General features: G+C 38.9%; 14 protein-coding genes across 34 annotated transcripts; 5 read left to right on the top strand and 9 right to left on the bottom strand.

Annotated features, from left to right (window-relative positions):
• Positions 1-4,352: 4,352 nt before the first annotated feature.
• Positions 4,353-24,774, bottom strand: telo2 (TEL2, telomere maintenance 2, homolog (S. cerevisiae)). 2 transcript variants are annotated; one of them, XM_057826970.1, is made up of 22 exons: positions 24,654-24,774; positions 22,158-22,517; positions 21,812-22,089; positions 21,624-21,692; positions 20,209-20,356; positions 17,489-17,591; positions 17,340-17,408; positions 17,108-17,249; positions 16,853-16,989; positions 14,916-15,001; positions 14,730-14,840; positions 14,525-14,613; positions 14,348-14,439; positions 10,538-10,654; positions 10,370-10,441; positions 10,132-10,290; positions 9,969-10,060; positions 7,999-8,098; positions 7,834-7,898; positions 7,591-7,706; positions 7,192-7,340; positions 4,364-4,882 (listed from the first exon to the last, which is right to left on the bottom strand). In XM_057826970.1, exons 2-21 carry the CDS (start codon positions 22,496-22,498, stop codon positions 7,219-7,221), a joined length of 2,508 nt encoding a protein of 835 aa, XP_057682953.1. In that variant the 5' UTR covers positions 22,499-22,517; positions 24,654-24,774; the 3' UTR covers positions 4,364-4,882; positions 7,192-7,218. The 2 variants fall into 2 exon arrangements, with proteins under 2 accessions (XP_057682952.1, XP_057682953.1); XM_057826969.1 differs by having other exon boundaries at positions 4,353-7,340.
• A 1,907-nt stretch (positions 24,775-26,681) lies between these two features.
• rab11fip3 (RAB11 family interacting protein 3 (class II)) lies at positions 26,682-79,542 on the bottom strand. Of its 3 annotated transcripts, XM_057826071.1 has the most exons (15): positions 78,769-79,542; positions 77,050-78,434; positions 65,419-65,512; positions 63,858-63,934; positions 58,220-58,392; positions 53,100-53,300; positions 44,730-44,867; positions 43,832-43,867; positions 42,213-42,306; positions 41,842-42,086; positions 39,875-39,956; positions 39,660-39,797; positions 39,423-39,578; positions 38,441-38,581; positions 26,682-33,787 (listed from the first exon to the last, which is right to left on the bottom strand). In XM_057826071.1, exons 2-15 carry the CDS (start codon positions 78,361-78,363, stop codon positions 33,674-33,676), a joined length of 3,003 nt encoding a protein of 1,000 aa, XP_057682054.1. In that variant the 5' UTR covers positions 78,364-78,434; positions 78,769-79,542; the 3' UTR covers positions 26,682-33,673. The 3 variants fall into 3 exon arrangements, with proteins under 3 accessions (XP_057682054.1, XP_057682052.1, XP_057682053.1); XM_057826069.1 differs by having other exon boundaries at positions 77,050-79,542; XM_057826070.1 differs by lacking the exon at positions 44,730-44,867 and having other exon boundaries at positions 77,050-79,542.
• Positions 79,543-81,968: 2,426 nt separating this feature from the next.
• decr2 (2,4-dienoyl CoA reductase 2, peroxisomal) lies at positions 81,969-89,243 on the bottom strand. Of its 3 annotated transcripts, none has more exons than XM_057825224.1 (10): positions 89,186-89,243; positions 88,429-88,530; positions 88,256-88,324; positions 88,037-88,088; positions 87,828-87,963; positions 86,534-86,658; positions 86,310-86,403; positions 83,958-84,062; positions 83,589-83,841; positions 81,969-83,337 (listed from the first exon to the last, which is right to left on the bottom strand). In XM_057825224.1, the coding sequence occupies exons 2-9, from the start codon at positions 88,527-88,529 to the stop codon at positions 83,621-83,623; spliced, it is 903 nt and encodes a 300-aa protein (XP_057681207.1). In that variant the 5' UTR covers position 88,530; positions 89,186-89,243; the 3' UTR covers positions 81,969-83,337; positions 83,589-83,620. The 3 variants fall into 3 exon arrangements, with proteins under 3 accessions (XP_057681207.1, XP_057681206.1, XP_057681205.1); XM_057825223.1 differs by having other exon boundaries at positions 83,653-83,841; positions 89,055-89,215; XM_057825222.1 differs by having other exon boundaries at positions 81,970-83,337; positions 89,055-89,215.
• Positions 89,244-90,663: 1,420 nt separating this feature from the next.
• On the bottom strand, positions 90,664-100,014 carry LOC130909480 (retinol dehydrogenase 13-like). The gene is made up of 7 exons (XM_057826025.1): positions 99,840-100,014; positions 99,224-99,342; positions 96,855-97,010; positions 96,658-96,762; positions 96,238-96,450; positions 95,915-96,016; positions 90,664-91,134 (listed from the first exon to the last, which is right to left on the bottom strand). The coding sequence occupies exons 1-7, from the start codon at positions 99,902-99,904 to the stop codon at positions 90,827-90,829; spliced, it is 1,068 nt and encodes a 355-aa protein (XP_057682008.1). The 5' UTR covers positions 99,905-100,014; the 3' UTR covers positions 90,664-90,826.
• Positions 100,015-114,438: 14,424 nt separating this feature from the next.
• Positions 114,439-153,901, top strand: sbk1 (SH3 domain binding kinase 1). Of its 4 annotated transcripts, none has more exons than XR_009061780.1 (5): positions 114,439-115,001; positions 138,653-138,897; positions 139,119-139,321; positions 145,474-146,934; positions 147,004-153,901. XR_009061780.1 is itself a non-coding variant. In XM_057826324.1 (5 exons), the coding sequence occupies exons 3-5, from the start codon at positions 138,777-138,779 to the stop codon at positions 146,293-146,295; spliced, it is 1,146 nt and encodes a 381-aa protein (XP_057682307.1). In that variant the 5' UTR covers positions 114,439-115,001; positions 123,222-123,801; positions 138,653-138,776; the 3' UTR covers positions 146,296-153,901. The 4 variants fall into 4 exon arrangements, 3 of the variants coding, with proteins under 3 accessions (XP_057682307.1, XP_057682305.1, XP_057682306.1); XM_057826324.1 differs by adding an exon at positions 123,222-123,801 and having other exon boundaries at positions 145,474-153,901; XM_057826322.1 differs by having other exon boundaries at positions 145,474-153,901.
• A 94,471-nt stretch (positions 153,902-248,372) lies between these two features.
• Positions 248,373-280,557, top strand: si:ch211-183d21.1 (uncharacterized). The gene is made up of 13 exons (XM_057826491.1): positions 248,373-248,540; positions 256,534-257,067; positions 260,178-260,470; positions 261,946-262,126; positions 266,979-267,118; positions 267,214-267,779; positions 267,841-268,114; positions 271,481-271,673; positions 271,788-271,972; positions 273,919-274,017; positions 274,081-274,239; positions 274,329-274,422; positions 278,660-280,557. The coding sequence occupies exons 2-13, from the start codon at positions 256,550-256,552 to the stop codon at positions 278,721-278,723; spliced, it is 2,766 nt and encodes a 921-aa protein (XP_057682474.1). The 5' UTR covers positions 248,373-248,540; positions 256,534-256,549; the 3' UTR covers positions 278,724-280,557.
• A 1,439-nt stretch (positions 280,558-281,996) lies between these two features.
• LOC130909722 (proline-rich protein 15-like protein A) lies at positions 281,997-291,372 on the bottom strand. The gene is made up of 2 exons (XM_057826492.1): positions 290,923-291,372; positions 281,997-282,735 (listed from the first exon to the last, which is right to left on the bottom strand). Exon 2 carries the CDS (start codon positions 282,706-282,708, stop codon positions 282,382-282,384), a length of 327 nt encoding a protein of 108 aa, XP_057682475.1. The 5' UTR covers positions 282,709-282,735; positions 290,923-291,372; the 3' UTR covers positions 281,997-282,381.
• Positions 291,373-294,952: 3,580 nt separating this feature from the next.
• Positions 294,953-303,865, top strand: cdk5rap3 (CDK5 regulatory subunit associated protein 3). Of its 2 annotated transcripts, none has more exons than XM_057825186.1 (14): positions 294,953-295,118; positions 295,251-295,299; positions 295,628-295,759; positions 296,630-296,730; positions 296,815-296,863; positions 296,954-297,132; positions 297,193-297,329; positions 297,400-297,544; positions 302,657-302,752; positions 302,875-302,956; positions 303,033-303,121; positions 303,225-303,430; positions 303,529-303,700; positions 303,765-303,865. In XM_057825186.1, exons 1-14 carry the CDS (start codon positions 295,113-295,115, stop codon positions 303,828-303,830), a joined length of 1,509 nt encoding a protein of 502 aa, XP_057681169.1. In that variant the 5' UTR covers positions 294,953-295,112; the 3' UTR covers positions 303,831-303,865. The 2 variants fall into 2 exon arrangements, with proteins under 2 accessions (XP_057681169.1, XP_057681170.1); XM_057825187.1 differs by having other exon boundaries at positions 295,001-295,118; positions 295,254-295,299.
• Positions 303,866-306,633: 2,768 nt separating this feature from the next.
• nfe2l1b (nfe2 like bZIP transcription factor 1b) lies at positions 306,634-326,675 on the top strand. Of its 6 annotated transcripts, none has more exons than XM_057825192.1 (7): positions 306,634-307,022; positions 307,885-308,660; positions 311,041-311,271; positions 311,415-311,501; positions 311,841-311,972; positions 317,302-317,925; positions 318,291-326,675. In XM_057825192.1, exons 2-7 carry the CDS (start codon positions 308,109-308,111, stop codon positions 318,933-318,935), a joined length of 2,271 nt encoding a protein of 756 aa, XP_057681175.1. In that variant the 5' UTR covers positions 306,634-307,022; positions 307,885-308,108; the 3' UTR covers positions 318,936-326,675. The 6 variants fall into 6 exon arrangements, with proteins under 6 accessions (XP_057681175.1, XP_057681179.1, XP_057681176.1 ...); XM_057825196.1 differs by having other exon boundaries at positions 311,451-311,501; XM_057825193.1 differs by having other exon boundaries at positions 307,889-308,660.
• A 3,553-nt stretch (positions 326,676-330,228) lies between these two features.
• On the bottom strand, positions 330,229-341,363 carry cbx1b (chromobox homolog 1b (HP1 beta homolog Drosophila)). Its single transcript, XM_057825208.1, has 5 exons — positions 341,171-341,363; positions 338,804-339,043; positions 338,568-338,718; positions 333,471-333,565; positions 330,229-330,727 (listed from the first exon to the last, which is right to left on the bottom strand). The coding sequence occupies exons 2-5, from the start codon at positions 339,007-339,009 to the stop codon at positions 330,586-330,588; spliced, it is 594 nt and encodes a 197-aa protein (XP_057681191.1). The 5' UTR covers positions 339,010-339,043; positions 341,171-341,363; the 3' UTR covers positions 330,229-330,585.
• Positions 337,816-367,423, top strand: snx11 (sorting nexin 11). Of its 6 annotated transcripts, none has more exons than XM_057825201.1 (7): positions 337,818-338,752; positions 348,302-348,409; positions 354,696-354,782; positions 358,394-358,494; positions 359,259-359,354; positions 361,557-361,784; positions 365,906-367,423. In XM_057825201.1, the coding sequence occupies exons 2-7, from the start codon at positions 348,389-348,391 to the stop codon at positions 366,579-366,581; spliced, it is 1,209 nt and encodes a 402-aa protein (XP_057681184.1). In that variant the 5' UTR covers positions 337,818-338,752; positions 348,302-348,388; the 3' UTR covers positions 366,582-367,423. The 6 variants fall into 6 exon arrangements, with proteins under 6 accessions (XP_057681186.1, XP_057681184.1, XP_057681188.1 ...); XM_057825200.1 differs by lacking the exon at positions 337,818-338,752 and adding an exon at positions 344,504-344,680; XM_057825203.1 differs by lacking the exon at positions 354,696-354,782 and having other exon boundaries at positions 337,816-338,752.
• skap1 (src kinase associated phosphoprotein 1) lies at positions 354,097-476,883 on the bottom strand. Its single transcript, XM_057825206.1, has 13 exons — positions 476,724-476,883; positions 471,152-471,257; positions 470,707-470,732; positions 464,241-464,357; positions 428,610-428,690; positions 423,478-423,561; positions 423,272-423,396; positions 422,559-422,622; positions 419,979-420,188; positions 411,928-411,981; positions 411,750-411,853; positions 368,908-369,010; positions 354,097-355,039 (listed from the first exon to the last, which is right to left on the bottom strand). Exons 1-12 carry the CDS (start codon positions 476,761-476,763, stop codon positions 368,918-368,920), a joined length of 1,104 nt encoding a protein of 367 aa, XP_057681189.1. The 5' UTR covers positions 476,764-476,883; the 3' UTR covers positions 354,097-355,039; positions 368,908-368,917.
• Positions 476,884-483,118: 6,235 nt separating this feature from the next.
• LOC130909812 (E3 ubiquitin-protein ligase TRIM35-like) lies at positions 483,119-484,926 on the bottom strand. Of its 2 annotated transcripts, none has more exons than XM_057826681.1 (2): positions 484,711-484,926; positions 483,119-484,311 (listed from the first exon to the last, which is right to left on the bottom strand). In XM_057826681.1, exons 1-2 carry the CDS (start codon positions 484,837-484,839, stop codon positions 483,622-483,624), a joined length of 819 nt encoding a protein of 272 aa, XP_057682664.1. In that variant the 5' UTR covers positions 484,840-484,926; the 3' UTR covers positions 483,119-483,621. The 2 variants fall into 2 exon arrangements, with proteins under 2 accessions (XP_057682664.1, XP_057682663.1); XM_057826680.1 differs by having other exon boundaries at positions 484,378-484,926.
• Positions 484,927-547,167: 62,241 nt separating this feature from the next.
• Positions 547,168-548,134, bottom strand: hoxb1b (homeobox B1b). Its single transcript, XM_057826011.1, has 2 exons — positions 547,627-548,134; positions 547,168-547,484 (listed from the first exon to the last, which is right to left on the bottom strand). The coding sequence occupies exons 1-2, from the start codon at positions 548,132-548,134 to the stop codon at positions 547,168-547,170; spliced, it is 825 nt and encodes a 274-aa protein (XP_057681994.1).
• Positions 548,135-552,825: the final 4,691 nt, after the last annotated feature.

The raw sequence follows: 552,825 nt of genomic DNA on the forward strand, positions 1-552,825 counted from the left end.
ATAATGACATTGTGGTGACCCTTTGTTTGGCATAATTCAACTTCCGTACTTGTGTGTCCATTTGGCCGAGCGCGTTAGCGGCTACGACACAGTCACGTGACAGTTTTCATTCATTTTAAATTAATATTCTGTCCGAACAAGCTTAACAGAGAATCCACACCGTGCCATCACACATCAAGCAGATGAATATGTAACTTTTTCTCCGCAGTGACAAAAACAGCTGACTGTGGCCCCAGTAGGTAGGTAGCCTACCATATGTAGCATATGGAACAATGAAATTAACAGTTCACCGGCTGTGGCCTGAAAGTAGTTTTCACACCTTCCTCCTGGCGCGCATGGACTTGAATTGCGTGCCCGCTTGTGCAGTCCCTGTTTTTTCACCTCTTTTATCAACACCATCGTCGTTTTGGGGCTTTTTGAAGGAACTTCGGACACTCAGTTGCCTTGACATTTTTCAGAGTAAGGCCAACGACGTCATGCATCAAGAGAGACAATAGCTAATTAATAAGCTCACTCGCCACCCTGTGGTCTGGGGTGTGAATTGCAACCTGTCAAAATGACGGATGGACTTCAGTTTTTTCCGTCACCGTTTTAAAAAATCGGTCAACGACGGAAAATATTCGGTTAACGCGACCCCTGCTCGAACCTGATAAAACATTTGAAGACGAAACATGTGAACGAACACAAAGAGTTTGAGGCTGCAACAGCAGGACTGCGATATAACAGTCTCTGGTCAGCTCAGTTCGTCCTCTTTGCTTTTATTGTCTTTTACTGAAAGAAATGCCGCAGTAATTTGAGACCTGTTTCAAAACAAAAGTGCTATAGAAGTAAGCAAAGTAAGCCAAGTTCAGTGGCTAAGTGTGTGTTGCTGCTGGTGCACAGAGATGGAGGCTAATAGCGAGACAGATGCTGTGGTCAATTATTATTACTTATAATTTCATGAAAGTTGCAGCGTTTGGCCATTGAGAGCCAAGACTCAGGGTTTAAAAAAGTTTATTAATTATTCATTCATTGTGTTTTTACTTTCTTACTGTTGGGCTAGTATTATACATGTTTTAATTTCACAAATTTGCCACTACTTTGCTCTTTGAGAGCCAAAGTTTTATTTAACTATTGTCACCCATACCAGGTATGCAATAAAAAGTTCTACTGGGTTCACTTTGTGTGTGTGGGTATATGTGTGTGTATATATATATACACACATACTGCACAGCCAGCAATCGGTATCGGGGCCCAAAAAATGGTATCGGTGCAAAACTATTAAAAACACCCTTTCAACATAATTTATTAGAGCTGTCAGCCGACAATATTGGCCGATGAAAGCATTTTAAAATGATATCGGATAATATCGACATAGATTTTCGGCCAATATGCATGTTGCTTTCAAAGTGAATGTAGAAGCCTTCTGCCTTTGAACAAGGGCAGGTCACAGCTTAGCACAGCAGTTATGCTTATTGAACATTAGATGTCTCCAAACTAAGATGCTTGGGATTTGTTATGTGGGCAGAACATTTGCATTTATGATGCAAAAATTAAATGAACATTAAATGATTGAAAAATGATGAACTAATTATATACCTTATTCACTGCACTGTGTGCCTTTGTTGTTATTTTACGCAAGAAGCACTGTGTGAGCCATATGTGAGCAATGAGAGAGTAGGGCCTTATTTGCGCTTTGCACTTGATCCAAAAAACTAATGTTTGCATTATTTTGACTTGAACACTAAATATAGAGGTGCAATATCGGCACTTTTTCCAAAACTTCAGTTGAGGTTGTTCTCCTATTTTTCCACAGAATATTTATTGGAAAACCTTGAAGTTGTTACATTGATCCTTATTAAAGTATCCAGTGGGGCATCACAATACAATTAGCCATAATATGTTAAGTCCACAACCGCATATATCAGTATCGGTTTGATATCAGTATCAGATTTTTGGAGTTGGACAATATCGGGATATCGGCTATCTGTTGAAAAATAATTATCAGACAACTCTACTTACAATTTGTGTGTGTGAAACTATCTGCAGACGGGCATGGGCATTAAATTAGTTTAAAGTGACATTAAAAGTGGCATTATAAAGCATTAAATGAGATTTGCTGATACCTGTAGAAACCCTGTTATAGCATTTACAAGTGGCTATTTGGTGTTTATCCTTCATTGGCTACCACTGAAGGTGAAAGACGTCCAATCCATTTGAAGTGGGGGGGTCACTGCCAATGGATGGATGTCGACATGTGATAAATTCATTAAAATTTATTCCACATTTAACTCTGGCTGCCATTCACGCCTGGAGACAACCAATCCATTTGAGGGGGGAGGGTTGTGCTATATAATTGTTCATATACGAACGTCTCTGGACTATTTTGCCGCAGGTGTTTACATAGATAGAACTTTGTGTGTGTGTGTCTGTGTGCGTGTGTTTGCTCTCAATGGACATTGAAACGGCTGGGTGGATTTCGACAAAATTTAACACAGTTGTACTTTATGTTTCTGGGAGTGTTCTTAGGCGGGTTTGATCTCTGTAGGCCTCGATTTAGTGTGGGAAATTAATTCGGGAAAAAAAAAAAAACACGGAAAATCCCTGATTGTGGAGGCGACAGTCTTTTGGGCAAAAGATGCGTCTCTTGCGATTGCAATGTCGCAGTTGGCTTAGCTCAAATTAAAATGTGCTGTGATAATACATTGCGGCTTTGAGTACTCCACAAGACGCTTGATTTAAAAAAAAAAAAAAAGTACAATTTTTCGTAATATTACTAAGGGATTCATTTCTGCTGGATATTCATACTGTAGCGACTGTTATTTATATGTGTTATGCCCGCAATAGTTTGCGGGTAATAGTGCAAACCATGACTGAGAGGGGTGGTTGCTTTTGTTATGTTCTTGTGTTTTTTTTTTTCAGTTAAGGGACTGTCTTTTGGGGTCAAGCAGTAAGTGTGAAACACAAAACCTCTCTCATTCTTCTCCACGTCGCTCGCCACGATACTGTAAGTGATGGGAAAGCGATTGAACATTAACCCTTTAAATGGTGTTCTTTTACTATTATTACATTAGAGCTGTATCTATAATGAAAATATGTTTATCTGCCATTAGGATATAGTGCTTTCATGTTATACAAATCTGAGCAACGGCAGGATATACTGCTTGTGGGATATGTACACAAAAAAGACGTGCAGCTCTTTAACCTGTAAAAATACACAAATAAGCCCAACTGGACTAAACCTAAGCTGCAGGGTTCAAATTGTAGGAAAAATGTAGCAGCTTGTAGCCTGAAAATTACGATCTATCCAATCAATGTTTTTCTGTATAACAATTCCCCCTGTCGTTTCTTTCTGTCTACTAAGCCCTCTTCTGTCCAGTTTTATATATATATATATATATTAGTGATGCACGATAATGCATTTTTCAGCCGATACCGATAACCGATAATTTCCTCCTCGTTCCAACCGATAACCGATAATGTCAAGCCGATAATTTTATTAAAGATTTATGTAAAATTTTAAAGTATACACAAGAGAAAATATTGCTGTGCAAAAATAATATTGCTCTTTTTTTTTCAACATCAAATGTGAACAAGTAGTAGTAGTAGTAAATTCCAACATCTAAATAAAGACAGATTGTCTGACATTGTGTAATGGTAAACTTTTGGCAACAATTACTTACAGAGTAAATACATAAGTTGCACAAAAATGGCTTTAAAAGTATGCCATTCCTAAAGTATAACATTACTACACAGCAAAAACACAGCTCCTTAAAGTGCCTGTGACACGAAAAAGCATGTTTATTTCATAATACACGCGGTATTTTATGCTCCTGAATGATATGGACCGCTTGGATGTGTGTGGAAGCGATCGCTATATTTATTTAGTTTTTTGAATCCCGCGCCAGGAAAATGAGTGACTTCCGGCTTCGGTCTTGCATTGAGGAGGAGGGCACTGTGACGTGTACGGTAGAAGACGTCCTCTTCACTATACAGCGTACTGTTGTGTATGGGGACGAATGATTCAGCTGATTTTGCGGATTAATACGTTTATTTTTCGCATCACGCCAGCCAAACGGCTGCAGAAAAATCATTCTGTATGAGGGAGAGGCGTATGCGCCTTTTTGGAGTTTCAAAAGGTTCCCATTCACCGTGGATATTTACTGTGGGACCATTGGACTTACGAGGAAGTGAGTAAACATCTTGTTTTGTATTTTGTCAAATACGAATACAGCGATTACAAAGTAAACACTACAAACTTCCTTTAAATGAAGGACTACTTACGTTTGATCATTGATGGGCATGTAAAAAGCTGTCCTAATGGTCATTAGCAGCAGCCCGTTAGCTGCACAACAACTCCAGCCACCCTCCTCCGGGGAACGAACTGTAAATTGCTCTCCGCCGGGCGGTTTGCCGATCCGCGACGGGTCGTCATGTCAAATAATCCAGGATAGTTATGTGTGATTTTCCGCTTTGAAGACTTTGAAACATCACTCGGTTCGGGTTAGCATGTCGGCTAGCTGTCACGCCTTCTGGTTTGTTTACATTCTCCAAAGCCGGGGAAGGGAAATGACATATGTCCGATTTAGGTGTCATAAAATATAGTTCGGGAGGTGCGACAGTAAAGGTGAAGTCGACAGTTTTGACCATTATGGAGTAATTTTGCCATGTCGTCCTGAATAAATGCATTTTTATTATTTCATATTCCATTCAGCACAAGACTGTTATTTGTCATGACCATGCCATTTATTTAGCAATTGGGGAAAATACTTGGATAAAAAGAATATCCTGTAAAAATATTGAAGTAAAGAGACAGAAACAATGACATTTTGCTGCTCTCTTCGTCGCGTTTTCCTCGTTGTGAATAGTTCTCCCTCGACGGCCTGACTGGTCCTTCTCAAGCCTATTGGGGAAAAATACTTGGATAAAAAGAATATCCTGTAAAAATATTGGAGTACAGAGACTGAAACAATGACATTTGGCGGCTTTCTTCATCGCGTTTTCCTCGTTCTGAATAATTCCCCCTCAATGGGCTGAATAGTAAAATCGATGAGCCCAGTCTATCGCTGATGTCATCCACCTGTTGGGGACGCTAAAGCCCTATAATGGTAGGCGTGGCTAACTGGCAGATTAAAAGGCTAATTTCTCGTCATCTGTGCTTTGCTAAATTGTTGTATATAGTCGAATCGTCTCCAAATATGATTCTAATTCACATAATAATGCCATTTAAGACTTTTTTTCTCGTGTCGTATGCTCTTTAAGACTAGTTAAAGTCCCTTGTTTTCAGTGTAAATCTATTGGAAATAAGTTAAATTAACTGCCAGCACTTCAAGTGTATTTCACTCAGATTTCTTGAAGAAAAATGGCCAGCTGAAAATAAGATTAACAGCCTTATTTTAAGCAATAAATTATTATACATAATCCTAAAAAAAAAAAAAAAAAAAAACTGAAATGTTCTTTATTCAAGAATATGTATGGTTCAAAACATTATTTGAAAGCAATTTTTTCTTGATTTAGGTGAAAATGACCTTATTTTTTTAGATGTTTGGGCTTAATAAGAACAAATTGCAATATTTAGTTCAAGTAAGTGGAATAATCTGGCGCATTCAACTAGTCTTCAACACTCAAACAAGATGGGGAAAATTATTTGACTAGATTTAAGATGAATGAAGAATGATCTGATTAAGACGTCATAAATTTAAAGCGTGCTGAATGCATTACTGACTGGATGACTTCTTTGTGTCGTTTGGTGCATGTTACAATTATCAACTAACCACTGTGCCGTCCTGATAAACATGGTTTGTTGACATCAGCTGTGTAAATGTCCGTGGTAAAACTGATGTAATCGGCATGTCTTTCACGAAGAATCGTGGTCGTATAAACTGCATTATTTTTTCATCCAGGGATTTGGCTATCGGGTCATTTCGGGAATTTCCTCCCGCCTGTGCCCTTCAGTCCGCCCGGCTGCCAAATTAGCACCCGCGCCAGGCCTCTGTCTTGAACCGGAGTGGCGGCGGCAGCTAAGTTCGTACCGGATATCCACCCGCCCCGGCCGGCTCGCTGCAGCGCATTCGGTGCATGGCTCTGATCTCATCCTCTACCCGCCTAGGGCGAGGCGGCGGCGGCGGCCTGCCGGACCGGCGGGCTCCGTCGGAAGACAGCTACTTGTCAACTATCGATCTCGTGAGGTGTTTAGCCATAGATGGGAGTTTACCACTCGCTTTGGGCTGCATTCCCAAACACCCCGACTCCGGGAGGACCGCAGCGTCTCTGTATCGTCACAAGCCCCGTAGCTTCCTTTATAGTTTATTTGTTAACAATAGCTTTAGCATTCGTGCTAGCAGCAGCCTCATATTCGTTCCAAAAATCATTGTGATGCAGTTTTAAATGGCTGCTGGGTTAGTGCTAGTGGTGTTCAATGAGGACGCTTTCTTTAGGCCTTGAGGAACTGTTTTGTAGATGGCGAGAGCATCGTTTATTTCATTTCACACACGGGAAAAGCAAAGCACGCTAGTGAGAGCGCCTCAACAGTGTCAACACTGATGTGTAACACCGCCTCCTCTATGACGCCGTACTCCTAAACCCCTCCTCCCACAGGGGTTTCAGAGAGGGGAGAGGGGTTGAGCAGGCGGCAGTGAAGAAGTGGAGAAAACTGCTTGGCTGCGCACATTTGGAGGCTAAATCAAGTATATAATTATCGGATTGCATTATCGGTTGATTTTTTAATTATCTGTATTATCTGTGTGACGTCATAATTGCCATTATCGGCCGATAATTATTGGTAGCCGATATTATCGTGTATCTTTAATATATATATATATATATATTTTTTTTTTTACAAATAACACAATAAGCACAAAGGGAGTATTCGCAACTCCCCTGTTGCATATTAACACAGTTCCATCACTTTAAGGCATTCAGGTTACATGTCCTAGCAGGATGGGTATTTATTTAAAAAAACAAAAAATATCTGATTAAACGATTATGCACTGTACAAACTGTAAATATTCAAAGACTTTCCTACTTGAATAAACCCCGATAGTGAGATCTGCTTTTACAGGAAAGAGAGAAAGCAACAAAAGGGAAACTGTTTTCACCTTCCAGGAAGGGAAAACAAAAGTAAGCCCACTCTTGGGGACACTGGTGCCATCTGCTTCCTTGATCATCAATAAACACCTGCAGTCCTTGAGAGGACATTGAGTTCACTCTGACCTGGTGCAGTTATTTTGTTGTTGTTGCTCATGATTCAATACTCAAGGCTTGTGGATTTTGGAGCTGTTTCTTCAGGCTCTTATCCAGCAGCACCAGACTCTGCATGGCCAAATTCCTGCAATCTGCATCCAGGTCACCTTCAGCCACATCTTGGGAGCATAACACATTGCGCAGCAAAAAAAAACAATAAAAACGTTTAATGACATAACAGGGAGTGGTGATTTGGCTCCTGGTTAATTTATAAATGGACTTCCAGAATGGATTTCCAGAATGAATGAAATCATTAACTAAACCAATCACGTCATGGACAATGTATGCATTTGCTGGACATTTTGAATCCTGGTACATTTAAAGAAAAAAAATCAGTGCAGCTGTGTGTGCGTTCTGTATTTTTTTTACCTGCTAGCCAAGATCTGGTTTCAAAAAGCTGGTCTGCAAGGTCCACCAGGAGATTTTGACTTGGCATGCTCATGAACACGGAACAGACGGCAAAGAGGACGCTTCGTCTTACCATCCTTAAAGGAAAACAACATTGCTTTTAATACACATACCACAAACTGTGCGTTTTCTGTAGAGCTCACAATTTATTTTTAGTTGTAATAACAATTGGATCATGAAATCACATTTTCCAAGCTAACTTACTGGTCAGTATGGTAATGCACTGCCCATACAAAGTCAAGCAGAGCACGACCCATTTGTGCAGCTACCTGCGGGACAAAAATGGAAAAACATTAACCCCTCATCAATACCCTCAATTAAGTGATTTAAGGGGACAAGTGGTTTGTTGTAATAATTCAAGTACGGTACCGGTGCATTCACTGCCAGATGCATGAGGACTCCTAGAGTGTGGATCAACCTTCCCAACACCAGGTGGTCACCACCCAACAAGTCAAAGGTAACCTGAGGCCTAGTAAAGTGGAGTGAGTGAACATCTGAAACAGCAGCGGTTTTAGGGGTGGGGCCAAAGGAGCACTGGCCCCACCTCTAATTTGAATGGCCCCTGAAGTGCCCCTGTACCCATTTTAGCACAAGGCATGGCAATAGCGTACCACACGAATGCTATTTTTATACCGCAAGGCTGCGTGAGGTCACCATCATAAACTGGAATGGGGTCAACATAGAAGCGCGCTCGCATACAACCCATGCTAGTCCTGCTTGTTTTCTGCCGGTAAGCTTTCAAAAAAGAACATGCCGAGTAAACTCTGCTGCTATGGAACTTGTAGAAACGACTCTAGACATTACGAAGGAGGTTTTCTTCACGCGTTTCCCGAAGCCAAAAACTCAGAGGAAAAAATGTGAACAATGGATCAACTTGTGCGGACGTCCAAAAGACCAGTTTAATGCCAGCAAGGTGAAGCCATTCACCTTCATATGCAGTAAACATCTTGTTGTGGGCCATAGTCCTACTGATTAAAATGCTGATCCACTGCCTACCACAGTCTTCCCTGAAGAGGTAAGCCATTTTGATATTTTTACTTATTTTTTAGCCTTGCGTTTTGCCGTGCTGCTTCTGTCTGACAATTAATTACCTGAAAAAAATAAAATGGTATCTGACTGCCACTGTTGGTACCTTTTCTGTTGTAAAGAAGCAACTTTAGTGAGGGGGAAGTGTAAATAAATTAATGAAATTAAGATTTGTTATTAATGAAAAGATTAAAAGTGTTCGTTGCCTGTCATTGAGTAGCATTTGCGATCGCTATACAAAAATAGCAATATAAATTACCCCCAAGAACGGTCAGGGACGTAAGACAACCAGAGGATATAATATATAAGAAGGACAGGGCATATGGTGGTAAAGGACAGATTGTTGAAACTGGAGAATGTCATTGTAAGTGGCGTACGGCAATGCACACAAGAAAAAGGTGTCAATAAAAAAGCTACCTCTGGATCAGGTCGGCTCTTTTTTGCGTCTTTTTCAGCCCTTGACATTCAAGCTATCTCTTTAACTGAACATTTCTTTGTTCTTCCACAACTTTACCAGTGAATTTGGCACCAAGGACCTCATTTTCGGACAGAATTGGTAGGTTTAGCTCAGTTAACATCTCGTTCGTACACTAATTACATGCATCTAGCATGAGGGGTAAACGCATGTTTGACCCCCCCTAGCAACAGTTGCTAACGTCATGAATATTAATGAGCAAAGGTGACGTGTTACGTGCGGTACGCTATTGGCAAATCCTTCTTTTCTGAAGTGAGGGAGAATGAAATAATGTCAAATATTAATGTTGCTTTTTGTGTTTAAAATGGCTTTTCAAGAAGTGATTAAAGTTATTGTTGCATGTATTGTATTCTTACTTGCACACAGCATGATTAAACACAAATTATTACAAACTTTACACTTCCGTGAAGTTGGCCCCCCATTGGATGCAAATTTATATAAAAATGATGTCAATCTCAATATCTATGAAACGAAAGCAGCACAAATGAAACTTTTTAGAAAACTTTTTACCGCACAAACAAGCATGAACGATTAATATAATTTTTTTAACATAAATTTGCATCTGATGGAGGGCCAACTTCACGGCAGTAAACTACACTGGTTCGCTTGACAGTGTCGAGCAAAGATGTTTTTACCGCCACATGCAGGATAATCTGCGTATTGCCTTGTTGACCAAAACCACCACTAAACAAAGATGTCAGCGACACTTTGCCCCTGTGGGTTACATGTGGCCCCTTCTTTGCCCCGTTTCAGAAAAATCCTAGAACCGCCACTGATCTGAAAATACTTTAACTTCAAAACAACCTTGCATTTCTATGGTGAAAAACATCCAACTTACTTGTCATAATTCCTAAGTAGAGGAAAGAAGAAATATCCAGCAAATGGTGCGTAACGGTTGGCTGCAGCCTTTGCTGGAGCTTTCGTACCACCCTGTATACAAAGTTGTCGTTTTATGGAAATGTTCAAATTGGCAGTAGTAGTATTATTTATGTTTTAAATACCTTACTGATGCGTCTGGTCTTACTCTGAATGCGCTTCTCAACGACCTGCTGCCAGTGTGCAGTGTTATTAGCTGAATAGGGTGTTAAATCCATGGCAACACTTGGATCTGTGTTTTCTAATGCTGGCTTGGAGAGTTCTTGAGCTGCCACAGCAAGCACCTGAAATATAACACAGCATTCTTATTTTGAACTGATTTTTCAGACCAGTTCTAAATCCCAAACTTTTATTTTTTAAGACCTCTAAGATATCTAGGCGCTGTCGAAGACTGTAGTTTAAGGAGTAGAACTCTGTAGTCAGGTACTGAGTCACCTGAAATCAATCATCAGACAACACGTGAGCTAGTATAAAACTTTAAATGAGTAGTAGCGTGCGATAATCATTTATGGAAGAAGCAGCGGAAAGTACCGGGATGCAGTCTGTGACCACAAGCGCCACCATAGTAGCCTGCCTGAGAGCCAGGAAGCCATTTATGTTGTATTTATCCTCCATGTGAAGGAGAACTTTGCTTAGCTGGACGCTGATCTGGAAAAACAAAAGGTCAAGATCATTAATTACGACGTCACTACAAGGTGTCCCAATAAACTGGACACTTATATCATTTCATATGCACTGCTGGCCAAAAGTATTGGCACCCTTGCAATTCTGTCAGATTTTGTCAGGAAAAAAAAAAAAATCATTATCATTTTACACAAAACTCCAAAAATGTGCCGCACAAAAGCATTGGCACCCTTTGAAAAATCATGTGATGCTTCTCTATTTTGTGTACCACAACCTGTTACTTACCTGTGGCACATAACAGGTGGTGGCAATCAGTAAATCACACTTGCAGCCAGTTAAAATGGATTAAAGTTGATTCAACCTCTGTCCTGTGTCCTTGTGTGTAGCACATTGAGCATGGAGAAAAGAAAGAAGACCAAAGAACTGTCTGAGGACTTGAGAAGCAAAATTGTGAGGAAGCATGGGCAATGTCAAAGCTACAAGTCCATCGCCAAAGACCTGAATGTTCCTGTGTCTACTGTGTGCAGTATCATCAATAAGTGTAAAGCCCATGGCACTGTGGCTAAACTCCCTAGATGTGGACGGAAAAGAAAAACTAACGAGAGATTTCAACAAAAGATTGTGCGGATGGTGGATAAAGGACCTCGACTAACATCCAAACAAGTTCAAGGTGTCCTACAGTCCGAGGGTACAACAGTGTCAACCTGTACTATCCATCGGCGTCTGAAAGAAAAAGGACTCTATGGTACGATACCCAGGAAGACCCCACTTCTGACCCAGAGACATAAAAAAGCCAGACTGGAGGATGTCAAAACTTACTTGAGAAAGCCAAAAACGTTTTGGAAGAATATTCCCTGGTCAGATGAGACAAAAGTACATCTTTTTGGGAAAAGGCATCAATATAGAGTTTACAGGGGGGATAAAAAGGCCTTCAAAGAAAAGAACACGGTCCCCAAAGTCAAACATTGCGGAGGTTCCCTGATGTTTTGGGGTTGCTTTGCTTCCTCTGGCACTGGACTGCTCGACCGTGTGCATGGTATTATGAAGTCTGAAGACTACCAACAAATTTTGCAGCATAATGGAGGGCCCAGTGTGAGAAAGCTCAGTCTCCCTCAGGGGTCATGGGTCTTCCAGCAGGACAATAACCCAAAACACACTCCAAAACGCACTAGAAAGTGGTTTGAGATAAAGCACTGGAACTTGTAGAGTGGCCAGCAATGAGTCAGGACCTGAATCCCATAGAACACCTGTGGAGAGATCTGAAAATGGCAGTTTGGAGAAGGCACCCTTCAAATCTTAGACCTGGAGCAGTTGGCCAAAGAATAATGGTCTAAAATTCCAGCAGAGCATTGTAAGAAACTCATTGATTTATACCGGAAGCGGTTGTTCGCAATTATTTTGTCTAAAGGTTGTGCTACCAAGTATTAGGCTGAGGGTGCCAATACTTTTGTACGGCCCATTTTTGGAGTTTTGTATAAAATATATATATATTTTTTCATTCTCTCTAGTGTTTTTTCATTTTAAGCAAAATAAATGAAGATATTACTACCTAAGCATTTGTAATTGCAATCATTTCCTGGGAGAAATTGAGCATTATCTGACAGAATTGCAGGGGAGCTAGCAGTGTAGATACATATGTATGTATGCATGTATGAGTGTGGAATAAAAAACATCAGGTCAACTTATTTATGTTTTTGCCAAGAAGATTGTTTAATAAAAATAAACACAGTAGAAGACAGAAGACATTGGAAAATGTATGTTGCAAAAAGACATCTACGAGCCATGTCCACATTTTCAGTCAGAATCCTGAACAGGGATTTAACAGAAGAGTTTGTGGTTTTATTTTGGTAAGAAATGCATCACATGAACAGGAAAATTATTGTTTTGAACATAATATGGTTAACATATGATAATGTGATGTGGTTACTACTGAGTGTGCTTGCACCAAGCTGCACAAGCACAACCACATGCCCCACAGCAAAATATCCCACCTCTTCAACATCAACAATGCCTCATGCTGCACTGAGTTCCACTCTCCTTGCATCCACAGGTCGTAAGCGCCAAAGATCTTGCCTGTAATGGTTCTTTGGTTAAAACCTTGGGTACCAGCACACCATCCTTCATATGCCAACCACAGCTAGTTGGTGAAGGTAGCGGTGGATGAGACACTAGTGACTGTTTCGAAATCTTTGTTTGATAATGTGTCCTCATGAAGTGCAGATACAATGCATCCCTTGTTGGAGGTAACGCATCCTCATTGGCTTTCACCTTCCAAAACAGAGCACATTGAACCTCATGGATTGATTCGCTGCTTGATTTTGGGTCGTATAATTTGCATACAAATTGTTCTGCCAAGCGTAGAGTGTCTGGACTTGGCATTTCTTCATCATCAAAGATTTGAAGAAGATGAAGATACTGCTGGCACAGGTTCCATGCAGTCCTTCCTTTTTTTGGTGTTGGTTTCCGTCCACCAGAAGCTAGGAAAACAATGTCTTGAGCACTAGTAGTTTTGTGTTAACGGTTTCTTCACTATCATTTTGTAGGTCAGCATCACCAATACAAAGAAGTCGTAACAACATGTATAGACTTTCAGGCACAACTTCTTCAGCATAACGCAGATCTATTCCTCCAATAACATCATGTCCTGGACACTAAGCTTTCTGCCCCCTCTGTCTCCATGTCCTATCTGAAAAGCAAGGGAATCATTAGCCTTTTTTTAGCCTGCTTGTATCTCTTTAGGGGACAGAAAATATGGATCATTTGAGCTGAGTAATTTGCTATGCTAGTTAAAAAGGTGGTCAACGCTTATCTAGCAGAATGTAGAACTTGGTATTGTGCAGAAATAAATATTCCCAGTGCACATCAACATGTAGTTATTACCAAGGCACGTTAGCTTAAATATCTAGCTATGACGTTCAGCTAGTTGGGAAATAGGTTTTCCTACCTTTTCTGCCACTTTGTGGTGAGATCTGGTTTGTTGATGTAGACAGTTAGAAATGAGAGAGATGTTTTTGTTGTAGACAATTAGAAATTAGTGAATTTAATCAATGAATTCCTATGAAAACACCTTCTGTGATCTCCACTGAACCTCTTTCTTCAGGCCTCAACACAGTTGTGGTAACAAAACAGTACCCCTGTGGTGAAATACTCTTTTGCTACGCTTATTATTCATTTTATTAAAGGTTATATTTGCACATAAGATTGATTATATTGGAAGTGTGTCCAAGAGTACAGTAGGGGTTAATTCGAATAAGGAAATACTGATGGATAAATTCCGATTTGGCCACTTTTAAAAATATAGTTATAAGACGGACAAAATCAAAATTTCCAAGCTGACAACTAGTCTAGATTACATCCCGAGGGGTCAAATATTAATATTTCATAGGTTGTCAGCTTGCACTCTGAGATGGCCGCATCAGTGACTATTTCAGTTTTGACCCCCCCGATATAGGCAACACATACAGTGATTACAAGCCAGGAACATTTCTTTCTGTAACATGGTGTTACTGAAAGGGGAAAATTACACAATAAATACACATTTTCAAAAGAATTCCACCGAAATCAAATTTCAGTTTAGTAATAATGACAATATATATTCAATCATTAGCATACCATAAGTATTGGCACCCCTGTGTGCCAATACTTTTGGCCAGCAGTGTATGTGTGATGTAAAGGTTGATACACTTTGCCAGATTAATCGGTGTGTAGCCACTGTACCTCTTTGGTTGCAAATGCGTTCTTTCTCACTAGACTCTCTGCAACCATCAAGCTGAGCTCCACACGCTCTGGTTCCTCAGAGGAAATTAAATCTAAATTCATAAGAAGTGTGAGGAAATGATGAAATGATACTAGGACCTAAAAAAAAAAGGTGAAAAAATCAAGTGTATAACATACTTTCTAGACAGTCTCGTAGGTAGCGTGGTGGTGATGATTTATTTAGTTCCTTATCTCCGGACATGTCGTACGGCGTGAACTCGTCATCACTGCAATATTAAAAGACACGCTTCACACGACGACCTGAAGACTTTATCTGAATTAAACTTCTCCAAACATTGAAATTCACCATTCAGTGTTTTTTTTTTGCACAGTTAATACTTACCTATCCAGGTCAGAGTCTAGCTCTTTTTTTGTGGATGTTTTCTCTTGTTCTTCATTTGCTAATGTATGATTACAATCTGGTTGATTTTCTTTGATTTCTTGAAGGCTGACGCTGCATAGATTATTGAATAAAACTAGTTAAAATAGAATCATTCAAGGTTAAAATTTTACAATTCTTGCTATTTACCCTTCTTCCGATTCAGGTTCTGATTCGTCCATGTTAAGGGGAATCAAAAGAGAAACCAGCTCTCGAGTTTCCTCATCTTCTTCGTACTATAACATATGATGAATAAGTGATGACTTGTACAATAATTATCTTTTAATGTGTCATGCTTAATGAACAGCAATGCTGAAATCTATTTTACTGTATGGACGAATGTTTTCTAAATTTTATGATATCAAGACATACCGTATTTTTCGGACTATAAGTCGCACCTGAGCATAAGTCGCACCAGCCATAAAATCCCCAACGAAGACGAAAAAAACATATAAGTCGCACTGGAGTATAAGTCGCATTTTTTGGGGAAATTTACTTGATAAAATCCAACACATAGACCAGATATGTCATCTTTAAAGGCAATTTAAAATAAAAATACAATAGAGAACAACATGCTGAATAAGTGTTCAGTATGATAATGTTACATGATGCATGAACAACGAAATGCGAACATGGCCGGTATGTTAATGTAACATAGCTATTAAGAGTTAGTCAGATAACTATAGCATAAAGAACATGCTAACAGGTTTACCAAACCATCAGTGTCACTCCAAAACACCAAAATAACATGTGAAATGATATAATTATATGCTAATAATTTCACACATAAGTCGCTTCAGAGTATAAGTCGCGCCCCAAGCCAAACTATGAAAAAAAAAACTGCGACTTATAGTCAGAAAAATACGGTATTAGCAGTGAAAGACATCCCATCTATCTGAACCCTTTTCAAATGGATGGGATTAGAGCTGAAACGAATACTCGAGCAACTCGAGTTTAAAAACTGATCCGAGTGATTTTATTCAACTCGAGGAATCGTTTAATTTTGCCAGCTCTATGCATCACGTTTTGTCCGAACTTTAATGCGAGACAACGCGCTGACGTCACGTGCGTAGAGGGTAGAAGAAGCAGCCGACAGCCGCTACCAACTATACCAGCGTTGCTAAAAACTATGGCCGCATGGTGCTACAGTGGTAGCAGGTAGCATCTGATGCGTGTCAAAGATATCACATGTATATCGAACTAGATGCGAAATGACAGATTCGGCGGCGTTAGTAACAGCCGCCATCTTAAAGCAGATGACTTCTCAGCGCTAATAAAGATTAACGTTACTTGCTCACGTAACGTTAGCCCTGTGGAGGGCTAGGTTTTGTATTAATTACGACTATTGTCAATGCGTTCCTAACATGTCTTAAATACAGGCTTTCTTTAATCTGTAAAAACATAGCGCTGTAGAGTGATAAGGGTGTAAAATAAAAACATAATAAAGCTAACTGTCAATTTTAGCTCAGTCGTCATTGCTGGATAAAACACCAACTAGCACTGGTCCCCAATTTGCTCCAATACAGCAAGTATTATACATTTACGTTGAACACTGCAAAAACTCAAAATCCTATCAGGACTTACAGTTTAGACTAAATTAAAACTTAACTAAAACTTAAAAATAGCTTGACACAAATGGAAAATCAATTGAAAAATTTGGGGAAAACAACTAAATTTTAAGAGATGTGTGTTATCAAGTATAATGAAATTTTTAGGGAAGAAATAAGATTTTTTAAAAATAAGATCTAGACGTTTTTTTGAGTGGAAGCAGTGAATTTTTCCTAGTCACATCTGAGATGAAATTGTCGGATGTTTTCAACAAAGTACATCGAAAATTAAGACAACTGACTCAAAATGGTTCAAAATTTTAATTGATTTTTTTTTTGTCATGTATACTTGTAATTGCCTTTCACCTAAAAAAATATGTTTTGTCCGATTACTCAATTAATCGATAGAATTTTCAGTCGAATACTCGATTACTAATATATTCGATAGCTGCAGCCCTACATGGGATGTCTATCACCGTCATTGGCAGGCAAGGAGTTAATGATTTTTTTGCACATCTATGAATTACCGTAATAACAAACCTCAAATTTGAGCTTGGTCCCGTTGATATTCATGCGGGAGCTCAGACCCTCCCCCACAACCATACCCATATGCCTGATGCGTACGACGTTGCTGTCCAAGTGGCTTTGCATGCCTCCCAGCATGCACTGCAGCAGCTCTGTGAACAAAATATAGAATGACCTCTTTTCAGTGAATGCGATTCAAAGAAAAACCTTGATGTTGTTCATCTTATTCGCCTTACTAAATGTGGCGTATCTGAATGAAAAAAGAGGCACCTGAACGCAATTCCTGCAACTCGGCGTCCTCCAGCAGACAGACGCACAGCAGCAATGCCTTGCTGACGTACATTTGCTGCTCCAGGGGAGTGTGTTTTACCGCGCTTGGGTTGGCCCACGCTTGGGACACGGACCGTAATACCTTAAAACACGCACAAAAAACACACACAACCGCAATCACAGAATTCCTTGTCTTAATACACAGTATTAGAAAAAATTCAATTTCACTTACCTGTATAAGCAGCGGTCTTCTATCCTTCTCTGCAGCTAGATAGCCCAGAATGACTCTCAATGTGCGAGTCTAAGTGGGGAAAAAAGAAAAGCACGCTTACCTTTGTTTTACAAATTGTGCCTGAAATAAGCAAGTAAGTAATAACATACCTCATATTTGTGTTGGAGTAACAGCAGTTTATGTGTTATGACGAACTGGGCTGTCTTGTTTGTTACCACAAGATTCCCCATGATTCTACCCAGAGCATCAGGCCTAAAAAATAAAGGATCCATGACATTTACTCGTGAAATATAACATAACTGAAATTTTTGTTATCGTGTATTTATGTATGAGATTACAGTATAGCAGTGGCGTTCCCAGCCTTCAACAACGGTTGACCCACAAAATACAGCGCCTAAAGTATACTTAGGACAACAAAACAAACAAATGACAGTATTTGCAAAGAAGGTTACTGTATATTTATTAACGCTATCAAACCAGTCGAAAGTGCACAATAATAAATATGTGCAAGAGAATATTAAATTAACATCACAAACTTTGTTAAAATATTGTAGAAATACCGTATTGGCCCGAATAAAAGACAGTGTTTTTTGCATTGAAATAAGTTTGAAAAAGAGGTTGTCGTCTTATATTGGCGGTCTAGACATTATACCCATTCACGACGCTAGGTGGCGCCAGATATCATTGACGCGATGTTCTGTCATGACAGATCTCAGCTACTCTGAAGTTTAACCAGTTGCATTATTTCATTGCAATGTTTTTATATTTATTTTTATGCTTATTCAGATTTGTTTCAAGACTACAGTTACAGTTAGACTTCACTTTGATGGTTAATGCAGTTATTGCAATTTTGTTGTTTTATCACAATAGATTGGTTTATTTACATTTCAAAAACCAGAAGCCATTTATTTACGAATGTGATTACACTTTAGTTTACATATTTAAATGTTCAGATATGAAGATTTGAATGAGGCAAAATAACATGCTTTTTCTCTCAAATATGTTGTTGTATCATTTGTTTAGGATGTTCTGTAATTATTTTCTGTATAAAAAAATAATTTGGTGTTCAAAAAGTCTTTTTTCAAACTTGAGTCTTGAAAAAGAGGGTCATCTTATAATCAGGGCCATCTTATATTCGGGCCAATACGGTAATAATATGTGGAAGATTCTACTTGTGACTAGTTTTCTCAGACGTAAGGACCACTACAGATGCTCCGGTTAGAGAGCACAGGAGATGAAATCAAATACTTTTTGTGGCTCATGTGCAGGTGTGCATACATGTACACATAATTAGTATATGGTGAATAACATACAGACATACAGTCACAGTGTTTAGCTTATTGAACATTAAACCACATCATTTTAACTATAAACCCACTATAGTGAACATTTGCACGCCACCTCCCTTCAAACCATTACATTCACCGCTAACGTTAACTATTTTGATATGATCCTAAGAGTTGCAGCCGGTAATAAACATGCTAATGACCACGAAATTACAAGTGTGAACCAATTAAAAAAAAAAAAAAAAAAAAAACGGACACAAAATCACATTCCACACAACTATTCCTCTAACTGGCATTGTGAGGAATGTTCACTACCTATTCGCAGCGCTTTTAATTCACTTTACAAGGCATACTGACATCCTCATTAAAGGCGCAGACACATGAACCGGAAAACACAGAACTGGAAATAAAAGCACGAGCAGTTTCTAAAGTAAAAGTACCGCTATAAATAGAAAATAAATTAATTAAATGGCTAAACTATTAAACGTCTTGAAGAATTTTTAACAGGAAGAATTCATATGCATTATACAACTAAGTCAAATATTCTATTAAAAAAAAAAAAAAAAAAAAGATTCTTTGCACATTAAGAATCAAAGTCAACCCTAGGTGAGTGACACTTGCCACGTTTACATGGAGCCAAATATTCCAATTACAATCGGAATATTTGTTCAAACCGAATAAATGTGTTCCATATAAACACCTCATTCGGAATGAACAGGCCCAAACCGAATGGAATTTCATTCCGATTCACAGGGGTGGAATATTCCTTTTCCCAAACCGATTAGAAGTAAAATTATATCATGTAAACAGGGAAGCGGAATGGTGTCTGGTTGCGTTCTTTCTGCGCATGCTCCGTACTGACGTGGTGACGTCACTTGGTGACGTAAGTAACGTCACTTGCAACATGGCTTCCAAGCACACGCACAGCGCACCCACACAACTTTTTAAATGAACGGCGTATCATTCTGAAGTTTTGTTTCCACTCGAAAAGTTGAAACAGCAACTGATCTGACGATCGATCTCCATGTTTTGCAACGTGACGCTTTGTTTTGATTAATCTGCGCATGTCAGACGGCAGTTGTCAAACGTCCTTTCGGAATAAAGGCAGTCACATGTAAACGCTGGATCGGAATAGATGAAGTGACATGCAAACAGCTGATGTGAAATTTCCATTCGGAATGATTTGAATCGGTATGAATAAAAGTCAGCATGTAAACGTGGCTGCTGTTAACTGATCCAATCCTTCTCCCACTTCCTTCTACTTTTGGGGTTGCATGCAGACAGTAACATGCGGTCTGCAGGGGGCATTACTGCACCGCTTGGTGCGGCAATTATAATAGTAGACGATCACTCGGATACAGCTTGCATGCATGAGGCCCGAGCCGTCCCGGGTGACCGCCCAACCTGACCTCGCCAGGAACATCCATTGGATTATAGAAACATGGAATTAAATAAACTGCTAACTTAATTCCCACATATTAATTGTCGTCTTTGTAGTTTTATTTTCTGTTATCTTGTTTATTGTTTGGAATAAATGCTTGTGTATATTCTGAGAACTGACGCAGCAATCCAAATGGTCTTACCCATGAACAGCCTGCACCAGACCAGTGAGCACGCTCTCCATCCAGCGCTGTGGAACATTTTCCAGCAGCTTCTGGCAAACCCTCTGCCACACCATGTCAGTGCGAGTGGAGCTGGACATTTTGGGAATCATCACTGCCATCAACGAAGCTGCGGGAAGGGTTAAAAAAGTGACAAATGATAGATATCAATGATAAATACTGTACAAGGCGAAACTTTTTCCTGAAAATCCTCATGTATCAACTAGGCATGTGCAGGTATGAGATTTTGACGGTATGATAACCCTAAGTAAAAATACTGCAGTTTCACGGTATCATTGTATAGCAATTATAGCTCCAAAATGTGTTATTTTGAGATGTATGAAACTTTTTAAAACTTAAAACTTTTTTCCATTGAATAGGATTTTTAAAAAATTTCATACATTTGCAATTTGGAACATCAACATGAAAATGTTGTTAAAATAAATAAATAAAATAACAACAAATAAATAACTTAAATATTTTAAATAAAATTGAAATAAATAGAACTTATAAACCCACAGCCACAGCTCAAGTTTCTCAACAAGAACCCTTAGTAATATAGAACTGGACTTAAACCATATATGATCGAATTGCTTTTATGTAAAACACATAACACTACTACTATTAATACTAAATAGTTGAATATTAATAGAGAGCAAGAACGTGTGTGTATGACACGTATCATTATTTACACATTATATACACACAAACACACACCCTCTCTCAACACGGAAAGTCGCCAGAGAGAAAAAATACAACAGGCTGTACTATGAAAATGTTGTTTTGAACAGTTTACAATGGCGGAAGACTTTACAACGGTAAGCTAATGGTAGAGAGGAAACTAGTTAACGGTTTAATCATGATAACTAGCCACGTTAACCCACTCACGTTATCGTATTTGTTTTACCTTCGCTAGACACACTAAACACGCTGGAGTGAACTCTCGTAGCTGGTGGGAAACATTCATGACATTGTTTACTTACCTTATATTTTGTGTAAAGTGACAAATGATGGTCATGTAATCATATTGGAGGTCCTCTAAGCCGTGGCCCTCTGTTTCTTTTTCGTAGCCGAAGTACTCCCATACTAGTGACTTTGTCTTTTTTTGGGGGGGGGCTCAGGTGTAGTTTCACGAAAGACCATAACTGGAGGGGGAGGGGGAGTTTCGCTGCATTTTTGGGACATAAAAAATAGCTAATACCGTACTACCGTATTACGGAAAATTTTAGTGGTTTTGACGTTTTCATACCACGGTAAACCTTGAAACCGGTAACCGGCACATACCTAGTATCAACTTTTTGGTACTTGCTGTGAGTGCATTTTAGATACATGCAGTGGGTTTTAGTCTTGAAAATGAAATCCTAAAGCTTCATAACATGTACTTTATTTAAATTTACCACTATGTCCTTGGGCACAGAGTTTTCCAAACACTTGAGCAACAAAAACCAAGGAACAATTTGTGCCATCTGTAAAATACATGACAAGAAAGAATGAAAAATGATCAGAATGCATTGGACGTCTTTCTCTGTTAATGGCAGCTAAAGAATTAAATAGTACCTAGGATAGTTTCATGACCATGTTTTACCTTTGAGTGCCATGCACGTTCGCTCCAAGGCAGTGAGCATCTCTTTAGCCAGCAGAGGATAGTAATGCTGTGGAAGGAAGGTGGGGTTGTTGTTGTGTTGAAGTTTATTAGCAGCGAGGTCAGGCAGTGCCACGATACGTGCTAAGAGGGTCTCTCGGATCTGGGGGGAATCAGCGGGCCCCGTGGCTAAACAGTAGGACCACAGCATTTCAGCCAGGCGACCGCTCTTGATGAACCTTTCAGTGATGCTGACCAAGTGGTCCAGATTTGAACTTGGCCTGGAGAGTAAGGTAAAAATCCAACTTTATTCATGCGTGCACAGATGTTAGATTAATTTGACACATACTTTAGCTCTCCGATTGCCTCCATCAGCACTAGGAGAGTCTGTTCCGGAGGTCCATGCAAGAAAAGACCATCCCATAATTCCGAGCGTTGTGCCACGGTCAAGCCGTGTAGCCAGTCGGCTCCAATGTTCCTCACAAGGAACTGAAGGGTGCGAGTGAAGTGAGATTTTAGGAACTCTGTCCTCTGACCTGAAACGCTGGCATTTTCAGGGGTTTCGTCCAAGTAAGAGCGGAGGGTTTGAAGAGCAAGGATGGCATCTTGCTTATGCGCTGATGAAGTCAAACTCTGGAAACAGTGAGACACTTCTAGACGAACTTCAGTAATCCGGGTAGAAGACTCCATCTTGGTAGACAAACACCCTCTGGGGATAAAATGTATTTCGAAATAAATCTTGAATTAATATGGTTTCTAAAAAATCATCTTCTATAAGATTGCAGAGTAGCTGCTAGGAATTACACTAAACTAGGGTGACCAAACGTCCACTTTTGCCCGGACGTTTCCACTTTTTACATCCTGTCTGGGGCGTCTGACGGGGTTTTATAAATTCATAAAAATATCTAGTTTTCATTATTTTTCACAGGACCAATTAGCATGCGTTGAAATTGACTGACACTTTGCACAGAATACTATGGTAGTGTGCTGTCTGTGTCATGTTCCCAAAGAGCCTGGCCAGTGGTTGGTTCTGATGTGCTTAGTAACAGAAAAAACAGACATCGGAGCAGTGTTCCATCGTACCCCAAAGTGCGAAAACAAAACAAAAACAAATAAAAAAAAAAACTAGACTAAAGTGATGTTTTTTGTTGTTGTTAAATTAGGTTTGTTGTAAGGCTATGGTTTGATTGCATATGCATTCATCAAATCAATGAACGGATGTGCTCGAATTTTCTCCCGCTAAATGTCGGGAAGACAGAAGTGATCATTTTTGGGCCAAAATAGGAAAGGTCAAAGACAAGCACGCACCTTAGCACAATGTCAGTTACAGCTACAAATCAAGTCAGAAATCTTGGCGTAATTATTGATTCAGACCTAAAATTTGATAGCCAGCTAAAGTCCATCACGAAATGTGCTTATTCCCACCTAAAAAATATAGCCAGAATTAAGGGTGTTCTGACTCAACAAGACATGGAAAAACTTATCCATGCATTCGTTTTCAGTACATCGGACTATTGCAACGGTATGCTTACAGGTCTTGATAAAAAATCAGTCAGGAAGCTGCAGCTAGTACAGAATGCTGCTGCCAGAGTCCTTACAAATACAAGGAAACTGGACCACATCACACGGGTTTTCAAATCGTTACACTGGCTTCCAGTAAGTCAAAGGATGGACTATAAAATACTATTGCTCGTCTACAAAACACTTAATGACCTTGGACAAAAATACTTGCTTGATTTGTTGGATCCCTATGAAACATCTAGACCACTAAGGTCGTCTGGAACAGGTCTCCTGTATGTTCCAAGAAGAAGAAGAACCAAGTGCCAAGGCAGCATTTAGTTATTTTGCTCATCACCCCTGGAACAAATTACCTGAAAGTCTGAAGTGTGCTAAAACTGTTAGCTCCTTTAAAGTAGGGCTAAAAACGCTTTTATCACAGCATATGTTTATCACAGTAACTGTTTGTATATTTCAAATTTCAAGCTATTGGCTTTTTATTCATTTTCTGCTTTATTTCCATTTCCGATTTCAATTATTATTGTTTTTAGTTTAGTTTTTTTTTTTCCAATTCTATCCGTTTTTAATGTGATTTTTATGTATAATTTTATTCCGTTTCGATTTTGTTTTAACTTTTTGATTTATAGTGATTTTTATGATCTTCATGTGATTTAAAGCACTTTTGAATTGCCTTGTGTTGAATTGTGCGATTCAAATAAATTTGCCTTGCCTTGATTTGCATTATTTCTCTGGAAAAAGAAAATGGCTTTTTGTCAAAGCTGGATTTTCTACAGAAGAGGTATCATTTCAGATTAGTTATTTGTATAGTAAGAATTGAAAAGTCAACTATTTTTGGTTCAAGGGTGATTCACTAATACAGAAGAGGCATTTTTATGTCATTGCTTCATTTGAGTTTAATTTTTCTATTTTTACGTTATTATTGTTCTATTATTTTAGGAATAAATAAAACCTGTTGAGTCCCCTCTGTGAATTTGAATTGGTGTCTTAAGTTATATAGCTATTTTTTTGTTGATAAGCTGAATTTTCTATCCAGACGGAGGAGGCACACATTAAATATCTTTAAGTGGTAAGGCATCTTTGAGTGAACTTCGAGTAAAATGTAAGTATCTTGCGCTTTTTTTGGAAATCAAAATATGGTCAAACTACATTAAACAGTGCAGTGTTCGACCACAGTATTCTAAAAACAAACATTATGTAGCCTACCATAATAGTACACCATTTTCTCTTACAATGCGTGGCTTTGCTTAAACTTAACACCCGCGTGCACCTATTTAAAAATATACATAATAATCCTATCTAATGAATACATTATATTTAAAAATCTTACTTAGCTGTGTTCAGTCAAGGGATAATAATTTAGAAACATTATTGGAGGACATGGCTGGTTGACTGCGTGCTCCATCAAAATAAGTCCGGCTGGTTAGCAAAGGGTCAAAAGACAAGTTCCGTCAACCATCTTCTTCTACTTATTTGCCCCGGTTGTCTGACGTGCATCCTGAAATCTGCTGCCATCTATCGTAATTCTGTGTTAACTACGCTCTGATTCGTGCCTCATTTGAGAAGTACAGTACTGAACTCTACTGTACTGTACAGTACATCACTTTTATACAAGGGCTTAAATTTGGTCTCAACATTTTCATGAATATCAACCTAATTAATTCAATAGGCTAAATAATCAATGCAAAATAAATCTGGATTGACTAACTTTCATGTGCATTGGTTCAGGTGGTACACCGTTCGATTCAAACCTACTAAAGAAAGATTTTGAAAACTTCCAGAATAAATGTCTGGATGTTGTCAGCAAATTTAAATCGCAATATTTGAACATAAATAATATTAAAATACACAATAAATACAAAAAAAAAACTTCTAGGGTAAAATAATAAATAAATATATAAAAAAGGACACTCCTTTCAGGTGAAACACTACTCCTTTTTGTTACCAAGCACAGCTTAACGCAACAAAAAAATGAAAGCTTTGTACCTCTACTATGATTATTGTATCACTATCTGAAAAAAATGTCTGCATAGGCTGCAAATATATTGCTTGGCACAGCCAGACTCTTCTCCCTGTATTTTTCAAACACTGTGAGAAATAGTCTGGGACCCAAGGTACAAAATCAATCGTCCAATCAGATTCGTTTTTTTATTTTTTATTTTATACATTTTATTTTAAAATGCATCAATTTCGTACACTTTGAGAGAAAAATGAAGCGGCTATGAAGTGAAGAACTACACATTGCATTATGATACATTTTAACTTGAATAGCCACTGAGAAATTAACAGGAAATATTATTTTTTAGAGGGATAGTAGGACTAGCATTGACACAATTGCAAACGGGGACATGGACTAGCTGGCACTAACCCTTTAATTGCCATTTATTTAATTTAAAATGTAGCCACCCGGTGGATAACAATTGCCAATATACCTAGGAAGTAACTTTCTTCATCTCTATTTACTTGCCCTGCGCTTTTCTGAGGAACTTCCACCAGCTCATCATTACCCTCTTCCTCGTCTATTGTCTCTCCCTGCACCAGCTGCACGTGAGAGCGGACGCCGCTCCCACTCTCACCATCGCCGGAGGATGGGCTGTTGCTAGCCGGCGTGGCCATTGCAACCAGACTGCTGCCGTTACCGTAACTGAGGATGTGAAGGGGCGTGTTACTACAATTTGGTTGAATGAAGCGCGAGTTGTCGACAGTTGATCTTGTCACACATCAGCTGCTTGCTTGGAGAGAGCAGAGCGGGAGAGGGGAGGAGGGACGGGTGTGGTGACGCCATTGCAAACGCGATGATTGGCTTGGTGGGCAGATCATGCCATGCTTCATTCTGACTGCACGCTCTGGCAAAAACAACAAGACAGAGATAACGGCAGGGAATTTCAAAGGTAGCGTTCTCAAACTTGAATCAGATTTAATTTTGGTACTTTACTGAATATTTGAGAATAGTGTTCGGCTTATTGTGCAGTAGGATGGAGATTCACTTTCAGAGATTTGCACTGGTTAATGGTCAGTTTACATTTGTGTTTCATAACAGACTAATATATTTGATCCAAAAAAATACCAAATGTTCTAAAATACTGTATATAGTATTTTTAATCTTCAATCAGTTAATATAAACTTTGAAATCTTTATTGTGAAAGATGTTATAGAATGTATAATGTAATAACGTGTAGAACATGAAAAGTAACGTCAGTTACTTTGCTGAAAAACTAATAACTCACAGTGAGGTAATTGAGTAGAGGTAATTTGTAACTAATTACGGTACTTTGTTAAAGTAAGATTAACACTACTGCTCAATAGTGCATGGACGGGTTTGGATGTGTGTGTAAAATAAACAGTCATACACAGCCGGTTATGTTACTCCTTTTATTTTCCTATTCGTACACTCACTGTTTACTTTTATAATTTCTCTTTTTACAATAACTAAAATTGTACAGTATTTACCCCAACGGCAATTGGATCTATAAGGGATATTTCAAAAATAAAAATAAAATATTGCTTTAAACAATACCGTTATAATTTATACATTTATTTTTCCAAAATATGAATACATTTTACTCATTTTTTTTTCTTTCTCCAACATGTCTTCTTCCCATGTCATACAATATATGGCAAATCATGCACTACACATGTAGTGATGGCGGCGCCTGAAATTTTCTTTGGACACTGGAAGTGAGTGAGAGCAAAATCCACAAAAGTGACAATTTAAATTTACAGCAAAAGTTTGACCATTAATCATGAAACAACGTGGTGTGGTCAGTGCTTTTTCTGTCAGAATTGTTTAGAGGCAAAGTTTGAAACAGGCACAGTGTTTTAGACTAGAAGAGTGATTCTTTTATGTTTGTGTTACCTGATGAACTAGAGTTGTATTAGCACATATTTGGTCATAAAAAAAAATCTAATGTGGTTAAAGTGCAATCACCTCTGCCCAAAAAAAAAAAAAAAAAAAATGTTGAATGTCACTCATGTGCAAAAGTTAGTTTTCTTGTCATCCTGTTTCTTCTTAACAAAGCAATTCTTCCATGTATGTAAAGCTGTGGCTCTTAATTTTTTACTAGTACCATTATTAGTACATTAGCTCTCTGTAATGGGGAAATAGGAGTTTTGTTGTATTCAATTTACTATTAGGGATGTCCCGATCGCGTATTTTTGCACCCAAGTCCGAGTCACCTGATATTGAGGATATGCCGATAGAGTCCCGATCTTATTCCTGGAAAAAAAAAAAAAAATTTTTTTTTTTTTGGTTTTGTTTTCATTTGAACAAAAGTTCCAAACACTTCTTCCGCTTTTTCTGGGAGTGTTGCGGAGTATAAAACGTATATATTTTTGTATCTTTTGGTGATGCCATTGTATTTCTGAATAGCTTTGTTACTTTTTAAAGTAAAGAAAATATATAAATTTGACTTATTGGAACGATAATGGAAAAAAATAACATTACGATAAATATTGCCAAGGCTGCACACTTAGGTACTTTTTGCACTGGTTGCACTTTTTTCTTAAGGTGCACCAGCACAAAATGTAGGCGCGCCCACATTTTTCATTGCATTACCTTTAACGCCATACTTTAATAACTCTCCATAACATTCATATGAATCAGTCCACTCAAATTCACTCACACTTTGATGCTCACACTGCCGAGAACAGCATCTCGACAATGAATGTTGACTAAACAATGATTAACACATTTGTGCCTTTGATCACAGAGCTACCGAGCCTTCACCCGCCAGATCAAAGCTACAAACCTGTCAATCATCTTTAAGTATCAAATGCCAGCTGCACTGGTGACCAAAAATAGCAGCAGAATGGAGAGTGAGAGGCTGTACGACCATGAAACAGAAAAACAAATATTTTTTTTAATTAAAAAAAAAAAAAAAAAAAAATATATATATATATATATATATATGATAAAGATAAAAAAAACATCCTTTTCACCAGATTCCGATCCTCTGAAAAATGGCGCAATCGGCCCGATTTCCGATCACCTGATGGGATCGGGACATCCCTAATTGCTTTAATCTTTAAGAACAATTTGTTTTTAACGTATAACTCTTGTGCGTGTGAAATACAATTTCATGATCATTAAAGACCCTGTGAAGTGAATTCTTATTTTTTTTTTTTCATGAGTATAGTGCACGTTTGAAGATAATTTTTTAAAATGTGTATGAATACAAAATATTTAGTAGTGTTTTTCTGATGTTTTGTGTTAGGCATGGCTAAAAAAAACAGTACAGTGATCCCTCGTTTTTCACGGTTAATGGGGACCAGAACCCGATGCGATAAGTAAAAAAACTGTCAAAGTAGCCCCCCCCTCTCCCCCAAAAGTATATTTTTTGTATGTGTTCAATGTATTTATTCAGATTTAGTATTGGAAAGAGATAATATATGTAAGACATGTTTTTTCACTTTTTTCCCCAAATTAAACATACTTATGTACACATATATATATTAGGGCTGTCAAACGATTAACATTTTTAATCGAGTTAATTACAACTTAAAAATTAATTATTGTAATTCATCGCAATTCAAACCATCGATAAAATATGCCATATTTTTCTGTAAATTATATATATATATTCTGTAAAATAAATTGTTGGAATGGAAAGATAAGACACAAGATGGATATATACATTCAACATACGGTACATAAGGACTGTATTTGTTTATTATAACAATAAATCAACAAGATGGCATTAACATTATTAACATTCTGTTAAAGTGATCCATGGATAGAAAGACTTGTAGTTCTTAAAAGATAAATGTTAGTACAAGTTATAGAAATTTTATATTAAAACCCCTCTTAATGTTTTCGTTTTAATAAAATTTGTAAAATTTTCATTCAAAAAATAAACTAGTAGTCCGCCATTTTTGTCAATAATTACTTACACAATGCTCATGGGTGCTGAAGCCTATAAAATCAGTCGCACCCAAGCGCCAGCAGAGGGCGGCAAAACTCCATAAAACAATTAACAAGTGGGCATTTCACTCTACTGTCATTTAAATCTGTCTGAGCGGGACATGTGCGTTAATTGCGTCAAATATTTTAACGTGATTAATTTAAAAAAATTAGTTACTGCCCGTTAACGCAATTATTTTGACAGCCCTAATATATATATATATATATATATATATATATATATATATTTTTTTTTTTTTTTAATAAATGTTTTTTAAGCACTTAAAATGTAATGATTATGATAAATTATAAACATGTTATTGTCCCACCGCATTATTTTTTGAACAAGAATAAAGCAGAAAAATGCTTGGCTTTATTAAATGCTTCATTGAGTGGGCCCACCTAAAATCGCTCCAGCTGCTCACTTACACTGGAAAAAATGTCACTTCCAACATGAGTCAAAAATGATTTGAAATGAGAAGATTTGCTTATAACAAGTAAGAAAATTCAGCCAATAGAACAAGCAATTTTTGTCTTGGTAAGAAGTAAAATACAGTAAAATATAACTAGTTTTAAAATCTCATTCATCCTGAATGGATGTCTCATTTTAAGAATACTTACCAAGACAAAAATTTCTCGTTCCATTGGCAAAATTTTCTTGTTATAAGCAAATCTTCTCATTTCAAGTAATTTTCTACTCGTTTTAGAAGTGTTTTTTCCAGTGTACACAAGAGTTGCCACAGCAACTGTTTAACAAGTTAAACGATGATTGATGCATGCAAAGCTTTGAATTTCGCTTCTCTGGCAAGAGCAAACATTAAACGTCTGTCAATCATCGTTGAATTTAATAAGTAACTCCAGTGCACTCTTTGCCTGACCAACAAAGAGCAGGGAGAGGGAGGTAAGGAGAGGGAGACTACGCGATCTGCTCGGGTTAGCAGCTCATCTGCATATAATTTATAGAAAAAAAAAAAAAAATCCGCTATGGACTGAGGGCGCGAAGTTTGAAGGGCGAAGTAGCGAGGGATCACTGTAGTCTGACAGAAGTCCTCACGATATATGAACACCAGCAGCTTTGTTCAAAACATATTAACCAGAAAAGCATCGTATTTTCAAATAGCCACCTGGCAGTTTTGGAACTGTTCGTTGTCAGCCTTTCGTATTGCAAGAATGGGTGGAATTTTTTTTTTTTTTGTCGCGTCAACCGTTTTGGAGTGCCTTGTGTTCACGGCTTCTTTATTGTGTGTCACATTTAGAAAACTCATTTTTACTTTACAGGGACTTTTTTTTTTTTTTACAAGATTTAAACACTGTTTTAAAATTCAAACTGTGCATGTCACAATAAATATGGTGGTGAGAACCATTGCAGGGGTAGTAAATCAAATGAAGAAAATGCTCCAACCGCACTCAAAGTGACAAAATATTGTCAGTAGCCTGGATAGGTAAGAAGTATATAATGAAAATCAGTGTTTCCATGCAGTACCTGACTTCAAAACGGGAAGACGACTCAAAGCTGGACCCTCGCGCGGTCACGATAATATACACTACCTCAATTAATGACTTCTTGCAGCAAATTATTACGCACACGCTGAGATGATATGCACATTTCTCTTAAATCACTGTGTATTAAATATCGCCTCAAAACAAAAAGATTTTGCAGAATAGATAACAAGTGTGTTGTTGTGTCACTTACTGAATAAATATCTGTGATTTCCGATAAAGAAAAACTGTACACGCTACATGCTAGAAATGGAATACAGGCAGCCTCACCGTTTTTCTCACCGTAAAAGATGAGAAAAATAAATGTTTTTGTTGTTGTTCCCCTCTGTCTAAAAAAATACCTACAATCTAGAATGAGCGTAGAAAAAACTTTACAAGTCATTTACATCCAAGGCCATATTCCAAGGAGTGGCAGGTGAAGAATTGTGGGTGACATTGAAGTGAGCAAGTTTTGTGCAGAAAGCAAAGCTGGACAGTTTTTCTCACCCAACATTAAAAGCTATAACTTCGATCCATTGTTCATGAGTCCTTCAAAATCCAGATGAATGCAGCATTGGTGTCCAACACGTGGGTGAAAAATTACATTGAAGGTTTGCTCCACGCATCATCCAGAGAAGTCCAGAGTCCACCTAATGATGTAATCTTTGTGACGTGAAAGCAAAACCAAGTAATTCTGATGAAATGTGGCAGTTCTGATTGCCTTGTAAATTGGTCATTGCATGAGCCCGCACCTGAGCGCGCTTAAAATCCCACAAATTTGTAGATTTGCTTTTTCATCCCTTCAATTCATAAGAAAAAAACAACATAATCCAAACAAAATTTAGTGCAAAGTGCATTTGACTCTAGTATAAAAGCTGTTCAAACCTTTCTCCCATTTTCTTGAAAGAAATCCAGGTCAACATCAATGTACTACAGGGTGGGGCAGAGCAACTTGCTTATTTAAATTTGACGCCCTGAAGCGATGGGTGCTCTGAGGATGGTAGGGACGGATTTATTTGAGAGGGTGGGGCTTAAAGTTTGGTTCTTAATGCAGCGTAACGTGCATTCCATTCCAAAATTTCAATTCTTCATGGAGGATTCGTCCCACACAACGAGCAGACACCCCAAGAACAGATGCGTGTTTGCGGGCAGACCATTGGGGAGATCTCAAAACAGAATGTCTCACAGCGTCAATGTTTTGGGGTGTCCTTGCTGTTCGTGGTAGGCCAGGTTTCTTTTTCTTTGCATCACCAGTTTCCCTGAAGTTGTTTACCCATGAAATAATCGACTTCCGGCCAGGAACACGACCACGGGGAAGCAATATTAAAATGTCTATGAAACGCATGTTGCGTTGCGACAATTGAACGACCGCTTGGAAAAAATGCCTCAACAGCGAAGCGCGTTCCAACTTTGTCCACTTCATGATGCTCACTGGGGTTCCTTAAAAATAAACTAAATAACGCACATTAAAAACCAAACTTTAAGCCCCACCCTTTCAAATAAGTCCATCCCTACCATCCTCAGAGCAACCACGGCTTCAGGGCGCCAAATCTAAATAAGAAAGTTGCTCTGCCCCACCCTATATATTAATTTGTGTCCATTGAGGACGATAGATGTCCAATCCATTTTGACTGGGAGGGTTGGCAGCAAACTTCGTAGCCAGCCGTCAACAACAGCAAATGAGTTGATATTAAGAATAAACAGTGCAGTTGTAAAATGACTCGCAGGTTTTTTGTTCATTACTAGTTCTACATTTAGCATATTATTATGCAATTTAGCCTTACTAGTAAACCAGTGTACTATATTAGTAACACTACTAGACCCAACTAGCAGGAATTAGGATTTCTAAGAATAAAGAGTGCACTATTGACAGCCGCCCAATCCATTTAAACTGCAAAATAGATTGACTGTATGTGAAAGACAGATGGATACCAGACATGGAAACTTATTTGTTGGGCCTAGAAGTGGTACTACTGAAAGACAGTAGTTTACTAAGATGTAGTAGGTGTGTAGTAGGTCAAAAGTGGCACTAGTAGTAGAGAAAAACATTTGGGGTGAGAGAGTCATTCTATAAATACGCTGAATTGTGTTACTGATGAGAACAATAACAGTACATAGACTGGGTATCAAATAAATGTTCATAAAGTTTTCCATATTCTTCACATATAACCAGTTAAACATATTTTTTGTATTGACAGTTTCATTGACAATAATTCACAAAAAAACAAAACAAAACACAAACTCAGCAAGTGGACACTGGAACCAGATTGGGCCTTTTTTGGCGTCAATACTCTTAGTTTTGATTTCCAACCAAAGTGAGATATTATCCAGTTTATGAAAATTGTATTTACTGCAAATTATGTATCTTTGTCGAATAGCTACTAGATGACAGAAGGTAAATTATGTATGTATCTGTGTAGTCACTTTTGTGACATTGTCTAATGACAAGTAAATGAAGGTTGGGAAAAACATTGCTATATAGTTCTGACTTTCCAGCCCACCGGAGTTCCAGGACCCTTGTTTCATTGTAAATTAACAACAACAACAAAAACGCCATTTATAATTTAGCCAGTGCCCCCAAAAAGTCAAAAGCAGCTGACCAGTGATTCATACCATACGCCAGCAGCTTAGCTCAGGAGACGATGGTGCAAATCCCAACAATTCCAGTTTCAACTGAGGCGAGTAGTAGGATGTATTTGATCACCTCCAAATTTAAGGCCTTCAAGGTATATACTAGTAATTACCTAATCCTTCTTTTAAAGTCAAAATTTAAGGATGAAGGGGCTGTGGGATGATTTAGTTTCACACGTTAGCGTCAGGTTCCTCTGGCCAAAACACATGGAAGTCACCAGAACCTGACACGCACATACACACTTACAAATATAATAATCTTCTATTATTGTGGAGGATTACTTGTTTTTATTCACGATGAGGTCACTGTGTCGCTTTGTTCCCCTCCATCTAGGTGACGCCTATTTGACCTCAAGGATGGAAGGGTTGGACTCCATGATGGCCACAATTATTTTGTCAATGTAGTCCTGGAGTCTGTAATTGATCTCCTCCTGCTTGTGGACGGCCTCCATCAACTGTGAACAAAAGATATATTGAGTTCAGAAATGGAACTGGATTTGAACTCATTCATTGCCATTGGCAGCGAAAGACGTCCAATTCAGTCATTCAACTGGTAGTGAACGATAACAATAGTAAGCAGTTTAGTGCTGCAACGATTAATTGATTAACTCGAGTATTCGATTAGAAAAAAATTATTTGGATTAAATTTTGTTGCTTCGAGTATTCGTTTAATTAAAGTAGCGTTGTAATGTTTTTTTTTTTTTTTTTAAGTGTTTGCATTTAGTTTTATTAATTAGGGTGGATACACTGCCCTCTGGTCTGCCTCTTTTCACATAGCTTAATCCAACTGCTCCCTGTAAAGCCCAACGTAAGCTAAGTTTTTTTTGAGATAATGTTTTTTAATGCATTCATAATTTAGTTTATATATATATTTAGCCGTATTTTTGTGGAAATGCGTCCGAACCATTTGTTAAGAGCATTGTAAAAAAAAACTTTAGCATTTAAGCTAGTAGACTTTTTAAGTTAGCCAATTGTTCTTTTGTTGTACATAGATCCCCATTTAAAAAAAAAAAAATTATAGCCTTTGAGGCTCAGCTCAGGTATTTTAATTGTTCATGTTCCATATCCGATTACCCGATTATTCGAACTAACTGGTCCAACGATTAATCGACTACTAGAATATTTGATAGCTGCAGCCCTAAAGCAGTTTTTCTTGAGTTAGGTTTGACAGGTGTTTTAAGCTAATTTCTGGGTGCGGAAACTAAACCTGATCTCAGTTTTTCCCCATGACATGATTTTTTTGAGCCACGGGGTTACAGTTTTCTAAAAAAAATATGGAAAATGTTGTACTTACTGCTGGTTCATTAAAAGTTTTCAAATACTGACTGACAATGAAATATGAAAGAAAAATGCATGACTGTAAAGTTAACACTATTATGTTTAGGGTTGGGCATCGAGCATTGATGGGATGCGGGACTAACACTCCGGTTCTCCCGGAACCGTTCAAAATTTTTAATTTAGATTCCAAGTTTCGAAGTCCTGACCGCCGACCGGAAAAAATAGCTGCCGAACACTACATAGACGGAGCCACATGAAGCGTGTGGTTGTGCATTGCAACTTGATTTCAAACATAGTCACTGTGTGGTGGCGGTCAAAAGTTTGGCTCAACTTCACAAAGAACAATGACCAGTCAGCTCAGTGCAAAATTTGCAACACAGCCATATCAGGCAAAGGTGACCGCATGACCAATATGATTAAACACCTCCGGCTTCATGGAATACAAGTGCTGAGTAGTGCATAGCTGAGTGCCGCGTATTTGACGCACTGCGCCGGACCTCTAACCAGTCAGAACCAGGTAAGTAAAACAATAAATTACTTCCGTCTTCTGCTGCCCCCGCGACCCCTTATTAAGCGGTAAATGATTGATGGATGCATGGAATAGTACGAGAATAAGTCGTATTATTACGTCGGGCTAATGTAGCTATATAGCAGCTTCGTACTTTATGTAGCGCGTTGCAGCCTCCGGTAAAATCAAAAGTATTAAAAGATCATCAAATTATAATCAATAGAAGAACTTATACCAATAAATGCTTCTTCGTAGCTCCCCAGCTAAGGTACATGTTTGTAAAGTGCATAGTGGCTCACAGCTACCTTACCCTTACGTAATATTTGTGACTTTCTCAATAGTACGACTAATCTCGTAGTCCTTTTTTAAAATGTATTAAATTTGGCCATAATACCCCGTCGTATCAATGTGCATCATGAGTTGTTGTTTTTTTCACGTGCTTCACAAGTGATAGGTGACATTTATTTATCTACTCTGCTGTGAGTACCAATCACCAGCTGTTATGCGTTCAAGCTTCATCTACACCCAGTGAACGCGTATTCTCCACTGCAGGAGACACTATCCGTCCAGAACGCTCACTTTTATGGCCTGAGAAGGCAGACATGATCATTTTCCTGACAGTCTGGGTTTTACAAGTTGTTTGTTTGTTTGATATTCTGAACCAGGTCAGCCCATTAGTGGGAGCTCAATAACATGTAAAAATGCCTCCAGCATAAGACACTTTAAAACAGTGGTTCTTAACCTTGCTAAAGGTACCGAACCCCATAAGTTTCACATGTGGATTCACCGAACCCTTCGGAATGAGATAATAAAGCATATTTTTTCAAATTCAAACTAATATATCTATGCTAGCACGCTAATTAGCAACTAGCAAATTAAAAATTCCTCTTATTTTGACAGCATGTTTTATAAACAGGTCAAAATCTGAGACCATGCTGCCCATTGGTCTGCTGTATTCCCTCATACCAAGTACGAGTCAACCTTCCACTGAGCAAACCAGTTCCTCCTCCCATCAGATCGAGGACTAGCAGTTAATAGGATTAAGCCTATAAAAAGGGAGCAAACCGGTCCAGAACCTGGTCTAAAAAGCCACTTTGTCTAGATTTAATGAGGGTACCAAAATAGGGCTCTGCGTTTCTTTCCTACGCCAAACCTCTTAGACCTACTCACAACACTGCTCTAAAACATAGGCAAAAGAATATGTGTTAATATTTTCTCCTTGAGCTTTTGAAAAATCTTTGTGAAAGTGCAGTCCTGTGGAAAGAAACTTCATCATATTCAAGTTCAAAGACTGATATTTATATACAAGTTAAAAATAGCCCTGTGAGAAATTCATAACAAAGTTATTTGAAAGTTCATATAATTAAAAAAAAAAAAAAAAAAATCGAGAAGTATTTAATATAAACTATGCAATTTTTTTTACCCTGAGTATTAAAAGAATCTGAATCGGAACCGTTCAAATTCAAACGATACCCAACCCTAATTATGTTATTAAAAAGGATATGACTAGTTCCAGCGGTGGGTAGTAACGTGTTACATTTACGCCGTTACATTTATTTGAGTAACTTTTTGAGAAAAATGTATTTCTAAAAGTAAGTTTACGGAGCCATACTTTTAACTTGAGTAGATTTGTGAAGAAGAAACAATACTCCAACTCCGATACTTTGGGCTACACTGGTCGTTACATTTATCCTCTTTATTCTACATTATTTTCCTTTTTGCCAGCAATGCCAACAATAACTACCATTTTCACCAGTGAGACGCTGCAACAATAATCACATGACTATATTATATAAATCAGACTCGTGCTTGCCGTTCTTTGATCACGCCAGCCTGTTCAATCACGTAGTGTCTTTAAAGCACCGTAAAAAGTTAAGTATTTGACATAGAGCTCTGCCCTCAACATGATTCGAAAGCGCAGATTTTAACCTCTCTCCCAAGTTTTATTCGGCACTGGTTGACTCTGGAAAACCGGAGATATGATCCTTTTAATTTCATAATAGGAAATTAGGGCTGTCAAACGATTAAAATTTTTAATCGAGTTAATTACAGCTTAAAAATCTATTAATCGTAATTAATCGCAATTAATCGCAATTCAAACCATCTATAAAATATGCCATATTTTTCTGTAAATTATTGTTGGAATGGAAAGATAAGACACAAGATGGACATATACATTCAACATACGGTACATAAGGACTGTATTTGTTTATAATAACAATAAATCAACAAGATGGCGTTAACATTATTAACATTCTGTTAAAGCGATCCATGGATAGAAAGACTTGTAGTTCTTAAAAGAAAAACGTTAATACAAGTTATAGAAATTTTATATTAAAACCCCTCTTAATGTTTTCGTTTTAATAAAATTTGTAAAATTTTCCATCAAAAGATAAACTAGTAGCCCGCCATTGTTGATGTCAATAAATACTTACACAATGCTCATGGGTGCTGAAGCCTATAAAATCAGTCGCACCCAAGCGCCAGCAGAGGGCAGCAAAACTCCATAAAACACAATTAACAAGTGAGCGTTTCACTATACCGTCATTTAAATCCGTCTGAGCGGGGCATCTGCGTTAATTGCGTCAAATATTTTAACGTGATTAATTAAAAAAATTAATTAACGCCCGTTAACGCGATAATTTTGATAGCCCTATAGGAAATATAAAGGAAGTTAGGAACTACTATTCACTATTCAGCTATTCAAACTAGGAACTACTTTCCTCACTAGAGGGCACTCATGTTTTTTGGACGAATGATGATTCAGTTCTGTAAAAAAAAAATTCTCTTGGCTTAATATGGTTATGTAATAGGTTATTGTCCAGTTCAATAAGAACAGTTCATATCGATAACTGAGTATTGTTTTCACCAAATACTTTTTTACTTGTATGTAAGTACATTTTTTGGATGGCTACTTTTACTAATATTATTTTTACGTAACGCTACTCTTGAGTAAACTTTTTGGCTACTCTGCCCACCTCTGACTAGTTCTGTGCAAGTAGTAACAACACAGTAAAGTTGTGTAGAAAAATATGGAATTAGCATGTCCATTTTCATTTTAATCAGCATAATTATCCAACACAATGGAATTGTTTTTCAAGTTTTTCAACATTGTGATGTTCCAGTGCCATTGATAGAGGTCCAATCCATTTGAACCCAATTGGAGTGAAGGAGTTTAAGAAATAAAATGATTAACTAGTCTGTCTATGGCATAATACTGGATGCTCACAAGAAAATATTGAAATTCAAGCTAAATTTTTGATTTAAAAAATGTTTTTGGTTTTTTCAAAACAATTTTTTAAAATTCGACTGATTCAGTCACCTCAGAGCGAGACACAGAGTTGATCTCAGCTGCCAAGGAGTCAGAAAAGGAAGCAGACATGAGGCTTTTGGCTCCCTGAATGCTCAGATTGATGATTTGGCCATTCAGCTCATCGTTCTGCTCCTTCAAGCTGCGGTTGTCCTGCACAGTAAGTCAACATAAATGACGTCAATGCTGATACAATAAGGCTACGTTCATACCGCTGGTCTTAATGCACAAATCCGATTTTTTATCATATCTGTTTTTTCGGCCTGCCAGTTCAGACTGCCATTGGCCATTGAAACCGTTAAAGTATTACGCATAAGCACTAATTCGCAGTCCGACACGCGCTGAGCAAGACTACCCGCATGCACAGAAACATCAAAACAAATGACAACACATACTGGCTGTCATCCGTCATTCTAGGGCAATCATATTTTGATTTCCAAAAAGAGGACACAAATAAAAGACATAAAGAATCCCCGTTTATCTTCAGGCTTATCCTCAAGCCATTTAAAAAAATTTTTTTCTATAACTGCCGCGACCCTCGTGAGGAATAAGCGGTATGGAAAATGAATGAATGAATGAATGTTGCCAAGCCCGACCCTTCCCCAAAAGCCGTGTTCAAGGCGAGCTAGGCGCTAACGGACAGCTGCACCGCTACTGATAGGCGCAGTCTCTCTCGCTCTTTGATGACGTAATTGCTGCGTGAATTCCGATATGGGAGACTTGCCAGTTCAGACCGCCGCGACGTTCTGGAAAAATGAGGCCCAGATCGGATTTAAACCACATACGAAAGTGACCCAGATCGGATTTGAAATGGTCCACTTCTATGCGACTTATCCCGTTCAGACCGTCAAGTTAATGCCTCACCCAAGTCAGAAAAACACGAAAAAATCGGATTCGTGCATTAAGACCTGTAGTATGAACGTAGCCTAACTGACTCCCCCACCCATACGACCAAGGATACAGATCAAATATTTCAAGATTTCGAATTTTCTACCTGCTTGAGTCTTTTGATCTCTTGCTCCAGTTCTGCCTCTCTAGTACGGGTTTGATACTCTTGCAGTCCGGCGCTGGGTGAGCGGCCTCGCTTTGCTTCGGCCTCCAGCTTGTACAACTGCAAGTGTTCCAGTTGCTTACGTAGGTCCTCAATCAACTGCAGGACAGAAAGGACAGGAATTATTGAGAATACTTTTTGCTTGGAAATGCGCATTACGATTTAGCAAAACGGCCCTACCTCCTGCGTGCTCTCTTTTTCCTTTTGGGTCTGATGCCGTTCATGGCTCAGCTTGTCAGTCATCTTTTGCCTGGTTTCCATTTCATTTTGCCACTTGTCGTTCATTATGTCCACCTCATCTTCGAGCTTCTGTTTCTCCTGGAGGAAAAAATGGAGATCAAATGGGGTGTTTTTTATTGATTACTGTTGGAAGCAGACTGAGGCATAACACTGACTTCCTCGAGCCTCTCGATGTTAGCCCGTAGACAAGGAACACAGGACCTCAGTTCGCAATTTTCTTCATCCAGTTGCATCCATCTGTGGAACAAACACAACCATTACTATGGAATGACACACTATTACTACTATTATTCTTATTATTTTTAATAGTAATGGCATTTATTTTGGATACAGCAATAAAGCGATATTTTTCTAATTGTTAAATGATCGCTGTCAGCACTCACAGTAAAATTAAACTGGACGTCTATCACCGTCAATGGCACTGAAACATGATCATGTTAAGGCCTTCCATCCCACTTAAAACTGATTTGATGTTTATCCATGGCAATGACAGTGAATGAGTTTAAAGTGCCTGTGACACAAAAAAGCATGTTTATTTCATAATACACGCGGTATTTTATGCTCCTGAATGAAATGGACCGCTTGGATGTGTGTGGAAGCGATCGCTATATTTATTTAGTTTTTTGAATCCCGCGCCATGAAAATGAGTGACTTCCGGCAACAGTCTCGAGTTGAGAAAGAGGGCGCTGTGACGTGTACAGAGGACGGAGTCCTCTTCACTATACAGCCGTACTGTTGTATGAGAAGGACTAAGGATATAGCTGATTTTGCGGATTAATACGTTTATTTTTCGCATCACGCCAGCCAAACGGCCGCAGAAAAATCTTGCTGTATGAGGGAGAGGCATGTGCGCCTTTTTGGAGTTTCAAAAGTTTTCCATTCATCGGTGGATATTGGCCAAAACAAGCCCTACAACTGTGGGACCATGGATCTTACGAGGAAGTGAGTAAACATCGTGTTTTGTATTATGTCAAATACTGGGATCATTTTAATACGGAGGTGGTTTGCATTTTATGGCTGACATGCTCCTTGTCCCCTCGGCCGACAACCGGCGGCTTGTCGCACATCCCCCTGCCCGCTGACCACTATACTCAGTCTGTCAAATTTTCCACCCGATCAGAAATTGCAACTTTGTGTTAAAAATAGCTGCGAATACAGCGATTACAAACTAAACACTACAAACTTTCTTTAAATAAAGAACTACTTACGTTTGATCATGGATAGGCATGTAAAAAGCTCTCCTCATACACATTAGCTGCACGTTAGCTGCACAACAACTGCAGCCGCCCTCCTCCGGGGAATGAGCTGTAAATTGCTCTCCGCTGGGCGGTTTGCCGATCGGCGAAGACAATCGACAACCCAGTCGTCATGTGAAATGTTCCGGGCTAGTTATGTGTGATTTTCCGCTTCGAAGACTTTAAAACATCACTCTGTTCGGGTTAGCATGTCGGCTAGCTGTCACGCCTCTTGGTTTGTTTACATTCTCCGAAGCCGGGGAAGGAAAATGACATATGTCCGATTTAGGTGTCATAAAATATCGTTCGGGAGGTGCGACAGTAAAGATGAAGTCGACAGTTTTGACCATTATGGAGTAATATTGCCATGTCGTCCTGAATAAATGCATTTTTATTATTTCATATTCCATTTATCACAAAACTTATTTGTCATGACCATGCCATTTAATTAGCAATTGGGGAAAATACTTGGATAAAAAGAGTATCCTGTAAAAAATATTGGAGTAAGGAGACCGAAACAATGACATTTTGCGGCTCTCTTTGTCTCGTTTTCCTCGATATGAATAATTCCCCCTCAATGGGCTGCATACTAAATCAGATGAAATCCTGACTTCGCTGACGTCATCCACCTTTTGGGGACGCTAGAGCCCTATAATGGTAGGCGTGGCTAACCGGCAGATTAAAAGACTAATTTCTCGTCATCTGCTAAATTGTTGTATATAGTCGAATCGTCTCAAAATATTCAAATTCACATAATAATCCTATTTTTCTCCTGTCGTATGCACTTTAATGTCAGCAGTGAAACTGGGTTTCAGCTTACTGCCACATGGTGGCGGCATTGAGTCACCAAACGGTAGCTTTGTTTTGGTAGTGCTCTAGGAAAGTACCTGGCCTGCAGGTTTTCCAACTCCAACCCTTTCTCCCTCTCCAGCTTGCTCAGAGCTTCCTTGTGGCGCCGGATCTCGTTTTGCAACTGCTCATCAGCGAGAAGCTCCTGCTCCTTCAGCTGCTCCTCAAAGGCGTTGGCACGATGCACCAGCTGAAGATTCTCCTGCCTCAGACGAGCGTGCTGCTCCCCCGAAGTTTCAGAGTCCTTCTCCAGCTCTGCCACACGGCGCTCGAGGAGTAGCATCTGCCAAGAGTTTAAAGCAAATAGTAATGAATCGAAGAGAGATGGGAATACTTGTTTGTTCTGCCTTTACCACTTTCATTTGGGGCTGCCACAAACTTCAAACAATGACTCCGGGTAATAGCTCACCTTGTCTGTGATGTCATTATCAGCCAACTCAAGGATGTCGCGGGTTAAGTCGCTGACAGTGTCCAGCGTTATTGAGCTGTTCTGCAGAAGATGTCTACATGTGGAAGAGCAAAATTTAGTTAAACATCACACTTATATCAAAATTATAAATCTTGCTTCATGTATTTACAGCATTTACAGTACAATGGTACCTCTACTTACGAATGTCTCCACAAACAGAATTTTCAGGTTGCGACACGCCTCAACGGGAAAATATTGCCTCTTGTTACGAAAGAAATTTCAGAATGCGAGAGGTAAAAATACGGTACAGCACTATAAAAGATACATATGCATTTCCTGCTTTCTGCTTTTAAATGTCGCGCCATAAGATCCTGTTGCCCTATTGGTCATACAGTAATCTTTCCCATCATGCTTTACTAATGCGATTCTTCTCTCCTAGTGGCCTATTGTTGATGACGCTTCAATTTGGGTGTTGCAGTATGATGATGTGCACAGGCGCAAAGGTTTTGTTGTTATAGCGAGCTCAACGTCTTCGTCAAAAAAGCACAAGTCTCCTCGCGTTTTTGCCTCACAGAGTTTTTTTTAAGCTTGCACACGGTTCACTACATTAGTCGCACATTACCGCACAGGTCTCTTCTTGTTTTTGCATCACAAAGAGTAAGGTAGGCGATAATACTATCTTGAAAGAGAAGGTAGGTTAGATATTAGGGCTGTAGCTATCGATTATCTTAGTAGTCGATTAATCGATAAATAGTTAGTTCGGATAATCAAGTCATCGGATCAGGAACATGATTAAAATATCTGAGTTGAGCCTCAAACGGCATAAAAAAAAAAAAAAAAAAATCAAAAAATGAGGATCTAAGTACGACAAAAGAACAATTGCCTAACTTACAGAAAAAGTCCACTATCTTAAATGCTATAAAATGCAAATTTTTTATTTATTTATCTATTTTTAAAAAAAAATCTCTTAACAAACAGTTAAAGCATATAGTCCCACAAAAAATGGGTAAATATATGAATAAACTAAATTACGAATGCATTAAAAAACCCAGCTCAAACAAAAACCCTTATGTTGGTCTTAACAGGGAGCAGCTGGATTCACCCATGTGAAATGAGTTCTGTCATATTCACTGTTGCCACTAGAGGGCAGAGTATCCACCCAAATCAATAAAACTAAATGCAAAACACTTTCAAAACAATCCATGACAGCGCCACTTTAATTAAACGAATACTCGAAGCAACAAAATTTAATTCGAATCTTTTTTCTAATCGAATTACTCGAGTTAATAGATTAATCATTGCAGCAATATTAGATATTTTTCCATTTTCCTTTGCCCTATGTTCTGTTAAAAAGAAGATCTACTTTATTAAAGATATTAACGGTCATGTAAGTTAAATGGAATGACTCAAATGCGTTTGGCTGTTGTTTTATTCCGATTTTACTCAGATTATAAAATTTAATGTGGCGTTTCAGTGGTGCTTGGAACGGATTAGGGCATTTACATAGGAAACGCGTCCCTACTTACAGAATTTTATTGGTTATGAGAGTACTTCCAGTACCAATTAATTTCGTGAGTAGAAGTACCACTGTATATAAAAAACCAAATTATTTTATTTACCTTGCCACCTTCTTGCTGGACAGCCTCTTGCCAGCACTGGAAAGAACAAGAGGAAAGTGTTCAGGAAGAGAAGACTGATAGGGGCAGGAGACACCATCTCTTGCTCAAAGCCTGTTATCAGAACCATCCCTTTCTGCTAGTGGAACAAAGGGGGCTTGACAAATTCTAATACTATTAGTGCCAAAATCACAGCAAAAAAACTACTGACAACACAGCAAACTAAAACAGAACTCCTACGTAACTGTAGATTGAATCTAGAAAGTGCTGATAAAGGCTTAGGTTTTCCTGCCGAAGTTCATGATTGTGAAAAACACTATTTTAAACAGGTCTTATTCAGATTATCGTTCTATAAATGTAGTCTCTTTCACAATTTTACAACTGAAAGCAGATCAAATAGGATTGCAGGGTTACTGTAACTCTGCTACTGGCCAGTAATCCTGGATAAGCAAGTCTTTTCTAATCAACAGCTCTTTTGAAAAGCTTCATTCAGCAAGTGACCGTGTAACTCAAAACGTGACAAAGGCGGAGACAAAAGGCAGTAAAAAAGGCATGACTCACCTGTGATATCTGGTTTAAGATTTACAGTAACTATGGCAAAGCAACAAAAAGGTGGAATACATAAACTATTGTTGCTAAAGAAGCTTTTGTGCATTGTGTAAAAAACACTACTCACAAAAAGTTGGCTATAAAGTTACATTTTAACATTATTCTATTATGCTCTATAATCTTTGGGAGTGAATTTAAAATGTGTCTAAACTTTTTACAAGTAGTGCAGTTCTCAAAACGTATCAAAACGTGCACAAATCCAACAAATCTGAACACACGACGACAGAAACATGCGTGACACTGTCATCTACCACAACACTGCAAACGGGCCCACAGAGCAGATGAGTGTTACCTAGTCATCTCTAGGAAATTGAGACGAGTGGAGAGGTCCTCCAGGCGACTTATTTGTTTGTGACACTGGCTACAGAAAAAGTCCAGCGCCTCCTCCTTGAGGAAGCTCTGAAAGCAGTCGGGGAGAGGAACGGGTGCACTGGAAGAAGGAAGGGAGGAAAAGGAGGAGAGCCATGTGGTGAGTGACAGACGAGCAAGAGGTGCATTAAGGTGGGAGAAGACCCATGAGATATGACAGGAATGATGTGAAAGGGCTCCTTCAGAAGGTTGCGGGAGAAGTGGAAGGAAACATTTGCAAGAGGATGTGGCGTTCCCGTAAGTGTAAACTTCCCATCCTTTCTAATAGAGGTGGGGGTAAGTCACCTACTGTATGTGTAAGTAAGGCTTAAGTCAAGTCTTAAAGACACTGCAAAGGTATTTTTTGTGATGTTTCTAAATACATTATATACATATTTGATAATTATTCCTGAAAATATGAACAAAATTGAGTACTAAGTAGGACTCAATTGTGGTCTCTCGGCAATTATGCAGCACAATTGTGACATGCTTTTAGCTTGCTAGTTAAGCCTACAAGCCGAAAATGTAATCTTCCTTTAGACCATGGTGTCAAACTCAATGCCTAGGGACCAGATTCCGTCCATTAATTCATTTTGTGCGACCTACAAAAGTAAATCGTTTGCTTTTGATTGCCTGTTCCTTGCTAAAGCAAAATATACATTTCTGTAGTCCTCAATGAATGATCAAGGACTACGGAAACCAGAAACCGTCCATTATTTTAACAACAAATAAATAACAGAATATTTTTAAGGAAAACTATTTTAATATACATTAAAAAACATCAAAGAATATTTCCTGATTTTCCCCTTTTCAAAAAAAAAAAAATCATGCTTGCAAATAAGAGGCCCAAAATAGAGGTCAACAATATCTCAAAGATTTATCGACTATCAAAATATTTCTCAATTCATTTTGAAAATCAATTAGTCGATAGCAGCCCTAGTTTGCAAATATACGATCTGTGGTGCGACCAAGGGGATACGTTTGGTCTCAACATTGGTAGAGACGATATAACAGCATAACCTGAATGTACACTTTTTGCTCGGGATGGGACATTAATAAGCCCAAACAGATTGGGTGAACAGGGGTCAGGGCAACATTTCTTACACATATGAACCTAATGAGTCCCTCAAGGGTCAATTCTTGGACCACTCTTATTTGACATCTATATGCTTCCCCTGGCTCAGATTATGGAACAGTATGACATCTCCTATCACACCTATGCAGATGACACACAACTGTGTCACCACATGACTATAGTCCCTTCATCCCCCTGAGGAAATGCATTCATCAAATCAATGAATGGATGTGCCAGAATTTTCTCCAGCTAAATGTGGAAAAGACAGAAGTGATCATTTTTGGGCCAAAAAAGGAAAGGTCAAAGATAGGCAGGCACCTTAGCATAATGTCAGCTTACAGCTACAAATCAAGTCAGAAATCTTGGCGTAATTATTGACTCAGACCTAGATTTTGATAGCCATCTAAAGTCCGTCACTAAATCTGCTTATAACCACCTAAAAAATATAGCCAGAATTAAGGGGCTTCTGACTCAACAAGACATGGAAAAACTTACGCATGCATTCATTTTCAGTAGATTGGACAATTGCAACAGTATATTTACAGGTCTTGATAAAAAAAAAAAAATCAGTCAGGAAGCTGCAGCTAGGACAGAATGCTGCAGCCAGAGTCCTCAAAAATACAAGGAAGCTGGACCACATTACACTGGTTTTGAAATCGTTACACTGGGTTCCAGTAGGCCTGAACGATATATCGTTTAAACATCGCCATCGCGATGTGCACATGTGCAATAGTTCCATCGCAAGGACGTGCGATAGTTTTATTTTTTTTAATCCACAAATGCATGTTGCTCCATGCTTTCTCTGTCCTGAGCTGATCGCTTTAGTGACACTCACACAACCTCCCTCTCCCCCTCCCTCCCTCTCCTAGGTCTTTGTTCCTCTGCGCACTTGCTTATTAAAGTTAACGATGGTTGTGTTTGATCTTGCCACAGAGGCGGACTTCAGTCACACCGCATCTTTCAGTCGTCGTTTAACTTGTTAAGAAGGCGTTGCATGAAGGAAGCGTGCGCTGGAATGAATGTGTGTGCGTGGAAATGGACAGCCGGTGTTCTGACGAATGGGTATGCTTTGTACACTTGTTGTGTTGTGTCAAGGAAATAAACACTAGAAGTGATTCTGCAGCCAAGGTAGATAAACAGAAGCATTAAAATAAAGCAAAGCATTTTTCTACTACAGGACATTATTCTTGTTTAAAAATGATTCGATGATCTGCTCGTGTGGTACATGATTGGAAAGCTTAAAATCTCAACTTTCTGGGGGAAGAAACATTTTTAACAGGAGGGCATTTTTAAAAAAAAAGAAATGTTTTTTAAACAGCAAAACCCTAGGTGGAGGTGAGAGCATGCGAGAGCAGAATTACAGACACATGACTTTAACGAGATATTATACTTATCTTGTTTCGATCCAAAAACTCCATGTCGCATGTATCACTGAGTGTCAAGACACAGCTGTGACTGGCCGCAGCAGGATTATTTCATTTTATTTTATGAGTGAAACATGGTACTTTAACAGGGGTCGCAATGCAGAAATAGCAGACATCAAGGAGTGGTCGAGATTTTCTTTTTCATATATTTACCCTTTTAAAAGTTTTTTCCCCCCAATTTTTCTTTTTTCGGATAAGTGATTTTATCATCTAACATAGCAGGGAAAATGCAACAGTAACAAAAAAATATTATTTAGCGAAAGTTATGTGGTAGATATCCATGACTTTTTTTACAGATGCTATATTTTTCATTGTGACGTGATTTGTTTAAAAATTTAAAATATGCGAGTGAATCATTTTTTAAAGTTAGCCATATACATTTTTTAAAGCATATTTTAGGGGGAAAATTTTGAAAAAAATGTCTAATATATGTATAATACGTATCTTTTTCCAATGCAAAAAAAAAATATATATATATATATATATATATATATATATTTTTTTTTTTTTAAATATCGCAATATAATATCGCAATATATTGCAACCCCAAAAAAAATCGCAGCAATAGTTTTTTCTAATATTGTTCAGGCCTAGCTTCCAGTGAGTCAAAGGACAGACTATAAAATACTACTGCTCGTCTACAAAACACTTAATGGCTTTGGACCAAAATACATGCTTGATTTGTTAGATTCCTATGAAACATCTAGACCCCTAAGGTCGTCTGGAACCGGTCTCCTGTATGTTCCAAGAACAAGAACCAAGCATGGTGAGGGAGCATTTAGTTATTATGCTCCTCACCTCTGGTACAAGTTACCTGAAGGTCTGAAGTATGCTCAAACTGTTAGCTCCTTTAAATCAGGGCTGAAAACGCTTTTATTTAGCACAGCATATCCATAACTGTCTATATATTTCAAGCTATTTGCTTTCTATTCCTCTTGTGCTTTATCTCCATTGCTGATTTCAATTAATATTATTATTATAAGTAGTAGTAGTAGTTTTTTTTTATTCTATTCGTGATTAAATGCAATTTTTATGTATAATTTTATTTCCTGTTTCAATTGTCTTTGTTTTTACGTTCTAATGATTTAATGTGATTTTTATAATGTTCATGTGATGTAAAGCACTTTGAATTGCCTTGTGTTGTGCTATATATGTGCTATATAAATAAATTTGCCTTGCCTTGCCTAATTAATTGATATGCTAAATCAGGGGCGCTCATTACGTCAATCACGATCGACCAGTCGATCGCAACGCTAGTGTGGGTAGCTCGCAGCACAAAAAAACAAAAAACATTTTTTAAAAAATGTACATATCTGTAGTTAATTATGATTATGTTTTGTCTATGTTGTGTGAGCAACATTTGAGGTTATGCAGCACTCCTCTCTCTTTAAGCAGCTTCTTGCTCACATTTTTCTAGTTCTATAGTTTCTAGCAGAGTTCACTACATTTCTCACAGTTTAATTAACGTTAACTGTAGAAAACAAACAGAAGGACACTTCTCTCTATGCAGCTTCCTACTCAAGTTTTGCAGATTAGCAAGTTCACACAGTTTAATGTTATGCTAACTCTGACGCACGTCAGACTTTCAGTAGCAAAATTTGTGGTGTGTTCCCCACCTCCACAACATTGGTGTCTTTTCAAATTACTTACAGTGGCTGCTGCTGGCCGAAAAAAAAAAAACGAATATCCCTCCTCTTCGAAAGGGGGTGGAGGAGGCGGCATGTTTATTGACATCTATTTCTGTTGGTGTTGTTTGAGTGTTAGCGTGCGTGTGTGTGTCGGGGGTGGGTCAAGTCATCAGCCAAAGAAACTGCATTTGAGGGGGGATATATGGACCGGCACATTCAGCAAGTGAAATGGGGTAAATGTAAGTTTGATAATGAAAATAGTTCACTTAATAATGGTAGGATCAATTTTTATCCTTACAACATATGGGAAGACCTATATAACTGAAGTCATTATATCATGCATATAAGGTTGCTTGAAATTTGGTATGCACAATTTGAGCTTACTGAAAAGCTGCTAGTGTTATGTCCCTCCCGTCCCTATGCAAGCCTACGCCCTTGTCTGCGACAAATCACAAAGATGAGTTTGACACCCTGGCTTGAGATAGTCATCTGATGTGGCCACTTTAGAGCCCCTTGAGTGTGTCCACATCACACATTGACTGGCAGAGGAGCAGGAAGGGGTACGTTTAAAAAAAAAAAATAAAAAAAAAAAAAACAGCCAGCGTGTGGACTGTGGCAACATTGTTATATTATGGTTGAAATATATTTTCGCGGCTCCAACACTTACAGTGAATTGCAGATTATAGGGCACATCTGACTATAAGCGGTACCACCCAAATTTTAATCGCACTTATCTACAAGCCGTAAAGATCGTTTTAAATATGTAATTACTAGACACGTTAGTAAAACATCTGTAATACAGCAGTAAAATGGATAAATGAATCTGAACATTCAGCAGACACACCAAAATAAGCCAAATCAAGTTGAGTCTTTCACAAGTTTTAGCTAAGGAGCTCATTTGCTACAACAAAGTTGACAACAGCATAAGCCATTTTAGAAAACAGATTAAATACATAATGTAGTCATTAAATGGGGGAACCTGTGTGCAAACGGCTCATGGCCATGCTACAAGCTGATTGTTTATACAAGGCAAGTGAGTCAGTCCTTCCATTATGCAACCGTCTGGCGCAGGTTTGCTTGCCTTGCCACTAACGCTGCTTCGACATGAGCATCAGTCACTGTCACTTGATGGTCATACACACTGTTGTTATGAGCCATAGACATCTCACTAACTAATTGATGGCTGTATCATTAAGTGTGGAACTCAAGCAAGTTTACAAGTTGTCAATAAGCTTATAACATGAAGATAATTATGAGAGTGTGTGTAGGCTGCCACTGCTGAGAATGACGCATTCACACCGTGGGGGTGATGTTTGTGGGTTGCAATAACTGAGCATCATACTGTATATTCTATGTGAAGTTATCTTTTAATTTTGGTTCAGATTGAAAGGGGGATCTCAAGAGCCTCACATCATATAAGAGTAAATGAAAGTAGCAGTTAATGAAAAAAATATGTGAGTGAGTGTTTTTTTTTTTCATGGCGAGATTATGAGTAGAGAAATCATGGATAAAATTGAAGAGTTAGTTCCGTTTGAGACTTCAAGGCCCTTCTCAGGTTGTCGGATGCAAGCTTAGTCAATGTTTCCGGAACCAAAACAAACCAGCAGTCTTCTTTTTCCAAGCGCCTCAGCTGTGGAAAGTACAAAGCCTCGAAAGGGACATCGACAGAAAGAAAATACATACCAGATAGTATGTGGTACGCACTAGAAACTATTTGGTGTGCACCACATACTAGCTGCATGTAAACATAAGCACTGTATAGCATTTAAGCTAACACAATTTTGCTATGCAAGTTAGCCAATTGTTCTATTGTAAGATCCTAATTCATTATTTTTTTAATATTGTTTGAGGCCAAGCCATAGACTCCACCATCAGTTGACAAGACAGCTCCCATAGACATTGCGCAACACTTTCCTGTAGGGGGCCGACCCAGGCAGAATGTTGAGTTTGCTTTCACTGTGATGAACTCAAACACGCGTTTCGTTCCAACGCCGGATTTAGGTGGAAAAAGAATGAAGGTTTTATGCAAGAGTGTCTCAAGAGTGATTTGGTCAAGGATTCAAGGTAATTATTAATTAAATAGCACAATGCAAGCACTTTGAAATGTCGTGGGAAAAAAAAAAAAAAAAATCAATGGATAAAAAATGTGTGTAACTTTGGCTTGAAATATTTATGTGACATGAACGATAACTGCCCGTATATTGCTTTCAACTAAGAATCTGGACCGTTTTACGTTCAAATCTATAGAAAGTCCAAGATTTAAGCATTTATTTACAAGAATTTTTAACTTAAAAAGCTCTTTGTTTTGTGACGGACGCCATGTTGGATTACGCAATACCGTAACTTTGGCTTGAAATATTTACGTAAAATGAACAATAACTGCCCCTTTATGCTTTTAAACTAACAATCTAGACTATTTTACATTCATATCTATAGAAATTCCGCGATTTAAGCATTTATTTACAAGAATTTTCAACTTAAAAAGCTCTTTGTTTCGTGACAGCCGCCATATTGGATTACACAATACCGTAACTTTGGCTTGAAATATTTACGTCAAATTAACGATAACTGCCCGTTTTTTATTTAAACCAAGAATCAAGACTGTTTTACGTTCATAACTATAGAAATTCCACAATTTAAGCATTTATTTACAAGAATTTTCAATTTAAAAAGCTCTTTGTTTTGTGACGGCCGCCATGTTGGATTTTGTATCTCTACGCATGACATTTAAGTTACTATTCCTGGCAAAAACTTATATGATATGTTAAATATTACTATAGATCCTGAAAATATAGGTGATTATCTCGGCATTTGGTGATTTTTGTGCATCTAGCGTAAAATCTGGGAATTTTATATCCATTTTTTGATGCCGCTGCTCATGGAGACTCATATATGCCTAAGGGAGGAGCCTGTTTTGGTTTTAGGTCACTAGTGGCTTTGGTTTTGAAAATATTTGAATTCTAAGTTTTTGAAAATAGCCCCCCTACGGATCATCCGCGAGCACAGTGTCCCGTAAGCTGATCGTGTAGTCTATGGCTAAAATAAGGTGCGCATCGGACACCAGCAGTTTTGGCGCGCTAAAAATGAGAATACAGAATTTGGTTGAGCTTTACTTCAATCTTGGACTCAACCAGCGCCTGAGCTTAGCCTCAAACAATTTTAGAAAATAAATAAATGAGGATATAAGTACAACAAAAGAATAATTGGCTAACTTGCGTAGCAAAAGTCAGCTAGCTTAAATACTATATAATGCTATTATTTACCAGATTGTTTCTGGTGCACAACACATACTATCTGGTGCGCACCAGATGTTTTAAATTTATTTTTTATCTGTCAATGTCTCTTTAGAGGCTCCGTAGGAAAGAACTTTGTGGATGCCTGACTTCTCAAACTCTCGCAGCATTTACATCTGGCCTACAAACATTATTGATCACTGCTATTTTTTAAATTCAGTCCCTTTTCCCTTTTCATCCTTTTATGTACGCTAATTTCATATTCGGATTTTATATTGGTTTTCATCTTTTTGTTTAATCTTGGTTTTCATCATTTTTTTTCTCTACTCGCTGTAAAGCATAGGTATTCTCCTCGTGAATGGTCCTGTCCAAATAAACAGGCCGTGCCTATGGGAAAATGCTTGACATGTTTTTTTTTTGTTTTTTTTTTAATTAAACATCAAAGATGTTGTATTTAATGTTGCCAACATCTGAGTACATACAGTATTAGTTTCTGAAAATTATCTAAGAAATGTGTGTGTGATCACTGACGGCTGCCATGAATTGTTCAGAACTTCCTGGAAATACCAGAAAACTGTTATTGCGGTAAAGAGGAGAGTGAGAAAAGAGGAGTAAACTTTGTAGTATTTTTCTTGCCCTTCACTAGAAAATCAGACAGCGTTGTAAAGGACAAACACTGATATCTTATCACATTTTCATTTTCGGTGTCTCGAAACCAGGGAAGGGAAAACTTAAGCGCTCACATTGATTGATGAAAATGTGTACGCTAGTTTATTTTAATACTAAAATATAACATGCTCATTTTTTCATGTAAATCATGTATTCAGTATTTATCTCTTACCAAGATTGATTTAACAGTCTGAAACACATTTTAGTCACTTACGCAATCTCATTCAAGTAAAATACCACAGTGATGCTCATATTTCAAAATTATTTCGTCAATAATGTGTGTACCTTGGAGACAGCAGGGAGGCGACATCGATCTGCTGAGGGGTCTGTGCCAGAGGGCAATCGACCGCGCCATCAGTGCCGTCTTCACCACTTTCCAACAGTAGCTCAGAGTTATTGCTCTCCCCAAAATCCTCAAAATGCTCCTCCTCACCACCGATGACAGCCACGAGGGAGGCGTTGTGCAGTTCTGAGTTGAGGGAGAACCTTAAGGAGAGGAGGAACAGAACCATAATTAACGTAGCCTAAAACGTATACCGTAATTTTCAGACGATTACCCGCTACTTTTTTCCTTCATTTTGAATCCTGCGGCTTATAGTCCAGTGTGGCTTATTTGTTGATTTCTGTTGATCGGTAAAACTTTATTTGACAGTGGCGTCATAAGAGTGTCATAAGAACAAAATTATTATCAAAATTATGACATGACACTATTATGGGCATTACTGAATGCTTATGACAGATGTCATTAAGTGTCATCCGGCAAATTATGTCACTACCTTCATTTAGGGGTGGCGTGGCTCAGTGGTAGAGTATTTGTCCCCCAACCCAGAGGTTGTGGATTCGATTCTCCGCCCTGATGAACTCGTCTAAGTGTCCTTGAGCAAGATACTGAACCCCACGTTGCTCCTGGTGCTGCGTCACCAGGAGGTGGATGGCGAGATAGTGTAAAGCGCTTTGAGCGCCTTGAAAGGTGGAAAAGCGCTATATAAGTATAACACCATTTACCATTTACTGTATGTCCAGCTCGGATCTATTACATCCATTCAAAAGCGTGATAATTTGGCAGATAACACTAAATGACATCTGTTATAGGCACTCATTAATGTTCATGGCAGTGTCATGTCATAATTAGGAGGTTCTTATGACAGTCTTATGGCGCCACTGTCAAATAAAATGTTACCAAATACCAGAACTAGCAATAAATGAAACAACTGGAACAGTAACTGAAGACATAATTAGCACTGAACATGAATTTTGATTGTTATTTACATCTGAAGCGCTGCAATGCTTGCGAGGAGGCATGTTGGGCAACAACAGTGTTGACAGGAGGTGGCAGCAGAGGTTGACTGTCTCCCCCAAGGGAGCAGTGATGGCCAAATGAAGCTTCTTGAAGATATGAAGCTATGCAGCCAATTGGTTCAAAGCTTCATGGTGTTTCATTTGGTCTTAAACTGTTACTGGTTAGTATCTTTTGGTGTAAATATCCCATAATACAGTGACGAGAGCTGTGGCTTATAGTCACTGCTTATCTATGAACAAATGCTGTTTTCGTGCCAAATTTGGTGGGTGGTGGCCTATAATCAGGGGCGCCTTATAGTGCGAAAATTATGGTATGTATAAATTACCTAAACAAAGAAACACACAGGCAGTAACATTATGTAGCATACAAGCGGCAAGAACACAAATTAGAACTTGGTTTCTTAGATTTGTACAATCAAAACAAAAGGGAGCAATTTGAATCAAGAGCAGTTAATCTGAGCCCAAGAACACCAGCAATCTGGACAAGTTGAGCGATGGCTAATCTGCTAATTCAAATTAATCCTCTCGTCAGTTCTGGCCGAAACAAAATGCCTTGCTGTCAGTCATAAGAAAGCTAAATGGACGTGTAGAAAGGATATTTGCGTCTGACATGGGTAAAGAAAAACTCTTATGTGACTACACGTCTTAATTTTTTCGGATGTACAAAGAACAACAAAAACACTGGCAACTTGATATTTATGGCCTCAATCACTCCATTGAAAAATAACCCCACTCATCTTCATTTGAAAGAATGGAAAATTGGCTTTTCCTGTTTTTCGATGGGATACATCGAGAACCTCTGCACACTCAGGATGAGGGTGTCCATATCAGCACAAAGCTTGCTTTGTCAGCAAGAAACTACAAAGCCAAAATTTGCTTGTTTACAAGATGAAACCATGTTAACCCTAGTGAATAGGTTAAGGTTTATGAAAAGATACTTTTTAAAAAACAGCCCCTACACTGAACAAATATTAGGTGGAACTGGTTAAACACTGACAGTAACACTACCAAGTCAAAATTTACTTACCCTTTACCCAGACTCTTAGTGCATGGCCCTATGTTGAGGTCCCTCACAGAGATGGCCGGTGAGGAAAGAGAACGCATCGTTAAATGCCCTCCAATGCTCTGGCGTGAAAGCCTAGGAGCAACTGGGGTCAAAACCCCAGCTAACCAGAGTGGAATTCTGAAATCCTACTGATTAGCCTAAAACAAAACCAAGACTCGCCACTGAGGTAAAAACAAAAACAAAGACTAGTCTTTAGCTAGAGCTAAGACTACGGTCCTGATAGCCCAACAGTTGAGCATGCACTATGGCTGGTGGTACATCTTCTGAACCAAGACCGGACAGAATCAGTGTTGACTACGAGTGGGTTAATCAGATTTGGGGCTAAGCAACAGTCATCAGACAGTCCAGATGACCGGCCAAGGGCCAAATGTGTGAGGACACAGCACTTGGACACAGAAGGGGTGGAGGCAGGCTAATCCTGTTACAGTTTTAATCCCTCACCCAATGCATAGTGCATACAATGTTTATGTTTTTTGGCTAGCATGCTAACACAAAACTCACATCAAGAATTAGCACCATTTAAATTCGAGAATACCTTTTCACTGAAAACCGTGTAACATTAGACTTGGAATAAGCTAATGAAGTCGGCGCCAGAAATGAATCAACCAATGTTTCAATGTTCGGCCAGAAAGATTGAGGAAAGACAAGAAGGTTATTGTTTTGCCCTTAATCCTGATGAGGAAAATGCCATAAAGAAATCAAGCAAGAACTGATTTTCTTTGTAGCAATGGAGTACATTGTTTGCCAAGAAGGAAAGAAGGTGACAACCGGACATTGGAATAGTGTTCCTGTCAGCTAGACGGTGAGAACGGGAAATGGAGAAAATCGGCTTATTCCGAGAGAAAGACAGAAAAAGTACAGGAAAACAACTAAAGAGCTGAGCTCGACACTTCCTGGAATTGAAGGCTGGAAAGGGAAGGCCAAACACAGCCATCAGTCATCAGGGCAGATCCCAATGTCAGCACTTGTCATTTGCCCTAAACACTAACAAAATTGGAGCGGACACAAAAAACTTCTAATCAATACAAACACGTTATCCAAATCCCGTGGGATACAATGAGACAAGTTGAATTACAACAAGCCTGGCGGTACAACCCTATGTGATACAAATAAAACCTTTATCTCAGTAGTAAGTACTTTTCTGATTTATCTCTGTCTTTTCCCAACCCAAAAGAATGACAACATGGTGAATTTGCATAACAAAAGGGGAAAGGGATTCCAAAGTCAAGGTCTCAAGTTATCTCAAGAATCGGGATAAGTTTGAGCTATCCTGACGACACCATCAGTCAGCATCCCTGTGGCGTATGTGCAATGTTAAATGGCTGGCTATTCAGGAAACTACAGCTAGACCTAAATGTACAAGGATAGTAAGCAATGCTTCCCATTAATCTTGCCGTCTACTGACCCACATAGAAGTCGAATAGTCACTTATCCAGCCCTGGCACGAACATCACATGACCAGTGTAAAGGGTCAGTTCGTGGGCTACTCTAGCTTTAGCACACTGATTTCCAACCATTGAGTAATCATCAGGTGTTCTGCGGGAAATTATCAATGAATGCCAACCTTATTTACGCCGCAGAACTCAAAGGGAAAGAAAAGTAGCATCTTTTCATCCAAAAGATAAAACACTGTAACATGTATGCTAATTTCTGACAGGCTCATTTGTATGGCATTATACAGTGTATCACAAAAGTGAGTACACCCCTCTCATTTTTGCAGATATTTAACTTTATTTTTTCATGGGACAACACTGACAATATTACACTTTGACACAATGAAAAGTAGTCTGTGTGCAGCTTATATAATAGAGTTAATTTATTTTCCCCTCAATATAACTCAAAATATAGCCATTAATATCTAAACCCCTGGCAACAAAGGTGAGTACACCCCATAGAAACCATGTACATCCCTAAATGTCCAAATTGAGTACTGCTTGTCATTTTCCCTCAAAAATGTTATGTGACTCGTTACAGGAGTGCTGTCAGCATTGCTGCAGAGATTGAAGAGGTGGTGGTGGGGGGGTCAGCCTGTTAGTGCTCAGACTATACACCGCACTCTACATCAAATTGGTGTGCATGGCTGTCACCCCAGGAGGAAGCCTCTTCTGAAGACGGTACACAAGAAAGCCCACATGTCTCATCAGACCATAGGACATGGTTCCAGTAATCCATGTGCTTTGTTGACATGTCTTCAGCAAACTGTTTGCAGGCTTTCTTGTGTACAGTCTGTGATTTAATTGCAGGTAAACAATAAAAATAAACATAGTCTTACTCATTAAGCCAAATATATGAACAAAAATTAATATTCTAACTGATGAAAAAGTTAGGACAGTCACTTTTGAAAGTATTCTGCGTTGAGGATTGGGGCAAACTTTCTTCAGACCGATGTCCAAGACTGGTAGATGGCTACAAAAAGCGTCTCACTGAAGCTATTTCTGCCAAAGGGGGTAACACTAACTAGGTGGGAGGGTGTCCTAACTTTTTCCTCAGTTAGAATATACTTTTGTTGATATATTTGGTTTAATGAGTAAAATATGTTAATTTTGTTGTTTACCTGCAATAAATCACCTTCTTTTCCAGAGACAAAAAGAAGAGACTGATATGTGAACATTTCTTAATAAAGAACTGAATATTTAATGGGGTGTCCTAATTTTTTTTTTTTTTTTACATGACTGTAACTAGCACACTTAAGATAAATTTAAATGGGTTGATTTAATACTTTTGTTTGGGCTGATTCTCTGTTTTGCGTTCTAGTTTTACAGTCAACTTCAACTGGGAGAGACAAACAGCTTGCCTCTTATTTAAAGAACTGTGGGAAAGTGTGAGGACAACCACCAAGCAATAATTGTGCTATAACGATTTAAAATGTGTTCAAAGCATGTAAAAATATAAAAATTTACTCAATAAAATTGTGAAACATTGTTTTACACTTAACATTTGTTGCAACTTAAACAGCCGAGAACAGACATGTTAAATCACAGCAGAGGGCAAACATATTAGCAGACAGACAATAGTACTTTGTACGAGACTTGAAACCAACCTATTTATGGCCTCTTCAGGGTCGTGAAGAGCTGCCTCGATACCACTGTCCGTGTCCACATCCTCGTGCATCTCAGGGGGCACGAGGGCACCGGTGTCCTCGTCGGTGAAGGTCTCGCATTCGCTGTACGTGCTCTCTGAACCCAGGTATGCGCTGTCTGTCACCTCATTTTGCTGCAGCACATAAAAAAAAAACAGTCTTATCAAAAACTGCACCGCATGCACACGAATTACATCAGAACAGCCAGCGTAATTTTCTAACAACATGTTCTTGTCGGACTGATACAACATTCATTAAAAATGTTAGTTTATGCAGATTGCCCTAAAATTGTCTAGATACTTCAGCTGTACACAAGACTACAGACCAAAAAAATACAGATTTAAGAATCTAGGAGAATGAAAGTCTTTTTTAAATACACAATCTCGCCATGGGACCGATGCCAAGAAACAGCAATGAAAACAACTGACGCACCATTAACAAACTTCAGAGGCAGCTCATTGCTTTTCAAACGGTTGGATGAAGGAAAATAGCTTTAAGCTTTCAATAAAAACAAGCTTAATATAAAAAGCTAGAGACTAGATTTTAAATGTCTAGACATCAACTTGTTCCCTGGCTGCAAAGTAACAATGAATTCAAGACAGGTGATTCACAATTGTTGACGTACCAAGTTAAATGATGCATCAGTAAGAACTGGGTCAAAAGATCTACCCACCATGCCCAAAACCATTCTCCCAGGACGAAGTCACGGACAGGAAAGGCCTGCCATTAGAGCATCCGAAATGTTTCCTTATCCTCCACATTCACACTGAGGTTTGAAAAATGGAAAGTACTATGCACACATTCAGTTCCGCTGGGTGGTCAAGGGGGAGGAGACCAAAGTCCAAAAGAGTAGTGTTAGTCAGCTGTAACGTTCCTACAACCGAGTGGTAAGATAAAACACCATGACGATGACACAATCTTTCTCAGGTTTCGGCTTAGTCACAATAATTATGATTGGGTAAATCTGTAAAGTGCACAACATGAAAGCCTTGCATAAGTGCTCTTGCTGTGTCAATGTCATAGATGAACAACAGGCTACCGTTTTATGGTTTAGGTGACTTTTTTATTTCTAGGCATGATTTTAAAATGTGAGGTTTAAAAATAAAACGAAGGGAAATATAAAGTAAAGGGAAATGTGGGTGGACAGGGTCTTTTGACTAGAGTTTACAGCGTCAACGTGCTTGTTTTGAAAGCAAACAGTGGCAGAACAGTGCAAGCATTGAGGAGGCACACTTACTTTTCTGAGTGGAAAAACAAACCCGTAGACACAGGTGTGGCAACTACTTCAAAAAGATGTGGACAAACATTGCTCACAGCCAGCAGCCCCAGCTATAGCCCTAATCATATTCAAATCAACACATGCAAAATGACAAAGGAAGTTTTCATAAAACCTGAGTCTCAAATTGCGTACCAAGATTCCGCTCATACCTAAACCGGAATTTAATTTGTTTTTCCATGGCCAATGCTTCACCCCTCCATGAAATGTCCTAAGAATTGGTTTAGCACTTTTTGCATAATCCTCGTGACAACCACGCACCAATGAAAATAAATCCTTAAGACAGTAATACACTCAAATTATGCGACATGTACAAGTGCTGGGTATACAGTGGTACCTCAACATATGATCTCATGGACGTACAATCCTTTTGACATTTGACGTCAAATTTAACCCGTCATTTATCTCGACATATGATGACATGCTCGAAATACGACGATTTATGACAGCATCGTAATTTCTTTGTTTTCCGGCAAGATGGACACATGGTGGATTTTCATGTGAGGGAAACCAACATGGGTCCCAAACAGTGTTGTTAATCTTACTTTAAAAAAGTAATTATTTACAGTTACAGATAATTTCTCCCAAAAAGTAATTGAGTTCGTAACTCAGTTACCTCAATTTAAGAGCAATTAGTTACTTGGCAAAGTAACTGGCGTCACTTTTCATGTTTCACACGTTATTACATAATCCATTCTATAACGTCTTTCACATCAAATATGTTTACGTTAACAGATGGACTTGAATGGTTTGTTTTTTTTTTCCATTAAAAAAAAAAAAAAAAAAAAAAAAAAAAAAGGTCACACTGTTTGAAATTTAAAGGGTTTTTGGGACAATAGGCCCTAGCCAAATTCTTTACCATCAACTTAACTAGACATAGGGGTATTGCGGATTTACGATAACTAGATTGTAACCTTTGCCATGTTTGGAAGTCATTTAATGTTGTGAATCAACCGTTAAAGCTGTTAAAATTGCTCCCGTCATTGCATTAGTTCCCTTCTGTCTACTTTGGACGTGTGAACGTTTTAAAACTGTTTTAACATTTATAGATATATTCAAGTCAAGATTTTGCTGTTTTAGGAGTACTGTAGATAAAAAGTTACTTAGGTATGCTAGGAAGGTTAGCTACAACAGAGCCTTCCTGAGAAGTCCACTGCTTTAAGATGTTTACTAACGCCACTGAGTGTCATTTCGCATCTAGTTCTATATACATGTGATATCTACCGTAGCATCATGTGAGCGTAGTTTGTAGGCTGTTGGCTACAGTCAGGTATTATTGGAGCCACCTAGCATCGTGTTTGCAACGGTGACACAACTCCCTTGCCTACCGCTCTGCTCTCTCCGTTTCTCTCAGGCAACACGCGCGCCATTCAACCCCTTTGCAGTAACGCACCAACTCACACCTCAGTAACTGTAATGGCGCTGCAAAGTACTACTGAAAAAAAAATAACGCCGTAAGTAACGCTGTTATACTCCAACGCCGTTATTAACAACACTGGTCCCAAGAAGGTTAGTGCCAGCGGTGAGAAAAGGTGACACTTACCATTAAAAAAAAATGGAAATAATAGAAAAATATGAGCGTTGTGTGAGCGCCAGTGAACTGGCTCGACAATACGGCCGGAATATGTCTACGATCTCGACGTTCCTTCTCCGATCTACGTTCCCCAGTCTTTATAAGGTCACAATTATTGTTATTGTAACATTGGCTAGGAAGTTGCCAGCTTCGTCAGGTTTTTATTTATTTCAGAACTCGTGCAATACAACATGGCCACTGTCCGCTGTAGCTGACGACAACAACATGAAAAGGGAAAGTAAAAACTTTCCTGAACCTCTTTCATTCTGTCGTCTGTCATACGGTGCGTTCAGGAACAGCGTGCAAAACACAATCACCATATTAGAACTCGATTCTTTAGATTATTATTATAATTCCGATTTGAATTTATAATTTACAGTGGTACCTCGACATATGATCGCTTCGACACACAAGTCTTTCAACATCCGACGTAAAATTTGACTCGCCATTTGTTTCTACATCTGACGACATGCTCGAAATACAATGACATGACAGCGCCGCAGACGGACGCACGGCGGATTTTCTTGTGAGAAAAATCAACACAAGTTCCAAGTAGGTTTGTGCAGGTGGTGAAACACGGAAAAAGGTGACGCTTATAACTGAAATGAAGATGGAAATGATAGAAACATATGAACGTGTGGCACGCATGCCTGAACTGGCTCAACAATACGGCTGTAGAATGTCTATAATCTCCACGGTCCTCTTCCGACCTCCGTTCGCCAGTCTTTATAAGTTAAGGTGACAATTATTATTGTGGTAACATCGCGAAAGAAATCTCCAGCTTCGTCAGGTTTTTATCATTTATTTCAGAACTTGTACATCACAACACGCCTACCGTTCGCCGCAGTTGACAGTGTTCTCAACAGAATATTAAACGCGAAAGTAAATCTCAACCGCAACGCTCCCTCTCTGTCACGTCAGCGACACGTTGCGTTTAGGTGCAGCACGCAAAACACGTCCGCCACATTCGAACCCGATTCGTTATTACATTATTACAGGAATTATTATTATTATTATATTATTCCCGTTTTTATTAATGATTTATTTGTTTTGCTATGTGTAATTGCCATTTGTAATAGTATCAGCAGTATTTACTATGGATTTAGTGGAAGTTTTCGGGCTGTGGAACGAATTCAAGGAATTATAATGTATTCTTATGGGAAAATCCTGCTCGACATACGACCATTTCGACTTACAAACAAGGTCCTGGAACGAATCACCGTATTGGCCTGAATTTAAGACTGTTTTTTTTGCACTGAAATAAGACTGAAAAACATGGGGTCGTCTTATATTTGCGGTCTAGACATTATACCCATTCACGACACTAGAAGGCGCCAGATATTATTGAAGCGATGTTCTGTCATGACAGATCTCAGCTACTCTGAAGTTTAACCAGTTTGCATTAATTTATTGCAATATTTTTCCTTATTCAGATGTGTTTCAAGACTACAGTTACAGTTTGACTTCACTTTGATGGTTAATGCAGTTATTGCAATTTTGTTGTTTTATCACAATAGATTGGTTTATTTACATTTCAAAAACCAGAAGCCATTCATTGACGAATGTGATTGCACTTTAGTTTACATATTTAAATGTTCAGATATTAAGATTTGAATGAGGCAAAATAACATGGTTTTCTCTCTCAAATATATTGTTATAATCATTTGTTTCTGATGTACTGTAATTATTTTCTGTATAAAAAATAATTTGGTGTTAAAAAAAGTCTTTTTTCAAACTTGAGTCTTGAAAAAGAGGGGGTCGTCCTATAATCAGGGCTTATATTCGGACCAATACGGTAACTTCGTATGTAGAGGTACCACTGTATTTACTTTGCTATATGTAACTGCTATTTGTGATTGTACCTGCAGTATTTATAAAAGTATTTTGCGTAGGTTTTGGGCTGTGGAATGAATTAATAAAATTATAATGTTTTTTTGTTTTTTTTCTATTATAATGTATCCCACTCTACATACAACCATTTTGACTTACTGGAACGAATTAAATTTGTATGTAGGGGTACCATTGTATTTCCAAAACAATAGTAAATTTGTACATCATGAGTTCCTTCTACTTAACTCTACAGTGCTGTTACATCTTAAATGAATAATGCAGAAAGACCACTAGATGTCTCTATACCAGCAAACCAGGGGTGTGATAAATGGAGAGGATAAATGACCACACACAACACAGTGCAGAAATAAAACCGTTAACTCATTGGCTGCTATTGACCGTGATAGACATCCTATCCATTTGAACTAAGAAGAGCTGGCACTGACTGAATGAAAGCAGACATGCTTTAAGAAACCAAACAGGGCAGTGGGTCGCCAAGTGAAGGTTAAAACAACACAAATCATGACTCTCCATTGTTAAAAACGCACACAACGGCAGAAACGTTTGCATTTTTGCAAAGGCTAGCAACAATACGGTGGTTAAATATACAAGTTTGGTGCAGGGGGTTGGACAGGAATGTCAGATATGCTAACCACAACTGTAAAAACAGTTCCTTCTTGTGTAAAAGACTTTTGTGATCCGCCCAATTCAATATTTGTCGAAGAATCCTGTAAAGCTAAGCCTGCCAGATGCTACTCAATGTCCGCCAAACCAGGTTGTTCAGTCTGTCGAATATTCTCAGAGTGATAATGATAGCTGTACGAGCCGCTCATTCAGTTACAGTGGCAAGAGTGAGAGTGCACAAAGAGTTCAACCAGTCACGGAGGGGAAAAACATGGTCACTGTGCATGACGCCTCACCTCGTCATATTCTTCTGGACACCCGACAGCTCCGTCGCCTGGACTGTAGTGCGCACTGTACAGCTGTGGCTCTGGACCTGCAGGTAAAATTGGGAACACGTGGTTCATGTGTGTAAACATTATGTCATCGTGCAAAGGAAGCTCTGCAAACACAGGGAGTAGTAATGTTTGCGTATAAACAGCCATCATGAAGAAAAAGGGAAATAGTCGCAGCAACCTTTGGGACCAAGACTCACTATGAATAGCAATAAGGTGCAAGGAATTCCTGTTTGACAAACTGATGCATCTTTCTCTCTAGCTTGTATTTGGTGAAGTGAACAATCAAATCAGCACATTTTCAAGGTTGCGCCCCAGTAGCAAAGCTTGTTATGTAACATTTGACGTTCATATTTCAGGGACTACAGAACATTTTATGATGACGACAAGGGCTGGGCAAAGTCCTAAATCTATACAAGTGGAAGACGCCAAGCTGCATTTAACACAAACAAAGTGTGTAACATGAGCTGGACATGATGGAGTCTGGTGTGTCAATCTAACAAAGCTTTGAATGCACTCTGGTGAAAGAGAAGGAGAGGAGAAGACCCAGAGGTTTTATATAATAGGTTGCTACTCGATAATTGGACACACTGCAAGCCTTTTAAAGCAAGATGAGACTGCAGACATACCATGGCTGCTACAAGGAATGAGACACTTCCATAACCTGCAGGCTAAAGCCTTACTGTTTATTAAAAATAAATACCTGTCCGTTAATAAAAGGTTCAGACAAAGACTGTCAGCTAGGAAAGCAATCTTTCCTTCCAGACATAGACGCTGTGTGCACAAAAACAATTAATAGTAAAGCCAAGACAGCTTTCAAGCAGCGTAACAGAACGAGAGATTGACCGTAGGATAGAGACTAACAAGCATTTATTTTTGTAGTCAATTATTGTTTAGTATTTATGCTTGGAATTGTTTTTGCATGTTCAATAAGTTTGCAGATTAATAAAAAACTTTTTCATTTTCGTTTTATTCATAGCTTGAAGTACTTTTCGAAAAAAAAAAAAAAAAAATTGTTCTGAAAAAATTGTTCATGGTTTGTAGTTTATCGTATTGATTTTGCTACCATTTCACATTGGTAAAAATAACCTCAAAGGCATGACTGAGATTTTTTAGGTTCATTTTCAATGCAGCTGTGTCCCTGGCAACCAAAAGAAGGAACAATCATTGGACAGGCCCCAAAGAGAAAGAGAGCACTAAATTATTTAGGCAAACAGGACGCTCTGCCCTCAGTCGAGCTCTGAGAACTTACCAAGGTGCCAGCGTGTTCGTGCAGCTCAAGCTTTCAAGTGCATCTCTTATTCATGTCAATGGGTAACCAGACCAATTCAACCCAGAAAACTCTAGCAGGGTGGGGGGAATCTGATGGCATCAATACATCTGAGCAGATATAAGCAAGCAGGGCTTTTAAGTGTTTTAACAACAAGCCGGTGCTGACATTTCTCTTCGATTTGCTTCAGATGATCTTTAAAAACTCTACAAATTGCCTTAACTTTTCAATTGCATTCCAATGTGTTTCACTCACCTCCATTGCTGATAGCGGAAATTCCCCGGTGAAAGTCTTCAAAGCTGATTACTCCCAGACCACTGGGATCCAAAAACTTGGTCAGATCTTTGACCTGAAAAGCAAAAACACAGCAGTCTTAACCTGTTATAGCCAAATATATCACATTTGATACACTTATAATGTCATAATTTTGAGACTCCAATTCAGAATTTTGAAATTTCTCAAAAGAAATGATGGATGAAAGTCAACAAATGCATCTGCAGGTTCCATCAGAAAAAAAAAAAAAATCAGGATTTAGCAAGGGTTATAGTATTAGATTTTTTTTAAACAAATTTGAAAAAAAAGTTCCCTTAAGAGCTTATTTTTTTCAAATTTTGGGATTCTCCGACAATTGCTTCATGTTGCAGGCCTTTACAGGTTAAAAATGAAAATGAATCCTTCGACTGTTAGCATTATAACATACAATTTCTGACATAATGCTAACATAATAATGCACGTTTTGACTTCAGGTTGAATTTCTGGCAACATTATCCACCAAAGTTAAAGCAATACCTGAACAATGTTACGTAAATTGGATTGTTTACGGCTGCAATTCCGAGTGTGTCGATATGTCCAAAGTGCACGAGTTTTCATAAAGTCAAGGTATTAAAAAAATAAATAAATAAATTTAAAAAAAAAGTGCAAAGCAGTTTTTAGCGCGCAGAAATGTCTGCACTCCAGTGTTAAACGGGTTATGTAAGGCTACCTACATAGTGTATATTCCATCAGGCTGTAACCTAGCAACAAGGACATGCTTCCGGCACTGCAGCACCTCAGAGAATAAAAATAACATGAAATCGGAGCAGATCTGCACTGGGAAAAAATGTGCAAAAACTCCAGGGTCCATCATCAATGCCATCTGTTTGGTGGCCAGCCTTCAAGAAGACTTTAAACGCGGCAAAGCAATTGTAACTGCGGGGTTGACAGTAGCAGCAAACAATTAAAATCCACACACAAATAACAGACTTCCAAGACTGAAAATGACACAAACCTATTATTGTGGTACAATCACAAACAAATTCAGTGAGTCTTTTGTGGTGTACATCCTCTTAAAGACTCTGTTCTGTGTAGTAGACGATCTTGTGTGTATAACTTTGTATCAGTGAGTCTTGCAAACAAGCTGATCTGCTCAGCAATGCTGATCTCTCACTTAGGGCAAGGCTCATACGGCTATTAAACTTGTGTGAAATGTATCTCGTGATGATAAAAACATTCCATTAGTATGACCATGCTTGTACTTGCACCTCACATTTTTGTTTTGCACTCATTAGCATTTTATATTTATGCATTTCAGTTTTCCTCACTCAAGAAACTGCTGAAAGCGCATCAGCAACTGTGTCTTTCCTTGTCCACATGCAAGGGCATGACACTACCTTAACTGCTCCATCTATTTTGAAATCCACTCCAGCTGCCAAGTATTTGAAGTTCGTTCATACCGCTAATGTTGCCTCGTGAGTAGGGTAGGCAACAGTCCCTTGAAAAACAGAATTGTCCCGTATTCCGAAACAAAAGTACGCGTATTACAGTTTTTCTCAATTGCTTTGGTACGTTTATTAGATCAGACTTGCTATTCTCAAAACTACTTCTTCAATCCTCACAACATCGCATCACTACTGCACATCAAAACAGCAGTTTCTCATTCCTTTGAGCAAGTTGCAGATGTTTTTTTTGCATCCATGCAAATGATTTTTTTACAATCAGTTGCATATGCCATGACGGTCAAAATGGATTATCATGGGTCTCTCATGAATAGTCTCACCACCCACAACATCTAGTCATTACTTTATTGCATAAGCCAGCCTTTACATGCAAAATGGATGAACATGTTGTCAGAATATGTCAACATGTGTGTGCTTATTTCTGAGTATTTTCATTACTTATTTTACGTAACTTATTTTAACCTGCCAACATTTGTAATAGTTTGGGACAATGAGAGTTTCCACCACGCCAATATCATCAGGGAATGGTTTGCAAGCCACAACAGAATGGTAATGAAGTTCCTACCACTATACTCCCCATTCCTCATTCCCATAGAAAACATTTTCTCCACTTGGAGATAGCAAGTGTTTGATCGCCAGCCTCACAATCAGATGACTCTCCTGGATGCCATGAATGCAGCATGTAGTGATATCACAGCAGATGCCTGCAAAGGCTGGGTAAGGCATTGTCTCCACGCTGGATTGCAAGAGAGCACATCCGTTGTGACGTGGATGAAAATTTGCGGCCAAACAGAGAGGAACGTCAAGATGTGTAGAAAGAATGGGCGAATAATCCTGACAATTTAAAGTTTAGTTGTGCCAATTTTCTTATGTTCACATTTCTAATTTTGCTTTTACGTTATATTTCTTTGTGATACCCAGTGCTGTCTTTTGCTTTCTGTATTGCAATGACATGATCTGTCAAGACATTGTAAAAACAGTAAAAGTGTAAACAATCTTGTCCAGTCTCTTGCAATCAATCTCCCACACACAAAGGTGTAACTTGCAATTTTCATCAAAACTCACGTACACCATCTTCAACATCAGAGCCTTCCACCAGAGTAACTGTTCAATTGGTAGCATGACTAAGCAATTTGATGCCCCATTGTGTCTGTACACAATGAAACAAGGACTTATCATTCTGACCACACTGACATGTTCATTGACACAAAAATTTAATTTTGAGCGATAGACGAAGTATTTTGCACAGAAAACAGGCTTTTGCAGGTAATCCATGTTGTTTTGCTACAAGTGCTACATGTTGTGATGATTGAACAAGTAGTTTTGAGAATTTCAATTCTGATCTGAGAAAAGTACCCAAGCAATTGGGAAAAACTAAGTTTACAAGGGACGCGCTTTGTCCCGCATTATCATGAAAATCGAAAATAGTGTTTTATTTGTAGAACGGATGATGTAGTGATCATACGAAACTTATTGCTGTGGGGACTTTCAAAGCACCTAAATTATTTAATTAATTAAAAAAAACTTTGCCTCGGTGTTTATTTTTGCACGTTTTAAAAAAGTTTTAAGAAAGACAAAAACAGCCAAAAACACAGACACAAAAAAGGGTCAGGACCTTAAGGATTAAATTGTAGTTTTAAATTTGCGGGACAGATGTTTATTTTATTCTCGTGTTTTATCAAAAATACATTCCTGATAATTATTGTTTTTCATGTACTTATATCACTAAAATATCTACCTAATTAATTCAAGTTTGAGTAAAATTATTATAATATTATAATTGTAATTAAGAAAAACACTTTTCACATGCAAAAAAAAAAAAATAATTAAAGGGTGACGGTTATCAGGTCTGCCAGCTCCACCAATGAGGTGCCCTTTTTTTCTTCTTCAGGGAGTTGGCAACCCTAAACGAAACGACAAAACGAAAACAACTACAAAAAAAAAACAAAAACAAAAAAAAACATACAGTGACGCTATTAGCGCATAACAAATCGTAAAACTGAATATTCATAAGCCTAAGCTGATCTTTTACATTTCACAGTAATGTAGAATGTTATCTGCAGCTACATAACGAAAGATAAGGCGAGAAAACAGAGGTGTGAAGACTCAATATGTACAGTACCAGGAACACCATTCTGCAACCAGTACAAAATAACCACAAACAGCACGGTAAAAATCACCTACCAATATGGTGTGCCAAACTCTGTCAAAGCCAAACAATACTGTATCCAATGTAGCTCAGCCCTAAATTGCAAACCTTGTTGAATCCGTTTCTTTAGCCTCATGGCTAACGGACCATAGATTCTGTTAATATTTCAGTAGAGAATATTGATTTGCTCTTTTATATCAAATTGATAAACATGATTTATAATTTTACTTAAATTTGCCTTATGACTGTAAAATTCTACAATACCATTCTAAAAAAGTTCTGAGACACCATTTAAAAGTAACCATAAAATGCCTGGACTCAAAGGCATTTTGCTACTCTGGTCGTCCGAGCATTAAAGGCATTGTGGGTTTTCTCATTCCTCTATTTGTGTCTAATCAGAGATGGAGCATGCCTGACTGCACCCCCACATACCACTATTACTCTTAACCCTTTTCCGAGAATACGCTTTTGCTGGAAGTTTCCTGGGGGGATTTCACAACAGTTCCCATCCAAAGTGCTGATAAAATGATCAATAGATTGAAAGAAATGCTGAAAGACTGCTTTGAGAGGTGAACATTATAAATACAGTAGACACGAGAGGAGCTAAAAAGGGGACATTTCAGGCCACTGAACATTCCATTGTGGATTAGAGGGGCAGCGCATAAAAGCAGAGGGGAGGCAGGCTGGCTAAAAGTGGGGTTGGGAGTGTCGACGGACAAGAGCATTGCCGCCACAATACCGCTTGGTGTGGCTTTTGTGCACAATTGGGGTCAAAACCAGTGAGCGTGGCGGTTACCAAGAGGGCTTTGAAAGACTTCAGAAACTCCATATGCGTGCACGTTGGAAGAAAATGTTGTAGTTGTTTTTCACAACAGTAGCACACTAAAAACAGATGGGAATCGTGCCTCAAAACTGAATTAGTTGGTTCGAGAGTGGCAAAATTATCATTCAAAATCAATGTTTTCCTTTTTTAATGAGTTAACTTGATTGAGTGACTTACAAAAATAAACCTTTTTTTAAATGGCGGAAAACAGACAAGGCTGAATAAGCAGTTTCTGCTCTTGCACCCCTCTTTAAAATAAACTGCTGTATTTTAAGCCAAAACAACTGTTGTGTTTGATAGAACAATATGTCTATATGCTGCCATAGCAGTTAAGCTACCGAACTATTTTTAATTTGTCCCTTTTACCCTGGAGACCCCCCGTTTACAGACACCGCGCAACCGCTTTTGTTTCAAACCAGCCATGAAAAGAAGGTAAGTAATTATATTTATTATTCGAAATGTCTATCATTTTTAGCTTAGAATAATTAATTGATGTCTAATATTTAGGTAGTTTGAAAATTTTTTTTAATGAAATTATTCACTCGCATATTTTAAACTTTTAAACAAATTACGTCACAATGAAAAAAATAATGTCTGTAAATAGGTCACGGATATCTACCTCATAACTATTGCTTAATTGTATTTTTTTTGTTACTGTCACATTTTCCCCGATATTTTAGATTATAACCTATCCAAACAAAGAAAATTTGAAAAAAAAAAAAAAAAAAAAAGGTTTAAAAGGGTAAATATTTGAAAAAACACTCTTTGATGTCTGCAATTTTTGCATTGCAAACCATGTTATATTACAGTGTTTCACCCATAAAATCCCACAAAGGTCCGGTTGTGGCCATTCACAGTTGTGTCACGACACTTGGTGAGACATGCTAAACTGTGTTTTTGGATCGAAACAAAGTAAGTACGCAATGAAATCTCGTTAAAATCATGGTGTCTTTAATTATGCTGTCTCGTGCTCTCAACTCAAGTTAGGGTTTAGGGGTTTAAATTTTTTTTTTTTTTTTAAATGCCCTCCTGTTAAAACATTTTCTTCTCCAATATAATTGAGATTTTAAGCTTTCCAATGATGCATATAGGACAATTTAGAAATTTGGCCAAATTGAGAGTCTCAGAGCCTCAAGTCACCTGAGTGTTTTCCGCCATATGTATCATTACAGAAACAAACATTGTACTCTTGAACACTTACTTTTCATTGTTTTTCCTATGTGAACAGTGCCCCAATGCGAATATGTGAATGTGTTTGTGAGCTTTGTCAAAGCTACCATGTGGAACAAACAAAGTATTCTATTACATATTCCTATCAAAATGAAAAAGAAACTTATTCTCCCCACATATAAACATGCTATCATTTAAAACATTTATTTGTGAGTATTAAGTATTTTACAGTAAATAACCCTCAAGCGCTTATAGTGCCAGTGCACTCTGTATATACGGTATATATCTGCATTTGCATGTCAGCTATCACATCCTGGAATAATTCTGGAACAAACACTAATTTGCATGCTTACGCACACACCCAAAGTGGACATGTACGTATGCAAAAACTGAACTGTTGTCTCACGACTAGATACTCAAAAGGTAATGGGGTCAGACAAAAAAAAAAAAAAAAACATTTTCTGGTCCAAACCATCACTTCATGATAGATTCAAATGAAGTTTGGTTGTTCATATCTCCACATAAATATACTTTACATCTTATTCACAATTGACTTGACCAATCATGGTTTTTATGACACAGATGTTTAATCCAATTCTTGAATAAGTTTAGAGCTGAAACGATTACTCGAATAATTTGAGTAACTCGATTTTAAAAATTGATCGAGGAATTTTCTCCACTTTGAGGAATCGTTTAAGTTTGCCAGTTTTTAGCATGACGTTTTGCCCCGACTACTTTTAATGCGGCACAACCCACTGACGTCACGTGCGTACAGGAAGATGAGAGAGGCAGCAGATACCTTTGATTGCAACCACGCATGAATATAGAGGCAACGGCAAAGAAGCTGATGTAAGCAAAGAGAAAGGCAGCAAGAAAAAGCAGAAAATGTTAAAACTGTGGGAGCATCTCAAGCTGGAGACCAAGGTGAACACTGTTTCATGTATTCACTGTAAGATAGCGCTTGCATAAAACTACCCTCGCCAGGCACCGGCTACCCGCGGCCCTGCTGATGCTTCCACACCCCAGGCTGGACCCCGCGACCGATGACCACCCCCGAAACCCAAGCCGGGCGCCATCGCGCAAGCCACCCGCCCAGCCCCGCTCCACCGAAGGCACCCAGTTTACTCCGAGAGCGGAGGAGTGATACTAACTAACTGTCAATTTTACCTCGGTAGTCATTGATGGATAAAACACCAAGTAGCACTGTTCCCTAATGTGCTCCAATGCAGTAGGTATCATACATTTATTTTTAACACTGCAAAAACTCAAAATAAGATCAGGATTTATAATTTAGATTTAAGCTAAACTTCACTAGAACTTAAAAATAGCTTGACAGTTGACATAAATGGATATCCAATTGAAACACGTGAGAAAATCGCCTAACTTTTAAGTCGTGTGTTATCAAGCGTAATGATATTTTTAGGTAAGAAATAAGATCTTTAAAAAAAAAAAAAAAAAATCTTAAGTTTTTTGAGTGAAAGCAGTGAATTTGTTGTTTCTTTCTAGTCACTTTTGAGATGCAATTGTTGGCTGTTTTCAACAATGTATATCTAAAATAAAGACATTGTCTAAAAATGGTTCAATATTAGGTGAAATGTATTGTTTTCTCATGTATATTTATAATTGCTCTTTACCCAAAAAAAAATTTTTTTTTTATCTGATTAATCAATGGAATCTTCAGCAGAATACTCAATTAACGAAATATTCGATAGCTGCAACCCTAACTAAGTTACTTGACTTAATCCTGTCCAATGATTCTGTGATTTTCTTTTCGAAATAATGTAAATTTCTTTATCGTTAAAGCCAATATATGAATGAGGAGTTTAACTATTGTGAAAAGGTTTCTGCTCGTGTTCTTACAAGAACAACAAAAGGTGGAGTCAATACTCAGTTGACCAACTACATACGTATAACAATAGCCCGGCTTTGTGCCTAAAATACACATAAGCGTTGACAGTCTGTGATCTGCCAACAAAACACGAAGCCCTTCTAATTCAAACATTTCCCTCGTAATCCTTCAGAATTCCCCGAATTCTGATCCATAAATGCATACTTGCGAGAAACAATCCTGTCAGAGGGAGAGAAAATGAATAGAACAGATGGATGACAGAAAGTTGGACTCAATTTAGCATTATAAGCGGGCTGTTCAGGCTTATTCACTGAAATTCTTGTAACTGTAACAGAAATTCAGTTGAGTAATATGAAAAGGAAGGAACAATAAAGTAGATTAACACATTAATTAAAAATATAACATGGCTTTTACAAGTTAAACAGAGCAGTGTTTTGTTTGCTTTGGTTACCAGTTAGGCTACATCAGTGACATCTCAGCGCTCTTTGCATGTAAAGGCGGCTGGGTGTTTGATACAGTGAAGAAAAATAGGTTTTGAACACCCTGATATTTTGCAAGTTCTCCCACTCAGAAATCATGGAGGGGTCTGAAATTTTCATTGTAGGTGCATGTCCATTGTGAGAGATAATCTAAAGGAAAAATCCAGAAATGACAATGTATGATTTTTTTAACGATTTATTTGTACGATACAGCTGCAAATAAGTATACGAACACCTGAGAAAACGAATGGTAATATTTGGTACAGTAGCCTTTGTTTGCAATTACAGAGGTCAGGTCAAACGTTTTCTGTAGTTTTTCACTAGGTTTGCACACACTGCGGGAGGAATCTTGACCCACTCATCTGTCAGGTTTCTGGGCCGTCGCTGTGAAACAGAGTTTGAGCTCCTTCCAAAGGTTATCAACTGGGTTTAAGTCTGGAGATCGGCTAGTGCCATGCTAGAACCTTGTTATGCTTCTTATGGAGCCACTCCTTGGTTTTCTTGGCTGTGCGCTTTGGGTCATTGTCATGTTGGAAGACCCAGGCACAGCCCATCTTCAATGCTTTGACTGAAGGAAGGAGGTTGTTCCCCAAAATCTCCTACTACAGGGCCCCAGTCATCCTCTCTTTAATACAGTGCGCTCGTCCTGTCCCATGCGCAGAAAAACGTCCCCAAGCTTCACAGTAGGGATGGTGTTCTTGAGATAGTAGCCACTCATCATTCTTTTTCCTCCAAACACGGTGAGTGGAATTATGTCCAAAAATTTCTATTTTACTCTCATCTTACCACAAAACTTGCTCCTATGACTCCTCTACATCATCCAAATGGTCATAGGCGAACTTAAGACTGGCCTTGACATGAGCTGGTTTAAACGGGGGGAACCTTCCGTGCCATACATGATTTCAAACCATGACGTCTTAGTGTATTACCTACAGTAACCTTGGAAATGGTGGTCCAAGCTCTATTCAGGTCATTGACCAACACTTGTCTTATAGTTCTGGGCTGATTCCTCACCTTTCTTAGGATCAGTGAGACCCCACGAGGTGATATCTTGAATGGGGCTCCACTCGATTGAGATTGACTGTCATGTTTAGCTTCTTTCATTTTCTAATGATTGCTCCAACAGTGGACCTTTTTTCACCAAACTGCTTATCAATTGCTTCGTAGCCCTTTCCAGGCGTCTTTGGGCAGCTCTTTGGTCTTGACCATGTTAAAAGTTTAAATCTTACTGATTGTATGGGGTGGACAAGTGTCTTTATGCTGCCATTGACCTCAAACAAGTGCATTGGATTCAGGATAATACATGGAGTGGAGGTGGACCTTTAATAGGCAGACTAACAAGTCTTTATTGGTCAGAATTCTAGCTGATAGACCGGAGTCCAAATACTTATTTTCAGCTGAATCACACAAATAAATTGTTAAAAATTTATGCATTGTAATTTCTGGATTTTTCTTTTTAGATCACCTCTCTCACAGTGGACATGCACCTACGATGAAAATGTCAGACTACTCCATGATTTCTAACTGGGAAAACTTGCAAAATAGCAGGGTGTTCAAATACTTATTTTCTTCACTGTATGTAGGGCGGAAATAAAATCATTAAGTTTAAAATTGTGGTTTTAGTTTGTTCATATGCTACATAACCTTTGGCTTTAAAACTAGCGTTAAAAAATAACCACACTAGAATCCTTCAGGCTGAAATGTAGAATGGAATTCACTTCAAATCATACACCCCCAGCTTTTCAAGTTGAATGAATTGTATAATATGCAAGAAATGGGTGAGGGTCATGCATGGAGGGAGACATCAGGCATTTCACAGTAGATAATCCTGAAAGCAAATACTATGCAAATGAGAAGATGAGAGTTTATTTGACATATGGAGGACACACCAGACCAATGCAGCCAATATGCTTGACAGGCATATTTAGATAATAACCCAAATCCTTGCATTGGGCTGGCAAGCGAATGCATAAAAACTAATCCCCGCTGCGGTTTAAGTCATGTGACGCTGATCTCCTTTAGCACAGGAAACTAGGAGAGGTTGGCGGCAAATATACAAAAGTCACACCTACTGTAGAACCAATAAGCAATTTGCTTGCTCATGCCTGTTTAACAAATGGCAGGTCCACCACTCACATGGATAATGCATAGCTCTTTTTAAACAATGGTTTTAGGTAGGTTTACCCAAACCTCCAGACAAACAGGTCAGTTAATATTGGAAATTAATCTTTTAAGTCTAAAAATGCTGAAAGCCACAGACAGGCTATGCATTTGGTACTAATGTCACTTACACGAAGAACCAGATGCAGTTACTGCACATCTACTCGAGCAGTTCATGATCAAACTACAAACATTTGTAAAACTAGAAACTGCAATTTCTGGAGAAATTACTTCTGGTCTTTGCCGTGTGGAGATACACATCTTACCCCCGCCCAAGGCTATCAATAGAATGGACAAACATGCCCGTCAATGGCATTAAACAAAGTAAATGCAGCACCCTTCAAAAGCGTCAATGGAATCTGGGAAGTTTGGGGGACACGTCCTATTGATATCTGGTCATTTCCTGTTGATTTGGGGAATTTTTTGTTTTTCCCACTGAAAATGAATGGGAAAAATTTTGGACATCCATGGCCGTCAATGGCATTGGGTTACATAGGCATTGATAGAATTCAAGTCCATTAGCATCAATAGATTTGACATACATGGCCGTCAATGGCAACAATGCAATGTAGATTCTATTGGAAATCCCATTGAAAGTGAATGGGACATTTCCCATTAAAAATGAATGGGAAAGTTTTTGGCAAATTCCCGGGGAACCGTAATTTTTTTCCAAATTCTGTATACAATATTTATGCCCCTCACGGTCCCGGAATTTTTGATTTCCAAATTATGTGAATTGGTCAAAAATTGTAGGACAAGTAGCGTTTTGAAAAATTTTTTAAAAATCGGAAAATCTGAGTTTACGTACAAACGTAAAAACGGCCGTGACAAAAAGCCACAGTCACACGAGAAACTTTTAAATGAATTACATCAGACTCACCAGAAAGGTTGAATATTAAAATATTATGTGTACTGAGCAGCTTGTTAAAGAGTCTTTCGCTTGTTCTGACACAACTAATCAGCAAATTATTTTGGACAAGCTTGGCAATGGCTCTGACGGGAATTTCAAATCTAAATGGTTAGAGAACACTTTTTGCCAATACAGATCAAGTTCACATGACCCAGTACTACTGATCACTAAGGCCCTTGATACATTGGATTGATATGGCAGCATATACAGGCTGAAATCTGATTGGCTAAAATTTGATTATTTAAATTCGCTGACATTTTTTTATTAATGTCATCAAATTAAATACATTAAATTCTTTGAAAACGATAAAACTACTTTCTAAAGACCTGAAACCAAGGTTGAGTCTGTTAATGCGTGTTAAAACAATACTAAAAGTGATCTGCAATCACTTAATGTGTAACTGATCTTCAAGGTAGACCAATATGTTGAGTAAACCCTTATTTACTTTATTTGATTTAAATAACTTTCCAACACTTTGTATCTTGTGCAACAAACCATTTACAGCACACTATGGCATCACCTTTGATGTTTTTCGTTTTTGAATTTATTTTACTTTTGTGGTCTGCTTTAGTTTTTAGTGAGTATTGGTGTACATGCAAGTTTTAGAAGCGAGTTCACAAAAACATCTTACCTGATCAGCACCATAGGCAGCAGCAAACTCCATAAACTCCTCAATGCGAACAAAGCCGTCACCGTCCTGGTCTAAAGCATCGAATACAGTTTTTAAAGGGGAGGCATCTTTCTCGCTCGTGTTCACAACTGAAACAATTGGCAGTGAGTCATCTCCCACCATCTTAGAGAGGGAAACGGTTTCCACATTTTGCTCACTTGTCCATCTACTGTTTTCATTAATACCGTTCAACTCCAAAACATTAAAATCTTGGCGATGGTTAACAGGAGGCGCCTGTTCCTCTTCCCTTTGGTCTGGCGCCACATCAGAAGGAACTTCACCGTGTACTCCCTCCGTCTTTAAGATCCATGTTTCATCACTGTGGACGCTGTCAGTGGTCAAACAAAAATCCAAAGCCATTGCTTCGCTGGCTTGATGCTCAACCACAGAGCATAATGGGCTTTCCATCAAATCATTTGAAGTACTTTCCACAGAGACGCTCCCACAGCTGAGATCACCTTGGACCAAGGCATTATCAGACAGTGGACCTGTCCTCGACAAAATCACAGGAGATGAGTCCCTCTCATCTGGTTGCTCTAAAGTCCTGAATTCTGTAAGGGCAACATGTTCCACATTGGAATCCTGGGTTAGATCCAACAGTGCACCTTTTGGATTATCAGGACAAAGAACCGGGCCGTTATCCAGTTCTGGACCCACTAAATCCAACAAAGATCCTTCAGGTGTTCTGCTGTGGTTTAGTGGTAGACTGTTCTCAGGTAGCCCTAGTGGAATCGAGCTACTGTTTACTGACAAAGCTGTCACTTGATCAGGGAATAAACCTTTGTCTCCAGTTTCATGTGACGCTGTCACACTGCCATGCTCCTCCTGTGACAGGTGTACCAGTCCTTCGCTGACACCATGTGACTCACTAAACGACTCTGAGGCAACAGTATCCTGATCAATTGCGGGCAGGTCTATTGAAATAAGTGAATCTGTCGGGTTTGATTCAGGATTCCACTTAGATTGTGTACACAGTACCGTCGCGCTACTGTTGATTATTAGCTCAGTCTGTCCATTGAGGTTGGCCTCGTCAAATGCAAAGTTTTTCCCGACCACATCAGTAAGGTTGGGTGAAAAAAGCCAGGAAAGCATGAAGTCAGTGTTTTCATCTGGTTCCTTGTTTCTTTCCGACTGAGGTGACATTTCAGAAGGAGTGTGTTGTCGCTCTTCGAAAAACAAATCTCCACACGGATAATCGGATATGTACAAAAGTTTGTCCAACTCCACCGGTGCTTCCTGGTAGACTTCATCCATTTCACTTTGTTGCGACGTCATAGTGGGGTCGCCAAAACGCAAACCTGTCTGGCCACTATTGTTCTGACACAGCACACCTCCATTGTTTGAATCTAGGGTGAGAAATCCAAGAGGAAACGTTTGCGTATGCCCCAAAGGGCTAGAAACCACCGTGGGTTCCATTTACTGTGACTACTGGTGCTTTAGGTTGAAACCAAATTGAAATGCAGTACTTTAAATAACGAAAAACACGGGTTAAACACAACATTTGCGTCAGTGTTGCGTGGGTAACTGTTAAGTGAATACACGTTTTACAATGTTTTTTAACTTGACAGGTTGACAAGCACAGCCAACACAGATATTAGCTAATATCGCACTCATTTTGTATTGGAATTTGACGTCTAAGCCATATCTAAATCTTCACAACTTAAAATCGAGTTGACTCACTTGGTGCATTTCGGGCATGGCAGGTCCACTCATGACTTTCCCCAAATCTCGCTGTCTCGTCCTAAGCATCGTTTAAAGTTCAAATCGGGAAGCTGACATGAATAATAAATTCATGCTACCGAACCCCAAAAAAATCGAGTTATAACAAGTGTCTTGTCAACACTAACTCAATCGATTATTTCGTATCCCCTTGAGAGAGTAAGGGGAAACAACACAACCGGTTAAGTCAGAAACATTTGGCCGCGTTGGCGTTTTCCTACCATTGTTACAAGATTGTCAAGCACTTATCCTGCGCGAAGTAGGAAAAAAACTACGATTAACTCCTCCTTTTAAGCATCCCACCACCTCCTCGTCATTGGCTAGTTGTCGAGCTAGCCCAAATTAGCCTATTAGCTCACTACCAGGCCAAACCCTCCGTCCGCTATCCAATTCCTTGGAAAAATCACTTAGAAAAAAATAGGTCACCGTCAATGTCAGTAGATTCGCGTACGTAGCCGTCGTGGATATGTACATTCGGCGTTTGGTTGTTTTTTTCCTCCGGCGGAAATCCACCTGTATCAATGCTCCAGAAGGCCAACAGGCAACCGTGACAAATCGGCTGATTCACACCCCCAAACAAATCTTTCCACGAAGATGTCTTCTTGTTCCGATGAAACAAAAATACAGGATTAAATGGCGAGATTTCCCATCGTTTGACCGCCGACGCTGTCACGTACGAGTTCCCTCTCGCATCAGCATCCCAGCCCTACTCCTCCTCTTCCTCTTCGTCATCCTCCTCCTGTGGCTGCAGACATGCGCTGACGTTTCACGCAAGCGTACAAAACCCCGCAATGTCAATTCTCTAGGTGGATATTCTAAAAAATAATAACAATAATGAAAGAAATGTACAACTACATTCAAGTTACTTTAATCCATGCCATGTTTACAAATCCATTAGCACTCTTTGTTTGAATGTGCCTGAAAAATGTGACTTTGTGACGAGCACATTAACACTTCAACCCTTTATAGGTAAGTAAAATGATGTATATATATGTGTATTGAGCAATCGTCTTTTGTATTAATGTCATTTATACTAGGTTGTCTTACGCTTTAAATACACTGTAACACCGTTAAGTTATTGTCAAGCGGTGAAAATGTGGCAACGTATTGCTTTTTCTGAGTACAGGACGCCCCCAACCAACACTTCACTATTTAACATTTTTTAGAACGCTAACTTCTCCGAGAACAATCAATCAAATTTTTTTTGCATAAAAAAAGTAGATTTCAAAGCAATTTCACGTGAAGATTTTACAACTGTGCTACAGCGCCCCGATATGGCATACACGGGTACTGATTCTTCGTTTTGAGCTATCTTTTACTTGAGTCTTTTCAGTGCAGTGAATCCCAACTTTTAGAACTTTGGCACTTGTTTACGAAATATCTCAACGCATACCACTAAAATGCATGTTAAAAAAAAAAAAAAGGATATAATGACATATTTATCTCGTATTAATTTACTCAGAAATAAAGAGGGAAATCTTGAGCCTGTTTGGTTGAGATACTGCAATGACCCCCCCACCTGTCACTATAAGCCACTGGCATTTATAGATGATCAAATAATATAGTCCTTCTCAAAAAATAGCATATTGTGATAAGGTTAATTATTTTCTGTAATGTACTGATAAACATTAGACTTTCATATATTTTAGATTCATTACACGCAATTGAAGTAGTTCAAGCCTTTTATTGTTTTAATATTGAGGATTTTGGCAAAAAAAAAAAATCAAGAAAAACCGAAAAATGCCATCTCAAAAAATTAGCATATTTCATCCGACCAATACAAAAAAAGTGTTTTTTAAGACAAAAAAAGTCAACCTTCACTTATTTATATCAGCTATGCACTCAATACTTGGTCAGGAATCCTTTTGCAGAAATGACAATGCAGCGTGGCATGGAGGCAATCTGCTGTGGCACTGCTGAGGTGTTATGGAGGCCAAGGATGCTTCGATAGCGGCCTTAAGCTCATCCACAATGGTGGGTCTGGTGTCTCCCAACTTCCTCTTCACAATATCCCACAGATTCTCTATGGGGTTCAGGTCAGGAGGGTTGGCAGGCCAACAGAGCACAGTAATGCCACGGTCATTAAACCATTTACCAGTGGTTTTGGCACTGTGAGCAGGTGCCAGGTCGTGCTGAAAAATGAAATCTTCATCTCCATAAAGCTTTTCAGCAGATGGAAGCATGAAGTGCTCATAAATCTCCTGATAGCTAGTTGCATTGACCCTGCCCTTGATAAAACACAGTAGACCAACAACACCAGCAGCTGACATGGCACCCCAGACCATCACTGACTGTGGGTACTGGACTTCACGCATTTTGGCATTTCCTTCTCCCCAGTCTTCCTCCAAACTCTGGCACCTTGATTTCCGAATGACATGCAAAATTTGCTTTCATCTGAAAAAAGTACGTTGGACCACTGAGCAACAGTCCAGTGCTGCTTCTCTGTACCCTAGGTCAGGCGCTTCTGCCGCTGTTTCAGATTCAAAAGTGGCTTGACCTGGGGAATGCGGCACCTGTAGCCTATTTCCAGCACACGCCTGTGCACAGTGGCTCTGGATGTTTCTACTCCAGAATCAGTCCACTGTTTCTGCAGGTCCCCCAAGATCAGGAATCAGCCCTTCTCCACAATCGTTCTCAGGCTGCAGTCACCTCTTCTGGTTGTGCCGTGTTTCCTGCCACACTTTTTCCTTCCCACAGACTTCCCACTGAGGTGCCTTGATACAGCACTCTGGGAACAGCCTATTCGCTCAGAAATGTATTTCTGTGTCTTTGCCCCTTGCTTGAGGGTGTCAATGATGGCCTTCTGGATAGCAGTCAGGTCGGCAGTCTTGCCCATGATTGCGGTTATGAGTAATGAACCAAGCTGGGAGTTTTTAAAAGCCTCAGGAATCTTTCGCAGGGGTTTTGAGTTAATTCGTTGATTCAGATGATTAGGTTAGTAGCTTCTTTAGAGTACCTTTTCATGATATGCTAATTTTTTGAGATAGGGATTTTTGGTTTTTCTTGACTTTTTTGCCAAAATCATCAATATTAAAACAATAAAAGGCTTGAACTACTTCAGTTGTGTGTAATGAATCTAAAATATATGAAAGTCTAATGTTTATCAGTACATTACAGAAAAAAATGAACTTTATCACAATGTGCTAATTTTTTGAGAAGGACTAGTAAGGCGGAAAACACAGACACGTCTGAAAAAGCAGTTTCTGCTCTTGCATCCCTCTTTAAAATTGACTGCTGTATTTTAAGCCAAAAGAACTGTTGTGTTTGATAGAACAATATGTTTATATGCTGCCATAGCAGTTTCATGGCGCATTAAGCTACCAAACTATTTTTAATTTGTCCATTTTACCCTGGAGACCCGTGTTTACAGACACCGCACAACCGCTATTGTTTCAACCCAGCCACAAAAACAAGGTAATTTACAATTCGAAACGTCTATGATTTTTAGCTTAGATTTAGTCTAAAAATAAAAACTTTATAAAATTATTCACTCGCATATTTCTAACTTTTAAACAAATTACGTGAAAATGAAAAACAATTGTGTAAATAGGTCACAGATATCTACCTCATAACTATCGCTTAATTGTTTTGTTGTTACTGTCCCATTTTCCCCGATATTTTAGATGATAATCGAACCAAACAAGGAAAAAGAAAAAAAAAAAAAAAACATTTTAAAGGGTAAATATTTGAAAAAGAAAATCTCGACCACTCCTTGATGTCTGAGATTTCTCCATTGCGACCCTTGTTGTATTACTGTGTTCCCCCCAAAAATCCCCCAAAAGTCTTGACACTCGGTGAGACATGCTACATTGAGTTTTTGGATCGAAAAAAGGTAAGTATGCGATAATATCTCGTTAAAATCATGGTGTCTTTAATTATGTCTCTCATGCTCTCACCTCGAGTTAGGTTTAGGGGTTAAAAAAAAAAAAAAAAAAAAAAAAAAATGAATGCCCTCATGTTTAAAAATGTCCTTCCCCCAGAAAATTGAGATTTTAAGCTTTTCAATGATGTATCACACATGCATCTAGGACAAACTTGAAATTTGGCCAAATTGGGGGTCTCAGAGGCGAACTTAGAGTCACCTCGGTGTTTTCCGCCCTATATATTTTTTAGATCAATTAAGAAATTCCATAGGGAACATTTGATGGATCTCTGAGATAAAGCTGATAAAACTGAATATTACTCCAATATGGCATTAAATTGCATTAATAAAGTTTTATTAATGGGTTGGACTAAAAATGAAATGTGATACCACAAGTGCTCATAATATGCACATTGACAAAACTGAAATTTGAAAATACAAAGTGCTCCTAGTTTATGAAAATCTTAGCAATATTTGCATCAGGAATGAGTGTCTGGAAAACTTTCATTTCCTGCCACATTGTATAACTGATAACAGTTACTATGTATCAACCTACAAATCTGTAGCCTGAAACAAATACTGTACTTGTTGCTGTAGTGTTACAGCAATGCAGCTATGTTATTGTTCTGGTGATTTTTACTTGTCTCTCTTTTCGGACGCCCAATAACCTGAAAAGATGAGAAAAAAAAAATACATGTAAAATGTAGATCTATTCATGCACACAATGTATTGTGACAGGGAGAACAATTGAATGTTCTTCTACTAAATGACAAAACGTATAAATAGCCTGTGCCTTGGTTCATTACAGGTTGGGAAGCACTATTGAATGTAAGGCTTTTGAAATATAAAGTGAGATAAAAAGAAAATATTTCTGCCTTCTATTCATGCTGTTAGAAAAGCTCCACCTCCTCCTACACACCTGGGTCAGGAGGAGGACAGGAGAGCCCCTGCTCAGAGTTTAGCGGATTTAGAGGAGGCTATACCCATCAGCCTGGAGACATCATTAGCGGAGGTCAGCCAAGATCCACCATCAGCCACCAGGATGGCTCCGGTTACATACGATGAGGCCCGGCTGGCTAAGAAAAGAGTGCAGTGGGCCATTTCGGTCTTGTTGCCTGCTCTCTGCAATGGGATAGACTGGAACAGACCCGCAGCCTCCCCTTTAGGTCCACCTTAGAGGATTCCCCCACCGAAAAAAAGAAAACCAAAAAAAAAAAAAACTTTTTTAAGGGTATACCACCAAGCTTTAGAAACTTCTTTAATATGCAGGATGATGCAGAATCTTTACCCAGTCTGCGGAATCCCTCGGTACCAGAAATAGGCCCAGGAGCCACGGCGTTTACTCTGACCCCACTGGGTCCCCACTCCACAGCCAGGTGCTTGGTCATGGCATCTAGATATTCGGACAAAGTCGAGTAGAAAAAAGGCTTTGAATCAAATTTTGCTGCTCCGTGTATTCGTTTAATTAGAGTGGCGTTGTAATAGTACGTTTTGAAAGTGTTTGCATTACTTTTATTGATGGCAACAGTGAATATGACATAACTCCTTTAACATGGCTGAATCCAGCTGCTCCCTGTTAAGACTGAAGGAATAGTATCTTTTCTCGTATTTACCGTTTGACTGTTTGTATTACTGTAACGTACCCAATATAAAAAATAGCATGTATATCATAGTTTAAGGAAAACAAGCAGACTATATTTGACATAGGGCATAAGCGATACATGACGCCTTCTGACCACGGAAGCCCAACGCGTGCATCATGCAGCTGACTGAGCAAGATTGACGCTGACTACCAGGTGATAGGCAAGACATCTACAAGCCCACGTCTGAAACACCAAATCCCACAATTAGCTCTTTATACCAGTCCAGGACAAATGGCGGTACGTCCTGTACTAATACCACAACACCTAATAACAAAAAGAACTCAGTTTGATAGCTCGGCGCCTCTCAGAGGGTGAGGCGTGCCGAGCTCCCACCTCAGTTGCCTCATTAACCATGACCCAGCAACGGTGACACACAAACTTGACCGCCCAAATCCTCACAGAAAAAGACCCAAACACACCCTTCTTCCTGCCCAAAGCCCGCCCCGCGAGAGCCTTCAAAAAGATTGAATGTTTAACTAATAGTTGTCATTTCTTCACGGAAATCTTTTGTTGACTTGTGATATGGCGACCCTGGAACCAGTCTGCCTCCTCGCCTGGGTCTCTGTAGCTGTTTTGCCTTGCCGTTTGATCGCGGTCTACCTGTATAAATTGTCAACTTGTGTTTCGAAGCCTTTTCCAGCTTTCAAAATGGAGTCAGTACAAGGGGTTAAGACTAAGGTGAGCGCGCGGTATTTGGCCTTTTGGCCGAGTTGTCCGAATTTCGCAGGCCCGTGTCGTTGGAGCTGCGCCAGCGTGGGTCCGGCGGTTCGGCTGGCGTGATTCCGGCAGTCTGGCTAAAAGGTCGGATTCCTTCAAGACTAACATAAGGTAAGTTTTTGTTTGCGCTAATATGTTTTTTTATGCATTCGCAATTTAGTTTATAGGTACAGTATATTTAGCCTTTTTTTTTTTTTTTTTTTTTTTTTTTATGTGGGAATATGTGTTTGAACAATTTGTCAAAAGCATTGTATAAAAACTAGGGCTATCAAACGATTAAAATTTTTAATCGAGTTAATCACAGCTTAAAAATTAATTAATCGTAATTAATCGCAATTCAAACCATCTATAAAATATGCCATATTTTTTTGTAAATTATTGTTGGAATGGAAAGATAAGACACAAGACGGATATATACATTCAACATACTGTACATAAGTATTGTATTTGTTTATTATAACAATAAATCAACAAGATGGCATTAACATTATAAACATTCTGTTAAAGCGATCTATGGATAGAAAGACTTGTAGTTCTTAAAAGATAAATGTTAGTACAAGCTATAGAAATTTTATGTTAAAACCCCTCTTAATGTTTTCATTTTAATAAAATCTGTAAAATTTTCAAACAAAAAATAAACTAGTAGCTCGCCATTGTTGATGTCAATAATTACACAATGCTCATGGTGCTGAAACCCATAAGATCAGTCACACCCAAGCGCCAGCAGAGGGCAACAAAAACACCAAAAACACAAGTAACAAATGGACATGACACTGTGCTGTCAATTTAATCTGTTTGAGCGGGGCATGTGGGTTAAATGCGTCAAATATTTTAATGTGATTAATCTAAAAAATTAATTACCGCCCGTTAAAGTGATAATTTTGACAGCCCTAATAAAAACGTTAGCATTTTATAGCATTTGAGCTAGCGGACTTTTGCCATACCAGTTGTTCTCTCGTTGTACTTAGAGCCTCATTTATTGATTTTTTTTATGCCCTTTGAGGCTAACCTCAGGCATTTTAATTCATTTTTCAAATGAAAGTGCAAGAAACACTCGGGAATTTTATTTTCTATTCGCATTTAATGCTCTTTGAAAGTCCAATCTTAGCAAGTTTTTCTTTTAAATCTCCTAAAATTTATTCTGCAATGCATTAAATGTTCCTAATCCGATTATTTGATTATTTGAACTAAGCAGCTGATAGCTTATACGACTACTAAAATAATCGATAGCTGCAGTCCTAATCTTCTGTGATAAATTGAAATATATAGAAAAATCTTACCATTTGCAGCCTTAGCAGATCCAGCATGCACCTGGAGGGCCTGTCCCTTGTAACCAAGTGTTGCTGAGATGTTGACGATGTTGCCTCCACGATCCTGAAAATCAAAATCCATTTAATTATGGTGTCCCGTAACTGCAGTTTGCATATATTAGGTAGTACACACTCGTATTTCTGTGTACCTGGTTATCACAGGGGATATGTGGATGCATAGATATTAACTGTACCTTGAACCACTTGTCATATACAACTTTGCTAGTGTTGAATGTTCCCATGGTGTCGATCTCCATTACTGTCTTGAAGGCGTTGAAAGAAAGAGCCGTGGCAGGACAGAGGAAATTTCCAGCAGCATCTGACAATAAATGCCACAATGGTTATTTTGTTTTACATCACTGACATTGCAGTGATGATGCGTATAAAGTGACACAATCTTGTGTTGAAGAGCTGAGAAACCTAAAAGTTGATGATTAAGCCAGTCTTTTACTTTTGATCTTTGTTCCAGGTCCATCTGCATGCTTTCACCAACATTTATCAGATCAAGAATCCTATAATATTTGTCGTATTAATCAGCTTATTTTTTCTTCTAGAAATGGTTAATATTATTATTTAGTTTATACTGTATGCATTTTGTATTCATTCGTAAAATTAAATAATTCATTAATAATTGAAAAATATTATTATACCCAGATCTTATATAAACTATTTTAATAATTTAAGAATTGTAAAAATGAAATATTTAATCAACTACATTTTCCAATTTAAAAGTTGCGTAAAAAATGTCATGCATTTTTTAAAAAATTCTTAAATGTATTTAATAAAATATGTGCTTAATACATAATAATGGCATTTATAAGGTTTTTTAACAAAAACGTTTTCTTATTAAAATAAACAATTTGGCAAATTTTACATACTTTTTAAATGACCCAATACTATTTTTTTTTTTTAAATTCAACATGACATTTTGTATGAGATAATTGCTTCATGTATTCATTCATTTACCAAGCCGCTTATCCTCACTAGGGTCACGGGGTGGCTGGAACCAATCCCAGCTGCTTCATGTATTGTAATGACCAATTATTTTAGCATTATTCAAATGAATTATGTAAAAATGGTTAATTCAAAATACCAAAAATAATTTAAAAAATAAATAAAAATAAAATAGATATATACAGTGGGGAGAACAAGTATTTGATACACTGCCATTGGCAGTGTATCAAATACTTGTTCTCCCCACTGTATATATGTACATTTAACATTTTCAACAACATATTAAATTTGGTTTGTTACTGTAAATACAAAGATTTGATTAAAAAAAAAAAAAAATTACAGTACATTATTTATGGTTTAAGTAATCATGAATAATACCATTAAATCTAAAAAAATTTTAAATTATTATTATTTACTATGTTTTTTTTTTTTAATTTTATTTTTTTTAAATAACATCATCTATAAGTGATCTGCCTTTCCATTATGGAAACCTGTTATTGCTTCAAATATCCCCACTTTGGTTATCATACTTACTGTTAACAAGAATGTCTATGCGGCCGAGTTCTTTAAGGGTCTCATCTACAGCCGCAGAAATACTCTCAGGTTTCCTCACGTCCAAGCACAACGGGAGGCAGCGACGTCCTGAAACAGCAGACAGCTTTTTCGCCGCCTGAAGGAGACATGAAACAACCATCAACCCATGCCGACATTTTGCCAAAAGATTAGCAGAAGACAATTAAAACCTCTGTGAGCTTGTCTTTGTTCCTGCTGGCAATCACCGTGTCACAGCCATGCCTGAACACAAAAAAGTAACTTATAATCATGCTGTTTTAAATTGCAAAGTTCCTATATTTCAGTGTTTCAACTCAAAGTCAAACTTCCTTATTATACTCATGTTTGCCAAATGATTATTCAGATAATGCTGCTTCCAGAGAGGTCAGGTTCATTATTATTTTACTCACCTCATGAATATTTCTGCTATTCGTAGTCCAATTCCTGATCCACCACCTGTGATAAATGCAACCTGATCTCTGAAAAATACATTAAAGTCACTTCCTGTTATCAACAACCAAAATGTCTTAAAAATATAGTTGCTTTAATTCAATATTCAATCCTGTGTTAGTCGAATACTTACTTGAGTAAGTCTGGGCTGTAGATGTGAGTGTAGGAAGTCAGGCAGTCATCTGAAGCAACATCTTCGGGTAACAGATCACATACTCGCTGTGGTTCTTCCATTCTTGTAAAGAAAGTTGAAAATGACTCAATACCACATGCCACAGCTGCACGTAAAGTGCACACAATATCATTACACGATGAACTCCAGCATGAACTATAGGGTGATCATAAAATCCCCGTTTTCTTACAAACTGCTTGCAATCAATATAAAATTGAGCCTACTTAATAAAATGCTGTTTTAAACTTCAAGAGCCATTGATAACATACTGCAAAATCTCAGATCCTATCGTCGTATTGTTTCATTGCAATTATAGACTCGATAAATACATCATAATTAAAGGACTAGAAAAAGAAATGACATTTTTTTCCAACAAAAACAGAAAACAACATTTCACTAAATTAAGCTCAGCTAATATCTTTTGCAAAAAAAATTTTAAAGGCCAACTAAACAGTCATTTTGTTCTGAACAAAGCGCATTAGTAACGCTTAACTTTAACACTTATCGCATGTAGATGCATACTTTGTGCTAGCATTGGTGCTGTGCTATGCAATGAAAGTCAATCAGAGCTACGGCTGTTTTCTTACCTGTCGAAGAAAAAAAGCGTAAAGCGCCCAAAAACAACCCTTTACCAACAATTTCACAACAAAAAGTCGAGAAAAGACTAAAAGAGAGCTTTTGCCCGTAGTCCTGATAAGTTGCAATAGTTGTTTTGTACCTTGGACGCTAGTTTTCTGACGGCTGTTTGCGGTGCATTATGGGAAACAGAGTTTTGTAGTAACGTGTCAAAATACTGCGGCCGTTTTTCGTATTTTATCAGAAAATTACTTATTTACTCTAATGTATAATTTTGTGAATGGGAAGTGGTGCGCTCTAATCAATATACTATTACAAATATTTTAACTTTAATCTGAACACTACCGTCTCTTGCATTTACTCTGGAAAAGTTAACTCTTAATTTGCTCATGCAGGAGTCTGTTTTTTCAGGGAGTGTAGTGGACAAAAATCATTAGGACAGGTTAGTAGTTTAAAACTTTTCTACTGTAAATTGGTGGGAATGTTTCAGAGAGGAGAGTATGAACTCTAGATGGCGCTACAGCTCAACACAACGCATACTTATAATGCAAACGCCCTTTGTCGACGGTGAGACAAGGATTTATTTTATTTCTAAATCAGTAGTGCTTACCCTTGCTAAAGGTACCGAACCCCACGAGTTTCACATGTGCATTCAGAGAACACATAAGAGATTAGATAACAAAGCAATTAAAAAAAAAAAAAAAAAAAATCTAAACCTGATATATCTAAACTAGAAAGCTAATGACTAAGTGAATTTTTCAGATTTTGTCACATTTTTAAAGTATGTTTTAAAAGTAGACCAAGATTTGAGTCCATGCTGACCGGTTTTGTTTCTGTTTGAATCTGTTGTGCTTCCTCATATCCAGTGCGAGTCAAGCTTCCACTGAGCAAACCAGTTTCTCATCTCATTAGGTAGAGGGCTAGCAGTTGAAATTCTTAAACTGAACTTAAAACTCTGTTCTAAATGGCTCTTGGAGGGGAAAAGTCTTTTCCAAGGGCCCCTTCACATTCATAACTTGTGCACCTCTAAATGCTGCAGGAATTAAAGTTGTCATTTTCAGTTTTTTTTTTTTTTCTTGAGAAAAAGAAGCTATCATGTCATGACAAATTAATTCTAGAGTAAAGAAATTTTGAAGTTTTAATTTTATTATTGTTAGTACAATTGCAAATTAAGATATGGATTGCTCTCGGACCCTGAGGGTTCTGGAAACCCTAGTTTGAGAATCGCTCAGTAGGCAAAGCAAACGACATTACTGTGTACTTCTGTGCAATTAAATGTTCCTTTCTGCCCCAGCATATCTTTAAACGAGCATACATAACACATTCAAATCTCTTCAAGGGATTTTGGATACAAAGACTCTGGCTACCCTGCGGATATTTTGCAAGCTCAGTAAACAATTGGATTCCCCCAACTTTGGCGTGTTTGTACATGATTCAACTCATTTGTTAGATTTTGTTTTAAAAGAAAAACATTACAGAACAAAAACTTCCTTCAGGACCAAGACCTTCTATTGCCTCCCATTAAAATGTTTATAACTGCTTGTATTTATTGCTTAAAAGATAAAACATCACAATCTATGATCTAAAACACTTCATATAATTAAAAAAAAATCAATAATAAAAAGCTTGTGGATGATTTTATTCCAGCATTTTAAAAACATCAACTTTTGGGTACAGTATGTGTCTTAAGTTAGGAACATGTTCACAGAACAAATACATTTGCAAGCCAATGCACGACTGTAGTTTTTTCTCATTGCCAGTTCAAGACAGTAGAACAGACATGCTACAACCCCACAGCTTGACCAACTGGTCCTGGGCTCTGTCCATGTGTCTGCTGTCTTTGTGTTGGCAAGTCGGCTTGGCCGGACTCACGAGGTTGTGCGTTGTCTTCCTTCAGACCCACCAGCCTGCTGCTCATCTCCCACAGCCTTCCAGCTGCCTCCTCATCCATGGCTTGGGGAGCTGGCTCCTTTTCTGTCAGTACATCATAGTAGCGTCCCGTCACCCCCTCCAGCTCTTCAGCCACTGCCAGGTAGATGCTGGGCTGGGCCCCCAGCTCTGGGTTCTTTACCAACAGGGAAAAAAATGGACCTGGGAAACACAGGAGAGGCCTGAATTTTGTAGTGTGTTCCAACGGTTTGATTAGGGTCACGTTGATTGGAACTGTAAATGGAGAGCATCTGGTAGCCGTGTACAGCATGGAAGCGGCAAAGTAACGTCTGATCTGTTCTGTATTTCTAATTGAGCGCTTTAAGTGTCAAAAATGGACACTTAAGACCTTTAACCCTTATAGGTTATGTGACTATTTTTGGCTGTAAAAATATATATATTAGCAGTTATCATTATTTTCTTCATCTTTCTATTAATTATTGTATTTTATTATGATTTTTTATAATTATGTGTAAATTTATAAAGTAATATAATGCTAATAAAAACTAAATCAATTTAATTAAAATGAACAAAAAGTGGTTGCGGAGCCAAGCAACACCCTGAAGTTGATGTTTTTTATGTAGTATATCACTGCATGCCATTGACAGCAATAAACTGGGAGGACTGGCTGTGAATGCTTATCCCAATGAGCTAAATGAGGAATGAGAATAATTTAAAATAATAACAACAATAATAGCCTTATTCCAAAGTAGAATAAATTGCAGTGTTAGCTCTACTTACGAACGTCTCTACAATTGTTTATTTTTCAGGTTACGACACATTTAAACGGGATAATATTGCCTCTTGTTGAGAAAAAAAATTCAGGTTACCAGAGGCAAAAATACAATACTGCAAAAGATCCATATGTACTTCGTGCTTTTAAATGTCGCGCCATGAGATCCTGCTGCCCTATTAGTCATAATATTTCCCATCATGCCTCTGTAATGGGATTTGACTCTCCTATTGGCCTTTTGTTGACGATGTTTCAATTTGGGTCCCGCAATATGATGACGTGCACAAGCGTGACGGTGTTATTGTTGCTATTGCGGGTCGACGTCTGGGCCAAATGAGCACAATGTTCCTCGTTTTTTTGTCTCCTGAAGACTTTTTTAAAGCCCAAAGACGGTTCATTACATTAGTGGCACATTAGAGCATAGGTTTCCTTGCGTTTTTGTGTCACGAAGAATGAAATAGGTGATAGGCACCATCGATCTCGTGAAAGAGGACATTGCCTCACTCGAAAGGTAAGATATATTTTTTTAGGGCTGTCAAATACTGAAAATTTTTAATCGAGTTAATCACAGCTTAAAAATTAATTAATTGTAATTAGGGCTGCAGCTATCGAATATTTTAGTAATCGAGTAATCGACTGAAAATTCTATCGATTAATCGGATAAAACATATATTTTTAGGTGAAGAGCAATTATAAATATACATGAGAAAACAAGACATTTCATCTAATATTGAACCATTTTCAGTCAATCAATGTCTTTATTTTCGATGTAGATTGTTGAAAACAGCCAACAATTGCATCTCAGATGCAAATAGAATAAAAAAAAATAAAAAAAAACGATCTCACTGCTTTCACTCAAATAAACCTTTAGATCTTATACATATATATATATTTCTACCTAAAAACGCCATTACGCTTGATAGCATACATCACTTAAAAGTTAGAATTTTTTTCCCCACGTGTTTCAATTGAGTTTCTATTTGTGTCAAGCTATTTTTAAGTTCTAGTTAAGTTTTAAGTTACTTTAAACTGTAAGTCCTGATAGGATTTTAAGTTTTTGCAGTGTTAAAAATAAATGTATGATACAGGCTGTATTGGAGGACATTAGGGACCAGTGCTACTTGGTGTTTTATCCAGCAATGACTACTGAGGAAAAATTGATTGTTAGCATTATTAAGTTTTTATTTTACACCCTCATCACTCCTCAGCGCTATGTTATTTTAAAGCCTCTGTATGTAAGACACGTTAGCCAGGCATCAACAGTGGTCATAATTAATAGAAACCTAGCCCTCCGCAGGGCTAACATTACGTGAGCGAGTAACAGTAACGTTAATCTTATTTATTAGCGCTTAGCGCTCTTTATTAGCGCTTAGCGCTCTACTGCTTTAAGATGGCGGCTGTTTACCAACGCCACTGACTCTGTCGTCTCGCATCTAGTTCAACATACATGTGATCTCTATGAGATGCATCAGACGCTACCTGCTACCACCGTAGCATCATGCGGGCTAGTTTTTAGCAACGTCGGCTTCGTTTGTAGCGGCTGTCGGCTGCAGTAAGTTTTTTAAAAAAAATGTATTGCTTCTTTCTCTACGCACGTGACATCAGCACGTTGTCCCGCATTAAAAGTAGTCCGAGCAGAACGTGATGCTTAGAGCTGTCAAAATTAAACGATTACTCGAGGTGAATAAAATTACTCGGATCAGTTTTTAAACTCGAGCTGCTCGAGTTTTCGTTTCAGCTCTAATCGTAATTAATCGCAATTCAAACCATCTCTAAAATATGCCATATATTTCTGTAAATTATTGTTGGAATCGAAAGATAAGCCACAAGATGGACATATACATTCAACATACTGTACATAAGTACTGTATTTGTTTATTATAACAATAAATCCACAAGATGGCATTAACATTATTAACATTCTCTCTGTTAAAGGGATCCACGGATAGAAAGACTTGGGAGTTCTTAAAAGATAACTGTGAGTACAAGTTATAGAAATTTTATATTAAATACCCCTCTTAATGTTTTCGTTTTAAAAACATTTGTAAAATTTTCGATCAAAAAATAAACTAATAGCTCGCCATTGTTGACGTCGCCGAGCGGGATGTCACATGGGCTTCCTGCCATTCTTCCACAGTGTCTTTAATTAAATAAGGTAGTGATTGAAATACACCACAAGGTGTCAATGGCGAGTTTTAAATTAATTAGAAATTTAGCCAAGGCAAAGTCTGAGTAAGTTGTATGTGTATTTTGCATAGCTATTTTGATGGGGAATGCCAGTTCTCTTTGCATTGAGGGCTTTTCTTTTTGTGAACATTATTTTTTTGAGAGATAGGAATATTATTTTTGTTGTGCTTTCACTAAATGATACTGTAGCAACTTAACTGTTCCGCCCAAAAGCATGATGGGAAGTTAAGCAACCGTGACTGTCAGTGGTGGCTGCAAATGGTATATGTTCAGCGTTGTGTGCATTAAAGCGTGTTAAGAAAAAGATGATCTCCTGTCATTCTTCCCCACATCACTCGCCATAATTGTCATGTTTGCCAAAGCTTATGCCAATAAAAGGCGTGGTCCAATGAACACCTGTGTCCACTTGCATTTCACTGCCTTTTAGCTCTCGATGTGCAAAAACGGCGTCATTGTAATCTGTTTGAGGCAATGCATGAGCGGGTCATTCCGTGCATGCGTTAAATCTAGGGCTCTCAAATTTATCGAGTTAACGGGCGGTAATTAATTTTGTTAATTAATCACGTTAATTTTTTTTACGCAATTAACGCATGCACGGAATGACCTGTTCATGCGTTGCCTCAAACAGTTTACAATGACGTTGTTTTAGGACATTGACAGCGAAAAGGCATTCGTTCATTGACGTTGGTTCATGCCTTTTAATGGCTTAAGCTTTGCCAGCTCATGGGAAAGAATGACAGGAGACGATCTTTTTCTTAACACGCTTAATTGAACACAATGCAGAACATACTGTAGACCATTTGCAGCCACTACTGACAGTCATGGTTGCCCAACTTTCCATCATGATTTCAGGTGGAACAGTTAAGTCACTACAATATCATTTAGTGAAAGCACAACAAAAATAATATTCCTATCTCTCACAGGAGACGATCTTTTTCTTAACACGCTTAGTTAATCACAACGCAGAACATACTGTATACCATTTGCAGCCACTGCTGACAGTCATGGTTGCCCAACTTCCCATCATGCATTTGGGCAGAACAGTTAAGTTGCTACAGGTACAGTATCATTTAGTGAAAGCACAACAAAAATAATATTCCTATCTCAAAAAAATGTTAACAAAAAGAAAAGCGCTCAATGCAAAGAGAACTGGCATTCATTCATTCATACTTCTTAAGTATCACTATCTTAGGTACTTAAAGACACTGTGGAAGAACGGCTGTGACGACCCCGCTCGGCGAGGTCAACAATTTATTATTAACATTTATCTTTTAAGAACTACAAGCCTTTCTATCCGTGGATCCCTTTTACAGAAAGAATGTTAACAAAGTTAATGCCATCTTGTGGATTTATTGTTATAATAAACATATACAGTACTAATGTACAGTATGTTGAATGTTTATGTCCGTCTTGTGTCTTATCTTTCCATTCCAACAATAATTTACAGAAAAATATGGCATATTTTAGAGATGGTTTGAATTGTGATTAATTACGATTAATTAATTTTTAAGCTGTGATTAACCCGATTAAAAATTTCAGTCGTTTGACAGCCCTTGTTTTAACGTGATTAATTTAAAAAATTAATTACCGCCCGTTAATGCGATAAATTTGACAGCACAATTTTTTTTCTTTGCATTTTGTTTTATTATCTATTTTATTACATAGATCAAAGGTTAGGTTAGTTATATGGAATGATTCAAATGTGTTTGACTGTTTTATTCAGGTTTAACCCCGATTACAAAATTTAATGTGGCGTGTCAGTAGTGCTCAGAACAGATTAGGGCATTTACATGTAAAACGGGTCTCTACTTAAGAAATTCTCGGGTTACTTCCAGAACCAATTAATGTCGTAAGTCGAGATACCACTGTACCTTTTATTTAACAAAGGCAACAAATATATGTTGTTTATTTGTATTATTTTCCAGTTACCACTCTCTGGTAAGATTTCTTTATGATGTCTAGATTGATAAAACTTTAAAAATGAAATATGTTTTTCATTTTCAATAATTCTACAGTACTCACTAAGCACAGTGGAGGAGATTTTAGATTGGTGGAGACCAGTGTGCCTTCCAAGTTCTGTGGAAACAACGCCGGGGTGCACAGCATTCACCGTGACTCCTGTGCCTTTTTCAAACAAGAACAAACAATGTTGATAAAATTAACTTTTCAGCTTCAAACCTCCGTATTCTTTCTTTGCGTAAAAATACTTTGACTCAAATTATTCTTCATTATTTCCACAAAATAACTTAAGAAGAGACAGCCTAATTTTAGCTCATCGCTCATATATCTAGATTCAAGATAACAATAAAAGCTGTAGTTCCTCCTACACATGCCACTCAACTCGCCTTGTAAACGCTTGGCCAGCTCCCTGGTGAACAGAACATTGGCAAGCTTGCTCTGACAGTACGCTTGCTTGGTATTAAACTTTTTCCTTTCCCAGTTCAGGTCCTCAAAGTCCATCTCCCCAACAATGTGGGCGAGCGAGGCTAAGTTAATCACTCTGCTGGGGGCGCATTCTTTTAACTTCTCCAGCAGAAGATTAGTCAATAAGAAGTGGCCTGGAGGCAGAAAGTAGGAAGTATTAGTCATTTCTCATAGAGAAATATTCAAATAGGTGTTGAATAAAATAATATACACCCTCACCGTGCCTAACTTGGACTACTACCAAGTCATTTCCATTCATTTTTCTATTATGCAATGCTTGTCCTTTAAAATTAAGCTCCATCCCATTTGATTTTGGTAAGAAAAACAAATTCTACATGTACCTAAGTGGTTAACTCCAAATTGCATGTCAAACCCATCCTCTGTTTTCCAAGCAGGACATCTCATGACCCCCGCATTGTTAATAAGCACATCCACACGCTGCTCCTCTGTAAAGCAATAATACAATTTTCAAAGAAGTGTTACTTCTTCCATATATTCAATAAACAAGAATGTGATAATCTTTTTTTAATGAACTCACTTTCTTTGATCCTTTCGGCGAATTCTCGTATGGATTTCATGGAGGCCAAGTCAAGGCGGCAGGCATAAACATGAGGATTCAGAGTGTTACCCCGGATTTCTTTGGCAGCCGCCTCGCACTTCTCCATGTCTCGACATCCCATAATGATCCTTCCCCCTTTGTGATGAAAAAAGGAATGCAATTTTAGATGCGGTTAACAAATGACAAATTGCCGTTTCCCAACTCATCTACTTGAGGATTATTTTGGGGATCAAACAAAAACAAAACTATCTCCTGAACAACACAGCCTCTTTATGTCTGACTTCAAATGTTTGTGTTCTTTCTGCAAGCGTGAAACCCAGATAGATACATTATTTATCCCCTTAATGAAATTCAGTCCTATTTCCAAAAGCTCAAATAGTAATCTCAAATGTTTAGAAAAGTATTAATACTGAAATGTCGTATCTGGATATATTTCATTGCAAAAGTATTGATACTTAGTTATTTGTTTTAGCACTAACACAGGCCACCAGAAATTTGTTGTCATGTTGCCCTAGGGGGCCACCGCACAGCATTTCCATTTTTCCACCTAATCACATCTTCTTTACACTCTCCTCCCCCATAGACTTCACTATCAGTTGACGAAACAGCTCCCACAGTGCGCCACGGCTTCCCGTAGGGGGCTGGGCCAGGCAGAGCATCCTGGAGTTTTCACTGCGATAAACTCAAACACACACTGCGTTCTAACGCCGGATTGAGGTGGAAACAGGACATAGGTTTTAGTGCATACAAGCAGGAGTGTCTCGTGTGTGATTTAGTCCAGGATCCAAGGTAATTATTATATAAAATAGCACCATTCACGCACTTTCAAACGTTGTGAAAAAATGAAATGAGCGGAACAAAATTTGCTTAACTTAAGCTTGAAATATTTATGTAAAACGAATGAAAACTGCCCGTTTTTATTTTATTTTTTGGGGGGGCTTTTACCAAAGAATATAGAATAAAGTATATATAGAAATTCCGGGATTTATGCATTTATTTACAAAATTTTTCAACCTTTCAATTTTCAGTTCTTTGTTTAGCGATTGCTGCCATGTTGGATTTTGTATCCATACACAATAGCGTACCTTTACATCCAAATTATCAGGTAATTTTCGGCCAACTGCCTGTTTTTTTTTGGGGGGGGGGGGGGGGGGGGGGGCAAAGAACTAGTAATTTAGACGTTTCCATGTCCATATAAATTTTTTCGGGCTTTCACGTTTTTTTATTTTATGTAACATTTAAATCTAAAAACAACGAGGGCCAGACAGCCGGCAAGACGTGCTGAGGCGATAGTGACATCAGAATTTAACCTAAATAAGTTGCAATTGTAGATAGAAAAATGCAAAATTTGCTTTTGTTGAGTAAAATTAAGATGCTTTCCTCAAGTATTAAGTTTCTGGTGTGAAAATTGAGTGATATATTAGCTGTTGTAAACTAATGTCAAAATTGCACTAAATAAAGATTTAAGTTGCTATTTTGGGCAAAAACTTATATGATATGTTAAATATTGCTTTTGATCCTGAAAATATAGGTGATTATCTCTGCATTTGTAGTAAAATCTGAGAATTTTAAAGTCATTTTAAAGTTTTGTTACACTTGTGTAAAAAAAGAAAATTGTGGATTTTATTAGGGAAAGACTTTGAATTTTTTGATACCGCTGCTCATGGAGACTCATATATGCCTAAGTGAGGTGCCTGTTTTACTTTAAGGACGCTAGCGGCTTTGGTTTTGAAAATATTTGAATTTTAAAGTTTTTGAAAATAGCAGCTCTACGGAGCGGTCCCGCGCCCCATTTCCTGCAAATGGTGTACTTGGGTATATATAATTAGCCAATGATGGCACGACTATGTTCATAGGCAACATAGGTGTGTAACAATGTATTTCTTCTTGTTGTTTGTTCATCTTCTCTTCTGTCTGCTTCTTTCCTTTCTGTCACCCCGAAACACCTTCGTGCTCGCTGCTTTCTCCTAATAAATAAAACATAATGAACATCCACAATGGAAGTGCGCCTTATACGCCTTTGCGCCTTATAGTGCGGAAAATACGGTATATCAAACTCCCATGTGATATATTAAAACTGTTCAGACCATAAGGACACTCAGATTCACATTCTCCGTGTCCAAGCAGCTAAACAAGACAGATGAAAAGACACATGACAACACAAAAATGGTTGTCATAGTGTAAATTTGACTACTCTTGATAGTAATGGTAATGAATGATATATTTGTATTTTCTTTGTTAATTCATTGGCTGCTATTGACGGCGCTAAAAGTCCAATCCATTTGAAGTGGGCGGGTTGGCAGCAAATGAATGAACAAACGTTCATGGACATTATAACATTTCCACACCTCTCAGAGCCAGTTCTCGTGCAGTCTCTTTGCCGATGCCTGTGTTGGCTCCCGTTATAATCACAGTCTTCCCATTTAGCTTGGCCTTGCTAGGACAGCGACCGCCGGTCACGTGGTTCCTGCAAAAAGGAATGAAATTAAAATTTCATGTTGACACATTTGTTACAACAAACATAACAGTATGTAGCAGGATTCTGTTAGTGTGGACGAGGAGTTAGTAGATTTCTGAGGTTATATCTCAGCTCCTGCCTTCCTGTGTGAGGTTGTTCTACTTTAAGGCTGCCTTTCATTTTTCAAAAAGATGAATATTAATTTCTTAACGACTGTAAATTGTCTATCCTTCCATCTGAGCTATCTGCAATTGATGCAACTTGAATAGAGTGTATCCCATCTCACTGTATAGTCAACAGAGAAAGTATGCAACCCAGGAGAAGAACTTTTTTTTAATTAGATATAATTAACATATTTAAAAGAAACAGACAGAATAAATGACGGTTATATAAATAAACATACAGCCCGTATTTGATGAAAATATTCACATGACAGACGACTAGACTGATATAATTCAGGCTACAATGCAGTAAAAAGTATGTAGCGCTCATTTAGAACTACTCACTTGAGTAAGACTGCACATCCAATAACAGTTCCAAAGACAGAAACTGGCAAGACATATTTGCTCATTTTAAATTAATTTACGCTAAACAAAACGTTTATACTTTTTTCCTAAACTGAAACTCTCTCCAGGAGAACCTGCAGCATATTAGCAGACACAGCACAAGGTTATGGGCACTTTCTTATGACGTCATTTTACAGAATGGTATTGTGGGAAACGTAGTTGAATTCCGTGAAGGCCGTTTTATTGCCATTAAAATACAAGATTATTATCATTTGATAATTGTAATCACTATCTTCAGTATCACTATTAATTTTATTACATATACCGCAGTCCATATCACCACTTTTATTATTCTCACTATTATTATCATCATTAATTTAGTATTTATTCAACACCACCACAACCACAGACTTTAATTTTTTTTTTTTGTATGTGAAAAGTGATTTTTTTTAAAAAAAAAACTATAATTATAATATTATTATAATTTTACGCAAAACTGAATTAATTATGTACATATTTGAGTGGTATAAGCACATGAAAAACAATAATAATCAGCAATGTAGTTTTAATACAAAAAAAAAAAAAAACCTAGAATAAAATGTCCATCTGTCATGCTAAATTTAAGACTGTATAATTCAACTTAAGGTCCTGAGCATATTGTGTGTGTGTGTGTGTCTGTGTGTGTGCGGTGGTGGTGGTGGGGTGTTTTCTTTTTTAAATACTTTTTTAAAAACGTGCAAACATTAACTCTGAGGTAAACTTTTTTTTGTTTGTTTTTTAATAATTTAAGGGCGTTCAAAGTCCCTTCAACAATAACCAGTTTCGCAAAAGATCACTCCAAATATAATGGAACTGCAAAGGAAATTGACAGAAAACAAAAATATAATACAAATAGTGAAAATAAAGTACACAGAGAAGAACAATAAAACAAACGATCATCATTTTGAACATGCTTTTTACTCGCGCTTCACTCAAACTTCTTATCTCCCACACACTTACCATATGTTGTTTTTCCGTTTTCCTCATCGCAAACGACAGTATCTCCTCGTCCAAGGAGATGAGCGGGATTGTCATTGTTCTGTCAGCTCACTGGTCAGAAAGCAGTAGAGTTTTTGAGAGTTGAGAGATGTTTCCCTACATATATTCTTGAAAAGCACCATACCAGTAGTCGTTCAACAAATAAAACACAATTTTCGATTTCATGGTAATTCGGAACAAAGTGCGTCCGTTGTAAGCTTAATACGGGGCGTTTACTTTTGTTTCTGGACGATTACGTTTTTTTAAGGGACGGTTGGCAACCGTAGCCACGCGCCCTCATTATAACAAAGTGGTTGAGCGTGAGCCTTTTCTTAGCTGACTTTCACAGAGAGGCCATAAATAGATAAACAGGAGATTAGCGGCATGTACAAAAACCATGTTCAAATGTAAATAGTTTTGAAATAACTTGAAATGCACGTTTTTAGAATTTTGCAGAAACCAGATTTGCACCCAAAATTTCAAATCTAAAGGCATTATTGTACACGCCACTGCGCTTTTATTGTTGTCTGGGTGGTATTAGTTAAAGTTGTAGAAGAAACTTAAAGGGGCTAGTTGAACTTTAGTTTCTGCTGGTCCACTGATGTTTATAGAGCAGCAATTTCAGGAGAAAAGATTGGGAGGAAGAAAGAAACAAGGCCAGGTGGAATTTGAGGTGACATAAAAAGTGGAAAACTAGGACGCGAGTCTGGTGTGTGGCAATGAGGAGATGAAAGACAAAGTGGCTGCAACAAAGCAGCCTGTTACTCTTACATCTCTTAATACCGTCCGAAGGTGTCTTATCCCCCTTGGTGTGCTTGACCCTCACTTCTCCCAGCTGTCAGCATGAATACTTGACCTTCACTTTGATTAATAGCAGCACTGCTGTGTTAGCACTGATGAAAAGGAGGGTGAAAAAAAGTCCTGCACTATCTACTCCATTGCGGTAGACGCATCTTTTCTTTTCCTCTTCTCGACTGGACCTAAAGTGCCTTAAAGCATATGGTATTTGAGTATTCTGACTCACAGTACAAAAAGCATATCTAGATGCATTTTAAGGTATACAAAAGAACAGGAGCAGAAACGTATAATAGATTTGAATTTTCTAACTTACTATTTTTATCATTTTTTTTAACCTGTCCTGTTCAGCTGCTTGAACACGGAGTCTGAGCGTCCTTATGGTCTGAACAGTTTTAATGTATCACATGGGAGTTTGATATACCATATTTTCTGCACTATAAGGCACACCTTCAATGAATGACTTATTCTAAAACTGTTTTCATATATAGGGCACACCGCATTATAAGGCGCAGTATTAGTAGTTGTTGGGGTTGCATTATGCATCCACTAGATGAAGCTGTACTAAAGGGAATGTCATGCCATGATTGACCAATACTGGTCCATATATAAGGCATCTAAGTAAATGTTATGCTCCGCGAATGCGGGATACAAGATTGGACCCAAGAGCAAACAACAACTGAGGAGATGTGTACAAGGGTTTATTAATACAAACAAAACACATGATCGCGGAAAAGGGGGAATAACAAAATGGGTCCGTGACAAGAGGTCAGTGAGGATCAATAACAATAAACTAAGCAGTGGGCAGAGCGCCAATTAGATAACAGAAATAAACCCACTCAATACCCATACAAGGTAGAGGAATCACAAAATACAAAACAGCCTACGAACAAGGTAGCAAATCGAATGGCGATCAGCAAGTTAATATCTCGGCACCATTGTCTTAGATCGCCAGCATTATATATATGGCGGAGAACACTCAGGTGACTTGAAGTTCCGCTCTGAGACGCTCAATTTGGCCAAATTTCAAAACTGTCCGATATGCATGTGTGATACATAATTGGAAAGCTTAAAATCTCAAAGACGCCACGATTTTAGATATTATTAAGATATTATCGCATACTTACCTTGTTTCGATCCAAAAACTGCGTGTAGCATGTATCATCGAGTGTCAAGACACAGATGTGAATGGCCACAGCCGGATTTTTGGGGGATTTTATGGGTGAAAAATAGTAATATAACAAGGGTCACGATGCAGAAATCGCAGACATCAAGGAGTGGTCGAGATTTTCTTTTTCATACATTTACCCTTTTAAACGTTTTTCAATTTTTCTTTGTTTGGATCGATTATTTATCATCTAACATATTGGAGAAAATGCGACAGTAACAAAAAAATAAATAAAAAATAATTAAGCGATAGTTATGAGGTAGATATCTGCGACTTTTTTGCAGACACCATTTTATTCATTGTGACGTAATTTTTTTCAAAAAGTTTAAAATATGCGAATGAATAATTTTTTTAAGTCTTTTTTTTTTTTTTTAAACGAAATATTAGACATCAATTAATGATTCTAAGCTAAAAATGACAGACATTTTGAATAATAAATATAATTATTTCCCTTATTTTTATGGCTGGGTTGAAACAAAAGCGGTAGTGCGACATCTGTAAACGGGGGTTTCCAGGGTAAGACGGACAAATATAAAATAGTTCGGGGGCTTAATGCACCATGAATCTGCTATGGCAGCACTTGGCCCAATTTGTTCTATCAGACGCAACAGTCATAGGTGGAGTTTCGGAGGGGGGTGGGGGTGGGGTGGGGGAGGAGGCATAGCCCCCTCTGAGGCTAAAATGTGTCATTGCATGTAATTGACTTTCCTATATCCGATTTTAAAATCTGAGTTTTCCGGTAAAATATTGTCTATAAAAGTTGCAAAGCAATACAACAAAAATGAATGAAAAGAAACATTTTTTTTTTTTTATAATGGGTCAGAATTATTTTTTGAACAGATCATGTGACTAACACCTTAGATTTTGCTTTGCCTAGCCAAAACCACCTGAGGACCGAAGAGGCAAGATGCATATACGTAATTTTTTTGTCAAACCTAAGCTTTCAAAAGAGATAACAACTACTGAGCAAGAACCAAGAATTGAAAATGTGGACCATAAAATGCACCACTAAAATGGTGAGTTTCAAAATGCTAATTGTACAACAGAGCCACCACCGGTGTTCTGCCGAATTTCGCAACTTTATAATATTTTGCTCCCAAAGCTGTTGTGGCGGTGAATAAGCCCTCTTTTACATTCAGTTGCACTCTCAGTATTATCCACAGGTGCTAAATAAACAAGTAACATCGTAAACATATACATGTTCAGCACATATATGGTGTAAATTAATGCTTAACGACACAGCGAAGACGTAAACAGTGAGAGAATGGAAAGTAGTTGTTGTGTGCCCTACCATGGCAGGATGTGTCTGAGGAGAACTTTTGTACACGTCCGTCCATGATCAGAACCAAGCAAATATTCTTTTATTTAAAGAAAGTTTGTAATGTTTACTTTGTAACTGCTCTATTCGCGGCTATTTTTAAAACACAGAGTTGCAATTTCTGATGGGGTGCAAAATTTGACAGAACACCGACAGGCATACCATATTCAATGGATGACGATCTTGGCGAAAGGTACAGCTGCCCTAAGCAGCCAGATATAGAATTTCCCAAAAATGATGGGAAGCAAAAAAAAACCTTCATTTTCAACTTATTATTAGGGCTGTCAAACGATTAAAATGTTTAATCGAGTTAATCACAGCTTAAAAATTAATTAATCGTAATTAATCGCAATTCAAACCATCTATAAAATATGCCTTACTTTTCTGTAAATTATTGTTGGAATGGAAAGATAGGACACAAGACGGATATATACATTCAACATACTGTACATAAGTACTGTATTTGTTTATTATAACAATAAATCAACAAGATGGCATTAACATTAACATTCTGTTCAAGGGATCCATGGATAGGAAGGCTTGTAGTTCTTAAAATGTAAATGTTAGTACAAGTTATAGAATTTTATATTAAAATCCCTCTTAATGTTTTCGTTTTAATAAAATTTGTAAAATTTTCAATCAAAAAATAAACTAATAGCTCGCCATTGCTGATGTCAATAATTACACAAAGCTCAAGGTGCTGAAATCCATAAAATCAGTCGCACCCAAGCGCCAGCAGAGGGCGACAAAACACCAAAAAACACAAGTAACAAGTTGACATGACACTTTGCTGTCATTTTAATCTGATTGAGCGGGGCATGTGCGTTATTTGCGTCAAATATTTTAACGTGATTAGTTTAAAAAATTAATTACCGTCTGTTAACGCGATAATTTTGACAGCCATAATTATTATTATAAATATTCTTGTAAATTAATTTTATTGCTGACACTGCATTTCAGGGTCATTAACATGTTGTGCCCCCCCCCTGCCCCAAAAGTCAAACTCCGCCTATGACAACAGTTCTTTTGGCTTAGAATACAGCAGTTTATTTCAAAAGAGGGGTGCAAGAGCAGAAACTGCTTTTTCTGTCTTGTCTGTGTTTTCCGCCATATACTAATGTTGGTTAGCTGGAATTAGCTGCAGGTGTGATGTCGGGAACGCCCCCACAGCCGGCTATGTAACAAAACAAAATCTAACCAGCAGCAACATGCGTTTTTCCACCAAAACAGACAACTAAAATGGGTTTTGTGATTTTCGACTAGCAGATCGGAACCCAAAAGTGAGCTGGAGTGCTATTTTGAATAGGTTAGCAACAGGTACTTTCACAAAACAGCCATAGGTTTAGCGCTAACACATGACATTTTGATGTTCCAAATGCAACACTTTAAGTGGCAGAATAAGTCTTGTTTTATATCTATTCCCTTGAAGTCTTTTTTTTTTTTATATCAATGACCTTAATACTATGTGAGTGCAGGGTTATGATAGACTACCGACACGACCCGTTGGCTGAATAAAGGTTCACATCAATCCATCTACTGATGATGGTAATAGTTCTCTCAGGTCATTCCTGTCATGTCCTAGCTGCCTCATCACCTTAACTTAGCAAACAGTGCTGGCAGGAGTGCTGTTATTCATCATGTACAGTTAACAGGACATGCCAGTGCTGTGAATTAATTGCCTAATAAGGACAGTTGGCAAAGTCACTGCGTGAAGTGCTCAAGCTGTTGAATTATGCAAGAGTGGAGCAGCTTGTTCCTTTCGAGTGCTCAGATCACTCAAACTACAATAGCAGGAGTAGTAGTGCTGTAATTGTTGACTTGTCGGTTGCAGACATGCAGTAAAAAAAAAAAAAAGACGTAAATCATGAAAGGTCAGTAACTAGACATTTCCCACCTCTTAACACCACTACTTTTATGTCACAACCACAGAACCCATTGATTACGTGGAAAAACAGAAGGTACAGTACTCTTCAGCATCTAAAAATAATTATCCGTTTAAGATGTACAAAAAAACGATCGAAACACACAATTGTGGATCCTCTGCAGCAGGTCAATATATAGCTAATAACATGGCATAATAATGATAACATATGGATTAACGTCTTTGAAATACCTAAAATGAAGACAGTATTTATTGGGAACAGCACTATATACGACTTAAATTACATTTGGAGTTGAAATATCCATTTATTACATTCGAAATGCATTGATAACATAAAATAAATACTGTAACTAAAAAATAAAGGCGCTATATGCAGTTTATAACTTTTTTACTTGAAAAACAAACAAAACAACAAACGTTATTGTTTAGTAGAAAGTCTTAAGTAGGTTAGAAAAGTTGAGACTAGGCTCGTTGAAACAACGCTGCTGCCTCGGGGACACGCGCTGAGGTTTTTAGAAAATAATCTTTTAACGTCCACGGGACGCCAGTTAAGGTCAAGTGTAACTAAATTATTGACCTGTTCTGCATGTTCACTAATCATGGTGAACGGAAAGTACTTAAATGATGCAATAATGGATTCAAGAAAAAACTCACATGCTTAATGTGATAATTTTCTCCGGGTGTATTAATTCCAGAGAATATTACAAATACAGATACAGAATTCTGGCTGATAGTTCCCTTATCTTGGCGAAATACAGATAGTGGAAGGATCAGTACTTTTTTCAGTCAGTGCGCAACCTTTGTACTTCAAAGGTGTGGTTATTTAATATTCTATTACTACTTACAGATGAGGTTTGTCTTCATCCCTCATTCTGCCTTGCTTCTGCGTCTGAAGCCGTTGTGAACTGTTGACCTTAGTGTTGTTTTCATCAATGATGATGATAGAGAAAATATTTTGTCGACGGCCAATTTTGTTCCATGACAATGACGAGCTAAAAACTTGTCTTGGGAGACTGAAACACAACGAGACGAATGCCAGTTTTCAAGAACGAGAATGAGATGAACATGCGCCATAGTTTCTGTCATAAGTTCACTATGTGTAACATTTTCTTATCGTATGTGTAGTCAGCACGAATCGTAGCAGTGTTTGGTCGTGCCACTCATGTGATTTGCTGCGCCCACCCTCTCCAGGCTCCAAACTTTTGTGAAAGACATGTCAGATGCTGCTTGGTAAGTTTTGTTTTCTTATTTTGGCTAGATATGCCATGTTTCTTGAGCCTTTAAAGGTCTGTGCTAGTGATCACCACACTAAATGCAACTTGTAGTGTTAACATAGTGTTCGCGTTAGCATTAGAATTTAGCATGGGGTCGTCTTAAACTCCTGGAAATCTTTTTACATACAGTGGCGTCCCGGTGAGTTTAATTAATTGAAAATAGTGCACTGTTTTCCTGTCGAATGTGTATTATCATCACCAAGACGGTATTGTCCTTGTAGGCTGTACAATTACCGTAATTTCCGGACTACAAGCCGCTACTTTTTTCCCCTCAGTTTGGGTCCTACGGCGTGTGCAATGATGCGGCCAAGTTGTGTATTTTTCTGACGGCCGCCAGGGGCGCTCGAGCATGGAATGTGGGAGTGAGACACGTGGAATATATGTGTCGAAGAAGACGCTAGTTTGCACTATTACCGGTAGTTTAACTTTGTGCGTTGTGCATGAATAGAAGTGGCGGACCCTCGTCTTTATGCATGAGTAGAATTGGCAGACCTGCATCATGGAAAATGCTAAAAGAAATTAAATTGGCCATCCGAGTTGTATGGGAAGGTTTGATGACGAACGGCGAGAGATCGTTTGCCAACACTCGCCGCATGCGAAGAGCAGCTTTTGCGCAGGTTTGCCGGGGGAGCCTGGCAGCGTGAAGCGCGAGGAGGACGGAGTGGGAGTGGATTTGCCTCATTATGGGAGACATTGAAGGCTACAGCGAAGGACAGACTGAGTAGGTGCGTGGCAAAGTGCATCTGAGCATCTTCATATCCGACACTGAGGGTGAAGACTTCCATGGTTTGAATGCACAGGGGGAAGATGAAGATTGCTAACAAAGACTTTTATGTTTTTATTAACCAGCACATTGGCGTATCGCACGCAGGCTATTTTTAGACCGTGACGTCGCATCGTAAAGCGGAAGTAAAGCCGAAGTGGGACATTGTAGACCCACCCTCGCATAGACCCAACGTAAAAAGTGCTACTTTTCTCCGGTAATCTTTCAAAAACGAACATGTCGATCACGCATTGCTTTTTGGAACTTGTAGAAACGACTCTAGACATTACGACACATGAAGATGTTTTCTTCATACGTTTCCGGAAAACTCGAGAGGAAAAAATGTGAAGACCGAATCAACTTGCGTGGACTTTACCACCAGCTCGGTGAATCCATTCACGTTTCATATGCAGTAAACATTATGTTGGGTTGGCATGGTCTTTCAGAGGACAAAGAGGTAAGCCATTTTTATATTTTTAACTTATTTTTTTAGTGTAACGTTGTGCCGTACTGCTTGTCTGACAATGAATGACCTGAAAAGAATTACAATGGTATCTGACTGCCACTGTTACCGTTTCTGTTATATATATAAAAAAACAACTTTAGTAAGGGGGAAGTGTAAATAAATTATAGGATTAAGATTTTATCAATGAAAAAATTAAATGTGTTCGTTGGCTGTCACAGAGTAGCATTTGCGATCGCTACACAAAGCTAACTAAATTACCCCCAAGAACGGTAAGAGACGTAGGACAACCAGAGGATATATAAGAAAGACAGGGCTGATGGTAAAGGGTACCTTGTTGAAACAGGAGAATGTCATTGTCAGTCACGTCGATAAAAAAGCTAAAGCTATGCTTAGGTCGGCTCGTTTTTTTCGTCTTTTTCAGCCTTCGACACTAAAGCCATCTCTTTAACCCTTTAAGGTCTGGGCCTATTTTGTCTGATTTTGCATGCCTTTGAAGTTGCCTTTATATTTCAAAGAAAGAATTGTTTACGATGACCTGGTTTGGTCCCTTTTTTTGTGACACCTTGAACTTCATGTCCAAACTGTTGTTTCCTTCACTAACCAATTATAAATCATCATTTTGGGCCCAAAAAGACCAAAAATTCCAAAATCATTTTGTCAAAATTTTTAATATTGATGTCCAATTGACAACCAAACATGCGTAACGAACCGTTTTGAAACTTTGTAATATTTATTCAACATGTTAGGATGAACATTCAACCAAAAAAATTTAGAATAAATAGTCTTATATTTGACAATTCAACATAAACAACAGGTATAGCCATAGGCGTTTTTTGCCTTTATACATGCTCTAGTCAAAACAGGTTATATACAGCAGACCAAACAGTGAAGAACAGTGAAAAAATATATACCATCTAACACAAAAAGTGTTTAGAGGCCATCTCTTTATGAGTTTAGGTATTGCGGCCCATCACCTGATGAAAACTATGTACACACAATCAAGCTTCTTGAACACACATTTATATACACAAATTGAGAATGCTGATTGTGGGGAAAAAAATATATATATAACATTGGAAAAAAAAGTATTTTCAAAAATATTTACAATAAACAAGTTAAATTTTTGTCAGGCTTGCCACTCTGAAAAGCAGTTTCGTCCTGGAATTAGACACAGGGCTACATCACACAGCTCACACTTACATGGGGTGTTGGTCCTCTTTCCACCCTTCCATTTTCATTTCACTTTACTTTCATTGTCACTATAAATGTACATGAAAAAAGTCAGTATTTATGAAAATAATAAAGTATAAAATAAAAATATATACAGCAATAAATAATAATGGAAATCTATATGTATGACAATAGAAAGAATACCATAGCTGTTTTTTTCATGGAGCTTCCGTTTTGAAAAAGGACAAGAAATGATGGAAATATAGACATAAACAAATGATCCATGCAGCGTTTTAATGTTTTTTTGAGAGGACAATAAAACTATAAAACTTAAATGACAATATCTCACGTTCTAGTTGGTCGATTGACTTCAAATAATAACGAGAGTAAACCGCAACTTCCGCACTTTAAAACGAGACCAACCAAAGGCATAAGGGTGACGTAATTAAAACGTGAGGGCGCTTCAAAGACGACGTGCGCTGAGGACGCGCCGGCGCGTCCTTCGACTCTCAAGGGTTAACTGAACATTTTTATGTTCTTCCACATCTTTGCCAGTGAATTTGGCACCAGGCACATCATTTTCAGAGAGAATTGGTAGGTTTAACTCTGTTAACATCTCCTTCGTACACGATTTCCATTCATTTCCTATTAGGGACAAACGGTGGACAAACGGACAAACTGTCCCGGTGTCCTTACTTAGCAACAGTAGCTAATGTCATGAATATTAATGAGCGGAAGTGACGTGTTGCTTGCGGTACGCCATTAGTGCTGCACCGCCATGCTGATGCTATGTAACTTCCGTGCCGCTGCTATATAACTGCCGTGTTTGCCCGCGCTGTTTGGAACGAAAAGTTAAGGTGTGTTATTAAAATTTAGAAAACTGTGTATTTCGTTGTCACTGTCTCTTGTTACTAAGTGGGCATACGCGGCTTATAGGCAGGAGAGGCTTATGTATGTACAAAATGGTTTTTCCTTTAAAAATGTACTGGGTGAGGCATGTAATCAGGGGCGCCCAATAGTCCAGAAATTACGGTATGTGCTCGTCTGTCAATGTTCAGTTGAAATTGTTGGAAACCTTTTATCTATTTATTTGTTCATGGACTAAAAAAGTTTTGAAGTTTACAAACAAAAACATTTTGAAAAATTGTCAACTAAGACTGAACGACGACGAACACATTTTGAAATGACAAAAATATGCCCAAGTATTTTCATCCAAAAGACTAAGACGAAAATTAAAAGGGCTGCCAAAATCAACACTGGTTAACCTGTTAGTTTACTGAGCTTAGTTTAGGTGTGCGTGTGTAGCCCAACTCTGTGTGAAGAATATGAGAACTTTTGTCAATTCATAGGCAAGTGTAATCAAACTAATAATGCTGATTATTAGATGATTAAGTAATGTAAAATCAAAGTGTTAACAAGTAAGAAGGTTCATACAGTAGTTATTTACGTGCATTTAAACTAAGGTTACAGAACTAATTTGATTTAATCCCAACAACGTGCGCAGACGCGTTTTCGCCCAGAGCGTTCGACCCGAACACTCTCTAAGGAAGGGAACAGAAACAGGGCTTTTAGGGGCTTTCTCAGTTACAATGTCAGGGCTCTGTGTACTCATCAGGGCATTGTTGGGGCAATCGTGGAGTAGAAAAGTATTTTTAAATTAACACAAAAATTCTCTATAGTACCTTTAAAGCAACACTATGCATCTTTTCAGTTTTGGTCGAGTTTAGCCACGTCGGTGGACAAAAGAGGTATTTTTGCCTTAAGGAAGACTACGTTTTCCATGAGGACCTGTGCACACCCGCACTGTGTCGTCAAAATATCAATCAATCAAAGATGAATCTCTCGGTCGCCTGCAGATGGATTAAACGACATTTCTGTTTCCAGCGGCTTTGTGAAGGGTGAATGGTAATAAGGTAATGAATCCAATTGTGGCTAAACAATAGCATATGACTGTTAGCAACTGTACGGCTATGCCCCCCCCCCACCCCACCCGAATTCATCAGCGTTGACTAGTTCGGTTGAGGGGTGGAGGGTGTCAGGCCAGCGAATGAAAGCCAGGCCAATGTTTATTCTTGAGTCACTTGGTAGCCTCCCTTTTTTACCTCCTCGGAAAAAACGTTTTGACTCTATTGTTGCGCTGATATCTTTGTACAATTCGCACGAATGCATTCGCATCAACTTCCATCTTTATAATGAATGGGGAAAGGGGGAGATGACGTATGACGTAAAGCAGCATTTGTAGTTTTTTTTTTTTTTTTTTTTTTTTTTTTTTAATGGTTCCTGCCACCCTCCTTACCACAATTTTTGGAGTATAAGCCAAAACGTTTTTCCTTCATTTTGTATCCTGCGGCTTATTTGTTGATTTATTTGTGTTAATAGGTAAAACTTTATTTGATAGCGTCATAAAACTATTATTATAAGAGCATCATAAATATGACATGACTGATGCTTATGACGGATGTTATTAAGTGTCATTCGGCAAATTATGTCACTAACTCCATTTATGTCCAGCTTGGATCTTTTACATCTATTCAAAAGTGAGATAATTTGACACTAAATGACATCTGTTATAGGCATTCATTAATATTCATGGCAGTGTCATGTCATAATTAGGAGGTTCTTTTGACAGTCTAATGGTGCCACTGTCAAATAAAGTGTTACCAAGTACCATAACTGGCAATTAATGAAACAACTGGAACAGTAACTGAGGAAATAATTAGCACAGAACATGAATTTTGATTCTTATTTACATCCTTAGTGCTGCAATGCATGCTAGGAGGCATGTTGGACAACAACTGTGTTGACAGCAGGTGGAAGCAGAGGTTGACTGTCTCCCCCAAGGGAGCACTGATGGCCAAATGAAGCTTCTGAAGCCATGATTGGTGGTTCATTTGGTCTTATGACAGTATTATGATGCTGCTGTCAAATAAAATGTTATTTTATTTGGTTATTATCTTTTGGTGTAAATATCCCTTAATACAGTAAGAACAGCTGCGGCTTATAGTCCAGTGAATCTAATCTCTGGCTGTTTTCGTGCCAAATTTGATGGGTGGGAGCTTATGGTTAGTTGCGCCTTACAGTGCAAAAATGACGGTATTTAGTGCTAGTGAAAGCGATGCAGACCCCCTCAAGATATAAAAGAGGTGTCAATTAGTTGTCAGTCGACATATTATCAAATGTAATGAAAATATTTTCTCAAGGTTGAAAAGCTACTTAGTGTTGCTTTAAGTACAAAAAATGGGATTAAAAACAAATCTGTGTAAGATATGTTTGTTTATCTACCGGCATTTCTACCAAAAACATACAGCGACAGGCAGAACGATGCTCATCCACTAGTACCGTATTTTTCGGACTATAAGTCGCAGTTTTATTCATAGTTTGGCTGGGGGTGCGACTTATGTGTGAAATTATTTATATTCTATACACATTATTATATAATTTCACATGTTATTTTGGTGTTTTGGAGTGACACTGATGGTTTGGTAAACTTGTTAGCATGTTCTTTATGCTCTAGTTATCTGAATAACTCTTAATAGCTATGTTACGTTAACATACACGTTCGCATTTCGTTGTTCATGCATCATGTAACTAGGGCTGTCAAAATTATCGCGTTAACGGGCGGTAATTAATTTTTTAAATTAATCACGTTAAAATATTTGACGCAATTAACGCACATGCCCCGCTCAAACATTAAAACGACAGCACAGTGAAATGTGTACTTGTTGTATGTTTCGGAGTTTTGTCGCCCTCTGCTGGCGCTTGGGTGCGACTGATTTTATAGGCTTCAGCACCCATGAGCATTATGTAAGTAATTATTGCCATCAACAATGGCGGGCTACTAGTTTATTTTTTGATTGAAAATTTTACAAATTTTATTAAAACGAAAACATTAAGAGGGGTTTTAATATAAAATTTCTATAACTTGTACTAACATTTATCTCTTAAGAACTACAAGTCTTTCTATCCATGGATCGCTTTAATAGAATGTTAATAATGGTGATGCCATCTTGTTGATTTATTGTTATAATAAACAAATACAGTACTTATGTACCGTATGTTGAATGTATATATTCATCTTGTCTCATCTTTCCATTCCAACAATAATTTACAGAAAAATATGGCATATTTTATAGATGGTTTGAATTGCGATTAATTACGATTAATTAATTTTTAAGCTGTAATTAACTCTATTAAAAAAATTTATCGTTTGACACCCCTACATGTAACATTATCATACTGTACACTAATTCAGCATGTTTTCCTCTATTATATTTTCTTTTTTTTTTTAATTGCCTTTCAAGATGACATATCTGTTCAATGTGTTGTATTTTATCAAGTAAATTTCCCCCCAAAAATGCGACTATACTCCGGTGCGACTTATGTTTTTTTCCTTTTCGTTGGGCATTTTATGGCTGGTGCGACTTATAGTCTGAAAAATATGGTAGTTAGCATAAAGGAAGGTGCAATCATTCCGTGTATCCATTTGTTTCCAATGCACACAAAATAATAAAAGCTTTGCGTTTAACCAAAGAGACCAACTTGGGTATATTTGTGAGTTAGTTGAAACAAAGTCTTTATAATTTAAGTATGGTTTACAATGCTTGCTCTATAGGATTTTAGTCTGGAGATATATTTACTAAACAGAGGTGTTATCATTTCAGTATGCTTAGTAGTGTTTTTAATTGAGTAGGAGGCACTAGGACCCTGAGCATGTGCGTAGCGCAGACGGCAAACAATGAAGAGAGCCAAATAGTGGGGACCAGCACAGGAGCAACATCTGAGCCACAAACCATCAGCATCCCCTGCACCACATTTCAAGCCTGCACCCCTCTTTCTCATCCTACTGGATGCGGGAGCCGTGTGAGAGTGGGACGTACGCATCTACGCCGAGGATATCTTCTGGCTTCTCTGCATTTGTGAATGAATGGGACTGAAGTGGGTCATGCGGGACCACTGGAGGAGAGAAAGATAAACACCCTCATCCCCCTTAGCATTCTTCCAGAAGACAGAGACTGCTTACGCGCTGCTCGCACACCTCAGCACCCAGCATGATGCGATCACTGCATCCACCTCCGGTCAAGTAGACTCAAAGCCTCTCAAGGAACAGGATGAGAGTCTGAAGGAGCACATCAGCGCTTTTCAACCAGGCTGTTTGTCATCCAATGTGTTAAGCGTTTGAGGGACCTGCACCAGATACTTGGGATTTTTTTTTTCTTTTACCTGTGTGCTCCAGGTTCTTGCTGCTGCCAGAGGATCAGTGCTGTACAGAGAATGCAGGACCATGGAGGAGAGAGACCAGCCCCCAGCAGGTGAGGGCATTGCCCACTAGTAAATTGTCATTAATTCTCATTGGCTAGATCATGTCATTTTGTGTATGGGAAGCTATTATGATGTGCGATTATGAACAGTGAAAACAATGATTCTTTAAAATCACCAGGTTTTCAAATTGTTTTAATGTTTTTGTCTTGTCACAATCTGGCTTTTGTTTCAATTTTAGTATCTAAATTTATGTATAAAATGCAATAAATTGCATTTATGTACTTTTTTAAAAGAATAAAGTGAAATGAATAGAAACAAATATCATCCAAAGTAGAAATGCTTCTGCTGCCGTGTCGCCAATCAGTAATTGATAATGTGAAAGAATAAAATGTTATTTTAATCAAATGAAATAGTCATCACATCAAGCTACAAATCCTTCTTTCTTTGTACAAGCAGAATACTTTTGTGTGTGTGTGTGGGGGGGGGGGGGGGGGGCATGGTTTCACATAAATTCGTAAACACATTACATCTGCTCATTACTTCAGAGGAAATCCCATGAAAAGATTTTAGGCAGAGTTTACATAGCATAAAATATCAAATCAGGTCTGTGTATAGTGTTCTATTTTTTTACTACTTCGACAAAGGAAGTGAATTTTTACTCCTCACCCCCGGCATATTTTTTGTTTTCATTTTGTTTCTGGTGTGCATCCTTCTTTCCTTTGTTATGAATGTCTGCCTACTTTTAAAAAATGTTTATTTGAAATCATTGTAAGCTGGATGTACTGTTGAAAAGAGATTAAGAGGAATACAAATGTAACATTATGGTAATAAGGCCTAAACCACCATGAAATAAACATATCCAACAACTGTCATATTTTTAGCAAATGTTGCAAGTGGGAGAATAATTCTTTCCAAAGTGTGCAAACATCTGTAGTCATGGAAGAAAAGAAACAGGCTTTCCACCAACCTGCCATCACCATCTGGGAGGAAACAGCTGTCTCATACAATGTCATTATGAGCCTTGTCAATCAATACCCCATGCAGGCTTTCATTGTACTCTTATGAAAATTTTTGTTAAGCTCTATTTATGCTTGATCTCGCCGCACAGTGTTCCAATTAGAGCTGATTTTTCTGCGCTGTTTAATGCTTGTAGACTGCTCTTTTGTGTCTGCTCTTTGTTGTATACACGTGCACATATCCTGCAAGTGAGTATATACTTTATAATGAGACAGTAAGGGATTTAAAATTTTAAATCTCATGATTACTCATATACAGTAGTGTTAATTTTCCTTGATGCGGAGGGTGAAATTGCTTCTTCATTAGACAACCCCCTAGACCCAATTCCTGCAGCGTTCCTATGAACCCCATCACCCACCAACCCAACCCCCCGCCACATATTCAACATCAAAGCATGTGACACAAAGGGAGGGATGCTCGCCTCTCGCATTGGATTCCCCCAATCACACAGGAGCTCACATCAAACCTCCCTTACGGAATTTAAAGCTACTGGATTAGAACGGTGGGCTGGTATTGGTACATGATGTTCCCTGGGCATCTTTTTGAACTAATATGTCACAATTTAAGGATTTCTTCAAAACACAATGGCAATGTTAATTGGAGGGGGGGTTTTTTTGGCTTTATTTTTGAGTGTGAATATGAGTTGAATTTGGGGATGTTTTGCAGATGTCCTGAGTAAGCTGAACAGGGAAGAAGTACTGTAATTTTCATACTATAAGCCGCTATTTTCCCCCCCTCATTTTCAGTCCTGCAGCTTCTAGTCCAGTGTGGCTTGTTTATTGATTTGTTTGCGTTAATAGGTAACACTTTATTTGACAGCGGCGTCATAAGACTGCCATAAAATTTTGTCACAAACACCTTTTATGTCCAATCCGGATCTTTTACATACATTTAAAAGTGAGATAATTTGCCGGATGACACTTAATGACATCCGTCGTAAGCGTTCATTAATGCACATGACAGTGTCATGTCATATTTATGATGGTCTTACGACAGTGTTATGACGGCACTGTCAAATAATAGTGCAATCCCCAACCCACAAAAAAGAAATAAATAAATTTGTGTTTTATATATACATATATATATATATATATATATATACATATGTTAGGGCTGTCAAAATTAACGCGTTAACGAACGGTAATTAATTTTTGAAAATTAATCCCGTTAAAATATTTGACGCAATTAACGCACAAATGCCCCGCTCAAACATATTAAAAGAACAGCAAAGTGAAAGGTGTACTTGTTGTGTTTTTCGGAGTTTTGCCGCCGTCTGCTGGCGCATGGGTGCGACTGATTATATAGGCTTTAGCACCCATTTGCATTGTGTAAGTAATTATTGACATCAACAATGGCGGGCTACTAGTTTATTTTTTGATTGAAAATTTTACAAATTTTATTAAAACGAAAACATGAAGAGGGGTTAATATAAAGTTTCTATAACTTGTACTAGTCATTTCATTTATTTTCTATAAATTTTTATAAATATTTATATATTTTATTTATTGATATATTTATATATTTTATTTATTATTTTTATTTATCTTTTAAGAACTACAAGTCTTTCTATCCATGGATCACTTTAACAGAAAGTTAATAATGGTAATGCCATCTTGTTGATTTATTGTTATAATAAAGAAATACAGTACTTACGTACCGTATGTTGAATGTATATATCCATCTCAGTCTTATCTTTCCATTCCAACAATAATTTTCAGAAAAATATGGCATATTTTATAGATGGTTTGAATTGCGATTAATTGCGGTTAATTAATTTTTGAGCTGTAATTAACTCCATTAAAAATTTTAATCGTTTGACACCCCTAATATAATATTTTGATTTAGCTGTGGAAAGAGATACATTAAAGACATGTTTTTTTTCACTTTTTGCCCAAATTATGATTTTAAAAAAAAAATGTATATGGCGGAAAACACTCAGGTGACTTGAAGTTCCGTTATGAGATCCCCAATTTGGCCAAATTTCAGAATTGTTCGATATGCATGTGTGATACATCACTGGAAAGCTTAAAATCCCAATTTTCTGGGGGAAGAAAAATTTTGAACAGGAGGGCATTTAAAATTTAAAAAAAAAAATTAAACAGCGAAACCCTAAGTGGAGGTGAGAGCACAAGAGGGCATAATTAAAGACGCCATGATTTTAACAAGATATTATCGCGTACTTACCTTGTTTCGATCCAAAAACTCCATGTACAGTGGGGAGAACAAGTATTTGATACACTGCCAATGGGTTTTCCCATTATTCCCTTTACTGAGAGTAAAGACACAGCTGTGAACGGATTTTTGGGGGATTTTATGGGAGAAACATGGTAATATAACAGGGGTCGCGATGCAGAAATCGCAGACAACAAGGGGGGATTGAGATTTTCTTTTTCGTACATTTACCCTTTTATACGTTATTTTCACATTTCCCTTTGTTTGGATCGATTATTTATTATCTAACATATCGGAGAAAATGCGACAGTAACAAAAAACAAACAAACATACAATTAATGAGGTAGTTATCCGTGACTTATTTACAAATGCCAATTTTTTCATTGTGATGTAATTTGTTTAAAATATGCGAGTGAATAATTTTTTAAAGTCGTTTTTTTTTTTTTTAAACGAAATATTAGACATCAATCAATGATTCGAAGCTAAAAATGACAGACATTTGGAATAATAGATATAATTACTTACCTTCTTTTTAGGGCTGGGTTGAAACAAAAGCGGATGCACGACGTCTGTAAACGAGGGTTTACAGGGTAAAACAAACAAATTAAATATAGTTCGGGGGCTTAAAGCGCCATGAATCTGTTACGGCAGCATATAGACATATTGTTCTATCAAACACAACAGTTCTTTTGGCTTAAAATACAGCAGTTTATTTTAAAGAGGGGTGCAAGAGCAGAAACTGCTTTTTCAGTCTTGTGTGTGTTTTCCGCCATATACTGTATATATACAGTAGATACATAAAGACATCTGAGTTTAAAATATGCGAGTGAAATTTTTTTTTAAAGTAGTTTTTTTTAAACTAAATATTAGACATAAATTAATGATTCTAAGCTAAAAATGACAGCAAAGTATGTGCGCGATAATAGCTTGTTAAAATCATGGTGTCTTTAATTATGCGCTTTCATGCTCTCACCCCCATTTAGGGTTCCGCTGTTTAATTTTTTATTGTTTTTTAAATGCCCTCCTGTTCAAAATTTTTCTTCCCCCAGAAAATTGAGATTTTAAGCTTTCCAGTTATGTACCACACATGCATATAGGACAGTTTTGAAATTTGGTCAAATTTGGGGTCTCAGAGGGGAAGTTCAACCTCACCTGAGTGTTTTCCACCATATATGGTGTGTAACTGTATACATATTAATAAATTGTTTTTAAGCACTTCAAATGTAATTATTACATTAGGTTTTAAACATGTTACTGTCCCACAGAATTATATTTAAACATGAATAAAGTAGTACAAAAATGCTTAGCTTTATTAAATGCTTCATTGAGTGAGTCCACTCAAATCCGCCGAAGCTGCTCACTAACACACAATGAGTTGCCACAGCAGCTGTTTAACATGTTAAATGATGATTGATGCATGCGGCGCTTTGAAGCTTTGGCTTACAATCATCTGTGGCAAGATCAAACCCAAACATCTGTCAACATAAATAACCTTAATAAGCAACTCCAGTGCACGGGCTGACGAACAAAGAGCAGAGAGAGGGTGGGAGGGTGCAAGAGTGAGACTATGCGATCGGCTTGGGACAGCTCATTTATATATATATATATTTTTTTTTTAGATAAAAAAAAATCTGCGATGGACTGAGGGTGGGAAGTTTGAAGTAGCGAGGTGTCACTGTAGTCTGGTGCAGCTTATCTATGACCAAATGCCGTTTTCTTGTCAAATTTGGTTGGTTCGGCTTATAGTCAGGTGTGCCTTATAGTCTGAAAATTACCTTTAATATTTCGCCACTTAAGGATTTCTGCATGACATGATGGTAATGATGATTTGAGCTGATTATGATTAGTGTTTACAGATATATGTGCTGAAGTCTAATTGCAAGCACTAATGAATCTAGATTAGTTCTGTTTACAGTGCTTGGTTCAATTACTTTCTTCCTTCTTTTGTGTCTGGGTTACATTTGTGGTCAACCCCTATACGACAAAAGACTCACTACACACACTCTGGCTCATTTATTTGATCAATGTTACCTTGGTTTCCCCAATTTCTGGGTCTTTGGCTCTCCCAGCAGGACGCCAATATAGCCGCCTTTCAAGGCGATAGCGTCATGGTGCTTTTCCGAGAGAAGGGATGATTGGAAGCACAGAGGTGAGACAGGATACACGCACATGGGCCCTGCAGACATCAGCGGGAGGCTCTGCTGATATTTTATGTGCTCCCTACAAAAGCAATTTGTGTGTATTTTTCTTGTATATGTTTGCTTGAAGACAGACCCATGCTGTCACTAACAAATAAAAGCCATTTGTTTTAGTACAAGACACTGACAGAAAGATAAAGTAACCATGTACAAGTACTTCCTTGACGTACTTGGAGTTTTCTGGTATTTGTACCTAAGTATTGATTTTTAGTGACTTTTTAATCGATACTGTAACTGATATCCTGATATTGTTAAACTCCTCCAAAAATTCATTACTGATATATGCTGTCGTGGACTTTACAAATTATGGCTAATTCTATTGTTATGCCTAACTGGATGCTTTATTAATGGTAATGCTCACATAACAAATCCCAACATTCCTAGTTTGGAGACATTTAATGGTCAATCATCGTAACTGATGCGTTTAGCTGTGACCAGCCCTTGTACAAAGGCCTAAGGCTTCTACATTAGTTTTGAAGGCAACAAAACCAGTGGTGGGTGAAGTACTCACTTTTTTTTTTTTTTTTCAATTTAAGTAAAAGTATAGATAAAAGTGATAAAAATTACTGGAGTAAAAGTACAAGTATCTAAGAAAAAATTAAAATTAAAATTAAAGTAAAAGTAAAGTAAAATTAGAAAGAACTTGCTTTAAAATTTACTTTACAAGTAAAAAGTAAAAGTATTTTACATTTGCAAGAATGTAATATACGTATGCGTGTTTGGACACACCTCATTCAATGCAACACAAATGAAGGTCCCAACGTAAACTGGCTCATCAATGCAGCCATAGACGTCTAGTCTATGACCTCAGCTATCCTCCGTTCGCCAGTCTTTGTAAGTTAAGGTGACAAATATTATTATTGTAAAATCGGCAAAAAAATCGCCAGCATCGTCAGGTTTTTAATCATTTGTTTCAGAACTTGTGCAACACAACATGCCTATATACGTGTGTGTGTGTATATATATATATATATATATATATATAGTAATACAGTATATGGCGGAAAACACTCAGGTGACATCAAGACATCGAGGAGTGGTCGAGATGTTCTTTTTCATACAGTATATTTACCCTTCTAAACATTTTTCCCCCCAATTTTTCTTTGTTTGGATCGATTATTTATCATCTAACATATCAAAGAAAATGTGACAGTAACACACACACAAAAAAAAAATACAATTAAGCGATAGTTATGAGGTAGATGTCCGTGACTTATTTACAGACATCATTTTTTTCATTGTGACGTCATTTGTTCAAAACTTTAAAATATGCGAATGAATAATTTTTTAAAAGTCGTTGTAGGTTGGGGGGTCGGGTCTCAGATCTTGCATCGCCCTGTGGCAGTTCCTGGGCGTTCTCCTGCCTCCGCCTTCCCCTCTCTTCTCTGGCTGGGCATCCGCCCTGCGCTCCGTCACGGGTCGCTGGCTGGGCGCCGGTGTATCGGCGGGGTGTCGCCTGCACCGGTGGGAGACCCTGCCTTGCCTGGGGCTTGGTGGGCCGCTGGGGGTCCCGTGGCGTGTCGTGCCGGTTGGGGGGCTGCGGCTGTGGCTCGTGGCCCGGGTTGTAGGCGTGGGGTTGGTGATGCGTCCCCTCCTGCCATCCCTGAAGGCCGGTTGATGGGTGCGCGGGTGGCCCGGGGGACCACCCTGGGTCCCGGGGGGGGACGATGGCTCCTTTGCTGGGCTGCGGGAGGAGGGATGGGCTGCGCAGGGCACTTAGACTTCCATTCTCTGTATCAAACAGCTGAACAGGACAGGTTTAAAAAAAAAAAAAAAAAAAAAAAAAATAGTTCGGAGGCTTAATGCGCCATGAATACGCTATGGCAGCAAATTGACTTAATGTTCAAACACAACAGTTTTGTGGCTTAAAATAAAGCAGTTTATTTTAAAGAGCGGTGCAAGAAACCGTAAGAAACTGCTTTTCCAGCCTCATCTGTTTTCCACCATATATATATATATATATATATATATATATATATATATATATAGTACACACACAGTATATATAAAAGACATACATTCAGAGATCCGAATCAATATTGAAAGAGGGAACCAGAAAATTCTTTGACTGTTCAGTTTTATTTAAAACTGTGCAGAATGGAAAAAAACAAGTAATAAAATTGACAGCACTGTAAACGGAGGCTTAACAAGTTCAAAAACTCCAAAACTTATCTTAATAGCGGATCCGGGGCAAGTATCAGGTGCATACCGCCACCTACTGTACAAGAGTGTGCAGCACCCATCTGAAGGCGTGCTGCTACATCGTTGGTTTTTATTGGTCAATATCTTGTTCACTTGCCTAATCTTGCTTGTACTTGTGTTGCTGCCTCTAATGCTCAATTACAGTACAGTCGCACCGGTTTATCGATTGCGCCGGAGGCATGAAAACAAAACTATCAATTCACAATGATAAATCAAGAAAACAAACAAAAATAACGTGTAACACAGGCGACAATTTGAAATGTAGTGAAGTAAAAAGTATAGATATGTGCTAAAGAATGTAGTAAAGTAAAAGTAAAAAGTACTACTTCATATTTGTTCTCAAGTAAAGTACAGATACACAAAAATGTACTTAAATACAGCAACGAAGTACTTTTACCTCATTACATTCTACCACTGCCCAAAACCTATAATTAAAAACCAATGTCGATATTATCCATTATCATTTTAAAATGCTTTTATTGGCTGATATTACAACTCTAATTTTAGGATGAGTTTCACATCTGAAAACAGATACACGCATTATCTACTCCAAGCTTGTTGCTTTCGTCAACCTCTGTTGATGACAATATAGCGTAAAACATGCAAATACAAAGAAGTGACGTTAACCACGTTTGAGATGGATTGATTTATTGAGATTCTGATTTTTGATTTTGTGTCCAGTGCCAGCTTGAGAACACAATTTGTCGTGGCGCGTTTCCAGGCTGCATCATGACCACACAAGGACAAAACAATTTTCACTTCCTTCTTTGTCATTGTGACTTGGCACACTTTTTGAAGACAACGAGGCGCTCCAAAACAGACACGCCAGCAGACTGTCTGAGGAGAAAATGCATTTTCCAGGTGCAGGTAACCTGATAACCACTGATCCGAACAATCAATTTAACGCACAATTGAGTACTACATAGTTTCCAATCTTTTCGACAATTATCTTTGAACATGAACAATGTATTTAGGGGGAAAAGCCTCTTATTTGAGGATCTAATGTCCATTTTTTGAGGTTGTAACTTGTAAAGATGTGTTTGCTCCTGTTTAACTGGAATTCATTCAAATGGGCAACAGGAGACAAGGCAATACAGGAGCTTGGTTATCCCCAGCGATGACTCATCGCACCAAAAAACAAGTTGTCCATTAGAGTAAAAAGGCAGAATGAGGCAAAATCTATTTACTTTTTTTTTCTCCTCGAGTCCCTTGTTTGTTTTCAGGAACCGTCAAGAGGGACAGGGACTGTGCTATAAAAACGGTAAACAGAGTAAAGCTGCTGACTCTGATCCCCTGACCCATTTTAGATACACTCATGCTCTTGCTGATTATTAAAATACATTTGTTGCACATGAAAGGGTGCCGCATCATCGTTAATACCTTCATTTTCATATGTTTAACATCTAAAACATAATTTATGCACTATTTTTTATTTAAAGGTTTTTCTCTGCAGTCATTGCTGTAGAAAGTTTGGTGGAAGCAATTACGCTGATATCATTGACATAATTTTGCCAAACTGTCAGGACTGTCAGTATCACACTTTGCAGTCTCACACCATTGCAAAGTACAACAGATTTTGTTTCTGTTGAGCATTGAGGCTAAACTGAAATGATTTGGATTTTTTGACTTGTTGAAATGTCAAAAAAAAAAAAAAGTAACACTTTATTTGAGTTTGGTGTCATAACACCTGTCATTAATATGAATTAGTGCTTATGACAGATGTCCTTGAGTGTCATTTAGTAAATTATGTCACTTTGATGCAATATTGAGATTTTTTTCAACTGTCTTTGGGTTGGAATTAGAGTTTAGGAACTGTGTTAGGGTTAGGATACCTAATGCAATCTGTCATAAGCATTCATTAATGTTCACGACTGTGTCATGTCATATTATGACAGTCTTATGACAGTGTTATGACACCAAGTTCAATAAATTAAAAAAAAAAAAAAAAAGAATTAAAGTTGGAAAATGCAAAGATGATAATAATATTCATTTTTTCATATACTTTACAAGTGTGGCTTACATGACGCAAAATGTGACGTTCACATACTGTATATGGAAACCAGGTCTAAATTATAATCAAAATATAATTACAGTGATCCCTCTCTACTTCACGGCTTAACTTTCGTGCCGTCAGTGCATTGCGGATTTTTAAATCTTGTTATAAATATCCTTTTACAGGCATAAAAGTGTTCTAAAAACTTTGATAAGTACACTTTATCTACACCTATGTATGCATGTTCACCACCCCAACACACACGTATCATGAGAGTGAATGTACAGTATGTATTATTTATATTATTTATACCTTATTTTATGTATATTATTTATATCATCATTTTATTTACATCTTTCAAACTATTCTTCATTGTTCTAATGATAACAAAGGCAACTATAGGGTTTTATATACACCTATTAATATTATATATACCGTAATTTTTGGACCATAAGGTGCATCTGACTATAAGCCGCCACCCACCAAGTTTGACACAAAAATGGCATTTGTTCATAGGATAAGCCACACTGGACGGTAAGCTGCAGCTGTCCTCACTGTGTTAGGGGATATTTACACCAAAAGATATTAACCGGTAACACTGTATTTGTCATATGGCCAAACGAACCAACATGAAGCTTCGAACCAATTGGCTGAAAAGCTTCATTGCTTCAAGAAGCTTCATTTGGCCATCACTACTCCCTCGGAGGAGACAATCAATCAACTTTGCAGCTGCCACCAGCTGTAAACACTTTTGTCATCCAACATGCCACCTATCATACATTGCAGTGCTATGGATGAAAATAACAATCAAAATTCATGTTCAATGCTAATTATTTCTCCAGTTACTGTTCCATTTATTTCATTAATTGCTAGTTATTTGACAGTGGAAACATAAGACTGTCGTAAAACCATCTTAATTATGACATGACGCTGCCATTAGCATTAATGAATGCTCATGACAGATGTCATTATGTGTCATCCAGCAAATTATCTCACCTTTAAATGGATGTAAAACTTCCGAGCTGGACAAAAATGGAGTTTGTAACATAAAACCCAAATAAATGAACAAATATGCCGCACTGGATTATAAACCGCAGCTTTACACCAAAAGATATTAACCGGTAACACTTGTCAGCGGCATCATAAGATGTCATAAGACCAAATAAACCACCATGAAGCTTCGAACCAATTGGCTGCAAAGCTTCATTGCTTCAAGAATCTTCATTTGGCCATCACTGCTCCCTCAGAGGAGACAGTCAACCTCTGCTGCCACCTGCTGTAAACCCTGTTGTCATCCAACATGCCTCCTAGCATGCACTGAAGCGCTACAGACTAAAATAACAATCAAAATTCATGTTCTAAGCTAATTATTTCTTCAGTTACTGTTCCAATTTTTTCATTAATTGCTAGTTATTTGACAGTGGCACCATAAGACTGTCGTAAAACAATCCTAATTATGGTATGTCACTGCCATTAGCGTTAATGAATGCTAATGAAAGATGTCATTTTGTACCATCCGGCAAATTATCTCACTTTGCCGGATGGCACTTAATGACATCTGTCATAAGTATTTATTAACACTAATGGCAGTGTCATGCCATAATAAAGATTTTATGACAGTTTTATGGTGCCACTGTCAGATAACTAGCAATTAATGAAACAATTGGAACAGTAACTGAAGAAATAGTTAGCATAGAACACAAATTTTGATTGTTCATTTTCTTTTTCATGCGATGCATCAATGGCAGCCAACGCGTAGTTTTCAATACACCCTGAATACATTTTCCCATTTGACTGTGTCCTTATTTTCCACGCTGTACTTTTCAGGAATTAAAGATTAGAGATTATTTTTAGTCCGTACATGCTTTCAAATAGCTATTAGGCGATTTGTTTTTCACGTGATTTCAGGGATGTTGTGGGATGGAGAATTTGTCGAGAGGATCAAAACACGCCTCATGTAAAACAAGTGCGTGAGCTGCTTTAAATTGCTTACAGATTATTTTTGAATGAGTGGGACTTGATTTAATAACCCACAGACGGAAAACTGTTCCTAGAGTTTATCTGTGTGTGGCGAGACAGCAGCGTCTTTAGCCACCTGAGAGGAAGTCTGGAGTAATGAAAATAAATTTAACTACAAGAGCAGATTGGGGTTGTTTTACACAGCATTATAAGTGATAAAGCATGAAGCGGAACATCAGATGTCATTTGGGTCTACTAAACTAACAAATATAAACAAGTAGATTACATTGACTGGAAAAGTGATTTGCAAAACTACCATCGATAATATTAATTTTTTTTCAATGGCGTTTCTTTGCCTTGCCAAAACGGACACTGTTCCAACACCAAAACGACCGGAATTTTCAAGAGACGCAGTCTCTTTTTTGTTTGATACCTCAAATATGACAATTCACCCAAAAACACAGTGTTATTTTTTAGGAAAAAAGTGACATTTCAAAACACTACTACAGATAGTTTTTGTCCAAATCACATCGTCGACACATAAAAAAAAAAAAAAAGGATGCCAAGGGGTACAAAAGTAGTAAATAATTTTTGCCATAAAACATATGGTTCTGCCAAAATTTATCAAAAACATATCTATTCAATTCTAAAGGCCAAAATTTCCCATTCGTATCCTATGGCCAAAACGTCCCATTCATTTCAATGGCACAAAAACGTCCATTCACCCTTATTGGATTTTCAACTAACACCTTCAAAACTACACTGAAACAGGAAGTGAACCGATATCATCACTAAGTGACCCAATATCAATAGGGAGTGAAATGCCCCAAAACCAACAGAATATCCTGATATTAACAGGACGTGACCCCAGAATGCCCTCAAATAAACAGGAAGTGACCCAATATCAGCAGGAAGTGACCCTGAAAGTCCCCCAAATCTACAGAAAGTGACTTCAAAATGCCCCAAAAGTGAAGTGGTGTTTACTTACCACAGCAAAGCTACCATCACAATTTCTCTCAAAATTATCTTTTCTATTTTCTTTTTTAATTATTTTAATACAAACAAAATTTTTAAGCAGATACAGTATAATGGAATTAAACCGATGTACAGTGGTATGAAAAAGTATCTGAACCTTTTGGAAATTTGTCACATTTCTGCATAAAATCACCATCCAATGTGATCTGATCTTTGTCAAAATCACACAGATGAAAATACAGTGTCTGCTTTAATTAAAACCACCCATTTATAGGTTTTCATACTTTAATGAGGATAGCATGCAAACAATGACAGAAAGGGGAGAAAGTGAACCCTCTGCCTAAGGAGACGTAAAGAGCAATTGAAACCAATTTTTACCAAACAATTTAAGTCAGGTTTGTGCCCAGTCTCTGATGAGTGGTTTAAAGCTGCCATGCCCACTATAAAACAAACACCTGGCAAGAGATGTCTTGATGAGAAGCACTGTCTGATGTGCATCATGGCTCGATCAAAAGAGCTGTCTGAAGACCTGCGATAAAGGATTGTTGATTTATATGAAGCTGGGTAAGGATACAGAACCATCTCTAAAAGTTAGTCTGGATGTTCATCAATCGACAGTCAGAGAAGTTGTCTACAAATAGAAAGAGTTTGGCAGTGGCACTGTTGCTTCTCTTCCGAGGAGTGGTCGTCCACCAAAGATGACGCCAAGAGTTCAGTGCAGAATACTCAGAGAGTTAAAAAAAAAAAAAGAACCCTAGAGTGTCTGCTAAAGACTTACAGAAATCACTGGTACAGTCCAATATCTCTGTGCACACATCAACTACATGTAAAACTATGGCCAAGAATGGTTTTCATTAGAGGATTCCATCGAAGAAGCCACTGCTGCTAAAAAAAACCCATTGTTGCTCATTTAATGTTCGCAAAAAGGAACCTAGACACCCCACAGAGGTTTTGGCAAAATATTTTGTGGACTGGTGAAACCAAAGTTGAATTATTTGGGAGTAACACACAACATCATGTGAGGAGGAAAAATGGAACAGCTCACCAACGTCCACACCTCATCCACACTGTGAAACATGGTGGAGGGATCATCATGATTTGGGGCTGTTTTGCTGCCTCGGGGCATGGAAACCTTGCTATCATTAATGGAAGAATGAATTCTAAAGTTTATCAGCATATTTTGCAGGAAAACCTGAGGCCATTTGTCTGACAGATGAAGCTAAAAAGAGGATAGATGCTGCAACAATACAAGTATCCAAAACACAGAAGTAAATCAACTTCAGAATGGCTTCAGAAGAAACAAAATACACGTTCTGGAGTGGCCAAGTCAAAGTCCAGACTTGAACCCCGTTGAGATGCTGTGGCATGACTTAAGACAGCGATTCATGCCAGACATCCCAGGAATCTGACTGAATCACAGCAGTTTTGGAGAGAAGAATGGGTTGAAATCAGTCCTGATCGATTTGCCAGACTTATCTACAGCTACAGGAAGCGTCTGGTTGAAATTAAAGTCATTTTTATATTAAATGTGATGGTTCACTTTACTTATTTTCCCCCCTTCTGTCATTGTTTGCATACTAGCCTCATAAAAATAGGAAAACCTATAAATGTTTGGGTGGTTTTAGTTAAAGCAGACACTGTTTTTTCATCTGTGTGGTTTTGACAAAGACTTAAAGACAGCGATTCATACCAGATATCCCAGGAATCTGACTGAACTACAGCACTTTTGTAGAGAGGAATGGGCCAAGATTAGTCCTCATCGATGTGCCAGACTGATCAGCAGCTGCAGGAAGCATCAGGTTGAAGTTATTGCTGCCAAGGGGGTGGCAGAAAATATTAATTGTGATGGTTCACTTACTTATTTTCCCCTCTTCTTTCATTGTTTGCATGCTAGAAATGTGAGAAATTCCAAAAGGTTCAGGTACTTTTCATACCACTGTAGCTGCAGTAAGAAATGAATCTCAAAGTGAATAATTAGGTCCAAAAATCAGTACAAATGTGAACGAATATCCTAATTCAAACAGGCCCTAAAGAGGTGCTTAGTTGTCTCATGCCCCTCTAATCACAGCTGCTGGTGCAACACAAGGGCCCCCTTCTATGTAGCATCACTTTCACACCCTGGACACTTTTGAGTCTACTAAATAATCGCATCATCTTGCCAGAAAAGCACATAACTTCCTCCACATACCTTCCGGGCACAATACTGCGGTTTGTGGATCACACCTACGACGTCATCGCAGCTGCACCCGTCGCATATCGGCACACTTAATCCAGTTTTAGACGGGAAATGGGCGCATAGCATCCCTCCCGGTGGCGGGGGGATGGACACATTTTTTGTTTATGTGGGCAACTAAGTAATGTGATTATGAGCTATACTAGGCTGAATGATCTTGAGGGAAAACAGTGAACCCTATAAGGACGAAGATCTTATCTGAATATACAATATTTCTGTATCAATATTTCGATATTTTGTCAACCAGAGTACATATTAAATTTAGCTATGAGAACCTGTCATAGGAAATGTTCTGAAAACTTTACCATCTTGTGGGCTGAGCTTGATAAACATAGCTGCGGGTCAAGCTCGGCGCATTGTGACAATTTACATAGCTTGTTCTTGGCTTCTTATTCTTCCTGTCCGGGAGGAAAATAAACATCGCCGCAGAAAATAGAAAGAGCGCCCCGTGTATTCCATATGTGCTCGTATCTCTGCTGATCACACGTCTTGATTTGAGCCTGGAGACGATTATGTAAGAATTCTGTTGCCTATTCACGCTAGTGCGCCCACTCAACTGTGTGTTGCCTCCAGGGGGTTCGAAAAGACCTTATACTGCTCTATATATACCTTTCTTGGCCAGCTCAGACTGGAAGTTTAGTCATGTAGAGCAGAAAAAAACAAGTGTTACTCTTCCTGTGTGCAAACAATACATTTAACTCAATTTAAGTTGAAAGTGGTTTTAAACTTTTTAAACCAGGGGTGCCCAAACTTTTTCCTGTGAGGGCCACATAACTTTTCCCTTCTCTGATGAGGGGCCGGTGTCAGTTTGTAAGAGAAAAAGTGTGACGATTGCAGGAGTGCCTAAATGTAAAAATGTATTGTTTTTCAGAAAGCCACAATCAAATAACCCTTTCTGGATTCTTCACAGAACAAAAGTAAATATAATAAAAAAAAAAAAAAAAATATATATATATATATATATATAGTATAGTATAATATAATATAATATAATATAATATAATATAATAATAACACTATTAATTAAATAAATATTAACCAAATAACCCTCTCTGGGTTCTTCACAGAAAAAAGCCAGGAAATAAATAACACTATTGAAGGGGGAAAAAAAAAGAAAGAAAAAAAAAGCTCTCTGGTATTGTTCACTTTGTCCCTACGTCACACATGAGCTCAATGTTTACATTTGGGGTAAAATAGAGAGTTGCATTTTTGCTTCCATTTATTTACAAACTCCTGCAGTGCTTCATATTGAAGAACACATGCAAAGGATAGGGGTATTATGGACAATTATTTTTTGCGCATTGTTATGAATTTACTTAAAAAATAATGAATGTGGTTGGCTGTGGAAGCTTTTTTTTTTCTACAAATGTGCTGGTGTGGACGTAATTATTTTTTTCCCGATGTATTAGAGCAGGATCTTCGGTTAAAAAAAAAAAAAAAAAACTGCTCGGTGTGGATATGGCCTTAGTTTGGAGACATCTAATGGTCATTAAGCAAAACTGCTGTGTAAAGCTGTGACCAACCCTTGTACGAAGGCAGAAGGCTTCTACATTCACTTTGAATGCAACATGCACCCTGGCCCAAAACTGATAATGAAAAATCGTTGTTGATATTATCCGATATCCTTTTGGACAACTCTTCAAAATACAAAACATGTTTGAAATATTTGAAGATTTTGTTGCTGAAAGAATTCAGACATTAGAATGAAAACTATTCATTTTAACAAAACAACATATCAAAATATGAAGATGTTGATGAAAGTTTTGTCTTTTGATCGACTCGAATCAGTATCTGCCCAAGCAATCAATATACAGTATTGATTCAGATGGATATACACTGCAAATTTATAACATCTTAATCAGATTATCTTTCTTCAATCTAGTCAGATAATTTTCTCCACTGTTTTGAATGTTAAAGACTAGTTATCAGATTTAATGCATTAGATTATCCCACTTACTTTAAATAAATATTCCTATTTTTTCTTATTAAACCCATATATCTAAAAGTTGGTCATTTTTCACCTAAATCAAGAATAAAATGGTATCGAATAATGTTTTCAACAATATCTTTTGTTGAATTAAGAATATTTCTGTCAAACAAGCTTCCTTCCTTTAAAAAAAAAAAAAAAAGATTAAATAGACTAATTTATTACTTGAAATAAATCTGTTAAACTTGTTTTCAGCTAGCTATTTTTGTTATTTCAAGAAATCTCATTGAGTAAAATTTACTTCAAGCACTGGTAGATAATTTCACTTACACTGAAAACAAGGGAATTCAACTAGTTTTAGGGAGGTGTGTTTTTGCAGTGTACTGTATTGTTAAACTCTTAGTAAGTGCAGTGTTTATGTGGTATTTGGTCCTTACATATTTTTGTAGTTGTACTGTATTTATTAGAATAATATCACTCATTTTTTCCTTTGTGTTGGATTTCACTGGATGGTGCAGGTGTACCTAATGAAGCGCCCAGAGGTCTACTGAGAAAGTAGGTTAGATTAAAAAGGAAAAACAAGCTTATCTGTCGGCTTTGACTGTCGAGTGAAACAAGCCATCAGCAAAATTGCTCCAAGTGATTTTACATCTATTAGTGTGTGTGTGTGTGTGTGTATGCGGCACATGATTGGATGGAGGAGTGAGTTGGATTTTTCCCACCCAATTTTAACTGATGCATTCTTTATCCAGTTTACTGTTACACCGTAACCAAACCTCCCTTGTTGATTTAAATGTGCATCCAGTGTGTATTCCGCCCGTAGAACTTAACCCAAATGTGCCGTAAAGCCACAGATGATGATGTTTTGTTTCCCAGAACGCACATGGCATATTTTACTGGAATACCCCTCGAAACTGTCAGCCATTTGTTTCCATTTGTTGGCTCTCCTACCTGCTCCTATTGATTTTCCCATCACCGTGTGCCAGTAAGTGCTGTGAGGCCAGTCATTCCCGAAGCCTCAACAAAGTGATGTCCAATACATGTACTCAGGACTCATCCCATTGCGCATACAATCCTTTGAAATGGATTTTATGGTAATGAGAGAGTCTGTTCAACCCCCCATGATTTAGTTCTCCTTCGAGATATACTATGGAAACAAGATCACGCCAACATGTCCGAGCATTACTTGAGAGCAATTAGCTGAAGCCTATTATCTAGCCAGGTATTTTATTTTGTGACTTAAGTGCATGGTCAACATGGAAAATTGAAAGCAAGGAAAAACAATTAGGAAAAAATTATGACTGCCAACAGTTATTATAATAACCATTTGCCTGCCAATTTACAGCAATAGAAGTCCTATCTATTTTGACAAGCTTTTATTTGTCTTTTACTAACTACCACAGCACATGCTCTGTGAATACTATTCATATACCAGCAAAGCAATTGCAAAAACCAATACAGTGGTATGAAAAAGTATCTGAACCTTTTGGAATTTCTCACATATCTGCATAAATTCACCATCAAAAGTGAGCTGATCTTTGTCAAAATCACACAGATGGAAAAACAGTGTCTGCTTTAACTAAAACAACGCAAACATTTATAGGTTTTCATATATTAATGAGGATAGCATGCAAACAATGACAGAAGGTGGAAAAATAAGTAAGTGAACCCTCTGCCTAGGGAGACTTAAAGAGCAATTTAAACCAATTTTTACCAAACAATTTAAATCAGGTGTGTAACCAAGTATTGATGAGTGGTTTAAAGCTTCCCTGCCCACTATAAAACACACACCTGGTAAGAATTGTATTGATAAGAAGCATTGTCTGATGTGTATCATGGCTCGGTCAAAAGATCTGTCTGATGACCTGCGATCAAGGATTGTTGATTTGTATAAAGCTGGGAAAGGATACAAAACCATCTCTAAAAGTCTGGATGTTCATCAATCGACAGTCAGAGAAGTTGTCTACAAATGGAGAGAGTTTGGCACTGTTGCTTCTCTCTCAAGGAATGGCCGTCCACCAAAGATAATGCCAAGAGTTCAGCGCAGAATACTCAGAGAAGTAAAAAAGAATCCTATAGAGTGTCTGCTCAAGACTTTCATAAATCACTGACACAGGCCAATATTTGTCAATATCTGTCTAAAAAAACATTGTTGCTCGTTTAATAATCACAAAAAGGCACTTGGACACTCCACAGACGTTTTTGCAAAATATTTTATGGACTGATGAAACCAAAGTTTAAATGTTGGGGAGTAACACACAACGTAATGTGTGGAGGAGAAATGGAACAGCTCACCAACATCAACACCTCATGTCCACCGTGAAGCATGGTGGAGGGAGCATCATGATTTGGGCTGTTTCGCTACCTTGGGACCTGGACAACTTGCAATCATTAATGGAAGAATGAATTCAAAAGTTTATCAGGATGTTTTTCAGGAAAACCTGAGGCCGTCTGTCAGACAGTTGAAGCTAAAAAGAGAATGGATGCTGCAACAAGACAATGATCCAAAACACAGAAGTAAATCAACTTCAGAATGGTTTCAGAAGAACAAGATACACGTTCTGGAGTGGCCAAGTCAAAGTCCACACTTGAACCCCATTGAGATGCTGTGGCATGACCTAAAGACAGCGATTCATGCCAGACATCCCAGGAATCTGACTAAACCACAGCAGTTTTTTTCCCGAGAACAATGGGTTGAAATTAGTCCTAATCGATGTGCCAGACTGATCTACAGCTACAGGAAGCGTCTGGTTGAAGTTAAAGTCATTTTTATGATTAAATGTGATGGTTCACTTACTTATTTTTCCCCCTTCTGTCATTGTTTGCATACTATCCTCATCAAAATGGGAAAACCTATAAATGTTTGGGTGGTTTCAGTTAAAGCAGACACTGTTTTTTCATCTGTGTGGTTTTGACAAAGATCAGATCACATTTGATGTTGATTTTATGGAGAAATGTGAGAAATTCCAAAAGGTTTGGATACTTTTTTTTATACCACTGTGTAATAAACATAACAACATAGTCTTATGATCAATTTAACACAGTATAAATAATAGAGACACTAGCACTATAATAATAATGATGACTGTAATATAAATACATAAGTACTAGAACCAGTACTATGTAGGACTATTATTTCTAGATAAGATTTTTGAGGTGCAAGCAGAAGCATTTCCACATTTAAAAAATGTAATTTTAAATTCGGAACTGAAAGAAATGTTGCAAAAACGGTCAATGACTCCAAGTATGGCATTAAATCTGTTCATGTATGTATACGTGTTGGTCGATTGTTTTTGTCTTGCTCAGTTTTGTTTTGTATAAAGTTGGTGACTTGTTAACATTGACAGAAGTCTGACAGTTTTTTGCTTTAGACACCACGGAATGGATTAAGAAATGGACACAATGTCATTTAACTGCAGACTTGAATTCTTTGGCGGTTTTAGGGGTAGGGCCACAGGGACCCTGGCCCCACCTCTAATTTGGAATGGCCACTCAAGTGTCCCTCTTCCCATTTGAGCACAAAGCATGGCAATCGACAAATTCTTCCTTTCTGACATGAGAAAGAATGAGATAATAATGTTTCTAGAATATGTTAAATATTAATGCTACTCTTTGTGTTTAATATGGCTTTTCAAAAAGTGATTAAAATTATTTTTCCATGTATTGCACTTGCACACAGCATGATTAAATACAAATTATTACAAACTTTATACTTCCGTGAAGTTGGCCCCACCATCAGATGCAGGGCTAAAAATGGGTGTCAATCGTGCTTCGTTTTTGCATCTCAGTGGGATAAATCTGAGTTCCCACCTTCCTTGAATGCAGCAATAGGATACGGAATGGCTGGAAGTGACGTCATCACCCGAAATTATTATCTATAATAATTCTAATAATAATTATCTATGATATCTAAAATCTATGAAGCAGCACAAACGAAATTTTTTACAGCACAAACAAGCACAAAGCTAACACAAACGAATGGCACCATTACTGTTCTGTCCCGCAGCAGATGGGGGGCTGTGTGACATCATCACTACAAATTAAAAGCATAATATCTACAAAAGCATTGCGGCATAAACAAAAATTTTCACAGCACAAACGATTGACACTATTTTTAGCCATTTTTAATCAAAATTGGGGGCTGATTGACCTCAGATTGATCTATAAAAGAATTGTAAATATCTCAAAAACTATAGAAGCACAAACGAAATTTTTTACTGCACCAACAAGCACAAACATAGCACAATCGATTGACAGCATTTTTATATACATTTGTATCTGATGCTGGGCCAACTACACGGAGGTAAACTACACTGGTCCATCCATCCATGTTTTTACCGCCACATGCAGGATAATCTGTGTAGTGCCTTGTTGACCAAATCAAACACTGAACAAAGATGGCAGCAACACATACCCCTTGAGGGTTAGTGTGGCCTCTTCTTGGCCCGTTTCAGAAAAATCCTGCAACCGCAATTGCTTTAATTTGAGAGTGTTTAGATCGAAATCAGCTGAATGTAGAGGAATAACAGCATATTTAATTGCAAGGGGTTTGCATAGGGACGGTAGGGACATAACACTAGTAACTTTTCAGGACACTCAATTTGTCCCCACCAACTTTAAAGCAACTTAATTTGCATTATATAATGACTTTAGTTATATAGGTAATTTAAATCATCTTCCCATATGTTGTAAGAATAGCATTGACCCTACAATTATTAAGTGAACTACAGTACTTTCATTATGTTCAGACTTACATTGACCCGTTTTCGCTTGCTGAATGTGCCAGTCCATTTTCCCCCTCAAACGCAAGTTTGATTGGCTGATGACTTGAAACACACACACGCAATCACAGCCCCGACGACACAAAGACATCATGCTGCCTCCTCCGTCCCCTTCAAAGACGAGGAATATTAGAAGTTTTTTTTCCCTCTAGCAGCAGCCACAGTAAGTAAGTGGGGAACACACTACTAATTTTGCTCCTGAAAGTCCGACCTGCTTCAGAGTTAGCATAACATTAATTTCCCGAACTCGAGTAAGAAGCTGCTTTGAGAGAAATATCCTCCTGTATGTGTTTTCTACTGTTAGCATTAATGAAACTGTGAGAAATTTAGTGAACTGAGGTTTACTCCGTTTTCATTTTTATTTTATTTTTGTGGTCTTAAAGCAGCTCAAATAAGCTTTAGTATTTTTTTTAGGTTTGGCTGTGCTTGTAGACGAAAGCAGTAGTGTTTTACCTGAAGGAACCTTTTTCAGTTACATTTAATTTATTTATTTAGACAGATGTGAATGTTGGGTGGTCTGTATACAAATGTTTATTTTCTGCATTCCTGTTATTAACGGATTTGTATTTCTCTTGTATGTTAATATAATTTATGTTCAAATTAGGGGTGTCAAACGATTAAAATGTTTAATCGAGTTAATTACAGCTTAAAAATCAATTAATCGTAATTAATCGCAATTAATCGCAATTCAAACCATCTATAAAATATGCCATATTTTTCTGTAAATTAATGTTGGAATGGAAAGATAAGACACAAGATGGATATATACATTCAAAATACGGTACATAAGTACTGTATTTGTTTATTGTAACAATAAATCATCAGGATGGCATTACTATTATTAACATTCTGTTAAAGCGATCCATGGATAGAAAGACTTGTAGTTCTTAAAAGGTAAATGTTAGTACAAGTTATAGAAATTTTATATTAAAACCCCTCTTAATGTTTTCGTTTTAATAAAATTTGTAAAATTTTCAATCAAAAAATAAACTAGTAGCCCGCCATTGTTGATGTCAATAATTACTTACACAATGCTCATGGGTGCTGAAGCCTATAAAATCAGTCGCACCCAAGCGTCAACAGAGGGGGGCAAAACTCCATAAAACACAACAAGTGAGCGTTTCACTGTACTGTCATTTAAATCTGTCTGAGCGGGCCATCTGCGTTAATTGCGTCAAACATTTTAACGTTATTAATTTAAAAAATTATAATTTTGACAGCCCTAAGTTATTTATTTAGACAGACAGACGTGAATGTTGGGTGGTCTTGATACAAATGTTTATTTTCTGCATTCCTGTTATTAACGGGTTTGTATTTATTGTGCATGTTAATATAATTTATGTTCAAATATTGCAATTTAAATTTACCAATAAAATCTTGACATTTATTCTGCAAGTTTTCAAAATGTTTCCTTATTAGTTTTTCCAAAACAAAGGGTTGAATCGAACTGTGTATCACCTGAACCAACACATATGCTCTGCAAAAACACACCTCCTTATAACTAGTTAAATTCCCTTGTTTTCAGATTAAATCTACTAGAATTAAGTGAAATGATATGCCAGTGCTTCAAGTAAATTTTACTCACATATATTTTTCGAAACAAGAAAAATAGCTTGCTGAAAATAAACCTAACAGATTAATTTTAAGCAAAAAGGTATATTTAAGTTTTAAAAAAAGCTTGTTTGTCAGAAATGGTCTTAATCCAAGACTAGATATTGTTCAAAATATTATTTGAAAGCAAATTTTGGGGGATTTAGGTGAAAAATGACCAACCTGTAGATCTATGGGTTTAATAAGAACAAACAGTAATATTTACTTAATTTATGTGGAATAATCTGACGTATTCATCTGTTAACTAGTCTTTAACACTCAAAAAGAGATTAAAAGATTAAAAGAGAAAATTATTCAACTAGATTTAAGAAAAATGATCACATTAAGACTTTATAAATTTGTAGTTTGAAAGTTAGTATAAATCAATACAGATTTATTTTGCATTGATCATTTAGCCTATCAATTAATTAGATTCATATTCGTGAGAAATGTAGCACTGACCCCGGTTCACCCAATCTGTTTGGTCTTATTAATGTCTCGTCACCAGCAAAAAGTGTACATGCAAATTATGCTGTTTTATCATCTCTACCAATATTGAGACCAAAGCTTCGCCCTTGTTTAATTGTACCTTTCACTTTTTTTAAGGGGCAAAAGTTGTGGAATAAGCTTTTTTTTTCTCTTTCCCTCCATTAGTCTGCCGCACAGCGTCAAGGCCAGCCTGTCCCTTTCCCCAACTGGAACGGGAAGGGTGGGCAGCGGTGGGGGCTCTCCCACATCCAAAGTGGCCCCATGTGGCGGTGGCGTGCCTGTGGAGGACATGCAAGCCCTGGCCATCACCTCGCTTTCCGCTGCAGATGTAGCCAAGCAATTTGAGCAGATTCGCGAGCTGGGGAAGGGCACATATGGAAAAGTGGACCTTGTGGCACACAGAAGCCAAGGTCAGTGAATGCAGCACCGATTTCTGCTATGTCCATTTCGTGAACATGGGGTGCAAAAAAGCTTTATTGCAGTACTTTGTGTGGCATTTTAGTTTGGTTATAAAAGTGCAAAAATATCCAAGGAGAGCATAAGGGTTAAAAATATAATTTCAGCTCCTTAAATTGAATTTTTTGTGAGGTCTTTGAAGACATTTCATCATGTTTCCGTCTGATCTTTTCAGGCACTAAAATGGCTCTGAAATTTGTTACCAAAAACAAGACCAAGCTGAAGAGTTTCCTCCGGGAATACAGCCTAACAGACTCGCTTAGCTCCAGCCCGTTCATCATCAAAGTCTTGGACGTGCTCTTTGAGACGGAGGACAGCTACGTGTTTGGACAAGAATACGCTCCCGCCGGGGACCTTTTCGACATCATTCCCCCACAGGTAGTGCCATCATGCTTGTCTCCACCAATCATCGTCTTCACGCAGACAGAGCGGCTCCAATCATGTTCAGATGGTGCACTTTTAACAAGCTCTCCTGGGGCCGGAGCCTTTTCTCGCTTCTATCGCTATGAGAGTAGCTCTGACTTTGCTTTGGAACTATTTCGCTTGGCTTTCTCATTAAAATTGCTATAGCAGCGGAACACAAGACTTGAGACGTTCACTACACTTTTTCATATGGGAGGAAATCAGTGCTCCCCTGAACATTATGCAGTTTGTGCTTTGCTTTTACACAAAAGCAATTGTTTTACACTTAAGTATTGGGACACCTGCTTAGTCAATACTAAGCATTTTACAGTTTATTGCATTTTCTACTCTAGCAATGGTTAAATTATTGTACCTAGAAATTTGTCCATATTTTTTTATTTATTATATTAATTTCTTAGTTAGTTTTGAACGATTACACATTTTTGGAATTTGACCTCTTAGCCAAATTGACGGAATCACGCCAGCCATACCACCAGAATCGCGCTAGCGCAATTCCAACAACCTGGGCCGGCACAATCTCAACAACCCAGCCAAAAGGCCAAACTCCGTTCTTCTTAGTTTCAACCCCTTGTACTGACTCTATTTTAAAAGCTGGAAGAAGGCTTTGAAACACAAGTTGACAGTAAGGCAAAAACAGCAAAAAGACTCAAACGAAGAGGAAGGCTGGATCCAGGCTCACCATCTCACAGGTCAACAAGAGATTCCCGAGAAAAATGAGAATGATTAGTTATGACAGAAAACACTAAGCTGACTTGAAGTTCCGCTCTGAGACCCCCAATTTGGCCAAATTTCAAAATTGTCCGATGTGCATGTGTGATACATCATTGGAAAGCTTAAAATCTCCATTTTCTGGGGGAAGAAAAAATTTGGACAGGAGGCCATTTTTTTTTTTTTTTTCCTTTTTTTAAACAGCAAAATCCTATCTGGAGGTGAGCGCACACGAGAGCAGAATTACAGACGCTATGACTTTAATGAGATATTATCGCGTACTTATCTTGTTTTGATCCAAAAACTCCACGTCGCATGTATCACCGAGTGTGAAGACACAGCGGTGAATGGCCACAGCTGGATTTTTGGGGGATTTTGTGGGTGAAACATGGTAATATAACAAGGGCTGCGATGCAGAAATCGCAGACATCAAGGAGTGGTCGAGATGTTCTTTTTCATGTATTTAACCTTTTAAACATTTTTTTTTCAATTTTTCTTTGTTTGGATCAATTTTTCATCATCTAACATAAATGCGACAGTAAAAGAAAAAACAAAACAAAACTACAATTTAACGATAGTTATGAGGTAGGTATCCGTGAATTTTTTACAGACGCCATTTTTTTCATTGTGACGTAATTTGTTTATAAGTTTAAAATATGCGAGTGAATCATTTTTTAAAGTCGTTTTTTTTTTTTTTTCAAACAACATATTAGAAGTCAATTAATGATTCTAAGCTAAAAATCTCAGACATTTTGAATAATCAATATAATTACTTACCTTGTTTTCATGGCTGGGTTAAAACAAAAATGGTTGCGCGACGTCTGTAAACGGGGGTTTTAAGGGTGAAACGGGCAAATTAAAAATAGTCCGGGGGCTTAATGTGCCATGAATCTGCTATGGCAGTATATAGACATATAGTTCTATCAAACACAACAGTTGTTTTGGCTTAAAATACAGCAGTTTCTTTTAAAGAGGAGTGCAAGAGCAGAAACTGCTTTTTCAGTCTTGTCTGTGTTTTCCGCCTTAAACATTCTGTTTAAAGGCTTTGCTGAGGTGGGCTGTGATCCGGAAGAAGTGTGTGTTTGGGCATTGTTTAGGGTTATTGTCTGTTGTGGATTGGGCAGGAGAGTTCGGCCGATACTGTTGTCAGAGCAACGAGAGTTAAAGATTTTGCCAGCCGCAGCGCCACGTGAGTGCTGAGTGTCAACTTCTCAGTCGCGGGTTCCTCCGTTATCAGATGCTCTTTGTGGGAGGAGAGGATGTCCTTTCATTGTTCTGGATTGTCCATTGTTGGTTTCCAGAAGAGCTGATGGTGGGATTTGGTGGTCCAGACGTGGGCTTGAAGATGTCTTGGACATCCCCTGCTTGTCTCGCTCCTTCAACGTCAATCTCGCTCGTCAGCTGCACTACGCGCGTTGGCTTCCGCAGTCAGCAGGCATCCTGTAGTTGTTATCACCCTTATCTGTCCGTTGTCTTGGCGCTGCAAATTCCGATCACTCCAATTCCACTCGTACTTCAGATATGTGCTATTTGTTTTCTTAAACTATGATTTGAATGTTATTTATTTTATATTGGGTGTGTTAGAGTAATACAAACAGTCAAACAGTAAATATGGGAAAGGATACTAAGGATATTCAAGCTTCAACAATCCATATATTCCCCGGGTTACAACATACCTGACTTACGTGATTTCGACTTTAAGATGTTGGAGTCTCCTTTTTTTTTTTCTTTTTTATAATGTTGACTTTTGTTTTGTGATGCATGCTTTTATCTTGGCGCAGGAAGCATAGAGCAGGTAGTACTAATGGCATGTGAGTAACATCGCGTGTACACACCAAGAAGACCGTATTTGCGCACACAAAGAAGAGCGCACCAGCACACGCGCACATGAGGAAGAGCGCATTTGTTGCTACGACGAAGTGACGCAGCCGAGTGAGAGAGAGGGGGGAAAGTCTGCGAGCCTGCGCGCATATTTGTTGCTTGTGAAGCATCCACAGAGGCAATACCTGTATATAACACTTTTTGTACTGTTTATTTTGAGTTTTCAATTGTGGTCGAATACTTGGGGCGAGTTTACACTAACTGGTAGATGTTAATCATTTGTGTGGTACGTTGTTGCTGTATCAACAGCTAGCTATAAATGCAAATTTGAATTGATGTTATTGAAAATGAAACTGATTTACCGTATTGGCCCAAATATAAGACGGTGTTTTTTGCATTGAAATAGGACTGAAAAAGAGGGGGTCGTCTTATATTCGCGGTCTAGACATTATACACATTCACGACACTAGATGGCTGCAGATATCATTGAAGCGATGTTCTGTCATGACAGATCTCAGCTGCACTCCCCATTCACGACGTTAGATGGCGCCATATATCATTAAAGCGATGTTCTGTCGTGACAGATCTCAGCTACTATCAAGTTTAACTAGTTTGCATTACTTTATTGCAATGTTTTTCCTTATTCAGATTTGTTTCAAGACTACAGTTACAGTTAGACTTCACTTTGATGGTTAATGCATTTATTGCAATTTTGCTGTTTTATCACAATAGATCGGTTTATTTACATTTAAAAAACCAGAAGCCATTCATTTACGAATGTGATAGCGCTTTATTTTACTATTTAAATGTTCAGATATTAAGATTACATGCTAAAAATACCATTAAAATAACATGCTTTTTCTCTCAAATATATTGTTATAATCATTTGATTCAGATGTACTGTAATTATTTTCTGTATAAAAATTAATTTGGTGTTCAAAAAGTCTTTTTTCAAACTTGAGTCTTGAAAAAGAGGGGGTCGTCTTATAATCAAGGCTGTCTTATATTCGGGGCTATACGGTAATTGGATTTTTGTTTCAGTTACATTCTGCAAGTGCTGATGTCATGAGCAGCTGAATAAAGTCAGCAAACCAGCTAGCTAGGCTAGCTAGCTCCAACGTCTTGGCGAGGACAGCACAATGATGTATAACACATGTTTGTGGATAGGTATTTTGAGATTTAGAGGGCATTTAGGGGTACTTAAAGGGTTAATTCCGATTTACGCGGAAATTCAGGTTACGTCACCAGCATAGGAATGGAACTATTTGTAACCCGGGCACTAACTGTATATAGGACATCCATTTTTATTGAATAATTGCAACGTAAATTTCAATCATAGACATTTAAAAATATATAATTTTAAAGATGGGTGTTTCTTTTAATAAACTTATTTTGTAAAAATATACATACAGTGGGGAGAACAAGTATTTGATACACTGACAATGGGTTTTCCCATTGGCAGTGTATCAAATTCTTGTTCTCCCCACTGAATACCTATACCAGCTTTTGTGAGCAGTTGCCGAGTTGTGATTGAAATAAATCAATAAAAAAACAACGAAAACCTTTCATCGTTACCTTGGATGTTACAATCGTTGCTCAGTTGTGCTCTCACCACTTGGAAAATAACAAATAGAAACATGGTAGTGAAAGTGAAAATGATCGCACGCCTCTGTGTCTTGGGGTACTACGCAGTTCAATTTCATGGTTTAATTTTTCCCCTACGCATTTTTTATACTGTAGACTCCAGTACACTCGGCATTGAGTTGAGAAGGGCCAACTCCACTGCTTACTGAGCGGAGACTTAACGTGCGAGACGAGCTCTTTACTAATGCCCATCTCTGTGTAATCTGCGGCGTGAGGACCACCAAATGGCCCTGAATTACAGCATATTATTGCGACGTACGTTTGAATGCCTAAGAAAAATGTGTGAATGCACTATCAGCTCATCACAGCTCATTCATGTCAAGCAAGCAGGCCGGTTCCACATTTAAAATTACGGGTTGGCAGATAGCCAGATGGACTCATCAAAAGAGCCAGACATGGTACAGTAGGCTCCCGACCCCTGCTATATACTGTATAATTCTTGAGAAAATTTGAAAATATTAGTGAAAATATTCTACATGGCTACTAATAATTCCAATATACTTAAGAAAAGAACTAATTAATTACACAATTTTCTTTGATTTATAGAGATTAATCTAGATTAATTTATCAATAATTTAATTGTGAAAAAAAATCACTTTTTTTTGCTTACAACCAAAGCTTGAATACAACAAAACCAACATTGATTTCTCTCATCAGCAAATTAATGAATTTAAGTAAATAAATTGAAATTATTTCACATACACTTTTTGATAACTTTTCTGGCTCATCCGTCTAACAATCAAATAAAGTATGCCCAGACCCGTTATTTTGTGTGTTGTTTTGTGATTTTTACATTGCCTTTGTTCCGTTTTCATAAAAAACTACAGTGATCCCTTGCTACTTCGCGCTTCAAACTTCGCACCCTCAGTCCATCGTAGATTTTTTTCCAATTGAAAATAAACAAATAAATACAGATGAGCTCTCCCGATCAGATCATGTAGGGGGCCATTTACATGGTGACTCTCCGAGAATACGAAAAATGTCAACTTTGCATTTGCGTCTCCATTTGAACAATGTCACAATTCCGCACGAAAACGATGTAGTATTCATGCCAGGCCCTAGGGGGCAGTGCAGATTTACACGGCGACAGAGAATGATGCACTTTGACCCCACCAAGCTCCCTTAGCCTGGAAAAAAATATGCCCGCCCACTCGAAGCAATGGCATTTTTCTTTTGTTCATAAAGGCACAAAAATTGAAACATTCAACATATTTAATTTAAAAATATTATTAAAACAGTAAATTAAAGCCGACATTCCACCATATTTGCTTTTTTTAATGTTTAGTAGCACCGCTGCGCACGCCCAATGTGACGTGTATGAGTGCTGACGTTAACGTTGCGTTCTCGCGCCGCAGGAGCCTTTGATATGCATGCCGAGGAAGCCCCCCTCAATCCCCGCATTCGGATTCTTCCACTTTGGAGGCAGGATTCAGAATTTTTCGTCTTCGCCGACAGCATACCCACGCGAGGCGAGTCCGCTACTCAGTCATTGCGTCTTTGTGTTGCAGAGTCGCCATGTAAACTGCCCCATAGCGTAGTCTCCCTCTCCCTCCTGCTGCTTTTCTTGGTCTGGCAGTGCACTGGAGTTGCTTATTAAAGTTAACGATGACTGACAGACGTTAAGGTTTGATCTTGCCAGAGACGCTTGGAAGCCGAAACTTCAAAGTGTCTCATGCCTCAATAATCGTTTAGGTTGTTAAACAGTTGCTGTGGCAGCTCATCGTGTGTAAGTTAGCAGCATGAGCGGATTTGAGTGGATTAACTCAATGAAGCATTTAATAAAGACATGCATTTTTCTACTTTATTCTTGTTTAAAAATAATTCAGTTGGAAGATTAAAACTTCTATTGCTATTTCCTGGTTTTTCACGAGGGATCACTGTATTAATAGCCGTCGAGTTAAGTCGAGTTAATCTGTTGCTTTGCTTCTGTTCAGGTGGGCCTCCCAGAAGAAATGGTCAAACGGTGCATGCAACAACTTGGTCTGGCCCTGGATTTCATGCACAGTAAAAACTTGGTGCACCGGGACGTCAAGCCAGAAAACGTGCTGTTGTTCGACCGCGAGTGCCGCCGTATAAAGCTGGCCGACTTCGGAATGACCCGTCGGGTCGGCTGTCGTGTAAAAAGGGTGAGCGGCACCATCCCCTACACGGCTCCGGAGGTGTGCCGGGCCAGCCGCACCGAAGGTTTCCTTGTAACCACCAGTCTGGACGTGTGGGCTTTTGGAGTTCTAGTCTTCTGCATGCTCACGGGTAATTTCCCCTGGGAGGCTGCGTTGCTAACCGACGCCTTCTACGAGGAGTTTCGACGCTGGCAGAAAGCCGGCTGTCCCGTGGGAACGTATCCGTCCCAGTGGCGCCGATTCACCGACGACGCTCTGCGAATGTTCCAAAGGCTCCTCGCAGCTGAGCCGGAGAAACGTTGCGGGGTCAAAGACGTCTTTTGCTTTGTCAAATACGAGCTTGTGAGCGAGCTTAGGCGCAGAGCGTCCTACCGTGCCAAGCGAGGGGAACGGTCCAGCTCGGGGGTATGCAGTGGAAACTGTGCTGCATCTTCATCCACATCTTCTTCTTCTCGCACAGCCCACAGACACCCGGAGCCCTCCACGCCACCTGGGACCTCCTGCCTTCGCCCAGCTCCCCTAAAAAGGAGCGTCCTGTCTGACCCCAGAGAGGAGGTTGCTCAGCATCAGCCTTCAGGACGGGACAAGAGCAAAAGCCAGATGGTGATGGCCACTGCCATTGAGATCTGTGTCTAACTAGGTAGATAAGTCCATCTTAGGCCGTTTAAGAGCAAAGTTCTGCTCATACTGGAAATAAACTTCATCTAAAAGAAGCCAAGTTAAAGGCCTTTTAGTAGGAATTGACAGCCTAAACTGGCTCAAGGTCTTACCATCCCAAGAGAGGCCTGCTGTCCGGCTTGGAGGAGTCAACTGCCAACTAAATTTCATCTTCAGCTACTTCCTTTTCTTCCTCATACACCTCCTGGGACCTACTGTCTTTACACGACTTCCCTCAAACGCACTGTTGGACAGGAAAAGTGTCCAGGACAAGACAAGAATACAAGACAGATTGCCACTACGATTAAAATCGGTGTGTCTGTTTTCTATTTCACTTTATCAGCCATAGTTAGCGAGTTGGAGCTTTATTCAAGCTGGACTGGACAAAACTTCCTGTTTGTAATCGGGCAACTGTACCGCTACCGCATCAGGGACTTGGTAGCACACTTGTGTTTACCAGTTGCCATTTCAGTAAATGTTCCTTCTCCAAACTGTGTATCTAAAGGCAGTTTAAGGGAGAAGTTCAATGCTTCAGTAAAATCTTGCAGCAGCATTAAGTCAGGACTTGGCATTCACGGTCAGCAACGACTGAAAGAGCTTCCTTCCGTGACAAGAGAGGTAACCGGTCCAGCTTGGCAGTGTGCACTGGCAATTGTATTTCATCTTCTTCTTCCTGCCACTTCCTAGGAACACAGAGCCTTCCACTTCTCTTGGAATCTGCTGGCTTTGCTTCTCAAACAGAGCATCCGTTCCATCCCCGGAGAGGAGGCTGGACATACCCAGTCTCTAGGACGGGAACAAGAACAAACGCCAGATGGTGACGGCCAGCATTATTTATGGCCAAAGATGTACGAAAGATCTTCTGCAGACTTTGTTCTTTGGCAGGACACGCCAGACAAGTGATTTCTTTTCCCACTGTGGTGGAAGTGCTGAGACAATACGTTGAAATGACTTTTGCAACATAGTTTTAATGCAAATTCATCGTAACTACTATATTTGAATGATAAATCCATGGACACCAGATTTGTGAAGAACTTCTTTTATTGGATTTCTCACATCACTTCAGAGGCCACAGCAACATTGTCCAGTGCATTACTACACTTAAGATCATAAAATCAACTACCATGTAGCAGTTTTTACTGGACACGTTTTCTTGATGCTCAGTGTTGCCATCACCTCAGGACACTTAAGTGGATCCCTTCCTGTTTTATCAATAATCCATTCCCGTAAATCAATTTTCCGCAGCTGCTGGACTGATGAACTCCATTTACTAGAACATTTTATGAGAGCACAGGTGCGAACAATAACAAGCAGAACACGCGTTCTAATTTTTTTCTCCCCTTTTTCTACTTGTGAGTGACTGTTTGGATGTGTATGTGTGAATTTCCAGCACTAAAGCACAATGTTTCTAAAGGACGAGTAATCTTGCTCTATATTGTGGATACATTTGGTATTAGAAAATAAAATGCTGTGTAATATCAGGTAGTTTAACTATGTAGCTGTACTAATTTTATAAATCAGGGGATTTAGCCACTGTCAGGTCAATGCATTGTATGTAGCAACTGAATAGGACGGAATGTACAGTACGGTGTATCATAAGCGATACTGTTAGATAGTCCAATTTGAGCCTATGATAAAGTTTAACATGGTAGCTGCTTCTTTTTCTTCAACTGTAATGAACAGGCTCACGTAGGGAGTGGCCGTTAGCATTGGTTTGTGGAAAAAATAAGAATTGACCAAATTTGTACATCTACTGTAAGCCCAACGCTAGCATTATGTACATTGAGGAAAATAAGTATTTGAACATCTTGCGATTTTGCAAGTTCTCCCACTTGGAAATAATGGGCGAGTTTGAAATTTTTATGGTAGGTGCTTGTCTACTGTGACAAACAATCTAAAGAAAAACAAATCCCAAAATCACAGTGTACGATTTTTTAACAATTTATTTGTATTATAGTGCTGCAAATAAGTATATAAACACCTCAGAAAATCATATATTTCCTGAAAATCACATATTTCCTGGAAGCTGCAACCAGGAGTGCTTGTGCATAAGAGTGGTGATCCTGGAAGTGGCGACAGTTTTGTCTAGAGATGTCCCGATCCGATATTTGAATCGGATCGAACGCCGATATGGGCAAAAAAATGTGCATCGGTATTGGATCGGCCGACATGGAAAAATTCCGATTCAGACTTCCGATCCAGTTTTTTTTTTTAAAAGTCCGGTCCGGATTTTCCAGCGCATCGACTTACATAATCCATTCCAGTTTTTGCTTCAGTTTCCACAAAATCCGGTCTGCATTTTACGTCACACCTTTAACAAACTACATTACCGTCTCCCAATTTATCGAGAGATTTTATCGGTAAAAATGTCAGCTGTGTGGGATCATTTCACCTTAAAGGACAACAAAGACAAAGAGGCAGAGTGCAACATATGCCACAATAAAGTTAAGCGTGGTGGTAAAGCTGTAAGAAGTTTTAATACAACCAACCTAATCAAGCATTTAACGAAATACCACCACAAACAATATAAGGAGTATGTTAAAAAAAACGAAGACAAAAAGAAAGGTCCTACGCAACTAACACTGGCAGAAACTTTTGCTATGCGTGACAAACTGGCACTCGACAGTCCCAAAGCCTAGGGAATAACAAGTGTCATTGCCGAAGAATTCATTCTGGATGACGAGCCATTATCTCTCGTGAGTAAAGACGCACCATCCAACACTTAGAACCACGGTACAACATGCCCAGCCGTCATTACATCCTTGAGCGATCCGGCCGTGGAAGATTCGAGAACGATTCACAAACATCCAAATTCCAATTTTTGAAATATGTCAAGTAAAGCGGAACTAATACACAGCGCGGTCTTCGGGACGCAATGAGAAACGGACCGCATTGCGTCCCGAGAGTAAACATCATGCTTGTCATAGACCCGGGTAATGCCAATGCTCAACTCACGGCTTTAGCTCAACTCATGCCGCTGGATAAAAAACACAAGAATACCTGACTACTGCTGACAGCCGCTACAAACAACGTCAACGTTGTTTTACTGGAGATAATAGATATCATACGTATATAGAACTAGATGCAAAACGACAGACTCGACTGCGTTAGCAACATTGAAGTATTGAAAACTAGATGTGTTAGTAAACAGCCACCATCTTAAAGCAGAAGACTTCCCTGGTAGGCTGTTGTGAACCTTCCAAGCGAACCTAATTAACTTTTTATCTAAAATACTCCTAAATCAGCAAAATCTTGACTTGATTCTATCTTCAAAACAGTTTTAAAACTTTCACATGTCGGAAGTAGACAGAAGGGAAATTATGGAATAACGGGAGCAATTTTAACTACTTCAACAGTTGGTTCGCAAAATTAAATGAATTGAATGTAGTTTAAAGCTGCTGATTCAGAATGGGGACTTGAGTATTTTATTTACTGTTTTAAAATGTTAACTTGATACTGAAATAGTCGTTTATTTAAACCTGATAGGCTTTTTATACAATTATTGTAACTAATGCACGAAACATTAAAAGCATCTAATAGCTTGGGGGGTTTGTGGGATTTTCCATTGAGGTTGTTTGTGTGTTTTGGTTTTTTAAGACAGTTTACAATATTATTTGCATGTTTTACTGACTGACTATGCCATTTCTGTTTGTTTGTTTTTTTTTTTTTATAATGTTTTGTGTTTGTCACTGAATAAACAGGTCAGTTCCTTGTTACCAACCGTTGTGTTATTCAAACTCACCTAATTCAGCTGGCTAGTTGTTATCAAGCGTACTAAAACCTTTTTCAAAATGAGTCTGACAACTAAGTAAGGAGGCTAAATAACTTTAAACTTTAATACATGCTCAGATAGGCCGGTATCGGCCAGTATCGGTATCGGATCGGAAGTGCAAAAACCTGGATCGGGACATCCCTAGTTTTGACAGGCAGAAATGTCATGGAAAAAAACTGATCGCGCGCCTCTTTAAATGGTGTGGTGTGGTGTTATACTTATATAGGGTACCACGCAGGTCACTTTTCGGTCAATTTTCCTCCAAGCATTTTTCTATACTCATTTTCGGTCGGCATTGAGTTGGGAGGAGCCAGCCACGCAACTGGCTGATCGGAGACAACGCAGAAGACGAGCGCTGTGAAAAATGCTCATCTCCGCGTCATCCGCGATGGGACGACCACAAATGAGCACTGAATTGAGGCATATTATTGCGACATAGTTTGAAGGTTTAAGAAAAATGTGTGGAAAAGAAAAGAGGAGCAGGAATGCCACGTCGTGATCGTCCGCCTCCATTGCTTAAGATGCCGTCATGCTGCACTAAAAATGGCGACGGCATGACATCACTTCCTTAGTACCCGATTGTCGTACGGAGACAACAGTCCATATTAAGCGGCGGGTCATATTACCCGCCCACATTATCTAACAACTAATCAGTATAATAGGCCTACTAGTATAGCCAACATGCCGTATAGTCCAACTAATTACACGTTTAAGGCCATTATCTGTCCTAGCGTAGATGTAGCCTGAAAGAATGACGTTATTCCCAAAAATCTCACAATATATGGCCCTGGTCATCCTCTCCTTAATACAGTGCAGTCGTTTAGTCCCATGTGAAGAAAAACACCCCCAAAGCATGATGCTACCACCCCAATGATTCACAGTCGGGATGGTGTTCTTTGGATGGTACTCATCATTCTTCTTCCTCCAAGCACTATAGACCCTACCCACGTGACGTCACAACTCCGCTCTCCTGAATGGTACCGCCCAATTGTCCGTCAAAACATAGTGTTAACCTGTTACGGCTACGTCCATTCCTCCTATTTACGGCGTGTTTTTCTGCTCCTTAACATTAATAATCAAAATGGTGAAGGCGTGTGTGGCTGTTGGTTGCACTAACAGAGAAGATGGAAGGAGAGACTTGAAGTTTTACCGTATTCCGAGGGATCCAAACAGGAGAGCGAAATGGACGGCTGCAATTCGACGTGAAAACTGGGCACCAAAAAATCACCACAAACTATGTAGTAGTCATTTTATATCCGGTAAGATGCATTTAAGATATACTTAGAGGGTTTTGGGCTGACAAATAACCACAATTAAGATCATTGCTAGGCTAATCGCCGACAACATACACGTATGTATGTAGTGAGAGTGCTATCGCTAAACCATATAAACATTAAAAGCCTTAACTCCATTGACAAACGACATGAAATACATTAGACTTGACAGTGGATGTTAGCAATAACAAAAGATTTTGAATTGAAAATTTCGTAACTCACCTTTCCAAGCACAAGATAGATTCCTGCCGAATTTTCGTGGACGAGGACCTGTTTCACCCAACCAGCAACGAAGTATTTATAAGCCTCCAAGCTCTTGAAGTTTTTCAAATTTTCGTGAGAATAGGCTGATTTTGTGTGGACAAGATAATATCAGCGTAGCAGATGTCAGGCAGACAGGGCGAAGACAGTGGGTCGAAAAACATCGATTTGGGCATCAAATATGGATCTGGCGACTGTATAGAACGAAGCTTTTCCACATAACGCCTTTTATGCAACACATCCAGTGAGTTTACGGCATCAGAAAGCACCGGGTCTTCCATGAAATGCATTTTAAATTCCTCGATCAATTGAAACCAATGCTAATACAGAGACAAAATGTCGGACAAGTGGGCGGAACCATACAGCGAGCACGTGGTTTTGTGACGTCGGTGGGTAGGGTCTATAAGTGGATTTAAGACAAAAAAGTTCCATTTTAATCTCATATGTCCACATAACTGTCTCCCATGACTCCACTGGATCATCAAAATGGTCACTGGCAAACTTAAAACAGGCCAGGACATATGCTGGTTTAAGCAGGGGAATCTTCCTTTCCATGCATGATTTGAAACCATGACGTCTTAGTGTATTACCAACATTAACCTGCGAAATAGTGGTCCCGGATCCTTTCTGGTCTATTAACCTGCCCCTCCTATGTAGTTCTTGGATGATTCCTCACCATTCTTAGGATCATTAAGACCCTACGAGGTAGAGCTTGCATGGAGCCCCAGTCCGAGGGAGATTGACAGTCATGTTTAGCTTCTTCCATTTTCTAATAATTGCTCCAACGGTGGATCTTATATCGTCAAGTTGCTTGGCAATTTCCCCGTAACCCTTTCCAGCCTTGTAGAAGTCTAAAATTCTGTCTTTGGAACAGCTCTTTTGTCTTGACCATGTTAGTAAGAGTCTTTCTGATTGTATGGGGTGGGCATTTGTTTATATGCAGCTAACCGCCTCAAACTGGTCAAAAAGTTTCCCTCCACTCCACTTATTCGTTGGACTTTTTAAAGGTGACTAACAGGTCTTTGAGGCTCACAATTCTAGCTCTAAGACAGGTGTTCATATACTTATTTTCAGCAGTATAATTCAAATAAATTGTTAAAAAAAATCATACACTGTGATTTCTGGATTTTTATTTTTAGATAGTCTCTCGCAGTAGACAAGCATCTACCATGAAAATTTCAAACCCGCCCATCATTTCTAAGTGAGAGAACTTGCAAAATCGCAGGTGTTCAAATACTTATTTTCCTTACTGTACGTTGAGACTTTGATCTCAATCCTACAATTTCCTTAGGTGCTCTGTTCCTGCCTTCCACTCTGATCAGATTCCAGGTTTGTTTTTTTATCTGGAGAAGCGCCCTCTGTGTTAGTTACTGTTGTTCCACGAGCTGACTGATTGATTAGATCCTTGGCTTCAGCCTCCAAACAGTTGCGGCTAATTACAAGAAAGCAGCGTGTGAATGATTCAGCGTGCGCTTGTGACCACCCTCGTCCTTGTTTTTATCCGAGCGTAGACTCGCTCATGTTTGTGTCGGCGTTGTTTTCATCACTCCCCCTGCTCCGCCCCCCCCCCCCAAGTTTTCGCGCTGACAGTCCATCACTTCTGTTGCTATAGCGACCGTGCCGCACGGCTACTGTCGTTAAGCTTCTGTCCTCCTCGAGTCTAATTGAGCCCAAATCAAACAACTTTACAGTCGACCTCGGAGCAATTGCCCGGTTTATTTTAATGGACGGGACTGGCACAGCTAAAAGGTTTCAAGTCTCATTACAATTTAAAACATTTATTACAAAAGCAATTGATGAGATACAGCGTTTCTCGCTTTCATGAGCACGGCGCCGATACGTGAGGCATTTAATACACAACAAATCTGAACATGTCTCATCATTTGCTTGTTGTAATGTTGTAAAAGACCTTCTGTGCCTCAAGTAGAACCTGCACTCATTTGGGGATTATTGTAGGATTCTACGCAAACTAGAAAAAGTGATAAGCTTCCACTTCCCAGAAGGCTGTTTCCCCAGATTCTTTGAAAATAAGGTACGTGAAAATCACCACCAAAACAAAAATGTAACAACAACAATGCTGGTATAATGGTGGTTATTGAAGATAATAGTACATTATGTTTTTGTTTTTTTTTTGTCTAAAACTGTTTCGCGGCACACCTGATGATCTCTCAAGGCACAATATGGTCGGGAATCATTGCAATAAGCAATTTTGCCACCAAGACTTGTTGTAGAATCTTGTAAATACTCTGTGTCTTTAATCAGAATATGAAAGATGTTAATATATGTTGAAATAAAAGATTATTATACAATATTATGGCTATTTTTGTAGTGTTGATTTATTACATATTGCTCTACCTTTTTGTGATTGATTATTTAAATGCATTTAATCATTACATTCATTTGGTATGAATAATAAGATGAAAAATAATCATAAATCAGTGCAAAAATACAATGGACAATTCATTAGATCAAATATTTTAATGATAGGGAATGTTAATATAGTGCATGAGAATAAATAATTCTTAACAAATTAAATTATTAACATTAATCAAGCCTTTACATCCTAAGGCAAGGCAAGGCAAGGCAAATTTATTTATATAGCACAATTCAACACAAGGCAATTCAAAGTGCTTTACATCACATGAAGATCATAAAAATCACATTTAAATCAACACAACGTAGAAACGAAAACTTGACTTACTGGAAGCCAGTGTAGCGATTTCAAAACTGGTGAAATGTGGTCCAGCTTCCTTGTATTTGTGAGGACTCTGGCTGCAGCATTCTGTACCAGCTGCAACTTCCTGACTGATTTTTTATCAAGACCTGTAAATAAGTGTGTTCATTTTGTTTTCATTTAAAATATTGGTAAAATTTGTTTTAATTTATACATCAACTCATACATATATGTATGTCTTGTTAAATGCATTAGATATTTACAGTAATAATAATAATCAAATTATTTCTGAAAACATTATTTAAAAATTGTTTATATCTCTTATTATTCATTTCATTCCCGGATAATGAAATAATTTAAAAACTATTACCTGAGGTTGAAATAAAAAATTGTACATGTTTTCTACATACCTAATCTACATAATCTTTACTTAAAGCAGTAATCTGAACTAATTTCTTCACATGCCAAATAGTGTCACAAGTAAAGTAATTAAACATTAAACATTAAACATAAAGCTTGAAAAAATAATCTATATGTTGTATATTTGACAAAATAATCGCTTTATTGTGGCAACAATAAGAAAACAAAATAATAGCGGACTGCCGCCACATTCGACCGTTTTCGAAGTTTTGCTTCTCACCGATCTCCTCCTTGTCTCCTACTCCAGCGTCTCTTAAACGGATCGTGCATAGTGTCTTGTTATGAGCTTTTTGTTTACAAATGTATCGAACACACGACGTGCTGACAACCTTGTCTCTTTATTAACACATGGAGCAGTTCTTATGGAAAAGTTAGAACACAGCTCGGCACAGCTCTCGGCAGGAAGTGGCGTCTAATGGCGTGAGGAAATGTAGTTTTTTCACACAAGCGAACACATTACAAAGCACCACTTCAGTGTTGTCCCGAGACTACATTTCCCATGTTTCACTGCGTGACCTGCGCGCTCGCTGATTCGCCGCGAGATTGACTCAGTGCCTACACGCTAAATTGTCACCTGTCAGCGGCGCTCGAACTAGAAACAACAAACTAGAAGCATGAAAGTGGAAATACATAATACAAATACAAATAAATGTGCACAAACTCCCCGGCGGTGTAAACCTGCTGCTGTCAACGCTCTGGGAGGTCGCATTTCACAGCATTCTGCTGCGGTCCTCCTCGCCAGCTGTTTGCTCACCATTCACGCTCGTTTGCATTTGATCGCTAGTCTGATACACTCCCGCTTTTTCGGGGAGGTCTTTTGTGTTTATTCGTTATTGGATCGTTTTTGTTCACCACTGTAAATAAGAGCACTGAAGCAATAGGTGTAAGTCGCCATTTCTGTTCAACCCGTTTTCTCCTGTTTTGTTTAGCGTAAGAAGCTAGGTTTGTGGTTGTCTTTTCTTTGTTCTTTTTCGTGATCAGGGTTTAGTTTGCGGGTGGGGTTCAAGTGTAGATTCCTTTTGTTTGTTGTTTTGGCCTGGGCTTACCCTGAAGCCGCGCTTCATCCACATTTTGTACATATTCATGGCTCGTTTTATGTTACGCCCTTCGCGAGCCATCCTTGGGACGTAACACTAGCAAACACAACTATGCCACGACTATTGCCACGAGTTGGCTTTCGGCTAACGTCGCTAGCTTCTACTGTACATTCCACAACAGTTGGCAGCTCTGCTTTGACAAAGTCATCAGTCATCTATCCAAAAATCACACTTTTTGGCAAATACTTGATCATAAGCAGACCGGTTAAGGAAGCAGGCATCTTCGAAGTGTTTGCAGCAGAGAACACTACTCGATGATGGCGTGAAATTCATTCGCTTCGTGCGAACGAAAGATGTCCATTTACGTGCCCTGCTATCCTTTGGCCACTCATACAACTTTTCATTTGAGTGAGAACAAAACATCGCCACACACCGCCGTGGCATCTTACCGAGAAGCAATGCAACAAACAATACTGTTCTATGGCGGACTTCCCTCGCACTTTCCGGTGTGACGTCATTCCCGAAGATTTCCGAAGATTGCCAAAGAAAAGCATTTTCGTTGTCAAGGGCGTTGCTATGGGTTAAACAAAGAATCTGGAAGGGTTGCGTTAAAAAAAATAATGAAAATATGCTTATAATTGTTTAGCCATTGATATTATTCAAAAACATGGTTGTCCAACCTTAGTTCACATTTCCCTTTTAAATAGCTGATTTTTGCTGATTCAAAGACTTCAGTTACTAAATAAAAAGTAAACATTTTATCACTCAAATACACTTCCATAATTTTTAAAATTTTCATTATTTTAAAGCAATACTGATTTTTTCAACCTTTATAAAATATTTCCATAACATTTGTGATAATCTGTCGACTGACAACTATCTTGACCAGTGTTGTCACAGATTACTTGAAAAATTACTTTAATAAATAATAAATGCTTATGGCAGATGTCATTTTGTGTCATCCGGCAAATTATCTTTTGAATGGATGTAAAAGATCCAAGCTGGAATAAATGGAGTTAGTGACATAATTTGCTGGATGATACTTAATGAAATCTGTCATTAGCATTCATTAATGCCAATGATAGTGTCATGTCATAATTATGATGGACTTATGGCAGTCTTATGATGCCGCTGTCAAATAAAGTGTTGCCTATTAACCTAAATAAATTAACAAATACACCACACTGTGCTATAAACCGCAGGATTCAGAATGAGGGAAAAAAGTAGCGTCTTTAAGTCCGGAAATTACTGTAATAATTACTGTTCTAATAGTGCAAATTTTGCAAACATTTTCATTTTTACTTAATCTAGAAAAGTTACAGATGAACGTCACTCTTAGAACTATGGTGTCCAAACTTTCTCCTTTCCGTCGTTCAATTAACTTGTTGTCAATTGTAGGTTATCTGCTGACCCTCCAACATGAGTTCAAGGATCCTTTGAATACTGAATGCGGCAGAAAATGAAAGCTAATCACCACACGATTTCTTGTTGTGACGCGCGGGAGACCTCGGCTTTACTTGTTTACGAATCTGAACAGAGATTCGCAAGTGCGGGAGACATCTGACGAAAGCTAATCAGTTCAGACAGCGGCAGAAAGGAAAGGTCAGCCATGACACGCAATATTTTCAGAACAGAAAAGCTCCCGTCTCTGCTGTGCGCAATTGCAATCATCTTTTTTCAAATCCTATATAAGACTTTTATCAGATGGATATCCCTTTTCTGTATGACGGTATCATGATAAGTCCGTCCGGTTTTTCCTGCATGACTAATTTCCTCTGGGACCAAGAAGGAAAGGATGTCCTTGTTTTGACTTTAGTGAAGGATTTAGAGCAAAGAAACAGCTCATCAAAGGATAATTCAGGAATAGCTTTAGTCCAGCCAGCAGAGTATTTTCAATACTGGAAAATGTCATTTCTGGAGACAATGTGGGATGCTTTGCTCTTGCACTGGGTCACTGTGGTGGATCAAACATACACAAGGACACTGGTGTTTCAACAAGGAAAATTCCAATTTAATAAACTCACACACACACACACACACACACACACACACACACACACACACACACACACACACACACACAGACACACACACACACACACACACAAAAAAAACCAGACCCACGGGAGAACAAATTTCTCTGGAAATGGCATTTTCCATTTCATTAAAATTTAATTCTGAGTTCTGTCTTTATTAGGTTTGCATGATAATTTGTACTGGAAATACCCATAAAACGTTTTTCAAGACATTATATGAAGTCTAAAATCCCATGAATAGGACAATTTTTCACTTATATTTAAAGTGTCTGATATCATTGGGTAGTCGAGAATATTGGCCAATAATACCATTTTAAAATGATATTGGGTAATATCGACATCGGTATTTCATTATCGGTTTAGGACCGACATGCATGAAAAATATTCATCAAAGTGAATGTAGAAGCCCTACGCCACCTTACTTTGTACAAGGGCTGGTCACAATTTAGCACAGCAGTTATGCCAATTGACCAATAGATGTCTCCAAACTAAGATGTTTGGGATTTGTTATGTGAGCATTATCATTATTAAAGTGTCTGTGACACAAAAAAGCATGTTTATTTACCTGAATCAAATGGACCGCTTGGATGTGTGTGAAAGCAATCGATCTATTTATTCAAATTTTTTAATCCGGCGCCATGAAAATGACTGACTTTCGGCTCAAGCCTGGGGTTGAGGAGAAGGCGAATGTGACGTCAGCGGTAGAGATTATATTCACAATACAGCCATTAGTATATAGCATGCAGAAAAACTGTGGATTCAACTGATTTTCCTGATTCGTTTGTTTATTTTTTGCGTCACGCCAGCCCAATATTCTGCAGGCTTTTGTTGCTACACCAGGGAGTGTTGTGTGAGGATTTGGATTTCCAAAAGATCCTTGCTCACCGCAATGGCCAAAACAAGTCCGACAACCATTGGACGGACAAGGAAGTAAGTAAGCATCGTGGATTATATTTTGTCACATACTGGGATCATGGCAAACGTTTTAATAAGGAAGTGGTTTTCATTCTGTGGGTGATCATATTCCTCCTGTTTTGTTGACATTTTAGGCGTTTTCCCTTCTCTCCCCGGTGACGAGCACTGCCTGCTAGCCGAGGCGCAGCTGAAACGACAAACCGTAACTTGCTCGCCGCGAAGACAATCATGTGTGATATGAATCGGGGTAGTTTTGTGTGATTTTTCGTTTTCGAAAGGCGAGAAAAAGACTTGGAAACTCCGCTCGGTTCGGGTTACCAAGTTGGCTAGCTGTCACGCCTCCTGTTTTGTTGACGCTCTTTCCTCCGTCTCCAAAGTCGAGGCAGATACAGTGGGGCAAATAAGCATTTAGTCAACCAATTGTGAAAGCTCTCCTACTTGAAAAGCTTGGAGAGGCCTGTAATTGTCAACATGGGTAAACCTCAACCATGAGAGACAGAATGTGGAGGGGAAAAAAAACAGAAAATCACAATGTTTGATTTTTAAAGAATTTATTTCCAAATTAGAGTGGAAAATAAATATTTGGTCACCTACAAGCAAGCAAGATTTCTGGCTGTCAAAGAGGTCTAACTTCTTCTAACGAGGTCTAACAAGGCTTCACTCGTTACCTGTATTAATGGCACCTGTTTTAACTCATTATCGGTATAAAAGACACCTGTCCAGTCAGTCACACTCCAAACTCCACTATGGCCAAGACCAAAGAGCTGTCGAAGGACACCAGAGACAAAATTGTAGACCTGCACCAGGCTAAGACTGAATCTGCAATAGGTAAAACGCTTGGTGTAAAGAAATCAACTGTGGGAGCAATTATTAGAAAATGGAACACATACAAGACCACTGATAATCTCCCTCGATCTGGGGCTCCATGCAAGATCTCACCCGGTGGCGTCAAAATGATAACAAGAACGGTGAGCAAAAATCCCAGAACCACACGGGGGGACCTAGTGAATGACCTACAGAGAGCTGGGACCACAGTAACAAAGGCTTCTAACAGTAACACAATTATGCGCCGCCAGGGACTCATATCCTGCACTGCCAGACATGTCCCCCTGCTGAAGCCAGTACACGTCCAGGCCCGTCTACGGTTCGCTAGAGAGCATTTGAATGATCCAGAAGAGGACTGGGAGAATGTGTTATGGTCAGATGAAACCAAAACAGAACTTTTTGGTAGAATTGCATCCGAAGAACACCATACCCACTGTGAAACATGGAGGTGGAAACATCTTGCTTTGGGGCTGTTTTTCTGCAAAGGGACCAGGACGACTGATCTGTGTAAAGGAAAGAATGAATGGGGCCATGTATCGAGAGATTTTGAGTGAAAATCTCCTTCCATCAGCAAGGGCATTGAAGATGAGACGTGGCTGGGTCTTTCAGCATGACAATTATCCCAAACAAACAGCCAGGGCAACAAAGGAGGGGCTTCATAAGAAGCATTTCAAGGTCCTGGAGTGGCCTAGCCAGTCTCCAGGTCTCAACCCCATAGAAAATCTGTGGAGGGAGTTGAAAGTCCGTGTTGCCCAACAACAGCCACAAAACATCACTGCTCTAGAGGTGATCTGCATGGAGGAATGGGCCCAAATACCAGCAACAGTGTGTGAAAAGCTTGTGAAGAGTTACCCTGGACGTTTGGCCTCCGTTATTGCCAACAAAGGGTACATAACAAAGTATTGAGATTAACTTTTGGTATTGACCAAATACTTATTTTCCACCATGATTTGCAAATAAATTCTTTAAAAATCAAACAATGTGATTTTCTGTTTTTTTTCCACATTCTGTCTGTCATGGTTGAGGTTTACCCATGTTGAAAATTACAGGCCTCTATAATATTTTCAAGTGGGAGAACTTGCACAATTAGTGGTTGACTAAATACTTTTTTGCCCCACTGCAAATGACAAAAGCCGGACTAACTCCGGTGGCACAAAATACAGTTCGGGAGGTGCAAGAAGTGGGCAGTTTTGAACATAACGGAGTAATTTTGCCCTGTCATACTGAATAAATGCATTTTAAATATTTCATATTCCATTGAGCACAAGACTGATATTTGTCGTGACCATACCATTTATTTATCAATTGGGGAAAATACTTAGATATAGAGAATATCCTGTAAAAATATTGGAGTAGAGAGATTGAAACAATGATGGCATTTTGCTGCTCTCTGTCACATTTTCCTCATTCTGAATCTTCACCCTCAATGGGGTGAATTCTAAATCAGCTGAAATGGTGACCCTGCCGACGTCATAATTCAGCTGGGGATGCTATAATGACAGGCGGAGCTAAACGGCAGAGTAAAAGACTAATTTCCAGTCATCTGCGCTTTGCAAATTGTTGTATACAGTGTTGGGCACATTATTTTAAAAAAGTAATTAGTTATAGTTACTCAGTACTCACTACTTCTTCCAAAAGGAACTGAGTTAGTAACTGAATTACTCTATAGTAAAGGTAACTAGTTACCGGGGAAAGTAATTATTTCCGTTACTTTAAAAAGAAGTTGTTGTATGTCAAAGAATTTGAAATTTTCTGAGCAGTATTCGAGTCAGTTGAATAGAAAAGAACAGACAGGTAGTTGTGTTATAGAACCTTGTAATATTTATTGCGCCCCACCTGCAACAGATTTATCCTACACTTGAAGTGCAACAAAAATACACAGTAAACAATATAATAAAATAACAATCAGCAGCAAACAATATAAAGTGAGTTTAATCAATTAAATCTAACTCTCACAACCTGAGACAACTGGTCAAGTAGACATAGCCTACTGTACTTCAAGTATTTTGACTTGAAATAGTGTTTATATCTCCACCTCGTAAAGGACAAATTTTCCTCTGAATGCTCTGCCATCATATCCCTCTGCATCTGTTTGCAGCACGCGCTGTTCCGGTTTTTGTGTGAAAACACCGGCTCTGATTGGCTTACCATGACACATGACTCTAACCCTCAGCCAATCACAATCACTTCCATCGCATCTATCCAGGTTGTGCATTCAGGTCGCCTCATCCCCCTACTCCTCCCGTCACCCTCAAAGCGTCTGCCGTGACATTCCAAGATGGAAGCAGCATTCTTGCTGTCTGACAGTGGGGGATGGGAACGAGGCTAGCATTCAGGTGTAGCAAAAACAGAAATGTTAGCAAGCTTTGGAAAGCATTATCTAATTGAATGAGCAGGGACAAACAGCCTGGAGTCATAAGAAGTACGTGCTGTAATATTCTGATACAGAATTATCCGAGGCCCCCTAAAGTGCACACGGCGTCAATATTGTTTTGCTCATATGATGCGGCAGTGAGTTAGACACACGGCCTGCCGAGAGCCATATGTTTGTGTTAATGTTGAAGTTATATGTGCTATTAAAGAAACAGAGTGCCAGCACGTCCTGTGTGGTATATCTTTGCTAAGAAAAAGCACAAAACAAAACACGTGCGCTGTTCTCGAATCTGAACGCACCCCAAGTCTTGGATGACAAATAATCAAAGCAGAGTAGACTCGCTACGGCTGGTAGTTTCTTCAATTTATTCAGAGTAAGTAACGCATCGCTTTTGACCATCAGTAACGGTAACGGTGTTGTAACGGCGAAAAAAATAATTAGTTAGATTACCCTATTACTGAAAAAATAACGCCGTTACATAACGCCGTTATTCCCAACACTGGTTGTATATAGTCGGATTGTCTCAAAATATGATTTTAATTAACATAATAATGCTATCTAAGACTGTTTTTATCCTGTCACAGGTACAGTGCCTTGCAAAAGTATTCGGCCCCCTTGAATCTTGCAACCTTTCGCCACATTTCAGGCTTCAAACATAAAGATATGAAATTTAATTTTTTTGTCAAGAATCAACAACAAGTGGGACACAATCGTGAAGTGGAACAACATTTATTGGATAATTTAAACTTTTTTAACAAATAAAAAACTGAAAAGTGGGGTGTGCAATATTATTCGGCCCCTTTACTTTCAGTGCAGCAAACTCACTCCAGAAGTTCAGTGAGGATATCTGAATGATCCAATGTTGTCCTAAATGACCGATGATGATAAATAGAATCCACCTGTGTGTAATCAAGTCTCCGTATAAATGCACCTGCTCTGTGATAGTCTCAGGGTTCTGTTTAAAGTGCAGAGAGCATTATGAAAACCAAGGAACACACCAGGCAGGTCCGAGATACTGTTGTGGAGAATTTTAAAGCCGGATTTGGATACAAAAAGATTTCCCAAGCTTTAAACATCTCAAGGAGCACTGTGCAAGCCATCATATTGAAATGGAAGGAGCATCAGACCACTGCAAATCTACCAAGACCCGGCCGTCCTTCCAAACTTTCTTCTCAAACAAGGAGAAAACTGATCAGAGATGCAGCTGAGGTGAGAGAGTCTGTCCATAGGACAACAATCAGTCGTACACTGCACAAATCTGGCCTTTATGGAAGAGTGGCAAGAAGAAAGCCATTCCTCAAAGATATCCATAAAAAGTCTCGTTTAAAGTTTGCCACAAGCCACCTGGGAGACACACCAAACATGTGGAAGAAGGTGCTCTGGTCAGATGAAACCAAAATTGAACTTTTTGGCCACAATGCAAAACGATATGTTTGGCGTAAAAGCAACACAGCTCATCACCCTGAACACACCATCCCCACTGTCAAACATGGTGGTGGCAGCATCATGGTTTGGGCCTGCTTTTCTTCAGCAGGGACAGGGAAGATGGTTAAAATTGATGGGAAGATGGATGCAGCCAAATACAGGAACATTCTGGAAGAAAACCTGTTGGTATCTGCACAAGACCTGAGACTGGGACGGAGATTTATCTTCCAACAGGACAATGATCCAAAACATAAAGCCAAATCTACAATGGAATGGTTCAAAAATAAACGTATCCAGGTGTTAGAAGGGCCAAGTCAAAGTCCAGACCTGAATCCAATCGAGAATCTGTGGAAAGAGCTGAAGACTGCTGTTCACAAACACTCTCCATCCAACCTCACTGAGCTCGAGCTGTTTTGCAAGGAAGAATGGGCAAGAATGTCAGTCTCTCGATGTGCAAAACTGATAGAAACATACCCCAAGCGACTTGCAGCTGTAATTGGAGCAAAAGGTGGCGCTACAAAGTATTAACGCAAGGGGGCCGAATAATATTGCACGCCCCACTTTTCAGTTTTTTATTTGTTAAAAAAGTTTAAATTATCCAATAAATTTTGTTCCACTTCACGATTGTGTCCCACTTGTTGTTGATTCTTGACAAAAAATTAAAATTTTATATCTTTATGTTTGAAGCCTGAAATGTGGCAAAAGGTTGCAAGGTTCAAGGGGGCCGAATACTTTTGCAAGGCACTGTATTTTAAAGTATCCACTGGGGCATCACATGATACTCTGTGGTGCAACTTCTTTTTGTCAATTCCAGACATAAACTCTCAGACAGTGTGTGGTGCTCGGACGGCGTTGCTATAGCGACCAAATGTGGAAGAGGACACCGATGTTGTTTTAGGAAACAACACGGCATCATCAGAATGAGAATCGAAATCAACATCAACTTTATTGGCCGGGTATGTGAAAACACCCAAAGAATTTGGCATCAGGTCATGGATTCATTTTGTTTTGAGTAATAAAATCAAATTAAAGCAGATATTGTCAAATCAAATTCATTTATATTTACTTATTCAACAGAGATGCAAAATTAGGTGTGAAAAAGAAAGCTCTTCTTAACCCTTTCATGCTCAAATTATTATTATTATCATTTTCTACCATAACATTAAACTATCTGGCTGCCATTTACTGCACTAGATGTCCAACCCTTTCGACAAAATGGATTAGACATCAAATGCACTGAAAGACGGGACTTCATGGCCATTCCTCCCAGATCAAATCAATTAGACGTCTTTGCCCCTCAGTTGAATAATAAGAGTTAAATACAGGTAGGCCCCGGGTTACGATGTACCCGACTTACATGATTTCGACTTAAACGATGCTGGAGTCTCGTCCTCCATTTGTCTCCAGTTGGATTTGTTTTGGGGTGTTTTTAGTTACTGTACGTAAACAGTACCTTAATGAACCTCACAGTATCTTATTTTTTACTTTGTCTTATTAATATGACTGTTTGCCCTTTGGCGAAATGTGTATTTGATTATAATGTTGACTTTTGTTGTGTAATGCGTGCTTTTATTTTGGCGCAGGAAGTGTAGAGCAGGTAGTACTTCCGCACGCGAGCAAGATGTACACACAAAGAAGAACGTATTTGCGCACACAAAGAAGAGCGCATTTGCTCCCAGGTAGATATCGCGCAGCTGTGCGAGAGCAAGAAGGGAAAAGATTACAGTTTAGCTCACTGTCTAGCCAGGACTTACTTCTTGGCAAGGACAGTACAATGACGTTCTATGCATGTTTTTGGATCGTTATTTTGAGATTTAGAGGGTATTTAGGAGAACATAAAGGGTTAATTCCGATTGAGGTGGAAATTCGAGTTGCGTCGCCAGAGTAAGAAAGAAATGCGTGGACAACCTGTGCTATGAAAAAAAACTTAAAGCGTGTTGGTACTGTAATCAGAGTGTATTTTTGTAGCTTTTATTCAAATGTAAATATCATATTTTAAGATAGACTTCACAATCAGTTGACAGGACACGGGATTCGGGTCCGATCCGTAGGGGGCCTAATTTCAAAAACGTAAAATTCAAATATTTGCAAAACCAAAGCCGCTTGCCACCTAAAACCGAAACAGGCACCTCTTTTAGGCATACATGTGTCTCCATGAGCGGCGACAAAAAAAAATTCAAAGTCGTTCCCTGATAAAATCCCGATTATTTTTTTAATACAAGTATAACAAAACTTAAAATGGCTATAAAATTCTAAAATATTACACTAGATGCACAAAAATCGCCTAATGCAGGGATAATCGCCCAAAATAGCAACTTTAAATTTTTTTTATTTAGTGCACATTTTTAACAGGTAATAAATCACTCAATTTTCACATCAGAAACTTAATACTTCAAGAAAGCACGCACATGTAATGACATCTATATATGTATATCAGGGGTCGCGTTAACCGAATATTTTCCGTCGTTGACCGATTTTTTAAAACGGTGACGGAAAAAAACTGAAGTCCATCCGTCATTTTGACCGGTTGCAATTCACACCCCAGACCACAGGGTGGCGAGTGAGCATATTAATTAGCTATTGTCTCTCTTGATGCATGACGTTGTTGGCCTTATTCTGAAAAATGTCAAGGCAACTGAGTGTCCGAAGTTTCTTCAAAAAGCCCCAAAACGATGATGGTGTTGATAAAAGAGGTGAAAAAACAGGGACTGTACAAGCGGGCACGCAATTCAAGTCCATGCGCACCAGGAGGAAAGTGTGAGACTACGTTCAGGCCACAGCAGGTGAACTATTAATTTCATTGTTCCATATGCTACATATGTTAGGCTACCTAACTACTGGGGCCACAGTCAGCTGTTTTTGTCACTGCGGAGAAAAAGTTACATATTCATCTGCTTGATGTGTGATGGCACGGTGTGGATTCTCTGTTAAGCTTGTTTGGACAGAATATTAATTTTAAATGAATGAAAACTAAATACTATTGAATATGTTGAAGCGGTATGTTATGAGCTGTAGGCGCACTATCCTAGACCCCTCACTATCCACTCCTGGGGGCCTGCGCTTGTCAGTGACGTTCCTTATTCTCGCTAGATGATTATACAACTTTAACATTTGTTAATAATACGCTCTGTGTGTAGTATCATCCATCGCTTTTCCTTGTTAAATGGGCACTTATAAGCGAACGCAAGAAGTAACAACGGGAACATTTTTAAACAGGCAGTTCACGGGAGAGCATTTCGACTCTTCGGCCAATCATATAGCGAGAGCGAGTGGATAGTGAGGGGACCGCGCGCGGCTCTTAAAGGCTCAAACACACCAGCAACGTGAACGTCGCGTCAACGATCTCGCCGCGATTACGCTTCGAAACGCGGCCGTTAAAGTCAATCAGCCAATGCACACCAGTCGCAGTGCGTCCGCGTGTTAGACGCGTCCCAGAAGCGCTAAACCCGACGCACGCAAAAAGAACAGCAGAGTTTGTTTTTTGACGCGAGACGCAGCCCCCCTGCGTCAATACTACGAGGTAGGATCGGGCAGGCCGGAAGTCACTCGTGTAAAAATACGGTGGATCCGGTCGATTTTCAAAATAATATGCAACCGTAACTTCCTATATAAATATAATAAACTGAAATGAGCTAAAACACCTGCAATTAATACGAATAATACACAAATCCTGCTACACAATAAAATTAATTCCTGAGTGGTGCTTTAACTTGAGAAAAAAACATCAATAAAGCTTAGAAAAATGTTCATAAGAAAAAAAATGTTAAAATCTTTGTCATTGGGATTGCTTTTTGCTTTAGCACATGACTTCTTTTTTCTTCTTTCAAAAAGAAAGCTCGCCAATACGCGGGGTCTGAAAGGCAAAGTGTTGTTGTTTTATTACCTTTAAATACCCGCTATTCTCGCGCGATCTTGCAATCCTCGTGTGAACAGATCGAGCCGCTCCACAGACGCGCTGCTCGCGAAACGCGTCCTATGGAAATTGACGCCGAGCGTCACTGGTGCGTAATCGCGGCGAGATCGTTGACGCGACGTTCACGTTGCTGGTGTGTTTGAACCTTAAGTGTCTCTGGCACGTGACTGTCGTAGCCGGGAACGCGCTCGGCCAAATGGACACACAAGTACGGAAGGTGAATTATGCCAAACAAAGGGTCACCACAATGTCATTATCATTAAAAATTTAAGTGACAGGTAAAAATAGATTATGACCGGATTTTTATGACCCTGTCTGTCAAAATGACAGACAACGAAAAAGTCTAGCGCAACCTCTGATGTATATATAAGAATTTTTCATTTTTTCTTTGCAAGCTGTGAGAATGTGTGTGTGAATGTGTATAAGATTATTTTTGTTTTTTATTCAGTTGGGTTGTGAAATGTTTGAATTTTCAGTTTTTGTCTTTTTATTTTTTGAAAAATAATAAAAATATAGATGAAAAAAAGAAAGCACGCACAATTATCTTAATTTTACTAAACAAAAGCAAAATTTGCGTTTTTATATATACAGTCATAACTTATTTAGTTTGAAATCTGATGTTACTATTGCCTCAGCACGTTTTGCCGCTTTCTGGCCTTCGTCATTTTTAGATTGAAATGCTACATAAAATATAACAAGAAAAAAGCAAAAAATTTTGTATGGATGCAGAAATGTCTAAATTACTACTTTTTTGCCAGAAAAGGTGCAGTTGGCCGAAAATTACCTGATCATTTGAATGTAAAGTAATCCCGGAATTTCTTTAGATATGAACATAGAACAGTCTAGATCAGGGGTGTCCAAACTTTTTGCAAAGGGGGCCAGATTTGGTGTGGTAAAAATGTGGGGGCCGACCTTGGCTGATGTTCTTTACATAGAACAATATATTTAAGCAAATTTTAGCAAGCCATTCTTTGTGTCACATTTGCTTTATTATTTTTTTTTAATTAATAATTTCAACAATCTCGCAACCAGTGTTGTTAATTTTACTTTAAAAAAGTAATTAATTACAGTTACAAATTATTTGTCCCAAAAAGTAATTGCGTTAGTAACTCAGTTACCTGAATGTAAGAGTAATTAGTTACTTGGCAAAGTAACTAGTGATAATTTTCATGTTTTTTTTTTCTCAAAAGAAAAAAAAAAAAAAAAGGTCACACAATGTGAAGTTTAAAGGGTTTTGGGAACAACTGGCCCTAGCCCAATTCTTTACCCTCCACTTAACTAGACACAAGGGTCTTGCGATAACTAGATAGTAACCTTTGCTATGTGTGGAAGTCATTTAAAGTTGTGAATCAACCGTTAAAGTTGTTAAAATTACTCCCGTTATTGCATTAGTTCCCTTCTGTCAACTTTCAACAATCAACATGTGTAAGTTTTAAGTTTTCATCATTTAAAGATAGATTTAAGTCAAGATTTTGCCGATTTAGGAGCATTTTAAAATAAAATTAAGAAAAAAGTTACTTAGGTTTGCGAGGAAGGATCTCTACATCAGAGCCTTCCTGCGAGGTTTACTGCTTTAAGATGGCGGTTGTTTACTAACGCATGTAGTCCTTAAAACATGTTACCAATGCAGCCGTGTCTGTCATTTGCATCTAGTTCTATAATACAGTATGTGATATCTACCGTAACATGTGGGCGTAGTTTGTAGGCTATGGCTACACTCAGCTAAACGAGGGAGTTTATTTTATATCCAGCGATGAAGTTGGAAGCAGTTATGTGGCGTCGGAGCTACTCCTGTTCTGGTTTGTTTACATCCGTGGTACACTCAAAATGGCGCATGGAGGCGTGTCCGCTAGTTTGGGCACGTGACTGACAAAGACCGATTGGCGCCACCTAGCATCGCGTTTGCAACGGCGTCCTCCCCACTCCTGTTCTGCTCTCTCGTCTCCGTGAGTCCGTCTCTCTGACTTTTTTTTATTCAACCAACTTAGTAACGCATAGTAACGCACGCCTTTCCCGCCTCAGTAACGGTAACGGCGTTGCCAAGATGAGAAAAGTAATTAATTAGACTACTCATTACTGAAAAAAATAACGCCGTTAGTAACGCCGTTATATTGTTATATTATATTGTTATATTATAACAATATATAACGTTATATTGTAACGCCGTTATTACTAGCGTTGCTAGCCTTTGTGGCGTTGTCTTTCGACTCTCGAGCTCTTATGAAAAACTGCTGCTGTAAAATTAAATTAGCTTCAAGTTGCTTCAATTTCTCGCTACGTATCTTGCCTGTAATCTTGTCGTACATGTCAGTGTGTCTTGTTTGGTAATATCGCCTCAAATTGAACTCTTTAAAAACAGTGACTGTCTCTTTGCAAATGAGGCAGACACAGTTGTTGCGTATTTTAGTGAAGAAATAGTCCAATTTCCACCTATCCTTGAAGCGTCGGCCGTCGCAGTCAACCTTTTTGTTGTTGATTGTCGCCATTTTAGAAAATTGGGAGCAAAGAGTCACATGGGTAATGTTGCTTAGAGTGCTGCTGCCTTTTCGTGGGTAAATGAGGAGCAGCATTTAGTGTGTAAGCTACTTCAAATGCTGGTAGCAGTACTTCTGTACAATTTATTAAGTCTATTTGCGGGCCAGACGTTATTGATTTTATGACTGAGGCTGGGGGCCGGATGAAATTTGACCAAGGGCCGCATTCGGCCCCCAGGCCGGACTTTGGACATGTCTGGTCTGGATTCTTGCCTCATTGCAAAACAAAAACAAAAAACAAAAAAAAACAAACACAGGCAGTTATCATTCACTCTACGTAAATATTTTGAGCTAAAATTACGTTATTGTTTAAATCCAACGTGGCGGCCATCACAAAACCAAGAGCTTTTAAAGTTGAAAATCCTTGTAAATAAATGCGTACGTTCCAGAATTTCTATAGATATGAACATAGAACAGTCTAGGTTCTTGTTTATAAGTGAGCTAAGGTTACGCTAATTTTTTCCATGCTTTTTTTTTTAACGTTTCAAAGTGCATGCATGGGGGTATTTTATATCATAATTACCTTGAATCCTCGACCAAATCACTCTTGAGACACTCCTGCCTCCTTGCAGTAAAACATTCGTCCTTTTTCCACCTAAATCCGGCGTTTGAACGCAGGGTGCGTTTGAGTTTATCACAGTGAAAGCCAGATGCTCTGCATGGGTCGGCTCCAACGAGAAGGCGTGGCGTAATGTTTGTGGGAACTGTCTTGCCAACTGATGGTGAAGTCTATGATTTAAAAAATCAACAATGAGTAATAATTTAAAAGTATAAATCGATGATAATAGTTACTAATATTTTAATAACCAAAAATAGTCACTTTCCCTATAAACGGTTAAAGGTTTTGAATATCTGTCCACTCTAGTGACCACTGCCTCTGAAAGGATAAAAGTAGATAAACAAGTCAGAAGCAAACACTCAATTATTTTCAGAAATGTTTACGGTGTTATGCAGTTGCTATTCTTAAACACTCACACAGCCCTGATAGAATCTTTTGATTAGATGTATTTCCTTAAGGCAATCCTGCCTCTGCTTGGAAGGCAAGATGGATTCATAATGCTGAAATGCAGAATTATGGATCACAACCTCAAACTATTTTCTCTCCTAGCCGATGCAGTAAACACCTCAAACCCCCTCCAGAGCTGTGGTAAACAATAGCTTTGTCCGCTTGTCATTACCGGCTTGTAAATCGCAAAGACCCCCGGGATGCTGCTCATGCGAGGCTCGCAATCAGTTACTTTCAATTATGTGCTAATGAGTGCGCTAATGAGATTGGGCAAAGAGAGGGCGAACATTAAAGCGGTGCGGATGTGACCACCGACAAATCGTTCTTGTCCACCTTTTTGAACTGGAAGGCAAGTTTGTCAAGTTTGTCCAATTGCAAGTTATCATTTCCTGCTTTGTCTTGACTGCACAATATATATCAATTGATTCTATTGTTGTGCCGACATCCATTTTTCCACAGTACACACACTCTGCAATGTTTCTCGAGTCAATGCACCCCACATATAAAGTTTGTTTTGGTGGACAGACAGAAAGAAAGAACAGAAGTGATGCATAAAACACGATTAAATGCACATGCTACCTAACATAAGTAGCATTGCTATCGTGATATGACTATTCTTACATGATTATTCTTTGTGGGGGCGGGTAGGACACCCAGCATCCGGAGGACAAAAGGAGGAGCAGACAGATTGAATGGTGACAGGGTAAGCAGCGCACTACCAATGTTTTTTTTAATTTTTAAAAAAATTTTTTAGCAACAACATGTATGTCCCATTGTTTTCCACTAGCAAAAAAAACATAACATTTTCATATTTTCATAATGTATCTTGTCTTACATTTTTTTTAATCTGATTCACAAATTAAAAAAAAAAAAAAAAAAAAAAATATATATATATATATATATATATAACTGAGAAACTGGGCTGATCAGTAGGGGGCCTATTTTCAAAAACTTCAAATTCAAATATTTTCAAAACCATAGTTGCTACCGACCTAAAACCAAAACAGGCACCTACCTTAGCCATATATGAGTCTCCATGAGCAGCGGCATAAAAAAATGGAAACAAAATTCCCAGACCTTACCCTAGATGCACAAAAATCACCAAATGCAGAGATAATCACCTATATTTTCAGGATCTATAGCAATATTTAACATATCGTGTAAGTTATTGCCAGAAATAGTAACTTAAATGAAATCATGTGTACAAATAGATACAAAATCCAACATGGCGGTCGTCACAAAACAAAGAGCTTTTTAAATGGAAAATTCTTGTAAATAAATGCTTGAATCGTGGAATTTCTATAGATTTGAAGGTAAAATAGTCTAGATTATTGGGTAAAGGCAAAAAAAGGGCAGTTGTCATTCATTTTACGTAAATATTTAAAGCAAAAGTTACGGTATTGTGTAACCCATCATGGCGGGAGTCAGGAAATAAAGAGCTTTTTAAGTTGAAAATTCTTGTAAATAAAGGCTTAAATCGCGGAATTTCTATATAGGGGTGTGACAATATATCGAAATGGTGATATATCGTGATACTTTGCATCCCAAAAGGTTATCGATACGCTTATGCCAAGAATCGAGATATCGTTTTAAAAAGGTATCACTGTTTAAAAAAAAAAAAAAAAAAAAAAAAAGGAACCAACAAGTTGCTACCAAAATCTTACTACATAATAGTGTTTTTGTCAACTCAATATCAGCCATTGTCAGTCACTCTTTCTGATTTTCAGGGCATTTACAGGTCATTTTCTGTTCATTTTAGGACATTTACAGGTAACTTCCTTTTGAGTTTGAGTCACTGCCTATTCATTTGTGGGATTCCTGGCTCACTTCCTGTTCTGTCACCCAAAATCAACAGGAAGTGCCAATAAAATGCCCCAAAATCAACAGGAAATGACTGAAAATCAACAGGTAATGACCTGAACTGGGCCAAAATGACTCCTTGCCTGGCATTAATTGGCTGCCACTCATGGCTATAGGAGTGGGAGGGGCCTGCTTGAAGTGGGAGGGGTTCATTTGCTGCCACCGTCCCAGTTCAAAAGGATTGGACGTAAACTTACAGCAGAAGGATGAAGATAGATTGTTTTTCTGTTTGTTAGTCGTTTTGTAGAATGATTTCCTGACCGTGATCGTATCGTGAGGTACTAAGAGGTTCCCACCCCTATTTTTATACATGTGAACGTAAAACAGTCTAGATTGTTAGTTTAAAAGCATAAAAGGGGCAGTTATCGTTCATTTTACATAAATATTTCAAGACAAAGTAACTGTACTGTGTAATCCATCATGGCGGTCGTCACAAAACGAAGAGCTTTTTAAGTTGAAAATTCTTGTAAATAAATGCTTAAATTGGGGGATTTCTTTAGATATGAATGTAAATCGTCTAAATCAGGGGTGTCCAAACGTTTTGCAAAGAGGGCCAGATTTGGTTGTGGGACCGTGGCGTTTCACTGAAAGTTATTAGATTAAAATAGTACATAAAATAAAACACCTAAAACTTGATTGTTTTTTAATATGGACGCAGAAATGTCTAAAATAAAATCTAGAGATAGAAAATCCACTATGGCTGCCGTAGCAAGCTTAGCTTTTTCCGTTGAAAATTCTTGTGAATAAATGCTTACATCCCTGAATTCTTTATAGAGATGGACGTAAAACATTCTTGATTCCTACATTAAAAGCAATAAAAAAAAAAGAAAACGTGCAGGTAGCATGTATTTTACGTAAATATGGTGAATGTGCGGTTCGTCTTTAAGTTCACTGTGGCGCCGCCTTACAACAAGTCCACAGCAAAGAGCTTTTTATGTTGAAATTCTTGTGAATAAATGCTTAAATCCCTAAATTTTTTATAGATATGGACGTAAAACTGTCTCGATTGTTGGTTAAAAGCAAAAGAAACCGTGCAGGTAGCATTTATTTTACGTAAATATGGTGAACAATGAGCCTAGTGAGTTACGAATATTAGCCGCCTCCATGTGTAAACAAAGAAGAAAATTCTTGCGAATAAATGTTTCAATCACTGAATTCTTTATAGATATGGACGTAAAACTGTCTCGATTCTTTGTTAAAAGGGCTAAAAACTGGACAGTTACGCATCTATTTTACGTATATATGTCGAAGAATGCCGTAGCGGTTCCCATATTGAATTTTTTCACAACGTTTCAAAATGCATGTATGGTCCGAAAAATATAATATTTACCTTGAATCCTTGAAAAAAATCACTCATGAGACAATCCTTCCAGTTTGTATGCGGTACAGCTTTCGTACATCTTTAAAAATCCAAGCTTAAACCCGGCTTTGACATGACCGTGTGCCGTCTTCGGCTGACTATTACTAAATGAACCTTCAAGCTCGGCCTCCTATGGTGAGGTGTGACGCAAAGAATGACGAAGTGTCAGGTCAATAGGTTATGAAGTCTATAGTGAAGCGTAGTCAATGGCAGCCAATATGTTAACAAGGAAGTGACCAAAAAATTGATAGGAAGTGACCCATGGAAGAGCAAATTTCTGTATAAATTAAATTTTCTAGTTAATTAAAACCTATTCCATGCAGTTAAAGTGGTTATTTCGCGTGGTGTAAACACTCTCTCTATGTCGGCGTAGTCAATTGAATTCCATTCATCGACGTGCTCAAAAAGGAGATGCGGCTTCTAATGAAGCCGACGGGAATCCTACTGAGCGAAAGGAAGAGAGAGTATTCGGCGGGCTCATAAAAAAATATCATATAGTGAAGCGGGGGTGGGAAGATTAGATGCCTCCCCAGTGGATTCAACTGCAACATTGCCTGGTTGATTATTTTCGATTAATACAACTTGTCAGTGGGTCTATCTCTCAGAGAGAAAGAAAAAACTGAGGAATTAATAACAAGAAGTCCAAGGTGACACAGACAAATCACCACTTGCAAATGACTTGGCAACAAGAGTGGATAAACTCATTTCCAAGAGTAGAAGTGATCAGAAAGCAAAAATGCTTTGGGGTATTTGTATCCCGAGCAGATAAAAAAATTAACTGTAATTTGCTGTTGTGTTTTTTCATTTGTTTTGGTGTTTTTTTCATTTGCTGTGGTTGATTTGTTTTTTTTTTTTTTTGTTTTTTTATGCTGTTGTGTTTTTTGTTGTTGTTATTTTTGGTGTGTTTTGATTAGAGCTGTCAAAATTATCGCGTTAACGCGCGGTAATTAATTTTTTAAATTAATCACGTTAAAATATTTGACGCAATTAACGCACATGTCCAACTCAGACAGTATTCTGCCTTTTGGTAAGTTTTAAAGCAAGGTTTTTTGTGCTGTCTAACAGCGAACTCTTGTGGTCGCTTTGCGACATGGTTTATTGCTTTCTTGCCAGTTCAATATGGCTGCACGACGTCTCGGGCTGACGCCTACGTGGTAATGTTGTGCTTATATGATCCTTGGACAAGACAAATGTACATATTATGTTAGTAAGCGAAATGTTATATTTTTTGTATGAGACGCTTTTTGTTTATGTTTAGTGAACCTGTATAGCGTGCTAAGCTAACGTTGTTGCTAATGCAATGCTTGTGTACTTTTTTTGGGAGTTTTACTACGGTCTAAAGAGAACAATGGTTTGAGGCCATTTTATTAATAAATCAGATGAAAAAGGAAGAAATCTGATTATTAAGGCGTCGTTCACTAGCTTTGGAAATAGTAGACGCTTCGGAGTGAGGACAGCATATACAGATTTAAATGACAGTAGAGTGAAATGCCCACTACAGTCCTTATGTACTGTATGTTGAACATATATATATCCATCTTGTGTCTTATCTTTCCATTCCAACAATTTATTTTACAGAATATATATATAATTTACGGAAAAATATGGCATATTTTATAGATGGTTTGGATTGCGATTAATTGCGATTAATTACGATTAATTAATTTTTAAGCTGTAATTAACTCGATTAAAAATTTTAATCGTTTGACAGCCCTAGTTTTGATATTTGTTGTTGTGTTTTGAGTTGCCATTCTGTTTTTTTGAATTCTTTTTGTTATTTGCTGTGTTGTGTGATTTTTTTTTTTTTTTAAAGCTATTGTTGATTTTTCAATTGCATTTTTGGGGGTTTTGTTTTGCCGTTGTGCTTTTCGCATGTGTTTTTCAACCAAAAAGTGTCATTCATTTTCGACGGCAAAAACAATTACAATTTCAAAGAGTAACTCATTCTTTGTTTTTATCCATATAATTTACAGATAAAAAAAAAATCAGGAACTCAAGGCACACAAAAGTTGTACACAGTTATTGCCCCCCCCACCCCCCCCCCCAAAAAAGGTTCAGTTGCACCAAAATTTTGACAAAAGCATCCCCATTTTCAATGGCCCCATTCATTTCCAGTGGGGGAAAATGGCTTGATATCAATAGATATCAACGGGAAGTGATCTTGAAAAAGCCCCAAAATCTACAGAAAGTGAACCAGAAATGCCCTATAATCAACAGGAAATGTAAAATGTAGAGGAAGTGAAACAGAATGCCCCCAAAATGTGCATTATAAGTCACCCAAAATCAACAGGAAGTGACCTGTAAGTAACCCAAAATTAACAAGGTAGTGACCCAAAAGTAAATCATTACCCATCATTGACAACGATAGAAGTCAAAATGGATTGGACGTCCACCAGTCATTGACTTAACAATGAAGTCACATTTTCTAGTTTTGTATGTTGTGCTTTTTTATTGTTAACCAACCAATAAAGTACAGTGGTATGAAAAAGTATCTGAACCTTTTGGAATTTCTCACTTTCTGCATAAAATCACTACCAAATGTGATCTTATCTTTGTCAAAATCACACAGAGGAAAAAAATAGTGTCTGCTTTAACTAAAACCACCCAAACATTTAAAGGTTTTTATATTTTAATGAGGATGGTATGCAAACAATTACAGAATGGGGAAAAATAAGTGAACCAGCACATTTAATATATTGTGACAGCCCCCCCCCCCCCCCCCACTCCTCTTTGGCAGCAATAACTTCAAGCAGACGCTTCAGAGCAGTCTGGCACATCGATCAGGACTAATCTTGGCCCATGGTTCTCGAAAAAACTGATGTAGTTCAGTCAGATTCCTGGGATGTCTGGCATAATCGCTGTCTTTAGGTCATGCCATAGCATGTCAAAGGGGTTCAAGTCTGGACTTTGACTTGGCCATTCCATAATGTGCATTTTTGTCTTCTGAAACCATTCTGAAGTTGATTTACTTCTATGTTTTGGATCATTGTCTTGTTGCAGCATCCATCCTCTTTATAGCTTCAGCCATATGACAGACGGCTTCAGGTTTTCCTGCAAAACATCCTGATGAACTTTTTGAATTCATTTTTCCATTAATGATTACCAGTTTTCCAGGCCCTGAGGTAGCAAAACAGCCCCAAATCATGATGCTCCCTCCACTATGCTTCACGGTGGGGATGAGGTGTTGAAGTTGGTGAGCTGTTCCATTTTCCCTCCACACATGATGTTGTGTGTTACTCCCCAACAATTCAACTTTGGTCTCATCAGTCCACTAAATATTTTGCCAAAACTTCTGTGGAGTGTCCAAGTGCCTTTTTGCGAACATTAAAAGAGCAGCAATGTGCACCTTTCTTGGCCATAGTTTTACATATAGTTGATGTGTGCACCGAGATATTGGACTGTGCCAGTGATTTCTGCAAGGCTTTAGCAGACACTCTAGGGTTCTTTTTTACCTCTCTGAGTATTCTGTGCTGAACTCTTGGCGTCATCTTTGGTGCACGGCCACTCCTTGGGAGAGAAGCAGCAGTGCCAAATTCTCTCCATTTGTAGACAACTTCTCTGACTGTCGATTGATGAACATCCAGGCTTTTAAAGAAGGTTTTGTATCCTTTCCCAGCTTTATACAAATCAAATATCCTTGATCACAGGTCTTCAGACAGCTCTTTTGACCGAGCTTTGATGTACATCAGACAATGCTACTCATCAAGACAATTCATACCAGGTCTGTGTTTTATAGTGGGCAGGGCAGCTTTAAACCACTCATCAGTGATTGGGCACACACCTGACACCTAAAAATTGGTTTCAATTGCTCTTTAAGTACCCTTAGGCAGAGGGTTCACTTACTTATGTTTCCCCCTTCTGTCATTGTTTGCATGCTATCCTCATTAAAATCTATAAATGTTTAGGTGGTTTTAGTTAAAGCAGACTCTGTTTTTACATCTGTTTGATCTTGACAAATATCAGATCACATTTGATGGTGATTTTATGCAGAAATGTGAGAAATTACAAAAGGTTCAGATACTTTTTCATACCACTGTAGGTAAATATTACCATAAATATACTCATTTATTTGATGTATCACCTTCCTAAAATTAATTTTTACCGTAAAAAATGTTCATTTAAATCCTTCAGCAAATGTTATACGATAACAATTCAGCTCTCAGGTTCTCGCGTGTTAGCTCGCTACACAACACTCGGAGCTTGATTAAATTTTGTCACGTTACATAAGCGCTTCCTGAAACCAGATTTGCTTACAGCATTAAATAAAAAAGCAAGGGGAGGGATGGGGGAAAAAGGAGTTTAAAATTTTAATTGTTTTCTAAGTGCTTTGGCTTGTCGGGCTGACCTTGCTGAGCCGTGAGGAATTTGGTCCAAATTAAGACTGCACGCTTTGCTTGAAATACTTGAAAGTTTGTAAGACTTGGCTGTTATCAAACTTTGGGAGGAGAAAACAATCTTGAACAGCATTGCAAGTTCATCAAATACACAAATGACCATCAGCACAATGTCTATTAAATTAAAGCAATAGCAAAAAAAGTAGCAAAAGAGCTTTGAAATGTAAATCCATGCCATTGACGCTCATGTACATCGATGCCATTGTCGACTATGTACGTCATTGCTAAGAGTGTAACAGTATTTGAAGAGGTGAAAGTGACTAGAATACCAGAACTCTCTGATATAAAGCCTCCTAAAACCACTGAAATTCAAAGAAAACTGCTCTTGGCATTGGTATACCTCGAACACACACACCCCTGCACACGAAATTGGTTTTACACATGCATTAGGCTACTTCATTACACATGATGTCACAAGGCAGGTAACACTTTACAATAAGGGTCCCTAAATTAACATTAGTTAATGCATTTTTAGACAATAATTCATGTTTAAGTAACACAACAATAATTCATTTAATCCCTTATCTAACATTTATTATTATATTAATTAACATGAGTTAATGCATTGGTTAATGCATTTGATTTTAAGACAATAACTAAAGTTTAAGTAACATTACAATAATTAATATAATTGCTTATCTAACATTTATTAATATATTAATTAATATGAGTTAATGCATTTATTAATGCATTAGTTAATGCATAACCAGACAGTAACTAATAGTTTGGTAAGATTAAAAATATATGTAGTCCTATATAGGGTTAGGGTTTTTTAACTTAAGCATTTATAATTTCTTAGTTAATGGACACATGTGCTACACTTTACATTAGGTTATAATATATAGGTTAGAGGTTTATATTAGGTTAGAATATATAATCTATATAATGCATTACTTAACATTAATTCACATATACATTAGTGCATTAATAAATAGTTATTAATGTATACTGATACTAGTAAGTGATTATGTTATTTTAAACTTAGAAATATTGCTCTGTGAGTCCTTGGGTGATGCTAACCTAACCTTAAGTATGGTATTATTTCACGTGAACGTACCTCATAAGTATTACTTAACCTTAATCAACCATTACTGAATGTTTTTTGGACCCTTATTGTAAAGTGTATCACATGTGTCCCTTAACTAAGAAATTATAAATGCTAAGTTAACAAAGCCTAACCCTAAACCCAAAACCCTAACCCTATATAGGCATTTATATATTTTTAATTCTACCAAACCATTAGTTACTGTCTGGTTATGCATTAGCTAATGCATTAACTCATGTTAATTAATATATTAATAAATGTTAGATAAGCAATTATAATAATTATTGTAATGTTACTTAAACATTAGTTATTGTCTAAAAATGCATTAACTAATGTTAATTAAGGGACCCGCATTTGTAAAGTGTTACCCACAAAAACACCAGTTATGCAAACCTCCACCTCCTGCACATCACATGAGTGACACAACCAAACACTGCTACGATGGAGGCTGACAACATGTACAATAGGAAAATGTCACACATTGTGATATGCCGCAAGCTATGGCGCATTTTTGTCTCGTTCTCGATCTCGTCTCATCACATCGTCATGAAAAAATTGTTAATCGACGATATATTTATATCGTCATTGTTGACAAAAACAACAATGACTCCAGCAGGCGGTAGAGGTAATTCGCATAAACCAACAACTGACATGAAAAAGAAAACAAACGAAAAAGAAGATATCATTGATCACTACTACAAAGGTTATGGCGAATGTACTGAGTGGGAACTCCTAAATGCAGTATTTCTAAATTTTGTTTGTTTGTTTATTTGTTTTCAAATCAGAATATGTTTATTTTGCTCTAGCCCTAGTAGTCTGAAGTCATTGAAACACTGGTTGAATATTTATTTTTGTGCTATTTCAAGAGATACCTTTTCAGTTTTGGAACTATTTGTGCTTTTGCAATGATGCAAAACAATCTTTTTAACTCATTTCAGTCTGGATTTCGGCCACAACACAGCACCGAGACCGTGCTTATCAAAGTCCTAAATGATATTCGTCGGAATACCGATGCAGGCAAATCATCTGTTCTGTTACTATTGGATCTCAGTGCCGCATTCGACACGGTTGATCACAACATACTACTCAGCAGATTGGAACAGTGGGTAGGGCTTACTGACACTATTCTTCAGTGGTTCACATCCTATTTACATGATAGGGATTTCTTTGTGTCAATCGGAAACTATCAGTCAGAACGAACCAAATTCACGTGTGGAGTCCCTCAAGGGTCAATTCTTGGACCACTCTTATTTAACATCTATATGCTTCCGTTAGCTCAGATAATGGAACAGTATGACATCTCCTATCACGCCTATGCAGATGACACACAACTGTACATTTCTGTGTCCCCACATGATTATAGTCCCTTAGTCTCCCTGAGTAAATGCATTCATCAAATCAATGAATGGATGTGCCAGAATTTCCTCCAGTTAAATGTGGAGAAGACGGAGGTGATCATTTTTGGGCCAAAAAAGGAAAGGTCAAAGATAAGCAGGCAACTTAGCACAATGTCACTTACAGCTACAAATCAAGTCAGAAACCTTGGCGTAATTATTGACTCAGACCTAAAATTTGATAGCCATCTAAAGTCCGTCACTAAATCCGCTTATTACCACCTAAAAAATATAACCAGAATTAAGGGGCTTCTGACTCAACAAGATATGGAAAAACTTATGCATGCATTCATTTTCAGCAGATTGGACTATTGCAACGGTATATTTACAGGTCTTGATAAAAAAAAAAAAAATCAGTCAGGAAGCTGCAGCTAGTACAGAATGCTGCAGCCAGAGTCCTCACAAATACAAGGAAGCTGGACCACATTACTCCGGTTTTGAAATCGCTACACTGGCCTCCAGTGAGTCAAAGGATAGACTATAAAATACTACTGTTCGTCTACAAAACACTTAATGGCCTTGGACCAAAATACATGCTTGACTTGTTAGATTCCTATGAGACATCTAGACCCCTAAGGTCGTCTGGAACCGGTCTTCTGCATGTTCCAAGAACAAGAACCAAGCAGGGTGAGGCAGCATTTAGTTATTATGCTCCTCACCTCTGGAACAAGTTACCTGAACGTCTAAAGTATGCTCAAACTGTTAGCTCTTTTAAATCAGGGCTAAAAACGCTTTTGTTTAGCACTGCATATCCATAACTGGCTATATATTTCAATCTACCTGCTTTCTATTCCTCTTGTGCTTATCTCCATTGCTGATTTCTATTATTATTAGTAGTAGTAGTTTTTGTTTTTTTATTTCTGTTTCATTTTTATTTATTTATTTTTATTCTATTTGTGATTAAATGCGATCTTTTGTCTTGGTTTTTACGTTGTATTGATTTAAATGTGATTTTTATGATCTTCAGGTGATGTAAAGCACTTTGAATTGCCTTGTGTTGAATTGTGCTATATAAATAAATTTGCCTTGCCTTGCCTTGCCTTTTTATTTTATTTTATCCAATGTAAAAAAGATGTCTTACGTGGGAGTGAATTGTGATGGAAATTTTGAGTCTCGACTATTTAACCTCATCTGTTGTTACCATGAAAACTTGTGACTTTCCTGTCTCTTAGAAAGATGAACAGGAAGCGACTGACAGGTGTGAATGACGCACGTAAAGATCACATTTGACTTCAGCAATGGCATATTTGTTCAACCAATAGCTACAAACAAATGATGATAATAGCCATATAAGGACATGTCTTATTGTTAGCCCCTCTCAGGAACTAGAAGCCTATAAAAGCAGGTACTGCTCCTCATTCAAGCGAGATGCTGTATTAGACACTATCCTCTGTTGCACTGTTTTCTCCAAACTGCAGTTTGTGAAAATCTTAACATTGTACAAAACCTTTCATTGTCTTGGTTGCACTGGACAAGACAGTATGTTCACTGGTAGTAGTTTACAGTTAACTTCGTGTAATCCAGCATTGAAAATTGGATTATTTTATTTTTTTCTTATTGGCAAGTGCTGCCTAACTATAACTGTTACCTCAGTTGATGCAACAAAAAGGGTGTTTTGTCTATTTTTGCAAATAAACTGTGAATTATATATAATGTTAGAGCAATAAAACCACAAATTTACAAGTTTAGTGTTTTCTTCTATTTATTTTGCACTTGATGAAGATCTATTTTTTGTTGTTGTTTGTTTGTTTTAATCAATAGAACAAACTTTAACTTTCAAATGCTGTGATTTAAGAAAAGAAAAAAAGCAGAGCTTTTACAGTGAAAATTCTTGTGAATAAATGCTTAAATCCCTGAGTTCTTAATATATATGAATGTAAAACAGTCTTGATTCTTGGTTAAAAGCAAAAAAAAAAAAAAAAACCAACAAAAAAACACATGCAGTTAGCATTTGTTTTATGTAAAAATGTCAAAATACAATGCTAGTCTGTTAGTGAAAGTAGCTAGCGACCGCCTTGTGTAAACAGAGCTTTTCCGGTGAAAATTCTTGTGAATAAATGCTTAAATCCCTGAATTCTTTATAGATATGGATGTAAAACAGTCTTGATTCTTGGTTAAAAGCAAAAAACATGCAGTTATCATTTATTTTACGTAAATATGTCGAAGCACAATGCTATTCTGTTGGTGAATGTAGCTAGCGGCCGCCTTATGTAAACAGCTTTTACAGTGAAAATTCTTGTGAATATATGCTTAAATCCTCGAAGTCATTATAGATATGGACGTAAAACAGGCTTGATTCTTGGTTAAAAGCAGCAACAACAAAAATTGTGCAGTTAGCATTTATTTTATGTAAATATTTCAAAGTACAATGCTAGTCTGTTAGTGAATGTACAGTAGCTAGCGGCCGCCTTATGTAAACAGAGCTTTTACAGTGAAAATTCTTGTGAATAAATGCTTAAATCCCGGAATTCTTAATAGATATGGATGTAAAACAGTCTTGATTCTTGTTTAAAAGCAACAACAACAAAAATTGTGCAGTTAGCATTTATTTTATGTAAATATGTCAAAGTACAATGCTAGTCTGTAAGTGAATGTACTGTAGCTAGCGGCCGCCTTGTGTAAACAGAACTTTTACAGTGAAAATTCTTGTGAATAAATGCTTAAATCCCGGAATTCTTAATAGATATGGATGTAAAACAGTCTTGATTCTTGGTTAAAAAATTAAAAAAAAACGTGCAGGTAGCATTTATTTTAAGTAAATATGTCAAAGTACAATGCTAGTCTGTTAGTAAATGTAGCTAGCGGCCCCGTATGTAAACAGAGCTTTTCCGGTGAAAATTCTTGTGAATAAATGCTTATATCCCCGAATTCTTTATAGATATGGACGTAAAACAATCTTGATTCTTAGTTAAAAGCAAAAAAAAAAACGTGCAGTTAGCATTTATTTTACGTAAATATTGCGAACTATGATGCCAATGCAGTAGTGGCTAATTTCTCCCATTGATTTTTTCCACAACGTTTCAAAATCATGGTACGAAAAATACAATAATTATAATAAATATAATAATTATCTTGAATCCTCGAAGAAATCACTCCTGAGACAATCCTTCCTGTTTGTATTGGTACAGCTTTTGTAATTTTTCAACAGAAATCCGGCGTTAGATCGCTGCGTGCGTGTATTTGTGAATAGCTCCTCTTGATGTGGGCGGCCCCCTACTTGAAGGCGAGGCGCAGTGCATGACCGATCTGACCCCTCAATACCGAGTCTATGCCCTCAAACAAAATCGAGTGGGTTTCATTGACCCGTATACAGTACATCTGTACCCATATACCATACATCAATGCCACTGACAACCATATGCAGCGAGGAGCAGAAGTATTTGCACCCCTTGTGATTTTGTAATTTCATCCACTTGGAAAAAAGGTAAAGGTCTGAAAATTCAATCATACAGTAGATGCATTCCCACTTAGAGAGACATAATCCAAAAAGAAAAATTCAGGAAGTATGATTGTATATTTTCAATGATTTATTTGTGATTTACTGGGGTTCATAAGTTTTTGTACCCCTGAGAAAATCAGTGCTAATATTTAGTGCAGAAGCCTTTGTTTGCAATTACAGAGGTCAGATGCTTTTTGTAGTTCTTCACCAGGTTTTCACATTTAGAAACAGGGATACTGGCCTATTCTGCCAAATTTCAGCTCTATCCAAGATTTTCTATTGGACTGAGGTCTGGAGACTGGCTAGGCCACTCCAGAACCTTGAAATGCTTTTTGTGCAGCCACTTGGTCAGCTTGGCAGTGTGCTTCGGATCATTGTCATGTTGGAAGATCCAGCCACGACTCATCTTCCAGTCTCTGACTGAGGGAAGGAGGTTGTGGCTCGAAATCTGATGATAATTTTCACCATTCATCCTCTGCTTTATACAGTACAGTTGTACGGTCCCCTTTGCCGAAAAGCAGCCCCAAAGCATGAGGTTTCCACCCCCATACTTCACAGCGGGGATGGTGTTCTTGGGATTCTACTCATCCTTATTTTTCCTCCACGCGCAGCGAGTAAAGTTTGTACCAAAAAGTTCTACTTCGGTCTCATCTGACCACATGACTGACCCTGACCCCTCTGCATCATTCAGATGGTCCCTGGCAAACTTCAGAGGGGCCTTCACATGTCGTGGCTTCAACAGGAGAACCTTCTGAGCAATGCATGATTTTAAACCGTTGCACCGTAGTGTTCTGCTGTCAGTCGCCTTTGAAACTGTGCATCCAGCTCTGTTCAGGTCATTGACAATCACTTTTCTCATCATGAGTGATGCTGCACGAGGAGAGATTTTACATGGAGCCCCAGTCCGAGGTAGATTATCAGTCATGTTTAGCCTTTTCCATTTTCTAACAATTGATGCAACTGTTGATTTATTCTCACCAAGCTGCTTTCCAATTGTCCCATAGCCTTCTCCAGCTTTGTGGAGCTCAACATTTTTTTCTCTGTTGTCTTTTGAAAGCTCTCTGGTCTTGCACATGGTAGCAGTTGGATTATGACTGACTGTGGGGTGGACAGTTGACAATAATGAGCTCAAACAGGTGGTGGGTCGGTGGTTGGCTACTCATGGGGTAATGGTAGACTTTCGGAGGGGTAGACTGACAACTCTTTGAGTGTCATCATTATTGCTGATTCTCAGGGGTACAAATTAGGGCTGTCAAAATTATCACGTTAACGGGCGGTAATTTTTTTTTTTTTTAATTAATTACATTAAAATATTTGACACAATTAACACACATGCCGCACTCAAACAGATTAAAATGACAGCACAGTGACATGTCCATTTGTTACTTGTGTTTTTTGTCTCCCTCTGCTGGCGCTTTGGTGCGACGGAATTTATGGGTTTAAGCCAGTGCTTCTCAATTATTTTCTGCGACGCCCCCCCAAGCAAGACGTAAATGTTTCGCGCCCCCCCAAACTCTCTGCCGTCACTGTAAATAGTATTATTTGTCTATAAAATTACTATCATAAATACGCATCTGCCTAATATTGACGGCCCTTTTTTCTAATAAAGAAAAAAAGTAACATAGATCAACTTATAATAAAGTATAACTTTATTAACATTGTTTTGTTTGTAACAGAGAAGACTTGACGTGCATCAATTTGCCTGAATTAAAAAAAAGTCACATTCAAACTGTAAAAATACACTCAAGGTACATTTTTGACCATTTGATACTGAAAAATAAAATGTAATAAAATCAGTAAATAATAACAAATTCAAATTGATTAGAAACATTCCCTCATGAGGACAAAATGCCAAAAAATTTGACCGAAAAAACAAAAATGAATAAAGGGAAAAGAAAAGAATGTCCTTGGACAGAAGGACAGTTTTTATTTTTGCTGCTCACACTCAGTATTACCTCCTTTGCAATGGTGTGGAGTCATTTTGCAATGAGTATGCTAACAATGCTCACTGGTTTACTGATATAACACTGACAAAGCAGGACGATTGTTGGCAATATTCGGCACGTTTTCGCTGAAAAACAATCAAGCGGCTTATCAATGAGATTGGGGTCGAATGTCTTTAAGTGGCGTCTTAATTGATTTGGCTTCTGGCGGTCCACTATAATTATTTTTAGACACAGTAAACAGTCTTTCCTCATCACCCACAGTATTAAAAGTCAAAGCTAAAAGGCAAACGGCACGAACAAAGCGCATTCTCGGCGGCCGAAGTAGAACCGTAGGTGAGGGCGGTCGTCGTGACGATCCCAAGCCGAAAATGGCACTTATCGGGCGGCGGCGTGAGAACCGGACAAGACAGTGGGTCGCTGCGTGAGTGAGTCCGGTCGGAAAACGGCTTTCGAAAACGGCGGCGGCGCACTGCTCTTCATATTTGTTTTCTGTGTGATGAGTGCTCTTCCTTAGTTCAAAAATACTGCACGCACTCTGAAAATGAGAGCGCCACTGCCACCCACTGAGTGGATGCGCAAGTACACTTTATTCCAGTACGGCAGAAAAAAAAAAAAAAAAGCATGTTCCCCGAGGTCACATGCAGGGGCGGACTGGGACTAAAAAGCAGCCCTGGACTTTGACTCAGCCCAGCCCACAAGATACGCTATACGAAGGGAAACAGACCCCGTAGGGGTGTCCGGGGGCATACCGCCAAACCCTCGGGGAGATTTTTTTTTTTTTTTTTTACATTTTATTGTAAAATGCATCAATTTCTTGCACTTTAAGAGAAAATGAAGAAAATATGTCTAGACTGTCACTGTCTGACTTGGGGCGCTCAAAGTACTGCAAGGCTGAATTGGAGTTGGGTTCATTTTCTGTACTAGCTCTATGATAGACCTGAATAAACAAATGAAAATGTATTCTTCAAAGCAAGTTTTATGTATTTGGGCAAATTCCACATTCTGAAACTGTCAATGATTATGATGATGATGACAATAAATTCATTCATTCATTCATTCATGTATCCAATTGATTATAATATATCTCTATATATCTCTGTCTATAAAACGATTTCATTGTTTATGCCATAATTCAGTGGTCTCCAAACTATTCCACATAGAGCCGCAGCGGGCACAGGATTTCATTCCAACAAAACAAGACAACACCTCTGCACCAATCTGGTGTCTTACAATTGTAATCAGTTGATTGCAGTCAGGTGCTGCTTGTTTTAGCTGAAACTTCATTGGTTAAACTGTCGGTACTCGATCGGTTGAAAGAAAAACCAGGCCCCGCAGTGGCCCTTGAGGACCGGTTTGGAGACCCCTGCCATAATTAATCTTGCCATACAAATAATAAATTTCAATGAAAATATAAAAAACATTTCAAGACAAATCCTGTATACATAACCTTCATTGGAAAGTATTAACCAGAAAACAAAACGATATATAAATGATTAAAAATATATATCAATTTAACTACCTAAACTTTAAAGTAAAACCATTCATTTTATTAATATTTTGTTATATTTCTTCTGAATTAATATTGCTGCTGCGTGTGCATACGTTGTTTTACAGCTATAATATTTTTTCTTAGGAGAGTGATAGTAGGACGAGCATATTATAACTTGACACGATTGCAAACGGGTACATCGACTAGCTGGCACTAACCCTTCAATTGTCATTTATTTCATTTAAAATGTACCTACCTTGTGGATAACAATTGCCAGTATACCGAGCAAGTGACCCTCTTCATCCCTTTTTACTTGCTCTGCGCTTGTCTGGGGAACTTCCCTCTCGAACTTCCACCAGCTTATCATTACCTCCTCCCTCTATTTTTCTCCCTCCCTGCACCGGCTGCACGTCACAGCGGCTGCCCCCTCTCACCATCGCCGGGGCTGGGCTGCTGTTACCCAACGTGGCCGTTGCAGCCAGACTGCTGCTTGCGAAAATATTTGTCAATTTATGACATTTTAATGCTTTGCTCTCCAGTTTCTTTAATTTTTTTCTTCCTAACCTTCTCCGCGCCACCCTTCTCTTTTCTTTTTTTGCCACCACCATCCATATTGGGCATTAACGCTCGTCGCCATTTTGCTTCCACAAGGAACCAATGAAGGCAACTTTGTGCTTCTTTCGTTCTTCTATCGGACTGGCGATGAACAGCCAGGCGCATTGCTGCCACCTGTCGGATTGGATGCAAACTGTAGATAATCAGAGGCTAGGGGGGACAAAAACAATGATCTATAATGAATGGCGGCCGCCGGCCGTCCAGGGCACCGGCCGTTCTGTGATCCTCCAGAACCCACAGATTACCAGTCCGCCCCTGGTCACATGCGCCCCCCCGGCATCGCGCCCCACTATTTGAGAAGTACTGGTTTAAGCACAATGAGCATTGTGTAATTATTGACATCAACAATGGCGAGCTACTACTTTATTTTTTGATTGAAAATTTTACACATTTTATTAAAACGAAAACATTAAGAGGGGTTTTAATATAAAATTTCTATAGCTTGTACTAACATTTATCCTTTAAGAACTACAAGTCTTTTTATCCACGGATCGCTTTAACAGAGTGTTAATGTTAATGCCATCTTGTTGATTTATTGTTATAATAAACAAATACAGTACTTATGTACAGTATGTTGAATGTATATATCTGTCTTGTGTCTTATCTTTCCATTCCAACAATAATTTACAGAAAAATATGGCATATTTTATAGATGGTTTGAATTGCGATTAATTACGATTAATTAATTTTTAAGCTGTGATTAACTCGATTAAAAATTTTAATCGTTTGACAGCCCTAGTACAAATACATATGAACCCCAGGAAATTACAAATAAATTATTGAAAAATCTTTTTTTTTTTTTTTTAGATTACGTCTCTGTAATTGGACATATATTTATGATTGAAATTTCAGACCTCTACCTATAGTAAGTGGGTTAACTTGCACAATCACAAGAGGTGCAAATACTTATGCCCCCCTCTTTATGTTATCCTGTTATCAACAGGAAGTGAGATATTGTCAACAGGAAGAGACCGTGAAATGCATCGGTTTGGTGCATCTGATCCTGGTTTTTAAATCCACACCCCACCCATCTTATAATGTATTCATTTCTTATACAATTGCCAGATGGTTCTTGATTTTGTCAAAATGCATTTTCAGGTGAGAACAAGAGAGGTGTGGGTGGGGATTTAACTTTCCCATCCATTTCTCTCCATGTCAGTCTTTTACTCTCTTTCTATGCATCACTTCAATTTGAAACACTCACTTGATGTTGTAAATTGCCATTTGCCTTTGCACAAACATTCATTCATCAATCTGTCGCCGCTCTTGCTCCCTCCCCCTCTTCATCTGTCTCACTCCGTCACCTCCCCTCCACATTCACACACACATTTCCCATTTTGTCTCCTTTCATTTCTCGCTCCTCTTCCTGCTCGCCCGCTCCCCCTTCCTATAACACCCTCACTGCACCTCCTCTCCACCCCGAGGATGACAGCCTCCCCACTACCCCCACCCCTCTCATGAGCACATCTGCGTCATTCTTGCCTTGGAAATACGTCAGAGACGCTTAATAAGCATTCGGGGGGGGGGTCACAAGAGACAAGTATGTGAAGTATGTGGGGGAGAAATTGGGACAACTGGGTTTGGCACCAAAAGCAACTTCTCTCAATTACATCCTCATTAGCATTCATAAATATTGCTGCTATTGAAAGCATTATACATGTATGTATGTTCATATATAGAAGAGGTTGGGCAAAGTATGGCCTGTACCAGTGATGTCTTTGTGAAAGATGACTATTACGAAAATATTTCGTCAACGAACAGTTTTTCCATGACGACGACGAGATGATAACGAGATAAAGATTTTCAAGTTTATCAGGATGTTTTGCAGGAAAACCTGAGGTTGTCTGTCAGACAGTTGAAGCTAAAAAGAGGACGGATGCTGCAACAAGACAAAGATCCCAAAACACACAAGTGAATCAACTTCAGAATGGTTTCAGAAGATCAAAATACACGTTCTGGAGTTGCCAAGTCAAAGTCCAGACTTGAACCCCATTGAGATGCTGTTGCATGACCTAAAGACAGCAATTCATGCCAAACATCCCAGGAATATGACTGAACTACAGCAGCTTTGTAGAGAAGAATAGGCCATATTAGTCCTGTTCGATGTGCCAGACTGCAGCGACAGGAAGCGTCTGGTTGAAGTTATCGCTGTCACATTAACTATTAAATGTGATGGTACATTTCTGTCAATGTTTGCATACTATCATCATTAAAATATGAAATCCTAGAAATTTTTGGGTGGTTTTAGTTAAAGCAGACACTGTTTTTTTCATCTGTGTGATTTTGACAAAGATCAGATCACATTTAAAAGTGATTTCATTTAGAAATGTGAGAAACTCCAAAGGTTCAGATACTTTTTCATACCAATGTATGTATTTTCACTCCACCAAGTAATTTAGCTGATTTATTGAAAATAACTATACTGGAAACATTCAAGCATAACTTGAAGTTGCATTGTCCAGTGAAATGGGGAAATTAAAATAAATTTATAAGACTCATAAAAGAAACAATTTTCATTTAACATAATGTTTTCATTTATTTTATTTAAAACCTGTTACAATATACTTTGTAGATAATGTCAGTGTTGGCCTACCATTATTTAATAAAATAAAAAGCTTCAATGTTGTATATTTTTGGCTTTAAATAGTGTAATTATTTGTTACCATTTCATCAAATATTGTTTTTTTTTTCAATATAGGAGTAACAATTGGTGTTGATCTTATTCTTGCTGTAGTTTTGCTGTTTATTGTTTAATTTAATTGACTTTTTTTTTCATTCATCTCAAATAAATAACTCAGATTTCCTAAAAATAATACATTAAAAAATATTAACTGTACATGCAATTGTATACATGGAGTATCAAGCAAAATACTACAAAAATATTTTAAAATGTTTCCCCCTATACTGTGTGTTACTCAACGCGTGAACTCATATTTGAGCCTCATTGTCACATCATAATCATCATTACCACCATCATCATGATCAGCGTCAGCGAGAAAACTGAAGATGGATCACACATAACCTGGCAGTTATTAAAAGACACTTATATGAGTCATGCCAGGAAAAGCCAACAAGGGAATTGCTGTGGTATTAAAAAACAGCTTCTGGGCTAACTTTTGTCGGTAAATACAATCCCTTGCCATTTTCATCTAGACTCCGATGCATTTTGAAATACAGTGAACGGGTTTTAGAACCATCTACAAGGTGTGCAAAACTGCAATGTGTAATACCGCAATTTCCCGAATATAAGGCGCACCCGTGTATAATCCGCACCCCAAATTTACTTGTAAAATCTAGGGAAAATTATTGTACCCGTTTATAACGTGCACCCTAATTCTAGCACCAATAAATAGACAAATACAATAAAACAGAGCTCATGTACAGATACAGAAATGTCATTTTACTTACTGGTGAAACACAGCACAAGCATAGCATATTGGTAGTTCAAAACATTACCATAAACTGACAATATTTACAGTAATAATATTATTTGACAACTTCTCCAATTTACCAGAATCTAGGAGAAAACAAAACAGATGTGACTTTTCTTTTAAAGGCTGCTGTATAACTTGTTCGTGAAATGAAAGTGAGAACGTAAGTCGGAAATCCGAGAGAGCTCATCGCTGTCGACACTGTGACATATTGGTATTCTATGTTATGTTGTTCTATGTTGTGGCACTGGTGGATCCATGCTGCTGTATTGTCAAATCTATGTTCTGATTGTCTATGAGCCAGAGGGCCGCTGAGGCTAGACAAAAGAGCGCCGCATTATAGACCCCACTCACATGACGTCACAACCACGCCTCCGCGCCATATTGTCCGTCAGCTCGTCGTGTTTACGCATTACCGTTACGTAAATTCCTCCTATTATGGTGTGGTTTTCTATTCGTTAACATTAATAATCAAAATGATGAAGGCGTGTGTGGCGTTTTTTTGCAGTAACAGAGAAGATAGACGGAGAGACTTGAAGTTCTACCGTATTCAGAGAGACCCGGAGATGAGAGCGAGATGGACTGCTGCAATTCGACGAGAAAACTGGGCACCAAACGATCACCACAGATTATGTAGTAGTCATTTTATATCTGGTAAGATGCATTTAATATATATTTAGAGGGTTTTGGGCTGACAACCACAATTAAGATCATTGCGAGGCTAATTGCCGACAACATCAAGATTTTTTGAATAATATTTAGCTGGTAACAAGTGAAAGAAGCTGGCCTCGTCTACGGATCATCAGTTAAACGGGTGTCCAAACCTTTTGCAAAGGGGGCCAGATTTGGTGTGGTAAAAATGTGGGGGGCTACCTTGGCTGATTTACGTAGAACAATATATTTAAACAAATTTTAGCAAGCCCTTCTGTGTTTCACATTTGCTTTATTATTATTTTTTTTTAATTCATAATTTCAACAATCTCGCCTTTGTGGCATTCTCTTTCGACACTCGGGCTCTTGCGAAATACTGCTGCTGTGAAATTAAACTAGCTTCAAGTTGCTTTCATTTCTCGCTGCATATCTTCCCTGTGATGTTGTCGTACATGTCAGCGTGTCTTGTTTGGTAATATCGCGTCACATCGAACTCTTTGAAAACAGCGACTGTCTCTTTGCAAATGAGGCAGACACAGTTGTTGCGTATTTTATTGAAGAAATAGTCCAATATCCACCTATCCTTGAAGGGTTAGCCATCGCAGTCAACTTTTCTTTTTATTTTTTTGATTGTCGCCATTTTAGAAAATTGGAAGTAAAGGGTCACATGGGGTAATGTTGCTTAAAGTGCTGCTCTTAAAGTTTTTAAAACTTTCGTGAGAATAGGCTGAGTTTCTGTGGACAATATAGTTGTAGATATCAGGGTAGCAGATGTCAAGCAGAGACGACGAAGACAGCGGGTCGAAAAATATCGATTTAGGCATCAAATATGGATCTGGCGAATGGATCGACCGAAGCTTTTCCACATAACGCCTTTTATGCAACACATCCAATGAGTTTACAGCGGCTGAAAGCACTGGAGCTTCCATGAATTGCACTATAAATTGCACGATAAATTGAGACCATTGAGAATACGGACACACAATGAAGGACAATATGGCGGCACAATACAGCGACACGTCATTGTGTGACGTTGGTGAGTGGGGTCTATAGCCGGACTGTCGGCATTTAAGTTCATTGAAAGCAAGAAATAAAATGTTGAACATGGCACTCGAAGTATTGTAGTTTTTTTTCAAGACAAGATAAAACAGACACGACAGTAACAATAGGAACTATTGTTATTTGGGTTAGGTGACGGACACACACAGGAAGTCTGTGTTGTTACGTTTGTTATGGTCCAAGTTGCGGAGCTGCAATAAACGTTGACTCAAATGAGTTCAAGAAATTAAATTCTGTGCTTTATGAAGAGTGAAAAAAGCAGAATTTAACACAGACGAAATCATTCGGCCGATCAGGGTGAAGTATTACCGAAACAAAATGGTGACGTAAGGTACCGTAATGGTAGGCAACGGATCGCCGCATACGTTTCTTCAACACAACGTGGCCTTGTCAATAAAAAAAATCGGTTTATATATATATATATATATATGTATGTGTATCAATATATATATATATATATATATATATATATATATATATATATATATATATATATATATATATATATATTATATATATATGTGTGTATATATATAATATATATATATATGTGTGTATATATATAATATATATTTCTGTCTCCATCCATGTACCCGTATAAAATGCGCACCATGATTTTACAAGTTGATTTTGGGGGGAAAAAAGTGTGCGTTATATTCAGGAAATTACGGTAAATAAATTTCTTCTTCTCGTTTGCCTGTTCATTTAGTTCTGCAAATAAGAGGTTGAGTGTGCTTGCTTCAAGTTGTTTATCCTTCCTGCTTGAAGTTTATACATGAAACAAAATACATTTAAAAAATCGTGCATTTTAAAAATTAAACATTAAACCTTAACTGTATCATTATATCTAATAAATTTTCATTGCATTAAATTTGAAGCTTTTATTCTAGCACAATGTTAATGTTACACTGGCTTAAAAAAGCAATTAATATGAATGAATATGGAAAGTAGTGTTTCAACAATACCATTTTTTGGCTCCCGATACCGATTCCTACACTCTACTGTGTGGTATCTGTACCACTTTTTGGAGAAAAATATGGATTTTTTTTTTTTTTCTAAATACAGTGATCCCTCGTTTTTTGCAGTTATTGGGGACCAAAACCTGCTGCAATAAGTGAAAAACCACAAAGTAGCGCTCCCTGCCCCGAAAAAAAAAAAAAAAAATTTTAATTGTTTTTGCATGTATTCAATATATTTATTCAGATTTAGCATTGGAAAGAGATACTTATAAGACATGCTTTTTCACTTTTTTTCCCCGAAAGTATTATTTAAGAAAAAAAAAACTTACACTCATATATATTTATTAGGGCTGTCAAACGATTAAAATTTTTAATCAGTTAATCAGAGCTTAAAAATTAATTAATTGTAATTAATCGCAATTCCAACCATCTCTAAAATATGCCATATTTTTCAGTAAATTATTGTTGGAATGGAAAGAAAAGACACAACACGGACATAAACATTCAACATACTGTACATAGGTACTGTATTTGTTTATTGGACCAATAAATCCAAAAGATGGCATTAATATTATTAACATTCTTTCTGTTAAAAGGATCCATGGAAAGAAAGACTTGTAGTTCGTTCTTAAAAGATAAATTTGAGTACAAGTTAGAGTAATTTTATATTAAAACCCCTCTTAATGTTTTCGTTTTTTGTGAACATTATTTTTTTGAGAGATAAGAATATTATTTTTGTTGTGCTTTCACTAAATGATACTGTAGCGACTTAACTGTTCCAAATGCATGATGGGAAGTCAACCATGATTGTCAGTGGTAGGTGCAAATGGTGTACAGTATGTTCTGCATTGTGTTCAATTAAGCGTGATAAGAAAAAGATCGTCTCCTGCTCTGCCCAAATGCATGATGGGAAGTTACGCAACCATGGCTGTCAGTAGTGGCTGCAGACGGTATACAATATGTTCTGCGTTGTGTTCAATTAAGCGTGTTAAGAAAACTATCGTCTCCTGCTCTGCCAAAATGCATAATGGGAAGTTGGGCAACCATGACTGTTATAAGTGGCTGCCAAAGCTTAAGCCAATAAAAACCGCAGTCCATAAAACGCCTGTGTCCACTCGCATTTAACACAGCGTCATTGTAAACTGTTTGAGGCAAGGCATGAACGGGTCATTCCATTCATGAGTTAATTGCGTCAAAGATTTTAACGTGATTAATTTAAAAAATTCATTACAGCCCGTTAACGCGAAAAATTTGACAGCCTTAATATTTATTCTAATAAATGTTTTTTCAGCACTTCAAATGTAATGCATGCGAAAATACAGACTCGGCGGCATTGATGAATAGCCGCCATTTTAAAGCAGCAGACTTCTCAGAAATGCTCTGTTGTAGTGAACCTTCCTAGCTAACCTAAGTAACTTTTTATCTAAAATACTCCTAAATCGGTGAAATCTTGACTTGAATCTATTTTTAAATGATGAAACAGTTTTAAAACTTTCACATGTCGAAAGTAGACAGAAGGGAATTAATGCAAAAACGAGAGCAATTTTAACAACTTTAACGGTTGATTCACAACATTAAATGACTTCCAAACAACAAAGGTTACTATGTTTGTTTTTGTTTTTTGAAAAAATGAAAAAAAATAAAACAACATGAAAGGTAACACCAGTTACTTTGCCAAGTAACTAATTACCGTATTGGCCCGAATATAAGACGGCCCTGATTATAAGACGACTCCCTCTTTTTCAAGAGCGAAAAAGCATGTTATTTTGCCTCATTCAAATCTTAATATCTGAACATTTAAATATGTAAACTAAAGTGCAATCACATTCGTAAATGAATGGCTTCTGGTTTTTGAAATGTAAATAAACCAATCTATTGTAATAAAACAACAAAATTGCAATAACTGCATTAACCATCAAAGTGAAGTCCAACTGTAACTGTAGTGAAACAAATCTTAATAAGGAAAAACACTGCAATAAAATAATGCAAACTGGTTAAACTTGAGAGTAGCTGAGATCTGTCATGACAGAACATCGCTTCAATGATATCTGGCGCCATCTAGCGTCGTGAACGGGTATAACGTCTAGACCTCGAATATAAGACAACCCCCACTTTTTCAGTCTTATTTCAATGCAAAAAACACAGTCTTATTTTCAGGCCAATACGGTACTCTTACATTCAGGTAACTGAGTAACTAAACTTTTTGAGAGAAGTAATTTGTAACTGTAAATAATTACTTTTTAAAAGTAAGATTAACAACACTGGTCCTGAAGATGAAGTCTGCAGAAAGAAAAGTGATGAAAGCGGAGATTTTATTCCGCCAATTTGTTGCCGAACCCAATTTGCCTGCAACTATAGCTGATCACTTCTCAGAATTAGCAAAAGAAATGTTCCCTGACTCAAATATTTCATCGGTAAGTCAATTTTATCAATTGACCTTTTTAAATTATAATTGGACACACTAACGAACTACCTTCAAGTCAAACTGATTGCGAGCTGAAGTGCAGCCATCAAAAGACATGATAGAAATTGCCAAAAGTGCTACATACAATTATAACAAAAGTCACTGTTAAATTTCAGTAATCATGATGTAGCTGAAGATATTGTTCTTTGATTGCACCAGTTTATATGTGCCAATATTACCAATAAATTGATATTATGTCAAAAATTTAGTTTTTTCTTTCATATTGCATGCTATATACGACATTGTAAGATTAGTCACCAATTTGCAAGGGCATACGTCACTATTTGTAAGACTGCCAACTAGAGATGTCCCGATCGATCGGGATGGATCGGGTCCGATCACGTCATTTTCAAAGTATCGGAATCAGCAAAAAAATATCGGCCATGCCTTTTTTTAAATATATACAGCGCCTTGCAAAAGTATTCGGCCCCCTTGAACCTTGCAACCTTTCGCCACATTTCAGGCTTCAAACATAAAGATATAAAATTTAAATTTTTTGTCAAGAATCAACAACAAGTGGGACACAATCGTGAAGTGGAACAAAATTTATTGGATAATTTAAACTTTTTTAACAAATAAAAAACTCAAAAGTGGGGCGTGCAATATTATTCGGCCCCCTTGCGTTAATACTTTGTAGCGCCACCTTTTGCTCAAATTACAGCTGCAAGTCGCTTGGGGTATGTTTCTATCAGTTTTGCACATCGGGAGACTGACATTCTTGCCCATTCTTCCTTGCAAAACAGCTCGAGCTCAGTGAGGTTGGATGGAGAGTGTTTGTGAACAGCAGTCTTCAGCTCTTTCCACAGATTCTCGATTTGATTCAGGTCTGGACTTTGACTTGGCCATTCTAACACCTGGATACGTTTATTTTGAGCCATTCCATTGTAGATTTGGCTTTATGTTTTGGATCATTGTCTTGTTGGAAGATAAATCTCCGTCCCAGTCTCAGGTCTTGTGCAGATACCAACAGGTTTTCTTCCAGAATGTTCCTGTATTTGGCTGCATCCATCTTCCCGTCAATTTTAACCATCTTCCCTGTCCCTGCTGAAGAAAAGCAGGCCCAAACCATGATGCTGCCACCACCATGTTTGACAGTGGGGATGGTGTGTTCAGGGTGATGAGCTGTGTTGCTTTTACGCCAAACATATCGTTTTGCATTGTGGCCAAAAAGTTCAATTTTGGTTTCATCTGACCAGAGCACCTTCTTCCACATGTTTGGTGTGTCTCCCAGGTGGCTTGTGGCAAACTTTAAACGAGACTTTTTATGGATATCTTTGAGAAATGGCTTTCTTCTTGCCACCAGATTTGTGCAGTGTACGACTGATTGTTGTCCTATGGACAGACTCTCCCACCTCAGCTGTAGATCTCTGCAGTTCATCCAGAGTGATCATGGGCCTCTTGGCTGCATCTCTGATCAGTTTTCTCCTTGTTTGAGAAGAAAGTTTGGAAGGACGGCCGGGTCTTGGTAAATTTGCAGTGGTCTGATGCTCCTTCCATTTCAATATGATGGCTTGCACAGTGCTCCTTGAGATGTTTAAAGCTTGGGAAATCTTTTTGTATCCAAATCCGGCTTTAAACTTCTCCACAACAGTATCTCGGACCTGCCTGGTGTGTTCCTTGGTTTTCATAATGCTCTCTGCACTTTAAACAGAACCCTGAGACTATCACAGAGCAGGTGCATTTATACGGAGACTTGATTACACACAGGTGGATTCTATTTATCATCATCGGTCATTTAGGACAACATTGGATCATTCAGAGATCCTCACTGAACTTCTGGAGTGAGTTTGCTGCACTGACAGTAAAGGGGCCGAATAATATTGCACGCCCCACTTTTCAGTTTTTTATTTTTTAAAAAAGTTTAAATTATCCAATAAATGTTCCACTTCACGATTGTGTCCCACTTGTTGTTGATTCTTGACAAAAAAAATTAAATTTCATATCTTTATGTTTCAAGCCTGAAATATGGCGAAAGGTTGCAAGATTCAAGGGGGCCGAATACTTTTGCAAGGCACTGTATATATATATATATATATATATAAATATATAAATATATATATTTATTTATTTTTAATTAAGTCGCTTTCTAATTGCATTTAACGTTACAGACATAATATGTTTCACTCTTCCAGAGCCTTTAGTTTAGGCTTAAGGTAGGGTTATGAAATTTATCCTAATAACGGCGGTAATTAATTTTTTAAAAAATGTATCACGTTAAAATGTTTAACGCAATTAATGCATGCGCTGCACGACCCACTCACGCATTATCGCGCTCAATCTGTAATGGTGATGTTTTACCTATATAGAGAGATAAAAGGCAGTGTAATATGAGTAGAGTGAATTTTGGCAGCCTTTGGAGCCTTTTTTTAACCGGCTAAAACCTTACAATCCCTCTCCCGGCAGTTAGAAATATCATGGGAAGCAATGTGAGAAAGCAAGGTAGCAATTGATCTTTATCTTAACACCTTACGTTATTTGCCAACACAGAGAAGATATATCAATTGGTAGCACTACGCACAGTCATGGTTACACTTCGCATCATGCATTTGGGCATGACTACAGTATCATTTACTGAAAGCTCAACAAATACACTAGATGGCAATATTTAGTCACAATATACAAAGTCACAAGTCTTTCTATCCGTGGATCCCTCTGACAGAAAGAATGTTAATAATGTAAATGCCATCTTGAGGATTTATTGTCATAATAAATAAATACAGTACTTATGTACTGAATGTTGAATGTATATATTCGTCCGAGTTTTATTCATTTTTTTCTTAATGCATTGCCAAAATGTATATGATCGGGAAAAATTATCGGGAATGATTGGAATTGAATCGGGAGCAAAAAAAAGCAATTGGATCAGGAAATATCGGGATCGGCAGATACTCAAACTAAAACGATCGGGATCGGATCGGGAGCAAAAAAACATGATCGGAACAACCCTACTGCCAACGGCCTTGTGTTGGCAGGTATGCCTATGGATTAATTAGATTCATATTCTTCAGAAATGTAGCCCTGACCCTCCGTTCACCCAATCTGTTCAGTCTTAGTAACGGTCTTAATTATGTCTCATCCCCAGCAAAAAGTGTACATGCAGATTATGCTATTATATCGTCCCTACCTATATTAAGACCAAAGCTACGCCTTTGTCTCAAAAAGTACATACTGGTACATTTTAGTGCTGTATCAATGTCGGTGCAACACTAATACAAAGCACCTTTAAGGATTTGCAGGATTTTTTTGTGTTTTGTTTTTAATTCGGTTTAGTTGCTCGCCACCATGCATCGTTATTTCTATCTTTCTCATTCTATTTTTCGACGTTACGCCACGTCCTTTATTAAGAAAGCGGTGACTTAGAAAGGAAGTGCCATCTGTACTTGGCGCCATTCTACAGCTTTGGCGCCCATTCTGGTATTAGTTACTATATATATCATCGGCACATATGTGATGGAAACACGATTGCTGCACGTCCGAGCAGATTGGAGCGTGTGACATAACGCTGACATGGTGTTGTCATGCACTTTGGGATCGTCTGGGTCTGATTGGATGACAGAAATGTGAAAAAGACTTACTGGAAAGAGTCATAACATCTTTTACCGATGGATCTATGGTGAGATTGTGATTTATTTTCTGTGCTTTACACCTCGGACGTGTCGGAAGATTTGGGATTAGCTGAGAGAACCAGACAATGGTGGTCACCACGGCAACCAGGGAGGGATTCCATGCCTGGCTGGATGGATTAATCTCATCGTAGTGTGTCCGATATAACGCCACTATGGGACGTGTGACCCGTTGAGCTCACAGTTGCATGAAATCGGATCATTGGTTTTCCTATTTAGCAAACTCTACAAAGATAAGTCACAAATGATGATAGCTGTCCACTTTAAAGTTTTTTGTTTTAATTTACTACAGTTTACTAATTGAGAGAATGCTCGTGTTGAAATTTAAAAAAAAAGAAGATTTTTCAACCAAAAAAAAAAACAAGCATTGAACCCTTTGGAGTTATTTGACCTCATGGTCAACTTTACTGGACCCACAAAAAAACTCCCCATTGGTTACCATTGAACTTGAGCTCCAACTCCAGAATTCCCATTCGGTCCGATTGACATTAAACTTGGACCCACAAAAACAGTGATTGGCCCAAAAAAAAAAAAAACGCCAAAAAATGAAGCAGGAAGTGACCACAAAAACAATACTCAAAGACTCACACTGACTCTCAAACTCACAAAAAAAAGCCACAATGGCGGTCATTATTTTTTGGCAAAAAAAAATTGAAAGTGGACTAAAACAAACAGAAAGTGACCCAAAATCACCCAAATTCACACCTCACGGGAAGGACCGAGTTTGTAGCGCTGGGGGATGCTAAATCCCGCCCAAACACTGTTATCTGTGGAGTCCCCCAGGGCTCTGTGCTCGGTCCAACCCTCTTCACCATTTACATGCTACCCCTCGGTCTTGTCGTCAGCAGGCATGGAATACAATTCCATTGTTAAGCTAACGACACACAACTATATTTGAAGGTCGCTCCGTCCTCCACCCCCTCCTCCTCTGTTTCTGAACTTGACTCCTGCCCGGAGGAGATAAAGGCTTGGATGAGTGAAAACAGAAGCTATTCACATTGGTACTCCTCACCAGCTCCGTTCCGCCCCCATTTCCTCAGTTTCCTTTTTCGGCCAAAAATTTTCCTTCTCCCCTTCTGTGACCAATTTGGGAGTCAGGTTTGACCCCCATTTTAGCTTTAACAATCATATCAATTATATTTGAAAAACCTCCTTCTTTCACCCCCGCAATATTGCCAAACTCCGGCCATCTCTCTCCCGTCCTGCTGCAGAGAGACTTGTCCATGCCTTTATCTCCTCCAGGTTGGACTATTGTAACGCACTCCTCATCGGGATCCCTGGCAAGAGCCTACAAAGGCTCCAGTATGTCACAAACAGCGCTGCCAGGGTCCTGATGAGGGTCCGTAAACACGAGCACATCACCCCCATCCTTCACACCCTACACTGGTTCCCTGTTCACCTCTGTATTGAATTCAAAATCCTCCTTCACACCCATCACTGTCTACACTGTGTAGCCCCCACCTACCTCACCGAACTCCTCACACCAAATACTTCAGCCAGAACCCGGTCAGGCAACTGCACTGTCTACTCCCGCCCAGGACTCGGCTCAAGACTATGGGCGACAGGGCCTTTGCAGCTGCTGTTCCCCGTCTGTGGAACGCCCTCCCGGACCACCTCAGAGCCCCGCAGACAGTGGATGCCTTTAAAAAAGAACTAAAAAGTTACCTTGTTAAAAAAGTTTACCCTGGCTAATTTTAATCCATCTTATGTTATCTGATTTCTATCTGATTTTATCTGTGTTTCTATTTTTGCTTTTACTTTCTTAGTCTTTTTATTTTTTTACATGGTAATGTGCACTTTGAGATTTGTTTTTCAAATGTAAAGTACGTTACAAATAAAATGTATTATTATTATTATTTTTAAGATCAGAGGCAAGTGACAACCAGCATGAACGTTCCCAAGTGGAATATTTCGAGTATTGGTATTTTTGTAGTTTTTGAAATAAATGACAAATTTATGAAATAAATCATTGTCAGATAAATACCTAACCCTAAACCTAAGAAATTGAAAAGAAGAAAAATACATTTTAGTAAACAATTAAGTCATTCACCAATGATCACTGCCAGCCATCCAAGTTTAAATGGATGGTGTTAGGGCTCCTTGATTGCAGACTGGAGGCCAGACGGGGGGGAACAACGACACCTGCGAGCGATCACATTCAGCCACCTTCATAAGCCTGCTGGACGTTGCCGCTCGTCGCCAGACCAACACTTTCGGCATCCCCGTCACTCACGTCCAGCATTCAGGTAGTTCTCGTATTGCATCACACCTGTCTAATTTGACTTCTTGTTCCGTGATTCCATGTGCCTGATCCCTGAGCTGTACTGTCGCCCGATCGACCGTCCGTCAACTTTTGCCAGCTACGCTCCAGCGTGCACCTAAGCTGCTGCAACCCTCGTGCCCGTTCCTGTCAATAAACCTTGCATATAATAACTGACATTCTCAACCCGATGCCGTTAGCAATTTTACAAATAGTGACATATGCCATAACAAATTGGTGACTTATCTTACAACCATAGGCGAAGTTTGACTTTTGAGGCAGGGGGGGCACAACATGTTGATGACCCCAAAGTGGCAGTGTTAGCAATACAATTAACTTACAAGAATATTTATAATCAGGGGTGCACATAATTTTTTTGCCCAGGTTCTCAGAGGAGGACCTGGAGATGTGATTTGGTCCTCATTGAGCTTGAGAGCCGACCCGCCTGATGTGATAAATTTATGACAAGCTTTACTTAGAGCCAATTAACTTTAATTAATTATATTAACAATTAATGCTTGATTAACATCAACTGGCACAACAAAATTGCCATTACTTTGAAGTGAAATGTAAAGAAATAAAAAGCACCAATTCAAAATAAAGGGCATTATGCGGCTCCCACTTTAACTCCAAGCCTTTTTAAAAGTGGGATGTCCTCCTCATAAGACCTCATTGAACGTGCATGTTTAGCTTTGTAAAATGCGAGCAAAAACACGTTTGTCAGTGCATTTCGCTTTTCATTACCTTTATTCCGCTTTATTCCGCCACTTGTCTATAGGGCGAGTGGGGTCCTGTTTGACATCGATAGTTTGCTTAATTGCCACATGCTCTGTTTTTTTTGTGCTTTTCAAAGTTTGGATGGCTGAAATTCTTTGACCCTACATAAAATGCGCTGCTCTAATTAACGACATTGGGATTCTCACGGCACATTTTGTATAGCATTTCAGTGCGAGCATCATTTGCTTCTAGCCATGGTACCTCCTGTAGCCACTTTTCAGCAAAAGTCCTTTTTTTTCGGTAGCTCTGGTGACGTCTCTGTCGTCTGTCTGTCTTTTGACGGGGGTGGGGGAACACGGAAGTAATTACTCAGTGTGGCCTGCCTCTTCGACATTTTGAGAAGTTATTTTCTCGTGTCCGCCGCAAATACAGTGGTCAGCCATCGGTACGCAAAAGCGTATGGAAGCCGTTGAGGGCCAGCGCGTTTGTCTACGTCCAATACGCATGCGCGTTTGCGGACCACTTATGTGCACCCCTGTTTATAATAATAAGTTGACAATGAGTGTTTTTTGTTTCCCATCATTCTTGAGGGGAATTCTAAATCAGGCTGCTTAGGCAAAACTTTTCGCCAAGATCGGTGTCATGCCAATGTAGTTACCCCAGTCAAAAATTGTATCCCCTGGGCGGAGCCATATGGAGGTACATTTGTGTCTTTATTATTCAATCAAAAAAAGTTGCTTCAATAAAAATAAAAAAATAAATAAATAAAAAAAATTGCTTCTATCAAAATATAAATTTTCAACCAAAAAAAATCACTTCAATTAAAAAAAAAGTGTTTGAATGCAAAAATAAAATTGAAACTCAAAAAAATGCATGCGAAAGAATTTTTCTGTGATTTTTTTCTTTTGAATGAAGCAACTTTTTTGATTGAAGTAATGTTGATTTGGCAATGATGAAACAGTTTTAAAACTTTCACATGTCCAAAGTAGACAGAAGGGAACTAATGCAGAGCCAGGCACAATTTTAACAACATTAACAGTTGATTCACAACATTAAATGACTTCCAAACATAGTAAAGGTTTCTATGGTTTTTTTTTTTTTTTTGGAGGGGGGGGGGGGGGGGGGGGTGAAAAAAAACATGAAAGGTAACACCAGTTACTTTGCCAAGTAACTAATTACTCTAACATTCAGGTAACTGAGTTAATAACTCAATTACTTCTTGGGAGAAGTAATTTGTAACTAATTACTTTTTAAAAGATTAACAACACTAGTTATAAAGATGAAGTCTGCAGAATGAAAAGTGACGAAAGTGGAGATTTTATTCTGCAAATTTGTTGCCGAACACAATTTGCCCGCAACTATTGCTGATCACTTCTCAGAATTAGCAAAAGAAATGTTCCCTTACTCAAAGATTGCATCGGTAAGTTCATTTTATGAATTGACCTTTTTCATTTATAATTGGACACACTAACGAACTACCTTCAAGTCATGACGTGCAGCCATCAAGACATGATAGAAATTGCCAAAAGTGCTATATACAATTATAACAAAAGTCACTGTTAAATTTTAGTAATCATGATGTAGCTGAAGATATTGATTGTTCTTTGGTTGCACTAGGTTATATGTGACAATATTACCAATGAATTAATATTATTTTAAAAACTGAGTTTTATTTTTGTTTGATATTGCACGCTATATACAACGTTGTAAGATTAGTCACCAATTTGTAAGGGCATACGTCACTGTTTGTAAGATTGCCAACAGCCTCGGGTTGACAGGTATGTTTTCATTTGTCTTATAGATTTTACGATGAACTGCCACTTGTGACTTCAGTGATAGAAAATATTTCAGAGCACTGATGTAGTAATGTACGGGCAACAGTGTTGGGAGTAACGCCGTTATAAATAACGCCGTTACGTAACGGCGTTATTTTTTCAGTAACGGGGTAATCTAACTAATTACTTTTTCCGCCGTTTCAACGCCGTTACCGTTACTGACGGTCAAAAGCGGTGCGTTACTTACTCTGAATAAATTGAAGAAACTATCAGCCGTGTCGAGTTGACTCTCTGCTCTGTTGATTTGTCATCCAAGACTTGGGGTGCGATCAGGTTCGAGAATAGCGCACGTACTTCTGACTCCAAGCTGTTTTTCCCTGCTCATTCAATTAGACAATGCTTTCCAAAGTTTGGTAACGTTTCTGTGTTTGCTATACCTGATGCTAGCCTCGTTCCCAGCTCCCACTGTCAGCCAGCAATAGTTCTGCTTCCATCTTGAAGATGGCAGACGCTTTGAAGGTGACGTGAATTGTCGGGAAACGAACCTACCTGAATGCAGCCCCTCGAGAGATGCGATGGAAGTGATTGTGATTGGCTGAGGGTTAGAGTCATGTGTCGTAGTAAGCCAATCATAGCCGGTGATTTCACAAGCAAACCGGAAAAGCGCGTGCGGCAAACACACACACGCAAAACAGATGCACAGGGTCGGGATGGCAGAGCATTCAGAAGAAAAATTGTCCTTTAAGAGGTAGAGATGTAGACACTATTTCAAGTTTGTCGAAATTAAAGGAAAGAACCTGCATGTAATGTGTAATTTATCATGTCTTGTCATGTCTGTTCTCATCTTCTTTGGATAAACAAACATACGCGATGATTTCCCTCTTTCTTTCCTTTCTTTCTTGTGATTTTGATTTTAATGTTGATGATGATGATGACAATGACAATAAATTCAATTCAATTCAATATGTCCCGGGGCAAAGCTTTTGTCGACATCTGTGGTAAGCAATTCAAATCTGCTGAAGCACCTAACAAGTTAACTACCTGTCTGTTCATCTCTATTCCACTGACTCGAATACTGCTCAGAAAATTTCAAATTCTTTGACAAACAACAAGTACTTTTTAAAGTAACAGAAATAGTTACTTTCCCTGGTAACTAGTTACTTTTACTATAGAGTTCAGTTACTAACTCAGTTACTCAGAAGTAGTGAGTAATGTAACTAAACAATTTTTTAAAGTAACGTGCCCAACACTGACGGGCAATAACGCCACTGTTCAGGCTAAATTTACGTTGAAGAAGTGTGCCCCCCCCCAAACATGTAATGCCCCCCCCTGTAATTTCTTTCTGCAGCCGGGTCTGCATCCAGGTGAGTTTAATTAAATAAATATAACATACTCTTTTCCTGTAGAGTGTGTATTATCATCACGAAGATGGTGATGTCCTTGTAGACTAATTTTGTTGACTAAAACTAAACAAAGACCAACACATTTTCAAATGACTAAAATATGACTGAGACTAAAAAGTATTTTCGTCCAAAAGACTAAGACTAATACAGAAATTAAAAGGGTTGCAGTTGAAGAGTTTAAGAACAAAGTGGGCCATAACTGGGCCCCTCTTGATGTAGCGCATAACAAGCAATGCATGTAGCAATGAATATTATTCATGTGTTTCTAATGCAATTGTAAAACAGCTGTTACAATTGAGTCCCGGGAGTCAAGTTTATTCATGGAGAAGACGTCTGCACCTGACAGCAAACAAATGAGTCTCTGCCCTTCACGCTCACCTTCATCGGGACCTGCTGCCCAACCAAGAAACCTTCTACAAGTGTACATTGGCGCAACTCATTAGGCAGCAGTAATTGCATGTGCACGCATTGGAAACCTTGTGACCTTCCAGAAAATGGAATGTTCACTCTTAAATGGATAGCTAAATACAATTCTGTGAAAGTGTATCCATCACACCAGAGTCTGAATTTGTTCATATGTATTTATAACATAGATGTTTTTACAGTTTCAAGAGTCAGTTTTCAATAATTAAGCATTTGAATCATTATCTGATATAAAACTTCAAGGAAAAAATATCTCTGGGGAAAAAAATCAGGAACAAAAGACATACTAAAAAAAGAGATTCGGTGTAAAAACAATTAGAGACTTTTTAGTGTCATCGTACAGAGTACAAGATTTAAAGCTTCGCCATAATGTGCACCATATAAAACAAAAGTCAAATTACAATAAGGCTAGTATAAAAACACAGGTTACAGTGTACACAGATTGGGAATAAAGTGAATAAGTGACTAGCAGCAAGCAGTTATGTAGTGGTAATATAACTGTATATGAGAATTTACAGTACTCTGACTAGAAGGCAGATGGCTGACTTTATATAATGCAAATGACAGTTTGTGCATAGATATTGATGTAACTGTGCAAATATTGCATATACTGTATGGCACCCAGATTGAGACAGATGTATGAGAATCAGTGTTGTTTTTGGCAGCCCTTTTAATTTTTGTCTTAGTCTTTTGGACGATAATACTTATTAGTTTTAGTCATCTCAAAATGTGTTTGTCTTCATCTAAGTTTTGTTGACGAAAACGCAAGACTAATTGTGTCTACAGTCCCTGACAAAAGACTTGTCGCTTATCCATTTTGTAGAAACAATTGCTAATAACCTGACTTTTAATTATTCAATTGGTTTCAGAAATGGCTCATATGAAAGCTAAGACCCTCCTAAATGATGTTGAATGTATAAAAATATATTTGTTTCACTGAAAAAAGATTTATCATTTAATGAAGACATAAAGGTCTAATTTTGGCAAGACAAAAGTTTTGTCACTTACAGAAAGTGTGTGAAAATTGAACAAAAATTTACTTCAAATACAAATATATGTTACATAACATCAGCGAATTAAGTAGTGGTGCTGTGAGATCCAAATTTAATATTTTGTATGACATCCATTGGCTTGAAGGACTGCATCCATGCGGTTCGGCAAGGATTCATACAATTTATTTATGAAGTCATCAGGAACATCAAAGAAAGCAGTCTTGCATGCCTCGCAGAGTTCATCAACATTCTTGGGTTTTGTCTTCCATGCTTCCTCTTTCATCCTACCCCAGACATTCCCAATGATGTTCATGTCTGGTGACTGGGCTGGCCAGTCCTGGAGGATCTTCTTTTCCTTGAGGAACTTTGAGGTAGAGATTGAAGTATGCAATGGAGCACCATCCTGCTACAGAATTTGTCCCTTTTTATGGTTAGGAATGTAAAAGGCCGCTAAGGTTTTTTAAATATTTCAGACTATTTATGTTGCCTTCCACCCTGCAGATCTCTCAGGGTGCAGACAATTAAAACACCGTGTGGTATTTGCCAAGGCCCACTGCCTGTCAAAAGGATGGACACTGGAAAAGTGGCAAAAGGTGGATTTTTCAGATGAATCTTCCATTGAATTACACCACAGTCACCGCAAATATTGCAGGAGACCTACTGGAGCCCACATGGATCCGAGATTCACTCAGAAAACAGTTAAGTTTGGTGGTAGCAAAATCATGGTCTGGGGTTACATCCAGAATGGGGGTGTGCGAGAGATCTGCAGGGTGGAAGGCAGCATAAATGGTTTGAAATATCAACAAATCTTAGCTGCCTCTTACATTCCTAACCATAAAAAGGGACTAATTCTGCTGCAGGATGGTGCTCCATTACATACTTCAATCTCTACCTCAAAGTTTCTCAAGGCAAAGAAGATCAAGATCCTCCAGGACTGGCCAGCCCAGTCACCAGACATGAACATCATTGAGCATGTCTGGGGTAGGATGAAAGAGGAAGCATGGATGACGAAACCAAGGAATATTAATGAACTCTGGGAGGCATGCAAGACTGCTTACTTTGATGTTCCTAATGACTTCATCAACAAATTGTATGAATCCTTGCCGAACCGTATGGATGCAGTCCTTCAAGCCCCGATACTTAATTCGCTTATGTTATGTAACATATTTTTGTAATTCAAGTAGATTTTTGTTGAATTTTCACACTACTTTCTGTAGGCGACAAAATGTTTGTCTTGCCAAAATTTGACCATTATGTCTTCATTAAATGATAAATCTTTTTTCAGTGAAACAAATATATTTTTGTACATTCAACATCATTTGGGAGGGTCGTGGCTTTCATATGAGCAATTTCTGAAAAACAATTGAATAATTAAATGACAGGTTATTAGCAATTGTTTCTACAAAATGGATAAACAACAAGACTTTTGTCAGGGACTGGTAGTTTTAGTTGATATTTGCTAAAAATGTTTTTTGTCTGTAAAATTACTAAAAACACTCCCTCAAAAAATAAAGGTTTTTACAACTATTTCGAATGAACATTTATAGACGAGCACAAATTGTAACCTTTACCCACAGGGACAGTACCAAATTGGTGATAATACACACTCAGCAGAAAAACAGTAGATCATTTTTAATTAATTATGCCCACTTAGACGCCACGAAGTGTGAGTAAAATAAAAAGTTGTCCAAGAGTTTAAGAGGACGCTCGCCATTAGCATTAGCCTAATGCTAATGCAAATACTATGCTAATGCTATGAGTTACATTTAGTGTGTGATGATCCCTCAGCATAGAGGTTTTAAAGGCTAGAGCAATAATGCATATTCTCTCTAGTCAAGAAAACAAATCTTACCGTGTGTGCAAGCCTGCATGGAGACTGGAGACGACACACTGATCAGTCGGGAAGGGGGGGGGGGGGGGGGAGCACCACGTCACGAGTGACATAACCAGACACTGTTACGATGCAGGCTAACTACACATTAAATGTCACACATTGTGAACATGTAACGGAAACTATTGCGCATTTTCATCTCGTCAAACAAAACTGCCATTCGTCTCATTTTGTATTAGTCTCCCAAAACATGTTTTTAGCTCATTATCGTCCCGTGATTGTCACGAAAAAAGTGCTCATTGACGAAATATTTTCGTGGACATCATCGTTGACGAAAACAACATTGATGAGAATTTATTACCTAGTGAGATACTTGCGACAATGATGAAGCATTAGCAGTGCAATGAAAGTGACATTTCAGTGCAAATGTGTACCTTATAATACCTTAAATTATTCTGTGGAAAAAATAATCTTGAGTATTTCAGTGCAGAAAAAGAGTTAAAATAAATCAATGTAATTAAGAGTTAAAATAAATCAATGTAATTAGAAAAAAATCGGTAACACTTTATAATAACTATCCGTTTTACTAGTTAATAGATCATTAGTACACTGTTGGTAAATGATTTATTGTTGATTTGTGAAGTATTTGTTAACAGTTTGTTAAGCATTTACAGGGTGTTCCAATATGGTTGACCCCATTCTAAATGCCCATGCTAAATGATGGATCTTTATAAAACTATTTACACTTTATGTTGAAGGTCATAAGTTTTATTTGTTAAATATACAAAGAAAAGTACAAATATTTGTTGGTTCTGTGGCAGATTTTCATAAATGTGCAACATGAGCGCTGCCTGCAAAATGCCTTATCAAAATGCCTTTTCTTTTGAAGTGAACGGCATTTCTTAACCTCAAAAGATAGAAATGCCAAACGTTACACATATAAACTTGAAACGTTTCTACACAAACTGTGTTTCAGGTTAAGAACACCCTGTAAATGCATAACAAACTTAACAAATACTTCACAAATCAACAATAAACCATTTATCAACAGTTTACTAATGATCTATTAACTAGTAAACGGATAGTTATTATAAAGTGTTACCAAAAAATCTCCCAACAATCTGTAAAATCATTATCGAGAAATGTTCAAGATTGCAAATAATTTCGTGTACCGTATTTTTAGGACTTTAAGTTGCAGTTTTTTTCGTAGTTTGGCTGGGGGTGCGACTTATACTCTGGTGCGATTTATGTGTGAAATTATTAACACATTATTATATCATTTCACATGTTATTTTGGTGTTTTGCAGTGACACCGATGGTTTGGTAAACTTGTTAGCATGTTCTTTATGCTATAGTTATCTGAATAACTCTTAATAGCTATGTTACGTTTACATACCGGCCACGTTCGCATTTTGTTGTTCCTGCATCATGTAACATTACCATACTGTACACTTATTCAGCATGTTGCTCTCTATTGTATTTTTATTTCTAATTGCCTTTCAAGATGACATATCTGTCCTATGTGTTGGATTTTATCAAGTAAATTTCCCCCCAAAATGCGACTTATATGTTTTTTTTTTCCCTCTTCCTTGCGCATTTTTGTGCTGGTCCGAAAAATACGGTTAATAAACAATCTCAAAGTTTCTGGGTTAAAAATTTTCACCAAATAAAAAATCAGTGGGAAAAAAAAAATTAAAAAAACAATTTTATATATATATATATATATATATATATATATTTTTTTTTTTTATACAGTACTGTGCAAAAGTCTTAGGCAGGACACCTGCCTAAAACCTTTGCACAGTACTGTATATTTTTATTATATTATGTATATACAGGAAATACTGTATGTATATATTTTCCCCAAGTTGAAGCTGCCATGATCCTAATAAATTTAATAATTAAAATATATATACAGTACTGTGCAAAGGTTTTTAAGCAGGTGTCCTGCCTAAGACTTTTGCACAGTACTGTATATTCCTGCATATTGGTCATGTTTTTGTTCTTAGTTATTCTTTGTGACATGTTGTTGTTCAGTTGTTCTTTGTGGTGCATTAAGGAGCACACTGTTTTTGTGACGCATTAGGAGTGCAGTGTATTTAAGGACGCCTGTGTATATCAGCTGTGTCGGACGATTGCCTTGCTTACTGCTGTGTGTGCCTCATATCTTCATACTCTCTAACGTTTCCTCCGGTTGTATCCTACTTTCATCATTTTGTTTTTTTTGTGCTCTATTTTCTATTGGACTTTGTTAAATTCGTGTTCTGTCTGGCATGCTTCATTTGTTGTATTTTTTATCAAATACAAAACTATTCACTATTTCTGGTCTCTGAGTCTGTGATTGAGATTCACATAAACGGCTTGCCGTCCATCACACATGTACAATCTAATTTTCTGATACTCACTTGAATGTAAAATAATTATATAATGGCTTCGTCAGCCACTGCTTAACTCATTGCCTGCCATTGCCATTGCTAGATGTCCAGTCCATTTGAAGTGGGAGGGTGGCAGCGAATGATCGTCTACTAGTGATAAACTAATTGGTTGGAGGATGTATCTTGGCCAAATGAAGAACACATTTTATTTTTTACCTCATTGTCTGCTATTAACGGCACTAAATGTCCAATCCATTTGAAGAGGAAGGGTTGGAAGTAGAGCTGTCAAACGATTAAATTTTTTAATCGAGTTAATTACAGCTTAGAAATTAATTAATCGTAATTAATCGCATTTCAAACCATCTATAAAATATGCCATATTTCTCTGTAAATTATTGTTGGAATGAAAAGATAAGACACAAGACGGATACATACATTCCACATACAGTACATACATAAATACTGTATTTGTTTATGATAACAATAAATCAACAAGATGCCATTAACATTATTAACATTCTCTTAAAGCGATCCATGGATAGAAAAACTTGTAGTTCTTAAAAGATAAATGTTAGTACAAGTTATAGAAATTTTATATTAAAACCCCTCTTAATGTTTTCGTTTTATTAAAATTTGTAAAATTTTCGATCAAAAAATAAACTAGTAGCTCGCCGTTGTTGATGTCATTAAACCATGCTCATTCCCCAAACCCATAAAATCATTTGGACCCAAGCGCCAGCAGAGGGTGCCAAACAACAAAAAACAGTTAACAAGTAACAAGCGGACATTACACTGCTGTCATTTTAATCTGAGCGGGGCATGTGCGTTAATTGCGTCAAATATTTTAACGTGATTAATTTAAAAAATTACCGCCTGTTAACGCGATAATTTTGGAAGCAAATGAACGCTCTACATTTTTTTTTTTTTTTTTTTTTTTTACTGATGACGGGCATCTTGGGTAGGGCAACCAGCGTTTTGGAAACTAGATCTCAAAAAAAACATTTTGGTGCCAAATCGATGTTGGTGTGACACAAATACAGTATTTTTCAAATAGTGGGGGTCGTAGAGCCATGCCGGGGGTGGGGCATGTGACCTCGGGGAAACGTACTTTTATGCCGTACTAGAATAAAGTGTACTTGCATACCCACTCAGTGGATGGCAGTGGCGCTGTCATTTTCAGAGTGTGCTCAGTATTTTTGAACCAAACGAGCACACAGCAAAGAGCATTGGCGATATGAAGAGCTAGACGAGGATATATGACAAAGCCTATGTAGTGTTTGGCTTTTGGCTTTGGCGTTTAACACAGTAGGAGACGAGGAAAGACCAGTCTGTTTACTGTGTCTAAGAATGTTCGCAACGGACAGCTGGAAGCAGGGGTTGCGTTAACCGAATATTTTCCGTCGTTGACCGTTTTTTTAAAACGGTGACGGAAAAAACTGAAGTCCATCCGTCATTTTGACAGGTTGCAATTCACACCCCAGACCACAGGGTGGCGAGTGAGCATATTAATTAGCTATTGTCTCTCTTGATGCATGACGTTGTTGGCCTTACTCTGAAAAATGTCAAGGCAACTGAGTGTCCGAAGTTTCTTCAAAAAGCCCCAAAACGACGATGATGTTGATAAAAGAGGTGAAAAAACAGGGACTGCACAAGCGGGCACGCAATTCAAGTCCATGCGCACCAGGAGGAAGGTGTGAAACTACGTTCAGGCCACAGCAGGTGAACTGTTAATTTCATTGTCCCATATGCTACATATGGTAGGCTACCTACCTACTGTGGCCACAGTCAGCTGTTTTTGTCACTGCGGAGAAAAAGTTACATATTCATTTGCTTGATGTGTGATGGCACGGTGTGGATTCTCTGTTAAGCTTGTTCGGACAGAATATTAATTTAAAATGAATGAAAACTAAATACTATTGAATATGTTGAAGCGGTATGCAATGTTAAGGGTCTTGTTAGCTCGAATTGCTGTGTCTAGCCGCTGTAGCTCTGCTGCTCTCTGTGAACTCTCTATTCAAGCCGGAACGCGCGCGGCTCTTAAGTGTCTCTGTCACGTGACTGTGTCGTAGCCGCTAACGCGCTCGGCCAAATGGACACACAAGTACGGAAGGTGAATTATGCCAAACAAAGGGTCACCACAATGTCATTATCATCATTTTAAAAATTTAAGTGACGGGTAAAAATAGATTATGACCGGATTTTTATGACCCTGTCAGTCAAAATGACAGACAACGAAAAAGTGTAGCGCAACCTCTGGCTGGAAGCCAAATCAATTAAGACGTCATTGAAAGACATTAAATCCCGATCACATTGATTAACCGGTTGACTGTTTTTCAGCGAAAACGTGTTGAATACTGCCAATAATCGTCCCTCTTTGTCAGTGTTACATCAGTAAACCAGCGAGCACTATTAGCATGCTAGGTGCAAAACAACCCCACTCCATAGCAAAGGAGCTGATACTGCCTGCAGCAAAAATTAAAACTGTCCCTCTGTCCAATGACACTGTCGTTTTTGTTCTATTTTTTGTTTTTTCCGTCAAATTGTTTGGCATATTGTCTTCGTAAGTTAATATTGCTAATCAATTTGAATTTATTATTATTAACTAATTTTATTACATTTTATTTTTCAGTATCAAATGGTCAAATGTTTTTTTTTGTTTGTTTTTTTAAAAAATTATTTATCAATGTCAAATCATCTGCTATTTATCAGTGGCTGCCAACGAGGAAGTATCGTCACTTTTACAACAATTGAGTACAAAATGTTCCCAATGTATGTGAAGTGTGATGCATTATCTTACATAATTCCCTCACTTCCATTGTAGGAAGACCTTTTAAATATTAATGAACCCTTGGGGAAAGGTTTCCCTAGTGTCTTAATTGCATAATGACGCACCCAAGGAGAAAGGAACTCAGGTCACATAAGATAGAATGTGAAAACATTTCCTCTAAGGGGAGAAAGCAAAGGTGAAGAAGATCACTTATGGCAGAGTGAACAAAAGTTTTGTTTTTTTTATTCTGTCATATGCTAAGGGAGGGAAACGCGTACTACTCACGCAAGCGTCTTTGCTTTTACTTAGCATACTGGCCTTTGGCAGAGATAAATGTGAGCAAGTTGCTGTGAAATAAAAGGCTGCTTGTCATGCCACGTAGCTTCCTATTTTATTTTGAAGGCCTCACCCTCTTCATAGTCGCGTACTTGCTCTTCCTCTTGTCATCTAATCACCTATTGTTTCCACCTGTTCCCCATTACCTTGTGTGTATATAATGCCCTAGTTCCCCTTGTCTTGTGCAGAAGTGTCTTTTGTCCAAGGTCAGTCACATCAGCCTCTCGCCATAGCCTATCATAGTTTTACTGAATATTATCCTCCATTGGAGCGCTTTGTGTTTGAACTTCTTTGATCTTAGCTGTTTTGACTTTTTCCTCCATTAGGAGCTAGTCCGAGCAGGTCCTTGAGACCTCATGAAGTGTGTCGACACAGTGACACACTGTGTTGACACAGTGTGGATACTGTGTCATTGAATACTGACACCTGTGGCCTATACTACGAAGCCAGTTTTCTGGCTTAGCAGGGTAACTTCGAGAGTAACTTCATCACGTGCGACCCAAGTTCGCAGCTAAGCGAGACTACGAAAGGTGGATATGTTGGAACCGAGAAGTGTTGCCATGGCAACACACGCCACACGCCAAACCTGGTGGTCTCAGAGTTAGATCTTGCTTAACCCCAGAATTCTAATTAACCACGCTATAATTAAACAGCACTCCTCCGCGGACGTGTCCTCCTGACAATGATAGCATACCTGGACGACCCATACGACATTGGCGCGCGAATTGTGAGGGGCTCTCTTCGGAGTGCACGGGTTTTTGGAGACCGCCAGAATCCGCTGGCGTACCCGGAAGATGTTCTCCATGAAAGATGTAGATTTTCAGCTGAGGGAATTCTTTACCTGTGCCAACTGATCGAGGCGGACGTCACTATAATGTAACCCGCCGAAGTCAGGCCCTCACAAACGGGCAGATTGTGTGCCTCTCCGTGCGCTCTTTCGCCAGGGACAATATATGCATTCCAATGGTGATGCTGAATATCTGCGTAAGAACACTGTATGCCGTGCGATTCGAAGTGGGGTATGGAAACGCTTCAAATTGATCGTTGAAATTGCTGAATGTAAACGAATGCGGAGCTTTGCTCTCATATACAAGAAATATATTTAACAGACTTTTCCAGCGTTATTTCGTTGTGTAAATGAGTTAATAATAATCATAGAAATATGTAGACTATTTAAACATTGAGAAAACGTTTTTTTTCTGCCAACTCGAAGAGATTAAATTAAATGTCAAATTCACTGATAGGACAGACGCACAAATATAAAAGATATAAATGTTTATTGAATACTCATCTTACAGTCTTGTTTAACTGTGAAAATTTGTTACAAAAGACGGGCTTTAATTCACGCAACAACGCATGGCATCCCTGCATTTCCTTCTTCTCCTGAGTCCTCACAAAGATAACATAAAATTTTGGAGGGGGGGGGGTTGGGTCGGGCTCGGGCCTGCAAATCAAGTTAATTGATCGGGCTCGGGTCGGGTCGGGCTTTATTTTTTAGGCCCAAACTAAGGAGAAAAAAAAAAAAGGACATACGTATTCATACAGTCAATGGGACTAAACATACAATTATCCTGCTTCATGTGGTGATGCGCGATAAATGATTTCTTACTGTTAACGTGCCAAATCTTATTTTATTGTCCTGACAGCAGGCTTTATTTCTTTGCATGGACATAAGTAAACTGGCATATTGACGCATTCACAAATCACACGATCTGTAAATTCGCTGTCAACAGACCCGTCGCGCTCTACTCGCTGAAACGGTGTTCGATTTCACGGTGAGGGTGGATTTTAATTCCTCATAACTCCGCATGATCATCGCGCATTCCTCCTCTGTGAAGTAAGGTGCCCGTGCCATCGTCACAAGTAGTGTTTGACTCTGGTCTCCGCCCCCTTTTATGTGAATGCGCAGTAACTCTGACTGGGTTGACACAGGTTCGACTAATCAACCTCATAATCAGCGTCGTAGCACCGACTGACCACAAACTAGACAATCAGGTTTTTCAACTCTGGTTACCCGCTGGTAAACTGGATTACTTCTGGGGAGGTTGAACTCAGTTCGTAGTATAGGCCACTGCTGGACATTAAAAAATCCCTATGGGCAACCCACTTGACAGACTGACACCGAATTGACGACATAGTAAAAATCAAATCATTTAAGTCTTTGCATTCATATTGCATTATTCCATATTTTTATATTATGTGAACATATATTATAATGTGAAAATGTAAGTAATCATGAATGGGTGAATGAGTATGCTTGTGGACTTTTTGTTCTGATAAAATTTTATTCAAAAACAGTTTTTTTATGTTTAAAATTTAGTTGGTTCCTTTTTATTTATCAATATTTTTTTAAACAAGCAATTTCACCTGCTGTGGACAACGCACACTCGCATGGAACCAACGATGCCAGCATGCACAAGAATTTCTCAGCCAGTTGAAAGAGGTTTGGATAATACTGTATGTCCATTGGCTCCTCCAGTATTGAAGAAAATCTGCATTGTGTGCCATGTTCGGCTCAGCCATTCATCGTTGCACTTTTGCAATTTCATCTACAGTTGCATTGCCTTCTTGACTCCCCACTTCGTCATCTAAGTGCTACCATAGCCCATCAGGAAAAAAAATTGAAGTGGACGATAAATAAATGATAGCTTAATTACCCATTTCTAATAAATTCCCCAAAAAGCTACTGTGGGAAAGTAAAGGAATTGCTCTATACCTGTGTTTATCTTGGGATGATCAGAAACTTCATTTTTTATGCTTGGCCCAATAATGCTTCAGGATTGAGGAGGTGGCTACTGTTTGTATATGACAGGTTGAAAGTACAAATGTGACATTTTACCTGCAAAAAAAATAACATTAATAAAATATCCAGTGTTGTTATAGCCGCGTGAAGCGATCGGTTCAACATGTTCAGACCAGGACTCGTACCTGCGCGTACGACGTGATGAGGACGAAAGGCGAATGCTCTGACCATTATGCTAGCAGGTTAAATGCCTTCAAGGTTTCTTGATATTTCCACGCACCTCCATTGCGTTGACAGACGCTCTTCCTTTTGAACCAGTTTGCCGCGTCATGACTGTGTCGACACAGTTCAATGAGTTCATGCATCGGTCACGTGATATCCTTGTAGCGATAGCGCACCGACACAGGGGTTGCTCCATGAGCTCGGCGCGCGCGCCGGCGCATTATTATAACTGGACCCATCACTATTAGGAGCGTTTTATGTTTTTGCCTTTCCTCCCTTTTGGAGTGCATTTTTGTTTGAACCTTGATTGTGGTTGCCCTGACTTATTCCTCTGTTGGAGAGCTTTTTGTTTGTACTTTTTTCTCATTCCCGCATGTCAGCGGAAGAACCTGTTTTCAAAATAAGGTTTTTGCCTTAACCTCCGCAACTGAGTCCGCCTCGTCATCTCGGCCTAACACTGCTTTTTGCTGCTGGTGCTTCGCGTGTTCCTCTGCTTTTGCATAAGTGCAAGTGACAAGTCCATTTTTGACGGCATTCGTTTTCTCTTGAAATACCTCATTTTGCATAGCATTCTATTTTTAATTTACTGTAAAGAGTATATTTTGTCAAAACTTTCTCTGTCCACCTTTTGACAAGCAAAATCCCATTTGAATTTTAGCTTACGTGTTGCTAGACAGTGAAAATGTGAGGATTTTTATGTCAACGTGAGGCACTTTGCATCCCGAATTTTGATCCAGCAGACATGATTTGAATAGGGCTCAATATTGTCCCACTTTCTGGCATTATTGTGATTTATTTTTTAAAAATCTGGGCCAGAACTTTCCCTTGAGCCTCCACACATCAACAGGAATGAGATTTATTACTCAGAATGCTCTGCAAGAAAATGTCTATACACAGGGGTTAAAGTGCCCAGCTCCGCCACCTCGGAGTCGAGCTCCGCCAGCCCGAAACTGAGCTCGACCTCATTTGTGAAATAAAACTAATAGTAAGCCCTATTCACAGTGACTTTTGGGGCGGGGGGGGGTACAACATTTTGATGACCCCAAAACACGGTGTCAGCAGCTAGACTTCATTACCGATTGACGTGACACTTCATTATTCTTTGCGTCACGCCTTATCAGAGTGGGCCGAGCTTCATTTAATACAGTCAGTCGAAGACAAGACGCTCACATCTAAGCAGGATTCAAGTTTGGATTTTTTAAGAACTACGAAAGCTGTACCGCCTACAGACAGGAAGGATTTTCTCAGGAGTGATTTGTTCGAGAATTCAAGGTAAATATTATATTTTTCATACCATGCATGCATTTTAAAACGTTGTGAAAAAAATGAATGGGAACCACTACGGCATTGGCGTCATTCTTCGGCATATATACGTAAAATAGATGCGTAACTGCCCGTTTTTTTGCTCTTTTAACAAAGAATGGAGACAGTTTTATGTCCATATCTACAAAGAATTTAGTGATTGAAGCATTTACTCGCAGGAATTTTCTTTGTTAAGCAAATTTTCATAACTGACTAGCCTCATAGTTGGCAATATTTACGCAAAATAAATGCTACTTGCACGTTTTCTTTGATTTTAACCAAGAATCGAGACTGTTTTACGTCCATATCTATGAAGAATTTGGGGATTTAAGCATTTATTCGCAACAATTTTAGGTTATGAAGTCTATGAAGGCAATAAAATTAACTTATAAGAATATGTATTGTAATAAGAATAAAATGAGCATATTTGTTTCCCATCATTCTTGAGGGGAATTCTAAATCAGGCTGCTAAGGACAGCTACAGTGGGGAGAACAAGTATTTGATACACTGCCAATGGGTTTTGGGTATTTGACAATTGTATACTTTTCGCCAAAATTGTCATCCAATGAATATGGTACGCCCACCGGTATCGTGCTAATGTAGTTAGCCCCGTCAAAAATTGTATCCCCTGGGTGGAGCCACTGCGCTGCACTGATTTGCTTGATTTCAGTGTTTCATGATGTAGTTATCTATGAGGTTTTAAAACATTACCCATCCATAAAAAACAATAAATAAAAAAATTATGTCGTATAGCGTAGCATACAGTGGGACAAATAAGTATTTAGTCAACCACTAATTGTGCAAGTTCTCCCACTTGAAAATATTAGAGAGGCCTGTAAGTGTCAACATCGGTAAACCTCAACCATGAGAGACAGAATGTGGAAAAAAAAACAGAAAAGCGCATAGTTTGATTTTTAAAGAATTTATTTGCAAATCATGATGGAAAATAAGTATTTGGTCAATACCAAAAGTTCATCTCAATACTTTGTTATGTACCCTTTGTTGGCAATAACAGAGGCCAAACGTTTTCTGTAACTCTTCACAAGCTTTTCACACACTGTTTCTGGTATTTTGGCCCATTCCTTCATGCACATCTCTTCTAGAGCAGTGATGTTTTGGGGCTGTCGTTGGGCAACACGGACTTTCAACTCCCTCCTCACCCCGTGGCGTCAAAATGATAACAAGAACGATGAGCAAAAATTCCAGAACCACACAGGGGGACCTAGTGAATGACCTACAGAGAGCTGGGACCACAGTAACAAAGGCTACTATCAGTAACACAATGCGCTGCCAGGGACTCAAATCCTGCACTGCCAGACGTGTCCCCCTGCTGAAGAAAGTACACGTCCAGGCCCATCTGCGGTTCGCTAGAGAGCATTCAGATGATCCAGAAGAGGACTGGGAGAATGTGTTATGGTCAGATGAAACCAAAATAAAAGTTTTTGGTAGAAACACAGGTTCTCGTGTTTGGAGGAAAAAGAATACTGAATTGCACCATACCCACTGTGAAGCATGGGGGTGGAAACATCATGCTTTGGGGCTGCTTTTCTGCAAAGGGACCAGGACGACTGATCTGTGTCAAGGAAAGAATGAATGGGGCCACGTATCGAGAGATTTTGAGTGAAAATCTCATTCCATCAGCAAGGGCATTGAAAATGAGACATGGCTGAGTCTTTCAGCATGACAATGATCCCAAACACACAGCCAGAGCAACAAAGGAGTGGCTGCAGAAGAAGCATTTCATGGTCCTGGAGTGGCCTAGCCAGTCTCCAGATCTCAACCCCATAGAAAATCTGTGGAGGGAGTTGAAAGTCCGTGTTGCCCAACGACAGCCCCAAAACATCACTGCTCTAGAGGAGATCTGCATGGATGAATAGGCCAAAATACCAGCAACAGTGTGTGAAAAGCTTGTGAAGAGTTACAGAAAACGTTTGGCGTCCGTTATTGCCAACAAAGGGTACATAACAAAGTATTGAGATGAACTTTTGGCATTCACCAAATACTCATTTTCCACCACGATTAGCAAATAAATTCTTTAAAAATCAAACAATGTGATTTTGTTTGTTTTTTTCCACATTCTCTCTCATGGTTGAGGTTTAACCACGTTGACAATTACAGGGCTCTAATATTTTCAAGTGGGAGAACTTGCACAATTAGTGGTTGACTAAATACTTATTTTCCCCACTGTACGTACTGAACGTAAAAAAAAAGGCTATGTTTTACTGTTTTTTACACCTGTTGTGACTCCTTGGCAAGAATCTATAATTGCTGTTCCCTTATTCTTGCCATTAAAATTGTGAACTGTGTTTCCGTCTCGGAGTCTGCATTTTTGGATATTTTTGTCCCCTGGCCCGTGACACTAGTAAAATTCCACTTACTTCATGGGTTAACATGGGGGCCTGCCTATTCACCTTGGAAATAACAAATAGTGTATGCGTTGAGAGTTCGGGACACTTGTGTTTGTCCTGGCCGGCCATCTTTTAATTTTTCCTGTCTTGATAAATGTATTTATCTTAGGCGATGATTGCTTCCCTTTGTTCCTGAATTGTGTGTCATTTCCTGTTCATTAAGAGAATAAAAGAATCTGTAAAAATCAAGTCAACTTTTTTCTTCTTCACTATAGATAACGACCTTTTTGCACTTTATTTCTCTTCTAATTGGATTCATCACATACAAAGATATTTAAAAATGACAGTTGAAATCAACAATTTAAGATTTATGGGAATTCTCTTTTTTTAAAATTTATTTATATATTTTTTTTATTTCATCTGCATTCCTGCTCATCTTTTAGCGACAATGGCGGCGCTAGACATTCACTATATTTTGACTGGAAGGGGCGATTGAACAAATGAATGGTCATCAAGCATTGTCAATGGCAGTGAAAGATTAGAATTCATAGAAAGTCCACCCAGTTCATAAGAAATGGATGTCTTTGTTGTCAATGCAAGGGAACTGGTGAGTTGAGGGTGACTTCCTTCCATTCTGTCATAGCCCACACTGAAAATAACAAACAGTATACCTATATACATTTTCACAATAAGCTCCATTGGACAAAATGTTGTTGACAACATTCTGCTTGCCATCATCTGGAGACCCAAGATGGATGTGTTTTGCTCGCCCCGAGTCTAACTGCGGATTGCGTATGAGACACTGGCCATCGGTCACGCTGAGTCCACTTGATTCAAGTGGAATGTCCGGATGGAAAATCAATAGCTGATGAATGACAGGCTGGTCATTCAAGTCGGACGAGCCTGCATATAAAATGTCGACATTTTGACTAGATAAAGTGCATATACAGTACTGACGATGTAGCATACAGACCATGTTTGATTTTTCAGGTTTATTGAGAAAAAGTGTTCATGACGCATTGCTTCAGTCCATGCATTGAATGAGAGTGTTGGTGAGAAGGGTTTTTCATCTACTACTACATTACTAGGGATGGGAATTGATAGGATTTTTACCATTCCGATTCCATTATCGATATTGCTTAATGATTCGATTCTTTATCGATTCTCTTATCGATTCTAATTTGGGGAAATAGAAGAACAAACGTTTTGATTGGCATCGAGTTTGTTTAATCAGAACTCACAACCTTACAAACTCACAACGAAATCAAAAGAGGCCCAAAGCCTCAATGTTAACTGTGGCAATAAGTGGCAAACACACAAGAATGTGTAACATTTTACTGAAACATTTATCTAATAGAAATAAAAAAAATATTGGTATATATTGGCAGATAGGTTGTTGTTCTGCCTTTGGCAATATGTGTTAAAGCAGGGGTCCCCAAACTTTTTCCTGTGAGGGCCACATAACTTTTCCCTTCTCTGATGAGGGGCCGGGGTCAGTTTGTAACAGAAAAAGTGTGATGATTGCAGAAGTGCATAAATGTAAAAAATTATTGTTTTTCAGAAAGCCACAATCAAATAACCCTTTCTGGATTCTTCACGAAATGAAAATAAATAAAATAAAAATAATAATATAATAATAATAATTAATAATAAAAACACTATTAATTAAATAGATAATAACCAAATAACCCTCTCTGAATTATTCAAGGAAAAAAGGCCAGGAAATAAATAACACGATTGAGAAAAAAAAAAAAAAAATCAAAATGACCGGACCAAATGTGGAGGCGGGCCGTATTTGGGCCGCGGGCCGCAGTTTGGGCATCCGAAGAAATGCCGCATCCAAGCGAGTGAGCGAGCGAAGTGAGAGAGGGAAACACTTCAACGAGCCTACGTTCTTTGTTAATGTTAATATCTACAGAGGCAACGCCTGTATGTATCATCTTTTGTGTTGTTGTTGTTGTGTTTCCACTCGCGATCGGACACTTAAATCCAGTTGTGTAGTGGTTTGAACGATGTGCTAATGCTAGCGAATGAATGCTAACCATACTGTTATTAGCAGCTAATCATCGCTGTTTACGTTGATGCAAACCTGTTTGTTATTGGGGACGAAATTGATTTGTTTGATTTCTATTCTTAGTTTCACTCTTCAAGTGATGGTTGAATAAAGTCAGCAAATTATACCAACGTCTTCTACATCGTCATTTGGGAGTTTAGCTAGCTGTATAGCCAGAACTGAGCTTTAGCCTCTCTGTGAGGACAGCGCAGTTGTATTCCTTCCTGATGCAGTTACCTCCACCTTGCAATGACTGCAAGTCGCTTTGTTGTAATTTTTCCTCGTGAAGTGAAGACACACTTTAGAGCGTTTGAACCTACGTGCTGTCATTGTTATGTTTATGGCTGCAATGCTCGTGCTTACCCGTCGTAACCTTTCATTTTCACACTTTCCTGGTGAAGTGTAGTCAAACTTTGGAGCGAGCGGTTCTTGGCGCCATGCTAGTTTGATGCGTCTGGACAACAAGACACGTCACGACGCAATACGCGTCTTTAGGAATCGTTAAAGGGATTGTTAAGGCTTTTTCATTGTGATGTCGAGGCCTCGAAACACTCGGAACCGGTTCCGAATTGGAATCGGATTTCGATTCCCATCCCTATACATTACTGAAACAATTCCTAGTGTTACAATGATAACGATAGTAGTAATGATTAGGCGAACACTAATAAATTAACGCGCCGATTCTGAGTGATACAGGATGTACTAGTACATTCCGGGATCTATTTTCCAACCGCTGGTCGTCCTACCCATGATGCCTGTCAACTAGACATGCCACTCTTCCTCAGATGATGATAAACATCCAGACATGTGGTGTCCAATAATCTTTCTGCTGTGTGTTTAAATGAGTCCAATCTATTTGAACTGGGAAAGTGGCAGCGAATGAATGCTTGTTTGAGGAAAAAAATAGCATTTTATAGGGTACTCCAGACTAATTTGCTATTTTGAAAATATTTTCACTCATTCTTTTTGCTTAGGGTTTTTAGATTTTGTTCCAGGACGAGTAAATTTACTCCGTTTTCATTTTATGTATGTAGTTTATTTGAAATGTAAAGAGTAAAATGTCCTCTAGTCCTGGAATGACGCAAAACTACTGTACTACTAGTACTACACTGTAAATGCTAATATACAACTTAATTAATCAAACTGAACTGAAATTTTATCAACCTGTTGTGAACACTAATTTTTAATAAGTAAGTAGTAATTTGGGGCTGGAAAACATGCCTAGCTTGATGTATCTCAGTTAAGTCAAATTAGAATTTTTTTTTTTTTTGTACCTAGTGTCAGGCATGAAAATCTCTCACCTTTCGGTGAAATTCGCCGTTTTGAAGCCAAAAAGGGCGACCTACATGAATTGCGTAGATCCGAAGAGAAATTCTTTTTGGGGGTCGGGAGGTTTTATTTAATTATTATTATTATTATTATCATCTTGTGATTAACTTAGTACGTAAACTGAGCACTTAAGAGCACAGTCAGCAAATCCTTCTAGATGCTTCGCTGACGAGAACCAATCATCGGCCCAAGCTGCGTTCCATTATTCCAAACGCGCGCACTCCTTACTGTACATGGAGTGCTCGGAGAGCCTTTCGTTGCATTGCAAAGCTGCGAAAACAAAAAGCAGGCCTTATCCACACCGGGGCAGACCAGAGCGCAGCATACACACTTGCCTGTATTTGCCAGCAGATTGAAGTTGGTGAGTTATGGTTTCAATCGTTTTCACATTTTGCGATAAAATAGTTACTGCCATTCGTTGCAGCTTGCGTTGAACACTGCCAGAGCTAGCTAAATCTACAATGAAAAAAAATAGCTCCCGTTAAATTGGCGTCAAGCGTGTGTATTTAGCGGTAATACAAACGAAGAAACACACTGTTGAGTCAAATTAAGCGGCATGCTCTCGGATGGAGGGGGCGCCTCACATCGCTCCCGTCGTCCGCCGGAGACGCGTTATTTTCGGCTTGGATTTAAGCTGACGGCCGGTGTCGGCACAACACCGGCCCGACGAGTGGTGGGAATGAGTCCTGCTTCTTAAAGCTTTTCAGAAATACAGGGATCCCTCGTTTTTTGCGGTTAATGGGGACCAGAACCCGCCGCAATAAGTGAAAACCGCGAAGTAGCGCCCCCCCCCCCATTTTTTTTGTGCGTGTTCAGTGCATTTATTCAGATTGGAAAAAAGATACATATATATAAGACATGTTTTTTCACTTTTTTCACCAAAGTATCATTTATGAATGGTTTTCAAGCACTTCAAAATGTAAGAATTATGATAAGTTTTAAACATGTTACTGCCCCACCGAATTATTTTTAAACAAGAATAAAGTAGTAAGAAAATGCTTGGCTTTATTAAATGCTTCATAGTGAGTCTACTCAAACCCTCTCAGGCTTTGGTAAACGGTGATTGACACATGTGCAAAGTTTTTCTTTTTATATATATATTTTTTGTTTGAAGCAACTTCTTTGATTGAATAATAAAGACACAAATGTCCTAGCCAAAATGTGGCCCAAATGCAAAACAACATTACTTCAATGGAAAAATTTGTTTCAATCAAGAAAAATAGTTTTCAAATGCTTTTTTTGTCTCAAATTTATTTTTGCAATCAAAAACATTTTTTTTTTATTGAAGTGACTTTTTGGGGATTAAAAGTATATACTGTATTTTGATTGAAGCAACTTTGTTTTTGATAGAAGTAACTTTGTTTTTTGATTGAATAATACAAACACAAATCGTTATTGAGAAAGAAAGAAATTAAGAAAGCTTTAAAACTAAAAGCCACCGGGGAGTCTGTTTTTTAAAATATTTGTATTTCATTACATAGACATGCGTCGTCGGGAAGGGAGATTGAGGGATGAAAAAATGAGTTAGATGAGGCCGCTAAAGGCAGTGGATACCTCATCAGCTGGGGGAATAGCAGACCTGGTAAGAACAAGTTTGCAAGGATAGTCGGGTATTAAATACAATTATAAACACAATTACAATGTTTTTCTATAAGATTTTTATGTCATTGCTTTATTAATCATTAGGTGCTAGAGTTGTTAAGTATGGATAATAATGAAATAATAGTTTTAAGAACACCCGCCCCTCCACCGGTCTCTGCACGGCCCTGCTGAAACACAGTGTGGGTCGACAGAGCTCAATATTTTGTTGGGGTGTACAGTGTACTGGAACATATTTCCTCCACACCCTTCTCACCTTTTTAACCCCTGACCCATTTTCATGCCTGTAGTGTTCTTTGGGCATTCTTTCAGACATGCCCAGATCTGCTTCGTCTATTTCAACTTGTCTACCACCAAAAAATTCCTGCACACGTCCACAGTGAACTGCACCGTCAACCTGAGTTCTCTTCAGCACCTTCGCTTACTTTACTTACTTCACATCGATTTGGTAAGTAAATATTTTACTCTTTTATAAACTGTTGCATTGCCTTGTCAGGCAACATCATTCCGCCGCAATGAATGATGGGTAGTTGTGGCAACCATGACTGAGAGTAGTGATTGCTGTTGTTGTGTTATGTGTTTTGTTCAATAAAGTGTGTTGTTTCTTGGGGTCGTGCGGTGTATGGGGCACAAAAAAAGTCTTAAAAACAAAAGCCAGTCTGTCATTCTTCTCCACGTCACTCGCCACAATATTTACTTACCAAATCGAGGTAAAGTAAAGGTGTTGAAGAGTGCTCTAGTTATACTACCGATTGTTCATTTCACACCAAACATTAACAAAACATTCAGCAACATGTCTGCTGCGTCTTAAATGCATTGATGAGCATTTGAAAATACAGTAGTACCACTGCATACGAAGTTAATTCATTCCAGGGCCAATAAGTCAAGATGGTCGTATGTCGAGCAGGATTTTCCCATAAGAATACATTATAATTGCATTAATTCATTTGACAGCCTGAAAACCTACACTAAATCCTTAATTAATGCTGCTGGTACTACTGCAAATAGCAATTACACAGGGCAAAACAAATTATGAATAAAAATCGGAATAATAAGATAATAGTAGTAATAATGATAATAATACCTGTAATAATGTAACGAATCTGGTTCTAATGTGGCGGATGTGTTTTGCGTGGTGTACCCTAACGCACCGTTTGACTGATTTGACAGAGTGAGAGAGGACTTTTTACTTTCAGTTTGTTCAGCGGAGAGTAGGCATGTTGTCCTGCACAAGTTCTGAAATAAATGATTAAAAAACTGACGAAGCTGATGATTTTTTGGCGATGTTACCTCACTAATTATTGTCACCTTAACTTATAAAAACTGGAGAACAGAGGTCGGAGGACGACCGTCGAGATTGTAGACATTCTACAGGCGTATTGTCGAGGCAGTTCACGGACATGCACACCACGCTCATATTTTTCTAACTTGTTTTACTTTTTTTTTATTCTTAGAACCCATGTTGAGTTCTCTCACAAGAAAATCCACCGTGTGCCTGTCTTGCAGGAAAACAAAGGAACTGCGGCGCTGTCAAAAACTGGTGTATTTCGAGCATATCGTCGGATGTAAAAACAAATGGCGAGTCAAATTTTACTTCGGTTGTCGAAAAGATCGTGTGTCGAAGCGATCGTAGGTCAAGGTCCCACTGTAGTTTGTTTCTCCTGAATTAATCCGTTGAGTGTTCTCCCTTCATTTATTAAGGGGTAGGGTCAATAATGTTTGAGAATGTGTTATGATTAAATTAGCATGTATTTATATTTTGGAATTGTTTCAGGTTACGAAGAAATGAAGTTCACCTACATATAATGAATGAGCAGCACTAAAGCTACCTAAGGTATCACTTCAGTACTGTAAGCTCACAATAAATACATTACTATAATTCATTCAAGTCATTTTGAGTACAGAAAACTCAAATAAGTTACTGTAATTTAATTCATTTTAAGTTAATTTGTACTGCGTACTCAAACAATTTTCTATAACTCAGTTATTAAGGTTAATTTGAGTTCTTATAACCTGAAATAATTAAATAAATTGCATCTAATTAACATAAGCGGAGTTTAAGGGGGAGCCAGGGGGTCCACTTCCCCCCTGGTGGTCGAAAAGTGTCATTGCATATAACTGACTTTGACTTGTAAAGCAATAAAGCAAACAACAAAAATGAATGAAATGAACAAAAAATGATATTTTAATAATGGGTCAAAATTATTTTTCAAACAGATCATGTGACTAGCACCTTAGATGGTCATTTGCTTTGCATATTATTTTTTAAAGAATAGAGGACGGCAGTATATTTTTAAATTTATGCTCATTTTCAACTTATTATTATAAATATTCTTGTAAGTTAATTTTATTGCTGACACTGCGTTTTTCACCCCCCCCCCCCCCCCCCGGCCCAAATGTCAAACTCTGCCTATGCTAATTAATGTATGTAACATAAATTAAATTTTCTTTTTTTAAATTAATTTGTTTATTTAACATGTTCTGTTCAGCTGCTTGACAAAGAGAATGGAGATCTAAGTGTCCGATTCCTCTGAACAGTTTTAAGGTGTCACATGGGAGTATGACATACTCCCATTGTGAATATTCAACGTACCTCGTTTATTAGGAGAAAGCAGTAAACAGGAAGGGGCTGTGGGGGAACAGTAGAAAAGAAGGAGAAAGAGAGAAGATTAGATTACATTTTCTCAGAAAGCAATTTTTTTTTTTTTTTTTTTTAAATTAAAGTCAACTTATATTTTACAGTGTACTACTATTACTTCAAGTACACCAGTATAGTTCTGCAGAGAGTCCTAAAAAAACACACACAAGAGCTTTTTATGAAGGATATTTTGACTATTCTTAATGCAATGCTAATAATATTCTGAAAGGCGAGGCAAATTTTATTTATATAGCACAATTCAACACAAGGCAATTCAAAGTGCTTAACATCACATGAAGATCATAAAAATCACATTAAAATCAATAGAACGTAAAAACAAAGACAATTGAAATAGGAAATAAAATTATACATAAAAATCACATTTAATCATGAATAGAATAAAAATAAATAAATACAAAATAAATAAAATAATAAATACTACTCTACAGCTAATAATTTAATTCAGCAATGGAGATAAGCACAAGAGGAATAGAAAGCAAATAGATGAATGAATGAAATATATAGGCAGTTATGGATATGCAGTGCTAAACAAAAGCGTTTTTAGCCCTGATTTAAAGGAGCTAAGTTTGAGCATACTTCAGACCTTCAGGTAACTTGTTCCAGAGCTGAGGAGCATAGTAACTAAATGCTGCCTCACCCTGCTTGGTTCTTGTTCTTGGAACATACAGGAGACCGGTTCCAGATGACCTTAGTCTAGAACCTAGATGTTTCATAGGAATCTAACAAATCAAGCATGTATTTTGGTCCAAGGCCATTAAGTGTTTTGTAGACGAGCAGTAGTATTTTATCGTCCATCCTTTGACTCACCGGAAGCCAGTGTAACGATTTCAAAACCGGTGTAATGTGGTCCAATTTCCTTGTATTTGTGAGGACTCTGGCTGCAGCATTCTGTACTAGCTGCAGCTTCCTGACTGATTTTTTATCAAGACCTGTAAATATACCGTTACAATAGTCCAATCTGCTGAAAATGAATGCATGCATAAGTTTTTCCATGTCTTGTTGAGTCCTATTTCTTAGGTGGTAATAAGCAGATTTAGTGACGGACTTTAGATGGCTATCAATTTTTAGATCTGACTATGAAGAAATGAAGAAACGACAATTTTTGAGTATTATTGGCATTGAAAAAAACTCAAACATACGATCAACAAATACACTTAAATGGTTTTATAAAAGTTTTTGTTCAATTGTATGGCTTGTTTAATATGATTTTTTAAATCTTTTGTCATTCAGGAAAATCTGGTGTCGCTGACTTTTCACCATAATGCACCATAAAGCCCAGTTGTTGGCAATTAAGCACAAAAGAGCTGGAATTGTGAATATTTACTTCACAATAAACCTCATATGCCGCCAAAATTCTACCTGCGCCCTTAAACGTTTGCGTTAGTGGTGACTGTGCATGTGCAACTTGTAAAATAAGAAAAGTTAGACCACAGTCCTGACCTAATGAAATGTCCATCACGTGTCAGCATGAAATAAAGCCTCCCTACACTGTTTACTTAAAATCATGACTTGTTGACTCGAGTCATCAAATGGGCCGCTGTCTCTCCTTGTTTGTTTTCTCCAGTCGTCCAATATCCTCTTACTCACATTCCCTCAGAGCTGCCGTACAAAGAGACGCAAACAGATGGTTAGAGTGTGTACATACAGTCCATATGTAGGTCAGGTGCCGGGTGCTGGTTGCCATGGAAACTGAGAATCAAACAAGAGCACAATCTTCACCGCCCCCGGAGAGACGGACTCGCGGACACTTCTTATCTTCCCTCGCCGCTTAGCCCCTTTTTAGATCATCTCCCCAGATTATGTCAGATGCATCACATTAACATCGTGCAAATGGCTTCAAGCCAGTGGAGAGGTGATCAATAATCCAGCACACATCTGGTGTCTTTGAGCCACATCACAGTTATGATTTTGCAATTAAAGCCATTAAAATGGGGGGGGGCAAAAAGTAATCCTACACCGTGACCTCAGATAGAACGCATACAGAATGAATTAACAGTGTTTTACATTTCTTGCGTTAGCTCGAAAATCAAATTTTGTTTCCCTCAAAATTCTTTAGACATCAGCCCGTAGTCAAATCTGTAGTTTATGGGAGTAAGTAAGTTCATATAGTTGTCAAAGGAAGGTCACACTTTGCTTAAAACGGAGAAAAACGTAAAGCACCAGCACAATGCTTTTAACATGTTCGCAATCATTGAATCATGTTACATACCCAATTGTATTCAATTTTTTTATATATATACAGTGGGGCAAATAAGTCAACCACCAATTGTGCAAGTTCTCCCACTTGAAAATATTAGAGAGGCCTGTAATTGTCAACATGGGTAAACCTCAACCACGAGAGGCAGAGTGTGGAAAAAAAACAGAAAATCACATTGTTTGATTTTTAAAGAATTTTATTTCCAAATTATAGTGGAAAATAAGTATTTGGTCGCCTAAAAACAAGCAAGATTTCTGGCTGTCAAAGAAGTCTAACTTCTTCTAACGAGGCTCCACTCGTTACCTGTATTAATGGCCACTGTTTTAACTAAAGATGTCCCGATTGATCATCAGGTCCAATCACGTCATTTTCAAAGTATCGGAATCGGCAAAAAAAAATCGGACATGCCTTTAAAAAAATTTTTTTTTTTTTTTTAATTAAATCGTTTTCAAATTGTATTTCACGTTACAGACAACATGTCTTACACTCATCCAGAGTAGACATGTGCCGGTTACCGGTTTCACGGTTTACCGTGGTGTGAAAACGTCGCGGTTTCAAAACCACTAAAATTTTCCGTCATAACTTAGTACGGTATTCGCTATTTTTCATGTGCCAAAATGCAGCCGAAGTGGCTTGGTGCAGCAGCGCTCACCCTTCCCGTTTGTTGCCGTGAGTGTTAGTGACTCTATTCTGCTAAACAGCCAGCAAACCCAAAAACAAACCCTCCAAACACAAGGCGTACTTTTCTTCGATTTATTGAGCTCTCAAATCGTGGTGAAATATACAAATGAATACATTTAAAACGTTATACAATTGTATTTTTCCACATGTGAGTAGGTTCAACAGGATAGCAGTAGCACCATGAAAAAGGTCGCAAAAAACAAAACATACATTTTCCTTTCAAATTCAATATACAAACTAACTAAAACTTACAAAGACGAATGTTAGCCTAGGCTAAGCTGGGAGAGCAGCTTCGTCGACGTTTTATGTCTCACAGCCGCTGAGTGATAAACAAGCTTGAATGAAGGAGAGGAGACTAACTAACTTATACATTTTAAACTAACTTATTAACTTATGAATTCTTTGTTCTTTTTAACACAAAGGCATGACATCATGGAGAAGAAAGTTGACACAGTGGCTGAAAATGGCAAAACTTCAGCTTCTCCCCCTCAAGAAAAGACATACAGTATATATTTTTAATTTTATTTAGAAGTGTTTTTACTTTTTTATAGCAATTATTTTGTCCTTGCTCTAATATTGAGCAACTTGAGCTGTGGCTGTGGGTATAGTCTAGGTTCTATTTATTTTAATTTTATATAAAATATTTGTTATTTTTTGTTTTTTTATTTTCACATTAGTTTATTTTCACATTATATTCATGTTCCAATTTGCAAATATGTTCTGGAAAAAAAACCTGTTCAATGGAAAAAAGTTTTTTTTTTTTTTTTTTCTTTTCTTTTTTTTAAAAACCCATACATCTCAAAATTTTGGAGCTATAATTGCAATACCGTGATACCGTGAAACCGCGGTATTTTTGCTCGCGGTTATCGTACCGTCAAAATCTCATACCGGCACATGCCTAATCCAGAGTCTTTAGTTTTGGCTTAAAGTAGGGCTATCAAAGTTATCGTGTTAACGGCGGTATTTAATTTTTAAAAAATTAATCACGTTAAAATATTTAACGCAATTAACGCATGCGTTGCACGACCCACTCATGCATTGTCGCGTTCAATCTAAAATGGCGCCATTTTACTTATATATAAAGCTAAAAGGCAGCGTAATATGAGTAGAGTGAATTTTGCCAGCCTTTTTTTAATTGGCTTAAGCCTTACAATCCCTCTCTCAACAATTAGAAATGTCGTGGGAAGCAATGTGGGGAAGAAAGGAAGTAGTTGATCTTTGTCTTAACACCCTATGTTATTTCCCAACGCAGAGAAGATATATCAATTGGTGCCACTACGCACAGTCATGGTTGCACTTCCCATCATGCATTTGGGCAGAACAGTTAAATGGCTACAGTATCATTTACTGAAAGCTCAACATTCATTCATTCATTCATTTTCCATGCCGCTTTTTCCTCACGAGGGTCGCAGAGGTGCTGCTAACTATGGGCAGTAGGCAGGGGACACCCTGAACTGGTTGCAAGTCAATTGCAGGGCAAAAGGAGACCTACAACCATTCACGCACACACTCATACTTACGGACAATTTAGAGTGGTCAATCAGCCTACCATGCATGTTTTTGGGATGTGGGAGGAAACCGGAGTTCCCGGAGGAAACCCACGCAGGCATGGGGAGAACATGCAAACTCCACACAGGAAGGCCAAAGCCCGGGATTGAACCCTTGATCTCAGAAGTGGGAGGCAGATGTGCTAACCACTCAGCCACCGTGCCGCCTGAAAGCTCAACAACTACACTAAATGGCAATATTTAGTCACAATATACAAAGTCATATTTATCCTTTAAGAATTACAAGTCTTTCTATCCGTGGATCCCTCTCACAGAAAGAATGTTAATAATGTTAATGCCATCTTGAGGATTTATTGCCATAATAAACAAATACAGTACTTATGTACTGTATGTTGAATGTATATATTCGTCTGAGTTTTATTCATTTTTTTTCATAATGCATTGCCAAAATGTATATGATCGGGAAAAATTATCGGGAATGATTGGAATTGAATCGAGAGCAAAAAAAAAAAGCAATCGGATCGGGAAATATCGGGATCGGCAGATACTCAAACTAAAACGATCGGGATCGGATCGGGAGCAAAAAAAACAATAATCTGAACAACCCTAATTATCAGTATAAAAGACACCTGTCCACGACCTCAGTCAGTCACACTCCAAACTCCACTATGGCCAAGACAAGAGCTGTCGAAGGACACCAGAGACAAAATTGTAGACCTGCACCAGACTGGGAAGACTGAATCTGCAATAGCTAAAACGCTTGGTGTAAAGAAATCAACTGTGGGTGCAATTTTTAGAAAATGGAAGATCCACAAGACCACTGATAATCTCCCTCGATCTGGGGCCCCATGCAAGATCTCTCCCCGTGGCGTCAAAATGATAACAAGAACAGTGAGCAAAAATCCCAGAACCACACGGGGGGACCAAGTGAATGACCTTCAGAGAGCTGGGACCACAGTAACAAAGGCTATTATCAGTGACACAATGCGGTGGCAGGGACTCAAATCCTGCACTGCCAGACGTGTTCCCCTGCTGAAGCCAGTACACATCCAGGCCCGTCTGCGGTTCGCTAGAGAGAATTTGGATGATCCAGAAAAGGACTGGCAGAATGTGTTATGATCAGATGAAACCAAAATAGAACTTTTTGGTAGAAACACAGGTTCTCGTGTTTGGAGGAGAAAGAATACTGAATTGCATCCGAAGAACACCATACCCACTGTGAAGCATGGGAGTGGAAACATCATGTCTTGGGGCTGTTTTTCTGCAAAGCAACCAGGACGACTGATCTGTGTAAAGGAAAGAATGAATGGGGCCATGTATCGAGAGATTATGAGTAAAAAATTTCCTTCCATCAGCAAGGGCATTGAAGATAAAACGTGGCGGGTCTTTCAGCATGACAATAATCCCAAACACACAGCCAGGGCAACAAAGGAGTGGCTTTGTAAGAAGCATTTCAAGGTCCTGGAGTGGCCTAGCCAGTCTCCAGATCTCAACCTCATAGAAAATCTGTGGAGGGAGTTGAAAGTCCGTGTTGCCCAACGACAGCCCCAAAACATCATTGCTCTCGAGGAGATCTGCATGGAGGAATAGGCCAAAATACCAGCAACAGTGTGTGAAAAGCTTGTGAAGAATTACAGAAAACGTTTGGCCTCCGTTATTGCCAACAAAGGGTATGTAACAAAATATTGAGAAGAACGTTTAGTATTGACCAAATACTTATTTTCCACCATGTTTTGCAAATAAATTCTTTAAAAATCAAACAATGTGATTTTCTATTTTTTTTCCCCACATTCTGTCTCTCATGGTTGAGGTTTACCCATGTTGACAATTACAGGCCTCTCTAATATTTTCAAGTGGGAGAACTTGCACAATTAGTGGTTGACTAAATACTTATTTGCCCCACTGTACAAGGGTTATTCTATGAATAATGTGAATTTTTCAGGATCGACAAGTTTCCTGAGAGAAACATGTGCGGCGCCATCTTTGACATTTTCTGCTATGGATTTCCGGTTTAGACAGAACAACATGAAGTGCGGTTGAAGTAAGCAGTGTGTAGACAAAGTTAAAACTGCAAAATCAAACCAGAGGAACCCACGGAATCTCCAAAAATTGATTCAGCACGACAATAGATGAAGCTCTGGGACTTTTTGTGCTATGCGTTTGATTTTGTCACTTCGTTAATCGTTCATGGACAAAATTCTAACAATCTGTGCACCTGTGTTAAAATGAAGTGTAGATTGATACGCCGGCCACTTGAGTGACCAAAATGAGGCAAAATTACAAATAATATTAAAGTTGCTGAATGCAGAAGGGCTGACAGTTGTTACAAGGAAATACAACAAGGTATTTTTCATCTGGTTATAGTTATGGTATTAGATCTCATCACACATGTACATATAGACACAAATAGTATGTTTTTTTTATTGCAGATATTGATCGCAATAAAACTGTAGGACAACATGATTGCAGTTCTTGTTTTATTTAAAACGATTGGTGTATGTACAAAAGAGGTCAATAAATCACCATTTATCAAATTATTAGAAAAATATTAACGAAGGTGAAACATAAGTCAAGCCTTTTATCATCAAAGTAGAATGCACGTAGTCTCGTTATTTGTCCATCACCGTACACTGTTGTTGTCAGGCACGTCAGGTTGTCCTTCCTTTCCTAACAGCGTTTTCAAACCTGTAAACAAACGAACTAAAACTTGTAACAATTGCATTGATGCATTTAGGGTAAGAAGTCCATGTATGACTTGTACTAGATGAGTGTTTTCCATTTCTTTATCCTTGTATAACTAGATTTAGCGAAGCTAATGATGTCTCAGCAGTGACGCAAAACACAGAATTGTAGTCAAATTTTAGTATTGCATCCTTGCATCACATACTATTTTTATAGATTAAAACATGACCCAAATAATAGACATCATAATGTATTGACGGGACACGGGGCCAATTCATAGGGGTCCTATCTCTGTCAAAGTTGACCGAGTGGAAACACAAAGAGCTTTTTACGTTGAAAGTTCTTGTGAATAAATGCTTAAATCCTTTCATTCTTTATGTATATGGACATTAAACAGTCCCGATTCTTAGTAAAAAGCAAAAAAATGGGCAGCATTTATTTTACGTAAATATGTCGAATGTGCTGCTAGTCGTTAAGCCACTGTGGCACCGCCTTGTCACCGCAAAGAGCTTTTTATGTTGACATTCTTGTGAACAAATGCTTAAATCCCTGAATTCTTTATAGATATGGATGTAAAACTGTCTGGATTTTTGGTTAAAAGCAAAAAAAAAAAAAACAGGCAGTTAGCATTAGGAGTGGGAACCTCTCGATACATACGATCAAAGCTCACTATAACGATGATGTGACGATATAGCAATACAATGATTTTCGATACATTTCGATACAGCTGAGAAGTGCGAGTTCCATGTTCCGGAAACCACATTCCTAGGATACGTCGTGGGAAAGGGGGAGCTACGCATGGACCCAGCAAAAGTTACAGCGGTTCTGCACTGGCCTTGTCCATCTGACCGAAAGCAGCTACAGCGATTTCTCGGGTTCGCTAATTTCTACCGCAGATTTATTCGCAATTATAGCCGGATAGCGGCTCCGCTCACCGCCCTCACCTCCACCGCCAAACCATTCCTCTGGTCTGACGCTGCAGACTTCCGCCTTCGGCGACCTCAAGAGCCGGTTCACCACGGCCCCGGTGCTGGTCCATCCCAGCCCCTCACTGCAGTACATCGTGGAGGTCGATGCCTCGGAGATTGGCGTGGGCGCGGTGCTATCCCAACGCCGTCCGGCTGACAGCAAGATCCACCCATGTGCTTTTTTCTCTCGTAGGCTCTCCCCCGCTGAACGAAATTATAGCATCGGGGACAGGGAACTCTTGGCGGTAAAACTGGCATTGGAAGAATGGCGCCACCTACTGGAAGGGACACCCCAGCCCTTCGTCGTGCTCACAGACCATAAAAACCTGGAATACCTCAAGTCCGCCCGGAGATTGAATCCCCGACAAGCCAGGTGGGCCCTGTTTTTCAGCCGCTTCAATTTCACCCTGTCCTATATTCCAGGTAGCAAAAACACCAAGCCCGACGCCCTGTCACGCCAATTCCAAACAGGTGAACCCAAGGAAGAACCAGCCCCCATTCTTCCACCTACTTGCTTCATTGCCTCGATGGAGTGGGAGATCGAGCGGAAGGTGAAAGACTCCCATGGGGAACATCCAGACCCTCGAGCAGGCCCACAACCTAACTTGTTTGTACCCCAGGATCTCCGTTCCCAGGTGCTGGAGTGGGCTCACACTTCTCGGCTGTTCTGCCACCCCGGCATCCGTAGGATGCTGGCTGTGCTGCGCCAGCGGTTCTGGTGGCCCACCATGCCTGAGGACACCAGATCCTATGTTCTGGCATGTACAGTTTGTGCTCGCACTAAAACTACCACCAAGCCCAGCTCTGGACTCCTTCGGCCGTTACCCATTCCTAGCCGCCCTTGGTCCCACATAGCCCTGGACTTCGTCACCGGCCTGCCTCCTTCCAAGGGCAACACAGTTATACTCACCGTAGTGGATAGGTTCTCCAAAGCTGCCCATTTCATCCCCCTGCCCAAGCTACCAACAGCAACGGAAACCACGACCTTGCTCACAACCCATGTGTTCCGTTTACATGGCATCCCGGCAGATATAGTCTCTGACAGGGGACCCCAGTTCACTTCCCAGGTCTGGAAGGCCTTCTGTGCGGCCCTGGGTGTTGGCATAAGCCTCTCCTCCGGTTACCACCCGCAGACCAATGGCCAGTGCGAGCGAACAAACCAACAGCTCGAAGCAGCCATCCGTTGCACCACACAAGCTCACCCCAACACCTGGCGCGATCAACTGCCCTGGATCGAATACGCGCACAACACCCTGCCAAATGCCTCATCAGGTATGTCTCCCTACCTGTGCTCCTTGGGTTACCAACCGCCGTTGTTCCCTTCACAGGAACGCGACATTGCCGTCCCGTCTGTCCAAGCCCACATTGATCGTTGCTCCAAGGTCTGGGAGAAAGCGCGCTCTGCACTCCTCCGTGCGTCTGAGAAATCCCGTACTCAGGCTGACCGCCGCCGCAGGCCTGCACCCGTCTACACCGTTGGTCAGAAGGTGTGGCTCTCTTCAAAGACCCTACCGCTCAAGACTGAGTCGGTCAAGCTTTCCCCCCGGTTCGTTGGTCCCTTTGAAATCACCAAGATAGTGAATCCTAACGCCGTGCGCCTCAAGCTCCCTGCCCATTTCAGAGTCCACCCTACCTTCCACGTCTCCCAAGTCAAGCCTGTTTCCACGTGCCCTTTGGCACCCCCTGTTCAGCCACCTCCACCGCCCCTGTCTATCGATGGGGGTCCTGCCTACCATGTGGAGCGGCTTCTCGATGTCCGCCGCCGTGGCCGTGGGCTCCAATACCTGGTGGACTGGGAGGGTTACGGCCCGGAAGAACGGTCCTGGATCCCTGCTCGGTGGGTGTTGTCCCGCGAGCTCATCCGTGACTTCCACCGTGCCCATCCTGGACGTCTTCGTCGGGCGCCAAGTGGCGCCCGTAGACGGGGGGGTCCTGTTAGGGCCTCTGCCCCTTCCTCCTGAGACCTAAGCCACCTCCGGCAGGTGTGCATGTTTTTACTGATTGCAGGTTGGACGACAGACGGGTGGAGCGGCCACAGGTGCTGGCAATGCCAATCAACCATCCATAAAAGCCAGTGGACGCCTCCACCTCGTCGCCCGATCAACTCGTCTGGTTCCACCGTCAGTTGTTTCTCGCATTGCTTTGATACGTTCTCCTGATCACCGGCTCACGACTTGTTTTTTCTCTCGCCCCAGGACCTGTTCTATGCGCGCCCCTTGTCGGATTCCACGCCTGCCTCCCTCCGAGCTTCCTCGCCTCACGCCAGCTCAACTACCCTGAGCCAAGTCATCAGCCCTCGCCACATTCTTGTGATCACCAATAAAAGATTACTCATCTCACTCCTGTGTGTCTGCTCTGGGATCCCCTCTTGCTCACGCAACCTTAACACCAACAGTCTTAACCTTCGTTAACCCCTTAGACTTACTCGCCGATCCCCTGGAGTTCGATTGGACCCAGGTTATGAACCACTGCTCTACATTCAACAAATATACATAAAGTATTAAATTCAAGTATCAATGGATTAAATTTGGAAAAAAAGGGGGAAAAATGGTAAATAAAAGAACAGATGTCACTTCTCAGAACACTTTCTGTATGCACTGTATCGTCTCGAGACCACTGAATGTGTTCCTTCCTTTTATTGACATGCGTGACCTTGTTGGCGCGGGTTGGAGGGCTTCCGAGCAACACAAAAGGGGCTCTCCCCGCTTGTCTTCCTTCATCACACATCACTATGGCGAGCGCACGTGAGTCGATGGTGCATGCGGAATGCTGATGAGGAAGCAAAAAGAAAAGCTGGAGATGCCAGAGAGAAAATGGATCCCCCACCACCACATTGTTCAATAATGTTCAAATACTGTTATGTCCCCGAATACATACGACGTGTGCGTATGTACTGGACTCTCAAGTGTGATATTGTTTCCTCTTTCTTATCGCACCTTCATTAGACTTCCCCTGTATGTTTAATTCTTTGTCATCACAGTGGCCCACTTTTAATGTCTGTCCAGGCTAATGAGGTGAAAAATTAGCTGCAGGCTCTCCAGGGAAGCTTTTAGAGGCAACAACATGAAATGCTTTATTTGGGGAGGGAGATTAGGCATTGTGTATTTATTCTCCACATAAAAGGGATTATTCAAAAGGCCAATGATGATGAGGGACGCTTGATGTCTTTTCCAGGTCACAATAGAGCGAAGAGGATTGAATGAAGGCCAAAGGATTTTGTTGTTGTTGTTCCCAAGCAAAGACATGAAGGCCGTCACATTGGCCGGTGAGGTAGCAACAATACACGGCTTACAACACCACAAGTGGATTTAAAATGAGTGTTTATTAACTCAGTGGCTGCCATTGAAAGCGTCTGACGTCCAATCCAGCCGAGAGACGTGACAGATTGTAGTTGATGTGATGAACGGCATTGCTTTAATCCAGTTATGTCCGTGTTATGATGAATTGACTGTCAACTGTAGTTCAGCATAATAAGGCTTCTCTTCCTTCTTGAAGTAATAAATCAATCATCCATGTACTCTACTTTAATGCATATATGAAATCATCTTATTAGTAAATTAGTTTTATGTTACTCCCTACCAATCTGCTGCCACGTACAGGTGACAGCACCATATTACTCCTATAAAACGATGATTCCTCCTCGAGTGTTCTATTAAGTCTTTTGTGGGTCAGCAACTAGCGCAAGCTATTATGCAACAGCGATATCTTGTGGCTGTTCATGGTACTAACGCAGAAAAAGATCAGTCTGCGTTCAACGATATAAACATCTTGTTTTTCCCCTTCAGTAACCTTCATTTTGAAGGTGATCAATGATAATAAACACTTTGAGAACAGTGCACTTTATATACCAATATATGAAGGAAATAATTTACCCTTTTAGGTTTTATTGACGATGATAACTTTATGACAGACACACATGGCAGTCCATAAGAAATAAAGAAACAACATTCATACAAAATAATACATTTATGTATTTTTAAAATTAATACAAACATACAGGCATTTCTCCATTAATGACTCACATTTGAGCATATAGTTGCGTAAAGAAACACTATGTAACTTTTAGTTTTGGTCGATTTTTGCGACGCCAGTGGACAATAGCGGTAGTGTTTTGCCTTACGGAAGACTGAGTTTCCTATGAGGACCAGCACACACCCAAAAAGTGTCGTAAAATCACCAAGCAATCAAAAATCAATCTCCCGGTCACCTGCATATAGAATAGAATAGAATAGAATAGAATAGAATAGAATAGAATAGAATAGAATAGAATAGAATAGAATAGAATAGAATAGAATAGAATAGCCCTTTATTGTCATTATGCAGTTGTACAATAAAATTGTGGAGCATCTAACCTAACCCTTTACAGTGCAGGACAAGTAAAAATCTCGAAAGTGCCTTGCAACAACAAAAGTATAAAATCTTTTTTTTTTTATCTTTCTTTTTTTTTTTAACCTGTCCTGTTCAGCTGTTTGACACAGAGAATGGAAGTCTAAGTGCCCGGGTTGTCTGAACAGTTTTAATGTTTCACATTGAGAGTCTGATACACTCCCATTGTGATCATTCCAAAATACCTTTTTATTATGACAAAGCAGCGAACAGGAAGGGATTATGGGGGGATAGAAGAAAAGCAACACAAGAGAAGAAAGAAACACATACACAAACAACAACAAGAAATACATAGAACATCTAGACTAATTATTAAGATGCTGGTGCCATCGTCAGTGAGATGTATTTCCGGTTTACACCATGTGGGGGCCTATTAGCCAGTGAAAGAGGGGGACGGGGGTGGGGGTGTCTATAAGCTAAGTGACTGAAAGAGGTAGAGTGTACACAAATCAGTTCTGTGATCTAGAACCCAGTAATCGTGTGAAGCGCAGCCCATCCGTCCTCCCACAGCCCAGGGGGGTCCTCCGGGCCACCCGCGCACCCATCAACCGGCCTTCAAGGATGGCAGGAGGGGACGCACCACCAACCTCACGTCTACCCCCACCCCCGCCCGCTCACCCGGGCCACCAGCCGCAGCCCCCCAACCGGCACGCCACGCCACGCTACGGGAAAAGTATAAAATCTAAATAAATATAAAATATGTATGAGGTAGTCCTATGTTCAAGCAGTGCAAATAATTGAAGTGAGGTAGCAGCAGTTGACAGTGGAGGCATTGAATATTGCACAAGTAAAACATTTCGAAAGTGGATTGCTAGAACAAAAGTGTAAAATCTAATAAATATAAAATATGTATGATGTAGTCCTACATTCAGGCAGCGCAAATAATTGAAGTGAGGTAGGGGCAGTTGACAGTGACAGCATTGAATATTGCACATTAACATTGCAAGTAGATAAGTATTGCACATAGAAATTAAGTGTGAATAGAAGTTAAGTAGCAGATGTTGACAGTGAGGTATTGAATATTGTCCTTAGTAAGTATTGCTCATAGTATATTGCATGTAAATGAATAGTTGGACATTGGGTGATGTGGTGTTACATATGGCTGTTCAGGGTGGAGATGGCTTTAGCAAAGAAACTGTTCCTCAGTCTGTTTGTTCCTGCTTTTAAACACCTATAGCGTCTCCCAGAGGGGAGCAGTTCAAACAGCCGGGAACCAGGATGTGAGCTGTCCTTGAAGATGTTTAGAGCTCTGCTGAGGCAACGAGAGGAGTAGATGTCCATCAGAGAGGGGAGAGGACAGCCAATGATCCTCTGCACTGTCTTGACTGTCCTCTGAAGCCTCTCCCTGTCTGCAGCAGTGCAGCCCCCGTACCAGGTGGAAATACAGTATGCTAGTAGGTTCTTAATTGATGTTTGGTAGGAGGCCAACAGCAGCTTCCTATCCAGCTTGTTCTTCCTGAGGACTCGCGGGAGGTGCAGACACTGCTGAGCTTTCTTTATGATAGCAGTTATGTTTGCTGTCCATGAGAGGTAATCTGAGATCTGGACTCCCAGGAACCTGAAAGTGTGGACACTCTCCACACATTCGCCGTTGATGTACAGGGGCGGCGGGTCGGTACCGGTCCTCTTGAAGTCCATGATGACCGCTTTGGTTTTGGTGGTGTTCAGGTGGTGTTGTCTGAGCACCAGGCTGAGAGTTTGTTGACTTCCTTTCTGTAGGGTGCCTCATCTTCCTGTGAGATTAGTCCAACCACTGTGGTGTCATCAGCAAACAATGGTGTTGCTCCTGTGGATTGGACTGCAGTCGTAGGTGTAGAGGCAGTACAGGGAACAGAGCCGGTGCTCAATGTGAAGGTGGAAGAATGGTGGGGTCCAAGTCTCATAGTCTGGGGTCTGTTGGACAAGAAGTCCTTGATTTATGCATTAAACAACATTTCTGTTTCCAGCGGCTGTGTAAAGCATGAATAGTAATAAGGTGATTGAATCCAATTGTGGCTAAACAACAGCATCTGACGGTTAGCAGCCGTGTGACAACGTGTGGCTAACCCCCCAACCTCACCCGACCTCAGGTTGTGTGTGTGTGTTGAGGGGGGGGGTGTTCTGTCATGCCAGCGAGTGAAAGCTGGGCCAATGTTTATTCTTGAGTATCACCCTCCGTGAGCCATCACCTTATTGTGGTGGAGGGGTTGGCGTGTCCCAATGATTCTACGAGCTAAGTTGTCTGGGGCTTTAAGCCCCTGGCAGGGTCACCCATGTAGATGAGCGGATAACTTCCCTCCGCCTTCGGGTGGGGGGACGGGTTCTGACTGTTGTTTGCGCTCATGCACCGAACAGCAGCTCAGAGTACCCACCCTTTTTGGAGTCCTTCGAGGGTGTGCTGGAGAGCGCCCCTCTGGGGACTCCCTCATTCTCCTGGGGGAGTTCAACGCTCATGTGGGCAATGACATTGAGACCTGGAGGGGCGTGATTGGGAGGAGGAGGAGGGTCCGTCGGGAAGTTGACTCTTGGAATCAGGAGGAGGAGTGTGGTTTTCGTCCCGGACGTGGAACAGTTGACCAGCTCTACACCCTCGGCAGGGTCCTCGAGGGTGCATGGGAGTTCGCCCAACCAGTCTACATGTGTTTTGTGGATCCGGAGAAGGCGTTCGACCGTGTGCCACGTATAGTCCTGTGGGGGGTGCTCCGGGAGTATGGGGTACGGAGCCCCTTGGTAAGGGCTGTTTGGTCCCTGTACGACCAGTGTCAGAGTTTGGTCCGCATTGCCGGCAGTAAGTCTTATTCGTTCCCAATGAGGGTTGGACTTCGCCAAGGCTACCCTTTGACACTGATTCTTTTCATAATTGGTATGGACAGAATGGCAGCCGAAATGTTGAGGGGGTCCGGTTTGGTGACCTCAGCATTGCATCTCTGCTTTTTGAAGATTATGTGGTGCTGTTGGCTTCACCAAGCCGTGACCTCCAACTCTCACTGGAGCGTTTTGCAGTCAATTGTGAAGCAGTTGGGATGAAGATCAGCACCTCCCAATCCGAGACCATGTTCCTCAGTCGGAAAAGGGTGGCGGGCCCTCTCCGGGTCGGGGATGACATCCTGCCCCAAGTGGAGGAGTTGAAGTATCTTGGGGTCTTGTTCACGAGTGAGGGTATGAGGGAGCGGGAGATTGACAGGGGGATCGGTGCATTGTCTGCAGTAATGCGGACTCTGCCCTTGTCTGTAGTGGTAAAGAAGGAGCTGAGCCGAAAGGCAAAGCTCTAGATTTACCAGGTGATCTACGTTCCTACCCTCACCTATGGTCACGAGCTGTGGGTCGTGACCGAAAGAAAAAGTTCCGGATACAAACGACCGAAATGAGTTTCCTCCGCAGGGTGTCCGGGCTCTCCCTTAGAGATTGGGTAAGAAGCTCGGTCATCCGGGAGGAACTCGGCGTCGAGCTGCTACTCCTCCACGTTGAGAGGAGCCAGCTGAGGTGGCTCGGGCATCTGGTTCGGATGCCTGCTGGACACCTACCTGGAGAGGTGTTCCGGGCATGTCCCACCTCCAGGAGAGACTATGTCTCTCAGCTAGCCTGGGAACAACTTGGGATCGCGCTGGAGGAGTTGGTTGAAGGGGCTGGGGGAAGGGAAGTCTGGGCTTCCCTGTTAAAATGCTGCCCCACGACAGAGCAAGCGGAAGATGGATGGATGGATGGATGGATGGATGGATGGATGGATGGATATCCTGGCAACCTCCCTTTTTTTTCCCTCCTCGGACAAAACTTTTTGTTTGCTTTTGTTGGTCTGCCATCTTTGCAGAATTCGCACGAAAGCGTTCGGATCAACTTCTGTCTTTATCATGAACAGGTAATGGGGAAGTGACGCATGCCGTGAAACAGTCAGCACATTTGTAGTTTTTTTGTGTGGCAGGGTTCCTGCTACCCTCCTCAAAGTTAATCAGTCCTGGTGAAAGCGATACAGACCCCCTCAAGATATAAAAGAGGTGTCATTCGACTAGTTGTTAGTAAGCTTGAGAACGATAAACCGATACGACCGGATATCCGGTTTTACAGGTGAGAGATACAGCTGTATCGATAGTAAACTTACCATTCGACAGTAATTAGCCATTAAATATTCAATGAACCGATAGCAGAGATAGAATTCGGCCATCGCGAGCACAAGAATCGGCTTCTAATGCCTAGTTCAATGCATTGCTTCATATGATAATAATTTCGCTTTTACTTCACATGCTGCGCTGTGTCATGCTGCGCTTGTGTCATTCACCACACAGCGCACTTAGATTGAGACCGCACGCATATAATATGGACAAGCACCACTCACAGTCGTGGTTGCCTCAACTTCCCGTGCGTTTCAGCAGAACAGCTACCAGTCGCTGTCATTACCCGATCGTCACGGGCGTGTCATAACAACGCGAGAGTTAACAAAACCACTGTAACTCACACCCCGTAGCGTTTTCTTCACAGCCCAAAACGAAAATAGTAGTGGCAACGAAGCAACATGCTAAAACAATGGACAGTTCTAGCACCGACGCCAGCGCCGTGCAGCGATTGATTTTCAACGCATCCAGGAAAACAAAAGTCGGACTTTGAAGTGATGAAGGGATCCAGATCTGTTCGCATGGGACAGAGCTAGTGTGAAGTGTGGAGCGGTACAGAGATCGTGAGTTTTTAACCCTGAAAAATAACCCACTATAGTGGTGGAAAGGGCAGCATGACCCTCTGGAGATTTTGTTTCCACGAAACGCAGTCTACTTAAACATGAACATGTGGATTACTGTAGTTGATCTTCCTCAAGAAAAATCTGCCCTTCAAAAAAAGATATGGACAGTGATGAGGAATAAAAAATGTGGAAGCACAGGCATAAGTGAATGACTTTGCTGTGTATAAGGTTAAAGTAATGATTATTGACCTGTCTGTCTAAAATGCCATGTTTTTATTCCCCCAATTATACCAGTAGTAAAGCATAATTTATTATTTATTTATAATAACAGTAGCGGGTTTAATTCTTTTTTTCTAGAGCTGCTGCATATAATTAATATTTTTTGTTTGTAAGATGTTTACGTTGAAAGTTCTTAAATAACTTACTAATTTTGTTCAAAACACCAGGAAATACAGTAATTGAATTACTGCACTTTATTGTTGTCTGTCACTGGAGTTTTATTTTATTATCAATCCCATCCAACAAAATAACGGTCATATAGTAAGCCTTTTTTTTTTTTTTTTTTTAATAAAAAATAAAACATAACATTGGTATGAAATTTTGTTGTTTCATTTTGCTATTAGAAATGGGTTTTTTTCCCTCTATGTTTAAAATACAATACGAACACACACAACAAATGTTTACTATCGTATCGCTTTCACTCTGTATCGAACCGTATCGTTCTTACACTGTATCGAATCGTATCGAATCGCTCGGCCTTAAAAATGCAGCGTTTTTTAATCGAATCGTAACTTGTGTATCTAGATACATATCGAATCTTGCCTGGTATACCAGACTCACCGCTGTTCCAGCGATTGAGTCTGGCGACCATGTGGCGAATCAAATTCCGAGGGCGGAGCAAGCCACAGCAAACAGACAGCGGAGTGGACCAATCAGCGACGGGCAGACGTGACGTTGTTAAAGCGACAAGTAATTAGCGTGAGCGGAGAATGGAGAAGTTTATTCAACATGGCTAGCGCGAGCCATGTTGACTGTTGTCAATTACTTTTTTCGATGTGTTTTTGGTAATTTAAAACTGGTTTTACCGCGGATTGGAACATATTCTCGGCTCTCCTGTTCGCCATCTGTGTTGTTGTAGACACGACTTTCGGCGCGCAAGAGTGACGTTACTCGTTAAGAACACGTCACGCAAATAAACGAATCTGATTGGATGATTGATTTTGTACCTTGCTCGAGAGGCCGTTAATGGGCTGGGTCCCAGACTATTTCTCACAGTGTTTGAAAAATACAGGGAGAATAGTCTGGCTGTGCCAGGCAATATCGAATCGGCTTCATGCCAGAGATTCCCAACCCTAGTTGTTAGTCGACATATCGTCACAAATGTTTTGAAAATATTACATAAAGGTTGAAAAGTTACCTAGTGTTGCTTTTAGTCACATTTTAGTATCTTTGAAAATGAAAGGGGAAAAGATTATATGTAGGCCATTATCATTAAGGAAGAGTGGTTACTTCTTCACAAAAGTTTGCCTACCCCTGTCATAAAACTTCCTTAGACTTTTTTTGTCATGTGCCTCATGAAGGGAGGAGGCAAGGGTAGCAATGGGGAGGGGGTTCAAAAGCATCATCAACCTCACCCCCCTCAGTCAGTCTGACTGCCCGCCCACTCCGGGGGAGAAAGTGCTGCTTTGTGAATGCGGGGAGCGGCGGAAGAGGCAGACAGCAAACTTTTCAAAAAAGAAAAAAAAAAAAATCGCCGTTCTTTTTCTCCAATATTCACGTGGAGGAGAACTTCCACGGCACACACCAAGCCCACGGGAACTCCCGGTAAGTGAAACGCTTCCCCCCCTTTTAGAACTGTGCGTGGTTCAGGATGCAAAGATGCATGCGCGGCAGCCGAGCCGTGACCGGAATAAGTGTCGTGTCACTGGTCATTCCCATACACGATTTGCAACTTGTGGAGCTTCTGGTGTTGTCGTCTTTTACCGAATCGGTCTAGCGACATTACTCGAGATGTTGTTCATGCATGTTCACTTTCCGTTTCGCAACATGACGTGACTCATGCAAAAGATGTGCAATGCCCGGTGTCACCATTCCGTGCACACACACATAGACACACAGAGGACTCATTCATGCTGTTATGATGAGTGTCTCTCGTAGACATTTGACGTCAACGCTTTCTTGCTTCAGTTTCTTCTGTTGTTCTGTCTCAACAGTAGCGGCGGGAACCTCTGAGTATTTCCCGATACGATTTGCGATACACAGCTCACGATAACGTTTATCCCACAATATGGCGATTCAACAATGCACCATACATGGGTCAGGAAATCAATCCACGATATTAAATGATACATCTATTCAAGCGAAAAACAAGCCCTAAAAGAGAAAAAAACTTTTTTTTTTTCTTGCACTGTTGCTGACAAACGTTTGTCTTCTTCATGGATTAAGAATATTTCAGATCATTCATTCATTCATTCATCTTCCATGCCGCTTATTCCTCACAAGGGTCGCGGAGGTGCATCAACGTTCCTGTAAATAAATACAGCAACACTATACAGGTACAAGAGTGTATGTTTTAGGCCTGAACGATATTGGAAAAAACTATTGCTGCGATTTTTTTTGCGATATTATATTGCGATAATTAATCTTTTTTTTTTTTTTTTTTTTTTTTTTTTTAAAGAAATTTTCACGAGATGACTTGAATAGCTGTTTGGAAAGACTTTGGATGACTCACAATGACCAGTGCACAGTGATCCCTCGTTTTTCGCGGTTAATGGGGACCAGATAAGTGAAAAACCGCAAAGTTGCGCCCCCCGCCCCCCAAATTTTTATTTTTTTTGTGTGTGTGCTCAATGTATTTATTCAGATTTAGCATTGTAAAGAGATACATATAAAGCATGTTTTTTCTCACTTTTTCCCCAAAGTATGATTTTAAAAAATATATATATATATTAATAAATGGGTTTAAGCACTTCAAATGTAATAATTATGATCAGTTTTAAACATAACTGTCCAACCAAATCATTTTTGAACAAGAATAAAGTACTGTAGTAGAAAAATGCTTGGCTTTATTAAATACTTCTGTTTATCTACCTTAGCTGTGACTCTTGGTGGACATGTAGAAATTACAAACTCCTCATGATCACTTCTGGCATTTAAATTATATGTCTCAAACGTCTCCACACACACACACATTCATTCCAAAGCGGCTTCCTTGCAGAAACTGTTTAACAATTTAAAGAGCATATGACACGAAAAAAAAAAGTCTTAAATGGCATTATTATGTGAATTAGAATCATATTTTGAGACGATTCGACTATATACAACAATTTAGCAAAGCACAGATGACGAGAAATTAGTCTTTTAATCTGCCTGTTAGCCACGCCTACCATTATAGGGCTTTAGCGTCCCCAACAGGTGGATGACGTCAGCGGTAGACTGGGCTCATCGGTTTTACTATTCAGCCCATTGAGGGGGAATTATTCAGAACGAGGAAAACACGATGAAGAGAGCCGCAAAATGTCATTGTTTCAGTCTCTCTACCCCAATATTTTTATAGGATATTCTTTTTATCCAAGTATTTTTCCCCAATAGCTATATAAAATGGCTTGAGAAGGACCAGTCAGCCCGTCGAGGGGGAACTATTCACAACGGAGAAAACGCGACGAAGTGAGCGGCAAAATGTCATTGTTTCTGTCTCTTTACTTCAATATTTTTACAGGATATTCTTTTTATCCAAGTATTTTCCCCAATAGCTATATAAATGGCTTGAGAAGGACCAGTCAGCCCGTCGAGGGGGAACTATTCACAATGAGGAAAACGCGACGAAGAGAGCGGCAAAATGTCATTGTTTCTGTCTCTTTACTTCAATATTTTTACAGGATATTCTTTTTATCCAAGTATTTTCCCCAATAGCTATATAAATGGCTTGAGAAGGACCAGTCAGCCCGTCGAGGGGGAACTATTCACGTCGAGGAAAATGAGACAAAGAGAGCGGAAAAATGTCATTGTTTCTGTCTCTTTACTTCACTATTTTTACAGGATATTCTTTTTATCCAAGTATTTTCCCCAATTGCTAAATAAATGGCATGGTCATGACAAATAACAGTCTTGTGCTGAATGGAATATGAAATAATAAAAATGCATTTATTCAGGACGACATGGCAAAATTCCATAATGGTCAAAACTGTCGACTTCACCTTTACTGTCGCACCTCCCGAACGATATTTTATGACACCTAAATCGGACATATGTCATTTCCCTTCCCCGGTTTCGGAGAATGTAAACAAACCAGAAGGCGTGACAGCTAGCCGACATGCTCACCCGAACCGAGTGATGTTTCAAAGTCTTCGAAGCGGAAAATCACACATAACTATCCTGGATTATTTGACATGACGACCCGGTGTTGTGCTGAAAAATAGCCGCCCCGCACAACACCGGCGGAGAGCAATTTACAGTTCGTTCCCCGGAGGAGGGTGGCTGGAGTTCTTGTGCAGCTAACGTGCTGCTGCTAATGAGCATTAGGAGAGCTTTTTACATGCCTATCAATGATCAAACGTAAGTAGTCCTTCATTTAAAGACAGTTTGTAGTGTTTACTTTGTAATCGCTGTATTCGTATTTGACATAATACAAAACAAGATGTTTACTCACTTCCTCGTAAGTCCAATGGTCCCACAGTAAATATCCACGGTGAATGGGAACCTTTTGAAACTCCAAAAAGGCGCATACGCCTCTCCCTCATACAGAATGATTTTTTTCTGCAGCCGTTTGGCTGGCGTGATGCGAAAAATAAACGTATTAATCCGCAAAATCAGCTGAATCCTTCGTCCTCATACACAACAGTACACTGTAGCGTGAAGAGGACGTCTTCTACCGTACACGTCACAGCGCCCTCCTCCTCAATGCAAGACCGAAGCCGGAAGTCACTCATTTTCATGGCGCGGGATTCAAAAAACTAAATAAAAATAGCGATCGCTTCCACACACATCCAAGCGGCCCATATCATTCAGAGGCATAAAATACCACGTGTATTATGAAATAAACATGCTTTTTCGTGTCACAGGCACTTTAAACGATGATTGACAGCTGCTGCGCTGTGATGTCCGCTTCTTTGGCAAGATCAAAGATACCAGCATCGTTAACTTTAATAAGCAAGTGCTGCAGTGACTGTGAGGTTCAAAGAGCTGGGAGAGGGAGGGTGTGAGGCCCTGCACAGAGCAGAAAGCAGGGCATATGTGGATTAAAAAAAAAAAAAACAACTATCGCATGTCCTTGCGATGGGACTATCGCACACACACACATCGCGATGGCGATGTTTAAACGATATATCGTTCAGGCTTAGTATATGTTTGCATAGGGACGGTAGGGACATAACACTACCAACCTTTCAGGATACTCAAATTGTCCCCACCAACTTTTAAGCAACCTTATTTGCAAGGGGTGTGACAAAATATCGAAATGGTGATATATCGTGATACATTCTATCCCAAAAGGTTATCGATATGCTCCTGTCGAGAATCGAGATATCGTTTTAAAAAGGTGTCAATGGTTAAAAAAATTTTAAAAAATAAAAAAAATGGAACCAACAAGTTGCTACCAAAATCTTCCACCATGATAAAGTCTCAGTTAACTCTAAGGCTGCCATTGATGGTGCTCGACTCCAATCCCTTTAGACTGGGGACGTTCGTTCATTCGACACCAGAGCATTCAGTCATTCTGTCCGATTTTTCGGGGCATTTACAGGTCACTTGCTTTTCATTTACAGGTCATTTCCTGTTGAATTTGAGTCACTGCCTATTCATTTGGGTGATTCCCAGGTCACTTCCTGTTCTGTAACTTAAACAGGAAGTGTCCCATAAAATACCCCAAAATTAACAGGAAGTAACTAAAACTCAACAGGAAAATGACCTCAAATGGCCCAAATTTACCTCATTGCCTGGCATTGGCTGTAACTGACGGCCATAGACGTCTACTAGTCATAAACTCATTCCAATTCACAGCAGAAGCTTCTTTTTCTGTTTATTAGTTACTTATTTGTAGAATATCCTAGAATGATTTCCTGACCAATGCATCAATAATCGTTGTATCGCCGTATCGTCAGATCATCGTTATCGTGAACTTTGTATCGCAAATCGTATCGTATCGTGAGGTAATAAGAGGTTCCCACTGTAGATGGACTGCAGATTCAGTTGATTTTGCAGATAAATTTGTTTATCTTTTGCATCACGCCAGCCAAACGGCTGCAGGCTTTTGTAGCTACACCAGGAAGAGGCGTGTGTGCCTTTTTAGGTTTCAGAAAGTTTCCGTTCACCCCGAGATTGTCCGAGACAAGTGTGCGACAACTGTGGGACCATTGGACTTACGAGGAACTGAGTAAACATTGTGTTTTGTGTTATGTCACATACTGGGATAATGGCACACGTTTTAATATGGAGGTGGCTTGCACTTTGTGGCTGACAATGCTCCTTACCCCCTAAGAATCCCACCTAGCTGACAACCGGTGTCTTGTCGCACCCCCCCGATCCCAATTCAATAATCTGTTTGGTGTTATTAATGTCCCGTCCCCAGTAAAAAGTGAACATGCAGTTTAAAAACATGCAATTTAAAAAAAGGATTAGTTAAAAAGAACACTCACGTAATGAGTAACATTGTGAGTAATTGCTTAAAATGTTTGATTTAAAAAAAATATATATATATATATTTTATTATTTTTTTTCCAGCACAACCTGATCTCTATGAACTGTTATTATTTACTGTACTATAACCTATTACATTACCACATTTGGCCAAAAAGATGACCTAAAAATTGTCAAATTCAGACCAGAACAACATTTGAAACACCACCTGTCCCTTAATACTAAAGCATTAGTAATCATTTTATCTTTTGCCGTGTTGAGATAACCATGTCAAACATTAGTTGTTTGGGACCACATTACAATGCTGATAGTTTTTTTTAACCAACTTTGGGAATCGTTTTGATTCCTTTTTATGCACTGTCAAGTGATCAAATTTTGACTGAAATCAAATATAATTTTTGTGGGAAAACAAACAAACAAACAAAAAACATCACCCGTCCAAAGAGCATGCGCGCCCTTATTGAAAACAAGTGAGTGTTTTTCTTAACTCATACCTTGCCATTGACAACAATACACATCCAATTCATTTACATTCAGAAGACGTTTGAGTGCCACTGACGGCACAACATGTCCAATTCATTTTGACTGTGAGGGGCGAATGAACTCCCGCCCAGTCCAAATGAATTGGTCGTTTAGTGCAGTCAACGTCAGCCATAGAGTTAACACAGACACTATCATAGTGTAAAATTTTGGTAGCCGCCTGTTGGTTCCTTTATAATCCATATCAGGGTGACAGTTGGCGTACACCCTGGATTGATCGCCCGCCGATCACAGGGCACATATAGACAGGTCAGTACTAGTTGTCAGGGCGCTGGACTAACAAGAGACTGTTCACTAGTCAATTTCAGAATCCAGCCAAGAACCAATTTCATAACAATACAGTAAACATAATTTCATAGGACAACAATACAATATTTGTTGACATTACAAAGTCTGCTGTGCTTTGATTCAATTTAAGGGTCTCTGATAAATTAAGTACAATATGACCGGGCGCGGCCATCCAGGAACTTGGCTATATCCGGACCTGTGTCGGCGAAAGCAAACATTCTTTTCCTGTTGTTTATCGATGTGTGTCATTAGCTGATTGCAGTTTTCATTGCTTTACTATTTCACTTTTACCAATATAAAGTATATGCCAAAAAAATCACCATTGGTTGTGCTAAACATATTCACTAAGCAGTCCAAAAGAGGTAGGTTTTCAAAATACTGAAAAGATACAAAAGTCCGGAAAGATGATGTGAGTTGCTGGCAGCGATCAACCGTGATGGTACACTTCGAAATTTTCGAAAATGTGTTCAGTTCATTTTGTAGAATCTGGGTCAATTCTAAGATTACTTAAAAATAATGCGTAGTATTATATAACAAATTGGAATGAGGCATTGAACCACTTGAGCCAATTGGTTCCAGAAAGGGTTCATTTCTCAAACCTTCATGTGAGCATTGTACCCCCTACTGGTTAAGTGTTGGATCACAGTCAGTTGTTTCTCAAGCCTCAACCACTTGAGTTGATTTCTGATTTCGGACATCGTTTTCGGAACCTCCTCTAAATGAATCGAGCCTCGGCACACACTTCGCGGAAACGTCCCTTCATTACTCGACACACGCTTCGAAGGCTTGGCGCACCTCGTCACAGCACTAATAACACTCATAGCACAGATGCAAAGTATTCCTCGGAATGTAATCATTTCTGCTTCAAATGTATTTGCAGAGGAAATCAAATTCATGACAAGATCAGGTAACTAAATACAGTGGTATGAAAAAGTATCTCAACCTTTTGGAATTTCTCACATTTCTGCATAAAATCACCATCAAATGTGATTTGATCTTTGTCAAAATCGCACAGATGAAAAAAAAACTGTCTGCTTTAACTACTGTAAAACCACCCAAACATTTATAGTTTTTCCCTTTTTTAATGAGGATAGGATGCAAACAATGACAGAAGGGGGAAAATAAGTAGGTGAACCCTCTGCCTAAGGAGACTTAAAGAACAATTGAAACCAATGTTTACTAAACAATTTAACTCAGGTGTGTGCCCAATAACTGATGACTGTTTTACAGCTGCCTTACACACTATAAAATACACACCTGGTAAGAATTGTCTTGATGAGAAGCATTGTCTGATACGCATCATGGCTCGGTCAAAAGAGCTGTATGAAGACCTGCGAGGATTGTTGATTTGTATAAAGCTGGGAAAGGATAGTGAACCATCTCTAAAAGTCTGGATGTTCATCAATTGACAGTCAGAGAAGTTGCCTACAAATGAAGAGTTTGGCACTGTTGCTCCTCTCCCAATGAGTGGCCGTCCACCAAAGATGATGCCAAGAGTTCAGCGCAGAATACTCATAGAGGTAAAAAAGTGTCTGCTGAAGACTTACAGAAATCACTGGCACAGTCCAATATCTCTGTGCACACATCCGCTATATGTAAAACTATGGCCAAGAATGGTGTTCATGGGAGGACTCCACGGAGGGAGCCACTGCTGTCTAAAAAAAAAAAACATTGTTGCTCATTTAATTTTCACAAAAAGGCACTCGGACACTGCACAGAAGTTTTGGCAAAATATTTGATGGACTGAATAAGCCGAAGTTGAATTTTTTTGGGAGTAACACACAACGTCATGTGTAGAGGAAATATGGAATAGCTCATCAACATCAACACCTCATCCCCACTGTGAAGCATGGTGGAGGGTTTGCTGCCTCAGGGCCTGGAGAACTTGCAATCATTAACGGAAGAATGAATTTAAAAGTTTATCAGGATGTTTTGCAGGAAAACCTGAGGCCGTCAAAATATTTAATATGATGGTTCACTTACTTATTTTCCCCCTTCTGTCATTGTTTGATACTATCCTCATTAAAATATGAAAACCTATAAATGTTTGTGTGGTTTTAGTTAAAACAGACACTTTTTTTCATCTGTATGATTTTGACAAAGATCAGATCACATTTGATGGTGATTTTATGCAGCAATGTGAGAAAGTCCAAAAGGTTCACATACTTTTTCATACCACTGCATCTAGTCACTTTGTTGGTTCATCTAACCTGGGTCTGCTGGCAGGCCGGCACTGAAACGTGAACATTTGCTTTCCCAGTTCAAATAGATTGCACCTCTATCACTGTCAATGGAAGTAAATGAGTAAAAAATTGACTTGTCTTACTCTTTTTTGTGCTTTATATTTTTTTTGCAGAAGTTTTGGCAAGAGGATGATGTTCATTTTACTCTGCCTGTTCCTGTTGGCACCGGTTCGTGGCGAGCCCTGCCTCATTATCAGTGAGATCAACGCCGACAACCCGAAACTGGACACCAACGAGTTTGTGGAGTTGTACCACACTAGCGGACAGCGGTCCTCGTTAGACGGATACACGCTTGTTTTCTATAACGGGAATGGAAACACGGCCTACAAAGTGCTGGACCTTAAGGGCCACAGCACTGATGACAGGGGCTTCTTCCTAGTGGGTTCAGTGGACTTGCTGCCTAAACCTGCTATACTCCTGCCTCCTAATACGGTCCAGAACGGTCCTGACGCTGTCGTGCTCTATCACTCGTCAGCTGCACGCTACGCCGAGAAGATGAATGTAACCGCCATGGGTTTGGTGGACGCCATTGTTTATACTACGGCCAAGCTAGGTGCCGCCAAAGCCCTGGCAGAGATTCTCACCCCGGGGGAGCCCGCTTTTCTTGAGGATAACGGGTTCTTGGTGGGCGACGAGTCCATCGAGAGGTAATAGAAAGAATAGATTTGTTTTGAAATATACTGTTGTAACACACACAATTTGGTCGTACAATTGTATGTTGTGTACCATTAAGAGGAGCATCCCTGAGAGTGTTACTACACTAATATAACCACTAGGGTTGTTCCGATCATGTTTTTTTGCTCCCGATCCAATCCCGATCGTTTTAGTTTGAGTATCTGCCGAACCCGATATTTCCCGATCCGATTGCTTTTTTTTTGCTCCCGATTCAATTCCAATCATTCCCGATAATTTTTCCAGATCATATACATTTTGGCAATGCATTAAGAAAAAAAATGAATAAAACTCGGACGAATATATACATTCAACATACAGTACATAAGTACTGTATTTGTTTATTATGACAATAAATCCTCAAGATGGCATTTACATTATTAACATTCTTTCTGTGAGAGGGATCCACAGATAGAAAGACTTGTAATTCTTAAAGGATAAATGTGACTTTGTATATTGTGACTAGATATTGCCATCTAGTGTATTTGTTGAGCTTTCAGTAAATGATACTGTAGCCATTTAACTGTTGTGCCCAAATGCATGATGGGAAGTGCACCCATGACTGTGCGTAGTGGTACCAATTGATATATCTTCTCTGCGTTGGGAAATAACATAGGGTGTTAAGAAAAAGATCAATTACTACCTTTCTTCCCCACATTGCTTCCCACGATATTTCTAATCGTAGGGAGAGGGATTGTAAGGCTTTAGCCAATTAAAAAAATGCTCCAAAGGCTGCCAAAATTCACTCTACTCATTTTACGCTGCCTTTTAGCGCTATATATAGGTAAAATGGCGCCATTACAGATTGAACGCGACAATGCGTGAGTGGGTTGTCCAGCGCATACGTTAATTGCGTTAAATATTCTAACGTGATAAATTAGTAAAAAAATTAATTACCGCCGTTAACGGGATAAATTTGATGGCCCTACCTTAAGCCTAAACTAAAGACTCTGGATGAGTGTAACATATTATGTCTGTAACGTTAGATACAATTAGAAAACGATTTAATTAAAAAAAAAATATATATATATATATATATATTTATTATTATTTTTTTTTTTTTATTTTTTTAAAAAGGCATGTCCGTTATTTTTGGGCCGATTACGATACTTTGAAAATGTTGTGATCGGACCCGATCGGGACATCTCTAATAACCACCACTAGATAGAACAAATTGTAATCCTTTCACAGGTGAGTGGTCAATGATGAATGCACTTTGTCCAAGATACTACAGTAAAAAATGTTACGGTGGCAATGCCAAGTGGACAAAAATGAAGAGTATTCCTCTAACCCAGGGGTGGGCAAACTATTCCACAAAGGGCCGCAGTGGGTGCGGGTTTTTGTTCAAACCCATTAAGAGGACACCTTTTCACCAATCTGGTGCTTTACAAGTCCAATCAGTTGATTGCAGTCAGGTGCTTCTTGTTTCTGCTGAAACCTCATTGGTTAAACTGCCTTTGCTGGATCGGTTTTAACAAAGACCAGGACCCACTGCGGCCCTCGAGGACCGGTTTGCCCACCCCTGCTCTAACCATTTACAGTGGGGCAAATAAGTATTTAGTCAACCACTAATTGTGCAAGTTCTCCCACTTGAAAATATTAGAGAGGCCTGTAATTGTCAACATGGGTAAACCTCAAACATGAGAGACGGAATGTGAAAAAAAAAAAAACAGAAAATCACATTGTTTGATTTTTAAAGAATTTATTTGCATCTCAATACTTTGTTATGTACCCTTTGTTGGCAATAACAGAGGTCAAACGTTTTCTGTAACTCCTCACAAGCTTTTCACACACTGTTGCTGGTATTTTGGCCCATTCCTCCATGCAGATCTCCTCTAGAGCAGTGATGTTTTGGGGCTGTCGTTGGGCAACACGGACTTTCAACTCCCTCCACAGATTTTCTATGGGGTTGAGATCTGGAGACTGGCTAGGCCACTCCAGGACCTTGAAATGCTTTTTACGAAGCCACTCCTTTGTTGCCCTGGCTGTGTCTTTGGGATCATTGTCATGCTGAAAGACCCAGCCACGTCTCATCTTCAATGCTTTTACTGATCGAAGGAGATTTTCACTCAAAATCTCTCGATACAAGGCCCCATTCATTCATTCCTTTACACAGATCAGTCGTACTGGTCCCTTTGCAGAAAAACAGCCCCAAAGCATGATGTTTACACCCCCATGCTTCACAGTGGGTATGGTGTTCTTCGGATTTCATTTAGTATTCTTTCTCCTCCAAACACGAGAACCTGTGTTTCTACCAACAAGTTCTATTTTGGTTTCATCTGACCTTAACGCATTCTCCCAGTCCTCTTCTGGATCATCCAAATGCTCTCTAGTGAACTGCAGACGGGCCTGGACGTGTACTTTCTTCAGCAGGAGGATACGTCTGGCAGTGCAGGATTTTAGTCCCTGGCGGCACATTGTGTTACTGATAGTAGCCTTTGTTACTGTGGTCCCAGCCCACCCGTGTGGTTCTGGGATTTTGGCTCACCGTTCTTGTTATCATTTTGACACCACGGGGTGAGATCTTGCATGGAGCCCCAGATTGAGGGAAATTATCAGTGGTCTTGTATGTCTTCCATTTTCTAATAATTGCTCCCACAGTTGATTTCTTTACAACAAGCGTTTTACCTATTGCAGATTCAGTCTTCCCAGCCTGGTTCAGGTCTACAATTTTGTCTCTGGTGTCCTTCGAAAGCTCTTTGGTCTTGGCCATAGTGGAGTTTGGAGTGTGACTGACTGAGGTCGTGGACAGGTGTCTTTTCTACTGATAATGAGTTAAAACAGGTGCCATTAATACAGGTAACGAGTGGAGCCTCGTTAGACCTCGTTAGAAGAGGTAAGACCTCTTTGACAGCCAGAAATCTTGCTTGTTTGTAGGTGACCAAATACTTATTTTCCACTGTAATTTGGAAATAAATTCATTAAAAATCAAACAATGTGATTTTCTGTTTTTTTTTCCCACATTCTGTCTCTCATTGTTGAGGTTTACCCATGTTGACAATTACAGGCCTCTCTAATCTTTTTAAGTAGGAGAACTTGCACAATTAGTGGTTGACTAAATACTTATTTGCCCCGCTGTATGTAGGTGTTTGTTGTCTGAAGATCGTTGGGGCTTCCAGGGGTCCTCTCCCTCCCCTGGCCAGAGGAACAACTGTACACCGCCGGCCGCTCCTCCAAGTCTGCCCGTCATCACCGAACTGAAACTGGGAGGAGGTCAGGTGGATGGCTTTGTGGAACTGACGGCGTCGGAGACCAGCCCCCTCGTGTTGGTGGTGTTGAACGGGAGAACGGACAGAGTCAGCGTTAGTTTGAATGTGTACGCCAACATCGCCAGGAACGGACTCATTTCTGTCACTGTAGACAAGAAATATATGAAAGGTAAGTACTGATGAATCTGTAATCATAGACTTCACTATCAGTTGACGGGGCTCGAGCCGAGCCATAGGAGGCCTATTTTCAAAAGCTTAAAATTCAAACATTTTCAAAACCAAAGTCCCTAATGACCTAAAAACAGAATAGGCACCTCCCTTAGGCATATATGAGCAGCGACATCAAAAAATTCAAAGTCGTTCACTAATAAAATCCCGATTAATTATTTTTATACAAATATAAGAAAACTTAAAATGGCTATAAAATTCTCAAATTTTACGCTAGATGCACAAAAATCACCAAATGCAGAGATAATCCCCTATATTTTCAGGATCAAAAGCAATATTTAACATATCATATAAGTTTTTGGCCAAAATAGCAACTTCTTTTTTTTTTTATTGAGTGCAAGTTTTCAACAGCTAATAAATCACTAAATATTTCAAATCAGAAACTTCATACTTGAGGAAAGCATGCAGTTTTACTCAACAAAACAAAATTTGCATTTTCTACATACAATCACAACTTATTCACAACTTATTCAGTTTGAATTCCGATCTTACTATTGCCTCAACATGGCATGTCTTGCCGGCTATCTGGCCCTCGTCGTTTTTAGATTCCAATGTTACATCAAATATAACACGTAACAGGTTTTTTTTTTTGTTGTATGGACACAAAAATGTCTAAATTACTTTTTTTTGCCAAAAAACGGGCAGTTAGCCGAAAATGACCTGATCATATGAATGTAAACTTACGCTACTGTATATGGTTACAACATGGCGACGATCACAGAACAAAGATATAAGTTGAATTTTTTGTAAATAGATGCGTAAATCCCTGAATTTCTATAAATATGAACATGGAACAGTCTAGATTCTTGGTTAAGAGCAAATACCGGGCAGTTATCATTTATTTTATGTAAATATTTCAAGATAAAATTACGCTATTGTGTAAACCCAATGTGGCGGCCATCACAAAACAAACAGCTTTTTAAGTCGAAAATTCTTGTAAATAAATGTGTACATCCTGTAATTTCTATAGAAATGAACATAGAACAGTCTAGAGTCTTGGTTAAAAGCAAAAAAAAAAACCCCAAAAAAACGGGCAGTTATCATTCATTTTACGTAAATATTTCGAGCTAAAGTTACGCTAATGTTTTCCATGCATTTTTTTCACGTTGCAAAGTGCATGCATGTGGCTATTTTATGTACTAATTACCTTGAATCCTTGACCAAATCACTCTTGAGAGACTCCTGCCTGCTTGTATGCAGTAAAAGTTTTTTCCATTTTTCACCTAAATCCGGTGTCTGAACACAGCGTGTGTTTGCGTTTATTACAGTGAAAGCCAAAAGCTCTACCTGTGTCAGCCCCCAATGGGAAGGCATCGCGCAGTGCTTGTGAGAGCTGTCTTGTCAACTGATGGTGAAGTCTATCCTCTAATTTTGACTAGATAGGGGTTTTAAAAAGTGGTGATTGCTTTCTTATAGGAGATGAGTCAGGAGCAGTAGCCATATACAGTGGTACTACTTCAGATTTTCCTGTTGGCAGCCCATTAAGTCAAGTCCAGCCTCTGGATTCATTTGTGTTTGCCGGCCCCGGTGACAAGCCGAGTGCCAACCTCACGGAGACCCTCATCCCGGGCAGGCAGCCCTATCAGCTCAGTAACAGGCAAGAAATTAGGACTCATTCGTTGCTCAAAACAAACCGTAGTCTTTTCAAGGTCTTAGAAGAGTCAAAACAAACGGAGCCTATCATGAAAACCGTCAAAAAAACGGTAGAATTTGCTTCTCTTTTTACATGATTCAGGTCTTATTTTTTAAAATGCAACCGGGCCCTTCAGCACAACAAGTTCTGTAGTTTGCTTTAATGCACTTAGGCTAGGTTCATACCGCAGGTCTTTATGCTCACTAGGGATGGGAATTAATAGGATTTTCGATTCCATTATCGATATTGCTTAATGATTCGATTGTTTATCGAATCTCTTATCGATTCTAATTTGGGGAAAAAGAAGAACAAACATTTTGATTGGCATCTAGTTTGTTTAATCAGAAGTCACAAACTTACAAACTCACAACGAGGTCAAAAGAGGCCCAAAGCCTCGATGTTAACTGTGGCAATATGTAACTGTGGCAAATAGATAAGAATGAGTAACATTTTACTGAAACATTTTTCTAATAGAAATACAAAAAATCCTCCCTTTTAAAAGGACATATGAGATGATAGCACTCAAAAATAATAATAAAAAAAGATAAATACTGTCAAATACAACAGAACAGTGCGTTTTAACAATTTTGCAGAAAAATAAGCATATCTCCTTTTTCAGCAAGGATACGTGATCTTTCTGGACTTACGGTGTCTCCAGCAGTGGAGAACACCCTCTTAGATGGGCTGGAGAAAGCCTTCACACACAGAAAGTGTTCAGCTGGTCCAGACAGCAGGGGCAGAGAATCTCTTTTGTTGTCCGAAATATTAACAAGTGTATAATTAGGTTGGTGTAATTACGTAAGGACGGTTGGATCTCATACAATATAAGAGGAATTTTAGCACAATCCTCCGTTAACTTGGATTTGTTAATTTCCTAGACATAGTTGGGGTAATCTGTGGAAAGGCATTTTGATACTGAGTAGAATAAAAGTGGTTTGGGACCAGTGGGACCATCCTATCTCCAATTACAGGAGAAAATACGCTGATTGGCTGCAGTCGTCAGGTTCATTTCGTAATCTGGAACATCCACTTCTGTTAGTCGTAGCAACATAAATATAACACCATCGGATGCGGAGGTGTATACTGTTGTGTGAAATCAGTAGTCGGATTGGCCCTACGACCCACCAAATTCAAATTTTTCCGATAAAACAACTGATTGGTGGACTATTGACCGAAATGAGTATTAAAATTGCTAATAAACTAGTTTAGGATTATTAAAGATGCATCTTTTTTATATTTTTCTTATAGAGTATTCGACGAGGAAAATGATAAACCCATTAATGTACATTTTTGGAAAAATTACCATTTCTTTAAGTAGTCTCATGAATAATTACCTAATAAACCTTCTAATTCTGTCAGAAAATGATGTCCCTGGTGCCAAATTCACTGGTAGAGATGGGAAGAACATACAGATGTTCAGTTAAAGAGATGGCTTGAGTGTCAAGGGCTGAAAAAGATGGGAAAAAGAGCCGACCTGATCCAGAGTTAGCTTTTTTATCGACACCTTTTTCTTGTGTGCATTGCCTTACGCCACTGACAATGACATTCTCCTGTTTCAACAATCTATCCTTTACCACCATATGCCCTGTCTTTCTTATTTATTATATCCTCTGGTTGTCTTCGACTCCAACCATCCCTGGGGTCAATTTACATTGCTATTTTTGTGTAGCGATCGTAAATGCTACTCAGTAAAAGCCAACGAACACTTTTAATTTTTTTATTAATAACAAATCTTAATTCTATAATTTATTTACACCCCTCACTAAAGTTGTTTTTTTACAACAGAATAGGTAACAGTGGCAGTCAGATATTATTTTAAGTTTTTTCAGGTCATTCATTGTCTGACAGAAGCAGCACGGCAAAACGCCATGCTAAAAAAATATGTAAAAATATCAAAATGGCTTACCTCTTCGTCCTCTGTAGGACCGTGGCCCCCAACAAAATGTTTACTGCATATGAAATGTGAATGGCTTCACCTTGCTGGGGTCACACTGGTCTTATGGACGTCCAAGTTGATCCATTCTTCCCATTTTTTTCCTCCGAGTTTTTGGTTTCGGAAAACATGTGAAGAAAACATCCTTCATATGTCGTAATGTATAGAGTCGTTTCTACAAGTTCCATAGCAGCAGTGTTTGATCGACATTTTCTTTTTTGAAAGATTACCGGAGAAAGCAAGTAGAAATAACATGGATTGTATGCAAGGACGTGTCTACAATGACCAACTTCGGGGTTACGATGGCGACATCACAGTCTAAAAATAGCATTCGTGCGGTATGCTATTGCTGCATGAATTCTGATTTGGGGGACTTGACAGTTCAGAACACAGCCACATTCTGGAAAAATGCGGCCCTGATCGGATTTTAACCACAGACGAAAGTGACCTGGATCAGATTTGAAATGGTCCACTTTTATGTGACTTTTCCTGTTCAGACCGTCAAGGTAAGGCTTCACTCGAGTCGGAAAAACACGAAAAAATCGGATTCATGCATTAAGACCTGCAGTATGAGCTTAGCCTTTGAGTCTGTGTTAAACAATAACGGTACTTTTGACTATTTCAACACAATTCAAATTTTCATTAGATGCTGATGGTAATCTCATGACCGCTGTTCCTCTTTGCAGTAGGATGTGCTGCCTGTATTTTTATCTGAAATACGCACTTAGTCATGCTGACTCTGACTGATGCTTAGCTTCTACTTCCATTTCAGCTCAGTGAAACTAACTTTGCAAGTGTGTTCCTTTTTTTTTTTTTTTTTTTTTTTTTTTTTTTTTTTTTTTAGGAATTTGTTCGGGATAAATCAGCTATATTTTTTCAGTAGAGTTGTACAGGTACTGTTTTTTATAGATTACCGATCATGTTTTATCTTGTTCTCAAAACCTGGCATTCGAACATGCGGGTGTAGACTTTAAAAATCTACCACAGATAGAATGGTCCTTATCTTATTTACATGATAGGGATTTCTTTGTGTCAATCACAAACCGTCAGTCAGAATGAACCAAATTCACGTGTGGAGTCCCTCAAGGGTCAATTCTCTTATTTAACATCTATGCTCCCCCTAGCTCAGATTATGGAACAGTATGACATCTCCTATCACAATGATGCAGATGACACACAACTCTAAATTTCTGCGTCCCCACATGATTATAGTCCCTTAGTCTCCCTGAGTAAATGCATTCATCAAATCAATGCGTGGATATGCCAGAATTTTCTCCAGTTAAATGGGGAGAAGACAGAAGTGATCATTTTTGGGCCAAAAAAGGAAAGGTCAAATATAAGCAGGCACCTTAGCACAATGTCACTGAAAGCTACAAATCAAGTCAGAAATCTTGGCATAATTATTGATTCAGACCTAAAATTTGATAGCTATCTAAAGTCCGTCACTAAATCTGCTTATTACCTCCTAAAAAATACAGTGGGGCAAATAAGTATTTACTCAACCACTAATTGTGCAATTTCTCCCACTTGAAAATGTTAGAGAGGCCTGTAATTGTCAACATGGGTAAACCTCAACCATGAGAGACAGAATGTGGAAAAAAACCCAGAAAATTACATTGTTTGATTTTTAAAGAATTTATTTGCAAATCATGATGGAAAATAAGTATTTGGTCAATACCAAAAGTTTATCTCTCAATACTTTGTTATGTACCCTTTGTTGGCAATAACGGAGGCCAAACGTTTTCTGTAACTCTTCACAAGCTTTTCACACACTGTTGCTGGTATTTTGTCCCATTCCTCCGTGCAGATCTCCTCTAGAGCAGTGATGTTTTGGGGCTGTCGTTGGGCAACACAGACTTTCAACTCCCTCCACAGATTTTCTATGGGGTTAAGATCTGGAGACTGGCTAGGCCACTCCAGGACCTTGAAATGCTTCTTACCAAGCCACTCCTTTGTTGCCCTGGCTGTGTGTTTGGGATTATTGTCACGCTGAAAGGGCCAGCCACGTCTCATCTTCAATGCCCTTGCTGATGGAAGGAGATTTTCACTCAAAATCTCTCGATACATGGCCCCATTCTTTCTTTCCTTTACACAGATCAGTCGTCCTAGTCCCTTTGCAGAAAAACAGCCCCAAAGCATGATGTTTACACCCCCATGCTTCACAGTGGGTATGGTGCAATTCAGTATTCTTTTTCCTCCAAACACGAGAACCTGTGTTTCTACCAAAAAGTTGTATTTTGGTTTCATCTGACCATAACACATTCTCTCATTCCTCTTCTGGACCATCCAAATGGTCTGTAGCAAACCGCAGACGGGCCTGGACGTGTACTTTCTTCAGCAGGGGGACACGTTTGGCAGTGCAGGATTTGAGTCCCTGGCGGCGCATTGTGTTACTGATAGTAGCCTTTGTTACTGTGGTCCCAGCTCTCTGTAGGTCATTCACTAGGTCCCCCCATGTGGTTCTGGGATTTTTGCTCACCGCTCTTGTTATCATTTGGACGTCACGGGGTGAGGAGGGAGTTGAAAGTCCGCGTTGCCCAATGGCAGCCCCAAAACATCACTGCTGTAGAGGAGATCTGCATGGCGGAATGGGCCAAAATACCAACAAGTGTGTGAAAAACTTGTGAAAACTTACAGAAAACGTATTGAGATGAACTTTTGGTATTGACCAAATAATTATTTTCCACCATGATTTGCAAATAAATTCTTTAAAAATCAAACAATGTGATTTTCTGTTTTTTTTCCCCACATTCTTTCTCTCACGTTGAGGTTTAACCATGTTGACAATTACAGGCCAATCTAATATTTTCAAGTGGGAGAAGTTGCACAATTAGTGGTTGATTAAATACTTATTTGCCCCACTGTATGCCTTATCTTTTATAGTTTAAAAGAGGGAGGCTTCTACCTCAGCCGGTGCGGCATGGCCACCTGGACCAGAGATCCCGGCGTTTTCTGGGAAGCCCCCCAAACCCCGGGGCAGCCCAACCAGTGCCCTTGGCCTAAAATTTGCCCCCACAGTACGGGTAAGTGTTGAGTCAATTTAATGTTTAATGCAGCAAAGCTTTGGTCAGATCTACCAGCATTTGTAAAAATCAAAGCACAAAAATGTATTTTGCAGTTCCAGAAGGAGGTTCGGATACGTCTGCACACTTGCCGCCTTGGTGGACCGGTGACTTCCTGATCAACGAACTGAACACGGACACGCCAGGCGCAGCTGAGGATGGCGAGTACATAGAGCTGTGGCACCCATCTGGACGTCGGGTGTCCCTCCAGGGCATCTGGATTCTGCTCTTCAGCGCGCACAACAACAAACCCTACCGAGAGATCAGCCTCAGTGGCCATTTCACTACTGCCAAGGGCTACTTCCTTCTGGGCAGTGACAGGCTTGTACCAGCGCCTTCTCTTCGCCTGCCTCCCAACACTATCCAGAACGGACCGGACGCGGTGGCGCTCTACCGCAGCCCTAACGGCCCGCCGTCAGCACAGCAAAGAGGAATCCCAACTAAAGGGCTTCTGGATGCCGTGGTCTACCGTAAAATGGGTTCTGATCAGGAGGCGCAGGAGCTTAGTAAGACTCTGACACCGGGACAGCTTCCCCTGCTGGAAGATGCTGAAGTTCTTCCCGGTGATGAGGCGCTCAGTCGCTGCAGAGGCCTTTATCCCTTTGACCTGTCTGCATTTTCAGTAAGTGAACAGCATAAACATGAATCGAACCAAGAAAATTTGATTTATTTCTATTTATCAGGTGGCTCCACCAACTCCTCTGAGGGAGAACAGCTGTCCCCGGCCTCCTCCGGCTCCCGAAGGCGTGGTCATCAATGAGGTGGTGAGCAGTCACTGGACCAATGACAGCCAGCAAAGATACTTCGTGGAGCTGCACGGACCCCCGCTGACCGAGCTGCGTGGCCTGGTGCTGGTCGTGTTCGACCAGCAACACAGCGGCAGGCTCGTTGCTTTTCCTCTAAAAGGATCTATCGACATGGATGGCTTTTACATGGTCGGGAATGTCACCGGAGCCGGTGAGTACAACATTTCGCTGTCCCATTTTCACTGTTACAAATCAGTATATTGTGGCCATAAACATTTTTGCTCACATGGTGTATTTACAGTTGTGGTCAAAAGTTTACATACACTTGTGAAGAAAATGTCATGGCTCTCTTAAGTTTCCAGTTATTTCTACAACTCTGATTTTTTTCTGATAGAGTGATTGGAACAGATACTTCTTTGTCACAAAAAACATTCATGAAGTTTGGTTCTTTTATGACTTTATTATGGGTGAACAGAAAAAAAGTGATCAAATCTGCTGGGTCAAAAATATACATACAGCAGCGCTAATATTTGGTTACATGTCCCTTGGCCATTTTCTCTTCAATTAGGCGCTGTTGGTAGCCATCCACAAGCTTCTGGCAAGCTTCTGGTTGAATCTTTGACCACTCCTCTTGACAGAATTGGTGCAGTTCAGTTAAATTTGATGGCTTTCTGACGTGGACTTGTTTCTTCAGCATTGTCCACAAGTTCTCAATGGGGTTTAAGTCAGGACTTTGGGAAGGCCATTCGAAAACCTTAATTCTAGCCTGATTTAGCCATTCCATTACCACTTTTGATGTGTGTTCGGGGTCATTGTCCTGTTGGAACACCCAACTGCGCCCAAGACCCAATCTTCGGGCTGATGACGTTAGGTTATCTTGAAGAATTTGAAGGTAATCCTCCTTCTTCATTATCCCATTTACTCTCTGTAAAGCACCAGTTCCATTGGCAGCGAAACAGCCCCACAGCATAATACTACCACCACCGTGCTTGACGGTAGGCATGGTGGACTTGGGGTTAAAGGCCTCACCTTTTCTCCTCCAAACATATTGCTGGGCATTGTGGCCAAACAGCTCGATTTTTGTTTCGTCTGACCACAGAACTCTCCTCCAGAAGGTCTTATCTTTGTCCATGTGATCTGCAGCAAACTTCAGTCGAGCCTTAAGGTGCCGCTCTTGGAGCAAAGGCTTCCTTCTTGCACGGCAGCCTCTCAGTCCATGGAGATGCAAAACACCCTTGACTGTGGACACTGACACCTGTGTTCCAGCAGCTTCTAATTCTTGGCAGATCTGCTTTTTGGTGATTCCCGGTTGAATCTTCACCTTCCTGACCAATTTTCTCTCAGCAGCAGGTGATAAATTGCGTTTTTTTCCTGATCGTGGCAGTGACAAAATAGTGCCATGCACTTTATACTTACAAACAATTGTTTGCTCTGTTGCTCTTGGGACCTGCAGCTGCTTTGAAATGGCTCCAAGTGACTTTCCTGACTTGTTCAAGTCAATGATTCGCTTTTTCAGATCCATGTATGTATATTTTTGACCCAGCAGATTTGATCACTTTTTCTGTTAACCCATAATAAAGTCATAAAAGAACCAAACTTCATGAATGTTTTTTGTGACAAAGAAGTATCTGTTCCAATCGCTCTATCAGAAAAAAAATCAGAGTTGTAGAAATAACTGGAAACTCAAGGGAGCCATGACATTATGTTCTTCACAGGTGTATGTAAACTTTTGACCACAACTGTATATTGTGGCCATAACTTTTACTTTCATCCATAGACTTCACTATCAGTTGACGGGACACAGGGCTTGGGGCCGATCCGTAGGGGGCCTATTTTGGAAAACTTAAAATTCAAATATTTTCAAAACCAAAGCCGCTAGCGACCTAAAACCAAAACAGACTCTTATATGAGTCTCCATGAGCAGCGACTTCAAAAAATTCAAAGTCGTTCCCTAATAAAATCCGGATTTTTTTTTTTTTTTTTAATAAAAGTATAACAAAACTCAAAAAATTTTCAAATTTTATGGTAGATGCACAAAAATAGCCAAATGCAGGGATAATCCCCGATGTTTTCAGGATCAATAGCAATATTTAACAAATAAGTTTTTGCTCAAAATAGCAGCTTCATTTTTTATTTCTTTTAATTAAGTTTTCAACAGCTAATAAATCACTCAGTTTTCACAGCAGAAATTTAATACTTCAGGAAAGCATGCAGAATGATCTTAATTTTACTCAACAAAAGCAAAATTTGCATTTTTGTGTATACAATCACAACTTATTTAGGTTGAATTCCGCTATTGTGTAGAGATACCAATCCAACATTGCGGCCGTCACAAAACAAAGAGCTTTTTAAGTTGAAAATTCTTGTAAATAAATGCTTAAATCGCGGAATTTCTATACATATGAACGCAAAACAGTCCAGATTCTTGGTTAAAAGCAAAAAAACATGCAGTTATCGTTCATTTTACGTAAATATTTCAAGCAAAAGTTACGGTATTGTGTAGTCCAACAAGGCGGCCGTCCAGTGGCGCAACCAGGTGGTGGCCAGGGGTGGCCACGGCCCCCCCTCTATAAATTTGTTGGCCACCCTTCTGGCCTCCCCGCTTGCCAGTATATCATTAGATTGTAGTAGCATCATTTATGCATTTAATCCCAAATGGGATGAAAACACACTTTATGCTTAATATATGCATAACACAATACAACAGAATTATTGTGGAACTTAAAATGTTGACTGTACTGTTATGGGCTATGCACATAAAATCATTAGTAACATTCAATTTAACACAATACACCAAAGTATATACTGTAAGTAGGTTGTGTCTTTCTGATAGTTTTCTTCGGGCCTTTTTACTGCAACAACATAATGAAAACATGAAATTATGGCTTTTAGTTTTGGTGTGCCACCCTAAGATTTTAAGTGGCCCCATCGTTCATTTTACGTAAATATTTCAAGCAAAAACTACGGTATTGTGTAATCAAACTTGGCGGCCTTCACGAAACAAAGAGCTTTTTAAGTTGAAAATTCTTGTAAATAAATGCTTAAATCTCGGAATTTCTATGGATATGAACGTAAAACAGTCGATTCTTGGTTAAAAGCAAAAAACGGACAGTTATCGTTCAGTTTACGTAAATATTTCAAGCAAAAGTTACGGTATCGTGTAAACCAACATGGCGGCCGTCACAAAACAGAGCTTTTTAAGTTGAAAATTCTTGTAAATAAATGCTTAAACCACGGAATTTCTATAAATATGAACATAAAACAGTCTAGGTTCTTGGTTAAAAGCAAAAACGGGCAGTTATCATTCATTTTACGTAAATGTTTCAAGCAAAAGTTACAGTATTGTGTAATCCAACGTGGCGCAATGTCTGTGGGAGCTGTCTTGTCAACTGGTGGTGAAGTCTATGTTTCAACACTCAGATCAGTAAAGAGTTGTGGTTGTGGACTAACTCTGCCCTACCATAGCCATCCTCATCTTATCTTTCCTCTTCCTGTATCCCCTTCTTATATGGTGTCCCCAGTATTTCCCTTACTACTCCATTCTCTGACTCTCCACACACGTCGCTTGTCTGCATAGATCAGACTTTTCCAGAAGGCAGTGATGTGCCGGCCCGCGGAGCAGTCCTCCTGTGTTACGACGTGTTCAGCGTTTGCAGAGCTGCCACTGCGCTAACCAACTCCAGTCGGCGGGACGAACTATTTTTCAGCGACACCCAGCCGCAGCTCTCCTTAAGGTCCAATGAAGATAGCCGAATCATTCCAGCACTCGGGTGAGGAGCACAGAGGCATATGTATTTTCTGTGATGTACCTGTCTAGAAACCTTACAGAAGTATTGAATTACTATTCTTGTGAGTTTTAATTTTTTTTATCTGTTCATGTCCAGGTCACTCAGAAATGATGTGGTCTCACTCAGTCGCTGCGCGTGCTGCGATGCTAGGAGCCCTTTTTCCTGGACTATATCTTCGCCGACACCTCGCAATGCAAACACTTGCCCCAGTTCGGACTTCTCCAGTCAAATCGACCTTTGTCTCGGATCAGGGTCCAGCGGTTGGTCGAACGATTCGGGAGGTGAATGAATCAGAAAATAATAATAAATCACATGTAGTTTACTAGGGGTGTGACAAAATATCAAAATGGTGATACATATATCATTATACTTTGTATCCCAAAAGGTTATCGATATGCTCTTGCAAGAAACGAGATATAATTAAAAAAAAAAAAAAAAAAGGAACCAAAAAGTTGCTACCACAATCCTCCACCATAATAGTGTCTCAATTAAATCTAACTATTGAAAATTAAAGATCAAAACAACTCTTTTGACGCCAAATCTGTGCTTTATTCTTCATATACTTGAAACATATGTACACAGTAAATGATGAAGTGCACCAACCAAAAATACGACATAAAGTGATAAAAAATTGGCATTTTGGCCACTCGATTCCGACCACCCACGTCTCGGTGGTTCTTCCATTTATTTATTTTTTCGATCGCCGACCTTGCCATTTGGCAGTCACAATAATAATTTCTTGACGAGACTTGCTCTTCGATGATACTCCCGTCGGCTTGGTGCATTTTTGCGTGTAGAAAATAATGTTTGATTCTATTCTACAATGGCGGTGTTTTCGCCCGGAAACAACAGTCTGAGCGGACCAATCACAGTCCGTTTTCGCTACGTCTACGCGTCTACGCGACGCGAAGGTTAGAAAAATCGAGAGGTGCGCGTCAGGCTACGGCGTAGGGTCGTAACTCGATTCTTCCTTGACGGCGTAGGTCTGACGCGGAAGTATAACTCGGCCTTAAGGCTGCCTTGACGGTGCTCGACACCCAATCCATTTAGACTGGGAACATTTGTTTATTCGAAACCAGAGCATTCAGTCGTTCTGTCTGATTTTTAGGGCATTTATTGGTGACTTGCTGTTCATTTTAGGGCATTTCCAAGTCATTTCCTGTTGAGTTTGAGTCACTACCTATTCATTTGGGTGATTCCCAGGGCACTTCCTGTTCTCTAACACAAAATGAACAGGAAGTGACCCATAAAATACCCCAAAATCAACAGGAATTAACTGAAAATCAACAGGTAAATGACCTTATATGGCCCAAAATTACCTCATTGCCTGGCATTGGCTGCTACTGTCGGCCATAGACGTTCATCCCAAAGGCTGATTACCTAAACCACACCCACACCTACCAACTAGAAACCTGAGTAGACAGTCAAACAATAAGCAAAGGAAGATAACCAGGCTCCTAAACAAAAGAAATAGTATAACAATCATAATCAACACTAATAGACACTATGGCTCATACAAGTGTTATTGACAGTGATAGACATCAAAACCATTTAAATTGCGATGACTGGCTTAAAGTGATAATGCTAGCTCCACAGTCAAATTGGATTGGACGTCTATCGCTGTCAATGGCAGCCAATCATTATTAGAGTATTCCGATAATATCGGCTACCCGATAATGTACCCGATAAACGCATTTTAAAATGATATCGGATGATATCGACATCAGATTTTCAATATCGGTTTTGGGCCAACATGCATGTTGCATTCAAATTCAATGTAGAAGCCTTCTGCCTTTGTATAAGGGCTGGTCGCAACTTAGCACAGTGGTTATGTTTATTGTTGTAATGGTGCAATATAGGCACTTTTCCCATAACTTCAATTGTTCTCTTATTTTTCACAGAATGCTTATGTGGAAAACATTGACGTTAATACAGTTGTGATCATGAAAGCATCTAGTAGCGCATCACAATACAATAACTGTACCTAGGCATAATCATAATAAGTCCATGACTGTATATATCAGTATTGGTTTCGTATCTGTATCGGATTTTTGGAGTTAGACAATACTGGAATATCGGTTATTGGTTAAAAAGTCCTTATCGGACAACTTTTTTTTTTTTTTTTTTTTTTTTAACTTTGGCATAGGGGTTTAAGTCTCTTGAACAGAAGTGTGAAATACCAATTGATTTGAAATAAAATATGGGGTTTGTGTGGCATTTTTTGCAGAATGCCGAATGGGACTCTTTCTGGTGAGAACGCTTATAGAAGTGACCCACTATCTTGAGCAGAAGTGTCACTGCGGAATCTCCATGTTCTCAATGCAAGGTAAAACTCATTGTCATAACTCATTTGTGCGTTGCAGTTTAACATACTTTGTTCCTGTTCAAGAAACCAATTTCACGTGTGTATCCGACTGGTTGCGGGTATCGGGAAAAATTTGGGCTTTCTCAGCCCACCAGCGGGACCTTATCATCCAGACATTCCCCATAAGCCTCCCGCATGCTAATGCTTGCTCCGCACCCACCGCTGACCGCCGCACCAGCACAGGTCAGTAAAGTCTTTTCGAACGCTTTATTTGGTCAATTTTTGAAATAAGATGAGTTTAGTTTGTTTTGTTTCATTTGATTCTGTCCTAGGGTCCAGCCTTGGTTTACAAATCGGTCTGGTCGTCTGTGTGCTTCTGCTACTTGCACTCGGAGCTGCTCTATTCACGTATTTCTATAAAAGGAGGTAAGGAGTGTTCGTATTAATTACTGGCTGCAATTAATGGCAATAGAGGTTTTTCACCGTCATGTGAATCATGATGTGTTTCCGCCCAGATGTAAATATTTTTCCATTTGTATCTTCTGGTGGCATTATTTCCAACACGCAGAAATGGAAATTTCCTTAAAAAATTTTTTAAAAATACAATGATTACCCGTTGTTAATCGAGACAGGACATTATGCTAGCTTTCTAGCTGCTACATTTAGATTACCTGGAAAGACTGCATACACTGCTGGTCAAATGTTCAATGCTCAATTTCTCCCAGAAAATGATTGCAATTATAAATGCTTTGGTAGTAATACCTTCATTTATTCTGTGTGTAATGAAAAAACACACAAGACAATAAAAAAAAAGTTAAATCATTATCATTTTACTAGGGCTGTCAAAATTATCGCGTTAACGGGCGGTAATTAATTTTTTAAATTATTCACGTTAAAATATTTGACTCAATTAACGCACATGCCCCGCTCAAACAGACTAAAATGACAGTACAGTGTAATGTCCGCTTGTTACTTGTTTTTGGGTGTTTGGTGCCCTCTGCTGGCGTTTGATTTTATGGGTTAGTACCATGGGTGAGCATGGTGTAATTATTGACATCAACAATGGCGAGCTACTAGTTTATTTTTTGATCGAAAATTTAACAAATTTTAATAAAACGAAAACATTAAGAGGGGTTTTAATATAAAATTTCCACAACTTGTACTAACATTTATCTTGTAAGAACTACAAGTCTTTCTATCCATGGATCGCTTTAAGAGAATGTTAATAATGTTAATGCCATCTTGTTGATTTATTGTTATGATAAACAAATACAGTACTTATGTACCGTGTGCTGAATGTATATATCCGTCTTGTGTCTTATCTTTCCATTCCAACAATAATTTACAGAAAAATATGGCATATTTTATAGATGGTTCGAATTGCGATTAATTACAATTAATTAATTTTTGCGCTGTAATTAACTCGATTAAAAATTTTTAATCATTTGACAGCCCTACATTTTACACAAAACTCTAAAAATGGGCCGGACAAAAGTATTGGCACCCTCAGCCTAATACTGCGAACAGCCGCTTCCAGTATCCATCAGTGAGTTTCTTACAATGCTCTGCTGGAATTTTAGACCATTCTTGTTTGGCCAACTGCTCCAGGTCCCTGAGATTTGAAGGGTGCCTTCTCCAAACTGCCATTTTCAGATCTCTCCACAGGTGTTCTCTGGGATTCAGGTCTGGATTCATTGCTGGCCACTTTAGAAGCCTCCAGTGCTTTCTCTCAAACCATTTTCCGGTGCTTTTTGAAGTGTGTTATGGGTCATTGTCCTGCTGGAAGACCCATGACCTCTTCATGCATTTTTGGGACCTAAAAAATAGCTAATACCTTAGGGACGGTATGATGGAAAATTTTTGCGGTTTTGAAACCTTGACGTTTTCATACCACGGTATATCTTGAAACCGGTAATCGGCACATGCCTACTGCAAAGTCGTGTGAACCCCCCCCCCATTTTTAACATACATTTTTGGTGTGTACATATTATAGCAATACATATAAATGCCTGTGAGGGTTGTGGGGTATGTGTGTGTGTATATAGGGGTGTGTACAGTATACATATGTGTATATACTGTATATATATGGCGGAAAACACTCATGTGACTTGAAGTTCCGCTCTGAGAACCCCAATTTAGCCAACTTTAAAAATTGTCCGGTATGCATGTGTGATACATCATTGGAAAACTTAAAATCTCAATTTTCTGGGGGAAGAAAAATCTTGAACAGGAGGGCTTTTTTTTTTTTTTTTTTTAAACAGCAAACCCTATCTGGAGGTGAGAGCACGCGAGAGCAGAATTAAAGACGCCATGACTTTAACGAGATATTATCGCGTACTTACCTTGTTTCGATCCAAAAACTCCATGTAGCATGTATCACTGAGTGTCAAGACACAGCTGTGAATGGCCACAGCTGGATTTTTGGGGGGATTTTATGGGTGAAACATGGTAATATAACACGGGTCGGGATGCAGAAATCGCAGACATCAAGGAGTGGTCGAGATTTTCTTTTTCATATATTTACCCTCTTAAACGTTTTTTTTTCCAATTTTTCTTTGTTTGGATCGATTATTTATCATCTAACATATCGGAGAAAATTTGACAGTAAGAAAAAAAATACAATTAAGCGATAGTTATGAGGTAAATATCCGTGACTTTTTTACAGACGCCATTTTGTAAATAATTTTTTTGAGTTGTTGTTTTTTAAAATGAAATATGAAACATCAGTTAATGATTCTAAGCTAAAAAAGACAGACATTTTGAATAATAAATATAATTAATTAGCTTCGTTTAATGGCTGGGTTGAAACAAAAGCGGTTGCGCGACGTCTGTGAACGGGGGTTTTCAGGGTAAAACGGACAAAATAAAAATAGTTCGGAGCCTTAATGCGCCATGAATCTGCTATGGCAGCATATAGACATATAGGTCTATCAAACACAACAGTTGTTTTGGCTTAAAATACAGCAGTTTCTTTTGAAGAGGAGTGCAAGAGCAGAAACAGCTTTTTCAGTCTTGTCTGTGTTTTCCGCCATATATATTTATGTATATATGTGTATCTACTAGGGTTGTTCCGATCATGTTTTTTTGCTCCCGATCCGATCGTTTTAATTTGAGTATCTGCCGATCCCGATATTTCCCGATCCGATTGCTTTTTCCCGATTCAATTCCAATTATTCCCGATAATTTTTCCCGATCATATACATTTCGGCAATGCATTAAGAAAAAAATGAATAAAACTCGGACGAATATATACATTCAACATACAGTACATAAGTACTGTACTGTATTATGACAATAAATCCTCAAGATGGCATTTACATTAACATTCTTTCTGTGAGAGGGATCCACGGATAGAAAGACTTGTGACTTTGTATATTGTGACTAAATATTGTCATCTAGTGTATTTGTTGAGCTTTCAGTAAATGATACTGTAGCCATGCCCAAAGGCATGATGGGAAGTGGAACCATGACTGTGCGTAGTGCTACCAATTGATATATCTTCTCTGCGTTGGGAAATAACATAAGGTGTTAAGAAAAAGATCAATTGCTACCTTGCTTCCCCACATTGTTTCACATCATATTTCTAATCGTAGGGAGAGGGATTGTAAGGCTTTAGCCTATTTAAAAAAGGCTCCAAAGGCTGCCAAAATTCACTCTACTCATTTTACGCTGCCTTTTATCTCTCAATATAGGTAAAACGGTGCCATTACAGATTGAGCGCGACAATGCGTGAGTGGGTGGTGCAGCGCATGCATTAATTGCGTTAAATATTGTAATGTGATACATTTTTTTAAAAATTAATTACCGCCGTTATCGGGATAAATTTGATAACCCTACCTTAAGCCTAAACTAAAGAGTCTGGAATCTAGATGAGTGTAACATAAATGTCTGTAATGTTAAATACAATTAGAAAACGATTTAATCAAAAAATATATATATGTTAAAAAAAAGGCATGGCCGATATTTTTTTGCCGATTCCGATACTTTGAAAATGACGTGATCGGACCCGATCGATCGGGATGCCGATCGATCAGGACATCTCTAGTATTTACTGTACACATATGTATATGTGTTTATACCCTGCTCAATAATATAAAGGGAACACAAACGTAAACCGTAAATCTGAATGAATGAAATTTTTTTAATTAAAAAATGATTAAAAACAGGCCGATCCAACTTTGATGTAATGTCCTTTAAACAAGTCAAAATGAGACTCAGTAGTGTGTGTGGCCTCGGCGTACCGATATGACTTCCCTACAACGCCTGTGCCTAATGGGACGACGGAGGGTGTCCTGTGGGATTTCCTCCCAGATCTGGACCAGGGCAACACTGAGCTCTTGGACAGTCTGAGGAGAGCTGAACAGGGCCGTAGAAGGTCCTTAAACCCTCAGGAGGATCGGTATCCACTCCTTTGTTCAAGGATGACAGGATTCGCACTGCAAGAGCCCTAGAAAATGACCTCCAGAAGGGCCACTGGTGTGACTGTTTCTCAGTAATATTTTATAGTCATTGTTGACGAAACCAGCACTGCTATGAGCCAATATGGATGTTCAGAATATTAATTTTCTTACTAACTTCCACAACTCATAATTTGTGTTGTATACATTTACTGGGCAATGAAAGGCTTAATAAGTGGGTATGCACTTCTGATTTCTTCTCTTAGGCTTCCTCTGGACTACGCCACCATGGAGCTGAGTGAGCACGGGGAGGGCCTCACAGATCTATAGTCCAGGAATCCCTGAGGGTCCTCTAATGTGACAGTGAGTGTTTGTGATAAAAAAAAACAAGGGATTGCTGATGAAAATGAACTGTTTTAAAACATATTTTTATAAAGGTCATTGTTTGTGAACAGTGCTGGTTACTACTATGAAAGGGTAAATGGCTAAAAGGGAGCGGGTGGGTGATTGGGGTGTTTGTGTCGGGGGATTTTTTAAGTAATACTTGATAGGATTTCTCTTTTTGTGGATGAAAAAACCTTTTAAAATCATTGTTGTTAACTTCAGAGCAAATGCTGTTCTTTTCAGTCACTTATGGTGTTAATATTACCTGTACTGTCCTTTCTTTGACTTTTGCTGGAATTTTTCATCACATTCCGTCCACTTTCTGGAATTTAACTAACATGGCTCCTTGAGCGTCAAATGTAATAGACTAGTATCCTTATTGCTTCACGACGTGCATTGCTATTTTTTTAAACAAATATTTTCCTTATTGTTGAATGTGAATGTGTTAAAATGACCACTTTTATACTCACTCAAAGCAACTTGCTTACATTTTCTTGACTTATAAAAAACTTTTTCAGAGGTCTGTTTTATGTGCCAGTTGACAGTTAATATGTATTGGTCAGTGTGCCTTGTTTGTGTTTTTTAGCTTCAAATCGAATTTAGTAGCAACAGTAGAATTGGAATTATACATTTAATTACTATTTGGGGGGGGGGTCTGTACATTAAATTATATAAAAGATATTTACACAGATAGATGCCTACAGGCAGGAGCATTAGGGTGCCACGAAATAAAAAAAAAAAGAGAAAAAAAATTTGGGAAAAAATTCACGTGTAATATCAGTAATAATAAAGGATTATAAATTGTAATGTTTTGACCTTTTTTTATTCCCCTAAAATAGTGATGTAAAAATTGTCCTCATATTAATGATTATGCCCTTTAAAAAATGTTAGCCTCATAAAATTGAGAATATTTTGTTGCACATTTTTTCTCCATAAGATAAATAAAATCATTTTCTAGTAATACTGGGATCCCCCCCCCCCCCTCATAATTTATTCAAGTAATCTTTCAAAAGTAGACCTTTCCCCTTATACTGTATTTTTTTTTTCATCCTAATCATGGACTAATATCAGTTTCTTCTTGTAATGTGAATTTCTTATTGTAATATTCTGATGATATTCTTGTAAAATTGTAACTTCGGTCATGTAAAAATGTAATATTTCTATTATTTCTTAATTCTTTAAAAAAAAATTTTACCTTAGGCCCAACTTCATAGACTCCAACACAAAGTTCTATAAACTAATGAAAGGTTTCAATCTAGGGGCAGAACATGGGGGGGTACTGTGAAACATAAAGGGTGCCCGGGTGGGCGAAGGTAGGGGCTAAAAATCAGATATGACTGGAATATGAAGTTTAAGCAGGCGTACATATCACAGCTGATGTCTAACTCTCCGCTAGCTGATACGATGCCTCCATATTGGGGACCCTTCCGATAATAGTATTGGTGCAGCACTAAGTCGAACTAAAGCCACATTGCAATGCATAATGAGAATTTGACTGTATTATTCTTTGATCTTTTTTTTTTTTTTTTTTTTTTTTTTTAAGCTGTTGTATGCTGAAAAGTGATAGTGTGGAATTTTCTCAGTTGTATTTTCATGTGGTCAAGATGTTTGGATATCAGTATTAAAATGTAGCACATTGTTATTTTCTGTTCAAAATGCAATTAAATTAAAAATAGAGGCATTACTGTAAAGTGCTGATGACTTGTAAAGACCAGATATTGTTAGTTTTGAAATAAAAAGGTTTCTCATTTGTATTGCAAAAAGCTCATTCTTGCTTCATTTCTGGAGTTTGATTTTTATATTAATATTTTCAATAAAAGAATGTTCTGTGAAAAGTGATCTTCGACAGTTTTCAATGTCAAATTCCACTTCGGAGTATGACCTGGTCCATGACGAATGGATCGAGTGACAGGTGTATGCTTACTCTTACCATGGCAACAGAGGCAGTAACAGGTGAGGCTTGCACGAAGAGACTTCCATGGTTCAATGGTGGACAGGTCGCCAACTAATCACAAGGAATCAATACTGTAGATAACCAATGAATTACATGTATACAAGCATTACATTTTACGTTACTGTACTTAAGTACAGATTTGTGTATCTGTACTTAAGTACAAATATCAAGTGGTACTTTTTACTTTTACTTCACTATATTTTACAGCACGCATCTGTACTTTTCACTCTACTACTTTCCAAATTGTTGCCTGCTTTACGTGTTACCTTTGTTTTCTTTTTTTCTCATTGTAAATTGATAATTTCATCTTCATATATACCCCAATTGAGCACTAGAGGCAGTTACACTAGTAAAAACAAGATTAGGCAGGTGAACAAGATATTGACCAATAAAAAAACTGTGAGAGCAGCACGCCTTTAGATGGGTGCTGCACACTCTTGTACACTAGGTGGCGGTATGCACCTGATAGTTGCTTGCAATCCGCCATTAAGTAAAGTTTAGGAGTTTTTAAACTTTTGAAATTGTTCCCCCATCGAAGAAAACAAAATCGCTGGTATGGGAATACTTCGGAATTTACGGACGGCCACGGCTTAGAGGAGGAGGGCCAACCAGCATGTAAAACATGGGAGGCATTACCTCCAATATGATTTCTCTTCTATACAAAATCAAAGGTTAGTTAACCCTGTCATGAACGTTTCCCACCAGCTACGAGAGATAACTCCGGCATGTTTAGTGTGTCTAGCGGTGGTAAAATGTTTTTTTCTCTCTGGCAACTGTCTACGTTGAGAAAGAGAGTGTGTATAATATAAACATGATACGAGTCATACACACATGCTTTTTATGAAAAATAACTCAATTATTTTTGTTCTGATGGTAATAATATTATCATACCGTCAAAATATCATACCGGCACATGCCTAGATTACAGTGCAGTCAATTTTATTGCTTGTTTTCCATTCTGCACAATTTTAAATAAAACTGAGCAGTCAATTTTCTGGGTCTTTCTTTGAATACTGACTCAGATCTCTGTATATATGTTTGTATGTATATTAAAAAAATATATACGTCTATTACATTATTGCATCGGGAGAAAATACTTTTACTTTTTGCCTGTAAATTTTAAAGCAAGTACTTTTGTACTTGAGTAATTTCCTTCTTAGATACTTGTACTTTTACTTGAGTATTTTTTTTTCTTTTACCCGAATCTCTTTTACTTGAGTAAAAAAAAAAAAAAAAAAGTGAATACTTCACCACTGCATCTATAGAAAATCTTCATTGAACCAAATGTTTGGTGGCTGGACTTGTGTTTGTTACTGTGTAAATAAGCTCAAAAAGGAGACAAATATGCATTATTTAACATATCCTTTTTTTGAATGTAACAAAAGAGCCTCCATAAACACACATTCATGTTTAATATATACAACAATTGTCGATGTTTCCCAACTTTGGTTACTCCACTTGTGTACTGATTGTGTAGCACAAGTGAAAAAAGGCCATTATGATAGAACATCCCTTTTAGATTAAAATATCCGAGTTGATCGGAGTACATGAAGGTTCTATAGGATTCTAAGAAGTAAACCAACTGCCAGTCAGTTTGCCTGAAAGATGGTTGGCGTGGCATGCGCTGGTCCAAAATTTCAACCCTTTCCGCTACTTGTCACTCTTCTTCTTGTGGTTCTGCTCGGCCAGGTTCTGCTCACCAAACAGGTCAGGGTTCTCAGCCAACGTGGCTCGAACCTTCTTCTTTTCCTTAAAGCGTCCAGAGTGGGAGACTTTCACGTGGCGCCCCTTAGTGGCTGACTTGTCCACGATCTTCTCCAGCCTGGCACTAAACTCTGAAGCATCCGGAGTGGCCCCGCCGACCCCAGCGGGTTCTTTGGTGTTGCTGCCGTACTCCGCCGGGATCTCATACAGGACCTTTGATTCGGACTTCTTCTTGCGGGAGAACGTCAGCTTCCACCAGTTTGGGTCAGACATGATGGCGGCGGGAAAGCTGGGAAGGACCTGAACAATGAAAATAGGCCAATTTAAGACAAAAAAAAAAAAAGATTTTTATGCTAATTGAAATCAAAATTGGCATTCAGTCATTTTTTTTCCCTAGCACGTCAGGTTTTTTTGGCACAGCTTAATATGTTGTAGCACAACTAGCCATATCCTTTAGAAAAACATAGTACTAAATAAACATTGCAGGAATGCCTGTTTCCTAGTTTATTCATATGTCAATGGAGGCCAACAATTTATTTTTTTGTAAAACAACGACACAAGTGCATAGTGGCGGAACAAATGTGAACAAGGCCCGGGTACCATGAGCATAAACGGGACCCCCGAGTGGCCCGTACAATGGGAGGAGGGGGTGTAGGTGGGGAGCGTTTCTAGCGGACAATTATTCACAGACCCCTTCACCCCTCAAGACGATCGTCTGGTGTGCCTGTGTGTGGGGGGGTATTGCAAGTGGATTTTTTTTTTGCAGGCCCCTCCAAACAACTGACCAAGCATCTGGCACAGATACAGTGCCTTGCAAAAGTATTCGGCCCCCTTGAATCTTGCAACCTTTCGCCACATTTCAGGCTTCAAACATAAAGATATGAAATTTAATTTTTTTGTCAAGAATCAACAACAAGTGGGACACAATCGTGAAGTGGGGCGTGCAATATTATTCGGCCCCTTTACTTTCAGTGCAGCAAACTCACTCCAGAAGTTCAGTGAGGATCTCTGAATGATCCAATGTTGTCCTAAATAACCAATGATGATAAATAGAATCCACCTGTGTGTAATCAAGTCTCCGTATAAATGCACCTGCTCTGTGATAGTCTTAGGGTTCTGTTTAAAGTGCAGAGAGCATTATGAAAACCAAGGAACACACCAGGCAGGTCCGAGATACTGTTGTGGAGAAGTTTAAAGCCGGATTTGGATACAAAAAGATTTCCCAAGCTTTAAACATCTCAAGGAGCACTGTGCAAGCCATCATATTGAAATGGAAGGAGCATCAGACCACTGCAAATCTACCAAGACCCGGCCGTCCTTCCAAACTTTCTTCTCAAACAAGGAGAAAACTGATCAGAGATGCAGCCAAGAGGCCCATGATCACTCTGGATGAACTGCAGAGATCTACAGCTGAGGTGGGAGAGTCTGTCCATAGGACAACAATCAGTCGTACACTGCACAAATCTGGCCTTTATGGAAGAGTGGCAAGAAGAAAGACATTTCTCAAAGATATCCATAAAAAGTCTCATTTAAAGTTTGCCACAAGCCACCTGGGAGACACACCAAACATGTGGAAGAAGGTGCTCTGGTCAGATGAAACCAAAATTGAACTTGTTGGCCACAATGCAAAACGATATGTTTGGCGTAAAAGCAACACAGCTCATCACCCTGAACACACCATCCCCACTGTCAAACATGGTGGTGGCAGCATCATGGTTTGGGCCTGCTTTTCTTCAGCAGGGACAGGGAAGATGGTTAAAATTGACGGGAAGATGGATGCAGCCAAATACAGGAACATTCTGGAAGAAAACCTGTTGGTATCTGCACAAGACCTGAGACTGGGACGGAGATTTATCTTCCAACAGGACAATGATCCAAAACATAAAGCCAAATCTACAATGGAATGGTTCAAAAATAAACGTATCCAGGTGTTAGAATGGCCAAGTCAAAGTCCAGACCTGAATCCAATCGAGAATCTGTGGAAAGAGCTGAAGACTGCTGTTCACAAACACTCTCCATCCACCCTCACTGAGCTCCAGCTGTTTTGCAAGGAAGAATGGGCAAGAATGTCAGTCTCTCGATGTGCAAAACTGATAGAAACATACCCCAAGCGACTTGCAGCTGTAATTTGAGCAAAAGGTGGCGCTACAAAGTATTAACGCAAGGGGGCCGAATAATATTGCACGCCCCACTTTTCAGTTTTTTATTTGTTAAAAAAGTTTAAATTATCCAATAAATTTTGTTCCACTTCACGATTGTGTCCCACTTGTTGTTGATTCTTGACAAAAAATTAAAATTTTATATCTTTATGTTTGAAGCCTGAAATGTGGCGAAAGGTTGCAAGGTTCAAGGGGGCCGAATACTTTTGCAAGGCACTGTAGTTTAACACTTAAACACTGAATTACAGCTGCTTCCATTATCTTACCTTTGTTTGACCACCCACGCCCCCCCACACCCCCATCAACTCGCCCAACCATGCCCACTTTACACCCGCAAACTGGGCCCCTTTGAGGCCCGGGTGCAGTCGCACCCACCTAAGTTCCGCCCCTGTAAACGCAGTTCTTCATATTTTTCTAAGAAAACGTGGAACCTATAGTTCACAAACTTGACATGACAGAGAGAAACTGAAATCAGTTTTGGATTCCGCACCCAAAATGGATTAAAGGGAAAGACCACACTATTGTCATGCGCATCCCGGTGGAAAGAGTCTTGTTTAATGAATTGAAAGAACAGAGAATTTTTTTTATGAATCATTTTTATGATGTGTGAACAATGGAGAAAAATGTCAATAAAAGCCATTATTTCCAGGAAGGGGTCAAACTTGGTACGTGCGTGCAGGCACTTTATCAACTATTTTCAGAGGTGGGCAGTAACGCATTACATTTACTCTGTTACATTTACTTGAGTAACTTTTTTAGAAAAATGTACTTCTATGAGTAGTTTTACTAAGCCATACTTTTTACTTGTGTAAATTGGTGAAGGACAAACACTACTTTGGGCGACACTAGTCGATAGGCTTCATAATGGTATTGACAGGTCACATCGGGCACATAGTGAGCCTCCCAAACAAGCAGGGGGCCGCCCACATCAAGAAGAGCTACTCACAAACGCGCACGCAGCATATGTAATGCTGGATTTAGTTGAAAAAGTAAGAAAGCTGTTCCGCATACCAAATAGTTCGCATTATTTACGTAAAATAAATGCTTACTGCATGGTTTTCTTTTTTGCTTTCAACCAAGAATCGGGACTGTTTTACGTCTATATCTATGAAGAATTCGAGATTTTAAGCATTTATTCACAAGAATTTTCATTGGAAAATCTCTGTTTACATGAGGCGGCCGCTAGCTACATTCACTGATAGACTAGCATTGTACTTCGACATATTTACGTAAAATAAATGATTACTGCTCGTTTTTTTTTTTTTTTTTTTTTTTTTTTTTTATGCTTTTAACCAGGAATCGAGACTGTTTTACGTCCATCTCTATAAATAATTCGGGTATTTAAGCATTTATCCACAAGAATTTTCCCCGGAAAAGCTCTGTTTACATGAGGCGGCCACTAGCTACATTCACTAATAGACTAGCATTGTACTCCGACATATTTACGTAAAATAAATGCTTACTGCTTGGTTTTTTTGCTTTTAACCAAGAATTGAGACTGTTTTATGTCCATCTCTATAAAGAATTCGGGGATTTAAGCATTTATCCACAAGGATTTTCCCCGGAAAAGCTCTGTTTACATGAGGCGGCCACTAGCTACATTCACTAATAGACTAGCTTTGTACTTCGACATATTTACGTAAAATAAATGATTACTGCTCGGTTTTTTTGCTTTTAACCAAGAATCGACACTGTCCATATTTCTAAAGAATTTGGGGATTTATGCATTTATTTACAATAATTTTCACCGGAAAAGCTCTGTTTACATCAGGCGCCCGCTGGCTACATTCGCTAAAAGACTAGCATTGTACTTCGACATATTTACGAAAAATAAATGCTTACTGCCTGTTTTTTTGTTGTTGTTGCTTTTAACCAAGAATCAGTTTAGTTAATATTCAATTTCACTTTTTGTTCATGATTATATCAATGCAACGCTATTGTACTATTGAACTTGGTGCTTTCTGTGTTTCTTGGTTGTTTTTCTTTTATATATTTATCTATTTTTTAGGTGTGTCTTGCTCTTTTGTATAGTTAGTGATGTATGTGTGGTCCGTTTAAAAAAGATGGAGGACTTGCTCACGATACAGCCAATCCTAACTTTGTTTTCCCATGGAAATTGGAATTATGGCAAAGACTAAGCGTTTACCCTTTTGTTTTTGTTTTTTTTTTACACCAAATGGGCCATGAAAAAGATTAATCGAATTGTTACTTAAAAAGCTCAAATAAAAAGATGTATACAAAAAACAAAAGATTTTACTTTTTTTTCCAGCGATGGCAACAGTCTGCCAGTTTCACCAATGAGATGTTGCAACAATAATCAAATGAGGCCGTTCTACCAATCAGACTCAAACTTGCCGTTCCATGATCACGCCGGCCTGTTCAATCATGTGGCGTTTTTAAAGCATCGTAAAAAATAAGGATTTCACATAAACCACTGCCTTCAACATGACTCAAAAGTGCAGATTTTAACCTCTCTCCCAGTTGTTATTTGGCACCGAATGACCATGGAAAACCGGAGATATGATCCTTTTAATATCCCAATCCAAACCATTACGGACTATTCACCTATTTAAACATGAACTATTTTCTTCACTAGAGGGCACTCATACTCTTTGGACGAATGATGCTTCAGTTCTGCACATTTCTTTTCTCTCGCCGGAATTCATTGATTTTTTTTTTTTTTTAATTTGTTTGACTTAATGCGGTTCTGTAATAGGTTATAGTACAGTATAATAATAATATTTCATATAGATAACTTTGTGCTGGGAAAAAAAAAACATTGTTAAAAAAAAATCAAACATTGTGATCAGTTAGTCACAATGTTACTCATTCCTTGAGAATTCTTTTCACCAAATACTTTAATACCTGTACTTGAGTACATTTTTGGGATGATTACTTTTACTCTCAACTGAGCAACAATATTTTGAAGTAACGCTACACATACTTGAGTAAAAATTTTGGATAGTCTACCCACCTCTGACTATTTTAGCCAATCACAAAATGGCTCTGCTTGTGAGCGTTGTCATTTTTTTGTGTTTAAACATAATTTTCTCCATTTGCAGAAGAAATTCATTTTTTAAATTGCATACTTTAATACTTTGACCAACCGTCACATGAAGTTAATTTATACTAGGTGTCTTTTTCTTTAAAAACAGATGTAAAACCTAACTAAAAAATTTGATCACCAGTGATATTTTCCTCATTTATTTCTAATTTTTAACTTAATTTAAGAAAGTCGAAAATACTAATTTACTTTGCCTGTTGTGTGTACAGTATGTGAGCTTGCTTATAAGGCCACCTGACACTTGGTTCTCATCTGATGGATGATTCAATAATTAATCCAATGAGTATCTTGTGTCCTGCGAGCTGATATGATGTCACAAACACCTTCTGGAGGAAGTAACTGCAACACTCCACACTTGTTATCTAACAATTACATTCTACTCCACTATTTGGTTGACCTCACCTCTAACGACTATACTTGATTCTTTGCTGTTACTTTTGGTACCACACACCACTCTACTCAATGATCATGATCATGTTTCAGTACCATTAACAGCGACAGACGTCAAATCTATTTAAAGTGGACGTGGACGTGTAATAGTGGTATACTCATTTAAATTCTCAGCAGAAGGATGTTGGACGTCACACAATTTGACATCTATCGCCATCTTGGGTTTTTACGATCTTGGGTCGGGCACACCATCAGCATGTTATTTCTTAGTACGCCCCGATACCGATAATTTGATTGCTGTATAGGTACAGATACTTGTTTCGGTACCAATAACTAGTTTTAGGTTGATCAATTCGTCCACCGAAGGACAAAAATATGAATCTTGAGTTAATTATTCACTTCCCCAAGCCCACACATTTAAAAATGGTTAAGGCTTCACCACCTAATGTCAATCTTCATCTCAAAAACTGTGCTGATCTGCATTATAAAGTAATGCAATGCAGCCAATGAGTTAACCCTGTTCTGCATTACTCCACTCTATTCACCTGTACTTTTTGTTGTAGATGGATTAGTGGATTGCTATCATATGATTGTGTTGTGTTGTGTTGTGTGAGTTGTCGGCTGTCTCATATGAGCAGCTAGGCAAACAGAGATCATGCACGGCAGTCTTATCGGCGCCGCGCACACCTGTCTGCACAAAGGATCCACGTCGTGTTTGATCTGCTGTGTTGACTCCTAAGTCGTAAATGTTTCATTTCTTTTTATGCAGTTAGGAGGGCTGTGCAACATGTGCGATAGGTCATGAGTGTTTCACCGCTCAGAGGCATAAACATTTGAGTAATCGTCAAACGGGAGGAGAAAAGAGGAATGAAAATAAGTTACTTTGAGAATTAATAGTTTGATTTTTGTTTGTTTTAGTGCTGCAATGATTAATCGATTAACTCTAGTAATTCAATTAGAAAAAAGATTCGAATTAACTTTTGCTGCTAGGAGTATTCGTTTAATTAAAGTGGTGTTGCAATGGTTTGTTTTGAAAGTGTTTGCATTTAGTTTTATGTATTTGTGTGGATACACTGCCCTCCAGTGGCAACAGTGAATATAACATAACTCCTTTCCCGTGGCTGAATCCACCTGCTCCCTGTCAAGACAAACATAAGCTAAGTTTTTGTTTGAGCTGTTTTTTTTTAATGCATTCGTAATTTAGTTTATAGGTATATTAAGCCATTTTTTTGTGTGTGTTTGAACAATTTGTTATGAACATTATGAAAAAAAAAAAAAACTCTGCATTTTATAGCTTTTAAGCTAGTAGATGTTTGCTATGTAAGTTACCCAATTGTTATTTTGTTGTACTTAGATCCTCATTTATTTTATTATTTATTTTATACCGTTTAAGGCTCAGCTGAGGTATTTTGATTTTTTGTTGTTGTTGTTGTTCCTTATCCGATTAGTCGATTATTCGAACTAACTAGTTCATCAATTAATCTACTACTAACGTAGTCGATAGCTGCAGTTCTAGTTTGTTTATACTAAAGGTTTTACTCATTTTAACATTCTTTTACGACATATTTTTAGAAAAAAAAAATTGTCTTGTTTAGTATACTTCTGCATTAGATTTTCATGCTGTTTAAAACTAAAATTGGCATGCGAATTGTAAAATTGCATTTAATTTTTGTCCGGCACATCAAATTTTCATGTTCTTACTACTTGCACACAATTAAAATTAAAGTAGCCATATTCTTTGCAAAAACATAACTACTGAAAAAATAATTGCAGTCATGCATGTTTCTTTAATATTTCATTGTAAGTCAATATTTGCATTTTTGGGGGGAAAAAACATGCTAGGTACAGTATTTTTCGTACTTTATAAGACAACAGGTTCCTCTAGTTGGAAAAACTTGACATTATATTTGCACCCATAGATTTGTTAAAAACAGCCGTCAGAGCTAACTCAACAAAAATTGTGTTCTACAGTGTTTATTAATAATAATAATGTTAATAAGATAATAGTAAATTTTATTTATAGAGCGCTTTTACAGATGCTCTACGCTTTACAGTTAAAACAAAGAAAAGGAGCAAACAACATAACGAGAACAAAACATCTGACAAAAACAGAATTATTATTTAAAAGCCAGTTTAAGAACGTGAGTTTTTAGCAGTTTTTTTTTATGTGGGTAGGTGTGAACAGGTATGGATGGGTTTAGGGAATGAGTTCATGAACGGAGGAGGCTCTGTCCCCCCAAGTTCAGACTGTTTTTGTTGAGGCAGTGCAAGGATGTTTCCGTTAGATGAGCGGAGGTGACTGCATTCAATTTAAAAGTCAAATACAACTGAGCAGTCCTTGATTCTACTAGTATCAGGTGGGACTGGTATCAATATTTTAGCTCTTATTTTGTTGCTAGTGACGGCGATAGACGTTCAATGCATTGCAACCATCTCTCACGGTCCAAATGCTTGGGGCGTCTATCGCTGTCAATGGCAGCGATTGGAGTAACTTTCAAAGAATAACTTAAACAATGTGAATATTTCCTTCTGGTGTGGTGGACCTTTGAGACCAGAGCCCCTGTTGACTCACGGGAGGCCCACCCACAGTTGACTTTTAATAAGTTACTATGTGTGTGCCGTCATGCCTCAACTCATCACAGCAGCAGGACCCTAAAAAAAAAAAGAACACCATGCACCATTTTTTTTTGCAAATAACTAACCAGCTTTCAGTGACACCTGAGCTCACCTCTTTCATCTAACGCTCTGTCACACTCTTGTGTTTTTTTTATTGGAGCTTTCATTTCATGTTATGGTTATTTGAGTTGGTTACTGGGGTTACAACAATAACAGTCATACCATGGATAAAAATAGACAAACAGATAGATGTCTTACCCTGATGACTGAAAAAGAAGAAGGTGGTCAGAAGTAAGCAAGCGCCGCCATGCTTCAAGTGTCTTTCCCCCTTTTTTGTGGTCTTCTGGTCAGGTGAGCAGCATCTCTCTGGTCCGTCTGTCTTCTACTAGTCTCACCTTGTCACCTTGCAGCCACCTGACACACACATATACACACACACACACCTTGATCCCGCCCAGCTGGGTGCAGGCGTGTGTGACGGTGACTCAATGACTCAATGGGACCTTCCTTCAGTCTACGACGTAGATTCCTGAGAGGCAAGCAGCTTTCCAAAACTGCACATAAATTTCCCTTTATCAGCCCTGAACGCCACTCGGGGTCAAATGTGGAATTTGGACTCTGAATAAAGTCATCTTTGTGTTTGACTTGTCCTAGGTTTGTTTCACCACTGGGATTTGGATACACGCACACATACAAGATTGAATGTGAATAGAGAGTATATTAGATGTGTTTTGCATAAACTGTGATAGGTCGTCGCACACTTGATTTGCAAATTTGACCAACATTCAAATGACTGGATCTACTGTACGACCTGACCCAGTAACAACTGTAGTGGGCTAACTCCCTTTTTTTTTTTTTTTTTTTTTTTTAACTTTCAGAAATAGACAAAGAAAAGGCATATCTATAAATTGAATACAGGTTCGACACAAGATTTTTTTTCTTTCCCTAAATTTTGATTTCACTTTCAAAACATCCAAAAATATAAATTTAAGGGATTAATAAAAGACTAAAAAAGGAGTACTTTATGTTAGGTGGCATTGCATCTGTAAATCAATAAAAATGTATGTTGTTGATCAACTTTCCTGAAATTTTGATCGATTTGACGGATGTTTAACGTTTCATTACTCTTCCACTTTCAGACAATGTAGATGACAATCATCAAGATATTACCGTAAAAATTACCGTAATTTTTGGATTGTGACGCGCACCTGACTATAAGCCGCCACCCACAAAATTTGACACGAAAATGGCATTTGTTCTTAGATAAGCCACACTGCCGCAGCTGTCCTCACTGTATTATGAGTTATTTACACCAAAAGATATTAACCCTTGAGAGTCGAAGGACGCGCCAGCGCGTCCTCAGCGCACGTCGTCTTTGAAGCGCCCTTACGTTTTAATTACGTCACCCACATGCCGTTGGTTGGTCTCGTTTTAAAGTGCGGAAGTTGCGGTTTACTCTCGTTATTATTTGAAGTCAATCGACCAACTAGAACGTGAGATATTGTCATTTAAGTTTTATAGTTTTATTGTCCTCTCAAAAAAACATTAAAACGCTGCATGGATCATTTGTTTATGTCTATATTTCCATCATTTCTAGTCCTTTTTCAAAACGGAAGCTCCATGAAAAAAACACAAATCAAACGAACCCTTTCGAAGTCACAGTGGAAGCACAAAATGCGTTTTTTTTTTTTTTTTTTATAAATATAACTGCCGTGCGAGGTTCTACCGAACGAGAGGGAGGAGTGTTCTGAAGCAGCGAGGTGGCGAGCAACGGCCGTTTGGATCGAGTAGCGACTTTGTGTGACTTTGACAATGAACGGAAAACTAAATTTAGCGCAAGCAATTGTGTTTTTTGATCAACTTGAGGAAGAGGATGGTCCAAATTCGTCATCATCGTCTTCTTCGGAAGAGTCCTCGAGTGAAGATAGTGACGGATTTGAACACGTGGGTGACGCCATCGACTAGCAGAGGTAAGCCAACTCACTCTTTTTTTTTCATGCTGAAAACGTTTCTTTTGAAAGTTTCTTTTGATATTGCAAGACAAAGTTAATTTTGATGCAATATAAGTGTGTGTTTGTGTATATAATAATAAAATGTGCATATCAGATCAAAGTTGTACGTGCACTGTGGGTATCCCAGGCAGGAATTTATCATTTGTGATGTTCTTCTTTCTATATGAAGATTAGGGATGTAGCACATATTCAGCTATGGTATTCTTTCTATTGTCATACATATAGATTTCCATTATTATTTATTGCTGTATATATTTTTAGTTTATACTTTATTATTTTCATAAATACTGACTTATTTTCATGTACATTTATAGTGACAATGAAAGTAAAGTGAAATGAAAATGGAAGGGTGGAAAGAGGACCGACACCCCATGGAAGTGTGAGCTGTGTGATGTAGCCGTGTCTAACTCCAGGACGAAACTGCTTTTCGGAGTGGCATGACTGAAAAAAATTTAACTTGTTTATTGTAAATATTTTTGAAAATGCTTTTTTTCCCCCAATGTTATATATTTTTTTCCCCACATCAGTCTTCTCAATTTGTGTATATAAATGTGTGTTCAAGAAGCTTGATTGTGTGTACATAGTTTTCATCAGGCGATGGGCCGCAATACCTAAACTCATAAAGAGATGGCCTCTAAACACTTTTTGTGTTAGATGGTATATATTTTTTCACTGTTCTTCACTGTTTGGTCTGCTGTATATAACCTGTTTTGACTAGAGCATGTATAAAGGCAAAAAATGCCTATGGCTATACCTGTTGTTTATGTTGAATTGTCAAATATAAGACTATTTATTCTAAATTTTTTTGGTTGAATGTTCATCCTAACATGTTGAATAAATATTACAAAGTTTCAAAACGGTTCGTTACGCATGTTTGGTTGTCAATTGGACTAGAATATTAAAAATTTTGACAAAACGATTTTGGAATTTTTGGTCTTTTTGGGTCCAAAATGATGATTTATAATTGGTCAGTGAAGGAAACAACAATTTGGACATGAAGTTCAAGGTGTCACAAAAAAAGGGACCAAACCAGGCCATCGTAAACAATTCTTTCTTTGAAATATAAAGGCAACTTCAAAGGCATGCAAAATCAGACAAAATAGGCCCAGACCTTAAAGGGTTAACCGATAAAACACTGGCATCATATGACTGTCTAAGACCAAATGATCCACCATGAAGCTTTGAAACAATTGGCTGCAATGCCTCATTACCTAAATAAGCTTCATTTGGCTATCCCTCCTCCCTTGGGGGAGACAGTCAACCTCTGCTGCCACTTGCTGTCAACTCTGTTGTCGTCCAACATGCCTCCTGGCATGCATTGCAGCACTGCAGCTGTAAATAACAATCAAAATTAATTATCTGAGGTAATTATTTCTTCAGTTACTCTTCCAGTTGTTTTATTAATTGTAAGCTATGGTATTTGGTAACACTTTATTTGACAGTGGCCCCATAAAATTGTCATAAGACTATCATAATTATGAAATGACACTTCCATTTACATTAATAAATGCTAATGACAGATGTCATTTTGTGGCATACTGCATATTATCTTACTTTTGAATGGATGTAAAAGATTCAAGCTGGACATAAAGGGAGTTAGTGACATAATTTGCCGGATGATACTTCATGACGTCTGTCATTCGCATTCATTAATGCCCATGATAGTGTCATGTCATAATTATGACAGTCTTATGACGCTGCTGTCAAATAAAGTGTTACCTGCTAACCCAAATAAATCAACAAATAAGCCGCACTGGACTATAAACCGCAGGATTCAAAATGAGGGAAAAAGTAGTGTCTTATAGTCCGAAAATTACAGTAAACAGGATGCTTTACCTCAAGTGTGGTTTCTTTAACTTCAAAGACTAAAGAAGAACAGGTTTGTCGCTGAGAAACCTATTCAAATATTCAAGAGCTCTTTTAAAAAATAACACACTTGATATCACTGTATTATTATTTTTAATACTTTTGCAATGACTTTTGGCTAAATGGCATATTGACAAATAATGATACATTAATCATAAACCTCTTTTTGGCGCATTTGAAAATTAAGTTAAACAACTTTTTAGGACTACTTACAAATGGCAAAGCATGTAAAAAAAAAAATTATGTGCAATGTATAAAATATTTAAGTAATTTGTATATCGCCGTTTCCCTTTGACGTTAAATTGTGGTGTTTTGTATTTATAAATAAAGGCTATTGGAAAAAATCATGACATCACAAAGCACGGAAGTAGTGAAACGACCAATCAGAACTCAAGTTGAGCAAAACTAATTCTGATTGGTGTGTTGTTTTGGAAACGTAACATTGCCCCCTTCTATTAGCCCACCCTCTCGTAACGTGTCACAACCGGATAATGAGTATTTCTCCAGAGAAAACGTTCAAATAAACATGGAATAAGACAGGCACAAGATTTTACAGAAGGAGAGGTCATAATGGAGGTAAGAAGAATAAAGTATTTAGCTTAATTTCATTTACCTAACGTTTTTAAACGTCAATATCTCTACTTTCTTGCAGCATAACGTTTCTAACGTAACTGTGAGTGTCAAAACATTTTTATTTTCTCACTTCAGCAGAACATTCAGAACGTCCCAATTGACATTCAGACCAGCAAACTTTTAGGTAAGTCTGTAAAGATTATGTTGTTTACGTCGAACCTCATATTTTAGTCCAGTTCAATCTAAGTAAATGCAGAAATAAGTATCCAATGTGGTGATGCTTTCACCAACCATAGGAAAGTAGAGCGGTGTGAATTCTTGCGAGCTCACTGCCAAACAAAACTTAACTATAAAGTATGTACTGTGTCCTTAAGTAGTGCTGAATACACATCTTAATTGTACCATCTGCCATTTGTTGAGACCACAACTGGTATAGGTATAAATGAGCATGTTTTATCTACAGTAAATATTTCCAGATCAATTGGATGATTTCTGATAACGTGTTTGTTTAGACTGGCTGACAGATCGGCGTCACTGCAATCTCAAATGGCAGAATGCTGTTCAAGGGATCAGAGAGAAAATCAACTCCGCCATGCAGGATATGCCAGAGAACGAGGAGATCAAGCAGCTCCTCTCAGGTTCCTGTAGGTGTCCATCCACCTACGGTTTCATGTAGTGCTGCAACGATTAATCGATTAACTCGAGTATTCGATCAGAAAGTAATATTCTAATGAAATGTTATTGCTTCGAGTATTCGTTTAATTAAAGTGGCGTTGTAATGGTTTATTTTTAAAGGGTTTGCATTTAGTTTTATTGATTAGAGTGGATACACTGCCCTCTGGTCTGCCTCATTTCACATGGCTGAATCAAACTGCTCCCGGTTAAGACCAACGTAAGCTAAGTTTTTGTTTGAGCTAATGTTTTTTATGCATTCATGATTTAGTTTCAAGTCATATTTAGCCATTTTTTTGTGGGATTATGTGTCTGAACCATTTGTTAAGAACATTGTAAAAAAAAAAAAAAAAAAAAGTTAGCATTTTATAGCATTTAAGCTAGCGAACTTCTGCTACGTAAGTTAGCCAGCTGTTCTTTTGTTGTACATCGATCCTCATTCCTCATTGTTAATTTTTTTTTTTTTACCGTTTGAGGCTTAGCTCAGGAATTTTAATTTTTCATGTTCCTTATCCGATTACTCAAATTATTTTGAACTAAATAGTTCATCGATTAATCGACTGCTAAAATAATCGATAGCTGCAACCCTAGTTTTATGGAGTCTCCGAATTTGACATTTATTTGTCGTATATAATTGGTGGTGGATGGCTTGTGTTGCATTTGGGGAAGGGATGGGCACACAGATATCTTGTTTGGTTTGGACATGGGGGGGGGGGGGGGGGTGAAATACAAGTGCTGTTGGAGTGAACCTAACTTAATTCACTCCACAACAGGCTGCAGTTTGGCAAAAATATGTGTTTGTACTTTGTAAAATTAGATCCTAATTGACCCTTTACGTGCAGACATCCATTACTTCCACTGTTTGAGAATTGTGGAGATCCTGAAGGGAACGGAAGAGTCATCCAAGAATATTTTTGGCAAATATTCCTCGCAAAGGATGAAGGTAAAAACCCCTAAAAGCTGCTTCTGCCTTTTTGTATGTGAGGTCACTTCAAAAGTTTAGTAACTGTTTAATGTGTGCTTGCAGGACTGGAATGAGATTGTCAATTTGTACCAGGCAGATAATGCCTATTTGGGTTGGTGCAAATTATTTAAAACAGAAAAAATCTTAAAATTAACAGAAAAGATGCAGCAGTTGTTTTTTTGTGTATATGTGTTTATGACAGGTGAGTTAGCCAGCCTGCTAAGTCGCAACGTTAGCTACGAAGGTCCGGCAATGAGGAAGCAGCTGGCCAAAGCCAAGCAGCTGCAACAGGAGATGAGCCGGCGGGAGGTGGAGTGCCAAAGCTCGGCCGCCAAACTACGGGAGCACTACTATACTTCCTGTAAACAGTACGGCATCAAGGTGAGTTCACCTTGTACTATACAAGCTTTCCTTATTGTCACCATGATGTGTCTTATCCAGGGTGACAACGTTCCTCGTGAGCTTCAGGGTCTGGTCAAAGATCTCCCTGATGTTCTTGACAAAGTGGGCACGGATGCCGCCAGACTTGAAGAGAAAATCCAACTTTACGCTGCTTTCACCAACTTTGTATGCGAGTGGTGAGCATACAACCATAAAAAACAAGAATGCGCATTTCTTGTCCATGAGCTCAGGAGTATTTGTCTGCAGGTCGGAACCAGTTCTTCCTATGTTGACTTTCGCACAGAAGAGAGGGAACGCCACCTTCTACGAGTGGCGGACCGGGAATGTACCCACAGTGGTGGAAAGGCCGCAGGTGGAGGAGACACCTGAGGAAGCGCCGGTTGAAGACACGGTACGTACGGCATGACATGTCACAGTGTATACAGAGATACGACAAGGTCTTGGCAGTCAAGCTTTTGCGGCAAATTCTGAGGGTTTTATGCTACCGGAGTTTACTTTTTTTTTTTTTTTTTTCAAACCTTAGAGCTTCAGGTAATGGTATCAAGAAGGAAAAGGTGTTTGATGTGCCTTTGTGACTGACGTTTTGTCAAATACCAATAAGGTATATCATTTATTATTTAAAACAAATATTATGAATATGAACTAAATGGTAACTAAAAAGGCAAAAATAGAAAAAGTAACAAATTTGTGAAAATATTTCATTCATTCATTTTCCATGCTGCTTTTCCACATGAGGGTCGCGGAGGAGCTAGAGCCTAACCCAGCTAACTACGGGCAGTAGGCGGGGCACACCCTGAATTGGTCGCAGAGCACAATGAGACGTACAACTGTTCGCGCACTCACTCATACCTACGGACGTGTTCAATCAGCCTACCACGCATGTGAGGGTAAACCAGAGTGCCCGGAGAAAACCCACGCAGGCACGGGGCAGAACAAACTCCACACAGGAAGGCCAGAGCCCGGAATTGAACCCTTGATCTCAGAACCGTGTTAACCTCTCAGCCACCATGCCCTTACGAAAATATCAACGAGCTAAGTTATCGTCAAGTAGTACTGTACAATTGCTGTCAGTGATACACATACCCCCTCTGGTGGTACGTGAATGAATTACTGCCCAAGCACACCAGTTAAAAACTGAACTGGATCTTATTCTATAGGAGCAAAATTTCCATTTATTTTCCATGCACAACTCATAGAATAATTTAAGTACCATAGTGTTTTTTTTTTCTTTCTTCTTCTTATATAAATAAGCGAAGCACTAACATGCAAACTCCATAATGTCACAACAGTTCATTCATTCATTTACCTCATAATAATGTTAGGGATACTTACCATTAATAACACCTCTGTCAACTACCTTACTATTTTATCATTAGTCATAAAGGTGGTTCCTGAAGAGGAAGTATTTGTTTTTGCTAACATATAAATAAAAGCTGTCAGTTGCATTACTATTTCAATGTTGTTCATAATGGTGGTTCTCAGAGAAGTATTTATTTGCTCTTGGTAAAACGTTTGACAGCCACTAAACAAGTAAAACAGACATTAGTAGCAGTGGTGGATGCTGATCTTTAAATGAGGGGAAGAGGAAAATGTGTCTGCTGTGAGTGCTTTGTGTTTCTGTAGGGAAAGAAACTAGAGTGCCAGAAGTCTCCAAACACAAGCAGCTACAATAGAAAAAAAACACCAGAAATAGTAGCTCAACTTTTGGCTAGTCAGAGGACTGTGAAACTTTGCGAATTAATAAAAAGCAAGCCGAATCGTAACCAGGGATAAGAAGCTAATTCTGAACAAAGGTTGAGCGCGTTGTAGCTAAGGCTGGGCGATTTGACAAAAATTGTTATCACAATAAACATTTTCTTATCAGTCAATATCGTTGTTTATCACGATATTTTTTCTTTCAAATTTGAAGTCTGTTTTTTTCCACTGAAAACCAGATGCTGGTTTAACCAATCTTGAATGTCAGAACAAAGATGCATCATGCATGGTGACAAACTACTACACAACATTTCACAAATATGAGGAACGTTGCACAAAATTAAAAGTTAACAAAATGTTGAACATTTGAACACAAAATCTGAGGTAGACCTGCAAATTGATGCAATCAAAAAAAATTAAAGAAGTATAAATATTTTATTATAAATTATTTTATTTTATTATAAAATATTTTATTATAAATGATTTTAATTTCCACTCAGCAACATGTTAAAACCTTTTATGCATGAAGTCTTAGAGTGTCTGACAATGTCAACAAAATAAAAAGACAAGAGAAAATTTTTAGTTTAAAAAATGTGACGGACAAACAAACCAGAAAAATCCGGTGACGAAAATAAGTATTTGAACTGCTATAATAATTATTATTATTAATAATTATTAAACCTGCTATTTTGCAAGTCCTCCCACTTAGAAATTAGAAATCATGGAGGAGTCTGAAATTTTCATTGAAGGTGCATGCTCACTGTGAGAGAATCTAAAAAGAAAAATCCAGAAATTACAATGTGTGATTTTTTAACGATTTATTTGTGTGACACAGCTGCAAATAAGCATTTGAACACCTGAGAAAACGAATGTTAATATTTGGTACAGTAGCCTTTGTTTGCAATTACAGAGGTCAAACGTTTCCTGTAGTTTTTCACCAGGTTCTCACACAAGGCAAAGGGATCTTGGCCCACCCATCAGTCAGGTTTCTGGGCTGTCGCTGAGAAACACGGAGTCTGCGCTCCCTCCAAAGGTTATCTATTGGGGTTTAGGTCTGGAGACCAGCTAGGCCATGCTAGAACCTTGTTGAGCTTTTTACGGAGCCACTCCTTGGTTTTCCTGGCTGTTTGCTTCGGGTCGTTGTCATTTTAGAAGACCCAGGCACGACCTGTCTTCAATGATCTGACTGAAGGAAGGAGGTTGTACCTCAAAATCTCACAATACAGGGCCCCAGTCATCATCTCTTTAATACAGTGCACTCATCCTGTCTCATTCGCAGAATAACACCCCCAAAGCACAATGCTACCACCCCCATGCTTCACATTAGGGAGGGTGTTCTTGAGAGAGTACTCATCATTCTTCTTCCTCTAAACACGGTTAGTGTAATTATAACCAAAAAGTTCTATTTTACTCTCACCTGATCACAAAACTTGCTCCCATGACTCCACTGCATCATCTAAATAGTCATAGGCACACTTAAGACGGGCCTTGACATGTGCTGGTTTAAGCAGGGGAAACTTCCATGTCATGCATGATTTCAAACCATGACATCTAGTGTATTACCAACCGTAATCTTGGAAACGGTGGTCCCAGCTCTTTTCAGCTCATTGACCAATTCCTGTCGTGTACAGGGTGACCCAAAAAGATGCGTACCCATGAAAATTTCAATTGTGACTTTGATTAAAAAGCTATTTATTTCAAATTACAACCACACATTATTCAGTTTATGGAAGACCATTCACCAGAGTTTCAGCTATTTCTGTCAATTTTTAGTCAATTTATGGCTTTCCCAAGATGTGTTCCAAATGTCCACCATTCCGTTGCAAGCAAACCTGTACTCGTCTGACAAAGTTGTCAATCACTTTTACACACTCCTCTTTCGGGATGGCTCTTATTTTTGCTGTGAAGGCAGTTTTCAGTTCCTCAATTGTTTGTGGATTTCCCTGGTATACATTGTCTTTGAGGAAACCCCACAGATAAAAATCTGGGGGGTTAAGATCTGGTGAGTGCGGGGCCCATTCCACATCGCATCTTCTGCTTATGAGTCTCTCTTCGAACCTCTGCCTCAACCAAGCAATGGTTTCGTTGGCTGTATGAGGTGGTGCCCCGTCTTGCTGAAACCATTGTGAAGCTCTCACAACCCTTCCCAACCCGAAAGAGGAGTGTGTAAAAGTGATTGACAACTTTGTCAGACGAGTACAGGTTTGCTTGCAACGGAATGGTGGACATTTGGAACACATCTTGGGAAAGCCATAAATTGACTAAAAATTGACAGAAATAGCTGAAACTCTGGTGAATGGTCTTCCATAAACTGAATAATGTGTGGTTGTAATTTGAAATAAATAGCTTTTTAATCAAAGTCACAATTGAAATTTTCATGGGTACGCATCTTTTTGGGTCACCCTGTAGTTCTGGGCTGATTCCTCACTTTTCTTAGGATCATTGAGACCCCACCAGGTGATATCTTACATGGAGCTCCACTCCGATTGAGATTGACAGTCATGTTTAGCTTCTTCCATTTTCTAATTGTTGCTCCAATAGTGGACCTTTTTTTTTTCACCAAGCTGCTTGACAATTGCTCCGTAGCGCTTTCCAGCTTTGTGGAGGTGAACAATTTTGTCTCTGGTGTTTTTGGACCGCTCTTTAGTCTTGACCATGTTACAAGTTTAAGCCGTACTGATTTTCTGGACAGATGTCTTTATGCCACCATCGACCTCAAACAAGTGCATCTGATTTAGAATAATCCATGAAGTGGAGGTGGACTTTTAATAGGCAGACTAATAGGTCTTTCAGGGTCAGAATTCTAGCTGATAGGTGTTCAAATATGTATTTGCAGCTGTATCACACAAATAAATTGCTAAAAAAATTCTGGATTTTTCTTGTTAGGTTATCTCTCACACGGTGGACATGCACCCACGATGAAAATTTCAGACTCCTCCATGATTTTTAAGTGGAAGAACTTGCAAAATAGCAGGGTGTTCAAATACTTGTTTTCTTCACTGTAAGTGTCCACAGTAGAAAGCTCGATCGTTTATGTCGCTTTAGTGCCCTTCAGTGGTCGGGTGGTGTTATTACAGTTTAAATCTTAACGCCTTTTTTCGAACATTTTTTTTTTTTCTGTTGACAAGAATTATATGACGATAGTTATTGTTATCATTCAATCGCCCAGGGTTAGTTGTAGTGCATATTTAGTCAATGACGTGTTCAAACAACAGTATACTAGTCCTTCTAAAAAAATTAGCATATTGTGATAAAGTTCGTTATTTTCTGTAATGTACTGATAAACATTAGACTTTCATGTGTTTTAGATTCATTACACACAACTGAAGTAGTTCAAGCCTTTTATTGCTTTAATATTGATGATTTTGGCAAAAAAGTCTAGAAAAAACAAAAATCCCGATCTAAAAAAATTAGCATATTTCATCCGACCAATACAAAAAAGTGTTTTTCAATACAAAAAAAGTCAACCTTCAATTAATTATATCAGCTATGCACTCAATACTTGGTCGGGAATACTTTTGCAGAAATGACTGCTTCAATGCGGCATGGCATTGAGGCAGTAAGCCTGAAAGTCTAATGTTTATCAGTACATTACCGAAAACAATGAACTTCATCGCAATATGCTAATTTTTTGAGAAGGACTAGTACATTTGATCACTTTTTTTTTTTTGACATTTTGGGGAAATCTAAGCTTCCTTGCAGTAATACGTGGTTCAGCTGTTTGTGTTAAGCGACGCATTTGTCGCTCTGATTATAAATATAGGTGAAGAAGGAAAGTTTCACTTGTGTTTTTATTTTTGTTATTTAGATTGACTGGGGAGACTTTGGCACCCAGGAGTCCAGCTCTGAAATCACGGTGGAGGACGGAATTGACTGGGGCATTAGTGTGGAGCCCAGCTCAGAGGTCTGATCCACTAGAATTTTGAGAATAATTTTATACTGCTTTTCACAAGAAGACTCTGTAACAAAGGAAAATGTTGAAAACGTGATTTACTTAAGTCCTATATTCTTCACTTCTGCCAACAGGATGGCGGCAGCGGTACAATCGACTGGGGAGACGGCGACCCCGCTCCCGTTGAGATTGAGGTTGTGCAAGCAAGCACAGACTGTGAGTGAGGTTCCATGCGTACCAGTTGGACAGCTTCAGAATTTTTGTTTGTTAAAGATGAGGCTCATCATTGTAGGTCTTGAAGGTGTGGCGAGAGGCGACGATGCATTGAACTTGCTGGAAAACGCCAAGTCACGTGGACAGTTCATCGATGAACTCATGGAGGTAACGTTTTGTAACAAGTTATATTGATTGTTTTTTGTAGCTTTTTTTTTTGTCTATTCTTTGCCTGCTACAAAACGGCATCCTATTTCCCATCCCCGCGCAGCTGGAAACGTTCCTCAGCCAGCGCCTCACCGAAATGGGCCAAGAGAGCGACGTGGTGGCCATGAGTCAGTTCCAGTCGGCACCGCGCGTCATTCAAATCCAGAGCAGCGAGCATGTCCGCGAAATGCTCTCGGATGTTCAGGACATGCTGGGCCGGCTCACGTCTCTCCGGATGCAGCACCTCTTCATGATCCTCGCTTCACCGCGGTATGCTGACATTACACACACTGAAAAACATTGGACTTAAAAAAAGGGGGATAGCATCCATTTAACCAAACCAAAACTAAATAAATGCTTGCGAGCAGGTACGTGGAGCGCGTGACAGAAGTGTTGAGGCAGAAAATGAAGCAGGCCGACATTCTGGAGGTGAAGGCCGTGAGCATGGTGGAGAAAAGGCGAGAAGCCCTGGAGGAACAGTCGAGGCTCGAGCCTCAGATCGACCTGTTGGCAGAACGTACACAGGACCTGAAAAAATTGGTAATTTTCAGCATTAATGCACAATTCCTACAGCACCATGCATCCTTAAATTCAATTCTGACAGATTGAAGGGGACATTTCCAAGCGCTACAACAACCGGCCAGTCAACCTGATGGGCGTCATCATATAATTTACCAGGACAAAATAAAATTTTATTTCATTTCATCAGTCTTTTCCAGTGTGTTCTGTCAAACCCGAAACTGGCAGTCTAACTTAGATCTGTCCATCCAATTTTGGGAACAACTATTTTTCTGTCATCTGTCCTATATTTGACACACTTTTCTCAAAACTGATTGATTGCAAACATGCACATTAGCATTGTTTCTCAACTTTTAATGACCAAAGATACATGTTTCGAATTAAAAACATCTCATTGCATGCTGGACAAACATTTTTTTTTTTTAGCTAAAAATGGATTAAACATTTTCATGCATAATTATGTTGTCTTTTTTCTTTCATTCACCCTTAATGGGTAATAATTTAACTCATTGACTTGCGTTGATGGCACTACAGTGTAGACGTCCAATCCATCCTTTCTTTACCCCTTCCAGTCAAAATGATTGGATGTCTAGCGCTGTCAGTGGCACTCAAACAAACGCATTCGCAGCCAATTTAAATGACATGGATAATCTCCATCAATGGAATGCAATGAGTTAGTACTATGGAGAATAAAATTTAAGTATTAAGCAGGCATGTGCCGATATGAGATTCTGACGGTATGATAACCTTAAGCAAAAATAGCACGGTTTCACGGTATCACAGTATTGCAATTACAGCTCTAAAATGTGTTACTTTGAGATATCTGGGTTTAAAAAAAAAAAAACTTTTCAATTGAACAGGATTTTCATTTTTCAAAACATATTAGCAAATTGGAACATAAGTATATTGTTAGGTGAGCGTAAACCAACAGCCACAGCTCAACATTATTACCATCAGAACAAAAATAATTGAATTATTTTCCATAAAAAGCATGTGTGTATGCGTTGTATCATGTTTACATCATACATTTTTTCCACCACCTGCACTAATATTGTTGGAATCCATGATGATTTCTCTCACAATATGCCGTGCGTCCGTCTAGCGGGAAGACAAACAGCGGTGCTGTCATAAATCGTCATATTTAGAGCATGTCGTCAGATGTAGAAACAAAGGGCCAGTCAAATTTTACATCGGATGTCGTAAAGATCGTGTGTCAAAGCAATCGTATGTCGAGGTACCGCTGTATATGGCAGAAAACACAGACAAGTCTGAAAAAGCAGTTTCAGCCATAAAAAGAAGCTCAGTAATTACATTTATTATTCGAAATGTCTATCATTTTTAGCTTAGAATCATTAATTAATGTCTAATATTTAGTTTTTTAAAAACTAACGACTTTAAAATATTATTCACTGGCATATTTTAAACTTTTAAAGAAATTACGTCACAATGAAAAAATGGTGTCTGTAAAAAGGTCACGGATATCTACCTCATAACTATCGCTTAATTGTATTTTTTTGTTACCGTCGCATTTTTTCCAATATTTTAGATGTTAATAATCGATCCAAACAAAGAAAAATTGAAATAATAATAATAATTTAAAAAAAAACGCTTAAAAGGGTAAATACATGAAAAAGAAAATCTTGACCATTCCTCGATGTCTGCAATTTCTGCATCGCGACCCTTGTTATATGACCATGTTTCACCCATAAAATCCGGCTGTGACCATTCACAGCTGTGTCGTCACACTGTGATACATGCTACATGGAGTTTTTGGGTCGAAAAAGGGTATGTGCGCAATAATATCTCATTAAAATTGTGGCGTCTTTAATTATACTCTCACCTCCAGTTAGGATTTTGCTGTTTAAAAAAAAAAAATTATTATATTTTAAAATTTTTCTTCCCCAGAAAATCGAGATTGTAAGCTTTCCAATGATGTATCACACATGCATATAGGACAATTTTTGAGTTTGGCCAAATTGGGGGTCTCAGGGCGGAACTTCAAGTCATCTGAGTGTTCCGCCATAAATATATATATATATATATATGGCGGAAAACACATACAAGGCTGAAAAAGCTGTTTTTGCTCTTGCGCCCCTCTTTAAAATAAACTGCTGTATTTTAGGCCAAAAGAAGTGTTGTGTTTGATAGAACAATATGTCTATATGCTGCAATAGCAGATTCTTAGCGCATTAAGCCCACTCCTTGATATCTGTGATTTCTGCATTGCGAGCCTTGTTATATTACCATGTTTCACCCATAAAATCCCCCCAAAATCCGGCTGTGGCCATTCACATCTGTGTCTTGACACTGGGTGATACATGCCACGTGGAGTTTTTGGATGAAAAAGAGGTAAGTACGTGATAATATCTCGATAAAATTATGGCGTATTTAATTCTGCTCTCTCGTGCTCGTACCTCCAGTTAGGGTTTTGCTGTTTAATTTTTTTTAAATGCCCTCCTGTTCAGATTTTTTCTTCCCCCAGAAAATAGAGATTTTAAGCTTTCTAATGATGTATCACATATGCATATACGACAATTTTGAAATTTGGCCAAATTGGGGGTCTCAGAGCGGAACTTCAAGTCACCTGAGTGTTTTCCACCATATACATTTTTTTAAAATTATACTTTGGGAAAAAAGTGAAAAGCGTCTTATTTTTTGTTTTTCATTTATCGCGGTGGGTTATGGTCCCCATTAAACGCGAAAAACGAGGGATCACTATAGTAGTTAATATTGTCAGATAAAAAAAAAAAAAAAGGAAATCCGTGAATGAATAATTTGTAACAGGACTGTTTCCTATACTTATAATTGTGTGTATAAAAACTGCAAATTGGCTTTAATTGTTCAAAAGTACGAAGGAAACAAAATAGTCCCCCCTCCACAAAAAAATGATGAAATGTTACGACCAATCGCTGATGGAAGTAAAATATTACCTCGAATTGCATCACTCAAATTTACAATAACAAAGTCCACACGAAATATGACTCATGGAAGTAAAAGTGTTTTTCCTAAAAGGACATAGTTGTGACGTGTATGGGCTGATGATATTTATAAATACGTGGAAGGGAATTTCAGACGGCTGATGAAAGCTGGCGACTAGAATGTTCTACGCAGGCGCCTTGCGAAAGCGTGTTTTGGTGTCAAGCTCCGCGGCTAAGCTAACGCTAGCCGGAGCTGCTCGCAATTCTGCAAGTCATGCTGGGCCATCCAACGAGGAAAGGCTGGGTGGGCTGAGCTCAATGGGACCACGGCAACACGGAACTTTCCACTTGGCTGGACTGTAGTCGCGGTGTTTCCAGGACTTTGTGGCATGGAGACGTAACAAATACACAAAATTATTCTTGACGTAAGTATGAAATCACTGTTGTCAAATGTTTTGAAATGCGTAAGCCGGCGGTAAATTGATTCCAGGGAACGACGTCACGACAGCAGGCGATGTGTACATAACGAGCTGAGATTTATAAATTGATAATTCATGTGTTCCCACATTTAAATAACTTATTCAGTTAAGTAGTTGGAGGACAATTTGGGATTTTGACAGCAAAAAGTAGCCCGACAAGGCTAACCGTCGCGTGACAGCCCCGAGTTCCAATAGGAGTGGAGACTTACGCTCCTCCCGCCTACCCCTCGTTTTTCATTGGCTGCTGGAGCCTGCACTGGCGTGTCTTTTCCGGGTTTGGTCTCCGGCGAATGGCTGTTCCCTCACGTCAATCACCACTTGTTGCTAGGGAGATTGTTTGATGCTAAAACGTCGAATCCGGTGAAGACGCCTATCACTTTCATTTCTTTGGACAAAAATCGAAGTGAAACGAACGCGTACACGGCTTGATGACTCAGGCCGTTTTGTTTACACTGTGATACTTGATACGTTACTCGGACTAAAAATAGGAGGCGGCTAAACGCTAGCCACCAGGAAGACGTGAGGAGGGAGGGAGGGACCACGTCTGCTTCTCGGCCAGCTTTCACCTTCAGCAGCACCGCAAGAAGTTGTTGTCCCGTCAAGGGTGGGGTGGATGATGCTCAAACCGCTCCTCGGTTTAGTTTAATAGGAAATAATGAAAGGGACGTAGTTGGGAGTTGTCTGCGACGTGGCGAGTGAGTGAGTCCTATTTGTTTGTCCTCAAATGTAAAAATGTAGCTGAGATGTCTGAAATGTCTGCTGCTCCCTCAAAGCTCCGTGGAGTATTCACGGTTGTTTCTTTCGCCAGGAAGATGACAATCATATGAAAAAGGAAAGTGGACTCTCAACGCTGGAAACGTTTGTCCCCCCCACCCCTGTCACTGAAAACATTTCCCCCTGGACTCTCCCTGGCTAATTTAAAGCTTTTTTAAGTCCTCTTGTCGGTTGAAGGCCCCGTTTTTGTTTTTTTTGTTTTTTTTGCTTTTATTTATTTTTTTTTACTTTCACCTTTTTTGTTCCTTTTGCAAAGAAATGCTTTACTTGAAAAAGTACTTCACAGAGGGCCTGATTCAGTTCACCATCCTTCTGAGTCTGATCGGGGTACGGGTGGACGTGGACACCTACCTGAGCGCCCAGCTGCCCCCCTTGAGGGAGATCATCCTGGGCCCCAGCTCTGCCTACACGCCCACTCAGTTCCACAATCTGCGCAACACGCTGGACGGCTATGGCATTCACCCCAAGAGCGTGGACCTAGACCAGTTCTTCGCCACCCGTCGCCTGTTGAACCGGGTGCGCCAACTGGATCGCCTCTTCGTACCCAGCCCCGAGCTCGACACCTGGCTGGTGCACCGCGACGCAGAAAGCGGCCAAGCGGGCAGCGCCAGCATCGCCCTGGACAATGGGGGCGGCCTCGAGGACGTGAACGACCTCGACGCTGCCCCGGCCATGAGGGGGAACGGAGAAGGTGAAGGGGGGCCGCCCGAGACCACCACCTATAACCTTAATGTAGCAGACAGCAGCCTGGGAGCAGTGGCGTCTGACGGCGACCAGCGGCAGGAAGACAACGACGACCTTAGCAAAGAGGTAACAAGGAAATATTTCATCTGTCTGGTTTCTATTACAGTAAACCTGGGCTAATTTTCAGGCTTCAGTGAACTATGAAAAATCCAGGCGTATCTGAGACCCACCTTAAAAATGTTGCAATTTCCTACTGATGCCACTGGATGATGGCAAAGCACTTTTTTTTGGCAAGGATATGAATGAAATAAAGCTCCTCCTCTAAGTTCAGCACTATTTCATGGCGCTGTCTTGAAATAACTTATTGATAACATCTTTTGTCCTCTGAGAATGCTCATATTATTTTTAGCACACAGTAAGGCAATAATGAAGCAAGACTCAATTGTGGTCATATGATGGTCACATGGTCATGCTAGCACAGCGCTAATTGGTATGCTATCAATATCATTTATATTTGCAGAACTTCAAAAGCTCACTTAGGACAATGACTTTCGTATTCACTGCTCGTTGCTATTTGTACTTAAATTTAGTTTTTTAAATTTACATTTAACTTAATTCTATGGCTTTTAGTCCAGTGGTAACTTCAGCATTCCTGTAAAATTTCTAGAATTTTCTCGTCTGCTACTATCGATTATTTTAGTAATCGATTAATCTATCAACTGTTAGTTTGAATAATGAAGTAATCGGATTTGTAACACTTAGCAGATGTAAAACAAAGGCTTGCTAAGATTGCACTTTCCAAAGAGCATTAAATGCGTATAAAAAATAAAATTCCCGTTTGTTCCTTCAAACTATCCAGTATTCCACTTTCATTTAAAAATAAATTAAAATACCTGAGCTTAGGTACGGCATTAAAAATAAATAAATGAGGATCTAAGTACAACAAAAGAACAATTGGCTAACTTGCCTAGGAAAAGTGTCATGTGCCTGGCACTTCTTTGCTAATTGTTAGCATTTCCATCACAGCCATGCGCCACAAATACAGCGTCACAAAGACTGTGTGCGCCTTAAAGTGTCACAAAGAACAACTGAGAACACAAACATGTCACAATGAACAAAAACATGACACAGTTATCAGCTCTGTTTATAAGGCACGGACGGACGCATATTATTCATGGTCAGGACGTCAGCGATTCAGCAAACTCCTGCATGTCAACTGTCCATTACCACTTGACCTGATTTTCTTTGCTTGCCAACATCAATAAAATCCTGTGTTCGCGATACGCAACTGGTTCCTCCGTCTAGTACCTGACAAAAAGTCCGCTAGATTAAATGCTATTAATTCTTACGTTTTTTTATTGTGTTTTATTTAATGCTCTTAACAAATCGTTCAAACACATATTCCCACAAAAAAACTGCTAAATATGCCAATAAACTAAATTACAAATGCACAAAAAAACATTAGCGCAAATAAAAACAACCTTATGTTGGTCTTAACATTGAGCAGCTGGATTCAGCCACGTGAAATGAATTATATCATATTCACTGTTACCACTAGAGGGCAGTGCATCTACCCAAATGAATGAAACTGAATGGAATCACTTTCAAAACAAACCATTACATACCACTCTAAATGAATCCTCGAAGCAGCAAGAATGATTTAAAGCTTTTTTTCCTTATCAAATTACTCGAGTTGATCGATTAATCGTTGCCGCACGACTAACTGAACATTTCAATTGTTTCCAACTGAATGTTTTTTTTCATTGTATCTGAAAATCTGTTAAATTTCAAAAAGGAAAAAACATAACTAAATCCCAGCTCTATCGAAATGTAATGTAATTACTTGGGCTTTCAAAATGATCACGTTAACGGACGGTAATTAATTTTTTAAATTAATCACGTCAAAATATTTGACGCAATTAACGCACATGCCCCGCTCAAACAGATTAAAATGACAGCACAGTGTCATGGCCACTTGTTACTTGTGTTTTTTTGGTGTTTTGTCACCCTCTGCTGGCGCTTGGGTGCGACTGATTTTATGGGTTTAAGCACCACATGAGCATTGTGTAAGTATGGACATCAACAATGGCGAGCTACTTGTTTATTTTTTTATTGAAAATTTTACAAATTTTATTAAAACGAAAACATTAAGAAGGGTTTTAATATAAAATTTGTATAACTTGTACTAACATTTATCTTTTAAGAACTACAAGTCTTTCTATCCATGGATCGCTTTAACAGAATGTTAATGTTAATGCCATCTTGTTGATTTATTGTTAAAATAAACAAATACAGTACTTATGTACAGTATGTTGAATATATATATCCGTCTTGTGTCTTATCTTTCCATTCCAACAATAATTTACAGAAAATTATGGCATATTTTATAGATGGTTTGAATTGCGATTAATTACGATTAATTCATTTTTAAGCTGTGATTAACTCGATTAAAAATTTTAATCGTTTGACTGCCCTAGTAATTACATGGCAACTAAATGTACTGCAGGACATCGACTTGATCGACATCCTGTGGCGACAGGACATTGACCTGGGCGCGGGCAGGGAGGTGTTTAACTACAGCAGCCGGCAGAAGGACAACGATGGTGACAAACCACGCCCGGCCCAGGAAAGCAAGGACACCAACGACGAGCAGCAACGAGAAAGCTGGAGGAACGGCGTTAACTTACAGACGCTTCGTTCTGTGGATATCGAGACTGGAGAGAGCATCCCCCAACAGGTCCAATATCCTACTAGGTTTAGGTGTTGTCCACCTCACTCTGATCCACTTCCTGCATCTTTTGTTACGTTCATCATTTCACTCGCCTCACTTTTTTTTTTTTTACTCATCTCCCACTTTGTGGTGTGCATGTTGTGGAACAGCCAGCCACGGGCTCACAGACCTCCCTGTCTCTGCAGGAGTGCTTAAGGTTGCTGGAGGCCACGTTCCCTTTTGGAGAAGATACCGAGGTAAAGGCGGATGAATAAAAAAGCAGACGTACACAGAACAGCAAAGCTAAACTAGATAAATCTCGCCTAAAAGTGACCTATGTCGTTTTTAACAGGATAACTTAGAACGAGAATTTTTGTGAAAGATCATTTGATAGGATGTCTCATTTTGGTAGGCCGTAAATGTCTGGTTTATTGTGATGCCACTGTTCAGTCTCCCCTACTAAATTATTCATATGTTCCAATCACTTCACTTATGTGTGCCGCTGGTTTTACATCCCCATATGTGAACTTATCTCGTAACTGATAAAAAAAAGTGGACTGAAGACTTTTTAACTTCATCAACTGCATTTTTCTTAGTTTCCCAACCCGGCCGCGACACCAGAAGCGGAGGCCCCCGGCGCAGAAGCTCCGTCCACATCACAGGGTTTGGCGCCTCAGCTGGACCTGGAGCAGCAGTGGCAGGACATCATGGCCGTCATGGAGTTGCAAGTAGGCAAAGCTAATTGCTTTTTGTACTTTAGGAATCGAACAAATACATAGAAGTAAGCAGAGGTCAGTAGAGTAGCCAAAAATTTTACTCAAGTAAGAGTAGCGTTACTTCAAAATATTACTAAAGTAAAAGTTGTCCAAAAAATATACTCAAGTACAAGCAAAAAAAAAAAGTTTCTGGTGAAAAGAATACTCAAGTAATGAGTAACATTGTGAGCAACTGCTTATATTTTTTTGGGATTTTTTTTTTTTTTTTTTTTTTTTTGAAGCACAAAGTTCTCTATATGGACTGTTGTTATAATGATACTATACTATTACCCATGACATTACCACATTAAGCCAAAGAAATACAAAAAAATACATATGTATATCATTGAGTTCCATATCTACTCTTGGCATCGCCATACCTGTCAAGTTGTATGGTTTCGGCGTAATTTGTACAAGTGAGCACTGATTTTTAAATGTGTATGCTGTACATTCAAAATCTGTACGTGTTTTGTGCATTAAGTTTTTTTTTCACGTTCGGATTTTGTCACCGTTTCGGCAACGAGACAATGTGCGTTACTATGCATTGCTACGTTGATCGAATGACGCGAGAAAAGTCAGAGACACGGAGAAAGAAGAGCTGGAGTGGGAAGGAGGTTGTGACACTGTTTCAAACGCGATGCTAGGCTAGGTGGCTCCAATATTTCCTGACTGTAGCCGACAGCCAACAATCTACGCCCACTTGATGCTACACTAGATATCATATGCATATAGAACTAGATGTGAAATGACAGACTCGGCGGCGTTAGTAAACAACCGCCATCTTAAAGCAGTAGACTTCCCAGAAAGGCTCTGTTGTAGTGAACCTTCCTAGCGAACCTAAGAAACTTTTTATCTAAGATACTCCTAAATCGGCAAAATCTTGACTTGAATCTATCTTTAAATGATGAAACAGTTTTAAAACTTTCACATGTCGAAAGTAGACACAAGAACTAATGCAAAAACAGGAGCAATTTTAAGAACTTTAACGGTTGATTCACAACATTAAATGACTTCCAAACATAGCAAAGGTTACTATGTTTTTTTAAAAGATTAAAAAAAAAAAAAAAAAAAAAAAAAAAAACATGAAAGGTAACACCAGTTACTTTGCCAAGTAACTAATTACTCTTACATTTAGGTCACTGAGTTAATCTCAATTACTTTTTGGGAGAATTAATTTGTAACTGTAATTAATTCTTTAAAGTAAGATTAACAACACTGGTCATAAAAATGCAGTCTGCAGAATAAAAATTGATGAAAGTGGGGATTTTATTCTGCCAATTTGTTACCGAACACAATTTGCAAGCAACTATTGCTCATCACTTCTCAGAATTAGCAAAAGAAATGATCCCTGACTCAAAAGATTAGATCGGTAATTTAATTTTATCAACTGATCTTTTTAATTTATAATTGGTCAAACTAACGAACTACCTTCAAGTCAAACTGAATTGCGAGCTGAAGTGCCATAAAGTGCAGCCATCAAAAGTCATGATAGAAATTGCCAAAAGTGCCACATACAATTATAACAAAAGTCACTGTTAAATTTTAGTAATCATGATGTAGCTGAAGATATTGATTGTTCTTTGATTGCACCAGGTTATATGTGACAATATTACCATTAAATTCATATTATTTTAGAAATGGAGTTTTTATTTTTTTTTTTTTTTCTTCATATTGTACACTATATAGAACGTAAGATTAGTCATCAATTTGTAAGGGAATACTTCCCTATTTGTAATATTACCAACGGCCTCGGGTTGACGGGTATGCATCGCTGGCAAAAAAATAATAAATATGTAGGATAAACAGGAAAAATATAACGACTCTTGTGTAGCCAAAAGTAGCGGAGTAAGAGTAGGGTTTTTTCTGAACAAATCTACTCAAGTAAGAGTAAAAAGTATAGCTTAGTAAAACTACTCTTAGAAGTACATTTTTCTCAAAAAGTTACTCAAGTAAATGTAACGTAGTATATGTAACGTGTTACTACTCGCCTCTGGAAGTAAGAAAGGATAGGCTTCAATACATTACAATAATCTCGTTAGGTGAAGCAGAAAATAAAACTTTAAAACTAACTAAAAAAAAAACATTTTTTCCATTAATCATCATTTAAGTCATACCTTATTGATCCCACGATGGGGAAATTCACGTATTGGTTGTAATCCGCCCAATAAAACATAACAACAGTACCACAAATGGAAAGACAGGAGAGTGAACCTGCTAGGGCCCGCCAATGGCTTTCACTCTAGGTGCCCTAATTCCTTATGTGCCAAAGGTAAAACAATGGTGGCTGGGGGTGGGGATTGAAAAACAAAAGCCTTTGCTCCTTTCAAACTGAATAAAACATTACACCAGAATCCAAAAGACAACACATGTTGGAGAGTGGTAGCAGGGAAGAGGGAAGACAACACATGTGGGAGAGTGGTAGCAGGGAAGAGGGAGTGCTACATGCTAGGATATAGGACAAAAACATATTTATCGTACAAGGAAGGAAAATTTGGGAAAAGGACATTGGGAACAACACCTTGGCAAATAAGCAACAGAACATTACAACAGAATTCTCTAGTTTTAGGGTGTTCCGCATTCTAGGAAATGAAACAAAATTCATTATTTAATATGGAATTAAGGACAGGCAGATAAGAGAGACAATACCATACAGATAGCTTGGGTTAAGACGTACCCGACTTGCATGTTTTCGACTTTACGACGCCATCCGCCATTTTGTCTGCAGTCGATTTATTACTTTTGTTTTGTGATGCATGCTTTTATACTGGCGCAGGAAGCGCAGAGCAGGTAGTACTTCTGCACGCGAGTAAGAGCGTATGTACACACGAGGAAGACCGCATGCGTACACACGAGTAAGAGCGCATTTACACCCAGGAAGAAGTGGGCGAGAGACCAACGAGGGTGAGAAAACACCTGTATATAATACCTTTTAAAGGGTTTATTGTGCGTTTTCAATTGTGGTCGAGTACTGGGGGCGAGTTTATGTGATCATTTCTGATGATGTGCAGACGCTAACTGATACATGCTAATCGTTTGTGTTGATTGTTATTGCTGTGTCAGCAGCTAGTTATAAACGCAAATTTGAATTGCTGTTATTGAAGATTAACTTAATTTGATTTTTATTTTACTTTTATTCTGCAAATGTTTATGTCATGAGCAGTAGAATAAAGTCAGCAAACCACACGTCTGACATCGTCATTTTAGAGCTTTTCTGACTTGGCTCCAACATCTTTGCGGGGACAGTACAATTACGTATAATACATGTTTTTGGATAGTAGGTTTGAGATTTAGGGGTACTTAAAGGGTTAATTTCGATTTATGTGGAAATCCAGGTTACGTTGACAGCGTAGGAACGGAACTTGTTCGTAACCCGTGGACTACCTATACCTATATGCATTGTCAAAAAGATGGGTTAATCCAGTGGTCCCTAACCTTTTTTGCACCAAGGACTGGTGGGATGTGGGCCTTTTTTTCACAGACTGCTAATGTGTGGCAGAAAAACACACTGAATATAACATAACACAACAGTGCTAAAAATGAATGTTAAGTGCAAGGAAAATGTAACTCACCAAGTGTTGAATCAGCCTTTTTTAACAGCGGTCTCGCCTAAAACTCGATGGCAAATATCCTTAGTCGCAGGCTTAATAAGTTCGTCTCCAATCGTGAAAGGTTTCTTGGCTTAAGCATTACGGGTGGCCAAGAAGTATAACGCCCTCGGTGCATTCGTTTTTCTTGCCTTGTTTGCTAGCTTTTAGCCACATGTTATGCAGAATGCACTTGGTTGTAGGCTCCTCTTCTGGCTCAGCAGGTGGCCTTTTCCCTGTAAAAAAGCTGTGCAAAGGCGTCTGTTTTTCAGTCATTTTCGCCAACGTGTGGGCTTGCAATATTCAGGTACAAATCTGATGCAATTGCACATAGATATAAAAAAATAGATGCAAGATGCTAGCTCCAATGGATTTCAATTGACTAATCTGAGCAAAACAACCGGAATTACACTGTCCACCGTTGCTGAGGTGTGCTGCCCGCAGCACACATCCAACAGCAGTGAACATTACTGTTTACATTGACTGATGCTAGGCTACTATAGGTGTGCAAACACCCCAATAATGGCAGCCAACCACTGGCGACGTACACAAATCTCTACTCAGATTAGTTCTACAGGCCAGATTGAGGTCGTTAACAATTTATTTATTATTTCTCCACGGCCCGGTAGCAAATACGCCACGAACAGGTACCGGTCTCCACCCCAGTGGTTTGGGTCCCTGGGTTAAGCGACCAATTAAAGGGAAACAGTACAGTAGCAAAGGCCAATAGCATTAGCCATATACCCAATTTGATTTGAGTTGAATTAGGTGGTCTGTAAAAATGTACATCTGGACAAATAAAGGACTGTTTGCCTCTCTAGTCAGTACCAGAGCACATAGGCTAGGTTCATACTACAGGTCTTAATGCACAAATCCGATTTTTTCTCATATCTGTTTTTTTGGTGTGCCCGTTCAGACTGCCTTTGTCCATTGAGACCATTCAAGTATTACGCATGCGCACTAATTCGCAGTCCGACACGCGCTGTGCAAGAAGACCCGCATGCGCAGAAGCATCAAACCAAATGACCACACATGCTGGCTGTCATCCGTCATTCCAGGGATATCATATTTTGCTTTTCAAAAGGAGGACACAAATAACAGACATGAATAATCCCCATTTAGCTTTATATTCAAAGTATATATGGGTCGATAGCATGCACGGATTGTCTGTGCATGTCACACACACATACGGGCAGTTTGCCCCGACTTTCGGCTATGTAAGCAATGTTGAAATATTTCTGAAATGAAGCACAGAGAAAACCGAGGCTTATTCTCAACCCATTTTTATTTTTTTATGACTGTTGCCCTTCCCTAAAAGCTGTGTTCAATGCAAGCTAGGCGCTAATAACGCACAGCTGCAGAGCTACTGTAGCGTCTCTCTCGCTCTTTGATGATGTAATTGCTGCATGAATTCTGATTTGGGAGACTTGACAGTACAGACCACCGCCACATTATGGAAAAATGTGACCCAGATCGGATTTGAAATGGTCGACTTCTATGCAACTTGTCACGTTCAGACCGTCAAGTTAATGCCTCATTCGAGTCGGAAAAACACGAAAAATTTGGATTCATGCATTAAGACTGTAGTATGAACATAGCCATGTAGACAAGCAGCACACCTGTAGAAACCTATGTATTAAGTGTCATGAGCATAAGATTCTTAGCAGTTTTATATTGAAAAAACCTCTTCCTAAATGTAATGGTGTTTTGTGTGGAAGGCCATGGATGTGAACAACAGCGACGCAGGCTGCGGCAGGATGTCAGCATCCGACTTTCCACTGGTCCCGCCTGCTGTACCAATCCACCAGGACGTTAGCCTCCATCAGGCCTCGCTGGCCGGCTGCAGCCAGGAATTCCCGCCGGTTTTCCCGCCTCACCTAGACTCGAACGGCGGCGTGCGAGCATCCTCCAGCAACTCAAGCCATATCAACGCTACATTCGGGACCACCAATCTCACAGGACTTTTTCTGCCACCACTCCTCAACGGCACCGGCGCCAACGTCACCGCCATCCCAGTGGACCCGTTTGGCAGTCTTCTGGAGGAGTCCATGCTGGATGAGATTAGCCTCCTGGACCTTGCCATGGAGGAGGGCTTCAGTCAGGCTCAGGCGTCGCAGCTGCGGGACGAGCTGGACTCGGACTCGGGCCTGTCCCTGGACTCCAGCCGCAGCCCGGCTTCCCCCAGCAGCTCGGAGACATCCTCCTCCTCGTCTTCATCCACTTCCGCCACCTTCTCCGAGGAGGGTGCCGTGGGATATAGCACTGCTGCTTCTGACTCGGAAGAAGGAGCTGTGGGGGGATACCAACCAGAATACAGCAAGCTATGTCGCATGAGCTTCCAGGTTGATTTTTCATTCCAAATATTACTATTTTACATTGCGCCTTCTGCTATAGGTTCACAACCGAACTGGAGCTTATTCCAGTAGACTTTGGTGTTTAATTCAAAGACACCGCTTGTTAACTCTATAGTTTACAAGCGACCGATTGTATTGCAGAATGCTGATTCCAAAAATGGCGATTTTCTCTAATATACCATACTTTTTAAAACCTCGGTATACCTTCAAACCAGTTATCGGCATATGCATAGGGTGTTGCCCACCTCATGGCCGAAGTCATTTGGGCTAACCTCCAGTTTAACGTATCAAAAAAAAAGTGCTTTAGCTAATCTACCCATGTTGCTCTCTCTGTCTCATTCCCGTCTATCCAGGACAACTTCCACGGCCTCCCCCATCTGGGAGGAATCAGCCACAACCACACCTACAACCTGCCGCTCGTACCTCCCTTCACCGAGCACCCGGAGCTCCCTAAGAAGCAGAATCCGAAGATTTCGAAGCTTTCCCCTCCCCCGCCTGAGCTCCTGGACAAGCATTCAAGCCGGGACGAGCGGCGAGCCCGCGCCATGAAGATCCCCTTCTCCAACGACAAGATCGTCAACCTCCCCGTGGAGGAGTTTAACGAGCTCCTGGCCAAGCACCAGCTGAGCGAGGCGCAGCTAGCTCTTGTCCGGGACATCCGCCGACGTGGCAAGAACAAAATGGCGGCGCAGAACTGCCGTAAACGCAAACTAGACACCATCATCAACCTGGAGGAAGGGGTACACCAGCTAAGGCGCGACAAAGCCAGGCTACTCAAGGAAAAAATGGAGTTTCTACGCTGTATCAGGCAAATGAAGCAGAAAATGCAGAGTCTGTGCCAGGAGGTCTTCGCCCAGGTCCGGGACGAGCAGGGCCGGCCGTACCCGCCCAGCAGGTACTCTCTCCAGTTCGCCGCGGACGGGAGCGTTCTGGTGGTCCCGCGCGGGGAACAGAACCGGCCTAAACCGGACAAGAAACCCAAGGACAAGAAGAAGTGAGACGACCGATCCCGTAGGGTACTTTCTGCACATCTGACGGAGGGAAGGCCCACGCTTGACTTACTGCGTTTGTTTGGCTCTTTTTTCATTCTGCTCCCCGTTATTTTCCCCTCGCTTAACAACTCATCTTTCCGGATTTCCGAGGCGGGAACAGGGAATGCAAAGACTTTTTTTATTTCAAAAGAGGTTGCTTTGCAAAGGCCGGTCGGAGGACAAACCGCAGTCTGCCAAATAGGTCGTAAAGGTGTGGGATCCACTTTCACAGAGCACTTGGACTTTTAAGAACTCCAAACTGCTGCCTCCTGAACCCGAGCTCAAGGACAAGCACTTGAGTTAAGAATACAGCCATGCAACGAATATCACCTTCTCTAACGACTTTGTGGAGAAGTTCAGGCCAAGAATCCTCCAGTTTCTGCTTTTCTTCCCCTCTGCCCCCTTTGACCATCTTTCCGGACTTCTGAGGCAGGGAAAGGGAGTGCGAAGATCCACTTTCACGGAGTTCCCCAGGAACTCATCCTCTGTCTGAGCTATGGACAATCGCTACGAAGAGCCCACTCCCCAAACAAAAGTTTTCCCATGGCCAAGAGCTTCTATTCTATTTTGTTCCCTTCGCTTCTTGCTTGACCACTCATCTTTCCGGACTTCCCAGGAGGGGAATAAGAAAGACAAAGGAGACTTAACGAGTTCGGAGGACTATTTTTTTTTTCTGTTCCAAGGGTTTGAGGAAGTAGCGCTGCCTTGCAACGTGTATCCACTTGTTATTCTTCTAGATTTCCTTCCTCATGTACCATCGTCCTCAAAAAGCTCGGCTTGATGCGCTCTGCTGACATTTAAACTCTTCATAGTCTGTAGTTGAGAGGTTCTCCAACTTGAAGGGTCAAGGGACTCCTTACAGTGGAATATTGTTTTTGTCCAAGGACCCTCCCCATCATCATAATCCTAACTACGTTTGAATGACAGATCTATGAAAGACCGTTGCTCAAAGGTATTCACCATATTTTTCGGACTATAAGTCGCACCTGAGTCTACTGTAAGTCGCACCAACCAAAGAATACACAATGATGAAGAAAAAAAATAAGGGTGATCCCCAAAAAACATTTTAACAAACCAATAAAACCAAGAGTGATGAAAGAAAAATATTTCATTCATGGTAAATGAAGCATTAAAACATACCATTTAAGAAACAGTTATGGAATTTTCAGTTAAAAATGACTTCCTTTAAATTAGGGCTGCAACTAATGATTATTTTCATAATCGATTTATTGGATGATTCATTAAATGATAAATGTCACTTCTTTCAATAACCTTCGCAGTTTACGGTGAAGTTATTTTCAGCATGTTGTAATTAGCAATGAAGACAAAATGAATGACCATTTCCTTCAACTGTATTGATTATCAAATTCGTTGGCAACTAATTTATTAATCGATTAGTTGTTGCAGCCTTATTAAGAAGCTAGTTTAGACAGTGAGATATCTGAAAATTGGCAAAAATGTGAATTGTTGTTTTCTAAAGTAAAAGATTTTTGTTCATGTCCTACTTTGATTTAACAAAAATATAATGACGAAATCTGATATTTACTCAGAACTAAGAAGTTATATATGTATGTTATAATTTCAAAGATTTAGACAAAGTGAAGAAGGGCCTAAACGATTCATCGGTTATCGAAGTTTAAAAAAAAAAAAAACGAAAAAAAACATTAACATTAATAATTAATCGATTATTTGTCGATGATATTTACACAGCACTAAGAAGTTTTATATATGGTATAATTTCAAGAATTTAGACAAGGTGAAGAAGGTCCTAAAAGATAATCGCTTATCAAAATAAAAAAAAAAAAAAAAAAAAAAAAAGATTAATTTGCTAATCGATTAGTTGTCGATTCATTTTTGCACCTCTACTTTAAATGGCGTCCTGCTGCATGAATGCGTTCTTGAAATCTGCGTATTGGCCGACATGAGCAAGTGGTAGCACTGGGAGACCGTGACCTTAAGCAAGTGCCATTTTAGTACCTATGGTGAATTCGGGATGAAATTCACAGTATCCCAACTCAGATGAGAATTCTCAACAGCAGATTTCAAGAGTGCATTTGTACAGGAGGATGCCATGTAAAGAACGTCATTTTTTTTCTTTAAATTACATCTAGGGCTGCAGCCACTGATTATTTAAACAATTAATCTATTTAACAGTTTGAATAATCATTACAAATATTTGTTCCTTGCTGAATAAATTTTAGGAGATGTAAAATGAAAGAAACAATAATACTGTACTTATTTTTGCTTACTTAAAGGAGCATTAAATGCGAATACAAAATAAAATTCCTGAGTGATTCTTCCAACTATGCAGGATTGCATTTTCATTTAAAAAAAAAAAAAAAAAAAATTAAAATACCTGAGTTTAGCCTGAAACAGTATAAAAAATTTAAATAATAAAGAACATTTGGCCAACTTGCATAGCTAGTCTGCTAGCTTAAATGCTATATGATGCTAACATTTTTTTTCTTAACAAATCGTTCAAACGCATATTCCCACAAAAAAAATTCAAAATACAGGGTGATTCAAAAAGTATGTGCCAAAACCATTGCGGTATATTTATTAAAAAAAAAAAAAAAAAAAGGTTTTATTATTTCATCAGCTCAATGTGACCACCACCAGCAGCACGGACAACATCAAGCCGACATAACTTTTAATTTGTTAAAATTATTTACTTGTTAAAGAGACGTTTATGTCTTATTAAATTTTTAATTTAATTTTTCAGTCTATTTCAATGATTTTAAAATGAATAAATGTGTGATGATTTTGGCACATTCTTTTTTAATCACCCTGTATACTTCTAAACGAAATTACGAAAGCATAAACAAACATATAAACTCAAACGGGAGAAGTTGGAGTTATGTCATAATCACTGTTCCACTAGAGGGGAGTGTATCCACTCAGATAAATAAAACTAAATGCAAACAGTTTCAGAAAAAAATATTAAGCCACTCTAATGAAACAAATTCTCAAAGCTGCAAAAATTTGATTCGAAGCTTTTTTCTAATTGAATCACGCGAGTTAATCGATTAGTCGTTGCAGCACCAATTCCATCAAGTGTTTCTTAAATGGCATCATTTAAAGTTCCAATTACTATAAATGTTTTCTTCCATTACTCTTGGTTTTATTGGATTGGTAAAAAGTTCACATATAATTCGCACTGGAGTATAAGTCACATTTTTGCGGGCAGTTTTTTTTTTTTTTATGTATTCATCAGAAACCAACATACATTGAATTAATAATGGTAAAATGGACAACAATAGGCTAGACATTTAACGTAGTATATGTACAGTTTTTCGGATGACCGTTGCGAAAACGACGCAAAATAGCACTTGGCTGTCGAATGAAAAAAATTTAAGTTGCACTTGAGTATAAGTCTGCAACTAACAATTATTTTCATAATCGATTATTCGGACGATTAATCAAACAATTAATTGAGTAAATATCACTTTTTTTTCCAATTACCTTCACAATTTGACATGACGCATAGACTTCATAATGTATAGACGGGGCGCGGGGCCGATTCATAGGGGGCCTATCTCCGTCAAAGCTGACCAAGTGGAAACACAAAGAGCTTTTTCCGTTGAAAATTCTCGTGAATAAATGCTTAAATCCCTGAATTCTTTATACATATGGACATAAAACAGTCTCGAGTCTTGTTTAAAAGCAAAAAAAAACGTGCAGTTAGCATTTATTTTACGTAAATATTGCGAACTATGACGCTCGTCAGTACGCAAATTAGCGGCCGCCATATCACAAACAGCTTTTTCCGTTGAAAACTAATAAATGCTTAAATCCCTGAATTCTCTATGGATATGGACGTAAAACAATCTTGATTCTTGGTTAAAAGCAAAAAAACGGGCAGTTATTTTACGTAAATATTGCTAAGTATAACGCCAATGCTGTAGCGGGTAATTTCTCCCCTTGATTTTTTTTTCACAGTGTTTCAAAACGCATGCATGGTACAAAAACTATTATAATTACCTGGAATCCTCGAACAAATCACTCCAGAGACAATCCTTCCTGTTTGTATGGAGTCCAGCTTTCGTACTTTTTCAACCCTAAATCCGGCGTTAGATCGCTGCATGTGACCAACTGCGAATAAATGGAGCTGACTGTGGGACGGCCCCCTTAGGGAAGGCATGACTCAGTGAATGGGGATGTGAATTTGTGTTTGGCATGTTTTAAGTAACAATGAAGACTTAAATGGATGACTATTTCCTTCAAAAATATTTTATTACGGCTTCCTGACTTAACAGTAGTCTATAACTATATTATTACTATATTATCAAGTTTGTTGGCAACTAATTTATTAATTGATTTACTCAATTAGTTGTTGCAGCCTTATTAAACCGTGGGCTTTATTTTATTTGACTAAATTCTTGTGATTTTGTCAAAAGTATGGCTTTTCCTTTGAAGTGTGATACCTAAGTCATTTCTGAATATTTTTTTCCTTTCAAACACTCAAAATGTTCAGTAGCATCAGACCTATCTACACATATATAGTTTTTATTTTTTAATGCCCCCTATGGACAATAATAGCAGTATTATTCTAATAGCAAAACTAGCTATGCTGTGTGTGTGTGTGTATATATATATATATATATACATAAAATAAAAGTCTAATTTGAATATTTCATATGACATAGTTAGAGGCCCACATAAGTCCATAAGTCATAACATCAGAATTTCTTCGCAAGCAAATTCATGTATTGGCCTATGGCGCCCCTCTAGTGACTTTTGGGTGTTAAGACTCAACACACAAATTCCTCTATTTCCATGTTTTTGGCTCGCCAAAGAAGCCATTGCATCAGTAATCACGGAAAATGCATTATAACACATCAGGTTTACAGCATATCAAAATTATGATTTATAATAGGAGTCAATGAGCCAGAACAGGGCATTATTACAAGAATTTAGTGCGAATCTCCCCAACCTGTTTACAATAAATTAGAAATTGCAGCATGGTGCCATTTTGTTGTTTACATGTTTTTACTATCCTGGGGAAATATTAGCTCCCAAGTGTAATTTTTCCAATGCCTTTTATTTGATCAAACACACACAAAAAAAAAAAAAAGCCAGCGTATGGACAAATAACACCGACGCGTTAAGAAGCTAGTTTAGACAGTAAAATGTCGGAAAATTGGCCAAAATGTAAATTGTTAGTTTCCAAAGTACCGTATTGGCCCGAATATAAGACTGTGTTTTTTGCATTGAAATATGACAGAAAAAGAGGGGATCGTCTTATATTCGCAGTCTAGACATTATACCCGTTCACGACGCTAGATGGCGCCAGATATCCTTGAAGTTATGGGATGTTCTGTCATGACAGATCTCAGCTACTCTCAAGTTTAACCAGTTTGTATTATTTTATTGCAATGTTTTTCCTTATTCAGATTTGTTTCAAGACTACAGTTACATTTAGACTTCACTTATATGGTTAATGCAGTTATTGCAATTATGTTGTTTTATCACATTAGATTGGTTTATTTACATTTCAAAAACCAGAAGCCATTCATTTACGAATGTGATTGCACCTTAGTTTAAATATTCAAATGTTCAGATGATTTGAATGAGACAAAATAACTAGGGTTGTCAAATGATTAAAATTTTTAATCGAGTTAATCAGAGCTTAAAAATTAATCGTAATTAATCGCTATTCAAACCATCTATAAAATATGCCATATTTTTCTGTAAATTATTGTTGGAATGGAAAGATAAGACACAAGACGTATATATACATTCAACATACTGCACATAAGTACTGTATTTGTTTATTATAACAATAAATCAACAAGATGGCATTAACATTAACATTCTGTTAAAGCGATCCATGGATAGAAGGACTTATAGTTCTTAAAAGATAAATTTTAGTACAAGTTATAGAAATTTTATATTAAAACCCCTCTTAATTTTTTCGTTTTAATAAAATTTGTGAAATTTTCAATCAAAAAATAATGTAGTAGCTTGCCATTGTTGATGTCAATAATTACATAATGCTCATGGTGCTTAACCCCATAAAATCAGTCGCACCCAAGCGCCAGCAGAGGGCGACAAAACACCAAAAAAACACAAATAACAAGTGGACATGACACTGTGCTGTCATTTTAATCTGTTTGAGCGGGGCATGTGCGTTAATTGCGTCAAATATTTTAATGTGAGTAATTTAAAAAATTAATTACCGCCCGTTAACGCGATAATTTTGACAGCCCTAAGAATAACATGCTTTTTCTCTCAAATATGTTGTTATAATCATTTGTTTCGGATGTACTGTAATTATTTTCTGTAAAAAAATTAATTTGATGTTCATAAAGTCTTTTTTCAAACTTGAGTCTTGAAAAAGAGAGGGTCGTCTTATATTCGGGCCAATACGGTAAAATCAGATTTATGTTCATGTCCTACTTTGACTTAACAAAAATATAATGAAGAAATCTGATGTTTACAACTGAGAAGTTACATGTATGTTATAATTGCAAGAATTTAGAAACTAAAAGTGCGACTTATAGTCAAGAAAATACCGTGCGTATAAAAATTTGTGCTGCACCGATAACATTTTTGATACATACGTCACACTTGAGTATGGGTCACAGTGTGAAGCTATCATAAAAATGTGACTTACAGACCAGAAAATACAAGAATGAAAATTAGTGTTCCACTGAAAACTTTTTTTTTTTCCCCTCCTGATACCTTGCGGTATCATCCGATACTGTACCGATACCATTGCTTTCTTTTAATACAAAATTTCTTCATAATTCTATCACGGTTTAGTCAGACACTAATTCATTGACGATGCTAGACGTCCAATCCATTTGAAGTGGAAGGGTGGCAGCGAATGAACGTTCGTTCATTCGCTGCCACCCTTCCACTTCAAATGGATTGGACGTCTACCAGTGTTAAACTCATATAGGAAAGTCTGTCAGCGAATGAACAAATGTTATCAAAAAATTATATCAATGCAACACTCCTGGCAAATTACACCTTACCCTGAGGGACCCCAGTTTGAGAACCACTGCTGTAGTCTACGCAAGTCAGCTTTACATTCAAAGTTCGCACCCCCAATTCAGTTTTTAAATGTAAGCATCAAGACAAGGGTAGAATCACAGAAGGTTTTCATAAGCAACCTCTCATATCCGTCTCATATTTTAGGGACTGTTCTTGAACATTGTGCGTCGGTGGTGGGTTATAAGCTACTGTAGAGTTTGGAATGTCGTGTCAGGAAGAGGAAGTACGCTTGTTGCTGAAAAGATGTTGTTTGTGGTCTCGGAAAAGAAACTAGCAGGTGTTTTGAACTGTACGGAGCCCCGGTGTTGAGATTTTTTGGGCCATGAATTCAATTTCGTTTGGACGAAAAACTGCTGTTGACATGGAATAATTTGGGGTTTAATCTAAATCTGACATTATGCACCTTGATGAGAAATTTTGGGGTCCTAATTATGGTACTTGTGAGGCAAAAATTGTAATTTTTGGGGGCAGTTTTTTATGTCGGGGTTCCGTAAAAGAAAATGAAAACTGGACATGAAAGCGTCTTCCCTACCTGTCGCCCAATCTTGCATCCTGCTAAAACTTAAAGCACTTTTTTTTTGTCTGACGTGTAAATATTTAAGTGTGTCAACCCCCTTGCCACCTTTTGATTTTGTTGTAGTTCTGTAATGTTTGCTGGCAATCAACTTTTTGTTTTTATGACTTAATAATAAAGTGGTTTTGTTTCCAGATGTCCTATCCACTCATTCAACTTAGCTAGGGTTTATGCGGATCATTTAAAAAAAACATTAAAAGTCACTGAATGGTTTTTGTCAAAATTCAGGCCTTAAAAAGCATTCGACTAAATGTTATAGGCATTAATAAATATATGTAAGCTTGATGGTTAATTTTTTTTTTTTTATGTATTAAAGTCCAATATTATCGGGGTAGGTGATCTTATCGACGATAATAGTATTTTAAATTGATATCAGACAATATTAACATCTGTTTTTCATTATCAGCAGTGTTGGTACAGATACAGGAGCAAAAACTTAAGTAAAAGCACAAGTGTCTATTAAAAATTTACTCAAAAGTACTTGGTTTAAAATTTACAAGTAAAAAGAATGTATTTTCTCCCGATGCAAAAATTTTATGTATGTATATACAAGTATATACATGCATACAGAGATCAAAGTCAAGATACAGGCCTTAAAAAGCATTAAACTAAATTTTCTTGGCATATATATATATAAAGCTTGATGTTTAATTTTTTTTTTTTAAATAATTGATTAAAATCCGATATTATCAGGTAGTCGATAATATCGGCTGATAAAAGCATTTTAAATTGGTATCAGACAATACTGACATCTGGTTTTCATTATCTTATCAGCAGTGTTGGATGGAGTACTCACTTTTTTGTGTGTGTACTTAAGTAAAAGTACAGATACAGGTGCAAAAACCTAAGTACAAGGATTTAAAAAAATACTTAAAAGTACGAAAGTACTTGCTTTAAAATTTAAAAGTATTTCCTCCTGATGCAAAAATCTTATATGTATATACAGTGGGGCAAAAAAGTATTTAGGTAACCACTAATTATGCAAGTTCTCCCACTTGAAAATAATAGAGAGGCCTGTAATTGTCAACATGGGCAAACCTCAACCATGAGAGACAGAATGTGCAAAAAAAAAATAAAACAGAAAATCTTATTGTTTGATTTTTAAAGAATTTATTTGCAAATCATGGTGGAAAATAAGTATTTGGTCAACACCAAAAGTTCATCTCAATACTTTGTTATGTACCCTTTGTTGGCACTAACGGAGGCCAAACATTTTCTGTAACTCTTCACAAGCTTTTCACACACTGTAGATCTCCTCTAGAGCAGTGATGTTTTGGGGCTGTCATTGGGCAACACAGACTTTCAACTCCCTCCACAGATTTTCTATGGGGTTGAGACCTGGAGACTGGCTAGGCCACTCCAGGACCTTGAAATGCTTCTTATGAAGCCACTCCTTTGTTGCCCTGGCTGTGTCTTTGGGATCATTGTCATGCTGAAAGACCCAGCCACGTCTCATCTTCAATGCCCTTGCTGATGGAAGGAGATTTTCATTCAAAATCTCTCGATACATCGCCCCATTCATTCTTTCCTTTACACAGATCAGTCGTCCTGGTCCCTTTGCAGAAAAACAGCCCCAAAGCATGATGTTTCCAACCCCATGCTTCACAGTGGGTATGGTGTTCTTCGGATGCAATTCAGTATTCTTTCTCCTCCAAACACGAGAACCTGTGTTTGTACCAAAAAGTTCTATTTTGGTTTCATCTGACCATAACACATTCTTACAGTCCTCTTCTGGATCATCCAAACGCTCTCTGATGAACCGCAGACGGGCCTGGATGTGTACTTTCTTCAGCAGGGGGACACGTCTGGCAATGCAGGATTTGAGTTCCTGGTAGCGCATTGTGTTACTGATAGTAGCCTTTGTTACTGTGGTCCCAGCTCTCTGTAGGTCATTCACTAGGTCCCCCGGTGTGGTTCTGGGATTTTTGCTCACCGTTCTTGTTATCATTTTGACGCCACGGGGTGAGATCTTGCATGGAGCCCCAGATCGAGGGAGATTATCAGTGGTCTTGTATGTCTTCCATTTTCTAATAATTGGGCCCACAGTTGATTTCTTTACACCAAGCGTTTTACCTATTGCAGATTCAGTCTTCCCAGCCTGGTGCAGGTCTACAATTTTGTCTCTGGTGTCGTTCGACAGCTCTTTGGTCGTGGCCATAGTGGAGTTTGGAGTGTGACTGACTGAGTTGTGGATAGGTGTCTTTTATACCGATAATGAGTTAAAACAGGTGCCATTAATACAGATAACCAGTGGAGCCTCGTTAGACCTTGTTAGAAGTTAGACCTCTTTGACAGCCGGAAATCTTGCTTGTTTGTAGGTGAACAAATACTTATTTTCCACTCTAATTTGGAAATGAATTCTTTAAAAATCAGACAATGTGATTTTGTTGTTTTTTTTCCACAATCTGTCTCTCATGGTTGAGGTTTACCCATGTTGACAATTACAGGCCTCTCTAATTTTTTCAAGTAGGAGAACTTGCACAATTGGTGGTTGACTAAATACTTATTTGCCCCACTGCAGACATCTAAGTCAATATTCAAAGAACCCAAAAATGATCATTGACTGCTCAGTTTTATTTAACACTGCGCAGAATGGAAAAACAAGCAATAAGATGTACTGCACTGTAAACAAACGCTTACCAAACTGAAAAACTCCCAAAACTTCTCTTAATGGCGGATTGTAAGCAACTATCAGGTGCGTACCACCACCTACTGTACTGTACCTACTGTACCTACTGACTGTGGTGGTTTTTATTGGTAAATATCTTGTTCACCGACCTAATCTTGCTTGTACTCCTGTTGCTGCCCCTAGTGCTCAGCCGGGGGTATGAAAACGAAACTACTGACAATTAGAAAAAAAGAAAACAAAATAATGTGTAGCGCAGTCGACATTTTGAAAACTAGTGGAGTAAAAAGTACAGTTACCTGCACTAAAATGTGAAGTAAAAGGAAAAGGTACCACTTCATAGTTTTAGTTAAGTACAGATACACAAAAATGTATTCAAGTACAGTTATGAAGTACATTATATTGCACCATTGATTATCGATTTGGGACCAATATTCGAGTTGTCTTCAAAGCTTTCTGCCTTGGTACAAGGGCTGGTCACAGCTTAGCACAACAGTTAGGCTTATCGACCATTAGATGTCTCTAAACTGAGATGCTTGATTTATGCGAGCAGACCATTTGCATTTATGGTGCAAAAAATAAACTCATTACATACCTCAGTGTGTGAGCCATATGTGATATGGCAGTGCCTTATCGGCAATTTGCACTTCTGAAACACAGATGTTTGCTTTTTTTTTTTTATTTCCACAGTAAAGTGGTGCAATATACGCACTTTTTCCCCATAACTTCGGTTGAAGTTCTTATTTTTTATATAACGTTTATTGGAATACCTTGAAGTTGTTACATTGATCATTATGAAAGTATCCAGTGAGGCATCACAATACAAGTAGCCGTAATGACCGGATATATCGGTATCAGATTTTTGGAGTTGGATAATATCGGTATCAGTTAAAAAGTCATTATCAGACAACTCTACTTGCAATTTATGTGTGTGAAACTATCTGCAGTTGGGTATGGGCATTAAATTAGTATATTGTGGCATTAAAAAGCATTAAATTAGATTTTCTGATATACAGTATGTAGAAAACCCTGTTATCAATGAGCAAGCGGAGACAACAGCGTTAACAAAAAGTGAGTTTATTGTCCAAAAATGACAGCGAGACATGAAAAACAACCACCACCAAAATTTGAATCATTACAACGAACGGATTATCATAAGAACACGACGTCTAAGATGACCTGGAGGGGGCGGGGCGAATAAAAAGGCGACATGGAAATACAATACGAGTGTGATGGGTGAAGGTGTGAAATGACAAAATTGAACACTGCATGGACACGGTGGCAAGCAGGATGACGACATTCTAAACACATAAAAGCACAACCAGCGTCAGACTGTGAAGTGTTCAATCCCACGCCCTACCGAGTCCCCTCCCTCAGAATCCAAAAAACCACAAATTTTTTTTTTTTTTTTTTTTTTTTTAGTTTTTGTCATCTTTTTTCTCATCTTCGCTGGGGTACGAGTGCCAAGTGAGCCGCTCTTCGTAGAACGAGATGACCACCTGCGGACACTTAACGTTGGCTTCCTTGGCTGGAACAAGGTCTGCTTCATCAGAGTTTTTCCTATTTAAAAAAGAAAAGAAAAAAAGTTGATTCACTGACTGACATTGATGGCGCTAGACGTCCAATCCATTTCCACTGGGAAGGGCAAACGAGCCCCATCAATGGGAGTGAAAGATTAGCTTTTACAGCCAATCTTCCCCGTTTAAAGAATTGGACCACTATCGATGTCATTGAATCAAAATGGGTTGGAATTCCAAAGCAGTCAATGGCAGTGAAAGACAGCATTCACAACCAGTCTCCCCAGTTTAAAAAAAATCGACGTCTAGCGCCGTCAATGGGAGTGAAAGATGAGCTTTCACAAACAGTCTTCCCAGTTTAAAGGATTGGATGTCTATCGCAGTGTTTTTCAACCGGTGTGCCGTGAGAAATTATCCAATACCGCTTTTTTTTCTAAACATCGTTGGGCGGAGTTGCAGTTGGAAGGAAGGAATAGGTAGAAAGTTCTCAGTCGTCTGCAGATGGGCGAAGTGTTGCTCGTGTCGCGTTCAAGAACTGCTCGGATGTCTAGCCATCAGCCACCTTGCTATCCGCGACAATGTGGACCCCATGTAAATCATTTGTTTAGACTCGTCAAGTGTCGATATTAGGGCTGTAAAATTTATCGCGTTAACGGGCGGTAATTTTTAAAATTAATCACGTAAAAATATTTGACGCAAGTAACGCATGCACAGAATGCCCCATTCATGCGTTGCCTCAAACAGTTTACAATGACGCATTTGCAGCCACCACTGACAGTTATGGTTGCCCAACTTTCCATCATGCATTTGGGCGGCGCAGAAGACGTTCTTTTTCTTAATATAAAATTACTATAACTTGTACTCAAATTTATCTTTTAAGAACTACAAGTCTTTCCATCCATGGATCCCTTTAACAGAAAGAATCTTAATAATGTTAATGCCATCTTGTGGATTTATTGTTATAATAAACAAATACAGTACTTATGTACAGTATGTTGAATGTTTTATGTCCATCTTGTGTCTTATCTTTCCATTCCAACAATAACTTACAGAAAAATATGGCATATTTAGAGATGGTTTGAATTGCGATTAATTACGATTAATTTTTAAGCTGTGATTAAGTCAACTAAAAATTTTAATCGTTTGACAGCCATAGTCGATATACATCCATTCATCCGTATTGTGACGACCGTCAATCCCGCCCCGTGTTTAATAATTCCAACACATTGTCGAGGACAGCAAGGTGGCTGATGGCTAGAAATCAGAGTGGCTCTTGAACGCGACATGAGCAACTACGTCATCTCTAAACGAAACACCCGTCGCTTCAAAACAAGTCAATGGACTATTTTGTTCACCTTTGTGAAAACACAGAAACAGTGAACTTTTTTTTTAGAAAAACTACAAAGGTAAATAGGCCCTCAAAGCAAGTTACCTTGTTGCTGAACTGTTGCTAAATCCAAAAACAGCCACACTGTGGCAGAGACATTAAATCTACCTGCCTGCAAAGCAGTTGTCAGCAAGATGCTCGGCCCTATGCGGTTAAAGACATTGCTAAAGTCCCCGTCTGAGAACTTATAGCCTAACTTCTATAAAAAATAAAAACAGAGAGACAGAGCTGTTGACAAAGATTCCTGCCAGGATATCAGATTTGTGTTCATCTAAGCAGTTTAAAAAATTGGACTTCTAGTGCTGTCAGTGGGAGTGAAAGATGAGCATACACAGCCAGTCTTCCCGGTTTCGAGAATTGGACGTCTATCATCATTGAGTAAAATGGGGTGGACATCTAGCGCTGGCAGTGGTAGTGAAAGAAGAGCATCCACAGCAACTGTTCTAGGTTTCGAGAATTGGACATCTATCGTTGTCGATAAGTAAAAATGGATTGGACGTCTAACACCGTCTATGGCAGGAAATAATTTGATACTAACCGGTGTGTTTTTCTGTTTGCATTTTAAATTTCATTAACTTAGTTTTGAACATTGTTTTAATTTTTAAGTTTAGAGTAATTAAAAAGGATTTTTTAAAAAATACAATATTCAGTCATTTAAAAAATAATTGCTGATATTCATTTTTTTAATGACCAATAATTGTTACTTGTGGTGTGACAATATATCTAAAATTCTAAATGATGAGAAATCATGATACTTTGTATCCCAAAATGTTATCGGTTTGCTCCAGCCAAGAATCGATATTATCGTTGGTGTCATTGTTTAAAATAAATAAATGAATAAATAAATAAAAATAATGCCCCTGAAATGCCCCAAAGTTAACTCATTTGCTGCCATTGATGGCCCATAGACGTCCAATCCGTCTGAAGTCGGAGGGGTATGTGAATGAACGAAAGCTTATTTGTTGCCACCCTTCCCGTTTAAACGGATTGGACTTCTACTTGTAATAAACTCATTGAAATTCACAAAAGTTTAAAAAGAGCTCATTTTTCTGTTCATTAGTTGTATTGTAAAATACCGTAAAATGATTTCATTATCCATGTATCAATAATCATTGCTCGTGAGAGAATAGGCATCGTGAGCCTCGTATCATGTCGTGAGGTTCCCTACCCCTAATAGTCACTTGCCCCATAGACTAATCCGCGCAAACCCACCGGAAGTACCGAATCAGTCATTGCTGAGGTGTGCAAACACCCCACTAATGACAGCAACCCACTAGAGGGCGACGTACACAAATCTACTCAGATTAGTTAATAACGTGTTGAAGGTCTTAAGTGTCAACTATAGTGAGCACAATCCCTGAAAGGGTTGAAATAAAGCTGTCGCGGGACAGGTACGAACCATTTCATGAGGAACATGAGCTCCCCCGTCGAGTCAGTGGCACCGATGATTCTTTCTGGGTCCAAACCTCTGGCGAAGCCTCTCAGCTTCTCCGTCTGAACATAAACAAAACAATGTTATTCACGTCGATGATTTTCCCTACAACCTCAAAGCAGGGCTTTTAGGGCTGCCGCGATTATTCCAGTCATCGTCAACTCCTCCATGACCAAATTAACCAACAACTGGTTTACTTGTTGCGTTGACTTTGAGCCTCTCAATAGTAAATATTCTCTTTTATTGCAACCTCAATGCTTTCTTTTTTATTATTAGCCATAGACTTCATAATGATATTAAAGGGTCAGATTCCACCTTCACTGCGCCACGCCTTCAAGTAGGGGGCCATCCCACAATCTGCTTCAGTTATTCGCAGTCGGTCGCTCAGACACATGCAGCAATTAAACGCCGGATTTAGGTTGAAAAAGTATGAAAGCTGTACCGCATACTAACAGGAATGTTCAGGAAAAATACATTTTCAATCATAGAAAAAAAGTTTTGAATGCAAAAAAATATTTGACACTCAGAAATCTGCATTTGAACACTTCATTTTTCATTTAAACTGTTTTCTTTGATTGAAACAATCTTTTTTGCGTTTGGGCCATATTATGTGTCAACATTTGTGTCTAAATCCTTCAATCCCAGAAAAAGTTGCATCAATCAAAAAAACAAAACAAAACAAAAAAAAAAAAAATTACATTCGCAAAAATAAAATTGCCCCCCCTAAAAATGTATACATACAGTGGGGAGAACAAGTATTTGATACACTGCCAATGCATTGGCAGTGTATCAAATACTTGTTCTCCCCACTGAATGTTTTTTTTTCTTTTTTAAAAATATTTCTTATATTCGAAATATGTATTTTTTTGATTGAAGTGTCACTTTGTTTGAAGAGCAAAAAGTTTTGATGGCACTTTTTTGAAAGCGGAAAAAGTTTTGAAGGCACTTTTTTTTGATTGAATCATTTTGACCCAAAGATCGAACTTCGCCGCTACTTCCGACATGTCTGAGTGACGAGTGACTACGCCAATGGCGTAAGCCATAAAAGCATGATGAAGCAAGAATAATGGCCACCACTCGTCGGGCCCCAGCCAGCCGTCGGCTCGAACCCAAGCCGAAAATAGCGCACCTAAGGCGGATGACTTTGATGCGAGGCAGCGCTTCTATGATCCGAGAGGAGAGACTGCTGCTTAATATGATTCAACACGGGAAACTTCACCCGCTGCTCTGACATGACGGCTGGCAATTGGGGTCCAACCGGAGTCAGAGGTGAGTAAATGAAGCCAATTTTATCGTTTGTCTTTGTTGATGAGAGTACTTAAAACAGTACAGTTGTAGACTACAGTGAAGTCAGGAAGTTGTAATAAAATAATATTTTTGAAGGAAATAGTCATCTATTTTGTCTTCATTGGAATTTACAACATGCCTACAACTTCAAGTTAAATTGTGAAGGTAATTGAAAAAGTGACAGTTATCTAATTAATCGATTATAAAAAATAATTGTTAATTGTAGCCCTAACCGGCATCAACAGTGTGCTGAACCATAGGCGGATTTTAAGCCCCCCCCCCCCCCCCGGCCGAAAAGTGTCATTGCATGTAATTGACTTTCCTATATATATATATATATATATATATATATATATATATATTAGGGCTGTCAAAATTATCGCGTTAACGCGCGGTAATTAATTTTTTAAATTAATCACGTTAAAATATTTGACGCAATTAATGCACATGTCCAGCTCAGACAGTATTCTACCTTTTGGTAAGTTTTACAGCAAGGTCTTTTGTGCTGTCTAACAGCGAACTCTTGTGGTCGCTTTGCGACATGGTTTATTGCTTTCTTGCCAGTTCAATATGGCTGCACGACGTCTCTGGCTGACGCCTACGTTGTAATGTTGTGCTTATATGATCCTTGGACAAGATTTGTCCGTAAGTATGGTTGTTGTAAAGAATGTACATATTATGTTAGTAAGCGAAATGTTATATTTTTTGTATGAGACGCTTTTTGTTTATGTTTAGTGAACCTGTATAGCGTGCTAAGCTAACGTTGTTGCTAATGCAATGCTTGTGTACTTTTTTTGTAGTTTCACTACGGTCTAAAGAGGACAGTGGTTTGAGGCCATTTTATTAATAAATCAGATGAAAAAGTAAGAAGTCTGATTATTAAGGCGTCGTTCACTAGCTGTCTAGCTTTGGAAATAGTAGACGCTTCGGAGTGAGGACAGCATAGACAGATTTAAATGACAGTAGAGTGAAATACCCACTACAGTCCTTATGTACCGTATGTTGAATGTATATATCCATCTTGTGTCCTATCTTTCGATTCCAACAATGTATTTTACAGAATATATATAATTTACAGAAAAATATGGCATATTTTATAGATGGTTTGAATTGCGATTAATTAATTTTTAAGCTGTAATTAACTCGATTAAAAATTTTAATCGTTTGACAGCCCTAATATATATATATATATATATATTAGGGCTGTCAAACAATTAAAATAATTAGTCTTAATAATTAGACTTCTCCCTTTTTCATCTGATTTATTAATAAAATGGCCTCAAACCATTGTCTTCTTTAGACCGTCGTAAAACTACAAAAAAAAAGTACACAAGCATTGCATTAGCAACAACGTTAGCTTAGCACGCTATACAGGTTCACTAAACATAAACAAAAAGCGTCTCATGCAAAAAATATAACATTTCGCTTACTAACATAATATGTACATTCTTTACAACAACCATACTTACGGACAAATCTTGTCCAAGGATCATATAAGCACAACATTATCAGCCCGAGACGTCGTGCAGCCATAATGAACTGGCAAGAAAACAATAAACCATGTCGCAAAGCGACCACAAGAGTTCACTGTTAGACAGCACAAAAAGCCTTGCTGTAAAACTTACCAAAAGGCAGAATACTTTCTGAGCGTGACATGTGCGTTAATTGCGTCAAATATTTTAACGTGATTAATAAAAAAAATTAATTACCGCGCGTTAACGCGATAATTTTGACAGCCCTAATATATATATATATATATATATATATATATATATATATATATATATATATATAAAGCAATAAAACTGCTACAAAATTGAATGAAATGAACAATATATCTTTATAATGGGTCAAAATTATTTTTCGAACAGATCATGTGACTAGCATCTTAGATGGTCATTTGATATGCATATCATTCCCCCCCCAAAAAATATTACGCGAGGGCAATTTTATTTTTCAAATGATTTTTTTCTTTGATTGAAAATATTTTTTTTGATTGAAGCAACTTTTTTGGGGGGATTGAATGATTTAGACATAAATGTCCTACCCATAATATGGCCCAAACACAAAAAGCATTGCTTCAATCAAAGAAAAATTTTTTCAATGAAAAATTAAGTGTTCAAATGCAAATTTTTCAATCTCAAATATTTTTTCGCATCCAAAAACTTTCTATGATTGAAATTTCTTTTTTTTGATTGCAGTGATTTTTCTTTTTAAAAATTTATATTTATTTTTTGATTGAATAATAAAGACAAATATGCCCTAGCCAAAATGTGGCCCAAACACAAATCAACATTACTTCAATCATAAAAGTTGCTTGAATCAAAAAATAAATAAATAAATAAAAAAAAAAATAAAAAAAAACAGACTTCAAATCAAATAAAAAAAACAACTGGTTTCACATGCATTTCTTTGAGTTTCAGATTTATTTTTGCACTCAAACACACTTTTTGGGGGTTGAAAACGTTTTGATTGAATAAGCTATTTTTTTTATTGAAGCAACTTTTTTTGATTGATTATTGAAGCAACTTTTTTTGATTGAATAATAAAGACACCAATCTACCTCCATATGGCTCCGCCCAGTGGATACAATTTTTGACTGGTGTAACTACATTGCCACGACACCGGCAGGCGTACCATAGTCAATGGATCACGATCTTGGCATAAAGTATTGTCTAAGCAGCCAGATTTAGAATTCCCCTCAAGAATGATCAGAAACAAAAAACGCTCATTTTCAACTCATTATTATAAATATTGTTGTAAATTCATTTTATTTCTGACACTGCGTTTCGGGGTCATCAACATGTTGTGCCTCCCCCTGCCCCAAAAGTCAAACTCCGCCTATATGCTGAACTGTGCGATCCCAAGCCAGAAATTATTATATTTGCATTTACCCATGTAACTACTGTAAATTGATTTTGTTAAGGCAGCACAGGTAGTTACGTTATAGGGCCCTTAAAAAAAAAAAAAAAAAAAAAAAAAAAAAAGAAAGAAAAATTCAATCAATAGATTTTTAAAACCTTTCCAGATTGTATTTAAGACCTTTTGTGATATTTTAGGAGGAATTTACACATTTAAAGGCCATAAAGACCATTTAAAGTCCAATTACTGGATTTAAGAATGTATTATTATTATTATTTTTTTTTTTTACTTTTTAAGAACCCACGGATACTAGAGGTGTGCGAAATTTCCGATTCCTAGATTATTCGCGATTTGGCCGTGGAAGATTCGAGAACGATTCAGAAACATCCAAATTACGATTATTGAAATATGTCAAGTAAAGCGGAAGTAAAACACACTCAGCGCACCACGCGGTCTTCGGGACGCAATGAGGAACGGAGCGAGAGTAGCTAAACATCATGCTTGTCATTTCCCGGCCCCTCGGGTAATGCCAATGCTTAACTCACAGCTCTAGCTCAACTCATGCCGCGAGATAAAAAAACAACAACATACCTGACTGCTGACGACAGCTGCTACAAAGTACGTCCACATAATGTTAAGGTAGATATCATATTTATATAGGACTAGATGCAATATAGACTCGGTGGCGATAGCAGCACATGTACAGAAAGCTAGATGCGGGCATTAGTAAACGGTCTGTCATCAGTAATCGATTTATAATCAAATCGTAGCCTCTGAATCGTAATCGAATCGTTAGGTGCACAAAGATTCCCACCTCTAACGGATACCTTGACTATTCGGTGAACAATTCAATATTAAAATCATTGTTGCTGGCTTTAATTGCTTATGACAGTAGGAGTACTAATTTGGACTCACGTCATCTTTCTTCCTCTTGGATTTACTCTCTTCTCCGTCTCCTTCACTGGCCTTTCGTTTGCCCTCGTGCGCCGACTTCTGAGACTGGAGGAACTCTGCGATAAGGTCGGGACAGTCCAGGTTGTCCTCTGGCTCCCACGTGTTGTCTTCCCTTTTGTGATGATCACACAACGAACAATATTAAGGTTAGTGGCGCGACAAAATGACTATTGTGTTAGTGCTGACTTGACGCTCACTCTGAGAATCCTTTCCACTTGAGAAGGTACTCTACTCTCCCTTTGACAACCCGCCGGTTGAGAACCTTCTCCACCACGTACTCTTCCTCCTCCTCCTCTTCCTCAGCTACATCGTCAGCCTTCTTGTCCTTCTTTTCCACGGCGGGCAACTTGCTCTCTTCTGTAACACTGGGGCCATCGTTTGGGGTTTCTGCAGTCAGGCTCATATTCTTTACGTACACCTGGAGATTTTAGGTCCAGCTGTAGACAAGGACACACAATAAAATAAATGGCATACTGAAGAGTGATATATTTTCATATAATCAAGTATATTATTAGGGGCCGACCGATATGGGATTTTCAAATGCTGATATCTATAAAACCTTTCAGCCGATAACCATACCAGATTTTGTAAGCCAAATCAGCCGATATTTTTTTTTTAAAGCACGTAGATTCTGAAAGGCTTTTTTTTTTTTTTTTTTTTTAAATTGCTTGACCTGAGATTTAAAGGATTAATTCGGTCTAGTGCTACCAAACCAATGAACGCAGCACATTTTGTTATGATTATACAGTATATACTCAGAGTATATATACTCAAAGTTGAAAGTAAAAAAAATTTTTTTTTTTTTTTTTTTTTTAACAAAGTAACCACCACATAAACCTATTCATATAACAGTTTAGAACTTTAGAGTCTCAACACAAACTCCCATTCAAACTGTAAATTGTCATACAAGCGAGTGTGCTTTGAAACTGGATTTTGTCTTCTTTGTTACTTACAACATGCTCCAAGTTAAACTGTGAAGGTAATTGAAAAAAGTGACATTCATCAGATTGATCGATTAATCGTTTAATTAATTGGTCGATTAATCGACTATAGAAATAATCGTTAGTTGCAACCCTAAATTAAACCCACCAGGACGCCACGACAAGATGTAGACAAGTAAAAGTTTAAGGGGATGCTCGCCATGCTAAAGCTAACGTTAACGCGAATGCCATGCTAACACGACTACTACACCTTAAAAGGCTAAAGCAGAGGTCCCCAAACTTTTCCCTGTGAGGGCCACATAACCTTTCCCTTCTCTGATGAGGGGCCGGGGTCAGTTTGTAACAGAAAAAGTGTGACGATTGCAGGAGTGCCTAAATGTAAAAAATTATTGTTTTTCAGAAATCCACAATCAAATAACCTTTTCTGGATTCTTCACAGAACAAAGTAAATAAAACAAAAATATAATAATAATAACACTATTAATTAAATAGATAATAACCCTCTCAGAGTTCTTCACAGAAAAAGGCCAGGAAATAAATAACACGATTGAGGAAAAAATCCTTCTTTCCTTGATCGTTTGAACTCGCCTCTTCAAATGATATGATAATTGGAACATAGGAATGTATTGTTTACACTTTGTATTTTTCCTGTGTCTTTTTGATCTCATTTGATACTTTCCTCCATGTTTTATTCATAATTTCCTTTAAAAGAATTAAAACCACTTGTAAAAACAAAGCTATCTTTGCCTCGACTTTTTTATTTTTTAAAACGAAGACAGTAATACATTTAAATTTGTGAAATAGTCTAAAACTTTTATGTTATTTTATGTTATTTTTAACTCAATTCCTACCAGTCAAAATGGATTGGACGTCGAGCGCCGTCAATGGCAGTGAAAGATTAGCATTGGCAGTCAGTCGTTACGGTTTAAAGAATTGGATGGCTCTCGTTGTCATTGAGTTAATAGAAAATATTTCATAAGGCTGGCCATTCTGAAATTATTAAAAAGTATTTTCTTGCCCGTTATATACATAAATACATTTCTTTCCAATATTTAGTTATTTAACTGATTTATTTACAGCGTATACACGGGAGTATATTTAGGACCAGTGAGAAAAATTAATACCCCCGGGCGTTTAAAAATAAGGGAGCGATCTTCAAATCAAAAAAGCTGCAAGCAACCACCTGTTTTAGCAACGAGATTGTATGAAAACAACAGAAACAGTTGAAGCGATGTATTCAGATGCAACGGTGCCGTTGGAAAATCGAGGATCTGGAATTAGTGTGGAAATAAACACGTTAAATATGACCACGTTGTTGCCACAATTGCCGCTCAGGACAGGAGCGCCGGAGAATGAACGAGCAGCACGACAAAGCATGCAGGAGGCTGCTAAGCATGAAGGGGAGCGTTCCATCCTCCATATTGTGTTGGGGTTGCATTCGCCTTCAGTCGCATGCACCGCGTCCCCTCGCGTCATTCGAGACGTTTTTTTTGTTTGGCACAATGAAACCAGAGATGCCAATTCAGGTGGCAAATTGCTACGTTCCCTCGTTCGCTCTCTCTCCCACAACACAATGTGTTTTAAAGCCCTCGCTTTTTGGAGGGAAGAACAATTTCAACTCACCGCTGACCCAAAATGTTCCTTTTTGAGAGATATGCCCGAAAGAGGACCACAGCAACACGCTTGGCTTTAATTCTGCGCCAATATCGTCGGCGTTTGACTATGTTTTTTCCTACCTCGTAGGTAACACCGTGCAGTTAGCTTTTGATTAGCTTCAAGCTAAATGTAGCCTAACGTCTCCGCCCCTTTCCGTCGGAGACTATAGTTATCATATAAGACTAGATTTTTCATGCGTGCCGTGAGACAAACGGGACAGCTATTGGCATTTGATGACCATTTTGCGTCAGGACCAGACGTTGCTCATTGAGCCAATACTTTGAAATTGCTTTGACTGCTCAACTTCCAAAAGATTTTAAAACGGCTTCATATGTTATTAACGTCACAGGTGCAGCAAATATTCTGCATATCTAAAATAATTATAACTATTTTTTTAATATCCAACATGAGTCATAACTACGTTTTTTATAAACCGAACCGTTTGTAAACCCGTCAGGATTTCAGCAAGTTAAGTGTATTTTAGTGGAGAAAATCACTCACTCCTTTCAGCATAGACGTCCTCCGACGCAAAATGGCCGTCAGTTAATCACACCACTGATTGCGGGTGGATATCTAGCCTTATATATGTGATATTTATGTCTGAAACGAGCCAGTAGAGGCGAAAGCGAGACGCCGTGCGCAAGCGTCATGGACTTTCACCCGGCCATCTTCCCTTTTTATTTATTTTTTCTAATTGACAATTGAGAATTGACAAGTCATCAAGCATTTTAAACAGTTTCAAAGCAGGTTCACAACTCATACTTCAAAGAGGAGAAAAAAATAATTTCCTTCTGAAAATTATACAATTTTGGTTTGCTTTTGAGAAATCTATTTTAATGTATACAAATTTGCCTGTTATTATTATAGAACTTAAAGACAGATCATGAAGAAAAATATTTTTTTTACAATAAGTCCAAAAATAATATTTTCCAATTTTCCAATTAATGTCTGGGACTGGCACACATTTTGACAACTAATGGTGACTGTAAATCCTCCCTAAATGCATGGCTATACATGCAGTTATAGAAGATGTGGTCTGTCCTTTGAGTAAATTACTAGCAAACGGGACAATTTGTGGCTTCAAATCTTTTATGTAGAAAATTCACAGAGGGGTAAATGCCATTTAATAATTTTAAAGGGAATTTGTTTTACTTTGGGTGCAATTGGAAATCAGAAAAAAAGGGATCTTAAAAGTGCGTACGACAGCATTAAAAAAAAGTCTTAAATAGCATTATTATGTGAATTAGAATCACATTTAGAGACGATTCGACTATATGCAACAATTATGCAAAGCGCAGATGATGAGAAATTAGTCTTTCAATCCGCTGTTTAGCCATGCCTACCGTTATAGGGCTCCAGCGTCCCCAACAGGAGGATGACGCCGGCAGGGTCATGGTTTCATTTGATTTAGAATTCAGCCCATTGAGGGGGAATTATTCAGAACGAGGAAAATGCAGCGATGAGAGCCGCAAAATGTCATTTTTTTCAGTCTCTCTACTCCAATATTTTTACAGGGTATTCTTTTTACCCAAGTATTTTTCCCCAATTGCTAAATAAATGGTACGGTCATGACAAATAACAGTCTTGTGCTAAATGGAATATGAAAGAATAAAAATTGCATTTATTCAGTACGACATGGCAAAATTACTCCATAATGGTCAAAACTGTCGACTTCACCTTTACTGTCCACACATTCCGAACGATATTTTATGCCACCATAGTTAGTCAGGCTTTTGTCATTTCCCTGCCATGGCTTCAGAGAATGTAAACAAACCCAGAGGCTTGACAGCTAGCCAACATGCTAATCCGAACCGAGTAACGTCTCAAAGTCTTATTTTTACTTTTCGAAGCGAAAAATCACACAAAACTAGCTCGGATCATATCACACGGCAGCGGGGTTGTCGATTGTCTTCGCCGATCGGCAACCCGCCCGGCGGCGAGCAAGTTACAGCTCGTTCCCCTGCGTCGGACAGGAGAGCTCGACCGCGAGGCAACTGAGCAGTACCGCCGGGCAAACCGGCCGACGTCGGTGCAGCACATAGTTGCCACATGGTCAACACGAATATGGGGTAAAATAATGCTTTACTACACAGCAAAGATGTAGACAGAGAGCGGCGTGCAGTTGTTGTGCAGCAAAAATGGCAGGATGTGTCTGAGGAGAACTTTTCTAAATGTTGGTCCATGATCAAACGTAAGTAAATAGTCCTTTATTTAACGAAAGTTTGTAGTGTTTACTTTGTAATCGCTGTGTTCACGGCCATTTTTAACACAAAGTTGCAATTTCTAATGGGGTTGAAAATTTGACAGAACACCAGGCATGCGAAGAGGGCAATAAGCGGAGTTGGGGGGGGGTGCAAACAAGCCGCCGGTCGTCGGCCGAGTGATATTCTCAGTAGACAATCAGCCACAAAATGCAAACCACCTCCGCATTAAAACGTGTGCCATGATCCCAGTATTTGACATAATACAAAATATGATGTTTACTCACGTCCTCATATGTCTAATGGTCCCACAGTAGTAGGGCTTGTTTTGGCCACCGGTTTCTTAATCTTGGATCATGGTACTCTTTTTGGTGTCCTTTTTAATATTGGAGTCTGGAGCTTGGCACAATGGAAATCACGCACAAACAACTAAATCACGATTGTTTTTTCACTGGTTTGGTTCGTAAAAGACAAAAATATGAATCATTTATTTCGCAGTGAGCTTGGAATGTTAAGGCTATAAATGAGTATGGAGGAGAAAGGGGACCGCTTCTGATATTTGCGGCATACAACAAATAAAATATCTGATGATTTTTTTTTATTATCATAAAATCAGAGGTGGCTAGTAACACGTTACATTTACTCAGTTACATTTACTTGAGTTCCTTTTTGAGAAAAATGTCCTTCTTTAAGTAGGGGTACCGTGCAATACTTTTTACTTTTACTTGAGTAGATTTGTGAAGAAACACTACTTTTACTCTAATACTTTGGGCCGCACTGGATTTGTTACATTTTTTCGTCTTTATTCTACGTATTGACTCTATTTTTGCCCTAGATACCGACAGTGGCCATCTCAGTTTCACCAATGAGATGTCACAACAATAACCACATGACTCATCACTTGTTTTCAACGAATACTTTTTTACTTGAGTAATTTTTTCTTTGACTTTTGTTATTATTTTATTAAATTATTTGGAAGTAACCCTACTCTTATATGAGCGAAAATTTTGGCTACACTACCCACCTTGCATAAAATGATAATTAAAAAAAAAAAAAAAAGGACGAAAAGGTGCGTCGTTTTTGCGCATGCGTACAGAGGAACTGACGTCACGGAGGCTAGCAGCTAGCATACATTCAGTAGCTCGCGTGTGACTTGTCAAATGGAGAAGCGTTTTGTTTTGGACACTCAAACCGCCAGATTGAACCGCTGGGGCGTTCTCGACTTGTGCTTCAGAGAAACAAAAACATCTACTGGAGTCCTAACTTTACGCGACAGGTTAGTAACCAAAATCCGCCAGGATTAGTTTTTAGTTGATGTTTGTTTAAGATCAACAACTGCTATCATTGACAGTTTTACTTGTCAAACTTCAAATATTTGCAACAAAGTGTTTCGTCGAAGACTTTTGTAGTACTTGAGTCAAGCAATTGGAAACGTTGACGTCTTATATGATCGTGCTAATCGTAGTAGTTTGGCAAAAACTGACAGAACTTGAGGTGAGTCATGAAACAATACTAATTGGTGTCATTATCATCATTTAAACACACACACACACACACACATGCAAATCGGTTATTAGACGTGGAGTTTGTACAGTGTTATCATCTGATTATGTGCCCCACGTGATCGTAACACTCCAATGCTCATTTTTCAACTCAATCGATTTGTCACCCTGCCTGGCCTTGTGATGGCCAGCTGAGTCACTGCTTGATGCTGAACTGAAATGCTGGGGGATGACTCATATTCGATTGATTGCAAGTTGGAACACTTTGAATTGGTCAAGAAATGCAGCCGAAGATGGTAAATATGGAAAAATAATATCTCCGTTGGGAATTTTGTTTGTTATTATATGCCTTGGATAAGCATTCATGTTGAAATTGCTCAAGAAATGCGCAATCAGGATGTTTGTAAAATGTAACCTCTCAATTTGGCAACAGTATTGTGAAAACTGAATATATGTATATAATATTTATGTATTTTTAAGAGTATAGAAATAGATGCCATGATGTTTTGAATGGTTTGAATTTGAAATAGGAAAAGTTTTTTTTTTGGTTTGTTTTCCCCCCAAAGTATTTTTTGTGTGAGTGTAATTTTTTTAAACGTGAAGTTATTGCTGCAAAAGTAAAGTCCTTTATTTATTTATTTTAATTTAAGTGATTTCAATTCTGAGTAGGGAGCTTTTGGGTACTTCCCGATACAATACGATTTGCGGCACAAAGCTCTCGATAGGACTGAACGATATTGGAAAAAACTGACATTGCGATTTTTGGGGTAGGTTGCGATATATATTGCGATGTTAAAACTAGAAGAATTTTCACTAGACTTGAATAGCTCTGATTGGGAAGACTTTGGTTCACTCACTATGACCACATTTTATTCATTAGAGATGTCGCGATCTGATCACATGATCAGAAATTGGGCCGATCGTGCCGTTTTTCAGAGGATCGGAATCAGGTGAGAAGGATGGGGTTTTAAATTTTTAAAAAATTATATATTTCTGTTTTTCTGCTTCATGCTTGTAAAGCCTCTCATGCTCCCTCCTGAAAAGCAGGGCAACCAAACAATTTTTCTTGGTCACCAGTGCAGCTGGCGTTTGGTAATTAAAGTTCACGATGATTGACAGGTTTGTAGCTTTGATCTGGCCGGAGACGCCTCGGCAGCTCTACGATCAAATGCACAAATTTGTTAATCATAGTTACGCTTGGTACACAGTCTGAAGTGTGCTGTGGAAACTCATTCATTGGGTAAGTGAGAGGCTGTTCTTGGCAGCGTGAGCGTCAAAAAAAAACAAAAATCGGATCGGGACTCTGTATTTGCAGATTCTCAATCAGGTGACTTGAACTCGGTTGGGAAAATATGCGATCAGGACATCCCTAGTATTCATATAATACCGTTTAATCCAGGCTAAGGGGGTTTATCTGTGAATGATGAAGATTGATGTATATAAAAGGGATCCAGAAGGCTATGTCTCTGCACAATTGCTGCGTTTATGAAGAAAAATAGATGTTTACATTAAAAAAAAAAAAAAAAAAAAAAAAAAAAAAAAACGATTGTACGTCCTGCGAAGGGACTATTGCGCATGCGCACATTGCGATGGCCATGTTCAAACAATATATTATGCAGAGCTAGCGCACGATAACAATTACCACACAATATGGCGATACAACAATTATCCACCAGGAAATCAATATACAATAAGCTACGATGAAACTAATAAGGAGAAAAACTTGCTATTTTTAAATGGAAAAATAAACCATATTTGTTTTTTGTTCTGTTGCGGGCAAGCTTTCCATAACTTTTGTCTTACTCATAGACTATGAGAATATTTCAGTGCAAGATTTCCATAAATAAATACAGCAACACTATATTATTGCAACATTCTTTTAAACAAATGACTGTCTTTTTGTTTTTAACGTATATCCTGCTAGTTCATTTAAACTGGGAGGAGTGGCTTGGAATGCACATGTTTACCTCTGTGAAGTTAGCCCTCCATCAGACGCAAATTTATATAAAAATAATCTCAATCTTTTGTGCTGTAAAAGGTTTCGTTTGTGCTGCTATCGTTTTTGAGACATTTACAATGCTTTTATAGGTCAAAAAATGGCTAAAAATGGTGTCAATCATTTGTGCTGGTTTGTGCTGTTAAAAAGTTTTGTTTGTGCTGCAGAGGTTTTGTAGATGTTATGCGTTTAATTCATAGTGTTGACGTCACGCAGCCCCCCCATCTACGGCGGAACGGAACCGTAATGATGCCATTCGTTTGTGCTCGTTTGTACAGTAAAAATTTTCATTTGTGCTATCGTTTTATAAATATTGACATATTAATTTCGAATGATGACGTCACTCGTAGCCCTTCCGTATCCTCTTACTCCAGCAGCTGTCTGAGCGTCTCAGTAACTGAGTGGTGTCCCAACAACTAGCGCAAATGTAGCACAAACGAATGACACCACTTTCAGTCCATATTGCTGTAAATGGGGTGCTGCGATGTAATCCCTCAAAATTAATATCTCCAACGTTTGCACTAGTTGTTGGGGCACCTCTCTGTTATCGAGAGAATTGGTACGCTTTAGTCAACCGCGGGAGTTAGGACACGGAAACGCTGCAAGTGAAGTCATCACTCAAATTAATAGACAAAAACGATAGCAGCACAAACGAATTTTTTTACAGCACAAACAAATGGCACCATTGCGGTTCCCTTCCGCTGTTCTTGGGGAGGCTGCGTGAAGTCATCACTACAAATTAAAAGTGGAATACATGTATCTACAAAGCCGTTGCAGCACAAATTTTTTTACAGCACAAGCGATTGACACGATTTTTAGCCTTTTGGGCTGGTTGACCTCAAATTGACCTATAAAAGAATTTTAAATATCTCAAAAACGATAAAAGCACAAACAAAACATTTGACAGCACAAACAGGCACAAATGTAGCACAACTAACTTCACAGAGGTCTCATGTTTCAGTGCCATTGAGAACGCGTGACATGAACTTTATTTTGTCTGGCTGACTGTGAACATACTCTATTCTTGTGGGAAATTTGGGCAGCAACATGTCAGTTCCTATATTAAACGGTGACATCTTTTAAAAATGACACATCGATTCTTGGCAGGAGCATATCGGTCACCTATTGGGGGACAAAGTATTGCGATATATAACCATATCAATATATTGTCACACCCTTAATTTCAATCAGCTGAGGAATGTGGACAAAATAAAACGACAGTAGTGGGCCTGATAGTGAAAGATTATGCATGTGTATTGATTTTTGTGTTGATGATATAAATCAGATTGGTCACGTAAAAAATGACTCATAAGTTTTCCAGCATTGACCCTATAATACATTTCGTCTAATAAAAGTGCAACGAGAGTGACTTTAAATTCTTTCTTTTTCTGCTTTGTAGACTGAGTCATCCCCACACTGTGCAGCATGTGAATTGAAACAACTTCCTTCATCACCTCTCTCCTCGTGCAGCAGCAGCCTCACAGCCATGACCATGAACCATGATGATGTAGGTCACCACTTCATATTCATGCATTGCAAGCATTTATATATCCCATATGAGCGCCTGTTCTGTCGCTATCACATGTCCTATTATAACGAGGTATGTCTTTCAGTGTATGCGTTGAGAACTGACAATTTTGTTGGATTAGAAATAGACGTGTGCCAATTACAGGTTTTAAGGTACAGTATACCGTGGTATGAAAAAGTCAGTTTCAAACCCACAAAAAATTTCCGTCATACCGTCCTTACGGTATTAGCTATTTCTTATGTCCCAAAAATGCAGGGAGAAACCCTCGCTACTAACTGCAAGCTCAACCGTTCCCCACTGGTTGTTGCTCAATATCAGTGAGTCAACTGTGCTACACGACGGCTGGAGGAGGTGAAACTTGAACTTTTTACCCATCGAAGAAAACGAAATCACTGGTATTGGATAGAGGCGTGCGAAATATCTGATTCTTAGATTATTCGCGATTCGACCGTAGAAGATTCGAGAACGATTCACAATCACCCAAATTCCGATTATTGAATTATACCAGGTAAAGCGGAAATAAAACACAGTCTGCGCGGTCTTCGGGACGCAATGAGGAACGGACCGAGAGTAAATATCATGTTCAACTCATGCTGCTAGATAAAAAAACAAAAAACAATAATACCTGACTGCGGCCGTCAGCCGCTACAAACAGCGCACAGTTGCTACAAACATAGAGCAACATAGGGCTATGGTAGACATCACATACAGTATATCTAGAACTAGATGTGAAATGATAGCCGACGGCCATGTTAGATCATATACCAAGAACTAGATGCGAAATGACACTTTCCCGCACTAGTAAACAGGCCCATCTTAAAGCAGTAGGCTTCTCTAGAAGGCTCTGTTGTAGCGAACCTACTTACTTTTTATCAAAAAAAAAACAAATCGGCAAAATCTTGACTTGAATCTATCTTTAAATGGTGAAACAGTTTTAAAACTTTCACGTCGAAAGTAGACAGAAGGGAAATTATGGAATAACAGGAGCAATTTTAACAACTTTAACGGTTGATTCATAACATTAAATTAATTGTAGTTTAAAGCTGCCAATACAGAATGGGGACTTGAGTATTTTATTCTCTGTTTTTAACGGTTAACTTGATACTGAAATAGTTTGTTTAGCCTGTGAGGATTTTTGAACAATTTTGGAACTAGTGTACAAAAAATTAAAAGCGAGGGGGGGGGGGGGTGCATCAATAATCGATTGATAATTGAATCGTAATCGAATCATTAGGTGCCCAAAGATTCCCACCTCTAGTATTGGAATACTTCGGCTACAGAAAAGTTACAGACAGAGGGCGAACCGACATGTTTGCGGAGGGTGGCTGCCGAGGAGGCAATACCTCCAATATGATTTCGCATTTATACTAGGGCTGTCAAACGATTAAAATTTTTAATTGAGTTAATCACAGCTTAAAAATTAATTAATCGTAATTAATCGCAATTCAAACCATCTATAAAATATGCCATATTTTTCTGAAAATTATTGTTGGAATGGAAAGATAAGACACAAGACGGATATATACATTCAACATACTGTACATAAGTACTGTATTTGTTTATTATAACAATAAATCAAAATGATGGCATTAACAATAACATTCTGTTAAAGCGATACATGGATAGAAAGACTTGAAGTTCTTAAAAGATAAATGTTAGTACACGTCATAGAAATTTTGTATCAAAACCCCTCTTAATGTTTTCGTTTTAATAACATTTGTAAAATTTTCAATCAAAAAATAAACTAGTAACTCGCCATTGTTGATGTCAATAATTACGGTACACAATGCTCAGGTGCTGAAATCCATAAAATCAGTCGCACCCAAGCGCCAGCAGAGGGAGACAAAAAACACAAGTAACAAGTGCACATTACACTGCTGTCATTTTAATCTGTTTGAGCGGGGCATGTGCGTTAATTGCGTCAAATATTTTAACGTGATTAATTAAAAAAAAAACAATTACCGCCAGTTAACGCCATAATTTTGACAGCCCTAATTTATACAAAATTAAACTTTAGTAAATACTACAGGTGTGCGAAATTTCTGATTCTTAGTTCATTCGCAATTCGGCTGTGGAAGATTCGAGAACGATTCACAAACATCCAAATTCCGATTATTGGAATATGCCAAGTAAAGTGGAACTAATCACAGTCAGCGCGTCAACTCACGGCTCTGGCTCAACTCATGCCGCTAGATGAAAAAAACAATCATACCTGACTGCGGTCGACAGCCGCTACAAACTACGCCCACATAATGGTACGGTAGATATCAAATGCATAAAGAACTAGATGCGGACCGACAGACTCGCCGGCGTTAGTAAATAGCCACCATCTTAAAGCAGTAGACTTCTCTGGAAGTCTGTTGTAGCAAACCTTCCGAGTGAACCTAATTAACTTTTTATCAAAAATACTCCTAAATTGGCAAAATCTTCACTTGAATCTACCTTTGAATGATGAAACAGTTTTAAAACTTTCACATGTCAAAAGTAGACAGAAGGGAAATTATGGAATAACGGGAGCAATTTTAACAACTTTAACGGTTGATTCACATTAAATTAATTGAATGTAGTTTAAAGCTGCTGATACAGAATGGGGACTTGAGTATTTTATTTACTGTTTTGAACTGTTAACTTGATACTGAAATCATAGTTTATTTAAGCCTGAGAGGATTTTCGTACGATTTGTGTAACTAATGTACGAAACATTAAAACCAGCTAATAGCTGGGGGGGGGGGGGGGGGGGTGTTTTCCATCAATAATCAATTTATAATCGAATGGTAGCCTCTGAATCGTAATCGAATTGTCCCACCTCTACCTCAAGTATGATTTCGCATTTATACAAAATTAAAGGTTAGTAAAACACTATCATGAACATTTCCCACCAGCTATCAGAGTTATCTCGCATGTTTAGTGTGTCTAGCGGTCGTAAAACATGTTTTTTTCTTCTCTCTGGCAGGTGTCAATGTTGAGAAAGAGAGTGTGTATAATGTAAACATGATACATTATATATACAGTGCCTTGCAAAAGTATTCGGCCCCCTTGAACCTTGCAACCTTTCGCCACATTTCAGGCTTCAAACATAAAGATATAACATTTTAATTTTTTGTCAAGAATCAACAACAAGTGGGACACAATCGTGAAGTGGAACAAAATTTATTGGATAATTTAAACTTTTTTAACAAATAAGAAACTGAAAAGTGGGGCGTGCAATATTATTCGGCCCCCTTGCGTTAATACTTTGTAGCGCCACCTTTTGCTCCAATTACAGCTGCAAGTCGCTTGGGGTATGTTTCTATCAGTTTTGCACATCGAGAGACTGATATACTTGCCCATTCTTCCTTGCTCGAGCTCAGTGAGGTTGGATGGAGAGTGTTTGTGAACAGCAGTCTTCAGCTCTTTCCACAGATTCTCGATTGGATTCAGGTCTGGACTTTGACTTGGCCATTCTAACACCTGGATACGTTTATTTTTTAACCATTCCATTGTAGATTTGGCTTTATGTTTTTGATCATTGTCCTGTTGGAAGATAAATCTCCGTCCCAGTCTCAGGTCTTGTGCAGATACCAACAGGTTTTCTTCCAGAATGTTCCTGTATTTGGCTGCATCCATCTTCCCGTCAATTTTAACCATCTTCCCTGTCCCTGCTGAAGAAAAGCAGGCCCAAACTATGAAGCTGCCACCACCATGTTTGACAGTGGGGATGGTGTGTTCAGGGTGATGAGCTGTGTTGCTTTTACGCCAAACATATCGTTTTGCATTGTGGCCAAAATTTCAATTTTGGTTTCATCTGACCAGAGCACCTTCTTCCACATGTTTGGTGTGTCTCCCAGGTGGCTTGTGGCAAACTTTAAACGAGACTTTTTATGGATATCTTTGAGAAATGGCTTTCTTCTTGCCACTCTTCCATAAAGGCCAGATTTGTGCAGTGTACGACTGATTGTTGTCCTATGGACAGACTCTCCCACCTCAGCTGTAGATCTCTGCAGTTCATCCAGAGTGATCATGGGCCTCTTGGCTGCATCTCTGATCAGTTTTCTCCTTGTTTGAGAAGAAAGTTTGGAAGGACGGCCGGGTCTTGGTAGATTTGCAGTGGTCTGATGCTCCTTCCATTTCAATATGATGGCTTGCACAGTGCTCCTTGAGATGTTTAAAGCTTGGGAAATCTTTTTGTATCCAAATCCGGCTTTAAACCTCTCCACAACAGTATCTCGGACCTGTCTGGTGTGTTCCTTGGTTTTCATAATGCTCTCTGCACTTTAAACAGAACCCTGAGACTATCACAGAGCAGGTGCATTTATACGGAGACTTGATTACACACAGGTGGATTCTCTTTATCATCATCGGTCATTTAGGACAACATTGGATCATTCAGAGATCCTCACTGAATTTCTGGAGTGAGTTTGCTGCACTGAAAGTAAAGGGGCCGAATAATATTGCACGCCCCACTTTTCAGTTTTTAATTTGTTAAAAAAGTTTAAATTATCCAATAAATGTTGTTCCACTTCACGATTTTGTCCCACTTGTTGTTGATTCTTGACAAAAAAATTAAATTTCATATCTTTATGTTTGAAGCCTGAAATGTGGCGAAAGGTTGCAAGATTCAAGGGGGCCGAATACTTTTGCAAGGCACTGTACATGGTTTTTATGAAAAACAATTCAATTATTTTTTTCATGATGGTAATAATGTTGAGCTGTGGCTTGGGGTTTAGGCTCACCTAATGGGTTGCATTCATTTTAATTTTATTTAGAATATTTGTTTTTTTAAAAAATGTATTTTAAGTTAACATCATACTTAGGTTCCAATTTGCTAATATGGTTTGAAAAATAAAAATGCTGTTCAATGGGAAAAGTTTAAACCTAGCCATCTCAAAGTAACACATTTTAGAGCTGTAATTGCAATACCGTAATATCGTGACACTGTTATATTTTGGCTTAAGGCAGTACTTCTCAAATAGTGGGGTGGGCCCCCCCAGGGGGGCGCAGAGCGATGCTGGGGGTGGCGCATGTGAGCTTGGGGAACATACTTTTTTGCCGTACTAGAATGAAGTGTAAGTGCGCATACACAGAGTGGGTGGCAGTGGCGCTCTAATTTTCAGCGTGTGCGCAGTTTTTTTTAACCAAACAAGAGCACACAGAAAAGAGCACTTGAGATATGAAAAGCTAAGACGAAGAAATATGAAGACGCGTATGTAGCATTTGGCTTTGACTTTTAGTACAGTGGGAGACGAGGACAGACCAGTCTGCTTACTTTGTCTAAAGATGTTCTCAACGGACAACAGGAATTTTTTTTTCAGCGAAAACATGCCGAATATTGGCAACAGTCGTCCCACTTTGTCAGTGTTACATCGGTAAATCAGCGAGCACTGTTAGCATCATATAAGGTGGCATAACAAGTTTTACTCAGTGCAAAATAACCCCACACCATAGCAAAGAAGCTGATACTGCCTGCAGCAAAAATAAAAACTGCCCCTTCTGTCCAATGACACTGTCCTTTTTGTTTTATTAATTTTTGTTGTTTCGGTGTAGTTGTTTGGCATATTGTCCTCGAGTTAATTTTGCTAATCAATTTGAAATTATTATTATTTATTGATTTTATTAAATTTTATTTTTCAGTATCAAACGGTCCAAAAATGTATTGAGTGTATATTTGCAGTAAGGATGTTGATGGTTTTTTTTTTTTTTTTTTTTTACACTTTATTTAAAGTTGATCGATATTACTTTCTGTCTTTAATATTAAAAAGGATACAATGTTACAGAGAGGTGTACATATAATGATAAGAATTTTAAAGACAAATAATACTGCAGTATATTTACGGTGAGTTGGGGGAGCGCGGAACATTTACATCTTCCTCGGGGGGGCGTAACAGAAAATAATTGAGAAGCACTGGCTTAAGGTTATCATACCGTCAGAATCTCATACCGGCAAAAGCCTAATTGGAATAGTACAAAAATAGAAAAAAATGTGGCAGGAATAAGTTTTACATATTCTCCTTTTGTTTGTGTTTTTTTTCCAAATTTCTAACTAAACCACCTCATATCGAAATGTATTACAGTGAAAAGTATTTGCCCCCTTTATTTAGAAACTGGATTTTTCTTTTCAATTCTCTGGGTGTTCTTTGTTACATGAAAATTAGTTTAATGAACTAAAACCTGTATGTCTGTGATAAATGTGAAGAAAAAATAGATCAAGAATGGAACAAATAACTACAATGGATAGACAAGAGAATTTTTTTAAACAGGAGGCGTGCAACTCCTTTTTTTTGTGCAGGAGTTTGTTGCTGTGCGAGTTCAAGATCCTCGAGTGCAGAATGAAGGCTTGTGGAATTCATATGTGGATTACAAGATATTCCTACATGTGAGTGGCGGTCCAGATTGTTGGAATGATTTGTGATAAGTTTTAAGAAAAGACACAAGTTGAAACAAGTGTGACATTTTTCCATCCCTGTTTTAGACAGTCATTCATTCAATTTTAGTTCACTCAAATAATAGTGACCTCAGCATATCACATCCCAGAGAACACGCGTGTAGACGGTTTCCTGGCGTTGTCGTGACATTTGTGGCTTTAGTGCAGTCGAGTCAGCAGCAGTGAGACCCCCTCGTGCTCTTGCATCACTGTCGGCACACAAATAGAAAATAAAATGACAAAACAGTTAGGATTTCTATGGCAACCTTTCTCTAATGCCAAATTTTTATTTGTGGATTTTTATTTTTAACAAATGATCACTGGACTAGGGATGTCGCCGATCAGATCACATGATCGGAAATCGGACGTGATTACGTCATTTTCGGAGGATTGGAATCGGGCAAAAAGATTGGGTTTTCAAATTTAATTTTTAATTTTTAACTATCAACTCATCGGCTGCCATTGATGGTTCGGATCGTTCGATTGCTGCCAGCATTCTAGTCAAATTGGATTGGACGTCTATTGCTGTCAAAAGCAGTGACATATGATCAGTCAATGCTTGTCTTTCTAATTGAAATGGCTTTGATGTCTAGAACTGACAATGGCAGTTAATGAGTTAAGGGCTACAAGAAACAATACAATCCTGAGGTATAAGCATTTTGGAAAAAAAAAAATCACAAATCACAACCAAAATAGCCCAATTTGTCACACGGAATCATTTTTTTTTTTAGTTTATTTTTGTCAACGTAAACAGTGAAATTCTACAGTTCCCTACAATGATTTCAACATGCCAGTTTAAGTGACTAATTCTATCAAGTGTTAAAACTGAGAACAACAGAATGTAGGCTGAACACAAGCTTCTTCCAAGCTGCGACACCGAGACGCAACGATTGTGATGCAGAATGGCCTTGCCTTTACACGGTGACTGCGAAGACGCAAACTTTAGATTTCAGCTTCCAAAGCGGCACGATTCAATTGCGGGGATTGCTCCGCAAGCATATGAATAGAACGCTCTCACTCCGATGACGCCAGCACTCGTACACGTCACTTTTGGCATCCGCACTCGCTGCCGCTAAACATTCAAAACGGCGAACATGGTGGATTGCTCCTTTAATTTACTGCTTTTATAATATTTTTAATTTAAATATGTTTTATGTTTGCGTTTTTGTGCCTTTTGAAGCAAAAGAAAAAAACGAGTGGACGTCATTGCTTCGAGTGGGCGGGTATGTTGTCTTCCGGTCTGAGGATGTTGTTTTCAAGGAAGTGCAGCATTGGCTGTCACCTTTTAAAACTGCACTGGCCCATAGGGCCTGGCTTGAACACTACATCATTTCTACGCGGAATTGCGACATCGTTCGAATGGAGGTGGAACCAAAACGTAACCATGAACTGTATTTTCTGCACTATAGGGCGCATCGGAGTATAAGGCGCAGCTTCAATGAATGGCCTTTTTAAAAGTTCTTTTCATATATAGGGTGCACTGTAAAGATGTCCCGATCACGTCATTTTCAAAGTATCAGAATCGGCAAAAAAATATCGGACATGCCTTTTTTAAATATATATATATATATATATTTTTTTTAAATTAAATCGTTTTCTAATTGTATTTAACGTTACAGACAAAATGTCTTACATTCATCCAGAGTTTTGAGAGAGTTTTGGCTTAAAGTAGGGCTATCAAATTTATCGCATAAACGGCGGTAATTAATTTTTTAAAAAATTAATCACGTTATAATATTTAATGCAATTAACGCATGCACTGCACGACCCACTCACGCATTGTCGCGTTCAATCTATAATGGCGCCGTTTTACCTATATATAGAGCTAACAGGCGGCGTACAATGGGTATAGAGAATTTTGGCAGACTTTGTAGCCTCTTTTTAATTGGCTAAAGCCTTAAAACCCCTCTCTCAACAGTTAGAAATATCGTGGAAAGCAATATGGGCAAGAACAGTAGTGGTTGATCTTTTCCTTAACACCCTATGTTACTTCCCAACGCAGAGAAGATATATTAAATGGTGCCACTACGCACAGTCATGGTTGCACTTCCCATCATGCATTTGGGCAGAACAGTTAAATGGCTACAGTATCATTTACTGAAAGCTCAACAAATACACTAGATGGCAATATTTAGTCACAATATACAAAGTCACATTTATCCTTTAAGAATTACAAGTCTTTCTATCCGTGGATCCCTCTCACAGAAAGAATGTTAATAATGTAAATGCCATCTTGAGGATTTATTGTCATAATAAACAAATACAGTACTTACGTACTGTATATTGAATGTATATATTCGTCCGAGTTTTATTCATTTTTTTCTTAATGCATTGCCAAAATATATATGATCGGGAAAAATTATCGGGAATGATTGGAATTGAATCGGGAGCAAAAAAAAAAAAAAAAAAGCAATCGGATCAGGAAATATCGGGATCGGCAGATACTCAAACTAAAACGATCGGGATCGGATCTGGAGCAAAAAAACATGATCGGAACAACCCTAGTGCACTGCATTATAAGGTACAGTAGTAGTAGTAGTAGTTGTGGTGGTTGGGGTTGTGCTATGCATCCTCTAGATGGAGCTGCGCTAAAGGGACTGTCATGAAATGACACATGAATGTGCATCGGATTATATGGTGCACTGTTGGCTTTTGAGAAAACTGAAGGCTTTTAGGTACAGAAAACATGGTAAATACTAACATGAAATGTGTGTCGTATTCTCGTAGCATCATCATGTAAATTTGCTGTCAACCCCCCATAGTGGCGCCTAAGTGTAGCTAGTTTGTTAGGTTCCAGCTCATTCTACAGACGTTATCAAGTGACTACTCGAGCTCATAGCCAATTCTTAAAGACGAGCTAATTTCAGCCATGGCTTGCTATTACATCTGGCTTTTTGTGCCTTGATAAAGCATCAATTGTATTTTATATTTTTCTACTGTTTTATATACATGAGCATTGTATCGCACATTGTGGTGTGTATATTTACTATATTTTTCGGACCATAAGTGGCACTTGAGTATAAAAGTGGCACTTGAGTATAAGTCGCTCCAGCCAAAAAATGCGCAATGAAGAGGAAAAAAACATAAGTTGCTCCGGAATATAAATCTCATTGTTTTTATGAATTACTGCCAATGTTGAAACACAGGCCTTGAGCGTCCTCTTGTGGTTTAACGTGAAAATAATATGTGAAATGATATAATATGTTAATAATTTCACACATACTGTAATGTGCTCCAGTCTAGAAGTCGAACTCTCGGCCAAACCATGAAAAAAAACTGCAACTTGTAGTCTGACAAATACAGTGCTTTGTTTACATTTATATTCAACGTTAGTTACATTATTGCATTATCGCAAACGGGAATGATCTATTATCGTACTTATTATCTTTAGTATGATTAATAATTTTTCGTAATGAAGCGAAAAAAGCTTCGAATAACTGTGCAAAATGAATTAATCGTGTACCGATGCTTACTTATATCGAGGTACCACTGTCTAGGGATATTGCAAAAAAATATATATATGTATGTGTATATATAAATATATAATATTTAATTGGTTGCAGACAAACAGTAAGGCGTTCACCGCCAAGACGTCATGTGTGCGGCGGCGCTACAGCGAGTTCGCATGGTTGAAGAAGAGGCTGCAGAAGAATGCTGGCTTGGTGTGAGTAAAGTGAACCTCTCTAAATTTGTGTATTTTTTTTCAGGAAACTCTCCCTATATCAAGTATTAGTTGTCTTTGTATTGTGGTGCCATCTTGCTACCAAGTAAATACTTTGCAGGGAGTTGACACTCAGATATAAGTGAACTTGATCACCATCTTGTGGCAGCTGTAGTCATTTACTCGCAGTGGAAACATTAATTTGAGCAACAATCCAATCAAATTGATCTTCTTACCAATTAGTTATTACTAGTAGACGTCCACTTGAAATGGATTGGACGTCTAGCGCCGTCAATAGCATTCACTAAGTTAAGCGGTGTCTGATCAAGCCGTGATAGCATTTACCGTACATTCAAGTGAGTGTGCAGTAATCTAGTTTATTTTTTATTTTTTTTAAACGTGGTATTTTTACAGTGTCTGCATCGGCCGATACCACACAGCCGGGTGATAAAATTGATATCAGAGGCAAAAAATGATATTAGTGCAACACTATTTTTTATTGCGGTAAATGTGTACATAAAATCGTATCAAAGGCTTTGGAATCGAATCAAGCAGACATTGTGATACTGGCAAATATAGTGTCATGAAATTGGTGATTAAAAAACTAGTCATCAATTGTGCAAACCCTTGCTATGCTTTTGTAAATAAACTGCATTCTGAGAGCTAAAAAAAAAAAACCTGAAAATAAACTTGAAATAATGATAAAGTAGCTCTAGTAGTGGGAACTATCTATCATGAGTTTGAGAAACATGCCTGTGGTCCTGCAGGCCAGTTCCAGACCTCCCCGGAAAGTCCTTCTTCTCTTTCAGCAATGAGGATTTCCTGGAACGGAGGCGGCAAGGACTTCAAGTCTTCCTGGACAAGTCAGTCCCATCGCCAGTCGCTGTTATTTTGTTCACGTTTCTTTTTGTTTTTATGTTTAAATTGGTATATTGGAAAAATCTATCATTGCGATTTTTTTGTGGGGGTTGTGATATATTGCGATATTGAAACTAGACGAATTTTCACCAGATAACTTGAATAGCTCCGCTTGGGATCGGCCTGAACGATAATGGAAAAATTAACATTGCGATATGCATTGCCAAGGCACCACACTTTTTGCAGTGGTTGCATTGGTGTGCCTAACTTTTTTCTTAAGGTGCACCAGCACCAAATTTAGGCACACACACATTTTTCATTGCATCACCATTAATGCCATACTTTTAATCACTCTCCATAACATTCATATCATTCATTCATCATTCTCACGAGGGTGCTGGAGCCTATCACGGCTAACTCCAGGCAGAAGGCGACCTGAGGTGGTTGCCAGCTAGTTGCAGTGCACTTATAGACACATGACCATTCACGCATACACTCACACGTACGGACAATTTTGGGGTGTTCAATCAGCCGAACCCCGAGAAAACCCACACAGGCACGGGAAGAACATGCAAACTCCACACAGGAAGACCAGAGATTGTAACCACGATCGCTGAACTTTGAGGTGGATGTGGTAATCAGTGTGCCACCGTGCCGCCTTCATAATATGAATGATTTTTCAAAACAAGAATAACTTAAAAATGCTTCTCTTTTTTAAATGCTTCATTGAGTGAGTCCACTCAGCTTCTCAAACCTCCCTCCTGCTAAGCAGTGCGACTAAACCTTTTCTGTCGGTGCAGCAGGCTTGGTACTGAAAGAATCTGACCTTCTAGCCCAGGGGTGCCCAATCCCGGTCCTCGAGAGCCCCTATCCAGCTTGTTTTCCGTGTCTCCCTCCTTTAACACACCTGAATCAAATGATCAGCTCATCAACAAGCTCTGCAGCAGCCTGATAACGATCCTGATTAGTTGATTCAGGTGTGTTAGAGGAGGAAGACATGGAAAACAAGCTGGATTGGGGCTCTCAAGGACCGGGATTGGGCACCACTGTTCTAGCTAGACCGCTGGAATCGCGCCAGCTGAATCGCCGTAGTCGCGCTGTCGCAGCGCCAACGACCCGAGCCGGCGAGACTCCGACAATCCGGCCAGGAGGCCAAACTCCGATCGTTCACCTTATTCTTAACCCTTTGTACTGACTCCATTTTGAAAGGTTTAAAGAAGGCTCACCGAGAATAAGGGTCGGCAGCGATCAAACAGAAAGGCGAAACAGACTCAGGCGAGGAGGCAAACTCGGTCCAAGGTCACCATTTCAGAAGTCAACAAAAGGTTCCCGAGAAAAAATGACAACACTTAGACAACATTGTCTCTGAAGGCTCTCGCGGGGCGGGCCGTGGACAGGAAGAAGGGTGTGTTTGGGATTATTGTCTGTTTGTGGATGGACAGGAGGATTCGGAAGTTACTGTTGTCAGGGAGTTACTGTTGTTAGGGCAACGAGGGTTGTGGATTTTGCCACCTCAGTGTCAAAGGGGCTCTTGGATTCTTATCTATCGTGTTATTCATTGGATATCGGGCGGTGTTCCTTGAGTTGGGACAGGGCGTCCCGCCATTTATTCTGGACTGTCCGGGAGAACTGATTGCGAGAGTTGCTGGTGCAGATGTGGGCTTGTCAGCGTCAATCTTGCTCATGACGCACACGTTGGGCTTCGTGCTATTCTGCTTGTTTTCCTTATACTATGGTATAAGTGCTGTTTACTTTATATTGGGTGTGTTCGAGTAATACAAACAGTCAAACAGTAAATACGAGAAACAATACTATTCCCTGATTGATTATAATACTGTGTTAGAATAATGCAAAAAGTTAGACGGTGCCTACGAGAAAAGGTACCATCTCTTTCAGTGCTTAAAGATGATTGACAGGTTTGTAGCTTTGATCTGGCGATGGACAACTCCTTAGCTCTACGATCAAAGACAACCCATTCATTGTGTAAGTGAGAGGCTGTTCTAATCATTCATTCAGCATGAGCTAATTATTGAAGCTGTACGTGCATGAAGAAAAACGAGTTTGCGTGTTCATTAAAAAAAAAAAATCAAAATATCGCATGTCCTCGTGATGTGAGTATTGCGCATCCGCACATCGCCATAACAATGTTCAAACGATATATCGTTCAGGCCTAGTTTAAATGCTTGTTTTGTGTGCGTGTATTCCAGGGTGGTAAACATGACAGTGTGTCTGTCGGACAGCCAGCTTCACCTGTTCCTTCAGACGCAGCTTCCTGTCGGCCACATCCTGGACTGCGTGCAAGGCCACACCCCTTACACTGTGACGGACGCAATTCTGACATACGCTTCTTCCAATCGCGGCTGGGCTCAGGCTCAGGAGGACGAAGTCGCCGTCAAGGAGCCGAGTCTCAATGTGTCTTACGAATCCATGGAAAGGTAAGGGCCGTGCCACTTCTTTACAGACTACATTAATAAAGTCAATTGTTTAAAAAAAAATAGCAAATGGAAAATCTGGTCTAGATCAGTGTTTTTAGTTCGTTGTTAAGTCACGGCACGTTTTTTCATTGGAAAAAATCTTGCAGCACACCACAAACCAAAAATGTTCTAAAATTGCTTTCTGTACCGTATGTTTACTTATTACCGTAATTTCCCGAATACAACGCGCACTTTTTCCCCCAAAATTTACTCGTAAAATCATGGGTGCGTGTTATTCACGGGTACAGGGACGGAGACAGAAAAATTTCATCACTATTCATGTTCCATTGTAAGCATGGACCAGCACATTATTACCTAATCCAAACGACAGCGATATAATAATCAAGTTTCATGTGGTAAATAATTGTTTTCATGATATTTTTCACATCTAATAAATTTAAAATGTTTTTTGTACTATTCGTTTATTATTTACTGGTACATTTTTCTAACCTTAGCGTTGCAACATGCTGGCACATGGCGATGTTGTCTTGAAGAGAACGTATACGGCGATCCGTTTCGTATAAATGTTGACCCTGTGGCGAGCTAGGACAGGAGTCTGAGGAAGAGGGTCGAACCACTGAGCCAAGCCGCGTTGTTTTATTTATATTGAAACTCACAAAGTAACAACGTACATCTTGCACGCAAATCACGGGACATTTGTTTACGTCCGGCTGGTCCCTTAACTAAACTCTTCCCCCCGGGAACTACACAACTTGCCAACATTAGTTCCGCTGATGAATTCTGTTAAATATTATATAACATATACACGATATATTATATGAATATAGTCTAATAGTATATATATCTATATATATATATATTAGGACTGTCAAAATTATTGCGTTAACGGGCGGTAATTAATTTTTAAAATTAATCACGTTAAAATGTTTGACACAATTAACGCGCATGCCCCGCTCAAACAGATTAAAATGACAGCACAGTGCAATGCCAACTTGTTACTTGTGTTTTTTGGAGGTTTTTCGCCCTCTGCTGGCGCTTGGGTGCGACTGATCTTGTGGGCTTAAGCACCCATGAGCATTGTGTGCTTATTGACATCAACAATGGCGGGCTACTAGTTTATTTTTTGATTGAAAATTTTACAAATTTTATTAAAACGAAAACATTAAGAGGGGTTTTAATATAACATTTCTATAACTTGTATTAACATTTATCTTTTAAGAACTACAAGTCTTTCTATCCATGGATCGCTTTGACAGAATGTTAATAATGTTAATGCCATCTTATTGTTTTATTGTTATAATAAACAAATACAGTACTTAAGTACCGTATGTTGAATGTATATATCCATCTTGTCTTATCTTTCCATTCCAACAATAATTTACAGAAAAATATGGCATAATATATATATAGAAATATATGACATGAGACTCATATCTATTGGTGCTAAAGTGCACTTTATACACAGGTACAAGAATTTTCCCTAGATTTTACAGGTAAAGTTGGGGTGCGCGTTATACACGGGTGCGCCTTATATTCAGGAAATTACGGTAAATAATTTCTCAGTATATATACTTAGTGTGAAACTTGAGCCTGTTTAGATGAACACAAAGCCGATATCCTGGCAGGAATCTTCTTCAACAGCTCTCAGTCAATTTTTTTTATAGCAGTTGAAAAGCTCAGAGTTATCAGACTTGGCCTTTAGCAATGTCTTTAATCGCAACAGGGCCAAGCATCTCGCCGACAATGGCTTTTCAGGCAGGTAGTATTGATGTTTCTGACAGTTTGGGACTTTTTGAATTTAGCAACAAGGTAACTGGCTTTGATTGCTTTCTCATTTACCTTTGTAGTTTTTCTCCAAAAAGTTGCCTGTTTTTCTGTGTTTTCACAAAGGCAAACAAAATAGTCAATCAACTTGTTTTAAAGCAAGGGGTGTTTCGTTTGGAGATGACGTTTAAGCTTGCCTGGCACCAGAGCGCTGTTGGATAGTGTTCAAGAACTGCTCTGATTTCTAGCCATCAGCTACCTTGCTATCCTCGACAACGTGTTGGAGTAAAAATACAGGGAGGATTGACGGTAGTCACATGGATAAAATGGACACTTTCGTGTATATCAACACTTGACGATGAGGGAGTGGCAAAAAATTGATCATTAGATGCATCGTGATTCGACACGTAACGATTCGATTACAATTCATAAATGTTCAAAAACGATGATTTTCCCTAATAACTTTATGACTGCCGCTCGTAGCGGAACGAAATTCAAGACACGTCTGCCGCCCGGACACCTTTAACGGAAGCACGCACAACGTTATGATGGATGCTGCCAGTTACTGAACGAGAGATTTACTCCTTTTCAAAAGACTGGAAAATAAATTTGTGTATGAGACAGGCAGGGACCCGGTGGTCCGCTTCTGTGCGCAAGTTATTTTTTAAAGCGAGAGGGGAAGAGAGAGAGTTCGTTGCTCTTTGTCTTTCAGTTGTCCAGCAGTAGGTTCAAGTCGTGTTAATTGGAAAAAGTCCCTAGTGTTTTGCCAAGTCCGTAGTCCGTCTATCAGAGGTGAGTACACAAACCCTCTTGTACTGTTTAGCCTTTATTGTTGTTGTTTTTGAGGTGTTACTAGTTAGTGCCGAGCGCTATGCTAATTAGCGACTTGTATTTCCATGTCAAATTGGTCGTTGTTTGGTGGTGTACAAAAGTTATTCCAGATGCAGAACGTGTAAAACCAGGATTAATTACAGCGGTAATACTACAAACATGCGAAATAGTACAGAAATTTTTGAAAACGAAGTATGTCGTACATTGGTTAAAAGAAGTCTTATTTCTAAAGACACTTGGTTTGTTTCCAGAAAAAGTGGAATTCATTTCACCAGTGTAAATTGTATTGTTGAGAGAAATAAGTACTGCTGTTTGAAACAGCTAATGTTTTTGCACTTTCTTGTGAAAAAGAGCATCTCGTTTTGTATAGGCAAGTTGAGAAATAAGTACTGCCTTTATTTAATTTTGCACTTTCTTGTCAAAAAAAAAAAGGGGGGGAAAATGCAGTTTAAGGCAGCTTTTTGTTGTATGGGCATGTTTCCATTGTTCCTGTTGAATCATTAGGATATTTTTTAATCAATAATGGACATAAATTTGTTTGGCTACTTTATTAATCAATGTTTGATGCATCGATAATCGTGATGACCGTGATCATCGTCAATACCGTGATCTTCGTTCAATAATCGAATCGAATCGTGGGGTGCCTAAGATGACACACTCCCACTTGACGAGTCTAATCAAATGATGTACAGTAGACGTGCTGGGGTTCAAATTGTCGCAGACTGTAAGGTGGCTGATGGCTAGAAATCCGAGCAGTTCTTGAACGCAACACAAGCAATACCTCGCTCATCTGCACATGACCGAGAACTTTCTACCTACTTTTTCCTTCCTACTGCAACTCCGCCCGACGACGTAAAAAAGCACTGGTCTAGATTATAAATTAGGGCTGCAGCTATCGATTATTTTAGTAGTCGATTAATCGATGAACTATTTAGTTTGAATAATCGAGTAATCGGATTATGAACATAAAAAATTAAAATACCTGAGCTGAGCCTCGAACGGTATAAAAAAATATATATATAATAATAATAATAAGGATCAATGTACAACAAAAGAACAATTGGCTAACTTACATAACAAAAGTCCGCTAGCTAACTTTTTATTTTTTTATTTTTACAGTGCTCTTAACAAATGGTTCGGACACATATTCCCACAAAAAACGGCTAAATATACCTATAGACTAAAATACGAATGTATTAAAAAAAAAACTTTTGCGCAAACAGAAACTTATCTTAGGTTGGTCTTAACAGGGAGCAGCTGGATTCAGCCATGTGAAATGAGGCAGACTAGAGGGCAGTGTATCCACCCAAATCAATAAAGCTAAATGCAAACACTTTCAAAACAAACCATTACAACGACACTTTAATTAAACAAATACTCGAAGCAGCAAAAATTTAATTCGAATGTTTTTTCTAATCGAACACTCGAGTCAATCACTTAATCATTGCAGCACTATTATAAATCCAGGCCAATTGTCTGTATTCTTATTTATTGATATTTATACTGTAAACAAATTTTCCTCTCAGCCCGGCTCCTCATCAGCCTCGTTCTCACGACCAAGACGGAGTTAGCCTGCCGCTTTTCCCGCCCGGTGCCGACGACGTACTCGAACCTCTGGACCTGACCACTCAGGACAAAGCCACGCCGGCTATCTTCTACCTGGGAAATGAGCGGACGGTGACAGAAGATGCCACGCCTGGAAGCGGTCCCATGGAGACCCCCGTGGAGGTCCACGCTTCTGTGGTTACGAACATTGAGGAGGAGGACATTGGAAGTTCAAGTCTTCAGGAGGACGCACAGGCGGAGGTTCTGGTTGCGTGTTCTGAAGCAGAAGAGGAAAACGCGCCTGTACAGGAACTCGTGCTTGAAGCGGTCACGTCTAGACAGGAAGCTGTAAGCGAGGTGGACGCCGCCTCTCTCACATCGTCAAATGAGAGCATCGTACAAGTCAGCGATGAAGAAGACTTGGTCAGCCATGAGCGTTTGTCACCAAACGGCTTTGTCAAGACACCTCTCGAGGATGACAACCGCTGGTTACAGGTGCCGGGCGGAGCCGCTACGGACCTCCAAGCGAACGGTCCCACTGACCGGGAGCTGAGTAACTCTTTGGATGTCAATTTTGCTGAGAATGACTTTAGCGTGTTGGGCAGCAGCTCTGCTCCTGATTTAGCTCATGGGAACAATTCAGATTTGTCAGACTGAAAAGGATATTTAGTTTAGAATTTTTTTTTTGTTCTGAATGGTGTCATAATCAAACACTTTTATCAAAATGTTACGTTCTTTCTCTAACTTACGCTTACAGAAACTCAACCATTTTCAGACAAAAGACAATTGTCTATACTTGCCACAAGATGGTGACAAAGCACTTTTTTTGCTTGCTTCAACATATTTTGCAGCAAAACTATTCTCCAACATTGCTTTGACCTGAGCACTAAAACGGCGATTAGGATGTAGAACATCAGTTGGTAATCTTGAATATATAGCATTATGAACAATGCATTTTTTTTTTTTTCCTCAGAAAGTCGATGCTGGTTTGTGGACGCCTCAGCTCTAATTTGTCATGTCACTTTTGGGACAGCAGAGGGCGCTGAGGAATTTCGTATTTTTAAAACAACTTTGCAACTATAAAATGAAAATATAATATTGGAAATAAGGCCACTATATCTTTCTATCTGACGTTTTGAACGTCAGCTTTGCACAGGAAACATTCAAAGTTGCCAGACATAAGAGGTTGTTGTTTGTTTTTTTGTTTTAACACGATACATTTTAATTATTGACAGCAGGCATCGGCGTTTTTAGTTGTGTATTGTCGCTTTAGCGTCAGCAGAGGGCGCCAAAGTTGACATTTTATTCGTTTCTAATTGTATTGATAAAAAAGGGACTGAGTTAAATCTCGTTCTGCATTAAAATTTAGTTTGTTTTGTTTTGTTTTAGTTGTTTCACCACTGATATTTTGCTGGGACGTTTCCCAGTGAGATTAACTTCTGTTTGTTGATTACACCAATGTGTAATTTTATTTGACCAAATAAAGTCACTAATGTGGGCGTTCTCACTAGCTGCACTACTTAATTCAACAGATAACTGCATAGAAAGTTTCATTTACCATTCTGACAGACTTGAGACGTGGCAAATAAATATGATAAATGTGACGTCACTCAAGCCACGATTATGCAGGCTGTAGCACATCAATGGTGATAAACTCAAATTAAGCCAAAAGTAGCTAAGAAAATAGGCATGCACACTTAATAGTTTCTGTACTCGTGCAATCTGTCACTTTCTCCGTGTGGGACTAATGCAAAGTCCGCTTCACTTACTGGATCCATTTAAGCTTGTTTCTCCAATAGACTCATACTACAGTGGGTTACTGATGCGTAATGAGTAGGCAGGAGAAGCTGAAATGCCGTAATTTTTGGATTATAAGCCACTATTTCCCCCCCCCCCCAAATTTTGAATCATGCGGCTTATAGTCCAGTGCGGTTTATTTGTTGATTTACTGTATTTAGGTTAATAGGTAACACTTTGACATAGACGTCTGCCACAAGACCACCATAATTATGACGTGACACTATCCTGGGCATTAATGAATGCTTATGTCAGATGTCATTAAGTGTCGTCTGGTAAATTATGTCACTAACTACATTTATTTCCAGATCTGATCTTTTACGTCCATTCAAAAAATGCCACATGACACAAAATTACATCTGTCATAAGCATTCATTAATGCTAATGGCAGTGTAATGTCAGGTTTCAGAAAAAGTTGAGTGCCTTCTTATTTTGTGTAAGATTTATAAATGTCATCCTAAGGATTTGTGTTTGAACTTGACAAGTATGATGGTCTTATGACAGTATTATGGTGCTGCTGTCGAATAAAGTGTTACCAAATACCATAACTAGCTGTTAATGGAACAAATGGAACAGTAACTGAAGAAATAATTAGCACGGAACATGATTTTTGATTGTTATTTACATCTGTAGCGCCACAATGCATGCTAGGAGGCATGTTGGATGACAACAGTGTTAACAGCAGGTGGCAGGAGAGGTTGACTGTCTCCCCCGAGGGAGTAGTGATGGCCAAATGAAACTTTCTGAAGCAATGAAGGATCAATGGTGGTTCATTTGGTCTTATGACAATCGTATGATGACGCTGTCAAATAAAGTGGTGCCGGTTAATATCTTTTGGTGTAAATATAATACAGGGAGGACAGCTGCGGCTTATACTCCGGTGCAGCTTATCTATGAACAAATTTTGTTTTCATGTCAAATTTTGTGGGTGGCGGCTTATAGTCTGAAAATTACGGTACTCGCATTTAAACTGGCTAAAGTAATACGAGCATTTCAATTCTGACAATGACTATTTTGTCTACTTCCTGGAATAATTGGCTACTATTCATGTTTTTCTCCACTATTACACATTGGAGAAGTGAAATTGTTTTTTCGCACTTATTCAAGATTCTTTTAATTTATTTTATTTCTTTTAAACAATGTGAATGGCAAGGTTAAAGAGTAATCAGGACGCCTTGTCTCGTACCTGCTGCAGCTCACAGGATATAGGCAGGGTGCAGGAAGTCTTTGGGGACGATACCCACGGTGCCATTCAGCTCACCGACCCACCAGCCGTCCAGGTTGTACTCCTGGAAAAGCACGTGAATCATTCTTAATGTGAAGGCCTCTAATGACAAAACATACTGGATCACACTCGACAAACCACTTAAATTATTAATTTATGGAAGGAGACATTTAGCAAACTACACACAAGGGCAAGGGAATTAATCAGGAATTCAATTATATTAAAAAAAAAAATGTTGAATGAACATGTAAACTGGTTGCTATTATCCATATTTTAATTTACAATTAAATCAACCTAATTAATTATAATTACATTTTGAAAGTATAATTAATATATTGGGTACAAAAAATTTGAACGAATATTGTAGGCTTTTAATAAATCAATAAACACATCACAAATAGTTAAATTACATAGACCAAATTTGTAATTATTAAAATAAATTTGAAGATTTGTTAAATGTAGCTGTAATTTGAAATGAATAACAAAAGAAATACATAGTGGTGGTGGCCTTAAGTCACACTAAAGTTGATTTAAAAATTATATATATATATATATATTAATAGTATTTAACTCATTGCATGCCATGTATGAAAGGGTTAATAACACTGGTCTACAAAATTTTGGAAAATATCTGCTTTAAAGATACAAATGGTTAAACCGTAGTTCCGTGGTGACATAGATTGGAAAATAAATTATTATAGTGCTGGTTGGCCAAAGATACATTGGTATAATTATATCTGTTTTACAAATTGTTACATTTGACATAAGATGGATATATTGGTGTGTGCTACCTCTTATTAAAAAAAAACCTTTTTTTTTTTTTTTTTTTTAAACAGGATTTTTGTAATACATTTGACCTAAATTACTTTGATTTTAACATTTCAGCCAGATACTGTATCCAAAAACTATAACCAATTAACTTTTTTTATATCATTTTCCATGTTTAGTGAGTCTCACTATTATCCAGGAGGCCTTTAGCTTGTAGACCAGTGTAATTATTGACTAAATACAAAAAAAAAAAAAAAAAAAAAAAAATCCTTGTTATGGTCCTTGTCATTGTCCTGGATAAACTATTTTCAATTGTGTGTTGTTTTTAGATTAAAATTTATTAATTTAAAAAATAATAATATTAATAAAAAAGGTTTTCTGTTCGTCTGCAGTGTTGCTGTCCACTCTGCTATGTTGTGTTAGTGTCCCTTTAAGATACTTCAACATTTATTAATGACATCACACCAGTGGTGAGGAATTCAACCGTGGTAAGCGATCTTATTTTTCATAACATAAAAAAACAAAAACAAAAAAAAACATTAAAAATCTGATTTTGCAATTTTATGAAGTGCATTCATTGTGTTTGATCATAATGTGTCCACTCTGTTAAAGGTATATACTAGTGTATCCAAAAAAATAATTGAACCATTTCAAAACGTTTGTTTGTAAAATTTCTCATCAAATTCAAGCGTACAGGCTCCTAAATTAGATTTTTAAAATTTAATTTACTTCTGGTAAAAGGCTGTTGTAGAATTTTGCTATGTAACCAATGTGTTTTATTCAAATTTAGTTTATAAAATAATAGGGAAAAAAATCATTGTTATGGTTCTTGTCATTGTCCCGGATAAACTATTTTCAATCGTGTGTTGTTTAGAGATTAAAATTTATTAATTTAAAAAATAACAAGATTAATACAAAAAGGTTTTCTGTTCGTCTGCAGTGTTGCTGTCCACTCTGCTATGTTGTGTTAGTGTCCCTTTAAGATACTTCGCCATTTATTACTGACATCACACCAGTGGTGAGGAATTCAACTGTGGTAAGCGATCTTATTTTTCATAACATTAAAAAAAAAAAAAAACATTAAAAATCAGATTTTGTAATTTTATGAAGTGCATTCATTGTGGTTGATCATAATGTGTCCACTCTGTTAAAGGTATATACTACTGTATCCCAAAAAATAATTGAACCATTTCAAAACGTTTTTTTGTAAAATTTCTCATCAATTCAAGCGTACAGGCTCCTAAATTTGATTTTTAAAATTTTAATTTACTTCTGGTAAAAGGCTGTTGTAGAATTTTGCTATGTAACCAATGTGTTTTATTCAAATTTAGTCTATAAAATAATAGGGGGGAAAAATCATTGTTATGGTCCTTGTCATTGTCCCGGATAAACTATTTTCAATCGTGTGTTATTTTTAGATTAAAATTTATTAATTTAAAAAATAACAAGATTAATACAAAAAGGTTTTCTGTTCGTCTGCAGTGTTGCTGTCCACTCTGCTATGTTGTGTTAGTGTCCCTTTAAGATACTTCGCCATTTATTACTGACATCACACCAGTGGTGAGGAATTCAACTGTGGTAAGCGATCTTATTTTTCATAACATTAAAAAAAAAAAAAAACATTAAAAATCAGATTTTGTAATTTTATGAAGTGCATTCATTGTGGTTGATCATAATGTGTCCACTCTGTTAAAGGTATATACTACTGTATCCCAAAAAATAATTGAACCATTTCAAAACGTTTTTTTGTAAAATTTCTCATCAATTCAAGCGTACAGGCTCCTAAATTTGATTTTTAAAATTTTAATTTACTTCTGGTAAAAGGCTGTTGTAGAATTTTGCTATGTAACCAATGTGTTTTATTCAAATTTAGTCTATAAAATAATAGGGGGGAAAAATCATTGTTATGGTCCTTGTCATTGTCCCGGATAAACTATTTTCAATCGTGTGTTATTTTTAGATTAAAATTTATTAATTTAAAAAATAATAATATTAATAAAAAGGTTTTCTGTTCGTCCACAGGGTCGCTGTCCACTCTGCTATGTTGTGTTAGTGTCCCTTTAAGATACTTCGCCATTTATTAATGACATCACACCATTATTTGTAAAATTTCTCATCAATTATCAGAAGGAAGTTTAGCACTTTAGCACAAAATGTCCCCTCTGTCAATGTCCACTCTGCTATGTTCAAATGGCACCTTAAAAAAAAAGAAAAAAACTATAGGTTTTATTTGCGTATGTTTTAACATAATGTCCTAATTTTAATATAACTGGGTATACCTGGGGACGCATATCTGATTTTCCCATTAAGCTATCTTAATACAACATACCCGAAGTTCTGCACTTCCAAAAAACAGTAAACGCAATCATTCAGCTGAGATACTTTGTGTGTAATTGAAAAACAATAAATGAAGTGAGTAAACCTTCGAGTTATGAAAAAAAATCATACATATTTGAACTTTCGTTACAGCATAAACATGATTAACTCTTGTTGCCTTGAGGAGTTAAATTATGTTAGTATTGCACCATATGAAAAAAAAACAAATGAAACAAGTGAGCCGCCAGCAGGTGGAAGAACAGATGTTAATTGTCTTTTTATTGGATAACTCACTTTCATTGTTTTTGTTAGTGCGTTTTGGAAAGTCGAAGTGGACTACATAATCAGAACAATGCAGTATAGACTTTTTTTTCTTTTTAACCAAAGATCTGATCAGGTCAATCAATCTATCGATCAATTTATCTATTCAAGCGTCAACATTCACTATCCGGTTTGTTAAGGAGGGGTTGTCTCACAGAAAGTCTCCCAAGGGGTTGTCGCCACACTTTTGCAGCCGCCTCAGTGACAAGAGAATTTTATTTATTTGTGCCGCCCATCTGTGCAAAACACTCTGAAATTCTCCCCCGGAAAGGTCTTTTGGACTATCGGCGCCGCCATTTTAATACGAGCGGAAGAGCCAATGGCGTTGGGAGTCTGTCAGGCGTGCAGAGTCCATCTTCCTCGCGCTTGCAAAGGGTTCATCCAGAGTACACCTGCTGTAATGGCCACATCCCCGAGTGAATTATCCAAATGACAAAAACTACGTGCCCCTCCTTCTGTTTGATGTCTTTTTATAAGGGGGAATGGCGGGAGGGCCGAGCGGGGGGCCGAACGAGGGCTGAGCGGGGGGCTCGCTTTGGTGGTGATTGAGCAACTCGCTTAATATTCTGGCCAAATGCGATAAAAGGAGTCACTTTTCCCTTTTTTGGACAAATGGTTGTGTTTTTTTGTGAGTAAAAGTTATGATTTTTTAAATTGAACTCTTTTAGTGACAGCAAGCCGTGGCTCCAGAGCCACTTGTGGCTCTATTCATCCATCCGCCATCACTTTCAAATAGTTTTAAAATTGATAGACGTCCAATTCATTTGCACTGGGAAAGGTTGGTAGCAATCAAATAGCAATCCAAATGGATTGGATGTTTTTTAGTGTCAATGGGAGCCAATGAGTTCATTAGAAACAGTTGTTCTAGAGCAGGGGTCCCCAACGACCGGGCCGCGGACCGGTACCGGTCCGTGGCGCATTTGGTACCGGGCCGCGCAGAAATAATAAATAGTTTTTTAACGACTGCATTCTGGCCGATTGACTTTCGCCTGTGCAGCTTAACACACCAATATCCCTGTCTACTCTAGATATACAACTACAGAATAGGAGGTCGTCATAGAAATACATTGATTGGACTGTTAGCAGTGCATTTTGTTTTGTATATCTATGTGCACTTGGCCTCGATAATAACGTATCGAAGGTCGTCGCCCATCACATTTGTTCTCGGAAATAATTAGCCCCCACACTTGAACGACTGAAAAACAGACGTCTTTGGACAGATTTTTTTACGGGGTAAAGGGAACCTGACGAGCCAGAAGATGAGCCTACAACCTCGAACAAAACAAAATCTATGCTACTTCCCTAAAGACCCATGAACTGCGAAGAAGTGGATTCGTGACCAGTATGTGAATAAACCAAGTGATTCGAGCATGTCTGTGCAACAGGAATATAAGCTTGTAGACATTGCAAATCACGGTGACCTTAAACGTACATTTGAGACAACAACTCTGCCGAGGTTCTGGATTAAAGTCATTTCGGAATATCCTGACACTCGCTAGGAGAGCACTAAATACTGTGCTACAATTTCCAACATTGTATCTTTGTGAAGCGGGCTTCTCTCACTCTCCCATCTCGGGACCATCTCGTCTCAACGAAACAAGTTCAGGCCTCCCACTGATTCAGCGAGTGAGTTTTCCCTGCACTTAGCACGACGGGGCTAACAACAAATGTTATTTTATGTTTGCTGTATTTTTCTGCCGCACATTGTGGTGTTCTGACAAATTTGGGATGCGCGTAACGTTAAAAATGACCGCGAATGCAGTGATTCCAAAGTACACACTACAAACTTTCTTTAAAGAAAGGAATATTAACTAAAGATGTCCCGATCGATCGGCATCCCGATCACGTCATTTTCAAAGTATCTGAATCGGCAAAAAAATATCGGACATGCCTTTTTTTAATATATATATATTTTTTAATTGAATCGTTTTCGAATTGTATTTAACGTTACAGACAAAATGGTTTACACTCATCCAGAGTCTTTAGTTTTGGCTTAAAATAGGGCTATCAAATTTATCGCGTTAACGGCGGTAATCAATTTTTTAAAAATTAATCACGTTAAAGTATTTAACGCAATTACCGCATGCGCTGCACGACCCACTCACGCATTGTCGCGTTCAATCTATAACGGCGCTGTTTTATCTATATATAGAGGTAAAACGCAGCGTAAAATGAGTGGAGTGAATTTTGGCAGTCTTTTGAGCCTTTTTTTTAATTGGCAAAAGCCTTAAAATCCCTCTCTCAACAATTAGAAATATCGTGAGAAGCAATGTGGGGAAGAAAGATAATGGTTTATCTTTTTCTTAACACCCTATGTTCTTTCCCAATGCAGAGAAGATATATCAATTGGTGCCACTACGCAGTCATGGTTGCATTTCCCATCATGCATTTGGGCAGAACAGTTAAATGGCTACAGTATCATTTACTGAAAGCTCAACAAATACACTAGATGGCAATATTTAGTCACAATATACAAAGTCACATTTATCCTTTAAGAATTACAAGTCTTTCTATCCGTGGATCCCTCTCACAGAAAGAATGTTAATAATGTAAATGCCATCTTGAGGATTTATTGTCATAATAAACAAATACAGTACTTATGTACTGTATGTTGAATGTATATATTCGTCCGAGTTTTATTCATTTTTTTCTTAATGCATTGCCAAAATGTATATGATCGGGAAAAATTATCGGGAATGATTGGAATTGAATAGGGTGCAAAAAAAAAAAGCAATCGGATCGGGAAATATCGGGATCGGCAGATACTCAAACTAAAACGATCGGGATCGGATCGGGAGCAAAAAAAAATGATCGGAACAACCCTAATATTAACTAACATTTGCCATGTTAGCTGCACACAACAACTGCACGCAGCTCTCTCACTTAACGACTTTGCCGTGTCGTTAAGCATTAATTTACGCCGTTTTTGTGTTGCACATGTATGGTTATGATGTAAATAGTTTTTTAGCACCGTTGGATAACATTGAGAGTCAAAACTGAATATAAAAGAGGGCTTTTTTCACCGCCACAAAAGCTTTAGGAGCCAAATTTTATAAGGGTGCAAAATTTGACAGAACACCAGTCCGTGAAAAAAAGACCCAAATCACACCAGCCCGTGGTGCAAAAAAGGTTGGGGACCCCTGGTCTAGAGTGGGAACCACATAGGTATTTTTTTAACCCTTCAAGTGTGGCCTACATTATAGTACATGGAGGAAATTCCATAATCATGTGCCGTCAATGTTTTGGTGGTTGACAGTTTGCGGATATACTTCTATATGTACTAGTCGTAAATGGAGCAAATTCTATCTCCGTACGCCAATAACATGGCAAGAGGTAGGTTGGTCACTGAATAATAAAAGAGCTCATACGAGAGTTAAGGGAGCTTGAAGGACAGCGAAAAGGACGTTATGAACAAAAAAAAAACAAAAACCACCCATTTTACAACATGTTTAACACTGGTCAATAGTATTCAAAACTAGAAACTGCAATTTCTGGAAAAATGGTAGATACAGATCTATTGTGTCATGTCCTGTTGATTTGGGGACATTTCGGGGACACGTCCGGTTGTATGGCTGTCAATGGCATCGACTTACGTGGCACCAGTTGAACGTGAATGGGCTGTAAGGGTAAGTTTTTGGTCAAAAATCACAACCACACAGGTTTTTCTGCCATTAAAAATGAACAGGAAATTTGGACGCACATGGCCATCAATGGCATCAACTTACTTGGACGCCAATTGACTCTCATCGTAAGTGGTCAAAAATCACATTAATGTATGTTTTCCAGTCATTGAAAATAATTGGGACATTTGGACGTCCATGGCTGTCAATGGCATCCCATTAGAAATGAATAGGTTTTTTTGTGAATTTTAGAGGGATCGTAGGTTTTTGCCAAATTCTGTATACAACTTTTATGCCCCTTACCGTCCTGCAATGTTTGATGTGTAAATGTTACGATTTGGTTAAAAATGGTAGGACATGGAGCGTTTTATTTTGTTTTTTTCTTTCAAAAAACCTCCGTTTACAGACGAACAGAAAATTTTGGGGGTCATTAGAAAATTTTCCTGAATCGCGCGAAAATTCCGGTCATTTCAATAATTGAATAGTACCAATCGGTCAAATGGTTCGGGCTGTGCGGCACGCCAAAGAAACAAAAAAAAAAAAAAAAAAAAAGGATTTTTAACCACATGGGCCCCATTTAACAATGCCCCTGTCTTTATCCTTTGAAGATTTTACAGAGAAAAGAAGAGAAGAGAAAATAATGATCGACAGTTTTTGGATACTTGGGCATATTCATATTAAGAGGGATAAATCATCTCCATTTAACATAGGAAATATAGAAATAACTTGGTGATATCAGGCAGTTTAGAATCAAAGTTATGATATTAGTGAAACGGCACTGACATGACGTCATCGGTATCGGGGGTGTACTAAGAAATAACACGTCGCTGCTGCACTATATGTACTTTAAGGGATTTAGTTTCCAACCTTTGGTTGACCTATCCAAGATGGCCACCAGCTATGCACGACGCTCTTATAAAAAGGAGCACTTGTTGCACTTTCCAGGATGATGATAGACATCCAATCGCCCTTTGTTTTGAATTTCTAGGAGTTTATTACTAGTGGATATTAATTCGCTGCCACCTCCCATTTCAAATGGGTTAGACGTTTAGCACCATCAATAACAGCCAATAATTTAAGGTTGTTTCACATTAGTGGCAGGCCAGTGTGAAAGGTAGCCCGTGGCAAGCGCAAAACGGGAGGAGCTGACAGGATGTGAAAAGCAGGTGAGCATATTTACTTTAGACCCAACCACCAATGCATTAATTTTTTTATTGTTGCATTTTGATAGTCGTGTAAGGAGTTTTACTAATTTCGGTAAGATGGTGACGTTTTTTTTTTGTTATTCGTGAACTACATTTCCACACAAACGAGGTATCCTTTAGCTTAGGAAGTTAAGGTGTGGGAGTCATTTTTAGAGTGTCCCAGACCTCGTGAAACTTTTAAAAAGTGCATTTATCAAGGTTTCATCGGCCGTGAATTGCGTGTATCCGTCTGCCGAAACAGCCTGATAGCACAGATATCAGTATGCCTGCCCCTCTGCGATTGGATGCGTCGTTGACGTCAACGTGGCAGCGCTGTCAAAATAGAACTAGTCCCTATTTTGGCCTCCACACCTTGGGGAAAATTTTACTCAAGAATTTCTGCTCCGTCCCAAAAGGCCGCAGCAGCTCACCTTTGCCGAGAAGTGTCCTCTCACATACACAATGAATGGGTTGCCGCTGAACGCTTCACATTAGGCTGCCGCTAGTTAGAAACGACCTTTAAGCAGTGTCTGACCACGACATGATAGTAAAGACTTTACATTCAAGTGAGTATGTAGTAATTTAGTATTAAAGGGAAAATATTTTTTTCTTCTACAGAAAACGTGGTATTGTCCTCGTATAGTTATCGGCTGATACCACACTCCCAGGTATTCGAATCATATCAGGAGCGAAAAAAATCGCTGGAACACTATTTGCACCATTTGCACTTAATTTAGTCATAAGTTATTTGTATATATGGCAGAAAACACAGAAAGGCTGTAAAAGCAGTTTCTGCTCTTGCACCCCTCTTTGAAATAAACTGCTGCATTTAAGCCAAAAGAACTGTTGTGTTTGATAGAGTAATACGTCTATATGCTGCCATAGCACATTCATTGCGCATTAAGCCCCCGAACTATTTTTAATTTGTCTGTTTTACCCTGGAAACCACCGTTTGATGTCGCGCAACCGCTTTTGTTTCAACCCAGCCATAAAAAGAAGGTAAGTAATTATATTTATTATTCAAAATGTCTGTCATTTTAATCTTGGATTTATCAATTGATGTCTATATTTTCTTTTTTAAAAAAAACTTTAAACATTTTTCACTCGCATATTTTAAACTTTTAAACAAATTACGTCACAATGGAAAAAATGGTGTCTGTAAATAAGTCACGGATATCTACCTCATAACTATGGCTTAAGTATATTTTTTCGTTACTGTCGCATTTTCCCCAATATTTTAGATGATAAATAATCGATCAAAACAAAGAAAATTTGAAGAAGAAAAAAACGTTTAAAAGGGTAAATATATGAAAATGAAAATCTCGACCACTCCTTGATGTCTGTGATTTCTGCATCGCGACCCTTGTTATATTACCATGTTTCACCTATAAAATCCCCCCAAAATTCGGCTGTGGCAATTCACAGCTGTGTCTTGGCACTCGGTGATACCTACTACATGGAGATTTTGGATCGAAAAGAGGTAAGTACGCCATAATATCTTTTTAAAATCATGGCGTCTTTAATTATGCTCTCGCATGTTCTCACCTCCAGTTAGGGTTTTGCTGTTTAAAAAAAACTTTTTTTTTGTTTTTTAAATGCCTTCCTGTTCAGAATTTTTCTTCCCCCAGAAAATTGAGATTTTAAGCTTTCCAATCATATATCACGCATGAATATAGGACAATTTTGAAATTTGGCCAAATTAGGGGTCTCAGTCCGAAACTTTAAATCACTTAAGTGTTTTCCGCCATATACTGTACCTTTTATATACCGTAATTTTCGCACTATATGGCACACCTGACTATAAACCGCCACCCACCTAATTTGACACGAAAACGACATGTGTTCATAGATAAGCCAAACTGGACTAAAAGCCATAGCTGTCCTCACTGTATTATTGGATATTTACACCAAAAGATATCAACTGGTAACAACTTGTTCAGCAGCGGCATCATGCGACTGTCATTAGACCAAATGAACCACACTAAAACTTTGAACCAATTGGCTGCAAACTTCATTGCTTCAAGAAGCTTCATTTGGCCATCACAGCTCCCTTGAGGGAGACGGTTAACCTCTGCTGCCACCTGCTGCCAACATTGTTGCTGTCCAACATGCCTCCTAGCATACATTGCAGCGCTATAGATGTCATTAACAATCGAAATTCATGCTCTGTGCTAATTATTTCTTCAGTTATTGTTCCAGTTGTTTCATTAATTGCTAGTTGTGGTATTTGGTAACACTTCATTTGACATTGGCGCCATAAGACTGTCATTAGACAATCATAATTATGATATGACACTGTCACGAGAATTAGTGAATGCTTATTACAGATGTCATTTAATATTATTCTGCTAATTATCTCGCTTTTGAGTGGATGTAAAAGATCCGAGCTGGACATAAATGGAGATTGTGACATAATTTGGCAGATGACACTTAAAGACATCTGTCATAAGCATTCAGTAATGCCCATGATAGTGTCATGTCATAATTATGACGGTCTTATGACGCCCCTGTCAAATAAAGTGTTACCTATAAACCCAAATAAATCAACAAATAAACCGCACTGGATTATAAGCAGCAAGATTCAAAATGAAAGAAAACAGTCGCGGCTTATAGTCCAAAAATTACGGTAGTTCTTATTGTTTGTCTATATGTTATACATTTGATTGTGGACTGTCTGAGCTGCTGCAATGACTGAATTTCCCTAATGAGGAGTCAAAGTCTTATCTTTTTTTTTTTTTTTTTAAACATTTTTTAAATAAAAACCTTCAATAAAAGTGAAGAAAGTCTTCTTTTTGACAGCAAAAACAAAATCTATAAAAGATTGATCTAAGGGAATTTTAAAACCACACTTTTGTCTCTCCTTAAAGGTGCAATGAAATACTACATCAACTGACTTTAAAATGATAGTAGACCATATTTTTGACACTATTTAAAAAAAAAAAAAAAAAAAAAAAAGTGTAGGTTTGCATAGGGATGGTAGGGACATAACACTACCAACTTTTCAGGATGCTCAAATTGTCCCCACCAACTTTTAAGCAACTTTATTTGCATTATATATTGACTTCAGTTATATAGGTCATTTAGATTGTCTTCCCATACGTTGTAAGGATAGAATTGACCCGATCATTATTAAGTGAATTACAGTACTTTCATTATGTTCAGACATACATTGCCCCCTTTTCATTTGCTGCATGTGCCAGTCCATTTCTATTTCCATTTCCGCACGTTTGATTGGCTGATGCCTTAACCCCCTTCCCCCCTTCACACAAACACAGACGCATTCACAGCCCGACAGAAATACAACCTCCTCAGCCCCTTTGAAGATGAGGGATATTAGAAGTTTTTTTCCTGCCAACAGCAGCCACTGTAAGTAATGTAAAAAGACGTCAATGTTGTGGAGGTGGGGAACACACCACTAATTTTGCTACTGAAAGTCCGACCTGCATTAAAGTTAGCAAAACATTAATCTATCTGAATTTCTCGAAATCGAGGAGGAAGCTGCGTTGAGAGGAATATCCTCCTGTATGTTTTCTACTGTTAATGTTAATTAAACTAAGAAATGTAGTGAACTAAGGATTACCACCTTATAAATAGTTAATTGATGATGAACAAGTTTGTATTTCTTTTGTATGTTCATATAATTTGTTTTCAAATTTTGCAAATTAAATTTGTAATTAAATCCAGTCATTTATTGTGGAAGGTTTCAAAATGTTTCTTTAGTAGTTTTTGAAAACAACGGTTTGAATCGAACGGTGTATCACCTGAACCAATACGCATGAAAATTAGTATACATTTGTGGTCAAAAGTTTACATACACTTGTGAAGAACATAATGTCATGGCTCTCTTGAGTTTCCAATTATTTCTACAACTCAGATTTTTCTCCGATTGAGTGATTGGAACAGATACTTCTTTGTCACAAAAAACATTCATGAAGTTTGGTTCTTTTATGACGTTATCATGGGTTAACAGAAAAAGTGATCAAATCTGCTGGGTCAAAAATGTACATTCATGGATCTGAAAAAGCGAATCATTGACTTGAACAAGTCAGGAAAGTCACTTGGAGCCATTTCAAAGCAGCTGCAGGTCCCAAGAGCAACAGTGCAAACAATTGTTTGTAAGTATAAAGTGCATGGCACTGTTTTGTCACTGCCACGATCAGGAAGAAAACGCAAGCTATCACCTGCTGCTGAGGGAAAATTGGTCAGGAGGGTGAAGATTCAACCGAGTATCACCAAAAAGCAGATCTGCCAAGAATTAGAAGTTGCTGGAACACAGGTGTCAGTGTCCACAGTCAAGCGTGTTTTGCATCTCCATGGACTGAGAGGCTGCCGTGCAAGAAGGAAGCCCTTGCTCCAAAAGCGGCACCTTAAGGCTCGACTGAAGTTTGCTGCTAATCACATGGACAAAGATAAGACCTTCTGGAGGAAAGTTCTGTGGTCAGACGAAACAAAAATCGAACTGTTTGGCCACAATGCCCAGCAATATGTTTGGAGGAGAAAAGGTGAGGCCTTTAACCCCAAGTACACCATGCCTACCCTCAAGCACGGTGGTGGTAGTATTATGTTGTGGGGCTGTTTTGCTTCCAATGGAACTGGTGCTTTACAGAGAGTAAATGGGATAATGAAGAAGGAGGATTACCTTCAAATTCTTCAAGATAACCTAACGTCATCAGCCCGAAGATTGGGTCTTGGGTGCAGTTGGGTGTTCCAACAGGACAATGACCCCAAACACACATCAAAAGTGGTAATGGAATGGCTAAATCAGGCTAGAATTAAGGTTTTCGAATGGCCTTCCCAAAGTCCTGACTTAAACCCCATTGAGAACTTGTGGACAATGCTGAAGAAACAAGTCCATGTCAGAAAGCCATCAAATTTAACTGAACTGCACCAATTCTGTCAAGAGGAGTGGTCAAAGATTCAACCAGAAGCTTGCCAGAAGCTTGTGGATGGCTACCAAAAGTGCCTAATTGAAGTGAAAATGGCCAAGGGACATGTTACCAAATATTAGCGCTGCTGTATGTATACTTTTGACCCAGCAGATTTGATCACTTTTTTCTGTTCACCCATAATAAAGTCATAAAAGAACCAAACTTCATGAATGTTTTTTGTGACAAAGAAGCATCTGTTCCAATCACTCTATCGGAGAAAAATCAGAGTTGTAGAAATAACTGGAAACTCAAGAGAGCCATGACATTATGTTCTTCACAAGTGTATGTAAACTTTTGACCACAACTGTAAGTCGATTGATTTATTTTGCATTGATCATTTAGCCCAGGGGTCCCCAAACTACGGCCCGCGGGCCGGATACGGCCCGCAGCCACATTTGGTCCGGCCCCCTGAACAAAAAAAAAAAAAAAAAAATTTGTTTAAAAAAAAAAAAAAAAAAAAAAAAATTTTTTTTTTTTTTTTTTTTTCCAATAGAGTTATTTATGTCCTGGCTTTTTTCTGTGAAGAACTGAGCAATGGTTATTTGGTTATTATCTATTTAATTAATACAGTATTATTATATTATATTACATTACATGATATTATATTACATTATATTATATTATATTCAGGGGTGCACATAAGTGGTCCGCACATGCGTACTGGACGTAGACAAACGCGCTGGCCCTCAACGGCTTCCATACGCTTTTGCGTACCGATGGCTGACCACTATTTGCGGCGGACACGAGAAAATAACTTCTCAAAATGTCGATGAGGCAGGCCACACTGAGTAATTACTTCCGTGTTCCCCCACCCCCGTCAAAAGACAGACAGACGACAGAGACGTCACCAGAGCTACCGAAAAAAAGGACTTTTGCTGAAAAGTGGCTACAGGAGGTACCATGGCTAGAAGTGAATGATGCTCGCACGGAAATGCGGTACAAAATGTGCCGTGAGAATCCCAATGTCGCCGATTAGAGCAATGCATTTTATGTAGGGTCAAAGAATTTCAGCCATCCAAACTTTGAAAAGCACGAAAAAAACAGAGAGCATGTGGCAATTAAGCAAACTATCGATGTCAAACAGGACCCCACTCGCCCTATGGACATGTGGCGGAATAGGGCGGAATAAAGGTAATGAACAGCGACATGCACTGACAAACGTGTTTTTGCTCGCATTTTACAAAGCTAAACATACACGTTCAATGAGGTCTTATGAGGAGGACATCCCAATTTTAAAAAGGCTTGGAGTTAATGTGGGAGCCGCATAATGCCCTTTATTTTGAATTGGTGCTTTTATGTTTATTTCTTTACATTTCACTTCAAAGTAATGGCAATTTTGTTGTGCCAGTTGATGTTAATCAAGCATTAACTGTTAATATAATTAATCAAAGTTAATTGGCTCTAAGTAAAGCTTGTCATAAATTTATCGCATCAGGTGGGTCGGCTCTCAAGCTCAATGAGGACCAAGTCACATCTCCAGGTCCTCCTCTGAGAACCTGGGCAAAAAAATTATGTGCACCCCTGATTATATTGTATTGTATTATATTATATTATATTATATTATATTATATTATATTAAGGGCTGTCAAAGTTATCGCGTTAACGGGCGGTAATTAATTTTTTTCATTAATCACGTTAACATATTTGACGCAATTAACGCATATGCCCCGCTCAAACAGATTAAAATGACAGCAGTGTCATGTCCACTTGTTACTTGTGTTTTTTGTCTCCCTCTGCTGGCGCTTGGGTGCGACTGATTTTATGCACCATGAGCATTGTGTAATTCTTGACATCAACAATGGTGAGCTACTAGTTAATTTTTTTGATTGAAAATTTTACCAATTTTATTAAAACGAAAACATTAAGAGGGGTTTTAACATAAAATTTCTATAATTTGTACTAAAATCTATCTTTTAAGAACTACAAGTCGTTCTATCCAGGGATTGCTTTGACAGAATATTAATGTTAATGCCATCTTGTTGATTTATTGTTATAATAAACAAATACAGTACTTATGTACAGTATGTTGAATGTATATATCCGTCTTGTGTCTTATCTTTCCATTCCAACAATAATTTACAGAAAAATAAGGCATATTTTAGAGATGTTTGAATTGCGATTAATTACGATTAATTTTTAAGCTGTGATTAACTCGCTTAAAAATTTTAATCGTTTGACAGCCCTAATTATATTATATTATACTATATTATATTATATCATTTTTATTTTATTTACTTTGGTTCCGTGAAGAATCCAGAAAGGGTTATTTGATTGTGGCTTTCTGAAAAACAATACATTTTTACATTTAGGCACTCCTGCAATCGTCACACTTTTTCTGTTACAAACTGACCCCGGCCCCTCATCAGAGAAGAGAAGGGTTATGTGGCCCTCACAGGAAAAAGTTTGGGGACCCCTGATTTAGCCCATCAATTTATTAGGTTCATAATGTCGAGAAATGTAGCCCTGAGCACGTCGTTCACCCAGTCTGTTTGGTCTTATAAATGTCACTACCCCAGCAAAAAGTGTGCATGCAGGTTATGCTGTTATATCGTACCTACCCATGTTTTGACCAAAGCTATGCCATTGCTTTCCATTCTGTTGCCATGTGATCGTTCAATAATTCTCTAATCTTGTACCAGCTAACGCGGCGCTAGAAAGCTAGACATGATCATCAATTGATTATGGTTGTGACGTCACAGCCAGAATTGGTTCAAATAAATGGGCGTTCCCTGATGCAATAGTAGGATGAAATAACTAGTAAATAGTAAAATAGTGAGATTTGAGTGCCAAATTTATTTTCCACATGTAAATTTAGATTTCATTTTTTGACATGGTTATCATTTCTTAGGACCTAAAACAAAATCTTCCTCACGTCTAATTATTTTTTTTCTAAGAGCAACAGGCACGAATGTCTGCAGGGTTGCCCTTGCATGACCACAACAGCGCCGCGGAGTGGCGCAGTTGCCGCATCGACTCGTTGACCTCCCGGTGACTCTCCCTCCACCTTCATCGAGGGAACGATCTCGCGAAGAGGAGGGAGTTGCCATGGCAACACCATCAGTGTGCTTGCCGTCGTCCTTTATTTACCACTCGGGGGGGCTGGATAATGGCGGCGCCCTGATAGGCACATCGCTCACCACCGGCAAGAAGGTGAGTCTGTGGCGTCATCGACGTGGCCTCACCTTCCTCCTCACGCCAACTGCCGACAAATATGCGCTTGTTGATATTCAGTCTCTTTTTAACTTTCTATCTATTTTCCGCTACTTTGCTGCTAATAATCGCACATGAGTCGTGCTAGCAGGCCACCAGCAGGCCTTGTTAGTGATGGAGCACAGGAAGTCTCTCATTGCCCTGCCGCTGAACCCGCCGCCTAACGCTCACGCCCTCCCCGCCCCACCACGCCCCACCTCCCTTCTCTTCCTCCTCCTCCGTGCTCAGATAGGCTGCACTTCCTCCATCCCGCTAACAAAGAAACATGGAGGCCTATGTCAGGTAGGGAGAAGGTCATCATCCGTAACCTGCAATCAGGTACAAGACAGTTTGCCAACAAGTTATGGTCGGGAAGGGAAGATTTTCCACTAGAACAAAATTATCCAATAGAATCGTGTCTGTGTCAACTTATTGGCTGCCATTGATGTAAATGAAACATTGCTGTATATATTTAAAGGAGGGGTCCCCAAACTTTTTCCTGTGAGGGCCACATAACTTTTCCCTTCTCTGATGAGGGGCCGGGTCAGTTTGTAACAGAAAAAGTGTGACGATTGCAGGAGTGCCTAAATGTAAAAATGTATTGTTTTTCAGAAAGTCACAATCAAATAACCCTTTCTGGATTCTTAACGGATCAAAAGTAAATGATATAATATAATATAATATAATATAATATAATATAATATAATATAATATAATATAATATAATATAATATAATATAATATAATATAATATAATATAATATAATTAGGGTTGTCAAAATTATCGCGTTAACGGGCGGTAATTAATTTCTTTAATTAATCACGTTAAAATATTTGACACATTTAACGCACATGCCCTGCTCAAACAGATTAAAATGACAGCACAGTGTCATGTCGATTTGTTACTTGGGTGTGATTTTATGGGTTTCAGCCCCATGAGCATTGTGTAATTATTGACATCTACAATGGTGAGCTACTAGTTTATTTTTTTGTTTGAAAATTTTACAATTTTATTAAAACGAAAACATTAAGAGGGGTTTTAATATAAAATGTGTATAACTTGTACTAACATTTATCTTTTAAGAACTACAAGTCTTTCTATCTATGGATCGCTTTAACAGAATGTTAACAATGTTAATGCCATCTTGTTGATTTATTGTTATAATAAACAAATACAGTACTTATGTACAGTATGTTGAATGTATATATCCGTATTGTGTCTTATCTTTCCATTCCAACAATAATTTACAGAAAAATATGGCATATTTTATAGATGGTTTGAGACATGATTAATTACGATTCATTTTTAAGCTGTGATTAAAAATTGTAATAATTTGACAGCCCAAAATATAATATAATATATAATATAATATAATATAATATAATAATAACGCTATTAATTAAATAGATAATAACCAAATAACCCTCTCCGGGTTCTTCACAGAAAAAAAGCCAGGAAATTGGGGAAAAAAAAAAAAAAATTGTTCAGGGGGCCAGACCAAATGTGGAGGCGGGCCGTATCGGGCCCGCAGGCCGTAGTTTGGGGACCCCTGATTTAACGAAATGTTGCAGTGAAATATTTTCAAAGTTTGTGAGGAAGACTAAAGTTTTGGACAGATCCGCGAAAATAAACAAAAAATAAACATTGTTTTGTTTTCCCATTTAGAAAACCTTTTTCTCTTTAAAAGTCGCATCGTAGAATATCAAAGATAGATTTTCCTGACCCGTGTATCGATAAAAGTTGATAATCATTATGGTGACCGTACCGAGAGGGAAAAAAATCATTTTTATTGTCGGCCACAGCTCACGTCCAGACCATCGCACATACAGTGCCCGCCATAATTATTGGCACCCCTTAAAAAGATTTTATTCAAATAATATGGGACCTTAATGGAAAAAAAGAGAAAAATCCATCCTTCAATACAAATGCATTCATTCAGTGAGGAAAAAAATCCCACATAAAGAAAAAAATATTTGACATCGAATAATGTGTGTCACAATTATTAGCACCCCTGGTGTTAATACTTTGTACAACCCCCTTTTGCCAACAAAACAATGTCTGGGGACTGAGATGGCCATGGGAGTAGCCTGATTTGGTGTCTGGTGAACCATTTCTGTGTAGATTTGGCCATATGTTTAGGGTCACTGTCTTGCTGAAAGACCCAGTGACGACCCATCTTCAGATTTCGGGCAGAGGGCAACAGATTTTGATTTAAAATTTCCTGGTATTTCAAAGCATTCATGATGCCATGCACCCTAACAAGGTTCCCAGGGCCTTTGGAAGCGAAACAGCCCCACAGCATCACTGACCCACCCCCATACTTCACAGTGAGTATGAGGTGCTTTTCAGCATGCGCATCTTTCGGGCACGCCAGACCCACTTAGAGTGTTTGTTGCCAAAAAGCTCAATCTTGGTCTCATCTGACCAAAGCACACGGTTGAAGCCTGGGACCATGTGTATTTTTGTGTGAGACCAAGATTGAGCTTTTTGGCAGTAGATGCACAGTAGATGGCGGTTATGCCCCATTATAAAAGGGGTAAACTGCCAACAAAAAACAAGAAGAAGAACTACTCCTTCTCCATTTAATAGTAGGAGCCAGGTCAACAAAGGCAGGCGCTGCCCCCCAGTGGCTGAAGTGATTCTCTTGAAATTGGTCCCGCGAAAAATCGTGAAAACCGGACATTTTCATGAATTTATAAAACCCGGCCTGATGCAACGGAGAGGAAGTGAAAAGGGGACTTGTCCGAGATAAAGAGGATGTTTGGTCACCCTACTTTTATGTATATATATTTTTTAATAAATGGTTTAAGCGCTTCAAATGTAATAATTATGATAAGTTTTAAAAATGTTACTGTCCCAGTGAATTATTTTTAAACAAGAATAAAGTAAGAAAATCCTTGGCTTTACTAAATGCTTCATTGAGTCCACTCAAATCCGCTTAGGTTGCTCACTTACATACAATGAGTTGCCACAGCAACTGTTTAACAAGTTAACACTAGAAGTCCCAGATAATACTGGTACTTCTACTAGTCCCAAACAATGGCCGATATGGCCTCTCCCCCGGAAAACCCAGAGGTGGCCAAAATGATACCAAGAGCTTTTGAATTGCCAAGTCGTTGTCAGACAGACAACAGCCATTCATATGGAAATGCAACCACAAGACATACATTGACTTCAGACACAATGACCACAATCCATACTCCATGCCCCTGATTCAGTCCACAACTCCTGCTTTACACTCAAATTGCAGTTCAAAAACGTTTTTTTTTTTCTTCTTCAAAACAATGTACACATTGGGGCCATTCTTTCTGTCATTGTGTGTGGAGTATAGGAGAAGTGAATTTAAAAAATGTGTAAAAACTGTCAAACTTCATAAATACATGTAATTAAATAAATGTAGCTTGACTTGAACTGATACAAACTATCACATGAGTCACCGAGGAGAGGCCAAATCGGCCATTGCTAGGGAATATTAGGAGTGTTTGTCTTGGGAAAGGCCAAGTCGGCCTCTGCTGGGTTTTCTAGTGTTAAACGATGATTGACGCATGCAGCGCTTTGATGTAAGTGCCTCTGGCAAGATCAAACCTTAACCATCTGTAAATCATCGTTAACTCTTAAGAAGCAACTCCAGAGCCCTGCCTGACCAACAAAGAGCAGGGAAAGGGAGGGAACGAGGGAGAGTTAGGCTACGCAATTGGCTCAGACAGCTCATCTGTATTTAGTCATTAATTGAAAAAAAATTGACTGAGGGCGCGAAGTTTGAAGTTATCCTCGCGTTTTTGTGTTGTTTCATTTAAATCGCTTTACAATGCAGTTTAAACCATTCAAACACTTAAAGATTAAATACAATATAAATAGTGCTTCATAAAATTTCCGTCTTTTCCAGCTAAAGACTGAAACGTATCCTCTTTAATGGATGGAATTTATGTCAAATAGAAAAATAAGGATGCCACCTCATCTCACACATCCAAATGGCTACTTAGTGTACATCTTCCAAGAGGGCTTTTAATTAGTAGCTGGGATTGGTGGAAAGGATAAAGGAGTAGCTGGGCGAACATCTCAGCACGACAAGATGAGATGGAAAGAAAAGTGTGTTTTGGGACGGCGCTCAGCTAGTTAAGCTAATGGACATTTAAAGTGTTTTTGTGTTGGCCACTGAGCGTCTTTAACGATGACGCTTGTTTGCGCAGCCCCCCCGTCTGCATTCATAAAAATCAAGCAGAATTGATCGGCTATTGGCCGGGCTGAATAATGACCTACTGTAGATGACCGGACAGTGACCGTTGCCTTCTGCGTGACCCCGGACCCCAGACTCACCCCCTGCTACTCGGGGTGGTAAATAGGATGTCTTGCTTGGTGTCTATGGCCACAATAGCAGCAGGGGTCCTTAAATGGCTGTGTGACAGAGCAGGGGGGTGCGACAGAGTTCACACAAAAGAAGAAAGGGAGCCCTCAGCTCCCCTTTTGTCTCTCCGATTTGACTTTTTGCGGAACCCGGGAGACGACATGAGCGTGTTTGATTTCTTATGTATGAGAACTCGTCATTTAAATCTCTCAGTACAAACCGAGTTGGCATAGCAAAATAGAAGCGCCCACATTTTACGAATCTTATGTGTGTGCCGGTCATAGTGGTTTACATTTCACAAATTAGTCACCAAATCAGAACAATTTACAGAATATATTTTTGAACAATTAGCTAGTAGGAAAGCCGTAATTGTTATCAAGAGTGTATGTCGAGTTACACATCTTGATTCATTTAAAATCTTAACGAATGTCAGGGAGGTTTGAAGTTCTGCCTTGGTTGTTTGTAATATATTTACGAATTGGAAAAATAATATAGATGGTTATTTAAGATTATTACTTAAAACAGTGAAGAGGCATTGATAATGATAGTGGGGTGTTAAAAATTGTTTTTTTTTCTAAATATAAAATTGTATTACAGTGAAATTTATGTAGTATCAATTAGGGGTGTCAAACGATTACAATTTTTAATCGAGTTCATTACAGCTAAAAAAATTATTTAATCGTAATTAATCGCAATTAATCGCAATTCAAACCATCTCTGAAATATGCCATATTTTTTCTGTAAATTATTGTTGGAATGGAAAGATAAGACCGAGATGTACAGTATATTTACATTCAACATACGGTACATAAGTACTGTATTTCTTTATTATAACAATAAATCAACAAGATGGCATTACCATTATTAACATTCTGTTAAAGTGATCCATGGATAGAAAGACTTGTAGTTCTTAAAAGATAAATAAAAATAATAAATAAAATATATAAATAAATAAATAAATAAAACATAAATATTTATAAAAATGTATAGAAAATAAATAAAAGATAATAACTAGTACAAGTTATAGAAATTTTATATTAAAACCCCTCTTAATGTTTTCGTTTTAATAAAATTTGTAAATTTTTCAATCAAAAAATAAACTAGTAGCCCGCCATTTTTGATGACAATAATTACTTACACAATGCTCATGGGTGCTGAAGCCTATAAAATCAGTCGCACCCAAGCGCCAGCAGAGGGCAGCGAAACTCCACAAAACACAAATAACAAGTGGGCATTTCACTGTACTGTCATTTAAATCTGTCTGAGCGGGGAATGTGCGTTAATTGCGTCAAATATTTTAACGTGATTAATTTAGAAAATTAATTACCGCCCGTTAACGCGATAATTTTGACAGCCCTAGTATAAATAGATTTATTGAATACGTTTTATCTCGTTTTTGTCCTCTTTCAGCATTGCATCATTCCTCAAAAACATGCACATTTTCTGTTCCCACAAAAGCTTTCCAGAGGGATTATTATAAGTTGCAGTAGTAAAAAGCCAGGGTCAGAGTTATAAAAGCTAGCACTAAGGCTTTAAAGTAGGATCTCAAAAAAATGTTTTAGCTTAGGTAAGGGTTTGTCTTTAAGGTTTAAATCAAGATTTCAAGTCACGGTGTGGGTTTGTGTGTGTTTTGAACTGAGAGACCCTAAAACTGACAGTGTGGTCACTCCGTGTGTATGTGCATTTGTATGTGATATATGTATAAATGTCTGTTTTCGTATGTTGTGTGCATTGTGTTACAGTGAATCTTAGGGGTGTGTGTGTGTTTTGTAGTAGTTTTTCACTCGATAAATCTCTGTCTATATAAATCTTTTTGTTTGCATGGTCTTTGTGTCGTTTGTGTGCACATATCTGTGTATCTCAATGTGTGCTAGTATAAATATATGTGATTTGTGATGTTGCTTTTCTTTACCCTTTATGGGGCAAGAGACTATTTCAGGTAATAAAATAATAATAATAATTAACCTTCTGTAGACCTGGAATCCAGATACGTGGACATCATGTTTGAGGGTCATGAGGGCCACAATATGAACATTAACTTTGCAGCCTACACTGAAAACCCCAATGTACAGTATGAGAAAAATATTCAGTATATAATTATTTTTGTGTACTTTTCAATAGATTGAAAAAATATATATATATATAATTAGGGCTGCAGATATTGATTATTTTAGTAGTCGATTAATCGAAGAAGTAGTTAGCTCGAATAATCGAGTAATCGGATAAGGAACATGAAAAATTAAAATACCTGCGCTTAGCCTCAAACGGTATATAAAAAATAAAAAAAATCAGGATCTATGTACAAAAAAAGAACAATTGGCTAACTTGCATAGCAAAAGTCTGCTAGCTTAAATGCTAAAAAATGCTAAGGTTTTTTTTTTTTTATCTTTTTCTTTTTTTATTTAACAATGCTCTTAATAAAAGATGCAAACACATATTCCCACAAAAACCAACTAAATATATCTATGTGTTGTGAAGAAGAAACGCAACTCTTTTTCCGCTACTTTGGGCTACACTAGTGGTTACATTTTTCCTCTTTATTCTACATACAGTATTAGATTTTGCTTCTTTTTTTGTGCCAGAGACACCAACAGTGGCTCAACCAGTTTCACCGATGAAACTTCGCAACAATAATCACATGACTCCATTATACCAATCAGATTCAAGCTTGACGTTCTATGACCACGCTGGCCTGTTCAATCACGTGGCGTCTTTAAACCACCGTAAAAAAACAAGTATTTGACGCAGTGCCGTCAACATGACCCGAAAGCGCTGATTTTAGTCTCTCTCCCAGGTTTTATTTGGCACCGATTGACCACAGAAAACTGGAGATAAGATCCTTTTAGTTTCATTCCAGGAAATATGTTATCTCCACTAGAGGGCACTTATGCTCTTTGGACGAATGATGCTTAATTTCTGTAGATTTTTTTATGTTGCCGGAATTCAATGGGGGTTTTTTTGTATTTCTTTGGCTTAGTGTGGTGAAGTAACATGTTATAGTACAGTTTAATAATAACAGTTCATATAGATAATGGTTTGCTGAAGAAAAAAAAAATATATATATATACAATATACGTTATGCATTTACTTACAATGTTACTCATTATTTGAGCATTCGTTTTACGAAATACTTTTTTACTTGTACTTGAGTATATTTTTTGAATGACTGTTTTTAATTTTAATCGAGTAATATTATTTTGAATTAATGCTACTCTTACTTGAGTAAAATTTTTGGCTACTCTACCCAACTCTAACTATTTTAGCCAATCACAGAATGACTGTGCTTTTTTTGTGTTTAAACATAATTTTCTCCATTAGCAGAAGAAATTCACAAATTGCTCACTTTAATACTATGAGAAATCCCCACATGAAGTTAATTTATACTGTACTAGGTGTCTTTTCCTGTAAAAACAGTCAAACCTAACTAAAAATGTGGTCACCCTTGGGCGTAGGTTTGCATAGGGACAGTAGGGACATAATACTACCAATTTTTCAGGATGCTGAAATTGTCCCCAACTTTTAAGCAACTTGATTTGCATTATATAATAACTCCAGTTTTATAGATAATTTCGATTGTCTTCCCATATGTTGTAGGGATATAATTGACCCTACCATTATTAAGTGAATTATTTTCATTGTTTGACTTACATTTACCTGTTTTCATTTGCTGAATGTGGCAGTCCATTTTTTCCCCACAAACACACGTTTGATTGGCTGATGACTTGACCCCCCCCCCCACCACCACACACACACACACACACACGCGCGCCGCCCTGATAGAAATGCAACATGTCAAAAACATGCCACCTTCTCCACCCCCTTCGGAGAGGAGGGATATTTGAAGTTTTTCGGCCAGCAGCAGCCGCCACGTCAATATTGCAGAGTTGGGGAACACACCACTAATTTTCCTACTGAAAGTCCGACCTGCATCAGAGTCATAACATGTAACAGAGTCGTAGCATAACATTAAAGTGTGTGGATTTGCTACCCTGCAAAACTCGAGTAGGAAGCTGCTTAGAGAGAAGTGTGTTTGTGTTTTCTACTGTTAATATTAATTAAACTGTGAGAAATGTAGTAAACCGAAGTTAACCCCCTTCTCCTCAATTTTCATTTTTATTTCATTTATATGGTCATTAGCCTATCAATTAATTAGGTTCATGTTTGTGAGAAATGTAGTCCTGACCCCTGTTCACCCAATCTGTTTGGTCTTATTAATGACCCGTCCCCAGCAAAAAGTGTACATGCAGGTTATGCTGTTATATCGTCCCTACCATTGTTGCGCCTTTGTTGTCTCCAGAGTTATTTGCCTCATTTATTTCCAATTTTTAACTTGGTTTAAGAATGTCGAAAATACTAATTTACTTTTGCCATTGTGTGTACAGTATGTGAGCTTTTGATGTAATGCTACTCTTACTACTCCAGCTACTCTACCTACCTCTGCGTCCAATTCATCCAAGGGCGTAGGTTTGCATACTACCAACTTTTCAGGATGCTCAAATTGTCCCCACCAACTTTTAAGCAACCTTATTTGCATTATATAATGACTTCAGTTATATAGGTCATTTAAATTGTCTCCCCATGTTATAAGGATAGAATTAACTCTACCATTATTAAGTGAATTACAGTACTGTACTTTCAATATGTTCAGACTTACATTGACCCCTTTTTGACTTGCTAAAAGGGCCAGTCCATTTTTTTCCCCTCAAACGCAAGTTTGATTGGCTGACGACTTACCCCAAACACACACACGCATTCACAGCCGGTGTTCTGTGACATTTTTCACCCCTGATAATATTTCGCTCCCAAAGCTTTTGTGGTGGTGAATAAGTACTGTTTTACATTTAGTTGGGACTCTCAATTAGTGCTGCAACGATTAATCTATTAACTCGAGTATTCGATTACAAAAAAATATTCAAATTAAATTTTGCTGCCTCGAGTATTCGTTTAATTAAAGTGGCGTTGTAATGGTTTGTTTTGGAAGTGTTTGCATTTAGTTTTATTGATTTGGGTGGATACACTGTCCTCTAGTCTGCCTCATTTCACATGGCTTAATCCAGCTGCTCCCTGTTAAGACCAACATAAACTATGTTTTTGTTTGAGCTAATGTTTTTTTTTATGCATTTGTAATCTAGGTTAAAGATATATTTAGCCGTTTTTTGTGGAAATATGCGTTCGAACTATTTGTTAAGAGCATTGTAAAAAAATATTGGCCTTTTTATAGCATTTAAGCTAGCGCAATTTTTCTATGTAAGTTAGCCAATTGTTCTTTTGTTGTATATATATCCTCATTTATTTATTTTTTATACCGTTTGAGGCTCAGGTCAGGTTTTTATTTTTTTGTTTGTTCCTTATCCGATTACTCGATTATTTGAACTAACTAGTTCATCGATTAATCGACTACTAAAATAATCAATAGCTGCAGGGCTACTCTCAATGTTATCCAAAGGGGCTAAATAAACAAGTTAGTTACATCATAAACATACACGGGCAACCTGAATATGGCAGAAATAAATGCTTAAAGACACGGCGAAGACGTGAACGGTGAGAGAGCGGCGTGCAGTTTAGTTGTGTGCAGCCACATGGCATGATGTGTTCTCTACATGTCCGTCCATGATCAAACGTAAGTAAATATTCCTTTTTTTTAAAGGTTTGTAGTGTTGACTTTGGAACCGCTGCATTCGCGGCCATTTTTAACAGTATGCACATGCGCAGAATGTTTTTTTTTTTTTTTTTTTTGCAATACTGCATAGTAAAGAGATGATTAACAAGTTTGTATTTCTTGTGGATGATTGTTCATCTCACAACTAGCCTTTGTGACGTTCTCTTTCGACTCTCGGGCTCTTGCGAAATACTTTTGCAGTGAAATTAAACTAGCTTCAAGTTGCTTTAATTTCTCGCTGCCCTGCTGACGTACATGTCAGCGTGTCTTGTTTGGTAACATCGCCTCACATAGAACTACTTAAAAACAGCGACTGTCTCTTTGCAAATGAGGCAGACACAGTTGTTGCGTATTTTAGTGAATAAATAGTCCAATTTCCGCCTATTCTTGAAACCTCGGCCGTCGCAGTCAACTTTCTTTTTTTTGTTGCTTGTCGCCATTTTAGAAAATTGGAAGTAAAGAGTCACACGGGGTAATGTTGCTTAGAGTGCTCCTGCCTTTTAGTGGGTAAATGAGGAGCAGCATTTAGTGTGTAAGCTAGTCCATATGCGTGTAGCAGTACTGCTGACCAATTTATTAAGTCTGTGTGCGGGCCGGATGTTATTGATTTTATGACAGAGGCTGGGGGCCGGATGAAATTTGACCACGGGCTGAATTTGGCCCCCGGGCCGGACTTTGGACATGCCTGACCTAAACCAATACATATGCACTGCAAAACCCGAACGAAAAAAAAACAAAACAACAACAACAAAACAGTAAATCTACTAGAAATAAGTGAAATGATCTGCTAGTGCATCAAAAAATTTTACTCACATTTGTTGAGATACAATAGCTTGCTTAAAATGGGTTTAAAACTTGTTTGTCAGAAATTTAATACAATAATATATATTGTTGAAAAGATTATTTGAAAGCATTTTGTTCTTGATTTAGGTGACCAACTTTTCGATGTATGGGCTTAATAAGAACAAATACTGTAGTAATATTTATTTAACGTACCTGGAAGAATCTGACGCATGAATCTGTTCACTAGCCTTTAACACTCAAAACAAAATCGAGAAAATTATTCGACCAGATTTAAGAAAAATTATCAGATTAATAAATTATACTGTAAATTTGCAGTGTGAAAGTTAGTATAGGTCAATACAGATTTATTTTGCATTAATCATTTGGCCTATCCATTAATTAGGTTCATATTGGTGAGAAATGTAGCCCCGACCCCTGTTCACCCAATCTGTTTGATTTTATTACTGTCCCGTCCCCAGCAAAAAGTGTACATGCAGATTATGCTAGAGTTACATCGTCCCTAACAATATTGAGACCACACCTACGCCATTGAATTCATCTAATTGGGAGGACTGGCCGTTAATGCTCATCCTTCAGTGTCAGTGACGGCGCTAGACGTCCAATCCATTGGGATTGGGAGGGTTGGCCTGGCCGTCTATGGCAGTCATTTTTTTCCCAACTGAATGCTCAATAAAGTTCTGTAGTTGACTTCAATAAAATCAGCATCCGTCCTCAAGTCCGCTGTATTTTCTTTGTAGGATATCGCTGCAGGTAACCACAAGGTGTCGCTGTTGCCCACACTCTTTACTCTCTTTTGACAAGCAGCTGAGCACTTTAGGGCTTGCCTCCCATTGGTCAGTTTTCCATGTCCAATACGGGCTACGATTGGCTGTCGCGCGGGCAAAAGAGAAAACATGGCATCAAAAATGGGGAGAGGCAGGAGAGGCGGCTTTGCGCCATAAATCTGCTCTCGGTCCATCTCGCCGTTCTCCATGAGTGCCCGTGGGAATACTGGAATGTGACAGCTGACCTGTGGAGTCCACGTCGCCGGGCACATAAATTAGAGGGCCAGAATGCAGGGACAAGCTGATGTTGTAGCGAGAGGCACATGTGAAACAACAGCCCTTTAGCCAGTGTGACAAATTCAAGCAATAGCAGAACCGCGTGTAAATCAATAATCAATCGGTGTTGGAGCAGCAGGCTGTGGAGCTCCCGACGTGACATGATGGGAAAAAATGAAACACAGGCAACAAAACAGATATAACGTGTGAATAGAATATTTTTGTTGGAAACATTTACGCGGTTTTTTTTTTTGAAACAGTGACTTGTTGAAAAGTTCTCATTAAATTTATCTTCCCTGCCTAATTTAAATCCTGATTCAATTTTTTTCTTGTATGAGCATGATGCTGAGCAGTTTTGTGGTGAGGTTGATATAACATTAGGGTGACCATATTTTGTTTCCAAAAAAGACACTCGGCCCGGCCTCGAGTCATTTAAATTTTACTTGAAGTTAACTCAAAGATGCCTTAGCTCTTTAATATATTTAAAGTGTACCTCCTTTGTCTGGATAGAAAAATTCTGTTTTATATATGGCGGAAAACACTCAGGTGACTTGAAGTTCCGCTCTGAGACCCCCAATTTGGCCAATTTTCTCAATTGTCCTATATGCATGTGTGATACATCAATAGAAAGCTGAAAATCTCAATTTTCAGAGGGGAAGAAAATTTTTTAGCAGGAGAGCATTTTTTTTTTTTTTAATTAAGCAAAATCCTAACTGGAGGTGAGAGCAACGCGAGAGCATAATTAAAGACGCCATGATTTTAACGAGCTATTATCACATACTTACCTCTTTTCGATCCAAAAACTCCATGGAGTATGGATCAACGAGTGTTAAGACACAGCTGTGAATGGTCACAGTTGGATTTTTGAGGGATTTTATGGGTGAAACATGGTCATATAAAGAGGGTCGCGATGCAGAAATCACAGACATCAAGGAGTGGTTGAGATTTTCTTTTTCATATATTTACCCTTTTAAACGTTTTTTTCCCAATTTTTCTCTGTTTGGATTGCTTATTTATCATCTAACATATCGGGGGAAATGCGACAGTAACAAAAAATAAATAAAATTAAGCCATAGTTATGAGGTAGATATCCGTTACTTATTTACAGACACCAATTTTTTAAATTGTGATGTAATTTGTTTAAAAGTTTAAAATATGTGAGTGAATAATTTTAAAATAATTAAAGTCGTTTTTTTTTTTTAAACAAAATATTAGACATTGATTAATGATTCTAAGCTAAAATGACAGACATTTATAATAATAAAAATGATTACTTACCTTCTTTTTATGGCTGGGTTGTAACAAAAGCGGTTGCGCGACGTCTGTAAACGGGGGTTTCCAGGGTAAAACGGACAAAAAAATAGTTCCGGGGCTTAATGCGCCATGAATCCCCTATGGCAGCATATAGAAATATTGTTCTATCAAACACAACAGTTCTTTTGGCTTAAAATATAGCAGTTTTTTTTTTAAACAGTGGTGCAAGAGCAGAAACTGCTTTTTCAGCCTTGTCTGTGTTTTCCGCCATATATAAAAAAAATTAATAATAGCGATATAACTAATGACACAAATTCAGATTCACAGATGTTACCTAACAGGCTATGTTATTCCTAAAATAATAACACACAAAAAAAACACTGGAATTAAATAGTGATTTAAAAAAAAAAAAAAGCCTCCTCTGTATTGGCGAATCCTTCAATCCTTGAACAAAATACAGCGGTACGTCTAAATAGGAAGTTAATTCATTCCAGGACCTTGTTTGTAAGTCGAAATGGTCGTATGTCAAGCAGGATTTTCCCATAAAAATACATTGTAATTCCAATAATTCGTTCCACAGTCCGAAAACCTACACTAAATCCTTAATAAATACTGCTGTTACTACTGCAAATAGCATTTACACAGAGGAAAACAAATATATTATGAATAAAAATTGGAATATTATAATAATAAAAATAATAAGAATACCTGTAATAATGTAACAAATCGGGTTCTAATGTGGCAGATGTACTTTTGCGTGGTGTACCTAAACGCACCGTGTGGCTGTCAGCGTGAGGGAGGACTTTTTACTTTCACTTTACGTGTTTAGCTGCAACAGACAGTAGGCATGTTGTGTTGTGCAAGTTCTGAAATAAATGATTAAAATCCTAAGGAAGCTCGCGATTTCTTTGGCGATGTTACAAAAATAATAATTGTCACCTTAACTTATAAATACTAGTGAAAGGAGGAGGACCGCCGAGATCATACATAGACCTTCTACGGCCATATTGTTGAGCCAGTTCACGGATGCGCACCCCACGTTCATATTTTTCGATCGATTTCAACTTCATTTCAATGGTAAGCCTCACAGTTTTTCCTTTTTTTTCCACCACCTGCACTAACATTGTTGGAACCCATGTTGAGTTCTCTCACAAGAAAATCCACTGTGCGTCCGTATTGCGGGAAAACTAAGAAACAGCGGCGCTGTCATAGATCGTCATATTTCGAGCATGTCGACGGATGTAGAAACAAATGGCGAGTCAAATTTTACGTCGGATGTCGAAAAGATTGTGTGTCGAAGCGATCGTATGTCAAGATACCTCTGTAATCTGAAACGATGGTCTAGCTACTGTAATATCTCTTCTGTAGAAAATCCAGCTTTAACAAATTTCAATTCTCTTTGCAGTGAAATATCGATTAAACAGTAGCCTACAATTGTCGTTGACAAATTTTTATTCCCACTCAATTATTATTCTCATTCAATGTTCTAGATTACACGCTAAACAATAACTGAAACAAACTGACAAACATGGCATGTTTCCAAACACAGCAGTTCAAAACTTCATATACCATAATGCCTAGCGTGGCTTATCTCACTGACAGCTCGCACCGGTAGCCGAGGCAAAAATCAAACATTGATATAGATTTAACAATCATCGGCGGCGTAATGATGCGTCACCAAACAGGATTTTACAAAGCTCCGACCGAAGTCAACATTTGCCGAAAGGGAAGTTTAGAGCGTGTACATACTGTCGTCACGACTCTCAAAGGTTTGTTTGTGAATAAGAATTGACAGTTGAATTGACAGCCATGATAAAGCCAGTCTGTGACTACGCACGCATGCGCAAATTTGTATCCAAATGAGAATAAAGGTATTTTCGATTTAATTACACTTTTAGGTATGAGCATTTGATTATATACTGTACGTAGTAAACACAAGTCTTAACAACTGTACAGGCTCTTTGGGAACACGTCACAGGCAGCACAGTACCGTAGTATTCTGTGCAAATCGTCAGTCAAAAAAAAACATTTTCATGAATATGAAACCCCTCTGGATGCCCCGGGCATGAAGTAAAAAGTGGACATGTCCAGGCAAAAGATGATGTTTGGTTACCTTATAAACATGCGTTTGAAATACTAATTTGTGGTGTAATATTGTTCCCAAGAATAACTTAGATGTAGGGCTGCAGCTATCGATTATTTTAGTAGTCGATTAATCGATGAAGTAGTTCGTTCGAATAATCGGATAAGGAACATAAAAAATTTTAAAAACCTGAGCTGAGCATCAAACGGTATTAAAAAAAAAAAAAAAAAAAAAAAGGATCAATGTACAACAAAAGAACAATTGGCTAACTTACATAGCAAAAGTCTGCAACCTTAAATGCTATAAAACGCTAATGTTTATTTATTTATGTATTTATTTTTTACAATGCTCTTAACAAATGGTTTAAACACACATTCCCATAAATAACGGCTAAATATACCTATAAACTAAATTATGAATGCATTAAAAAAAAAAAACATTAGCTTAAACAAAAACTTATGTTGGTCTTAACACGGAGCAGCTGGATTCAGCAATATGAAATGAGGCAGACTAGAGGGCAGTGTAGCCATCCAAAACAAAAAAAACCCCACTAAATTCAATTTCAAAATAAACCATTACAACGCCACTTTAATTAAACGAATACTCGAAGCAGCAAAATTTAATTCGAATCTTTTTTTGTAAATAATTTTTAAAATTTATTCCTAATTTATTTATTATAATTTCAAATTTTAATTAAATGGGGTGTACCTTTTTTGCCACAAAATACTAATTTGTGTCCACAGTGTACTAGGACGTAGCCTATTTATGTACAGCACTTTGCTTCAGCTGCTTTTGTTCTCAAAACGTTATGAAAATAATAAATTACATTATCAATTTGTATTTTGTGCTCACAACAGATTACCAATACTTTTTGGCCACAAATGAGTATTTCATGTGCTCGTTATACCTAATTCCTTATACTAAAACACTAACCTTTGGTAACAAAGTACTAATTTGTGAGAACAATTTTGTATTTTGTGACCACAATTTAACATTTTGCACATTTCACCATATCTACTCCCTCCTCATATGTCATGTCTGGGCTCTGTAACATGAGCAAGGGAGTTATTTATTCAAATATTTCAAATGTACTGTCATGACATACGTTACCAAAAATGCACATGATCTTAAAAAGGTTGATGTTGCTTTAGAATACTGACCTGTGTTGCATGCATCAAACCAGCGAGCCAACATGGCGACCAAGAAATGAATTCTCTTTAACTATAATGGGAATCACATGATTTGTGAGTTTACTAATTGATTTAATCTGTCATTGATACACACAATATAACACACACACACACATACAGTAAAAATGCACGCACTTTACAGTAAGTGAGCGATCAATATTGATGGACGAGAGTCTTGTGCACAACGGGCAAGTTCTGCTCAGTTCACAGCCACATGACACCTTGTGTCCATTCCGCGACGCCAACACTCAGTCTTCAACCCAACACTTTGTTAGCGCCATTGATTTAGCACTTAGCGTGTGTCCTTATTACCTTGTAATTATGCTTTGTGTTGACATAACAGCGTGGACAAGCAACCACCCACCCGGAGCGCAATTTATGAGCTTTTATTACACTCATTTCATGTGTGTGGCTCCCAGTTATACAGGCAACAGACTGAAGGCCCCGGCCCGGAGTCCGTATTTCACTGAAAGAGGTCAAGGTTCTTCGGAATCCTGTCGTAAAAGTTGACGGCTCGCACAAGACAGGGGGAAGTCCTCCCAAAGGGCTCGTTAAAGTAAATAGGCGATTCCAGGTTATAATGCCCGTGGTGCTGTTCAGCGGCATGTTATACAAACGCGGGTCATCAAAGCAGACACTTAGAAGACGACAGGCGATTGTCTGCGAGAAATTTATGACGGCATATTCCAAAATGTGCATGAAAGTCAACTTTGGCTTGAGGCGCATCCGACCGAACTCACTACCAGCAGAGCTCCTCACTTCATTCGTTATAATTGCCCCATTCATTTTGATTTTAGGGAGTTTCCCGCACATGAAATTTGGAGGCAGCCACCTCCAACGCTAAAAGTGCTGACATTAGGAAAACTGCTATTGTATTGACTAAATGGGTTATTTTTATAGTCGAATGGGCCGTTGTATCAGAAACAGTTGGAAGTCAATCTGAAAACATTTTTTCTTTCTGTACTTCTGCCAATGTATCGTATCACTTTTGGATTTTTAGCAAGGGAATTATTGTTTTGCAACACAACTGATTTTGTACGAAATATATTTGAAATGAGCATTACACCACTACAATGAAAATTACAACAATATCACTAAAGATGTCGTGATCGGACCCGATCGATCGGCATCCCGATCGATCGGGTCCGATCGCGTCATTTTCAAAGTGTCGGAAACGCCAAAAAAATATCGGACATGCCTTTTTTTAATATATATATATTTTATTTAAATCGTTTTCTAATTGTAATAAACGTTACAGACAAAATTTCTTACACTCATCCAGAGTAGTTTTGGCTTAAAGTAGGGCTATCAAATTTATTGCGTTAACGGCGGTAATTAATTTTTTTTTAATTAATCACATTAAATAATTAACGCATGCGCTGCACGACCCACTCACGCATTGTCGCGTTCAATCTATAAAGATGCAGTTTCACCTATAGATAGCTGTAAAGGGCAGCGTATAATGAGTAGAGAGAATTTTGACAGCCTTTGGAGCCATTTTTTATGTGGCTAAAGCCTTACAATACCTCTCTCAGCAATTAAAAATAACGTGGGAGGCAATGTGGGAAAGAAAGGTAGTAGTTGATCATTTTCTTAACACCCTATGTTCTTTCCCAACGCAGAGATGATATATCAATTGGTGCCCCTACGCACAGTCATGGTTGCACTTCCCATCATGCATTTGGGCAGAAGTTAAATGGCTGCAGTATCATTTACTGAGAGCTCAGCAAACACACTAGATGGCAATATTTAGTCACAATATACAAAGTCACATTTATCCTTTAAGAATTACAAGTCTTTCTATCCATGGATCCCTCTCACAGAAAGAATGTTAATAATGTAAATGCCATCTTGAGGATTTATTGTCATAATAAACAAATACAGTACTTAAGTACTGTATGTTGAATGTATATATTCGTCCGAGTTTTATTCATTTTTTTCTTAATGCATTGCCAAAATGTATATGATCAGGGAAAATTATCGGGAATGATTGGAATTGAATCGGGAGCAAAATCGGATCGGGAAATATCGGGATCAGCAGATACTCAAACTAAAATGATCGGGAGCAAAAAACATGATCGGAACAACCCTAACGATCACTATTTTTTCGTTTTCATGAACAACTTATTAAGCCATATATGGGGATGTTGCCGAGATCTTAGCAATAGAATTAGAGAAGTGATGCTTCCCTAGTTTGTGTAATTAACAGCACCAATGGTGGCAATAACTAATTGCACAATCACAATTGCAGCCAGTTGAAATGGATTAAAGTTGACTCAACCTGTGTCCTGTGTCCTTGTGTGTACCACATTGAGCATGGAGAAAAGAAAGAAGACCAAAGAACTGTCTGAGGACTTGAGAAGCAAAATTGTGAGGAAACATGGGCAATCTCGAGGCTGCAAGCCCATCTCCAAAGACCTGAATGTTCCAGTGTCTACCGTGCGCAGTATCATCAATAAGTGTAAAGCCCATAGCACTGTGGCTAACCTCCCTAGATGTGGACGGAAAAGAAAAATTGACGAGAGATATCAACGAAAGATGCGGATGGTGGATAAAGAACCTCGACTAACATCCAAACAAGTTCAAGCTGTCCTGCAGTCCGAGGGTACAACAGTGTCAACCCGTACTATCCGTCGGCGTCTGGATTAAAAGGGACTCTATGGTAGGATACCCAGGAAGGCCCCACTTCTGACCCAGAGACATAAAAAAAGCCGGCTGGAGTTTGCCAAAACTTAACTGATAAAGCTAAAAACGTTTTGGAAGAATGTTCTATGGTCAGATGAGACAAAAGAAGAGCTTTTTGTGAAAAGGCGTCAACATAGAGTTTACAGGAAAAAAACGAGGCCTTCAAAGAAAAGAACACAGTCCCCACAGTCAACCATGGTGGAGGTTCCCTGATGTTTTGGTGTTGCTTTGCTACCTCTGGCACTGGACTGCTTGACCGTGTGCATGGCATTATGAAGTCTGAAGACTCTCAAACAAATTTTACAGCATAATATCGGGCCTAGTGTGAGAAGGCTGGGTCTCCCTCAGAGGTCATGGGTCTTCCAGCAGGACAATGACAAAAAACACACTACTCACTACTGAAAAAAAATAACGCCATTGGAAACGCCGTTATACTGTAACAACATTATTAACAACACTGGTAATGAAGTACTTTTACATCGTTACATTCCACCACTGAAAAGTGGTATATGTTGTAATGTATTATATGGTTACCATGTTAACCAGATGCATACAGGCAATTGGTTACTATTAGAGATCAGGATGCCGATCGATCGGGTCCGATCACGTCATTTTCAAAGTATCGGAATCGGCAAAAAAATATCGGCCATGCTTTTTTTTAATATGTGTATATATATATATATATATATATATATATATATATATATATATATATATATATATATATATATATATATATATATATATATATATATATGTTTAAGTAAATCGTTTTCTAATTGTATTTAACGTTACAGACATAATATGTTACACTCTTCCAGAGTCTTTAGTTTAGCCTTAAGGTAGGGTTATCAAATTTATCCCAATAACAGCGGTAATTAATTTTTTAAAAAATGTATCACATTAAAATATTTAACGCAATTAATGCATGCACTGCACGACCCACTCACGCATTGTCGCGGTCAATCTGTAATGGCGCCGTTTTACCTATATATAGAAAGAAAAGGCAGCGTAAAATGAGTAGAGTGAATTTTGGCAGCCTTTGGAGCCTTTTTTTAATTGGCTAAAGCCTTACAATCCCTCTCCCTACGATTAGAAATATCATGGGAAGCAATGTGGGAAGCAAGGTAGCAATTGATCTTTTTCTTAACACCTTATGTTATTTTCCAACACAGAGAAGATATATCAATTGGTAGCACTACGCACAGTCATGGTTCCACTTCCCATCATGCATTTGGGCATGACTACAGTATCATTTACTGAAAGCTCAACAAATACACTAGATGGCAATTTTTAGTCACAATATACAAAGTCACAAGTCTTTCTATCCGTGGATCCATCTCACAGAAAGAATGTTAATAATGTAAATGCCATCTTGAGGATTTATTATCATAATAAACAAATACAGTACTAATGTACTGTATGTTGAATGTATATATTCGTCCAAGTTTTATTCATTTTTTTCTTAATGCATTGCCAAAATGTATATGATCGGGAAAAATTATCGGGAATGATTGGAATTGAATCGGGAGCAAAAAAAAGCAATCGGATCGGGAAATATCGGGATCGGTAGATACTCAAACTAAAACGATCTGGATCGGATCGGGAGCAAAAAAACATGATCGGAACAACCCTAGTTACTATGGTATTTTTGTTGATATTTATATATATTTATATATATATTTCAACTCAAATAAACAAACATTTTCATTATCTTCTGAAAAAAGTTATTTTTTCTGATGCTATGGCATCCAGTAATGTCCAATCAGGAGTCAGATCATAATTTTAAAATACTCTATTAGATTAATAAATGCTCTTTATAAGTGTGCCAATTTTGAGAAAATATTGAAGCTAATGACTTCAAGATAAGAAATTAAACTGTTTCTTTGAAGTAAAAACAGAAAATTAAAAATTTAGACATACTTTTTTGGTGTAAAGACCCCTTAAATGAGTGTTAACTTTTTTGGTAACACTTTATTTGACAATGGGTTCATAAAACTACCATCAGGCCTTCATAATTATGACATGATACTGTCATGAGCATTAATGAATGCTTATGACACTGTCATGAGCATTAATGAATGCTTACAGTATGACATGCCATTAAGTGTCATCCAGCAAATTATGTCACTTTTGAATGGACGTGAAAGATGGGCATATATGGAATTAGTTGCATAATTTGCCAGAATAAAATAAAGTGTTACCCTATTTTTGTCATTTTGAGACATATCATAAAATAAGCAATTGCTTTTCAAGGCTCTGTGGCGACAAATATTTTTTGAAAATGTTGATAAACAGTAAAATACAATTCATGGGAAAAAATTGTTGTTTGATATGAAAGCAAGCAGCTGGCAGAAAACCTGACTGGTTTCAATTATATTAGCTGGTGTTGTTTATTAATTCTACCTTATTTATTCAGTCTTGCTTGATATGGCAAAGTGAAGCATGACCGACTCAAAGTTCTAGAAGCAAGAGTTCAAACAGTGAATTTTCCAGAGATAGTAACCCAAACTACATGCTAAAATGCCCTAAAAGCGAGGCATGATCTCTCCATTTCAAAGGCAGCAAAAGTAACCGAACGTGGCTAATCCAACCAAAAGACATTGATTTCTACAAGGGTGCTGCAGGGACATGGGAGCGTGGAATCACCTGCAGTTTATATCAAGTGGGAAGAAGGAAAGAAAGCTGCTTGCAGACTCAATTAACCCCCGAGTTGTCGCCGCCATTATGAACAACAGCGCCATTACCCAGCGCCAACTATGGGACTCCACCATTGTGCCTGTGAAGAGAATGATGCCCCCGCTAAGGTGTGTGGCACGCACATGTTCTGTAGGAAATTTCACTGCTCTTGAACAGCAAATTTCATTGCCCTCTAACAGGGAATTTCACAGTTAATGGTTTAAAGTGCTGCACACCAAGCAACACTACTGAATAGTGCGCATCGTTCTGCAGCTAGTTTTCATGAGTGGCCAAATGCCTGGTACTAGTTCAGCTGCAGTTCATTCGAGTCTATATACGTATACAGTGGGGCAAATAAGTATTTAGTCAACCACTAATTCTGCAAGTTCTCCCACTTGAAAATATTGGAGAGGCCTGTGATTGTCAACATGGGTAAACCTCAACCATGAGAGACAGAATGCGGGAAAAAAAAACAGATAATCACATTGTTTGATTTTTAAAGAATTTATTTGCAAATCATGGTGGAAAATAAGTATTTGGTCTATACCAAAAGTTCATCTCAATACTTTGTTATGTACCCTTTGTTGGCAATAACGGAGGCCAAACATTTTCTGTAACTCTTCACAAGCTTTTCACACACTGTTGTTGGTATTTTGGCCCATTCCTCCATGCAGATCTCCTCTAGAGCAGTGATGTTTTGGGTCTTTCGTTGGGCAACACGGACTTTCAACTCCCTCCTCACCCCATGGCGTCAAAATGATAACAAGAACGGGGAGCAAAAATCCCAGAACCACAAGGGGGGACCTAGTGAATGGCCTACAGAGAGATGGGACCACAGTAACAAAGGCTACTATCAGTAACACAATGCGCCGCCAGGGACTCAAATCCTGCACTGCCAGACGTTTCCCCCTGCTGAAGAAAGTACACGTCCAGGCCCGTCTGCGGGTCGCTAGAGAGCATTTGGATGATCCAGAAGAGAACTGGGAGAATGTGTTATCGTCAGATGAAACCAAAATTCAATTCAATTCAATTCAATTTTATTTGTATAGCCCTGGATCACAACACATTGTCTCAAAGGGCTTTGCAGAAAAATAGAACTTTTTGGTAGAAACACAGGTTCTCGTGTTTGGAGGAGAAAGAATACTGAATTCCATCCGAAGAACACCATACCCACTGTGAAGCATGGGGGTGGAAACATCATGCTTTGGGGTTGTTTTTCTACAAAGGGACCAGGACGACTGATCTGTGTAAAGGAAAGAATTAATTCGGCCATGTATTGAGAGATTTTGAGTGAAAAACTCCTTCCATGAGCAAGGGCATTGAAGATGAGACGTGGCTGTGTCTTTCAGCATGACAATGATCCCAAACACACAGCTAGGGCAACAAAGGAGTGGCTTCGTAAGAAGCATTTCAAGGTCCTGGAGTGGCCTAGACAGTCTCCAGGTCTCAACCCCATAGAAAATCTGTGGAGGGAGTTGAAAGTCCGTGTTGCCCAACGACAGCCCCAAAACATCACTGCTCTAGAGGAGATCTGCATGCAAAATACCAGCAACAATGTGTGAAAAGCTTGTGGAGAGTTACAGAAAACGTTTGGCCTCCGTTATTGCCAACAAAGGGTACATAAAGTATTGAGATGTGTTAGGTTTTGTGTTGGTTTTCTCTTAGTGTGACTTGTCCCTGTGATTGCCCATTGATTTCACCTGCTGTGCCTCCTAGTGTATCCTCCAATCTGCATCCTCCTGTGCTCACCTGTTCCTCGTTGTGTCGTTACCCCTTGTCTCTGTGTGTGTATATAAGCTCCCAGTTTCTTTTCACTCCTTGTTGCGTCATTGTCTATGTCTATGTCAACGTCAATTTCAAGTCCGGTCCAAGCCCTCGTGTACCAGTCCCTCGGTTGAAGTAAGTTTTGGTTTGAACATTGCCTTTTTGATCCCCAGTCCTTTTGGTTGTACTTTGTGCTTTTGGTTAGTTGTTATTAAAACGTTTTTTGAGTTCACCACCACCTGCCTTGCTGCTTTTTGTTTCCGTGCAATTGGGTCCACACCACCTGCTTGCCCGCGTATTCCTGACAAGATGAACTTTTGGTATAGACCAAATACTTATTTTCCACCATGATTTGCAAATAAATTATTTAAAAATCAAACAATGTGATTATCTGTTTTTTTCCACATTCTGTCTCTCATGGTTGAGGTTTAACCATGTTGACAATTACAGGCCTCTCTTATATTTTCAAGTGGGAGAACTTGCACAATTAGTGGTTGACTAAATACTTATTTGCCCCACTGTATGTATGTTAGGGGAGTGATAAAATATCGAAATGATGATATATTGTGATACTTTATACCCCAAAAGGTTATCGATATGCTCCTACCAAGAATCGAGATTACGTTTTAAAAAGGCGTCACTGTTTAAAAAATAATAATAATAAAATAAAAGGAACAAACAAGTTGCTACCAAAATCTTCAAGCAGAATAGTGTCTCTGTTAACTCTGTGGATACCAGTGACAGCTCCGGACGCCCAGTCCAAGTTCATTCGTCCATTTGAAACCAGAGCATTTGCAGCCAGTCTTTCCGATTTTTGGGGTCTTTACAGGTCACTTCCTGCTGAATTTCAGGCACTGCCTATTCATTCCTGGGTCACTTCCTGTTCTGTAACCCACAATCTACAGGAAGTGACCAAGAAATGCCTCAATCACAACAGGAAGTGACTGATAATCAACAGCAAATGACCTAAAATGCGCCAAAATTAAACTCATTGTTTGCCATCGATGCCCAATCTGTTTGAAGGGGGATAAACATTCGTTCATTCTCTGCCACCCTTCCACTTCAAATTGGACGTCTACTCCTGATAAACTCAATTAAATTCACAGCAGAAGGGTGAAAAAAGCTTGTTTTTTCTGTTTACTACCTTTGTAGTGAAATACTGTAGAATTATTTCCTGACCCGTTAATTGTTATAAACCAAAAATATTCACTTTCCCTAAACTTTTCTTGAATGACATGTCCATGAAGCTTGAGTGATGTTTTTTAATCAAAACAACTAGAACAAAGACAGGAAACACAGGAGATTCAGAGCCTCACCTGCATATTGAAAAATATATCTATACATATTAAGGGTGTGACGATACACACAAGTCACGGTTCAGTACATAACTTAGTACGGGTGTCACGATTTGGTGTGAGTTCAGCACAACAGGAAAAACAAAAAGGCTATTTTTCCTCACAGCATTTGAAAGTTAAACTTTGTATACAGTTACACTCTTTAATAGATGAAATGTTAATTTAAAAGAATGCAAAAAGTGTGACCTATGTTTTTTTCCCTTGGAATGAAAAAATCAGTTCAATCAGTCAATATAAACATCTTTGATGTAAAAGATGTTATAGAATGTATGTTATAATGTGTAGAATATGAAAATTAACGTCAGATACTTTGCTGAGTAACTACTCTTACAATGAAGTAACTGAGTTACTCAATTACTTTTTGGGAGAAGTAATTGTTAACTGTAACTAATTACTTTTTTAAAGTAAGATTAACAATACTGCTTCTGTGTACTTGAAGAGCCAGTTCCTTTTTCAGATGGTACTATGTCTCAAAGGTTTGAGATACAGTATGTGTGAGAGTCAATCACTTCGTATGCTGATTTACCGTAATTTACCGAATATAATGCGCACTTTTTTTCCCAAAATCAACTTGTAAAATCATGGGTGCGCATTATACACGGGTACATGGATGGAGACAGAAATATATATATATACTGTAAATATAAAGACAGATTTTTTTTTATTGACACGGCCATGCTGTGTTGAAGAAAACTTATGCGGCGATCCGTTGCCGACTATTACGGTACATGACGTCAGCATTTTGTTTCTGTATTACTTGTTTCGGTAATACCAGTCTGATTGGTCGAATGATTTCGTCCGTGTTAAATACTGCTTTTTTCACTCTTCATAAAGCACAGAATTTAGTTTCTTGAACTCATTTGAGTCAACGTTTAATGCAACTCGGACCATTACAAACGTAACACAACACAGAGTTCCTGTGTCCGTCAACTATATCTGTCCTTCGGGAAACCCAAATAACAATAGTTCCTCTTGTTACAGTCCACAGCGATGCGCTTTTTCCGTTTTCCGACTTCAGTCCCCACTTTTTTTTTACCATATCAATCCTTGGAGGAAACATTTATTCATCATGATGAAACGAGCAAATTATACAGCAGCCTTTAAAAGAAAAGTCACATTTGTTTTGTTTTCTCCTAGATTCTGGTAAGTTGGAGAAGTTGTCAAATCATATTATTACCGTAAATATTGACAGTTTATGGTAATGTTTTGAACTACCATTGTGCTAGGCTTGTGCTGTGTTTCACCAGTCAGTAAAATGACATTTCTGTATCTGTACACGAGCTCCGTTTTCTTGTATTTATCTTTTTATTGGTGCTAAAATTAGGGTGCGCGTTATAAACGGGTACAATAATTTTCCCTAGATTTTACAAGTAAATTTGGGGTGCGTATGATACACGGGTGCGCCTTATATTCGGGAAATTACGGTAAGTTACTGTTTTCTTTTACAGAAAGGGGAATTTTTAATGGTCTCTAACAAGGACTAAATAGGGAATTCCACCTCTGACTCCAACAGCAATTTGACTGCACTTTATCAGTGAATGTTGATGATTTGAAAGCTGAAGGATAACCTTTAAAAAAAAACACACACACATAAGCACTTGAGTGTGCACAAACATACCTTGCTGAGGATAAGGATGAGGTCTCCTCTGATAAAGGAAAGCTCATCTGACGCATCCGCCTGGCAGTCCCACACGGCCTGGTAGTAGTTAGCATAATCCAACGCTGCTCAGAACGTAACAGACAAAAACTCGTTTAATTACTAATCAACAAATTTAATAAAAAACTGAAAGAATCACCTGCTCTGTGGGATTTCACCAAACCGTCAGCAGAGGAATCGGGAAAGTCCTCTTCTAAGACAACAAAAGTTTCATCATATTCGTCATTATTTAGTGGTATGAAATTCAATGTTGAATTGTTTTCATCTTCTGCAATGCTACATTGTTTCATACAGTGCATGTATTTAAAATAAATTGTAAAAAAAAACTTCGACCACTCCTGTTGTTTTCAAGGCTTTCATCAGGTAGCATTTTTAAATGAAATTTGCTGTCATCGAAGTCCTTGATTTAAGTAGCCGTCAGCCAAGTTCTGATGTGTGCATTAGTATAATTTGATGTATCGGGAAATCGTGCAATGACAAAAGTCCAGCCTATTCTAAAAAGATGCCCAATATTTTGTTTACCCTTATAGCAACTGTTTTATACCAGTGCCACCTCTATAGACATATTTTTTAATGATAAACTGAGCATATTGTGTTTATTGTTTCATACAGCTCCTAGACTATAAAAGATCAGTAGGCTTTATGGATAATTTCAACCAAACTCTCACAATAACGATGAAATATATATTTGTGCACGTTCAATTATTGCATCTAAAATGTGTAATAGCTAACAAACGAGAGTATTGACAGTTTGTATTGAATTGCAGCATTCTACGTTGACATTAAAAAGCAGCATAAAGTGACCCTGCTCAATGCTAACATTTGCTGATGCGCATCCAATGAAGAAGACAATAAAAGAGCCGTTAAAATATAAATAAATGGTTATGGAGTCAATGTGAGATTCATGTGAATGCGGCGCTAGATGATTGTTATTCTCGCAGCAGACTGCCCTCCACGCAACGATCAATATGAGGAAGACGCTGCGCCTTATTGGTCGAGCGGGCCGAGGAGGGGCGTGGCGCACCCGGCGGGCTGAGCTGGGACACAGTGATACCGTCGTGGGCCTCGCACATCCATCCTCAACACTCGCAGGATGACAGCCACGCCAGCGCTAGGCAACACTATACTGCTGCCAGCAAGCTGCGCCCATGCTTCCAGGAAGAGGAGGGCGCAAACATGCATAAGCACACACACATATACACACACTCACACACTACATTGTCACACAATGAGAATGACTCGCACAAGTCCTGCTGTCTGGATTTTATTTTTATTTTTTTTGTGTGGATTTTCTCAATGTTGAGTCAGCACAGTGGTTCTGCATTTGTGATCCAAACTAAAAAGGACTTGGCAACAAAAATATGGCTCCAAAATTGGTACCTTAATTTTCGGACCATAAACTGCTACTTTTTTCCTTTTTTTAAATCCTGTGGCTTATTTGTTGATTTATTTGGGTTAATAGGTAACACTTCATTTAACAGCGGCATCATAAGACTGTCATAAGACAGTCATAATTATGACATGACACTATAACGGGCATTACTGAATGCTTATGACAGATGTCATTCAGTGTCATCCGGCAAATTATGTCACCATCTCCATTTCTGTCCAGCTTGGATCTTTGACATCCATTCAAAAGTTAGATTATTTGCCGGATAACAACAAATGACATCTGTTATAAGCATTCATTAATGCTCATGACCGTGTCTGGTCATAATTATGATTGTGTAATGACAGTCTTATGAGACCACTATCAAGGGGTTACCAAATACAATAACTAGCAATTAATGAAACAACTAGAACAGTAACTGAAGAAATAATTTGCACAGAAGATGAACTTTGACTGTTATTTACATCTGTAGCACTGCAATCATACGCAGAGATTAAGGAGGGGGTCAGCATATCCCCTTGGCTGCCTAAAATGTCATTGCACTTTCCAATATATGAATTTAAAATTAAGACTTTGCCGGTAAAATGTCGTCTATAAAAGTTGCAAAGCAATAAAAGAAACAACAAAAAATGAATGAAATGAACAAAAAAATATATGTGACTAGCACCTTAGAGATGGTCATTTGTTTTACTTACCCAAAAAAAACACACCTGAGGGCAGATGAGACAAGATGGATATACATAATTTTTTCAAACCTAAGCTTTCAAAAGCGACAACAACTACTGCGCGAGAACTAAGGATTGAAGATGTGGACCATGCAACGCAAGAGAGCACCGCCAAAATGGTGAGCGGAGTTCCAGTTTGCTCTACTAGAGACGTTAATCCTAAAAAATGATGGTAAACAAAACAAAACAAAAAAAAACGCTCACTTTCAACGTATTATTATAAATGTTCCTGGCTGGAATATTCAGTCAAAACGGATGCGGCGTCTACTTCTCCACTAGGTAAGACAGAAAAATGCGCTCGCTCACACATGCATGCACACACACACAGCTGGGACGCCTGCATGTACGAGCAAGGGCTTAGCTACTATCCGAGCATATATCTTGTAAGTTAATTTTATTGGTGTCACTGCGTTGTGGGGTCATCCCGCCACAAAAGTCAAAGTCGGCCTATGATTGCAATGCATGCTCGGAGGCATGTTGGACGACAACAGTGTTGACAACAGGTGGCAGCAAAGGTTGACTGTCTCCCCCAAGGGAGCAGTGATGCTCAAATGAAGCTTTATGAAGCAATGAATCATGGTGGTTCATTTGGTCTTATTACAGTCGTATGATGCCGCTGTCAAATAAAGTCTTACCGGTTAATATCTTTTGGTGTAAATATCCCATAATACAGTGAGGACAGCTGCGGCTTATAGTCCATTGCGGCTTATCTACTGTATGAACAAATGCCACTTTCGTGTCAAATTTGAAGGGTGCAGCTTATAGTCACGTGCACCTTTTAGTGCGAAAATTATGGTAATAGAAATTCATGTGAAGGCTCCATAGAGTCTAAAAATACAGTTCTACTGTGCTAAGCTGTATTTCTCTTGATAGTAAAACAAGGTTCCAACATGTACTAAACTGGTACTAAAAACATACTAAAAATGTTGTTGTTATATGGTACTTTCGGTACTAAAATTACAATTATAATATCATTTCTTTTCATGTTAAAATTTGGTCTGTGGGCTATTGTGAGTACCAATAATCTAGTTTATAGTCTGATGAGAAATAAAATATATTTTCTAAAATGGCTCTACAGGTAGAAAAAAAATATGGTTTTAATAATGTTCAAGAGGTACTAAAGTAGGATTTTCATAATTATGGTACATGTTCCTCAGAAGCACTAAAATTTGAGCCAACACTTTTAGATCTAAAATGACTTCAAAATGGTTTTTGGTGGTAAAAACAGGGTTTTAAAGCCTGCAATCACATTTTTTTTACGGGTTCTAAACCTGTGGTTAGAGTTGTACAGGTTCAAAATATAGTTAAATTAGAGCACAGACTTCACTATAAGTTGAAGGGACACGGAGCTCGGGGCCGATCCGTAAGGGGCCTACTTTCAATAACTTAAAATTCAAATAATTTCTAAACCAAAGCTGCTAGTGACCTAAAAACAAAACCGGCACCTCCCTTACGCATATATACGTAAGTCTCCATGAGTAGCGACATCAAAAAATCAAAGTCGTTCCCAATAAAATCCCTGTGTTTTTTCATACAAGTATAACAAAACTTAAAATGGCTATAAAATTCTCAAATTTTCCGCTAGATGCACAAAAATCACCAAACGCAGAGATAATCACCAATATTTTCAGGATCATTAGCAATATTTAACATATCATATAAGTTTTTTGCCCAAAATAGCAACTTTTTTTTTTTTTTTTTAAATTTAGTGCAAGTTTTCAACAATTAATAAATCACTCAATTTTCACATCAGAAACTTAATACATGAGGAAAGCATGGACAATCGTCTTAATTTTACTCAAAAAGAAAAAAAAACAAATTTGCGTTTTTCTCTATACAATCACAAGTAATTTTGGTTGAGTTCCGCTATTGTGTAGAGATACAGTATCCAACACAATCCGCCACGAAACAAAGAGCTTTTTAAGTTGAAAATTCTTATAAATAAATGCTTAAATCGCAAAATTTCTATAGATATAAACATAAAACAGCCTAGATTCTTGTTTAAAAATTAAAAAAACGGGCAGTTATCGTTCATTTTATGTAAATATTTCAAGCAAAAGATACAGTATTGTGTAATCCAACATGGCGGCCGTCACGAATCAAAGAGCTTTTTAAGTTAAAAATTCTTGTAATACTTAAGTCGCAGATTTTCCATAGATATGAAAGTAAAACACTCTAGACTCTTGGTTAAAAGCAATATAACCGGGCAGTTATCATTCATTTTACATAAATATTTCAAGCTAAAGTTAGGCTATTTTTTTCCCATTCATTTCATTGTATTCACAGGGTTTCAAAGTGCATGCATGTGGCTATTTTATATAACAATTACCTTGAATCCTCGACCAAGTCACTCTTGAGACACTCCTACCTGCTTGTATGCAGTAAAACATTTGTCCTATTTCCACCTAAATCCAGCGTGTGTTTGAGTTTATCACAGTTAAAGCCAATTCAACTTCTGCCTGGTTCTGGCCCCCTACGGGAAGGCGTGGCGCAATGTCTGTGGGAGCTGTCTAGTCAACTGATGGTGGAGTGTATGGATAGAGTACTACAAGTCGTTTGAATGTTAAAAAGTAGTTCTACAGATGAGGAAAATATGATTCTACGAGGACAGAACTTCAACAGATTCAAAAATATGGTTGTAATATGTATGATTCTACAGGTACTAAAAGTAGACTTTGGCATGTACTCCGTCACCAGTTCTGATATAGTTCTGCGGGTTCTATTATTGGCCAAAAAAAAGCTTTCCGGGAAATGAGCAAGGACCAAAACCACCAATTGAGGAGAATGTGTGGTTGTTGTGAAGGTAAACTCGAGTTACAAAGCCCAGCCACTTTCATTCGTCTTTGCGATCGCGTGGCATGAAAACGTCCATAAATACGAATTGAAGAGAAAGTAATGAGCGCGTGCGGGCCGCGTGAGAGCAAAGTGCCGTGCGCGGTGATTGATAAGTGACGGGGTGAGAATGTGAAGGAAAGAGGCCGTCATCCGATCCGCCATCTGTGGTCGGGCCCTGTACCTCCTCCCAGATGGCTTTGAACGGCGGCGTGACACACACAAGACTGATCAGCCTCTCAGTACAGATTTTGGCAAAGGTAATGTACTCAGTGAGTGAAACCGAATCTTGATGTATCTTATTTAATAGATGCAGTGATGGACGATGGCCCTGAGAAGATCGGATCGCGCCTTTTGTCCTTTTTCTCCCGGACACGTGGGCGCGTGTGCCCTCAGCGCAGACTCGCAGGAACGTTCTCCATCAAATCCCGCAAATCTATCCCAGACGTGACTATTTCAAGCTTCCATCCAGATCTTTATTACTTCTGCTAAATTGCTGTTGCTAGGCAGTTTTACCCTAAACTCTAGTACAGTATGTCCCAACTAGTGCTGCACCGATACCATTTTTTAGCTACCTATTCCGATATAACAAATCATCAATACTGTACCAATACCATGTTTTTTGAAAAAAAAAATTATAGACTCCACCATCTACAGACTTTGCGCCACACCTTCCTGTAGGGGGCCAACCCATAGAGTGTTGAGGTGGCTTTCATTACTCACTGTGATAAACTCAAACACACGCTGTGTTCTAACACTGGATATAGGTGGAAATAGGACAAAGGTTTTTCTGCATACAAGCAGGCAGGAGTGTCTCAAGAGTGATTTGGTCGAGGATTCAAGGTAATTATTATATTTTTCGCACCATGCATGCACTTTGAAACGTGAAAAAATTAGCCTAACTTCAGCTTGAAATATTTACGTAAAATGAATGATAACTGCCCATTTTTTTTCTTTTAACCAAGAGTCTAAACTGTTTTACGTTCAAATTTACAGAAATTCCATGATTTAAGCATTATTTGCACGAATTTTCAACTTAAAAAGCTCTTTGTTTCGTGACGGCCGCCATGTTGGATTAAACAATACCGTAACTTTACCATGAAATATTTATGTAAAATGAATAATAACTGCCCAGTTTTTTTGCTTTTAACCAAAAATCTAGACTGTTTTAGGTTAATATTTACAGAAATTCCACGATTTAAGCATTTATTTGCACGACTTTTCAACTTAAAAAGCTCTTTGTTTCGTGACGGCTGCCATGTTAGACTAAACAATACCGTAACTTTGGCTTGAAATATTTACGTGAAATGAACGATACCTGCCCAGTTTTTTGCTTTTGTCCAAAAATCTAGACTGTTTTATGCTCATATTTACACAAATTCCGCGATTTCAGCATTTATTTGCACGAATTTTCAACTTAAAAAGCTCTTTGTTTCATGACGGCCGCTATGTTGGATTAAAGAATACCGTCACTTTGGCTTGAAATATTTACGTAAAATGAATAATAACTGCGAAGTTTTTTGCTTTTAACCAAAAATCTAGACTTTTATGTTAGTATTTACAGAAATTCCACGATTTAAGCACTTATTTACAAGAATTTTTCAACTTAAAAAGCTCTTTGTTTCGTGACGGCCACCATGTTGGATTAAACAATACCGTAACTTTGGCTTGAAATATTTATGTGAAATGAACGATATCTGCCCAGTTTTTTGCTTTTATCCAAAAATCTAGACTGTTTTACGTTCATATCTATAGAAATTTTGTGATTTAACCCTTTATATCCAAACGTATCACATTTGATACACCTAAAATTTCATGATTTTGAGACTAATTCAGAATTTTGACAATTCTTTGAAAAAAAAAATGATGGATGCAAGTCAACACATGCATCTGCAGGTTCCATGAGAAAAACTAACATGATTTAGCAAGGTTTATAGATAACAGAGCACTTATTACACATTCATTTTGACTTTTCTTTTTACAAATGTGAAAAAAAGGTTTCATTAGGACCTTATTTTTCAAATTTGGGATTCGCTGATAATTAAGTTAAGCATTTATTTGCAATAATTTTTTACTTAAAAAGCTTTTTTTTTTTTTGACGGCCGCCATGTTGGATTTTGTATCTCTACACAATAGCTGAATTCAACCTAAATAATAAGTTGTGAGTGTATATAGAAAAAGGCAAATTTTGCTTTTGTTGAGTAAAATTAAGATGATTCTGCATGCCTTCCACAATTGTGATAATTGAGTGATTTATTAGCTGTTGGGGGGAAAAAAATGTTACTATTTTGAGCAAACATTTACATGATATGTTAAATATTGCTCTGGATACTGAAAATATAGGTGATTATCTTTGCATTTGGGGATTTTTGTGCTTCTAGTGTAAAATTTGAAAATTTTATAGCAGTTTTAAGTTTTGTTATACTTATATAAAAAATAATCGGGATTTTATTAGGGAACAACTTTGAATTTTTTGATGTAGCTGCTCATGTAGACTCATATATGCCTAATGGAGGTGTTTGTTTTGGTTTTAGGTTGCTAGTGGCTCTGGTTTTGAAAATATTTGAATTTTAAGTTTCACTATGGATCGGCCCCGAGCCCCGTGTCCGGTCAACTGATAGTGAAGTCTGTGGGGAAAAAAAAATATACATTTTTGTTTTCTTTTAACACTAAATGACTGCATACTCACTTGAATGTAAGTTGTTGCTATTATGGGTAGGTCAAACAGCTTAACTCTTTAACTCCATTGACCTTGTAGACGTCTAATCAGCTTGAGGTGAACCCTTTCAATTCAAATGCATTGGATGTCTATCGCTGTCTTCAGCAGCCAATGAGTTCATGATTTTTAAAAAATGCTTTGAACAAAAAATGTGTCGTGAATCCAAAAATCTGTCTTCAAAACTACTCTAAATTCCCAAATGGGTCTTCATTACTTCAGCTAAATTGCTGTTGCTAGGCAATTTTATCCAAAACTCTACTTTGTCGATTGAAATGTGAGGCGATTTGTTGCCTGGCAACATCAGCTAATTGGATGTGCTGTTAGACAAAGGAAGTACACATCTATTCATTTTCTCTGCGGCCTTTCTTCATTACGCTCTTCACATTCACCATTATGCCTTTCCGAAAATGCTTTATTCAGGCTTGTGATTCGTTAAAAGAGTGTGTGTGTGTGTTTTTTTTAAACATATTAATTAGCCAGCTCGAATTCCACAAAAAAACAGCTTGTATATTGAGTCTCCATACCAGGTAGAACCTCATAGATGTCACTGTCGTCCTCCTCGTCATCGTCTTTCTGCCTTCCCGCTTCACTTTGAAAGCCCCGAGCGGCTGCCGCGGGCCAAGGCGTAGCAGGGCTGCTCGGCCCATCAATGTCGTCGTAGGTCGTCTCGTCCTCATCGTTGCTCTCAACATCCTCCTCGTCCTCGTCGTAAGGAATAGTACTGGAGCTAAGGTCTTTTATAAACACAAAAAGAGCTTGTGTTTGGATTTTAAGATCAATCTGACCCTGAATAGTTTATCACAGCTACCATTTCAAAAATGTTTCAAATATTCACCCTTAATTGATGAATTTATTGCTTAAAGGAAGAGACAACACTTTATCATGTGAATCCCAGCAGAAAAAATCTTGTTTAAAAAAAAAAAAAAAAGACTGCAGCAATGCTGACAGCACTCCCGTAATGAGTCACATGACATTTTGGAGGGAAGATGACAAGCAGTACTCAATTTGGACATTTAAGGGTGTAGTTTCAAAGGGGTGTCCCCACTTTTATTGCCAGGGGTTTAGATATTAATGGCTATATTTTTAGTTATTTTGAGGGGAAAATAAATTAACTCTATTATATAAGCTGCACAGAGACTAATTTTCATTGTGTCTAAGTGTCATTTTGTCAGTGTTGTCCCATAAAAAGGTGAATCAGGTGACTTAAACTTCTGCTCTCAGACACCCAATTTGGCCAAATTTCAAAATTGTCCGATATGCATGTGTGATACAACATTGGAAAGTTTAAAATCTCAATTTTCTGGGGGAAGAAAATTTTTGAACAGGAAGGCATTTAAAAAAAAAAAAAGGTTTTTAAACAGCAAAACCCTATCTGGAGGTGAAAGCAGAATTACAGACGCCATGACTTTAATGAGATATTATCGCGTACTTACCTTGTTTTGATCCAAAAACTCCATGTAGCATGTATCACTGACTAGTGTCAAGACGGCTGGCTTTTTGGGGGATTTTATAGATGAAACATGGTAATATAAAAAGTTTTTTTCAAATTTTCTTTGTTTGGATCGATTATTTATCGTCTAAAAAATTGGAGTAAATGCGACAGCAACGAAAAAAATACAATTAAGCGATAGTTATGGTTAGATATCCGTGACTTTTTTACAGACGCCAATGTTTTCATTGTGACGTCATTTGTTTAAAAGTTTAAAATATGCAAGTGAATGATTTTTTGAGTTGTTTTTTTTTTGTGTGTTTTTTTTTGTTTTTTATAAACTAAATATTAGACATCAATTAATGATTCTAAACTAAAAATTACAGACATTTTGAATAATAAATATAATTACTTACATTCTTTTCATGGCTAGGTTGGGAAAAAAAGCAGTTGCGCGACATCTGTAAACGGGGGTTTTCAGAGTAAAACGGACAAATTAAAAATAGCTCAGAGGCTTAGTGTGCCATGAATCTGCTATGGCAGCATATAGACATATTGTTCTATCAAATACAACAGTTGTTTTGGCTTGATATACAGCAGTTTCTTTGAAAGAGGAGTGCAAGACCAGAAACTGCTTTTTCAGCCTTGCCAAAAAAAAAGTAACAGCAAAAAAGTCAAGAACATCACAACCAAAATAGTGCATTTTATCACATTCAATTATTATTATTATTATTTTTAATAATAATTTTATTTATGTAAAAGCAAATACTGAAATTTCAGTTTCCAACAATTATTTCAACATGTTGTCAGGTTTTGACCCCTGAGCTAATGGAGAGGCGCTGTTTAACTGAACTCAAGATTCTTGTGCGGGAATATTCACTGATATTTTCACAATTTGCTTGGCGCCAATAAATAATGAGCCGCGGGCCATAGTTCTGAATGCTCTATTGATGTATAAAACATAAAATCTATCGGTGCTATAAAAAAATTACAAAAAAACATGGTTCTAGAGTTTTAGAAAAATATGGTTCTATAAGGAGAAACATTTGGGCTTATCTGATATTCTATTCTTAAGAGAAAAACGTGCTGGGGATGTAGCTCAGGAGGCCCATTCATCATCAGGCTGCTTTCTGTCGTCAAAATAGGAAGTAAGACAAACTGCCGAGTGTCCGTTACTTCCCGCAAGTGGCCCTGCCCGGCCTGGCCAGAGCCCGTTTTAGCGTGAATGGGGAGGGCTCGGCGGGCCCCGGCTCGCATCAGATGGACGAGCTGCCTCATTGCGGGCGACGGGGGCCGCTGCAACATGAGGTATCAGGTCCGAGCAGAAATCAATGTCACGGGAGAATAACCAGAACAGCTACAAATCAATTTCCTGTAAGATGGAATTCAGTAGGAGGGGAACATGGGGGGTTCTACATAATGTAAAAGAGTGACATGCAAGTTATGTGCTTTTGTTTGAGTCTTGAGTTAAGATTACAGATTGTGCGTGTGTTTGTGTGCGCGGTATGACTGAACAAGATGGTCTTAACTCATTGGTCGCCAGTGACGGTGATAAACGACCAATCCATTTGGACTGGAAAGGCAAGCGGCGAAATGGATTGGACATCATTTGCCGTCAATGGCAGCCAATTTTAAGCAGATTGGTTTTACATGTTGTTTTTTTGTGCACGCTTACCTCGTAGCACAAAACTGATGTGGTTCACCCACTCACGGGCTTCCTGTGGACTGCCAGCCGTGAACTATAGGGGGGGGTAAAATCACACTGTTGCATTCACTCAGATACAGCAAGTAGTCAATACAGGTAGTCCCCGGGTTACGAATGAGTTCCGTTCTAATGCTGATGACGAAACCCGAATTTCCGCGTCAGTCGGAATTAACCCTTTAAGTGCCCCTAAATACCCCCTAAGTCACTAAATAACTATCCAAAAACATGCATTATACGTCATATAATTGAAATAAAGTAAAAAATAGGATACTGTGAGGTACGTTGTGTTAAATGCCGTTATATTCAATAACTACTCAGGCTTTAGTCCCTTTGCCAAGAGAAAAGGGCGCTGTAGATGAGTGATATCAGGGCCAATCAGGTCGCCAGCGTTGCCTCTTTCAATGCAAGCCCAGCGTCCGAACTCAAAGAGCCGGATCGGGTCTCGTGAGACGAGTTGGCGCTGGGAGAGGAGGACAACCTGACATGAAGAACGGCAACAGGAACTCGGTACTGTTTATGCAACAAAAAAATACGACTGGTGACAAAATTGTGGATGAAACTCCGGCGTCGTTAAGTCGAAATCACGCGAGTGGGTTACGTCGTAACCTGGGGACTACCTGTGTGTTGAGCATGACGTGAGTCACATCATTCTTTACGTTTGATAGTTTTCACGTACTACCAACCTGAAAAGTCCTGCGTCCAGGTGCAAACAGCTCAAAGCAGGCGTTCCTTTTGGAGTCTTTCCTCAGGTTGGTGACAAGCTGAACACTGTAGTCATTGATGTAAAACGAGCCTCTCTGCTGTTTATCTGCAGTGGGAGACAGGCCCAATGAGAGACGGTGAGCGGTTCAGCTCCAATGCGGTTTTTATTGTTTGTTTACCAACCAACCTTTGTCGCTGCCGAAATAGAAGAAAACAGAATTGTTGAGAACGCACCATCTCTTCTGCCACTCTGAGCCAAAAAAGCTGGAATCTGGAAAGAGAGGTGTACATGTTATAAGGTTTACTGCAATAGGTAGGAGTCTAGGTAAAGTCAAAGATCTTCAACACATATTTCTAAGTAGGATTTGAAGGAATTCCGCCCCCGGCCAAGCTGCGGAAGCAGTGCCAGTCGAACGAAATAGTGTTCCGCTGGCAACGCTCCCACAAGTCGGCCGGAAGGGCCAAGATTCCACGCGTTCACTCCCATGTTAACCCTTTGTACTGACTCCATGTTCCAAAAGTTTGAAGAAGGCTCACCGAAAACATGTTGACAATTTATTCGTCGACAATGGTCAAAAACAAGGCAAAAACAGACGACGGAGAGACCCTACTGGATCCAGGGTCGGCAAAACATGGCTATATAGAAATGTTCCCAAGCAGCAACCGTGTTATCTAAATGTTCAGTTCTTTTTGAAAGCTGCGGTGGAGTGGGCCAGGGTGAAGGCGTGGCTGGGTGTTCTTTTGGGATCATCCCTTTTTGGCAGGTCAGGTTCGTGCGTCATCCTTGGATGTGATAGCCACGGCGACCGATGCTGGTCTTGACGTCCAAGGCACTCGCGCTATCAACTTGTTATCCTGGTTGGGCGAGGGTGCTCTCCAATGCTACTTGTTTTAGGACAGAGCGCCCTGCTCTTTGTCCTGGAGTGCCCGGGAGAACTGATTGCAAGAGTTAGTGTGTCAGTCTTGCTCATGACGCGTTGGGCTTCTGTGATAAGATGGCGTTGTGTATCTTTTATGCCCTCTATTCTGTTTCTTTTCATTAAACTATGGTGTAAGTGCTATTCATTTTATATTAGGTGTGTTAGAGTAATACAAACAGTCCTACAGTAAATATGAGAAATGATACTATTCCCTGACTGAATATATTACGTGTGTTAGCGTAATGCAAACAGTTAAATGGTGTGTGCGAGAAAGGTAGCTATTTCCTTCAGATTACATAGAATAGCTGCAGAATTTGAGCCAAATGCAGTTTTATAATGCCATCATTTTGTCTTTTTTTGTGCTCTGTTGCCTCTCAAAATCTCCTGTTTTTTCCTTTTCTTTTTTAAACACAAATTACTGTGCACTAATTGAACTCACTGGCTAGCATTGACGGCGCTAGACGTCCAATCTATTTTGACTGGGAGGGGCAAATAAACTTTCGCGTGTGTGCTCGTTCGTTCGCCTGTGCCAGTCAAAATGGATTGGACACAGGCCCAGATTGGCTGATCGGTAGGATCGGGACGAATCCCAGTGGGCCGGTCTGTGTTTTACACATTTATACTACTATAAGTTTTTGTTTGGTATTTATCATGACAATGAGTATTACCTACACACTTTTACTGCTGTCCCTGTTGGCCATCTTTAAAAAAAAAAAAAAAAAAAACATTTTTTTTTCCAGACGCATCCAGAATTGTGCAAGCGACATATAAAACATGAAGCTCCGCCCACTAATCGGAGTCGGTTTTGAGTCTAGCTACTAGCTCGATGCTCAGATCATGGATAAAAAGAGCAAGGGTGGAGCTGAAAAAATTAGAATTAAAAAGAGAAAAGCACTCATAAAAGAAGCTTTAAAATGTGCAAAATTAGCAATTTTTTTTTTAATGCAAGGAGCTCGCGGCCTCAAACGACAGAGGGTTACAACAAAAGTGGTAAGAATGCAACTTGCACCGTGTGATACCACAACAACACGTAACTGTGGAAACTTTGGCTTGCAGCACCTCACAATGGAGATGCAGCAGCAAACACCAACCGTCATGACTATGAGCACACCACAGGTGCAGAGCAGGCAGGTCGGATTGCCATGTTCAGTGAGTGAATATTAGAATTAATATCGTATAACGTGACGTCTTAAAGTGCCACAAAATTGACTTGAACTGATCAGAATGCTTAAATGCAGAATGTCCGAAAGTATTTTACGTCTACTCATAGACATCATCTTTATTGACGGGTCAGCTCTGCCATGCACTGCGCAACTCCTTCAAGCAGGGGTGCCAACGTTAAGAGGAGCTATTCACAAACACACGCACGCAGCGAACTAATGGTGGATTTCAGTTCAAAAAGTACGAAAGCTGTACCGCATACAAACAGGAAGGATTGTCTCAGGAGTGATTTGTTCAAGGATTCAACATAATTGTTATATTTTTCGTACCATGCAGGCCTTTTGAAACGTTGTGAAAAAAATGGAGAAATTAGCCGCTAAGGTATTGGCATCGTAGTTCGCAATATTTACGAAAAATAAATGCTACCTGCACGTTTTTTTGCTTGAGAATAGAGACTGTTTTACATCAATATCTACAAAGAATTCAGGGATTTAAGCATTTAATCACAAGGATTTTCAAGGGAAAAAGCTCTTTGTCTGTGATATGGCGGCCGCTAATTTGCTTACTGACTAGCGTCATAGTTCGCAATATTTACGTAAAATAATTGCTAACTTCACGATTTTTTTTATTTGCTTTTAACCAATAATCGAGACTGTTTTACGTACATATCTATGAAGAATTCATGGACTTGAGCTTTTATTTACAAGAATTTTCAACGAAAAAAGCTCTGTCTCTGGTTCCACTTGGTCAGCTTTGACGGCCTCGCTAACAATGCAGCCCCCCTATTTATCGGCCCTGCACCCCGTGTGCCGTCAATTACATTATGAAGTCTATGATCTACTGTATCTGTGTGTTTAGGGGGAAAAGCTACAGCATATGAATGAAATTTGTTAATCACCTCTTGTATGGAAATTCACCTATACTTATAGCTTGTAGGTCAAGTGAAGTGTGGCGTCTACATGGTATTTGTATACCGGTGTGTATTGTGCAGTTGTGTTGAATGCATGCATGTTTCTTTGTTACAGTTTCACAAACTTAAACAAATGACTTCATCTAAAAACAAGAAAATGTACTTAGTATTTTTGTATTTTTTAAGAGCTAAAAAGTAACAAAATAATCCAGAAATACAAAGGCATTACCAAACAAAAATTGACATGTTTTATCCTCTGCAACACTCCCAGACAAAGAGGAAGAGGAAGTACTTTAACAAGTTTGAAACTTTTATTCTTTTTTTTTTTTCGGTATTGGATTGGGACTCTTTATCGGCAGATACTCAAAATGACGTGACTTGGACTCAGGTGCAAAAAAATGCGTTTGGGACATCCCTGTTTTAAATAATATAAAGTGGGCAGGTCTGAGGCATGAAATTCCCGGGCTGAAAATGAGTCCCATTCGGGCCCTGATTGGACATCTAGCAACGTCAATGTCACTGAAACATGAGCATTCGCAGTCAGGTTTAAACGAATTGGACATTAATCGCAATAAATGTCATGCTTTTTTTTTTTTTTAAATAATGCTATAACGAGTGTATACTTCAAATTTCTTAGTCATTTTAATGTCATTAATTTAGTTTTTTAACATTGTATTCATTCAGTTATAAATGTATTTATAATTACAAAAAACATAAAAAATACAATAATTATTATGAAAATACTGTATATACAGTTGTGGTCAAAAGTTTACATACACTTGTGAAGAACATAATGTCATGGCTCTCTTGAGTTTCCAGTTATTTCTACAACTTTGATTTTTCTCTGATAGAGTGATTGGAACAGATACTTCTTTGTCACAAAAAACATTCATGAAGTTTGGTTCTTTTATGACTTTATAATGGGTGAACAGAAAAAAGTGATCAAATCTTCTGGGTCAAAAATATACATACAGCAGCGCTAATATTTGGTAACATGTCCCTTGGCCATTTTCACTTCAATTACGCGCTTTTGGTAGCCATCCACAAGCTTCTGGCAAGCTTCTGGTTGAATCTTTGACCACTCCTCTTGACAGAATTGGTGCCGTTCAGTTAAATTTGATGGCTTTCTGACATGGACTTGTTTCTTCAGTATTGTCCACAAGTTCTCAATGGGGTTTAAGTCAGGACTTTGGGAAGGCCATTCGAAAACCTTAATTCTAGCCTGATTTAGCCATTCCATTACCACTTTTGATGTGTGTTTGGGGTCATTGTCCTGTTGGAACACCCAACTGCGCCCAAGACCCAATCTTCGGGCTGATGACTTTAGGTTATCTTGAAGAATTTGAAGGTAATCCTCCTTCTTCATTATCCCATTTACTCTCTGTAAAGCACCAGTTCCATTGGCAGCGAAACAGCCCCACAGCATAATACTACCACTACCGTGCTTGACGGTAGGCATGGTGTACTTGGGGTTAAAGGCCTCACCTTTTCTCCTCCAAACATATTGCTGGGCAGTGTGGCCAAACAGCTCGATTTTTGTTTCATCTGACCACAGAAATTTCCTCCAGAAGGTCCATGTGATCAGCAGCAAACTTCAGTCGAGCCTTAAGGTGCCGCTTTTGGAGCAAGGGCTTCCTTCTTGTACAGCAGCCTCTCAGTCGATGGAGATGCAAAACACGCTTGACTGTGGACACTGACACCTGTGTTCCAGCAGCTTCTAATTCTTGGCAGATCTGCTTTTTGGTGATTCTCGGTTGAATCTTCACCCTCCTGACCAATTTTCTCTCAGCGGCAGGTGATAGCTTGCGTTTTCTTCCTGATCGTGGCAGTGACAAAACAGTGCCATGCACTTTATACTTACAAACAATTGTTTGCACTGTTGCTCTTGGGACCTGCAGCTGCTTTGAAGTGGCTCCAAGTGACTTTCCTGACTTGTTCAAGTCAATGATTCGCTTTTTCAGATCCATGTATGTATATTTTTGACCCAGCAGATTTGATCACTTTTTCTGTTAACCCATAATAAAGTCATAAAAGAACCAAACTTCATGAATGTTTTTTGTGACAAAGAAGTATCCGTTCCAATCACTCTATCGGAGAAAAATCAGAGTTGTAGAAATAACTGGAAACTCAAGAGAGCCATGACCTTATGTTCTTCACAAGTGTATGTAAACTTTTGACCACAACTGTACATATGTAATAATTGCTAATATTTTTTAAAAAATATGTTATTTTTCTCTTTATTTTAATAGATTATTTCTGCTGAGATACACATGATAAAGGTGCTGTCTGTCCCTTAAAGTCTGATCGAGTTTTTTTTTTTTTTTTTACCTCGTCGTCTCTTTTCCAAGTAGCCCTGCTTCAGAATGTTGCCAAGGTCTTGAGCTGCTGTGACGGGAATGTCCTCAAAGTCTGAAAAAAAAAATGTTAATCATTAACATGTTTAATTCAGTTATACGACTTCACTTATTGTTTCCTTTTATTTAACCTTTAAAATGATTAGCGTATCAGGGCCTCACGGACACCACGGAAGCCCAAACATAAGCTAGTACGCTCGACAGTGACACTAAATCGCAGCTTTCTTGCTTACGCCATCTTGTGTGGTCGGGGAGTATGTCAAAGTTTAATTATTTCAAGGATTTTAATTCATCTTGTAATTGTTTCAGTCCCGGTTGCTCTCAGGATGATCTTTATTCCTGAGGCTAGTCATCACAACGATGTATCGCTCCACACTATGGATCAAATACATGGCCGCCAGGCTTTGGGTAAGTGGAATCGATACATTTACAGTGCTGCTGAGCTCTGCAGCCATTCATCTGCTCATGCTGCATCAACAACTCAACCCGTTTCATTTGCAAAGTCACTTTTTTGTTACGTTTATATGCGTGACTTCTTGACAAACACACTAATAAGTTCTTGTTTACTTTAACACTGCAGCTCTGGGTGAAAAATGCGTACATTGGTGTCTTTTTTCAGCCTTCAGCTGTTTAACGGGGAAAAATGAAGAAACTGACCCAAGGTTGGCCTCAGGGGTCACATTGTGATGTGTTGTTTCCTCGTGTCAAAAACAAAGTTCGGCTTCCTCCACAATCATCTGTCACTTGGCCTTTAACCGGAAGGGAACCAACCAAAATTTGGAGGTTGCTACCGTCACCATATTATGGGCTGTGTAAACCATTACCAGACCATTGTCATACATATATATCAGATTAATGAATTCTTTCATGGATTGTTTCAAAAAGTGTCTCTGCTAAAACCAAAGGAGAAATGTAAAAAAAGCATTTGATGCATCTTCAAACAGGTAAATATTGGAGTTTTTTCTTTCTTAACAGAGCAAGATTTTCAGAAAATAGTATCTTCAATAAGAATAATAGATAGATTCAGCAGTTCATTTGTCACACCCATTTAGAGGTTTACAGTAATACTGACACCAGGGATGAAAATGTACTAAACGTTGTATAGTTTGATACCAAAAATGGAACGAAAAATACGTGTCTAAAATATTGTGCCTCCTGTCAGTGAAATAGTAGAACTGTATGGTACAGGTATAGTAAATGGTAAATGGTGAACTATATTGTGATATAGACAGGGGCGGACCTAGAAAAATAATTAGGGGGGGGCGAGAGGAGGGGAGGAACTTTTTGAGTGGTGCAAATATTTCATGATGGTATAATACATCATTGATTCGTTGGAAAATGCTATGATATTTTTGCTATGCAAGTTAGCCAAATATTCTCTTGTTGTACTTAGATCCTCATTTATTTTCTTTATACCGTTTGAAGCTAAACTCCGGTATTTTAATTGATTTTTAAATGAAAGTGCAACTCTGCATAGTTTGAAGAAACACTCGGGTCTTTTATTTTGTATTCACATTTAATGCTCTTTTGAAAGTGCAGTCTTAGCATGCATTTGTTTAACATCTCCTAAAATTTATTCTGCAATGCCTTATACCGTATTGGCCCGAATATAAGACGGCCCTGATTATAAGACGACGCCCTCTTTTTCAAGACTCAAGTTTGGAAAAAGAGTTTTTGAACACCAAATTAATTTCTATACAGAAAATAATTAAAGTACATCTGAAACAAATGATTATAACAATATATGTGAGAGAAAAAGCATGTTATTTTGCCTCATTCAAATCTTAATATCTGAACATTTAAATATGTAAACTAAAGTGCAATCACATTCGTAAATGAATGGCTTCTGGTTTTTGAAATGTAAATAAACCAATCTATTGAGATAAAACAACAAAATTGCAATAACTGCATTAACCATCAAAGTGCAGTCTAACTGTAACTGTAGTCTTGAAACAAATCTGAATAAGGAAAAACATTGCAATAAAATAATGCAAACTGGTTAAACTTGAGAGAAGCTGAGCTCTGTCATGACAGAACATCGCTTCAATGATATCTGGCGCCGTCTAGTGTCGTGAATGGGTTTAACGTCTAGACCGCGAATATAAGACGACCCCCACTTTTTCAGTCTTATTTCAATGCAAAAAAACACCGTCTTATATTCGGGCCAATACGGTATTTACCTAATCCGATTACTCAATTATTCGAATGAAATAGTTGATAGATTAATGGACTACTAAAATGATCGATAGCTACAGCCCTACGTTGAATAAGCTACCCTGCAGGGGTCATATGTTTGTAAATCTGACTGTGATAAAGTCAGTGCCTCACATGAACCTCACCGCACCGCACGTACACATATTTAGTTGGCTAAGAAATCATATGTAGACACTACAAAAAGGCCCAAGTGATATTTACAAATTGATATAGAGAACCTTAGCTTCATGCAATCTTTTTAATGTAATTATTATTAGGATCCTAACTGACACCACTGCTTAATTGATGGCACTAATGTCAAATTGACATGAGCTTTTTATTTTTTCATTGATGCCAACTGGGGTGGCAAACCTTTTTCTTAGGGTGGAAGTTGCCACCCCATGCCACTCTGGTGGATCCGCCCCTGGAGATAAAGTGACAAAATATGCATATCGCAATAGGACATTTGGTTTCAAATATAGTGCAAAAATATCATTTTGAAAAATACTTGATAATTGTCCATTTATTTTCATTGTCAAGTTTTCCTCCCAGACATCATCTTACCATGTGATTACACAGTTCAAGGTCATGCGCATACGTCATTCGTCTGATGCGAGTCGCAACCAAAAGTGGAGGGCGAGTTAAATGAAAACTCGTAAATGGTCAGAACTGTGCCTCACCAAGCGCAGATGAAATGTTCCGGAAGCTCGTTGAAGTCTCCATGAAGTCTACTGTATTTAAGGTGTACATTTCTGATAGATGAGCGCATCACACAAGCGTTAACATATCACCATCCCGCTTTTGTGGATGGACCGAGCGCCGACACTATAAATACGGAGGTGCGAGAAAGGGCGGCTTTGTCAAAGGACCTGATTCAGTCCATCATAACAAACAGCAACCATTATGCTCCCCCACCTCATCTATCCGCCGGCAGCCCGCCTTCTAATCCCCTCATCCGTCTGTTTCCTCGCTCTTCATTCGTCTCAAGAGGTCGAGCCCGGCTAATGGCGAAGTAGGTGCAACATGCTTGAGTCAATAAACATCACACATTTACGCCAAAAGTACACTCCTGAGTCACCTGACCTCATGTCACCTTAAGAAAATGGGATTGTTCAACAGTATTCCACAGGGAGGCAGCCTTGCCAACAAACATTCAAGGTAAACTAGTTCATATTAATGTCTGAATCTTTATCCACAGTTGAGGAAGTTGGCAGATAATCGGATTCTAACAGCTGGCAGCTCAAAAATCTGCTAAAGGAATGCAACATATTAAAAACTAGGCCTGCAAGCAGGACTGAACGGGCAGTTTGGTGCAACCCGGACGTCACGTAAACTCGGACGGCACACAGGTCAGGGTGGTGGCAGATCGTCCCTCGTCATCTCATGAGAACCTAACTTGCTCGAAAATCACCTCTTTCTTTTGGGGAGATTAAAAATTAATTCACACACCTAGGAGAATAAAACCCTATTGAAGAGGGTCCTACAAAAAAGTGTAAAAGTGTAAAAATGCGCTACTGCGCCGTGCAGCCATGCTCTTATTCAAAACCCAAAATGTATTCACTCATCATTGAAAACAGCTAATAGGAGAGGACTTTTTAAAAAATCAACAAAACCTCAATATTTTTTATCAGGCACCTGAACACATGTCTTAAGGATTCCGTGATGTAGGTTTAAGGTCAATTGACTTGTTACTCTTGGAGGAGGTGCCTTTCTAGTAAAAAAGGGGGTTTCCTGTTCCCAGCAGGGGGCGCCAGGCCTAATGGGGAATATTTCAATGCAGTCTTGTTCAGACTGAGATACCTCACATACATATCAGATATGAAAACGATTCAACCTTGTATCATGGAGTTATTAGTCATTTACTGAATTTGTCGTTTTGCCAAAAAAATGGCCGACTTTGGCACCCCGCCCAGGTCAGACCCATGAATGAAAATGCACCATTTTGAAAATTTAAGATCTCATATGTCTCCTGAACAGTCACACCAATTTTGAAGACGATCCAAGTAACTCCCTCGGCGACAAGGTCTCAAATGTGCACCCTGTAAATCGATAAAAATTCCACATTCGATCCAAAATACCTGATTTCCTGTTGGGTTTGGAATATGGGTGCAAGAGACTTTTTGGAGCAGTTTTGCAGAAGGTATCGACTCTCCAAATTTCATCGCTCTACACTGAAAAAACCTAAATGGAGAGGCTTTTTTGAAAATTTCAAGGGGGTGCCACTGAGACATTTTGTTACGTTTTTACGTAAAGATGCAAAATGATCAAAATGTACGCAAAGCCGCATGTATGTGCAAATTTTGGTGAGTTTTTGAGCATGTTCAGGCCTCCAAATTGGCCATTTTCATTTGACGACAAAAAAAAAAAAATTGCATTCCAATAGGCCCTTCGCCTGCTTAGTGCTCGGGCCCTAAAAAAAAATACAGCATTCTGGATAATATAAACTCCGAGCAGGCCAGAATTAAGAATGTAACAGGCCACATGAGGCCCTCAAGCCATATTTTACCCACCCGTGCCCTCTAATGCCTGTTATTAAGGCCTCATCAAGATCTGCAAGCAGACGGCTGCGCTCTTTCATAAAAATCATAAATTGCCCGATCAATTATTCAGGCCAATAGCACGAATTCATTTTCATCCCCTTTTGAGTTTTAATTAGCACCATCCACAGCTCCGCTATTGACATTAATTTGATGGGAACATATCGATCTTTCCCGCATAAACTATTTAGAGGAGCGCAATTAGCTGCAGAGACAAGCGGACGGATGCGCTCTGTTTGCTAAATTGAGGTGTTGTTGAGTAGCAAGAATAGGCCTCGCAAACAGCACAAATGAAATTGGGTTTTTATCTCGGGGCTGATTAACTTATTATTTGCCATTGACGGCTCTACACGTCCAATCCATATTGGCTTGGAGGCCTGACAGTGATTAGCCATCAAAGCAAAAAATATTTGAACACAAATGGAGTTGCATAACATGTAGACAAACAATATAATATTCTATTTCGTTCGTTCATTTGCCCCTCTTAGTCAAAATGGATACCTCCGTGAAGTTGGCCCCCCATCAGACGCAAATTCATAGAAAAATTATGTCCTTCGCTTGAGATATTGAGAGTGATGACATGAATCCCAGCCCTTATTTACTACAAAATGGACCCGATGGGGTGCCATTTGTTTGGGCTACATTTGCGCTAGTTGTTGGGACACCCCTCTGTTATTGAGAGAGTTTGTACACTTCGTCAGCCACGACAGAGGTGCTGCGATTCACACCATCACTCGAAATTAATATCTCAATATTTATAAAACGGTAGCAGCACAACTGAAAATGTTTACAGCACAAACTAGCATAAACATAGCACAAAGGATTGACACCATTTTTCATCAAAATGGGGGGCAGGTTGACCTCAGATTAACCCAAGGGCGTAGGTTTGCATAGAGACGGTAGGGACATAACACTACCAACTTGTTCCATTTTTCCCCCCTCAAACGCACATTTGACTGGCTGATGACTTACCCCCCCCCCTTCACCCCCACCCACACCACCACACACACACACACACACACACGCACTCACAGCACCGACAGAAATGCAACATGTAGACAACATGTTGCCTCTTCTGCCCCATTTAAAGAGGAAGGGTTTTTTTTCGGCCAGCAGCAGCCACTGTAAGTAATGTAAAAAGACGTCAATGTTCTGTAGGTGGGGAACACACCACTAATTTTGTTACTGAAAGTCCGACCTGCATCGGAGTCAACATAACATTAAACTGTGTGAATTTGCTAACCTGCACTCAAATAGGAAGCTGCTTAGAAAGAAGTGTCCTCCTATATGTGTTTTCTACTGTTAACGTTAATTAAACTGTAAGAAATGTAGTGAACCGAGGTTTACCCCCTTCTCCCCAAATTTCTTTTTAAAAAATTATGTGGGCTTAAAGCAACCCAAATGAGCTGTCGTTTTTTTTTCTTCTTTGGCTGTGCTTACGGACAAAAGCAGTATTGTTTTACCTGAAGGAAGGCTACATTTTAATTTATTTTTGTTATTCCCTGACTTCTTTGTCAGTTATATTTAATTTCTTTAACCAGACAATGTTGAGTGGTCTTAAGATGAACGCATTTTTTTCTTTTTCTTTTTTTGCATTCCTGGGTAGTTAAGAGATTATTAACAAGTTTATTATGTATGTTAATATCATTTATGTTCAAATACTGCAATTTGAATTTGCTAATAAAATCCAGACCTTTATCTGGAAGTTTTCAAAAATGTTTTAGTAGTTTTTTGAAAACAAAGGTTTGAATCGAACGGTGTATCCCCTAAAAAAATACATATAAAATTTAGAATAAGTCAATACAGATTTATTTTGCATTAATCATTTAGCCAATCAATTAATTAGGTTCATATTCGTGAGAAATGTAGCCTCTCCCCTGCAAAAAGTGTACATGCAGGTTATGCTATTATATCGTCAATGATCAGACCAAACCTTCGCCGTTGGATTAACCTATAAAAGAATTGTTAATTTCTCAACAACGATAGTAGCACAAATGAAAAATTTTTTAGCACAAACTTCACGGAGGTAAAATGGATTCGATGTCTAGCGCCGTCAATAGCACAGAAAGATGAACATTCATGCCGAGTCCTCCCAGTTTAAATGAATTGGGATAAATACTCTAAAGTATTAGTTTGAGCCATAACCGGAGTGGTTTTTTTTTTTCATTTAAATGTAATTTAGCTTTTCTGATGTTGTATTAATTTATTACAATAATCCCTAATGTTTAACTTTACTAACAAACAAAAAGTCACTTGCCCTGTAAAAGGTTAACGGTCTTTAGTGTCTACTTATTAATAGTTGTCCCTGAAAGGGTTAAAAATATTATGACTGTTTTTTTTTTTTTTTTTTTTATGAACTGCAACAATATGGAGTGCTGTTTTTCTTATCAAAACTCCCATTGAAAAAAAATGGCCATGTTTTCTGGAAGAGATTATTAGCGTTTATTTTAAGCTAATTTGCAAATAATAAAAGGGTTTTGAGTTACGAGTAAGTTCATAGAATGTAATAAATTTGTATGAAGGCCCCAGTGTATATGGACAAAGATAACAATACAGATATAGGAATAGAGAAATAAAAGAGACAGAGCTGAAGAGAGAGAGACAGGACAGCTTTCATTGAGGAGGGTCGACGCAACAACACATGGGGCGTCGGCCAGCTGTTGGGTGCATCTTTCATTAGGTTATTCACACCGCCTCAGCGTGAAGTTATGAGCTCCGAAGACTGAAGGCTGATGGAAGACGGATGGCGGCGGCAGCGGAGGGACTTAATGTCTTCTCTCATTAAAATCCACTCCAGTCGAGCTCAAAGTCAATCAAGAATGGAAGGAAATGCTCGTGCGGCACTGCTAATAAGCTGCATTAGAACTAACGGTGGTCATAATGCAGCGTTGATGCCCTCCAGGACACGCCAGTGCACCCGAGATTCTAGATGAGATGATGTCGAAAAGTGCGGGGATGCTGCGGTGTGAGTGTAGTGATCCACATGGCAGGGGGTCAAGGATTGGAAAAGGCTGTTCCCATGCAGCTGCAGGAAGCCGACCACAGAGGTTAAATGCTGTCAGTGTCCTCTGTGCTGATGTGTATTACGTAATGTCATGCTAATTTAGTCAAATGAGCTGGCTTTTTTGCATTGTTTTTTTTTCATAAATATGACTTTTGTTTGCCTAAATTGTTCCACACATGACATTTTTCATAGTTTGTAATCATTTGTGATTAAAAGTGTTATAGTTGTTTTACAAAAGTGAGAACAATTCCAGTTTTCCAAATATCTTGCTAGGGCATTTTGTCCCTAAGAAATTGCAACTCAAAGTTAAGTGTTCTTGAATTTCCAACATTAGGAGAAAACTGATTTCCATTTCATTCAGTCATTCTTCATTTGTCCTTAGCAACCAGCATGTTGCTAAGGACAAATGAAAAAGTCCTGGATGGCACAGAAACTAAGGACAGGGTGAGAAATATATTGAAGAATTTTATTGTAAATTTCAGTCATCCTGTAATGACTTTATTGTACTTTTTTTTTTAACTTTTAAAATTCATCCTGAAACATTGTAATTGAAACTCCTCAGCAATCAAGGGCTATTGTTCATTCATGTCCAAATCATTATTGGTATTCACGTTGATTTGACAATCACCAGCATCTTGTTTTTTGTTTTTATTTTTGTTTTTGTTTGTTTTTCAGTTTTGTTTTGTTTTTGGTTTATTAGGAGAAAGCAGCAAGTAGGAAGGTGTTAAGTGGGGACAGAAAGGAAAGTAGATAAAAGAGGAGAAGGAAAAAAAATGAGAAATAGATTTTACACGCCTATGCTGCCTATGAACATAGTGGTGCTATCATTAGCTAATCACATTTACCCATGGACACCATGTCGGGGGCCTGATAACCGTGGAGAGGAGGTGAGTCAAAAGGAGACGTGATTAAGCGGGGTGAAGCGTGCACAATTCAGCAATGTAAGGTGGGGAACCCAGTATTTTGTAAATCACATGTAAATGTTGACATCCTATTCTATGCTTCCTGATCGCTAATCCTGGCAGCATAATTTTCAAATTCATCCCAGTTATTTTTATTCTCAGACAGTGTTGCTTTGATCAACGATGTCGATAGTAAACATATTTCGTCGACGAACATTTTTTTCATGACGATGACGTGACGATGACGATCTAAAAGTTTGTCTGGGAAACTAAAACGTAACGATACGAATGCCAATTTTTGTCTGATGAGACGAGAACGAGATGAAAATGCGCCATAGTTTCTGTCATAATTTCACAATGTGTGACATTTTCTTTCTATATGTGTAGTTACCACGCATCATAGCAATGTTTGGTCGTGTCACTCATGTGATGTGTTGCCCCCCAACGCACACACTTACTCACCGGTGTCTTAGCTCTAAAGCCTCCAGACTTGTCTTTTCACGAAACACGTTAGGCTCTGCTTGATAAGTTTTGTTTTCTTATCTTGGAAAGATATGACATGGTGCTTTAGCCTATAAAGGTCTGTGCTGAGTGATCATCACACACTAAATGTAACTTTTAGCGTTAGCATTAGCATTTAGCATTGCGAGTGTCATCTTAAACTCTTAAAAAATGTCTTGCATACAGTTTGTGGCATCCAGGTGAGTTTAATTCATTAAAAATAATGTACTGTTTTCCTGCTGAGTGTGTATTATCATCAAAAAGATTGTGATGTCTTCGTAGACGCTACAATTATGTGCTTGTCTGTCAATGTTCATCCGAAATTGTTGGAAAGCTTTTATATATATATAGATATTAGGGCTGTCAAAATTATCGCGTTAACGCGCGGTAATTAATTTTTTAATTAATCACGTTAAAATATTTGACGCAATTACCGCACATGTCCCGCTCAGACAGTATTCTGCCTTTTGGTAAGTTTTACAGCAAGGCTTTTTGTGCTAATAGCGAACTCTTGTGGTCGCTTTGCGACATGGTTTATTGTTGTCTTGCCAGTTCAATATGGCTGCAGGACGTCTCGGGCTGACGCCTAAGTTGTAATGTTGTGCTTATATGATCCTTGGACAAGATTTGTCCGTAAGTATGGTTGTTGTAAATAATGCACATATTATGTTAGTAAGCGAAATGTTATATTTTTTGTATGAGACGCTTTTTGTTTATGTTTTGTGAACCTGTATAGCGTGCTAAGCTAACGTTGTTGCTAATGCAATGCTTGTGTACTGTTTTTTTTGGTAGTTTTACGACGGTCTAAAGAGGACAATGGTTTGAGGCCATTTCATAAATAAATTAGATGAAAAAGAAAGAAGTCTGATTATTATGGCGTCGTTCACTAGCTGTCTAGCTTTGGAAAAAGTAGACGCTTCGGAGTGAGGACAGCATAGACAGATTTAAATGGCAGTAGAGTGAAATGCCCACTACAGTCCTTATATACCGTATGTTGAATGTATATATCCATCTTGTGTCTTATCTTTCCATTCCAACAATTTATTTTACAGAATATATATATAATTTACAGAAAAATATGGCATATTTTATAAATGGTTTGAATTGCGATAATTGCGATTAATTAATTTTTAAGCTGTAATTAACTCGATTAAAAATTTTAATCGTTTGACAGCCCTAATAGATATATATATTCACGGAATAAAACTTTTGAAGTTTACAAACGAAAACATTTTGAGTAATTGTCGACTAAAACTAGACGAACACAAACGCATTTTAAAATGGCTAAAATATGGCTAAGACCAATAAGTATTTTCATCCAAAAGACTAAGATTAAGACGAAAATTAAAAGGGCTGCTAAAAACAACACTGTTCTCAGATAATTTCCTGTCACTGCATTTACATCCATTATCGTCGCACCAGTTCAGTCCACTGTCATGCATTTGAAGTACCATCCAAATTTAAACCCGACAGCTCCTATTCTTCCAAACGACCATTAAATCTTGTTAAATACCACACTTTTCGCATTATGAACTGCTACTTTTTTCCCCTCATTTTTAATCCTGTGGATCATAGTCCAGTATGTGTTATTGGTTCATTTATTTGGGTTAATAGGTAACACTTTATTTGACAGCGGTGTCATAAGACTGCTATAAGACCGTAATAATTATGACATGACATTATCATGGGCATGAATGAATGCTTAGGACAGATGTCACTAACTCCATTTATGTCCAGCTCTGATCTTTTACATCCATTCAAAAGGGATTTAATTTGCTGGATGGCATAAAATGACATCTGTCATAAGCATTCATTAATGCTCATGGCAGTGTCATATCACAACTATGACGGTTTTATGACAGTCTTATAGCGCCACTGTCAAATAAAGTGTTACAAAATTCCATAACTAGCAATTGTTGAAACAACTAGAACAGTAACTGAAGAAATAATTAGCACATAACATGAATTTTGATTTGTTCATAGCATCTATAGCGCTGCAATGCATGCTAGGAGGCATGTTGGATGGCAACAGTGTTGACAGCAGGTGGCAGTGGAGGTTTACTGTCTCCCCCAAGAGATCGGTGATGGCCAAATTGAGGCTTATTGAAGCAATGAACCTTTCGGCTTCAAAGCTTCACAATGGTTCATTTGGTCTTATGACAGTCTTATGATGCTGCTGTCAAATAAAGTGTTCTTGGTTGATATCTTTTGGTGTAGATATCTCATGATACAGTGAGGACAGCTGCGATTTATATTCCAGTGCGGCTTATCTATGAACAAATGCCGTTTTCGTGTCAAATTTGGTGGCTTGTGGCTTATAGTCAGGTGCGCCTTAAAGTGAAAACAATTACGGTAGTTAATTTTTTTAAACTGGGAAGTTGGCACGCAGGCCGGAGTTTGGACACGCCTGATCTAGTGTATATATTTAAATGGAGTGATGCGTTTTATGGGAAACATGAAATTGTCTGTGTGACCTCTATAGCTTTTGAGTGGTGGTGTAGCTACACCTGTCATTTAAGTTGGTTATGGTCTTCACTCTTAATGAAAAGCAGGGTTTTGGCATGCATTTGGCGTGAGTGAGCATGATGCACTTAGTGGGATGAGCCCAGGAGGTGACAAAGCGCAGGTAGGCATCAACATGTCATATGTTTCCTCTCTCCTGTGCTTAGTCCTTGGATGTGAGAGCTATTGCATTGAACGCAGTGTTTGGGGGGGAAGGTTGCAGGACGTGACCCCCGCATGAACCCTGCTGATGAGGTGAAACAGAAGGCAAAGAGAGGCGGCTCGGCCCTGAGGGGGCCGCGGGGAGGAATGCTGCCGATTCCAGGGAGCCGGCGACCGCAGAGCCTCTCCGATGGCGTCCTTGATTAGGAAAAAGGATTCACTGGGTGCACCTTCACCCGCCCGGCGTTCAATCTGTGCAGGGCCCGGGCCAAATTGACGCATTTTTCCTCATTACAGAAGGGAGGCCTTTGCGGCGCGTCCCTATTGCGAGTGCGTAGACCGACAGGCACTGAGGTTAAGGGCACCGCGTCCTCCCTCCCCTCCTCCCCTCAGCCAGATTTGATTAGGACCGGAGTCATCGATACGGAGAGCGTGTTTAGAAGCTCCTAATGCACACAAAACATGCGGTGCATTACGGCAGGCCCATGAGATGCCTGCGTTGTCATCTAATCAGCTTTAATGGCACCAGCAATTTATGCTGGGCTTTTTGATCAGGCGCGTCAATCGGATTAAGTCACAAATCTCTGCAGGTAAAAAGCCTTCGGAGGCTCCGACACAAAGCATAAGGGAGTGGGCAATTCCTTTTTGGAACAAAGGAAGTTTTCCATTGTGTTATTTGTTTTAATCATAATGACCCTATTTTGAGAAACAAAATTAGAAAAAGAGATGAGTTGGAAAAAATAAAAATTTTTACAACATCTACATGTAAAGTGTTTGAGCAAAAAACATTAATTTGGATTTACTTAGATTTACTAATACCACTCAAATGCTAAAGTAGATATAAGATGCTCCCAAAATGCAAATTGATCAAAATAATTAAAATCCTGGACAGTTTATTGCGGAAACGGACGACACCTTTTCTAAAAACCTAGCAAGGTTTAAAACAATGTGTAGTTTCAACTTTCTTTACTCAGATGTCAAAATCGTTCACGACAACATTATCAAACCCACAAATTCTGTCTGTAAATTGCACCTATGGAACGTACAGCCATGAATTCAACAAAGTTGTAGCTACTTTTTAGCATTTATGAGCCACCAATGTGCATTTACCTTACTTTTTGGCCAAAACATGCTTAACAATTTAGTATTTTTTGCGCACCTTTATCGGCCACAGTTTCTTTCCCTTTGTCATTCACTTGAAAAGAAGAAAAGTTATTCATTCAAGCGACGGAATAACAGTAGATGACACTTCTAACGTGCAGACGTGAAGCGCACTAAGGGGCTAAATTTACTACGTGACACGGGCTTCCCCCTGGGCGGCCATAAGCGAGTAAGACGGTGACCCTGAATTTCCCTTTTGTAGATTTACTACCACCATTCAAATGCTTAAGTGCAGATACAATGATCCTCTAATCGCAGGGGACGCTTTTCAGCTGCTTGGACGGCAGAGGGAAAAAAAGGAATATAAATAGTAACAACAGAGCCGTTCGGGGCCCATAGGAGAGGCGGCGGATGGGCGATAAAAACGGGACACGGGGCCGTCAAAGCCAGCCTGGAGGCCAAAACGCTTTGGAAAAATCAACACGCTAAACGTACGGTTATTGCAATTTTACTTGCTTTTATATGCTCCGAAATGGTGCTAATGCTCAGTGCATATTTTCTTGTTAAAGTTCTTAACCACTGCAACTGTCATTGTGTTAGACAATCTCCTAGACAATTATTGTTATCTACACTGACAAATAGATTATGTCAAGCAGTTGAATTGAAATGTTTTGTTAACTAAATCTTACTCAGGTTAAATTGGTCATATTTTGTTGTTTGCGTGTAATTCCAGTTCATTTAAAACGGGTAATTTTCTTTTTTCCTCTTTATTCATTTGGCTTTTGTTCAAAAAGACTAAAATTACAAGGAAATAATTGTGACGTTATTTGTACTGGTTAAATTTTACATAGGTTTTCTATTCGCAAATTAATTGTAATTTGATTAATAGTTAACAATCGTCCTTATTTTATGTTCAATAATCCTTTTATGAAAAAAAGCTAATTAATTTTGCCACTATTTTTTCATTTCCTACGATGTATAATGACAAATCAAGTCTATTTTATTGTTTACATCTTTTTAGATGTCAAATTCAACAATGCTTGTAAGTAATACAACAATACATTACAATACTTACAATGATATAGTTGTACTTCTGTTTGAAAAGCAATTATTTTGCTGTTAATGCTTAAAAAAAACATTAACTGAATTACATGAACTGGCAGCTTGAACCACACACCTACACCTAAAATGATTGTAATTGTCACCGAACAAATTGGATATTTCAATAGAGTTTAATAAAAATTGGAATTTGAATGTAAGTATTGTATTGAATACTCTAAGTATTGTAAATGTAAAGAAAATTACAAATAATAATAATAAAATTCAAAAAGAATTATGTCTAATTAATCAATACACTCATGTAATCTGGCATTACGTGAGCAAAAGTCATTTCAAGAGGTTAAGCTTCTACTGAAAAACAAATTAAATTAAAAAAATAAAACTAAATAACACATACAGCAGTTGAAATAAATAATGTGAATGTAATTCCTGATGAAAGAATAAAAAACTTCATCCCATGTGCTCAACTAATTTCCCAAGCCCCATCCATTTAACTTTGTGTCCAATACTCGAGTTAAGAAAACAAAGAGACGGCCGCGCTGGCCCACTTGGCTCGGACACGGCGTCGGCGCCATCGAGAGGGATGCGTCGTCAACATCCTCCAGTAAGTCCACAAGGGCATGTTAATGAGCCTAAAGTGCTCATTAGAGCAACAATTAAACACAAGTATCCCAGAGGCTTTGGGAGTCAGTAAAGTGTGCGCGAGCGGGCCGGCACATCTCTCCCATCTCCATTTATTTCCCTAAGAAATCAGTGAGGCCACCTGGGCTTGGCACCGCAACTTCATTCATCTCCAGAAATGGATTCCAGTGGAGGGCAAAATCAAATTCTCATTAGCAAGGCAGCAGAGAAAGGAGGAGAGCGCGCGGGAGGGTACCTGGGAACGCTAACCTCTGCGTGAACCCGCCGCATCTGATAGTTTTCCTATTTGTCTGTGACATTGACAGCTCTGGGGGAGATTAGGACTTCCCACTTTGCATTCTGCCCGTGCGCCGCCTTACAGATGGACTGCAGCACAATTTCCCTCTGCTACCTCCTTCTTTTTTTCCATCCGCCAACCGCTCGGAGAGAGCGGCGCCGCACCGGAGGCGAGCGCCGGTTGTAATTAGAACGAGCGTGACAATAAAACAAAGCAAACGAGGGCTGGGGCCGCGTGAGACAAACGGGTAGGATGCAACCACTGCACAGCGGTTGCAGGGCGGGGGGAGCCCGAGATGAGAGTGATGGATGCTCTTTGGTTAAATACGTCCAAATCCCCCCTTCAGACCGCTCTCGTCTTGCCAGCCAGTGTAATGAGTGTGTGTGAGAGAGAGAGAGAGCGAGAGAGTGTAAGATTAATAGTGTAAACAGAGAGAGAGGAAAGAGAGAGAGGGGAGAGGAGAGGGGGTGAATGGTAGAGAAGACTATCAGCATCTGCAGCAGCAGCAGCGGCAGCAGCACAGTAGCCCTCGGGGGAAAACGGTGAACTTTTGAACCCTGATGGCGAACAGTCGCAGCGATGCAAAGCGCTTGTCGCCGTCTCATAATGGCCGCCCGCCTGCCTGCGCCTCGCCGAGAAAGCGGCGAGCGAGGGGAGTGAAGGGGAACGAGCCGGCGTGGAGGTCATTAACATACTTGTCGCCTCCGCCGCGAACGAGCCGCCGCTATACGGCAATGTCGCCAGAGCTGCGATCAAGTCGAAAAGTTCTCACAGTCCAAGCCGACGCTGGGTGCAGACCCAAGTTCAAAAGTTGAGAAGGTGCTGAGTGACATAATAGGGCTGCAAAATGCAGTGGTACCTCTACGTACAAGGTTAAGTCGTTACTTGACCTTGTTTGTAAGTCGAAATGGTCGTATGTCGAGCAGGATTTTCCTATAAGAATACGTTATAATTTCATTAATTCGTTCCACAGCCTAAAAACCTACACTAAATCCTTAATAAATACTCATGGTACTATTGCAAATAAAGATGCACCGATACCAGTATCGGCAGGGGGGGGGCGATCCGGCACGAAATGGTGGTATCGGTATCGGCGAGTACCAACAAAGAGGGCGCCGATACCATTTATCGGTCCAGTATTATAACACTTACTTGACCGCAGCCTTTTTTTCTCCTGACACTCTACAATCTCTGTTGTGTGATGAAACGTGATCACTTTGCATGCCAAGCAGCTATCGCTATTGGCCTGTTCCAAACCAATGAGAGCGGGCCAATAGCCACTCTTAACCAATGCCAGGGCAGCTTTTTCATATTGTAGGAAAAACAAAGTACGAGAGGAACATGTCAGCGGTCTGGAAATATTTCAGTTTATAATCTCCGTCACGTACAATGGCTGCCAGCAAGGTTTGCGGGCTGAAAGTTTGGAAAGGTGGAGTTAAATCGGCCAGTTTCAATACCTCGAACCTGATAAAAAAATGAAGACGAAACGTGAACAAACACAAAGAGTTTGAGGCTGCAACATCAAGACTGCTTTCCAGAGGATGGTAGCTGGACCGGAGCAACAATCTCTGGTCAGTTCAGTTCGTCTACTTTTATTGTCTTTTACTGAACAAAATGCCACAGTAATTTGAGACCTGTTTCAAATCAAAAGTAAGCCAAGATAAGTGGCTAAGTGTTTGTTGCTGATGGTGCACAGAGAGGGAGGCTAATAGAGAGACAAGATGCTGTGGTCAATTATTATTACTTATGATTTCATGAAATTTGCACTGTTTGGCCTTCGAGAGCCAAAACTCAGGGTTTAAAAAAGTTTATTCATTATTCATTCATTGTATTTTTACTTTCTTACTGTTGGGCTAGTATTGTACATGTTTTAATTTCACGAATTTAGCACTATTTTGGCCTTTGAGAGCCAAAGGTTTATTTAACTAGTGTCGCCGATACCAGGTATGCAATAAAAGGTTCTACTGGATTCACCTTATATACATACATATACAGTCCCTGACAAAAGTCTTGTCACTTATCCATTTTGTAGAAGCAACTGCTAATAACTAGGGTTGTTCCGATCATGTTTTTTTGCTCCCGATCCCTCCCGAACGTTTTAGTTTTGAGTATCTGCCGATCCCGATATTTCCCTATCCGATTGCTTTTTTTTGCTCCCGATTCAATTCCAATCATTCAATAATTTTTCCCGATCATATACATTTTGGCAATGCGTTAAGAAAAAAATGAATAAAACTCGGACGAATATATACATTCAACATACAGCACATAAGTACAGTATTTGTTTATTATGACAATAAATCCTCACGATGGCATTTACATTATTAAAATTCTTTCTGTGAGAGGGATCCACGGATAGAAAGACTTGTAATTCTTAAAGGATAAATGTGACTTTGTATATTGTTACTAAATATTGCCATCTCGTGTATTTGTTGAGCTTTCAGTAAATGATACTGCAGCCATTTAAATGTTCTCCCCAAATGCATGATGGGAAGTGCAACCATGACTGTGCGTAGTGGCACCAATTGATATATCTTCTCTGCGTTGGGAAATAACATAGGGTGTTAAGAAAAAGATCAATTACTACCTTTCTTCCACACATTGCTTCTCACGATATTTCTAATTGTTGAGAGAGGGATTGTAAGGCTTTAGCCAATTGAAAAAAGGCTCCAAAGACTGCCAAAATTCACTCTACTCATTTTACGCTGCCTTTTAGCTCTATATACGGGTAAAATGGCGCCTTTATAGATTGAACGCAACAATGCATGAGTGGGTCGTGCAGCGCATGCATTAATTGCGTTAAAGGTGATTAATTTTTTTTTTAATGAATTACCGCCGTTAACGCGATAAATTTGATAGCCCCACTTTAAGCCAAAACTAAAGACTCTGGTTGAGTGTAAGACATTTTGTCTGTAACGTTAAATACAATTAGAAAACGATTTAATTAAAAAATATGTATATTAAAAAAAGGTCCGATATTTTTTTGCCGATTCCGATACTTTGAAAATGACGTGATCGATCGGGACATCTTTGGCGCCGATACCATTTACCGGTCCAGTATTATAACACTTGACCGCAGCCTTTTTTTCTTCTGACGCTCACTGCAATCTCTGTTGTGTGATGACACGTGATCACTTTGCATGCCAAGCAGCTATCGCCATTTTCCTGCTCCAGACCAATGAAAGCGGGCCAATAGCCGCTCTTAACCAATGCCAGGGCAGCTTTTTCATATTGTAGGAAAAACAAAGTACGAGAGGAACATGTCGGCGGTCTGGAAATATTTCAGTTTATAATCTCCGTCGCGTACAATGGCCCATGCAAGGTTTGCGGCCTGAAAGTTTGGAAAGGTGGAGTTAAATCGGCCAGTTTCAATATCTTGAACCTGATAAAACATTTGAAGACGAAACATGTAAACGAACACAGAGTTTGAGGCTGCAACAGCAAGACTGCTTTCCAGAGCATGGTAGCTGGACCGGAGCAACAATTGCTGGTCAGTTCAGTTTGTCTACTTTACTTTTATTGACTTTTACTGAAAGAAATGCCACAGTAATTTGAGACCTGTTTCAAATCAAAAGTAAGCCAAGATAAGTGGCTAAGTGTTTGTTGCTGATGGCGCACAGGCTAATAGAGAGACAAGATGCTTTGGTCAATTATTATTACTTATAATTTCATGAAATTTGCACTGTTTGGCCTTTGAGAGCCAAAACTCAGGATTTGAAAAAGTTTATTCATTATTCATTCATTGTATTTTTACTCTCTTACTGTTGGGCTAGTATTGTACAGGTTTTAATTTCACGAATTTGGCGCTATTTTGGCCTTCGAGAGCCAAAGGTTTATTTAACTAGTGTCGCCCATACCAGGTATGCAATAAAAGGTTCTACTGGATTCACCTTGTACACATTCATATACAGTCCCTCACAAAAGTCTTGTCGCTTATCCATTTTGTAGAAACAATTACTAATAACCTGACTTCTAATTATTCAATTGGTTTTAGAAATGTCTCATATGAAAGCTAAGACCCTCCCAAATGATGTTGAATGTAGAAAAATATATTTGTTTAATTGGCAAGTCAAAAGTTTTGTCGCCTACAGAAAGTAGTGTGAAAATTTAACAAAAAATGTACGGTACTTCAAATACAAAAATATGTTACATAACATAAGCGAATTAAGTAGTGGTGCTGTGAGATCCAAATGTAATACTGTATTCTGTATGACTTCCATGGGTTTGAAGGACTGCATCCATGTGGTTCGGCAAGGATTCATACAATTTATTGATGAAATCATCAGGAACATCAAAGTAAGCAGTCTTGCATGCCTCCCAGAGTTCATCAGCATTCTTGGGTTTCATCTTCCATGCTTCCTCTTTCATCCTGTTCATGTCTGGTGACTGGGCTGGCTAGTCCTGGTGGATCTCGATCTTCTTTGCCTTGAGGAACTTTGAAGTAGAGATTGAAGTATACGATGGAGCACCATCCTGCTGCAGAATTTGTCCCTTTTTATGGTCAGGAATGTAAGAGGCAGCTAAAATTAGTTGATATTTCAGACTATTTATGTTGCCTTCCACCCTGCAGAACTCTCGCACACCCCCATACTGGATGTAACCCCAGACCATGATTTTGCCAGCACCAAATTGTTTTCTGAGTGAATCTCGGATCCATGCGTCTCCAGTTGGTCTCCTGCAATATTTGCGGCGACTGTGGTGTAATTCAATGGAAGATTCATCTGAAAAATCCACCTTTTGCCACAAAACAGTGAATTAAGTTAATAATTCATTCATTCATTTATTAATAATAGTAATAATTACTAATAGTAATAATAATAATAATAATACCTGTAATAATGTAACGAATCGGGTTTTAATGTGGCGAATGTGTTTTGCGTAGTGTAGCTGAACGTACCACGTGGCTGACTGGGCAGAGTGAGAGAGGACATTTTACTTTTCATGTTCAGCTACGGCGGACAGTAGGCATTTTGTGTTGCACTTGTTCTGAAATAAATGTTTAAAAACCACGCAAAGCTGGAGATTTTTTTGGGTGAAACAATCGTAATAATTGTCACCTATACTGGCAAACAGAGGTCGGAGGAGGACTGTCAAGATCGTATACATTCTACGGCCGTATTGTCGAGCCAAGCCAGTTTACGGAAATTATATTAATATACACAATAAATACAAACATGTTAATAATCTCTCAACAATCCAGGAATTTAAAAAAGAAATTTTTTTTTTTTTTTTGGTAAGACTACTCAACATTGTATGTCTAAATAAAGTATATTAAATATAACAGAAAAAATCTGTCAGTCAATAACAAAAATGAATAAAAATGGAGCCTTCCTTCAGGTAAAACACTACTGCTTTTGTCCACAAGCATAGCCAAACTCATCAAAAAGTGAAAGTTCATTTGGGCTGCTTTAAGACCACATAAATAAAATAACAATGAAATTGGGGGGTAAACCTCAGATCACTATATTTTTTTAGTTTAATTAACGTTAAAACACGCCTGCTTTTGTCCACAAGCACAGCCAAACTCAACAAAAAATGAAAACGGTTTACCTCGATTACCATGATTGATGTATGATTATCTGAAAAGGTGTCTGTATAGGCCGAAAATAAAAATATTTTTAGATTAATAATGTAGAAAATAAATGAATACATTTTAAATAAATGCAAGTCATCAGTCAATGAAATGTCCGTTTGAGGGGAGAAAATGGACCGGCACATTGAGCAAGTGAAAAGGGGTAAATGTAAGTCTGAACATAATTCAAATATTCACTTAATAATGGAAGGGTCAATTCTATCGTTACAACATATGGGAAGACAATCTAAAATATCTGTAAAACTGAACTCGTTATATACTGTAAATAAGGTTGCTTTAAAATTGGTAGGTTTGAACACCCTGAAAAGTTGCTAGTGTTATGTCCCTACCGTCCCTATGCAAACCTATGCCTTTGAACTTAATACATGTTGTTAAGTTTGATCAACAACAATCGACCATTTAAGAAGTGTTGCCCCGATTCTAGTGTCAGTACAGTTATGGTACTGAAATGACATAATACTAAGAAATAATGTGGCGATGCTACGCAATATGTACTTTTTGAGATCTTTCCAGCTGCCACCCTATTCGAGATGGCTGCCAGCTATGCACGCCGCCGTAAAAAAAAAAAAAAAAAAAAAAAAAAAAAAGACCTCCTGTCGCCCTTCCCAAGATGCTGTTAGAAATCCAATCATGTGGCTCCTTTCACCCATCTGCTGTGAAATTAAATGAGTTAGAGGTAATAAAAATGAGGTATAATATGAATTTTAAAAAATAATAATAATAATGACCCCATTGTGACCTGGCATTTACATGTGTAGACATTACATTTTGGGCCATCTAGGCCACAATACTAATATTAAAAGAAAAAAAAGAAGTGTGGCCTATGACCACACATGTGGAAACCAGGTCTTAATTATAATTATTAGTATTTTCATAAATTAATGTCGACATTTTTTTAGTATTGATTTATTACTTATGTATTTATGTACTTGTAATTAATTGCCTATTTGGTGTACTTGTCACCTTATTGGTTACATGGCTTGAGAGAGGTTTCTTGGTTTGTCATGTACAGAATTACATAAAACAAAATGTTTTTTCATTATTAATCGGGACTTTTTTTTTTTTTTAAATAAATAAAATTATAAATACATATCAAAATGAACATTAAAATTAATGAAAACATAAATGCCCTCAGGTTATAGCCCTGATTAACACTCTAAATAAGATTTTTTGGGGGGGGCATGGGATTAGTGTTTGCACCATTGACGGCATTCGCCCTTCCCAGTCAAAATGGATTGGACGTCAAGGGCAATTAATGGCAGCCAATGAGTTAAATAGAGGCCCTGTAAGGGTTGAAAAAAAAAAAAATCATAATTCATGCATGAAATGGTTAAAAAATGAAAAATAAATAAGCAAACAAATGATTTAAAACATGTACAAATAATAAAAATTGAATATTTTCTGTATAGTGAGTATAAACAGTTAAAGCAATTCTTGTTATTCAGTATGACTCAATTATTGCATCTCCAAGCACCACCACATTTTCACATATATAGTATGGCAGCTGTATATACAATATGTCCACAGTTAGATAAGCTAAGAAAGTCATATCTGCATCCAGAAAAGTGTTGCAGAGGAAATAAGAGAAGAAACTAAACTGACTTAGGCCAAACAATCAAGTGACCCTGTGGGGGAGTTCATATCAGCCTTCAAACGTAATCTCACACGCTTTCAAAGTTTTCTGTGAGTTAACTCCCGCCGCCAGGAGCCAGTTGGCAGCGAGAAGGTTGCTGATGGAGAACATTTCGCTTTCAAACGCATTGGCCCTCATAACGGCGTTCCAAACTGACAGCCTTTAGATTTAATATTCCATTTGCCAGCTCGGTGTAATAATGTTGTTACTGCAGATTGGCTGCTCGTATTCAAATGAGCAAGCCATGAGACATCACTTTATACTGGTTATAATGCCGCTTGAATTCCTATGCCAATACTGTAATTGCTGGAGGAAAGCCTGGTGTTCCTAAGAAAGGCTGCAAACGCACCCTCCTGCATTCTATGGCTTTAGATAACTGTAAGTAAATATTACACAAAATCCAGGTATGTTTAAATTTTAAAACATAACCCTTGAGGAACATAGTGCCACTACTAGAGCTAATTTTAAAATATGAGGTAATAAGCATCAATTTGATCTGCAACCGGTATGATGACAATTAAAAGATTGCTGAGCTACATTATATGAATAAAGGAACAAATTAAAAAGTGTTTAAGAGCTTGAAAATGGGAACAAACAAACAAAAACAAAAAAAATTAATGGTAAATTCAGGGAATGTTCTAATGTGTCTGAAAATGGAGGATGATGCATGCAAGGGAAGTTTATGGACATGTAACAACCAAAAATGAATAGACATCTTGGTGAAAATAAATGATTTAACATTAGTTTTCATTGGAAGTAAATAGTTAAGAAACATTACATTTGTATTCTATATTCTTAAAAAAATCAAAAAATAAAAGTTTTATATACTAAATAGATTTTTTTTTTGTATTTAAGCAATAAATTGGTCAATAACCCTTTAGTACTGATAAGTTTCATACACACCTTTGGAATAAGAAAAAAGCTGAAATTACATTTAGTTTTATGTATGTTGTATACTTATTAATAATATTCATCTATGTGAAGAGACTAGCCATGTTTATGATTTATCACAATGATAATCAACAATCAATGTACCAAAGTGAGAAACACATTAAGTCATATGACTTTTGCTTTTCATTCATTTTTGGGGGTTTTATTTCTATTTCCCGTTTCAATTTTTTATGTTTTTGTTTTTAACTTTCTTGATGATTTATGTGACTTAAATATTTTATTAGTGTTTTTGGATTTTAATGTGATGTAAAGCACCTTAAATTACCTTGTGTAAATGTACCTTTTCTTGCCTTAATATCAGTTTGCAACACTCTATTTCTATTTATTTATTTATTTATTTATTTTTAATCTCACAAATATTTACATTTTTAAATGAGGACGTCCTCAGAAATCACAGTCCTATCAATGGAGAGTTATTTCTATGGCAGGCCTTCAGACTAGTCATCGTCCTTGCATTCTACTGTAAACAATATTTATAATCCATTTTTGAATAAGCAGTACTTTTAAAATTATTCATGTTTCAACTTACTGGTTAAGCAGTTGTTTATTTGCCATTTCAAGACATTTTCATTCTTTTTTTCATGAACATTATTAATTAAAACATATCTATCATTTATTTTGGAATATTTAATTATCTTTGCAAATGGCATTATTTATTGTGAATGAAAGAAAACAGTCAAAAAAAGGGGACAAATTACAATTGAAAATTATTATTTTGTCATTAAAATGAATCATATTACATATTTTACATTCACAATGAACCTTTTTTCTTTACCTGATCTAACAATAACCAGACCAAAGATGTCATATTTGTGTGTGTTCTCAGTTCTTTTTTCTTTATGCAGCACCTGATTGAGCCAGATTGGCGGGGTAACACGACACACCTGTGCTTGATTAGGAAAGCTCAGTATTTAAGGAAGCCTGTCACCATCTGCAAGTGTCGGACTATTGCTTGCTATTTGCCTTGCTTACCGCCTGTGTGTTCATCGTCATCCTTCGAGTTTCCCGACGTTCTACGGTCGTATTCTGGTTTGGTTAGCTTTACTTTAGTGCTCTTTTGGACTTTGTAGTTAGACTCTTGTACTCTGTTATATTCATGCATTTTAGCGTGCTCTCTTAGTTGTACTTGTTAAACTCGCGTTTGTTAGCGTGCCCTTAGTTGTACTTGTTAAACTCGCGTTTGTCAGCGTGCCCTTAGTTGTACTTGTTAAACTCGCGTTTGTTAGCGTGCCCTTAGTTGTACTTGTTAAACTCGCGTTTGTTAGCGTGCTTCCTTTGTTGTACTTGTTAAACTCGCGTTTGTTAGCGTGCTCCTTTTGTTGTACTTATTAAATACAAACATTTACTCTACTGATCTCCTGGTCTGTGTTTTGGATCCACATTAACGGCTTGCCGTTCCTAACAGAATAGTCCGACCATGGATCCCACAGACTCGGAGAGTATTCGCCATGCACTTGCCGGTCATGGCCATACGATCAGTAAGCATGAACAATTATTAAATGAACTTGTGAACGTGACCACCGCATTAACCACTAGAATAGAAAATATGGCCCCACCTGCACGGACCGGTGGTGTAGGTAACGCTGCCGCGGCGCCCGATCACTCCACCCCGTCTCCGGTTGTTCCACCGGCTTCTTTTCGGGAGCCGGTGTTGCCACACCCCCATCGTTATGAGGGAAAACCTGGCGCTTGCCAACAATTTTTGCACCAGTGCTCTCTTGTATTTGATCAACAGCCATATACGTTTGCAAGTGACAGGTCCCGTGTAGCGTATACTATGAGTCTCCTCGCCGGTAAAGCGGCCACTTGGGCAATGGCGGTGAGCAACGCTAATCCCGCGATCCGTCAATCGTTCGAGATTTTTAAAACTGAGTTTGTGAGGGTTTTTGATCACCCGGTTAGGGGCAGGGAGGCAGGCAGCCGCCTGCTGGATTTTTTTCAGGGCGATCTTAGCGTGGCGGACTACTCCATTCAATTTCGCATTTTGGCCGTGGAGTGCGGTTTTGGCGAAGCTGCGCTGTGTGGAATTTTTCGGCGGGGGTTGTCTTCTGCGGTGAAAGACGAATTGGCGGCCCGGGAGGATTCTTCGGGCTTGGAGGACCTGATTTCTTTGTCCGTAAAATTGGACAATCGGCTGAAGGAGCGTGAGAGGGAACGAGCCTTGGAGCAGCGGGGACGTCAGGGGTCGTCGTCATCGTGGAACGGCCCAGCTGGGGTCCGTGCTGAGGGCTTCATCGAATCGCCATCTGCCTCTACGCCGACGCGGAGTCCGGTCCTGACGGGGGAGGAGCCAATGCAACTCGGCGGCGGTCGTCTTCCTGCGGAGGAGCGGCGGAGACGGATGAGGGCAGGCTTGTGTCTTTACTGTGGCTTGCCGGGGCACCACATCTCCACCTGTGACGCGATTCCTTCACGTCGTCCTGGATCTTCGGCTCCTGAGGTTCCTCTCGCCCGAGGGGGGCCCAGGTTCGTACGTGATGGCAATCAGTCAAATGATTTGCCTCGCAACGAGTTGAAAGAACTAAAACAAACTCTAAGTGAAATGAGACTGCAATTGCCGGGAGAAGTTTCGCATGGTGGGGTTAATTTTAGGTTCACTGCCTTAATAGATTCGGGGGCAGATGACTGTTTCATGGACCAGAGTGTTGTTGATGCGCTTAAATGTCCATTAATAAGACTCTCTTCTCCCAAAAGGGTTTTAGATCTCGATGGGCGACCCCTGGCGGACGTAAGGTTTATAACGCCCCCGCTTAAAACCAAGTTGTCCGGGAATCATTTTGAGGTCCGTAGTTTTTTGATTATGCCATGCAAATCGGCTCCGGTTGTGCTAGGGCTCTCCTGGCTAAAAGTGCATAACCCTAATATTGACTGGGCTAAGACACAAGTAGTGACTTGGAGTTCCTTCTGCTACGCGCACTGTTTACGCTCGGCGTGCCTACTTCCTGATCAAGCCCAAACTGTTCCCGAGCCTGTTAATTTGGTAAATGTGCCTGCCGAATACCATGATCTCCAACACGTTTTTAGTATAGACCAGGCTAAGACCCTGCCCCCGCACCGTCCTTACGATTGCGCCATTGACTTGCAGCCCAATGCCCCTCTGCCTAGCTCGAGATTATACAAAGTCTCTAAACCTGAGCAGGAGGCTATGAAAGAATATATAACCTCTTCCTTGGCAACTGGCCTAATTCGCCCTTCGTCTTCACCATTGGGAGCAGGGTTTTTCTTCGTTGGTAAAAAAGATGGGGGTCTTCGGCCGTGCGTCGACTACCAGGGCCTTAACGAGATTACTGTTAAAAATAAATACCCACTGCCATTGTTAGATTCGGCCTTCGCACCGTTAAAATCAGCCACCATATATACTAAATTAGACTTACGCAGCGCTTACCATTTGGTTAGGATTCGGGAGGGAGATGAGTGGAAAACCGCTTTCAAAACCCCGCTCGGACATTTTGAATACCTGGTCATGCCTTTTGGTCTGACTAATGCACCTGCCGTTTTCCAGAGCCTCATAAATGATGTGCTTCGTGACATGCTAAATATCTTTTGTTTTGTTTATTTAGATGACATTTTAATATTTTCAAGAAGCTTGCAGGAACACCGCCAACACGTCCGCATGGTCCTGCAAAGACTTCTGGAAAATAGGTTGTTTGTCAAGGCCGAGAAGTGCGAGTTTCACCGGGGGTCAATGCAGTTTCTTGGTTTTATCGTAGAAAAAGGGCGACTACGGCCTGACCCAGCCAAAATTCAGGCAGTGGCAGAGTGGCCAACCCCCACGTCACGTAAGCAGCTACAAAGATTCCTCGGGTTTGCTAATTTTTACAGGCGTTTTATCCGGAACTATAGTATGAGGGCCGAGCCCCTTACCAGGCTGACCTCTAATAAACGCCCATTTGTGTGGTCCTCGGTGGCGGAGGCCGCTTTTGTAAGTCTAAAAAGGGCATTCACTAGCTCTCCTGTCCTTGTTCACGCTGACTCAGATCTTCCTTTTGTGGTCGAGGTTGACGCGTCGAGTTCCGGAGTGGGGGCCATCCTATCCCAGAGGTCTGCAGTCGACCAGAGATTGCACCCCTGCGCCTTCTACTCTCGCCGCCTCACCCCCGCAGAGGCAAATTATGATGTCGGCAACAGGGAGCTGCTCGCTATAGTCCAGGCTTTGCAGGAATGGAGGCACTGGTTGGAGGGGACGGAGGTGCCGTTCCAGATACTCACCGACCATAAGAACTTGGAGTACCTTCGGGCTGCCAAGCGCCTCAACTCACGCCAGGCCCGTTGGGCGCTGTTCCTGACGCGTTTCAACTACGTGATTACTTACCGTCCAGGATCACGCAACGGGAAACCGGATGCCTTGTCGAGGATTCATGAACCAGTGGAGGAGAGGCCTTCAGAGGAGCCTGTTGTTCCTGAGAACCTGATCATCGGCGCACTACGATGGGAGGTCGAGCGGCTTGTGGAAGACTCTCTACGAGGTGTTAGGGTGCCCGGAGGCTGCCCTGCTGACAAACTTTTTGTTCCAGAAGCTCGGCGTGCGGGAGTGCTGAAGTGGGGGCACACCTCAAAGTTCGCCTGCCATCCGGGTGTGTCCCGCACGTTCTTCCTAATTTCCCAGAGGTTTTGGTGGCCAGGTATGCGAAAGGACGTCATGGACTACATTTCAGCTTGTTCCATCTGCGCTCGGGGCAAATCAGTCCATCAAGCTCCAGCGGGACTTCTGCGCCCATTACCTGTTCCATCTCGCCCCTGGTCCCATGTTGCACTCGACTTTATCACTGGCCTTCCACGCTCAAGGGGATATTCCGTCATCTTGACAGTGATTGATCGGTTCTCAAAGATGGCGCACTTCGTCGCTCTCCCAAAGTTGCCTTCAGCTCTGGAGACCGCTGACCTGCTGGTAACGCACGTTTTTCGACCCCATGGCATTCCGTCTGACCTGGTTTCTGACAGGGGACCCCAGTTTGTGTCTCGTGTTTGGAGAGCGTTCTGCAAGGCCTTGGGGGCTACGTCAAGTATGTCTTCTGGCTACCACCCACAGTCCAACGGGCAGACAGAACGGGTCAACCAAGAGCTGGAGGCTGCCCTCCGTTGCGTTTGCCAACTGCATCCGGCCTCTTGGTCTTCACACCTGCCTTGGGTGGAATACGCCCACAATACCCTCGTTTGCTCAGCCACTGGGAGGTCACCTTTTATGACTGCATACGGGTTCCAACCGCCACTGTTCCCTTCTCAAGAAGCCGACGTCGTCGTACCGTCCGTCCAAGTGCACCTGCGGAGGGCCCATAGAGTCTGGAGGGACGCAAGGGCAGCACTAGTCCGCACTGCGGCCCGCAACCGCCTGATTGCTGACCGCCGCAGAAGACCCGCTCCGGTCTATCGTCCGGGCCAGATGGTCTGGTTGTCAACGCGGGATTTGCACCTTGCTGGGACTTCCAAGAAGTTGGGCCCTAGGTTCGTGGGCCCTTTTGCTGTGGACTCTGTGGTGAACCCCGTAGCGGTCAGGCTCAAGCTTCCCAGTTCAATGAAGATCCACCCGGTCTTCCACGTGTCTCTGCTCAAGCCGGTCTCCACCTGCCCCCTGAACCCTCCGCCAGTGCCTCCGCCTGCCCCTCGCGTGGTTGACGGTGGGCCGGTGTATACGGTGCGTTCTATTCTCGATTCTAGGAGGCGGGGTAGGGGGGTGCAGTACCTGGTCGACTGGGAAGGTTATGGCCCAGAGGAACGCCAATGGGTCCCCCGCTCCTGGATCCTCGATCCGTCGCTGCTGCGGGATTTCCACTCCCTTCATCCCACGAAACCAGGTGGTCCGCCAGGGGGCGTCCGTTGAGGGGGGGGTTCTGTCATATTTGTGTGTGTTCTCAGTTCTTTTTTCTTTATGCAGCACCTGATTGAGCCAGATTGGCGGGGTAACACGACACACCTGTGCTTGATTAGGAAAGCTCAGTATTTAAGGAAGCCTGTCACCATCTGCAAGTGTCGGACTATTGCTTGCTATTTGCCTTGCTTACCGCCTGTGTGTTCATTGTCATCCTTCGAGTTTCCCGACGTTCTACGGTCGTATTCTGGTTTGGTTAGCTTTACTTTAGTGCTCTTTTGGACTTTGTAGTTAGACTCTTGTACTCTGTTATATTCATGCATTTTAGCGTGCTCTCTTAGTTGTACTTGTTAAACTCGCGTTTGTTAGCGTGCCCTTAGTTGTACTTGTTAAACTCGCGTTTGTCAGCGTGCCCTTAGTTGTACTTGTTAAACTCGCGTTTGTTAGCGTGCCCTTAGTTGTACTTGTTAAACTCGCGTTTGTTAGCGTGCTTCCTTTGTTGTACTTGTTAAACTCGCGTTTGTTAGCGTGCTCCTTTTGTTGTACTTATTAAATACAAACATTTACTCTACTGATCTCCTGGTCTGTGTTTTGGATCCACATTAACGGCTTGCCGTTCCTAACAAAAGATTTGCCACGCCTGCATGGGATTGTTGCCATGTACACGAGCCCCGTGTGCATGTCAGAAGACAAAACATTGTGCCTCTGTGTTTATGTATTTAGATGTGCAGGAATGTGATGCATGCAAAAAAGGAGGGGTGTGTGTATGTGTGTGTGTAGGGGGGTAAAAAATGGTGCACGGTGTATGAGCCCCAAATAGCCGAGCCCGAGGTGGAGGGCACGGTCGACGTCAGACGAGGCCGCGGCGAGGTCAGCGGTGCGGTCAGCGGGTGAAACGCAGTTCACATTAGCATGCAGACAGCCGGCCTAACAATGGAGCCTCCATCTGTTCCTGTCAGCCATTACAAATCTAGTGTCAGCCGCTCCGTCGAAGACAACGGGCCGCCGCATCTCATCAAACCAAGGCGAAGGAAATGCAGCCGTCGACTTGGCACTCGCTCACTCTCCGGTTAGGGACGAGGGAACGGCGATTACCGAGGAATGATGTATCCTTGCCCTTACCGAACAGGCAAATACAATATAATTATCGGCAAAATAAGCAGAAAGGCCGCATTGGAATTACTACTAATTTATCCGTGTATTGTTTTATTTTGGGCACAAGACAAATTCATGAGTTGTGCTGCAAAAATCTTTCACAGGATGGACATGAAGTGCTCCATTCATTTAATATGAACATGATAAAATGTTCATATTAAAATGCATTTGTTTAATTCATCACCAAATGTAAATTAGTTGACACTGATCTGGCGCACTGTAATCATAGGACAGCAATGATGTCATTAACAGCACGTGCAAGTAATATTCCAAAATTATTTTTCATTGGACTGATGAGAGAACTATATAGTACGCCACATTAAAAAAATCCCGATATAGTGATTAAGAAGTAGAGAATGAGTGAATGATTCCAACCCCCGGCCAAAGATACGAGCGCGACCACTTCTAGTAGAATCAAATACATCCTGAGGGAATTTAAATGAGCGCTGCCTGACGTATGATGTCACTGATTTTCATTAAGCGTTCTTTTTCCCGCAAGAAAGTGCGCCAAGTGAACACAGGTTGAACTTTGAACTCCAGATGCCCTTTGGCTGAGGACACAAGCCATTCACTACGCTAACACCATCATGAGAAAGAAGCACAGCGCCAGAGGCTCCTCTCCGAGAAGCAAAGGTTGCGCTTGTTAATGCCGCGCTAAAATGTTTACGTTTCAAGTCCGGCTATTTCTTGTTGTTTGATTCGGACCAAATTGCACATTGAAGAGTTAATTGGCAATAACTCACATTTAACACTGACAACGGAGACAGACACTGGCAGAGCTTTAAAAAATGCATCCAAAGCTAGGTCTGAAAATTGAGAAACAAACGACGATCCGAATTCAACCAAATATAGGCTTGCCAAATTTGTGGCATTACATTCAATAAAAAGATGACATTGCTGCTAGGTGTATCATTTTTAAAAATCTTATTTGAGGCAATGAAAACTTACGACATAATCAAATGATTGGCTGATCTGGAGACAATCCCATTTGACAATAGATGAGAGAAAGCATGCACAATTGATATATGGCGGAAAACACAGACAAGACTGAAAAAGCAGTTTCTGCACTTGCACCCCTCTTTAAAAGAAACTGCTGTATTTTAAGCCAAAACAACTGTTGTGTTTGATAGAACAATATGTTTATTTGCTGCCATAGCAGATTCATGGCGCATCAAGCCCCCGAACTATTTTTAATCTGTCCGTTTTACCCTGAAAACCCCCGTTTACAGACGTCGCGCAACTGCTTTTGTTTCAACCCAGCCATAAAACGAAGGTAATTAATTATATTTATTGTTCAAAATGACTGTCATTTTTAGCTTAGAATCATTAATTGATGTCTAATATTTATATATATATATATATATATATATATATATATATATATATATATATATATATATATATATATATATATATATATATATACACGCAGTATATTTATATTTTTAAAAATTATTCACTTGCATGTTTTAAACTTTTAAAACAATGACGTCACAATGAAAATAATGGTGTCTGTAAAAAAGTCACTGATATCTACCTCATAACTATCGCTTAATTGTATTTTTTTTCTTGTTACTGTCGCATTTTCTCCAATATGTTAGATGATAAACAATCGATCAAAACAAAGAAAAATTGAAAAAATATCGTTTAAAGGGTAAATATATGAAAAAGAAACTCTCGACCACCGCTTGATGTCTGCTATTTCTGCATCCTGACCCTTGTTATATGACCATGTTTCACCTATAAAATCCCCCAAAAATCGAGCTGTGGCCATTTACAGCTGTGTCTTGACACTCAGTGATACATGCTACATGCAGTTTTTGGATCAAAACAAGGTAAGTATGCGATAATATCTCGTTAAAGTCATGGCGTCTTTAATTCTGCTCTCCCGTGCTCTCACCTCCAGATAGGGTTTTGCTGTTTAAAAAACTTTTTTTTTTTAAAAATGCCCTCCAGGTCAAAAATATTCTTCCCCTAGAAAATTGAGATTTTAAGCTTTCCAATGATGTATCACACATGCATATCAGACGATTTTGAAATTTGGCAAACTGGGGGTCTCAGAGCCGAACTTCAAGTCATCTGAGTGTTTTCCGCCATATATATGGCCATATATATGGCGGAAAACACAGACGGCTGAAAAAGCAGTTTCTGCTCTTGCACCCCTCTTTAAAATAAACTACTGTATTTTAAGCCAAAAGAACTGTTGTGTTTGATTGAACAGTATGTCTATATGCTGCCATTGCAGTTTCATGGCGCATTATGACCCCGGACTATTTTTAGTTTGTCCGTTTGACCCTGGAGACCCCGTTTACAGACACTGTGCATAGCCATAAAAATAAGGTAAGTAATTATATTTATTATTCGAAATGTCTATTATTTTAGCTTAGAAAAAAAACGACTTTATAAAATTATTACACTTTTCTTACACAAATTACGTCACAATGAAAAAAATACTGTCTGTAAATAGGTCACAGATATCTATCTCATAACATATCTTAATTTTATTTTTTTGTTACTGTCGCATTTTCCCCGATATTTTAGATGAAAAATAATCGGTCCAAACAAAGACAAATTGGGGGGGGGGAATCGTTTAAAAGGGCAAAAATTTGAAAAAGAAAATCTCGACCACTCCCTGATGTCTGCGATTTCTGCAACCCTTGTTATATTACCGTGTGTTACGTATGAAATCCCAAAAACGTCCGGTTGTGGCCATTTAGAGTTTTTTGATCGAAACAAGGTAAGTACGCGATAATATCTCGCTAAAATAATGGTGTCTTTAATTATGCTCTCTCATGCTCTCACCTTGAGTTAGGGTTTAGGGTTTTTTTTTTTCTTTAAATGCCCTCCTGTTCAAAATTTGAGATTTTAAGCTTTCAAATGATGTATCAAGGAAAATTTTGAAATTTGGCCAAATTGGAGCGGAACTTCAAGTCACCTGAGTGTTTTCTGCCATATAGGCCTACTGTACATATAAACCGTTTTTTTTTTTTAATCCCAATAATGATTCCAACAGAAGTCTGCAAGAAATCAGCCGATGTCAATAATGTACGTATTTTGAAAAAAATTGCAATTTGTTTGGTTTTGATACAAAATTACTGCATACTACTGTAAGTACAGACAAGTAGTTGCTATCATGGCTTGGTCAGACACTCCTTAACCCATTGACTGCCAATGACAGCACTAGACGTCCAATCTATTCGAAGTGTGAGGGTTCACATTTCGAATGGATTGGATGTCTACTCACGATAAACTTATTTCAATACATGGCAGAAGCATGACTATTCTTCACCCCAACCAAGATGGCCTCACGTAACTCATAACTAGCTTATTTCTCAACCGTTATTTCAAAAAATATATATTTTATAAATGTCAAACCATCTGCTGTTTACTCAGCTGCTGCCATTGAAGATCGTTCATTCGCTGCCAAGTGCCACTCTCCTAATGGATTGGGCGTCTATTCGGAACTAGATCTCGAAAAGTACATATTGCGCATTATCGGCATGTTATTTCTTAGTACTCGCAAATACCGATGACGTCATTTGAGTGAGGTATCGGTACCGATGCAGTATCGGTGCAACACTAAGATAAACAAACATGTAATTTAAGCCCCCTTTAAGACATACACTGAACTCTGGTAAAATCCCGGGATTTAAACGGATATCCCTTATGTATGAAAGCAATTTCCTGGATTGACTGACATCCAGATGACACGGACATTAACCGGGTCGCGTCCCAGTAAAATGTCTGGGACTTACCTGGGATGTGGCATGTGTGAAAGCAGCCGTTAAATACCCGGGTCACAGCGCGAAGGCTGATGACGTAAATATCATGGGGGGCCGATCGTCATTTCCTCTTTCTTCGCAGTAAGAGGAAAAGCAGTAAGCAAACATTGCAATTATCAACATGCAAATTGGAAAGATAGCAAAATTAAACTGAAGACATAAGGAAATTAATTTGCTTCTGGATCTGAGAGCCGAGGAATATACAGTCCATTGTTCATCTTTGGAAATTTTGTTCGTTGTCAATGTTGACCAAAATTGAAGTAATGTCCGGGTTATAAAATGCCGTCCCCACCCTCCCGACATAGAGCGGCGAGTCGCCAACACGGGACAAGTCTGAAAGTGTGCAACCGGGTCATCTCCACATGTCTCAAAGCCATGACACCAGTAAATCCTGCCTCCCCTTAAACGGGAATTTAGCGGGATGTAAGCATACGCGTAGCGCGCTGAGCATTGTGTAGAACGTTTCAGCGCATCGTGAGGAATGGCCGAACACCGGGCGTACCATATTCAGTGGACGACGATTTTGGCCAAAAGCCTAGCTGTTCTAAGAGGCAACCTGATTTAGAATTCCCCTCAAAAATGATGGGAAACAAAAAAAAATGCTCATTTTCAATGTGTTACTGGCTGGAATATTCTGCCAATAAGGATGCGGCGTCTACTACTCTTCTAGGTAAGACAGAAAAAAGCGCGCGCTCACACGCACACACACACAGCTGGGATGCATGTATGTACGGGCATGGGCTAAGCTACTATCCGAACATATATCTTGTACGTTAATTATATTCCTGACACTGCGTTTCACAAAAGTCAAACTCGGCCTATGGATATAAGTCTGAAAGGGGCTTTAGAGTACTCAATAAACTTGTTTTTGGAAAATGGGTGGAAGTGGGAAAAAATTATAACTTCACACAGGCATCTGAAAATTAATCCCGTGCCCGCTGAACTACAAGACAGATGTGCTAACCACTTGTCCGCCATGCTGCCAATCTTAAAAGAAATGTAAAAATAACAATAATTATAATCTTCCCATCTGCCAGGACCCTCTGCTGCACTTTCAGGGACGCAAGAGTTCACGTAGCCATATTTGACGACAACCAGCTGGCATTAACGAGCAGCGAGCTAAAACCACCGAAAACATTTTTTCCCTGCACGCACGGAATAGTCTACATGTGCTCCTAAAAAAAATAAATAAAAAGAAATGGGCACCAGAGGCACCCGAGTCAATAATGCCCACCTGCGGCATGTCAAGGGCGATTAGTTGGCGCGGCGAGTCGGGAATACAAAAATTCTGAAGAGAAGGTAGGGAGGAAGATGGAGGGAAAGATTGATAAAGCGAGAGAGGGACAGGACACACATGGCCCCTCAGGTACAGTGTTGTATTTCAAACCCGTTTGTGGAAGAATAGAGGGGCCGGGGTTCAATAAATCACAGCGTTAGCCTGCAGCTACACAGCCTCCCGCCTGTGTGGGCCGCTGACACAGCACGCAATCACCACTAGGGGGCGCTCTAGCTCACAGATCAGCCCTGTGAGGAAGCAGCAGAAGCCCACCTGCTCAAGGGCCAATAGAGAGAGGGTGGCTTTAAAGGGAGGAGTCAGTGTTGTGGAGGTATGGCGTGATCTGTTTTCTCAAATTAGGACAACAATGTGTGCTTCCTGTGGAGTGAAGAGGCCATCTGAGAGGGTGTTAAAAGTGCAGCCAGGCAGCTTTCTCAGAGGAAACAAACAATAACTCTTCCTTTTAATTGCCTCGCTCTATCAACCACATAGACCTACACACATTCAGAATGAGACAGAAGGCACTTACACTCTGTTGCTCCGTCATCTTGGTAGTCGGAAGCCACCGAAGCATCGTCGGACGGTGCGGAACGACCCAGACTGGAGCTACGGTTGTCGTCAGAACCGTCTTCCTCCCTCGAGTCAGCTGAATGGAGATTTATACGAGAGTGTAGTCAGTACAGTGAGCGAGGTGGCAAAAGTAAGCACACCTTGTGCTTAAGTAGAGTCTGAGTTACCTCCTTAAGTAAAAAAGCAGATTCTGAAATGTACTTGGTTTTCTACTGCCATTTATATACAATATGGCAGTTTATAACTTGACTGGTTAACATGTTCGTCACACAGTTCTGAGGTCGTTGGTTTGAATCCAAACTTCACTCTCAGTGCATGGAGTTTGCATTTTCTTGTGGGTTTTTCTCCGCTTACTTCCCATGTTCATACTTGTCAAATTCTACGGTTTCGGCGTGATTTGTACAAGTGAGCAATGATTTTTAAATGTGTACGCTGTACGTTCAAAATCTGTACGTTTTTCGTGCATTACGTTTTTTTTCTCCGTTCGGATTTTGTCACCGTTTCGGCAACGAGACAATGTACGTTACTACGTTGGATGAATGACGCGAGAAAAGTCAGAGACATGGAGAGAAGAGTGCTATGGTAGGCTAGGTGGCTCCAATATTTCCTGACTGTAGCCGACAGCCTACAATCTACGCCTAGATATCACATGCATATAGTACTACATGCGAAATGACTGACTCGGCGGCGTTAGTAAACAGCCGCCATTTCAGAGCGGTACACGTCTCAGAAAGGCTCTGTTGTAGTGAACCTTCCTAGCGAACCTAAGTAACTTTTTATCTAAAATACTCCTAAATAAACAAAATCTTGACTTGAATCTATCTTTAAATGATGAAACAGTTTGAAAACCTTCACATGTCAAAAGTAGACAGAAGGGAACTATTGCTAAAAAAACGGAGCAATTTTAACAACTTTAACGGTTGATTCACAACATTAAATGACTTCCAAACATAGGAAAGGTAACTATTTTTGTTTGTTTGTTTGTTTTTCTGGGGGGTTTTTTTTTGGGGGGGGGGGGTGAAAAAACAATATATGAAAGGTAACACCAGTTACTTTGCCAAGTAACTAATTACTCTTACATTCAGGTAACAGAGTTACTAACTCAATTACTTTTTGGGAGAAGTAATTTGTAACTGTAATCAAATTACTTTTTCAAAATAAGATGAACAACAGTTTTATTTTTGTTTATATTGCACGCTTTATATAACGTTGTAAGATGAGTCACCAATTTGTAAGGGCATACGTCACTTTTTGTAAAATTGCCAACGGCCTCGAGTTGGCAGGTGTGCATGTTATAAAAACATGTAACGGCACTGTCACATTACACCAAGAAGGCCATGTTCCGGTTAGAGAGCTACATAGCAATAACACTAGCAAATGATGCATTAACAAGCGAAGCGAGGTGTGCTAAAAGTGGACCGAAAAACCCACAATTTTTTAGCGGATCAGAGTTTGTTTGTTTGGTCCGAACTAGAGTGCGGATGCGCATTCACATTTACAAAACACAGCGGACTATCTGAGAAAAAGAACTCTGATCCGTTTAGGGCGCTTTCACATTAGACCAAGAGGACCAGGGTCCGGTTGGAGGGCTACCCCGCAACAACACTTGAAAATGACTTGTTGAAAAGGTTCAGCATTCACACTGCGCCAACCGAACTTTCTGAGTAACATCACGTGGACAAAAGGCGCACTCATTTATTGGACAAATAGTAGAGGAAATACCTCCCTCCTGTGAGGTGAGGGAGCATGGAGCGTCACAGCGTGGTGTTGTGATGCTGCACGTAATATAGCATAGCATTATTTTTACATGTTAAACTGTATACAGTGCAGGTTTTTTTTTAAATTAGTGTCTTATATTTTGCAATTCTAATATTACCGCGCATTTATTGTCAACTGACTGTTTTGTGTAGCAGATGTTTGTATGCATGTAAGTTTACATAAAAAATAAAATAAAAAACTAATGTAGCATAGCACAGCAAGTCGTTGGTCCCTCCTGATTCAATGCCGAGCGAACTGGACGATATATAGAAAATGCTTTGGGAAATTTAAACCACGAAAGGGTCTGCGTGTTACCCCAAGTCACACAGACGCGCAATCGCTCTCACTTTTGTGACTTTCTGGACTGTCAAATTGTTGCTACTTCCAGGAGCGCGAGACTCGCTAAACAGCCGCCCTGCCCTGAGAGGCTCCGCCTGTCTCGACTTCTGTCACTCTCACACGATACGTTCAGTTGTTTGGCCAAGAGTTCGGACGCACGTTCACATTTACAAAACAAAGCGGAGTATCTGAGAAAAAGACCTCTGGCCCCTTTAGTGTGAAAGCGCCCTACAACTCTTTAAACTGTCCATTTTAATGGTATACAGTGAAGAAAATAAATAGTTGAACACCTTGCTATTTTGCAAGTTCTCCCACTTAGAAATCATGGAGGAGTCTGAAATTTTCATCGGAGGTGAATGTCCTCTGTTAGAGAGATAATCTGAAAAGAAAAATTCAGAAATCACAATGTATGATTTCTTTTAACGATTTATTTGTTTAATACTGCTGCAAATAAGTATTTGAACACCTGAGAAAAGGAATGTTAATATTTGGTATAGAAGCCTTTGTTTGCAATTAAACCTTTCCTGTAGTTTTTCACCAGGTTTGCACACACTGCAGATTTTGGCCCACTCCTCCACACAGATCTTCTCTAGATCAGTCAGGTTTCTGGGCTGTCGCTGAGAAACATAGTTTGAGCTCCCTCCAAAAATTTTCTATTGGGTTCATGGTCTGGAGACTGGCTAGGCCATGCTAGAACCTTGATATGCTTCTTACGGAGCCATTTCTTGGTTTTCCTGACTGTGTGCTTCGGGTCATTGTCATGTTGGAAGAGCCAGCCACGACCCATCTTCAATGCTCTGACTGAGGGAAGGAGGTTGTTATCCAAAATCTCACAACACAGGGCCCCAGTCATTCTCTCTTCAATACAGTGCACTCGTCCTGTCCCATGCACAGAAAAACACCCCCAAATCATGATGCTACCATCCCCCCATGCTTCACAGTAGGGATGGTGTTCTTGGGATATTACTTATTAATATTCTTCACCCATGCATGGTCAGTTAGACCAAAAAGTTCTATATTGCTTTCATCTGACCACAAAACTTGCTCCCATGACTCCTCTGCATCATCCAAATGGTCATAGGCAAACTTAAGACGGGCCTTGACACGTGCTCGTTAAAGCAGGGGAACCCTCCGTGACATGCGTGATTTCAAACCATGATGTCTTAGTGTATTACCAACAGTAACCTTGGAAACGGTGGTCCCAGGGCTTTTCAGGTCATTTACCAACTCCTCTCGTGTAGTTTTGGGCTGATTCTTTACCTTATTTAGCATCATTGAGACCCCACAAGGTGATATCTTACAAGGGGCGCCACTCCAATTGAGACTGACTGTCATGTTTAGCTTCTTCCATTTTCTAATGATTGCTCCAACAGTGGCTATTTTTTCACCAGGCTGCTTGGTAATTGCTCCGTAGCCCTTTCCAGCCTTGTGGAAGTGTACAATTTAGTCTCTGGTGTCTTTGGAGAGCTCTTTTGTCTTGGCCATGTTACAAGTTTGAGTCTTACTGATTGTATGGGATGGACAAGTGTCTTTATGCAGCTATCGACGTCAAACAAGTGCATCTGTTTCAGGGTAATACATGGAGTTGAGGTGGACTTTTAATAGGCGGACTAAAAAGTCTTTCAGGGTCAGAATTCTTGCTGATACGCAGATGTTCAAATACTTATTTGCAGCTGTATCACACAAATAAATTAAAAATCATGCATTGTGATTTCTGGATTTTTCTTTTTAGATTATCTCTCTCGCAGTGCACATGCTGCTACGATGAAAATTCCTGAAAACTCCTCCAGGATTTCTAAGTGGGAGCACTTGCAAAATAGCAGAGTGTTCAAATACTTATTTTCTTCACTTTATGTGCCCTACAATTGACAGGCAACCAGTTCGGAGTGTACCCCGCTTCTTCTTTTAAAAGGGTTAGGGATAGGGCTGGATAGGCTCGCGCTTGATTGTGACCCTTGAGAGGATAAACGGTAGAAAGCATGGATGGGTGGAAGTAAATAAAGATATGAATTGGGATTATCTGATTGTTGCATAATTTTTGGAAATGCTACCTGGTTCATGTTCTATTCTGAAAATCTCAATTAATTCCTTCAATGCAATTATCTTAACATCTCTATATTATTTCCACCTTTTATCATCATTAAAGCTTGAAAAAGACAAAACGACTATTCCAACAAGGTCAGGACTAGACAGTGCAAATATCTTTTCAAATGTAGAGATTAACCCCTTCAGAGCTAAGCATCCTGCTGGAGGACATGACGCGGTCGCGTCTCTAAACCAATAAATATACTGAATTTAGCTGCTATTGCAACTTCTGGGAGATGATTGGATGAATCTTTACCCATCGAAATCAAATAATGGTATGACACGCCCTCGTTGCTAATTTTGGCCCTTTGAAAATGGCTGACCAAACGCAATTTAATTTAAACGTCTCATTTCTCATTAAAAACAACATTAACATTAAATATAAGTAGGGTTGTTCCGAACATGTTTTTTGCTCCCAATCCGATCCCGATCGTCTTAGTTTGAGTATCTGCCGATCCCGATATTTCGCGATCGATTGCTTTTTTTTGCTCCCGATTCAATTCCAATCATTCCGATAATTTGATAATTCGGTAATTTTTCCCGATCATATACATTTTGGCAATGCATTAAGAAAAAAATGAATAAAACTCGGACGAATATTTACATTCAACATACAGTACATAAGTACTGTATTTGTTTATTATGACAATAAATCCTCAAGATGGCATTTGCATTATTAACATTCTTTCTGTGAGAGGGATCCACGGATAGAAAGACTTGTGACTTTGTATATTGTGACTAAATATTGCCATCTAGTGTATTTGTTGAGCTTTCAGTAAATGATACTGTAGCCATGCCCAAATGCATGATGGGAAGTGGAACCATGACTGTGCGTAGTGCTACCAATTGATATATCTTCTCTGCGTTGGGAAATAACATAAGGTGTTAAGAAAAAGATCAACTGCTACCTTGCTTCCCCACATTGCTTCCCATGATATTTCTAATCGTAGGGAGAGGGATTGTAAGGCTTTAGCCAATTAAAAAAAGGCTCCAATGGCTGCCAAAATTCACTCTACTCATTTAACGCTGCCTTTTATCTCTGTATATAGGTAAAACGGCGCCATTACAGATTGAGCGCGACAACGCGTGAGTGGGTCGTGCAGTGCATGCATTAATTGCGTTAAATATTTTAACGTGATTACCGCCGTTATCGGGATAAATTTGATAACCCTACCTTAAGCCTAAACTAAAGACTCTGGATGAGTGTAACATATTATGTCTGTAACGTTAAATACAATTAGAAAACGATTTAATTACAAAATATATATATATAAAAGGCATGGCCGATATTTTTTTTGCCGATTCTGATACTTTGAAAATGACGTGATCGGACCCGATCGATCGGCATCCGATCGGGACAGCTCTAAATATAACCAATAAAAGCATGAAATATCCCCAGCCAAAAAAAATGCACTTTGTTCAGGTGTTTGAGTAGAGTAAAAATCAGCGCAGATTTATTTTTTTATTTTTTTTTGCCCAGCAGAAAAAATGCAGATTTGAAGGGGGGTTTAAATTTTTTTTTTTATTTAAAAAAATTCTCAATTCATGACACTAAAATTCCTCCCCCAAAATCTTTCTCACAATTATGTTAGTATGACCTGAAAGTAGCACATTTGTTAAATGATCTCCAAAAATCACATTTTCATGCACTCATAGTAGGCACACCTAAAGGCATTTTATTATAAGGCACCTCTTAGGTAGAGCTTGAGGAACTCTGCTAAAAGGTTCAAAAGTAGGGCAGAGCAGAGAAAAAACATAAATGAACATCTAAAAATTGCCGCTCATTCCACAGGCATCTGAGATTTACCATCTGAAGAAAATTTCACAAAATTTATGTTCAAGCGCTAAATTGATCACCTCATTTTTTCCTTTTTAATATCAATTGATTAAATAGTTACTCTCTGAAAAATGGATATTCGACTTTGCAGTAGGACTTCATTAGGAATAAATCATGCGCCAAATTAGCAACCATGGCTAACTGTGTGTCTTTGGCTAGAGACTCATTTATTAGTAAAGCGAGGCGACCATCCAAATTTGCTAGCAGTTTTAAAACCGCCAATTCCCCTTTGAAAGCAGTAATAAAGTACTTTCATTTACTCCCGACCACTAGCAGTTCAACTGCATTACCACATCTTCTTATCTCAGTGAGGTCAATACAAACATTTACACCACTAAGCCATATAGTTGGTAATGATGTGTGCATATAAAGGTCATGAAATGTAGGTTCAGGGAATGATACTTACAGTGAAAGGGGAATTCTTGAGGGTTTCTACAAGAAAAAAAAAAAACATCGAGTCAGCTTCTTAACTTAAATACCACAAAACCAGCAGATTTCCCTGCACCGGTGCAAGCGCTTCTTATCGTGCTGTTTCCGGACTGTTTTTCACACGAGATTCTGTCACAATCACGTCTACAAATTGAATCAAATTAAAAGGAAATGATAAGAAAAAGATTTTTGCCCGAGACCTTTAAAAAACTGATAACAGCAATAAGCAGCAAACCATTAGACTCAATGAGTTCATCTGAATGTACCAAACTGTGTTTAAGGCAATTACAGCACCAATTAGAGGTCTTGTTCGGTATTAGCAACAAACATTAGATAATTGGGCCATGAAATTACACTGTGACGCTTGAACGGGCCTTTCAAAAATAAATAAATAAATAAACCCTGATGATGTCAACTCTTACCTCATGTGTACCACCCTGAAATTATTCAATAAGATTTTGCGGGTCTCTGCCGCATTTTCACTGAGCTGCTCGTCTTGGAGGATCTCCGACACAAACAGCTTGCAATCTGTCCGCAAACACAAAAGAACAAAAACAAAAGCTTGTCAATGTTGAAACCAGGCTACTCAATAGAGCTTAGATCCATTAGGAAAATGAGAAAACGGTGCCTATTGTGTTCATATTTGGAATGAGACTATTGATACATGAAAGCGCTTGGGGCTAATATCGTAAAGTTAAAAGCAGAATACTATCTATAATCTAAATCGATAATATATTTTACTTAATTATCATTAAAATAGTAGCATTGATTAAAAGTGTCATTGGCTTTTTCCCTAAGGCTAAATGATGCCATAAGCTAGACTGCAAATTTAACAGCTCAAACAGGTTAGCCCACATCACTAATCTGATTTGTTTCCTTCACAGCCTCACTCATATCTCGACACATGCAAATGTACGTCCAAAGGCCTGGTGGTGTGTGCATAATGTGTCTATTCAGAATCACTCCACAGGAACAGCAAAATATCTAAAGAACAAAGCACAAAAATGTCCATTTTAAATCACTGGCCTCCATTGACAGTGATCGGCGTCCAATCATTTAACTGGGAGATAACAGTGAAAATGGATTTCATGTCTATCACTGTCAATGGTCGTTAATGAGTTAACCCTTTCAGGGACGGTGGTCACTACCAGGGCTGTCAACAGACTTGCAGGGGTCCGGGGACAAGAGACCATTATAGCCCCCCCCCCACGCTACTCACAACAACATACGCAGTACTTTTAACGCTTCGCAAGCAATGACAGTGTAAATTGGAGAGATGGACAGTTAAATTTAACAGACCCTAATGTGATATGACACAATATAAACAAAAAAAATTCAATTTTTTTTGTCCCATCTGGGCTACAATACAATACAACTGAGAGTGCTATGCCTGCCCACCAAGCAACAAAACAGTATAACTAAACCAAGGGCTTAGGTTTGGTTTCAACACTGGTAGGGACGATATAACCTACTTGTACACTTTTTGCTGGGAACGGGACATGAATAAGACCAAACAGATTGGGTGAACGGGGGTCAGGGCTACATATGTCATGAATATGAACCTGATTAATTGATAGGCTAAATGATCAATGCAAAATAAATCTGTATCGACATATACTAACTTTCATGTGTATTGGTTCAGGTGATACACCGTTCGATTCAAACCTTTGTTTTCAAAAATTACCAAACAAACGTTTTGAAAACTTGCAAATTGAAATTGCAGTATTTGAACATAAATTATATTAACAATGAAATAAAACAAAGTTGTTAATAATCTCTATCTCTGAGATCTATGCAGGAATGCAAAAAATAAATATTTGTCTTAAAACCACTCAACATTGTCTAAATAAGTTAAATATAACTAAAACGCTTCTTTGTCCGGGAATAACAAAAATAAATAAAAATGGAGCCTTCCTTCAGGTAAAACACTACTGCTTTTGTCCACAAGCGCAGCCAAACTCAACAAAAAATGAAAACTTTTACCTAGATTATGATTAATGTATAATTATCTGAAAAAATGTTTGCGTAGGCTGCAAATAACATTTTTAAATAATGTAGAAAATAAATTAATACATTTTAAATTAAGGCACGTCATCAGCCAATCAAACGTGCGATTGAGGGGGAAAAAATGGACCGGCATATTCAGCAAGTGAAAAGGGTGTAAATGTAAGTCTGAACGTAATGAAAATAATTCACTAAATAATGGTAGGGTCAATTCTATCCTTACAACATATGGGAAGACAATCTAAATTACCTATATAACTGAACTCATAAAATACAGTAATGCAAATAAGGTTGCTTAAAAGTTGGTGGGGACAGTTTGAGCATCCTGAAAAGTTGGTAGTGTTATGTCCCGACCGTCCCGACGCAAACCTACGCCCTTGAACTAAACACACTATTAGCCTTTGCTATAATACACAGTGGGTTGTAAACCCAAGATAAATCCAGCCACCGGACACGAGTCTGTTCAGCCTCGCGCACCTGCTCCCCACAGACTAACATTTATCCCTAATTTCACATCACCTTCTCTCTCCTCGGTTCAACGCGAGCAGCATGTCTTGTCATACCGCAGCACAATAGACTACAAGCGGCCGGTGACAGACTCGAAACGGGCTTTGGTCACTGTGATCCTGAATGTAAGCGTTCAGTATTCAGCGGCTGTTGTTCACTTACCAACATCACCGTCCACAGCCAACTCTAGCCCTAATTCTCTGGCTTCTTGTCCCCCTTTTAAAAACTTATTTTTTTCTCGTTCACCTCTACGATCTTCATCTCTTTTTGTTTCTTCTTTTCGTTTTCTGTGCACCTGATTTATGACGACTCGCCATGTTTACAGTTTATAACAATGACAGATTTTAATTTCCCGCTTCAGGGCACATACGTAGTGCAGCCTTGAGTGCGCCAGAGCAGGGTCAAACCATTCTCTGCTAAGACACAAGGGGTTGTTTGGGGTTTGTTGTGCAAAAAAAAAAGGAAAAAATATATATTTGAAATATTCAATATGTTAAAGTTTTTAAGTAAATATTGAGTAGGAAATAATATTTAATCAGACAATGATTTAAATAAAAAAAGAAATATGTGAATGCAAAGTAAAATAAATTAAGGGTCATTCAGGGGCCCCTATGGTCCTAACGCCCGGGACAACATAGCCGGTTGCCCCTCCCTGTCGATGGGCTTGGTCACTACAGTGGATAAATAAGACCTTTAACCATTTTTAGAGCGCAAGTGACTATTATTTATCACTTAAAAAGACTTAACGTACTTTTCAGACTATAAGCCACTACTTTTTTCCCTTATTTTGAATCCCGCAGCTTATAGTCCAGCGCGGCTTATTTGTTGATCAATTTGGGTTAATCGGTAACACTTTATTTGACAGCGGCGTCAAAAGACATGAGCATTACGAATGCTTATGACAGATGTCATTCAGTGTCATCCAGCAAATTATGTCTAACTCCCTTTATGTCCAGCTCGGATCTTTTACATTCATTCAAAAGTGAGATAATTTGCCGGATGACACCAAAAGACATCTGTTATAAGTATTCATTAATGCTCATGACAGTGCCATGTCATAATTATGATTGTCTTATGACAGTCTTATGGTGCCACTGTCAAATAAAGTGTTACCAAATACCATAACTTGCAATTAATGAAACAACTGGAACAGTAACTGAAGAAATAATTAGCACAGAACATGAATTTTGTTATTTACATCTGTGGCACTGCAATGCATGCTAGAAGGCATGTTGGACGACAACAGTGCTGACAGCAGGTGGCAGAACAGGTTGACTACCTCCCCCAAGATAGCAGCAATGGCCAAATGAAGCGTATTGGAACAATGAAGCTTAGCAGCCAACTGGTTCAAAGCTTCGTGGAGGTTAACTTGGTCCTATGAGAGTCTTATGATGCCGCTGTCAAATAACGTGCTACCGGTTAATATATTTTGGGGTAAATATCCCATAATACAATGAGGACAGCTGCAGCTTATAGTCCAGTGTGGGGCTTATCGATGAACAAATGCTTTCGTGTCAAATTTGGTGGGTGGCAGCTTATAGTCAGGTGCGCCTTGTAGTCCAAAAATTACAGTAAGTATTAGTGATTATTATTATATCTTTTAAAACTATTAATCATTATAGTATTTTTTTTATCTTAAAGTAACACTTGGTAATTTTTCAGCCTTTATAAAATATTTCCATAATATTTGTGATGATATGTCAACAGACAACTAGTTGAATGGCACCTCTTTTATATCTTGAGGGGGTCTATATCGCTATCACTGGCACTAATTAACTTTGAGGAGGGTGGCAGGAACCTTGCGCACAAAAAAACTACAAATGTGCCGACTGCTTTATGGCATACGTCACTTCCCCCTTTCCCCATTCGTTAAAAAGATGGAAGTCGATGCGAACGCTTTCGTGCGAATTCTGCTAAGATGGCAGAGCAACAAAAGGAAGGCCGGGGGTGGAATATTGTACATAATCAAACGTTATCCTATTATCAACATCATCATATGCTATTGTTTATCCCCAATTGGATTCATTATCTCATTACTATTCATCCTTCTCAAAACCGCTGGAAAGAGAAATCTCGTTTAATCCAACTGCAGGCGTCCAGGAAATCATAATTTTACAACTCTGTGCGCTGGTCCTCATTGTTAACGCAGTCTTCCTTGTAAAGAGTTTTACTAATTTCGATGAGAAGGTGAACATTTTATGTTGTTGTTGTTCGTGACCTATATTTCCACACAAACGCACATCGAAGTACCATTTAGCTTAGCAAGGAGGGGTATGAGAGTTATTTTTCGAGTGTCTCAAAGCTTTCGAAACTTTAAAAAAGCACATTTATCAAGGTTTCGTCGGCCGTGGTTTGCGTGTTTCTGTCCGCCGAAACAGCCTGATAGCACATATAGTAAGTCCTCTGTTATTGGATGCGTTGTTGATATCCGTGCGGCAGCATTCTGAAAATAGAGGAAGGCTCTATCTTTTGGGCCCCGCCTCTCAGCGCAAATTCATTCAAACTTGCGGTTCCGCCCAAAATGGCCACCCACCCCTCCCACATGCACAATGAATGGGTTGCTGCAGAACCCTTCACACTAGGCTGCCGATAGTTTGAAACGGGCTTAAGGTGCGTTTGTCTGTGTGGCTTTCTGTGTGTTCCTGTTTTATGAATGCCGAAACGGCTGGGCAGATTTTGAAAAAAATTTACACAGTTGTAGTTTATGTGTCTGTGAGTGTTTTTGACCCCCGTAAGCCTCCATTTAGTGCGGAAAATTAATTTGAAATTCCAAAAATTGGCATGGAACATCCCCGATTGTGGAGGCGACAGCGCGGTTGCAATGTCACAGTTGGCTTTCAAACATTAAGATTTCATGTACAAATTTAAATGTGCTGTGATGATATGTTGTGGCTTTGAGTACTGCACGACAAGATAATGGATTTTTTTTTAAAATGTACAATTTTACGGAATATTACTAAGGGATTCATTTCGGCTGGATATTCATAATCTGCACACTGGCGGAAAAGCAGTTGCGCATTAACTCCTTTATAGTGTCCTTTTATTATTACTACATTACAGATGCATTTCTAAGGAAAGTATGTTTTATCTGTGATTCGGTTGTATTGCATTCATTTCACATATGTCCGAGCAACACCAGACCATACTGCTGTGTTTTTCATCATTTTCAATACACTTATACTCTAAGTGTACACAATGTTAATAAACCTAAAATTACATTTAAATTAATGAAAACAGAAGTAACAATCTAGTTTTTCTCTTTTTCATAGCATTTAACTCATTGCATGCCATTGATGGCGATTGACATCCGATTCAGTTAAACTGGGTGGACTGGCCGTGAATGCACATGTTCCAGTGCCATTGACATAACATAGCAAAACTTCCACCAATGCTGCATGAATGTGTACACTTGACCGATAACTAAACATTGTGTTTTTAAAAATCTAAAAAAGTGTATAAAGCTAAAGAAGGAGAAAATATTACCATCTAGTAGCCTCCTGATGTCATTTGGGATGGTCCCCATTCCTGACGTTCACTGGTGCAACACACTGTGCAGGATCAGCAGTGCTCGTCCTGGTGTTTTTCTTTTAAAGTAACTCACACACACAACCTGATGTACTGTTACAACAAGTACACTTTAACAAGAGCCACCTATGCTCTGAAACACCACTTCCGTGCCAGTAGCATGAAGATGTACAACCAATGATGGCTTATGATTGCGGGGGTGGGGCTGTGCACAAGATGAGAACTTCCTGTGGTCTCCTTGACGACAAGATGAACAGGAAGCGAAGGTCCCAGCTCGTCCTACTTTAACATAACCCAACCCATGAAACAAAATGAAGTTTTATTTTTTTCAAGTCAACTGGCAGTTCTCGTGGCTTAAGTATTTTCGCTTGAATCTTAATTGTGTAGTTATATATTGTTCCTACATTTTCCCTGAGACAATTTAATATAACATGGTTCTTGCACCCTTTTAAAACTCCAATTTATAGCATTTAAAGAGATTTTTAAGACCAAAATATGTTACAACTATTTCTGATGAAGACAAAAACCTTTTTAAAAAAAATATTATATCACTGTAACTGGTTTTTTTCTCCTCTCATGTGCGACCTGACAGCTATGATCCCCATTGCCCCTTACGAAAAGGTCTTTTTGCAGACTTTGCACAAAGGGTGTCAACTTCTGGGTACCTTACGATACAATAGGATTTACGATACAAGGCTCGCGATAACGATCTCACAATGTGGCAATACAACAATTATCGGTCTTTGATCAGGAAATCATTCTACGATATTCTACAAAACAACTAATAAACAGAAATAAAAGCTCTTTTTATCCATCTGATGTGAATTAGAATGGGTTTATCACTAGTAGATGCCCAACCAATTTGAAGTGGGAATGTTCATTCGTTGTGATCCCTCCCACTTCAAACGGATTGGACATCTATGGCCATCAGTGGCAGCCAATGCCAGGCAATGACTTCCTTTTGGGACATTTGACATGATTTCCTGTTCATTTTCGGTCCATTCCTTTTCCTTTTGGGGCATTTACGGGTCACTTCCTCTTGATTTTGGGGCATATACAGGTCTTTTTCAGTTGAATTTGGGTTACTGAAAAGCAAATCACTCAAGGATGTCCCCAAAAGAACAGGACGTAACCTGTAAATGCAGACAAAAGAATGCGAATGCTCTGAGGTCAGTGCCATTGACGGCGCTAGACGTCCAATCTAGTCAAAATAAATTGGATGTCTAGCGCCCTCAATGACAGCCAGTGAGCTAACGTCAACACTCTTCTAATGGAAGACTTTAGCAGCAACCTGTTGGTTCATTTTTTGACAATATTTTAAAACGATATCGTTCATTTGTTAAGTTCACTAGAGACAGCACTCCCCTGCTCTAGTGACGAGAGCAGGAGAGCGCTTGATATCAAAAACTGTTTGCAGATTTTCGTGGTAAACTATTGTATAATCCAACTTATTCCAATATTATTATGGAGATAGTTAGCATCCAGAGCTGTCGTGTGCTTTACATATGATTAGGGTAGACAGTGAAACACAGCAGTTTGATTATTTTTGCTGATAGCCCGGGGCCATGCATCACAACACACGAAAACCGGAACGTCTAATGCCGTCTAATAACGTCTTACGTTATTTTTGTCACGTAAAAGCAGATGTCCAGATTGTTGCTCATCCTGCTGGTTGCTTACCGGTGAATAAGCGACACGGAAAAACAATAAATGAATAAAACTTAGTTTGATTGCTGCCTATTCGTATCATTTTCTGCGCAACAGATTATAATGACGCCTTATTTTGCACATTGAGATCTAAAAGGAAGAGTAAGGCGAGTGGACACAGGCGTTCAGATTCGTAACTCGGACCGTGCCGTTTATTGGCATGAGCTTCGGCAACTCCTTCACAACAAACATAAGTATCATATAGTAGAAATACAACAAAAATAATGTTCATGTCCCTCAAAAAAATAATGTTCACAAAAAGAAAAGTGCTTTAATTTGAATTAATGAGGCCCTATTTTCACACAGTAAAACAACAATGCAAAGAGAACTGACATTCACATCTTCACAATCAAAATAGATATGCAAAATACACATAAAACCTACTCAGACTTTGGTCAAACTCTATTTAAACATTTTAGCAACTCTTTTAGCTCAATAAATACACTGGATGGCAATATTTAGTCACAATATACAAACTATGATGCTGGGAGCCATTATCACGAGTCTTGTATTTTGTGAAGACAACACTCAAACGAACGTAATGCACAATGGACTCGAGCTAAACAGGAAACTATGGCGTCAGTCGGGGGACAAAACACACTCATTGGCTTGATCTTTAATTAATTTAAAACTCGCCATTGACACCTTGTGGTGTATTTATATCACTGCCTTGACACTTTGGAAGTATGGCAGCGTACCCACGTGACGTCACAGCCCTGAGACATCAACAATAATGGCGAGCTACTAGTTTATTTTTTTATCTAAAATTTTATAAATTTAGTTAAAACGAAAACATTAAGACTCCATTATCAGGAGTGTTGTAGGTCTTGTATGTTTTGAAGCCAACACTCAAATGAACGTACCGCACAATGGACTCGAACTGAACAGGAAACTACGGCATCAGTCGAGGGACAAAACGCACTCATTGGCTTTATCTGTAATTAATATAAAACCCGTCATTGACACCTTGTGGTGTGTTTAAATCACTACCTCGCATAGTTAAATAGTGACACTTTGGAAGTACTGCACCGTACCCAAGTGATGTCACCGGCCTGCAACGTCCACAATAATGGCGAGCTACTAGTTTATTTTTTTATTAAAAGGTTATAAATTTAATTAAAACGAAAACATTAAGAGGGGGTTTATATCAAAATAATATAACTCGTACTAACATATATATTTTAAGAACTACATGTCTTTCTATGCGTGGTACCCTTTAAAAAGGGGGGAGGGGTGACACTGCTTCACGTTTTTTCACTTTATCCGATAAACAGCGATAAGTGAGGGATCACTGTATTGTCACACACCTACTGGACGCTTGGGAGCAACGAAGTGACCCGGGACATCAAGGGAGAGCAACTTTAGGACGGGCGTGAGGCAGTGATGAAGCAATTTTTTCCCCTTTATTTAATTCCTGTCATGGTTGTTTTTGGCAGCCCTTCATTTTCGTCTTAGTCCTAGTCTTTTGGACGATAATACTCATGAGGCTTAGTCATATTTTAGTCATCTCAAAACGTGCTTTTCCTCATCTAGTTTTTGTTGACGAAAACTCAAGACTAATTTAGTCTAATTTTAGTCAACGTTTACAAAAACTGTTTTTCGTCTGAACACTGACAGACGAGCACATATTGTAGCGTCTACAATAGGGGTACTCATTGCTTTTTGCTCCAAGATCTATCTGTGAAAGAGACAACCTCCCGCAAACTACTTTTCTTTTTTTTTTTTTTTTTTTTTTTTTTTTAATGTACATAGTTAATTATGTTGTATGAGCAACATATGAGGTTACATTGCCCACACAACATAATTCACTCTGTGCTTTAAAATCTTTTTTTTTTTTTTTTTGCCATCGACGTAATGGGCACCCCTTGTCTACAAAGTACAACGCCTACTTGGTAATAATATACACTCAGCAGGAAAACAGCACATTATTTTCAATTAATTATACCCACCTGGACATCATGAACTCTTTGAACAAAAAGTTAAAAAAGAAAAAAAAAAAAAAGAACACAAATGCTATGCTAATGCTATGAGTTTAATGTAGTGTGTGATGATCACTCAGCACAGACATTTAAAGGCTAAAGCAAAATTGGCCTTGATAAGAAAACAAATCTTACCGTGTGACGTGAGAGTGGAGAGGACATTGCACTGCTGAGTGTCACAAGAGTGACACAACCAGACACTGCTACATGCAGGCTAACTACACATAAAATGTCAACTATTGTGTACATGTGACAGAAACTATTGCGCATTTTCGTCTCGTTCTCGTCTCGTCAGACGAAAACTGGCATTAGGCTAGTTATGTTGTAGTCTCCCAAAACACATTTTTAGCTTGTTATCATCTCATCGTCATGAAAAAACTGTTCTTGACGAAATATTTTCATTATTGTCATCATTTACGAAAACAAGACTGATTTCTATTTTTACACGGGGAGCTGAGTATTGTGTGCCAACACTTCCAAACATTTCCAAGGACTTTATGCAAAATTCAAGCATTTTTCAAACTATGAGAACACAACACTAAAATCAAAGCATTTCAAGGATTTCAAGGACCTGTACAAACCCTGCTGTCTGTTTTCACCATTTGACAAAACCAAACTTTAGGATGTCAGTTCTATACCAGTCAGGTTGTACGGTTTCGTAGTAATTTGTACAAGTGAGTACTGATTTTTAAATGTGTACCCCGTACGTTCAAAAGCTGTACGTTTTCCGAGCATTACGGGGTTTTTTTCTCCGTTCGGATTTTGTCACCATTTCCGCAACGAGACACTGTGCGTTACTAGGGGTTACTATGTTGGTTGAATGACGCGAAAAAAGTCAGATACACGGAGAGAGAAGAGCGGGAGTGGGAAAGAGGGAGTTGCGACGCCATTGCAAACGCGATGCTAGGCTAAGGGGCTCCAATAATACCTGACTGTAGCCGACAGCCAACAAACTACGCCCAAATGATGCTACGCTAGATATCACATGTATATGAACAAGATGCGAAATGATACATTTGCCAGCGTTGGTAAACAGCCACCATTTTAAAGCACTAGACTTCTCAGAAAAGCTCTGTTGTAGTGAACCTTCCTAGCGAACCTAAGTAATCTTTTATCTAAAATACTCCTAAATCGGCAAAATTTGACTTGAATCTTTCTTTAAATGATGAAACAATTTAAAAACTTTCACATGTCGAAAGTAGACAGAAGGGAACTGATGCAAAAACAGGAGCAATTTTAACAACTTTAACGGTTGATTCACAACATGAAATGACTTCCAAACATAGCAAAGGTTACTATGTTTTTTTTTTGTTTTGTTTTTTTCGACAAAATGAAAAAAAAAAAAAAAAAAAGATGAAAGGTAACACCAGTTACTTTGCCAAGTAAGTAATTACTCTTACATTCAGGTAACTGAGTTACTAACTCAATAACTTTTTGGGAGAAGTAATTTGTAACTGTAATTGATTACTTTTTTAAAGTGAGATTAACAACACTGGTCACAAAGATGCAGTCAGCAGACTGAAAAGTGACAAAAGTGGAGATTTTATTCTGCCAATTCGTTGCCGAACACAATTTGCCTCCAACTATTGCTGATCACTTCTCAGAATTAGCAAAAGAAATGTTCCCTGACTCAAAGATTGCATCAGTAAGTTAATTTTATCAATTGACCTTTTTAATTATAATTGGACAAACTAACGAACTTCCTTCAAGTCAAACTGAATTGCGAGCTGAGGTGCTATGAAGTGTAACCATCAAAAGACATGATACAAAAGTGCTTCATACAATTATAACAAAAGTCACTGTTAAATTTTTGTAATCATGATGTAGCTGAAGATATTGATTGTTCTTTGATTGCACCAGGTATGTGACAATATTATTAATAAATTCATATTTTTCTTAAAAATTGAGTTTTATTTTTGTTTCATATTGCACGCAAAATAAAACGTAAAATTAGTCACCAATTTGTAAGGGCATACATCACTATTTGTAAGATTGCCAACGGCCTCGGGTTGATTTTACCTCATAAACAGGTAAAATGTAACAATTACAGTATATCTGTTTTATTTAACTATTCGTGCATCAATAGTAATGAGATTAAAATTTCCTTGATAGAAACTGGACTCGCAGGTTTGTAGTTTTTTTTCTTCCTCAAGAAAAATTCCACAAATGGCTGTATATCACTTCAGACGACTGACGAGAAGTGAGTTGAGATTCCGTACAGTGTCACCACCTCATATAAAATATTTCATATCAATCCAGAATTGACAATGACAAAAACAAATGGATTTGTGGATTTCATTTTAATGTTTTAGTTTGCTCTACACAATGCAATTTCTTTTAGATAACATAAAATGAAGACTGAAAGTAAATGTTATTTATAGCTTTTGTCATTACATTCATTTTCCTTATCAGTAATACCCTAGGTCAGGGGTTTTCAACCCAGTCCTCAAGGCACACTGTGGGTCCTGGTTTTTGTTCCAGCCGATCCAGCAGAGACAGTTGAACCAATGAGGCTTCTGCTAAAACAAGCCACACCTGACTGCAATCAACTGATTGCACTTGTAAAACACCAGATTGGGGAAAAAGTGTTGTCATCTTGTTTGGTAAGAATGAAATCCTGCACCTACAGTGTGCCTTAGTGGAATAGGTTGGGAACCCCTGCCCTAGGTAACTACATCAACACAGACTCAAACTTTTTTTTTTTAAACCTAAGTAAGTAAAACTTCAAGAAACATGAAAACTCACAGAATCTTACAAATCCACTATAAATACTAATGCAAACTGAACTGAATTGAAGGGGGGAATAAAAACTAATCCAAACAGAAACTCTAGAGTGGTGATAACCATGAGCCGTACATCATGAAAATCAAAATCCCATTTTCATCAGATTTATTTTAAATCAATCCATGTATGAGAAAAAAAAAATCTCATGCAAAATGACACCAAATTTCAATCATTTTTTTATCCCGCAAATTGTAACTGCCAAGTGTGGCCGCATGTAATAATCACTGACTTCTGACGTCAGTGACTAAAATACAAAACGTTCTTTTGAAATTATCTTCAGAGGACAGTTGTCTTTTGTGCTAAAGAAAGGGTACACTTTTATCCATTTAGACAAAGATGGCCAATTAGAAGGATTTGTCTTGCATAATTTAGTGTGTGTATTAAAGTCAGTGAATGAAACTGTTTTTTTTTTTCATATCCACACAAACTTGAATCCTGCTTATTTTTGTGGAGGATTTCCAGATGCCAGACCGGACCACATCTTTTTTGTATTTACCGTCAGAAAATCCAAAAGTCCACATGGACATATCTTGTGGCAAGCTACGGTCTCCCAGCGCCACCCCCACTTGCCACCACTGGTTGTCTCCAACGTCAACATCCCACACGTGTTTTCCCGAATCCAAAGCAGAACCGAGCACGCTGCAGTGATCCAGCATCCTCTCTGGAGTATTCAGACGGCGCTCGTCTCTAGCTTCAAAACTCAGACTGGTTAGATCTTCCGAGATATTAAGTTCTCGACCAGCCGTGTTTAGGTCCAGGATAACGGGACTGTAGGAGATGATCTTTTTCATTCCCTCCCACACAGTGAACTTGAGGTTGCCTACATGTTTTGCTTCATCCAGCAAAATTCCATGAAGCGGCTTGGGCTTGCTGGGAAGCTTTTGGGTTTTACTCATCGTACCTTTGAAGTTCTTTAAGAGGGAAATGTTGCCAGACATTAAATTTTCCTCAGTGCTTTTGATGATATTTGAGAGAGCGGTAATGTCTTTGACGAGAGACGCGATCTTCCGCTTCAACATCTCTCTCTTCGTCTTCTCTTCTCCCCTGACAGCAGACAACCTAGCCTCCTCCTCAACCTGCAGGAAAAGACGAAGTTCTTTAAAATCCTTTTTAATCAGTCTTTCAACCCTCTCCTTTTGGACCTTCATGTACACGGCTTGTGCAATGCAGTCATTTCTTATCGCATTATAATCTTTCAGCTTTTCCCTCATGTTCTGCAGACAGTCCTGAAGCTTCCCTTCGTGATCATTTGCAGCTTCATCAATGGGACGGAACTTGTGGCCTGCATGGAGTCCTGAATCCCTGCAAATAAGGCACACAAGCTCCTCATGGTTCAAACAGAAGAGTTTAAATGGCTCGTTGTGCAAGTTGCAGATGGCTTCTGACCTCACGATGACTCGGGAAAAGTTCTGACATGCATTGCTCAGTACCAAGTTCAAAATTGGATCAATCGAAGAAAAATCTGTGGTACAAACCGGACATGATTGATCTCCTTGGGTCTTCCTCTGCTGTACACACGCTTGACAGAGGCTGTGACTGCATGGCAATATGACAGGATTTTTGAAGATGTCCGAACAGGCCGGACATTTGAGCTCCTCTTCCATGGTCCTTGTGAAGACAGGTTTCGATCTACAGCCTCCCAATCTCAGTTAATGGAGCTCCAAGTCTGGTTTCGCCCAAGTGCATCTGCCTTAAGACTGTTCTAAAGTCACGATATAGTGTATAGGTTGTTTCCTTTTGTTTTAAAATTCCATATGAATGACAGCAGCGAGCCAACCATGACAGCCATCCAGACATTCAGGTTGCACAGGTTACCAAGCGAGACTGAATTGTAGGAAACTTCATCACGTGTCAGAGCTAAAAATCATATTTCCTGCTCACCCAAACAAAAATAAATACAAATATGTTTGGCTTGCACTAAATATTGTGGTGACTCAAGCTCTACAATGGATTATTTTGAACAACTGCAGTTGAGGAAAAAAAATGTTCAATTAAGTAAAAATTTTTGTGATAATTATTAAATCACAATGTCCCATTTTTAGTAGAGATAGACGCGGATATTTGGAAATTTGACGTATATCGGTATCGGGCTTTTTTTTTTTCTTTCTTTTTTTTTTTTTTTAAATCGGACTGGCCGATATGAAAATATCAATTTAAAACTGGGTTATTTTGGTTCAGATGCAGCCAGGCCTGAATTAAAATCATGTTTTGAGACTATTCGACATATACAACAATTTGGCAAAGCGCAGATGACGAGCAATTAGTCTTTTAATCTGCCGTTTAGCCCCACCTGTCATTATAGCACTCTATAATGATGAATGAAGGGTAACGATTTCAGCTGATTTAGAATTATAACCATTTATGGGGAAGATTCAGAAAGAGAAAAATGCGACAGAGAAGAAAAATGTCATTATTTCCAATCTCTCTTTCAATCTCTCTACTCCAATATTTTTACAGGATATTCTTTTCATCTAAGTATTTTCCCCAATTGCAAAATAAATGGTATGGTCATGACAGATAACAGTCTTGTGCTAAATGGAAAATGAAAAATTAAAAACGCATTTATTCAGTAGGACAGGGGAAAATGACTGCATAATGGTAAAAACTGTCAACTTCTTGCACCTCCGGTATTTTATGCCATTGGAGTTAGTCCGGCTTTTGTCATTTCTCTGCCCCAGCGACTGGAAAAGAGACTGAGAAAAGAGCGTAAACAAAACTGGACGGGTGACAGCTAGCCGACATGCTAACCCGAACCGAGCGGCTTTTCCAAGTCTTTTTGTCAAGTTCAAACAATAATCCTTCGGTAGATATTTATAATATCACCCAAAATAAGGAGAAAAGGCACTCAGTTTTTGTAAACTTGTGCAAGGAGAACGGAAGGGAACTATACATTGCAATTCTAGATTACACTATACAGTCTCCAGATCGTTCTAAACCCATCCCTCCCGCGCCCTTTCTTTTTATTTGGGGGTTGGCCCTAGCAACAGACGGGAGTCTTGTCCTAAAAGGGAAAGGGGAGGCAAGCTAGCCTTGTATTTATTTGGCTATGTATGTGCATGAATGTGGAATTATATACGTGGGTGCTAATACATTTCATGAAGCAATGGCATTTGGCAAACAATGATAGAATCCAACAATAAAATAAAGCAACAATAGGATTTCTTAAATGTTCCAAACAGTCTAGTTTCTTAATGTCTGCGGCTTGTCCTGGAAGTTGACCTGTGGAAGCCAGGCCGGTTTAAACCACCTCTCGCCTTTCGAAAATAAAAAAAAATCACGCAAAACTACCCCGACTCATGTCACACACAGTGCCGGGGTTGATTGTCTTCACCGATCGGCCACCCCCTGGCGGCGAGCAAGTTATGGCCCGTCGTTGTGCTGCGGCCCCGCGGGCAGGCAGAGAAGGGAATGACAACCGAAAATAGCACATTCTCGGTGGACAAACCGGCCAATGTCGGCGCGGGTGACTGCTCGGGGCCAGGCTGAGGACAGCGCTATATAGGCAGGGACGCGAAGAGGACCAAAGGGGCTGTGTGACAACCCGCCGGTCGTAAGCCGTGTGGCCTTCTCGGTGGACAGGGAGCATTGTCACCCACAAAATGCAAGCCACCTCTTTATTAAAACGTTTGCCATGATCCCAGTATTTGACATAATATATAACACGAAGCTTACCCCGGTAACACACTAGAAACGTCAACGGCACGTCAACGATCCCGCCGCGATAACGCACCAGTGACACTCGGCGTCGATTTCCATAGGACGCGTTTTACGAGCAGCGCGTCTGTGGAGCGGCTTGATCGGTGCACGCGAGGATTGCAAGATCGCGCAAGAGTAGCGGGTATTTAAAGATAATAAAACAGCAACCACTTGCCTTTCAGACCCCGCGTATTGTTCAGCTTTCTTTCTAAAAGAAAGACGAAAAAAGAAGTCCTGTGCTAAAGTGAAAAGCAATCCCAATGACAAAGATTTTAACATGTATTTTACAAAATTCCTCGATCATTTTTTTCTCTTATGAACATTTTTCTAAAGCTTTATTGATGTTTTTTCTCAAGTTAAAGCACCACGCAGAAATTAATATATTTAATTGTGTAGCAGGATTTGGGTATTATTTTTATTATTTAATTACAGGTGTTTTACCTCATTTCAAAATATTTTATTTATATGGGCTATTATTTATTGCATTGTGTATCTCTTTTTTACAAATGTGATGTAGTATTCATTTATATTCTATATTTGATGTAGTATAATTTTAGTTCCTATGTGAATATTAGTTCCTACTTTTTTTGTTGTGGTAGGAGGGTTTTGTATTGAACACGGGGGTACTGATGCGACGAGATTAAAAGCAGAGTTGATACTGTCCTGCAGTAAACCAACAACAAGTAAACTGTGACCCCATTTACCCTCAACCTCAAGAGATCTGATGGACTCGCAAAGTAAGTTACGATTGCATATTATTTTGAAAATCGACCGGATCCACCGTATTTTTACACGAGTGACTTCCGGTATGCCCAATCCTTCAAGGTAGTATTGACGCAGGAGGGCTGCGACTGGTGTGCATTGGCTGATTGACTTTAACGGCCGCATTTCACTGCGTTATCGCGGCGGCATCATTCACGCGCCGTTGACGTTTCTGGTATGTTACCGGGGTTACTCACTTCCTTATCCGTACATGGTTCCTTGGTTGTCGGACTAGTTTTGGCCATCGCAGTGAACAAGGATCTTTTGGAAATCCAAAAAGCCTCACACCCCTCTCCCTGGTGTCGCAACAAAAGCCTGCAGCACACTGGGCTGGCGTGACACAATAAATAAACATATTGATCTGCAAAATCCGCAGACAGAATACAAACTGTTGCTGCTGATGGTGTTCAATCAAGTCTACTTACTATTAAAAATGGGGTGCTGCAGGGGTCTGTCCTTGGACCACTCCTTTTTACGTTATACATTAATAATATTTTTCTTCCTAATCAACATTGTAATGTCCACTCTTTTGCTGATGATTGTATTCTATATGCGTCCGGTTCTTCCCCAGCTCTTGCTCTGACTCAATTACAGACTGCTTTTGATTGTTTGCAAATATTTCTTCATAATCGCAGATTAGTTTTAAATGCTGAAAAAACTAAATACATGGTTTTCTCCACTTCCACCATTACTGACAATGACTTACCCAGAATCCAATCCCTAAATGGTACTCAAATTACTCTCACTGATTCATACAAATACTTAGGAATTTGGATTGACAGTAACTTATCATTCAAAACTCATATTCATCACCTAATCCGTAAACTTAAATCTAAACTTAGCTTCCTGTATAGAATCAAAGGCTGTCTGTCAACTTCTAACCGAAAAACCATTGTGTTATCTTCTTTTGTTTCTGTTCTTGATTATGGGGACATCTTGTACTGTCATGCAGCTCCATCAACTCTTCAACAGTTAAACCCGGTTTATCACGGTGCACTACGTTTCATCACCAATGACAATTTCTGCACTCATCATTGTACCCTGTATCAAAACATTGGTTGGTCCTCACTACAGTGAAGAAGAAATATCCACATCATGTTATTAATCTATAAGGCTTTACTGTGCAAACTTCCTAACTACCTCTCATCTCTCCTGTCTTTCAAATCCAGTAACTACAAAACACGATCATCCAACTACTTAACCCTAAACATCCCACTCACACGCACTAATGTTGGCAGAACTGGCTTTAGCTACTATGCTCTTCTTAAATGGGACGAATTGCAATCTACTCTTAAACTACAGTCAATCTTAATGATTTTAAATCTCTTTTGTCTGATGTTTTTACTGATTATTGTAACTGTTTCCGTTAGTGTATTTTGTGTTGTTTGATATTTGTGAATGTTTTTTGTGCTCACGCCTCTCTTGTAAAAGAGATATTAATCTCAATGAGACTGCCTGATACAATAAGGATTAAAATAAAGATTAAATTAAAAAAAAATTTTAATTAAATTCGCATTCCTTCTGCATGCTATATAGTAATGGGTGTATTGTGAAGATAATCTCTACCGCTGAAGTCACATTCGCCTCCTTCCTCAACCCGAGCCGGAAGTCACTGATTTTCATGGCACGGGATTCAAAAATTTCAGTAAATATATCGATAGCTTCCACACACATCCAAGCAGTCCATTTCATTCAGGAGCATAAAACACTGAGTGAAATATGAAATAAACATGTGTTTTGGTGTCATACGCAATTTAAACAGGCCTAAAGCTAGCACAAAGGCGGGGGGGGGGGCAACTGATGATACCTCAAGGTACAAATTTTTTAAAATTAAAAAAAAAAACTTCACTGTTTTGTGGCAAAAGGTGGATTTTTCAGATGAATCTTCCATTGAATTACACCACAGTTGCCGCAAATATTGCAGGAGACCTACTTGAGTGCGCATGCATCCGAGATTCACTCAGAAAACAGTGAAGTTTGGTGGTGGCAAAATCATGGTCTAGGGTTACATCCAGTATGGAGGTGTGCAAGAGATCTGCAGGGTGGAAGGCAACATAAATAGTCTCATTCAGGAGCATAAAATACTGCGTGTAATAGGAAATAAACATGCTTTTTGCTGTCATAGGCACTTTAAATGTGCAGTCTATTTTATGGCATCATTTATCCTGAAGATATTTTTTTTGTGTGTGTTAAACAAATTGAGAAAGCGAAAGCAATCGCAGACTCATTTGCCACACCCAACAAATTTTTTTTATTTTTTATTTATTTTTATTTTTTTTTGCAGTAACAGGTTTCATGCTTACATGTAACATGCCAGTTTTTCTCCCTATACTTGGTGTGACAATTCCATGTACATAATGAGAAATACAATATTTAATATGCAATACCGAGCACAAAACCGTGTTTTGAGCATGTAAATACGACTTTTGTATCCAAAGAATGTATTTTGTGAGAACGAAAGTCGTACTAATGCATGATATTTTGTCTAAAACGTAATTTTCTGCGCTCGTCTCCTGTCTGTCCCTTGCATGGAATTAGGCGTTTTAAATGTGCCACAATTCTCATCCCACGAGGAGTCAGGAAGCAGAGTAAATTCTGATTGACTGCTTCCTCTCCAATCATCAACATTTCCAAGTTGTTGGTCAGTTGACAAATTTGAAATATTCAAACAGGCTGAAAGCTAGCACAAAGCCAGGGGGGAATCAACTGATGATGCCTCAAGGTACTTTTTTTTTATTTAATTTTGTAGGATGTTGTCACATCCGATAACGTACACTCGTACAGCCTCTCACTCTCCCTCCTGAAGCGTTTCTTTCTCACCAGACAGCGGCAGCTTGTTAAAGTATACGACGAGGGACAAGAGAGCTGCATTGAAGTGGCCAGACAACTACATTTCAAAGGCAAACGCCTCGTTTAATTTTTTAAAAATTGGCTGTAGTCACTATGGCAACTCATTGTGTTGTGTCGTGTGCTGTTCTAAGCAGCGTGAGTTGATTTGAGAGGACTCACTCAATGAAGAATTTAATAAAGAGTTATACTTTTGGGAAAAAAAGGGGGAAATCATGTCTTATATGTATCTCTTTCCAATGCTAAATCTGAATAAATACATTGAACACACCCAAATGTTTTTTTTTTTTAAATGTAAATAAAGGGGAGCGGTCCCCATTAACTTCGAAAATCAAAAATACATTCTATTTTGTGTCAATCCAGAATTGAGAATGACAAAAACAAATGGATTTGTGTACTTCATTTTAATGTTTTAGTTTGTTTTACACAATGCAGTTTCTCTTACATAACTTTTTTCCCATTTACTTACAGTTTTTATTTTATGCTCTTTACAGTTTTTGTCATCCTTAACAATAATATCCTTGGTGGCTACATCAGCACTGAACAATGAAAAAAAAAAGTAACTAACGACTTCTAGAAACATGAGAACTCACAGAACCTTGCAAATTCACTCTAAATACTAATAAAGCATTAACTGAATTGGAGAGAGGGTAAAACACATGAAAACAGATACAGAAATTACTAGAGTGATGGTAACCATGAGCTTTACGGCATGAAAATTACAATCTCAATCTCATTTTCATCAGATTTATTTTAAATCAATCCATGTATGAGAAAAAAAATCTCATGCAAAATTACACCATTTGAAATCTTTTTTTTTTAGCCCGCAAATTTTAATTGCCAAGTGATGGCTGCATGTAATAATCACTGACGTCAGAAGTCAAAGACTAAATTACATCAAGTTCTTTTGAAATTATCTTCAGAGGACAATTGTCCTTTGTGCTAAAGAAAGGATACAATTTTATACGTTCAGACAAAGCTGGCCAATTAGAAGGATTTGTTTTGCATAATTTAGTGTGTGTATAAGAGTCATAAGAGTCAGTGAATGATATATATCTTTTTTTCATATCTACACAAACTTGAATCCTCGTTATTTTCGTGGATGATTTCCAGATGCCAGATCGGACCACATCTTTTTTGTATTTACCGTCATAAAATCCAAAAGTCCACATGGACATATCATGTGGCAAACTCCGGTCCCCCAGCGCCACCCCCACTTGCCACCACTTGTTGTCTCCCACCTCAACATCCCACACGTGTTTTCCCGAATCCAAAGCAGAACCGAGCACACTGCAGTAATCCAGCATCCTCTCTGGAGTGTTTGGACGGCGCTCTTCTCCAGCTTCAAAACTCACACTCGTCAGATCTTCCGATATATTGAGTTCTCGACCAGCCGTGTTTCGGTCCAGAATAACGGGACTGTAGGAGATGATCTCTTTCATTCTCTCCCACACAGTGAATTTGAGTTTGCATACATGTTTTGCTTCGTCCAGCAAAGTTCCGTGTTGCGGCTTGGGCTTGTTGTGAAGCCTTCGGATTTTACTCAGCGTATTTATGAAGTTCTTTAAGAGGGAAATGTTTCCAGACATCACGTCTTCCTCAGTGATTCTGATGACATTTGAGAGAGTGGTAATGTCTTTGCCGAGAGACGCTATCTTCTGCTTCAACATCTCTCTCTTCATCTCCTCTTCCTCCCTGACAGCAGACAACCTAGCCTTCTCTTCAACATGCAAGAAGTGATGAAGTTCTTCAAAATCCTTCTTAATCTTTGTTTCAACCTTCTTCCTCTGGACCTTGACGCACACGGCTTGTGCAATGCAGTCATTTCTTATCGCAGTACAATTATTCAGCTTCTCCCTCATGTTTTGCAGGCAGTCCTGAAGTATCTCTTTGTGATCATTTGCAGCTTCATCGATGGGACATAACCTGTGCCCCGCATGGCATCCTGAATCCCTGCAAATGAGGCAAATGAGCGTCTCATGGTTCAAACAGAAGAGTTTGAATGGCTCGCTGTGTAAGTTGCAGCTGCCGTCATATTTTCGGAATCAAAGCACAGTGTACCGGAACAGCATTCCGGCCCTGAATCTTATACTGGAACTGCGTTCTGGGCCTGAATCTTAAACCGGAACTGCGTTCCTGACCGTTCTGGCCCACTTTCACCCCTGTATACTAGTAAGTGTTAACAACGAGCATAATAAATTGCTTGTGTAGCATCATCCGTTTCCTCCGATATTTATTATTTATTCATTCAACGGACAGCCGGAGTTCTCCCAACATATGTCTGATGTGTTGTGTTGATATGTGCATGCGCTCAGCTAACCACCGTCCCTAGCCAGGACACCATTTGCTGGTTCAATTGGCTGACATACTGACATGTGATCAACATGGATTGTTAGCTCTGACTGGTTCAAATGCACGTTTTCTGGGACAATAAAAAAAAAAGAACAAGCTTGTTGAATTAATGCGATAAAAAAGGGAAATGCAACAGAAAATTGATCAGATATTTAAGAGAAAGGAAAGAGTTGAAGAGACTTATTTTATTTTCTCTGATGGGGATGTTCAGAACATCATGGTAATCCCTATAATCCCTGACCCAAGAAATAATAAACAGAAAATTCAGTTTTTTTTCACTTTGAAAGCTTTATGTGGTCCTTAAACGTATTTTAAAAATTGAACATTTTTTAAATTAATTTGTATATATATGTTCTCTAATTTGTATGATAAATGATACATTAAGCATTACATGCAGTTCTCGTGGTAAAACAAATACAAGTGAGATTGAGATTGATAAAGTGTTCAACTTTTTAATTTTGTCTAGAAATGCTTCTCAAATGTGATACATTTGGCAGTATAGTTTATGTGCACTTTGGACTTATTTTTGTTCATTTACCTATGTTAGGCTACTTATTTCCTTTCAATACAAAAAGGTCAATGTTTGTATTATCTTCAAAATACATTCCACTTCACTGTGCATAATGTTAGTCATTTGTACTTATTTTGTACCTGTATGTTACTTTAAAATAAAATTTTGAATGAAAATCAGTTTCTCATGTATGCCTTGTTTGTTGAGTTTTGAAAGCACTCCCTCAAAAAAAGATATCTTGCTCCGTGGCGACCGTTTTGTCAGGGAGTTCCAACAAGAAATTTAAGCTAATTTCACCCCTGCCCAAAATGGTTGGTTTGTCTATGCTGGAATTACTTTGTTCAAACAAATTATTAGTTATGTGGGCTCAACTGTTTTCTTTAAAACGTGCAGTCTATTTTATGGCATCTTTTAGCCTGAAGATTTTTTTTCTTCGTTTTATGTCTGCAAAAAATCTTTGTATAAAAGGAGTCGAAAAACAAAGCTAAAGCAATCGCAGACTCATTTGCCACACCCTACAAAGCCAAAGTTTTTTTGGGCAGTAACAGGTTTCATGCTTACGTACGTGTGGCATGCCAGGGGTTTTTTTTTTTCTATCTTTGTTGTTAGATTGTTGTTACAGTAACATGTGCATAATGAGAAATACAATGCATATCGTGCAATACCGAGAACAAAAGCGTGTTTTGAGTGCATGAATGCAACTTCTGTGCCCAAAAGAATGTATTTTGTGAGTACTGAAAGTTTTTTTTAGGACAAATTCATGATATTTTGTGTAAAATGTTATTTCCTGCGCTCACTTCCCCTCCCTCCCTTGCGTTGAATTAGGCATTCCCCTGCATGTGCACTTCACTTCCCTCATGCTTGTGATTCATGTAAGCATTTGAAATGTGCCACAATTCTCATCCAACGAGGAGTCAGGATGCACAGTAAATTCTGATTGGCTGATTACTCTCCAATCATCAACATTTCCATGTTGTTGGTCAGTTGAAAAACTTGACATATTTAACGTGCGTAAGACAGGATTGAAAAAAAAAAGTCTTAAATAGCATTATTATGTGAATTAGAATCATATTTTGAGACGATTCGACTCTATACAACAATTTGGCAAAGTGCAGATGACGAGAAATTAGTCTTTAATCCGCCGTTTAGCCACGCCTACCATTACAGGGCTCTAGCGTCCCCAACAGGAGGATGACGTCAGCAGGGTCATGTTTCATTTGATTTAGAATTCAACCCATTGAGGGGGAATTATTCAGAACGAGGAAAATACGGCGATGAGAGCAACAAAATGTCTCTCCAATATTTTTACAGGATATTCTTTTCATCGAAGTATTTTTCCCCAATTTCTAAAAAAATGGTATGATCATGACAAATAACAGTCTTGTACTAAATGGAATATGAAATAATTAAAATGCATTTATTCAGTACATGGCAAGATTACTCCATTATGGTCAAAACTGTCGATTTCACCTTTATTGTCGCACCTCCCGAACGATATTTAATGCCACCGTAGTTAGTCAGGCTTTTGTCATTTCCCTGCCCCGGCTTCGTAGAATGTAAACAAACCAAGAGGCGTAACAGCTAGCCGACATGCTCACCCCAACCTAGTGATGTTTCAAAGTCTATTCTCGGCTTTCGAAGCGAAAAATCACTCAAAACTACCCGGGATCATGTCACACAGTGGCGAGGTTGTCAAATGTCTTCGCAGATCGGAAACCCACCCGGCGGCAAGCAAGTTACAGCTCGTTCCCCTGCTACGGACAGGAGATCTCACCGGGAAGCAGCTGGAGAGTAACGCTGGACAAACCGGCCGACGTCGGAGGAGCACGTAGCTGTCACATGGTCAACATGATGGCGTAAAATAATGCTTTACTACACGGCGACGATGTAAACACAGAGCGTCTTGCATTTGGCGTGCAGCTAACATGGCAGGATGTGTCTGAGGAGAACTTTTCTACATGTTTGCCCATGATCACACGTAAGTAAATAGTCCTTTAGTTAATGAAAGTTTGTAGTGTTTATTTTGTAATCGCGGCCATTTTTAACACAAAATTGCAATTTCTGATGGGGTTGAAAATTTGCACGGACACGGGGCACGTGAAGAGGGCAATAAGCCAAGTATAGTGCTTTCCCGGCGTTTTTGGTGGACAATCAGCCACAAAATGCAAGCCAGAACATATGCTGCACTCTAAATCAAATTGGTGTGCATGGCTGTCACCCCAGGAGGAAGCCTCCTCTGAAGATGGTACACAAGAAAGCCCGCAAATACTAAGCTGAAGACATGTCAACAAAGCACATGGATTACCGGAACCATGTCCTACGGTCTGATGAGACGGGCGGGCTTTCTTGTGTACCATCTACAGAAGAGGCTTCCTCCTAGGGTGACAGCCATGCACGCCAATTTGATGTAGAGTGCGGCGTATGGTCTGAGCACTAACAGGCTGACCCCCCCACCTCTTCAATCTCTTCAGCAATGCTGACAGCACTCCTGTGACGAGTCACATGACATTTTGGAGGGAAAATGACGAGCAGTACTCAATTTCGACATTTAGGAATGTACGTTTTTTCAAAGGGGTGCACTCACTTTTGTTGTCAGGGGTTTAGATATTAATGGCTATATTTTGAGTTATTTTGAGGGGAAAATAAATTAAGTCTATTATATAACCTGCACACAGACTACTTTTCATTGTATCAAATTGTCATTTTGTCAGTGTTATCCCATGAAAAGATATACTTAAATATCTGCAGAAATGCGAAGGGGTATACTCATTTTTGTGATACACTGTATTTGCTTTTATCAATTGCTGCCTGCAATGAATAAATGCTTTTGCTTATTGCTGCCCGCAATGAAGAAATGATTTTGCTTATTATTATTGTTCACAAAGAATGTTTTGTCTTGCCTGGTCAAGGGCAGAAAAGGCCACTTTGCTTTGCTGAAATGGGCTGACACATATGTATTTAATTCCACGAACATGCACACACATAGCCAAACAAAGACAAGATGTGTCTCCAGCTTGCTTCATCTTTTAGGGCAAGACACCCGTCTGTTGCTAGGGCCATCCCAAATAAAAAGCGAGGAGAAGGAGGGGCTAGTTAGAACGATTGCAGAAGCTGTAGAGTTTCCACCGCTTTCTCCTTGCAAGATTTTCTAATTTAACTAAATTGAATGTCTTCTATCCTTATTTTGGATAATATTATAAATGTCTATCTAGGGATTCATGTTTGAACTTGACAGCTTTTCTCCAGAAAGTTGCCTGTTTGTCTGTTTTCACAAAGGCGAACAAAATAGCCCATCGACTTGTTTTGAAGCGACGGGTGTTTCGTTTGGGGATGACGTTTAGGATAGCTGCTTTTGTTGCGTTCAAGAACTGCTCAGATTTCTAGCCGTCAGCCACCTTGCTACCCTTGACATTGTGTTGGAATAAAACACAGGGGGAGGATTGACTGTCGTCACATATGTATAAAATGGAAAGGACACTTTCGTGAAAAGTGACTCTTGTCGAATCTAATCAAATGATGTACGTGCTAGGGTCCACATTTTCGCGGACAGCAAGGTAGCTGATGGCTAAAAATCCGAGCAGTTATTGAATGCGACAAGAGCAATACCTCGCTCATTTGCACACGACCGCAACTTTCCACCTCCTCCTTCCTTCCTACTGCAACTCCGCCCAACGATGTAAGAAATGAAACAAAATAAAAAATAAAATTGCGATATTGGATAATTTCTTGCGGCACAACTGACGATCTCTCACACTGGCACACCGGTTGAAAAACAATGCAGTAGAGGTCACGCTAAGCCAATTGGATGCAAGAAATGCTCAGCAATCGCCAACGGCAGAGCAGCTATAAGTATGTTACGGTCAGTAAACTCTGAGAGCTGCGAGTACCAGCCATACTGTATTTTTGCCTTTCGTAACCTGAAATTTCTTTCGTAACAAGAGGCAATATATTCCCGTTAAGGCGTGTCTTAACCTGAAAATTCTGTATGTTGAGAGCTGTAAGTAGAGGTACCCCAGTATTGAAGTAATAGTGTAACAATGGCAGAGTCACCGGGTGTAAAATGCAATTGGCAGCGATGCACATCATTGGAAAGATAATTTGCACAAAAATATTTTCACAAATACAGTATAGGATTTTTTTCTATATATCCAGTAAGGTATGGTCCCATAAAACTCTTTTTGGGAGTGGCTGTCAACCCTCCCAGTCAAAATGGATTGGACATTTAGCACCATCAATGGCACTGAACCATGAGCCTTGACATCCAGTCCTCTCGGTTAAAATGTCTATTGTTGTCAATAGCAGGCAATGAGTTACATGGACAGTAAATACAGTAAAGAAAACGTGTGAACATGTTCATTTACCTCCAAGCCTACATGATATATGAGTTCCCACAAATATTCGTACATTAACACAATCATTCTTGAATACCAAATGCCCACAAACTCTAAACAGTGGCACTGTGCTCGTTGTTAACATGCAAAATTAAAAGAAATTCATATTCAAAGTACAGCCTGTAGTGACGGGATCTCTCGTTCACTTGAGTAAACGAATCCATTCCGGTTCGTTCAGTAAAAAGATTCGTTCAAACGAATCGTTCAACGAATCGTTCGCCCCCCTCATCTCCCTCCCCGCCCAAATGAATCGTTCGGTTAGTGAACGGGAAGTGACGTTGCCGAACGAATCACCAAAGACCGCTTCGCAGTATAACTGAACGGGAAGTGACATTGCTTGATCCCTCCCTCTCTTGCACATTGACCACTCGTCGTAGTTTCAGAAATGAGTGACAGGCGATATCATTCTGCTTTCACAGACAGCCTCGTCTCCCTCCCGCTGCTCCAAAAGCGAGGGAGAACTTCCGCGTCGTCTGTCCTAGTTCTATGGGCTCAAAGTCATGGCTCGTGCTTGCATTTCGATTTAGGACACGGTTAAACATTTTCCTTTTGAGGGGGAAGTGGGGGTTTGGGGTCGGGGGCGCACGGACTTTCTTTAGCATGATCTTGCTCACATATACAATGCTGCTGCTTCTACCAGCCAACGCGGCATGCTTGCTGTCACGAAAATAAAAATAAATCGAAAGTTTAATTCCTAAATATGGAACGACCAACACATCATATTTACCTCTCGCTCTGTTGTATTTTTGTTTTTTATTATTAAGACGATCGTATTGAATTTTTGCACTGGTATTAATAAATAAATAATCCGGTCAGCTCCCCTGTCGTCCCCGCATCTCAGATCGTCAAATGCTGACGAGAAATAATTGTTTGCTCTTTATGATGTCGCCTTTCTACTCTCATTAGTCTGTTAAGAAAAATGTAGACATATTGCGACATCTCCCGTGTCCGCGCGCTTTGTTTTGGGCGCTTGAGTAGCACATGATGGACGGATTGACATAATTTGTCAAACCAACCGACACCCTCTGACACGAGAAAAAAAAAAAAAACACTCGGAAAAAATTGACATGTATATACAGTTTCATTGCAAATCAGTATTATGGTGATCATACAAAATATTCTTTTTTTTCTGTGCACATATGAGGTAAACATCGCTGCCATGAAGCCTCCATATAGTGACAGTTCTCTGCCTGCTTCACTGCCGTCACGCGACCGTAGCTCAGCTTTTGCTTGCCTCGTAGCTACGCGTGTTTTAAATTACTGTAAATTTGATAGTATATCGTCATAGGTACAGTCCCGAGTCTGTTGAGAAAAGTAGAACACTAAACCATGCTCGCTAGATTTGTGCGGTGTTTTTGTCTGTTTGAGCAGCATTTGATAGGCTCCACGTTAACAAATATGTGACAAAGTCATTTCCTTTCATTTTATGACTCGTTCACCGCATAGTCATTACTGGAAAGTCAAGTTAGCAGCAAGCTAGGTCAGGAACCGGAGGACCGAATCACTGAACGGGAAGTGACAAAACTCAGTCTTTCCCCCCTGCCTGCACGCTTGCTGCTTATTTGGCCACACGTGGGAATGAGTGACAGACGCCTTGATTCTGTTTCCGCTCCCTCCCCTGCACGCAATGAGGCTGGCGTCTGATTGGTCGTGTGCGATGTCAGAAGACGCTGCCGCTTGCTCAACGCCCTCCCACGCAGCGAACAAGCGCCACCAACTTCATAGAACGAATCAGTGCAGATGGTGATTAGTTCGGTCTCGTTCACCCAAACAATTCGTTCAAAAAGAACGAATCGTTCGCGACCGATACAACACTAACAGCCTGCTGAACATTCACTTACATGACAGGCACACATTGTAGGATGTCTGATTGCATGCAAGAGAGAGGGGAGGGGGGGGCATGTACGGAAAATAACATTTTACACTAAATAATAATGTGCATTTATACCAAAAAAAAACAAGTGATGCACACAAAACAGATTCATGTGCACATACAATACATAACTGTGCGCTCAAAACACGTGCTTGTGCTTTGGTATTTAATATGACGTACATGGTATTTTCCCAGAACTGTGAACACTGCGGGCAAATTTGTTATTATGTGGGGGTTTTTTGTTTGTTTTGTTTTTGTTTTTAATTATATAACAATACAACATAAGTGGCATGGAACATTCTTGTCCAACTTTAAACATAACAGACAGGCCTAAGGAATAATCATTTCTCCAACATCTGAAATTACAATCACATAATAAATGTAAGTTTTAAAAAATAAGTAGAGGGTGAGACAAAACTTTTTTAAAAATTAATATATATATAATATATATATATATATATATATATATTTTTTTTTTTTTTTTTTAAAGTATCGGCTAATTTAAGCTCTTCAACAATTCTACACAGTTAAAAAGCTTTTCCCCCCATCATATATTTCAACAAAGAAAAACAATGACATATTTCATGGTGAAAAACACAAAAATTTTGAATAAATTTGAAATATTTATTGTTATTTATGAAAAAATTACCAAGAATGTGTGAAGCTAGAGAGATTGGACAATTCAGGAAATAACCAGTCATACAAATCTTCCCAGAAAGCATCGAGAGGAGCCAGATGAGGTGGCTTGGGCATCTGATCAGGATACCTCGGAGGCGCCTCCCTGGTGAGGTGTTCCAGGCACGTCCCACTGGGAGGAGGCCGCAAGGCTGCCCCAGGACATGCTGGGGAGACTATGGCTGCGTTTCAATCGCGGTTTAAATGAGCCCTCGCTCACTTGCCCTAGCCACCGCCCCCAGGGGGAATCCCCGCCGCCATCTTAAGGGCTGTTCCAATTCCCAAAACAGCGAAGTGAACTTGGTGAGATGGACCCTCAGAGGGCTCAGTGATCGAGTGAAAAACAATGGTCACTCCGGAGCTCCCTGTACCCCACAATGCATTGCAGTGGTACACAGAAAATATGTCCATGCGGTGGTGATAATGAAGCTCAAATACCGTTGGCTGCTGTCTATTTACCACCAAAGAAGAGGAAAATGAATGGAGGAGCCAGCACAGTGTTTGAATGTGATACCAAACTGCCTTTGGAATTGCGAAATTTATCATTGTTGTTAATGAATAAAAATTTAAAAAAATAGACTGTATGTGGCAGTTATGGCAAGACGTATGGAATCACAGGAGTGCCAAAATAAAAAAATTCATAAATAAACATGAAGAGAAATAAATGAATAAATAAAGACTTAAGTTACTTTTTTATTGACTTTCACTTTTGTCAGTAAAGAAAAGGAAAAAAACTGACAATTTTTGTCATTGATGTTTCTATTTCGCTTGCCTTTTCTATTTTGCTTTTAACGAAAGGAATGGACTGTCAATCAAATGGCGTTGGGAGGGACTGAACTTAAACTTCAAATAGGTTAAATGAATGAATTTGAACAACAAATCTGTTTACAGATTGTAAGGCAGGGGTGTCCAAACTTTTTGCAAAGGGGGCCAGATTTGGTGTGGTAAAAATGTGGGGGGCCGACCTTGGCCAAGGTCCTTTACGTAGAACAATATATTTTAGCAAATTTTAGCAAGCCATTCAGTGTGTCACATTTGCTTAATTATTTTTTTCTCTTTCGACTCTCGGGCTCTTGCGAAATACTGCTGCTGTGACATTAAACTAGCTTCAAGTTGCTTCAATTTCTCGCTGCGTATCTTCCCTGTAATCTTGTCGTACATGTCAGCGTGTCTTGTTTGGTAATATCGCCTCACATTGAAATCTTTAAAAACAGCGATGTCTCTTTGCAAATGAGGCATACACAGTTTTTGCGTATTTTAGTGAAGAAATAGTCTAATTTCCACCTATCCTTGAAGCGTCGGCCATCACAGTCAACTTTCTTTTTTTTGTTGATTGTCACCATTTTAGAAAATGGATGTGTCACACGGAATAATGTTGCTTAGCCCTTAAATACATCCGACATTAAGCATTTATCAGAGAATCCCTAAATTTGAAAAATAAGGTCCTAATGAAACCTTTTTTTCAAATTTGTAAAAAAAGTCCAAATGAATATGTGTAATAAGCGCTCTATATCTATAACCCATGCTAAATCATGAGTTTTTTTTCTCATGGAACCTGCAGATGCATGTGTTGACTTGCATCCATCCCTTTTTTTCTCAAAAAGAAATGTCAAAATTCTAAATTAGTCTCAAAATCATGACATTTTAGTTGTATCAAATGTGATACATTTGGCAATAAAGGGGTAAAGTGCTGCTGCCTTTTAGTGGGTAAATGAGGGGACGCATTTTGTGTGTAAGCTACTTCATATGCTGGTTGCAGTAAGGCTGACCAATTCATTAAGTCTGTGTTCGGGCCAGACGTTATTGTTTTTATGACAGAGGCTGGGGGCCGGATGAAATTTGACCACGGGCCGCATTTGGCCCCCGGGCCAGACTTTGGACATGTCTGTTGTAAGGTATAGACAAATAAATAAATAAATAATGAAATGCCCAAATAAAATTTGATACAAAACTTATAATTCTGATAATTCCCAGATACCAACATACTGCCATCAAGCGCGGAATACTTCTCCGGCTTATTGACATGAGTCGCAGTATATTTTGTGCGATGTGGAATAATGGTGCCACCTTGGGTGGCGAGGCCTGGTCACGGCTCCCCCCCAATGAATTTGTTGGCTATCCCACTGGTCACCCCACTCGCCAGTATAATGTCAGATTGTAGTAGAAGTAGAAAATTTTGACTGGACTATTATGGACAATGTACATTAACACAATATAATAGTGTACAATAAACAATATAACACCAACAAAAGTATATCAGAGTGTGTGTCTTGAAGTCTTTCTGACAATTTTCTACTGGCCTGTTTAATACTACAACATAGTAAAAACCTGAAATGATGGCTTTTATTTTTTGGTGTGCCACCCCAAGGTTTTAAGTGGCCCCATTTGGCCACCCCTATAAAGAATTTCTGGAGGCGCTACTGATTTGAAATAGGCAGTATAGCGCTACTCCCACACCTTGTGGTTGTTCTATGATTTTCTTGCCTGTGAGTGAACGAGGGCAGGTGTGTTCCATTTACGTCTTTCGCTCCCCCTCCGCCCACCTTTCCTCCACCCTCCAAGTGGCCTCAGTGTGACGTCATCGCAAGTGCTTAGGGCAAGTGAGTGAGGGCAGCTCAAACCGTGATTATGGCTGCGTTTCAATCGCGGTTTAATTGAGCCCTCGCTCACTTGCCCTAGCCACCGCCCCCCGGGGGAATCCCCGCCGCCATTCTAATTCTCAAAACAGCGAAGTGAACTTTGTGAGATGGACCCTCAGAGGGCTCAGTGATCGAGTGAAAAATGATGGTCGCTCCGAAGCTCCCTGTATCCCACGATGCGTTGCAATGGTGCATGGAAAATATGTCCATGCGGTGGTGATAATGAAGCTCAAACACCATTGGCTGCTGTATATATACCACCAAAGAAGAAGAAAATGAATTAAGCTGCCAGCACGGTGTTTGAATGTTATAGCAAACTGCCTTTCGAATTGTAAAATTCATCATTGTTATTAAAAAATAAAAATAAAAAAATAGACTGTATGTGGCAGTTATGGCAGAACGTATGGAATCACAATAGTGGCAAAATAAAATTTAAAAAAACATGAATAAATATAAATAAATGAATAAATAATAATAAAGTAACATTTTATTGACTTTCACTTTTGCCATAAAAAAGGGAAAAGATTGTTTTTCAATGATGTTTCTGTTTTGCTTATCTTTTCTATTTTGCTTTTAACAAAAGGAATGATCTGTCAATCAAATTGCTTGGGAGGGTCTGCAACTAAACTTCAAATAGGTTAAATGCATTTAAACAACAAATTTGTCTACAAATTATAAGGTATCGACAAATAAAGAATTGCCCAAATAAAATTTGATACAACACTAATAATTTGATCATTCCCAGGTACCGACGTATTGCCATCAAGCACGGAATACGTCTCCGGCTTATTGACATGAGTCGCCGTGCATTTCATGCGATGTAGAATAATGGTGCCACCAGGGGGTGGCCAGGCCTGGCCACTGCTCCCCCCCAATGAATCTGTTGGCCACTCAATGCGCCAGTATAATGTTAGATTTTAGTAGCTGCCGAACTAAAAATGTTGACTGGACTATTATGGACTATGCACATTAACACAATATAATAGTGTACAAAATACAATATAACTCAATCAACAAAAATACGTATATCAGTATCAGTAGGTGTGTCCTTAAGTCAATCTGACAGTTTTCTACTGGCCTGTTTATTGCTACAACATAGTAAAAACCTGAAATTATGGCTTTTATTTTTTTGGTGTGCAACCTCCAGGTTTTAAGTGGCCCCATTTGGCCACCCTAAGAAGAATTTCTGGAGACGCCACTGATTTGGAATTGGCAGTATAGCGTTTCTCCAAAGGGCAGGTGTGTTCCATTTACGTCTTTTGCTCCCCCTCCGCCCACTTTCTCTTCGCCCTCCAAGTGCCCTCCGTGTGACGTCATTGCAAGTGCTTAGGGCAAGTGAGCACCATGATTGGAACGCAGCCAATGTCTCTGGCTGGCCTGGGAAAGCCTTGGGATCCCCCAAGAACATCTGGATGAAGTGGTTAGGGAGAGTGAAGTCTGGGGTTCCCTGCTGAAACTGCTGCGTCCGCAACCCAATCTCTGATAAACGGGAAAAAATGTATGGATGTATGTATGCATGTACCGTAAATTCCGGATTACAAGCCGCTACTTTTTTCCCTCATGTTGAATCCTGCGGCGTATGCAATGATGCGGCCAATTTATCAATTTTTCTAACGACCGCCAGGAGCGCTCGAGCATAAAATGCAAGCATAAGACACGTGGAATATATGTGTCGAGGAAGACGCTAGTTGGCACTCTTACCCGTATTTTAAGTTTGTGCTTTGTGCACGAAAAAAAGTAGCAGACCCTCATCTTTGTGCATTCGTAGAATTAGCATAGCCTGGTACTCCAGACTCACCGCTGTTCCAGCTATTGAGTCGGGCCACCATTAAGCGGATAAAATTTTCAGAGCGGAGCAAGCCACAGCAAACAGACAGCGGAGTGGACCAATCAGCGACGGGCGGGACGAGGGAATTGCGCGCGGAAGTAAACATACGAGGAGAGCGGAGTTTATTCAACATGTTTGAAAAGCACACGGAGAACAGTCTGGCCGTGCCAGGCAAGAATTAGCATACCCGCATCATGCTAGAAGAAATGGATATGATGTGCCGAGTTGAATTGAAGGCTTGGATGGCCAGCGGCGTCAGATCGTTTACAAAAGTATGCGAAGAGCAACTTTTGCAAAAGTCTGACAGCGTGGAGCAGCGTGAAAAAAAATCCACCATCACCAACGGGTTTCGAAAAGCCGGTCCGCTGCGTGATGAAGAGGACGACACGCTAAGGAGTGAGCTTGAGGAGTCAGCTAAGTGCCGTGTTGCTGGCGCTGTTTGGAAAGAAAAGTTAAGGTATTGTAACGATGACAAATAGTAACCCGTTAAGTTAGGTTGCAATTCTTTATTTTGGAAACTCGTCGAACAACACACGACTGCTGCCTCTAGCAGCCGACGCACACACACAGACACACCCGCAACAACAACGACAGCACGTCTCTTGCTCTTCCGCACCTCCCTTACCTGTAAGTCATGCGCTGTATCATAACCCGATTTGTTAAAATATGGTATTTAAACTTGGAAAACTGTGTATTTCTTTATAAATATTTCAGTTTAATATGTGGGCACATGCGGCTTATAGGCAGGAGAGGCTTATGTATGTACAAAATTCTTTTTCCCTTAAAAATGTACTGGGTGAGGCTTGTAATCCGGGGCGCTCAATGGTCCGAAATTTACGGTATGTATGTATATATGTATCAATCCAGAATTGACAGTGACAAAAACAAATGGATTTGTGTACTTCATTTTAATGTTTTAGTTTGTTTTACACAATGCAGTTCCTCTTAGATAACTTTTTTTTTCCGTTTACTTACAGTTTTTATTTTATGCTATTTATAGTTTTTGTCATTTAATTTGTTTTCCTTAACAATAATATCATTAGTAGCTACATCAACACTGAACCCAAAAAAAAAAGTAACTAATGACTTCAAGAAAAATGAGAACTCACAGAAACTTGCAAATCCACTCTAAATACTAATAAAGCATTACCTGAATTGGAGAGAGGGCAAAACTAATGAAAACAAATACAGAAATTACTAGAGTGATGGTAACCAAGATCTTTACAGCATGAAAATTACAATCTCATTTTCATCAGATTTATTTTAAATCAATCCACGTATGAGAAAAAAAAATCTCATGCAAACTGACACTATATTTCAATCAATTTTTTTTATCCCGCAAATTTTAATTGCCAAGTGTGGCCACATCTAATGTAACTTCTGACGTCAGTGACTAAATTACATTACGTTCTTTCGAAATTATCCTCAGAGGAGAATTGTCTTTTGTGCTAAAGAAAGGATACACTTTTATCCGTTCAGACAAAGATGGCCAAATAGAAGGATTTGTTTTGTGTAATGTAGTGTTTCTATAAGAATCAGTGAATGAAACATATCTTTTTTTCATATCTACACAAACTTGAATCCTCGTTATTTTCGTGGATGATTTCCAGATTCCAGATCGGACCACATCTTTTTTGTATTTACCGTCATAAAATCCAAACGTCCACATGGACATATCTTGTGGCAAATTACGGTCTCCTAGCGCCACCCCCACTCGCCACCACTTGTTGTCGCCTACGTCAACATCCCACACGTGTCTTTCCGAATCCAAAGCAGAACCGAGCACACTACAGTAATCCAGCATCCTCTCGGGAGTATTGGGACGGCGCTCATGTCTAGCTTCAAAACTCACACTGGTTAGATCTTCCGAGATATTGAGTTCTCGACCAGCCGTGTTTCGGTCCAGAAGAACGGGACTGTAGGAGATGATCTCTTTCATTCTCTCCCACACAGTGAACTTGAGGTTGCCTACATGATTTGCTTCGTTCAGCAAAGCTCCGTAATGCGGCTTGGGCTTTTTGGGAAGCCTTTGTGTTATAGTCATCATACTTTTGAAGTTCTTCAAGAGGGAAATGTTGCCAGACATCACGTTTTCCTCAGTGCTTCTAATGATATTTGAGAGAGTGGTCAAGTCTTTGCCGAGAGACACAATCTTCTGCCACAACATTTCACTTTTCATCTCCTCTTCCTCCCTGACAGCAGACAACCTAGCCTCCTCCTCGACCTGCAGGAAGTGATGAAGTTCTTCAAAATCCTTCCTAATCTTTCTTTCAACCTTCTTCTTCTGGACCTTGTTGTACATGGCTTGTGCAATGCAGTCATTTCGTATTGCAGTATAATCATTCAGTTTCTCCCTTATGTCCTGCAGGCAGTCCTGAAGCTTCTCTCCGTAATCATTTGCAGCTTCATCGATGGGACGGAACCTGTGGCCCGCATGGAGTCCTGAATCCCTGCAGATGAGGCACACAAGTTCCTCGTGGTTCAAACAGAAGAGTTTGAATGGCTCGTTGTGCAAGTTGCAGATAGCTTCTGACCTCACGATGACATATGAAAAGCTCTGAACTCTCTGAACACTGTGACTGCATGGCAGTATGACAGGATTTTTGAAGATGTCTGTAAACGCCGAACATTTGAGCTCCTCTTCCATGGTCTTTGCAAAGACAGGTTTCGAGCTACAGATTTCCAATGCTCCCGTAATGCAGTTCCGAGTCTGGTTTCGCCCAAGTGCATCTGTCTTAAGAGTGTTCTTAAGTGACAATAAATAGTTTTTTTTCTTCTGTTTTAAATTGGCATATGAATGACACCAACGAGCCAACAATGAGAGCCAACCAGACATTCCCGTTGCTCAGGTTATCAGGCGATGGTGAATTGTTTATTACAGGGATCTTCTTCACGTGTCAGAGCGAAACATCACATTTCCTGCTCACCCCATCCAAAAATAAATACAAATATGATTGGCTTGCACCAAAATATTGTGGTTACTCAAGCTATAAAATGCATTATTATGAACAACTGCAGTTGAGGGGGGAAAAAAACATGTTCCAAGTAAAAATTAGTTTTATAATTATTAAATCAAAATGTCCCACTATTGGTTTAATATTTTTGGAAAAGAGTTGCATCCTTGGGGGCTATTATGCTGCTCAGTGTCAGGTAAGTTACCTGACAAAAGTTATGCAGTTACCCACTACAAGTTATTTTTTAAAATGATGGATTAAGATTACTTGTATATTGATTACTCTCGTTCTCCGTTTCATAATTAAGATAAGACTTTATTAATCCCTCATAGGGAAAATTCAGGCATTGCAGCAGCTCAGACAGTGTACTAGGGCTGCAGCTATCGAATATTTTAGTAATCGAGTAATCGACTGAAAATTCTATCGATTAATCGAGTAATCGGATAAAACATTTTTTTAGATAAAGAGCAGTTATAAATATAGATGAGAAAAAAAGACATTTCATCTAATATTGAACCATTTTCAGTCAATCAATGTCTTTATTTTCCATGTACATTGTTGAAACAGCCAACAATCTAATTGCATCTCAAATGTGACTAAAAAAAGGACTAATTCACTGCTTTCACTTAAAAAAACTTTTAGATCTTATAACAAATATATATATTTCTTATGTAAAAATGTCATTACGCTTGATAACACACATCACTTAAAAGTTAGGTGTTTTTCCCACGTTTCAATTGAATTTCCACTTGTGTAAAGCTATAAGTTTCAGTTAAGTTTTAAGTTGGTCTAAACTGTAAGTCCTGATAGGATTTTGAGTTTTTGCAGCGTTCAAAATAAATGCTGTGCTGTATTGGAGCACATTAGGCACCAGTGCTACTTGGTGTTTTATCCAGCAATGACTACTGAGCTAAAATTGACAGTTAGCATTATTAAGTTTGTATTTTACACCCTAATCACTCTACAGCACTGTTTTCACAGATTAAATAAAGCCTGTATGTAAGACTTAGCCACGCATCGACAGTGGTCATAATGAATAGAAACCTAGCCCTCTGCAGGGATAAGGTTGCGTGAGCGAGTCACAATAACGTTAATCTTATTTATGAGCGCTGAGAAGTGTACTGCTTTAAGATGGCGGCTGTTTTATTAACGTCGCCGAGTCGGTCATTTCGCATCTAGTTCTAGGTACATGTGATATCTATGACATGCATCAAACGCTACTTGCTACCACCGTAGCAACATAAGGGCACAGTTTTTAGCAACGTCGGCGCAGTTTGTAACGGCTGTCGGCTGCAATAAGTTTTTTTTTTTTTATTGCTTCTTCCTCTACGCACGTGATGTCAGCGCGTTGTCCCGCATTAAAAGTAGTCCGGGCAAAACGTGATGCTTAGAGCCGGCAAAATTAAACGATTCCTCGAGGTGAATAAAATTACTCGGATCAGTTTTTAAACTCGAGTTACTCGAGTTGTATTCGTTTCAGCTCTACAGTGTACAATCTAATGTACAACACAAAGACGAACTACAGGAACTATATAAAAATGGTACATGGCAGAAAACACAGACAAGACTGAAAAAGCAGTTTCTGCTCTTGCAACCATCTTTAAAATAAACTGCTGTATTTTAGGTCAAAAAAACTGTTATGTTTGAAAGAACAATATATCTATATGCTGCCATAGCAGATTCATGGCGCATTAAGCCTCCAAACTATTTTTAATTTGTCCGTTTTACCCTCAAAACCCCCGTTTACAGACGTCGCACAACCGTTTTTTGTTTTTTTAACCCAGCCATAAAACGTAGGTAATTAATTAAATATTCATTATTCAAAATGTCTGTCATTTTTAGCTTAGAATCATTAATTGATGTGTAATATTTCATTTTTAAAATGACTTCAAAAATGACTTCAAAAAATTATTCACTCGCATATTTTAAACTTTTAAACAAATTACCACACAATGAAAAAAATGGTGTCTGTAAAAAAGTCCCGGATATCTAACTCATACCTATCGATTAATTGTTTGGGTTTGTTTTGTTACTATCGCATTTTCTCTGATATGTTGGATGATAAATAATTGATCCAAACAAAGAAAAAATGAAAAACAACATTTAAAAGGGTAAATATATGGAAAAGAACATCTCAAACACTCCTTGATGTCTGCGATTTCTGCATCGCGACCCTTGTTATATTACGATGTTTCACCCATAAAATCCCCCCAAAATCCAGCTGTGGCCATTCACAGCTGTGTCTTGACACTCAGTGATACATGCTACATGGAGTTTTTGGATTGAAACAAGTGCACAATAATATCACGTTAAAGTCATGGGGTTTTTAATTCTGCTCTCGTGTGCTCTCACCTCCAGTTAGGGTTTTGCTATTCAACATTTTTTTTCTTTTTTTTTTTAATGCCTAATTCAAAATTTTTCTTCCCCCAGAAAATTGAGATTTTAAGCTTTCCAATGATGTATCACACATGCATATCTGACAACTTTGAAATTTGGCCAAATTGGGGGTCTCAGAGCGGAACTTCAAGTCACCTGAGTGTTTCCCGCCATATACAAATTACCTACGACTAAAGCCCAAATCTAACATGACTGCAGATCGGCACTATGTCAGAACCATACAAAAAAACAGTACCTGTCATTGTTCTAATGCTTCATGTACATTTAACAGTGAGCACAGACCTCTGCTGTTATAAAGTCTGATGGCAGTGGGCACAAAGGAACACCTATAGCACTCAGTTCTGCAACTAGGTGGTATAAAATGCTGACTAAAAGAGCTGCCCATCTGCCACAGCTCTTCATGGAGAGGGTGAGAGGGGTTATCCAAGATGGCTTTGAATTTGATCATCCTTCTTTCAGCCACAGTCTTCAGACTTACCAATTCAAGCCCCACCACAGACTGGGCCTTCCTCACCAGTTTATTGAGCCTGCCCACCTCACCTACCTTGACACCGCTCCCCCAACACACTATAGCGAAAAACAAAGTGCTGGCCACCACAGACTGGTAAAAACTTTTCAGGATCCTACCACAGACGTTAAATGATCACAGTTTCCTCAGGACAAATAGCCTGCTCTGTCCCTTCCTGAAGAGGGTGTCGGTTTTGTGAGACCAATCCAGTTTATTATTAATGTGGACCCAGAGGTACTGGTATGAGTCCACCCACTGAACCACCTCCCCCTCAATGACAACTGGGGCAGTGGACCTTCTGTTCCTCCTATAGTCCACCACCAGCTCCCTGGTCTTGCTGATGTTGAGGCTCAAAGGGTTGCTCCTGCACCAAATAATAAAGTTGACAATCAGTTCCCTGTACTCATCCTCATCGTCATCCGTTGTACATCCAACAATAGAGGAGTCATCCGAGAACTTTTGGAGATGGCAGGAACCAGAGTTGAACCGGAAATCAGGTACAGGTGAAGAGGAATGGCACCAAAACCGTACCCTGAGGCACTCCAGTATTACTTAATACTAGAGGCGTGCGAAATTTCCGATTCTTAGATTATTCGCGATTCGGCCGTGGAAGATTCGAGAACGATTCACAAACTTTCGAATTCCGATTATTGAATTATACCAGGTAAAGCGGAAGTAAAACATAGTCAGCGCGGTCTTTGGGACGCAATGAGGAACGGACCGAGAGTAAATATCATGTTCAACTCATGCCGCTAGATAAAAAAAAAACAATCATACCTCACTCCGGCCGGCAGCCGCTACAAACAACGCCCGGTTGCTAGTTGCTACAAACAAACGGCTACAGTAGATATCATATATATGTAGAACTAGATGCAAAATGACAGAAGACGGCGGTGTTAGAACATGTATTATTGAACAGAGATGCGAAATGACGGACTTGCCAGCGTTAGGAAACAGCCGCCATCTTAAAGCAGTAAACTTTTCTAGAAGGCTCTGTTGTAGCGAATCTAATTAACTTTTTATCTAAAATACTCCTAAATCAGCAAAATTTTGTCTTGAATCTATCTTTAAATGATGAAACAGTTTTAAAACTTTGACATGTCAAAATTTGACAGAAGGGAAATTATGGAATAACAGGAGCAACTTTAACAACTGTAACGGTTGATTCACAGCACTAAATTAAGTGAATGTAGTTTAAAGCTGCTGATACAGACTGGGGACTGGAGTATTTTATTTACTGTTAGTTTTGTATATTTGTTTACTCTTATATGTTAACTTGATACTGAAATAGTAGTGTGGTTTAGCCTGAGAGGATTTTTGAACAATTTTGGAACTAATGTACAAAACATTTTTTAAAAAAAAAAAAAAAAAAAAAAAGGAGGGGGGTGCATCAATAATCGTTTTATAATCGAATCGGAGCCTCTTTATCGTAATCGTAATCGAATCGTTAGGTGCCCAAAGATTCCCAGCTCTACTTATTACTGTACCAGAGGTACAGCCATCCATCCACTGATGAAATAAGAACCTGTCATTAACTTTCAAGCAAAACGCATTTTTCCTGTTTTCTAATTCAAAGTCACTGACCAATTTGGCCCATGTTTTTTGCCAAATGGTTGGTTTGTCTATGCTGGAATTACTTTTTTTCAAACAAATGGAATTAGTTATATGGGTTCAACTGTTTTATTTTAAATGTGCAGTCGATTTTATGGCATCATTTAGCCTGAAGATTATTTCTCTTCACTTTGTGTCTGCAAAAAATCTTTTTGTAAAAGGAATCGAAAAACAGAAAGCAAAAGCAATCGCAGACTCATTTGCCACACCCTACAAAAGGCAAAGTTTTTTTGGGCAGTAACAGGTTTCATGCTTACGTACAGGTGACACGCCTGTTTTATTTTTTTCTATCTTTGTTGTTAGATTGTTGTTACAATAACGTGCATATTGAGAAATACAACACATACAGTATTATGCAATACCGATAACAAAAGCGTGTTTTGAGTGCATAAATGAAGCTTCAGTGTCCAAAAGAATGTATTTTGTGAGTATGAAAACTGTTTTGTGGGTACAAATTCATGATATCTTGTTTAAAATGTTTTTTTCTGCGCTTGCTTCCCCTCTCTACCTTGCAAAGAATCAGGCATTTAACTTTCAATCAAAACGTATTTTTTCTGTTTCCTAATTCTAAGTCACTGACCAGTTTGGCCCATGTTTTTTGCCATATGGTTGGTTTGTCTATGCTGGAATTACTCTTTTTTTCAAACGAATCGGATTAGTTATGTGGGCTCAACTGTTTTCTTTTAAACGTGCAGTCTATTTTATGGCATCTTTTAGCCAGAAGATTATTTTTCTTCACTTTGTGTCTGCGAAAAATCTTTCTGTAAAAGGAATCGAAAAACAAAGCGAAAGCAATCGCAGACTCATTTGCCAAAACCTCCAAAAGGCGAAGGTTTTTTGGGCAGCAACAGGTTCCACGCTAACATACATGTGACACATCAGTTTTTTTCCTAACTTTGTTGCAATTCTAGGGATGCACGATATCCATTTGTTGAAACCAATATCGATAACATCTTCTCCTTTAGGCCGATACCGATACGATAACTGATAATATATATACAATTTTTAAAATGCATATTCACCTGAGTTTTAGAACACCTGTAGGTAAAAAATACTACTGGTGGATTCAGCATATATTTGCCTTTGAACTAGATTAACCAGAATTTTTATGATGACATTAACATTATTATAATGGACAAAACAAAGAAAAGAACAGTTTTGACTTCTCATAAAGTGCCCATATTTATTTTTTCAAATAAATATAATTTGAGTGAATCACAATCAATCATTCAATGTCATTGACAATGTGTTCCCCTGAACAATTAGCAGTGAACTAGAACAAACAAAGTGAATGGTGTTTTGTCAGCAGATAAAACATTTGATGCAACAGGAGAGGAGACTTTTGTGGTCTTGGACAATTAAACAACTTTCTTTAGGACAGCAAGCCTATCAATAACCAAAAGGCCTCTCAAGAACTCACTCAGTGATGGAAAAATACGGCCTCTAGAAGAGTAACAATACTTTGCATACTTGCAAAACAGGAGTGGAAACAAAAGCACACGTCCAAATCCACCGACACCTTGCCAAAAAGATTATTTATAATCGGCCCTATGAATAACGTTATCAGATTTATTGGGATGACGTCACAATTCCTATTATCGGACCGATAAGTATCGTGCATCTCTATACAATACCATGTGCATAATGAGAAATACAATAAGTATTATGTAATACCGAGAACAAAAGCGTGTTTTGAGCGCATAAATGCAACTTCCGTGTCCAAAAGGATGTATTTTGTGAGTACGAAAAGTTTTGTTGTTCGCGTCCCCTCTCTCACTTGTGTAGAACCTTCCCTCACGCTTGTGTATGATATGAGTTCCCACAAATATTCGTACAAATACTGTACACAATCATTCTTGAATACCAAATGTCCACAAGCTCTCAACAGTGGCACTGTGCTCACGGGGAACACGCAAAATTAAAATGAAATAATATTCAAAGTAAAGTATTCTCGAACATTCACATACAGTACATGACTGACACCCATTGTAGGAGGTTTGATTTCACTCCAGAGAGGGCGGAGTGCGGAAAATAAAATTTTGCACTGAAATAATTGTTAAATTTATTGCAAAAACACAAGTGAGACGCACAAAACAGATTCGCGTGCACATACAACACGTAACTGTGCACTCAAATCACGTGTTTATGCTTTGGTATTTAATATGACGTACATGGTATTTTCCCGGAACTGTGAACACTGCAGGGGGTGTGATGTAGTTGAACATTTGTTCATGATATGGGGAGGAGAGGAAACAATGGCGTACAGCAAGCAACACGTCACTTCCGCTCATTAATATTCATGACATTAGCTACTGTTGCTAAGTGGGAACAAGCCACCGTTTGTCCCTAATAGGAAATGAATGGAAATCGTGTATGAAGGAGATGTTTACAGAGCTAAACCTACCAATTCTTTCCGAAAACGATGTCCCTGGTGCCAAATTCACTGGCAAAGATGTGGAAGTACAATAAAAATAATCAGTTAAAGAGATGGCTTGAGTATCAAAGGCTGAAAAAGACGAAAAAACGAGCAGACCTAAGCTTAGCCTTAGCTTTTTTCTCGACGCGACTGACATTTACATTCTCCTGTTTCAACAAGCTATCCTTTACCATCAGCCCTGTCTTTCTTATATATCCTCTGGTTGTCGTACGTCTCTGACCCTTCTTGGGGGTAATTTAGTTAGCTTTGTGTAGCGATCGCAAATGCTACTCAGTGACAGCCAACGAACACTTTTATTTTTTTCCATTGATAACAAATCTTAATTCTATAATTTATCTACACTTCCCCCTTACTAAAGTTGTTACGGTATATATATATTTTAACCAATTAACGTAATTGCCCCGCTCAGACAGATTTAAATGAAAGTACAGTGAAATGCCCACATGTTGTGTTTTATGGAGTTTTGCCGCCCTCTGTTGGCGCTTGGGTGCGACTGATTTTATAGGCTTCAGCACCCATGAGCATTGTGAAGTAATTGTTGACATCAACAATGGCGGGCTACTAGTTTATTTTTTGATTGAATTTTTTACAAATTTTATTAAAACGAAAACATTAAGAGGGGTATTAAATAAAATTTCGATAACTTGTACAAACATTTATCTGTTAAGAACTACAAGTCTTTCTATCCATGGATCGCTTTAACAATGTTAATAATGTTAATGCCATCTTGTTGATTTATTGTAAACAAATACAGTCACTATGTACCGTATGTTGAACGTATAAATCCATCTTGTGTCTTATCTTTCCATTCCAACAATAATTTACAGAAAAATATGGCATATTTTATAGACGGTTTGAATTGCGATTAATTACAATTAATTAATTTTTAAGCTGTAATTAACTCGATTAAAAATTTTAATCGTTTGACACCCCTAATATATATATATGTATATATATATATTTTGTTTATATATATATACTGTACATATACAGTACTGTGCAAAACTTTTAGGCAGGACACCTGCCTAAAACTTTTGCACAGTACTGTATATATATTTTTTTTTTAATTATTAAATTTATTAGGATCATGGAAGCTTCCACTTGGGGAAAATATATACATACAGTATATCCTGTATATACATTATATACATAATATAATAAAAATATACAGTACTGTGCAAAAGTTTTAGGCAAGTGTCCTGCCTAAAACTTTTGCACAGTACTGTATATACCTGTATATATACTGTAAATATAACAGAAACAGTAACAGTGGCAGTCAGATACCATTGTAATTCTTTTCGAGTCATTCATTGTCAGACAGAAGCAGTACAGCACAACGTTACGCTAAAAAATAAGTTAAAAATTATAAAAATGGCTTACCTCTTTGTCTTCTGAAAGACCATGCCAACCCAACAAAATGTTTACTGCATATGAAATGTGAATGGATTCACCGAACTGGTGTTAAAAGTCCGCGCAAGTTGATTCGGTCGTCACATTTTTTCCTCCTGAGTTATTGGTTTCCGGAAACGTATGAAGAAACCATCCTTCATATGTAGTAATGTCTCGAGTCATTTCTACAAGTTCCAAAAAAGCAATGGGTGATCAGCATGTTCGTTTTTGAAAGATTACCGGAGAAAAGTAGCACAGATTACATTGATTCTATGCGAGGGCGGGTCTATAGACCCTACCCACGTGACGTCACAACTCCGCTCTCCTGACTGGTGCCGCCCACTTGTCCGTCAACACATCGTGTTGACCTGTTACGGCTACGTACATTCGTCCTATTTACGGCGTGTTTTTCTGCTCGTTAACATTAATAATCAAAGTGGTGAAGGCGTGTGTGGCGGTCGGTTGCAATAACAGAGAAGATAGACGGAGAGACTTGAAGTTCTACCGGATTCCGAGAGACACGGAGAGGAGAGAGCGAGATGGGCTGCTGCAAATCGACGAGAAAACTGGGCTCCAAACGATTACCACAGATTATGTAGTAGTCATTTTATATCTGGTAAGATGCATTTAATATATATTTAGAGGGTTTTGGGCTGACAACCACAATTAAGATCATTGCTAGGCTAATCGCCGACAACATACACGTATGTATGTAGTGAGAGTGTTATCGCTAAACCATATAAACATTAAAAGCCCTAGCTCCATTGACAAATGACATGAAATACATTAGACTTGACAGTGGATGTTAGCAAGAACAAAAGATTTTGAATTGAAAATTTCGTAACTCACCTTCCGAGCACAAGATTCCTGCCGAATTTTCGTGTACGAGGACCTGTTTCACCCAACCAGCAACGTAGCATTTATAAGCCTCCAAGCTCTTAAAGTTTTTCAAACTTTCGTGAGAATAGGCTGATTTTGTGTGGACAAGATAGTTGTAAATATCAGGGTCAGGCAGAGACGGCGAAGGCAGCCGGTCAAAAATCATCGATTTAGGCATCAAATATGGATCTGGCGACTGTATAGAACGAAGCTTTTCCACATAACGCCTTTTATGCAACACATCCAGTGAGTTTACGGCATCAGAAAGCACCGGGTCTTCAATGAAATGCATTTTAAATTCCTCGATCAATTGAAACCAATGCTAATACAGAGACAAAATGACGGACAAGTGGGCGGAACCATACAGCGAGCACGTGGTTTTATGACGTTGGTGGGTGGGGTCTATAATGTCCCACTTCGGCTTTACTTCCGCTTTACGATGAGACGTCACGGTCTAAAAATAGCATGCGTGCTGTACGCCATTGAAAACTGTCCTGGAACAGGTGAAAAGAGGTATTTAGACTGGAAAAGTATTCTAAAGGTAAAAACAACCAAAATTCAAAGACGATTAATTGAGTTTCTCAAAGAAACTGGGCTAATGAAAAGAGGTTTTTTTGTCCCCTTTGGGTGTACATCAGGCTGTGTCATCCCAGTAGATGGCGGTAATGTCCCATGATTCAAGAGGTAAAGTGCCACAAAATAAAACAAGAAGAAGATCTTCCCGGAAGCCGGAAATAAATCTTTTTTTTTCTTTCTTTTTTTTTTTTTAATCTAATTTCCGAAAGAATTTCCCACAGTCCGACCGTCTGACAAACGCAAGTCATTGATTCTAGTTTTATTGTGAGTCAAAACTTCGTGTTCATTTTATGAAACACAAAAAATGTCCTTGTATGATACAAGTTGTATCTAACTATCAGATTGTTTTTAAGTTGTTCGCCGCAAGATTTGCAGAGTTTTTAAAAGTGTGTTTCTCTACTTTTTAACCTATTGAACGCCTATTTGATTATAACGTGGGGAAATTCACTCTTTAAAAAAGAAAGTATCGAATTACCTCGTCGTTTGTTTAGTGCTGGCATGGATGCTGCGTTCAGGAACCGTAGTGAAATCGTAAATCACAAGTTGTCACGCATATAGACGATGGTGAGAGCTTTGTGGCCACATTATTTGTTTGGTGGCAAGCGTTCCTCAACGTTTCTTCATACTGTAGAAAGGCTGCCAGACTATGTTTAACGCAAAGTGCATACTCACAAGATATTACTCTTTGAAATGGCAGAATCTGTTCCATGTGTTTTATGATGATCAGTATGTACTGTTGCTTTGAGCTTGCTTACAGTATATTCAATAACACTTGGGTGTGCCATTAATTATGATCAAATTTGCTTACCATGCAGATAGGCAGATTTGCGAGCTGATTTGTCTACAAGTGCTAAAAGCAAACATACTCTTTTTGATATTCAATATTGCCTGCTGCTTTTTTTATTTAAAATTACAGAGACTATTATTTGCTCTCCGTCTCAGCCGATTAGGTTTTCAAAGGATCTATACATTATCCTTCACTGAGAAGGGTATTACCAAATGCTCTAATAGATTTAATTCCCTCTCCCTGGGTTTAAATCATCGTATTGACCATCTTGATGGCTCTCCAATGTGAGCTGAGAAACTAATTAGGATATTTGTGACAACACAACCTTCTCTAAATTGGTCCCTCACAGTATCTGAGGAATGATTTATAACAGTGGCAGATGTGTGATGGAACACAAACAGTTGAAACGCATACGGGGAAAGTAAAATGAGCTGAACACACACTGGGCCTCGCCTATCATTTTATTGATCTTGAGACACGACTGACGTACAGTAAGGGAAGCCATCAAACGACCGGAGCTCAATCACGCGTGGCTCACGGTGCTTGCTCAAGCTGAGCTTTTAATTTCCTTTTAAAATATGGAGCTTAATCATCAGAATTCGCGTGCCTTTGCTTTGGGTACTGGGAATCAAAAAAGAACCTCGCCAAACTATTCCCATTACTACAATATTGGAAGCATACAGTTGTCTTAATGAGATGAACAATGACTATTGCAGGTCATTAAGGTTTTAGTCCAACCCCTTATTGACGCTTTAATGAGAAGGTGTGTCCCGCGGCTTTTGTTTATCTACTGTAATGGTTTTACTTACATCATCTTTGTTTTATTACAAAGCAGTGTTGTTATTGTCAGGCATTTTAATTTTCGTCTTAGTCTTTTGGACAAAATACTTATTAGTCCAAGTCATATTTTAGTCATTTCAAAATATGTTAGTCCTTGTCTTGTTTTAGTCGTCAATTCTCAAAATGTTTTCGTCTATAAACGTCAAAAGTTTTAGTCCAAGAATAAATAAAAGGTTTCCAATAATTTTGAATGAACATGAGTCATGACAGACAAGCACATAACTGTAGTCCACAAGGACATTACCATTTTCACGATAATAATGCACACTCAGCACATTATTTGCAATTAATTCAACTTACCTGGACGCCACGAACTGTATGTGAAATGTTCTCCAAGAGTTTAAAAAGATACGAATCACTGTGCTAAATGCTAACGCGAATGCTATGCTAAAACAAATGCTATCCTAACGCTACAAGTTAGTTTATTGTGTGATGATCACTCAGCACAGACCTTTAAAGGCTAAAGCAACATGGCATATCTAGCCAAGATAAGAAAGCCAAACTTACCAAGCAGCACCTGACACATGTTTCACAAAAGGAGCCTGGAAGTGGCACCCGCTTACCGTAATTTGCGGACTATAAGTCGCTACATTTTTCCCTCATTTTGAATCGTGCGGTTTATAGTTCAGTGCTGCTTATTCATTGATTTATTTGGGTTAGTAGGTAACACTTTATTTGGCAGTGGAGCTATAGTACTGTCATAAGACTCTGTCATGGGCATTACTGAATGCTTATGAGAGATGGCATTAAGTGTCATCCGGCAAATCATGTCACAAACTCCATTTATGTCCAGCTAGGATCCTTTACATCCATTCAAAAGTGAGATAATTTGCCGGATGACAGTAAATGGCATCTGTTATAAGCATTCATTAATGCCAGTGACGTGCGGTGAGGTTCATGGTTGGTGAGGCACTGACTCCTTTAGTGTCAGATTTCCAAATATATAAACCAAAAAGGGCAGCTTATTCAATTGGCTACTGGTTATTTCATATCTCATCAGCATTCTTCACAAAACACGCACACACGGTACATATTATCGATACGTAAAAGTAAGAAAATAACATGCATTTGCTCTACACCCTGGTGTACAAAACCACAGAATTCAATTCTGACCTTTAGTGAAATATTCAGTTGTTTTTAAAACTATTAATTCTGAAACTTTAATCAGTTTATTACATATTGCTAAACAAAAAGTGTGAAAAGAAAAACAAAGAATTAGAATTACTTTTTAAATATTCTATTGTATTTTTCTTGGTCTAAGCTCTTTTTTTTTTTTTTTTTTTTTTTTAAATAAGATTGAAATGAAAACTGTTTGTGGTCTTGTGCCTGTCCTTCACCACAAAAACCGGCGTTACTTTGGAAGGGCATAGGTTTGGTCTCAACATTCGTAGGGACGATATAACAGCATAACCTGCATGTAGGTACACTTTTTGCTGGGGACGGGACATTAATTAGACCAAACAGATTGGATGAAGGGGGCAAAGGGCCACATTTCTCATGTATATGAACCTAATTAATTAATAGGCAAAATGATCAATGCAAAATAAATCCTTATCTACTGATAATAACTTTTACGTGCATTGGTTCAGATGATACTGTTCGATTCAAACCTTTGTTTTCAAAAAATACTAAAGAAACATTTTGAAAACTTCCTGAATAAATGTCTGGTTTTTATTAGCAAACATAAACATAGTGAAAATAATTCACTTAATAATGGTAGGGTCAATTCTATCCTTACAACATATGGAACTATTGAAAGATCTAAATTCTCTATATAACTGAACATTGTATCATGCAAAAAAGGTAAGGTTGCTTAAAAGTTGGTAGGGACAATTTTAGCATGCTGAAAAGTTGGTAGTGTTATGTCCCTCCCGTCCCTATGCAAACCTACGCCCTTTTAGAAAAAGTCCTCCTTATTTTCCTTTACTTTAAAAAAAATCTCTCCGCCTCAATGGAGAGGATTGCTTCAATTAGATCGTTCTGTGTTCTATTTGACAAGCCAGAAAACACAGTGGATCTGTCCAAATGTCTACCTAACCTTTCATCTTTCGCAGCAAAACCATGTAATCGTTCTACATATATGCCACGTTTAGAAGAGCTACACGCTCATCGTTACCACGAAATGTTAACTCCTGTTTAGCTAGGATGCAGGTTGCATTAATGAGGTCTTTCAAACTCTTTTATTACCTTAGCTTTGAGGATGCTACCGTTGAGCTTCCGCTGTTCGTCAAAGCCAAATCGATCCTTGAGCTTCCAAAAGTTTTTAAAGCAAACAGGCTTTGAATGTGAGTGGTCGAGCTCTCATGTTTGCTGAGGCTTCGTGGTAGTTTTTTAATGTCACAATATCTCGTGTTAGTCCAGACATTGGCACAAGTTGAGAAGAAAAGGCAGGGAAAGCAGCAAAGGCGATTTTTCGAAGGACAGCCACATTGCCAGTCTTTTCGGGTGTACCAGTCCGTTTGAAAAGCGCGAGTTATCCTCTGTCCCGTAGTTTGAAGCAAACCTTTTAGCTCCGGCGTTGTGTTAACCGCGTCCACTTTTAACGGAAAGTCCAGTTTCACGTACGCCCCCTTGCAGTGCGGCAGAGTACTATCTGCCGCAACCTGCGCCTTTTCACTGCGGTTTTATTTCCCATCAGCAAAACTAAATATGTCGCTAACAAACATTAAACTTTAAGGGTTAAAGACATTAGCCAGACTGAGGAAAATCAGGTCAAATAAACGTATCTGGAAACATTATAATGGCGACATGCAGATGTACGGCAACCAGCACGCTCCAATTCCATGTATCAACCCAGTTTGTTAAGGATTGCGCAATCAGAGGTGAGGCTTTACTCGGTGCTGCCGCACCTCTCGTTTCATTTCTTTATTTGAACAGGAAATGGGCAAATTCAGCGATTTTGACTATAGAAAATGTTTGAAATGAGTCATACATAAAGAGCAATGGACAAATATTAATATAAATTTGATGCTATAATTATTTTTTTGTCATGATGACAGGTGAGGCTCTGCCTCACCTGCCTCCCCTGACCGCACGTCACTGATTAATGCTCTTGACATTGTCATGTCATAATTATGATGGTCGTATGACAGTCCTATGGCGCCACTGTCAAATAAAGTGTTACCAAATACCATAACTAGCAATTAATGAAACAACCTGAACAGTAACTTAAGAAATAATTAGCACAGAACATGAATTTTTTGATTGTTATTTACGTTTGTGGCGCTGCAATGCATGCTAGGAGGCATGTTGGATGACAACAGTGTTGACAGCAAGTGGCGGCACAGGTTGACTGTCTTTTCCAAGGCAGCAGTGATGGCCAAATGAGGCTTCTTGAATCAATGAAGCTTTGCAGCCAATTGGTTCAAAGCTTAATGGTGGTTCATTTGGTCTTATGATGCTGCTGTCAAATAAAGTGTTACCGGTCAATATCTTTTAGTGTAAATATCCCATAATACATTGGAGACAGCTGCGGCTTATAGTCCAGTGCAGCTCATCTATTAACAAATGCTGTTTTCATGTCAAATTTGGTGAGTGGCGGCTAATACTCAGGTGCGCCTTATAGTCCGAAATTTACGGTACTCACCGGCCGGAACGGCACTTTTCACATGAGTGACATAATCAAACAGTGCTAAATGCATGCTAACTACACATAAATAAGAAAATATCACACGCTGTGAGTTTATGACAGAGACTTTGGCGAATTTTCATCCAGTTCTCACGTCGTCAGACGACAACTGGCATCCATCTCGTTATGTTTTAGTCTCCAAAGACACGTTTTCAGTGCGTCATCGTAATGTCATCGTCATGAAAAAAACTGTTCTTTGACGAAATATTTTCGTTACATTGTTACAAAGTATCGGTAAACAGTACAGTATGTTCCTGACCTACTCACAACAGGTGAAAATCTGCTGTACAAAGTGGCCATATCAAAATCTTTTTTACTATCTTTACACATAAAAATATATGGTTTTCATTTAATTTTTTTTTTTTCATAGTATTTAACTCACAGCATCCCATTGACGGCGCTAGACAACCAATCCATGTTGACTGAGAGGAGAGTCAATGGCAGCCAATGAGTTAACAAGGAACTGACCCTAACATGCCCGAAAATTAGTAGGAAGTGACCCATCATGCAATTTTTCCAGAAATTTCATTTTCTGATTTCCCAAAGTCTTTGTTTGTTTTTTTTCATGCAAAAGTTGACAACAGCTTCCTTCTCTGTCGTGTCCCCACAGGAAGCCCGCGGGGTCAGGCCGAGTTGAGCCCGACGTCGGAATTGCCCTCGAGTTGACCTGCGCTTGACTGGCCTCCCAGCAAAAAGCCCCTGTGAAGGTAAGAGGAACTGGGATCCCCTCCCCTGGAAAAGAGGTTCCCTCCCCTTGACAGCTCCACAGAGCCGCAGCCACCTGCCCGCTGGGTCGGCCCCATATGAAAAGGGAAGCTCTTTGTAATCCGACGGGGATTACACCAGGCAACAATGCGCTGCTGAAAGAGCGACAAAAGCTCTGTATCAAACGTCGCTGAGGGGGAGCGAGGCTATGATCTCCCGCTACTACCAAGACTGACTCCTGGGCCACCTCTCATCTCACCAAGAGGCTCCCCCACACCACTGTCCCCCTTCCTCCCCTTAAGGATTCACCAGCTCTGTCCTCCTCCTGCCCTCTCATCTCTGGGATCTGGCCTTTTATCAGCACATTCCTTTTCATTTGCATTGCGGTGTGGGGAGGGACAGCGGGTCTCTCTGATCTGATAGCGCCAGGAGAGAGTCAGGAGGATCCTCAGGGCGCTGAGGGTGTCAGAGTGTGTGTCTGCGTCCTGTCCTAGCTACGCAAGACACACACATTCGCACATCACAGAACATTCTCAAGATAGTCAGGTACTGTTTCCCCGCTAAGACTCAATTCATCTTTCGTCTCCTTGCTGGAACGCAGATTTTTTTTTTAGGCAATCGTTTTTGGGTGTTTTTTTTTTGTACACTATGATAACTCACTTTTAAATAGATCTTAAAATTCTAATCTCACAATGGAAATACCAGTCTGTTACAACAACTGTTTGGATGAGGCTCAAAATTTCGCTAGCAGTACAAAGCAAATATATTGGGCCAGCGATGACTCAGCTTGAAAAAAAAAAGTTCTTACACTCATAGATCAAGATACAACATCGATTCTTTGGTCGATTATATATTTGCCGATATTACAAAGTCTGCCACGATTCCATTCAAGGGTTTTTGACCATATAATACAATATTATGTTCACATTTAACTAAATCAATTCCATTTGAAAATACAATGATATTTTAATTTCACAGTTTCTTTTGTGAAAACATCAGATATTTTCATGAAAGCCATTCCTTTTAACAAAACGGCATTTAAAAATGATAATATTAATTGATGTTTTGCGTAGGGCTGTCAAAATTATCGCGTTAACGGGCGGTAATTAATTTTTAAAATTATTTACGTTAAAATATTTGACACATTTAACGCACATGCCCCGCTCAAACAGATTAAAATGACAGCACAGTGTCATATCCACTTGTTACTTGTGTTTTTTGGTGTTTTGTCGACCTCTGCTGGCGCTTGGTTGCAACTGATTTTATGGGTTTCAGCACCATGAGCATTGTGTAATTATTAACATCAACAATAGCGAGCTACTAGTTTATTTTTTGTTTGAAAATTTTACAAATTTTATTAAAACGAAAATATTAAGAAGGGTTTTAATATAAAACTTCTATAACTTGTACTAACGTTTATCTTTTGAGAACTACAAGTCTTTCTATCCATGGATCGCTGTAATAGAATGTTAATAATGTTAATGCCATCTTGTTCATTTATTGTTATAATAAACAAATACAGTACTTACAGTGGGGAGAACAAGTATTTGATACACTGCCAATGGGTTTTCCCATTGGCAGTGTATCAAATACTTGTTCTCCCCACTGTATGTACAGCATGTTGAATGTATATATCCGTCTTGTGTCTTATCTTTCCATTCCAACAATAATTTACAGAAAAATATGGCATATTTTATGGATGGTTTGAGTTGCAATTAATTACGATTAATTAATTTTTAAGCAGTGATAAACTCGATTAAAAATTTTAATCATTTGACAGCCCTAGTTTTGCGTTTTGATCGATTTTGATTTGATTGTGTATAAGAAGCAATATACCAATCCAAATCGTTTAACTCTTTCACCCCACTGATACTACCATAATTTTCGGACTATAAGGTGCCCCTGATGATGAGCCGCCACCCACCAAATTTGACACAAAAATGGCATTTGTTTATAGGTAAGCCGCAGCTGACCTCACTGTATTATGGGATATATACACCAAAAGATATTAACCGGTAAAACCTTATTTGACAGGGGCATCATAAGACTGTCTAAGACCAAATGAACCACCATGAAGCTTTGTAGCAATTAGCTGCAAAGCTTCAGTGCTTCAGGAATCTTCTATAGCCATCACTGGCCCCTTGGAGGAGACAGTCAACCTCTGATGCCACCTGCTGTCAACACTGTTGTCATGCAACATGCTTCCTAGTATGCACTGCAGCTAGGACAAGCTTTTCACACACTGTTGCTGGTATTTTGGCCCATTCCTCCATGCAGATCTCCTCTAGAGCTTTGATGTTTTGGGGCTGTCGTTGGGCAACACGGACTTTCAACTCCCTCCTCACCCCGTGGCGTCAAAATGATAAGAACGGGGAGCTAAAATCCCAGAACCACACGGGGGGACCTAGTGAATGACCTACAGGGAGCTAGGACCACAGTAACAAAGGCTACTATCAGTAACACCATGCGCCGCCAGGGACTCAAATCCTGCACTGCCAGACGTGTCCCCCTGCTGAAGAAAGTACATGTCCTGGCCTGTCTGCGGTTCGCGAGAGAGCATTTGGATGATCCAGAAGAGCACTGGGAGAATGTGTTGTGGTCAGATGAAACCAAAATAGAACTTTTTGGTAGAAACACAGGTTCTCTTGTTTGGAGGAAAAAGAATACTGAATTGCACCATATTCACTGTGAAGCATGGGGGTGGAAACATCTTGCTTTGGGGCTGTTTTTCTGCAAAGGGACCAGGACGACTGATCTTTGTAAAGGAAAGAATGAATGGGGCCATGTATCGAGAGATTTTGAGTGAAAATCTCCTTTCATCAGCAAGGGCATTGAAGATGAGACGTGGCTGGGTCTTTCAGCATGACAATGATCCCAAACACACAGCCAGGGCAACAAAGGAGTGGCTTCGTAAGAAGCATTTCAAGGTCCTGGAGTGGCCTAGCCAGTCTCCAAGTCTCAACCCCATAGAAAATCTGCGGAGGGAGTTGAAAGTCCGTGTTGCCCAACGACAGCCCCAAAACATCACTGCTCTAGAGGAGATCTGCATGGAGGAATGGGCCAAAATACCAGCAACAGTGTGTGAAAAGCTTGTGAAGCGTTACAGAAAACGTTTGGCCTCCGTTATTGCCAACATAGGGTACATAACAAAGTATTGAGATGAACTTTTGGTATTGACCAAATACTTATTTTCCACCATGATTTGCAAATAAATTCTTTAAAAATCAAACAATGGGATTTTCTGGGGGGGGGGGGGGGGGGGGGGGTTCCACATTCTTTCTCTCATAGTTGAGGTTTAACCATGTTGACAATTACAGGCCTCTCTAATATTTTCAGGTGGGAGAACTTGCACAATTAGTGGTTGACTAAATACTTATTTGCCCCACTGTACGTGCTTAATATGCTTCAGGACGGTTGTTCTGTTAAAAAGTGAAAATCTGGCACGCCATTATCTTAAAAGAGCACAGTTCTTTTGAAGAGAAGTTTCCTTCTAAATCAGAATTGAGAAGGCAAGAAATTAACAGGTTGAAGCAGTCATATCAAGAGTCAAGCAAGGTTATTGTCAAAGCTATGACACAACAACAACAACGCAACGGAGTGCTCAATCAGAGTGTCGTGGGTGTTGGCCAAACATAAGAAGCCGTTCTCTGATGGAGAAATAATAAAAGAGTGTATGTCTGAAGTGATGGAAGCAATGTTCGAAGGAAAGGAAAAGGAGGAAATGATAACAAAAATCAAACAAATCTCACTCTCAGATTCATCAACCACAAGAAGCACTGAAGTACTGGCTGATGATGTGAGTAAACAGCCAAATGTCATTTCTCTCATTAAGCTGTGTTTTACAGTTAAAGTTACTGTCAGTGATTATTATGTTTGCACCTAAATGACAGAGCTTGTCATTTATGTTCTGTACATGTGAACATGTATTGTACTACTTGCACATGTTTTTTTTTCTCCAGCAGTGTTTTGCAGTTAAAAAATGTCCTGTCAATATTGTTTGCACCTTAATGACAGATCTTGTCAATTATTTAGTGTACATGTATAAACATTGTACTTACAGGTTTTTTTTTTTCTTGTATTTTTATTTTAAGTCAAGAATATGTTTTGTTAATTTATTTTTATTTAATTAGAATGTGCATTGTATTGTACTTGACCGACATTAATAAATGGACCCATGCTTGTATGAAAAAAATAATTGTGGACCTTCAAGATTTGTATATTAGGACCTCTGGTTTAGAGCATCTGTTTGCTTTTTTTTTTTTTGTTGTTGTTTTTTTTTTTTTTAAATAATCCTTGTTGTACCACGTGTCATTGTTTAGTCTGCTTTTGGAGTCCCCCCCCCCCCCCCAACAAGAAAGTTGCCATCTGAGAATTATTCAGCACATTCCCTGTAAACTACAAGTCCCATCAAACATAAATGTTGCTACATTTATGTACAAAAGCGACTATCATGTTTGAGCCACCAGAGAAGGCCTCGCTCACCCTGACCACTCACCAATGCCCAGAAGTCCAAACCTTCAGCCACACTTCCGAGGGTTCCTGGCAAATGTTTGTGTTACTGGAGGAGATAAAAAGAGGCAGTTTGCTTTTCGGATTTCCTCACAATACTTGTATTCCCAGCCCACCCATTGCTCACACATATGTCAGTGCAGGGGGGAATTTGTGGGGGCGCAAAGGTAAGAAGCGATGATAGATTGAGGACACAGAAGACAATAAGAACTCGTGTTCCTTGTGGTTGCCTCGGCGTATAGGAAGCAGGAACGATGAGATTGTATTATTGTAGAATATATGAGCCATGTGCAAATATTAATTCAGCATTATTTGAAGTGTCCGCTAAGCATAGCGATTCCAGCTCGCTCTCTGAGTGATGACATACCTCAGTTACATGTGATGCATGCACGCATGAGAGCGACCTATTTTTCACGGCCAAGACATCGTCCCTAGAGGCCCTTGCTTCCAGAAGAATCCATGAATTATCTCGCTGAAATAAGTGAGCCGACGCTATTGATACAAGTGCGATTGAGATACTGGAAGGACGCCAGGAGAACGTGTCTCCCTGTACTTGTCATCCCGCACTCTGCTGCCTCCCTCCCCGTCTACTTAATTGGAATACAAAGCAGAGCGAGGTCGATGAGGGAGAAAGGAGGGGTGGGGTGTTCGAGCTGTCTGTCTCCAGCAACCTTCACTGCTCGCTGGGAATTGACTGGGGAACCAGCAAGCGAGACCGACACACTGTCAGTGGTAAAATGAACTGTCACCTTGCATTTCTCAACCTGCTGGCACGGGCGAATTGGCCGCTTTGAACCACGTGACGTGACACTGATTGAGTTCTGGAAGGAGCTGCTACAATTTGGAAGGGTGTTCAAAGAAGGAGCATCCTCCTGCTTCCTGACGTTGTTACAACGAATCCTCACAGTATGGCAGTTCATTTTTCGTGAATTTTTAAACTCTTTTACCTTCACTGACGGCGATAGAAGTAGGGCTTCAGCTATCGATTATGTTAGTAGTCGATTAATTGATTAACTATTTTGTTCGAATAATCGAGTAGTCGGATAAGGAACATAAAAAAATTTAAATACTTGAGCTGAGCCTCAAACAGTATAAAAAAATGAGGATCTATGTACAACAAAAGAACAGTTGGCTAACTTACATAGCAAAAGTCAGTTAGCTTGAATGCTATAAACTGCTAACGTTTTTTTACAATGCTCTTAACCAGACATGTCCGAAGTCCAGCCCGGGGGCCAAATGCGGCCGGTGGTCAAATTTCATCCAGCCCCCAGCCCCTGTCATAAAATCAATAACGTCTGGCCCGCACACAGACTTAATAAATCCGTCAGCAGTACTGCTACCAGCATATGAAATAGCTTACACACTAAATGCTGCTCCTCATTTACCCACCAAAAGGCAGCGGCACTCTCAGCAAAATTCCCCTGTGTAACCCTTTACTTCCAATTTTCTAAAATGGCGACAATCAACATAAAAAAGTTGACTACGACGGCCGACGCTTCAAGGATAGGTGGAAATTGGACTATTTATTCACTAAAACGCAAAAACTGCGTCTGCCTCATTTGCAAAGAGACAGTTATGATTTTTAAAGAGTTAAATGTGAGGCGATATTACCAAACAAGACACTCTGACATGTATGACAAGATTAGAGAGAAGATACTCAGCGAGAAATTGAAGCAACTTGAAGCTAGTTTAATTTCACAGCAGCAATATTTCGCAAGAGCCCAAGAGTCGAAAGAGAACGCCACAAAGGCTAGTTGCGAAATTGTTGAAATTATTGATTAAAGAAAATAATAAAGCAAATGTGACACACAGAATGGCTTGCTAAAATTTGCTTAAATATATTGTTCTACATAAAGGACGTCAGCCAAGGTCGGCCCCCCACATTTTTACCACACCAAATCTGGCCCCCTTTGCAAAAAGTTTGGACACCCCTGCTCTTAACAAATGGTTCAGACACATATTCCCACAAAAAATGGCTAAATGTACCAATAAACTAAATTACGAGTGCATTAAAAAAAAATTAGCTCAAACAAAAACTTAGCTTATGTTGGTCTTAACAGGGAGTTGATGGATTTAGCCATGTGAAATTAGGTAAACTAGAGGGCTATGTATCCACCCAAATCAATAAAACTAAATGCAAACACTTTCAAAACAAACCCTTACAACGCTACTTTAATTAAACGAATACTCGAAGCAGCCAAATTTAATTTGAATCTTTTTTTCTAATCGAATACTCGAGTTAATCGATTAATCGTTGCACCACTGGATAGATGTCCAATCTGTTCCAAAATGGACTGGAAGGCTATCGCTGTGAATTACAGCCAATGGTGGAGTGGCTTTACTCTACTCAAGAATTGGGCTATTTTATGACTCTTCCAAGAATAAATTTTTTAGGACAATATATTTTCCTAGAAGCTACCGCAATAAAGGATAATATTGTTTTGTTTTTTTCCTGCTGGCATAATATTATAACTAGAGTTGACTGATATTATCGGGTACCCGATAACATCGGCCGATAAAAGCATTTTAAAATAATATCGGTTAACATCTACATCAGTTTTTCAATATCGGTTTGCTACCGGGCTACAGAGAAATTATAAATAATTTGTTAACAACCGCAATCTGGCCTGTGCCTCTTGACTAATCCAAATAGGGATTTGTGTACGTCGCTCTTTAGTGGTTGGACGCCATTACTGGGGTGTTTGCGGACATAAAGCAGCACGGCATCAGTCAATATAAACAGTAACGTTAGCTGCTGTTGGCCGTGTGCTGCGGGTGGCGATGTCATTGGACAGCTTTTTTATGGGGAAAAGGCTACCTGATGAGCCAGAAGAGAAGTCTACAACCAAGTCCATTCTGCATAATATGTGGCTTAAAGCTAGCAAACAAGGCAACAAAAGCGAATGCACTGAGAGCATCATACATCGTGGCGAACCGTATTGCTAAATAGGGGTGTGCCATCTTACGATTCAGGGTGCTACGATTTGATTTTTGAACAATGATCACGGTATTGACGATGATCACGGTTATCACGATTATCGATGCATCGTACATTACTAATTAATAAAGTAGACAAACAAATTTTTGTCCATTATTTATTTAAAATATTCTAATGATTCTATAGGAGCGATGAAAACATGCCCATACAACAAAAAGCAGTCCTTAAGCTGCTGTTTTATTTATTTATTTTTACAAGAAAGTGTAAAAACATTAACCGTTTTAAAGGGAGTACTTATTTCTCTCAACAATACAATAAAATTTACACTGGTGGAATGAATTCCACATTTTATGAACACAAACAAAGTGTCTTTAGAAATAAGATTTCTTTTAACTAATAGACTTTGTTTTTACAGTGTTACCTCCCTTGTGTAACTCTTGGAGTGACAAGTGGAAATACAACTGCTCTTCATCACTTTTAACTTGTGGCGTTTATTGCCAAGCACATAAAAAAGTCAGTCAGCCTCCAACATTGCCACACACACACTCATTACAGCGAGCGCACTTTCTTCTCTCCCTGCCCGCCCACGTGCACATACGCCTGTCGGCTCCCAGGCAACACTTGCAACAACAGATTTCTGTATTATTTCGCATGTTTGTAGTGTTACCGCTGTGCTTAATCATGGTTTTACGCATTCTGCATATGAAATACACGTTAGCGAATTAGCTTAGTGCTCAGTGCTAACTATTAACATCTCAAAAACAACAACAATAAAGGCTAAACAGTACAAGAGGGTTCGTGTACTCACCTCTTATAGACGTACATAGGTCTTAGCAACACACTCAGAACATTTTTAAATTGAAATGCCTTAAAACTACTGCTGGACATCTGAAAGACTAGGAGCAACGAACTGTCTCTCTTCCCCTCTTGCTCTAAAAAATAACCCTTATGTGCCTGCCTGTCTCATACACAAATTTATTTTCCAGTCTTTTAAAAAGGAGTAAATCTCTCTTCCAGTAACCGGGAGCATCCATCATAACGTTGTGCGTGCGTCAGTTAACAGTGAGCGGGCAGCAGACGTGTCATGAATTTCGTTCCGCTACGAGGGGCTGTCATAAAGTTATGAGGGAAAATCATCATTTTTTAACCCTTATGAATCGTAATCGAATCGTATATGTGGAATCACTATGCATGTAATAATTGATTTCTTGGAACTCCTCTATTACTAAAGCCAAGAAATCTTTCATGATTGGAGAACAGCTCATTATGCCTATGACCAGGGATATTTTCTTTCCAGATTTAGGAAAGGCCCCTGTTAATAAAGGTTGATTCAGGGTATGGAGAGTTACATTTTCGCCCCACTTAATGTTCGTTTTTAGCCTCGTTGTGTTTTTTTTTTTAAATTTATTTTTTGGTAGTATAATTTTCTGCCGCACATTGCTGGTCTGTGAAAAAAAAGGCCCATATAACACCGGTGTGTGGTGCAAAAAAGTTTGGGACCACTGATGTGACTGTTATTATTATTAAAGCATCCAGTGGGGCATCACAATACAATTAGCCATAATTAGCCATAATGGTTAGTCCATGACCGCATATATCAGTATCGGTTTGATATCGGTATAGTATGTTTGGAGTTGGACAATATCAAAATACAGTATTGGTTTTCAGTCATTATTGGACATTGGTCATTATCGAATCAATGTTGGTAACACATAATTTATAGCTGTAACACATAATTTAAAGCTGTGTGAATGATGAAAAAAATCGTTTGTATATCGGACAAGTGAAAAATACTATGGTTCACCATGTTATCGAAACGGCACTAAAATGACGTCTTATGTGTCGGTGATTACTAAGAAATAACGCGTCGATCCTGCACATTATGTACTTTTCACGTCTAATTTTCCACCGCCGCTCGCTTTAACCAAGATGGCCGCCAGCTACACACGCCGCTGTAAAAAGGAGCACTTGTCGCCCAAGACGATGACAGTCATCTAATTGTGCGGAATCCAGTCATCCTTATGCTGTGAATTTAATCCATGATTGCAATTAGTTTACATTAGTGCTGCAACGATTAATCGATCAACTCGAGTAATTCAATTAGATAAAATATTAAAATTAAATTTTGCTGCTTCGAGTATTCGTTTAATTAAACTGGTGTTGTAATGGTTTGTTTTGAAAGTGTTTGCATTTAGTTTTATTGATTTGGATGGATACACTTCCCTCTAGTGGCAACAGTGAATTCGACATAACTCATTTCACATGGCTGAATTCAGCTGCTCCCTGTTAAGACCAACATAAGCCAAGTTTGTTTGTTTTTTTTTTTGGATGTTTTTTTTTTGCATTTGTAATTTAGTTTATAGGTATATTTAGCCATTTTTTTTGTGGGAGTCTGTTTAACTCTGGACTCTGTTAACATTTACATTAACAGCATAACAACGTAACTCATTTTTTAACCAAGTATTTGCTGAAATCTTCAGTTACAAACAAAAACTTAACGTTTTGCATTTTGATGCATTGTCTTCATGTTGTAGTAGATGTATTAACAGTTTTACCCACACAACAAACCAAAATGAAGTTTGTGTGTGCTGTTTTTTTTTTTTTTTTTTTTAATGCTACGACGAAAAAAAGCACATCAACAGAACGTACTCGTAACTACCAATTAGCAAGTGGTCAGGATCATCTTTGTGTACGTGTATGTATCATCTTTCTGTATCGTAAGGTAAAAAAAAGGTATCCGTGCATCACCAATCTAAACTACATTAGTATTCGTTTAAATTTGTGTGGTTATGTTGTACACAGTATGTGTGGCAGTGGCAGTTTAATGGCATATAATTGCGTAATATCTATGCCAATTTCCGTTTTCGTTAAGCATGAGGACTTTTATGATATGGCTTTGAATAGATTTGAACCAATCGCGAGTGGTTCTGAAACATATCCCCTCAATAAACTAGAGTTGACTATACTCCATAGCATAATGTTGCACTGTACTGCTTGGCTGCACCGCCTCGTCGCTAGTCTTGTTTTTCTTGCCAGCTCGACAAAAGGAAAACTATTAGAGCTCGGCGCTTGGATCCTGGAGGCAATCCCAGCGAGTATTAAGACGTTAACCATGGCCAAGTCACCTGTCTCTCCCAGTTACCGCAGTGACGGGACGGAGAAAGGATGCGGCCGCTGGGGGGATCCGAGAGGCCGGGCCTTGGAGCTCACACATCCATTAGAGCCTGACACGGATGGGGGGAGGGTCTCGAGTTAAATGGAGCTTTGGTTCCACAACAAAGGAAGAGCGGGCAGATCATAACAAAACGGCTTTCCTTCATGCTACAGTTGCAGTTACAGTTTTATTGCCCAAGCTGGGGAAATCATTCAAATGAATAAAGCTGTGTCAATATTTGGGCTCAGATTTATCAATAAGCTTTATTGTAGATTCGAAAATATTATTAATCAATGTCAAGAGGGGAAATTGTAGAAATGTATTCTTGTAAAGTGCTTATTGAATGAATGACCAATAACCAATGGCAACAATAAAATATCACTAATGTACCTTCATAAAAGACCCAGGTCAAATTCCTTCATATGCACTACATGTTCTTCCATCATATGAAATTATACCAAAAAATTCATTTGTAATAGTTTTACTTTTGTACAGTGGTATGAAAAAGTGAACCTTTTGGAATTTCTCACATTTCTGAATAAAATCACCATCATGTGATCTGATATTTGTCAAAATCACACAGATGAAAAAAACTGTCTGCTTTAACTAAAACCACCCAGACATTAATAGGTCTTCATACTTTAGTGAGGATAGCATGCAAACAATGACAGAAGGGGAAAATTAAGTGAACCCTCTGCCTAAGAAGACTTAAAGAACAATTAAAACTAATTTCAACCAAACAATTTAAAGTCAGGTGTGTGCCAAAACACTGATGAGTGGTTTAAAGCTGCCCTGCCCAGTGCCCACTATAAAGCACACACCTGTTAAGAAATGTCTTGATGGCAAACATTGTCTGATGTGCATCATGACTCGGTCAAAATAGCTGTATGAAGACCTGCGATCCAGGATTGGTGATTTGTATAAAGCTGGGAAAGGATACAAAACCATCTCTAAAAGTCTGAATGTTCATCAATCGACAGTCAGAGAAGTTGTCTACAAATGGAGAGAGTTTGGCACTGTTGCTTCTCTCCCAAGGAGTGTCTTTCCACCAAAGTGACGCCAAGAGTTTGGCGCAGAATGAGAGGTAAAAAAGAACCCTAGAGTGTCTGCTAAAGACTTACAGAAATCACTGGCACAGTCCAATATCTCTGTGCACACATAAACTATATGTAAAACTATGGCCAAGAATGGTGTTCATGGGAGGCCTCCACGGTGGAAGCCACTGCTGTCCAAAAAAAAAAAACATTGTTCGTTTTATGTTCGCAAAACGCACTTGGACACTCCACAGAAGTTTTGGCAAAAATATTTTGTGGACTGATAAAACCAAAGTTGAATTGTTTGGGTGTAACACACTACTACTAGACAGCGAGTCGGGCATCTTCGCTTGCATCTTCGACAACTCGGAAAGCCGTCTGATCACGGCCGAGGCCGACAAGACCATCAAAGTCTACAAAGAAGATGACACCGCTATGGAAGAGTGTCACCCTATCAACTGGAAACCAGAAATCCTAAAGAGAAAAAGATTCTAATAACTCCGACGACAGTCTTGTTTTTTGTTCGTTTTGAGGAAAAATTGAATAGCTCACCAACATCAACACCTCATCCCCACTGTGAAGCATGGTGGAGGGATCATCAGGATTTGGGGCTGTTTTGCTTCCTCAGGGCCTGGACAACTTGCAATCATTAATGGAAAAATGAATTCAAAAGTTTATCAGGATGTTTTGCATGAAAACCTGAGGTCGTCTCTCGGACAGTTGAAGCTAAAAAGAGGATGTATGCTGCAACAAGACAATGATCCAAAACACAGAAGAAAATGAACTTCAGATTGGTTTCAGAAGAACAAAATGCACGTTCTGGAGTGGCCAAGTCATAGCCCATGCTTGAACTTTATTAAGATGCTGTGACATGACCTAAAGACAGCGATTCATGCCAGACATCTCAGGAATCTGACTGAACTACAGCAGTTTTGTAGAGAAGAATGGGCCAAGATTAGTCCTGATCAATATGCCAGACTGATCTGCAGCTACAAGAAGCGTCTGGTTGAAGTTATTGCTGCCAAAGGGCGGGACCACAAAATATTAAATGTGATAGTTCACTTCCTTATTTTTCCCCCTTCTTTCATTGTTTGCATACTATTCTCATTATAATATGAAAACCTATAAATGTTTGGGTGTTTTTTTTTTTAGAGATGTCGCCAATCGATCGGGTCCGATCACGTAATTTTCGGCCATGCCTTTTTTTAATATATTTATATTTTTTATTTAAATTGTTTTCTAATTGTATTTAACGTTACAGACATAATATGTTACACTCATCCAGAGTTTTTAGTTTAGGCTTAGGGTAGGGTTATCAAATTTATCCCGATAACGGCGGTTATTAATTTTTTTTTAAATGTAACACGTCGATAAATTTAACGTAATTAATGCATGCGCTGCACGACCCACTCCCGCATTGGCGCACTCAATCTGTAATGGCGCTGTTTTACCTATATAGAGAGATAAAAGGCAGCGTAAAATGAATTTTGGCAGCCTTTGGAGCCTTATTTTAATTGGCTAGAGCCTTAAAATTGCTCTCCCTACGATTAGAAATATCATGGGAAGCAATGTGGGGAAGCAAGGTAGCAATTGATCTTTTTCTTAACACATTATGTTATTGTGAATTTTTAAATTACATGCATTAGATGTGTAACTTGCGTATTTAGGGATGCTTTATTTGAGAAATATAGCAAATCTCCAATTGATTCTAAATATAACAACACATTCTTAACTGGCCTTACTTTGTAAACAGTACAGCTTATACGGTAAACTCACCTGTGACTATATTTGCCTAAAAACACGAGGCGCTCTGAGGCATCTGTGACATGAGAAACCCCCCTGCCTCCCCCATGAATACTGGACCCTGCTCGCCCTTTGAAGCCGGGGGTCCCTGCCGGGTGACGTGCGACAGAGGAACTGGTCGAAACCCAAGGAAGTGAGCCTGGCAATAGACTTGTAAAAGAGCCGGCAACAACTGCGAGCAGCATGGGGTACAAACAGCACTGGCTTGACCTCAAAGTCAGCTTCGAGGGGGGGCGGTGATCTGGAGATGTGTCAGATATCGACTGTTCATCGGTCGTACTGTTAAACTTTAAAATCGTGTAATTAGTGCAATACTGGAACACATTTTGTCATTTTCATTCCCATCAGAAAGAATGTTTGTTTGCATGTGTTGCTGCGTCATTTGTGTTGAATTAGCTTTTGTTATATCAGAGTATATTTTAGCATCAAGATAGCAGATTTTCTGTTGTTTTTTTCTCTGCAGGTTTTCTTCACCTCATCCTGTATTGTCCAGCAGAAGTCTTCAGGGTTCTTCCACCTCCTTCCCGAGGAGAACATCTGTCTCCGAGGCGTTGGCCGCAGCGCTGACTCTGACACCTCCAGATGGAGAGCCCGCTGGGAGCGTTGAGGTATTACCCCCAGAGATGACGGGGATCACAGCTCCGGGATGAAATCCCACACTTGTCTTTTGCGCAGGCCACTTCCTTCTTGTCAAATGTGCCACCGTGACCCGTATTGATGGTTCCACTCCCAGACTTCATCACCCTCCAGCACAGTACTTGGCCTTGTGACTCAGCTGAAAAAGCTTTCAAACTCAAAATGCATGATCAAAACTCCATTTGATTCTAACCTCTCTAACAAAAGGCTGGGTGAGTTTACTTCTCAAAACAGTTTTTTAAGCGGCTTAAGTGCTTTAAAACACAGCCTCGCAGACGTCACAATGATTTTTATGCAGATAGAAGATTAAGAACAACAAAGTCACTAGCCACATTTAAAAAGTAAAGCCCCTTTCACATATACCTGAACACCATTTAAATCCCGGGATCCTACGGCGTGTGCAATGATGTGGCCAATTTATCGATTTTTCTATTGGCCGCCAGGGGCGGTCAAGCATAGAATTTACGGAGTGAGACACGTCGAATATATGTGTCGAGGTAGACGCTAGTTTGCACTATTACCGGTAATTTAACTGGGTGCATGAATAAAAGCAGACCCTCATTTTTGTGCATGAGTAAAATTAGCAGACCCGCATCATTGAAAATGTGTTGAATGAGTTGAATGGGTGGATTGGATGAACAGCAGCAAGAGATCGTTTACCATAACTGACCGCATGCGAAGAGAAACTTTTGCACAAGTCTGCCAGTGGATCCTGACAGCGTGGAGCAGTGTGAAGAAAATCCGCCATCATCAATGGGTTTCGAAAAGCCTGTCTGCTGCGTGACGAAGAGAACTGCACAAGCTCAGAATTGAATTTGCCTCATTATGAGAGACATCGTAAGCGACAATGAAAGAGATACTGAGAAGGTGCGAGGCGAAGTGTATCTGAGCGTATTCATATCCGACACTGAGGGTGAAGACTTCCATGGTTTCAGTGCACAGGAGGAAGATGAAGATGGCTAACAAAGACCTGCCCAGTTAGTGCTGTACTGCCGTGTTGCTGGTGCTGTTCGGAATGAAAAGGTATGTTAAGGTATAGACGGGAGACGCTTATGTATGTACAAAATGTTTTTTCCTTTAAAAATGTACTTGGTCAGGCTTGTATTAAGGAGCACTCAATAGTCAAGAATTTAAGGTATAATGTCCGGGACTTACCCGGGATGTGGCATGTGTGAAAGCAAGAGTTGAATTCTCGGGTCACAATGCAAAAGCTGATGACATAAATATCATGTCGGGCCGATCGTCATTTCTTCTTTAACTGAAAACGAAATTAAATTGCTACTGGATCGTCAAGACAAGGGCCTACATGGGCCTTCCAAGTGTATTTTGTGTTAATTCCAACAATTAACACTAACCTTGTTCAATCCCTGTTGCTGGTCGATTCGTTCTCAGGTTCAAATGCCATTTGCAATTCGCCGAGGTTGTTAGGCTTCGGGCGGTGCGCACCTGTCAGACGTCGTCGATCATCCACCGGAGAAAGGCATTGACATCCGGCTCGAAGGACCAAGTTAAGAATGTCTGGGAAATTCAACTTTGAACTCCAAGACAAGTGTCAACTCGATAGCTCGATGAAAAATGAATCAGACCCCAACCATGGATTGCTTTGCTTCGAAGGCTTTATGAACAAGACCTCCCGGGGTACAGACGCGCAGCCATGCACAAAGTGTCCTTTCCGCATGTGGACAAAAGAGAAATGCAGGGCATGCCTCTATTTATGGGTTGACATCATAGAAACAAAACCGAAACTTACTATAGCATATCCTGGTAAAAACATCTCCAGTAGGGGAAAACACCTCAAGTTATGACCATGAACACCGGCACTGGCTAGAAAGATGATGAGCTTAGTCTGATAAGCCACAGTCGCCCATTGTGTTAATTCAGGGTATATTGGAAAACACAGGAACATAACATTCCATATTTGGGCATGTTGTGATACAGTCTACAATAGTCAAGGCTATGGGAAGGCACACTCAAACAGGTTAATACAACAATGATGCTCCATGCTACAATGTTCTCATGCAAGCATGACAAAAGCATACAAAATATGATGTATAATGGTTGTGTTTTAAGTATGAATAAAATTCTCTCACAACTTTACCTAGGAATTTACTCGGATATAAGTCCATAAGGGGCTCAAGAGAAGAATATTTTTAAAAATACCAACTATTGAATCACATAAAACAGTGAAAAGGAAATTCATATTTAAATTTTTGGGTAATATTTGTTTAATTGTTGAAAATTATCCACTTTGTCATTACTAATGACTAAGCACAAGAGACGCACTTTGTCCCGTAGATCATGAAACTCCACAATAGTGTCTTATTGATAGAAAAAACGAATACTGGTTAAGTGCTTTACAAGAATATGCAGGGAAACTCATTCCCCGCCTCTCCTGCTTTTTGACCAATGAGCTGACGGAACAATGACAATATGCTATCCCACTCATCTCATTGATCGAGGTACTGTCGCTTGCCATGATGATAACAGAAGACAACATAAGCGTGTGGGGGATAAAAGGTTTGAGTGAAGCTTAAGTAAAAACATGTTCAAAGTGATGATCATTTGTTTTCTTTGCGTAATTGTATTATATTTTTGTGTTCTGACAATTTCATTTGTATTTTCACATTATATTTGGAGTGATCATTTGCGAAAATGTTATTGCTGAGGGACTTTGAACGCACCTAAGTTGTTTAAAAAAAAAAAAAAAAAGGTTTACCTTAGAGTTTATGTCAATCAATCAATCAAATTTATTTATATAGCCCTTTACAAAACCTGAAAGGCCCTCAAAGTGCTTTACAACAAAACATGACTCAAATACAAGGCAAGTAAGTATTATACAATGACATTAAGAAAAAAGAAATGAAAAACAGCTCACCGCAATAGAAGTCCAGCAAATAAAACAATAAAACCGATAAAAACCAAAACCATTAAAAACCCTAAAGCAAATAAAACCAGGCTATCCTAATCTATATAAAAGGCGAGTCTAAAAAGGTGTGTTTTTAACCGAGACTTAAAAAAACCTAGATCCGTAGTGGTGCGGATTTCAGGGGGAAGGCTATTCCACAGCCTATTGTTTGCTCTTTTAAAAAAAAAAAAAGAGTACAGTGGTACCTCGACATACAATCGCTTTGATACACGATCTTTTCGACATCCGATGTAAAATTTGACACGCCATTTGTTTCTACATCCGACGACATGCTCAAAATATGACGATTTATGACAGCGCCGCAGTTTCTTTGTTTATCCGCAAGACGGATGCACGGCGAATTTTCTTGTGAGAAAAATAAACATGACCAACAAGAATGTTAGTGCAGGTGGTCTTTATAAGTTAAGGTGACTATTATTGTGATAACGTTGCCAAAAAACGCCGGCTTCATTAGGTTATGAAACATTTATTTCAGAGGTTGTGCAACACAACATGCCTACTGTCCGGCGCCGATGAACATGAAAGTGAAAGTAAAAAGTCCTCTCTCACTCTTTCAAGTCAGCCACACGTTGCGTTCAGGTACATCACGCAAAAGACAATCACCACATTAGAACCCGATTCGTTACATTATTACAGGAATTATTATTTTATTATTTCGATTTTTATGCATATTTTATTTGTTTTGCTCTGTGTAATTGCTATTTGCAATAGTACCAGCATCATTCATTAAGGATTTAGTGTAGGTTTTCGGGCTGTGGAATGAATTAATAGATTTATAATGTATTCTTATGGGAAAATCCTGCTCGACATAAAACCATTTCGGCTTACAAACAAGGTCCTGGAACGAATTAACTTCGTATGTAGAGGTACCACTGTATTTAAAAAAAAAAAAAAAAGTCCAAAAACGCACAATTACACAATTATACAGCTTTAAATTTAGCAGATAGGTGTTAATTTTATTCTAGTATTTTTTTGCTGATTGCTGATAATTGCTTTTTCCATGTGCCTATATCACTCAAATATGTACCTAATTAATTAAGATTGAGTAAAGTTATTATAATATTAAAATTATTAATAAAAAATAATCACTTTTCACATACAAAAAAGTAATTCAAGGGTGACGGTTTTCGGCCCTTCCGGTTCTACCAATGGGGTCTCCCTTATTTTTTTTTTTTTTTTACCAGGGAGCTGGCAGCCCTAGTCCATAGTAACAGCCTCTAATTAAGAGTAATTATGAGAAAAAGCTAATATTAGTACAGCTTTGCAACCCTGTTACTGAGATTATTAAAAAAAAAAAAAAATTACCATTGGTCTGTAAGATTAGCTAACCATTGCTTTGATATTCCATCTATTATTGATGAATATGGAGGACAAAAAAAGGCTCATTTTTCAAGAATTTTGAAGCCAAAATATTTTTCCATTTCTGTATTGACCCTTAAAAGGAAATCAGATGACATTTCATTGCTTATTTGGGCTCATGGTCCTGACTGCCTTGTTGCAGTTGATGGTGTTGGGGGTGCAGTTTCAATATTTGCACTGGGTGTTGGGTTTGTGCACAAACACCCACACGCTCATACTGGCCCAGCAGCACCGGCCTGTCGGCGGCCTTCTTTCCTAACGCCCGAGGTTCACGCAGAGTTCATCTACAATTGAATGCAGAGTCAATCTGTCAGGACACCAGGGTGGCTGCAGGCCCTCTCTCGCACTTCACAGCTAGCATTTGAGGGATCTTTCATCAAACTTCCACATAAACACGGAAATAAGCAATCAGGTGAAATACAACATCTGGACTTAATTAGATTAAAGGTGAAAATTATGCTGACTGGAGGGAAAAGTTGGCTTCGTTTTTCCCCCTCATAAAAATGTTTTTTAATATTCACTTTATTACTCCTGAGACCAAACAAGTTTTGCCAGGAAGTTTCTTGCAGAGCTTTAACTTAAATGTAATATTTTCTAACTTCATCAATATGAATATTAGTGATACTTTTTGTTTTTATTTCAAACATGTATGTAAATAAACACGATTCTTAATCACTAAATAGCGACAGATTCCATAAAGTGGCAAAACTAGCCAGCATTACATGCAGCTAATAAAAGAAAATCAGGTTTTTGGCAGTAGACCATGCAAACACTCTGGTCAAAAGGATAGCCAATCTGAATTGATTAGTTAAGCAACGATCCAATCAAATTGATCGAAACGCGAGACACATAACTCGAGATCGTCAAATTTTCGATTGACATTTTGTTGAAAGGAATGGTTTTTCATTAAAATGTCAAATATTTTTTGAACAAAAATATCAGATTGCTTCATATTTTTATTGCTATATGCGTGAAATGTAACTCACTGTGTTAAATGTCTAGAGAATATCGTATGAAAATGATTCAAGTCTATTGACAAATATTGTAACGTCCCAAAAAAAATCACTATCATATCATCATGAAATTGGCTATTAAAACCCCTAATTAGTGTAGCGAAAGTCTTAATGGAAACAGTGTTGTTTTTGTCAACAATGACTGTAACGAAAATATTTTGTAGACGAACAATTTTTTTCATGACGATGATATCATGATGAACAGCTCAAAAGGTGGCGATGAAAATACAACAGTTTTTCTATCATATGTTCACAATTCGTGACATTTTCATATTGTACATGGAGTACGCAAGCTTGTATCTTAGCAGTGTTTGGGTCATGTCACTTATTTGAGATGTGCTGCGCCTCTCCCTGACTCTCCTCACTGGTGTTTAGGATGCGCATACAACTAGGCTAGGCTCCATCTTGCTTGTTTGGAAACACGGTAAGATTTGTTTTCTTATCTTGGCAAGAGAGAATATGCAATGCTACTTTCGTCTTTAAAGGTCTGTACTGAGTGATTATCATACGCTAAATGTGACTCCTAGCATTAGCATAGCATTGGCGTTATCATTTGCTCTAGAATGGCAACTGTGTTCTTAAAACGCTGCCCAGTCTAAAGTACAGCAGCTTGGCTTTTCTGGTGAGTAAGTCTGCAGGAGAGATTGTTGGCGAAATTGCATTTAGAAAATAGCCCATTTGAGCTGTTTTGTTTGGTAAATAAGCAATTGGGAAATACTGATTGCTTGCAACTTCTGGCTAAACTCTAAAAATAGTACACACAAAAAATCCCAGACTTCCCAGTGTTTAACGCTTGGACATTTTTTTATATACAGTTCGTGGCTGCCAGGTGGGAAAATGATGTGTTGCTTCTACTGCTGAGTGTGTACTGTATAATTATCACCAAGTTGGTGTTGTCCTTTGTAGATGCTACAATATATGCCTGTTTGTCTATGTTCTTCCGAAATTCTTGGAAACCTTTATTTTTTTGACAAAAACTTCTGAATTTTACAGACGAAAACATTGAGTAATTGACAACTAAAACCATACAAAGAAGAAGTCATTTTGAAATGAATAATATATGATTAAGACCAAGGGCGTAGGTTCGGTCTCAAACGTTGGTTGGGACGCTAAATGATCAAAGTAAAATAAATCTAACTTTCATGTGTATTGGTTCATGTGATAGACCATTCAATTCAAACTTTTGTTATCAAAAACTACAAAAGAAACATTTTGAAAACTTCCAGAATAAATGTCTGGATTTTATTTGCAAATTTCAATTGCAATATTTGAACATAAATTATATTAGCATAGACAATACATACAAAGAAAAAACATTTGTTTTAAGACCACTCGACGTTGTCTGTCTAAATAAAGACATTGAAAATAACTGAAAAAACTTCTTAGTCAGTGAATAACAAAAATAAATCAAAATGGAGCCTGCCTTCAGGTAAAAACAGCTGCTTTTGTCCACAAGCACAGCCAAAATCAACAAAAAATGTAAGCGTAGGCTGCTTTAAAACCAAATGAACAAAATAACAACAAAAACTGGGGAGAAGGGAGTAAACCTCGGTTCACTACAATTTTCACACTTTAATTAATGTTAACAGTAGAAAACACATTAAGGAGGACAATTCTCTCTAAGCAGCTTTCTGCTCGAGTTTTGCTGATTAGCAAGTTCAGTGCTAACAGTTTAATGTTATGCTAACTCCGATGCAGGTTGGACTTTCAGTAGCAAAATTAATGCTGTTTTCCCCACCTCAACAACATTGACGTCTTTTTAAATTACCTATGTTGGCTGCTGATGGCCGAAAAAAAACGAATGTCCCTCCTCTTCAAAGGAGGCGGCATGTTGTCTGTGTCGGGGTTGTGTGGAGGTGTGTATGTGGGTCAAGTCATCAGCAAATTGAACGTGCGTTTAAGGGGAAGAAAATGGACCGGGACATTCAGCTAGTGAAACAGGGTAAATGTAAGTCTGTAGGTAATGAAAATAATTCACTTAATAATGGTAGGGTCAGTTTTATTCCTACAACATATGGGAAGACAATCTCAATTACCTTTTTTAACTGAACTCATTATATAATGCAAACAAGGTTGTCTAAAAGTTGGTGGGGACAATTTGAGCATCCTGAAAAGTTTGTAGTGTTATGTCCCTACCGTCCCTATGCAAACCTAAACCCTTGACTTAGACTAATAAGTATTTCCGTCCAAAAGACTAAGACTAAAAATTAAAAGGGCTGCCAAAAACAACATTTTTTGGCAGTAGAAAGTACGTGGATTGCGAGATTTACAAATAGGTGCATGAAAACGTACGAGTTTGTAGGTTTCATCGAAATACGGAATGACGTCTTTAAAAAATAATATATATATTGACCTTAAATCAAATAAAGGGTGCGTGTTAACCCTTTCAAGTGCAAATTATTATTTATTTTTTAGTCCTTACAGGAAACTCATTTAACACATTAGCTGTAATTGACGAGCATTCATTCGCCCTTCCCAGTCAAAATGGATTGGACGTCTAGCTCTGTCAGTGGCACTGAAACAACAGCATTCACAGCCAGTTGCAGTTTAATTCAGTGAGTTAAATAATATGGGAAATATAATCAACTTTAGAGTGTTGCCAAAATGGGACGTAAAATGTCCTCCAATTCTGGAATGACCCAAAAGTACAATTCCAAGTAAAAATATGTCAATGCATCTCACTGTCAGTTGCATCCAGCAGGATTTGGGTAACAAAAATGGAGACCTGCATGCACCCTGCAGTTTGTTGTCATGTTTAGAGCCCCCGGAGGTATTTGGAGGTGAATAGGTCACCAGGAACCACCCTGTGTGTTGGGAAAGATTCCTCTTGTCACATTATGCAAGAAGGGAATAAATATAGAGCACCATACTTTCAAATTAAAAAGAAACAATAGCAGAGTTTCATTTGAAATTGATAAACTTTATTCATCTAAAACCTCTGGACAATTGTTGCAAAATACCCTGTCAAAATAAATAGTGCAAACGGTGACACTGAGCAGCTCAGTGCTTGACACTTTTAAAGGGAACCACGGATAAAAAGACTTGTAGTTCTTAAAAGATAAATGTTAGTATGAGTAATAATATGTTTTTTAATGTTTTCGTTTTAATACATTTTGTAAAATTTAAATCAAAAAACAAACTACTCGCTCGCCATTGTTGTTGACGTCGCAGGGTGGTGACGTCACAGAACCACGCTGCCGTACTTCACAGTCACTCTAACTATGCAAGGTAGTGATTTAAATACACCACAAGGTGTTAATGGTGAGTTTTACATTAATTAGACATCAAGCCAATGAGTGTGTTATGTCCCTCGACTGACGCCGTAGCTCCTTGTTTTTTTTTTTTTCAAGACTGTGTATTGTGATTCACGTTCATGTTGAGTGTTGTCTTCACAAGACTCCTGAAAACCGATCACAGCATCATAGTTTGTGTATTGTGACTAAATATTGCCATCCAGTGTATTTGATCAGCTAAAGGAGTTGCTAAAATTTGGAAATATAGTTTGACCAAAGTCTGAGTAAGTTTTACGTGTATATTTGCGCATTTATTTTGAATGTGAATGCCAGTTCTCTTTGCATTGTTGTGTTAACTGTGTGAGAATACGGCCTCAGTAATACAGATTGAAGCAGTTTTCTTCTTGTTGACATTTTTCGCGAGATATGAGTATTAGTTTTGTAGTATTTTCACTATATGATACTTATATGTGTTGTGAAAAAGTTGCCGAAGTTTATGCCAAGCTACAAATCTGAATGCCTGTGTCCACTCTCCATTCTCCTACTGCGGATTAAAGAAACTGCTACTGCGGATTAAAGAAACTGCAGCGTCAGTCAAAGGAAAAAAAAGCACTCATTGGCTTGATCCCTAATTAATGTAAAACTCATTGACACCTTGTGGCGTATTTTAATCACTACCTTACAAAATTAAAGAGTGACACGTTTTTTTGTTGTTGTTTTTTTACGTGACAGGTGGAATTCTGGCAGCGTGGCCCTGTGACGTCAACAACAATGGCGACCTACTAGTTAAAATAATTTTACAAATTGTATAAAAACGAAGACGTCAAGAGGAGTTTCAATATCAAATTATGATAACGTGTACTAACATTAATCTTTTAAGAACTACAAGTGTTTCTATCCGTAGATCCCTTTAAAAGTTATTTAAAAAAGAAAAAAATCAAATTTGAATACCCTGAAATTCCATAAAGTTCACGTGCGTTTGATTTTGGAATGCTGCCTCTGAAGGGAAAAAACGACTCCTCTAGTATTTTTAGTTCACGGATCATTCTGTTGCCCCGGCCTTGGGGGGCGGCGGTGCTGAGGGGGTGTCAGGGCCCAGCCCCGAGAGCTTCTCCGCGGACCCGCTGCCCAGCACGCAGCCCAGTTTGTCGCGCTTTTTCTGCTTCATGCGCCGGTTCTGAAACCAGATCTTGACCTGAGTCTCGTTGAGCTCCAGGCTGGCGGCCACCTCCACTCGCCGAGCCCGCGTCAAGTACTTGTTGAAGTGGAATTCCTTCTCCAGTTCGGTCAGCTGCTTCGTGGTAAAGTTAGTGCGGATCACGTTTTGCTGGCCCGGGACGCCGAACTCTGATAGGACCGCTGCAAGGAGGGGGTAAAAAATGATGGATGGAATGGAAGATATGAAACTTATGGAACTTTTTAATGAGGGGGGAAAAAAGTGGATGAAACATTAGTTTGGGAGTGAACATTTTCTCTGTGGCTTTTTTGTGGAGCAGCTCACCTGTTTTGGGAGGATTCCTCTTCACTTTCATCCAGTCGAAAGTTTTGGAAGCTTCCTCCGAGTGATCGGCGTCCTGGTTCTGGGCCGCCCCGCACGAGTAAACATTTTCTGGAACGTACTCCGGTTGCCTCTGCTCCGCTCCGCCGTAATGAACGTACTGTGGTCCGGGGGCGCTGCAGCTATCCCCGCCGTAAGACGGCATGTTGCTTCCGTGCATGTAGCCCCGGTCCTGCTCAGGGGCCAGGCCGTACTGGTGGTGTCCATATTCCACTGGGGACCCGTACACTGAGTTTCCCGGCGGCGGCGGTGCGTACTGCAGGTCTAGACTGACGTGCGTATGGTGGTGCAAGGGAAGGTTCTGGTGGTTCTGGTGCGGCGCAACCAATCGGCCCTCCTGAGCGTAACCATCGGCGTTGGGTGTCACGTATCCGTGGTTCAGGCTGTGGTACCCGGCCTTGAAAAGGTTCGGCGCTCGGTTGCAGAGCGGGTAGTCGAGGTAGGAGTTCATCGCGTTTGCGTGGAGGGTCACAACAGAGGAGTCATTAATCGTCCGAACCCCAAAGGTTGTATGTCAAAGCTGTAAAAAGTGCCCTCCACCCCTCATATCACCTTCCTGACACGCCACGTGACCTGCGAGGGGCCAATGGCGAGGCCCTCACGGCTTCTCTGTCACGTCGGCCGCGCTCGTCCATCAAACGGCTCGCATTTCCATGACAAACGCTACAATCAAACGCGCTCATCCATCTGATTAGAACACAAACATCGAGAAGCCCAAATGACAAATAATTGCCCCTCTAAAACTCTCCATGTAAACATGACCTAAAAATCTTAACCAATTTTATCTGAGTTTTTAAAACAAAAATGCAATTGATTAAAAAAAAAATCATTTAAATGTGCCTTTATCTCTCGTCTATACCATAAAGCTGTCAAGGACATGCAACATTAACGTATTTAAATTAATAGTACTTTCATATATAGATTTGTTGCTATGTACGAATGAGTTGTTGACCCTTCCCTTTTGAACAGACTGTGCCAGAGAAGAGCGTAGTGATCCATCATGGGCTCTTAAAAAAAAAAGACAGGTTCTCTGACCCTCTAAAGAACAATGACAGTCTTCTCACATGTCAAATGTATTCTTATCACATGAGGCTCACTTCCCTATTGAAGGCCTCGAGTGAGAAATAAAATTTTAGCTGCTTTGAAATTTTGTTGATTTGGAAATTTCCGGATTTATTCGAATGGTTCCTTTTAATTACATATTAAAATAAAATTAGATAAGTGGAGGAGGGGGTGTGGTTACACCACCTAAAAAATGGGTAGCTCCAAGTTTCTGAAATTAAAATATAGTAGTATATAGTAAGGGTTCATTTAAAAAACAAAGCAGAGATATTACTTAGACATAACAACATGCAGTATTAAGAAATTTGAACCTTAAAACGGTCCTTAAAGTATACACAAGTCAAGTAAAATGAGTTAAAAATATCTTGTACAGCTGTGATATTTGCTTTTGAGTTTTAACATTGTACTAAAGTTAAATACAACTGAGCTGTACTTTGTGATTTTTTTTCCAAGAGGGTGTCTTAAACATTAGGGTACTTTATGTCAAGGATCCCTTCAAAATAAATCATGTATTCCTTTATGATTCTTGCAGGAAAGAGTGGTAATTATCATCATTCATAACTTAAAATAATGAGGTTTTGTTTCATGAATAAATGAACAGTTGAACAAACTATTTTCCTGCAATTCGGATTTCAAAACTATTTATTAGAGTGTTGGAAAGGCCTTAACTACAGAAATAAATAACAAATAAATAAATCAACTCTAATGAAAGTGCATGCAAAAGTATAATATGATTTTCGCAGGATTACAGATGCGTGAGTTTAGGAGCTTGCATGATTCTGTCTTGAGGGCTGCACGAGTTGTGGGTCAAAAAAGCCGAATTGAAATCCTCGGTGGGATTCTGCGCGTGCGCGGTGCTGCGCGTGTCAAATTGCGTGAAACTCGAAGCAGGGTAATCGGACCACTCAGGCCCGGAATGCTGTTGCATAGACCCGGGTCGAACGGAGGCCGGCTGGTAGTCCCCGCCCAAGTGCACATAACCCAGGCTGGACAAAGTGGGGCTGCCCGAGGCGGAGGGGGGTGAGCCGGGTGAGGAGGGCGAGCCGGAGGTCGGTCCGTGTTGTTGCGGCTGCTGCAAGAGCCGCTCGTCCTTCTTCTGCTTCATTCGGCGGTTCTGGAACCAGATCTTGATCTGCCTCTCCTGCAGGTTGAGCAGGCCGGCCATCTCCAGCCTGCGCGGCCTGCACAAGTAGCGGCTGAAGTGGAACTCCTTCTCCAGCTCCACCAGCTGCGCGCTGGTGTACGCCGTGCGGGTCCGCTTGCAGGCCGGGGAGCTCGAGCTCGGAGCCTCGGTACTAGTGACGCTTCCTCGCTCTGCCAAACCAAAAGTGCAAAAGGGCCCATTCATGTCAGTTTTTCAAAAAATACATAAACTTAATTTTTTTCCAAAGCAAGATTTAAGTGCAATTCTATTTTAAGTAATATTCCATTTCAATTATTGTTGTTTAAAGTTTTAATGTGCGTTATAACCAATGGTTTATATTTTATCTATTGTCCATGTATTGAAATGAATTTTTTGCCATTTTCTGTTTTGTATTTATAGTATATTTTTCAAGGCTATTTGCTGCATTTTAATTAACAATGCATGCATTATTTTTTAAATATTTGACATCACACTAAACATCATATTGATTGGTGCTACGATTGTATGGTATTATTTTTGTTGCATTTGAGTAATATAGTATTTCACTTGTAATAAAGTACACTTATTGATCTGGACTTTAATCGTATTATGCTTTTATGTGACCTGTATTAAACCAAATTTAATATAGTGGCATATATGATAAGGATAGGAAATTCAATTAAAAAGTGCCAAGAGATGTTTTGATTTTTAACGAATGATATTTACATTTTGCCACCTTGACGTTCACTTTTAATGTCTTGCAATGAAGATGCAATTTGGTGTATTACAAACCTGTAAGTCTCATGTCGAGTTTGTGCTTGGCTTGCCTGGACTCTTTCATCCAGGGGAAAATGCTTTTATTCGCCCCCAACTTGTGCTCCGTTGGCTGCTTATTGGTGCACGCAAACGCAGCATGCAGAGAGAAGCTCTGGTGTTGTTGCTCATGCTTCTGCTCATGCTTGTGCGTCTGCAGGATGCGCTCCATGACACGCACACATGCAGCTAGGCCCTTTGACCTTGTGACGCGGCTGTGGCTGCCAAAATGTCACATGGCAGCTTTCCAGAAAGCCTGAAAGAAGGCAGAATCAGGGAGGAGACCGAATGATCCATCTTATCAATTCAATAGTCTGCTGACATGAATAGCCTGCACACAGGCTGCACAATATTATTACAATGTGGGCCCTAAGTTTCTATACATATTGTTTTGAACATGTTAGTCTAATATCGTTTATTTAAACATCTTATTTTGATCACTCAAGACAAGGAGTTAATGAGTCGATATTAGCTTTTTTTTTTTTACCTTTTTCTTTTGTAACACTGTTCGTTTTAAAAGCTTGGATAATATTTAGATGTATATTTGTTGGTTGTATTCAGTTAAAATTGACTTGAAAATTGAAAGTATGCTTTTCGACTAACATTTCTATGTGTTTAAAAAAATCTTTACAGGGCAAGTAACTGTTTTGAGTTATTTAAAAAAAACTTAACTTTGATGTAATTAATAATTTATCATCTTTTCTTTTTTTAATGGTTATTATTTTATTGTTTAAATACATTTTTAAATGAATAAATGTTTTTTTAACTATATTAATAAATCAAAAGGGTAGATAAAGAATAAAATAAATAAAATAACCTTCCATTTTTATCATTATTATTATTTCTTAGTAATAAAATGAAAACTGATTAATGTGCTGTCACCTGGTTCAGTAAACTTTTATAGTTTTAAGTGTATTATATTATTAAGCGTCTTATTATAAGGTTTTTTTCAGTGTTTTTTTAACAGACAAAAATGTTATAATAGATCCTAACAAATATACTAATCAGACCTCTACAATATAGACTTATCAGAAAACGAGAATTAAAGAAGATATGTTTTTGTTTGGTTTTTGGTGATATTCTGTGCCTAAAATCTGACCAATACGAGATTTGAATGAGATGACAACCCATTGTTTGGAGCATCTTTTGTTTTCAATCCAACATGGTGCAAAAATGTAAACATGTTTGCGCGCACAACCACTGTCTTCTTAATGAGTCGAAGCAGCGTCAGAAGAAGAAGTGTGGAGGCATGCAGCTTTATGAACTCTGTTTGAACCGAGCAGCCTCGAGTCAAGCTCGTAAATCATAAAGACACATCAGCGCGTCTGCACGCGGCCGCCTTACCTCGGAAAGCTCCATTCATCCCCGCGCGCGCGCACAAACAACGACGCTTCTCTTCACCTCCTCACGCTTGTGTTTGTATTTTTAGATCAAAAATAATCCTGCAAGTCGAATCTGCATGCGTGCGGCATTTGAAGATGTTTGCGTGCACGCAGACGGAGTGGACAGTGTTTGTGCTGCCTTATCACACCACTCTGCGCTCCATCTGCGCGTGAGTGGTGCGCGTGCATGTATGACGAGATGGGAGAAGGAGGGAAAAAAATCTTTCTGGCCATCTTGTATGCAAGCGCGCTAATGTACCCCGTGATAACAATGATAAGACGGAGCTTTTTCTTATTGATATTAACGCCCAATGGCCACTTTGTGGAAATTAAACAGCACCCAGAGCCATTGAGATGGACTGTTTTGCTATTTAAGTGGTTTTAGATAAGGACAACCTGCACTGCATCCTCCTTACTTCTCTTAAGATCATTTCTTATTGTCACTATATTTAGTGTTGACCTTATAAATCTGTTGCGGATGTGTATATGGATTATTATGTGATATTTATCCAATAATAATAATAATAATTCAGTGCACTCTGTTCTTCCTAGATGGAAGATGCAGGAGGCCTGCAATGATGTCGGACGCGCTTTAGTGACGCGGGGATTGATTTGGGACACTTTTGATCTCTTTCTTCAAGCTGTGCTTGTCGATGGATGTGATTTGCTGGCTGAGGTAATTATTAACTTATTGATGGCATCGATGGCTGTGTTTGATCTCCAAAGGTTGACCTGTTTATTTGATAGTGTTAACTCTTTGGC

The sequence above is a fragment of the Corythoichthys intestinalis genome, chromosome 21, assembly GCF_030265065.1.
Source record: "Corythoichthys intestinalis isolate RoL2023-P3 chromosome 21, ASM3026506v1, whole genome shotgun sequence".
NCBI classification, from domain to species: domain Eukaryota; kingdom Metazoa; phylum Chordata; class Actinopteri; order Syngnathiformes; family Syngnathidae; genus Corythoichthys; species Corythoichthys intestinalis.

What these genes read in the sequence shown, in the direction of transcription:
- telo2 (XM_057826969.1), bottom strand. Translation starts at nt 22,498, where the DNA reads ATGGAGTCTTCTACCCGGATTACTGAAGTTCGTCTAGAAGTGTCTCAC. An exon ending in CTGTGCCCAAGGACATAGTG is followed by an intron (nt 20,357 to 21,623) that starts GTAAATTTAAAT and finishes CCCTTCCCGCAG; the next exon opens with CTTCGTTGATGGCAGTGATG. An exon ending in GGACCAAGCTCAAATTTGAG is followed by an intron (nt 15,002 to 16,852) that starts GTTTGTTATTAC and finishes CATATGTTATAG; the next exon opens with TACGAAGAAGATGAGGAAAC.
- rab11fip3 (XM_057826069.1), bottom strand. Translation starts at nt 78,504, where the DNA reads ATGGAACCCACGGTGGTTTCTAGCCCTTTGGGGCATACGCAAACGTTT. An exon ending in CTGCCTATGGTGCTGATCAG is followed by an intron (nt 65,513 to 77,049) that starts GTAAGATGTTTT and finishes TTTGCTTTTCAG; the next exon opens with GTCAAAGATCTGACCAAGTT. An exon ending in GTCCAGAAGAATATGACGAG is followed by an intron (nt 58,393 to 63,857) that starts GTGAGGCGTCAT and finishes TATGTGCTGCAG; the next exon opens with CAAAATGAGGTGACAGACAG.
- decr2 (XM_057825224.1), bottom strand. Translation starts at nt 88,529, where the DNA reads ATGGAAGAACCACAGCGAGTATGTGATCTGTTACCCGAAGATGTTGCT. An exon ending in TACAGCCCAGACTTACTCAA is followed by an intron (nt 88,325 to 88,428) that starts GTAAGTATTCGA and finishes TGTATTTTTCAG; the next exon opens with AGATCAGGTTGCATTTATCA. An exon ending in CGAGGGATTCCGCAGACTGG is followed by an intron (nt 83,842 to 83,957) that starts GTAAAGATTCTG and finishes GAATCCTCTAAG; the next exon opens with GTGGACCTAAAGGGGAGGCT.
- LOC130909480 (XM_057826025.1), bottom strand. Translation starts at nt 99,904, where the DNA reads ATGAGCAAATATGTCTTGCCAGTTTCTGTCTTTGGAACTGTTATTGGA. An exon ending in ACGAGAACTGGCTCTGAGAG is followed by an intron (nt 97,011 to 99,223) that starts GTGTGGAAATGT and finishes TTCATCACAAAG; the next exon opens with GGGGAAGGATCATTATGGGA. An exon ending in ATTTGGAGTTAACCACTTAG is followed by an intron (nt 96,451 to 96,657) that starts GTACATGTAGAA and finishes TTCTGCCTCCAG; the next exon opens with GCCACTTCTTATTGACTAAT.
- sbk1 (XM_057826322.1), top strand. Translation starts at nt 114,964, where the DNA reads ATGCAGGACCATGGAGGAGAGAGACCAGCCCCCAGCAG. An exon ending in TGTGGCACACAGAAGCCAAG is followed by an intron (nt 138,898 to 139,118) that starts GTCAGTGAATGC and finishes TGATCTTTTCAG; the next exon opens with GCACTAAAATGGCTCTGAAA. An exon ending in TCGACATCATTCCCCCACAG is followed by an intron (nt 139,322 to 145,473) that starts GTAGTGCCATCA and finishes GCTTCTGTTCAG; the next exon opens with GTGGGCCTCCCAGAAGAAAT.
- si:ch211-183d21.1 (XM_057826491.1), top strand. Translation starts at nt 256,550, where the DNA reads ATGATGTTCATTTTACTCTGCCTGTTCCTGTTGGCACCGGTTCGTGGC. An exon ending in CGAATCATTCCAGCACTCGG is followed by an intron (nt 271,674 to 271,787) that starts GTGAGGAGCACA and finishes GTTCATGTCCAG; the next exon opens with GTCACTCAGAAATGATGTGG. An exon ending in TTGGTCGAACGATTCGGGAG is followed by an intron (nt 271,973 to 273,918) that starts GTGAATGAATCA and finishes CATTTTTTGCAG; the next exon opens with AATGCCGAATGGGACTCTTT.
- LOC130909722 (XM_057826492.1), bottom strand. Translation starts at nt 282,708, where the DNA reads ATGTCTGACCCAAACTGGTGGAAGCTGACGTTCTCCCGCAAGAAGAAG.
- cdk5rap3 (XM_057825186.1), top strand. An exon ending in GGCAGATAATGCCTATTTGG is followed by an intron (nt 296,864 to 296,953) that starts GTTGGTGCAAAT and finishes TGTTTATGACAG; the next exon opens with GTGAGTTAGCCAGCCTGCTA. An exon ending in CACAGGACCTGAAAAAATTG is followed by an intron (nt 303,701 to 303,764) that starts GTAATTTTCAGC and finishes CAATTCTGACAG; the next exon opens with ATTGAAGGGGACATTTCCAA.
- nfe2l1b (XM_057825192.1), top strand. Translation starts at nt 308,109, where the DNA reads ATGCTTTACTTGAAAAAGTACTTCACAGAGGGCCTGATTCAGTTCACC. An exon ending in GAGAGAGCATCCCCCAACAG is followed by an intron (nt 311,272 to 311,414) that starts GTCCAATATCCT and finishes GTTGTGGAACAG; the next exon opens with CCAGCCACGGGCTCACAGAC. An exon ending in CTTTTGGAGAAGATACCGAG is followed by an intron (nt 311,502 to 311,840) that starts GTAAAGGCGGAT and finishes CATTTTTCTTAG; the next exon opens with TTTCCCAACCCGGCCGCGAC.
- cbx1b (XM_057825208.1), bottom strand. Translation starts at nt 339,009, where the DNA reads ATGAGCCTGACTGCAGAAACCCCAAACGATGGCCCCAGTGTTACAGAA. An exon ending in AAGTGGAAAGGATTCTCAGA is followed by an intron (nt 338,719 to 338,803) that starts GTGAGCGTCAAG and finishes TCATCACAAAAG; the next exon opens with GGAAGACAACACGTGGGAGC. An exon ending in CTCATGTTCCTCATGAAATG is followed by an intron (nt 330,728 to 333,470) that starts GTTCGTACCTGT and finishes TTTTTTAAATAG; the next exon opens with GAAAAACTCTGATGAAGCAG.
- snx11 (XM_057825201.1), top strand. Translation starts at nt 348,389, where the DNA reads ATGACCATGAACCATGATGAT. An exon ending in CAGAAGAATGCTGGCTTGGT is followed by an intron (nt 358,495 to 359,258) that starts GTGAGTAAAGTG and finishes GTGGTCCTGCAG; the next exon opens with GCCAGTTCCAGACCTCCCCG. An exon ending in CTTCAAGTCTTCCTGGACAA is followed by an intron (nt 359,355 to 361,556) that starts GTCAGTCCCATC and finishes CGTGTATTCCAG; the next exon opens with GGTGGTAAACATGACAGTGT.
- skap1 (XM_057825206.1), bottom strand. Translation starts at nt 476,763, where the DNA reads ATGGGGACCATCCCAAATGACATCAGGAGGCTACTAGATG. An exon ending in CTATTTCGGCAGCGACAAAG is followed by an intron (nt 423,397 to 423,477) that starts GTTGGTTGGTAA and finishes CTCCCACTGCAG; the next exon opens with ATAAACAGCAGAGAGGCTCG. An exon ending in TCATCCTTATCCTCAGCAAG is followed by an intron (nt 369,011 to 411,749) that starts GTATGTTTGTGC and finishes GTGCTTTTCCAG; the next exon opens with GAGTACAACCTGGACGGCTG.
- LOC130909812 (XM_057826680.1), bottom strand. Translation starts at nt 484,839, where the DNA reads ATGGAAGAGGAGCTCAAATGTCCGGCCTGTTCGGACATCTTCAAAAAT. An exon ending in CACAAGCCGTGTACATGAAG is followed by an intron (nt 484,312 to 484,377) that starts GTCCAAAAGGAG and finishes CTTTTCCTGCAG; the next exon opens with GTTGAGGAGGAGGCTAGGTT.
- hoxb1b (XM_057826011.1), bottom strand. Translation starts at nt 548,134, where the DNA reads ATGAACTCCTACCTCGACTACCCGCTCTGCAACCGAGCGCCGAACCTT. An exon ending in GAGGAATCCTCCCAAAACAG is followed by an intron (nt 547,485 to 547,626) that starts GTGAGCTGCTCC and finishes CCCTCCTTGCAG; the next exon opens with CGGTCCTATCAGAGTTCGGC.